The sequence below is a fragment of the Leopardus geoffroyi genome, chromosome A1 (assembly GCF_018350155.1).
Source record: "Leopardus geoffroyi isolate Oge1 chromosome A1, O.geoffroyi_Oge1_pat1.0, whole genome shotgun sequence".
In the NCBI taxonomy this organism is placed as follows: domain Eukaryota; kingdom Metazoa; phylum Chordata; class Mammalia; order Carnivora; family Felidae; genus Leopardus; species Leopardus geoffroyi.
Genome location: NC_059326.1, coordinates 66,882,142 through 67,289,951, shown reverse-complemented (window position 1 = coordinate 67,289,951; position 407,810 = coordinate 66,882,142). Strand labels below are relative to the sequence as shown.

The 407,810-nt window shown below is 43.6% G+C and overlaps 1 protein-coding gene and 1 long non-coding RNA gene across 8 annotated transcripts; both read left to right on the top strand.

Annotated features, from left to right (window-relative positions):
- The first annotated feature begins 53,190 nt into the window (after positions 1–53,190).
- On the top strand, positions 53,191–315,906 carry ABCC4 (ATP binding cassette subfamily C member 4). 5 transcript variants are annotated; one of them, XM_045480729.1, is made up of 32 exons: positions 53,191–53,720; positions 99,907–100,017; positions 100,589–100,709; positions 111,315–111,539; positions 134,338–134,379; positions 135,180–135,269; positions 136,570–136,733; positions 138,051–138,176; positions 139,384–139,633; positions 150,004–150,105; positions 153,752–153,841; positions 155,186–155,377; positions 166,490–166,584; positions 166,840–166,926; positions 171,925–172,021; positions 175,218–175,427; positions 177,253–177,393; positions 178,014–178,051; positions 178,440–178,534; positions 180,353–180,499; positions 223,694–223,773; positions 255,039–255,189; positions 261,611–261,730; positions 263,012–263,122; positions 264,061–264,161; positions 265,679–265,870; positions 274,224–274,379; positions 284,052–284,141; positions 292,244–292,416; positions 292,848–292,953; positions 301,874–301,954; positions 314,070–315,906. In XM_045480729.1, the coding sequence occupies exons 1-32, from the start codon at positions 53,647–53,649 to the stop codon at positions 314,175–314,177; spliced, it is 3,966 nt and encodes a 1,321-aa protein (XP_045336685.1). In that variant the 5' UTR covers positions 53,191–53,646; the 3' UTR covers positions 314,178–315,906. The 5 variants fall into 5 exon arrangements, with proteins under 5 accessions (XP_045336685.1, XP_045336706.1, XP_045336695.1 ...); XM_045480711.1 differs by having other exon boundaries at positions 53,205–53,720; positions 301,820–301,954; XM_045480750.1 differs by lacking the exon at positions 180,353–180,499 and having other exon boundaries at positions 53,194–53,720; positions 301,820–301,954.
- An 11,736-nt stretch (positions 315,907–327,642) lies between these two features.
- LOC123599300 lies at positions 327,643–391,961 on the top strand. 3 transcript variants are annotated; one of them, XR_006713092.1, is made up of 11 exons: positions 328,198–328,573; positions 330,710–331,049; positions 343,270–343,378; positions 352,064–352,122; positions 353,166–353,254; positions 369,058–369,152; positions 370,531–370,606; positions 370,979–372,475; positions 374,711–374,835; positions 389,578–389,919; positions 390,179–391,961. It is a non-coding gene; the product is annotated as an uncharacterized LOC123599300 (long non-coding RNA). The 3 variants fall into 3 exon arrangements; XR_006713091.1 differs by lacking the exons at positions 328,198–328,573; positions 390,179–391,961 and adding an exon at positions 327,643–327,824 and having other exon boundaries at positions 389,578–389,835; XR_006713093.1 differs by lacking the exons at positions 389,578–389,919; positions 390,179–391,961 and adding an exon at positions 376,907–377,737 and having other exon boundaries at positions 374,711–375,996.
- Positions 391,962–407,810: the final 15,849 nt, after the last annotated feature.

Genomic DNA, 407,810 nt, shown 5'->3' with positions numbered 1-407,810 from the left:
CAGAGAGAGAGGGAGACACAGAATCGGAAACAGGCTCCAGGCTCTGAGCCATCAGCCCAGAGCCTGACGCGGGGCTCGAACTCACGGACCGCGAGATCGTGACCTGGCTGAAGTCGGACGCTCAACCGACTGCGCCACCCAGGCGCCCCAAGAGGTAGTTTTTAGGTAGAAACTTTGGGGCTTGGAAATGGGCTAGAGGTGACAGAGGAGAGAAGAAAGTGTCGAGAATAATTACAGCACTTTTGGAGTGTGTATCTCGACCTGTGAAAGTGACATGACCTGAGGGAGAAGGGCAGAGAACAAGTTTTGGAAGGGAGGTCAAGGACTCAGATTTGGACCTAAGAAGCTTGAGAAGCCTGGGCTGCGTCCCAGTGGGCAGGTCAAGTGATCAGTGGGATATAGATGTGTGGAGCTCAGAAAAGAAATCAGTCAGTCACCTTCTGAAGAGGGTGTCTAGAAAGATAAGGGAAAACCAGGAGGTGTCTTGTCACAGGAGCGTGGAGAAGAGAGTGTTTCAGTGAACCCCGTGGTCAAGGCATCGAGTGCCCTGAAGACACCAACATATGAGGACTGAAAACCATCCACTGGGTTTCGAACATGGAGATCCCTGGTGATCTCCGCACATGTGAGCTGTGTGGCATTATGGAGGTGAAGGCACATAGAGGTGGGTTAGTGAATGACTAAGTGTTAGAAGAGTAAAAAGAGTTAAGGATAGACAATTTTTTGAAAATGCTTTTCTGGAAAAAGAAGTAGACATAAGGCAGTGACCACAGGAGCTGAGGGCTTAAAAGAGTTTGTTTTTATTTGTTAATTGAAATATAATGGCCATAGAGCATCGTATTAGTTTAAGGTAGACAACAAAATGAGTCGATACATGTATGTATTGCAAAATGGCCACCGCGATAAGTCTAGTCAACTTGCATCACCGCTCATAGGTACAAATGATTTCTCTCACCATGAGAACTTTTAAGATCTACTCTCTTCACAACCATCACATATACAACACAGTATTGTTAACTGCAGTATTAAGCATAATACTTTACGTCCCAGGATTTATCTATCTCACAACTGGAAGTTTCTACCTTTTGATCCCCTTCATCCATTTTGCCCACCCCACCCTCTGCCTCGGGCAACCACCAACCTATTCTCTGTATCTATGAATTCAGTTTAGATTCCACATATACGTGAGATCCTACAGTATTTGTCTTTCTCTGTCTGGCTTATTTCACTTAGCATAATGTCCTCAAGGGCCATGTTTTTGTTTCTAAGATGAGAAAGTTCTGCATGTTCATGTGCTGATGGGAATGATTCAGAAACAAGGAAGAATTTGATGATGCAGAAGAGAGATTCGGGGAAAAGAACAGAAGCCAAATTTTGAGAAGGCAGGAAGGGATGAGGTTCACACTGGGCACATTCGTGGAGCCACTGGCCTTTGTCGAGAAACCTAGACAAGGGGTCTGACCTGAGCTGGTTTGGGTGTGCACAACTGAGTTCCCTCTTACCACAAAAGGATGGCCATAAAGACATGACACAGGGTCAAGGTTAGCCAGACCCTCCCACCCGCCACCATCCACCGCACCCGCTACACAGCCTCACAAGGTTAGGATGAAAGACATAGATATTTACTGGGCAAAGAGTTGTGAGCAAAGAAGGCATAACCTAGTTCACGCAGCAGGTTCTGTGAGCTCAGTCCCCTCCCCGTTCTCTGACACTGTACGATTGGTAGGCTGTATTTTTGTCTCTCTTCCTAGCTACTGGTGCAGCAAGCTCAGGCTTGGCCAAATGGTTTGTTTTGGCGAATGAAAAGCGAGTGGAAGTGATAGGTGCTGCTTCGTTTAAGATCTTTCCCTTGGTTCCACCGTCATTCTTTGCCCCCTGTCCTGAGACCAGTATATCCCAGAGAGGACTGCTTGACGGCCTTGTGGAATGAAGACCAGAACCTCAGCCGGCCTGCAGCCCATCTTCCATAAGCCTTGATCATGGTAAGCCACTGAAAGTCAGGAAATTGTAACCACAGCATCAACTAGCTAAGGCTTGCCAATACACAGGAATTCCAACCTACATATTGCAATTCTACAAAGAATTCACTTGGGCCACTTTGCCAAGGCAACATTCTGTGCCTTTCCTTTGGTATGGTTGGACATAGGAAGCCACAGGCCCCATCTGTAAGAGCTTCAGGCTGGAGGCTTCGGTAGATACTTTTCCTGTGTTCATATAAGGCAGGAAGATGTGCACGGGGTTGGGGAGGGGCAAGGCTCCAGCTATTTTAGCTGATCCACACAGATCAGATACCTTCAACGTCTCCGAGAAGTAACAACTTTCTAAAGCCATCACTATAATTAAGAGCCCAATAAAAACCTGTTTCTTGACATCCAACGTATTAATAAATGAAGAGTGAGTTCTAGACTAAGACAGGGAAAATTTCAAGATTTGTTGTGGCCATCCCTGGAGTTTGGCCCTTTCTAATATAATGCTGGACACCACAGACTGGGTCTCCCTTCCTTCCCCCTTCCTTCCCCCCTTCCTTCCTCTCTCTTTCTTTTCTTTTCTTTTCTTTTCTTTTCTTTTCTTTTCTTTTCTTTCTTTCTTCCTTTTCTTTCTTTCTTCTTCCTTTTCTTTCTTTCTTTCTTTCTTTCTTTCTTTCTTTCTTTCTTTCTCTCTTAGTCTGTAACCCTTTATCAGCAACAGAAATAGGTTTTTTGTTTGTTTGGTTGTTTTTAATTTTTTTTCTCAACGTTTATTTTTTTGGGGACAGAGAGAGACAGAGCATGAACGGGGGAGGGGCAGAGAAAGAGGGAGACACAGAATCGGAAACAGGCTCCAGGCTCTGAGCCATCAGCCCAGAGCCCAACGCAGGGCTCGAACTCACGGACCTCGAGATCGTGACCTGGTTGAAGTCAGACGCTTAACCGACTGCGCCACCCAGGCACCCCAGGAGGTTTTTGTTATACAATACAGGTAGTAATTGATAATACTACAAATTTATTATAAGTTAACACAGATCAATTTAAAAATGTAATTTCTTGGGACACCTGGGTGGCTCAGTCGGTTAAGCGTCAGAATCTTGACTTCAGCTCAGGTCATGATCTCACAGTTTGTGAGTTTGAGCCCCACATAGGAGTCTGGGCTGACAGCATGGAACCTGCTTGAGATTCTCTCCCTCTCTCTGTGTCCCTCCCATGCTTGTGCTCTCTCTCAAAATAAACAAAAATAAACTTTAAATAAATAAATAAATGAAATAAAAAGACGATGTAATTTCTTGGGGTGCCTGGCTGGCTCAGTCAGTAGAGTATGAGACTCTTGATTTCAGGATTCTGGGTTCAAGCCTCACATTAGGTTTAGAGATTATTTAAAAATAAAATATTTAAAAAATAAGAATAAAATGCCATTTCTTTTTTTTGCCATTTCTTTTTTTTAATGCTTGTTTATTTTTGAGAGAGAGAGAGAGAGCACGAGTGGGGGGAGGGACAGGGAGAGAGGGAGACACAGAATCTGAAGCAGGCTCCAGGCTCTGAGCTGTCAGCACAGAGCCCGTCACAGGGCTCGAACTCACGAGCCATGAGATCATGACCTGAGCCGAAGTCGGACACTTAACTGACTGAGCCACCCAGGCACCCCTAATTAGAGTGTTAGTGTGTTTTACATTTAGTGTAAATATTGATGTGACTGGATTTCAGCATTTCACTTTGCTATTTATTTATCTATTTATTTATATCTGTGTTTTGTTTTTTCCATTACTGCCTTTTTTTTTTTTTTTTTAGTGGGGGGCGGTTATCAGATATTTTTCAATTTTTTATTAATTTTTTTTAACGTTTATTTATTTTTGAGACAGAGAGAGACAGAGCATGAATGGGGGAGAGGCAGAGAGAGAGGGAGACACAGAACTGGAAGCAGGCTCCAGGCTCCGAGCCATCGGCCCAGAGCCCGACGTGGGGCTCGAACTCACGGACCGCGAGATCGTGACCTGAGCTGAAGTCGGACGCTCAACCAACTGAGCCACCCAAGCGCCCCTTCAATTTTTTTAATGTTTATTTATTTTTGAGAGAGAGAGAGAGAGAGAGAGCGCGCGCGCGCACAAGCGGGGGAGGGGCAGAGAGAGGGAGACACAGAATCCAAATCATGCTGCAAGCTCTGAGCTGTCAGCACAGAGCCCGACGTGGGGCTCGAACTCACGGACTGTGAGATCTTGACCTGAGCCGAAGTCGGACGCTTAACAGACTGAGCCACACAGGTGCCCCAAAATGCCATTTCTTTACCTGGAGGCAGGACATGTGATAAGGAAGATTCCCCCCTCAGAATTTCTCTGGGGGCATGGTGACCAGGGTCCCTTTCTGTCACCCCCAGTTCTGATGCTTTGCGGCTCCCTCTCCACCCGGTTTCTACTGTTGCAGTGATGCTTCCAGACCCTCCCTACCCACCTTCTTTTCCTTGCCCTTCTCTCAGTTATGCCTTTTTATCTTCAACTCTCTTGTTTCTCTCCGTCTTGAAAAGAATAAACCTCCAAATTGACAGATTTATCTGTTGTTAGCACAACTGGATGAAAGTGGAGGAAAGGAGAAAGGCCAGACAAAGTCAAATGGATGGTGGAAGAATCTGTGTGGGCTCACGCTCCAGCATGGGTGGACCTTGAGGACATGCGCCGAGTGAAATAAGCCAGACACAAAAGGACAAATACTGTAGGATTCCACCTACATGAGGTACGCCAAGTGGTCAAATTCATAGAGCCAGAAAGGAGAAGGGTGGTCCCCAGGGGCTGGGGGACAGGGGATGATTGGTTGGATGTATAGTTCAGTTTGCAACCTGAAAGGCATTCTGGAGATTGGTTGTACATCAGTGTGAATGAACTTAACACTACTGAGCTGCACAGGAAATGGGTAAGATGGTAAAGTTTATGTTATGTGTATTTTACCACAAGGGACAGGAAGGAAAGAAGGAAGGAAGGAAGAAAGGAAGGAAGGAAGGAAAGAAGGAAGCAAAAGAGGGAGGGAGGAAGGAAGGAAGAAAGAAAAGGAAGGAAGAGGGAGAGAGAAAGGGAGGAAGGAAGAAAGGAAGGATGGAAGAAAGGAAGAAAGGAAAGAAGGGAGGGAGGGAAGGAGGAAGGAAGAGAAAGAGTGAGAGAAAGGAAGGAAGGAAGGAAGGAAGGAAGGAAGGAAGGAAGGAAGGAAGGAAGGAATCTATGGAGGCTTTCCAGAAAGCCCAGATAGAATAATTCACAGATGGTGGAGAAAACACCAAACAGTGGGAAGACAAAAGCTATAGGCCTGTTCTGTCACACAGATGACTTTTTCATCCTGGTAAACTCCTGATCCTGAGTTTACCCAGTTCAACACTAGGAGACCCACAAAGCCAATTCTATGCACCTGAAGACCAGCATTAAAACCCAAATGTATGTTAAAGAAACTGTTGAGAGCACTAGCACTTTTCTTGTGCGTGTGTGCGTGTGTGTGTGTGTGTGTGCGTGTGCATGCGCTCGTGCAAAAACATCCTTTTTTCTTTTCTTTCAAATCAGGAAAACCTGCCAAGCCATAAAACAAAGAACAGGTAATTAAGAACTGATGTTGTTAACAAGCTGCTTCTGTTTTCATTCATAATAAGAGAGCTTTCAATTTCCCCATGGAAGAAAGGTCTTGATTTCAATGATAAACCCAGAACATGAAAAGGATGGAATTAATTGAAGCCCCTTTGGCTTTTGCCCAAGTTGGCTCGGGGAAAATCTGGCAAGGTATAGGGACATCTCTCAGAGAACTCAGATTAGACAGAGCCATGGGGGAGCGCCCTGGGGAAGTGGATCAAATAAATTAAGAACTTGCCCTGGAGGTCACAGGAGAACCTGTCAGAAACACCATGGGTAGCTGAAGCACAATGCCTCCCAGACCTGGGGGAAAGAGACTCCCCACACCTCGCTGAGGGCCATGCCCAACTTCTGGGATCATCACTGTGCACGCATTTGTGACCACAGTTTCCCAGCACAGACGTAGAGAATACTTCACTCCCCTTCCCAGAAGAGCAGAACTGAGGGCAAGAGAAGGCTCACCGTGGGGCACCTGGGTGGCTCACTTGGTTAAGCATCAGACTTTGGCTCAGGTCATGATTTCATGGTTCGTGAGTTCAGTCCCTGCGTTGGGCTCTGTGCTGACAGCTCAGAGCCTGGAGCCTGCTTCGGATTCTGTGTCCCTTCTTTCTCTGCCCCTGTCCCACTCACACTCTGTCTCTGTCTCTCAAAAAATAAATAGATGTTAAAAAAAATTAAAAAAAAAAAGAAGGCTCACTGTGTCTATGTAACCAGCCTCTTGAGTTTTGAGTGAGCCCATGACAGGTAGGGAAGATCATGAAGTGTCTGAGTGTCCTCTGGACCCAAGCCAGCCTTCCCCCTGCCCTCCCCTCCCCCATCTCAACCACTTCTATTCCTGTCTGCCCTTGTATCTGCCCTTGGCCTTTCCCCCTTAACTCCACTCAGGTCTCCTAGAGTTCTGTCTCCGAGCTGAAATCTTTCTTTTCTTTTCTTTTTTTTTAAAGATTTTATTTTCAAGTAATCTCTATGCCCAATGTGGGGCTCAGACTCACAATCCGGAGATCAAGAGTTGTGTGTTCCCCCAACAGAGCCAGCCAGGCGCCCCAGAGCTGAAATCTTTCTTTAAAAAAAAAAAATTTTAATCTTTTTAATGTTTGTTTATTTTTGAGAGAAAGAGACTGAGGGAGAGAGAGTGAATAAGCAGGGGAGAGGCAGAGAGAGAGAGGGAGACACAGAATCTGAAGCAGGCTCCACTTTCTGAGCTGTCAGCACAGAGCCCGAGGTGGGGCTCGAACTCACAGACCGCGAGATCATGACCTGAGCCGAAGTTGGATGTTTAACTGATTGAGAGACCCAGGCGCCCCAGAAATATTTCTTAAGCCAACTTATATGTTGCTTAAAGCATATCCCTTGATATTCAGGTGGCTTGAAGTCAGGACAGGGAGGTGATGTGAGCATGGAAATGTGACAAGAGTCTGAGGTACTGATCTGTCACTTCTCTCAGCTTTTAAACCAGGGTGTATAGGGCAAAGGTAGACATCGTGGCATTTTCACCAGAACTAGCCTCCCGACAACTGTGACAAGTAGAGCGAGTTGCCTACGGGGGGCCCGTGGCCTCCGTCCCACCGCTGCAGGCCTCCGCACGTCCGTACCTCTCTTCAAACTTATTTTTAATTTTTAACTTCAGATGTTGGGTGGAAAGCTATCTGATTAGGTTACTGCATCATGATGACAAAAGGAGTGGTATCAAGATAAGACCGCAGCTATTTATCCCGTGTTTCAAAGGGAACAAATGAATCATTCCACAAACTCCCATCGTGTAAAATTCCAAAGTGCATTATTGAACCGATGGCTTCTAAAGATTTAGAAAAGGAAGCAATGATCATTGGCACAACCTCTTAGGTTCAATAAATAAAGAAATGTAATGCCAAATTAAATACATTTGCTCATAAAGGCTCATGGGTTAGAAGAAAACTGTAGTGAGATTCTGTTAAGACTTTAGCAAGCATCTGACAAAGTTTCTCAAGATATTCTTGAGAATATAGTGCAAAATATCTATATTCAGCTTCAGGATGACTAGGTATTAGATGGTAAGGTGATTATGAAATGTGGTAATGGTATGGTGATTATCTTTTTTTTTATTTCTTTTTTTTTGTTTATTTATTTTTGAGAGCGAGAGAGACAAATTGTGAGGGAGGGGCAGAGAGAGAGAGGGAGACACAGAATCCGAAAGAGGCTCCAGGCTCAGAGCTGTCAGCACAGAGCCCCACGAGGGGTTCTAACTCACGAACCATGAAATCATGACCTGAGCCAAAGTCCCATGCTTAACCGACAGTGACCCAGGTGCCCTGATGATTATCTTTTTAAAAAGTCATTATCTCTTAGAGATATGTACTGGAATGTCTGAAATTCCAGTGGGTGAAATTATATTTTGTCTGGGGGTTGTGTTAAATGCCAGAGGCACCTCCAACAAAAGTACAGAGTGTAATAAAACAAGGTGGACAAAACATTAGTTCACTGTACTCTGCTCTCTACTTTTGGGTATATTTGAAATTTTCTGAAATGAAAACTTTATTTATTTATTTATTTATTTTAAGTGTTTTTTTTTTTTTTTTTTTACATTTATTTATTTTTTGAGAGACAGAGAGAGACAGCATGAGCAGGGAGGAACTGAAAGAGAGGGAGACACAGAATCAGAAACAGGCTCCAGGCTCTGAGCTGTTAGCACAGAGCCTGATGTGGGGCTCGAGCCCACGAACCGTGAGATCATGACCTGAGCTGAAGTCGGATGCTTTAACCGACTGAGCCACCCAGGAGCCCCTGAAATGAAAACTTTAAACACTTACCACGATAGAATATGAAAAATGTTTGTTGGATAGAAAAGAAGGAGTTGAATAAATTTCCTAAGCTTTCAAATTGTAATATAATTGTGTCCCTACCCATAATTCTAAAACGTTGGACAATCTTATCGATCTTTGTTGCTTCTTGGATCCCACATCTTCATTTTGGATCTGTTTTATTTTTCTTATCAAAGTATATTTGTAATATATTCAGGGAATAGGAAGCCCTCTCTGAATGAAAGTGTTCTAAAGTGCTATTCAGGAAGAAGATAGACATATTTGATGGAAGTGGTAGTAATGAGATTTCTTATCTAGTTCCGGATCTTGAAGAGATATTTTCTAATATCTAACAGTATATAAATTTAATACAGGTTTTTCATGGGTTCCCTTTAATAGGTTAAGAGATTTCCCTTTCTAATTGTAGTTTACCTTTTTGGGTAGAGTAGGGAGACTTAATTGTGCATTGTGTATTGAATGATTTTATAATCTATCGATATAGTTATGTAGATTTTCTCCTCATATCTGTTATTATTTGCTGGTATTAAACCATCTTTGGATTGTTAACATAAACTTATCATATACTACTAAAATATATTGTTGACTTTCATTTGCATTAAATTGTTTTATCGTATTCTGACTTTACACATCCTTTTTCAATCTCAAACTTAAAGTTTTTTGCCTTCTTTCTTTTTCTGTTTTTGTTGTTGTTGTTGTTGTTGTTGTTTGTTTATTGATCTTTCCAGGCCTTTATCTATGCTGTTATCCTTTTCAAAGAGCCTGCTTGGGTCTCTTGGTGTATATCTTTGGGGTGATTGCTTTGAAATGTATTTTAATTTTACTGCATCATGGTCAACAAAAGTTTTCTATATGATGTTAATTCTTTTAATCATTTTTCAGCTTAATAAATTCATGAAAGTGACAACTATATACTTAATAAAAAAATAAGGTTTTCTTGGAACATCCAAAAACCTAAACAAAATCCCACTCAAAAATAAATTCATAAAAATGTTTCATATGCACTTAATAATTCTCTGTTTACTGGGCACAGAATTCTACATATCTGTTAGATCAAGCTTGATCAAAATTTCTAAGGAGGATGTGTTAAGGTCTCTAATTACAAGTGTGGATTTATCAGATGATTTTTTGATTCTACATAATTTTGACTATTTATTTTATTTTATTTTATTTTATTTTATTTATTTTATTTTATTTTATTTTATTTTATTTTATTTTATTTTATTTTATTTTAGAGAGAGAAGGAGAGAGAGCATGTGACAGTAGCAGAGAGGGGCAGTGGGAGAGAGAGAGATTCCTAAGCAGGCTCTGTGCTCAGCTCAATCCCACAACCCTGGGATCATGACCTGAACTGAAATCAAGAGTCAGATGCTCAACCAAGTGAGCCGCTCAGGTGCCCCAAGATTTTATTTTTAAGTAATCTCCACACCCAATGTAGGGCTCTAACTCACAACCCTGAGATCAAGAGTTGCAGGCTCTACCGACTGAGCCAGCCAGGCGCCCCCCCATACTTCTGATTTATATATTTGATGCTAAATCATTAGATGTGTACAAATTCAGGATTGTTTTAGCATTCTGTGATTTTTTAAAAAAAATCCTGTTAATATGATCCTCTTTATCCTTTTATCTTCTGCTAGTATGTTAGCTTGGGCTGCCATAACAAAATACTATTGACTGGGGGCTTCAACAACAGAAGTATATTTTCTCTCACTTCTAGAGGCCAGAAGTCTGAGATCAGAGGGCCAGCATGGTTGGGTTCTGGTAAATATTCTTCTTTTCTTGCAAACAGCTGCCTTCTTGTTATGTGTTCACATGGCCTTTACTCACATGTGCTCACAGAGATGGGGGAGAGCTCTGTTCCCTTTCTCTCTTCTTTTTTTTTTTTTTTTTTTTTAATTTTTTTAATGTTTATATTTATTTTTGAGAGAGAGAGAAAGAGCTAACAGGGGAGGGGCAGGGAGAGTGGGAGAGGGAAAAGAGAGAGTCCCAAGCAGGTGCCACACTGTCAGCACGGAGCCCAATGTGGGGCTTGAACCTGTGAAGTGTGAGATCATGACCTGAGCTGAAATCGAGTCGGACACTTAAACAACTGAGCCACCAATTCAGCCCCCTCTCCCTCTTCGTATAAGAACACTAATCCTATGGGATTCAGACCCTCCCTTACAATCTGATTTACAAATACAGTCATGTGGGAGGCAGGCTTAAACATAGGAATTTGGTGAGGATGCAAACATTTAGTCCATAATGTTTAATATTGTTACCCTAACTTTATTTGGGGGAATGATTTCTTGGGATATCATTTTCATTTACTTCTAAAAAAATTTTTAAATGTTTATTTATTTTTAATTTTTATTTAATTTATTTTTTTAATTTACATATAAGTTAGCATATAGTGCAACAATGATTTCAGGAGTAGATTCCTTAATGCCCCTTACCCATTTAACCCATCCCCTGTCCCACAACCCCTCCAGTAACCCTCAGTTTGTTCTCCATATTTAAGAGTCTCATGTTTTTGTCTCTCTCCCTGTTTTTATATTATTTTTGCTTCCCTTCCCTTATGTTCATCTGTTTTGTATCCTAAAGTCCTCATATGAGTGAAGTCACATGATATTTGTCTTTCTCTGACTAATTTTGCTTAGCATAATACCTTCTAGTTCCATCCACGTAGTTGCAAATGGCAAGATTTCATTCTTTTTGATTGCTGAGTAATACTCCATTGTGTGTGTGTGTGTGTGTGTGTGTGTGTGTGTGTGTGTGTGTGTGTGTGTATATATATATATATATATATATATATATACACACCCCACATCTTCTTTATCCATTCATCCATCAATGGACATTTGGGCCCTTTCCATACTTTGGCTATTGTTGATAGTGCTGCTGTAAACATTGGGGTGCATGTGCCCCTTTCGAAACGGCATACCTGTATCCCTTGGATAAATACCTAGTAGTGCAATTGCTGGATCATAGGGTAGTTCTATTTTCAACTTTTTGAGGAACTTCCATACTGTTTTCCAGAGCGGCTGCACCAGTTTGCATTCCCACCCGCAGTGCAAAAGAGATTGTCTTTTTCCGCATCCTTGCCAACATCTGTTGTTGCCTGAGTTGTCAATGTTAGCCATTCTGACAGGTGTGAGGTGGTATCTCAGTGTGGTTTTGATTTGTATTTCCCTGATGATGAGTGATGTTGAGCATCTTTTCACGTGTCGGTTGGCCATCTGGATGTCTTCTTTGGAGAAGTGTCTATTCATGTCTTTTGCCCATTTCTTCACTGGATTATTTGTTTTTTGGGTGTTGAGCTTGATAAGTTCTTTATAGATTCATTTTCCTTTACTTTAAACCTTTGATTTCATTATGTTTGGGGTGGATTTCTCATAAATAGCATATATTTAGCTGGTGTTTCTTGCCCAATCTGAAAATCCCTTTTATGATTGATAAATGTAATAATATAATACATATATTATGCACACAATCAGTAAAAAACATTACACTTACGCATTCTATTGTCATTTTTTATCCTACTTGAGACAGAGGTTCCTACTTTTCTTCAGTTCTGGGCAATTCTCAGTCAATTTCTATAGAAAATTCCCAGTTTACCTAGATTCTCCCTTACTTCCCCTCTCGTTTCACACATTTTACCCTCCATTTTTCTCTCTTTTATTTATGTAGACCATACCTCCAGCGTGGGGCTCGAACTCAGGACCCTGATGTCAAGAGTTGCATGTTCTACTGATAGAGTCGTCCGCCTCCATCCTCCATTTCTCTTAATCATGCTTCATGTGTCCCATCTCTTCATTTCTTTGTGCCATCATCTGGATGGTTTCCAATTTCTCTTCTAAGTTACTGATCCACTTTTCAGCTATGTCTACACTGCTATTAAATCTGATAATTATGATTTTACAAATCGTAATGGCCTCCAGTAGAGGTGCTTTCTCTGTGGGAGTTCCATGTGTCAAGGTTTGTAAAATTTGTCCTATCTAGCAGTTTTAAGTTTGCTTCTGCCAGGTCCAGTGTAGAGCGGAGGGGGTGTGTCAGTGCCTCCAGTCAGGGTCTCCCTTTCCTACCCTCCCTTCCTGGCTCTCTCTCTTTTCTTTCTCTCCTAATGCCTGAGTTCTGGATTTGTAGAAGTCAGAACCCAGTTGGCAAAACAGAAAATCAAAACAGTTTAAAACTCATATATTAGGGGGTGCCTGGGTGGCTCAGTCGGTTAAGCATCTGACTTAGGCTCAGGTCATGATCTCACAGTTGGTGAGTTTGAGCCCCACGTTGGGCTCTGTGCTGACAGTGCAGAGCCTGCTTGGGATTCTTTGTCTCCCTCTCTCTCTGCTCCTCCCCCACTCATGCTCTCTCTCACTCTCTCACTCTCTCCCTCAAAAATAAATAAGCATTTTTTAAAAACATCATATTTTAAACAGAGGGGACTTAATACAGAGAATGGATGACTGAGACATAGGAAGTCTGAAAACAAAATGGAGATGCTGAGGTCACCCCGAGATTAATTACTGCAGGAAACAGTTTAAATCTTGGGCTGAGGGAACAAAATGGAAGAGGTAGGGTCACCAGAGCTCAAAGCCTAAAAGAGGGGCATCACAGGCTGCTGTTCAGACTCCTCAGGAGACATTTCATAGATTGGAGGGAGAAGGGGAGTTGCCAGGGGGTAAGAGGAGGGGAGAATGGGAGTAGGGTTTTGATGGACACAGAGTTCCAGTTTGGGAAGATAAAAAAGTTCTGGAGAAGGATGGTGATGATGGGTGCACAACAACATACTTAATACCACAGAATTGTATGCCTAAAAGTGGCTGAAATCAATAAATCCTAATCACTGTTACTAGAGGAAAAAAAAAGTCCTGTTTACCAAAATGTTTTTGCTAAATCATCCTTAGCTTTGGATTTTCTTTCTTTCTTTCTTTCTTTCTTTCTTTCTTTCTTTCTTTCTTTCTTTCTTAATTCATTTTGAGAGAGAGAGCGAGAGAGACAGCACGAGCAGGGGAGAGGCAGAGAGAGAGGAAGAGAATCCTAAGCAGGCTCCACACTGTCAGTGCAGAGCCTGATGCAGGGCTTGAACCCACAAACCATGAGATCATGACCTGAGCTGAAATCAAGAGTTGGACACTTCACTGACTGAGCCACCGAGGGGGCCCTTACCTTTGGATTTTCAAAGAGAAACACGAAGTAGATTTTGGTGGAGTGGCCTCTTTTTTGGAACTGCTGACTCCATTTGATTCTGCAGCTGCCAAAGGTTAAGAAATAGAAGGAGGTCAACTACTCCCCCCAACAACGTTGCTACTAACTTTTAATGAGTGCTGACTTCCAGTGGAACTCTGCCACATACAGGGTCACTTGTTAGACAAACATTTGTGAGCAAGCAAGCATAGAAACAGTTCACCTAAGCTGTCCTGTCAGCTCCATGGAGCCCCAGCTCTCTGTCTTTGCAGGTTCTCTGACTGCCCCTTGACTAAAAGGTTGACCCAAGACAGATACAACAGCTTAGAGGCAAGAGTTAGTTAACCCACCAACAGTCAAAATTCCTGAAATCGTGGCTGGACACACAGAACCATCTCACGAGAATGGCAGGAAAAGATGAGATGATGAGATGAGATGAGATGAGATGAGATGAGATGAGATGAGATGAGATGTCCTCCTCAAGAGGTGAGGCAAGGAAAAAGGGGCAAATTCCTCCCTGCTGTCTTTTGTTTTATTCGGTCTCTTAAAGGATTGAGTTCACCCACACTGGGGAGCACAGTATACTTTCTTGAGCCCACCCATTGAGACCTTAATTTCATCCAGTGTGTAATCTGGGTACCTCCAGGCCAGTCAAGTTGAAATCATATGGGGAGATAGGATGATCTACATATGTTTCAATACTGATGACATCAACTTGATCACAGCTTCCTCCACTATAAATTTACTATTTTCCCATTGAACTTCGTACAGGTCTTGTGGGGATATACTTGGAGGCCGTGTAAATATCCTATTTCCGATCATATTTGCGCTACTAAGTTTAGCACTTATTTTTGCCTGCAACTATTATTACTGTGATTTGCCACGTGGTGATTTTCTAATGTCTGCCATCCTTTCCACGCTTATTAATTAGAATCTACCATAATAAAGGGTCTTCTGCTCACTTCTCAATGGGAGGGGGTAGGACTGTGTTCCAGGGGCTGGCTGGGTTGCTGGTGGTGATGATTCATGCTCACCTTTGTCTAGGAGAGAAATCAGAGGTTGATGAAAAGGCACTGGCCTTCTGACCCTGCAGAGAAGAATTGGTTTTCAGGTTTTCATATTGTCCTCTACATTTTTATATGATTGCACCACCATGGATTTAATGATGACACTTCCATAGCAGAATAGACCATGCACCACTGACGACTGAATGAGGGTAGGGTACAGATGAAACGAACATTGCACATTCAATTTTTCCTGCGTGTTAGAAGCAAAGAAAGGACACACTTCTCAAGCTCAGCATGAATGAAACGATGACCTTTATGAACTCTGATAGCTTTAGATAATCTAACAAAGCCTTTTCATTGGACTTGGCTAGAAGCGCAGGAGGTGCCTTTGACTCAAGAACAAAACTTCGATTTGAAAGGGATTTGGGCTTCTATTTTTTCCTTCATGGGAGTAGAAAACACAACCTTTCCTCTCTTACAGAAAACTGCACTATGGGTAAAAAAATAATGGTAGGATCTTTTATTGGATGAATTCAAGTGTTTTAGGGTTGGGGACTCACCATCCCTCACAATACTTCCTTGCAGGCAGACAGAGGATAGAGAATCATTAGTCTTTGTGTAAAAACCAAGGGGAAGGAGGACACTGGTAATAAAAAATAAAAAAAATAAAAAATAAAAAAAACCAAGCTGGTCTCTGCAGAAAGGCGGGCTGATGACTAGACATCAGACAATCACAGCCCTCACCGGTGAGGCGTGCAGGTGACTTCTACAACTCCGCTCCAGAGCATCATTTCTCAGTCTGCTATCCAAATCTCTGGACTTCGCTCATTCAAAAGCAAGCCCAGAAATACCCTGCTCGGCTGATCCCCAATCAATTCCTCGATGAGATGTTGGCCCTTTGTGGACATTGCATCAGCAAACTACAAAGGAGTGAACGGTAGCTGGCTCTATAGTCCACGTGTTATCTTTCTGCCATCTGACTATGAGTATTTCCCAACACAAACAAGATCGGATTCTTTGTCTAGAGCAAGTGGAATGTCGAAGGAAGGAAGCAGGGAGAGGAGCTGAGGACTGGACCATCGTGATGGGTTTGTCCACCCAAACATCCTTGTCTTTCAAATCCCATCTGCCTATCCCAGCCCCGTGTCTCCCACCCAAGTCCCAGCGATGAACATTTCTCTCCTGCACGGCAGCAATAGTGGCCACAGAATCCCTGCATTCATTCCTTGTGTTTCTCAAATGGCGGCGATTTGGCCCTCCGGGGACATCTGGCAAAGTCTGGACACATTTTTGGTTGTCACAACTTGAGGGAAGGGTGCTACTGGCACCCAGTGAGTAGAGGTCAAAGATGCTGCTAAACATTCTGCAACATACAGGACAAGACCCCCACCAAAAAGAATTACCTAGTCCAAAATGTAAATAGTACTGAGGTTGAGAAACCCTATTTCCAGCCCCTTGCAATACCTCACATATATACCCACGCTCGCTCTTCTTTCTTTCTTTCTTTCTTTTTTTTTTTTTTTTTTTTTTTTCAGATAAACTCTACCCCAGTGTAGGGCTCCACCTCATGACTCTGAGATCAAGAGTCACATGCTGTACTGACTAAGCCAGCCAGATACCTGACCATGCTTTTTCTTGAAAAAGCAAATCAGGTCATGCTTAAAAATTCTCAGTGCCTTCCCATTATTCTTAATATGAAGATTAAAAAAGAAAATTCTTAGCTCCTTGAATTGCTGATCTGGCACCCACTTGCCCTCTTTTCTTGTATCCTGTTCAGTAACCAAACTGATTTTATCCCCACCCACTCCTGTTTTTTTTTCTAGAAATCACCATTGGCTCAGTGGTGATCATGTGACATTCGGCATCACGTGCTACGTGGACTGCAAGACGTCACTCGTTTATCAAGTTAAAATTTGTTAGAAACATTTACTCATCTTGCAGAACACTTGCAGAGCAAGTTACCTGCAGTCCAAGGTTTCACTGTACTTCCTCCTACCTCAAGGGGTCTCGTACATGTTCTTCCCTCCCTCCTATGAACCAATCCCCTACTTTTACCTACTTAATACATTCTTGTAATCCTTTAGAAGACCTCAGCTCAAAGGTTACTGCATCAGAGAACCCATCTCTGAGCACCATGCTGTGAAGTAGCCCGAGATGAAAGTCCACAGGGTGAGAGAAACCTGGCCATCCGTCTCTTCCAGCCATCCTGGCTCAGGCTACAATGTAAGGGGTGCCATCTTGGCCTCTGGCCATCTGCAGGTGTATGAGTGAGCCCAAGTGAAGCCAGCAACAAAACTGCCTAATCAACCCTGACAATTGTACTAAACAAAACAAACAAACAAACAAACAAAGAAACCAACGAGTAACCATTATTTTAAACACAGATGTCTTGGGGCGCCTAAAACACAGATGTCTTGGGGTGATTTGTTATGTAGTAATAGATAACTGAGTCATTCCTACCAAAATTCTTGAGTTGTACACTAAAGAAAGCTCCCTGATATTGTGTGGAATTTTCCCTTCACCTCCGTGCTCTGTCACCCTTCATGGAACTGTTGGTCCACACTGGAGTTTCTGAGTCATGGTCCACTTGAAAGATTGATACTCTGTTCCCAGCAGGTCAGTGAGTAGAGGGGGGAGATTGTTACTTCCTTCCCATTTCACCATCTTGTCCTCTTAGCCTCCCTAAAACTGCAACACTACACTGGGAGGGGACCTTCTAATTGTGTTAACTCAAAAGTTAGAATAAGTTCAAGAGTATTTCAGTGCAGGAGAGGAACGGCTAAAGTTTTTCACCACTTGTCTTTCCCCAAAGTATAAAATGGAAATTATTTAATCCAGCCATTCACCAACGGTCCCTTGGTGGTAACTTCCAGTGCCAACACTGTTCTCCTTACTCTTGAGTTTTTGTTGAGGGCCCTTCTTCAGTTCTCTTCACGTGACTCTCTACCCATCTCCTTCGGGAAACCATCCTCATAGAGACACCTCATCGTCACCTAAATAGATTTACACTCCCCTAGCTAGCAGTGCAAGTATTAAGTCTAAACCACTCAGTCTAGGGTGGTGGGACATTTTTCAGGCCACAGGTCAGTGGCATAGGGGTGTCTGAGAGAGAAAATGCTCTGATGTCATTGGCTTTTGGGTCTAGTGTGGATATCGGTATCCATCCAGGACGATGGATTTCCTTCAAGAATCCCACCTCTGAGAGGTTTGTGAGTGTCTGTTTCTTTAACTCTTTGATTTGAAAGAACGAGTTGGTCTATAAAACTCACCTAGCTTTTATCAGAAGGTGAGGCACAGATGTCTGAGGGTAGACATCACTCCTCAACGAAACAATGCAGACTACACTCATATTTAAGAAACAAATAATTTCCTTAACTAACCCAGTGCTTCTCCCTTATAGCTAGGTCTCTAGGAAATAGCACACCTTATTGCTGGGCGAAGAGGGTTCGATTTCTTCCTGTTCCACCACAGCATGGCCTGCTAGGCTATTAAAGGGACACTTTACCTTTAATGATTATTACCTTTGTTACCCCTGAAGGCAATCCTAATGAAGAGAAACAGACTAATTCCTTTTCTTATCCCCGAAGGTCTCATATAGGGAAGGTGTTGATATAATATTTTTTGTTTTTAGTTAGTTAGTTAGTTAGTTAGTTTCCTGAAATGAGTGATAATCCACATGTCCTTCTTTTGAGGAAGAAGATTGGATATTAGTTAAATGGAGGGGACAGAGCCTAGACATTAGGGTGCATAGAGAACCAGGTGGGCTTCTAGGCGATGGGCTAAGATGGCATCATCAACAAGGCAACAGTGTCTCTGTGTTTATAATGTGGAGGATGGAGAACAGAGGTGATAGATCTAACCTAACTGTAAATCAGATTATCTGGATTTAAGAAGAGCTCATTTATCTTCTAAAGAGCATTTATTATCTAAAGAGCTATCTTTATCTGTTGCTGTCCCTTAAATGTTACCAAAGTCTTATTTCAGCTTTCCAGGGCAGATGCTTTTTGGGGACCCTGGTGGCTCAGTCAGTTAAGCGTCTGACTCTTGGCTGTCGGCTCAGGTCACGATCTCACGTTTTGTGAGTTCGAGCCCCGCATTGGGCTCTGTACTGACAGTATGGAGCCTGCTTGGGATTCTCTCTCTCTCTTTCTCTCTCTCTCTCTCTCTCTCTCTCTCTCTGCCCTGTCCCTGCTCTCTCTCTCTCAAAATAAATAGGTACACATAAATAAATAAATTAAATAAATAAATAAAATTTACTTTGTTTTTTAAATCAACTCTGCTATGGATTTCAAAGGAAGGATGTAAGTGGGTCTTCATGCACTCCCCAGGTGGACAATTTATGCTTCATCTTCTTCTATCTCGCTCTCTTCTCCTGGCTAACAGATCCCTGTAAGCCTGCTGCCTCGCCCTTGCTGATTTTTCTAGACCCAAGCTGGAAATGACTTACTCATAACACACGCTGATGGCACGGGATTCTCCTTGGCCAAGCTGGCAGCTCACTGGCTCATATCAGGAGGCGAGGCACGAGCCACACTCAGATGGGTTCTACCCCCTCACTCTCCCCTCTCCCTGGAGGTGTGGAGGTGGTGACAGTTGGTGACAGGGATCTCCAACTCTCTGCCTCTAGTTCCCAAGCGTTTGCTCTGGGTTTTGATCTCTCCCATGGAGGAACACTTGATTGGCTGTTCTTGCAAACTACACCGTTCATGCCAGCACCAGTGCCCTTCAAACTCAAAACTCAAGAATTCCATTCTCTTGTTCCTTTTTGCACTTGGTGTGGCCTTCTATTTCTTCTATGCCAAGCGGTGAAGGAGGAAGAGCAACGTGATACCAAGGGCATTATGAGGACACAGAGATGACATCGTGCTATTGTGTGAAGGCGCCTTTCCTTCCAGTAATACGGGGAAGTTCCCGACACTGGCCGTTCCCATTGGTGCTCAAGAAGACAAGAGAGATTAGACAGATGAGCGTGTGACCCGCAAGATCAGACAACAGGCCCCGAGAACCTCAGAAGCTGTTCAAGGAAGCAGAAGATCCCATCAGAAACTGTTGAAGGGGAAGAGGAATCCTCTGATAAAACAACACGCACATAATAGGGAAGTGGTAAGAAGCTGTCTCACAGGGTTTAGCCCACAAAGGGCTTTAACATCCACCTTGGCCCTGTGTGAGCTGGTAGGCACTATATGGACGTCAGCCGTTGTGTCCCGGCAGGCTGCAAGCCGAGGAAACAAACAAAAACAGAAGCTATTCTGGAGTTTTCCTCTCCCACCCAGCAGCAAAAGTGGCAAAGCTCTGAATTGCCATGGAAACCTAAATCAGCTTTACACAAATGCTGGCCCCTGGCCTGATTTCTGGAGATCAAGTAAACAAAGGTTTTCTTTATCAGATAAAGTTCCCAGATTCCTGTGCTAATAAGTACTATTCCTCTTAAGAAAGAGACTGATAACTACAGAGACCAAAGTTTTTATTTAATATATTCTAAACAAAATAAAACATCCTCGTAGCAAGAGGAAAATGTTAATAGCCACTGTTTTAATTTTGGAGAGTTTTTAAAATCTCAATTGAAATAATGATTAAAGATAGATAAAATGCCGCCTACCCTATATGGCCCATGAACCGGCAGCTTTAACATCACTTGGGAGAGGACGAGAAATGCTGATTCTCAGGCCCCAACCCAGACCTACTAAATCAGAATTAACATTTTAACAAGAGTCCCAGGTAATTTGTGTAAACATGAAAAGTTTGCAAGGCACAGATCTATGCCACTTTAAAATTATCATAGATAATAAAGGCGCATATTTGTTCGCGACGACAGATTGGAGTCTTTAGAACAATGTGATTAATATGTCAAGATAATATTTATTTCATAGAAGATGCAGGTTGCTTGTAACTATGACAAAATGATTCCCCTAAAATCTTGCCTAACTCAGATGTTCAAGATAAACATTTGCTTTGAGTTCAGAATCATTGATGTGCTGGAAAAATTCGCAAAACCAAGTTGAAGACGATGTTAGCCTTACTCCGTGTGAGGGCTGGACGCACTCAAACAAAGCAAACGTCTCATGGCCACTGTCTGCGCCACTCACTTTCATGTGTTGTTGCCCACGGGAGGACTTAGCTGTCACCACAAGTTCAAAACAAAGGCCAAGGACAGCCCGTAAACACCAGGTCAGCACACTCTGCATGCTAGTGGGCAATGCTCTCTTTTTATGCAGCTGTCTTGAGTCCGAACCCACCCAGCATGGCCCACTTAAACTAAGTCTTCGAACACCTTCCACGGAAGCGATAGTCAGTGGTTGATACAGAGAACATGGAGGTAGTTGTGTTTAGACATTATGCGGACGTTTGTTTTGAGCGGAAATCTGGTTTGGAAATTACTCATCCTGGTGAATGAATTAGATTTTGAACCCAATTCCGTTGTCACAGTGGAAAGAGGAGGAATCTGCAGACCCATGACCTTGCTCCTACAACATATGCTGGCATCCTTGTCCTTTAGGCCACAGTCCATCCCATAATCATCTCTAGGCACCTGTGTGCTTTAAGATGTCCTTAGCCTGCACCTCTCAAAATAAATAAATAAATAAACTTTAAAAAAGAAAAAAAAAGAAAAGGAAAAGGTGCATCCAACCACCTCAGGAAATGAATCTTAGGCCTTTCAGGATTTCTATTCCCTTGTCACTTATTGACTTAGGAAGGGACATGTGAGCCAACTTTAGCCAACGAGATGTGAAGATAAGTTTGCTACAGGGGCGCTTCTGAGGAAAGTTTTTAAAAAAAAATTTTATGAATATAATTTATTGTCAAATTGGCTTACATTTTTTTAGGAATATAATTTAAATTGTTTTTAAAAAGAGACACAAGTCAGAGGTAGTAGGCTTTTCCTTTCCTTTTTGGCCTACATATTGATGTGATATGATGCAATGTTTGGAGCTTTTGCAGCCTTTTTGTGACCAAAAGGCAAAGTAATTGACATTCCAAGGATGACAGAGCAGAAAAGAAGAAAGGATCTTGGTCCCTAAAGATATTATTGAATCATCCTTATAACAACTATGCCTATGGAGGTGATATAATTCATTTTGTGTAAGCCCATTAATTGAGTTAAAGTAATTTTCAGCTGGAAGCATTGCATCTAATACAGGATGACTCATCATTCCATTTTATAGAAAGAAAACTGTGGCTGACCTAGTTTAAATTCCTTTCTAAAAACACATGGATTTTTTTTTTTTTTTTTTTTTTTAGAGAGAGAGAGAGAGAGAGAGAGTCCATGCATGTGAGTGGGGGAGAAGCAGAGGGAGAGGGAGAGAGAGAATCTCAAGCAGGCTCCATACTCAGCACAGAGCCCTGATGAGGGGCTCAATCCCACAGCCCTGGGATCATGACCTGGGCTGAAATCAAGAGTCACATGTTCAACTGACTGAGCCACCTAGTTGCCCCTAGAATTTTGTTTAATTAAAAAGTAAGTTCACACCTTTAACAGAGATGTGTACATGCCTCATGTATGAAATCTGCTATGAGAATCTGAGCCCCTGACAGTCATCTCCTTTGTTAAAACCCAATTGTAGGTAGCACCTACACAGGACCTTTTAGTATTCAGTTATACACTAGATCACATAATTCTCTAGATATTTGTCATATGTTCATCTTTGCCCCCAACTAGAAAATAAACTCATTGAAGACAAGTCCATAGGTCTTCCAACTTGACTTGGAGGAAAGTCTTCGTTCAGAATCTCTGTACCGACTTCGGCTCAGGTCGTGATCTCGCGGTCTGTGAGTTCGAGCCCCGCATCGGGCTCTGTGCTGACAGCTCAGAGCCTGTAGCCTGTTTCAGATTCTGTGTCTTCCTCTCTCTGACCCTCCCCCGTTCATGCTCTGTCTCTCTCTGTCTCAAAAATAAATAAACGTTAAAAAAAAAAATTAAAAAAAAAAAAAGAATCTCTGTACAAAGGCTGTACCAGCCTGGAATGTAGCCCCAGAAGCAGGGGATCAGGCCTCCATCATTCACAGGGCAGAATCTGTTTTAAGATATTTGGTGACACTTACTCCCTAGAGCCAAAAATCTCTGTAACTTTCCACTTTGTAGATAGGCTAACCAGCACCAGCTTCCCTTCAGCAGCCGGAGAACTGCTGGGCCAGCCTAAGCTGGAAGGGTGAGCTGAGCAGAAATGGGCCCTGTTCCCAATGACCTCAAACTTGGACTTTCCTGAGGATCCTGGTGCCCGAAAGGGAGGGGGCCCAGGCTGGGGAAAGCCTGGATATGTCCCCTGAGAGCACTCTGGGGATGACTGGGGCACCTTATACCCCAAGTCACAGAGAAACACCCCCACTGCTCCATTAAATATGACACATTGAGAGCATGTAAAGCAACCTTGACATTGTGATTCTAAGAAACAGATGAAGGGGCGCCTGGCTGGCTCAGTCAGTAGAGCATGTGACTCTTGATCTCAGGGTTGTAAGTCTAAGTCCCACGTTGGGTGTAGGGATTACTTAAAGAAAAAAAAAAAGGTGAAGGCATTCCTTTTTGCTTCTTGCTTTCAGAAATAACACTTAAAAAAAAAATCATAGTGGAAATATGCCACTCTGGCATAAGGATTATTTTGAGCCGAAGGCAAATGAGAATTAATAGATGTGAGGAGGAGCCTTCTAGGAGCTTCCCTTGTGTGACTAAAAGCAGAAACTTTTGAGAAATGAGCCCTGTCACAAATCCCCCATCCTAGGAAGGGTTAAGTCCATGAGGAAGACAGAAAGTGGGCGCTGAGATGGGTCTACAAAAAAACCTTAGGAAAGAACCTTGTCTTCCATTAGTTTCCCCCCTATATTTATGTCCCCACAGTGGGCCACCCCTGAAAACCTAACCCCCCTTTCTTTTGCCTTGTCATTTCTCTACAACCTTTACACCCAAATAGGCCTGGGCCCACAGCACAGCATAAAATCACAGGCGTCAACTATCTTGCCTCACAAACCTAACCTATTTTACCTACTACTGGCCATCCACCGAAGGGCTAGGTCTGGAATGTTCTCGAGTCTGTGCCTCTCAGCCCAGACTCCACCTTCTTCCTACCTCCACAGCAGAGACTTGAAGCCACTCAAAACAGAAAAAGTCTTGTTAAACTTTATTCCCTGAGTCACGCATGGGTCTACACCTTATGTAACAATTTCTGTGATTCTAAGCTGAGCAGTCAAGGTTGCATAAATCATTACAGGACTATGGGGCATCTGGGTGGCTCAGCCGGTTGAGTGTCTGACTTCGGCCCAGGTCATGATCCCGCGCTTTGTGGGTTCGAGTCCCGTGTCGGGCTCTGTGCTGATAGCTCAGAGCCTAGAGCCTGCTTCAGATTCTGTGTCTCCCTCTCTATGCCCCTCCCCCACTCTGTCTCTCTATCTCCCCAAAATAAATAAACTTAAAAAAAAAAATCACTATAGGACTCAAAGACCTATTTGCTATACAATTTCATAATTAAGAGACACTAGTGACCTGACTTTTCCATGAAAAGGAGATAATTTCAAGGTAAACAGTCTTACTCCCAGAACAATGGAGCCTACTCATATATCTAAGTAGTAGCTTTGCCCTGTGGGGCCAAGCCTCCATCCGAAACCACTGAGAGAAAGTGCCAGTAATCTGGAAGGACATTTAGAAGGAATACTAATCCTTTAAATCAAATAGGGTCTGTCTGGAAGAAAAGTTCTGCGAAGAAATCCGAAGGGCTTGAAGAAAAAATGTGCTTAAAGATAAGACAAAACAGAAAAAGCACTCAAAGTGAGTTGGCATCTCAGAGAAGAAAAGGCAAAAACCTATGCTAAGATAATTAAAATAGTTCGGTGACAACAAAGTCATGAAACAGTGGACTCTAATTATGGACAACAATGCATGAAGGAATTTAGTAAGTGACAAAGACAGCAATTCAGACTCTTGAAGAAACATTCTTCAATAAACGGTGTGGCAGTAACAAGCTAACAATCTGAGAATTCGATACATTTGATACAAATTCACACTGAAAAGGTCTATGTGGATCAAAGATTTACACATTTTTTTTTTTTAATTTTTTTCAACGTTTATTTATTTTTGGGACAGAGAGAGACAGAGCATGAACGGGGGAGGGGCAGAGAGAGAGGGAGACACAGAATCGGAAACAGGCTCCAGGCTCTGAGCCATCAGCCCAGAGCCTGACGTGGGGCTCGAACTCACGGACCGCGAGATTGTGACCTGGCTGAGGTCGGACGCTCAACCGACTGCGCCACCCAGGTGCCCCAAAGATTTACACATTTTTAAAATGAATCTATAAAAATCTTAGAAATAAACATAGATTATTTCTTTCTAATAATCTTGGCTTACAGAAGACTTTCTTAAAAAGGCATTAACCCGGACACCACAGAGAATAAGCCTGTTGAAATGGATTCAGTAGAAGTAAAAGTTTGCTGCAGGGGGAAAGGAAGGGAGAAATTTCCTTGGCCTTCAAGGTCTTCCAGCTGGCCTAAGAATTAAATTTACACGAGACAGGTTATCAGGAGAAAGAAACCCAAAGTTTTATGTGCACACGGAGGCCCGATAATCAAACTGAGGCCTAAAGAAACGGCCAGGCAGGCAGTTTTTATACTTTTTATACAAAAAGACAATAGATCTGTGGGGAATTGACAGGATGAGAAAACTTAGCTTCAATTAGAAGGAATTCTAAACAGAGTTTTGCTGGGGTAGTAAATTAGGAAAAAGTAATAAGGATTGTCTTCACAGCCTGCTTGGCTCTAAATTTCCCATCTCTGATGATAAGGATGTCTCTTGACCTCCTGATACGGGGAGGGCATCTTTCACACGGGAGGTTTATTTCCTGCTTTTGGGGGGGGGGGACCCGGGAGGGTCTGAATGTCCCTCCTGCACAGTCTCTTCAGCAACTTTTATTTAAAATAGGTGCACCTGAGGCACCTGGGTTATTCAATCCATTAAGCGACAGACTCCTAATCTCGGCTCAGGTCGTGGTGATCTCCTGTTTCATGAGATCGAGCCTCGCATTGGACTCTGTGCTGACAGTGTGGACCCGGCTTGGGTTTCTCTCCCTCTCTTCTGCCCCTCACCAGCTGGCTCTTTCTCTCTCTCTTTCTCTCAAAAATAAAAAAAAAATTCAAACATTAAAAAAAAAAGAGGTACGATACTAGCAACCCTACTGAAAATTTAACAAAAGATCCAGAAGATCCTTCATAGGGGGAAAATGCAACTTGCTTATGACCCAGAGAAAAGATGCTCACCCTTGCTCATAATTAGGGAAATGCAAATTAAAACAACAGTGAGGTACAAGTTTTCATCTCACAGAGTATAAAAGATCAAAAAATGTATAGTGTTGGCTAGAGTGTGGACATAAGGACCTTTGTACATCTTGGCGAAAGTTTCTGAAAACAGAAATCTAACAAAATTTTAATGGATGGGGGCGCCTGGGTGGCGCAGTGGGTTAAGCGTCCGACTTCAGCCAGGTCACGATCTCGCGGTCCGTGAGTTCGAGCCCCGCGTCGGGCTCTGGGCTGATGGCTCAGAGCCTGGAGCCTGTTTCCGATTCTGTGTCTCCTTCTCTCTCTGCCCCTCCCCCGTTCATGCTCTGTCTCTCTCTGTCCCAAGAAAAAATAAACGTTGAAAAAAAAAAAAAATTTAAAAAAAAAATTTTAATGGATGTGTGTTTCAGCACAACTTTGTACTGTAGGGACACATCCTAAAGATAGAGTCATGCACGGGTGTCGGTATCTCTGAAGAGAGATGTTATCACAAAACTGGTTGTGGTTAAATTCACGTGGGGCATTAACACAGTGGAGATCTACCTCTAGGTGCTGATATAGAAGGCTGTCCATGAAATGAGAAAAGCATCAGGGAGAATAGTGTTTTCATATGTGCTATTCGTGAAAGACCAGAACCGCCAGCATATGTCACTCAGGTGTGTTTGTGAACAAAGCGCGTCACAGCACTGAACAGCTGCTGCCTCTGCAGAGGGTGACTGGGGGCTAGGATGGGGGGAAAACTTACCCTTCCTTCCTTAATAGTTTTGTTTTTGGTTTTGGTTGCCCTCAGAATATCTAAAGTGGACAGTCTCTTTAATTTAGAAAGGATTGGGAACGTGTTATTCTGTGACCCTCTTATAGCGACTATCCAGATAAAATATATTTTGATCATGACTTCATAAAAAAAGGTGTGAGTGGAGGGGACTGGGGTCGGTGAGGTGGGGTGGAGTAGGACACACGCCAAGAATACAAAGGAATTTGGAACAACTATTTTGTTGTAAAATAGAGATACCTGTTGTAACACCTGTTGTAAAACCAGGTACCTGTTACAGACACCAGATTGCTCAGGATAAGTATAGTGTATCTGTAGCCCACAAGATTTGATATGTAATATTTCCATTTTTTTTTTTAATTTTTTTTTCAACGTTTATCCATTTTTTTGGGGACAGAGAGAGACAGAGCATGAACGGGGGAGGGGCAGAGAGAGAGGGAGACACAGAATCGGAAACAGGCTCCGGGCTCTGAGCCATCAGCCCAGAGCCCGACGCGGGGCTCGAACTCACGGACCGCGAGATCGTGACCTGGCTGAAGTCGGACGCCCAACCGACTGCGCCACCCAGGCGCCCCGTGTAATATTTCCATTTTTATTCAAATCTTATTTTAGGGATGAAATATATTTTGTATGATGTGACTATGCTTTCTTTTTTTTAATTAATTTATTTTGAGAGAGAGAGAGAGAGAGAGAGAGAGTATGCACGGGAGGGGCAGAGAGAGAGGGAGAGAGAGAGAATCCCAAGCAGGCTCACGGTGTCAGCACAGAGCCAGGTGCAGGACTCGAACTCAGGAACCATGAGATCATGACCTGAGCCGAGATCCAGAGTCAGATGCTTAACAGACTGAGCCATCCAGGAGCCCTGGTAAATCCATTTTAACTTATTATGATAACTGATGTATTTGGACTTATTTCAACCATCGTATTTTTTTTTACTATATTTTCCAAACTTTCCATGATGGGTAGATATTAGGTTTAGGGTGAAAAGACTGGCTAGCAAATTAAAATCATTTTTATTTAAATAATAGAACTGATGACGATGGTGACGAACAAGACCATTCCCGTTGGCCGCCCTTCCTTCCATCCTGTCCAAAGAGCACTGAAGTTGGCTAGCGTGTGTGTGCCCCCTCGCCAGTCCCTCGAGCGAGCTTTCCTTTCATGTCCACAAATGGCAATGTCCTCACCTGGCCCTTGACTCCTCAGGGTGTGGGAGGAAAGGGGAGGGTTAAGTGTTGGTGTGTGCCTCCCTGAACACTTAGGGCCTTATCCTGCCATTGAGGCTCCTAGGATATCAGCAGGATGTGGTCCCAAGGTTTTTCCTCTCCGGGCTTCCCCAAACAGAAAATACCGTCCTTTGTCTAGACAGTACTTTGATGGATCGTAGATACAATCATTTTAAAACTTTATCTGAACTAGATGAAAATGTCCTGCAGCCACTTAAAATTTAATTTGTGGAGGTAATGTTTGTTCACTCTTGGTTCCTAGCCTAGATGGAATTTGGCCTCCAATACCTTTTGGAGTGCTTAGTCTGAATTTAATTTTGAAGTGCCCTTTATTTTTTGTAAATTCTTGGTACTGTTTGCAATGCGTGTCCATGTTGGTCTGTGTCTCTGTTTAATAGAGTTAAAAAAATTTGTTTTAATTTATTACTTTTTAAATGTTTATTACTTTGTTTTTGAGAGATGGAGACAGAGTGTGAGTGGGGGAGGGACAGAGGGAGAGAGAGGGAGACACAGAATCCGAAGCAGTCTCCAGGCTCCTGGCTGTCAGCACAGAGCCTAACGTGGGCTTGAACCCACAAACCGTGAGATCATGACCCGAGCTGAAGCTGGATGCTTAACTGACTGAGGCACCCAGGTGCCCCCATTTTTTCAAATAAATTAAGCCCAGGACCTAAAAGTAAACTGAAGCAAAGGGCAGCAACTGCTTTATATTGTTTTAGAATAATACACAGCTCTGTCCAGGGCTGTTTTTTTTTTTTTTTTTTTTTTTTATTATTATTTTTTTAATAAGAGAGGAGACTTCTTTTTTTTTTAATTTTTTAAATGTTTACTTATTTTGAGAGAGAGAGAGAGAGACATAGTGTGAGTGGGGGAAGGGCAAAGACAGAGGCGGAGAGAGAGAGAATCCCAGGCAGGCTCCATGCTGTCAGCACAGAGCTCCATGTGGGGCTTGAACTCAAAAAACCGTGAGATCATGACCTGAGCCAAGATCAAGAGTTGGATGCTTAACCGACTGAGCCACCCAGGTGCCCCTATCCAGGGCTGTTTTAAAATCTTATTAAATTCTGGACAAGATCAGCTATGTAATTTGTAGAACCCAGTGCAAAATGAAAATGTGGGGTTCACTGCTCAAAAATTAAGACTCTCAAAATGACAACAACAGAGCATTATACAATTTCGGGGCCCTCCAAACATGGGACCCTGTACACAAGTTGCACGCCCACAGAGTCAGTGTTGGCCCTGGATACTTTGCTGGATCCCACCTGAGATTAGATCACACATCAAAATGCACTCACATCCTACATAAAGTATGTTTTTTGTTTTTTTTTTTTTAATTTTTTTTTTCAACGTTTATTTATTTTTGGGACAGAGAGAGACAGAGCATGAACGGGGGAGGGGCAGAGAGAGAGGGAGACACAGAATCAGAAACAGGCTCCAGGCTCTGAGCCATCAGCCCAGAGCCTGACGCGGGGCTCGAACTCACGGACCGCGAGATCGTGACCTGGCTGAAGTCGGACGCTTAACCGACTGCGCCACCCAGGCGCCCCATAAAGTATGTTTTTTGTTGGAATCATTTTTGAAAGGATTTTGCTTTGCAGTTATGGGGCTACAAGTAACTCATTTATTTTATGATCGGCTCTGAGACCTCTCGCCATAGATATATCTACAAATAGTGTATATGTTTAGGAATTCCTATGCAGTAAGAAAATGAGGCCATTCAAATCAGTTTCAATAACAAAACATTTATAAATACTAAAACTGGCAGGTGCCTGGCTAACTCAGTCAGTGGAGCACACTACTCTTGATCTTGGGGTTGTGAGTTCAAGTCCCACGTTAGGGGTAGAGATTACTTTCAACAAATCTTAATTGACAATGAATGGTGTTGTCACAGATTATGTTGTATACATATTTAATTAAATAATTATAAATCTCAATATTATAGCTTTCTTTTGAAATTTTGAAGCTGATAATTATTTTGTGCACCCAAATATTGGCATAGGCCCTTGAAACACTCAAAATTCCATGTGCTATGACCAGAGCATGTAATGGGGGAAAATAGTGCCAAGCACCCCTGTTCCTGTTCTGATATGTCCCTTCATGAGAGCAGGCCAGTCCCCCTCCCTAGTACATCTCTGTCTCTATCTCTGTCTCTGTCTCTGTCTCTCTCTCTCTCACACACACACACACACACACACACCACGCTCACTGAAGCTCGGTGATTAAACACTTGAGACTTCAAGGCTCTGTTTGGTGCAGAGGACATTTAGGGCCTGTTGTCTTCTGCTTCCCTAAACTTAGAACTGAGTATCTTGGAAAGGTCTAGGAAGGCTCTGAGTGAAGAATATTTTGCTTTTATTCTATGCTAGAAAGTTATGGGACTGAAATATTTTTGCCATTTAACAGACTTAAATGAAATGTGATAAAGCACCATATGGACACATGTGGACAGCCTGCCTTTGCTCAGGGGGTACCCTTGTCATCAGTCAGTGCCACTATAATCTCATCCAGACCCGACTTGGGGAGTAAGGACAACACCAATGCTATTGTCCCCTGGCTTCTAGACAGATATGGGCAGCATCAATGGAAACCATATGGTAGACTAGAAAAAGTATGGCTGTGAAGCCAAAGGTATATGTTTTTAAGTTCAAACTTGGCTTCTTTATTTGGTTTCCATGATTAGGTTGCCCTCGTAGAGAATGTTTGCTTACTTTCCTTACTCGTAAAATGGAGATACTAAAATGTGCTTCACAAGACTGTTGCAAAGATTAAAAATTATATACATGTAAATACATGTATATGTGTGTATCTATATATGAACACACACTCAGGAGGTTTGGCCCCAAGGCACTAAATCAATAGTTTCTACTATCGCTGTTGTTAAAATTTTATTATCATTAGTCACATAGAGCATGAAATTATGGCCACCTCCCTTAAAAGGAAAAAAGAGCTCTGCAGAGAATTTTAAATTTCTTATATTATCCCTGTAAAATTAGATTATTAATGTGTCAGTACAATCCAAACTCAGTCATGTGTCTTGACTGACACTTTTCTGGTCTATATTCTACATTTGTTGTGTGCCAGTCTTCAAGTCTCATCCATGTTGTTGCGGGCGTCGGAATTTTCTTCCTTTTTAAGGCTGATTAGTATTCCATTGTCTGTTTCCACACTTTGTTATTCATTCCAAAAATAACACTTTCAAGTGCACTTACTTTCTTCCTATATATTGACTTATATTCAGATGGGTTTCGTAGATGGGGAAAAAAACCCAAAGTTACTTGTTTCCTTCTTGTGTTGATACCCATGTATTAGTTTTTTGTTTTTTTGGTTTTTTTTGAAGGGCTGAAAATTGAACCAACAGGATTCTTTTTCCCTCATCTCCTGAAGATTAGTTTACTTTTTACATGTGAATAGAGTACTGAGTGTATGTATTCAGCAAATACTGCTAATAGGTAAATAAAAGCTGTTGCTCTGTGAGTGTGACCGAAGTAGCTTATTCGACTCTAGGTAATTATGCAACGTGTGCCATTTTTAGCCCTGGAGGTTCAAATAGACTTTCAAGTTGTGTGTTCTTGGCCTGGGCAATTTTTGAAAAACCATGTCTTGGTGGACAAGTTGCTTTTTCTGCCGTTCTCATCGTTACGTCTGTGCTCTGAGCTTTGGAGAGCACAGCATTCCAATCGTTCAACCCAGCACGTTTCTGCTGACCCCGTTTCAACCTGCCCGAGGCAACTGTCGCTTCTACAGCCCGTCTTCAGATGCGTCCAGCTTTGTGGTTCTGAATTTCAGCAAGCACGTCAGAGACGTTGACACAGCGACCATTCCGACCATTCCTTAACTTTCTGTTTCTGACTCTAAAATAATCGGTGAGGATGGAGAGGGAGGCAGCCGATGGGCTATGGGGGGTTGATATTTGGGTTCAAATCTTTTTTTTTTTTTTTTTCTCCATTGTGGAGACTTGACTTCACCGTTCTTTCAACTTGTCTGAACTTTATTATCTGTAAAGAAAGAATAATCAGACCTCACAGTAGTCTTGCGAGGACTTAGTGAGATGATAAAAGGGTAGTACAGTTACACATTTAATGAACGGTAGCTGTTGTTTCATTCATGAATGAAAAATACCATGCTTTGCCAAGCAATTGTCTTATATGATGTAACATTTGGTCTGAAGCATAATTCTAGATGATTCTAAATTTCTTGGAAGCTTGGGTTTTTAGTGTGTTTTTCATGTGGATATTGGTATATTTGCTACTAGTTGCTGAGAAAGCTGACGTGGTGACGGTTTTATTTACTAACCAGGTTTTGCTCTTTCAAGGCTGACTTCCAAAGTTCGCGAAACCTCTGCTAATCTGTAGATGATACTAACAGCACTTCTTTTTTTTTTTTTTTAATTTTTTTTTTAACATTTATTTCTTTTTGAGACAGAGAGAGACAGAGCAAGAACGGGGGAGGGGCAGAGAGAGAGGGAGACACAGAATCGGAAGCAGGCTCCAGGCTCTGAGCCATCAGCCCAGAGCCCGACGCGGGGCTCGAACTCACAGACCGCGAGATCGTGACCTGGCTGAAGTCGGACGCCTAACCGACTGAGCCACCCGGGCGCCCCTAACAGTACTTCTTAAATAAAATTTTTTCCTCGGCGGGGGCACCTGGATGGCCCATTTGGTTAAGTGTCTGACTCTCGGTTTCGGCTCAGGTCTCACGATCTCAAGGTTTCGTGAGTTCAAGCCCCACATTGGGCTCTGCGCTGCCAGTGAGCAGGGAAAGGGGTAACGTTAGGCAGGGAAATATAAGGGGCCTTCAGGGAGGCAGCTGCAGCTGCAAGTAGGGGGCTGAGGAATCCTCAGCTGCAGCAGAGTTTGGGGAAGAAGAGGAGACGATAAATGTGTTCCGGACCTGCCCGAGCTAGGTGTCATGTGTGAAGTCTCACGAACTTTCTGATGAGGTCCCAATAAAAAGTCAGGGACAGAAATCCTCAGCGGCTACCCAGTGGGGACCCCTCTCACTCTTGAAAGCTTTATCCTTTCCCTCAATAAACTCGATCGCTTTGCTCACTTTCTGTCGTCAGCGAGATTCATTCCTCGACTCCGTGAGACCAGGACCAGCCTCTCTCCCACCCTTCTGTTAAAACCAGCGCAGAGCCTGCTGGGGATCCCCCCCCCCCCGCCCCTCCCCCACTCACACTGTTTCTGTCTCTCTCAAAAGAAATAAAATTTTTAAAAATTAAAAAAAAATTTTTTTTTCCCTTGGGGCACCTGGGTGGCTCAGTTGGTTAAGTATCAGACTTTGGCTCAGGTCATGATCTCAGGGTTTGTGAGTTTAAGCCCCACATCCGGCTCACTGCTGTCAGCCTGTTAGCCCAGAGCATGCTTTGATCCTCTGTCCACCTCTCTCTCTGCCCCTCCCCCGCTCTCTCTTCTCTCTCTCTCTCTCTCAAAAAATAAATAAAACATTTAAAAAATGTTTTTCTCTTGCCGGTAAAAAGATTTGTTTTAGTTTTTAATCACCCATAATTCCACAATATAGAAATAATTACTGTTATCATTATGTAATATTTTCTTCTGATGCATTCATGTCATTATATGATTATTTTCTGTTGTCTTAGTTTGGGTCCCTAAAACAAACTCTAAGACAGGAATTTGAATGTAAAGAAGTTTTTAGGAGGTGAGCCCAGGAAGCAATGGTAATTGAGTGCCAAGTGACACAGGAAAGGGTATGAAGACGCGCTATCAAGCACATTTCCGGTATGGGCTACTGGCGCATAATCCTGCTGGGGAACTTTAGGAGACAGTGTGGGACACAAACCTGGGCATTGCGGGTATTTGTTGTGAAAATTAATGCAAGGGAACTTCATTTAGGGTGGAGTTGGAAGGCCGAGGGAGCGCGCGTGCCCTACCATTCCTTGCCAATGGCAAACCCAACAGAAGAGACCCACCTTGCACTGGTACTATTTTATTGCCCCAACAGGAGGGGGAAAGACTTTCCTCCTCCCCCAGCAACAGCCCAGCCAATGAGAAACTGTCACAACTCAACCAATGAGAAGCTTCTATACTTCTCCCAGTTCACTCCAGTAGACTTTTGGTTTGCAACAACTCCTCCCAACTCTCCCCCACCCCCTTTCCTCTGTAGGAGAGCTTTCCTCTCCTTTGTTCTGGGGACTTGCTTTCTAGTATGCTTGAACCTGGCGGTAATTCTCTGCTCTTCCTGCAGGAACCCATTTTTTTTCTGGTAAAATAATTGGCAGTTTTCTTTTTAAGGTTAACATTACTTGGTGATGAGAGGTGGGATCCAGAGAAGACCCCCAGCAACTTCGGAGGTGAGCCAAATAGGTGGCGCCCCCCACAGATCTAGTTGGGTTCACGCTCTTTTGCCAACCCCGGAGGTGGAGGGTATGTCCTCGCCTGGATTTCGAGCTCCGTTCTTTGTATTAGAGCCGTCCAAACTTTATGTGAGATCTGTTTTAAGGCTTGTTCTCTCGGAGAGGACCGATTTGGCCTTCAGTCGGACTCCTTTTTGCCATTGGATTGTTCCTGTTGGAATTGTGCCAGTTTGAACTGCGTTGGCCTTTGGTCCAATTCTTTTTTTAGGATAAACCTCTGCCTGTTGGAACAGTGCTAGCCTTCTGTCCTACTCTTGTTTGGAACTGGACGGTTTCTCCTGGATCGATGCAGGACTTTGGTCTGATTCCTTCTGGAACCAGGCTGTTCCTGTCGAAATCGTGCTGTTTAGGAATTTTTCTCTTTGATCTAGAGAAAAACCTCCAAGAAATGGGATCCCAGTCATCAAAATATTTTGAGCCCACGTCCCTCCACACCCTCACTCCGGCGTCTGGTTTGATGTTTAAAAACTATGTGGCTTCACATACACATTTATAACTAAATAGACTGACTTAACCAAAAATAATTTAGAACTTCATTGGCCATTATGGGGAACTTTTGCTCTCCCAAACTTGTTTTACTCAAAATTAAGTTGGAAAGATGCAGCTTCTAGGGGGGAAAAACTGAGATGCCTACCTAAAAAAAATTTTTTAATGTGTGTTTATTTATGAGAGAGACAGAGCATGAGTGGGGGAGGGGCAGAGAGAAAGGGAGACACAGAATTTGAAGCAGGGTCCGGGCTCTGAGCTGTCCACACAGAGCCCAACGGCTGGAACTCATGAACCCTGAGATCTGGACCTGAGTTGAAGTCCCATGTTTGACCAGCTGAGCCACCCAGGCACCCCTGGGATGCCTATTTTAAATGGTTCCTTGAGGCTTCCAAATATTTTCAAATATTCTAAGTTTGTTTCCCTGCAAAATACTCATGCTAAGTTAACTTAGACAAACAATTGAAAGGAGTCAAAGTGGTTTCTAGGCCTCTTTCCCCCGCTCCCCTATCTTCTTTGTCTGCAACCACTTTGTGGTCATGCCTGCCTCTGTGTCATTTTCCTCTGTTGTCTCTGCCGAACTTCCCCTTTTCCTTTGTACCTCTCCCACCCCCCTCTCCTTTACCTACTAAAACTGCCTCTTTGAAGTTAAGTCTCCTGAGGATCTAAAGAAACCCCAAATTTGTTATGTTCCCTGGACTAAGGCCAAGTTAAGATCCATAGTTAGAGAGTTGTTTTTTTTTTTTAATATGTGAAATTTATTGTCAAATTGGTTTCCATACAACACCCAGTGCTCATCCCAAAAGATGCCCTCTTCAATGCCCATCACCCACCCTCCCCTCCCTCCCACCCCCCATCAGCCCTCAGTTTGTTCTCGGTTTTTGAGTTAGAGAGTTTTCTAAAGTAACTGAGGAATCCCATAAATTTGCTGAAGACTTTAGCATAGTTGTTTAAATTTAGCAACCGGCTTCTCAAGATTCATGTTAATTAGTCCACATGCTTGTTGGTGAGGGCCAGACCAAATATTGGATGAAACTAGCCCAGTGGGAACAACCTGAAAGGGATTTAGAGAAACAGACTCCTAACTTTTGGCAGGATGCTAGAATGCTTGCTGGAAATCTCCAGTAAGCAATTACAGTAGCTTTTCCTAAGCCTGTTGATTAGAACAAAATTCAGGCTGACACACAAAACCCTGATGAACACATTCATGACTGAAAATCGACCCCAAGTTGTCTCCTAAGAAAGTTCAGGTCTTCCTTTAGAGGTTGAATCCACCAGGCAGCATTTAACTCTGTTTACTAATGGACTCAACCTAGATCTTTCTCCTTTAGTTAAAAGGACCAGGTTGGAATGGGAAACTATTCACTAAACATTTAGTTAATTTCACAAACCAGCTCCCTCACATCCAAATGAAACAACAACAACAACAAAAACCCATCTAGTGCCTGCTGTCGCTGGAAAGAGCCAGGGCATTGGTAAAAAGATTATTACAAATGTAAGTACTCTAGGCACCTTCAGTTTTCCACTGAGTCCAGTGTGTTTCTAATGCCCAGTATCTGGGCTCTGAGGAGCTTCAGGGCCTCTTCCCAATCCTCCCCTCTAACTGGCCCCAAGAAACTACTCCGGATTGGGAATGACTCTCGAGCCACACTCCATGCCCAACCCTACCACTATAAAGCAGCCCCTGCCTTGGAGTTACTGAAACCGTTCACATAGCGGGGGTCTCAAACCTCAATGGATTTCTGTCTGAACCCGTTCCCTTTTGTCTGGCTCTTTGAGAGTTACACACCCTTATCCTTGTAGTTCCTCTGCCTCTATTCATTTATTGGGCTAAGATTTCTTAGAAAAGAATCATGCTGGAATTTTGTTTTCCCCAAAGGGGGAATAATGCTAAAATTCGATCATAATCATCAAAATAACCAACTAGGTAAATTACATGGTCCTTTGACATCTTTTATTTCCATTTTTAAAAGATATTTTGTTTATTTTAAAGTTTATTTATTTATTTTGAGAGAGAGAGAGAGAGAGAAAGCGTCTGTGTGTGTGTGTGTGTGAGCGCGCACAAGTGAGGGAGGGGTGGAGAGCCAGAATCCCAAGCAGGCTCCACACTGTCAGTGCAGAGCCCAATGCAGGGTTTGATCTCACAAGCTGTGAGATCATAACCTAAGCCAAAATCAATAGTTGGACCCAACCGACTGAGCCACCCAGGCACCCCTAAAGATTTTATTTTTAAGTCATCTCTATACCCAATGTGGGGCTCAAACACAACTCTTAAATCAAGAGTCACATGCTCTACTGACTGAGCCAGCCAGGTGCCCCTATTTGTTCCATTTTTGACGGCTCTATAGCCGAGCCCAGAGACACTGATTATTTGTTCCTATTGGAACAGGTGCCATCCTCATTGTGGCAAAATCTTCCACCGATATTTCCCCACCAATATTGACTATCATTTTGTCAGTAGACCAATAGTTTATCCTGAAGATAAAGATTTACCAGAATTGAAGCTGGTGACATCTGACAAGACCACTTCCCCAAAGATGTCCAGACCAGGCCTGTATACTTTTTTTCTCACTGTTGCTTCTTTCTCTCTCTTGTGGGAAGACAGTGCCTCTGTCGGCATTTCCCAAGCCCTTGTGAAAGGGGGAAACCTTCTGATTATGGCCTTTAAGAAACAGCCTCCTCGTGATCCTGGGACAAATTAATTTTTCACTTGCTTTTTCTGAAGGGTTAGAAGGTCCAGAATTCACAAAAGTCTTCTTTCATTCGAACTGTTAACTCACTTTGGATTCTTATCCAAATTCATGGTCTCTGAATTTGCAACCCTACAGGCTGTATTATCAATAACATTTTTAGTTCCAAACAGTTATTTTGAGATAACAATACTGCTTTAAGATGTCTTTGACATTTTAAGATGTTCTGCTCTTTTGCAAAAAGTTCATCAGCTGTTGCTTCCCATTTGTACCTGGACTGCTTCTCCCCAGATGGACTTGTGTTCTTCCTTCAGTGTTGTCTTGCAGTATTCACTATTATGCTTTCATGGCTGCTTTAAGCAGAGACTTTCAGGAGGCATGCATGACTATGGTTTGCCTTCAGAAGGAGAATTTTCCTCCCCTGTCAGAATAAATATTTCAGTTGGCTACTTTCAGCCCTAGAGTCTTGTTTTAGAACCATCCGTCATACAATTTGGAATTATGCTACTTCTTCTGTTTTTACATATAATTACTTAAGTTTTGTATTTTGTCATCAAACTTGTAAAAAAATGTACCCTATAAGGGGATGCTGGCTCAACACTTAGAGATGATCTCAAACTCTTATGACCTTGAGAAGATCTAGACTTTAGATGGGAAGGGCCTGAGAGTCCCTCCCTCCAACCCTTCCTTGTTATTCAAATGTGGCCTTAAGTGGTTTCCAACAGATATGGACTTTGACATAGGACAGGAAAACCAGGAAAGGTCCTTCCTGGCACTGAGGGACAAAACCACTAAATGTAAAGAACTTGACTACTGATTAGAGAGGGGTTCAAAGAAAGATCTTGATTAAAAGAGGGAAATGTGAACATTAATAAAAGGAAATTTTGTTTAGAAATGGAGTTGGGAGGACAGGCAGGGGGAGTGCGCATGCCCTATCACTCCTTGTTCATAGCCGACCCCATGGGATGAGACCCACCTTGCACTGGATACTGTTTTACTACCCCTTCAGGAAGAAGAAAGGTTTTCCTCTTCCCTTGGCAACAGTCCAGCCAATGAGAAACTGTCACAGATCAGCCAATGAGAAGCCACTGTACTTCTAACTCCCAGTTTACCCTAATGGACTTTTCCCGTCCAACAGCCCCTCCCAACTTCCTGTTTTTTCTCTAAACTTTTTCTCCTTAGTTTGGGGGACTTGCCTGCAGTTTTGCTGTAGCTTGCTTGTCCCGGGTTGCGATTCTCTGCTATTCCCAAATAAACTCTTTTTTCCCCCCTGGGGAAATAACTGGCAGTTTTATTTTTAAGGTTAACATCGCTCCTATCGGCCTATTGATTGAAGGCTTCTGGGAAAGAGAGCAGAGGGAGACAAGAATCCCCTGGCATTCCTGGCCTGCCTTGTACTTGGGCAGAGCAGACGGTGGTGATGGAGAAAGCCCTCCGGCAGAGCTGCAGGAAGTCAGGCCCAGGGCTGAAGGGCAGGTGCCGGCAGCATCCACCACACCATGGTATTAAACACCGGCTGTAGAATAGTCTAGATGGTGGATGAATGCCTTCTCAGGGATTACACTCCTGTAATTATTTCTTTTCTGTTCCTCCTAAGGGTAAAATTTCTCAAAGGAGTTCTGGATAATCATTGTCTCCACACCTTCTCATGCCTTTCCTTCTTCAGTACATTTTTATAGGGTTTCTATCACCCTCTCTTTGAAATACTGCTTTAATTTACCCAAAACCCCCATCTTGCCAAATCTCATCATTACTCTTCTGTCTTCAATTTACTAGCCTTTCAGAAGCGTGGGATCCAGCCTTTCCTTCTAGAAACACTCCTTTTGTGTCTGTGACTACGTTTTTGCCCCCATCTGTCTCCTTGGGTGGGTTCTTTATCTGGATATGTTGGAGAGCCTCAGGGTTCGGTCTTCGGCTTCTCTCGCTTTGTTAATTTTTGGGGTTGTTCTCATCTTATTTCGTTAACAAACATTCTTAAGTAAATCTAGCAAATGTCAACATTAAAAAAGTTTTCTTTTTATGTTTTTATTTTATTTTTGAGAGAGACAGAGAGACAGAGACAGAGTGTGAGTGGGGGAGGGGCAGAGAGAGAGGGAGACAACAGAATCCAAAGCAGGCTCCAGGCTCTGAGCTGTCAGCACAGAGCCTGGCGTGGGGCTCGAACCCACAAACCCGTGAGATCACGACCTGAGCTGAAGTCGGATGCTTAACCGACTGAGCCACCCAGGCGCCCCCAGATGTCAACATTTCATATAATCTTGGGATATGTGTACATTTTTAAAGTAACATTTTGGGGATTATTTTTAGTATTCTTGAAATATTTTATATTTAAAGAGGAAAGAAGGGTGCCTGGGTGACTCAGTTGGTTAAGCATCCAACTCTTGATTTGGGCTCAGGTCATGATCTCACAGTGTGTGGGATCAAGCCCCATGTCAGGCTCTGTGCATGCTGTCAGCATGGAGCCTGCTTGAGATTTTCTCTCTCCCTCTCTCTCTCTCCCTCCTCTGCTTGCATGTGTGCTCTCTCTGCTCTAGCTCTCTCAAAATACATAAACAAACATTAAAAAAAATAAGAGGAAACTTTTACAAATGGTTTAGGAACACGTAAGCCATTTGTAAACCAAAGCACATGATAACATTCACTTCTCCAGCTGTCATTCCTTTTTTTCTTTTATGTTTATTTTTGAAGAGAGACAGAGCATGAGTGGGGGAGGGGCAGAGAGGGAGGGAGACACAGAATCCGAAGCAGGCTCCAGGCTCCGAGCTGTAAGCACAGAGCTGTCAGCACAGAGCCTGACGTGGGGCTCCAACCCACAAACCATGAGATCATGACTTGAGCCAAAGTCAGACGCTCAACCGACTGAGCCACCCAGGCTCCCCTTCCAGCTGTCATTCTTCAGGCAATTTCATCTCACAGAGGACAACTGAAGGCAAGAGGCACCTAAGTTGCCAAAATTATATGCCCAAACTAATAATTATTCCCAGGAGAGATCCTCAGATCCTTACTTCAAGCCTATTAAACTGTACCTTAAAAATAGTGAAAAGTGAAATATTATTAGAAACAGGAGAAGGAATAAAAATATAAGAAAAACAGACATGAAACTTTAAAGAGTTAAATGGCCATTATTAAGTATATGTAAGGAAATCCATAAACCCCTATCCCTGTGTTTCATTACGCCTTAAGAGTACTGTATCAAATGGCATAATAATATATGCTGGTAATGAGACCAAATAATAACAGTTGTCATTCCATTTTGCATACCTTAAGGGTAGAAGAGCATTAGCAATACAGTTTAGAAAAGTGCCCTTCAAAATTAACATTTTTTTGTTTTAATATTGAAACCTGATGGACTTCATTTCTGTCATCCACCTTATAATGAAAGCCTTAACCCAAAGATGTGACTCCAAGAATGGAAATCACAGACACAGATTGGAAACCCTGTGAGGGCATGAAACATGCATTTCAGTTAGATGCAGTTTGCTGCTTTCATACAAACAGCTTCCCCCAGAGTGCAATTGAAAAACTTAATGTTTATTTATTTTTGAGAGAGAGAGACAGAGTGCGAGTGGGGGAGATCAGAGAACTAGGGAGACACAGAATCCAAAGCAGGCTCCAGGCTCTGAGCTATCTGCACAGAGCCCAACACGGGGCTGAACTCAGGAACCATGAGATCATGACCTGAGCTGAAGTGGGTCCCCCCCCCCAGAGTGCAATTGAAAGTAGAATAACCAGAGGGGATGAGGGGAAGTCTCTTGTTAGAAAACAAAAAAGAATTCCAAAATTTCTTTATGTATTGAAAGTACTCCAGCTTTTTTTTTTAAATATATGAAATTTATTGTCAAATTGGTTTCCATACAACTCCATCTTTTTTAAAATCCCTGAATGTCCTACAATGTATCTGAATATCCAAAGTAATGACTGAACATTAATAATATGCAGTGCAAATTAATTTCACAAATGTGTTTCTTCAAATTCTATTTCTCTTAGTTTAACTGAAGCCATATTTAACAAACAGAAAAAAAATTAATGAAGAGAAAACAGACCCACTGATTTAAATCGCCAAGGGTTGGGAAGGAGATTATAATGATAACTCCGGTAGTATTTCATAAATTATTATTTTTTTAATTTTTTTTAACGTTTATTTATTTTTGAGACAGAGAGAGACAGAGCATGAATGGGGGAGGGGCAGAGAGAGAGGGAGACACAGAATCGGAAGCAGGCTCCAGGCTCTGAGCCATCAGCCCAGAGCCTGATGCGGGGCTCGAACTCATGGACCGCGAGATCGTGACCTGAGCTGAAGTCAGACGCTTAACTGACTGAGCCACCCAGGCGCCCTCATAAATTGTTTTTAAAAAATTGACAGGAGAAAGGCTATGTCTGGCTTTCTAATTTTCTTTTTTTTTTTTTTAAGTTTATTTACTTATTTTGAGAGAGAGAGAGAGCATGGGGGAGGGGCAGAGAGAGAGAGAGATTGAGAGAGAGAGAATCCCAAGCAGATTAGGTACGGGTAGCACAGAGCCCAATGCAGGGCTCAGTCTCGCGAACTGTGAGATCATGACCTGAGCTGAAATCAATCATCAGACACTTAACCAACTGAGCCACCCAATTTTCTTGATTGAGTCAAGGAAAGCTGTATCTCTATCAGATGATGTATAAGTCTGTGAATTTCTCTAAGGGATCATTGGGATACTTTATTAATGTGGAATATTAATCTATAAATTATAAAAAAAAAACCTCTCCATTTCCTCTATTATTACCCTTCACCTTTTAGATATATAATCTTCACCAGTATTTTATCAGTATTTCATAGACTTTTTCTTTTCTTTTTTTGAGCGGAAGGTACAGAGATTTCCTGTACGCCCCCTGCTGCCTACACATCCATAGATTCCCCCCCTTCCAACATCCCGAAGTAGAGTGGGTCCATTTGTTACAATTGATTAAACTACACTGAGGCAGTATGATCAGGCAAAGTCTACAGTTTATAAGAGGGTTGATTCTTGGTGTTGTGAATTCTATGGGTTTGGACAATTCTGTAATGATGTCTCTATCGTTATGGTGTCATACAGAGCATTTTCACTGTGCTCCACCTATTCACCCCTCCCCCACCCCTCCCCCCGCCTTCTGCTCACCACCGATTTTTTTTACTATTTCCATAGTTAGCCTTTTTGAGAATGTCATGTAGGTAGACTCATATAGTATGTAGCCTTTGCAAATTGGCTTCTTTAACTTAGTAACATGCATTTAAGTTTCCTCCATGTCGTTTCATAGCTTGGTAGCTCATTCCTTTTTGGTGCTAAATAATATTCCATTGTCTGGATGTACCACAGTTGATTTATCCATTCGCTTATTGAAGGACATCTTGGTTGCTTCCAAGTTTGGGCAGTTATGAATAAAGCTGCTGTAAGTATTACACAAATTAAAAAAAAAAAAGTCTTGTCCTTCAGAATTGCTCAACCAGTTTCTTTCCAATATATATCCAGACCAAACTGAAGAAGCACCTCCCCTGGTCCACTTCATGCTCTCTCCATCTTTGCCTTAAATGCATTATTGCGAGTTGATGTTTGGATATTAATTTTCTTATTTATTTATTTAAAACAATTCAGGAAAATATAATAAAACACTCAAATGGATCTGTAAACAAGTGCTTTATTTATAGTGCATAACTGGTTGTTTTACAGAAATGAAACAAGTTGGTAGGCAGAGATGGATGGCGACCTTGATATTCAGTTGCTGGATGAAAGTCTGAATTTGAAATAAGAAAAGTGATGGTGTTAGGGTAGCAGAGTAAAGGTTGAGGTTCCATAGGACACACAGATGTGTGCTAGAAAGAGCCTGCCTGTCTGTTTTGATTGACAAGTAAAGACTTAAGTAGTCTGGCTGTTGAAAAATGAAAAATTACACACAGACACCCCAGTTGGTAAAACTTCTGGTCCAGAATTTGGTCTCAGTTTAGAGAGAGTGGTATCACTTACTGGGCACTAGCAAGCTGAAGCACATGGTGTGACTCTGAACTTTGCATAGATACATGACATGGGGTTAAATGTGTCCTTAGAGACCAGCTCATTTGAAGAGGTGACATATCAGCTTTCTTAGCAGAGCTTTGGGCTGAAGGCCAGCTGCCTTTTTTCACTTGTTTCTTATCCAAAACTACTGCCTTATCTTGTTTCCTCCTTCTTGTAGACTTGGGCAGTGGTAAAATACCCATTACCAGGAAGAATCTGGTGAAACCCACTGCAGGAAGTAAACAAAAAACCAAAAAACCAAAAATCCACCTTAGTCACCAGGGCTCAGGCACAGTCAAATGGTCAAATGTTAGGAATCCAGAAAGAATCTACAATTGAGTCAATAAAAGGTATTAGCCATTAGTGCAATGAAAATGAATCAATATACAAGTCAAATAGCTGGCTGGTCCTGAGTCCATAGATGAGGTGATAGCATGTGGTTACCACAAAAGAGAAGTAAAGGATGAGAAACAGGTGGAGTATAACCCTCTCTGTTATAGTCCCTCACCACTTCTCTGCTGCTTTTATCCCTACTCCTAAGATACACCTTTTGTGGGTGCCTGGCTGGCTCAGTTAGAAAAGTATAGACTCTTTTTTTTTTTTTAATGTTTATTCATTTTTGAGAGAGAGAGAGAGCAGGGGAGGGGCAGAGACAGGGGGAGACACAAAATCCGAAGCAGACTCCAGGCTCTGAGCTGTCAGTACAGAGCCTGATGTGGGGCTCTAACTAACTGGCTGTGAGATCATGACCTGAGCCGAAGTGGGATGCCCAACCGACTGAGCCACCCAGGCGCCCTAAAAAGTGTGTGACTCTTGTTCTTAGGGTAGTGAGTTTAAACCCAACGTTGGGTGTAGAGGTTACTTAAACATAAAAATTGCTTAAAAATAAAATCTTAAAAAAAAAAAAATAGGCCTTTTCAAAGTTCTGCTTCCATTCTGGTCATGATTCCAAGCTCTCAATACCATTTTATTGGTTCCCCTTGCATGATTGTCCCTTCCCTTACTCCTTCCATGCTGTTTCTTTACATAGATCTGAATCTCTGATGTACATTATTTTCCTTCTCTCTAAAGAACTTCTTTTAACATTTTTTTTGCAAGGCAAGTCTACTGGCAAAATAATCCCCCGATTTTTGTTTTTCTGAGAAAGTCTGTATTTTTTCTTCACTCCCAAAAGATCATTTTACAGGGTATAGAACTCTAGGTTGTTGTTGTTGTTGTTTCCCTCTGCACTTAAAATTTCACTCCACTCTCTTGTGTGGTTTCTGAGGAGAAGTTGGACATAACTCTGATCTTTGTTTCTTTTATAGGCAAGGCCTTGTTAAGGTTTGAGTGTTCTGGCATATTTCAAAATGGTTCCTTTCCCCTCCCCCCTGCAGGAAGCCTCTCTGATACCAACTGTGGGAACGTGATAAAGCTCTGGGAAGTAAATGTCACAATATCGTGGGCGTCCCTCCATGACTGGGTTCCCCCGGACTTTTTAACTTTCAAACTTGTTCACACTGAGCCTCCAGCAATTCGTCAGCTACAGTTCAGCTGGTCCCTCCAGGCCAGGGGTCCTGGGGTTTCAGGATTCACCTGTCTGCCTCCTCACTCTTGGGAAAAGTGGTTGACTGTGAGTCCTTCTCTCTCTTACAGACCCGGGAGGAGTTCTCTTTTTCATTTTTCTGTTTTTTAAAGCTACACTCTCCCCCTAAGTTATACTATTTAATGCCATGGATTTTTAATTTTGGAATTTTTGGTGTTTTGCTCCCAGATTTACACAGGCTGGCTCCTTGTTTCAGTTCAAGCCTATCTTCTGAGTAGCATTCCTCACTAGGTAACTTAAATCAGCTGGCCAGCACCTTTAAGCACTCCCTTTCACATCCTGTTTTCCTACATCGTCCTCACCAAACCTGAAATTATCTTGTTCGCTCATTTACTTACTGTCTTTTATAGTTTACTATTTCCCACTATTGGCCCTCAGCGTTTTGAAGGGAATCTGATGTATGGTAGGTGTTCAAAAAGTACTTGTTTAAAAGTGAGTCATAATTTACTTAAACATTCTGCCTTTGCTGGGCTTTTAGCTGTTTCTAAATCCTATCATAAGAAGCACTGCTCTGATAAACATATTTATACATAAAGAAATCTGTACATAAATTATCATCTGTACTTTCCATTTATTTGTTTGTTTGTTTATTTATTTATATTTGAGAGAGAGAGAGAGAGAGGGAGAGAATCTTAAGCAGGCTCACATTCAGTGAAAAGCCCAAAGTGGGACTCAATCCTACAACCCTGGAATGATGACCTGAGCCAAAATCAAGAGTCACTGCTTAACCAAATGAGTTACTCAGGCGCCCCAGCACTTTTTCCCTTAATAATCCTATAAATGGAATTCCTATAAGTAGAATTACTGAATCAAGAGGATGAATATTTTTAAGGATCTCAAATGTATCTCAAATGTAAGTATTGCCAAATGTTTTCTAAAAAGGCCATTTTAGGGGTGCCTGGGTGGCTTAGCCAGTTAAGCATCAGATTTCAGCTCAGGTCGTGATCTCACAGTTCATGAATTCAAACCCTGCATTGTCAGCACAGAGCCTGCTTCTGATCCTCTGTCTCCCTCTCTCTCTGCCCTCCTCAGCTTTGCATGCTCTCTCTCTCTCTCAAAAATAAACATTAAAAATTTTTTTAAATTTTTTAAAAATAAAAAAAAGAAAATAAAAAGGCTATTCTAATTTACCTTTCGCCAATAGTATACTACATACAGTGCCTCTTATGTTTTGCCTTCGTTAACATGGGGTACATTGTTTTTTTAAAAAAATCTTTGCTAATTTGAAAAATAAAAAACCTTTGCTAGTTTGATAGGTGAGAACAGATGTATTTACATATTTATATTTATTATTTGTATAATTTTGGTATAAGTTACTTTTTACCCATTCTTTTTCTAGATTGCAAGGCTGGAAGTAGGGATTTCATCTTTTTAGGTGTATCTTTTTCTGAAGACATCTTGATCAACTTTTAGCAGTTTCTGGACAACGAATCTCGATAATGGATTGGTTTTCCAAACGACTGAAAGCAAAATAACTTGAACTTTCGATATTATTATCACATCTTAAAGGAAGACCAGGTAAAATATATTGAACCAGGCTTTGTGGATGTTTTAATTGTTTAACTCTTTACGATAGCATCATAACGTAGAAATGACTAAGATCCAATGGGAAGTGACACAAGTACTTCACTACTATTAAGGAAGTTCTGAAACCTAAGGATGACCTCTTTTTATGAACTAGAGCATGTTCAAGGTCACTTGTATAGTAACACGAATCTTATTTGCTTGCTTTCTTGAGTGGGAAAGAAATTAGTGGTGTTCGAGCCTATCCATTGATTACAGCAATGCTGTTCACAGAAATATACACTGAGGGGGCACCTGGGTGGCTCAGTCTGTTAAGTGTCTGACTTCGGCTCAGGTCATGATCTCACGGTTTGCGGTTTCGAGCCCTGCTTTGAGCTCTGTGCTGACAGTGGACAGTGGACAGATGATAGCTTGGAGCCTGGAGCCTGCTTCAGATCCTGTGTCTCCTCTCTCTGCCTCTCCTCTACTCGCACTCTCTCATTCTCTCTCAAAACTAAATAGACATTCAAGGAGAAAAAAAGAATATATTTGTAATTTTATGTTTTTTAGTAGTCACTTTATTTTTTTTTTTTTCAACATTTATTTATTTTTGGGACAGAGAGAGACAGAGCATGAACGGGGGAGGGGCAGAGAGAGAGGGAGACACAGAATCGGAAACAGGCTCCAGGCTCTGAGCCATCAGCCCAGAGCCTGACGCGGGGCTCAAACTCCCGGACTGCGAGATCGTGACCTGGCTGAAGTCAGACGCTTAACCGACTGCGCCACCCAGGCGCCCCTTTTAGTAGTCACTTTAAAAAGGAACATGTGAAGTTGAAATCAATATTAGCAAGATATTTTTAAACCAGTGTGTCCAAAATACTACCATTACAATATGTAATCAATGTAAAAAGTCACTGAGACATTAACATATGTTTTTGTATTGTGTTTGAAATCCAGTGTGTGTTTTTTACCCTTATAGCTTATCTCAATTTGGACCACACGCATTTTAAGTCTTCAAAATCCTCATGTGAATAGTGTTGCTCCTTAGAACAACCCAGAGTTTATAGTACTTGTTGGGATTTTGGGGGTGCAAGACGATGAATAGAATTTTCAGTAATGGGAAGGCTATTTCCTTCCCATTTGTCTTCATTTGGGTTCTCATAGTAGTACACCAAGATGAGGATTTGAGTGGATGTAGTTTATTTTGGAGGTGATCCCAGGACAACATTTGCAGGGAGTGGAGAAGTGAGACAGAGAAAGGAAGGAAGAAACAAAGGGGGTATTAGCTTGCAAGTTACTGCTTAGGCAGCTGGGCTCCATCCTGCTGGGGAGCACTGGGAGACAATTATTGTAGCCATAGACAAGGAGATTGGGCATTCATCTACAGCTCCCCATCACTGGTTGAGGGTTGATTACAGGCTTTTGGCTTGCCTTGCATATGGGCCCAATGTCCTTCCATAGCCAGAAAAAGACCCTTAAGCAGGGAGTTGCAAGTACGCAGTTAGCTGCTGTAGACCTGGAGATGGGCACAGAGGATATGAACTGGAGAGTCCTAGGTCCTGCTACGGAACGTCACACAATCTAAGTAGGGATCCTCTTAGCTTCAGGATCCGCAGAGATCTGTTACCACCAAGACTCTCTCTCTTGTATTACTCATCTCGTTCTTATGTATCCTTCCTTCCTGGAACCGTTCTTGGTACAGTAGGTGTTTACTAAATAGTTGTTGATTGCATGACTTTCCATTGGGTGCCTGCTTTATTCTTTCAGGCCTCTCCGCATACATGGGAGACATGGCCACCAGCAGTTATGGGTCATATCTTTACAACTCCCTGATCAGAAAGGAAAGGGAGGTTTTCCCTTTGTAGCTCCAGCAAAAATAAATTCTCAAGAAAGAAAGCCAGTTGGCTGGCTTGGGCCATGAGCCTGTTTCTGGGCCTGCCCCTCTGGCCATGGCCGTGGCATATTATGATTGGCTGCTACATTTGAGTCGGTGCCCATCCCTAAGGATATGGAGGCGAAGACTTACTAGAAGATGTACTGATGGAGCATTTGTGCTCAACCCATTGGAGTACATTTAAATTGTGAATGCCATTTGTTCCATATGTCTTGGGAGAAAAATGTTTGAAGAATAGCACTGTCTTAGCTGAACCATCTTAGTACTGCATTATTAGCTCTTATACCTACTGTAGATTTAACACTTGATGCTTTGAATATTTGAGAGGGATCCTGAAGACCATCTAGTAATTTATAGCTTGTAAAGGCACAATATGCATCATGTCTCTGAGGTTTGGGAATAAATCAGGTATAAAAAGATTGAATGTCTCCCTAGATGTTTGCTCTTTGCTCCTCACTAGTCAATGACTGACTTCATTCACGCAGCGTATTTTCAGTGTTCATGCCTGTTAAAGCAAATGTCAATGTCACTCCTTTTAATAAAATGCCAGATAATATTTCATTGGATGTAAGACCACATTCTATTTATCCATTCACCAGTGGGTGAGTTGATGGACACTTGGTTCTCACTCCTCCCAACCCCAACACACACCTTTTGGCTTTTATGAGTAGTGCTGCTATGACACTTTTTTTTTTAAGTTTATTTATTTATTTTTGAGAGAGAGAATGAGCAGGGGAGGGGCAGAGAGAGAAGGGGAAGAGGACCCGAAGCAGGCCCTGTGCTGATAGCAGAGAGCCCAATGTGGGGCTCCAGCTACAAACTGCAAGATCATGACCTGGGCTGAAGTTGGACGCTTAACCGACTGAGTCACTCAGGTGCCCCTGACATTTGTGTCTAAGTTTTTATTTATTTTTACTTTTAAGATTTTTAGTTTTATGTAATCTCTATACCCAGTGTTGGACTTGAACTTACAACCCTGAGATCAAGAATTGTATGCTCTACCGACTGAGCCAACAGGTGCCCCTGTGTCTAAGTTTTTATTGTGCAGACATGTTTTCATTTATCTTAGGTAGAGAGTGCTGGGGTATGTCGTTGAAAAGACATGACCATCAGTTGACCCATGAGCTGCACCCCAGCCATTGGAGTCTCCTCACCCCCTTCCTTGTCCTTGGAATGTGGGCTCCCACTCCCAGTGGCTGCCCCAAGGACACAGCCTTGAGATAGTGATGTGGTATTGAGAGAATCTGCATGTTATATGTGTCTGAACCTAGTTAAGGCCTCTTCACAGATTTAAGATTTGACTGGTGGGTGTGGGGATCCATTTTTCTTGCTGCCACTCAAGACAAGCTGTATAAAAGTTCACTTTGTTTATGAACACTGCCACCTACCAACTGGAATGGGCTGCCTCTGTCTTCCGTCTCTCCCTGCCCTCCAAGTATAGGGGACAGTTTCAGGTTACACCAGGGGAGCTCTTGGGATGGCTCCAAATCAACAGATACCAGGAGTGGACTTCCTGGGTAAGGTGGTAATTTTGTGGCTGTACCATGTTACGTCCCTGCCAGCAATTTGATTGCTCCACAGCCTGTCCAACACTTACTGCCTATGTAGTTACAGTACTGAACTATTTATTTAAGATCAGTGAACATGTGGGATGCCTGGGTGGTTCAGTCATGATCTGGTGGTTCGTGGGTTCGAGCCCCATGTTGGGCTCTGTGCTGACACCTCAGAGCCTGGAGCCTGCTTCAGATTCTGTGTCTCCCGCTCTCTCTGCCCCTCCCCTGCTTACACTTCTGTCTCTCTCTCAAAAATAAATAAACATTAAAAAATATTTAAAAAAATCAGTAAACATGTGCAGGTAGAGCTTTGCATGCTCTGTGCCTGGCCTTGTGGTCATATACTTAAAAGGCATTCACTAAGCATTTGTTAAATGAATGAAAAAAAAAACCCTTTTATTTATATGTTGCCTTAGGTTTTACAAAGTACAGTTATGAGTTGTGAGGCTCACAATAACTCTGTAGGAAGCAGGAAGAGGGGGGGGCATATTGATTCCCATTTTAGACCTGGGGAAAAGAAGGGTCAGGAAGTTTAGGTAATAAGTGAAAAGTCTGTACGCCTGGTCCCCTGGTTCCAAATCTAGTCTTCTCCCTATAATTTAACACTGGTTCTCATAATCCTTCTAAATACCATATTAGTTCATGTACAGGAAATAACGGTAAGAGGTTTCAAAAGATCTTAGTTTAAAAAAAAAAGGACTCAGCAGAAGTTGAAGGGACAGTGTTTTTGGCAGTTTGTAACCAGCTAACTATGATTCTGGGAGTTGTAGGGCTGGAGAGTGGCCTGGGGCAGAGTGACAAGGGAAGTCACTTGACTTCTAACTTTAGAGAGCATGGCCTTCATCTTGACTCAGACCTGCTGGCTGAGCATTTAGGCTGGAAAATGTAGGGAGTTTCAAGAACTATAATCAGGGGAGGGCTGATTATTTAGGTTTATAGATTGCATTATCTGAGAAAGAGCTAACACAGAAAGGGAATAATTGAATAATTACAGTTTTCTTATAATATTCAGACCTAAATGTCTTCCTTTTTATAATGGAAATTATCAAACATACATGAAATATCAAGGAGATAGTATAATAAACTCCCATCACCCATCAATTAAACATGGTCAACATTTTGCTATTCTTACACATTTGACTTATAAAAAAATGAAAATAGTAAGGTTTTCTTTTTGTTTTGAAGTATACTTATTTATTTTGAGACAGAGAGAGAGAGAGCACAGAGAGGAGAGGGGCAGAGAGAGAAGGAGAGAGAAGGAGAGGAGAGAGGAGAGAGGAGAGAGGAGAGAGGAGAGAGGAGAGAGGAGAGAGGAGAGAGAATCCCAAGCAAGCTCTGCACTGACAGGGGCTTGAACTCATGAACGGAGATCATGACCTGAGCGGAAATCAAGAGTCGGACACTTAACTGAGCCACCCAGCTACCCCAAGGCTTTCTTTAAAAGTCATTTCTCTCCTGCTTTACTGAGGTATGAGTGACAATCAAAAAATTGTATAGAAGGTGTACAACTGAGACTTGGTATACATCTACATTATGAAATATTTACAACCAAGCCAATCAACATGTCCATCACCTTACATCTTTTTTTTTAAGTCAAGAGAGACAGAGACAGTGTGAGCGGGGGAGGGGCTGAGAGAGAAGAGAGAGAGAGAATCCCAAGCAGGCTCTGAGATGCCAGCTGCTGAGCCTGACAGGGGGCTCGAACCCATGAACCGTGAGATCATGACGAGCTGAAACCAAGAGTCGGATGCTTAACTGATGGAGCCACCCAGGTAACCCCTCCCATCACGTCACATCTTAACCATTTTTCTTTTTTTCCTAAGTTAAGAGCACCCAAGATTTGCTCTCTCAGCAAATTTCAAGAACACAGTATACTTGACAGAATAGTATTGTCAACTATAGTCACGTTGGTCTACACCAGTTTTCCAACATTTTTCATATTGCATAACTGACATTAAAAGTCATTTTTTATGCAAGTATAATTAACACTGGTATTGTATTAGTTTCAGGTGTATATAATGATTCAACAATTCCATACATTACTCAGCACTCATCATGGTTAAGTATATATATATTTTTTTAATATTTTATTTTTGAGAGAGACAGAGCATGAGCGGGGGAGGGGCAGAGAGAGAGAGAGAGAGAGAGAGAGAGAGAGAGGGAGATCCAGAATCTGAAGCGCGCTCCAGGCTCTGAGCTGTCAGCAAAGTCCGACACCAGGCTTGAACTCACTGACTGTGAGATCATGACCTGAGCCGAAGCTGGAGGCTTAACCGACGGAGTCACCCAGGTGCCTGGCAAGTGTACTCTTAATCCCCTTCACTTATTTCACTCACTCGCCTCCCCTCTGGCAACGAAAGCCGTTATCGATAACACCATTTTAGCCAAGGTAAATGGGAAATTATTAAAAAGTATAAGTGATCTTGGGGCACTTGGCTGGCTCAGTCAGTAGAGCTTGTAACTCTTGATCTCCTGTGGTGTATTTGAGTCCCACCTTGGGGGTAGAGTTTACTTAATTAAAAAAAAAAAAAAGTGATCTTGCTGTAAGTATTTTGAACTGAAACCTTTCCTTTTTCTTCAATTAGGGTTGAAGGGAAGAGAAGCTGCTGAGCTGGTAAGATGGCCACACAACAACCAAAGACTTAGGAGTGGGAGTCCAAGGTTTTGTTCATCAGGTCCTGCAATCATTCATTCATCCCACCAGCCTATTTGGGCACTTTTCACGCACACTGACCATCACTAGTGGGGCAGCCCATGCAGGACTCTGACTTGAGTTCAAATTGGGTTTCATCATTTATGGACGATGTATAAGTTCTGTCCTTTAGTCTTATCTTTCTCATCTGGAAAACAGGGATAATAAATAACAACACCTTCTTGAATCTGGCCTTGTTAAAGTTAGAAGGGAGTCAAGGCCCCCCCTGCAGTGCAACTAACCAGTGTTCTGTAACATGTTCCCTTGGCTACTTTTACTCTGCTGGGCTCCCAGGGCATGATGAATGAAATGATAAGGCCGGCTCTCTCCTCCCTACCGGCCTTTCTCAATCTCAGAGGGCAGCAAAAAGCTGCCAAGAGCTCCTTCGTGCAATGCAACAGGTGAGATGGGAAAAGCTTGCCCCCGATGACAGCATGCATTCATCTTCAATCCTCTATTACCTTTCTTTAGGTCTTGCAGCTCTACAAAGATAATCTGTGCTAAATCCTGCTGTTGTCTGAGGTCAAACGTTTGGCTCGCAGGCTGGACCACCTGCCCTAGCACCCTTGTTTGGTCCTGATGAGGGCAGCCAGCCCAGAAGGCAGGCGAAAGCCGTCCCGCAGCTCTCAAAGCAGCAGCCCAGGGGGCGTTTCCGAGCCTTGGGGGCGGGCAGAGCCGGCACCTCCCCTCTGCACCCTCAGCAGGGTGCCGGGGCTGGGAGCCCGAACTTATGCAAAGTTTGCATCCAGGTTTGAGCACGTGGGCGCCTCCGCGCAGGGCCCTGCGGGCCGCTAGCTCGGCCTACCCGCCTTCACCCAACGGCGTCGCCTCGCACCTGCTCGGGGTACGGGCAGCGTGGTCTCCGCCGCCCCCGTCCCGCCGCCTCGCACGCGGCGCGCGGCTCCCGTCTCCCGGCGGCAGCAGCTGCGCGGCCCGGGGGTGGGGGCGGGAACGGGGCGGGCCGCCGGCGCTCTGCTCCCGGAAGCGGGTGGTTCTTGGGCTCCCGCCGTGAGGACCCGCGCGGCACAGGAGCTCCGACATCCTCGCTCGCGTCTCCGGGAGAAGCACGACCCCGCCGGCAAGATGCCGCCCGTGTACGCGGACGTGAAGCCCAACCCGCTGCAGGACGCGAACCTCTGCTCGCGCGTATTCTTCTGGTGAGCGCCCCGCCCGAGCTGCGACATCGCGCCGCCGCCGCGTGCCTGCCTGTCGCTGCCGGCGCCTTCTGGGGCTGGAGGGCAGAGGGTCGCGGCGTGGGAGCTCTTGCAGCCGGCGACGGGAGCACGCGGCTTCCAGCCGCCCGTGGGGCCGCCCCACGCCGGCCGCGTGGTCCCCGTCTGCGCCCCGGCGCCCAGGGCGGGCGGGAACAGGGGCGGAGAGTGGTTCTGGGGACCAGGGGATCCCTGCCTTGGTGCTCGCGGCTCTGCCAGCTTCCAGTGCCTGGGAGCAGCAGCAGCAGCGACCGCGGCCGCAGGAGTCGGAGCAGGAGCTGGGGAGGCGGAGAGCCGTAGCTGCCCGGGGAGAATTACTGCCCAGTGGGAGAACCGACTAGACCCTTTCCCCCTTAGCCCACTTCCCCCGTGCCGCTCAGGGATTCGCACTTCTCATGAACTAAAGCTGCACCTTTTTCTTCCTAAGCAAGCAGCTTGTGAACAGCTTCCTTTATCTAAACTTAACCGCAGTCTAATTAGTGCCCTGGACCATTGCCATCTCCCCCACGGCGTCCCCACCTCTTCCGATATTCCTTCTGTGACACTGAGCTGCAACTCCACCGGGCTCCCTTGTGTGTTTGTGTGGCTGTGACCATGTCTCTCTCTTCCCCTTCCTCTGTTCCTGTGTGTCTCACACCGTGTCCTGGTATCTAGTTGTGGCATATTTCATGTGGGTAAAATAACAGCTTTTTTATTTAATAAATGGGAACACTGCTCTTTAACACGTTTTTATCCTGGCCACACAGAACCACAACTGGAGCATGTCTTTGAACAGCCGCTTTCCTTATTGCAATTATGTCCATTTCCACTTTTGAGGACCGCTCTGGAGATGGGGTCCTGAAGCCTGTGGTCTCTGGATCTCTAGCCTTTGTAGAAGTGATCCGTGGTCTTAATGCAGGTAGTCTTGTCCAGGCGCCCTATGGACCTAAAATTATTGGAGGGTCCCTGAGCTGGGAGAAAACCCAGGGGTGAAAAACGGCTCAGAGAGGTGAAGCTCTTGGCTAGTTTTCCATGTCGTAGCTGGGACTATTAACTAGGTGGGCCTGAACCGTTGGACTTAAATTGCATTTGCATTAATCTTTTGTTTCTTCATCCCAAACTAACCTGAAGGCTCTAATCTTACCCACATTCTGATAATTTACTCTTTTAAATGGGGTAAGCCTAGGAGATCCCAAGGGGGTGAGTACGCCTACGTTTGTTTTGATTGGTGTATTCACTTTGTGTAGGAACATCTCTTGGCCCTTTGGCCCCTCTGAAGGAAAGAGGACTATGGGTAGAAGAAGGAATTTGGATGTGGGTATCATCAACAGTGGTGAAGCAGGCAAATGTCTCCTTAACTTCAGGCAGGGCAAGGAATTCTGAAGCACTTTCTGTTTGTGGATTTTTCACATGAAAATGGGAAGATGAGGATTTTGGATGAAGCTATTTCCAGCTTCCTTACTGCAGGGGAAGGAGTGCTTCTCTCTGTTTTACACCTGATGGTCCTGAAGCAGAGGTGAAGTTGCTTGGGATCACACAGCTATTTAGATGTAGAGCAGGATCCCAAAGCAGGCAGTCTGGCTCCTGAGCCTGTGTTTGTAACCGCTGTACTGAGCTGCTTCTGTTTGGACACTTGTTTTTTTTTTTTTTTTAATTTTTTTTTTTTAAACGTTTATTTATTTTTGAGACAGAGAGAGACCGAGCATGAACGGGGGAGGGTCAGAGAGAGAGGGAGACACAGAATCTGAAACAGGCTCCAGGCTCTGAGCCATCAGCACAGAGCCTGACGCGAGGCTTGAACTCACGGACCGCGAGATCATGACCTGAGCCGAAGTCAGACGCTTAACCGACTGAGCCACCCAGGCGCCCCGGGACACTTGCTCTTAAATACGTGGAGAAGGCTAGTCCATACACACTTTTGGTCTTGCAGGCCGGAGTTTCTTAAAGTTACTGCTGTTGGAGATGAGATGGTGCTTGTGAAAGCTATCACCATGCTTTAGGGCACCTGTCCTCAAAGCCGGGCTCTTAACGCCTTTAGCATCTGCATCACCTGGGAGCTTGTTAGGGATGCAAATTCTCCAGCCCCCATTTCAGACCAGTTCTGTAAATTATGTAGAAACTCTGGGCGGGGGGTGGGGGGGGGTTTGAAACAGGTGCTGCTGGTGATGCTGATGGAAGGTTGAGCCTGGCTCGCTGCTTGAAGCCACCGCCCCCAGTGGCATTGTTATTCCAGTTTTTTTTTTTTTTTTTTCAACGTTTATTTATTTTTGGGACAGAGAGAGACAGAGCATGAACGGGGGAGGGGCAGAGAGAGAGGGAGACACAGAATCGGAAACAGGCTCCAGGCTCCGAGCCATCAGCCCAGAGCCCGACGCGGGGCTCGAACTCACGGACCGCGAGATCGTGACCTGGCTGAAGTCGGACGCTTAACCGACTGCGCCACCCAGGCGCCCCTATTCCAGTTTTAAAAAAGGGTTGTGCAAGTCTTTTGAGGTCAGATTGACCGTGATTGCTATCCTACGTTGGTTTATTTACCTTCTGCAATTCTAGGGTTTAAAAAAAATTTTTTTTTAATGTTTAACTTTGTGAAAGAGAGAGATCATGAGCGAGCAGGGGCAGAGAGAGAGGGGGATACAATCTGAAGCAGTCTCCAGGCAGGCTCCAGGCTCTGAGCTGTCAGCACAGAGACTGACGCGGGGCTCAAACTCACATGAGATCATGACCTGAGCCAAAGTCTGATGGTCAACCAATTGAGCCACCCAGGTGCCCCTGCAGTTTTAGAGGTTTTAAAGTTGGAGGCCACCTTAGTGATTTCCATGTGTACCCTTCTGGCTGCAGATGGGAAAGCTGAAATGAGCCCAGTCAGGGAGTACTGCCTGGAGATAAGGCCCTACTTGTAGAGAAAAGCCCTAGTTTTCGGCTTCTCATTGGATATTTGCTTTTCTTAAATTTCATTTGCTTTCTAAACTTGTGAACTGGTAGCTGTCTATCCAAATGATGCTGATAACTAGCTTTACTGACTTCTATACAAATGGCCTTACTGGGGTTTTGGTGTTTTCACAGCACACTTTGGGCTTAGAGTCTAGAGGTCATACGTTTGTGGCTATTGGCAGTTGTTGTGGATTTTTGTTTTATTTAAACAATTTTTAAAAAATATTTATTTTTAAGTGAGAGAGAGAGTGCATGCAAGTGGGGGAGGGGCAGAGACAAAGGGAGACCCAGAATTTGAAGCAGGCTCCAGGCTCTGAGCTGTTAGCACAGAGCCGGATGTGGGGCTCCAACCCACAAGCTGTGAGATCATGACCTGAGCCGAAGTTGGACCCTTAACTGACTGAGCCACCCAGGTGCCCCTGTTCTATTTTTTAAGTAGGCTCTGTGCCCACCCAATGTGAGGCTTGAACTCACAACCCTGAGATCAAGAGTTGCATGCCCTACAGACTGAACCAGCTAGGCATCCCCATTATGAATTTTTCAAAAGAATATATATATATTTTTCTGTTTTTGTAAGAAATGTAAAACTACAGAAAAAGAAAGGAATATGGATGGTTTATTTTACAGACAGCGTGAGTGGGGGGGGGGAGGGGGAGAGAGAATCTTAAGCAGGCTCCTCCGTAGTCAGCGTGGAGCCCAACTTGAGGCCCCATCCCACGAGCCTTTTGACCATGACCTGAACTGAAATTAAGGGCCCAATACCCAACTGACCGAGCCTCCCAGGTGCCCCTGGATGATTTGTTTTTATTAGCCAAGTATATCTGCTGATGTTTTGGTTGTTTTCGTCTTCCTCCTGAAACTCTTGTGCATGTGTCTTTTCTACAAAACCAAGTAGTTCCCCCCCCTCCCCCAGCCAAATAGTTTTGGATCCTGATTCTTTCTTAATTTCCATTGGTTAACATTTATATATGGGCTTAAATCGTCAAAACAGTATATTTAATGATTGTGGTTTATTCAGTCTTTCACTTGTGTCGAGTACAGTTTATTTCTGATTATGATGCAATGCACGTCCATGTATCTTTGTGCGTCTTTCCTTTTTCTCTACTCCCTGAAGTAGAGTAAGTGGTGAAAGGCAAAATGATTTCCCAGTTTTGGACCAGTTGACCCTCAATATCGGCTTGTGTGCATGTTTCATTGTCAACTTTAAATACCTGAATTAAGGTGCTTAAAAGGTTAAAAATATCAAAGTTTTAATTTGAATTTGATTCATATAGATGGAGCTTTGTTTAAATATCTTTGAATTTGTGTTACATTTTTTCCCATGAGGCGTTTATACTTTTTGAAATAACTTATAATAGTGCTTATCATATTTTTTCAGATTTTCATTTGTCTCAGTTTAGATCAGAGTTGTTTTTTTTTTTTTTTTTTTTTTTTTCCAGATAATCTCTACACCCATTGTGGGGCTCAAACTCACAACCCGGAGATGAAGAGTTGCCTGCTGAACTGACTGAGCCAGCCAGGCACCCCTTCCCTACATAAATTTATGTATCATTAATCGGGCTTTTCTTTCTGGTTTTTCTTTTTTTTTTCTTTCTTTCTGGTTTTTCCTGTTGCTTCTGTAATAGATCTTTTTTAGATTCCGGCGTCGTCTAAATCTCCATAAGCATTTTCTTTCTAATGCTAAAGGCAGCTAGAATTTCCTTTTGTGTTTGGTGTAAGAGAGGCCCCATTTTTCCCCAGACAGCCCATTTTCTCATCATGGTTTATTGAATAATTCTTCCTCTTTTCCCATTATTGGAAGTAAATGGTGTGGTGTATCCAGCTGGGCACTAGATCGTCCTGTCCCTCAAGACTCCCTGGACATGTCCCCGGCTCCCCCGCTGCACAGCATCCCTGGGGGTGTGCTCTGCATTTATCCATCTACCCTCCTGCCTGTGGTTAGCAGCTCAGACCTGTCCCCAGAGAATGGGGTTGAGGAGGGTTTGGGCCACTGGAGAATGGCTTACATTCTCACTCCCCTGACACTGGCGCAGTCGGTGAACTGTCATCTTCAAAGTGAATGCTGTTGTGGAGATTGCCACTGGTGCCAGGGTAGACTCTCTGGAGACTTCTCAGAGAAGGCTGAGGATGCGAGGGAAGTGCAGATAATGCTGAGTGCTGTAATGGTTTCAAGAGGTTGGCTGCATTAGGCCCTCGGTGATTGGGAATGCAGACGTATCACTGTATTCATTTAGTTTAGTTTCTTTCCAAACAGTGGCTGTGGTGTACGTTATTAGGTAGCTGATGGTATTTTATTTTTTTTAAGAGAGAGCATGAGTGGGGTAGGGAGGCAGAGAGAGGGAGAGGATCTGATTTAAAAAATATATATAATTTATTGTTAAATTGGCTTACATACAACACCCAGTACTCATCCCAACAAGTGCCCTCCTCAATGCCCATCACCCATTTCCCCTCTCCCCCCCGCCATCCACTCTCAGATTGTTCTCTGTATTTAAGAGTCTCTTATGATTTGCCTCCCTCCCTCTCTGTAACTACTTTTCCCCCCTTCCCTTCCCCCCATGGTCTTCTGTTAAGTTTCTCAAGATGCACATATGAGTGAAAACATAATGATACTGTCTTTGATTTATTTCACTTAGCATAATACCCTCCAGTTTCGTCTACGCAGTTGCAAATGGCAGGACTTCATTCTTTCTCATTGCCAGGTAGTATTCCATTGTATGTATAAACCACATCTTCTTTATCCACTCATCAGTTGATGGACATTTAGGCTCTTTCCATAGTTTGGCTATTGTTGAAAGCACTGCTATGAACATTGGGGTGCATGTGCCCCTATGAATCAGCACTCCTGTATCCTTTGGATAAATTCCTAGTAGTGCTGTTGCTGGGTCGTAGGGTAGTTCTATTTAAAATTTTTGAGGAACCTCCACACTGTTTTCCAGAGAGCTGCACCAGTTTGCATTCCCACCAACAGTGCAAGAGGGTTCCCGTTTCTCCGCATTCTCGCCAACATCTGTTGTTGCCTGAGTTGTTAATGTTAGCCATTCTGACACGTGTGAGGTGTTCTCAGTGTGGTTTTGATTTGTATTTCCCTGATGAGGAGTGACGTTTAGCATCTTTTCACGTGTCTGTTGGCCATCTGGATGTCTTATTTGGAGAAGTGTCTATTCATGTCTTCTGCCCATTTCTTCACTGGATTATTTGTTTTTTGGGTGTTGAGTTTGGTAAGTGCTCTATTGATTTTGGATACTAACCCTTTATCTGATATGTCATTTGCAAATATCTTTTCCCATTCTGTCTGCCTTTTAGTTTTGTTAATTATTTCCTTTGCAGGGCAGAAGCTTTTTATCTTGATGAGGTCCCAATAGTTCATTTTTGCTTTTAATTCCCTTGCCTTTGGAGATGTGTCGAGTAAGAAATTGCTGCAGCTGAGGTCAAAGAGGTGGTTGCCTGCTTTCTCCTCTAGGGTTTTGATGGTTTCCTGTCTCACATTCAGGTCCATTATCCATTTTGAGTTTATTTTTGTGAATGGTATAAGAAAGTGGTCCAGTTTCATTCTTCTGCATGTTTTGCTGACCAGTTCTCCCATCACCAACTGTCTTTTTTCCATTGGATACTCTTTCCTGCTTTGTCAAAGATTAGTTGCCCATACATTTGTGGGTCCAATTCTGGGTTCTCTATTCTATTCCATTGGTCTATGTGTCTGTTTTTGAGCCAATACCATGCTGTCTTGATGATTACAGCTTTGTAGTAGAGGCTAAAGTGTGGGATTGCGATGCCTCCTGCTTTGGTTTTCTTCAATTATTTTGGCTATTTGTGTCTTTTGTGGTTCCATACAAATTTTAGGATTGTTTGTTCTAGCTTTGAGAAGAATGTTGGTGCAATTTTGATTGGGATTACATTGAACGTGTAGATTGCTTTGGGTATTATTGACATTGTAACGATATTCTTCCCATTCATGAGCATGGAAAGTTTTTCCATTTCTTTGTGTCTACTTCAGTTTTCTTCATAAGCTTTCTATAGTTTTCAGCATACAGATTTTTTACATTATTTGGTTAGGTTTATTCCTAGGTATTTTATAGTTCTTGGTGCAATTGTAAATGGGATCAGTTTCTTTATTTCTCTTTTGCTTCATTACTGCTGTATAGAAATGCAACTGATTTATGTACATTGATTTTTGTACCCTGTGACTTTGCTGAATTTATGTATCAGTTCTAGGAGTCTTTTGGTGGAGTCTATGGGTTTTTCCATGTAGAGTATCCTGTCTGCGAAAAGTGAAAGTTTGACTTCTTTGCCAGTTTTGATGCCTTTTATTTCATTTTGTTGTCTGATTGCTGATGCTAGGCAGGACTTCTAACACTATGTTAAACAACAGTGGTGAGAGTGGACATCCCTGTCATGGTGTCCCTGATCTCACGGGGAAAGCTCTCACTTTTTCCTCATTGAGGATGATATTAACTGTGGGCTTTTCATAAATCGCTTTTATGATGTTTAAGTATGTTCCTTCTATCCCGACTTTCTTGAGGGTTTTTATTAAGAAAGGATGTTGTATTTTGTCAAATGCTTTTTCTGCATCGATTGACAGGATCATATGGTTCTTTTTTTCTTTTTTTTTTTTTTTAACTTATTTTTGAGACAGACAGAGCATGAACCGGGGAGGGTCAGAGAGAGGCAGACACAGAATCTGAAAGAGGCTCCAGGCTCTGAGCTGTCAGCATAGAGCCTGAGGCGGGGCTTGAACTCACGGACTGTGAGATCATGACCTGAGCTGAAGTCGGCCGCTTAACCGACTGAGCCACCCAGGCACCCCTCTTTTCTTTTATTAATATGATGTATCACATTGATTTGTGAATGTTGAACCAGCCCTGCAGCCCAGGAATGAATCCCACTTGATCATAGTGAATAATTCTTTTTCTATGCTGTTGAACTCGATTTGTTAGTATCTTATTGAGAATTTTTGCATCCATATTCATCAGGGATATTGGCCTATAGTTCTCTTTTTTTATTGGGTCTCTGTCTGGTTTAAGAATCAAAGTAATGCTGGCTTCATAGAATGAGTCTGGAAGTTTTCCTTCCCTTTCTATTTTTTGGAATAGCTTGAGAAGGATAGGTATTATCTCTGCTTTAAATGTCTGGTAGAATTCACCAGGGAAGCCATCTGGTCCAGGACTCTTTATTTGTTGGGAGATTTTTGATAACTGATTCAATTTCTTCACTGGTTGTGGTCTGTTCAAATTTTCTATTTCTTTCTGTTTGAGATTTGGTAGTGTGTGGGTGTCTAGGAATTTGTCCATTTCTTCCAGGTTGTCCAGTTTGTTGGCATCTAATTTTTCATAGTATTCTCTGATAATTGCTCGTATTTCTGAGGGATTGGTTGTGATAAATCCACTTTCATTCGTGATTTTGGGTCCTCAGGAGAGAGAGAATTTCAAGCAGTCTCCATGCTTAGCACGGAGCCCACCGCATACCTCAATCCCAAGACCCTGGGATCATGACCTGAGCCAAAATCAAGAGTCAGGCACTTAACCTACTGAGCCACCCAGGCATCCCCCAGAGATGTTTCGTTTTAAACTAGGGCTTTGCACCATTTTCAAGATGCCCCCCACTTTTTTTTAAAGATTAAAAAAAATGTTTACTTTTGAGAGAGCACGCACAAGCAGGGGAAGGGGCAGAGAAAGGGGGGTCAGAGGATCCAAAACTGGTTCCCTGTAGAGAGTCTGATGCGGGGGCTTGAACTCAAAAACTATGAGATCATGACTTGAGCTGAAGTCAGATGCTTAACCAACTATGCTACCCAGGCACCCCTGAAGGTTTTTTTTTTTTTTTTTTTTTTTTAAAGTACACACTACACCTAACATGGGGCTCAAACCCACAACTTGGAGATCATGAGGTGCACGCTCCCAAAATGCCTCTTAATGTTAATCTTCCGTTGTTTGTTACCAGAAATCCAGATGTTACTGATGGAGGCTGGGTTAGCTTTCCAGGGCCCTTTTTCTGGCCTCAGCCTGTTTGTGTCTTCAGCATTTAGTTTGAGGAGTTTTGGCAAATTTCTACAATAACTACAGCCTGAAGCAAAACACCCTTATTGAAATTTACTAAGCCCCTGCAGTGAAATAAACAGTGTAACAAAATTTACTAAGTTTATCTCCTATAGCTTAAACTTAATTTTTTTGGGGTCTTTATCCCTATAGTTTCTGCATCTGCTCAACATGAAAGGGGTTAACTAGTGTTCTTTCAGCTAATTTGCCTTTCTGAGTCCTCCAGGGGATCCCCTCCCTCCTTGCACATCTCCCAGGCTGCACCTGCTCTGTGGGGTGTGGAACCCAGGGTCCTTGTGTGCAACATGAGCCTTTATCCTAAATCTTAACCTTTAACTTTTCTCTGATACCAGGAGAATGTCTCTGGGCGGAGGGGGGTGTTCTTTGTGTGAGCTCTGAGCCTGTGCAAGTATTTTCAATGTTTCTATGCTGATGAATTGTGCAGAAGTGGTTGGCAGTGATGCAGTGGGAAGGTCTAGACTTTGGAATGGACCCAGCTCTTATCTCTGGCCCTGCAAGTTCTTTGTGGCTGCATGTAAATGAATATCCGAGCCTTAAAATTGGGAGAGGGGGATGATCATTAATGCAGGTCACCTAGAAGTCACCTAGTCCAGAGTTAAAGCCTCAGGTTGTTATGGCCAGGGGGCTCCTAAAGACTGGAATATAAGTTTTAGATCCATTTAAAGATCCAATTATTTTTATTTTAAGAATATTTTTCATCTCTACATGCATTGTGGGGCTTGAATTTGTAATCTAAAGATCAAGAGTTGCATGCTCTACCGACTGAGCCAGCCAGGTGCCCCAAAGATTGATACACCCAAAGAGATTAATCCTTTTAGGATCTCTTTATATATATTATGTACATACACACAACCAAAAGTGTAAGTTAGAGAGTAAGATGAATGTTTTTTAGAAGTTAAAACTCATGTTATCTATTTCAGCAGTATTTTATGAGATGCCCGTAAAAATACAGATGAGGAACCTTCCCTCTCTCTAGGTATTCTGGTTCTGGTTGGTGTGGGTGGGACTTGGGGATCTACATTTTAAGTTCCTGCTGGGCACTTGGGGGGGTGGGGGATGCTTAGTCCTCCTGAGATGGGTCCATTTAGATAACAATACAGATCGTAACTAACACCTATTGAACACTTCCTGTGGGCTCAGAATTTTTTGCTCACTCGTTTACATTTAATGTCCCTGTTAATCCTCAATTGTATAAGACCGTGAATATGTCATACTGGAGGAAATCCAGGCCCAGAGGGGTTATGTAACTTGTCTGGGACCTGTAGCGAGGAGGAGGGGGAAGTCACTGCCCCAACTGGTACCCTGCCCACAGTCCTCAGCACACACAGTGGCCGCCTGTTCTCAGGCTCCTGTCTCTGTCTGCCTGCCTTTAGCTCCGACAGGTTAACACTGGTTGACCAAAGAAATAAATGAGTATGCTGACTATCCAGCAGGTATTTAAAAGTCATGTTAGTGAGTGAATTTGCTCTTCATAGATGTTCGTATGTGAAACACATTTTCCTACCCTGTCTCCATCATGCCGTCTCCTGAATTGCCATGTGTTTTCTTGTCCATCCAGTTATTAAGACATGAATCTGTCCGTTTTTTTTAAATTTTTTAAATGTTTACTTTTGAGAGAGAGACAGTGTGTGAGTAGGGGAGGGGCAGAGAGAGAGAGAGAGACAGAGAGAGAGAGAGAGGAAGACACAGAATCTGAAGCAGGCTCCAGGATCTGAACTGTCAGCACAGAGCCCCAAGCAGAGATCGAACTCATGAGCAGTGAGATCATCACCTGAGCCGAAGTTGGACGCTTAGCCGACTGAGCTGACTGAGCTGACTGAGCCACCCATGGGCCCAGAACCTGTCTGTTCTCAAGGACTTTGTCTTCTGACATCAAATCCCATTGATTCAACTTTAGACATGCCCTTTGAGTCCTTCATTCAGCAAGTGTTTCCTGAATGTGAGTGTGTGAGAGCCCAAGGGAAGGCGGACACCTCAGAGCCTGTATCCCTCTCCTGTTCCAGCCTCAGCTCATGCTCTTGGCTTTTCTTCCTCCCAGCGGATCTTTCTACTTCCAGTCTTTACCCTAAAACAAATCCCTGCCATCCTCCTGCTTAAAAACCTCTGCTACTCCTTACTGCTTTCAAGAACAGTTCTTAAGAGTGGCATTTAGAATTCTTCAGAACCTGCTTTTTGAGTCTCCTCTTCAACAATTTCTCACTATGAGACTTTTCTGATGAGGTGAGGCAGATTTTGTAACTATTCTGCCTGTGCAGGTCCCCCAGAGCCAGGATTGGGGTCCTGACTGAAGAGAGGCAGCTGGCTCTCAGTGAACCCCTGGGTTCACAACCAGGGTTGTGGGAGTGGATGGGGGAGAGCAAGGCTGAAGCCTGTGTGGCTTTCCCAGCACCATTGCCCGAGGCACATTTATACAGCACTAAGCCCTGATCCTGGTACAGTGGAACAGCGCCCCATCTGAAGCTAAAAGTGCCTGGGGATAAATCTGACTCTACGACTCCCCTGACCATGGGCAAATAAAGTGGGAATAATCGTTGTCCGCATCCCATAGAGTTGTTGAGAATATGAAATGAACCAGACACTGGTAAACAGAATGGTGTCTGGCAGATAGTGAGCAGTGAATACATATGAAAAGGTAGCTATGTTACCTTAGCATTTGTAACCTAACATTTTTGTTTGTGTATTGCCGTACTTTATTTCCTAGATAGAGAATCAATATAAATTTCAGAATCTCATTCCTTACTCAAGGAACATAATCTGGGGCTTGGGGGGAGAGCTGTTGGCATCCTGAAATCAGAATTTTTTAACAGGATTCTGGGTGACTCAGATGCTTAAGGTTTGGGAACCACTTTTCTGAACTCTTTCTCAGGCCTTAAAATCCAACTCTGTTTGAGAGCACAGTGGGAGGCCAGGGGTACTGATTCAGCCCCTTTGTGGTTTAGGTAATTCGTTCAGCCAACATTTGAGTGCCTTTTTTGTTGCTGCATTCAAATCCATAAAAATAACATTCCTGTTCTCAAAGCACTCACACAGTCTTGTCTGTTTACTTCTGTAAATAGTGCTAGTTGCTGAACAAAACAAGCCCCAAATCTTAGTAATTTAGTTAAAAAACAAAACAAGCCACACTTAATCTCATGTTTATAGTCTGTTTGGGGTTGGTGGCAGTGGGGAACCACACTGTACATTTGTTCAGTCGCTGGACTTTTCATGTCTTGTGGCTTGGTCCTTGGGTGCTCTCCATTGAGTCCTCTTTATTCAGCTGGAAAGAAGTTGTATGTGGGCTGGTTTCTGTGTTCGTGGCGTGGAAGTGACCTACGTCATTTACACTCACATTTTGTGGGCCAGGTGTCAGTCACCTGGTCACCTCTGACCATAAGGTGGACTGGGAAGTGTGATCCGTGTGTCTAATCACAACACGTCAGGCGTGCACTGTTGTAGGGCAGAGTTGTGCTCCCATGGTAGCGGTTGCATGAGGAAGGTGGGCATGTGTGGGACACAGATTTGTGGAAAAGGGGTAGTGTGTCCTGAGAACATTGAGAAGTGTTGTGGATGCCCCTCAGTCATCTTGCCCCTCCCTGCCACCTCGTAGTGTTTGATACAGTCGTTCAAGACCACGTTCCTCCCCTTTTACATCTTAGCCAACCAACTTTCATACTTACCTCTTCTCCCCAGTCTTGTACAGCATGGACTTAGCTTCTCATTCCATTTCCTGGTTCCATGGCCACTTCTCTGCTGGCCTCTTCATGGGGCTAATTTCTGTCTGCTCTTTTTCCCCAAGCTAGCTCCTGTCTGCCCTACTTCCAATGTCAGGGAATTATACGGTTGGACAGTAGAGTTCTTCACTCATACTCAGTACAGGAATCCCTTCCAGACATTGCGCAGTGGGCAGTGTCTCTTATGCCTTCATACCGAAATACCAGAAATGTTGTATTAAGCCAGTTTTCTTTTGGGCAGTTTCTAACCATCTGTATCTTCTTTGTGTGTGTGTGTGTGTGTGTGTGTGTGTGTGTGTGTGTGTGTGTGAGAGAGAGAGAGAGAGAGAGAGAGAGAGAGAGAGAACACAGCACATTGACTCCCCCCCCTCACATGATGGCCTTGTGGTATTCAAAGACCACTGTCATGGACCCATTAAATATTTCAGAGAATTGTCTCTAGTTCCTAGGATACCTTTAAATGGCAGGGTTTTCAGACCCTCTTCCATCTGGTCGAACTGAATGTGCCTTGGTTTATCAATGTCTTTATATTAATGTGGCTTCTAGAACTAGACCTACAGTTCTAGGTTTGCCTTGGCCAGAGGTAGTATTTTAACACTTTGACAATTTAACAAATATTTTTGAGTGCTAATGTTCTAGACTAGGGGTTGGCAAACTGTGACCTGTAGGTCACATCCAGCCTACTGTCTGTTTTTGTAAATAAAGTTTTATTGGAATGAGGCTATGCTCATTCATTTGTATATTGTCTGTGGACTACAACAGTGGAGTCAAGTAGTTGCAACAGAGACTGTATGACCTGCAAAGCCTAAAATATCTATTTCTTTATTCCTATTCTATTTCTATCTGTTTCTAGCCATAATTATGATCTAGTTCTTTATAGAAAATGTTTGTCTGTCCCTGGTCCAAATTTTCAGGATATAACAGTGAACAAGATAGGTAACAGTCCCTGCCTTCACTTGACTTAAATTCTAGTGAGAGAACAAATAATAAACAAGATAAATAGGTAAAACATAGTAGGTTATAGGTGCTAAGAAGAAAAAATGAGGCAGGGAAAGGGGTCAGGAGTATGTGTATGGGAAAGAGAGGTGGCAGTTTTAGCCAGGGTGGCAAGGGACAGCTTCACAGAGAAGTCCTGCACATTCTGGGGGAGTAGCCAGTGCAAGAGAGGAGGTCTGGAGGGCTCTGTTGGCCATTGGAGGTCTTTGGCTTTACTTGGAGTGAAGTGGGGACCGCTGGAGAGTTTTGAGAAGAGACACGACATGGTCTGCTCAGGATTTAGTAAGATTATTCTGGCTGCTGTATTGAGAATAGACTGAAGAGCGCCATGGGCAGAAGCAGGGAGACCGGCAGGAGATTCCATGGTGGTTCAGGCAAGAGGCGAAAGTGGCTTTGACCAGGAGGGTGGTGGGAGTGGCAGTGGTGTGGAGTTGGATTCAGGGAAGAGCTTATTCGAAGGTAGAGCTGGGCATCTTGGATATTAGGCTGTGGAACTTGAGAGGAAGAGACAGGCAGCGTTGCCTCTGGGTTCAGCCTGAGCACCGGGAAGGATGGAGTCGTCATGAAATGAGCTGCTGAAGGCTGCAGGAGGACCTGCTGGAGAAGAGCAGGAGTTTGGTTTTGATCATGTTAAGTTTGAGATGCCTGCTGCACACTTAAGTAGAGAGGTTGAGTAGGCAATTGGTCATGAGTCGGGGCTCAAAGGAAGAAGTCTGGGCTGGAGGTGAAATTTCGGTATCGTGAGCAGTGTGTGCAGTTGGGATATATTGGACACACGGTCAACTGACGTCAGAGTCCCTGGGACTTATCCACACGCAAACCTCTGTTGTATCTCTGTTTAAGTTTATTTTGTTGACGTCAGAGTTCATCATCTCATTGTTGTCAGTTGGAATTTCTTTGAAAACTTTTGTAGTCTGAATGTCAGAAAGGGCAAGTCTTGGAACAGTCCTGTGGGTTGTGGCTGATCCACTGATGAACACTGGGGAGTAGATAAGTTGGCCACAGTTGTTGGGGGAGGTCATGTTATCTGTCTTATGGGAGTCCAGAGGTATTGTATCTACTGGGTAGTTATTATGAAATCCTACAAAAAAGGAATTGAGGTTAGGTTGGCATGATTTCCCATTTTGTTAAAAAAAAAATTATTTTAATAAAAAAAGTTTTTAGAAAGCGTGTGAGCAAGGAGAGGGACAGAGACAATCTTAAACAGGCTCCATACTCAGCACGGAGCCCGATGAGGGGCTCAATCCCACAACCCTGGGATGATGACCTGAGCCAAAATCAGAGTCGGATGCTTAACCCACTGAGCTACCCAGGTGTCCCATGCATGATTTCCTCTTAACACAAGCTGGCTCTTGTGAGGTCTTGCTTAAATGTACTTACAGATGCCCCCTTCAAAAGATTGTTGATGTGTATTATTTCTATTAAGCTTGCTAGTTCTCTTGTGTTGTAAGTTCTTACTAGTTAATACATAGCAGTATCTCAACCCTCACAAAAAATGAATTGCCTGGGCCCTCTGTAGGTAAACTTGAATTATCTCTGGGGGTGGAACCCAGGCGTCAGTATTTCAAAAATATTCCCTGTGAGTTTCTGATGGACACTGAAGACCAAGGACCACTGACTGATTAACAGTTTCCCAAAGATCAGTCACCTTTCTGTGCATATTTCCATTTTTCTGGTCTAGGGTCCTGAACTGCTCTCATCCTCAAAGCATGAGATCCTTTGCTGCACGTTCCTCTCAGAGCACGAGAACTGGTACCATAGGGTGTATTTTCAACCCCACGTGGACTCAGCAAGTGATTGGGGAGGAAGGGGGCTTGGTATATGGAAGTCTTAGAGATGCTCAGTTCTTAGATCTTTATCTAACTCCTTGTTGAAGCTGGCTGTGTCCTCCTTTTGCCCAGACAGGACAACCGGGAGCTTGGAATTGAGTCAGGTCTGACTGTTTCCAGAGCATGAGCTTCCGCCTCCATGTTGCTGTGTTTATTTTTTCCTCCTGGTCAGACAAGGATGCCTGGATTGATTGAGTTTAGGAGGGTAATTGAGTGGCTATCCCACATTTGTCAATTAAAAGCCTGTGAATATAAAACTGCCCACTTAGGCGTCTGGGTGGCTCAGCTGAGCGTCCAACTTCAGGTCAGGTCATGATCTGACGGCTCCTGAGTTCCAGCCCTGTGTTGGGCCCTGTGCTGAGAGCTTAGAGCCTGGAGCCTGCTTCAGATTCTGTGTCTCCTTCTCTCTCTCTCTGTCTCTCTGCCTCTCCACCACTTGCTCTTTTTAAAAAAAAAAATTTTTTTTTTAAACTACCCACCTAATGAATTTTATTTGCAGATGTTTATTGGTACATTCTATTGGTCAGAAGGTGACTGAGATTGTATGATAAGCCCAATTGACCACCTCTTTTTAAGTCTTCTATTGAAGCCATTCTTCACCAAGTGGCCCGTGTGCGTTTCTGTCTGTCCTTAATGTAAGAATTTGTAGAAGGGAGATTTATTGATGGCCTAAAATTTTAGGCTGGGCCTTCTTCTCAGTGTCACAGAACCAAATGTGGTACTTATGAGAACTCTGAGTGTTCATTATACGCTATTTGTTCACCTGTAAAACAGATAAATGTATTTTTATTTTTAATTAGTTAATTTTAAAGTTTATTTTGAGAGAGAGGGAAAGAGACAGCAGGAGTAGGGGGAGGCAGTTGTGGCGGGGGGGGGGGTAGGGCAGAGAGAGGGAGAGAGGGAATGAATGAATCTGAAGCAGGTTCTGTACTATCAGTGCAAAGCCCAATGCTGGGCTTGAGCTTCCAAAACGTGAGGTCATGACCTGAGCTGAAACCAAGAGTCAGATGCTTAACAGACTGAGCTGAGCCACCCAGGTTCCCCCCGCCACCCTCCCCCCCCCCCCAGCCCGACTCCCATTTTAAGTGAATTTTCCGTTATTTGGTTTCCCAGGAGAGAGCATCAGACTAGAGCCGGAGGACCTGGGTGCTAGTCCGTGATCGTGTACTTATTAGTTGTGTGACCTTTGGCAAGACACATAATCATTTCAGGCTTCAGTATTCTCTTCTACAAATTGAGAAAATTAAACTTAATCTCGGTATGTTCTCGAAGTTATGTTTTAAGTATAATAAACTAATAGAATTCTCTACACTTATTTTTCATCCCCACTTGTAGTCTGGCAGGGCAAGTCAGCAGGGAGGTGTTGTGGAAGTGGTATCGTGTGTAATGTCCATCTCTGATGCCTGGAGAAGTGACCTGTTCGCAACTGCTCCGCAGAGATTAAGATCTATTTAAAAAAAAAGCCACAAAGGAGAATATAAATTATACCCAGAACTGGGCAACTAGCTGTGGAAGCACTTTGAAAATTATAAGGTGAGGGGCACCTGGGTGGCTCAGTCTGTTCAGTGTCTGACTTTGGCTCAGGTCATGATCTCACTGTTCTTGAGTTCGAGCCCCACATCAGACTCTGTGCTGACAGTTCAGAGCCTGGAGACTGCTTTGGATTCTGTGTCTCCCTCTCTCTGCCCCTCTCCTGCTCATGCATTCTCTCTCTCTCTCTCTCTCTCAAAAAAATAAAAACATTAAAAAAAGAAAGAAAATTATAAGGTGGTGGTAACTACATCCACCAGAAGTCTTCTAGAAAGCAGTTTCACAGCAGAGCAAAGTGGTTGAAACTGCTCAAGTCCTCGCTTCTGGCACCTGCCTTTCCGTTGGTGCCACCACCCTGATCTTGGACTCCAACCCTGCAGAGCTGTGAGAGACTACATTTTTGTTGTTTAAGTCACCCTGGCTGTGGTATTTTGTTGGGGAGCCCAAGCTGACCGAGGCACCCCACATGCCCCACGGAGGTCTTGGTTGGCGTTAGTGCCCTGGTTGTCATTGATCAGAGCTGTTTTGTTTTGTGGTCATTTGTGCGTTATTACACTGAGTCACTAAGGATTCTGACCCCGCAACCTTAACCTTCTACTTGACCTGCTTATTATAGACCTGCTGACTCCCAAATTTTGATTCGAATTCAGGTAAAAATCCCCGAAACTTTTCAGACTTGGTGGCCATCCCCTTCAGCCCTTCAGAGTACCTTACTCAGGAGGAGAAGGAGTTCTGTCCCTGGACAGGCAGGCGGGTGTTCCAAGGACCGTTCCTGCTCTTGACGTTAGATCACTCACTACTGTTGCTGTTAGTGCCCCAGAACCAGGTTTGTGCATCCAGTGAAGGGCCGTCTAGTGTAAGTTAGGTTCTTTAAGGCGGTGAGATAACTCAGACTCGTGCTCTGAACTTTCTCTCTTACGTCTACATGCAAATTTAACCAAATGGTTTTGCTTCTGGGAAAGCCCCATGCAAGTCCTTCGTGTATCCAGTATTAATATTGGGTAACAGATGGCCCGGTTCGCTGGCAAACCCGGAAGTCTCTTGCCTCTCCCCCTTTTGAATATGATGCATTTTACGGTTTTCCTTGAAACCTATATCTTGAAGAGAAAATTAGTCCCTCTGAGTAAGCCAAATTAGGATCCTCTCCCTCCTTTCTCCTCTCTCTGTCTGTCTCTCTCTCCCGTGAGTGGATGTTGGTCATCCCTGCTAGGAGCCGCTCAGAAAGTGAATTGAAGTCTTGCAGGGAAATTCTTTGCGGCTGCCTCATCTGCACGGTTCCTCCCGAGGGCGGGATTCCTTTCCTGTAAGGGGGAGGCACCGGCTCTGAGAAGCTTCCAGGAAGGATGAGGTGCAGCAGGAAGGAATCCCACAGAGCAGCCGACTCACACGCGCTTTTGAAGAGGGAATGAATCGCCTTTGGCTTCTCGGAAGCCGCGTCCACCCCCCCCCCCCCCCCCCCCCCCCCGGCCCAGGGCAGAGCACAGCGAGCAGCACAGCGTGGCTACTAAACGTCAGGCCACCGGGAAGGTGGTGCGTGAGGGGGCGGGGCTCGCCTCGGTCAGATGAAACTCGGACTGGAAAATTTGAGGTGAACTGGAGGCAGGCTGACATGAGCTAGCCCTGGGTCATGCAGACAGAAGGTCTGGTTCAAAGCCATTACGCGGTTTCCTCTCACAGCAAATTCCTGGCTAGAATTTCAGGCGAGAGGTGGACGTGAGCGCGGCGCCCTGTGTGCTGAGGGGCTGCCCGCGCCAAGCCGGGTGGACACTGTAAAGACGAGGGAGGCTGGCACGTTCTTCCAGGACCCTCGCCCCGGGCGACCGCCCGCAGCTCCTCCCCGTCGCTCCTGGGGATCTGGTGGTGGCTGGGAGTCCCATGCCACGCTTCCTGCCCGTTCTGTGCTGCCTTCCTCCTCCCGCCCCGTGTTCCCGCCCATCATGTTCTCTGGAACCATCTCTGCACCCTCCGCCCCCTCGCATGCTCAGCCCCGTTTACTGGTTTCCACGGAAATCCATCGGCAGTGGGGTTTGGGGATTTTTGGAGATGGAGGTGGAGGAGTATTGGGTGGGCTTTGCCCCGTTCCCCTCCATGTTCTCTCAGTTCCCTCTCTGATGTCCCCCCCTCCCCTCCATCGTGGGCACAGCCTTTCTGATCACTCCAGGACTTTGAGCAGTTTTCCATCTTACTGTGTCAGTTCCTGCAGAGCTACCTCAACCGTGATAACGTTTGCCTCCAGCCGAGGAAACAGGCGCAGAGGTTGAATTTTGCGCCCAGAGTAACGCGACTTAGTAAATGGAACGGACAGGGCTGTGTGGCCAGCTTCAGCGGCAGAAGTCACATGCAGAGGTCCTCGGAAGGCAGAAGAGGGAGAGTTACATTCAGGCGTGGGTTAGCATCAGGAGCTGGTGTGGTGCAGGAACGCCTTCTGGGGACAGGTGGTGCTTGTAAAACTACATGGTGTTTTAGTTTGTGCAGAAATTCTCCTTCCTGTCCTTAAATCCCTAAAAGAAGCGCACCTCCAGAAGCATATTGCATTACAGACAATGACTTCTTTCCCTGGGCTTAGCGATCCCGTGTGGATATTCAGGCCCTGCCTTGACTTCAGACGTGGCCCCTGGCTCCTGATGAATTTTATCAGCCTTGGGTCCGATTGTAGAAAAAAGGGTTTGTGTTCTTTGTTATCCAGGTCTCCTAATAGGCCACCATCCTATGTGTTATTCTGGCATCTTTGTTCTTTAAGGATGTACATGGTTGGTGTGCCAGCCTTTCTCCTACCCCCGCCCTGGCCACAAAAGGAAAAGAAACCCTACTTTGATTGGGTAGGAAATCAGATCAATAATAACATTTTTTGATTGCCTGACGTCCTAGAGCTGTCGCCAGTCTCTGTTGTTGTTAATTTTTCTTTTCACCTGTACCATGTGGTTCTAACTCTTGGTTTGCCCAGGACAGCCCTGGTTTACATCCTTTATCACACTGTCATTGTTAATAGCACTTCCTTTTACTCTTCAGAGGGTCTTAGATCGGGTGATAAATAATATCGCTTTAACTGAGCTGAAGTTCATATTCCATAAAATATGCCCCTCACCCCGCCATGGAACTTGGGCAGCAAATGTGGTCAAGGGTGATGCCAATATTTGCTAAACTTTTAGGAGGAGTAATCGCTAATCAAAACCTATGATCACCCCCACCTAAGCGGGCACCCTTGGACCTGTGACCTGTGCTTTATGCATAAAAATGACGGCTGTGAAAGTTACAGGGAGAGCGTGTGGTCCTGGAGGCGGCCCTTCACAGACCAGGCTGCAGGAGCGTTGACAGGAACGTCTCATGGGTGGTCCAGTTCGTGCGGGCTGGAGGGACAATACCCAAAGGGGTCTCCCAGGGTGTATGTGAGTCCAGCCGTTGTAGTCAAGCACTTAGCTTCGCAGTGTGAGACAGAGCAAGCTGGACAGGAGGCCGCGACCAGGGTTCTGTGCTGAGCTGTCTGGGAACCAGGAAAGTCCCCCAAGGTGACACAGACCTTCACTGTCATGGCTGGCTTGGCTGATCACCTGGTTCCAGAACTTTTGGGTGGGCTGATGCCTGAGGGGCCCTACACTTGGGGTCTGCGGAGCTGATGGAGGCTGAGAAGTGGTGCGTTTGTACTTCACCATGGCCAATTAACTGTGTGTGCTCTTGGCCAGATCCAGTCCGAGCCAGTTTCTGTATTCATCGATGGAACATGCTGCTTACTAGTAACTCTGTGGGTGGACAGGAGGGGTCCTGAAGCCCAGCCACCGCTCCCAGATTCCCTCATTCACTCCCTTCTCCAGGACCCTACAGGACAATCTTTTCTGACCTCTGCTCAATTAGAGGCAAATGCTTAGTGTTTCGCCCTTTTTCTGTAAGTGCCTTAGACCTTAGGGCTTCCTACTTGCTGTTCTTTTTGCTTGGAACACGCTGACCCTGCTCTCGTCCTTGGGGTCTTGGTCCACGCCTGGCCTCTGAGAGCCCGGCCTCCTCTCCCTAGTCAGCCTAGCCATCCCGTCCTCAGCCACATACATCTCTTTGCTTTATTTTCTGTCTGATCATGGTCATTGTTCTGAACCTCCCTTAGTTTGGTTGTCCCCTGCTTCCCTTCCTGAGTGTGAGCTCTGTAGAAGATGCTATCTGTGGTCTAGAATCTAGAAAAGTGCTTGTCCCGTGGTGGACAAGCACTTAAGACTTCATTTGAATTAGTGAATGTTAAAATTCCTGTTTCTTACAGTCCTGTTGTTGAGATTCCTGGTTTAAAAAAAAAAAATGAGTTGTGGGTTGCATTTTCTTTTTAATTTTTAAAAATTTTAATTTTTTAAAAAAATTGTTTTTAATGTTTATTCATTTTTGAGAGAGAGAGCGCAAGCAAGGGAGGGGCAGAGAGAGAGGGAGACACAGAATCCGAAGCAGGCTCCAGGCTCTGAGCTGTCAGCATAGAGCCCGACATGGGGTTTGAACCCACTAACCATGAGATTGTGACCTGAGCTGAAGTCAGACGCTTAACCTATTGAGCTACCCAGGCGCTCCCCCCCCCCCCCCCCGCCTTTTTAATTAATAAAGTTGTCGCACACATGCTGTGCTTTGAGAGCGTTGGAGGGCTGCTTCTGCAGGGACGAGGGAGGAAGATGTCATTTGGCTCTGGCCTCTTTGGAGGGAGAAAGGAGGTGCATCTCCTCTCTCCTGGGTTACACAGTTGGGTGCTCACTGTTCTCCACTCTTGCAGGGCGTATGTGGGAGGAGCGGTCTGTCTTCCCTCTGAGTCCCCTTCCTCCTGATGAAGTGCCGGTGACCTTCATGGAGGGATGAGGAGCAGAGGGGCTTGCTAGAGGGACTCGGATTTGCCTGGGAACGGCATTCAGATGGCTGGGGTTGATTTAGGACGGGGGACAGAGGACGGATGGGAACCAGGGGTGACAGGCCGTGTATAAAGTATCTCCGTGTGGTATTCCCTTCACTTACTGACTAAACCCGCTTGTGTTGTTTTCAGTTGCCTTTTTTTTTTTCCACCACTGAATTTTTGTGGTTATAGGAAACGTTTTTCAAAGCGAATGGGAGGAGATCCTAAGATTATTAAGAAAGCTGTTTTAGCATGTCCTGAGATTCCCTATGGAGTTTTCCCTCTTCTGATTCCTACGGAGTAAGCCCTTTAACAGACCGTGTACAGAGGCTTTTCAAAGGATATTTTTGTTCTTTCTGAATATGCAGCTATTCAAGCTGAGGGTTGGTATGTTTGTAGTTGACCTAATGTTTCAAAGAATGAACTAGTTTAGCTGGAATTTTCCTAAAAGCTGTCCCATTGACATAGTATTGCCTAAATAGAAAAGTGTATGATTTATAATTAGCTTTTCCCCCCTTAACTCTGAGTAGCAGGCGGAGAGGTTCTTACATTTTAAGTTGGTGTTCTCGTTTTTGGACAGCTGTTCTCCATGTTGTGTATAAAATACGGTACACACCGGTCTTCTTTTTTCTGGTCCAATTGTTTTTGCTTGTCAGAAGTGGCCGACGCATTCCGTATTCCAGGTCTGGAATCACTGCCGAGAGCTCTAAACCGATGCCTAGAAGAGAGATGGAAGGGGATAGTCCTGGAGGACTGATTTGGTGTGGAAGAGCGGTTTCAAGTTCAGGGCCAGCCCGAGCAAGCAAGCACCCGGAGACTTTTTGATCACACCTTCACTTCTGCCTCGGGGCTGCGAGAGCCTTGTATGTTTTGTTTGTGGACTTTAAGCAATCTGTTATTACCTTGTGGATAATTACCAGAAATATGAAATTATATGTGTTTATTAACCTTTGCCTTTTCTCCTAAATCTAGGGTGGGGACATTATAAAAATTAAAGGAGAAACTAGGCTCTACTATGTTAATTTGTTATTGTGTTTACTTGAAGTAAAATCTTAGCTGTGTAACCACCTGCCCTTTCCCTCCACACTTCGTACCGTTTGCCAAAAAATAATTTTGGATTGTACGGCAACCCAGGCAAGGGGCTGACGTCTCCATCAGTGTTCCACTGGGGCCTTAAATAATAAAACTCGTTTTGCTGTGTGATGATCTAGAGAGAAATCTGATGGCCAGGCCCGAGGAGAAGGGAGCTTGGGCAGAAATAATAGCCCAAGCAGACACGTTAATAAAATCCTGGCATCAGCTGGAAAAAACCTGGAGAGAGCAAGAGGGTCTGTGGTGCTAAACCAAGTTCTAGGCCCCCGTTCACTCAGTAGAACAGAAGGACACGCACCAAATGCTACCTCTGGATGTGTTGCCTTTAATTTTAACTTTTTGTATTTTTACTGATCTACTTCTTCAGGGAATTGAAGGCATGACTTTGCCTGATAGGTGGGCCTGAAGAGTCATGACCCCAAGGGAGGGGACAGGCACAAAAGGAAGCAATAACGACGATGCCATTCAGGATTTCACACCCGAGCCAAGCTGACAGAGCTTCCGGGAGGCTGGGCAAGCTGGAGCTGCCCCTGAAATTAGGCTCGGGATCCGTGAAGGCTGAAAGAGTCACCAGGAAAAGAAAATGTTTAAGAACCATAACACCACATGCTGTTTGGAGACTTCAGGAAAAAAAAATGTTGGGAAGTTTTTGGGGAGATTTGCAAATCTAAATGACTTTTGAATTAGAGAAAACTGATGGCAGTAGATACTTCTTCCTGAAGTTTTTGGGCTAAATATCTGCCTTTCTTTTTTTGAAAGCAGAAAATCAATGAGTTCACACATTGGGTGTATGTGTGTTATTTCTGGGTTAAGTGGAAGGTGTGTAGGTTTGTCTAGCATGTGCTGTTTGCTATACCGGGCACTTTGGAGGAAGTGAAAAAAGTAGAAACAACCTGTGGCCTGGGGGGGGGCTTCTTCTCAACTCCGAGTAGAGGGGATTGCTCTTGGAGCTCATGTTTTTTATGGAATTTGTGGAATTTCAAGAGAGGCTGGGCCAGGCGCTGCCCGTGAAACGTTTGTCTGAGGCACACGAACGTGGAAAACCTTGTGAGTGTATTTCACCACAAACACCCGTTGTGCCCCCTGCTAACGTTCTTCTCATCTGAACCCTAAGAGCATCTCCCCAAGGAAGCTCCCTCAGGTGTGTCCTTGACGTTAACCAGCCTGTGCTCTTTGAGTGCGGACAGTAATTTAGATTTCTCAGCAGTTCAGATTCGAATGGCTTTTTCTTAGTGGGCAGAGCTTGCTTGGAACTCTTGGGTGGATGGGAGCTTCTTGGCTGTGGGGCATGTTTTCCAGGATTTTGGCTAATGGCGATGGAGGGCAGACAGAGTCCTGTTCCCCTCCTGCAGGTTCGTGCGAAGCCACACCACGCGTAGGCCCGCTGTCTGTCCTGTAAAAAGAAAAGGATGGATAATAAACAAATGAACGAACAAACATTTAAAAAAAATAGAAAAGCAACCTAAAGTTTTTGTTAAATATTTTGAGAGAGGGAGAAAGAGCACGCGTGAGGAGGGGAGGGGCAGAGAGGGAGAGAGAGAATCCCAAGCTGACAGCACAGAGCCTGTTGCGGGGCTCTATCTCACGACCGAGATCACGAGCTGAGCCAAAATCAAGAGTTGGATGCTGAACCGACGGGGCCACTCAGGTGGCCCAAAGTTAAGTAAGCTTGAACTTCAACCCAAGACAGTCCCACTGCATTCCAGAGCGTCTCAAAGTATCGTTGGGGGTTACTACCAAGTTCTCATCTGCCTCCTGCAAATCCAGGACAAATAGTGGTATTCCAAGGGCTAAGGTGATACAAATATTTGCCGAGGTTTTATAGGTAAACCATTTGTTGATCATCGCTGTGGCCTCAGGGAGTAATCAGTCTCTGTGGGGGTTTCTTTCTCAAGAACAGCGTGGCTGGTGGAGGGACTGTGAACTCAGGGCTCCCATGTGACCTTTGTGCTCTCTCCTCCTAGGCCAGCTGCCACGGTTTCCGTTCGGCGGCAGTGACCGTCTTTGCCAATCTCACTGTTGACAGCCCCGTCCTCTGACTCAGGGTGGCAGATACTGTTGTTGATAGAAGCCGGCCAGCCCCTATCACATTGCACACACTAATGTAATCTGTCTGCAGTTGTCTTGGCATTCATTTGCGAGCTGTGCTTTAAGACTGGAGTTAATCATAGGTCTGAGTTGAACTTTGTCACAGATCAAGAGAGGCAGGCCAGCTGGCTGTTTTCTCGGTTGGGGCTTTTATGCTGTGTCTGCCACTGCTCATGATTTGATCACCGTCTCTGAGGCATCGGAAAGGAGAGCCTCTCCTGCGGGGGGCTCTGCGTAGGACCCTCACTCCTGCAAATGTGGTCCGCAAGCCAGGCCCATTGCCAGCACCTGGTGCTTGGAAATGCAGAGTCTCAGGCTGGGCCCCCGATTTAGTGAATCAGAATTCGCGTCTTAACAAATCCCACGCGATGCACCTGCGTGGACATAGGCCGGGCTCCTGTCGGTTGAAGCTGGGTTGCTACGTCCTCCAGGTTTGGGTGGGTGGGAAGAGGGGGAGTGTGGAGAGGTGTGTACAGTTTTAAGGCCTGAGCCCTGCATGTGAGTGGCACGCATTCCCTCCTCTCCGGTGCCACATGGTTGCACCTAACTGTAAGAGGAGGCTAGGAAATAGAGTCAGACCCTGAGCAGGGAATAAGGGGAGAGGGGGAGAGACTCCCAAATGGGCCAGGGAGTGGATTAGGTGGGCTGTGCTGTGGGTGTGGTTCATTGCTCAGCAGATGCCCATCTGTGCTTCCGCTGCTCCTTTTCTAGTGCTTTTTCTTTCTTTCCCTTTGTTTTATGAAAGTTTATAGGTAAACTTTTTAAAAGCTTATTTACTTTGAGAGAGAGCGCACGAGTGGGTAGGTAGGGGCAGAGGGAGCAGGAGAGAGAATTCCAAGCAGGCGCCGTGCTGTCAGTGCAGAGCCCGATGTGGGGCTCAAACTCCCTGACCGTGAGATCACAACACGAGCCAAGGTCAAGAGTCGGACACTTAACCGACTGAGCCACCCAGGCGCCCCTCTAGTGCTTTTTCTTTCCTTTCTTTTCCATGCCTTAAATTTGTTTGAGAGCATGGAGGAGAAGGGCAGAAGAAGAGAGAGAGAAAATCTTAAGCAGGCTCCGTGGTCAGCAGGGAGCCCGACTCGGGGCTCAATCCCATGACTCTGGGATCATGACTTGAGCCAAAACCAAGAGTCGGACCCTCAACCCACTAAGCCACTCAGGTGCCCCTCTAGTACTTTTTCTTTTAATATTTTTATTTTACTTATTTTCTGAGTGAGAAAGTGTGCCAGCATGCGCTAGCTGGGGAGGGGTGGGGGGAGAGAATCCCAAGCACTGACAGTACAGAGCCTTATGTGGGGCTCAAACTCATGAACTGTGAGATGATGGCCTGAGCTGAAATCAGGAGTTGGATGCCTAACCCATTAAGTCACCCAGTGCTCTTCTAGTGCTTTTTCTTAGATCACTAGATTAAACTATTTAAAAAGTATATTTACTGATGATTAGAGAAAAACAGTACTAATTTTGTTAGTTGGATGACTCACTTTTATAGAGAAAATACCCAACATCTAAGACCCACACAGGTGGGATTTTCCTCTTGTTTCCCTCTCTCCCTCCTTTTTATGATGGAGAATGACCAGCATATTCTACAGTAGAGGGAACAGTGTAATGAACCCCTGAGTACCATCTATGAGTGTCTGCAGTTTTCAGCTCATGGCCAGTCTTGCCCCTGTTCTGTTCTTGACCTGGATGTTTGTGTCTTTTTTTTTTTTTTTTTTGGTAAGGCTGATGTGTGAACAATTGTGTTATGGGCTGAATTGTGTGCCCCCAGAACTCATGTTGGAACCCCAGTGCCTAGTACCTCAGAAAGTGATGGTATTTAGAGAAGGGGCTTTTAAAGAGGTGATTAAAATGAAGACAGTAGGGTGGGTCCTAATCCAATCTGACTGGTGTCCTTAGAAGAAGAGAAAATTTGGACACACGTAGATGGTGCCTGTACACAGAGGAAAGGCCATGTGAGGATACAAAGGAGGCCATCTGCAAGCCAATGAGAGAGGCTTCGGAGGAAATTAACTCTGCCAGCACCTTGATCTTGGACGTCTAGCCTCCAGAGCTGTGTGAGAAAGTAAATTTCTGTTGTGTAAGCCATCTTGTCCGTGGTGTTTTGTTATGCAGCCACAGCAGCCTTATATGAATAGTGTTGCTGTTTCTTTTTTCTTTTCTTTTTTTTTTTTTTAAAGGGAAGGTAGTAAAACCTGCTTTTCTTAATAGGTCACTGTAAACATTCGTTATGTGATTTTCACAAGTATTTCTAGGAAATGGTCAATATATGATTATATGTAACATACACTGTTAAGTTATCCATTGTACCTCTCATTTAACATCAGTTTTTTAACCTTATGTCATAAAAGAGGCACGGAATATTACACAAAATAAAGGCATAGCTTAGAGAATTATAACGTTAGCCTCCTTGTAACTACCACCTAAGTTCCAGAATAAGATTTTGCCAGCTTTTCTTTCCCACCTGTCCCCATATCCTGTCCCAGTCACAAGCCCTTTCCATCCCTCAAAAAGAACTAAAAGTTGCCTTCAAACTCTCCATGGTATTTTTTAAATCTTAATAGGCATATATTTTTTTGTCATAATTTTTTTTATATTTATATATATTTTTTAATTTAATTTTTAATTTTTAAAAATTTACATCCAAATTAGTTAGCATATAGTACAATAATGATTTCAGGAGTAGATTCCTTAGTGCCCCTTACCCATTTAGCCCATCCCTCATCCCACAACCCCTCCAGTAACCCTCAGTTCTCCATATTTATGAGTCTCTTCTGTTTTGTCCTCCTTCCTGTTTTTATAGTATTTTTGTTTCCCTTCCCTTATGTTCATCTGTTTTGTCTCTTAAAGTCCTCATATGAGTGAAGTCATATGGTTTTTGTCTTTCTCTGACTAATTTCACTTAGCATAATACCCTCCAGTTCCATCCATGTAGTTGCAAATGGCAAGATTTCATTCTTTTTGATTGCCGAGTAATACTCCATTGTGTGTGTGTGTGTGTGTGTGTGTGCATGCGCACACACACACCCCACATCATCTTTATCCATTCATCCATCGATGGACATTTGGGCCCTTTCCCTACTTTGGCTATTGTCAATAGTGCTACTATAAACATGGGGGTGCATGTGTCCCTTCGAAACAGCACACCTGTATCCCGTGGATAGATGCCTAGTAGTGCAGTTGCTGGGTCTAGGGTAGTTCTATTTGTAGTTTTTTTTGAGGGCCCTCCATACTGTTTTCCAGAGTGGCTGCACCAGCTTGCATTCCCATCTTTTGTCGTAATTTTTAAAAAGATTTTCTTTTTGAGTAATCTCTACATGCAGCGTGGGGATCAAACTCACAGCGATCCCCCACCCGAGAAAAAGAGTCGCATACTCTACCAACTAAGCCAGCCGGGTGTCCCTGCTTTGTCTTACAAAAACAAACAAACAAAATTATTGTTTTGAGGAGGTAGGGGGAGAGGGGGAGAGAGAGACAATCCAAGCAGGCTCAGTGCTGTCAGCGCAGAGCCCCACATGGGGCTCGATCTCATGAACCATGAGATCATGACCTGACCAGAAAGCAAGAGCCAGACGCTGAGCTGACTGAGCCACTCAGGCGCCCAAATTCTTTGGATTCTTTAATTCTGAACCATATAATCATTCTTCATGAAAATACATATTCAACACCTTCTCTGCCCCAGGCACTAGCCTGGGCACTGGGGAGAGAAAGTAATGGGCTTCTTTCACAGGATTTATAGCTCAGTTTTGTGGAGTAAATTTCTAAAAGTTTAAAAAAAAAAAAAAAAGGATGGTTGGAGGCAAAGGATACTCTGGCTTTGTAGGTTTAGTCACATATTCCTGAATTGGTTTGTTTGTTTGTTTGTTTGTTTGTTTGTTTATTTATTTATTTATTTGGGACAGAGAGAGACAGAGCATGAACGGGGGAGGGGCAGAGAGAGAGGGAGACACAGAATCGGAAACAGGCTCCAGGCTCTGAGCCATCAGCCCAGAGCCCGACGCGGGGCTCGAACTCACAGACCGCGAGATCGTGACCTGGCTGAAGTCGGACGCTTAACCGACTGCGCCACCCAGGCGCCCCTCCTGAATTGTTTTAAAGAAAAATTGGATCAGTTTGAGATATTACAGTCTTGTAAATGTGTCTGTTAACTCATAGCCCAGCCAATATTGGAATGAACCCCCCCCCTCCCATATATATATTAGAACATACATATAAAAATTGGGTCTGGCCTGGTACCTTCAATTTATTCTGTGACTCTCGGCAAGGCTGATGGTTTCCCAGCGTGATTTACTGCTGGGCTTTCTGAGCATGTTGGCTGCTTCTCTGCAGCAGTGAGGTTGGGTCAGGTTTTCTCCTCAAAGGTGCCCCTGACTTGAATCCTACCTTCTTCGTGGTGGCGTGGCAAAGCCCAGGTGCTCACCTTCCCTCCACCAAGAGTGCTTTCTCCTCATGCATGTTGCTGCTGTCATTTTGCATAGCTGTCTGGAGCCTTAGCCTGGTTCTACCTTGAGCCAGTGGGCAGTAGTGACATGAACTGACAGGAACACCAGGGCCTGTTGTCCTCATTCAGTAGCTGGTCTGCTGGGCAGTGTCCAAAATCCCTGCTCTCTGCTCTTCCCTCAGACATCTATCTACTGTTCCTTTCTGGGTTTCCTTGGGCCAGGTTCCCCAGAAGCCTGGGATTTTGGTCCTAGTTCAGTCATTTAACTGACCTTGATGTTTGATGTCTTAGGCCGGGTTTTCTCTCTGGGGCTCACGGGCTGCACCAGATTTTCTAAGGTGTGTTCTCTAACACCCTGTGATTAAAGAATCGTTTACCACCCACCTTCATATGACTCTCTTGTCTGGAAGCATAATTAAATCTCCATGCAACTCAGACCAAACCAGTGAGGAGAGCTTGTTTAAAATGCAGATTGTCTGGGCACCTGGGTGGCTCAGTTGGTTAAGTGTGCGACTCTTGGTTTCTGCTCGGGTTATGATCTCATGGTTTGTGAGATCGAGTCCCGCATCGGGCTCCACACTGACAGCACGGATCCTGCTTGGGATTCTGCCCCCACCTCTTCTCTCTCTGCCCCTCCCCCTGCTCACGCGTGCAAGCTTGCTCTCAAACTTAATAAAATGCAGATTCTCCATTTCTGCCTCAGATCTTGGGAAACAGAACCCCAACGAGTGGGGTCTGAGTTTATTTTTAATAGATTCTCAGGTGATTTCATTGTAGGTTAAATGTGGCAACTGCGTCCTAGAATTAGAGCATGTGGTCACAAGGCAAAGGGAGGGAGCTTTTACCATATTTTCCTGGTCTTTTGCTTCCGGCAGAAGTGTTCACAGTGACAGTGATGGGCTGGTGGGCACCAGGTCTGGGACTATAGTTTTGTATTAACTGAGGTGAGGACGAGGAGACCATGGGGGAAAGAGGCAGAGTGGAGGGGCCAGTGGGGAGCTGACCTTGAGGCCAGAAGGAGCTAAGGAGGTGGTGTCCTGAGACGGGAGCATCTGGTCTTGAGCTCTGGGGAGAGTGTCCCCTGCATGGAAGCTGGCCCCAACGACCTGGAATTCAGGCAGACCTCACAAGCGAAGGGCGCAACCCTCCATAAGACCGCCCAATTTTCAGACACCTCTCTTCAGTTGCAGGTTCACGGGGTCCCCAGGCCGCCTTCACTTCTGACCCAACTGGCTACAAAGTCTGTTCCCCAAACCCACTTAGGCTCAGTGATTTGCTACAACATGCAACTCAGGAAAGGGCTGTACTTACAGTGCCAGATTTATTATAGCAAACGGATACAAATTGGAACCAAAGGGAGGGTGAGGTCTGGGACGGTCCCAGACTTGAAGCGTTCTTATCCCTGTGGAGTTGGGACGTGTCACTCTTCATTTCATCAGTGTGTGACAGTATTCAGAATACTGCCAACCAGCGAAGTTCCCCCAAGCTTTGGTGTCAGAATTCCTGTTGTGGTTCGATCATGTGGGCATCATCAGTAGACTCACTGATGATGCTATTGATTTCCGTCTCCAGCCTCCTCTCACAGAGATTGGGCTGGTGTCCTGTCACTTATAGGCTCAACCCTCTGGTCACGTGGTTGGTCCTTGGAGCTTTGCTAGTTCCTATCCTGAGTCATCTGTTAGCATAAATTCTTTTGGGGCCACCATGAGTCACCCTTGTTAGCATAAACCATCAGGGCCCATACTCTTGTTGTTTATAAAATTCCGGGGATTTAGAGGAGCCAGGACAAAGTCCAGGAACTGGGGACAAGCGCCAGCCAAAGTCTTTTTTCCACCCAGCTTTGAGGCATAATTGACAAAACTGTAAGGTATTTAAAGAGTACAGTGTGTTGATTTAATATATGTGTACGTTGTGAGAGGAATCTCCCACCCTTTAGTTAATTAACACATCCATTGCCTCATAATTACACCCCCCCCCCTTGTTTTAGGGAGAGCGTTTGAGTCCTCTCCTGGCAAATTTCCGTGATACGGTACGGTGTTATCAACCATAGTCGCCACGTTACACATTAGAGCCCCAGCCCTTACTCATTTCATAGCTGCAAGTATGTACCCTTTTTCTAGTCTCTTTATTCCCCCTCAGCCCCCTCACCCACACTTCTGTTTCAGTGACTTCAACTTTGTTTTAGATTCTACGTACAAGTCTCTGTGACTTATTTCATGTAGCGCAATGCCCTCCACGTTCATCCATGTTGTCACAAATAACAGGATTTCCTTTTTTAAAAAGGTTGAATAACATTTCATTGTGTGTGTGTATACATAACACGTTTATATATGTACACACAACACCACATCTGACGTGAATACTGTGGTGAACATGGGAGTCCAGATTTCTCTTTGAGGTAATGATGTCATTTCCTTTAGGTACAGAGGTGGGATTGCTAGACCAAGGGGTGCCTGCATCCTTAGTTTCTTGTGGATCCTCTTTTTCTAGAGTGGCGATACCAGTTTATGGCCCTACCAGTGGTGTATGAGGGTTCCTTTTCCTCCACATTCTCTCCAACACCTGTTACCTCTTTTTTTTTTTTTTTTTTTGTCTCTTTGATAGTGGCCATGCTAATAGGTGTGAGGCAATACCTCGTGGTTTTGATTTGCATTTCCCTGATGATGAATGATGTTGGCCATCTTTTCATGTACGAATGAATCTATTGGCCATCTGTATGTCTTCAGTAGAAAAAAATGTCTGTTCAGATCCTTGGCTTATCTTTTCTTTTATTTGCTTAATGTTTTTATTTATTTTTGAGCAGGCATGAGTGGGGGAGGGGCAGAGAGAGAGGGAGACACAGTATCTGAAGCAGGCTCCAGGTGCCGAGCCATTAGCACAGAGCCCAGTGCAGGGCTCGAACCCACGAGCTGTGAGATTATGACCTGAGCTGAAGTCGGACTCTTAACCGACCGAGCCATCCAGGCACCCCTCCTCTGCTCATTTAAAAAAAAAAATATTTTGGGGGCGCCTGGGTGGCTTGGTCGGTTAAGCGTCTGACTTCGGCTCAGGTCACAATCTCACTGTTTGTGAGTTGGAGCCCCGCATGGGGCTCTGTGCTGACACTCAGAGCCTGGAGCCTGCTTCAGATTCTGTGTCTCCCTCTCTCTCTCTCTCTCTCTCTCCCCCCCTTCCCCGCTCACGCTCTGTCTCTCAAAAATAAATAAATGTTAAAAATTAAAAAAGAATTTTTAAGTAATCTCTGTATCCAACACGGACTCGAACCCATAACCCCCAGATCAAAAGTTGCATGTTCCACCGACTAAGCCAGCCAGGCACCCCCTTCTGCTAATTTTTCAATCAAATTATTTCTTTGCTGTTGAGTTGTAGGAGTTCTTTATATATATTATATGTTAAACCCTTGTCAGATATGTGATTTCTAAATATTTCCTCCCATTCAGTAGTAGGTTGCCTTTTCATTTTGTTGATGATTTCCTTTGCTGTGTGGAAACTTTTTTTTTTTTTTATTGAAGTGTAGTTGACATACAGTATTCTTAGTTTCAGGTGTACAACATAGTGATTCAGTATTTATATACATTAGGAAGTGATCCAAGTGACCAAGATAAATTTATTCAAGTGACTAAGATTTATCCAAATGACTAAGATAAATTTATCTACCATCTGTCACCATACAAAGTTGTCATATGTTATTAGCTATATCTCCTATAGTATACATTGTGTCCCTGTGTCTTACTTTATGACTGGAAGTTTATAGCCTTTTATCCCCTTCCCCTACTTTGCCCATACTCTCATCCCCTCCACTCTGGCAGCAACCATCTGGTTCTCTGTAGCTGTGAGTCTGTTTTGTCTTGTTTTATTTTAGAGAGCACGCTAGAAGGGGAGAGGGGCAGAGGGAGAGAGAGAATCTCAAGCAGGCTTAGTGCAGAGCCTGAAGTGGGGCTCGATCCCAAGACCCTGAGATCATGACCTGAGCTGAAATCAAGAATTGCTGCTCAACTGGCTGAGCCACCCAGGCTGTTTGTGTTTGAGATTCCACGTATACGTGAAATCCTACAGTATTTATCTTTCTCTGACTTATTTCACTTAGCATAATACCTTCTAAGTGCATCCATCCATGTTATTGCAAAAGAAGCTAAACTAAAACATTTTGATATAGTCCCACTTGTGTGTTTTTGCTTTGTAAAATTTTCTTTTTTAACATTTATTTTTGCGAGAGGGAGACTGAGCATGAGTGGGGGAGGGGCAGAGAGGGAGAGGGAGACACAGAATCTGAAGCAGGCTCCAGGCTCTGAGCTGTCAGCACAGAGCCCGATGCAGGGCTCGAACTCAAAACCTTGAGATCATGACCTGAGCCAAAAGTCGGATGCTTAACCCACTGAGTCACCCAGGCACCCTGTTGTGTTTTTGCTTTGTTGCCTTTGCTTTTGGTATCAAATCCAAAGTATTGCTAACACCAGCATCAGGGATCTTACTGTCTATGTTTTCTTCAGGGAGTTTTCTGATTTCAGGTCTTAAAGTCCATCTTTAATCCATTTGAGTTAATTTTTGTGTATAGTGTAAGGTAGTGGTCTAGTTTCATTCTTTTGCATGTGGCTGTCCAGTGTCCCAACACCATTTATTGAGGAGACCATCCTCTCCCCATTGTATATTCTTGCCTCCTTTGTCATAAATTAATTGACCATATATGTGTGGGTTTATTTTGGGGCTCTCTCTTCTGTTTATGTGTGTATCTGTTTTTATGCCCATACCATACTGTTTTGATTACTGTAGCTTTGTACTAATGTATTTTGAAGTTAGGGAGAGTGATGTCTCCTGTTTTGTTTTTCTTAAGATTGCTTTAGCTACTGGGGGTCTTTTGTGGTTCCATACAAATCTTAGAATTATTTGTTCTGGGGCACCTGGGTGGCTCAGTTGGTTGAGTGTCTGATTCTGGCTCAGGTCATGATCTCATGGCTCTGTGCTGGCAGCTCAGAACCTGGAGCCTGCTTCGGATTCTGTGTCTCCCTCTCTCTCTGCCCCTCCCCTGCTCACACTCTGTGTCTTTCTCTCTCTCTCAAAAAGAAATAAACATTAAAAAAAATTTAAAGTTAATTACTAATTTCTAAAAACTTTCTGACCACTGAGTCTTTGAAGTGATTATCTTCAATAACTTATCAGCAGAAGTCACTCCCATCCACAGTATCATTAGAATACAGCATTGCAGTTGATTTTTGTTTATGTATTACACATCTTACAACTTGCCCTTAGTACCTTTGTGTTGGACTTTCTAATTTTGTAAAACTATATAAAAATCTTATTTTTCTCTGTCTGCTTCCCCACCGCTCCACCTTTGATAGCTGTTAGCCAGTATGGGATGAGCCATCCCTTTCTAGTATCTTCCTTTAAAGGGAATAAATTTAGTGTGTTTTGCTAGAAAGCAGAGTTGCTCACAGATGTAGTTTTTTACATATTTAATAAATATATTATAGAATTGTAAAATATATTTTAGAATATGTTGCTGCTATGGTAATTTTAAGGAATTCAGAATAATTGGACACAGAGATGCTTCAGTTTATATTAAATAGGGTATTAAAAAGTTTTTTTAAAGAATGGTGTGAGTTGCAATGTTTTTCTCTTGTTTTGATAGAGTAAATTAGTAATAGGATATTGAATTTTATCTATTAAAAATTTTATTGTTTATTTATTTTTTGAGAGGCAAAGAAAGACAGTATGAGCGGGGAAAGGAGAGAGAGAGAGGGAGACACAGAATCTGAAGCAGGCTTCAGGCTCTGAGCCGTCAGCACAGAGCCCGATGTGGGGCTCGAACCCACAAACTGTGAGATCATGACCTGAGCTGAAGTCGGATGCTTAACCGACTGAGCCACCCAGGTGCCCCATAGGATATTGAATTTTAAACTCTGATTTCTGATCATGTGGTTTATCTTTATGGGGGAGTGGCAGTCCCAGAGTTAGGACCAAGCCATGGGAAGTGACATCTGTTAGCTACAGGGGAATAAGGCTGGGAGAGGGACCAGGATCTAGTTTACTTGCATGAAGGAATGTGGCTTATTGCACTGTCTTGATGTTTCTCGCAAATCCAATTCCTGATTGGTTTCCTTGCCTTCCAAAGTCTGTCATCTACAAAGTGGCTTGAAAACTGTATTGGGCGCCTGGAGGGTGAGCTCAGTTGAATAAGTGTCTGACTCTTCGTTTCAGCTCAGGTCATGATCTCACGTTTGTTGAGTATGAGCCCCAAGTCAGGCTCTGGGCTGAGTGGCAGAGCCTGCTTGGGATTCTCTCTCCCTCTCTCTGGCTTCCCCACTTGCTCACATCCTCTCTCTCTCTCTCTCTCTTTCCCCCTCTCTCAAATACACTTAAAACAAAACAAAAACCTTGTACTCTTTCTGTTTTACAGGATAAAAGATAATGTTCAAATTCTTACATTTGGAGGATAAGACCTTTGGATAGTTCCCCCATTACCACACCAAATCCCATGTGGTTTTGAACCTGCTGTCCCTAGGCAATATGTCTTTGCATGTCTGGTTTTGTTTTTCTGGAAAATCCCTCTTTCTCCCTGGTCTCCTCAGGGAGACCTGAACTTGACCCCAGCTTTGTCTCTTCTTGGTAGCCCTCCTTAACCTCCTTTGAGGCCCCCCGGGTGCCTATGCTTTCTACTCTTCATTGTGCAGATGGCTCCTTGGACTGGCCAGTGACCAGAATTGGCAGGGCTTGGGCGGCCTTTTGAAAAGGCCGCTAGTGGCTTCTAACTTGGCTTACTCTGATTCAGTCATTGGATGGGGCTTCGATATCTTTTGGTCTTGGGTTTAAAATGCTCCAGGCCAAGACTGGGATTTTACTCTTTAGCCAGGGTTGGGACGGTTGGGACTGGTGATATAAGGACCACACAAGAGCTTCCCAATGGTTATGCCAAAACACACTGTACGGCACAGTCTTTTTATTATTACTATTTTTTAATAATAAAAATATTTTATTTTTGCACGTGCAATAGGGGAGGGGCAGAGAGAGGGGGAGAGAGAGAGAGAATATCTGAAGCAAGCTCCACACGGTCAGTACTCGGGGCTCAAACCCTCTTCCCGTGAGATCATGACCTGAGCTGAAATCAAGAGTCAGACACTTAGCTGACTCAGTACCCAGATGCCCCTGTATGGAACATTCTTAAACTTGGGCATCCTGGAAGAGTTGGTAAGACACAGAGTTGTGACACTCACTGTAGAGTTTGTGATGCATAGTTCTGGGGTCTGCATTTCCAATAAGTTAGGGGATGCTGATGCCGCTGGTCTGGGGATCTCACTTTGAAAATCTTTGCTGTACAGAAGATCGGTCCTTGGCGCGTGGGGTATTGATCTCTTATCCCTATGGAGACCCTGCAGAAAGCCAAGAAGCTGATCTTCTTATAGCTTATGACCACCCCTGCCATGTCCTGCTGTCATTCTTCAATATAAATCCCTCACCGGACTGAGTTCCTGGAGGAAATTTGGACCAATGAGTATGAAATGGGTTTATACTGTTACCCTTGTTTCGGTGGCTAAGGGACGACTACAAGTGGCCTGTGGGTACTCTCTGGGGCCAACATTTGAAGGAACGTTGTATGGCTTTTCTAGAAACACAAAAAGCTTGGGACAGTGGTTCTGGCCCAGGGGATTTTGCCATCCAGGCAACGTCTAGAGATGTTTTTGGTTGTCACAACCTGGGGTGGGGAGATGCTACTGGCATCTTGAGGGTAGAGTCCAGGGTTGCTGCTCGTCAGCCCCCTACGACTAAAGCATCCAGCCCAAGATGTCAGGAGTGCTGAGCATACGAACCCCTGCTTTTAGTGGAAGGGCGTTCAAATAATGTAGGGTGGGTCTTTTTTTAAAACATTTTTAAAGTTAGTTTATTTTGAGAGAGAGCACAAGTGGGGGAGGGGCAGAGAGCGAGGGGGAGAGAGAGAATCGCAAGCAGGCTCCATGCTGTCAGCACAGAGCCTGATACAGGATTTGAACCCATGAAACTCTGAGATCATGACCTGAACCAAAACCAAGAGTGGGACGCTGAACCGACTGAGCCACCCAGGTGCCCGAGGTAGGGTGGGTCTTACTGTGAGATCTGTGTGCCTCTCATTTGTCCCTCCTCCCAGTCCCTGCTCTGGGGTGTCCTTGACCCTGACCACTCCACCTCCCTCCACCCCCTGTCCCCCCCACCCCAGCTCTGCCCAGGTTGGGCCACAGGAGTTTCCAGTGACAGGTTGGCAGAATCTCCAGGGCAAATTAGCCAATGATTAATAATTAGCCACAGGTAGAAGTACTTTAAAATACATTCTTTCAACAATAAATGACTTATTTGAGTGGGGTTAGGGCATTCGTTGAATGATTTACTGACCTCAAATGACCTGCACATTCCCCTTCTCCTACAAGAGCTTAGCCAGGGTCCTAAGAATGTTCTCTGCCCCCACTTCTCAACCAGGGGAGAGTTTTGAGTGACTGACTCCCTATGTGCCAGGCACAGGGAACACCACAGAAGGACTGTCTTGCCCTCATGGAGCTCTTGCTCTAGAGGGGAGAGAGATAAATCCACAAAATAAATGGATTTTTTTTTCTCTCTCAACAAATAGATTGTAGTAAGTAGGTAAAGAAGGTTAGAAGAGGGAAATAAAGGAGGGAATCGTATGTGTTTGGTTTTTTAAGAGAAGGTAGCCTAGGTTTTGCGGTGGAGGTGGCTGTTAGTTTGGGACCTGGAGGAGAGAAGGCACAGCCGTGGGAGAAAATGGGGAACAACATTTGTTCTCAGCAAAGGGAACAGCAAACAGGACCTGGGAACCACTGAGGCCGGTGCTGGAACACCGAACAGGGATGGGGGTGGGGGACTAGGCTGGAGATGGGGCTGGTGATCCAGGAGGGACCCGGTCATGCATGCCACCTTGTTAGGAAGGAGGTTAGGTGTAATTCTGCGGCGGCAGAACAGCATAGCCTTGTGTTTTTAAGAAATCATTCTGGCGTTTCTGTAGAAAGACAGGGAAACCAAGAGTGCAAGCAGGCAGGTGAGTTAGCAGGCTGCTGCAGCCCCAAGACACAGTGGGGGGAGCAGAGGTGCCAAAAGTGGATGGGGTCAGGAGGTAGCAGCTACGGGAGTAGTTGATGGGTTGGCTGAGGGGCAGGGAGGCATCCAGTGACTACCGGGCTTCAGGTTTGAATGGTGGGCTCTTGTTTTGGAGGTTGATATTTACAGAGATGGGGAAGAACGGTTTTGGCGGGGAAATCAGGAGTTCCTCTGTAGACGTTAAAGGGAGCTACCTCTTTGGCATCTGAGAGGAGATGACAAGTGGGCACTTAGCCCTGGGAATCTGGGGTTTGGTGGGAGAGGTCTGACTGCCGGCAGGTGGATGGTATTGGAAGGCAGGGGGTGGATTGCTGTCCCCTAGGGAAAGCACAAGGCTGCACTCCAGGGAGTGGCTTGCAGAGTAAGTAAGAGGATGGCAGGTGCACAGTCACAGGCACCGATGAGCATGGTGGGGGTCTGGAAGCCTATCTTTGTATTCATCAGAAGATTGAGAGTCAGGAAGGTTCCAGAAGAGATGAGAACCAGAATGTGAATGGCTGGGGTTTGGGGTGCTGTTTGTATTGGGTTTGGAAGCCACTTACGGTGATGCAGGGAGTTGGGGTGAAGGGAAGCCCCGGAAGAATGACAGTGACAGAGAATGTTGTAGGTGCAGCAGTGATAGCAGGTGCCAGGGGTGTTTACGGCTAGGAGGCACGGACCGGGTATGAGGCTAGAAAACAGAACTGGGATCCTGAAGGGCCACCCTGAGGCTGCAGGAAAGTTGTGTCCGAGGGGCCAGCCAGGGGTGTGCTAAGAGCAAGGAGCTGAGGGCCCAGGGGAGTTTGCTGGTCACAGGAGAGTTTCCTATGGAGGGCTGGGAGGGAGGGTTGGGGACGGCGGTCAGACTGCTGATGGCAGCTTGGAAGGAAGAACTTCCTTTATGGGGATAAAGTGTCCTCCTTTATGAGGGATGAGGTTTAACAGTTTGGAAGAAAGCATTTGATTAAACGGGCACTCATGGCCAGATCTTCGCAGAAGAGTCCGCATCAGGCGCTCTTGGGCTCAGAGGGGATCTTGGGTGATGACTGACTCCTCCGTCTAGTGGTAGCCATGCTGGCTATACTAACTAGATAGGGTATCACCTGCTGGTTGTCTCCTTGCTGGTTCCAAACAATGGTGATTTAATCCCTTTAAGACCTTGTGAGTTGACCAGCAGGAGTAGGATCTTACTCATGATTCTTCTCACTTCCTGAATTGAACACAATATTTTTTTAAAGAAGGGGATTAGGACAGTAATCCATGCATGATGGTTATATAGTCTCTGTGTTGGTGATGGCGCGGGGACAAGGGACACAATAAAGAGATATGGATTAGCTGGTGGGAGTGGAGGAAAATAGGAAGGACAGCTGTGAGCCCTGGAAGCCCCAAAGTCAAGGTCAGGGCCCACAATATGGGCCCTGGGGTGGAGGGAACTGGGATAGCTCACCTGCAGGGTAGGTGTTCCCGTATGGCACTGGCTGGATGGATTCCTGGGACATCTGTGCCCAGGCACCATGACATACCAGGCTCTGTGCTTGGAAGTGAGTCCAAGTGGTGTGTGAGTCGTCATTGCCCTGAAGGGCTGATGGTCTGGTGGATTGGAGGAAAACCCACCGCTGTGTTCAGTGCTGTGCAGGAGGCAGGAAGGAGAGAGTAAGCTGTGGAGGGAAGGACTGTTGGGGTGGAGCTGGATTGCTGGACAGCTCAATCCCCAGTGGTCTGGAATTGTTGGCTAAATGTCCCCGGGGAGAAAAGATAAGTCGACATTCAGAGGTCTGTTGTCTCAGGTCTCTGTGTCCAGTCCTTACTTAAGTACGCTTGCCATCAGGTGGAAAAGCAAGCTTTTGGCCTTTTCTGGTGTCCACGGGGCTCAGCCTGGCTTTTTGGGATTTGGGCATTGGGAGGGCTGTAGTGAAAGAAAAAGTTTGATTAATTAACTTCATCTAAGTTATTAGAGCCTTTTTAAGGGGTCCCAAATGTGATTAAGAGCTGTGTCATCATAACTGCTGGTATTTGGTGTGTTTTTTTTAAGAGGGTAGATTTCGTGTTATTTTTATTTACTTATTTAATTTAAATTCAAATTAGTTGACATAGTATAGTGTTGGTTTCAGGAGTAGAATTTAGTGATTCATCACCAGTGCTCATCCCCACAAGTGCCTTCTTTAATGCCCATCTCCCATCTAGCCCCTCCCCGCCACTAACCTCCCCTCCAGCGACCCTCAGTTCTCTGTATTTAAGAGTCTCTTATGGTTTGTTTTCCTCTGCTTTTTTTAAAAAAATATTTTAATATTAATTATATATAATATATAGTTATAAATTATATATATTGTATAAATATTTAAATTAATTTTTAAATTTATTTTGGAGAGAGAGAGATCAAGTGTGAGTGGGGGAATGGGCAGAGAGAGGGAGACACAGAATCCGAAGCAGCCTCCAGGTTCTGAGCTCTCAGCACAGAAACTGAGCCAGAACCGGGAAATCGTGACCTGAGCCAAAGTCAGACACTTAACTGACTGAGCCACGCAGGTGCCCCTCCCTCTCTGTTTTTATCTGATTTTTCCTTTCCTTCCCCTATGTTCATCTGTTTTGTTTCTTAAATTCCACATAGAAGTGAAATCATCCAGTATCTGTCTTTATCTGACTGACTTATTTCACTTAGCATAATACACTCGTTCCATCCATGTCATTGCAAATGGCGAGATTTCACTCTTTTTGATGGCAGAGCAGTATTCCAATGTATGTATACACCACATCTTCTTTATCCATTCGTCTGTCAATGGACACTTGGGCTCTCTCCATAGTTTGGCTATTGTTGACAGCACTGATAAAAACATCGGAGTGCATGTGCCCCTTCGAATCCCTACTTTTGTATCCTTTGGATAAATATCTAGTAGTGCAGTTGCTAGCTGGTTAGTTAGTAGGTAGTTCTATTTTAACTTTTTGAGGCGCCTCTATAGTGTTTTCCAGAGTGGCTGCATGTTGGGTGGGTGTTTGTGGTATTGAAAGAAACCCTGGCTGACGCCCTCAGCAGCCTTGGGAGGTGTTCTCCCTGTTTCCCAGAGGCCAGTACTGAGAGATTGTGTGGCTAATTCAAGGTCATACCACCAGAAAGTTAGCAAAGTCTGGAGTTCCTCCGGTGGTAGACCTAGCAGAATTTTTTTCTCATTAAATTAAAAAAAAAATTGTGGTAAAATACATGTAACGTAAAGTTTGCCATCTTTTTATCTTTTTAAATATTTATTTGAGAGAGAGCTATAGAACCTGAGTCGGGAGAGGGGCAGAGAGAGAGGGAGAGAGAGAATCCCAAGCAGGCTCTGTGCTGTCAGCATGGAGCCCAATGTGGGGCTTGAACCATGAACTGTGAGATCGTGAGCTGAGCTGAAGTTGGAAGCTTAACCAACTGAGCCACCCGGACACCGCCCCACCCCCCTCACCATTTTAAGTGTACAGTTCAGTCGTGTTAAATGCATTCACACTGTTAGGTAACAATTTTCATCTTGCATTGGTGTTTCGTCAAGTGCGAGCTTCCAGTTTCCCCTTCCTCCCCCGGTCCCCCGGCAACCACAGTTCTTTCTGTCTCTCCATATTTGACGACTCTAAGTACCTCCTGTAAGTGGAATCGTAATATTTGTCCCGTGTGACCCCACCATTTTACATTTCCACCGCTCTGCGCCAGGGTTCCAGTTTCTCCATGTTCTCACCCAACTTGATATTTATTTTCTGACAGTAGCCCTGCTGATATGTGTGAGCTGACGTCTCATGTGGTTTTGATGTCCATTTTCCTAATGAAAAGCATCTTTTTCTCTTCAAAACCAGAATTTTAAAGAGGGCCTTTCAGGGCAGGGTGTCCTCATCTGGGTAAGTTCCACTGCTAATTGCATGAGCGTTTTCTACAGGGAATAAATGACCCAGTATGTTTCAAGCTGTTTGATGGTTAAAGCTCACAGATCTGTACTTTTCTCTTGGAAGGAAATTGAGACACCGAGATACTAGGTGACTGGCAAAGGGTCGTGGAGGTGCTGAATTTGTAGAATTGGAGCAGGGGGCAGTCTGGGACCAGAATCCAGCCTTCCAGCTCCTGAACTGGGCTTCTTTGGAGGTACCAGGCTACCAGGGTTAGCAAAATCTGAAGGTCGGTTTCTCTTTTTTGCTTCATGATTCATAGACATTCATTTATTCAACAACAAATTCTGGAGCACCTCTTTGGTATCCAGTATCGTGCTAGGGATAAAGCAATGAATAAGAGAAGTAGAATCTCTACTTTCACAGGCTATTATTGTCTGGCTTCAGAAATTTCCTTACCCTGGTGAATCGGTGAAATGGTGTTCATCGTTAGGCCATCTCTGCGTATTAATTATTGTCATCTAAATAATACATAATGGATTTGCAGAGGTTTTTTTTCTTTTAATCTTTAAAAAAATTTTTTTAAGTTTATTTTGGGAGAGACAGAGCAATCAGGGGAGGGGCAGAGAGAGGGGTTGAGAGAGATTCCAAGCAAGCTCCTCACTGTCTGCGCAGAGCCCAATGTGGGGCTCGAACTCACAAACCGTGAGATCATGACCTGAGTCAAAGTCGGACACTTAACTGATTGAGCCACCCAGGAGCCTATGTATAGTTTTTTTTTTTTGGATCCTCTGTACAGTTATTATTTTTTTGTTTCATAATTAGTAATTCGTAGAGATCATTTGGAATTATACAAGTACCGTGTTGCACATCAGACTTTCACCCATGAGTTTTAACTTCATTGGTAATTTCCTAACTCCATGGTTCCTTCTATATTTGCATTCTAGAATGCAAGAGCTTTCTCTTCTCTCACGTTTCTGTGGCAGTAAGGATTCACGGATTCTTCTGTTACTTAATGGTTTGACTCCTCGCCATTTATTATGTGATGCCGGGAGCATCCCAGATTTGTCTGGTGAGAGCCCTTTGCGCAGTCTCCTCTGTCTTTTGGACGCATCTTCGTGATTCTTTGAGTGTAAGGTGTTGTGAGCTCATCTCAAGCTTTCTCTGCCTGTTCTGTGCTCGTGTCAGCCTGTGAAGGGAGGTGCCCTTGTCAGGAAAGCCTGGGACACTGCTCACCTGGGCTCTGCTACTTTTGCGACAGCCCTGAGGGCATTGTCCCTTTTGCAGCCTGTGTTGTGGTCGGACCAGCCTGTGTGATTCTCGTGGTTGCAAGACGAGTCTCAGCGATAACCATCAGGGAACTTTAGAAATGACAAGGTTTATTACCCATACGTTCTAGAGAGTGCACGGCATGCCTGGGCATGCACACACCTGGATCTGGGGTTCTGCCTCTACAGAGGTTGGGTAGGGTGCCTGGGGTTTTGCAAGTTCACTCTTTCTTGGTGAACTGAGAACATAAGTGGGAATGAAGGCATGGGAAAAGCCAGCGGTCAGAGATGGTCAGTTATCTCTGTCATCCTGAGTTTTCTTTACAAAAGAAATTTTTTTTAATGTTCATTTTTGAGAGAGAGAGAGAGAGAGGGAGGCGCACAGCACGAGCAGGGGAGGGGCAGAGAGAGTGAGACACAGAACTGAAGCAGGCTCCAAGCTCTGAGCTGCCAGCACAGAGCCTGATGTGGGGCTCGAACTCGTGAACCGTGAGATCTTGACCTGAGCCGAAGTTGGATGCTTGACCTACTGAGCCACCCAGGTACCCCTAATCCTGAGTTTTCTTACAAGAAGAGGGAACTTTATGGGTGGTGTAATGTGGCTCTTGATCCAGTGTGGCTGTCTTTATTTGAGATGGAATGACTCGCAGTGAATGCCTCAGCAATCAGTGAATGCCTCAGCAACCGGAAACTTAATGCCAGGCACTTAACATGACAATTAAAAAAGGTAATCGACAGGTGCTTCCGCATATTGCCCCAACCTGGAAATGAGACATTTCTTCAAGGAGACCTGGTTTCTTTAGGGAAGAAAGATACTGAAAAACCAGGATCTGGGTGCAGGAGGCCAAAAGGCATAAACTTCTAGTTATGAAGTCAGTCCTGGGGATGTAATGTATGGCATGGTGACTATAGTTAATAATTCTGTATTATGTATTTGGAAGTTGCTAAGAGAGTAGATCTTAAAAGTTCTCATCATAAGAAAAACTATTTTTGTTTTTCTTTATGTAAAAGAAAAAAATAAAACCCAGAATCTGGGCTCTGGAATGCTTTTTGCTGCTGGTGTGTCAGTGTTCCCAGGGCCTCTCAGTGGATAGAGCTGTGTGTGTGTGTGTGTGTGTGTGTGTGTGTGTGCGCGCGCGCATTTATTTTCCCCTCCATATCTCTATATTTAAAATGTACGCTTTCAGGGGCGCCTGGGTGGCTCAGTCAGTTAAGTGTCCAACTCTTAATTTTTTGGCTCAGGTCATGATCTCACAGTTGCTGAGTTTGAGCCCTGCACAGGGCTCTCTGCTGTCAGCCCAGAGCCTGCTTCATATCCTCTCTTGTCCCCTGCCCTCCCCACTTTGCCCCTACTCATGTTCATGTCCTCTCTCTCTCTCTCAAAATTAAATAGACATTTTTTTTATGTTTATTTATTTTTGAGACAGAGAGAGACACAGCATGAGCAGGGAAGGGGCAGAGAGAGGGGGGACACAGAATCTGAAGCAGGCTCCGGGCTCAGAGCTGTCAGCACAGAGCCCGACGCGGGGCTCGAACTCACGAACTATGAGATCATGACCTGAGCCGGAGTCGGACGCTTAACTGACTGAGCCACCCAGGTGCCCCTAAATAGACATTAAAAAAATGTTTAATAAAATGTAAACTTTCAAAAAATTTGAAGTATAGTCGTCACAGGATATTACTTTAGTTTCAGGTGTACAGGTTATGCTGTGCTCACCACAAGCTTGGCTACCATCTGTCACCATACATCATTATGACAACACCACTGACTGGGAGCGCCTGGCTGGCTGAGTGGGTAGAGCATGCAATTCTTTTTTAATTTTTTTTTTTTCAACGTTTATTTATTTTTTTTGGGACAGAGAGAGACAGAGCATGAACGGGGGAGGGGCAGAGAGAGAGGGTGACACAGAATCGGAAACAGGCTCCAGGCTCCGAGCCATCAGCCCAGAGCCCGACGCGGGGCTCGAACTCACGGACCGCGAGATCGTGACCTGGCTGAAGTCGGACGCTTAACCAACTGCGCCACCCAGGCGCCCCGAGCATGCAATTCTTGACATTGGGGTTGTGAGTTTGAGCCCCACGATGGGTGTAGAGATTACTTAAAAATAAAATCCTAGTAAAAAACTCAACAACACCATTAACTATATTCCCGATGGCTGTGCCTTTCATCCATGTGACTTCCTCATTCTGTAACTGGAAGCGCGAACCTCCAACCCCACCTTTTGCACATCCCCCTCCCTTCCGGCAACATCAGTTTGTTTTCTGTATTTATGGGTCTGTTCCTGCTCTGCTTTTTGTTTGTTCATTTTGTTTCTAGATTCCACATGTAAGTGAAATTGTATGGTATTTGTCTTTTGGAGCCCCCCCCCTTTTTTTTTTTTAACAAACCCCATGAATGAAAGTTCTAATGAGACAGATGTGTAATTTGGATCTGTGTCACTCTTCTTTTCTCTTAATTTTTAACAGGTGGCTGAACCCCTTGTTTAAAATCGGTCACAAACGGAGGTTGGAAGAAGATGATATGTATCCGGTGCTTCCAGAAGATCGCTCAAAGCATCTTGGAGAGGAGTTGCAAGGGTAAGCCATGGGCAGGAATGAGCCGGGTGAGGAGGAATGAGAATTTCTAAGTGTGTGTCTCTGGTTTGGGATGGGTCTGGCCTGAGCTTCCTTTCCTAATGCGGTACACTCACCTTCCCTCAGGCTGTCCCTGGGCTTAGCCTACTTTGGTGGCTGGGGGAAAGCATATGTTTCCTGTGCATTTGTGGGGTGGCAGTTGCCAGCAGCAGAGGCTCTGGATGCCAGGATCTGTCCCGGAGATGGTATCACTGGAGGAGGCTGTCTGGACTCAGGTCTGCCTTACTGGCTTGCTCATGGTGCTGTAAATCCAGCAGCGCTTGGCCGTGACTTGTTTCCTGAGACTGGAACTTTCTCCCTCAAGCGTGTTTTTCTGGTGCTTCAGGTTCCGCACCACACGTCTTTTAGGAGCCCTGCACACGTTTAGCAGTGCCAGTGAAGCAGCCACAGAGTGCCCTATGATAAACAGAATGTCCTGTAAACACGTAGCTTTTGATTTGTCCGCCCCCCCCCCCCCCGTTCGGCCCTGTAGCCGGGTGTGTGGTTTCTCACTGTTCTTTTGTTTCTCTTGCAGGTACTGGGATAAAGAAGTTTTGAGAGCCGAGAAAGATGCACGGAAGCCTTCCTTAACGAAAGCGATCATAAAGTGTTACTGGAAATCCTACTTAGTTTTGGGAATTTTTACGCTAATAGAGGTAAAACTTCTATACACAGTGTGTTGTTTTCCAGTGTGTGCGGATGGGTACACAGATGGCAGCATTGCTGGGGACAGGGGCAGGTGGATTACGGTCTGACGATAAAACATGTCTGGGAAACATGATGTAGCTCAGCGGTCGTGTTCATCTTCAGAATGGGCAGATACTTAAATGGGCCTCCGGCGAGGGCGGGGTGATACTGTTTTTCTTCTAACCAATCGAAATGCAGTGTTGCGGAAGGCTGGTGCTCTGAAGTTTTATGGCATGTTGGGATATTGCTGGTGCGTGGGAAGGGTTAGAAATGCTAACAGTGATCCTTCACCCAAAGAAGACTCTACAACCTCAAGGAATATGCGTGCTCTCGTTTGGAGGAATTCACTTTGGATAGAGCCCGGAGTAACACAAAGCATTTTACAGGTGCTCAGTGAATAGCAGCTAATTTGACCTGGCCAAATCTGATGAATGCTTTCCCAAGAAGGTATTACTGCCTCCCCCTTCCAGGGGAGCAGAGCCCCGGGGCTCTGTGTGGAGGATGGAGCCGGCCAGAGCTCCCGAGAACACATGTCTCTCCGGGCTGTTTGCAGAAGGACATGTACTACGAGCCAAAACCCCGTCTGTGGAGGAATTCTGGAGGATTCACACACGACCCATTCTGGTTTCCTGTCCCCGGCTACTGGGGAGGATTGGTGGTTGGAAGGAGGAGCTTTGGTAGCCCGGCACTGCAGTGCGCGTAGGAGTGATGTCGGGAGGCAAAGCAAAGGCAGAAAGTCATCAGGTCCTTGACCTCCATTACCCTGAAGCGCCTCCGTCCAGATCCTCCAGTAAGACTGTGTTCTCCTGGACACGGTGTCGGTGAGCCTGTGCCTGTTCTGGGCTACAGCCTGCTGGAAGCATGCTGCAAACCCACCTGGGTGGCTCGTGCTCTCTGGTACCTCAGTACTGCCTTAGGGACGTTGGTGGCCCTGTGAGTGTATGTGGGTCGAAGGGATAGAAGTTGTGGTTGCTGGGAAAAGGTTGTTTTATTTTATTAAAAAAAAAAATTTTTTTTTTAATGTTTATTTATTTATGAGAGAGAGAGAGACAGAGCATGAGCAGGGGAGGGGTAGAGAGAGAATATGAAGCAGGTTCCAGGCTCTGAGCTGTCAGCATAGAGCCTAACATGGGACTCGAACTCACAAACTGTGAGATCATGACCTGAGCTGAAGTCGGATGATTAACCGACTCAGCCACCCAGGTGCCCCGGGAAAATGTTGTTTTAGATGGAGAAGGGCGCTGACTTGTCTTGAGTGCTGGGTGTGAGATGGGTGGGCTGGTTGGTGTGTATGGGGGAGGGGAAGCTCCCATGTAAAAGGCTCTGTCGTATTGAAGGGCAGTGGGTGTAGGTAGGTGATCTCTGTTCTGTGTAACTGGAGGAAACCACAGGGTCTGTCAGCTGACAGGAGACTGGATAGTCCTGGGAGATTGATGACAAAGGCGGGTTGGCCGGAGGGTGGGGACAAGTATATGGGGCACCCATCACCACCTAGATACTGCTGTGGCTTGTCAAGGGCAGGGCGGAGATGCAAAGCAGTGGGACTGACAGGGTGGGCGGGGGGCGGTTGGTGGGAGAGGGTACAGGAGCTCCTCCGGCAGCCCCAGCTTGTCACTGACCTGTGGACAGGGGTCCCAGTGATGGTGTTTCCACGTGGTCACAGCAAGTCTCAGTTTGAAATACACAGGGTGACAGGTTGGTGTTGCCGTGGCCGGTGTGTGTGCAGGATTTCCTCATCAGATATGGGTGCTGACCTCGCAGAGCATCGAGCTCATGGATTCTGCTTGGCGGGGAGTCCCGCAGCCTTGACGTGGTCCCCGTGTCTGGGTGGGGGTGGGCAGGCACGTGTGTCCTTGGACCTTGGGGCCGGACGGCGTCCCGGAGCAGCCTTCCTCTGCTGCCCCCGGTTCTGTACTTTCCCTTGGTGACAAGTCCTGAAGACGAGGGATCAGAAGGGTGGCCCTTGTGGCTGGGTTTGGACCAAGCTCTGGCTTTCCTCACTGTAGTATGCTGCGGCCGTCTTGGGGTGGGTCGCTAATAAGCCCAACACGGTGACTGGAACCCATCTCAATATGAGCTGCATCTTTGCTGCGTTTGGGAGAAGAGATATGAGGTGCAGAGGCCGGGCTTCCCCCTGAGAGGATAGGCCCCACTCTGGTGCAGGGAGCACCGATTACTGAGTTGTTGAGCCTGGGAATACCTACTGCTGGGAGAGCTGGGGGTGCCGGGATGGGGGGCTAGATGAGGGTGCAGCTGGTGAGAGTGCCGGCCTCTTTTAGGACGTTGGTTATCGGGGAGTGGAGTCTGGCAAACATGGGGCTCATACCCGGTAGTAGTCATGGCGGTGGTGGTGGAGGTGGTGGTAGGGCTCATACCCGGTAGTAGTCGCGGTGGTGGTGGGAGTGGCTCATACCCGGTAGTAGTCATGGTGGCCATGGTGGTAGGGCTCATACCCGGTAGTAGTCGTGGCGGTGGTGGTGGAGGTGGTGGGAGGGGCTCATACCCGGTAGTAGTCACGTTGGTGGAAGTGGTGGTAGGGCTCATACCCGGTAGTAGTCGCGGTGGTGGTGGGAGTGGCTCATACCTGGTAGTAGTCGTGGCGGTGGTGGTGGAGGTAGTGGTAGGGCTCATACCCGGTAGTAGTCACGTTGGTGGAAGTGGTGGTAGGGCTCATACCCGGTAGTAGTCGCGGTGGTGGTGGGAGGGGCTCATACCCGGTAGTAGTCACGTTGGTGGAGGTGGTGGTAGGGCTCATACCCGGTAGTAGTCATGGCGGTGGTGGTGGAGGTGGTGGGAGGGGCTCATACCCGGTAGTAGTCACGTTGGTGGAAGTGGTGGTAGGGCTCGTACCCGGTAGTAGTCACGTTGGTGGCGGTGGTGGTAGGGCTCATACCCGGTAGTAGTCGCGGTGGTGGTGGGAGGGGCTCATACCCGGTAGTAGTCATGGCGGCGGTGGTGGCACTGGTGGTTGCTCAGCCTCAGTAGCGGGATTGCTAGTGTCAGCAGCAACAGCAGGACTCACACCCAGTAGTAGCAGCAGCAGTACTGTTACTGGTAGTATTACTGGTGTTACAGCAGGAGCGGTGAGACTCCCACTCAGGCGTGTTAGCAGCAGCCGCAGAAGCTCATACTCTGTAGCAGGAGTTTTCTCACTGGTGGTATTGCTCCTCTTGGTAGCAGCGGATAGGTAGAGCCTCCCACTCGGCAGTAGTATTAGTAGCAGCGGTGGAGGCTCATACTTTGTGGAAACGGCAGCAACAGTAGTTCATACTCAGTGGGAGTCGTACCACCAGGAGCAGTTTCCGCAGGGGCCCACACTCGGTGGTAAGCTGGCTCTGGTAGTAGCATGGGAATGACAAGGACTTGAAACTGTCAGCAACTGCTACAAGCACTTTACATGGAACATTACTTTCATTCTTGTAGCCAGCTCCGACACAGTGGCGAGTATGACTGTTTTCCCCACTGTAGGGCAGAGGACGCACAGCGCCAGGTAGTTCTGTGGTGTGCCCGGTGTCCCACAAAGCATAAAGGACGGAGCCGAGACTCAGTCGTGGGTGCTCTAACTTACGAAACCTGACCGTCTGGATGACTGAAAGCTCATCCGGTGTCGGGAAGGCTTGTTCTGAGGACTTCGACTTCAGGGTCTCAGATGCACGCATCTTGAACCTGCCTTAGGCTTAAAAGTAAAAGGCTAAAAACTCCCTGGATAGAAAACGAGATAAGGGGTCAGGTAGAGCTCAGGTGATAGTGTCCCCTGGGAGCCGGAAGTGGCTAGGGTGCCGACACTGGCAGTAGCAGCATGGTGTCTTCAGATCAACCAGGAGCCCTTTAGAAAGCCACCTCTACTCTTTACTGTCCCTAAGTGGATGAGGGTGTGGTTGCCCTGTGCCTAAGTCTTAAACATCCATCTACACTCTTGTTTTGCTTTGCTTTGCTCCCCTCGCCTCCCCTCGCCTCCCCCTCCTCCCCTCTCCTTTTTTCTTCTCTTTACTTCTCTTCTCTTTTCAAGTTTATTTACTTATTTTGAGAGTGTGTGAACAGGAGAAAGGCAGAGAGAGAGAGAGAGAAAATCCAAAGTAGACTCCACACTATCGACTCAGAGCCCAATGCGGGGCTCAAACCCACAAACCGTGAGATCATGACCTAAGCCGAAATTGAGACTCAGACGCTTAACTGACTGAGCCTCCCAGGTGCCCCACATCCATCTACGTTGTTGAGACACCATTCTAGATGAGCTCCTGGAGACCGGCCAGCGGGAAGACTGGAGCCTCAGAAGGCACTTAGATCATCTGAGCAGAGGCCGAGTTCTCTGTTGTTACCAGCAGGTACACCTGGCTCCCTGCTGAGAGATGGTGTCTCTGTGAGCCTCCGAGTGGGCGTGTGTCGGTGAGAATGAGAACCCCGGTCAGTCCCTGGTGTGCGGGTGTGTTCCCACGCGCAGGGTGTGCAGCCGGCCCGAGGTAGCGCAGTGACCGTCTGGGGTGGACTCCGTGCTGGCAGCGGACACGTCAGGTGTGGAGTGGACCTGGGCTGCCGCCTGGAGGGTGCCTGCTCCTTCGTGCTGTGATGAGGCCCGTGTCTTGGCAGTTTCCCGTATACAACGAGACGGTGGCCTCCGAGCCCGGTGACTAGCTCGCTTCTCACTTCATGTCTTTAAGAGAACACGCGCCAGAGCCCTTACTCCTGTGGCGGGAAGCTCAGGCGGCTCCCGGTGTTAGAGCTCAACCGGAAGTAAACCTTGAGTTCTCTTCTGACAGCGAAAGGAGCCTGAAATCCAACACACATGACCCTTGTTTTCCTAGACTTGCCTGGTTGACACACTGCTGTTCTGGAGAAGTTAGAAATGACTTTTGATGGTGGAGCTACTAAGGATCTGTTACATTTCAAAATCACTTTCAGGTGCTATTTTGGGTTTTCCGTGACTAAAGGTAGTTATTCAGTTAGTTTGATAGGATGAATGTTTATTATTTTTATTTTTTTACTGTTTATTTTTGAGAGACAGAGACAGACAAAGCGCAAGCGAGGGAGGTGCAGAGAGAGAGGAGGGACATGGTATCCGAAGCAGGCCCCAGGCTCTGAACTGTCAGCACAGCGCATCCCGAACCCACAGCCCGCGAGATCATGACCTGAGCCGAAGTCATACGCTTCACTGAGCCACCCAGGTGCCCCGGCATGTTAGTTTGATAATAAACTCTATGAAGCAGCTTCTTGTTTTGTGATCTTCTGTGCTGCTTGTTGCTCTTTGTATTTTAGGTCGTGGAAGATCTGAACTCAACCATAGGATTTTTGGAAGAGCTTGAGGCTTGCTGATTATCCATGGTTTCTAAGCGGTGCAGGGTTCCCAGCCAAAGCATGGGCACGGCCTTCCCCGGGCACTACCGGCAGCACCAGCGGGGAGAGGCAGGGCGTTCGATGCAGGCTAGGGCGAGGCTTTTGAGGTTGGATTTCACAGGAGCGAGAATCTCCGTCCCGTGATGATTGAGGAACGATTGTAATGCTCGCAGAAACCGGCTCCGTGCTGATGTTGAACACAGCATTCTTGCAGGCCAACGCGAACTCGAACGGAACAGCCAGCGAGTTCCCGGCCCGCCTGGTGCCTGTGTGCACCTCCATGGGGATGTGGTGGGGACCGAGCAAGTCTCCTTCTGCCCAGAGGAGGAGCCTGAAGCCTCCTCGGGAGCAGGCCTCAGACAGTAGCGGGGACTGCCTCCCCATGCCACCCGGGGCCTTTGCTGTGAGAGGCGCGGTCTCTGCCTGTTGTTGTGTTGGTGGGGAGGCCGCACGTTGCCGGTGTGCTCCCAGTGCCCCTGCCCTGACAGGGGAAGGGTGGCCGGGCGTTAGGTCTGCTACATGGGACCCTTGGAAATAGCCCCAGGCGGCTGCCGGCGTTGGCCAGTGACCAAGGCCACTTTTGCTGATTGTGTGTGGTCCAGGTGGAGGCTGTAGGGAGGTGAACGTTCGCCTAAATCTTCAGGCTGGGACTCAGCTGATGGGCAAGAAGTAAACAAAATCCTTTGAATTCCCCAGTGTGGTTTATACCCCAACTTAGGGCTGACTCCAGGAGAGCTGCTCCTGGGTCTTTGCATTTATTTTTTTTAACATTTTTTTAAGTTTTTTTATTTTGAGAGAGAGAGAGAGAGAGAGACAGCATGAGCAGGGGAGGGGCAGAGAGAGAGAGGGAGGGAGAGAGAGAATCCCAAGCAGGCTTCACACTGTCAGTGTGGAGCCCGACTCAGGGCTCGAACTCACGCACTGTGAGATCATGACCTGAGCCGAAATCAAGAGTCAGAAGCTTAACCGACTGAGCCACCCAGGCACCCCAGGGCCTTTGCATTTATGTCCTAACTGATTCTTCCAAGAGCCCCTCGCCTCTGCTCAACCCAGGGGGCTGAGGAGTGGCTGTTGGTAGCTGACACGGTGGGTCATGAATGACCATTAAGGACTGCTTGGCGAAGGCGAGGTGAGGAAGCGGACAGGAGACCTGCTGGGTGCACCTGCTGTGTACCCGCTGCTGGGTCTTGGGTGCGTAGTGTTGTTAGTATCCACAGTGATGACCGACCCCGAGTCATAAATAAAGGTGATGCTTCTTATGCATTTTCTTTAAGATGTCAGGGAAGTAGGTGACTGGTTACCAAAAAATTTTTTTAATGTTTATTTAGTTTTGAGAGAGAGAGAGAGGCAGAGACAGAGTGCGAGCAGAGGAGTGGCAGAGAGGGAGACACAGAATCTGAAGGAGGCTCCAGGCTCTGAGCTGTCAGCACAGAGCCCGACTCGGAGCTCGAACTCACGAGTGGTGAGATCATGACCTGAGCCGAAGTCGGACGCTTAACTGACTGAGCCACCAGGTGCCCCTAAGTGACTTGTGAGTTCGAGCCTGGCGTTGGGCTCTGTGCTGACAGCTCAGAGCCTGGAACCTGCTTCGGATTCTGTGTCTCCCTCTCTCTCTGCCCTTCCCCTACTCATGCTCTGTCTCTCTCTGTTTTTCAAAAGTGAATAAATGTTAAAAAAAAAAAAATTAAAAGTTTCACTCACTTGGACTCCTTGTTCTCCATTGTCGTTTGTAAGCAGCAATGGATTTTCCAAGCCTGTGTGAAACTAGCCTCTGCCACTAAGAATAGAATAAGTCTCAAGGCACCTGGGTGGCTTAGTCATTTGAGTGTCTGACTTCGGCATAGGTCATTATCTCAGTTTGTCAGTTCAAGCCCGGCATCAGGCTTTGCACTGACAGCATGGAGCCTGCCTGGGATTCTCATTCTCTCTCTCTCTCTCTCTCTCTCTCTCTCTCTCTCTCTGCCTCTCTCCTGCTTGTGTATATGCTCTTTCTCTCTCAAAAAGTAAACAACAAGAATAGAATAGGACTCTATTCTACAGGACTCCTCTGTAATAAGGGTGATCTTAGTTTATACTTAGTTTATGCTGGTTTTAGGGCACTTTGAGCAGTTGTATCTCATTTAGTTGTGCCTGGATTCCTCTGAAGTAGACAAGGCAGGTATTTCTATGCATCAGGGTACAGGGACCCAGGAGGGCATGGATGGAGTTAGGGTCATGTGATGTGCAAAATGGCTGACCTGGTTTCTGAAGCAAAGCGTTCTGATCGCCAGGCTGGTGGTCTTTGCATTCTGTCCTGATGCCTTCTCCTGCCAGAGCCCCCACCGACAGTGGTCGGAGAGTCAAGAGTAGGTAGGTATGTGGGTTTTGTTTTCTTTGTCTTTTTTTCCCATGACAACAGTTCTGTGCTCCTCTGTCAACTGCTCCATATACTTTTTGTTCCCCCTTTCTTTAAGAACACTTCAAAAATACAAACATAGAATATGATTGAAGGGTAACAGAATATGCCACCCCAGAATATGCCTCTTTGGCATACAGATTATTTGTGAGAAGCATCAGACAGGAGAGGAGAAGCCCTGAAGACAGAGTAGAAGTTACCCTTGTGTAACAGACAGTTACATTTATAAAGGAAATCTACATCTGTAAGGGTGTCTCCTTCTTTGTGCCAGAAGACAAGACTGGCTCTAAATCACAAGACAGTCTTGTCAATGGAGAAGTCTTTTTTTTTTTTTTTAATTAAGTAATTAATTAATTCGGAGAGAGAATGGGAGCACAGGTAGAGAAGGGGCAGAGAGAGGGAGGGAGAGAGAGAGAATCCTAAGCAGGCTCTGCACTGCCTGTCCAGAGCCCGATGGGGGGCTCAAACCCACAAACCGTGAAATCCTGACTTGAGCTGAAGCTGGATCCTTAACTGACTGAGCCACCCAGGTGCCTTTGCTTAAGCAATTTTTGATGTTGCTCCTGCTACCTAGAAAGTTTTTATTTGGTTAGTTCAAGTTTGAGAATATATATTTTACCAGTTTTATTTCTTAAGTTGTTGAGGGTGAGGATGTGTGGGAAGGCGTGGGCCATGAGCGGGCCTTACTCATTAGTGAGCCTATTGGTTGGCTGGATTATTAAGTACTATCAGAAAAATCCAGGTGCTTAGGTGGCAGTGACCTGCCTTTATACTCTTTTCGCTGGATTTGTTGCTTCTGTCAGTTTTCTCTCTGATGGGTGACTCCGATTATATTTTCCTTTATCCACACCCATGTTAGGCTCAAATGGAGAGCTGAGGAACAGACAACAGTGACTCCCAGACACGATCCTCCGTTTTAGGAACGTTTGGGACACAGGTGTTTACCCCTCGGTTGCTGGTGGTCGGCTCCAGGGCATGTGCTGCCCGCCAGGGCTGGGACTGTCCATATGTACAGTTTGGAGTTTTTGCCTCACTGTGTAAGCCTCCAGATTTTCAGCTCTGTAATCACCTAAATGGTCTGTTTTATGGCCTGTTGTGTTTGGGTTGCTTTCTTAAACTCTTAATGCTTCTTGGGATGAATGACTGGGCATGCTGGAAACGTATCAGTGAGCCTTTGTGTTCTTGAGATCTGACCGTCGTCTTTAATAAACAGCATTTCCTTGTAGAAGAGAACTGTCATGATGTCATGAAAGGCAAGGCTGTCGGTGAAGCCTGAGAATGTGCGTGTGCATGTGTGTGCGGTGTTGGGGTTTAATGGCATGCCCATGTGATGGATGGGAACATCTTTCTATAAATATCCTGAAGGGGTGCTAGTTGGTAGGGAAGAAAATGCATTTTAGTTTTGTTTTGGGATTTGTTTTTTTTGGGTTCCCTTGCCCTTTTGTGCCATGGGTTCCTCGCTTGGGACAGACGGAAAGAAAACCTGTTGGTTATTTGCCATGTCTGGATTAATAAGGAGAGATTGCTTGAGGGGAAATGCTTGTTTCCAAGTCTAGTGCTTGAAGTATTTCCAAGCTTTTGGCATTAGAGGAAATGATGTTGAGGGCCTGTGTGTTTACTTTTGGTGACGTGATGTGGGCTTGCATTGAGTGTTTGATATTCTTTGATGCCAGGGGAAGGTACCTCCTAAGAATGGAAGTAAGGGCACCTGGGTGGCTCAGTCAGTTAAGCATCCAACTTCAGGTCAGGTCATCTCACGGTTTGTGAGTTTGAGCCCCATATTGGTCTCACTGCTGTCAATGCAGAGCCTGCTTCGGATCCTCTGTCTCCCCCTTTCTCTGCCCCTCTCCCACTCTCTCAAAAGTAAAAGAAACATTAAAAAAAAAGAGTGGAAGTAGGTTGTGGGGTGAAGCGGCCATCTGGCAGGGAGGGGCAACTTTTGCTGTTTCTTTGCCTTTTAGTTTTAGGGAGAAGAATTGCTTTCCCGAAGTCTTAGGAAGGAAGCCCCAGTGCCTCCTCCCTCATTGGTGTAGAATTTTAATTTTTTGCCTCGGGGAGTAAAATAGATGATGGTAAAAATTCTTCAAAACCAGCACCTGCCATGTGTGGCTGATAGGGAACCACTGATGGCATTCTTTTGAGTTTGGCTCATGCTGTGTTAAACTCCTGACTCCAAGAGGCAGTGCTCAGCTTCACCCCTGCTATGGAGAGCCCGGGAACCTCTCAAGCCTGGTTCTTTTTCTTCCTCCAACAGAAGTTGGAGAATGGACTCCGTTCTCCGGACCTACCGACATGTGGAGTTTGGGTTGGGAGAGATCGGAGGGTTCCCTCTTTGGGGTGTGTTTGGTTGCAAGGGTGTGCTTCCCACAAGTGAGCCATTCTTGGCTTTGCTTTGGGCTGGGACGTTGAGAGTGCAGGTGAAATCGGTGGGCACGCTGTGAGCTGGGGCTGCCACATGTATGCACATCCCTTACTCTTTTTTTTTTTTTTTTTTTTGCTACTCTTTTCCTTATTCATTATAGGCCAAGACTTATTTGATAGTTTGCCAAATGCGTTCTAAAACAGTGGTTGTAACATTTATGGAGCATCCACAGTGTACCCAAGCACAATGTACTAAAGCTTTATTGCCTTTGCACTTCAAATTTTGGCTTAAGTTTAAACTATTCCTGGCCTGTCTTAAAGAAGAAAATAGTTCTGTTTTGCTTTGAGATTAGTGATGAATGTAGTACTTTGTTAAAGTGCTTTTTATTTTTTTTTTTTTTACATGTTAGCAATAAAAGCAAAGCTCGTGTTATGAAAAACTGGTATGACCTGTATTTCTAATGAAGGCTTTTTTCTTTCCTTTCAGGAAGGCACCAAAGTAATCCAGCCCATATTTTTGGGGAAAATTATTAATTATTTCGAAAACCGTGATCCTCCTGATTCTGTGGCTTTGCACGAAGCCTACGTCTATGCCACGGTGCTGACCGCCTGCACGCTCGTTCTGGCCATACTGCACCACTTATACTTCTATCATGTCCAGTGCGCTGGCATGAGGCTAAGAGTTGCCATGTGCCATATGATTTATCGGAAGGTAAGTGTCATTTGGTATCATGTGTACCTCACCTGAAGCATCTTGTTGCGGGGGGCGCCTGGGTGCCTCGGTCGGTCAGGTGTCTGACTCTTGATTTCAGCTCAGGTCATGATCTCATGGTTGTGAGATCAAGTCCCACGTCGGGCTTCAGTGTGAAGTCCGCTTATGATTCTCTCCCTCTTCCTCTGCCCCTCCCCCACTGGCTGTCTTTCTCTCAGCGGGGAAAAACATAAAACATTTTGGGAAAGTTCGTACATTAAAATTTTTGTATATAGCATCATTTCAATATCAGAGAAGCTTGGTACTTATATCAGGCTAATTGTGTGTGTGTGTGTGTGTGTGTGTGTGTGTGTTTTCCTTTAAGTGAACTTTACTGATATATAATGAAAGTTTTCTACTGCGATCATATCAGGGCTGCCTTTGATAACAGGGCTACAGGCTGTTGCAAAATACTCTATTTGTAACGGAGTCTAATTAAAAAGTATCTTAATTAATTAAAAAGAATCTAATTAAAAAGTATCAAAAATAAGTATCAGATTGATTTAGGCATGAACAATGTCCAGTGTTTTCACACCCTAAATCTCCTAGTTGTATGTATGGAAATGCTGTTCATTAAAACTTTTATTTACATCAGAATTGTATTTTACGAGTGACCTTCTGTGAAACTGGATGTATAAAATTGAAGCTAAGAGAAAAGATTCTATTTGAGACAGGGAATAATTTTTTAAATGAACCATTTAATCATGTTCCGTCTAATTGTGTTAATTAAAGAAAAACATAAATAGAATCCACGCCAAGAACATTCACTATGTTCCATAGTTGTGGTTGTTTTTTTTTTTTTTTTTAATTTTTTTTTTTTTCAACATTTATTCATTTATTTTTGGGACAGAGAGAGACAGAGCATGAACGGGGGAGGGGCAGAGAGAGAGGGAGACACAGAATCGGAAACAGGCTCCAGGCTCTGAGCTGTCAGCACAGAGCCCGACGCGGGGCTCGAACTCACGGACCGCGAGATTGTGACCTGGCTGAAGTCGGACGCTTAACCGACTGCGCCACCCAGGCGCCCCTGTTTTTTAATAGTATTAAAGAAAGTAGTTGGATGTTTGGGATGAAACTTTAAATTTTCCATTGTTTTTAGTAATTTTGGAGAGAACTTACAGTTTCATGTGCTTTATGTTGCTTTCCATTCAAATTATTATTTTATGCAGTATTTTCTTCTCCTTTAGTGTAGCAGTTTTAATGACGGGACCTGATTTTATGTGTTCAGTGTTTTTGTATTGAGAAAATGCCATAATCTTCACTATTATGAAGGGAGTGAGGATCTCAGGTGTTTTTACAAAGGAGCTGCCACAGACATACCAGTGACAAGAGCTCAAGGGCTTTGCACAAATTTGATCCCGGATATATCTTTGCCTTGGGCTTTAAAAACAAAACCACAGGGGCACCTGGGGTGGCTCAGTGGGTGGAGCATCAGCATCTCTGACCTCGGCTTAGGTTAAGTCAAGCCATGATCTTGCGGTTGGTGAGTTCGAGCCCCACATTGGGCTCGCTGCTGTCAGCCTGTCCACACAGAGCCCACTACAGATCCTCTGTCCTCTTCTCTCTGCCCCTCCCCTGCTTGCGTTCTCTCAGAAATAAGTAAGTACGAAAAAATAAAAACACAAACACCTCATTTTAACTGTATTGTATACGTGAAATTTGCTAAGAGAGATCTTAAGTGTTCCCACCACACACACACACACACACACACACACACACAATGATAACCGAAGTGATGGATATGTTAATTAGCTTGACTATAGTTCTCATTTCCCATTGTATAGCTATATCAAAATATGACATTGTACACCCTAAATATATACAATTTTGTTTGAAGTTTTTGAGGTTGAAGTAATCTCTACACCCAACATGGGACTCGAACTTATGACCCCCAAATCAAGACCCTCATGTTCTTCCAACTGAGCCAGCCAGGCACCCCAATATATATAATTTATATTAAGTCCTTATTGAAAGATAAAACCAAACCGTTTAAAATATTGCTTCTTGGGGGCACTTGGGTGGCTCAGCCTGTTAAGTGTTCAACTCTTGATTTTGGCTCAGGTCATGATCTCATCACGTTGGATTGCGTGATTGCGCCCCATGTGGGCCTCTGTGCTGAGCACGGAGCCTGCTTGGGATTCTCTCTCTCCCTCTTCCTCTGTCCCTCCCCCGCTTGCTCTCTCCCTCTCTCAAAGTAAATAAATAAACATTTAAAAAATACTGCTTCTTGAGGCACCTGGGTGGCTCAGTCGGTTGAGTGTCCCAACTTCGGCTCTGGTCATGATCTCACAGTTCATGAGTTCGAGCCCCGCGTCGGGCTCTGTGCTGACGGCTCAGAGCCTGGAGCCTGCTTCGGATTCTGTGTCTCCCTCTCTCTCTGCCCCTAACCCACTCACATTCTGTTTCTGTCTCTCTCTCAAAAATAAATAAACATTTAAAAAAAACTAAAAAAAAATATTGCTTCTTTTACCTAGCTGCTGCTTATTTAGAGCTTCTGTTTCTTGTGAATACTTTCCTTGGCAAAACGCAAGATGTCTCCTCCACGTTCTTCCTTTGAGCAGAGTCTTATTAATCTTGGAATTGTGTGAATCTCAGAGGCTTCTTACTGCCTGTGTTACGACATGTAAACTCCGGGTCCTCTTCTGTGACCTGGAAATGGTAGTAGTGCTTGTATGCTCTAGTCAAGGGGTCTTTGCTCTAGTCAAGCGGTCTTCGTTGCTGTCCCCCCGCCCCCCCCCCCCCATTACTCCATTGTAGTCCATTGTACCATTTAGGAGAAGAATAGTCCGATTTCTCTGTAAATTAGCTAGATTTTTTTTTTTCCAGGTCATGCTTATTAGCTTCCATAAATAAATAGGAAATTCCACTAGGGCTCTACTGTGAAAACCTTAAACATGGAAGTCAGGTTTGAGGTGATGTTTCAGTCCAACAGAGCTCTGCTGCACAGGTTAGTTGTCGTTCACCTGTTTTTCTTCCTCTTCTCACTAACGTTGGAAGGTTACCTTTGGGAAATCTGATCTGACCTGGCACATTTGCTTACCTGGATGTAAACATCTCTCAAAGGTGTTAATTTGCTGGCTTGATTATCCTAAAAGGATTGTCCCCTTACAAAGAGGGTTAAACCAGTAGGCGTAACCTGAAATTCCAGAAAGGTGGGAAACACCAATTTCTAGAATCCTGCTAGGTGAAGACATAGACATTTCAGCAGCTCTGAAAGCCCTCTGTGAACATTTGTGCCTTAGGCTCAGGCCCCACCTCCCGATCCCCGTCCTGGGAGAACACCAGGTTGGGTGTTGTCACTAGAGTGGCTATAGTTTATAATAGTGAATGGTGTTGAGGGATGTATCGTATATATAAATGACTTGTCATTTGTCTACCTTTGCACAGCGTTGGTACAATTACTCTTTAGGAGCTTTGAGACTTTTTTTTTTTTTTAAGATTTTATTTTTAAGCAATCTCTACACCCAGTGTGGGGCTCAAATTCACAACCCCGAGATCAAGAGTTGTATGAGCTCAGGAGCAGGCATTGATTGATTGTGGTAAAATATGCATGACATAAAAACTTCCCATTTTAGCTCTTTATGTGACATTAAGTACATTCACATTGTTGTGTGGCCATCCCCACTATTCATCTCCAGAACTTATCTTCCCAGACTGAAATTCTGTACATACTAAACACTGAACTCCCCAGGCCCCTCCCCCACAGCCATCACCTTTTTACTTCCTGTCCCTAACCCTAACCCCTGGTCTAGGTACCTCCTGTAAGTGGATTCATGCGGTATTTGCCATCTTGTGTCTGGCTTATGTCAGATAGCGTAATGTCTTCAAGGTTTATCCGTGTTGTCAGAATTTTACTCCTTTTTAAGGCTGAATACTATTCCATTGTATGGATGTACCACAGTTGTTTCCCCATTCATCTGTCAGCATTTGGGAGATTTGTCTCCATCTCTTGGTGATTGTGGATACTGCTGCTGTGAACGTGGGTCTACAAATACCTCTTCAAGTCTGTACTGGCAGTTCTTTTGGGTACATTCCCAAAAGTGGAATTGCTGGGCCAAAGGCTTAATCTTTTTGAGGAACTGCCATGCTCTCTTCTGTGGTGGCCGCATCATTTTACGTTCCCACTTGATCATTGATTTTTCTCTTAAATTTGATTAAATTAAGAGGAGTTTTTATGAACTATGACATGTTGCTTGGATTAGTGTTTCCAGTTGGTGGTCTGTAGAAACAGCCCATGGTGGTCTGTTGAGGTTCCTCAAATTTCTAGGGCATTTTTTTCAGAACTTTGTAGCAAGTCATGGGATTGTGCAACACAGGCTGTGTTTTTGTAAAGTCACCAGATAGGCGTGAAGAACACAGGTTCCTCACCTTAGTGGTGTTTTGAACATTATACTTCATCATTTTAGAAAGTCTCTGCCAGTCACGAGTCGTTTTTCCAGCATGGATTGCTATTACCTCTATGGCGGGACTAGTGGTTTACTTACCGTCTTTGTTCTTGGCCAAGACACAGAAAAGCAGGATATGTCCAGCTTCACATATCAAGGGGCTACTTCCTCAGCTGAGAACACAGGAGGGTAGGTGCCAGGCTGGGGGGGAGGATGGTACCTTCAGACGAGGTGTGCACGGATCAGAGGACAGTCTCCAGCCCCGTCACTAGTGGGGATGGATCTCTCATTTGCCAGCCTGACCTTGGCTTCAGGCTCAGGTGGATGTGAGCCTGAATGTTATAGGTCTGTAGTCCTGGGGTGGGCAGGATGGGAGTCTCCGTAATCAAGACGGTATTGGCCTGTGGTACAGAGAGTTTCTTGTATTGCAAAATGCATATGGCACAGAGGTTTTTACTGAAGATCTTTAGTCCGATTGGCTCTGGGTTTCTTGACTTTGTGTCCCTGTTGGTGGTTGGTTTGCTCTGAATGCCGGGTAAAGCCAGAGCTGGCACTTTTTGAGTTCATGGATGTTGTTTTTTGCTACTTGCTTCCTGGTGCAGACTTCTTACAGAATTGGATTGGTTTGACCATATTTCTTCTTGTGGCTAAAGTCTTGTCTTCACTCTCTTTAGTTACCCCAAAGGATGATTTGTGAGAGAGTATTTTTCTTCGTTTGAACTTCTAGGATGAGCTGATTCCCTGCAAATATCCTAGTTTCCTTTTATCCTCTATTGTGGATCTGTCTTGTCAGAATTTATATACAGTCAATCCTCATTCACAGACCCCGTAGTTTGCAAATTTGCCTACTTGCTAAAATTTATATGTAATCCCCAAATCAGTACTCGAAGCTCTTTCATGGTCATTTGTGGGTATGCACACAGTTGCTAAAAATTTTGAGTCACTAGCTGTCATACTGTAAATAAGTGCCTTTTCACAGTCTCTTTATATTTAGTGCCTGTTTTCTGCACTTTTGTCCTTTTTGTTGGTGATTTTGCTGTTTAACATCGTCTCACATAGAGTGTGGAAGTGCTGTCTAGTGTTCCTGAGCACATGAAGGCTGTGATGTGCCTTGTGGAGAAAATGTGGCACGTACTACAGGAAAATGCCTGTCTTAGATAAGCTTGGTTCAGGTATGAGTTGTGCTTTTGGCGTGAGTCCAATGTTAATGAGTCCACAACGGACAGTAAATACGGTGTCATTGAACAGAAACATACAACATAAGGTTATGTATGTATTGATGATAAAAATGTTATCAAAGACTGGCAGGAACCCAAGTCTGTGTTTTCCCAGGAGCAATTAGTATTCACCAATTCATGGTCACAGTGACTTTATAGCACACACCTACCACGGATAAGGAGAGTGGACTACTGACATTTATGCAGTGCATCTCACGGGAGGGACATCTGTAGAGCAATCTTCTCTGTAGAGAAATAATTTTACTTACCTCAAGTGTATTTTTAGTCATTTAAGTGGTATAGCTGTGTTTTTAGAATTCTGTAATTTGGAGAAAAAGACATGCTTCTTGTATCTATACTACTTAGATCACATAGTCTTTCTCAGTGGACTCTTCCCCTTTCTTCTGATCTTTTCCCTTAAGACCCTCTTCTGTTGACCATTTTACTTCTTTCTAGACCCTTCTCCAGCTCAGCCGTATTGTAAGATCAGCAGTCAGGACATCAGGCATACTTTATTATAGACTCAGAGAAGGAAGTAGAAGGGGACCGGCCAGGAGGCAGAGTCAGCTTGCTGACTTCTCCTGAGCAGAGTCTGCAAGAAATGGAGCTGGAGTTAAAAAACAAAAACCCTGTGCAGCAGAGTGTACTGGTTGTGAGAAGGGAAGGGTCCACCCCACCTGTTCACCTCCCCCTGAATTCACTCTCTACACTGTGCAAAGTTAGTCGGCATCTCAGCCACATGGTGTCATGTCCATAGTTCTCAGAACTTTGTTTTGTTTTTACTTAAAGCTAATTTTGTTTCAGTATAGACACCCTGCGTTTTGCTTTATATTTAGGCTGGATAATACGAGATTGCAGATATTCAACCGTTGAGGGCTTAATAAACAGCAATTTCATATGGCTCAATCCAGTATTTTGCCTATTAGTCTGTGGTTACATTTTCTTTCTGAAAATGTCTAGGGGCTAGCGTCCTGAGAATACGGTCATAGTGAAACTGCAGTATTAATGGAAATAGAGCATTCCTAAGAAGTATATTTGGTTAGAATTTCTCTTTCTCTTTGTAACCTTCTGACAAAATTAGAATGAGGTAGTAATGCATCTTACATTGTTTAACACTTTAAAATCTTTTAAACATATTTCCCCCTCCATTTTCCCCCTTGGATATAAACTTGAGTTGGACCTGTGCATTTTGTGAAAGAAAAGTTAATCTCTAGGGGCGATTTGTCAGTGTTGTAGTTGGCTAGGGAAGAGCAGTGTATCCTCACCAAGACTTGGTATTGTCAGTATTTTTAATTTTAGTTATTCATGGGTATGTGTAATAGTATCTCATTATGGTTTTGGTCTTCACTTCATTGTTGAGTAATGATGCTCAGTATCTTTTTATGTGCTTCTTTGCTGTTCGTGAATCTTCTCTGTGAAGTATCTATGCAAGCGTTTGCCTCTTCTCTTTTATAGTGGGGTTTTTGTCTTGATGAATTGTGTGAGTTCTGTATATGCAGGAGGCTAGTCGTTTGCCAGATGTATAAATTGCCAACATTTTCTTTCAACCTGTGGCTTGCTTTTTTATTTACCTAATAATATCTTTTAAGGAATGGAAAGTTTTTGATGAAATCCTGTTTATCAGTTTTTGTGTTTTTTTTTTTATGGTTATCGTTGCTTATATTCTGTCTGAGAAACCTTTGTGTTTTATTCTGGGTGTTTTATAGTTTTAGATTTAGATTTTGGTTTGCATTCATAGTTTATTAATTTTTATATATAATGTAAGGTAGGGGTTGAATTTTATTTAATTTTGATATAAATATTTAGTTTCTGCACAATTTATTGAAAAAATTACCCTTTGGCCCTTTGAATTTAATTGGAAACTTTGTCAAAGATTAAATGACTATATGTGAAACTGTTTCTGGATTCTTATTCTATTCTGTTGATTTATAGGTCTATCCTTTCTCCAAAATGAAATTCTCTTGATTACTGTAGCTTTATAGTACATCTTGAAATCAAGTAGTGTAAGCCCCCATCTTGTTCTATTTTGGTTACTTTGGTTATTCTAAGTCTTGTGTTTTCATAGAGGTTTTAGAGTCAAAAGATGCTGTTTGGATATACATTGGAATTGCATCAAATTTTGTAGATCATTTAGAGAGAATGGGTGTCTAAATATTAGTTTTCCAAAACATGAGTGTGGTATATCTCTTGAAAAAAAATTTTTTTTTTAAATTTTTTTTTTCAACGTTTATTTATTTTTGGGACAGAAAGAGACAGAGCATGAACGGGGAGGGGCAGAGAGAGAGGGAGACCCAGAATCGGAAACAGGCTCCAGGCTCTGAGCCATCAGCCCAGAGCCTGACGCGGGGCTCGAACTCCCGGACCGCGAGATCGTGACCTGGCTGAAGTCGGACGCTTAACCGACTGCGCCACCCAGGCGCCCCTAAAAATTTTTTTAAAAATGTGTATTTATTTTTGAGAGAGAGAGCGAGAGGACAGAGTATGAGCAGGGGAGGGGCAGAGAAAGAGGGAGATACAGAATCTCAAGCAGGCTCCAAGCACACAGGCTTGGAGCACTGGGGCTCCAACTCACGAACTCTGAGATCATGACCTGAGCCGAAGTTGAATGCTTAACCAACTGGGCCACCCAGGTGCCTTGGTGTATCTCTTTATTTAGATGTTCTTTAACTTCTCTTGACCATATCTTATAGTTGTCAGTAATGAGGTCTTTAGATCCTTCATTTAATTTATTCCTTAGTATTTTATGGGTTTTTTTGGGTATTATAAATGGTATTTTTAATTTTCATTTTCCACTTCTTATATAGAAGTACAACTGACTACACACACACGCGCGCACGCGCACACACACACACACATTTTTTGCTTTGTTTCCTGAGACCTTGCTAAGCCCCATTTAATTGTAAATTTTTGGGTAGATTGATTAGGATGTCTATATAGATAATTATGTTGTCTTTGAATAGAGACAATGAGAGCAAGAGATTAAACGTTCTCAACTGTGAGAGGTTGTCCATTTTCCTCTTTAGTCATGAAGTTTCTGCATCCTGACTTTTGAAGTCTCTCTTTAGCTTTGTTGGCATTTCAAATTGAGTTGTAATTAATTAACCTTCACCACCATACACTGTTGTTACTTATGCTTTAAATATTCATTTCTTCAGAATTTAAAAGAAAAGGAACTATCATTTTTATTTATCTGTCTAATTACCATTCTACTGCTTTTTGTTCCTTCACTGCCAAGTTTCCATTTGGTAGGATTTCTTTTCCACCTGAAAAAAAATATCCTTTAGCATTTCTTAAGAATAGGTCTACAAGTGATGAATTCTCAGTTTTTGTTTATCTAAAAATCTGTTTTTCTCCCTTGTTTCTGAAGGATATGCTGGCTGGATATTGTATTCTGGATTGATAGTTCTTTTATCCCTTTTAAGTATGTTAAGGGTATTGTTCATTGTCATCCGGCCTCTCTTGTTTCTGATAGGAGTCATTCCTCTTTTGTGTCTTTGTTTTCCTCCTTGTTTCTGTTTTCTCTGGCAGGCTTTAACATTTTATTTTATTTTTTAATTGATTTTTCAGGAGAGTGCTACCTAGGTGTAATTTTCTTTGTATTTATGCCTCTTGGGGTTTGCTGAGCGTTTTGATCTTTAATGTGGTTCTTTTTTTAAAAAGTTGAGAAATATTTGGTGATTATATCTTTTTTTTTTAAGTTATTTATTTTGAGAGAGAGAGAAAGTGTGAGTGGGGGAGGAGCAGAGAGAGGAGATAGAGAATCCCATGCAGGCTCTATACTGTTAGTGCAGAGCCCGATTTGGGGCTTGAACTCACAAACCACGAGATCATGATGTGAGCCAAAGTTGGATGCTTAACCAACTGAGCTACCCAGGCGCCCCAAGGCCATTATATCTTTTAAAATACTCTCCTCCTCCTCTTTTTTTTTTTTTTTTAATATTTTGTTGTTTTTGAAAGAGAGAGAGAGTGTGAGCACAAGCAGGGGAGGAGCAGAGAGAGAGAGAAAGAGAGAGAGAGGGAGACACAGAACCTGAAGCAGGCTTCAGGCTCTGAGCTGTCAGCGCAGAGCCTGATGTGGGGCTTGAACTCACAAACCGTAAGATCATGACCTGAGCTGAAGTTGGACACTTAACTGACTTAAGTCAGGCACCCCTAAAATATTCTCTTCTGATCTGTTCTCATTTTTTTCTCTTTCTTTTTAATTTTTCTCTCTGTTCTTCAGATTGGGTAGTTTTCTATTGATCAACCTGACTACTTTTTCTTTTATCTTCAAACTGTTACTAAGCCCAGTTTTTTTTTTTTTTCCCTTCCAGTTTTGTACTTTTCAGTTACAGAACGTCCACTTAGCTCTTTTTTAGAGTTTGTGTTTTTCTGTGGAGAATCTGTTTATTCCTATTTCTTTTTAATTCTTTGAACATACTTCCCTTCAACTCTTTAAACATAAAATTTTAAAAAATCCAATGCCTGGGTCAACTTGGGTTTGTTTTTATTCTTATTTATATATTTTGCTTTTTATTATGAAGACTGCTTTGCTTCTTCCTGTGGGTTACATTTTCCTGTTTTGTTTGTTTGTTTATTTTATTTTTTGCATGTCTAAGACTTAAGATTTATTGGACATCATGAATGCTACGGTATAAGTCTACAGTCTGATAGTCTTTGAGAATGTTGAATTTTGCATTAATAGGTCACTTAGTGGCTGATATCTTTGAACTTGGGTAGGCTTGATTTATGCTTTGTTAAGCTTACATTTTTGGAAATTCTATGGTGTTTTCTCTTAAGCGTCTCCAAGTTGGTGGGTCTCAACCTTCAAGCTCTGTGTCCTTTGTGGGTCCTTGTTAGGCCTCTGTATCTTTTCTTTCTTTCTTTTCTTTCTTTCTTTCTTTCTTTCTTTCTTTCTTTCTTTCTTTCTTTCTTTCTTTCTTTCTTTCCTTCCTTCCTTCCTTCCTTCCTTCCTTCCTTTCCTTCCTTTCCTTCCTTTCCTTCCTTTCTTTCTTTCCTTTCTTTCCTTTCTTTCTTTCCTTTCTTTCTTTCTTCTTTCTTTCGCCTCTGTATCTTTTCTAGGATGAGTCTAGAGCAAATCTGTTTTGTGGAAGAGATTCTCAACTTCACTACTGCATTTAGGGCTGTGTAATTTTTTATTGGGTGGGGAATGAAGGGAAGCTCATGCGTGTAGGATGTTGAACAGGAACTGTGGCCTCTACCCACTTGATGTCAGCAGCATCTTTCTAGTTGTAACAGCTAGTAAGGTCTTCAGAAGTTGCCAGATGCCCCCTGGGGGCAGGGGATTAGGACCAAAATTGCCCCAGTTGAGAATCACTGCTCCAGAGTGGTCTTTAATTCTGAGACCTGTTCTTTCTGGTGTGTCAGCTGCGTACCAGCCTTGTTCATGATACGAAGGTTTCTCCACTCTAGCTAGGCAAGAACTCCAGTGCCCTAACTTGACCTTCGAGTATCCGTGTTCTGCTTGCTATTCTTTGCATCAGCTCTCTGGTGACCTGGGCCTTTGTAGCGCATCCTTCAGCTAAGGGCTTCCAGCAGCACCCCTTCCTCGCCCTGCCCCAGGACTTTGGGGACCGTTTCATTGATCCTCGAAGAATCTGACCTCTGACTCCTCAGCTCAGTGGGGCTGCTGCACTGTTGGACTTGAGCTCACTGCCACGGTTGAAATATGGTCTCCCGGTTGAAATATGGTCTCCCGGCTGAGAGCCAAGACAATGGTAGTGTTTACCTCTTGGGTGTTCCTTGTCTCAGGGATCAGTCTTGCACCACCTGTTATCTGGAGCCTGGAAACATAATTTTGCCCAGTCATGTAGCTGCATATGGCAGAGGTGGGGGCTGGTCCCCTATCAGTTACTCAGCCATTTGTCAGAGCAGCTGTCTGCTCATGGCTTTTAATAGCTGGATGTTTATGGGCCTTGCAGCTGGGAGCTGTGTGAACACTGCAGGGCACGGTTAGGATCCCCTGGACGACATACCTGTTCAGCTTCCTTGCCGAGCAGATCAAGGGTGAGGCAGACATATGCTAGGCTGCGGGTCACTAAATTCTGTTATGAGTCATCTTTGTGCTTAACAAAAAACCCTCCAACCTGGGCTTAACCCCAGACCTACTCCCTCAGGATTAAGAGAAGCCCTGGAAATCTGTATATTTAATCTGCGCCCCAGGGATTCTTACTATTAGGAAAATTGAGGAATCATTGTACTCCAGAAGGTGAAGGAAATGAGGGGCAGGGCAGCAGGGGCAGGGCAGCACAGTGGTAGATGGCCCAGGGGTGGGGTGGGAGAGGCAGGGGGAGCCTTCTTGGCAAGTGAACAGGCAGCATGAATGTCTCCATTCCTTTCCCCGGGATTTATGCTAAAAACAGGACTTGATACTTAATTTTTAAAAATCCAGTTAGTTTAATTTTTAAATTTTGATGTTGGTTGGGGCATCTGGGTGGCTCAGTTCGTTAAGTGTCTGACTGTAGCTCAGGTCATGATCTCACATCTCTTGAGTTCAAGCCCTGCATCGGGCTGTGTGCTGACAGCTTGGAGCCTGGAACCTGCTTCAGATTCTGTGTTTCCCTCTCTTCTCTCTCTGCCCCTCCCTGACTCACTCACGTGCTCTCTCTTTCTCTCTCAAAAATAAGTAAATGTTAAAAAAAAAGTTAACAAAAGATTTTTTTATGTTCTGAAAATGTTTTTATTTCTTTGTTATTTTAAGGTATTTCTGTAGGTTTAGAGTTTTGGTTTTAGACCACTTTTTTCCCAGGTCTTCAAAGGTAATCACTTTTGATTGATTGATTTTTTTATTTTTAAGTAATCTCTGTACCCAAGGTGGGCTTGAACTCACAATCCTGAGATCAAGAGTCACATGCTCTGCGGGGCACCTGGGTGGCTCTATTAAGCTTTCGACTCTTGGTTTCAGCTCAGGTCATGATCTCACAGTTTGTGGGTTTGAGCCCCATGTCTGGCTCTGTGCTGACAGTGCAGAGCCTGCTTAGGATTGTCTCTGTACCCCTCCTCCCCCCCCCCCCCAAATAAATAAATAAAGTTAAAAGAGTCACATGCTCTAATGACTGAGCCAGCTAGTGCCCCTCATTTTGTTTTTTATTTTTTATCTTTATGCTTTATTTATTTTTGGGGGGTGGAGAGGGGCAGAGAGAAAGAGGGAGACACAGAATCTGAGACAGCCTCCAGGCTCTGGCTGTCAGGGCAGAGCCCAATGCAGGGCTTGAACTCACGATCCGTGAGATCATGACCTGAGCCAATGTGCGATGCTTAACCGACTGAGCCACCCAGACACCCCTCATTTTGGTTTTTAAATGTTTAGTTGTGGTCAAATACACATGACTTAAAATCGACCACATTTACCATTTTTGAGTGTACAACTCAGTGGCCTTAAGTACATTCACATCCTTGTGCAGACATCACCACTGTCCACCTCCGGAACTCTTCTCTTCTTGTAAAACTGAAACTCCGTACCCATTAGATCAGTTTCTCATTTCCCTCCCCCCAGCCCCTGGCGACCACCATTCTACTTCCTGTCTCCAGGAAACTGACTGCTTAGGTACCTCGTGTGAGTGGAATCATGCAGGATGGGTCCATGAGTGACTGGCTTATTTCACTTAGCACAATGTCTTCAAGGTTAGCATCATTTTTTTTTTTTTTTTTTGAACAGGTGCAAGTCATATATTTACTCAGTGTTCATTGAAACAATGACAGTTCACCCTGATCCTCAGCAGTGGTGATAAACTTTCAGTTGCCTGTGGAGGAAAAGGAAGGCATTTCAAAGAAGACTGTACCCCTCTCTGGTTCCCTGTGCAGAGCAAGCGGCTCTGTCTTGGTTATGTGTTGAAGACCTTGTCTCCTCCCTTCTCCTCCCTCTGGGACTCATTAGTTGAACTGACCGGGTTATTTTCTTTGGTATCTCTGAGACTTAGCAGCCGTTGGTACCTGGCTGCTATTGGTTACACCCCTTGCCAGTGAGTAGGAGAGTGTGGAATTGGGTTGAGAGTGTGATGGGTTGCTTTGTGAGGGAGCATTTTCTTGCTTTGTGCACTTTTCCATTAGTCGCTTTGTGTGTACTGGTGATAGATAACAAGGCATTGCTGCTTTTAGTAAGTTTGGTTTTCAAAATGTATGCTGTGAAAGTCATGATTTAGACCGTATCTCCTCTCATTTTTCTCCTGCACGGATTGACTCACTTCCTGAAATCTTCAAGCATGGTGTTTACGAGTGAATGAGTAATACAGCTAGTTTTGTGACCTTACAGAAGTGTGCAGTGTTGCTTAGGTGTGCTGTATATCCAACTTCCTTAAGCTCTGTACTTTGATAAATATAACATGTTAGAGAAAAGGAAAATCCCGTTTGTAAAACACTCTCATTTTGACGGTAAAATTATGCACCATGGATGAGTTCGTAGAGGGCATATCACTTCCCTCCTGTACTTTTGGTCTGAAGGAAGGCACATGATGAGCAAAATTTAGAAGCTTCTTTATAGACAAAAGAGTTCTAATTCTAAGTATAGTTGCCATAAAAGACTTAGCATATGGGGGCGCCTGGGTGGCTCAGTCAGTTAAGCGTCTGACTTGGGCTCGGGCCATGATCTTGTGGTTCATGGGTTCAAAACCCAAGTCGGGTTCTGTGCTGACAGCTCAGAGCCTGGAGCCTGCTTCGGATTCTGTGCCTCCCTCTCTCTCTGCTTCTCCCCTGCTCATGCTCTCTCTCTCTCTCTCTCTCTCAGAAATAAATGAACATTAAAAACGAATTAAAAAAAAAAGAGACCTAGTGTATGGCCTCACGTATAAATTTTTAAGACTAAGCATGCCACTTTTCAGAAGATAGTCTATGCTCACATTTTTTGTTATAATTTTTAGAAACAGAAAAGTGTATGGGGCGCCTGGGTGGCGCAGTCGGTTAAGCGTCCGACTTCAGCCAGGTCACGATCTCGCGGTCCGTGAGTTCGAGCCCCGCGTCGGGCTCTGGGCTGATGGCTCGGAGCCTGGAGCCTGTTTCCGATTCTGTGTCTCCCTCTCTCTCTGCCCCTCCCCTGTTCATGCTCTGTCTCTCTCTGTCCCAAAAATAAATAAATGTTGAAAAAAAAAAAAAATTTAAAAAAAAATAAAAAAAAGAAACAGAAAAGTGTATTAAAAGATATTTTTAAAAGTTGATAGAATTTTTTTTCTTCTATTGGGAATGTACTTCATTTTTATTTTCTCATTAAGATAGTCTCTCCTCTAACCCTAAAGTGCGTGTTTGTAACCGTGTATGTGTGTGTGTGTGTGTGTGTGTGTGTGTTTGCTTTCCTTTCTCTCCTAGTTACTGGGTTTTTCATGCTCAACGTATTGTTACTTCTTTCTGCTGCCCCACCAGCTCACCTTTGGCACAACTCTTTGTGCTGCTCGTCTCTCTCTTCTCCTCTCTTGTTTAGGAAACCAGTCACATGGGGCTTCTCTTTCAAAGCAAGAAATTGGTGATGAAAGGGTGTGAGTTGGGGGGAGTGTTTCATTATCTGGGGATGTGACCTCAGTTTGAACACACTACCATAATTAATATAGCCTTACACATTTGGGGACTCATTACACATTAGCCTTACACATTAGGGGTGATGAAGTCAGGGAATGTGGAGTCGGTCTGACCTCAGAGCAAATATCCCAGGCCCCCAAGTGGTTCTTGGGTTCCACAGTGGGGCCCTTGTGCTCAGGTCTTGTGAAGTCTGTACGTGTCTTTCTGGCCTCTGGACTCCAGTAGGTCACCGTGGTCGAATGAAAAAGAAAAGGCCAGTGGAGCTAAAAGAAAGCTAACAGTATCCCCAGGACGTAAATGCCAAGGCTTGCCGAGAGCTTTCTATATAGGTGAGCTGGTATGTGTGCCAGCCATGGAAAACCAGGCAGGAAGAGAAATAAAAGGCAGTGGAGCTCTCAGATTATAGACAGCAGCAGCTTGTTGATTTTGTGTGCACTTTGGTTTCCATTTCCTTGAATCTGTTTTCTTCTACAGAACCCCAGAGGGAATCTGATTGACACTATGGAGTTGTCACCCATTGTGTTCATGGGGACAGAGAATATTAGGCTATCCCTGGGTCCTCCTCTCAGAAATGGAGTTTAATCTCTAGATTATGTCATCATGAAAGTCGGTGTGGCAGCGTACTAAGCAACTCCAGGAAACAATATTGGAAAAACACAGGCAACTTTCTGCCTTCAGATGAGCTCAGCATACTCCTTGCACTAGCTTGTTGTGATACCCAGTGTACCTGGAAACCGCATCACCTGGTAGGCCCAGCTCTGCCGAAGGGCCACGAACCAGGAAGTAAACCCCAAATGCGACAGAGGTGATATAAGTACTTGATTTTTTGTTCTGCAGTTCCTTTAGGTTCATCCTCAGAGCCAATTTACTGTGATTTTTCCTTAAAACATTACAGAGCCGTATCCTAGTTTGGAAAGAGCAGTAGGTACTGGTGAGATGGTCCACTGAAGGAAGCCTGGCAGCGAGGAACAGAACGGATTTGTGACGTATGCAAAACTCCAAAGGCTTGGCCATTTGGGGCGGTTGGTTGGAAGAGTGTCCTCCACACGTACTGAGGATTATTGGCGTTGGGTAGGAGTCAAGTTGGTGATGAGGAATCTGCATCATGAGGAGGTGAACTACAGTTTCTGCTTTGAAGGACAATTAGAGAAGCGATAGTTAGATGTCCATACTTGGGTTTTGTGTTTCATTTGTACTGATGAACATAATTGAGAAAGAAGAAACTGTATTTTTCACATGAATGACGAATATTACTTGATTTATTATGTTTTTTTATTTTTTTTTATTTTTAGTTTTTAAATTTACTTTAGAGAGAGGGAGAGAGAGGGAGAGAATCCCAAGCAGGCTCCATGCTGTCAGTGCAGAGCCTGATACAGGGTTGGAATCCATGAAGTGTGAGATTGTGATTTGAGCTGAAATTAAGAGTCACATGCTCAACCGACTGAGCTACCCAAGCACGTGCGTGCTCTATCCTTCCTCCCTTCCCTTCCCTCCCTTGCTTCCCTTGCTTCCTTCCTTCCTTTCAAGTATTTATTTATTTATTTATTTATTTTTGGGGGGGGGGGAGAGAGAGAGAGAGACAGCATAAGCAGGGGGTGAGGGGCAGAGAGAGAGAGGGGAACAAAGGATCTGAAGCAGGCTCTGCACACACAGCACAGAGCCCAATCTGAGTCTCGAACTCAGGAACAGTGAGATCATGACCTGAGCTGAAGGCAGATGCTTAACTGACTGAGCCACCCAGGCACCCCACCCCTTGACTTATTTTTAAAAAATTGATGAAAATTAATGTTCTCGCCCAGATTATACGGTTGTCTTACACTCCAGATGTATTTTCACGCCCACCCAGGGAAGGAACCAGCTGTAAACGGATGCCTGCTCACATGTAGTTTGCATTCCGCAGTTGGCAGTGTTGTTTCTAATGGCCACACATATTCTAGCATAACCGATAATTAGATGGTTTTCCAGTTGTTTATATTAACAGATGTAGTGACCAAACCAATTAGATGGTTTTCCAGTTGTTTATATTAACAGATGTCAGTGAATGTGACCAAAGTGAAACCTTTGGAGACATCCTTAATTTTTCAGGGTATATACATCTCAAGGCTTTTGAATGCCAGATTTCCTTCCAGAGTTGGTAACTCTTTACAGTCTCTCTGGTGAAATGAGATGGCCCCACACCCTTGACAAAGATTGGATGTTCTGGTTTTTATTTTTATTTTTTGTCTTTGCCACACTTCCAGTTTCTAGTGAAAAATTATACTGCTCTGTTCTTTTAATTTACATGTCTGAGTCAGAATGAATTTGAGTATTTGCAAATTTTCATTAGCCATTTGTTTCCCATAGTGAATTTCTTGCACATATTCCTTGTCTCCCTTTTTTAAATTGGTAGACTTTTATAATTCTTACTGATACTAGGTGTTCTTGATTTATTATGATACTATTCTTGGGTCCAGAAGATAGACTGAGACTGCAAATACTGATTGTGGTTTCTTTTGTTTGCCTTCTATTGCTCTTATGGTAGAACTATTTTGTTTTCACAAGGGAAACAAATTTAACCAAATAGTATCCTCTTATAACCTGTCAACTTAAGGAAATGTGGAGCCAAAACATTAGCAGAATGATGACGCATTAGTACGCGTTAATTTGTACATTGTTTTTCTCTACACCGGATATGAACTGTTTTTAAACTATAATGCATACAATTTATCAGAAACAAACTTCAGTTTTCTACATTACGAAGAAGAGTGGTAATTTTGCTTCATTAGAAGAAAAAATACAGTGTTCTCTGTGAGGCATGAATATGCTCAGCTTATTTTCTCATCTGCAAAATAAGGGATAATTTTTCCTTTGTAAGGTTGTTTCCTTTTTTTTTTTTTTTTTTGAGAGAGGGTGCAAGTGAGCGAGGGACAGAGAGAGAGAGAGAATCCCAGGAGGGGCAGAGAGAGAGAGAAGTGGGGCTTACTCAGGTGCCCAAGATCATTTCCTATTCAATTGTCTGGGTTATAGTAGGTGCTCATTAAAAGGTGGCTGTTTTTATGATGCTGCTGATTGTAAATGAATATGACAGGGTCTGTGCACTCAGTGAGCCAATAGTTCCAGGGCGGGGGGTGGGGGGCAACACACAGATCTTTGATTACACTAGATGCTCTTCTGGAGGTATGAACAGAGGTGTGTGTGTGTGTGTGTGTGTGTGTGTTCCTGTTTCTTTGGTCTCAGTCAGAATCTTTGATCATCAATTTTATACCTTTCTTTCTTTTAATGTAAAACATTTAAAGCTAGAAGTTTCCTCTAAGGCTTGCTTACCTGTATCTTTACAGGTTATAATGTGGTATATTTTCACTTTCATTTATTTAAAAATAATTCTGATTTCTCTTATGGGGTCTTCTTTGCCACATAGCTATTTAGAAATATGTTGTTAATTCTCAAATATTTGGAGTTTTTAGAGCTATCTTAGTGATTTCTAATTTAATTTTTTTGATATCGGAGAACATTCTGTGGAACATTTTTGTGTTTAGACATTTATTGAGATTTATATACCAGCCCCGGCATATAGGGTCTATGTTGAGAAATATCCAATGTGTACTTGAGAAAAACTGTCCTGCAATTGTTGGGTGTGGTGTTCCACAAACATCAGTTAGATTAAGGTGGTTACTAGTGTTGTTCACATCTTCTGTAGCCTTACTCTTTTTTTTTTTTTGGTCTACTTTTATCAGTTACTGAGAAAGGGATGTTGAGATCTATGATTGTGTGTTTTCTGATTTTTCTCTGTAGTTCTGTTTTTGTCTCATATATGTTGAAACTATAATTTGATCCATACACACATTTAGGTGTGGTGAGTTGACTTTATCATTATGATATGTTCCTTTTAATCTCTGGTCATATTCCTTGTCTCAAAGTCTGTGTTGTCTTATATTAATAGAGCCACACCGCATTCATTGTACCCGTTGTTTGCATGGCATATGTTTATCCTTTTCACTTTCAACCTGTTCGTGTATTTAAAGTATATCTCCCTTATACAGCAACTTAGGTCGGTCCTTTATTAATCTGTTGTGACAATTTCTGGCTTTTAATTTTTTTTTTTTAACGTTTATTCCTTTTTTTTTTTTTTTTTTTTTGAGAGACAGAGACAGAGCATGAGTCGGGGGGAGGGGCAGAGAGAGAGGGAGTCACAGAATCGTAAGCAGGCTCCAGGCTCTGAGCTGTCAGCACAGAGCCGGACGCGGGGCCTGAACTCACAAACCGTGAGATCACGACCTGAGCTGAAGTCCGACGCTTAACTGACTGAGCCACCCAGGTGCCCCTCATCAGATATATTTTAGTATTCCATTTTGATTCCTTTATTGGCTTTTTAGCAGTATCTCTTGTGTTTTTTAGTGTTGACCTAGGGATTCAAATAGGCTTCTTAGCTTGTCACTGTCTGTATAGTCCTACTGTTGGACTACTTTACCTAAAATGTAAGAAACACGCAAGCATAAAACTCTGCTACTCTTCCTCATTCACTGTGCTATTGGTGTGAATGTATTTCACCTGTACGTATACCATGGAGTGTTACCATTTTTTGCTCTAAGCAGCCAGTTGTCTTTCAAATAAATTGAAAGGAGATTTTTAATCTTTTATGTCTACCTGCTTGGTTTCTCTTTATTCCTTATGGTACATCTGAGTTTTTGTCTGTTTGGCACCAGTTCCCTTTAGCTTGAAGACTTTCTTTTATGATTTCTTAAAGTTTAGTTTGGCTGGTGATAAATTCTCAGACTTTATTTGAAGATGTCTTAATTTCACTGTCATCGTTTGAAGTACATTTGTGTTGCTTATAGAATTCAGTTATTGTTTCCAGTCTGTTAGTTCTCGATAGATGTTCCACTGTTTGTGTCCATTGTTTTGGATGTCGGCATCACTTGATTGTTTCTGTGTGTGTAATGTGTTATTTTTCTTGGCTCCTTTCATGACTTTGTCTTTCTGGTTTTTAGCAGTTTGTGATGTGCCTAGGGAAAAGTCTTTTTTTTTTTTTTTTTTTTTTTTTTTTTAATGCTTCTTGGGGTTTGCTGAGATTCTTACGTATGAAAAATGAATATTTTCTACCAGACTTGGAAAAATTTCAGCCATTATTCCTTCAAATATTGTTTTCTTCCCAGGGTGCCTGGGTGGCTCAATTGGTTAAGTGTCTGACTATTGATTTTGGCTCCGGTCACAATCTCACAGTTTGGGAGTTTGAGCCCTGCATCAGGCTCTACACTGTCAGTGTGGAGCCTGCTTGGGATTCTCTCTGTCTCCCTCTCTCTCTGCCCCTCCCCTGCTCTCTCTCTTTCAAAAAAAAAAAAATTAATAAACTTAAAAAATTTTTTTCTTCCTTATTTTGTCATCCTCTTCCGGGACTGCCAATTACATGTGTTTCATTCCTTATTGCCCCACTGAACCTTCAAGCTTTTTTTTTTTTCTTCAATTTCTTTCGGTCTTTTCTTCTATTTTTCAGATTGTAATCTAAAAGGGTTGATGAATCTGGGAAGAGATCAGTGGAAATTTTCTGCAAATTTTCTGGAAATTTTCAGTGGAAAATTATCTAGTGAATTTTTCATGTGTACGTTTCATATTGCTCCTTTTGATAGTGCTCACTGCTCTCCTAAAATTACTCATTCTAATTCCCTTGTTATAACCAGGTTTTCCTTTAAGTCCTTGGACGTAATTTATAATGGTTGTTTTCTAGTTCTCATCTCTAGTTCCCAAATCTGGATCATGTCAGGCTCTACTTCTGTTGCCTGTGTTCTTTCTCCTTGATAATGGGTCACTTTTTCTTCTTTGCCTGTATAATAACTATTTACTGTGTTGGATACTGTGGGGGATAACATGATAGGGAGTTTTGACTAAAGGGTATTGATTGAGCTTGTTCTTCTAAGCGATTCCTGACAGGTCGGTCCTGTCAGGAGTGGATCTGTCTATCTACCTGTGTAACTATCCAGCTTCCTACTCTAGGTACCTGTGTATCCGTCTAAAATGGTGTTTCCATTTTAGATGAAGTCCAGGTGCGTGGCTCTTACTCTAGAGTATGATCTTTATTACTGAAGCATGGCCCTCCTGGTGTCTAAATGGAGTATTTGAGGTGCTTATGAAGATCGTTTTATTCTGGTTGGGCAGAAACTCCGTGTCCCCCAGCATGACCTCTGGAGTCTCTCTTGAGCCCACAGCTACCCCCCCCCCCCCCCCCCCCCCCCCCCGCTCCTCTGCTAAATCCCTACAGAAACTTCTGGGGCCTACCCTTCTGCCACCTGGCTTGCAAATTCCAGACGTTTCTGCAACTTGAAACAGCTGCCTCTTCCTCCTTGGCCCAGGGAAACTACAGTTCTGCTGGCAAATGCCCCCAGGCAGGAAGCCGGCCGTCCCGGGGCTCTGCTCTGGTGTTTCCCTTCTCTTGGCACACAGGGTCCTGCGGCGCCCGTGGTTCCTGCCTGAAACAGTGGCCTCCTATGTTCCGTCCAGTTTCTTAGATTTACGGGCAGGGGCGAGGGTGGGGGGGGTGGGGGCGGGAGTCCGGGACCAACCATTCTTTCAGGGGTGGAGGCAGCCTCCACCCAAGCAGTTTGCTTGGAAGGTGTGTCTTCCTCATTACCAACATTAATGACACTCCACTGTTTTTTTTTGTCCTAGTCAGAGTGTGACTGCTTTTCTTTGGACAGATGATTAATTTCTGTGTTGGCTGCAGCATTGTCCTTAACTTATGTGCGCTTTTGTTCCTGAGCCAGCCTTTGGTCTGTTACTGTACTGGTCACAGACATAACTGAATGACAAGTTGTCCTGATGGCCCGCTGAGAAGAGCTTGGTCTTTTGCACAGATTGTCATCTGCACCCTCTTACCTGTGGTCCTCGTTGTCAGTGACAGTCTGTCCGTGATGATTCTAATTGGGTACAGTAGTCTTGAGAAGTTTTGAAAACGATCAGTCAAAAAAAGTTTTTTTTAACGTTTACTTATTTTTGAGAGACAGAGCGTGAGTAGAGGAGGGGCAGAGAGAGAGAGGGAGACACAGAATCCAAAGCAGGCTCCAGGCTCCGAGCTGTCAGCATAGAGCCCGACGTGGGGCTCGAACTCACAAGCTGTGAGATCATGACCTGAGCTGAAGTTGGATGTGTAACTGGCTGAGCCACCCAGGCTCCCCGAAAATGTTCAGTTTTAGAATCAGTTTTATGTGCTATTGACTTACTTTAATTGTTAAAATTAGTTATCATGTATCTACTTCCATAGTGTATCTTCTACATGAGGGATTCACATGCATTTGTATGTAAAATTGGCTTTAAAAATACTTTCAAATGAGCCTTCGATAATTAAGGCACCGAGGTTTATTTCTTCCTGTAGGGGCATTTCTTTCTTTTTTCTTTATAGTTGGGGGGGGGGGGTGTAATTTTTGTGACTGATGTACTTATATTTATGTAACACTTTTTATTTTCCAAAGTGTCTTCCCTTATATCTGGCCCTTCCTTTCCATTCACATTCACACAGCCCTAGCACGCCGTCTTTTTTTACCCTTGCCTGGACCATCAGTGGTTCCTAATCCTCCCTTCTTATAAGAGTCTCCTGGCCAGTGACTTCTACAGTTGAATCTTCCTAGAGTTGCGTTTCTTGCTCTAATGTAAAAAGACATTTCCCTGCTCCATTCTGTTTTCCAGACATTAGCTGCTTTCCATTCTACTTTTCTAGCCGGATTTCAGGTACTCTTTACTCAGCTGCTTCTACGTTTCTCTTCCCTGACTCTGCATGCTGTTCCTTCCAGTCACAGTGTTCTTCCCTTCTCTCCATAGTTTCTCCTCCCCATTGTCCAGGGTCTGTCCTGCCCACAGTGTCACTCAATGGAAACTGTCGCCAGCTCCCTGTGCTGCTGTCCTTACTGTTCATTTCACGCTTGAATTACCGGTGCTTGTCCATATCACTTCCTATCTCTAAACAGGGAACACGCCTCCTCAGTCACCCTATCTACTGGAGCACTTGGTGTCCTCCACGTAGTGGATAAAGAGTATCTGGCATCCCACTCATAGGGCCCCTGGGGTCTGTCCAGGCAGCATCTGGGCTTATTTCCATTTCCAGAACCAGGAGACTTAAGACCCAGACGTTGCATGCAGAATTAAGGACTGGTTCCAGATATCTAGCTAGTCCGTCTCCTAATTTCTGTCCTTAGATAGCCTCTTCACTCTTGTAGAATGTGGCTCGAAATTACTTTAGTTGACTCCTGAGGACATATCCTTCTATACTTGGGGCTTGTCCAAACTCATCAAAACTGGGCTGAGGGAGTTGGCTTCTGCCTCTGTTGCTCTTGTTGATCCTCCAGGGACGTGGCTGCCACCACATTAGTCGAAGGCTGACCCCAGGTCCCTAGAGCCCTGCTGTCACAGGTCATCCTGCTCTCCCGACGTCACGCAAGACCCCATAAAAATACACTCCATGTTCCTAGTTCTCTGAGTGTGGCTTGGTATCACTGTAGGAGTATAATTCTCCATTCCCGTCTCTGTGCCAGGCACTTCGCCTTAGTAACAAGGCCATGGGAAAGACCACTACCGGCCAGATCGTCAATCTGCTGTCCAATGACGTGAACAAGTTTGACCAGGTAAGCTGCCCCTGAGGGGGCCTCTTTCCTTCCCACCCCTTACTCGGTTTAACTTACTGGAGTTTCTGGTGCCAGTTTTGGGTGTAGGCCAGACTTCTGTTGGGGACAAAGACGAGGATACTTTTTATCCGCGTCTCATTTCTTCTGTGTGCAACTTAGCTATGATAATATGTGTGGTCCAGCAGGTAAGAGTTCTGTTTGCTTAATGTGTTTACAGCATACTTACTTGAAGACTTCATAAGCAGACAGCAGTGTTCTTGTCCCGCTTGGTTAAAGGGTCCTAATAGTCCTTCAGGAGTGGGGCTTCTGAGCACACTGTGTTGGTATTGCTGAATTGTCTTCCTCCCTCTCTGGATGTTGACCTTCTGCTGGACAGGGATTGTTCTGGGCCTTCTAGAGTGCTTGCTACATAGGAAGTCTTTGATTAAAAAATGCCACATGGGTGATCCCTAGCCAGAAACAAACTGTTCTTCTGCATCCCACCGTGTTGCATTTACATTTACCTTATGAATAGATCACACTTTCTGGGGCATCATAGCTGCTGGTTGGATCTGTATGGCACTAGACCACTTCTCTTTCAATTATGCATTCATCAAACATGAACTAAGATTCCTATTCAGTTTCAGGGATGAATAAGGCTTAGTTTCTGCCCTGGGGAAGAACAGCCTATCAGGGAGAGAAATAAGCAAGTAATTACTAGAGAGCATGGTAGGTACCGTAATACAGGTTTTTGTGAGGTCCTGGGGAGCCCAAGGGAGGTGGGGCTGAATTTTGTAGTAGATGAAATTTGGGGGAACCCTGGGCCCATGCGTGGGGTAGACAGAATTGAAATCTTCCTTCTTTTTTTGGTTTAATTTTTAATGTTTATTTTGAGAGAGAGAGTGTGCACGTGCGTGTATACAAGTGGGGGAGGGGCAGAGAGAAGGAGAGAGAATCCCAAGCAGGCTCCACACCATCAGAGCAGAGCCTGACACGGGTCTCAAACTCGAGAACTGCGAGATGATGATCTGAGCTGAGATTAAGAGTTGGACGCTTAACGGACTGAGCCACCGGGGCGCCCCTTGAGATCTGCCTTCTAGTACTGGTGGTCGTGTTCTCCCTGGATGTCCCTGAAGCCTTCCCTGTGTCCTGGAACAGCTTCCTCTGGGGCGGATACTTGGGATCTTGGCGTTAGCAGGTTTAAAACCCACTGTGATCATTTCTGTGTAGGTTCCTGACTGTTCTTTGAGAGCAGATTGTTTCTGTCCTCACTGGTTTTGTGTTTCTGTAGTCCTAAGAAGCTTTGTCTTTTTCTTTTAAGGTGACCATATTCTTACACTTTCTGTGGGCAGGGCCACTGCAGGCCATAGCAGTGACTGCCTTGCTGTGGATGGAAATAGGAATATCCTGTCTGGCCGGGATGGCAGTTCTAATTATTCTTCTGCCCTTGCAAAGCTGCATCGGGAAGTTGTTTTCATCACTCCGGTAAGAGAAACACTGGTTCAAAAAATAGGTAATATGTATTTGTTAATATCCACAGTCTGCTCCATGCTTTTTTTTTTTTTAAAGTTTATTTTGAGAGTGAGAGAGTATGAGAGAGCAGTGGAAGGGGCAGAGAGAGAGGCAGAGAGAATCTCAAGCAGGCTCTGTGCTCAGGGCTCGATCTCAGGAACTGTGAGATCATGACTTGAGCCAAGATCAGGAGTTGGATGCTTAATCAGCTGAGCTACCCAGGCACCCCTGGCCCCTGCTTTTGTTCAAAAGCCAAACAAATGTCTTCTGTGATCTCTCCTTTGTGTTGGCTGTTCAGGCTTGGCCAGTGGAGGCTCCAGCTTTAGGCTGGAAAGGTGAAGACATCCACTGGCTCCTCCTGGCCAGCTTTTTGGGCACCGTGCCTTGTAAGTAGTGTCTTCAAGCAAAATTTACATATGATGATGTTATTTAAACATGTATTAAATAATGCGACAATTTAAATGTCTGTTTAGAGGCCCAGTTCTGGCTGCGTGTATTTTTGTTACACTTGTGTTAGAGCTGTTTCCAGGTGTGTATGTGTGTGCCTTGTTTATAATTCAGCGTGTCCACTAAATTTTATAAGCTCCCCAAGGGCAACGCCAACCTCAGTTATATCCTAGCAGCGTACATGATAGAAAAGTGGCTGGTGATGCAGAGCTTACTGGGGGTGAAGCAGGTGCCAGAGGACTGGGAGAGGGTCACGGTCAAGGTTGTCAGGTGGATGATGATGCGCTATTTGAAGCGCATTGAGTTCTTCTGTGTCTTTACCGGTGGTGTTTTCTCTATTTGAAATTTTCTTTCCCCTCTTAGCCATGGAGATATATGCTTTATCCTTTGGGTCCTGTTCCAAAACTGCTGGGACTCTGAAGCTTTTCTTGCTCCCCTCCTCGCCCTGTAGAATCAACAGCTCTTTCTTTTCTGCTCTGAAGCACTTTGTTACCATGTTATTATACTGCAGCCAACTGTATTATTGTTGTTAGATTCAGGCGCCTTTCTGCCTTCCCTACCCACTCATGACTTCCCAGAACAGATGGTTTGTATCTGACTCTCTCTGATGTCTTCCTTAGCCAATGTTGTAAGTTCTCCAAAAGACTTCTTGAATTGGGATAAATTGTTGACTTCCTAACTGAAGTCTTTCTCCATTTGTATTTTGAGTAGGAACTGCCTCTGCTGCCTGGGCAGAGTTGCTGTAGGGAAGCATTTGATCCCTGGTCTCTGACTGTGCCAGCTGCTGATAAGCAAAGTGGGGCTGTGATGGCTGTTATTCATCTCTCACGTCTGTTCCCTTAGGAATAAGACTGCGACTTTCACAGACGTCAGGATCAGGACCATGAATGAAGTTATCACTGGCATAAGAATAATAAAAATGTATGCTTGGGAAAAGTCATTTGCAGACCTTGTCACCAGTTTGAGAAGGTAAAGTTTCTGTGTATTTCACATCACGTTTCTATACTTTTCGATCTCCTGCTTTCACCGAATTGTTTGACAAGTCTCAATGAAGTTTTCACATTAAAATGTGGATTTAGGGGCGCCTGGGTGGCTCAGTTGGTTAAGTGTCCGACTTCTGCTCAGGTCACAATCTCATGGCTCGTGAGTTCGAGCCCCACGTTGGGCTCTGTGCTGACAGCTCAGAGCCTGGAGCCTGCTTTGGATTTTGTGTCTCCCTCTCTTTCTGCCCCTCCCCCACTCACACTCTGTCTCTCTCTCAAAAATAAACATTAAAAAATATTTTTTTTTAAATGTGAACTTAAATACTATACACCCCACTCTGTGCTTCTGCTACTCCAAAAACAAAATTTCAAATGTCTCTTAATACCCCAGATCCCAAACCAGCCATGATGGTAGTATTTGCAAATATGACATTTACACTGACGCTATAATTTGTGCGAATGTATCACAAATAGGAAAATTATAGAGATTGGACCAAACTGTCAAAATCAATATGATTCATTCCAGACAGAGACACAGATCCATGGAAACACTGGTCCTTTTTGTGTGGCTTTATGTTTGTAGAATGTTTTTCGGTCTGTGAGTTAAATATTTGATCAGTTGTGTGCCCCCGCCCATGGCCCCTCTCTGACAGCCCTGTGCTTCTGTTCCCTCTTGCACTTACTTCATAGGTACGTCTTCCTCTGCTTCGAGTGCACGCAGCTTCGTTCTTCCCTGGCCCCCACCAAGCCCGACCAACCTGGCTCGTCCCCCCAGGTTCCACTCACACGCGTCCGGCCCCGACTCCACTGTTCTGAGGGAGGCACCTCTTCTCTGTGCACCCACAGGGCCTGCACTCACTGTTTCTGTCCAGTGCACACATTTTGGGTTGCTTAGTCTCTTCTCCTTACGAGTTCATGAGTTCCCGGAGGGGACAGGCTGTGTCTGTCATCAGCAAGGTGCCCAGCACAGGACTTGTAGTCACGTGTGCTTGTTGAGTGAATGTTCAACCTGGTCTGATCGACCCAGAATGTTAACATGCGACATTACGCCTCCGTTTAGTTAAGGTGAGCAGAGTGGTTCTGAGCGTGTGGTCCTTGTGTTGGAGCCTGGAAAGGGGCCACGGGCAACAGGCGCTTGAACAGATGACGTGGATGTTGATGCTTCCTTCAAGCCTATATCCTCTCTTTTCCAGGAAGGAAATTTCCAAGATTCTGAGAAGTTCCTACCTCAGAGGAATGAATTTGGCGTCATTTTTCGTTGCAAGCAAAAACATCGTTTTTGTGACTTTCACCACCTACGTGCTTCTTGGCAAGGTGATCACAGCCAGCCATGTGTTCGTGGCAGTGACACTGTATGGGGCCGTGCGGTTGACGGTCACCCTTTTTTTCCCTGCGGCCATTGAGAAGGTGTCAGAGGCGGTTGTCAGCATCCGAAGGATCAAGGTTTGGCAACAAATAACCTTGTTTTTAAAAAAAAAAATTTTTTTTTAACGTTTATTTATCTTGGAGGGAGGGAGGGAGGGAGAGAAAGAGAGAGCGCGACAGAGCGTGAGAAGGGTAGGGGCAGAGACTGAGGGAGACCCAGAATCCGAAGCAGGCTCCAGGCTCCCAGCTGTCAGCACAGAGCCCGACCTCACAAACTGTGAGATCATGACCTGAGCCGAAGTAGGTCTCTCAACCGACTGAGCCACCAGGCGCCCCAATGACAAATAACCTTTTTAAGTTGTAGGTGGATTTTAAGCATAACACCTGATTTCATTTTATTTTTTTTTTAATTTTTATTATTTAAGTTTTGTTTTGAGAGAGAGTGCAAGTCGGGGGGAGGGGCGGAGAGAGAGGGGGAGAGAGAGAGAGAGAGAGAGAGAGAGAGAGAAAGAAAATATCCCAAGCAGGCTTCACCTTGCTGTCCATGCAGAGCCCGACAGGGGGTTGGAACTCATGAACATTGAGATCATGACCTGAGTCGAAATCAGGAGTTGGATGCTAACCCGACCGAGCTACCCAGGTGCCCCGAAACACCTGCTTTTAATTTGGTGTCCTCATGCTGTGGTTTAACTTTCTCAGCAGCCAAGCCCGTAGTCATTCCAGAATGTTGTACGTGTTCCCCTCCCTGTCTTCTTGGGGGTGTGCCCTACAGAGAACTAAGTGGCTGATCATTCATGGGGGCAGTGATAGCAGTGGCACAGGGCCTTTGATCACCTGCAGGGTGATGAAGATGTCTGAGGCAGGAGGAAAACGAACAGATCTGCTCTCTTGTGCCAACTCAAATGATTCAGTAGCGACAGTATGCAGTTTTGGGGGAAGAAGATTCCTCTCTAGGTCAGGAAGGAAGGAGCTTGCAGAAGGGCCCTGGCTCCTTGGGTGGGGAGATGGCCTCAGCCTCACCGTTACTTCTCCCTGATTGAAGATGGGTTCTATCCCCCATGGATGCCTGCCTTGTGGTCTCTGAGTAAGTCTTTGGACCTCCACCTTTTGCCCCCTGTTCCCCTGTTTACTTGTTTTCCTGCCTCAGCCCGTTTCTGGGAAGGTCTTTCAAATATGTCCCCTGCTTCCTACACCCCTCCCCCCCCCCCCCCCCCCCCCCCCCCCCCCCCCCCCCCCCCCCCCCCCCCCCCCCCCACCGCTGCCTCCTTTTCCTAATTAGCTGTCCCTACGTTGCCCAGGGCAAATAATATCGCCAAGATACAGGCCGACTCAGGTGTTTGTGTGTTTATAAATAGGTCTAAAATGAAGATAAATACGCTCTGCTGAGGGGACCTAGCCATGAACTTGAGTGCCTGGGCTTTACGAAAAACCTAGTTTGTTTTGTTCCTGTTCCTCCACAGTGATGGATGTGTAGTAGTATGTTTCTACTGAAGTTCTATGGCTCTGCGTATGCCTTTTTTTTTTTTTTTTTTTTTTTTTAGTTTTATCATAAAAGCTGAGATTTTTTTTTATGATGAATTACAAAAAAATGTTTTAATGTTTATTTTTGAGAGAGGGAGACAGCGTGGGCAGGGGAAGGGCAGAGAGAGAGGAAGACACAGAATCCAAAGCAGGCTCCAGGCTCTGAGCTGTCAGCACAGAGCCCAATGCAGGACTTGAACCCACGAACCGTGAGATCATGACCTGAGCTGAAGTTGGACGCTTAACCGACTGAGCCACCCAGAAGCCCCAAAGCTGAGATTTTTTATCATGAAATTTCTGTCCTGTAAAAAAATATTACTCATGAGAGAGATCGGTCTTAGGGAGCCAGTTCTGGTCCCCAAGTTTGTCATGCTTCCTCCCAGGGGCTTCCAACAACTTTGTTAAAGTTGTGGCCCATGCATTTCAATAAAATTTCTGTTTTGTAGCGTTTGCATCTTGAAAGAGCACATCTAGGAAGATACTTTGGCCACAGTGATGTTCTAAGCATACTTAGAACCTTTCCAGATGCCATCTTCCCATGCACATTTTGCTGTCCTTTTGTGACTGTCGCTGCTGCAGCCAGCGCTTAGTGAGGTCCGGGCACATTGTCTCGGGTCATCCAGACAGCAGTTCGTGAGCACTAGTGTCTCCACTTGACCGGTAAGGACACCGTTCCTGCAGCAGGTGAACCAGTGTGCCCATCCTCACACAGCTTGCACACAATGCACTGGGATTCTTCCCAGACCCTGGTTTCTTACCCCTTGTTACGTCACCTCCACTGCCTTCCTAGGACCTTCCGGCACGTGGAGTATTTCCTCACGTGTAGTTTTCATCATCCAGTCTCATTCTGAAGAGACCTGCAGGGGTTCCTGCAGACTCAAAATTTTAAGCTCTGGGTTTAAGCACAACTGGCCCATGTTTCCCAGTGCACGACCCTCCATTCTGGCCCCGGGTGTGGGGGAGGGGAAGGGCTTGTCTCTGTGATGTGCCACATTCATATGCGCTTTGGGGTTTTTGCCCATGCTGTTCATCTCAGGGGGTTGCCTTTTTTTCTGTTCTTGATTTAGGTAAATGCTGCTGAGTCCCCCAGCCCCTGCAGTCTTCCTCCAGCACTTTTTCTCATGCGAGAGAGAGAGAGAGAGAGAGAGAGAGAGAGAGAGAAAGAGAAAGAGAGCAAGAGAGTGAGCAGAGAAGGGGCAGGGGGAGAGAGAGAGAATCCCAAGCCCCAACGTGGGGCTCTATCCCATGACCCCAGGATCATGACCTGAGCCGAAATCAAGAGTCAGGTGCTCAACCGACTGAGCCACCCAGGCTCCCCAAGCTTCCATATATATGTGCAAGGCCAGTACCACACCGTTCAGCATCATGGCATGTGGCTGGTTCTGACTCGACAGGACTATACTAAGCCCCCTGACAGCAGATGATATCTGATAGTTCTTTTGCATAGTGGCTGGCCCATGTTGGGCATCTACTGGGCCTCAGGTAAATACTGAATTAGTTAGTGGAAGCAACACTAATTCAGGGTCAGTGTAGACTCGCTGGCCTGGCTTCTGGCCTGGGCTCTTAGGTCTTATAGATAGTTAGAAGCATCCATCTTCTTTGGTTAAAAACATTAGTTTTGGGGCGCCTGGGTGGCGCAGTCGGTTAAGTGTCCGACTTCAGCCAGGTCACGATCTCGCGGTCCGTGAGTTCGAGCCCCGCGTCAGGCTCTGGGCTGATGGCTCAGAGCCTGGAGCCTGCTTCCGATTCTGTGTCTCCCTCTCTCTCTGCCCCTCCCCCGTTCATGCTCTGTCTCTCTCTGTCCCAAAAATAAATAAACGTTAAAAAAAAAAAAAACATTAGTTTTACTGGCCATTGTGTAATAAAGGAAAATGAAAACCATGTGGCTTTATGCTAAAGTGCATCTTGAATCCAAAGGCAATCTAGAGACAGAATGCTCTCTTTGAAGGTCAGTCTTTTCTTTCCTCTTACGGTTTTCAACTGACTGGGTGAGGCCCACCTACCATCATGAAGGATAATCTGCTTTAAAACCCACTGATTTAAGTGTCAGTCTCATCTGAAAGGTACTTTCACTGTAACATCCAGATGTGTTTGAGCAAATGACTGTGGCTTAGCCATGTTGACCCATAAAATTAACCATCACACCCACTGGAATCTCCCGTCTCCTCCTTTGAACTCCCCGGATGTGACTTTGTCCTCACTTCCCGCATGTGTGGGATGGATGTATTCTCCTCCCCGATCTCCAGGCTTCTGAAGACAGGCGCGGTGCCTTGTCCATCTTTGCATTCCTCACCGCACATGCTCAGGAGATGTGCCACTGTATTATCCACGTCTGTGAGATGCTGCAGGCATTCAGCAGTTGAGCGTTGTTTTGTGATACATAAAATCACATAGCACGAAAGGCATCTTGCAGAAGGTTTTGAGGGAGTTGTATCCAAATATTTGGGTGGGACTTTTGATTGCTTTTCTGCTAAAATGCAGCTGAACTGTGTCTGAGGCTGGAAATTCTTCCCATGGAGATGTGTCCAGTAGCATCAAAGGTATGACTTGCTGAGAACTTTGAATTTTCCTGGGTCTGACTTTGTCAAGCCCCTTTGTGTCCTGATGAAGCATCTTTGATTTGGGCTTGAAAGCCCAAGTCTTCTCTCCTTTGTATAAAGTTTCTGGCAGAAAGGTGGGCCTAGGGATTTAGAGTTTGTTGAGCAGAAGTTGTTTTCAGTAGAGGTGGGACCAGTGGCCGAGAAGGTTGGTGAGAAAGGGGTGGTTAGCATGGCAAACTGCTTCATGGTGGCTTTGAAGTAATTATTGAAGTATCTTTTTTTCTTTTAGATCTTAGACTTTTTTCCAACCCATATGGTTTCTATAACCCCTTAAGAAATTTAGATCTCAAGTACATCAGAATCACCTGGAGGGCTTATGAAAAGTAACTCATGACAGTTTGGGGACTCTGAGTCTCTGGGTCATGCAGGGCCCGAGGTATCTGTGTCCTAGGCAAGTGTGCCTGTGTTATCTGAAAACATGCCACACATGGGAAACGTTGCCCCAGCTGCGGGAAAAAGCACACAAAGCCAGAATGTGCTTAGCAAAATGTAAAAGATGTCAGGGTCATGTTAAGACTAAAATCAGTGGACGGGAGAAACTAATACCTGTCTTGGTTTGTGCTAGACTTTTGGGGGGCCCATTTAGAATTCCTTCAGTCACCCCACAAAGTAACTGAGCACCTACCTCAAGCCTGGGGCTGTGTTAGATGTGTATATACAATGATAAGCAAATGCACAGAAGTCTTGCCTGCTTAGAATTTCTGAAGCATCGAGAGGGAGTTGATAAATGCTCACACAGTGACATTCACTGTTAATGTGTGTTTCGTGTCATCAGTCAGTCTTTGGAAGAAAAAGTCTGATGGGATGCCTGGGTGACTCAGTCGGTTAAGTGTCCAACTTCAGCTCAGGTCATGATCTCATGGTCCATGGGTTTGAGCCCCATGTCGGACTCTGTGCTGACAGTTCAGAGCCTGGATGGAGCCTGCTTCTGATTCTGTGTGTCTCTCTCCACCTCCCCTGCTCATGCTCTATCTCTCGAGAATAAATAAACACTAATTTTTTTTTTTTTTTTTTTTTAAGAAAAAGGCTGAGGTCCTATGAGGTGCTTTGTAGACACCGCTGTAACTTTGGAGGTGGGGCTTCCTGGGAAGGCTGAAGGAGTTCCGTGGAGAGTTACATGTGTTTGTGTGTGTGTGGGGGGGGGGGGGGGGTGGGGGAGATAGGAGGCTGATACTCTGCATTTTTGGGGGGATAGTTATGTGGCAGAAGGTCTTATTAGAAAGCGCTTGGTGCACCAGAAGGAGATCCATGTATTTGACGATGAGGGCGCAGAGAGAGGCCTGAGCGGGGGGCAGAGCACCTTATAGACCACAGGAAGGTTTTTTGCTTTTGCAGAGCTCACTCTGCCGGCAGCCCAGGGACCGGATCAGAGGAGGTTGGGGTGGGGATCTAGTGTAGAGCAGGAAGTGTTCAGAGGCTAATGCAGTCCAGGAACCGGGTGATGTGGTTTGGATCAGGCTGAACTAGACGCAGTGAGATTTGAGAGCCACTCAGGAGCACGTACCTGACACAGGTAATAGGCAGTGAATATAATGGACTGATCCAATGTTCACTCCTCTTTCCTTCCCTGCCTCTCACGTGTTTTGTGCAGTGAGAGGTAAAAATGGCAGCAGGCGAGGAAGAAAAGATGCACTGAGGACACTCACCAGGTAGTCAGGACTAGGCGAGGTTTGGCTCGTAGAGGGTCAGAAGCTTGGGAGGCGCCCAGAAGTTGGCTGTGACACTGTCTCCTGCAGCCTGGGACTCAGATGACGTTTGGGAGTCCCAGAGGTAAATGCAGCACACCTCTCCACCTTCAAGGTGGCGCTGTGATCCCCAGCCCTGGGGTGAAGCCAAACGTGGGCTGTAGAGTGTATGTCTTCTCTTCCACACACACTTGTCAATTTCCTTTTTTTCCACGTACTGAAAATGAAGGATTTACTACGAAGGTATAGGCCCAAGAAGTTCCTTCTATTTTTCTCTTAGTGACATTGAACGAGTCCAATAGGATTATAAAAGATCTTGTCTTAACTTCAAAGCAGTGAAAGTCTTAACGATGTCTACACCCAGTAAAGTGAGGTTATAGTGTTCACAAAGCTGCTTAGGTTTTTGCCTAGCAGCCACTGTGAAGTCAATCTTGTTGGCTTGAGTTCTGACGGCTGATGCTTTCCCGCATGACCTGTTCTGGGTATGCACTTCATGGCTTTAATGGCAATTTAATGTCAGCTTTTTCATCAGCCTGAGCACTTGAGAAAAATCCAGCCAGCACATCTGGCACCTTTATAAGCCGTTCATGTGTTGAATGGAGCCTCATTTAACCACCGGGAGACTGTGACTCCTTTCTCCACTCAGACCTATTATTTACGGACAAATGCTCGATAGATTTACTTCCTCACTGTGTGCATAGTTTCTCTTTTCTTTCTTTCCTTGAAGGTGCAGAATTTCTAATCTAATATGCACATACTGAATTTTGAATTTTATGTCTTGGTAATATGCTTAAGCTAAAATTTGAGTTTTATTCTGTCTAGACAAGATTTATGACACCTACAGCCTTCTGCTTGTTGCCATCTTAACTCATACTGTGTAAGGCTGTAGTGATCTAGTCAGTGATTACATTCACTTGAACCAGCCGTAGAGTCGGGTTCTTTAGGGGTTATCGTGACATGCTGACCCTTTGCTAGCCTCAGTGTGGGGTTTGAGTTGGGCTGTTCGTAAGTGCGTGAACGGCATAGTCTTCTCCCTCGCCATGACTTAATATCCCTTTGGGGATTCAGAAGTAGGGTGGGCAGTGCCAGCTAGGGCCCTTGTGAGCTGGTTCCCAGGAGGATTAGCATTTGAGATGGGTTGGGAAGGAAGGGTTGGTTCAGTACTCAGAGTATCAAGGCGGAGGGCACTTGGGGAGTGTGAACTTAGGTGCTCATGGGTCACTGAAGGGTTTTAAGCATGGCGGACGTTCTCAGAGGTGTTTCAATGAGATCATGAGGGAGTGTGGGGTGCCTAGGTAGCTCAGCTGGTTAAGCAACTGACTTCGGCTCAGGCCATGATCTCCTGGTTCATGAGTTAAAGCCCTGCATCAGGGACTCTGCTGTCAGTGTGGAGTCTGCTTCGGATCCTCTGTCCCCTTCTCTCTGCCTTTGGCCCACTTACGCTCTCTCACTCTCTTAAAAATGAATAAACGTTAAAAAAAATAGGAAGTGGTGTTAGGTTTGACAGTGTTGGGGATGCTGGGGAAGGAATCGGGAGGGTATAGGGAGACAGCAAAAAATTGTGTCGGTGTTGTAAACAATTGGTGGTGAGATTCCGAAATTACGTTGTTTCAAGAGGAATGAAGAATTGGAGGGATCGGAATTGTTGCGGAATAGGCAAGAGTTGCTGTCTGGGTGACTGTGGGAGAGCTGGTGTGGAAGAGAAATCAGGGCCATGCTGGGTTTAAAGCCTGCAAAGGAAGGCGTCCTCAGACCATCGTCTGTCCATTCTGCTTCCCTGTTAGACACGGGCATGGGGCAGAGAGGAAGGTTCTCAGCGAGCCTGGACGAGTGGAAGCATCTGTGAGCAGACCTCGCCTCCCGCAAGCTGCGTCTTTGAGAGAAATGCACAGGAACACGTTTTCCTTTTCCTGCACAGAAGAAACTTTGCATATTCAGCTTTAATCACATTTGTAGCTTTGCAGCAAGATAGACAAGATTTTAATGACTTAAAGAGTGTTTATGGTTTTTAGAGTAGCAGTTGACTTCTGTGTTGTTCTCCTGAAACATCTTCACATGCTTATTTCAGTTGCTTCCTATGTTGGTTAGGATGAGGTTTGCCCGTGGGTCCTAGAATACCCATGTTAAAGCTGCTTACACAGGTAGTTCATTTTTCTTTCCTGAGCAAACCTTCGTGAGGTTGTGTGTCAGTTTGCTAGCGCTGGGGTCGCAAAGTGCCACGAACTAGGTGGCTCAGAGCGACAGGAATGTGTTGTTTCACGGTTCTGGAGCCAGAAGTCTGATATCAGGGTGTCCTCAGGGTCGTGATCCCTCTGAAACCTATAAGGGAGAATCCTTCCTTGCCTTCTCTAGTTTCTCGTGTGGCTGGCACACCTTGGAGTTTCTTGGCTTGTGGTTGCCATCACTGTAATCTCTGTCTTGGCTGTTTCCTACCTCTATGTATCTCTCCTCCTCCTTCTCTTCCTCCTCCTCTTTACCTCTTTCCCTCTCCCTCCTCTCCACCTCCTTCTCCTCCTCCTCCCCACTCCTCCTCCTCCTCGCCTCTTTCCCTCTTCCTCCTCCCCTCCTGTCCTCCTCTCCACCTCTTCCTCCTCCTTCTCCTCCTTCTCCTTCTCCTCTTTTCCTCTTCCCCTCTCCCTCCGCCCCTCCTCTCCACCTCCTTCTCCACCTCCTCCACACTCCTCCTCCTCCCCCCCCCCCTTCCTCCTCTTGTTTTCCTTTAAAGATTTTATTTCTGAGTAATCTCTGTGCCCAATGTGGGACTCAAACTCACAGCCCCAAGACTGAGAGCTACACGCTCCACTGACTGAGCCAGCCAGGCGCCCCATTGTGTCTTCTTATAAGGACACCAGTCATATTGGATTTAGGGGTCACCCTACTCCAGTATGACCTCATCTGAATCAGCCACATCTGCAATGACCCTATTTGCAAATAAAGTCACATAATTGAGGTAACTGGGGTTATGACTTCATCCTGTCTTTCTGGGAGGGCACGATTCACCCCATAAGAAGTTCCATGGCTAGTATGCTCTTCTGTGGCTTTAGAGGCCCAGACGCTTTCCTTCTTGCTTGTGGCCTTGCCCAGAGAGTCATGGGCCAGAGAGGCTTTTTTTTCCAGGAAGCAACCTTATTCCTGCCGGCACTGCTCAGTTGGGTTCGTACCCGAAGAACTGAGCCCCGAACGCCGTGTGGCATAGTTTTTCATACGTTTTTTACTTCTTTGTCTCTCATATGTAGTAACATACAAACATGTAGTCTGATTAAGTGGTCTCATGTTACAAGGTCATGAGGGATGTGGTCACGTATGCATATAACCAGGTTGCCTTGAGGGTTTTTTTTTTTTCTTTTCTCTTTTTTCTTCTTTTCTGAGGGAAGGGACCCTACCACAGCTTTGGCTAAGCTGCCGACTTCCAAGGCCCAAGCCATTGGGTGGAGGAAGGTTCCTGGGCATGATCACTTTCCACTGGCCTAAACTTAATCACCTGACTCTGCATAGCTCTGTGGGAGGCTGGGAAGAGGGGTCCCTTTCCCAGGCTGCCATGCCCTAAAAACCAGGAGTTTGTTTCCACAGAAGAACGAGAGCAAGTTTTGAGGGCCGTTAACAGTCGCTGCCACACATTCAAAGTTTTGGGGGTAGAGGGGTATTGGTTGTTCATTCTATTTGTACCAGTGTAGCTTTTCCCGTTGAATTATGTCTAGCATTTGCAGAGCAAAACCGAGTTTTCCTGTATATGTGATTGTGTTAGGTTTGTAATGGTTAGCATGACTTGGTTCGATTCAAATTGCACCACCTTGCTGCTATCTGGTGTGGACAAGAGCAGGAATATATATATTATATTTAAGTAGGCTTCATGACCAGCGTGGAGCCCAACATGGGGCTTGAACTCATGACCCTGAGATCAGGACCTGAGCTGAGATCAAGAGTCAGATGCTTAACCAACCAGGCGCCCCTAAAATTTTTTTTTTTTTTTTTAGAATGATGACAAGTGATAGCTCATGACAGGAAGGATGCATTGCTGTGATGCTTATGGGGGGGAAAAGCAAAGTGTACCCAAGTGCCCAGGGAAAGGGGAAAAAAGAGAAATGGACAGAACCACATTTTTCATTCAGAGTCTCTCTGCCATTGGTTCTGTGTTCCCAGCCTGTCCTTTTGCATCAACTCAATTTCTGAAGGCCTGGGGGTGGCCTTCGTCTGGGTGCCCAGCATCTCACGTGGTGCTTGGCACATGGTGGGATTAGATAAGTATTTATGTAATCATTTCCTACCAACTCCCATGTTTATTGTTAGTAACACAGGAGTAAAACCGTGACAATGTCCAGGTTCTAAATGTGTTTGCTGCTCATAACTATATTTTCTCTTGAGGGAAGAATCAGTATACTTGTTGAGAAGGTTACAGAGTTAGCTTTGTGAACTCAGTGTGTGTGTGTGTGTGTGTGTGTGTGTGTGTGTGTGTGTGTGTGTGTACTATATTATATAATTACATAGTACATACTGTGTTCTGATGTGAGTCCCCCTTGTAAATACAGTTGGTAAAATGATACAGAGGCTGCGTAAAATGCTAAGTTGCAAATTCCAGGAAAGCAATTATTCTTGCTTATGCTTTGTTCCTACAGCTCAACCAGCCTTTTTCCTTCTTCTGCAGAACTTTCTGTTACTTGATGAGATACCACAGCGTATTCCTCAGCCGCCATCAGACGGTAAAATGATCGTGCATGTACAAGACTTCACTGCCTTTTGGGATAAGGTAACAAATCCTCCCTTGCAAGATCACAACTGGTAGAAGACAACTGGGGATGTAGATTTAATAGAGAATTTTGATTTTTTTTTTACACACCATATAAAATGTGACTTGCATTGTTTCCTTGAAAGTATATTATAAACATTCTCAAAATCAGGAATAAGGTTTGTAGTTAATGGGGATTAAGTATAAAATCAGCCCAAGGCATACGGCATGTTCTTTGTCCCATTGTTAGGAGAACTTTCCAAGTATGATCACATTGTTTTTGGTGATAAGTTTGCAATGTCCCCATTTACAGGATTGAGCAGACAAGTGATACAGTCCGGAACGGGTTAGCTAACACGTACATCACAAGCTGTTACAGAGGAGAGACTGGGAAATCAGTGTACGTTTTTTACCCTGACACTATCAGACCATCTCCTTACATATGGAGTGAGGCCCATGACGTGGATATTTCCTGTAGGGTAGTGTGAGGGCTCCTGTTCTAAGCTTCTGGAAGGTGCTGGCTACTTTGGGGGCAGGCAGGGGCAGGGAGGAGGCAGCTGGTGAGCACAGTAAGTGCCAGTGATTCCTAGCTTCAGGGTTCTGTGTGGGAAGCTGACAAGTAGGACAGGTGAGGTCACGAAGGTTTTCTGACACTTGGTTGATTTAGGACATTTAGGCAAATGGGAAAAACCCTTCCTACGTTACTGCAGCGGATTCCCTCCTGCTTGGTAATTCTCCACTGGTGCATTTGAAGCACTTCTAGAAAGCCCTGTTCCAGTTCCCTTCTGTGAGTGCTGGGGAGTTAGGTAGCGCACTGAGGTAGTTACCACACACCCTGTATGATGACCCATCACCACCTTTCTTTTGTACGAACCGTGCAACACTGTAAAATGAGCACTTTTATTCTTCTTCCCAGAACTTAATCACTCACTTGTTCCCAGACTTTTCCTGCAGCTTTTGCGTTGTAGCACAGACCCCCCCCCGCCCCGTCCTGTTGTCCTGCCCTTGTCTGGGGAAGGACTGTGCCTCTCACTGGGGGTGATTAGGGGCCCTAGGGTGAGGGAGGGGCACAGACATTGGGGATTTGGGAAGGAAGCTGAGGCCACCGGGCTGGGAGGCAGAAGGATGTGGGTTTTCGAACCACCCACTAGACAGCTGGGTGGGTAGGTGGGCGAAGGTCTTCGCCCCCACCTGGTTTCATTCATGAAAGGAATGCGCTCGGTTTCAGTGTCTGAGCTTGGAAGTGTATGGTCTGGTGGGAGCCTCTAAATCGCCGCGGGGCAGGAGTTTTCATCCTGTGGTTCACTGCTATGTCCCCAGGGCCTACCCCATGGCTGGGCTGGCGCATTGCATCAGCCTCTACTGAGCCCCAGGGCAAGGGGGCCTGAGCACCCCTGAACTGTCACATGCTGCCCCCTTCTGGTCACGCTCCAGCAGTGCCTGACCCTGGAGCCCAGGCCAGGAAGCAGCAACTTGTCTGGCACTAACAGGAAGCTCTGAGGTGCAGGGAACGGGAAGCCAGTGTCGTTCTGTGGCTTCTTACTTTGTAGATGTAACTGAGTTAAAAAAAAAAAAAAATGTAGTCAAGTAGGAACTAGTTCGTTGTTAGACATGAAGAGAGGAGTGGAAAAGCTTAAAAAAATGTTTCTATGTATTGAAATCCACCTTAATGACAGTTTTTATAATTCGATAAAATCTGGGGCTGGTTTTTTTTTGGTGTGCATGCGTGCTTAAATGTAATTATCCTGGTTTTAGTATGTACCCATTTTATGGCCAATTATTCCAGAGAAGGTTTTCATTTTGAAGATCACACAGACCTTTTATTTCTCCTGCTGTGCCTTTAGCCTTTCTGCCTTGTGTTAACTGTGTGTACACATTGCCAGCATAGAGAGAGGTCACGCAGCAGCCCAGCTCTACACCTGTGCGTGGGAAAGTTCACTTAGCTGCTTTTGGCTATCCGTGGCTTGGATTCTTCCTCCCATCATCCCTCGTGGTTGAACTTGCAGGGAATGTTCTGAACAGAAGCTCTGTACGTTTCTCTGCCCTTCACGTATCTATCTGGAGGTTTGTCTCTGAGGAACCCTTTTTTAGAAATGTAGAAGGTAGCAATGCCTTAGATCAACTCACGGTCAGTTTCCTGTGATCGTGGGAGGACATTTCCCCAACTGTGTTTGCAGAACACTAGCCCCTTACAAGCCTTCTTCAGAAAGGGTTTGGGACTCACATTCACGAGATCCTCAGTCCTGGGGCCATGCATGGTCAGGATTCCCAGAAGCATCCCACGGGATAATGAGGCGGAGATTGTAACAGTGGGAATGAAGCCCACAGTGTCAGCACAGGAGCTCAACGCAGGGCTCGAACCATGAGATCATGACCTGAGCCAAAACCAACAGTCAGACGTTTAACTGACTGAACCACCCAGGCGCCCCATTTATTGAGAGTTTTCTTAACACTAAATCTCCATATTGTAGAATTTATAGAATGTTTAGGAATACAACTTCTGATTAGCATGATTTTTGCTTTATCCTTTTCCGTTGTGTTGGATTCTGTGCTGTAGTGCATGCCTCCATGTATTTTTTTTTTTTTTTTTTTTTTTACAGTAAAAGTACTTTGTTGTACCTGTTTACTAGGACAGGTAATGCATGGTACAGGTAAAAGACAGACTATTTCTCTGGTCCGTGATACCATATACTAACTTACTTGTTATTTTTGTTGGTGTTAAATTTGAGCTCTGATTACAGTCTTGACCACCACGCACAGGAGCCTTTTTGCCAAGAGTGATCTTACAATGCCAAGTGCCTTCTTGCTTTGTGAGCATTACTCAGATTCCTTCCTTATTAAATGAGAATGGAGAGCTTAGGGGAGATTTCCAGTTACTTAGTAGCAAAGGGCCTGGCATGCCGTGTACTTATACTGCCACCTTGTGGGGGTTAATGGAATAGACGATTAAAACGAAGGGTCATAACGTAAAACTTGAAAACTTCCCATACTGAATATTCTGTTAACTGTATTCTTTTAATGTTAGTGTGCGCCAAGAAGTTTTCATTTCAGAAGGGTGCCTTATCATTTCTACGACTTAAATTCCGTGGGTGTCTAGAACTGGGTTCACATGCAAATCTGCTAAGAGAACAGGTCTTCTGAAAAGCAGCCAAGCCCCAAAGAACTATAGTTGAGGGGTGCCTGGGTGGCTCAGTCGGTTGAGCATCCAACTTTTGATTTTGGTTCAGGTCATGATCTCACAGTGTGTGAGATCAAGCCCTGGGTTGGGCTCTGCGCTGATAGTGTGGAGCCTGCTTGGGATTCTCTGTCCCTTTCTCTCTCTGCCCCTCCCCCTTTGCACCCTCTCTCAAAGTAAATAAACATTATATATATATATATATATATATATATATATATATATATTTTATATTTTTATATTTATATTATATTTATTTTTATATTTATATATGTATATGTGTGTGTGTGTGTGTGTGTGTATATATATATATATATATAGAGAGAGAGAGAGAGAGAGAGAAAGGGACTCCAGCACATGGTATCTTCAGATAGGAAGGGGGAGAGATGTGGGTTATGTTCACATATCAGTGACTATTACAGTATTTTCTTTTTGAGGTAATTTGTGTTACTTTATTGAAATGTGCCTATTTTTGTGAACTTGAATTTGTAGGCATCAGAAACCCCAACCCTACAAGGCCTTTCCTTTACGGTCAGACCTGGGGAATTGTTAGCTGTGGTCGGACCTGTGGGAGCAGGAAAGGTAAGTCATAGTGCCTTTTGACAGCTCGCTGCCATGCCACATCCCATATTAAATTCTTGGGGTTGGGCTGTGTGTAACACAAGTTTGACTGGGTATATCCAGAATGGCATTTCTCAAAATGTGTTCCATGGAGCATTGGTTCTGCAAGAAGGTCGCACGGCCGCGTCAATCTGGATCGTGTGGTTGAGTTTTTCTTGGTGCTTCAAGTGGCACAGTTTGGAAATGCTTATCTGGAAGATGGATGTCTCCGTGAAGGAAATTCCTTACGTGACTGCTATTCGGGATGGAATGACTAAGAAAACGGATTCTTCTTTTTGTCAGAGCAAATTCTACAGGAGGTCTTGGGGTTGTAAAAGGCTCTTCTGGGAAGCTTTAAACATTTCCTTATGTGGCTTACCCAAGTCACGTCCGCGCACAGTGGTGAACGTATGGCCACGTGCATGGCACTGTGCTAAGAGCAAAAGACACGGATGTAAGAAGGCTCGGGCTGATTGCCCTCTAGAAACACCCAGGTCCTGGGGCAAGACAGGTACGTGAAAGGATGATTTCGGCTCAGTTCTGAGCATTCTGTTAGTGGTAGGCACAGAGCCACCACCTCCGTATGTCGTGAGAGACTTGAAGGAGGTGTGTGTGTGCACTTAGCCCTGTGCATCTGAAACAATAGAATAGGGAATGCTACGTGTAGGATGAATAAATGATCGAGCCGTCATTTGATGGGTTTTTGCTTTTTGGTAACCTGACCCCCTTCAGAGTCCCTTTAATCTTTCCTGACACATCGGATAGATTATTTACACACAGCTTTTCAGAAACGAGGATAGCCGGATGCAGGACCCCCTGCAAACCTCAGACAGAGGAAGTGTGTATTATGCCAGCCTCCCCTGTTGGGAATGGCCAGCAGTCTGTCTTTGAGCACAGCATTTCATTTGGGGGGAAACACGCTCAGGCAGAGCAGGCTGGTATCCTCTGTTTTGTTAGCATTCAAATTTGATTTTAAATTTGTAAAAAATACGTATTTATTTTTGGGAGAGGGGAACAGAGGATACCCTGCGGGCTCTGCGCTGACAGGCTGACAGCAGTGAGCCTGACGCGGGACTCGAACTCACGGACTGCGAGATCATGACCTGAGCCGGAGTCAGCCGCTTAACTGACTGGGCCACCCAGGTGCCCTCCAAGCATTCACATTTTTTATTGCACCTTCCAGGGCTGTACTTGAGTCTGTTTTAAGTGGAAGCGCTCTGATGTGTATCAGACCCCGGGGCTGGGGGAGGTGGGATTGGGAATAGCAGCGGCTTGTCTGTGCCCAGTGCTGCTGGCACACACTTACTTGTTTCCAATCTGTTTCAGTCGTCGCTGTTAAGTGCCCTGCTGGGGGAGCTGCCCCGGAGCCAGGGGCTGGTCAGCGTGCACGGAAGAATCGCCTATGTTTCTCAGCAGCCCTGGGTGTTTGCAGGAACTGTGAGGAGTAATATTTTATTTGGGAAGAAGTATGAAAAGGAACGATACGAGAAAGTCATAAAGGCTTGCGCTTTGAGAAAGGTAAGGACTTTTGAGTTACACACGTTTGAATTTCAAGTAATAATAGTGTTGATTGAAATGACAAGGTTGAGTTCCTTTTTTTTTTTTTTGAAAGCTCTTTGGACATTATTTAATGCTTCAAGCTGGTCTTGTGGGCAGACGCACCACATGTAACTGCACAGAGGCACTGCTGTTTTAATCCTGATGTCATGAGGATCACAGGATGCTTCTCTTGTTTTGTGAAGTTTTATTCACTTTGCACCTTTTAAATGGACAGTTATAAAAAAAAAAAGAGTAGCGTAAAGAGCCCTCATGTACCCATCCCCCAGCTTTAACCATGCTCTGCTGGGGGAGGAGGAGTAAGGCTGACCATTCCCCCTGCCCTCTGCCAGCCTCACCCACACCCCGAATTATTCTGATGCAGAACGTAGCCCTCCTGTAGTTCGTCTGCACGTGTTTCCTTCATTATCTCTAGAAGATAAGAAGTCCTCTGAAAAGAAACCATGTTATCACCCTTGAAAAGTGACCACAGGTCCTTAATATCATCACTGTCCTAGTCCACGTGTACATTTCGTTAATTATCTCAGCAGGAAATCTGGTCAGCCATTGGTTTGAGTCAGACCCCACGTAAGGTCTGTACTTTGCTCTTGGCTGATTTATTTCTGGGGTCCCTTTCAGTCTCTAGGTTTCCTCTCCACTTGATTTTTAACTTGCGATTTATTATTTTAAGAAAAGGAAATGCTTTCAAATTTATTTTCAATACTACATCATTGTTTTTGCAGAAAATGGCGAGATGAAATGTTGAACTGTACTTGGGATTTAAATGAAATTGATGAATGAATGATAAAAACTGAACTTACTTGATAGGACAGTATAATTTAGCAAAAAGGAAAACAAAACGGTCCATAGTGATAAATATTATGTGACTCCCTTTGGGTTATAAAAATCAGTGGATAATGGCGATAAAGGGCTCTCCCTGGGGTCTGCTCGATGCAGGCTGGACATCCGACTGTTCTTTTATACTGTGTGGAAAAGGCCAGGACAGACTTTTGAAGGTATGGAATTGAAGGCTCCCAGCCAGTGTAGTGAGGAAATAGTAATTTTGCTTGAACAATGGCTTGAACATGATAGATTTTATCGGGCGAGTAGCATTTTATGATGTGGACAAAACATAATTGCTTGTTTAATGGGCTTCTATTTGTTTCCCCTGGGTCATTGTTAATGAGAGATTATGTGTTTTCAGAAATGACATCAGGTTAGCAGTGGTGAGCAAGATTTTTGTTAATGGTGTATACTGTGTGAGGAGAGGGAGAAAGCAGTGGTGATAACTGCCATTTATTTGGAGTCCACGTGCTAATCACTTTTTTGCCTGTCGTGCGTGCGCACACACACCCATCCATCCACCCACCCACGCACACACACATACCAGTTTTTAAATTTTTTTTTTTTTTAACGTTTATTTATTTTTGAGACAGAGAGAGACAGAGCATGAACAGGGGAGGGGCAGAGAGAGAGGGAGACACAGAACTGGAAGCAGGCTCCAGGCTCTGAGCCATCAGCCCAGAGCCCGACGCGGGGCTCAAACTCACGGACCGCGAGATCAAGACCTGAGCTGAAGTCGGACGCTTAACCGACTGAGCCACCCAGGCGCCCCCACATACCAGTTTTTAATGTTTTCCCAGTGCTTTTGATGGCATGCACCACCCTCATTTTATAGTTGCTAGAACTGAGGCTTATAGAGATGAAACAATTCACATAAACATCTGCAGCTCAAGTTCAGATTTTTCATGACCCCAGATTCCATGCTTCAAGTTCAGATTTTTCATGACCCCAGATTCCATGCTTCAAGTTCAGATTTTTCATGAGCCCAGATTCCATGCTTCATGGGGCCATGACGCCTCCCAGCAGAGGGAGTTTATAAGGAAGAGAGATTTTTAAAGTTGGGTAATTGAGGCGGAGGCCAGTACTGACACCGGTGAGAAGCCAGGCGCCGAGAGGCAGTGGCCCCAGTAGCCCACCTACAAGCCTGGTGGGCGAGGGTAGGACGTCAGCTCCGCTCCAGGAACGGTGTTGTGGAGCATTTAGAAAAATGGGGATGATGCAGCAGTTAACATCCAGAGCTGGATTCGAGGATGTCAACTTCGAGCATACAACAGGCATGTACACAGAGTAGCAACAGTTAATTCAGATATAACTGGAGAAGTTCCTTAGGCAGACAGTCATCAAGTGCTTGTGGACGTGGCATGTGATACCACGAGGGTGAGTCTCCTCAACGCGATGACTGCCGGGAGCGAGGGGCCGAAGAGGCCACCGTGTGGTCCACATACCTTGACGTTGTGCACGTGTGAAGATTACAACCCTAACTGGGTGCCAGGAGCTGAAGTTTTCCTTCTCATATTTACACCACTGCCTTTTCAGCTCATAAACTACTAGGTAACCTTGTTCGACATAACTACTATTTAATTTAATTTAATTTAATTTAATTTAATTTATATTTTATATATATATATATTATTTATTTATTTATTTATTTATTTATTTAGAAAGAGAGAATGCACGCGCAAATTATCAAAGGGCAGAGAGAGGGAGAGGGAAAGAGGAGCGGGGCTCACCTGGGCTCTGGCTCACCCAAAGCAGACTTCATGCTCACCCAGTGTGGGTCTCGAACTCGGGAACCATGAGATCATGACCTGAGCTGAACGAAGTCAGATATTTAACCGATTGAGCCACCCAGGTGCCCAATGTAACTACCCTTTAAATGATTTAAATAGAGGTGCTATGAGTGTCCAGGAAGAAGAATTTTAAGAGTAATAGAAAAGTACTGAAATTCTGTGTGGCCAAGAACATTCAGACAGATATGTATGTGCTCCAATCAGGAACAGTGTTTTCACATAAGACAGAAAGGGAAAAGTTTTTGCCTTAACTTGCCTCCTCCAACACTGAGCCAGTTGTAAATGATATGTTTAACTCTTGGCCCCTAACACGAGAAATTATATTCCGTTGCCACAGAGGCTGCGAGAGCATTCCTGAAAACAGGGGCATTAAACTTATTTTTAGCCCAAATAGATGTCACTTATTATAATAATGAGTAAATTATGTGATATATTTTTTTAAATGGGACAATTGAAGAAGGTGGGGTGTGGAGTATGCAATGAACAGAACACAGGCATTTTCTTTTCACCTTCCTCAAGCCTAACTCCTGATGCCCAGAGCAGATTCCGAAGAGCCAGGCCAGTGTTTGCCTGTTTCTTTGCACGGCCTTGCTTTTCTGGTGGTAGCTCAGCCCTGCCTTTCTACTCCCCACATTTGACCATCCCTGGAGAAAAGCACGTGTTGGGACAGTGGCTGCCATTCAGCGTTTTCCCCAGGGACTGATGCCTTTGCCACCGCCACATGGGACGACTGGACCAGTGTGTGGGCCACCTCTGGGGCACGTGGACTCTGGTGGGAAGGGCCCCTGCAAGGCGGGCTGTGCTGCGATTCTTGTATTCATGGCTCCATGATGATAAACACGGTCGGTTACCTGTTCTGCGTGACACGGCATGTAGGGTCAGGGCCCCTTGTGCTCCTTCCCTCCTGGACAGAAACGGAGGCCCGGCGTGGAGATGTAGTGAAGGGTGGAGTCCTGGCCCCAGCCTTGTCACTTCAGACACATCCTGTTACCTGTCTGTGCTTCTCCTGTCTGCTCCAAGTGACGACAGTGGGTCTGAAGATTTCCAAGAAGTTTGGCTGCAGTTCTGAAATGCCATCTATGACTCTGTTTAGTGATCGATAAGGGCTTTAGGAAACCACAGAACCACCTGATGAGTTACGAGATCTTTTGCTTTTCTCCTCTTGGAACCCATGTGTCAACGGATGGGCATAAGATGGCTACAGAGGGTTGTGGCATCCTGGAATTATGTTGCCTGTAGATACAAAGACTGCATGTGTAGTAGAAAGGCCTTGGCCTTTGGAGAGAGACAGTCTCGAGAATTAACTTGGGGTGTTAGTCCATTTCCTTATTAAATGGTGGGACTTCTGTTGAAACTAAGCAGACATGCCGGGTTTTTGAAAAATGGTAGCTATTGTTACAATTATAGTCCTTTTCTCTAAATTCGTATATACCTATAAGTATAATAGAGATTTCTCCTTACAGCCTCCCCTAAATCTGGAGGGAAAACAAAACAAAAAAGGGCAACAGTTCTTATGTTACGTGTATATTACTAACAACTAGATGTGTTACACTAGATCTAATTGAAATTAACTTAAGTCGTTGAGCAGATAATATTTCTGAAATAAAATATAAAATAGGATATGAAGTAATCACATTTAGCAACATCCATTTAGACTGATGACACACTCAGAGTGACACTGTAGCAAGTTTACAGAGTATAGTTTAGGGAACAGCTGGTTAAGTCCAAGGCCCTGGAGGCAGACAGTTGTGGATTGAGTCTCAGTCTATTTACCAGCTGTGTGATTCGGGTTACAAAGCTTGAGTTTCTTCGTCTATGAAATGGAGATGATCAACCTCATGTGGTATTTTTTAGGACGAAATGCAATAACTTTCTTAAAGACCTGATTGCTAGGGACGTAACAAGCATTCTATAAATGTTAGAATAGTGTTGAAGAGATACTGCCTCTTAATTAATAAAAGAGCAGCCAGTTTTGTGTAGAATCACCTCTATAAAATGTGACATGTTAGAAAAGAAGGTATTTGAGTATATAACTTCCATTATTTGAGGTGATATTTGTTATAGGTGCTCTAACGTAGTACGTTACATAAGCCACCAACAAAGATAGTGTCTAACAGAAGATAAGCAACGTATCACATGACATTTGTCTGGCTATTTTACGTTGGAAGACTTTTTAGCATTTTTGGGTAATACATACTTGAAGGTGTAATATTGATAAATTCAAGTTTAGTATTTTCTCACATAGGTCACTCGAATTTATAAGCCTCTCTGGGGTGCTCACAGGCTTACAGTTTCTTCTATTTACTACATTTCTGCCAGCTTGGACATTTTCTTTTCTGATAACATTGACAGTTGTAGGATGATTATTGTTTTATCTTTAGTTTTTCATCTCTCACTTGAGATAGCTTTTACCTATGACATAGGAAATAAATAAGTACAAAAGGGATCTATAAGGCTAATCAAAATATGGAGACTAAGTTTATCGATACTTGTGTACAGAGAAGTCTTCAAGTCTTATTTTTGATATTATAAGTATACTTTTTATTTTAAATATACTTTAAAAAATGTCTGTTTATTTATGAGAGATAAAGAGCACAAGGAGGGAAGAGGCAGAGAGAGAGACAGAGAGTCCAAAGGAGGCTTGGAGCTGTCAGCACAGAGCCCGATGAGGGGCTCGAACTCATGAACTGTGAGATCATGACATGAGCCGAAGTCAGACGCTTAACCAACTGAGCCACCCAGGTGCCCTTAAATATACTTTTAAATATATTTTTCAGTAACCGCTTGGGGCAGCTTGATGAGAAGGAAGAGTAAAAGGCTATGAATAGAGACAAATTTCATTCAGATTCCATCCATTCCATTTAACAGCTGGCAGTCCTCAGACTGTTATGTAACCTCATCTCAGTTTCCCCATCTGTGAAGTGGGGCTAATTCTTTGCAGCTTGTGAGGATTAGAGATAATCACTGTCAGACAACCGGGCACCAGGCTTGGTACATAAATCTTACCCTCTAGGAGCTGGGGAGATAAACCGTGCATGCGTGTACAAATTATGAAGCAGAATACGGTGGGCCCTTCCTGAGAAATCAAGGTCTTGGGAGTGTAGTAGAAAAAGGGTGAGTTCTGATTCAGGAAGCTCGAGGATGGTTGGGGAGCCGACAGGCCATGATAGGAAGGCCAGTCATGGGAGAAATGTTAGGAACAAAGCCTCAGAACTCAGGCTGTTTGACTCGGGATCCAGCCCTCTTTGCCCCCCAGGCCTCGAGTCTGGCTCTCCTAGACTATCAACAGTCTGCTCAGTGGTATTTCTACTGAAGTCTCCACCATTGCCAGAGGGCACTCGACACAGGTTTTGGGCCTGGTGGCATCAACCCGGCATCGCTGTTTCTTGGCTTTCCTCTAGTCTTGTGTGTCTGCTTTTTAGTGAAAACCATTATAAAGGAAAGAGTTGGTTAAATGTCACTGTGATGTAACTAACATTAGAATATCTTCTTCTCACTGGGAGATTGGGAGAATTTGAAATATTATGCTCAACTCAGGCTTTTCTCCTTTAACCGAAACAGAAAAATTATGGTTCGAAAATTAGCCTGACTCAGATTTCACTTCATATTCTTTGAAATGTTGTCCCCACTCCCCTCCCCCATCCCCCCATCTGATGATTGTCCATAGTTTGCAGAGTCAACAACACACTCAAAATCCTACTACCGGGCTCAGAGAGCGTCCGTTCCGTATTCCCTAACTGTGCTAAGTGAAAGGGTGGATTTTAAGTGCCTTCTCTAGAAAATGGCTAACATTGCTCTGCCACAGTCTGGTGCTATTTTAGAAGGAAAACAAAGCAATATAAACTCAAGGCATAAAAACCTAAGAACACTTTGCAAGGACTGTCAACAGTGACTTGGAGGCCAAGTAAACTGTGTGGGTGGGTGGAGGCTGGGAGCCTATCTCAAAATGGCCCATTGTGGGGCGCCTGGGTGGCACAGTCGGTTAAGCGTCCGACTTCAGCCAGGTCACGATCTCGCGGTCCGTGAGTTCGAGCCCCGCGTCGGGCTCTGGGCTGATGGCTCAGAGCCTGGAGCCTGTTTCCGATTCTGGGTCTCCCTCTCTCTCTGCCCCTCCCCCTTTCATGCTCTGTCTCTCTCTGTCCCAAAAATAAATAAACGTTGAAAAAAAAATTTAAAAAAAAAGGAAAAAAAAAAAAAAAAAAAAAAAAAAAGAAAAATGGCCCATTGTTTTTAATGGAAAGCAAAAGCAAGCGATGGTGTTGACTTCTGAGCTCAACAAAAAAAAACCCCATGTGAAATAGTGGATTTTCATGATTGAGCAGTTGCTGCCTTTCATTTACCGTAATCCACTTAGGCTCTGAGCATGCAGGGAATTCTGGGAGTCTTTGTATGCTGTCAGGGAACGGGTTAGGATGGGGTGCTCTCTCTCCCTTCTCCTTTTGGTGGTGTGCTTGGCATGTTGTGATTCACCCTGAGGGGTCCCACTGTTGGTTTGATCAGAAAATCTGTATCAGCCACAAATAGCAGGTCATGATGATTTGTGTCCTTTTCCTACATACAGAAAGTGTTTGTTCACGGTTTTGATTGCCATGGCATCCTCGAGCTTAGCCATTCTTGTCTCTCCAGCACATCTTGTAGAAGAGGAAAAGGAGGCTTAGGGAGATCAGTGGACATGCTTGTCATGGACATTCCAGCATGCCGCTTGTTTTCTCCCAGATTTGCCAAAGTTAGAGACGAAGAGATGAGGGTTTATCCGTAGAAAGTGTTGCTGTGTATCCTAAGTCTATGCTTGAGAGGTGTGGTAGGTAACCAGCAAACTCCCCCACACTCTGCTTGTCGATGCTAGGACCTGTCTAGTGACAATTACAAGCCATCTAAATAAAGGTTTCTAATACAAGATAATTAAACCTGTTACCCTGTCCTTTAGGGGATGTTCTTATTACTCCCTTTTTTTTCTCCAGGTACTATGATTGGTTCATTTCTTTCTTTTTTTTTTTTTTAAATATAATTTATTGACATATTGGTTTCCATACAACATCCAGTGCTCATCCCAACAGTGCCCTCCTCAGTGCCCATCACCCACCTTCCCCTCTTCCCCAACCCCCATCAACCCTCAGTTTGTTCTCAGTATCCAAGAGTCTCTTATGGTTTGCCTCCCTCCCTCTTTGTAACTTTTTTTCCCCTCTTTCCCCTCCCCCATGGTCTTCTGTTAAGTTTCTCAAGATCCACCTATGATTGAAAACATATGTCTTTCTCTGACTTATTTCACTTAGCATAATACCTTCCAGTTCCATCCATGTTGCTGCAAATGGCCGGATTTCATTCTTTCTCATTGCCAAGTAGTATTCCATTGTGTATATAAACCACAACGTCTTTATCCATTCATCAGTTGGTGGACATTTAGGCTCTTTCCATAATTTGGCTATTGTTGAAAGCGCTGCTATAAACATTGGGGTACATGTGCCCCTATGCTTCAGCACAGCTGTATCCCTTGGGCAAATTCCCAACAGTGCTATTGCTGGGTCATAGGGTAGGTCTATTTTTTATTTGTTGAGGAACCTCCACTCTGTTTTCCAGAGTGGCTGCACCAGTTTGCATTCCCACCAACAGTGCAAGAGGGTTCCCGTTTCTCCACATACTCGCCAGCATCTATAGTCTCCTGATTTGTTCATTTTAGCCACTCTGACTGGTGTGAGGTGGTATCTGAGTGTGGTTTTGATTTGTATTTCCTTGATGAGGAGTGACGTTGAGCATCTTTTCATGTGCCTGTTGGCCATCTGGATGTCTTCTTTAGAGAAGTGTCTATTCATGTTTTCTGCCCATTTCTTCACTGGATTATTTGTTTTTTGGGTGTAGAGTTTGGTGATCTCTTTATAGATTTTGGATACTAGCCTTTTGTCCGATATGTCATTCGCAAATATCTTTTCCCATTCTGTTTGCCTTTTAGTTTTGTTAATTATTTCCTTTGCAGGGCAGAAGCTTTTTATCTTGATGAGGTCCCAATAGTTCATTTTTGCTTTTAACTCCCTTGCCTTGGGAGATGTGTCAAGTAAGAAATTGCTGCGGCTGAGGTCAAAGAGGTGGTTGCCTGCTTTCTCCTCTAGGGTTTTGATGGTTTCCTGTCTCACATTCAGGTCCTTTATCCATTTTGAGTTTATTTCTTTTTTTTTTTTTTTTTTTTTTTTTTTTCAACATTTATTTATTTTTGGGACAGAGAGAGACAGAGTATGAACGGGGGAGGGGCAGAGAGAGAGGGAGACACAGAATCGGAAACAGGCTCCAGGCTCTGAGCCATCAGCCCAGAGCCCGACGCGGGGCTCGAACTCACGGACCGCGAGATCGTGACCTGGCTGAAGTCGGACGCTTAACCGACTGCGCCACCCAGGCGCCCCGAGTTTATTTCTTAAATAATATTCATATATAACTTGATAGATTCCCAGATCTTCACATGAAAGCATGAAGCTTCTTCTTAGCTTTGAGTTCCACCTGGCTTGTGTGGAACAAGCATCTACTTAATTCAGCTGATCACCTCGGTGTCTCTTGAACACTTCCCTTTTGTTTTTCCTTTCCAGACTACTCTTCTTGTTTCTTTACAAGTCTTGTGAGTCACTCTATCACCGTGCCTTAAATGTGAAGACAAGGCGGCCGCCTGGGTGGCTCATTCGGTTAAGTGTCTGACTCTTGGTTTCAGCTCAGGTCATGATCTCACGGTTTGTGAGACTGAGCCCCGCGTCAGGCTCTGTGCTGTCAGCATTTTTAAAGAGAATAAACCTAAAACAATGTGACGGGGTGCCTGGGTGGTTCAGTTGTTTAAGTGTCCCAACTTCAGCTCAGGTCATGATCTCATGGTTCATGGGTTCAAGCCCTGCACTAGCCTCTGTGCTGACAGCGGGAAGCCTGCTTGGGATTCTCTCTCCCTCTATCTCTGTCCCTCCCCTGCTTATGGTCTCTAAATAAATAAACAAACAAACAAACAAACAAACAAACTTAAGTAAGTGAAGACAAGGGCCAGGTGTTAACGTTTTCTGAGGGTGGGAAGCTGAGGTCGAGATCAGCAAACTGGCTGGTTAAGACACACTTGTTCTTTTAGGGGCGCTTGGGTGGCTCAGTCAACTAAGTGTCCGACTTTGGCTCAGGTCATGATCTTATGGTTCGTGAGTCTGAGCCCTGTGTCAGGTTCTGTGCTGACAGCTCAGAGCCTGGAGCTTTCTTCAGATTCTGTGTCTCCCTCTTTCTCTGCCCCTCCCTGCTCATACTCTCTCTCTCTCTCAAAAATAAGTAAACGTTAAACAAATTAAAAAAAAAACCCACACTTGTTCTTTGATAAAGGAAGTCCCGTGGCTTTCCAAGTCATGTGTGTGCCTCCAGCTTGCACAAGTAGCCCTTGGCACAGACCTCCAGACTTGCATGTCCAGCTGGAACCTGATGTCCTCCGTAGGCATCTCGGCTTGCCCATAACCACGATCTCAAGTTGCATCTGCTGTCTTGCCCAGCTCAGTAGCCAGTGAGGCAGTTCTTCCCCTTTCTCACGTGGAGGACGATACATCGCTCCTCTTCTGCTACCACGACCCCACCCCTTCATCCGCAGGTGTTACAGTCTCGACCTTTGAAATTTGCCCGGAACCTAACCACTGCACTCCATTTCTGCTGCTCTCACTCTGGTTCCAGCCACAGCCTGCTCTCACCTACGTTCTTGCAGAACCCTCCTGATGTGTGCCCTGCCTTCACCCGATGCCCCTACCATCTCTTTTCCACAGAGAGGCAAGAGGGATTTCTCAAAAACCTAAGCCAGGTCATGTCCTCCTCCCCATTTCACTGGGAGTGAAACATGCCCCCGCCCCCCTTCTTACCTCTGCCTTTGCTCTCCCCATTCTTTTCTCACTCTGTCTAGCTCTGCTGGCCTGCCTGCTAGTCCTCCAACACCTTAGGCACCCATCTGCCCCATGGCCTTTGCACTTGCTTGTTCCTGCACATGGAATGCTTTTCAGTCTGTGCAGGTGCACTTACCTGTCTGTGAAAGCCCCTCTGATCAGAGACCTTCCTGACCCCCATGTAGGATGCACTTCCCCTGCCCCTCTCCCCCTGAGCCGCCTTCCTTTTTCTCCTTAGGACTTGCACTCATGCTAATTTTTCATATTGTCAGTCTCCCTCCACGGAAACTCAAGGGACTGTCTTCCTACAACCAAATTCATTGTGCCCAGAACAATGCCAGACATACAGTCGATGTTCAATAAAACATCTGTTAAAATGGTGAAATGCATAAATACTGTGGGGAAAAGCTGCCGAATGAAAACAAAAAGCCCTGAGTTTGTTGGAAAAGTTCAGGGTTACAATTCTGTCTCTTTGAAATATCATCTATTGTAGTTGATCCCATACGCGTATGAAGAACCGGTGCTGAAAGTCTAGGACGACAGGAGGATATATTTTACATCGTTTTCTTCTTCTTTGTGGCTCCGTGCAGGATTTGCAGCTTTTGGAGGACGGAGATCTGACCGTGATAGGCGATCGGGGAGCCACATTGAGCGGGGGACAGAAGGCCCGGGTCAACCTCGCGAGGTAATCGCGGTTCGGTTGCCCTCCCGCGCCTGCGCTGTGTGCGGCTCCCAGGGCGCCTCACCCGAAACCACCTGCGGCTGCGTGGGGGGGGGGGGGGGGGGGGCGCCGTGGGAAGCACGAATCTCGCGTTATTACGGCGGCTCTCGGCGTGAACGCGACCCGAGTTGTTGCTGAACGCTGTCAGGCCTTGGAGAGGAGGGGGTGGGGGTAGGGGTGTGGGGCGTTCTCCCGGCTGACGGCACTTTATGTTTCTAGAGCAGTGTACCAGGACGCAGATGTCTACCTCCTGGACGATCCTCTCAGCGCCGTGGATGCAGAAGTGGGCAGGCACTTGTTTGAACTGTGAGTTTGCCTGCTCTGGTCACTTCTGCTAAGAACCGCGTGGGGTTTGGGGAAGAGGGCTCGGGAATGCCGGGACGCCTTGGTAGACTCCGCTGCTTCTGCTCTGGCGGCCGTCTTTCTCCTCCCTTCCCTCCACAGACGATCCGTTTTAGAGACATTTTTGGGGAACAAGGGGGAAGATACAGACAGACGGTGCTTACTGCGTCGGGGGCGGGGCGGTGAGTGGAGAACATGCTTTAGGGGGTTAAGAAATAGGTGGCAGATTTCCCCTTGCTACTTGTAGGTGATAAACAAGACGTTGTTGGTGGAATAAGAAGGATGCTGGACGGTTTTCTGAATTGAAGAATGGGACTCTGTAACGTGGTGCTTGGCTGCCAGGTTCTTTTCCTTCATCATTTTTGTTGATGGCACGTTTAGAAGTGCAGTTTGCTGGTTTGTGCTAATTATCCCGTAGGTTAGGAAGTACTTGGTAAAGTCTAGAATAGTTTAAGAATGACTTATCCCGTATCACAGGATGGTTTCAATAATTGAGTGTTGCTTCATGGATTCTTAAGATTAATAGGTAAGGGCCCCCACATGTAGGGGTAACTTGAATTTGAAACTAGATACCCAGAATCTAGCTTATCTCCTGGCTCTCACTTTGTGTTTTGGGAATTGGTTTTCATCGGCTCTTGCTCAGTCGTGAAACCACTGATGTAAGTACTGGAAGCTAACATACGTGACTGATGCTTCCTGTGGACTGAGTGTAGACTGGCGTATGCAGAAGCATCGTGAGCTCACTCTTGCTAAAACTGCATCCAGATCTACCCCACAATTAGCTTACTGTTATTAAAGCCGGTGAGCACTTTCAAGTGCATTTCCTGAAGCCCTAATGTGTGCACTGAGGTAGAGGTTCTTGCAAATGATGTTGAAAGTCCAGACCAGGGTGTCGGCCCCTTCGTTTCTCCTGAGACCTCTCTCCGTGGCTGGCTGATGGCCACCGCCTTGCTGTGTCCTCACACGGCCCCTCCCCTGTGCACGTGCACCCACGGTGTCTTTCTCCTTATGTCCTAATCTCTTCTAAGGACACCAGTCAGATTGGATAAGGACCCGTCATCAAGGCCTCATTTTAACTTACCCCTTGAAGGCCCTGTCACCAAATTCTAAAGTATTGGGAGCTTAAGGCATCAACATGTGAATTTTGGGGAGGACACAGTTCATTTACAACAAGTCCCAAGTAGCAAAGTAAAGAGATTCTAGCAGAGAGAGCAGTGTGAGGCAGCTCTGGGTTCTGGATATGAGGAGCTGGGACTCCGTGTCCCCTGAGTGTGGGTTCCTGTCATTTCTCCCCTAGAGCGTGTATGTACCAAGTTTTCGTTTTGGGATATGACAAGTTCTGGAGATGGGTGGTGGTGATGGTTGCACAACGGTGTGAGTGTCCGTAATGCTGCTGAGCTCTATGCTTAAAGATGGTTAAAATCGTAGATCTTCTATTTATTTTACTGTAATTAAAGAAAAAAAAAAAGAATGGCAGCATTGAATTTTTCAGAACGCAGAGAGCCCAGCAGCTGATACCTGACATGGCCTCCAGCTCTTTAATCTGACCTCCTTGCCCATCCCTTCCTGATCGCCACTGGATGAATTTTCCCTTAGGGAAGTGCCTTGTGGCTTGTTAGTGAGTTCGGTGACGGAGATTCCAACCCCCTCCCTCGGTGGCATCAGGAGTAGCCCAGCCTCCTTGTCCCCAGTGCCCCCCCACCCCCGGGCTCACAAATGTGTCTCCCCAACCTGGGCGGGGGGCGGGTATTGCGCACAAACTCTCTATCTCTGTAAGAACAGTTTCCGCCGGCCATTGAGTTTGTGTCACTTGGGAGGGGAGAAGATGACCTTCTAATTGCCAAGTATCAGTGTGCTTATCACAGAAACTCTCCCAGGTTCTTCTTTGAACCCAGGAGGTATTTATAAAGTCCTCTCGCACCTTTCGGGTTTAATGGCTTTGGATATACACTTGATAGAAGCAAGCTTGTTAAAATTGTTGTTTGCTAATCAGAACCACGTTCTTTGGGGAAACTTAGGGCAGGGAGCACGAATGCAATTTAGGAAATCACTCAGCAGCAGCTGGAGAATGTTCTCAACGAGCTAGAAAATTGGACTGAACAATATACTATGAAAGATGGCGGTTGTGTTGAAGCTCAGAGATGTGAAGTGTTTTGTATTAAAAGTGAATGAGTTACACTTCTACTTGCCATTAGCAGTTTACTTCGGTCGTGAATATATATCCAAGGTTATTAAGGTTTGCGAGTCTTACAACTATATGCTGTAAACATCGATGTGGATTCTATCACATGTGGAAGGTTGGAGGCCCTCGGGTGAACAGAAGCGCATGTAACCTGTTGGAGCGGTGGATCCCGTCTTATCTTCGAGAGCCCCATATCCCTAGACCCTCACTTCTCCGTAATCAGTTCGAGTCTGTCCTACCTGGATCTGCCCCACTACTGCCTACTCTGTTCACCTTTGCCGCCTCAGGCCTCCACGGACCCCCTTCATGCTCAGGGCACAGCTCAGCATCCTCAAGTGGCCAAAAAGATTCTTTGCAGTCTGACCCATTTGCTTTTCCAGCACTTCCTCATGCAGACTCCCTACTCCGGCCACGCTGGCTCTCGTGCAGTGCCCTGAATGAGCTGTGTCCCTTCCTCCTATCTGCCTGTCTATACAGATCCTGTTCCTTCTGTCCGGGAGCCTGGGGGCCAGTGCGCCAGGACAAAGAAGATGCCGCTGCCACCTTTCCCTCCCGTTTCTCCAGGGGGTGGCCTGTGCCCTTTCCTCTTCCCACAGCCCTCAGTGGGCTGTACTTGAGCACTGATGAGTCCCCCCTACCCCTGACTCACTGTGAATGCACGAAGGCACCTTTGCGCAGCAGGTTTCTCTCCCAGAGCCGCTGCACCTGCTGTACCTTCTTCCAGGAATGTTCCCCCCAGATATGCTCATGGTCCGTGTGTCCCCTACATCCAAGATTGCAGCCCTCACCTTGCTTTTTCCTCACAGCATACATCACGACCCAAGAGTGCACTTTCTGTATTTATTTAATGTGCCTCCCTCTTCACAGTGTTGTCCATTTTCTTGACCTGTAGATGTCCTTGGCACTTAGAGTGCCTGATACCTCATCAGAGGTCTGTCGATTGAATGAATGAGGCTAGTGACTGTCTTATTTGTATCCCCTCTACCACAGTACATGTGCCCTCTTAACACAGCCCTTACACAGGATAAAGGTTAAATAACTTGTTACTGATCCTTCATTTTTTTTTTTTTTTTTTAATGGCATGGCTTGGAAATTTTTACTGTTAAAAATTTGGCAAGTAGAGTATTTTCCTAGAGATTTGGATTAAAAAACATAATTTAGAAAAATTTGGAGCCATCACCTGATAACATCATTGTAATTCTTTATATTTCCTTGTGTTTGGTGGAATGTTAGGAAGAAAACATTTTAATAGTTTTGCATTGGCCCACCTTGGACGCAGCAACCCATCAGATGTGGTGGTTAACATCTATCTTCAGGGATTGCCAGCAGGGAATTTTGAATTAAGAAGTAACAGTTGCTAAGCCTGAAGAGGGATTTACTTGCTCAGGAAACTTAGGAATAAAAGCCACACCAAGACCTTTCAAAAGGGAAACATTAATCCTCCTGGATGTAAAGAATGGAATAATAGTATATATACCTACATCCTGGGGTCTTGCTTTTGGTCTCAGGTCCAGTCTCAGAAGTGTCCCCTGAGGATTTTCTGTCCTGAGTCCAAACCAAAGGGCCACTTGTGGGTTAGGGAAGGTGGAGAATGGACCTAACATTGACTGAGTGGATTAGTGTTCTTAGAACATACCTATGGGTTGTCACCGGCCTTATTTTGAGATGAAGGAACCGAGGTCCAGAGAGAGGTCCGTTAGCTCATCTGACATCGCCAGGCTAGTAAGAGGGATTTGAACTGTAGTCTGGGTGCCCGCAGAACTCTTGATCTGACCTACCTCAGCAGGTTGAGTTGGGGCCCACGTTCCTGAGATTTGCTGTGCAAGGGGCTCCGTCACCCAGAGCATATGCCTAGGGCCCTGCCTCTGGTCAGATGGCCCCGTCTCAGGCTATGTGCTGACCTGGACAGGTTGTGGACCATGGTGGGGCACAGGCTGGAGTGCAGTTCCTAGGGGCGTGCATTTAAAACAAGGAGCACTTTGAGGAGTTACTGTAAAAAACCTACTTGAGTGCTGATGGGGCTCTTGGCTAAGAGGACTGGTGTGTCCTTTGAGCTGTTGAATGATTTCCACTATGATTTCGGCCCCTTGGATTCTCTTCTTTCGTATTCATATTCAGAAGGTTTTCAGTCCGACTGAAAGATGGTTTAGTGTTCTGGATGGGACTATGGGGATATTGTAAACACTAATTGAGGACATGCCAGTCTTTGTTTTCTAATAGTATTTAGGAAGTGTGTCTAGAAAGTGTCTAGAAAATGCACTTTGGGAAGAAGGTTACTGAAAATTTAAGATTTTTTTTTGGTTAATATTACATCATAAATCAATTACCTAGCAAACTAAGAAAAATGTACATTTTTGTATAACTTAGGTCCCTCCTTCTCCCAGTCCTACACAGGGATGAAACACTAGTATTTTCATTCAGTCCAGTTTTGGAATCTCACTATTGCTCAGTTGTTTTTTCACCATGAAATATATAAATAATTTTTAAGCTGAGTTTTAGGGGGGGAAAAGTTAGCTCTTGGCGTCTCCTTCACTGGACTGCTTTTTGGAATTTCTTAGCAGAACTAGACTCAAGTTGGTGGATAAATTCGAGGACCTCATTAGGTTCCCAGTGATTTACATTTGTATTTGATTTGTATCTGTATTTATATTGGTTTTTAAACTACAAATCTTTGACTCGTGTGTTGTCTTTGTCTCTGTGTGTTTTGAAAATGTGTGTTTTTCAATTTGGAGCATCCCCATTAACGTGGTTTTTGCATACTGTACCTTTTATATTTATAGGTGTATTTGTCAAACCTTGCACGAGAAGATCACAGTCTTAGTGACTCATCAGTTGCAGTACCTAAAAGCTGCAAGTCAGATTCTGATATTGAAAGATGTAAGTAATTTCTAGACAGCTGTGGGACTTGCTAGCACTCAGGTGTGTTGAAGGTGAGACCTCCCAGCAGGTCTCTTCTCAGGTTTGTGCCAAACTCCCTCTCCTTCCTTCGTTTTGTACCCTGTCCTGCCCAGAGCTGGTATTCCTGCTTTTAAGCATGAATCCAGACATGTAGAAATGGAACTGTTCCGCTCTAGGCCATATTACCCTAAATATATAAAATTGGTGCCTCAGAGTTCTAAATTATAACTGTTCTAGTAAAATTGCTTGGGATAGTGATGCTGTTTTATTTAGAACTTTTGTTTTCCTCTTCTTCCACGTAAATCAAAGTGTATTATTTGAAAATTAGGGAGACTGAGACATACTCGTTTCTATTTGTCTTCTGCAGTTTAGCCAAAGAGCATCTTCCATTAGTGACAGAAGCGTGGTTGGAAAGCTGAGCGCCCCTGGTCGAGACATGCAGTCCTGCGTGTAGCCAGTTGCTAGTCTCCCGGCATAGGCTTCTGTGTGTGCTCCATACGTGTGAGAGCCGGGGCGGTGATAAGTAAAAGTCCCTGCCATCGTGGGGCTTCCATTCTTGTGGGGATAGGGGTAACGTGTGGGGCAGGGGGCAGCGCATACCATGACTGCCTCCCCAGGGAGCTGGTGCCTCAGGGGACCTAAGTGACATGAAGGTGCTGGCCGTGCAGTCACCTGGGGGGGGGGGGGGTTGAGGCAGGGGGTCCAGCGGTGGGGTCCTAAGGAAGGAACTGACCTGGCATGTTGTAAGAATGTCTGGAAGACCCGTGTGTCTGAGGCACAGTGGGCGAGAGAGTGTGAGGGAGGTGGGCTCAGAGCAGTGGGCGGCTGGCCCGGAAGTGGGTTGGAAGCCATTGGACAGATCAGAGCAGAAGGGTGATGTGGTCTGATGCATGGTTTTAAAAGATCCCTCTTGGGGCACCTGGGTGGCTCAGTCGGCTAAGTGTCCGACTTCGGCTCTGGTCATGACCTTATGGTTCGTGAGTTCAAGCTTTGCATCAGGCTCTGTGCTGACTGCTCAGAGCCTGGAGCCTGCTTCGGATTCTGTGTCTCCCTCTCTCTCTGCCCCACACCTGCTTGCACTCTTTCTCTCTGTCTCTCAAAAATGAATAAATGTTAAAATAATTTTTAAAAGACGTCTCTTGATGTTTGCTGGAGGGGCAACAGCAGAAGCAATTAGAAGTCTCAGTAAAGTTCAGAAGATGGAATCATGGGCTCAGATTAGTGTATCAGTTTCTGGAGCTGCCATAACAAATTACCACACACTGCGTGGAGTAAGTAACAGAAGTCTGTCATCATCACCCTTCTGGAGCCTACCAGTCCAAAATCAAGGTGCTGGCAGGGCCATGCTCTTGTGAAGGCTCTTGGGGGGAATCCTTCATCACCTCTTCCAGCCACTGGTGTTCGCCAGCTGTCCTTGGTGTTCTCGGCTTGCCACTGCAACACCGTGGTCTCTGCCTCTCTTGTCACATGGTGTTCGCTGCGTCTGAGTCTTTCCTCTTAGAGGGACGTCGGTCATACTGGATTTGGGGTCCATCCTACGCCAGCATGACTTCAGCTTGATCACATCTACAAAGATCCTATTTCAAAATTAGGTCACATTCGTAGGTATCGTGTTTGGGTCTTGAATGTGTCTTTCTGGTGGAGCCATCATTCAACCCCCAAGAGCTAGCATGGGTCCCAGGGTGGAGGTTAGTGAGAATTTTCCAGGCTTAGTAGTTGTTTGATGTTTCACTCCTTGGCTTGTTTACCTCTGAGCCTCAGCACCTCGGTCATGAACCCTGGTCTGCTCCAGCTGGCCCTCGCTCAGATCCTCATGACATCAGATGAAATTCTGCCCTAAGAAAGATGACGAGGGTGCAGAGTGTCTGCCTCTTGGGAGCAGTTACCTGTGTCGACTCCTGCAGTCCTCTGGGAATAGGATGCTCCGATTCCCCGAACTGGAAAACATTTAGTTTCATGTGCAGAGGGGATGATGGAGTCAGGTAAAACCCCAGCGTTGGTGGGGTTATGAATATAGAACCAACAGCCTATTTAGCCAGTCCCTGTATGTTTCGGGGTCCCCTTACTGTTTTTTTTCTGAGGACATTACTCCCAACTTTACTACTGTCAGAGCAAACCATTTGTCCACCAGTGAGCTCCGCTGGGTGAGTTGTTTATTTTTATTTATTTAAAAAAAAAATTTTTTTTTAACGTTTATTTATTTTTGAGACAGAGACAGAGCATGAACGGGGGAGGGTCAGAGAGAGAGGGAGACACAGAATCCGAAACAGGCTCCAGGCTCTGAGCAGTCAGCACAGAGCCCGACACGGGGCTCGAACTCACGGACAGTGAGCTCGTGACCTGAGCTGAAGTTGGACACTTAACCGACTGAGCCACCCAGGCGCCCCTGAGTTGTTTATTTTTGAAAGACAGAGCGTGAGTGGTGGAGGGGCAGAGAGAGGGAGACACAGAATCCGAAGCAAGCTCCAGGTTCCCAGCTGTCAGCACAGAGCCTGATGTGGAGCTCGAACCTGTGAACTGTGAGATCGTGACCTGAGCCAAAGTCGGATGCTTAACCAACTGAGCCACCTAAGCACCGCTGTCCTATATAAATTTTAGGATTGTTTGTTATAGCTCTGTGAAGAATGCTGGTGTTATTTTGATCTTTTTGGTGCTTTAAATGCCTGTGGTAGTTACACTTTTTTTTTCTGTTGTTGTTAAAGTTTATTTACTTAATTTTGAGAGGGAGAGGGAGAGAGAGACAGAGACAGAGAGAGTGTGTGTGTGTGTGGGGGGGGGGGGGGGGAGTGGCAGAGAAAGAAGGAGAGAGAGAATCCCAAGCAGGCTCCGTGCTATAGAGTGGAGCCAGATGCGGGCTTGATTGTGCACAGACTGTGAGATCATGACCTGGGCCGAAATCAAGAGTCTGTTGCTTAACCGACTGAGCCACCCAGGCACCCCGAGTTACACATTTCTTATACAACCCCCAGCACCTACCATAGGATTTGACTGAGAACGGAATGCTCCGTTCTGTGTCCAGTTGAATTGAATGAGATGTGTCAACCAGAATTCCAGACCTAAAGATAATTTTCTTAACGAAAATTGTAATGTGAGACCAGTTAAGTATTTTTGATTAGCATTAGTTTAATGCTATCAAATGTAAATGAACCATCACATTCTTTTATTTTTATTTTAGGGCAAAATGGTGCAGAAGGGGACTTACACTGAGTTTCTGAAATCTGGGGTGGATTTTGGTTCTCTTTTAAAGAAGGAAAATGAGGAGGCTGACCAGAGTTCAGCTCCAGGATCTCCCGCTCTGAAGAATCGGAGCTTCTCGGAGTCTTCTCTTTGGTCTCAGCAGTCTTCCAGGCCCTCACTGAAAGATGGCCGTCCAGAGGGCCAGAATGTGAGTTCTCCTCTTGCAGCACGGCCTGGTTGTGTCTGCTCTTGTGTCCTCATGCATCTTGAGTCCTCTCCGTCCCTGACACCTTCATTTGTCCCAGAGTAGATTCTGAGGTTCCAAGGCCTTGTTGCATGTAATGGGTAGAATTAATGTAGAATGAAGGGAGCAAGCCTGATTAGGGTTCCCCTTTGGGTGTTGGACGGAGGAGGAGCTTGCGGGGCTCAGTAGTGGGTGGACTGCTATAAATTCCTGGGGGTCGGTGGCTCATGCTGCTGGTAGGGCTTTTGAATTTACCATAGGTAAATCTTCCTTGCTCTGGAGGCCCCAGGTCACCCTTTTGCATCCAGACATTTAATTTGAAGTCTCCTCCAGCTGAGTTCTGCTGTGGTCCATGTTAAGTCAGCTACTTTTCCTATGTGGTGGAATGTTCTGCTGCTGCATGTGACCTTTGGTGTTATTTTGCCCCATTGTCCGATGGTTGGCGAGAGGCCAGAAGTAGCATGTGTGAAGGGTCTGGCACATAGCAGACACTTTAGAGTTAGCTCCCATCTTCCTTTCTTACACAAGTTCAAGAACCACATCTTATCCATCTTTGAAACCATAGAGGCCAGCATACAGCCAAGGATATCTTTTTTTTTTTTTTTACATTTTATTTATTTTAATTTTTAATTTAATTTATTTTTTTAGCTTTACATCCAAATTAGTTAGCATATAGTGCAACAATGATTTCAGGAGTAGATTCCTTAGTGCCCCTGACCCATTTAGCCCATCCCCCCTCCCACAACCCCTCCAGTAACCCTCAGTTTGTTCTCCATATTTATGAATCTCTTCTGTTTTGTCCCCCTCCCTGTTTTTGTATTAGTTTTGTTTCCCTTCCCTTATGTTCATCTGTTTTTGTCTCTTAACGTCGTCATATGAGTGAAATCATATGATTTTTGTCTTTCCCTGACTCACTAATTTCACTTAGTGTAATATCCTCTAGTTTGATCCACGTAGTTGCAAGTGGCAAGATTTCATTCTTTTTGATTGCCGAGTAATATTCCATTGTATATGCATACCATATCTTCTTTATCCATTCATCCATCGATGGACATTTGCAGCCAAGGACATCTTTGGCTTATGTGAATCTACAATGCATTCTCAGTTCTCCGGATAGAAGTGCAGAAATATACTAGATCTCCCTTAAAAATATGCACAGGTAGTCCTCAATGTCCAAACTCTCACAGTCCAAATCTAGGGGCCTGGATGATTCTGGTAAGGGTTTGGATTAGTCCCTCACATTCCAGACTGAAGAATCACTCTTTGAAATTTAGGAACCAAAAAAATTCAGACCACGTGTTATCTGTTGCTGTCTAAACTCTCCCTCTTGTTGTTTGAACTCTGTTTACTGTATTTGGATAATATTTTGAGCTCCATCATTTAGTGGCACAAATAATCTACAGAGATAGCTCCATATCATTTTGTATATTACCGTGGAATAAGCTTCTGCATTTATACTTGAATTGGGTATGTTGTACACGTGCTGGAAATGGTTATGTTCTGCTTCAAACAAAATCACGCAGTGGTGAGTAACCTCGTACAAACAGTGTTTCCTTTTTGCTGATAGATTCCTAGAAGTGGGATGGCTGGGCCCAAGGGTGAACGCATATGTGGTTCATCTAGATACTTGTATACCCTTCTCTGCAGGACATGTACTATTTTGCACTCTAGGCGTGTAAGATGTGTCTGTTTCCTCATGGCTTTGCCAGCGGAGCACACCATTGACCTTTCAAAGTTTTGGGAGTATGGTGTAAAGGTTCATCTCTCGCTGCTTTTTTTCCCTTGCCAGACTGGGAATCTACAGGTTACAGTGTCAGAGGAGAGGCGTTCAGAAGGAAAAGTTGGTCTTAAGGCCTACAAGAGTTACCTCACAGCCGGTGCTCACTGGTTCATCATCATTTTCCTTATTCTACTAAACATCGCTGCTCAGGTAAGTAAGGACATTCATTTTGTCTTGTGGCCTCAGCTTGATGTTTACAGTGTGACTTCTACTGTATATATTTACGCCACTGTTACCGTATCACTCAGTCCACTTGGATTTGCATTGAAACATGCTATCTTGGGGAACAAAATAACTTGATGTTTACTGTGTTGTGTGTACTCTTAGAGAGCTTCTAGAAGAAGAAGGATGTCTTTCAAAGATTTAATTTTTTTTTTTTAATGTTTAGTTTTGAGAGGGAGAGAGACCGAGCATGAGTGGATGAGGGGCAGAGAGAGAGAGGGAGACACAGAATCCGAAGCAGGCTCCAGGCTCAGAGCTGTCAGCATAGAGCCCGATGCAGGGCTTGAACCCACGAGCCATGAGATCATGACCTGAGCCAAAGTCGGACGCTTAACCGACTGACCCACCCAGGCGCCCCTCTTTCAAAGATTTTAAAATGTAACATGCACTTACTTGAGGTGTTGTTACCTGGGATGTGGGGTTTGGCTCAGACCTGAGCTGAAAGAATCGTGTCTGATTTCCAGAGCCTTTCAACGTTCCTTTTGGGGGAGTGAGAGAGTTGAGGTGCTAGGCGATGCTTGATATTTATGTTTATTTCTTCATGCTAGGTTGCCTACATTCTCCAGGACTGGTGGCTCTCCTATTGGTGAGTTGTTTCCAGTCTGATATGAGGTGCCCCCAAATTGGCAGGCAGCCTGTCTTTCCCACAGAGTCGGGTTTGTTGGGCCTCCTGTCCTAATCCTCCCTTAGTTTCCCTAGAGCAAAAGAGACATTGAAGTTCTTGCTGGTGGAGTGTGACCCTCCCACGGTCTCTTCCCACATCTGACCCTCAGTGTCTATACACTGACAGTTCTGAGAACTGAAAGTGTCACGATGCAAGTTGAATTTGTATAAAGAGAATGTACATGGGGCCCTGCATGCTTGGAATCCTTTCCAGCATAAAACATGTCTCCCAAATTGAGGTTAATTTTTTTCTTTTTGTATTCATCTAAATTCTATCAATAGCTTAATATTTTTTTCCCCCTTTTTCACAGGGCAAATGAACAAAGTGCCCTGAATGTCACGGTAAATGGAAAAGAAAATGTCACTGAGAAGCTCGATCTTCACTGGTACTTAGGAATTTATTCAGGTAAAGTTTAATCATTCGGTTTATTATCCGGGAGTCTGAGGTGCTTACAATGAGCCTGTGTGAGTAACTAGGGCTTCCAGGAGTAATTCAGTAATGTCTTAACAGATTAAGAGTCTGAGTCGCATTTACTCTGTGAATTAATTAGAATAATTATTTTTAAAATCTACCAGAAGAAAGAGGTTGAATGAAGACTCTTAATTTGCTCTGTACTGGATTTTGGAAGTTAAACCAGGATTGAGCATTCAGAAAATCAGCCACTGGAAATATGTGGCTATTGTCTATTCTAATAGGTTGCTTTCGCTAAATCTTATATCATTATTTGGATGGGCAAGGGGATTAGAAACGGATCCCCACCCTGTGGTTCGGATTGTTCCAATTCTGTCTGAATAAACCCTGGCTTTTATTGAACTTGGATGAAATCCTCTGGCAGCGAGGTTCCCCCACATAAAAGCATTATTCCCTCACAGGTATGCAAAGCTCCCTTCCCCGTACTGCTCATCTCCTGGGCTTCATTAATGACTTAAGAGAGAAGCTGAGCAGGGAAAAATCCAGTGTCTGGGAATTAGGATTCCTTCTCTCTCTTACCTTGAGATCACAATGTTATCGCGTCCCCAACTGTGTGATTAATTTAACATTTGGCTTGCCAGACTAATATTAACACAGCGCTCTGCTTTCACAAAAGTGCTTAGAATATATGTGGCATTACATACTTTTTAAAGGAAATCCTCATCTGAAATTTTAAATATTCTCGCCGGAAACGCTCATACAAGCTTTCCGCAAAGATAGAGCGAGTGATCTTTGTGAAAACCTACTCACTGAAATGTGGTTATTTATTTCGTTGATCACTTGCTAAAGAACCCTGAATACATGAGCTGTTTCCCTTCCACACGGGTGGGCTGTGAGAGGCCCGGTGGCGGGGAGGGGGAGGGAGGAGCCGTTCTGCTGCACAGCCAGGCAGGATGGGGGCCTCAGGAAAACACCTCTGGATGGCAGTTAGGACTCTGAGCAGCTTTCAGAGTGGAGACAACAGTGATGTGTCATGTGAGGGGTAAAAATGGACTTGATGGAGTATTACTCACAGAAGTTATTTCCCAAATCTCTTTAGCATGGGGAGTTCAGGAGATGACAGGAAAATGATGTTGATTTTTATGCCCATCATAGGTACTCATTTATGCCATTGACAAAAATCTATAATTTAAATCAGTTGTGTTCATTTAAAAAGGCTTTGTGTTTGTATAAAATGCTTGGTGTTGGAGATTAGTTGCTCACCGAGGTTATTTCATGCTAATGTATAATTTGTATTTTCTTGCACTTCCGTTGAGAGATTTTCTACTTGCAACTTAATATGGTATTTTCATATTCTTTAAAGCCACTTGGGCATTTTCTACAAGGAAATGGCACGTCATTTCCCTTGTTCCCAGTTAATTCACATGCTGGTGTGAGAGCATACCGAAGTTTTAGATTATGAGATGTGTAAATAGAGTAGCAAAACTTGAAATGTGGAGAAGGGAAGATCAACGAGTTTTTGTAATTATCTCTTTTTCTTCTTTGGTTTTAATAGAACTTGTAATTGAATCAGGAAAGCCTAGTATAAAATTATCATTTACACCCGATTTTCTTTTACATACAGTTTTTATTTAATGAGAGAAAAGTAAATGATATACTTCTTTGTAAAAGTATCTTGCAAATGCATTGCACTCTTACAGAAGCCACATGTCTTATGACACAGAATTTCATTCATCAACTGCCTGACATGCTATGGCTTCGCCAAAGAAAAGGTGGGGATGTTGTGCTCTGAGTGATGTTTCTTTATTTCAGGTTTAACTGTGGCTACTGTGCTTTTTGGCATAGCGAGATCTCTGTTGGTATTCTACGTCCTTGTTAATTCCTCACAAGCTTTGCACAACAAAATGTTTGAGTCCATTTTGAGAGCTCCAGTGTTGTTCTTTGACAGAAACCCAATAGGTAAGTCAGACACCAGGTTTCTTTGTAAATCTGCCTCGTTGACACCGTTTGTGTCTGATCACGTTTCAGCATTGAGAATGGAGGAGACGCTTGGAAGAAATCGCTGTGTGTGTTGATTCATTGTCCACAAAAAGCTTCACTGACAGTTTTCTACTACCCGACAAAATCTGAATGTGGGGTGCATACGAGTTTCTTTCTTTCTTTTTTTTTTTTTTAGTTTTTTTAAATGTTTATTTGTTTTTGAGAGGGGGAGAGAGAGAGAGAGAGAGAGAGAGAGGGAGAGAGACTGAGTGCTATTGGGGGAGGGGCAGAGAGCGAGGGAGACACAGAATCTGAAGCAGGCTCCAGGCTCTGAGCTGTCAGCACAGAGCCCGATGTGGGGCTTGAACTCTTGAATATGGAGATCATGATCTGAGCTGAAGTCAGACGCTTAACTGACTGAGCCACCTAGGCACCCCAGGTGCATGCAAGCTTCTATTCCGATTTACGTGCGTGTGGAAAATAAACAGGTTTAGGAATCTGTTTGTGGTGGGGCATATGAAACACCCTTCGCTGGATGTAGGCGTGTTTAAATGCTGTTGACCAGTTGCCAGAACATTGACTGCATCATGTGGCATTAAACTAGGTCATCCTGGACTTGAAGGTGTACCTAAAATTGTAATGAAAAATTAATTAAAACCCAAGATTGAAGTGTACACATCCTCTTCGATAGAAGCTCCTCACTCTAGCTTTAAAGTGGACTTTTGTTTCCATAATTGGAGGCTTTGTGGCACGTCGCACATAAGTTCCTCAATGTGAGCACACCCGGAGGGTGTCTGAGTGGTTGATGCCCCACCCTGAGGTCTTTGACATGTCTTGCTGCTGGGGGTGGCCTCCTGACCTGGGTCCCCAGGAAGAGTTTGTTCATCAACATGTGCTCCCACCGTTCAGGCCCAGGGCGGCTTGGTTGATGCAGGAGAGGATTGAGGGGACCCATCCAGGCAGGGAGGGAGGCTGGAGAGAGCACAGGAGTAGGCTTGGCCTGGCTGTTAGCTAGCCGTGTGACCCAGGCCACAGGTGTACATACCGCTGGGCAGGTGACTCTCAAAGCGGGATGTTGTCGTGGTTAGAAGTGTGGACTGTGGATCCGGCTGCCTGGGCTCACACCTGTGCTAGCTGATCATAGTAGGTGGTTATGGTTCTGTGAGTACTCAGGTGCTAGTTACTTAATTTCTCTGTGCCTCAGCATTCTTAGCTCTAAAAGGGGGATACTCTTGGTACCTCTCTTATCCAGACAGTGTGGGAATAAAGCAGATCGGTACACTCACACAGCCTAGAGCAGTGCTTGGCCCGTGGTCAGCACCTAATGACTCTTGGCCACAGTGACGCGTGGCGTCTCAGAACTTCCTCACCTGTGAAATGGAAATGCCAGCTGCCCTTCCTGCTTCACAAGGCTGTCGTGAGGATTAAATAAGACTGTTCAGGAAAGCATTTGGGGCTGTTTATTCTGCACGTTTGTTTAGCACAGGCCGGGTGCAGAGCACAGGAACTCGGTGATCTGCAGAGGTCCCGACTCATCTGTAGTCTTGTTCCAGCCTCGGTCAGGAGACTGGAGGGCACACGCATCTGACGGCCGGGAAGTTGCCGCACTTTGCCAGTTAATTTGAAAACTGTGGTCATAAAGTTGAGAGCATTAAGTGGGACTGCGTTTCTGTTATCACAGCCTCTGAATGCTCATGGCCACAGTTAACCAGGTTCTTCCTGTTCAAGACCTGTAGGCTTCTCCACATGCTGATTTATTTATTATTCAAGGATTTGGGACCGAGTCTAAATCTTCAAGGTCCCTAATCTTAGAGCCACACACTAGTGTTTATCTTGCTCTCCCCCTCCTGGATCTGTTAACAGGGCTTCTTTTCCTTCAAGAAAATAGAAACCCAAATAAGCACTCCAAAGATAGGCCCAGTTTGTCCAGAATGTTCAGAGGGCATGAATTATTTACTGTTTTTAGTGATAGATTAAAAAAATTTTTTTTTTTAATTAGAAAAGTATTTTAAGTGGTAGATTTTAAATTTCCATTTGGATATCATTTTTATAGTTTTTAAACCAATGGGAAGAACACACCAAAGCTGTGCTTCATAGGGAACATCATGGATCGTATCTATATTTTAATGGTTCTATGATATTAAAAAAGCAATTCCCCTCTATAGTAGAAGGGCAGGCATACTTCATTTTTTTTAGTTTATTGAGAGAGAGAGAGAGGGAGGGAGGGAGGGAGGTGAAGGGTAGAGAGACAGAGAGGAGAGAGAGAATCCCAAGCAGGCTCTCACTGTCAGCTCAGAGCCCAACACAAGGCTCAAACTCCTGAACCGTGAGATCATGACCTGAGCCGACACCAAGAGTCAGACATTGAACCAACTGAGTGAGCCAGGCACCCCTAGGCAAGCTTGATTTTTTAGTTAAACATCTGTGCCCAGTGATCCCACTCCAAGTTACAGAGTGCCCTCCGAGCAGCATGGAGAATCCAGGAAGCGTATCATTCTCTTCTCAGTACTTTGTTATCCAGAGCACCTTCTCAGGGAGATGTCAGTAAGTTTCTTAAGAGTTCGTGGTCCTGACAGCATCTCGGAGTTTGGAAAAGAGGGGATGGGAAGGAGGGGAAGGGTGTAGTCTCCCGCAAGTGAGGCCCGGGGTGGCGATGGCATCTGCACACACTATAGCCTGGCTTGGATTTGCAGATGTCTGCCAGGGTTCCCTTCCATAGCCACGTTCAGTTCCCGCTTGTGCTGGAATATTCCCAGTGAACCCAATCCGGATTGTGGAAGTCTCTTTTTACATTTGTTCGTGGGTGTTTCCACCCCAGATGGGCTGATTCCCTTTTCCTGCTTCTCCCATTTTGTCAATCAGTGGGAGATCCTTTGACCTTGTGCAGAGAACCAGGCCTTCAGTGAAGGGTCCTGAAACACCGGCTGCCCCTTGCCCTGGCCCAAAAGTCCCAGGTTCTCTGACTTGGATTTAGGGAGAAGGACAAGGTGAACCCGGACAGTGCATGTTCCTTCTTGCTGGCTAAGTCTCTCTGGCTGCTCTTTAAGCACTCCAGAGCTCTGGTTTTTAAGAAGGCGCCATCTTTCCAAGCTTCACGACTAAGTTTCTCTTCATTTTGAACCCATGTATGGTTGCACGGAGTTAACTTATTTGCTTATATAATGCAGTACCGTTTTACCCACTGATTTTTTTCATAACCCAATCAGTCTTAAACTGGGTAAAATTTCAGTCAGCTAAGTGTGTTGTCTTAGAAGGGCAAAAAGCTACTTTTCTTTTCCTCTTTTTTCCTTCCTTTATTTTTATCCTTCCCTTCTCAGCGTATTTTGGTGACCGTATTGTGCGTCTGTTAAAGGGCTGCACGTTTTCAGCTGCCCCGGCATTTCCCGCACATTCTGATTGCAACAACCTGAGTTGAGTAGTGCCTGTTTAGATGTGGTCTGTGTGTGTTCCTGTACTGAGGGCCACACCTGCCTCTTCCATGATCAACATTTGTCTTCTGTCCTTTCTGTTCTATCAGATCTTAATGCCCAGGGAATACAGGGAAGCAATTCAGAAATTAGAAGATTATGTCTATATTCAGCATAAACCGTGTTTTCCTGAATTTGTTTTATTTTTTACGTCTGGCACAAGAGGGCAGCATGATCTATATTATTTCAGGGATATACTGTAAGGGCACCTTATTGCAAAAACCTATTTTTTTTTTTTTTAATTTAAAGCTTAGAAATTCATTTTTTATAGCTGGAGTCTTGTGTTTTATAGTATTGGTGCAGAATTTTAAATCATTGCTGTAGTTTATTATGTTTGAGACATTAGACTCTTTATTAAAGAATTATTCACAGTGTTGTCCCAGAATATCTGGCGTTTCACACAAGGTTATGTGGATTTCTAAACTGGAACAGTACTTGGAATGGGTAGCCGCTGACATCTTGACTGGGTATATTTTAATCCCTGTGGGCAGAATATGGCCGCCTGTATGACCGGAGTCAAACATGAGTTTAGGGGAAAATATGACCAGGCAGTTTCTTCAGTTCCCTTCCACACGAGCAGAATGGGTAGAGGTTATCTAGAATTTCACCCTTCACTTTGGAAACAAGATGAGTGGATAGTTGTTCTGTTTCTTCATGCCTAATAATAGTGACCTAACACTTGGCTGAATGAACTGACTTTAATGGATTCCAGATAAATAATTTGTTTATTTGCTTTCAGCGTGTTAATTCAGCTTTAAGAAAGTGGGCCACCGAAGTCAGGAGATACTGGTGTGTGTTTGTTCTCTCAGGAAAGTGCAAAGTTAATATTGGGTTGTGGCCTTTATGTTCACCTCACGTGACTGGTTATCCTGCAGTGGTGTGTGTGTGTTCACTTATTTAGGCATCCGGTATAAGATAAGTACAAATGCATATCGTTATTTTTTCCTTACAGATTAAGTTAGGGCCAGAGTACTATAAAAGGAGAAAAGCAAATGGACTAACCTCTTCTTTTGTCAATTTTATTTTTTTCCGATGGAAGTTTCTTGTGCTTATTAACGTATGGAACTGAGAGACATATTTGTGTACCCCCCAATCAAAAATCTGGAATTGCTCAAAGGGATAGGATTTCTTTTCTTTTTTTTCCCTTAATGTTTATTATTTGAGAAAGAGACAGAGGGCAAGCAGGAGAGAGGCAGAGAGAGAGAGGGAGACACAGAATCGGAAGCAGACTTCAGGTTCTGAGCTGGTCAGCGCAGAGCCCCACGCAGGGCTCGAACCCACAGACCATGAGATAATGACCTGAGCTGAAGTCGGCTGCCTAACCGACTGAGCCACCCAGGCACCCCAAAGGGTTAGGATTTCTAATTTGCTCACACGTAGATGACTTCGCATATCTAAACTCCTGAATTGGGATATGCGTGAGTAAGGAGCTGAGGGTTGTGGAGCAGGAGGCTGGGAGAGGTTTGAACTATTGTTTTGTTTCTTCAACCTTGAAAGGGACTCCTCAGCATCCCTTACACGTTGTTCATAAATAACTTGTGGAGAAGTAAAAAGTGAACTGAAAGCACCACGGTGAGCTTTTTGGACTGTCAGAAAAACTTGCTGTACTGTTTATAAAATCAGTTGTCACGGTACTGCTGCCCTGCTAGAAAAAAGAGTCATCAGTAGAGAAGAAAGATAATTGTAGGGATATCTCTCTGTTTATCCAGTTCAAATGACCACTGGAGTTAGTGCTAAATGCATATTTTTAACAAGTATAATATTTCAGCACCGTCAAAATTACCTCGACGATAATAGGCCTGTGAAATTACAGCTCTGTAAGTGAGGAGGGGAGGTGGCTCTGCTTAGCACAGACTCATCTGTGCCTGTCCACACAAGTGATTCTGCTGAGCAGGTAGCATGTTAGAACAGGAAACACTGGTCCTAAAACTTCTGATTTATGGTAGGTGTTGTTTTGACACAGCATCGAGACGATTTACAAGGCAAGACTTCGTGTTAAAATATTTTACCGGTGTCCTCATTCGTCACCGACATAAATATTCAGGAGTGATGCTGGAAAATTGGGAATGTGCCCATTCATGCCAAATCACTGGCTGTGTTTCCTTTCAAGTGAGATCTGTTGTGTGGATATGGTTAAAAGAAACTATGGTTTTTCTTTCTTGAGAGCAGATGAGCTGTAAGAAATTGGGAGTAAGAATAACATCCATCCTGACAGCTTTCATGTATTCATCTTGCTTAGGTTGCTTTTAATTCTGGCTTAAGTCCTACAGGCTTGTGTTTTTTGTTTTTTGTTTTTTTTTTTCCCCTTTCCTTGCTTGGTGCACATTGTAGAGAACATATTTATATGTACATTAGTTAAAGAGGCTTTTTGTGTTCAAAGGAAGAAGTTAGTCATCATCAGAAAAAGCTTTGTTGCAAAACAGAAACACACATTTCCCCTTTCTTTTTTCCTTGTTAATAATAACAAATGCAAGTGACTATAAAGGGAATAACACAAAAGATTGCATCAATCATAGTGATTCTCAATAGCTACATATAAATATTGTTTTTTCATGTTTGAATGAAGCAGCTAATAGTTTGAAGTAGGTGTGGTAATTAAATCCTGTCAGGTTGTCACACATTAAAAATAATGTTTTTTCACATAACAATGGTTATATGTACTTAAACTCTTATCATGGTGATATTAAGTCATATTTTATGGGAGTTGCTCATTTACTGCTAATAGTATCATAAAAGCCTTTGTTACGAGTTTAAATAGTTACATAGTTACATATATTTGATTACTATTGTTATTTTGTCAGTAATCTCTATGAGGGTGATTATTATAGCTCTTGTCCAGAGCTGGTAAATATTGCACCATTTTGGTATACATTTTTAATCTACTAGAATGTTCTGATTACTCTTATTCCTGGTTTTTCTCTGTAATAATCCTACATGGAAATACTGACAACTTAGTAACCGAGAAAGCACTGTTTGTGGTTCTCCAATAAAATGTTAATAAGATAAGATTCGGGAAGCTTGTGCCTTGTTCAAAGTGGTAGTCATGTAATATCTCAGGAATTTCTAAGTACGACATTTTACTTGTGTTCTTTCATTTCCTAATAGAGTACATATTAAGTGATCTATGTATCCTGATATGTAAGTTCTCCACTTCACTCTAATATTTGTGGCTATGATGTTAATACCCCCAAACTCTCGGTTTTTATTGATTTCATATTTGTTGTCTCAACCTTAGCCAGCTTGGAGCTAGGCAGTCTTTGGTACTGAGGACTTCACTAGTGTGTCCCACTGGCTGGTGTGAGTGTGCCCAGTAATTTGGCATTACCTTATGGGGTGTGTGATTTACAGTAATTCAGATTACTGTTATTTAAAGCCCCCCCCCCCAATCACACACAGATAATTACTTCAACTTTGTAGCTCTTTGTGACAGTCAGAAAATGCATCAAAGTATCTTTATGACACAGTTTATTGCTTTTGTACAACCATTTCAAACTGGAATAGTATTTCTGGGTCAGATTTCGCACAACTAAATATTGATAAGCATATAGAAAGCATAGTCTTCTGACATGGGTGGGAGTAGATAGAAATTTGCTGGGTTGAAATCCCCTATGGTTTTGCTAAACGGTTAGTTGTTTCCCCTCAACCATTTGATTTTGGAGCTCTCTTAACGATGCCGTGGTGTGAACTTTGATTTTCGTCTTCATCTTCTGTTATCATTTCTTCCCTAACCCCCTTATTTTAAACATTATTATTTATTTTGACATGAAGAAAATGGGAAAAAAAAAAACCCCAGATGTTTACAATATTGAGCCTGTGACATTTTCGTTCATATAAGTTTAAAATTTGGTTATGTTTTAAACCACATCTCCATAGTACTTGTCCCAATTGTGGTTAAATTATAATTTAGGTAATTATGTGTTGACTGCCTGTCTCTTCTCTTAGCCTTGGGCTCTCAGACCTCATGGAGCATATCTGTTATGTTATTGCAAAAGCCTCTGAAGCCAGGATGGGACACTTTGTAGCTGATTAGTATTTGTTGGCTGGATAGAAGAGGGAATGGTTTCAGGAGTGTATTTGCATCTCTCTGTGCCACGCCCTTTAGGAACAATGCAACTTGAGAGTGTTGAAATAGAATTAGAGCCTTTTTGTCTTTGCGCTCAGTGTTCACATTAAATTGAACCCTTCCCTATTTATTTTCCAAAGTAGAGTTTGCAATAGATTATTTATGGTAGTCTTTGTTTCTGGTATGTGATGGCATGAAGAGGAAACCATATACATTGGTTCTTTGGAAGCTGTGTTCATGGAGCTACACTCTACAAAGTTCCAATTTCTGTTACTTACCAGTCAGGGAAAGGAAATTGTCAAATACCCAGTGCATTTCCTTGGGGTTTAGTTGTGCATTGAAGAAAAATGTTAGAACTTACATGGGTTAAATATTTGGTACTTGATAATTTTACCTTATAAACTACATGTTCTTAAGAGGTAAAGAAAAATAATTCATTTTATTTACTTATTGTTTTTTTTTTTTTTTTTTTTTTTTTTTATTTAGAGAGAGAGAGCTCAAGTGGGGAGGGGAGGGAGGGGGAGTGGAGAGAGAGAGAATCCCAAGCAGGCCCTGCACTGTCAGTGCACAGAGCCCAGTGTAGGGCTCAAACTGATGAACTGTGAGATCATGACCTGAGCTGAAGTCAGATGCTTAACCGACTGAGCCACCCAGGCACCCGCGAATTCATTTATTTTAAAACATCAGTGGACATTTTAAACTGTTACTGAGTGGGGAGTTGAGATATAGGTTGAGATGTGGCAAAGACCTTGTTCTGCTGCCATGTAGCTTTGGAGTAGCTATGATGGTCCCTTCACTTCTGGCCTCAGGTTTCACAGGTGAAAAGGGGGAGGCCTTTTCACTCCTCAAGCATTTTTACTGGTCCTCTCCTGGTTGTAAGTTGTGGTCCCCAAGCACTGGGACAAAAAGCCCTTGTTTTCAAGGCATTTGCAAACTGAAATATCTGCAGACAGTGGATTGTTTGTAAAACAAAACAAAAAACCCCATCCAGTATCAGTATTCGATGATTCCATGTAGAAAAGATAGAGACTCAGAGATTTAATGTAGCTGTAGGGCAGGTATCTCAATTCACATGTACACACAACGTGCATACACGTAGCCCAGGGGTATATTTCTTTTTCTTTTTTTTTTTTAAATTTTTTTTTTTCAACGTTTATTTATTTTTGGGAGAGAGACAGAGCATGAACGGGGGAGGGGCAGAGAGAGAGGGAGACACAGAACGGAAATAGGCTCCAGGCTCTGAGCCATCAGCCCAGAGCCCGACGCAGGGCTCGAACTCACGGACCGCGAGATCGTGACCTGGCTGAAGTCGGACGCTTAACCGACTGCGCCACCCAGGCGCCCCCCTTTTTCATAAACTGTTTTGTTGGAATTTCAGGACAGATTGTTTCAAAATGAAATCATACCAGTTGGAGAGTGAGAGCAATTTAGGAAGCAAAAGAAAGCGATGTATTTGAGGTAATGACCTCTAAGCTTATAGCAAACCCTGCCCGGCATCTAAGCAGGCTCTTGATGATACTCACCTATCCTGAACCGTCAGGAACCATCCGGGTGTCAGAGCTCATCTCCACAAAGTGCGTCAGGGAAAGAAGGAAGTCGTCCTTTAATGAGTATCTACACATAACTTCTCTTTGGACTTTTAGAAGTGTGTTACAAATGCTTGGACAGTGGGTAGGACATAAGCAACGGCAGCTTTCTCCCTGAGAATGTTGTCATGGCATGAGCCATGATCTGTTGGGTGTTCTCATTCTTGGTAACCAGGATCATCCTTTTAGAAATTTCCCTCATTTAGGTGGACACTCTTTAACACCTAGAAAAAAGACAGCAAGGTCCAAAGGTTCAAGGACACTTTGAATGGAAGTTCATCTAAACACCATGGTTAAATGGAAAGCTGTCAGAAAATCAAGGTCTTTGCTGGAAATATTTTCCTTTTATTTCTTTTCTACATTTGCATTTTAATAGATTGTATCATGTGGGGAAATATTTCAACCTCTTGAAAACCTGGAAAGTCTATTTTGGACTTGTTAGGTGTTTAAAAATCTTCATCCAGACGTTATTCCAAATATAGTCGTGCTCTCCGTGATGGGAAAATCCTGCCTCCAGGTTCGCTGTTGGCTGAAGAATGCTGTAGAGCGCTGTGTTGTTAAAAACATCAGCAGAAACCAGTGTGTCAGCTTAAGTCCCTGATTTTAGGATGTTTAAGTCAATACTTAGTTAATGATTTTGATTTGTCTGTAAACTTTATGTGGAGGTTTCGGGAAGTGTTCTTTTGGTTCAGTGACTGTGGTCTCATTCTTTACTCTGTTTGAGGCATAGAATCAAAAGGTATAGAAATTTTGAGAGTGTGCTAAGAAAAACAGTGTACCTGCTTCTTTTTTATAATTTTAATTCCTGTACAGTTGACATACAGTGGTGTTATATTAGTTTCAGGTGTACAATATAGTGAGCACCTACTTCTTTTTGTTGTGCATAAACATTTGAACAGGTACCACAGTGTATGTGGTTTTGTTCTTAAATATATTTTCTCACATACATAATTCCGTATGTCTAGATCACAGCGGTGCTTTGCAACTAAGAATCAGGGATTAATTTTTTTCATTACCTTTAAATATCTAAAAAATTAAGAAGGTAATGGTTGTTTTCTTGTATATAGTCATTTCTTTTAGAACTTTTTTTTTTCTTCCTTTAGTGTCAGAATGGCCTGGGCTCATTAAATTAATTTCCTCTGGGAGAACTATAAATTTGTTAATTTTAACTTTTTGGAGAATAAGATGGTAGTAACATCTTAAAATTATATCTCATGCTAACGTAAATCTCTGTACTCTCCCTCTTAGGATAAAAATGAAAAGGGAGTCAAATGTAGTTGAATGAGTTCTATCAGTAAACTGTATTGTAGACAGAAGTGTTTGTTTTTGGTGCTGGCTTTGAAATGTTGGTCTTGACTTATACTCCTGTATATAAAAGGAAAATAAACCCCTGTTTCAAGGTGATGAGTAATCAGTGTTACTAGAAAATTGTTCTTCAAGATTAAATAGTTGTTGACATAAATAGCCAGAGTAATAAAAGGCAACACCTGTGTAACCCAGACAGTGGTTATCATACAATCAGGTAAGCTGTTTATTAATGAATTGTCAAGTCTTTAGACCAGGTGAATAGATTTGTTATACATTAGGGAATTCTAAAAATTGAATGAAGAAGCTTTAATCCTTGATGCCAAGTGTTCTGACCACTCACATCTTCTTTCACAAAGGAGACATGACAGGAAGGTAATGCTTAAATGATCTGGCCTTCAGGTATGTGTTCTTGTCTTGGTTCTTGCTCTGTCAGACTAGCTAAATTTTCTAGATGAGGTTAGGGTTTGAAATTTTAGGTGACAAAGTGAGTATCTTGTAGGTTTTGGATAAACATGGAGTACTTCTTTAAACATAGCCCATCTTTTCTTTCCCCGGAATTCTTAGGTCCCTTTTTAATTTGATGTCAGATGCGAGAGAACTTTGGTTGTCATCAGTAGGTATTTTACAGTGTTAATGGTCAGAGAGTGGGATGGAGGTCAAGGTGCTGGGATGTCCCAGTTCTGTTGGGAGCAGAGCTTTGGAGTAGCTGAGCCAGTCGTCATCTCACTGCTACATCAAGGTCCTCTTGACTGAAGCACAATTGCCTTAAGCGGCACTGATGACGGGTGGGGTGGGTGTGCATGTTGAGAGAGAGACCTCTCTTCAGTTAGATTGTCACATCAGAATAAGGTTCATATTATTGGATTCCATTAAAGAGATGAAAAATTTTTAATTTGAAAAATGACCAGCAAATAAAGTGACCTTGAATTTGACCAATGTGAATGGATTTCTTGTATTTCCCAGTAGTGGTTTTGAATCAAAGTGTGATTCTGGCTCCATGGTAAAGAGAACAGACTTTGGAATCATCCTTCCTGAATGTGAATCCAAGCTCTGCCACCGACAGACCTTGACTGAGTTACTTAATCTCTGTCGGCTTCAACTCTGTCTGTACACTGGGGATGGTAGTATAGTGGGAGAAAGAAGCTTTTTTATGTGTGTGAGAACTAAGAGGTTCCATATATGTAAAGCATTTAAAATAGTGCCTACCATATGGTGGACATTGATTTTTTACTCTTTAAGTGACATGTTGAAATTCTAGGGGTTTTCGCCTCTTTTTTTTTTAATGTATTTTTTTTTAACGTTTGTTTATTTTTGAGAGGGAGGGAGACAGAGCAGAGGTGGGGGGAGGAGCAGAGAGAGAGGGAGACCCAGAATCTGAAGCAGGCTTTGGGCTCTGAGCTGTCAGCACAGAGCCCAATGCAGGGCTTGAACTCATGAACGCAAGATCATGACCTGAGCCGAAGTTGGGGGCTCAACCAACTGAGCCACCCAGGTACCCCATTGCCTCTTTTTTTTTAAACAAAATCCAAATACATATGCTAATTTTGATAAAACAGTGGGGTGTGGGAAAGGGAGGGTATGTTTTCCCAGATGTAAGGAAAAATAGGTAAGTGACCAAGACCAACAAGCCACAAAACAACATCATGTTTTTTTGTTGGCTTGTGTTTGTTGTTGTTTTCATCGGGGCCTAGCTCCAGTCCGGAGTTCATTTTAATTTAATTTGGTTTCACAAGGGGAGCTCAATTTTGCATGTAAGTACCAAACATCTGGTTTACTTTTTGTTTAGAAATGATATGGTTGAAGTTTATTACAGAAGTCTATTGTGTAATTAAGGAAAGACAGTTTGAAATTTATAAAATAAGTCCTACTTAAATGCAGCATTGGAATCATTCCAGGGAAGTGGGTATACTTCTTGGGAGTAGCAGGAACTTACTATTTTTAAAAATGCTATAACTGGTCAAAATGTAGAGCTTCTATGTATTCACCTTTTTTTCCAAAAAGCATGCAAAATGACAAATTTCACAAGTGAAAGTTAAGGTTGACCTAAGGCAGTTTTAGATTGTCAAGCCTTCACATTTTATTCATGGGATGTTTTTAGAGACATTTTGTGGTTTGTTCACTGCAGTTAATTCTGGGCAGTCCTTCTGCATTTCTATCAGATGGACATTCTACTTCAGAACTTCTTCTTGCACAAAATACAGTTAAAGCAGCTTGGGAAGAAAAGGAGATTCCTGGGTGTTTCTTACAAACTATCGATTATATTTTTAAAGCTTTTAAGGGAATAATAAGTCCACAGAACAAATACAGCTCTTCTATATATACTGCCCAGGTAGCGTTAATCAACTGATCATTTAAATGCCAGAAATTTCTGGCTGGCTATAACAGCACTGAGGTATATGAAGAAATAGTTTGGGGTGGAGAGACCCAAGTGAAGATAGAGTGCTTATTCGTTTCACACCTGTTTGCCAGGTAGCTGTGTTGGTAGTCAGGCAGGGATCACCTAACTAGTTCTGAGTCTTAGTGTTCAGCCTCAGTGATGTCTGAGAGGCCCTCAGCGCCGAAATGCGATGGTTCTGTCTTCCTGCAGAACTCACTTACAAATATCTTGATAAAAAAGAGAATTAGAAGTAGGTTGTAAAGACTGATAGGATTTTTATGACTCTAGTTTTCGTACACCCTCGAATGTTTCAGGGATCTGTTCCATGGTAGAGGTTTCATCTGTTGGCAGTTATAATCTAGTTCCTTCGGGATCAGCCTGAATTATGGTAAATTTGGAATATTTCCCTATGTCTTCTCATTTTCTAGCAACATTGTAAATTTGTTTGATAACTTAAACTACCAAAAGACTGTCCCTTCCGTCATCTCATGTCACCTTCAGTAGCCACAAAACAACGAGAAACCTCCACTCTCTGGCGCCTCTGAAGCTTGTACCCTGCATTCCCTTGCCTTCTTGTTCACTCCCGTTGTTATCGTCCTCTTTGGTTATTATGTGGAAACCGTAGAGTTACGATGCCTGTAAATGAAAATTAAGAACCAGATTGTTCTAGTCGTTAACCAGCACGCAGATTTTAATCAGCATAGAGATTATAACTAAACATGTATTGAGCACCTCTATATGCCAGTGTGCTGGGAATTTTACATAAGGGAACCAGACACTGTGTCCTGAACTCCCCATGGGTATTTTCTAAAGATACATCGTCCATTCCTATGCATTGTATTTTACACAGTAATGGTGGCTCTTCAGGTCAAGGTGAAATTGTTTAGCATAGTATTTCCTATGAAATGGATGTGGACATCATACTAATCAGAAACCTTTTTAAAATTGCAGAAAATTTGCATGACCTGGACAGTGCATCACATAATACGGGTGGTATAAGGTATAGGCAATCAGTGGATATATGTATTTGTATTGATACAAAATTCGAATTTAAGTTACAAATATGAGAATAAGAAATACTTCAAAATTTGTGGTCTTTGGCCTCCTCCTTCTGTGTTTATTCAGCTTTTATGTGCACTTCCTTGCTTTTATCAGTTTGCAGAAAATGAATTAGTTCCAAAATGGGATGGGGTTGGGTGGGTGGATGGATCTTTGATCTGTAGGGAAAGTTACTGTTTCTGAAAACCAGATAATCACTTTAACCTTTTCTTGTGGCCCTAAAGTTTTGAGAGACTTTCACCGGTGCCTTCTCATGACGTACTGTTTATGTTTTTTGGAGACCTGTTTGGCATATAGCACTGCATAAGGTTAAGGTACACATACAGCATATTGAGGTGATACATTTATAGTGCAGTATGATTGCTGTTGTGGCATTAGCCAACAGCTCTGTCGTCACATGATGATGATTTCTTCTTGTGTCGGGAATAATTAAGGTCTAGTCTCTTAGTAGATTTACTGTTTATAGTATACTTTTGTTGTCTGACTTTATTTATCTGTAAGTTGCAAGTGTGTACCCTGAAACAACATCTCTTTCACGCCCCTAGCCCCTGGTAACCACCATTTTCTCACTGCTTTTATGAGTTCAGCATTTTTAGACTCCACATATCAGAGATGTCATAGAGTATTTGTCTTTCTCTGTCTGGCTTATCTCACTTGGCAGGATGTCCTCAAGGTCCATTCGTGTCGTTGCAAATGGCAGGATTTCCTTTTTTCTCATGGCTGAATAGTATTCCTGTGTGTGTGTGTGTGTGTGTGTGTGTGTGTGTGTGTGTGTGTGAGAGAGAGAGAGAGAGAGAGAGAGAGAGAGAGAGAGAGAGAGATCTTCATCGTTGAGAGACAGGTTATTTCCAAACTTTGACTGTTGTGAATAAGGCTGGCATGAGATAGGAGTGCAGATATCCCTACAACAACCTGCTTCATCTCTGTCATGACTGTAAAGTTTTTGTAATTTTATAGCTGATCCCATGTTATGAAAACGTTAGCTCTGAAGTTTATAGTATTTATGTTTACTGATATTTATAGTTATAGTATTCATATTGTAAGAGACAGTGTGGGATCATGGGATTGTAGTGAGCTCTTCTTTGGCATTGGGGTTCTTAGGGGGAGTGAAAACAACATAGCACTTGATAAGAGCTCTTTTTAATAAAACGAGTCAGAGATAAAGAGTGTTAGTTCTCAAATCCTGTCAGATTGGATGTACTGCTAACCATTCCAAGATGTCTGCAGTCATTTGCATGAAGAGATTAACTACCTTGATGTAGGCTATATTGGAAATGAAGTTCAATGTATAGTAGGGCTCGTATTGACTATGAGTGGGAAAATAATATGGTTGGAGGTTAGTCATTTAGTCATTTAGTGGACGGAGCGGAGATCTGGGAAGTTTCCTGAGGAGAACCACAGCAAAATGACTTCGGTATTGTAGGAATCCCATCCAGCTATCCTATAGATATAAAGAAGCCCGGGGGTGTGGGGTGAAATAGAAGAATGGATAAATTCCTCTGTTGGTCTCTTTCATACAAACCATGCTGCCAGTGTCTGTCGTTCAGTAGCAGACTTGTCTTGGGTTTAGAGCTTAAGTTAATAGCAGCCTGGAGCCACAGATGTATCAATCCCAATGAATTGCACTTAAAAACATTTTATTTGGGTGCCTGGGTGGCCCAGTTGGTTAAGCATCCAACTTCAGCTCAGGTGTTTGATCTTGCCGTTTGTGAGTTCGAGCCCCGCATTGGGCTCTGTGCTGACAACTCAGAGCCTGGAGCCTGCTCCAGATTCTGTCTCCTCTCTTTGCCCCTCCTCTGCTCAAGCTCTGTCTGTCTGTCTCCCTATCAGAAATAAATAAACATTAAAAAAAAATAAGATCCACATTTTAATTACTCATTCAGGCTTTGGTACACAGTTCATTTTTCAGATTCCCCTCCTCCATTCACAAGTCACGGTAGTGGGAAAGGGAGAGATTCTTCCATCATCTCTTATGGTCTGTATCTTTTTTTTTTAATGTTTATTTTTGAGAGAGAGAGGAAACAGTGTGAGCTGCCAAGGGGTAGAGAGAGAGGGAGACATGGAATCCGAAGCAGGCTCCAGCCTCTGAGCTGTCAGCACAGAGCCTGATGCGGGACTCGAACCCACGAACCATGGGATCATGACCTGAGCCGAAGTTGGATGCCTAACTGACTGAGCCACCCAGGCGCCCAGTATCTTTTTTTTTTTTTTTTTTTTTTAATGTTTATTTTGAGAGAGGGAGAGACAGAGCGTGAGTGGGGGAGGGGCAGAGAGAGAGAGGGAGACACAGAATCAAAAACAGGCTCCAGGCTCTGAGCTGTCAGCACAGAGCCTGATGCGGGGCTCAAACTCACGAGAGATCGTGACCTTTGCCGAAGTCTGACACTTAACAGACTGAGCCACCCAGGTGCTGCCACTGGCACCCCCCATATCTTAATTTTTTTTGCAGTAACGTAGAATTTTTGCTTTCTTACTTGCTTGTTCTCCACAGAAGTTAAATGACATTTGGAAATTTGCAGGAAAATAGTGTCTAGGAAATCTTACTACTTAGTCTTTAAATGGCTTAATGTTTATAGAGAAGTAGTTTTTTGTGCTCATTCACTTTATCACAAATCATGTAAGGACAGGATCTAATCCTAATTTTAGCCATCTTTTGGGCTTTTGTTGTTGTTGTAAATTTAGGTGTATGATGTTAACTCGTCACTGTTTCCTTTGCTTCTGGGTGAACCTGTTTCCATTGTCTTTTATGTTTTGATAGTCTTTTTAAAAAGTCAGAAATGTGGGAATCATTTTCCTGAATAAAGTCTGCCATTTGCCTTTGGGGGTGTGGCTGGCTCCCTGGACGATTGGACCAGCTTCTCCTTTGTTGAGTTTCTGTAACACAAGGTTGTGGCCTCTTTACTCCCGTCTTTGCCTGTAAGGTCTTTTCATATATTGGCTATAACATATTAAGGTTTGTTTATCGAAATGTCATCTGTCTCCCCCCATCGCCACCCTGTATAGAGCGCACTTTGGTCAGAAGCGGTGGTATATGGAGCTCTGTATTCATGGTACATCCTGTGTTCTCTCTCTTTATACTTCACTTGAGAGGAGTCTTGCATTCTTTGACTTCTTAACTTTTTTGTTTTCCTTGCTGGTTTTGAGGACAAATGCGAGGCAAAAGTGCCTGGCTGATAAAGAGTGTATCTGGACAGAATGTGAGGCAAAGTGAAACCTAGGTGAAAGTGAACTGACCTAGAAAGTCCAAGCGTCAGGAGTAATGTGTTTTGATGTGAGAAAAGAAAAATGCTACATTGGACTCTCTCCCCCATTCATGTTTCGATGACGTCTCACGCATGTGATAGCTCGACCTGTTCAGCCTTGAGCTGCTTGCTGCCTCCAGGTCGTAGCGTCTTGGTAAATTAAAGCTCTCTTACCCCTTTCTGATGAAAATATTAGCAATTTCAGGTTTGTGACTAGTGGATCTATTCAGCTCGAAGGAAACCTTTCAGTGATGAGCAACATGACTTTTCATCTGAGGCCCGTGGAGTCTGTGGCTGCCAGAGAGATTGGGATCCTGGAGTGATTTTGCTTCATTACAAGCCTGTACAGATACTATTTAATGCAAGCAAGTTTCGAATGCTGGTAAGGAACACAGTTAAGGTCATGGTCTGAAAGGACTTTGATGTCCTGCAGAAGCCTGATTTTCCCCTAATATGCATGAAAAACTTGTGCAGTATAGCTCTTAGGAGATGAATATTTGCTCGTGTAGGTTACAATAGCACATGTACCCGGAGAGTGAGGAGAATGGCGGGCGGAATATGCATTTGCAGGGAAAAGGGGGGACGAACTAGTATGCAAAAATTAGCCGTGGAAATCCATAAATAGGCCAAGAATATTCTGCAAATGTGTCAGCTGGGTTTTACCAGGAACAATGGACAGACACCAGATCCTGCCCAGAAAGAATTTCTGATTTTCTTAAAAGTTAAATGATTTCCTTACAGATTTCAGACCCTCTTCAAGCCTTTTCCTCTTCTATAGAAATTCCTGTTCTCTCCTTAGTTCCTAGATGTTTAAAGTACATATGAAAGGCCATTATTCTGAGTGTGTCTTAACTGTCCACAAACTACCCTGTGCAGTCTTTGGTAGCCTGGATTAATAAGATGGTTTGCAGTTCATTTTATTTACTCATGCAGGAGAGAAGTTTTAATTCTGTATTAGGTTTTTATACACGTGGCAAATTCCTCGGGCAACCTGTAGCTGGCCATTAGACTATCTGTATCGCTTCTCGTTTGGAGGCTATAGAAGATCCATGGACTGCCCTGGCCTCTGAGGGAGACTGAACAGAGATAATGCCTCCCGGATGTTGGGGCAACGGTGGAACATGGTGGGCGTATCCATTATGTGTGCTGGTGGGGTGTGCTGGGCTGGTGATGATGTGTTACAGTTTTAGGGGTTGACATCCTGCAAGGGAGACACTTGGGAAGGAGAACCCCGAGGCAAGGCTGAGGATGTGGGACCGTTCCGAGTGGAGTCAGGAGAGATGGGGCCTGGAGACAGCGAGACAACACTCAGAATCCAGTTTTGGTGGTGGATCATGGAACAGATGAGAATGGGCGTTTCTAGCGCCTCTAGGCCAGGAGGTCAGCCTGGAGGCCATGAAAAGTTTCCATCTGTGTTGCTGCCAGCTTCTTGCCAAGGATGCCATGGCACTTAGGGAAGCACGTGTTGGTGTAGATGTGATTAACCTCCCAGATACTCAGCACCAGGGTCTCTTCCTGTGGAGCAGCTGCCGTGATGGGGAGCTGTATGGGTACGAACTGAGTGGGGAGATGAATTCAGTGTGGCCCTGCCTGCTCGAGGGTCCTGAAGGTGCAAAGAAGAGAGTTAGAATGCAGAGCAGGATGAATTCTTCTGTTACTTGGTGAGTTGAGACAATATCCAAAGACCCGGCCTGTCTCACGGTAGAGGCAGACTAGAATCATACAGATGTGCGTGTTGTTTTGGAGCGCTCACTGCCCCGTCAGCGTGGAGGGGCTCTGGGAGCTGGAAGGATTCTTGACTACCTCCCACACTGGTAGCCCTCATACTTTGGTCACAGGGCCATGCTTCTGGGTTGTAGCTGCCACAGGAATTTAAACACGCTTGTTATTTTGGACTTGACCAGTGGTTATCTTTTCCCCCTACCTTTTATTGGCATTTGCCTTTGGTGGCCTCTTTTATCATTGCTTTGAGTGGTTGGTGCCAGCTTGTCTCACCATTGGCTTCTGTTCTTGGAATGAGGGTCTCTTGTTTCCAAACAGGGCAAATACTGAAAATGCTGCTTTCTGAACACATTCACTTAACCTTCTACCTGTCTGTTGAGGAACACTTACTGAGCCCTTATCGCAAGTCAGGCATGGTGTCACCAAAAGTTATGTGTCCGCTGCTAGACTCCTGTGCCAGTAGTCACATTAGTGTGGCTGTGATTGGCCCTGTGGAAGAGGAGGCCCCGGGTGGACTTGGCGAATGTCCAGGGTGACCTGAACATGGAGGCGGGACCGGGGGCGGAGTGTGTCTGCAGGCACTGGCTGGAGAATGAGGCAGACTTATCCAGAAGCGGGAAGCAGGAATAGTTGGGGGCGGGGGTGGGCGGCTGGAAACCAGCAAGGAAGCCTGACTGGCGGGTGTGGAGTGAGCGTGGGCTAGAGTGACGGTTCGGCTCAGCAGTACCAGGCCAGGGTTGAGTCGTGCCAGGCACGCGGAGTGTTTTTAACCCCATCTCTAGGGCAATAGGCAGTTTTTCTGTTGGGTACAATGCCTGATGGCGTGCATCTCCATGCTTGGCAAAGCTCTGTCTCGCCGGGGACCTTGTGATGGGGTAGGGCAGGATATTCTCGGGATTTTTCTTGTAACTTTGAAGGTATTTTAACATGTCCCAATTTTTGTTACTAAGTCCTGGTTCACATTTCAACCGCATGGTTTGTGCTGTTTGATTTATTTGGTTATAACTTAATTGTGTCGGGTATAACCACTGTAAATCCTGTCTTCTCACTACTAGAGTTCATAGTGCCTCATGAAGACGTGGAAACTAACATTTGCTGCTCTGCCTTTGACCCAGGAAACTATCGCATGATGACTTCGGATCTGAACTTGGGTACACTAACGACAGATTAGCATATTGCCTACATTTATTTTTATGGTTAGAAATAATGACTAATCTATCATAGATACTTACCTACCAGGGGTTATTTAAAAAGTGAATTGCAGTAGAATTTTGGTTCTGGAATGGCACTTTGTTGAGGAGGAAGCTACACAACATTAGCAGCTCCACTTTCCATGTGACCTGTAGACTTAAGCTTTTCTTAAAGTTGTATTCTTGTCAGAGGGGGTTTATTTTGAGGAAAGAATAGGACATTTTTCTGTAAAAGTAAAAATGCTGTTCAGTGGTGTTCCCCCCCCCCCCATCCTTCCCTGAAAAAAATAAAACTTTATAGTGCTTAATCAGGTTTCCAGATGTTTGTATGTATGTATTTATTTGGATATTTATAGTGTTTTCTGTCAAGCAGTTTGCCTCCCTGGGTGCATTCCAGAAATTTTAAAAACATACATGGCAAAGCCACAAAGATCAAAGACCTGTGTCTTATGAACTCTTTACAGCACTTCAGGCCAGTCCCTAGAATGATTTATATTAAAAGAATTGAGTAAGAGCTGTTACCAGCCACATCTTGTTGTGAGGAATATTTCAGATGGGGACCCAAGAACCTGGTGAGGAACCCGTCCAAATTGGGGTTCTTCATTCTCTCCTGAGTCCAGGGGACATCTGTCTGAGACCCTCCAACAGTACAAGGACTTCGGTTAGCTCACTGGGGCATCTCTGTCTGGTCTCTTGTATTTCCACATCTTAAACATGGGGATGTTTTGAATATTATTGTATATTAATGGATGTTAATGAATATTATTCTATGTAGAATTTTTAAAGCTGCCGTTAAAAGTATGGGTTTCATTTTCTATATTTTTAAAGTACGTACTATCTACCATCTAAATGGAAAACAGCAAGACTTTTTGTCGTAACCCACTAATGCCGCTGTGACTGATATCTCTGAAAGAGGAAGGGCGTTCAGCAGCTGAGGCCTGACAGAGAAGCTGCCGGAGGCATGACCACGCAGAGGCATTCTTGTCTTCTGAGGAAGAAAGTCTCAAACAGCGGTGGCCTTCTTTGATGGAGTTCTTACCTGGAAGTCGGAAGGATCATGGATTTGGTTTATCCAATCATTGGTTAACGTTATAAAAGTAATTGGTAGCTGATCTCGTGCCTCACCTTCTCACTGCACATCTCCCCTTCTGGCGGGGAGTCACGGTGGTGGAGGTAGGGGGTGGGGGATAGGTGTGTCAAGTGGCAGCTTTGAAGAGAAAGTCTTTCTTACCTTCGGGCCTATCCTGAGTGCTGCGTGCAGCCTTCTCCCCAGAGCAGACCATGCGAAGGATAGTCGAGAGCCTCTTACCCTCCGCTGCTGGCCCAGCTCTGGGTTTCACCCACCCAGAAGGATGCAGTCCTTTCCGCACTAGGCCGGGAACCTTTCTGCAATAGCAGCGCGCAGTTCTGGTGACGGATGGTGCTGACCCTGTGAGGTGATGTCGGGTCGGGCATCGGGCAGGCTTGCTCCTGGGCACCCCCTGTGACTCCGTCTCCAGGTGTGTGCCTCTCCACCCCTCTTCTCCCCCTGACATGTCGACCACCCTGAGGTTTGAGAGTCTAAAGGACTTTTCACTCAGGGTAGGTGAATTGAGCCCGAAGGCCTGCAGGATTCTCTGTCGTCTCCAAGTTAGCGTATTTGGTGAAGAACCTTTTGCTTTTAGTTTGAGGCTGGATCCCCTCTGAGGAATCCTGCCTTGTAATCAGTGATTTTAACAGTATGACTTGGCTTAGGTCCCCGACGCTACCGGTTCATGCTGGGAAAACTTCAGAAATGCTACTGTCTGCCCAAACCATAGTTACCGAGGCATTTTTGTTTTCTAATTTGAGATCTTCTTTCTCAATAATAAAAGCCTTACTGTGCCTGAAGTATTTACAACAATTACTGAACCGTTTTTCCACTTAATGGATGTTGTGTTAAATTACATCTTGAAAAGTCACAATATACCGGCATTTATTTTTATTTTTTAAAATTTAAAAATGTTATTTTTAAGTAATCTCTACACCCAGCGTGGGGCTCGAACTCACAACCCCAAGATCAAGAGTCACACACTCTAGCAACTGAGCCAGCCAGACACCCCATGATGAGCCAACATTTAAGTACATTTTGCTAAATGTATTTTAAAACACAGGTTGATTATTTAACTAGAGATGGAAGCTGCTTTCATGACCTAGTGTTCAAAAATCTTTGAATTCTGAAAAATAGTGGGATATTTTTTAAACCTAGCCTTTGTCTTTTTAAAAATTTTTTTTTTAAGACAGAGCAAGCATGCAAGTGGAGGGGCAGAAGGGAGAGAGAGAGAATGAATGAATGAATGAATGAATGAATGAATGAATAAATGTGACTGTCTATCTGAAGCAGGCTCCGTGTCTAGCATGGAGCCTAATGCAGGGCTTGATCTCCCCAACTGTGAGATCATGACCTGAGCTGAAATTAAGAGTTGGATGTTTAACCAGCTGAGCCACCCAAGCACCTCAAACATAGCTTTTGTCTTTTTTATCTATGAGGTAAGTAGTGCCTTCAGGCTTCCATTTACCCTCCCATCTCTGCCATTTTACATGGTGGGTATGGATAGTTGTTATGCCTAATAAATGAAAAAAACTGAATTGTATATAATTGTCAAAATATTTTTTTTTTCTAACACATGTTTAGAGTGCTAGTAACATCTTGATTTTCTGTATGAGAATTACAGCTGTTACTAGGATTTTACATGATACTGAAATGCAGGTTCAGGAAAAGAAACCTGGTTGAGTTTGTGAAATTATAATTTCTGTGCTCCCCATTTACTATTTCTGATTCTGACATTGTTGTTCTCTTTTACTTTGGATCTTATGCGCAACATGGAAGCCATGTAAAATGGTGTAATGTTCAGAGTCATGTTGGTGGTGATTGCTAAGAGGGAAGAATGTGAACAAATCCTGAGTTCCTTGATCTGATCTCCAGTAACTTCTAAGCCTTATTCAGAGGCTTTTAAACAGTTGCTGCATAAGGGAGAAGATATTTAGCTAATTTTTTTATTGTGATAAAAAACAAATTAGCTAATGATGTTACTTACTGCCTTTTAAAAATACGCATTACAACTGATGCCCTGGGGACACCTGGGTGGCTAAATTGGTTGAGCGTTTGACTCTTGATTTCGGCTCCCGTCATGATCCCAGCATTGTGGGATCGAACTCTGCATTGATTGGATCAAACCCTCTGCTCTGCGAGGAGCCAGCTTAAGATCCTCCCTTCTTCTGCCCTTCACCAGCACACCTGTGCGCACGCTCTCTCTTTAAAATAAAAAAACAAAACAAGCTGAGGCCGTGTGATGTCTTCCATGCAGTGAACCTCTGGGGACAAGAGTCTCTATCCTGGATTAGTCATTTAGGTCCTGTATCCCATCCTGTCCATCAGTTTCGACATAACCGGACTGATGACACATATGTAAAACCTTGGATTGGGAGTCACTTATTGTAACTTGTTCTGCAAGTGTTCCACAAGACGAGCAAACACTTCCAATAAATTTTAACTTGATAAACGAGCGATGTCTTGCACTATGAGTAGTATGTGATGACAGATGTCACGTGATCACAACTGAGCCACTGCTTGAAATTCGCTTTGATATACGAGTGCTTTGGATTACAGGCATGTTTCAGGAACGAATTATGCTTGCAAACAGGTTTTAGGGTATTCTGAAAGAGAGGCCCAAGCATCCCGGGAGCAATCCTTGCGTGGCGGTCCCTTTGGCATTTGGTGCTGCTTCCTCCCCTCTCCAGCCCCTGCCTTTGCTTGGAGGGTCCTTTCCCCTCTTCTGGCCCACTAAGCTTCAAGGCTCTTTTCCATCATTTAAATGATTCTCAGGATCACACTTCCCTCAATATGTGTTTGTGGATACTCTTCCCTGGAATGTTTTGTGGTATTTTTCTTCTTTAAACTCAGGACTAGCCCATCACCACCTTTCTGGATCCAGTGATGTATTCGTCTTTGCTTTTCATTCCAAAAGACACGTGCCCCGGAAGTGCAGAGAATACACATAGTTCACCCTTGTCTTTCATTCAGATCCACTTTTGTTTTATATTGGTGTTTCCCCTTAGCTTCCTGTTCTTAGGTTATATAAGCTCACAAAAGGCAAAGGCTATTAGCGCTTCTCAGAGGCTCTTAATACTGCCTTTGGGTGTTGTTGACCAACCTGGGTCCTGTTTAGGGTTCTGAGGGGCCTGTCCTTGACTGGAAATTGTAGAGAATGGCAGGTTTTGAGGGACTCCTACTTGTGCTGATTTAGCCACGTCATCCAGTGGGGCTGAACTTTATTTATATTTGATTTTTTGCATCTTGGCTGTTTTCTCATGGTGTTGGGAATGGACAAGATGGGGGCACCAAGAATATTTATTTGTGTAACATACTTTTTGAGAAAGGTAAATGCTTTCTAAAGGTCACCTGGTGCTTTGTGGACTAAAACATTAACACACTCTACGCTCTCTCCTCTCCTTCATCCTGAGGTAGGTGGCATTCGTGACTGTCGGGCACCACTCTTCCACCAGCAGGCAGCCTCTCCCTTTGCTCATGTCCACCCTGTGCAACTTCACCCTGCTCTCCTCCCCCTGCGGAGAGCAGGTTCTCCCGTGTTGCGGTCTGGGTGGGACCAGGAGGCTTCTGCATATGTCTCTCGTTTCCTCACCAGGGTCTTGACGGAAGTGGCTGCCACCACAGGTGTCTCCTCTTTGGCCCTGGTGCACTGGTGCTAAGTGTGCACCTGGAGTTAACCATTCTACCAAGGTCACCAGAAGTAGATGAGTGTGACAGAATGGATTCTGTGGGAAGGATAGCCCTCCAGTTTGAATCCTTTTTTTTTTTTTTAATTAAAAAAAATTGTAAAATATACATAAAATTGCCATCTTAACCATTTTTTAAAAAATTGGCCAGCCAGTTTTTAGTCTGTATATTTTTTAATATGTATATATTTTTTACTTTTGAGAGAAAACGCACATGCGAGTGGGGGAGGGGCAGAGACAGAGGGGGACAGAGGATCTGAAGTGGGCTCCACGCTGACAGCAGCCAGCCCGGTGCGGGGCTTGAGCTGATGAACTGTGAGATCATGACCGGAGCTGAAGCCAGAGGCTCAACCGACTGAGCTACCCAGGCGCCCCGACCATCTTAACAATTTTGAAGTGCACATTCAGTGACATTAAGTGCATTCATATTGTTGTACTGTGTCACCACCCTCCATCTCCAAAATTTTTTCATCTTTCCTAACTGAAACTCTGTCCCCATTAAAGAGTAACTCCCCACACACACACCCTTGCCTGTGACAACCACCGTTCTGTCTGTTAACGTGATTAGTCCAGATACCACATATGAGTAGAATCATATAGCATACCTTCTTTTGTGACTGGTTTATTTCATGTAGTGTAATATCCTCAAAGTTCATGTATGTTGCAGCATGTGTCAGAATGTCCTTTCTGTAGGCTGAATAACATTCCTGTGTACATACGTGTATGTGTGTGTGCCGCATTGTGTGCTTATTCATCCATTGATGACCACTAGGAACTGCTTCTGTGTCTGGCGATCGTGAATAATGCTGCTATGAACATGAGCGTACAAGTATTTCTTTAAGACCTTGTTTTCGGTCCTTTTGGGTGTATCTCCAGAAGTGGAATTACTGGATCATATGGTAGTTCTGTTCAATTTCTTTAGGAGCTACCATAGTGTTTTCCACAGCGGCTGCATCTTTTCACATTCCCACCCAGCAGTGCAAGGGCTCCAGTTTTTCCACATCCTCACCAGCATTTGTTGTTTTATCTTTTTGGCGTGTGTGTGTGTGTGTGTGTGTGTGTGTGTGTGTGTGTGTGTGTGTTTGCTTGTTTGTTTGTTTGTTTGTTTTGTTTTTTAGTAGCCATCCCAATGGGTGTGAGGTGGTCAGACCCTTTATCTTCTTTAGTAAATCATAGGAGGTGGCTTTGGGCACCAGTGTAGCAAGTGCCAGGTCCCCTGGAAAGGTTGGGTAGCACATTCCTGAAAGCAGGCTGGCCATGCGGGTCCCTCGTGCGGCTTCTGTGCTCAGAGTGCAGGCTTCTTTGTTACTAGTCTCCTCCTGTTGCCTTTTCTTGGCACGCTTCCTCCTTTTTAATCCTACACTTGAAAATTAGATCAAACGCGAACCGTGTTTAGATTTATTTACAGTTTCTTAACTCCTTTCCTGTTTTCCTTTTGACAGGCCTGGCATAAGAAGTCTTTTTCAAGTAGTAAATTAATTTAGGTGGCAAGCACCCTACCTGAATTTTGTTACATGCTGGCAGTTTAGATAAATGGATATTATAATCTCAGCACATTTCTGCCCAACGCTACTGTGCCGATTTGCAAGAGTCTACAAAAGTGATAATATTCTGTCAGTTTGGGGCCTAGAAGAAGGAGGAGGAAAAAAACAGGTCATATTTTCTTATTTGTATTTATAGGATGCCTGTGGGGAAGCTGGAAATGCCATGTCGCAGTTTACATGCCTAAATACACAGGAAGAAAGATAAGGAACTCAAAGACGTTTCTTTGTAGGTAGACGAGAAGAGAGAGGGTCCAGATCAGTGACTGTCAGCCGTGTTGCAGATACATCCTCTGTTGCGACCAAAGGTTTTTTTTTTTCCCCCTTAAACTTACCATTTCCTTGAAGAATAGTCTATTTTTAATGACTTCATTGATTTGACGATTGGGTTACAATGTACTTTATTTACTGCTGAAATGTTTCATTCCCGTCAGCACTTAATGTGAATAAATCTACTTTTTGGCACCACTTTGATAGACTGTAAAACTGCTTATATTTGCAGGAAAATTTGTTTTGCCATGGTACGTTTACGTACAGATGCAGTGTGCCTCCCCCCCACCGCCCCGCAAATCATTCTGTGTCACAGCTGAGCTGAGAAGTAGACACACGCCGGACTCTTTATCGTTGTGTGCTATATCTGAGCACCATAGAAGAAATTTTGCGTTTCACGTCAGAGGGATCACAAAAATAGGTTTAATTTTCATAATTAAAGTCAGTTTTTTAGTGCTTTATTTTTTTGCTACTGTGTTAAGACTGCATATTTTGATTTATAGTTTATGTATTTACTGAAGCACTATATAGCATATCCTGCATTCACTGTTATAGTCTGCATATGAATTTAATATTTTATATCCAACAAGACCCTGTAAAAGTGGATCTTTATTTCCTATTGCCCAGTTTATGAGCAAAGTTGAAATACATTTTGCTAATGAGTTTTCCATGACGTTGCTTAGCTTTTTCATGAAAACCATGTCATGTATATTTAGCTTTGATTCATTATAATAAATGCAACAGCGGGGGTGGGGGGAAGAGGATATAGATATTCAAAAAAATTTTATTTTGTGAAACATTACTTTGGAAAGTAAGATGTAGTATATATTCTGTTCTTAAAGAGAAATGTAGTTAATGTTTTAATTTCTTAAATCTTACTTTCAAATGCTTGGTAAAACGAGTGATGACCCAGCATTTAACAAAGCCAGTCTAGGAAACTCCTCTCTGAAGACAGACAAATAGAATCATCGACAGTATCTGCAATATAACACCATAAAGCCCATTTTCAGCCAACTCGGCGATCTCTAATTCAGATCTGAATCAACAATGAGGGGCAAAAATCATGCATTTTAAAAACAGCAGCATTAGTGAGACTACGGAAGCACTTGTAATGCTAGTGTAGGCAAAAACCAGCCTACAGAGCTATGTCGTTTTTCTTGATAGTCTCCTTAGGAAGAAATGAACTTGCAGGAAGGTAATAGAGTCCCTCTGAGAAAACGTGATGAGAAGTCTTTGGGAATTATCAACCAAACTTAAAACGGACCTCGGTTTTCACAGGCAGTTGTGTTATAAAGGGATGTTTAATTTAAAGGAACCAAGTTGATAAGGTAGGTGGTGCAGGAAACCAAAAATGTTGACCGCGTTTTTGCTGGCCAGACAAATTGTGTGGATCGAGGGTTTTTATTGCGGGCAGTCGTCTGCCGCTAGCGAAATGGCCAATGCTGGCCTTTCCTTGGGGCTGGAAGGTAGGTTCTGAGTCTGCTGTTCTTTTCCCTGCTTCTCTGCTTCCCAGAGGGGTGGTCAAATGTCCAGCTCTCTCCTTTTTCCCTCGGGAAGAAAAGAGTTGCCTAGCTAGCGTGCTGGGACCCCAGGGCTCACGCGCCCATGTGCCTGGGAGCGGCCGCGCACAGTCTGAATCATGCACTTGAGCAGCGTGCTAAGTGAGGAAGGAAAGAATATCACGCACAGAGGGTTGATGTCTTTTTATGGGAGAACAAAAGAGTTTCGATTCTTTCACTTCTGATTCAGCCTGGCCATTGTGTGGCAGAGGGGGTTTAATGAATCATTGTTTAACTAAGCTCCTGCCAAGTATTTGACCATTAAATAGCCTCTAGTGTGTATAGAGTTCTTCTCTGACAGACTCTTATTTGACTGTGATTAATTGGCATTGAATTGTTATTTAATTACACCTCTGCAGAAATCTAAGAACAGTTTGTGTTCTGATTAAGTTATTTGATGTAAAAACACACACAGTGCTGTGGAAGTCAGCTCCGTCCTTTCTGCCCCTTGTTGCTGACAGGCCAACTCCTGGGGCTGCTCTCAAAGCCCATGGAATGTCCCTCAGTATCAAAAATCCAAGTAGAGTCTGGGTTTTAATTTTTCTCTTAATATATCAAAGTGTTTTGGGAAGCCCAGACTTTATAGTGTAAGTCTGGAAAGCTTTTCTTTTATGTTAACATTCTTTATGAGTTTCTTACTGGCCTATGTTAGACATGTTAAGCAGGTGTATTGACTTCCTCAGTTCACAGTTACAATGTTCGTCCCATGGACACGCATGAGATGTCCAGGGGAGAAGACCTCCAGCTGGATGATTGCCAGTGAAGAGGGGAGGGAGAGAAAAGACAGCAGTGGCAGGTTCTGGTTTGGGCGTGTCTGTCCTTGGGGAGGAGCTGACAGCAAGAGAGGGGATGAAGTGACCATTGTGGGGAAATAGAGTTTGGAGAGGTGAGAACCTCAAAATACAAGGGTGGTGGTTGTATTTGGGGAATGAGCAGGGTAGCGGGAATGTAAAGAGATGGATATTACAGGGAAAAATAATTCCACCCCAGCATACATGCATATTTCAAAGAGAGGGTTATTAGAATGTGAGATGCTACAGAAAAGTCCAGAAGAATGAGGATCGGGGGTAACTGGTTATTGGTTTTAGGGACCGGATGGATGACTGGTTTATACCAGTGTCCTTCTGAACAGGACAGAAGCTGGATAGGAAGGGGGAAGGTACTTGGATAGGTCTCAGTTCCACGTGCAAAAAAGACAGTTGTGCGGCTGAGAGGTAGCATGTACCCTAAGCTTTTTGTAACTGGCAAGACAGTAGAATTATAACACTTAGAGCCTTATTTCCAGCTCTGACAACTTTTTCTGAATTGTTAAAAGATGTAATAAAGTAGCTGAAAATGATTCCTTTCCCTTTTTTTAATGGTTTCCCTCCCCTCCCTCTCCTCCCTTTCCTTCTTAATTTTTTTCTTTTTCTTTTTTTTTTTTTTTTTAAGACAAAGGTCCATTTACCTTCAACACAGCCCAGCCAGTTTTGTGTAACACCTGTTGGTGGTTCCCGGATATTAAAATGATGTGCCGCAGAGGAGACTTGGGTGTTGGTTGATCTGTCTCCAGCACACCTTCAGTTACTTTACATAGGGTGGGGAGTGGGAGGGCCCATTGTCTTCAAGTTTAGTCACGTTCTCACACCAGACGTTTTGCTGTCCTATTTTTGAGCATTACGTATAACTGGTATGTGTGTTGGAGATGGGAAGAGTTGATTTTGCATGTTGAAGGGTAATTTCCAGTCAGGGTTTTCTCAGCTATTGGATCTCACACTTGCCTTTGTGGAAGAGGGGCTTCTTTGCCAAGGTGAATGCTTCATGAACAGGTATTGCTATCACCACCTCTGTGGAAACACATCCCAGGGGTGAGACTGCTCCATGTTTTTACCACCACCCCCCCCCCCCCCCCCCCCCCCAGTGCTCATGCCTCTGGAGACAGTAAGTAGACACTATGCACCCAGCCTTGAACGACAGGGTACCTTGGGCCAGGAAAAAATCCTTCCTGGAGACAGAGTCGTGCGTTCCTATGGCAGGAGAAGTCAAGTGATTGGTGGTTTCCTGTTTTCTTAGAATCAGAGGTTCCTAACTGAGCCACTTAACTCCATGGCCCTTTCACTTCCTATAGTTCATGCTTTAGCAATCTTCTGAAATCACGCAGATCTTTTGAGTGGGCATTTTCCAGTGGAAAGGGCTTCATAGCTTTCGTCAGACCCATGGTGTTTCAGGTTCCCTGTCTGAGAGATTTTTCTACCTGTTGCTGTCCAATGGTCTGTACATCGCTGACCATATGTGGGCTGTGAGGCCACACTTCTGCGTGATGTATGTGTGAGGTCTGGGGTGAAGGAGTTAGCCTGATCTATTTTCCAGCGTTTTGCTTCTCAATACTTAAGGTGTGTAAAATAATGATTACTTACTGTGCAAAGCGTTTCTGGATACTGCAACAAAATTGTTTCCCGGGGCAGTTTGTGAGGTATATCACGCCTTCAAGGTTAATTTCCTAACCATATTTCTCCACATAAATCTCAGTAGGCAGTTTGACTTGCCCCAGGGCCACACAACCGGTTAAGGTTTGGGATGGGGTGGATCTCAAACCCCTGGACTTTTCCTGATCAGTCCTGTGTTTTATTAGACTCGGTGTCCTCATTCCATTTTCTCGTTCATTTGCTCCCTTGTTAGTCTTTTCATTCAGCTTACAGTAACTTATGTAATTTAATTTTGAGGTGGAGTTATTTTAAATGATTTACTTTAATTATGGTTAGCCAAGAGAGAATTCCTGGAACTCTTTTAATCGGGACTGATACTCAAAGTGTTTCGCATGTAGTAGAGCAGGCGTTAGCCAGTCAGGATGAGCCTGGTTTGGTCATCACACTTTATACTGGCCCTGCCTGTAACTTTATGGGTTCATCCTTATCAGTGGATGCTTAGTAGAGCTTTCGAACGTGTCCAGTAAAGTAACTCCGTGTCATTGATATGTTGCCTTGAACTGTCTGGATCTCTGTCACCCTGGGCATGAGTCCTGGCTTGCCTACCTTACAGCTGAGTGTCCTTGAGTTAATTTCTTTCTGTCTCATCTGTAAAATAGGGACTGTATCTTGCATATGGTTTTGAGATGATGGGTATGGCGTGCTTCACAGTTTCCAGCACTTACTTGGTGCCCAGGTGGTGGTAGTGGGTGGTGGCATTCTAGAAACTAAGCATAGATGAACCAAAACAACCACAGGAGGAAATCCTGACTACATCTCTGATGTGTAGCACAAGGCTCTGGGATGAGTCAGTGTGGGGGGTTGTCTGTGCATATAGAGCCTGGAACAGAATTGGTCCCGGGACATCTTCTGTAGCACTCATCAGACATTTTCCCAGCCTGGGCTGGATATGTAAGACGTCCCTCCATCCTGACTCCACTTCTTCCCTGTGCCAGCACTTCTTCCTTACAGTCGTGGCTTTGAAGAGGCCCTGATGAAAGAGAGCATCTAGATCTCTTTCTGACCACAGGGAATTTTCACTGCAGCTTCCCCAACATCTGGATTTTCCCAGTCCTGGCACCCAGGCGCTCTCCTATCTCCGCACACCTTCGGTCATGCTCTTCCTATCAACTAGGCAAATATTTGTCTTCCTTTTGCCTGTCCCACCTCTTAGTCCTCACACATGTCATTCCCCCTACCTGGACGAACTCCATTCTCCATCAGCCCCTTCTCTGCCCTCCTTCCATGTTGTCGGGCGGTGACTCCACCATGAAAACTTGTCAGGCTGACCCTGTAACTCACATCATCTGGTGACACCCTGTGCTGCTGCCTTCTGCATGCTCCCTGCTCTCTGGGTGTGTGCTCATGGCGTTCTTGGTCACTGCAGACACCGCACTCATGTCTGTGTGTCCTGTTAACCTGCTTCCAAGTTAGATTATAAAATGCCCCCAGAGACGCCAAACAGGTTTTAAACCTAAATGGCAAGCAGTGAGTAGGGGTTAAAGATATTTTCCTTGGTTGGCTACCAGCGGGTAGGGTACAGAGTAAGAATGTGGTGACCTGGAGGCAGACTTGAAGGTGTGTATAGAAAACAGATGGTAATACTGCCCTTGGTCTCGAAGACAGTGGGATTTTATAAGTCATCTTGTTTGGACAGTCCACCTGCTGTCTTCCAGGGAAAAGAGATGAGAACGATCCCATTAGGCAAAGAAAGAACACACCCATCCTTTTGAAACTCATTCCCCCCAGTCTGTCAAGTTATGTAATGAAACCTTGAAATTTTTAATTTCAACTAGTTTTAACTATTTTTAATGTCTTAATTATATGACAAGGCAGGTGACCACTGGACTTTGGCAATGCAGCGTGGTTATTCTAGAAAGGCACATTTTTATACTTAAAAAAAAAATAGGTTTGTTTTTGAGAGAGAGAGCATGCATGAATCGGGGAACTGAAGCAGGCTCTGTGCTGACAGCAGGGCAACAGAAGCAGGGCTAAAACTCAAGAATCGGTGAGGTCATGACCTAAGTAGAAAGGCATGTTTTTATATCACTAGAGGAGAACTTGAGATCCCTAGTTGATTTACTGCAGTCCTGATTCTGTCTCAACTCCCAGGAGATTTAAAAATCCCAGAACATTAGGTGACAGGCAAACACCGGGCAGACAGGTATATCCCTTAGGTTTATATACCTGTGGCTTTTCCCTAGTCTTTTTTTTTTTTATTAAATTAATATTTATTATTAAAAAATTTATTTTTTTAATAAATTTATTAAATTTATTTATTATTAAAAAATTGATATTTATTTATTTTGAGAGAGAGACAGAGAGCTGAGGAGGGGCAGAGAGAGGGAGAGAGAGAATCCCAAGCAGGTCCCATGCTGTCAGCACAGAGCCCAGTGCTGGACTTGATCTCACAAACCATGAGATCTTGACCTGAGCTGAAACCAAGAGTCAGATGTTTGACTGAGTCACCCAGTGCCCCTTTCCCTGACTCTTTCAACTGCTGCCACTAGAGCGAGCAGGAGACACACCTTGGACCTGCTCCCAGGACCTCAGTTCATCTTTTCCTGGCATGTAAGCAAGTAGTCAGGGAGGGCAGAGGAAAGCCAGCAACTAGAGGTGCGTTTATCCGGTATCTGCTGTGACGAGGATGAAGGGCCCTCTGAGGGGCTATCCATAGGGAACAGTAGGCTTCTCCCTCGGTGTGGGGTTAAAGTCACCCTCTCAGGCACCTCTTGGGTGCCACATTCAGTGCCTTAAGAAGATGCTGTGAGTTAAGGATGCACCTTTTGAAGGCTGCCATTCACATTAAATGCTGTCTCTTGTGTGATTTTACCTTTGAGCTCTTAGGGGAAATTCCTGGCTTTATAGAAATTCCATAAGCTGAGGCCATGGACAGGCCAGCACTTTTTCCTTGGGGCCTTCCCATACCTGTGCCTTGTGTCCCCTCTGCTGTGTGCATGTTCCTTCCGCCCTTCCTACCTGCCCTCCGCCACCTGCTTCCTCGGCCTCACGTGACATCCGTCTGCTCCACAGCCATCCCTCTTTCTTCTCTGTCAGCTGCCCCCCGCCCGCCCCTGTGGACTCCGTCCCCTTCCCCTCTTCCACCTCTGAGACACTGGGTTCCTTCACTTTCTAGTGCTTTCCTGGTGTCAACGTTGGCTTCTGTAAATTGCTGTACCCAAAACTCGTTCTGCAAGTGGAAATTTCAGACACCCTTTGAAGGAGCACAGACAAATTGGTTCAACAGCGGCACAAGGAAAGTGACAAGTATGACAAAGCAGACACTTCATGTTGCAACATAAATTTCCCCAGATGGGAAAACACTGCCAAAAAAGACTGTGTGAAATATCAAGCACTTGAAATAAAGAGACGGAAATTTGAAAACAAACCGTTTGTTACTTATAGCAGAAGGACTTGTTTTATGTATTCATTCAGAATATGTGCAAGCGCTTTGTATGTGCTAGGCATCAGTCAGGCCCCGGGGAAACAGCAGTGAATAAAACAGAACCCCCTGTCATAAGGATGCCTGTGTTCTAATTTAATTTGTGTGAATAGAAAAAGAGACAAATGGTCTTTAGCTCTTGAAGGTAAAGAAGGGAATTTAGGGGCGCCTGGAGGGGGAGCTCTGTCAGTTAAGTGTCTGGCTCTTGATTTCGGCTCAGGTCGTGATCTCTCAGTTTGTGGGATCAGGCCCCGGGTTGGGTTCTGCGCTGACAGCATGGAGCTTGCTTGGGAGTCTCTCCTTTTCTCCCCTCTCTCTGCCCCTCCTCTGATCACAGGCGCACACACACTCTCTTTCTCTCTCAAAATAAAAAATGAACATTTGAAAAAGGAATTTAAAAGGGCAGTAATTACGCTTGTAAAGGTGACAAGGTTATCACGCAGGTTCTTGAGACAGAAGGAACTTTCCAGATTCTTCCTTGTTACTCAGAGAGTGATCCATGGGCCAGCAGCACCAGCATCACCCGGGAGCTGTTAGAAACACAGGATGTCAGGCAGCACCCGTAGCTCTTGAGAATCTACATTTTGACCGGGTCTGTGGGAGATTTGTGTACAGATTAAAGTTTGGGAAGCATTGTTCTGATGAGTGTTGGGCTGTTTCTGATCTGATGCCACTCAGAGACTCATCCGCTCTCAACGTCCTGGTGAGTTTGCTGACGTGTTCATAGCTCAAAGAAGACAAGAGCATCAGTATGATCCCTCATGACCAAAACGCACCTCTGATTGTGTCCCTTGATTGACATGCAGGAAGAGGCCACTGAGTGGGTTCCAGGTCTCACCATCTGTCTTTAGTGTGAGCTGCTTTCCTGACCTTTATTTTATACATTTGTTTATGTTTTTGTGTAAGAGTCCGTCTTTAAAAAAGAAAAAAGGTTGGAAAGTCACTGGGTTTATGGCATTTTATTAGCAAATCCCGTTTGGGCACCCGCCGGGCACTTGACATTTTGTTATATAGGTCGTGTGTGAAATGTGGTTTCTGTTTACAGAGGGTGTATAGCCTAGCTGTGAATGTAGGACTAATATACTTGAAAAGCAGTTAGACCGCTGAATGGATTTATGAGATATTCCGAGAATATCCCCAGACTCTAGAGGGAATCTGGAAGCAAGCTGGAATAGTCTGTCATCAAATAAAGTGTCAGAAAAACTGTGCCTTAGACCGTGAAAATTGCTTATGTCTTTGCTGAGGGCGTATTGAGTGCTATTTCAGGCCCTGCTCGGTTGCGGGGTCGCCGCAGTCCTCGTCGCTAAAAGTAAGAGTGGAGGTCAGAGGCAGGCTCTGTACAGCAGCAAAATGTGTCGGCTGAAAGCTCTGTAATCTAGAACCATGGTGTGCAGGGGGTGCAGGAGTGTGTCTCAGGTAACCTCAAGCAGCCCCAGAAGACAGCGCCGTGTTTAGAAACCGTCAGACCATCGACGTTCAGAATGTTCATCCTGGGTTGTCAAGAAAAGAGTATTTTATGCTCTGTATCTTTTGTTTGCAAAGACAGAAAATCTGTAGTTCACATGAAAGAGGTTCTGCTAAAATGATTACAATAAATAAAGCGTTTGTTACCTAAAAGGGTAATTAGGAATTTGAACGTTAAACTTTACAAAATCTATCATTTCCCTAATTTTAGTAAGCAAATCTCTCATTGGACCTATGGTGACAGTTCTAGTCAGGGCGCTTGGGATGACAGGGACGGGGTCCACCCAAGTTCAAAAGTTTGATTGCAAGGAAGCAGGCATCCCACGGAGCCGAAGCAGGGCCCACTTTCCCAGGAGCTGGGCCCTTTGTCTTGGGGCTCCTGCATGTACCCAGGCTCCTCGGCTTGGGTGAGGAGTCTGTCCCACTTTCCTGCTTCTCTCTCTGGCCTCGAGGTTCTCAGCTAGTCAGTGGCTCAGTCACCCCATGCCCCTTGGGTCTGTTAACTGTGGCCAGGCCTGTGGCGGGTTCCTCAGAGGGTGGCCCGGGTCTCCTGAGCCTGTCCGATAAAGATGGAGGAGGTCGAGTGACCGGCACATGTCTAGGAGCTGCGTTTGTCAGCAAGGGTTTCATGGAGGAGAAAGGGCTGAGAAATTTGGACGGATGGAACTGAGCAAGGAGGGAGGGCCTTCTTGGCGGGTGAGTGGGAGAGAGGGAAGGCCCCCATGAGAGCAAGAATGCAGCTGGGTGTGATGGATGGGAGGCCAGGAGGGTTCCTCTCTTCTGTCCCTTCTTGCATCACTGTTCCTAAAAGCTTTGACAGATTGGATTTGCCAGATAAAAAAATTGAGGATCTCCATCGGACTATTTTAAATGCAAAGTTAGGTCCTGCTAGTAATTTATGTGAGGTAGAGATAAGTCAAGATGACTTAAAAGTTTTCACGCTGGTGTTTGGGCAGAAGTCTAAGGCAAATTTGGAAAAGTTGGACGTGGGGATTTGTGGGTCAACCTCAAAGGCTTCTGTTCAGTTTAGATGTGTCGAATTTAAGATGTTTTGTAGGACACCCAAGTGCCCCAAGGAAGCCCTGGAAGATCAGGAATGGAGATAAGATTTGATATGCATAAGCAAACAGGAAGTCATTAGAAGGAAAGTGAGTAGAGTTTAGGAAGAGAACCAGGAAAAGAGAAAGGTGGTCCATGGCTGTGTCCTTAGAAGAAAGTAGACTTTGTCATGTCTCCTTTTTCTGATGTGTGGAAATCTCAGGATGGCTTGGCAGGAACACCTCCCCTTATGAAATATCACTGTGTCACCCTGAGCAAGGCTGGACCGCGGGTCCTCCTCTCTGTCACAAGGAGCTTCATCTGTAGGGGTTTGAACGTCTCTGTTAGCTTCAAAACCCTTTCTTCCAAGGCCGCCCCTGTCTGTGTGTCCAGATGATGGAAGGGAGCCTGTTTAGGGGCAGCTTGGGGAAGGGTGGGGTGTCTGGAGCTGAGTGAGGTTGGCTTCCGCCCCCTCTGCCACCTCCTTCTTCCAGGCACCTCTGTGCAATCTCAGACTCTTGACAAGACGTGGTTTGGAAATTACTAGCCCTGGTGACCTTTCGTGCCTCCTAAAAGCTGTAAAATCCCCTGTTGATAACGCGGACGACACCCTGCCACATCACAATTGAGAGGGCACCTTCACAAGCGCAGTCTCGTTTATCCTGTGGTGCGGTGGAGGCAAGTATTCTCATCTCCTGTTCACAGATGAGGGGTCGTGTGTAAGCGGGCACCGCAGGACTTGCTTAAAGACCGGTGGCTACCGGGTGTCAGAGGACAAGCACTTTGCGTGTTTCCCGCTGACGGTTTCCTGATTCCTGCTGCGCTTCAGGCCATTCCTGCAGCAGCCGCCGTGTCAACGACCTGTTCTGACACCAGAGGTGATGGAAACACTGAGTTCCCAAACTTCCTTAGTTCCCACTCCTGTTCTTGTGCTTGTCTCGGCTGCACTGGTTTGCGCAGAATGATGCAGAAAGTCCATGCTCGTCCTGCTCCCTCATGCCGCACACAAGTTTTCAGCCTGGGGACCGTCTCTGGGCTCCACCGAACGCTCGTCTCCACCCCATCGCGATGCGTTGTACCTGCCAGGTACGGGTCCGTTCTCTCTGCCCTTTTGGAGAGACCGTGGCCTCTCTTGGCCACAGGCTGCTTGCAGGCGCTAGCTCCCCCTTCTCACCGGCCAGCGGTTCTGCTTGTTCTCCCCACCCTGCCCTCTGCGCTCCACCACACTCATAAGCCGGCCCAGACCCAGCGCTCCTCGTTTCTGACTCCGCAGGGCTATTCAACCAGTGGCCGATTTTTATCCAAATAATTAGGTTGTAGAGTTTTCCATGAAGCTACACATGAGCACTGGAAAGAAGTTCCAAATATCCAGGAGCTCCTCATGAAACACATCTACTTTCACCCTTTAGGTCAGGTGTGGCATGGCCTGATGGGGCCTTCTGTGCCAATGTTCATGACCACTTCGGTGCCAAAGAATACAGATCAGAAGAAAGGAACTACTGAGGCACCTGGGTGGCTCAGTTGGTTAACCATCTTGACTCCTGGTTTTGGCTCAGGTCACGATCTCGCAGTTTGTGGGTTTGAGCCCCACATCGAGCTCTTTGCTGTTAGTTCAGAGCCTGCTTCAGATCTTCTGTCTCCCTCTCTCTCAGCCCCTCCTTCACACAATCTCTCTGTCTCTCTCAAAAATAAACAAACATTAAAAAAAAAAAAAGAGGGAACTACTGACATACTGTGTAGCATGGATGGACCCAGAAATGTTGGGCTCAGTAAAAGAATTCAGACACAAGAGACAACATACTGTATGATTCCATTTGTATGAAATGTCCCAAAAAGGCAAATTTATAGAGAAAGAAAGAAGATTAGTTGTTGCTTGAGGCTAGGAGTGGGAACAGGAAGTCATTGTAAATGGCATGAGGGACCTACTAGGGGAACAAAAATGTTTTCAAGCTAATCTTTGGCGATGGTTGTATTTCTCAGTAACATTACTTAAATTCATTGAATTGTATTCCTGAAACGGGTGAATATTATATGATGTAAAATATATACCTCAATAAATCTCAATATTTTATGATACCTAAACATGCCTTCTTTTTTTGTTTAAAAAAATAAAAAGAAGTGCCTGTGTGGTTCAGTCATTTAAGCATCCAACTTCAGCTCGGGTCATGATCTCACAGTTCATGGTTCTGTGGTGACAGCTTGGAGCCTGGAGCCTGCTTCAGATTCTGTGTCTCCCTCCCTCTTGCCCTGCCCTCCTTCCGCTCATGCTGTTTGTCTCTCAAAAATATATATTAAAAAAAATTAAAAAGAACACATGAAAAGAATAGGGCCCACATTAGACCTGGGAGCTTCGAAGTTTCACATTATAGTTTGGTTATAAGGAGGCTGAGGTATCCTGGGTATGACAGAGATGTCAGAACTCCACTGACTAATAGGTGGTTGACTCCACTTCAGACTGTAGAGTCCATTCTTAAAATAAGATCGCTAAAAGTTTGTATTTGGACAAGTTTGATGACCTCTTTCCTGAGCTCCTGTCTTATGGACAGAACAGTTAGGAGGACCCTGGTTGGTTCTCTGGTGGTGTGGACTTCAAGGGAGGTCTCTGCCCACCCTGCCCTTTGTTCCCAGCCTTTCTCTCCCCTCCGCAACTTACTTCCTTACATAAGTCATACATAGTTACTGTAGAAAAAGAGCACTGATAAAAAAAATTTAAATTGCACCTAATACATTAAACACTTGTTTCAGACTTACTGTTCAAGTTCCTACGTCTCACTTGCTGAATAACCCACATTGAACATATTCGATGCATTTTTTATTCACTCCCTGGAAATGGAATTTCTAGGTCATAAGGGATCCATTCTTTAAAGAAAAAAAAATTTTTTTTTAATTTTTTTTTTAAACGTTTTATTTATTTTTGAGACAGAGAGAGACAGAGCATGAACAGGGGAGGGGCAGAGAGAGAGGGAGACACAGAATCGGAAGCAGGCTCCAGGCTCTGAGCCATCAGCCCAGAGCCTGACGCGGGGCTCGAACTCACGGACCGCGAGATCGTGACCTGAGCTGAAGTCGGCGCCCAACCGACTGTGCCACCCAGGCGCCCCGTAAGAAAAAAAATTTTTTAATGTTTATTTTATTTTTGAGAGAGAGAGTGCAAGCAGGGGAGGGGCAGAGACAGAGGGAGACACAGATTCTGAAGTAGGCTCCATCCAGGCTCTGAGCTGTCAGCACAGAGCCTCACGTTGGGCTTGAACCCACAAACTGTGAGATCATGACCTGAGCCGAAGTCAGATGTCTCACCGACAGAGCCACCCAGGCAAGGGATGCACTCTTAAAGTTGTTCATACATACTGCCCAGTTGTTCCCCCGAATTTACCTGTGCAATGTGGATTTTCATTATATGTGAGTCTAAAATGCGATCTGGCCACCAGAATGGACTGTGCTTGTTGGCCTCAAGATAGGTTATTTATCCTGTGCAGAGTAGGGAAGATGGTGTTATGTGTCTGCCCCAAGGTAATTAAATGATGCCTGAGCTATTGATTTTAATCAGGGGCACAAGGCATTCACTGAGACCGGCCATCTGAGTCTGGGCAGAACACGATGGCCAAGATGGGACACTGTGCTGCATGAGGGCTAATTGAGGCACTGGGGACTCACTCTGGAAAGGATATGAGTAACTTTCTTCGAGCATTTGAAGGGCTGTCACGTCAAGAGAAATTAGATTCATTCCATGTGGCTCTAAGAGCAGAATAAGCAGAGGGTTGCATGTTCTAGGAAGGCAAGATTCGGTTTAATGTAAGAAAGCCCTGCCTAACAGAACAGAATCTGCAAATGGATTGGGCTCCCCTTCCTTATCATGAATCCCCTTTCCCTCTACATCCCTGGAGATGTTCCAGCAGGCCAGATGCCATTTGGATGCAGAGGCATGGCATGTGTGTGAAGGGAATTCATCATACGGATTTGATTTGGGGACCTTTGAGAAAAGTTTAGAACTATGAGGCCATGAACTTGAAATCACAGCTCTGACTGTAACAGTCTATGGCAGGGCCAGATGAAATAGTCTGCAAACACCATTCGTCCCGTTAATTGTTTCTTGGAGCACAGAAGTAATTTATTGACTCTTCTAATCTCACATTTTCTGGACTCTGCCTCCTGGTGAAGAGTTTAGGGTTTTGACAGTCTTTGACATCCAGTTCAGTTCACTTATTGTAGTAGCTGTGTTGGGAGGGTTGGTTTTTCTCAGTTGTTTGTGTTCTCCTTGTATTTTATGCTGTGCGCCAATCTGGTTCTCTCAGACCCTAAGACTCCTGCTTCTGGTAGAAGGTAAAGGGGATGATTTTCACATATCATTCATCTCTGTTGCTTTTTCATCTTAAAAACAACAACAACAACTTGAGTATTGGTTTCAGTATTTTAAAAAAAAAATTTTTTTTTAACGTTTATTTTTGAGACAGAGACAGAGCATGAACAGGGGAGGGGCAGAGCAAGAGGGAGACACAGAATCCGAAACAGGCTCCAGGCTCTGAGCCATCAGCACAGAGCCTGACGCGGGGCTCGAACTCACGGACCGCGAGATCGTGACCTGAGCCGAAGCCGGACGCTCAACCGACTGAGCCACCCAGGCGCCCCATTGGTTTCAGTATTTTTTTTTTTTCAACGTTTACCTACTTTTGGGACAGAGAGAGACAGAGCATGAACGGGGGAGGGGCAGAGAGAGAGGGAGACACAGAATCGGAAACAGGCTCCAGGCTCTGAGCCATCAGCCCAGAGCCTGACGCGGGGCTCGAACTCCCAGACCGCGAGATCGTGACCTGGCTGAAGTCGGACGCTCAACCAACTGCGCCACCCAGGCGCCCCTGTTTCAGTATTTTTTAAGCTGAACCATACTTTTGCAGTGTTCTGAGTCCTATGTTGAAAAGCGGTACTTTTCCTTTGAAAAAATGACCAGTGTTTTAAACTGTGTCTTTTAGCGTTTTTAGATGCGTGTTTTTCTTATCTTGGTATTGATACTTTGGGAAGTTAAGTAACTAGGTAGTCCACAAAATCTGTAAGAATATGTGGGAAATTGCCCGTCTAATTTTAATGTTTCTAAAGCACAACTGGTCAAACAACCACTTAACCTTTGGCCCCTCGAAGTGTAGTCTGGAGAGCAGCAGCAAGGGCGTCACCCCCCACCCCGCCAAGTGAGCTAGAAACGCAGAATCTTCAGCTCCAGCCTGAAGCTACTGAATGTGCATTTTAACAGGTTGACCTGACAGTGCCTGGTTGTCAGACTTTCTCAGGAGACTAGCTGCCGATCCCGTGGGTAACAGCAATTCTCTTACCTTGGTGTTTGGTTTTGAGCACCTGATAATGTACCTGGCATTGCGACTAGGTTCTTTCACGTGCATGAGCCCATTTAATCCTCAGAATCACCCTCTCAAGGAGGTATTATTAGAGGCTCAGAAAAGCTGTCACCCAGCCTACCAAAAGTGTCACTATAAGAAGCTGTTTTCTGGAGTCTATATTTCCTACACCTGAGTCAGGAAAATGGAGGCCTGGGAGTGTCACGGTGGCCTAGCGAAGCCTTCAGTTGTTCCAGCTCTTTGCTTGAGTGACCCTGGGCTTCCCTGCTTCCTGGCAGTGGAGGCTCGGCTGCCAGCCTCTGGCCATTCAGCGTCCAGTTGTAGCTTAGTATGAAGGGCCTGGGAGGAAGTCACTTCTGACACATCTCCCCTGCAGGCTGGCTTCCTGAAGCCTCCAGTACAAAAGAAGTTCAGGGACCTAGACAAACGCATTTCTTAGGAATTGCTTACACCAAAATAGGCTGTGTGTGTGTGTGTGTGTGTGTGTGTGTGTGTGTGTGTGTAGCTTCCATTTCTTTAAAATCTTATCATTTAAAAGACTAGATATTTATTGAAAGTTTGTTCTCACATTCCAGTTCTCAAGCCTTTAGGATGTCCTGTTCTCATGGATTCTGAGAAGGGATATACAATGAGTAATAAGAAACCACCTTTAATCATTAAGTAATATTTCTTCTTTCCTGCCTACACTCCTCTGGTTGTGTTGGAAATCTAAGAATGAGTCTGTGTCACACTTGGTGAAAAAAGCAACTTATAATCCTAGTAGAAAACTCACAACTGGAGAATGGCAGGATTCCAACATTTGCCAAAATGTGAGATGCTGTGAACCATCCTGAGGAGGGGAAAAAGAGAGGTTATAATTACATCTGTTTAAAAAATACCACTTAGCAAAATTCTGATTACTAACGCAAAATTAGTATAACAATTGGGGGTCAGTTTATGTATTTTGCAATTGTTTATTTACCAACTCAGCCCCCGAATGGGCATCCTAGATGGCATCTAAAAGGAGGGAATGTTCTAAAATCCACCAACCCTTCCCTGTACCGCTGTAACGTTTTTTTCACCTCCATTTTATCAAAAGTCGACCAAATTTCAACTCCCTGCCCACTGCCGTTGGTGGTATTTTTGTTTCTCTTTGGGTATCATCCTGTTTTCTTTTTTTTCACAGCTGACATCGGCTTATTTTGTATGAACGCGTGATACATTAAATACATATACGTTTCAAATGTTTTGACTTGTCTGTGAATCGTTTCTCTTAAAGGGCCGGCCTGGGGAAGTGAGTAATGTCTCGCATCCTGTTGTTGTAGGAGGGATTTTGAACCGCTTCTCCAAAGACATCGGGCACATGGACGACTTGCTGCCCCTGACGTTTCTGGACTTCATACAGGTAATGCTGGCAGTGACACCAAGTTCTCGCATGGGAACTGCAGTTCCTGTTCTTTCCAGTCCTTTCCTTGGGGGCCGTGGGTGGGCCCTTCGGCCTGACGAAGTCGCGTTATCTTCGTAAAGGCCGTGGCGGTAAGAGGAAGGTGTGGCTCTGATTCGGAGGCCAAGTTCACATGAGTAATACCCCGGGTGTAGGAGCGGCTACAGAGTCATGTCAAGGTGGGTTCGAAGCAGCTACAAGCTTGGTAAGCGGCTCTCCGTCTGCCTTCCAGGCATCTGGCATGGATCTCACTCGACCGTGAACACATTTCATAATATAGAAACAGTCACCTCGCACGGAAAGATAGCCTAGATTAACTAAATTATGCATTGTGTTACCACAAAGGACAAATATTTACTGCACCGTTTTTGGGGGATAAAACCAGGTGTGGTTACTGACAAAGAAAAGATTAGTAATAATAAGGTGAAAATAATACTTCGTTAGCAAGGACAATAGAGAGCAGTTATTATAGATACAAAGCCTTTAAAGGCAAGTACATTTAAGCCAATAATTTGAGTACAGGATCAGAGTCATCTCAGAAAATGTCTTTCTTGTTTTTCTAGGCAGCTTTTCTTTCACACGCTGATTGTGCTAAGTCTTAAGGTGTGTATGTATATGTGTGTGTTTTAAACCCAGCAATCCTGCAAATGCCTTCTCTACAGCCTTTGTTTTGTCTGTGAACTTGAGGTTCTGAAGAAGTATGTTGGGTCATCTCATGTCTCATCTGCTTGCTCAGTATTGCTGCACACATGGGATGCTTTTCCTGCTGTTTAATTCTGTCTACTTTTCAGTGATTCAGGCCAGGGGACTTTCTTCTTCATTTCCAAGGGTTTTGTTTTTTGTTTTTTGTTTTTTGTTTTTTTTTAAATGAAGTGCATTTATCAACAACTGCATGCACATTTTCTAAAATCGCTGCTGCTGTTGCTAATATTTCATGATCTTGTGTTTCACTCTCCTCAGTGGTCTAATCATGAACTCATTGTAAGGCCAGGAAGTAGAAATGCTACCACTGAGGTCTGCAATTATCGCTTCATCCTGATGGTTCCTCCTCCCCCCCAACTGTCCCCCCTTCCCCACACTTTTTTATCAACGCCCAGATACGCTTCCAGTCAAAACTTAGGGATTTTTCTGGAGCCATTGTTATAAAAGGAGCCAGAATTACTTAATTTGGAAAATTAGCTATGTCATAAAAATCAGTAATAGGCCCGAAATGACCACAGGCATTTCTGTGAGTCACAGGGGAAATGGAGCAATGAATATCTGCCTGCAAACAGTGTAGCCAACGGAGAAAGACGTGCGCTGTTACTGGCGTGAAGAAAGGAGACTCCGAGGCAGAGTACTTTTCCTGCGAAGATCTCTGATTTTTCCTTCCCTCTTCTGCAAGCTTATTGTATAGATGTGCCCTGCTGGGTTTTGCTGTGTAATTTATCCCCAAGAAGCAATCTTTCACTAAAACAGAGGCACATTTTGACAGAGATTGTTTATTGCTTTGAGAAGATCTGGGGAAAGATTCTGTTTCTTTGCAAGTGCAAGTTAGGCAGAGGCCGAGTTTGTAAAAGCGGGCTGTCCCACTACGTGCTCAGCACATAGTTGGTCCTCATAATTAGAGTCACCCACCTCTTTCTGAATGATGTATGGAGACACAGGGATCGATGCCACCTGAGTTCATTATAAAACATTCTGAGCAGCCTCAGAAAATTCTAACCTCGTTGTACTTCTCTTTAACCAGAGAGACAAGGGCCTTTTTATTATCTGCTCACTTAATCTTGGTGAGACTTATCCTGGTGGAATACCAGTAGTCCCGATTAGCTGATTTCTTGACTCTAATAGCAGAGGTAAATCTCGATGTTATTGTCTCCAAGAAAGGAGTTTTGTCTAAAGGATAACTCAGTTATCAATTATGATAAAGATCTATTGTCACTTGTTTTGTTTGCAGGTGTCTTTAATAAGGCTTCCCATAATCCCTTCAGGAAGAAATATTTTCTCCTTTTAAAAATAGTATTAGCTAAATATAAAAGCTCTGATCCCTGCCATTGTTGTTGATTCTTTGAGGGACATTTCCCAACATTCATTGTTTAAATGGTTGTCAGGAGGAATCAAGGGAAACTTCATAAACAATGCAGTAACTGGTTCATCTTACTTTGTGTGCAGAGGCCTTTCTCCAAAGGATTTGCATGCGATGAGCAGACTTTTGACTGAGGTATCACTAGGATCATTTTGAAGTATTTGGGCCCGTTGCTATATTAGCAAGCGAAGATTTTTTTTTTTTATTAAAGCCACAAAAATGAATTTAACCTGCCCTCAAATAAAGGCCAACAAAAATCAAAATGTAAATTGATTACTTTTTTTTTTTTTTAAGTTGGTTAGGACTCCGTAAGGATAAAAACAAACCAGTGGTGTTCTGAGACTCTTAATGGAATCATGTAAAGTTAAAATAAACACTATTAGGGTAAGCACATAGAATGAAAACTAATTTTCCAAATCAAATACATTATATTCAATTCATTTTCCCCAATCAACCAAATGTTTAAAACCTGTTAGTTATAACAGCAATCTTCTGGAAATTAATTAGAAGCCTATTAGCTCTGCTAGCTGAGCCGAATGAAGAGGGTTGCTTGTTACATTTCTAAATAGGCTCCTGAATTAAAGCAAAGCAAGGTCAAAATGACAATCAGTTTGACTCACCTCGTGGCGTTGCTTAAGTAGTTTATCTGGTTTTTGTTTGGCCTTTCTCAGGTGGGTGAGAGTTTTTTAAAGGAAATTTTACCTACGTTGACTCAGTCCTCTGAGAAATTTGAAAGTTTTAAGTATTAGGGAAAACATACAGGTTATCACGAATATTACCTGTGTGAACAGTGGCACCTTCCCAATTGCATGGGAATCTAAAAGGGAAACAACTTTCAGACCTCTTTAGAAACTCTTCTAAAGAGTGTCGTTAGCCTCTTTCGGAACTGAGATACTAGAACGTTGCCTTGTTGCCTTTGTTTCTGATGTCAGTAGCAGAATCAGCTCCTGGCATCAGGAAGCCCGCCCCGTTTTAATGTCTCACATCTGGTTCTTTGGGTAAAAATGTTCTGACTCTGGCAGCCCCGGGGAAGCTCATAGAAGCTCACAGATCCTGAGTCTTTCCGAATGTAACAGGTGAGTTTAATTGAAACGGTTGAGTTTTAAAAGGACTGGGAATTTCCTTGTCAAGAAGTTCCCCTTGGTATTATCTTGCAGGAGATGTGGGCCTTCCCAGTCTGCATATCCTCTACATCAGGTATTCCCGAGCCAGAAAGAACTTGGCAGGATCTACATAGTAACGAATAGAACGCAAACTGAAATCTAAAACTGAGATACCTTCCTGAATAGGGAGTTAAGCTTTCCACTTATCAGAATATTCAGATTAAGACTATCTTGTGCAGTGTGTGTGTTTCCCCCTTACTAAAGATACGTATATGATCATGCATTTTTTGGAGAGTTAAAATCAAATCGATATAGACATAATGTGATTACAGTTATCCATGTGAGCTTTTTAATCCATATTACGCATGTTTGATTGCTTTTTCTGTAAGACAATGATAGTTTTGTTGGTTTTGTAAGCAAGAGTTCAGAAATGTGAACCATTGGGTTAGAACTTCGTTGTTTTTCCAGTGGAGTCTGATGCTGAGAAACCGGGGAGAGACGGGAGAACAGAACCTTCCATTTGAGCCGTGGTGGCTGGAGTCAGTAATACTCTGTAGAAGCAGGTCAGAAATCAGGGGCAGATTTTATTACCCCTGAGATAAGACAATTCTGTTTAAAACCGGAGTACATTTGCTGACCAGGTAGAGCTTATTTTCCTAACTTTGTACCTTGGACTTCAACAAAAGATTTATATTTGTGTAAATATTTGTAGGGTTTTGTTTATTTTGTTATTTTTTGTTTTATTTTGTTTGGATAGTTAGCTGTTCCTAACCCAGCTCGTGGGAGACTGTGACACCTTGGATTTTGAAATTGTATGTCATTTCCTGTTGTCCTGTGTTAGAGTGGGGCTCCTGTGAGGGATTTGGGAGCCCGAACTGACCTGGGCACGGAACGGTAGTGAATGAAGAAAGTTCGATTGTCGACCTTCTATTTTGGAAGGCTGGGCCAGAAGTGAGGGGAATTTCTGAGTACATTGTAGGAAATAAATGATTCCTACAATCCAAAATAACAGCAGTCTGCAGGTTACCTCAGGGTTGCCCTGGGCTTATCAGATAAGTTAGCCAATGGCTGGCAGGGCACATCTGGCTTACCAGTGTTGTTCAGACATGTTTTGTTTATTCGCTTTCATGAAAATTGTAACAGCTTTGAGTATTAACGATATTTTTAAAACCAAGTAATCTATCAAGCCAGATATAGTTCTTCACATGTTAAAACTAAATGTCTTTACAAAAATAGGGATCAAAATACAAATAGTGTCAAGATCTTCATCTAGACCTCAAACATGACAAATCAATGATGAATAAGACTTTGGCCTTCAAAACGTGATGTATTTGGGTAAACAAAAGCAGAGAGGTAGTGATTAAAATGTCCATTTTTGAGTGTTTGGCTGACTTCCTGATGCCATAGCACAAATACCAGCAGCATAAATCTAGTCTTTAATTTTCTTTCTTTCTTCTTTCTTTTTTTCTTTTTTTTTTATTAGAGAATGCAAACTGGAGGCAGGGCAGAGGGATGGAATGAGAGAGAGAGAGAGAGAGGGAGAGAGGGAGAGAATCTTAAGCAGGCTCCACACTCAGCACAGAGCCTGATGTAGGGCTCAGTCCCATGACCTTGGGATCATGACTTGAGCTGGATCCAAATCAAGAGTTGGATGCTCAACTGACTGAGCCACCCAGGTGCCCCTAGTATTTAATTTTCTTAAAACAATGATTAATTAATAAAGGTACCAAGAAAATATATAATATTTTTAATATTCTAATAACATTTAAGTTTTAATTAATGACAAATTAATTTTTAATGATTTTGAATACACAGGTGTAATATTTGTGCAGATCTGTTGTTTTGTGAACATGTGTGCAACTAGATACATAATGGAGAATCTTGACTGTTTGTCCCAAAAGGGAAACATTGTTTCTTACTATGTGTCTGTGGTGTGCAGATTTGTAATTCTACCGTATTTTCTCATTCCTGTAACATGTCTTCCTTTTTGTTTTCTCCACCCCATCTTTTATTGAGCTCCTACCATGTGCTGACAAAGATGGAATCTGTGTCTGCCTTCATTTGGCCAGCACTTCCCATGTTCAACATGCCATGCACCTGCTGGGCTTGGTTGTGGAACTGAATGACATTTAATTCCTGTCCTCCAGGGTCACCTGAGTGGCTTAGTTAAACGTCTGACTTCGGCTCAGGTCATGACCTCACGGTTCGTGAGTTCGAACCCCACATCATGCTCTCTGCTGTGAACATGGAGCCCACTTCAGATCCTCTGTCCCCCTCTCCCTTTGCCCCCCTCCCCCCCCCCCGCTTGCTCACTCTTGCTCTCTCTCAAAAATAAAACTTCAAAAAAAAAAAAAACCGTTTAATTCCTGTCTTCCATGAGGCACATTCTCTTGGGAGAGACTGAAGGTCAGCAGTTACAATGCTGTGTGACCTTATAAAAGGAGGGAGACTGTGTAGGAGAGAGGATAAAGCTCTAGTGTGAGACCAGTCTGATTTCCAGTCCTTGTCTGCAATTTTCAGTTCACTTATCTTAGGAAGAGTTCTGGGACATCCAGTTGGGGGCATCCTGCAGGTAGTTGGGGGTGTGAGTCTGGTGTTTAAGACCTGGCATGAGCATAGAGCCTGTGTATTCTTCTCTGAGCAGGTCATTGATGGGGCGGGGGGGGGGGGTGGATAAGATTGCCCAGAGAGAGTGAAGCATTTTTAGGGGCCAAGACCAGAACCTTACGGAAACCTTAATACTTAAAGAGAAAGGCAGAGAAGAGAAGGCAGACAGACGAGACACAGAATGAACAGTGAGGGAGAAAGGAGGAAAATTGGTGCTGGAAAGCCAAAAGAAGACAGGTGTGTTCAGTGCAAAGGAGGAGGTGAGGAAGCAGAAAGCAGTCAGTTGGATTTGACGATTAGGAGTCCAAGGAGCAGCTGGAGAAGGTTCAGGATAGAAGGAGGCCAGATTGCAAAGGCTGTAAGTCAGAGGAGAGGAAGTTGACATAAGAGCAAGCTGTTTTTGAAAGAGTTTGCTCAGTGTTGCTAGGTTGTTTGGGTTTTATGGCTTATGTGGGTGCTTTGGGGGGTAGTGTATCTCTTCATCCCAACATCCCCCCCCCCCCATCCCACTGGTAACCAGGGGTTAGAGTCGAGGTCTTGAGATACAGAGGCGAGTAGGCGTGAGGCCCTGCCCTCATGGCTCTCCTCCAGCCCTCCCCAACCCCCACCCCCAGGAGAGGGAGCTGTCCAAAAATTCATCCTTGGCTGAGTTTGGAATGCTAATTTTGCCGAGTGCCTCAGAGGAAGTCCTGGGAAGCAAGCTGTTAGGTCCAGGAGCTCACCTGAGCTTTCAGGAAGTGACCCTCCATCAGAGAGGAAGAGGCTCCTGTGGGTGGTGGAGCAGGAAATGCTTCTGGAAGTGAGTGCCCATGTGGGACCTGAGCCTGAGCTCAGGAAGAGATAGGAGCTGGAAGGCAGTTGCTTAGCTTTGTTTGAAAGGATAAAGTTAGTGCCAAGGGTGTTTGACTCCTTTCTGACAGTTCTGTTCATCCTTGGTATATTTGATAAGCCTTGAGAGATACTTAATCATTTTAATAACTTCTGTTACTTTAAAAGTGTTTATTCTGTATCCTTTTCCTCAGCTAGTTCCTTCTCACTCCCTTAAATGAGATCTTAATTTAACATTTCGTAGTTATAAAAAAGACCCATCTTTGAATATTTGTTTTCTTCTGTCTTTGCCTCATGAATATGCCTCATGAATACTGTGATACATAGATTAACCTGCCCGTGGTCTTCTGAGATAAGCAGATACCTTTGTTCTTTGCTTTCAGATGCCAGTGTATTTGCTTATTTCAGAACTTCATGTATTTTCTTCTCTGAACCAGAGACTCTAATATGTCATAGAAGGGTAAGACCCTTCAAGGGATAACTGGATTTCATTTTCCTCTAAGATGGGCCATGCCCAACGTGGGAACAGGGGTTCACACCCCTTCCTCACACCGCAGTGCTGTCTCGGAATATATATCTGAATAGGTTTGTTTTGCTTTGTTTGCTGGTGATTTGTATGACAGCGGAGCTCAGGCCTAGAGAGTACGATTCCCATCTCCTAGGTATTAAGTTCAATCTCTCTACAACTCCTGGAAGGGAATTCTACATGCCTGCCAGGAGGACTATAGATGCTCTTCTATGTGTTACATATACACCTTGGATGCAACCTCAAATAGACTGTCTTCATTCTTCACGGACCATCAAAAGTCTCTTCTTCCTATTAGTGAAGCTTTCCTTGGGCACTTTGTTCTGCAATAAAACTATCCCTATCCCCTCTGAAGAAGCTGGGATCCTTGAACCGTGGCTGAGTGCAGTGCTGAGCAAATTGCATTACGACCTCACTTCCACTCGGTCAGTTAGTACTTCCTGTGTACCAGGCACTTTTCTAGGCACTGGTGTGTAGAGGAGTGAATCGGGCATTGGCTTCCAGGAGTTTACATTCCAGTGCAAAAGACAGATGGTAAACAGTTAAGTTTATAAGGCAATTATAATAATCTCCTAGTGCATTAAGGAATGGGAAGTCTTTGCAGGTGACTTCCGGGAGTGTTGGGACATGGTGAGCAAGGAAGTGGTGATGTTTGAGTTTGGAAAATATGAAGGAAACAGCCATGCAGAAAAGACCTGGAAGCAGAGGGGCAGAGTGTGTGCTCAGGAAAAGAAACATGTGCAGATGCTCAAGATGGGAGCAAAGTGGCATGTTCCCAGGTAAAGAGAAAGCCAGGCTGTGAACAGAGTGGAGACGTAGGCAAGAGGGCGCTTGAGACCTAGGCAGAACTGGACTCCATAGGTTAAGAGGTTCGGGTTCTCTTCTGGATGCAACGGGAAAGCACTGTAATATTATAAACAGAGGAGGGACATCATGCTCATACTTCAAAATTGAAAAAAAATGTATATTTGATGCTAATCATGAGGCTCAAATATTTTTCTAATGTTTTAAGTCATCAAAATCTGCATAATCCCTTAAAGGCAAGGCTCTAAGGCTGTATTTCATGGCATTCTCTCACGCTCAGCACAGCTTCAGGAACTGAGGCAGATCAGCACTTCGTATTTCATTCAAGTCATGAAAACTGTATTGAGTCATTCCCCAAATAGGAAAGTGGTTCTCTGCAGTCAGCGTGGACCTCTTATCCTTCCAGCAGCCTACCCTTTTTAGGGCAGTGGCTCTCAAGCACCAGGTTGCCCCTAGCTGAGGTAACATGGAAAAAAGAAAAAGGATGGTGTAGGATTCCTCCCCACCCTGCAAAGCTGCATTTTCTGTTTTTCTCTTTCGGACATCTTGTTTTTTAAATATAGTCGAGTGGCTCTTAGCCAGAAGGTGTAAAGTCAGTACAAAAGGTGATAGGTAGTCCAAATGACCTGGAAATAACATTAATCCTAGCTAATGTTTAGAGACTCCTTCCTGGGTGCCCAAACTTGTTTCAGATCTTTTATTTGTATAATCTCTCAACTTTCTGGCAACTCCATGAGTTATGTACAGTTATTGTGCTGTTCTCACAGATGAGGGAAATGAGGCCCAGAGAAGTTACATAATTCGTCCAGGATCACACATCTAGTAAGCGATCACTTTGAGGCTTTTATTTTTATATTATTGAATTGTACTCGTTTATGTTCATGAAGGAGAAGCAGAGTTGCCCTTTCTATGTTTTGATCACATCAGACTCTTCTCAATGAGGGAGATTCCAGGTGGAATCTCTAATAATAATTAAATTATTTGTCATCTGGTGCCTATGCTGCCTCTTCAACAAAAGTCGTAAAAGTGCTCATGTAATGTGATCCCATGGTATTTGAGATATAAATCTTTTGAAATTGTGGTGCTGGCCTTCTCTCTCTCTCTCTCTCTCTCTCTCTTTCTTTCTCTCTCTCTCTCTCTCTCTCTCTTTTCTATCTTTAGCACGTGTGAACAAGAGCCAGAGAGAATCTTAAGCAGGCTCCACTCTCTGTGTGGAGTCTGACACGGGGCTTGATCCCATGACCCTGGGATCATGACCTGAGCTGAAATCAAGAGTTAGATGCTCAACCAACTGAGCCGCTCAGGCGCCCCTCTTTTTTCTTTAGAATTAAAGATGGACAAATCACTTTCCTCCTTCATGAATGCTTTTTCAAATTTTTGCTGGTCGTAAAATCCAGACTGAGAGCTGCTATTTTCAAGAACTTTATTCCTTAGCTAATGATAAACCTGATTTCAAATACAAGTATAGGAGAAGTTGTGACTATGTTTTAGGTGTGAGCATCATGAAGTAGAAGATACATTATTTACACATATTTTAATGCACATTTGTTTGGGTTGTGATATACGTAGCTCTGGAGTACTGTTATGTAAACCAGGAAAAGTAATCGGCTGTGATGAAAACAAAGGAGCATTTCTTAAGATTTTGTTGAAAAATAGAAGCTTAACTTTACATTAAAACAGTGAACAACAGGTGATTTTATACTGTGCTAGTACTAGGGGTTAGAAATACATTCCTTATAGACAATGACACAAATCTAAAGTTAAAAGTTAAGTTGTTAAATTTAAACACTAGAAGTGTATACACTGAACGTAATAAGTTTATCATTTATATGTAAAAAATAAATACTTTATAGTTAATTTAACCGAATGTCCAAGTAGCAAATTTACATTTTGAATACTTAAGGATCTAAACTCTCAATTTTAAGATTTGATAATGGAGGCAATAGCATTCTCTTCTGTGAAGATAAGAGTTCTGGTCTACTTGATTTCAGGCAACAGAACTTGTCTATGCTTTATCTGGTGTGTGTACGTGTGTAAATATAAATGCACATATACCCTCAAGGAGCAGTCACGTTATTGATTTGCAACCCTTTCAAATCAAGTAGCTGGATGTACATCTTAAACTGTAAGGCAAGGAAAATAATGTTTGTGGTTGTAACAGAGGGTTTTATGTAGGGCTCTCTGTGAATCATGGTCTGCAGTTTAAGGGAACCTGGAAAACTTGTCTGAGGAATTTATATTTGAACCTGTGAACCCTTGGCCCCATCCAAGGTCTTTGAGCAGGAAAGTGGCCGCTCACCATGTGATTCTAAGGGCGACAAGGACATCTTTCTCCTTTGAACATGTTATTCCCATTTGGTGGATTTTACTGAAGATCAGCAAGGGTGATAATGTGGTTCGTGTTGTTGCATGTGCTGGGAGGTTGCCTGTGAATTGTGCCCTTGGCTACTTCCTGGAAAGGATCTTAATGTTTCAGATTTCGGTCTCCTTTTTGTGGTCTTTTGCAAAAGGCTTTGTGGCAGAAGGCTTCCTCCTCCTCCCGCCTTGCTGGTTCCAGCCAGCATCTGTACTGGCGTCTCAGGACGGGGCAGCGGGCGACCTTGTTCCATGCCGGCCTTCCGTGAGGCTTCCCTGGGCTTCCGGCTCTGCTTCTCCCATTTCAGTTTAGTGCACTGGGATGCCAGGGCACCAGGTTTCCTGGAAGCCTGACGGTGCTACATGATCTGATTTATTCTATGAGGCTTTCTCCTTTCGGGAGAATTACGGATGAAGTTAGCAAAACACGCATTGAGTGAAGCTGGAAAGTTAAGACGTTAACTCTAAACCTGTCCTTGAACCTCCGGAGGTAAATACTAGTCTTTAGTCATTTTTTAATTTCTTCGCTAAGGAATGCTGTAGAAAGGATGGCAGAGTCAGCCACCGTTCTTGGTGTTCAATCCATTCCTCCTTTTTCTCCGATTCCTGCATTTCATGCTCCTCTCCATCCCGCTGTAAGATGAGCTTCTAGTGGCTGTCTCTGGGGTACGCACTCTCTCCGCTCCATTCTTTGGCCTTCTCTTTTGCCAGAGTCTGTTGTGATTCTTCCTAGACTTGTTCCTGTTCCTTACCCATGTTGTCATCTCATAATGACAGTACTTATTGTGTGAACTGATAAGTAGGAATGCCAAGTGGAGTGCTTTGGGAAGGCTTAATAAAAGGCTCTGCTTAAAAAAAAATGGCTTTAAGTAATTAGGTATGGATGAGACAAGTGACTGCAGGGGAGGGGGTTGGAGAAATACAGGCGGAATCTGTGCTGAGAGCCTCACAAAGTGTCTTCGAAGTCCTAGGTGATGCATTATGGGTGTGAGTTTTGTAAGAAAGACCTTGAGACACTCCAACACCAGATCTGTACATGCTTTTATTTTTTTTTATTTTTATTTTTTTAATATTTATTTTTGAGAGAGAGAGACAGCACGAGCAGGGGAGGGGCAGAGAGAGAAGGAGACACAGAATCCCAAGCAGGCTCCAGGCTCTGAGCTGTCAGCACAGAGCCCTATACGGGGCTTGAACCCACGAACCGTGAGATCATGACCTGAGCCGAAGTCGGACGCTTAACCGACTGAGCCACCCAGGTGCCCCTGTACATGCTTTTAAATTAAACCAAAACTTTAAGATTTTGTATTATTTATTTCTGAATTGGCCAACTATTAGTTCAGATTGTAGTAGTTAGGACCTCTCTGTAACCCTGCCTGGGAAAGTTGGGGATGGCTTCCCGGTGATCCTGAGCCTCATGTAGGGGAGAAGCCAGTGATCCCTGAGCCTCATGTAGGGGAGAAGCAGGCACCAACGACAGGAAGTCCAAGAGAGCCTAGGAAGTTTGCAAGGACACCATAATGTGAAGTTTGAGATCGGGCATCAGAGAGGATAAAGATGGATAGGTATAGAGGAGGCAGATCATAGGGAGACTCATGTCTCCAGTGCAGGGATTTGGATTTGGAATGTTGGTAGAAAGCCATGGAGAGGGAAGAAGACACCACAAGAATAGTGGGTTTGGCCAAGTTTCTATTTGGGATATTCAGGTAGTGATGCCAAGTGTGGCTGGTGAAAACCCTTTGATTTTTTTTTTTTTTTTTAACATTTATTCATTTTTTGAGTGATAGAGCATAAGCAGGGGGGTGGTGGGGGTAGGGGAGGGAGAGAGAGAGAGAGAGAGCGCAAGTAGGGGAGGGGCAGAAAGAGAGGGAGACACAGAATCCAAAGCAGGTTCCAGGCTCTGAGCTGTCAGCACAGAGCCCAATGTAGAGCTCTAACTCATGAACTGGGTGATCATGACCTGAGCTGAAGTTGGACACTTACCGAGTGAGCCACCCAGGCGCCCTAAAACCCTTTGATTCTGATTAGTGGGTCCACACTGTGGAAGAGTCCCTCGCCTCAGAGATGTCATTCATAAGCCCATATCCCAGCAGAGAGCAGTCATGGGTCTGTGTGTCATTATGTATGCCAGCTCTTATAGCTACCAGGTATGTTGCCTGTCCGGTCAGATTATGGTGGATGGCCAAGTCGGAGCCACTCGCAGTTCCCAAGGAAGAAGGAAGGCAGCATAAAAAAACAGACCTCTGTATCTGTTTAGTGTGATCCTACCTGAGGTTGTAAGAACCCTGCAAATGTTTTTTTTTGCCAGTGCTCTTGGTTCTGTAGGAAACGCTTTGGGGCACCTGGGTGGCTCAGTATTAAGCACCCACCTTTGACTCACGTTGTGATCTCATGGTTCATGGGCTCGAGCCCTGTGTCATGCTCTGTGCTGACAGTTCAGAGCCTGGAGCTTGCTTCAGATTCTGTCTCTTCTTCTCTCTGCCCCCCCCCCACCCCACCCTGGCCCACAAATAAACATTAAAAAAAAAGAAAAAGAAAAAGATAATATTCATGTTTTAATGGTGTGAGGGTTGAGTGTGCTTCTGCAAATTTTTTTTTATAGATTCAAAAATTTTTTCTCAATGTTTATTTTTGAGAGAGAGAGTATGAGTGGAGCTCAAATTCATGAAGAGTGAGATCACTACCTGAACTTAAGTTGGACACTTAACCACCTGAGCCACCCAGGCTTTTTGAGAGAGCACGAGCGGGGGAGGGGCAGAAGAGAAGGAGACACAATCTGAAGCAGGCTCCAGGCTCTGTCATCACAGAACCTGGCGCTGGGCTCGAACTCGCGAACCGTGAGATCATGACCGAGCCAAAGTCGAACATTTAACCGACTCAGCCACCCATGTGCCCCGAGTGTACTCCTATAAATGTGATTATGTGTTCATGGGCATCACTTATAATGTAACTAACTAGCTTTAAAATGTCGTGGAGGGGGTTACGGTGAGAGCCCTCCCAATCCCCGAAGTCTGCCTTTCTGAGTTTGATCCCTGCTCTGCCTCTTCCCGTTCTGCCTCACAGAGCCACACATTCTTTATCTGTAGGAGAGAGAAAAATGGCACACTTCATAAGGGTTGTTGTGGAGACAAAATTAAATCATTTTAATAAAATTCTTAGCATAACATCTGCATGTTAAGTATTGCATAATGGGTAGTTATTTTTAAAGCACTACATACCTTTTTAAGTGGGAGGAAGAGTTTGGTAATAGCATTATATTGCATCAAAGGAACTGTCACCGAGTTGTCAGGCCCATAAATAACCACCACATGAGTTTTTTCACAGATATTCTAAGTTTGATATCCCCGAAAATTTTTAATAGATATTTTTACATGTAGACTCACGGGATCAAATTCCGTTACTTTCAGAATAGACTGTGAAGCACTGAATATTTCGTAGTAACGAACTTAATGCAGTTTTTGAAACTCTCAGATAATATTTGAGTAAGGAGTCTCATTTATTTAGAGTTCTTGACATTAACAATTACCACCTCCCAGAAGTCTTCCTACTAGCGAAGCAAGTGAAAACAAAGGTAGGACGTGGAAGTTTTAGGCATTTTTGTCTTTTTTTTGAAACGTGGGACTTGTTGAGCATGTGAACTTGCACACAGCTGCCCTCAGCAAAATGCCGTAATTTATTGAGGAAAACTGAATTGCAAAACCTTTCTTCCCCACACACCCCTCATCCAAAAAAAAAAGAAAAAAAAAATCAACAGCTTGACTGAGCTTAAGTAACTGACTTTTCATATCCTTTCATGGAGCACAAAGGGCTAATCCTGAGGCTACTTGAGCCACCAATGCAGACAGTGGTGGGGACCACCATGGAACGTGTCATTCCCTCCTCACCACACACAAAACACATTGACTGCGGCTTTATGAAGTGAAAATGCCCAAGAAAAAAGAAAATGTGAAGGAGGTGTCCACAGTCATTTCTTTCCAGAGGGGGAGCAGGAATGAAAAAGCTGCCGCATCTGGGTATTGAGAACAAAGCGAGCCGAAGACTTGGGGACAATAGGTTGGGTCGCTGGCTTTTATAGAAGCAAAAGAGTGGAACTGCCTTTACTTGTCTCAGTACCACTGACCCTTGCATTGCATTGTGCAGAGATGTCAGGGAAAGTGTGTAGAAAGCATTCCAGCCTCTTTCAGCAAACAATGACTTTGTCATTTTGAGATTTCTATGGTGTATTGACCCCTTCCCCCCACTCCCGCCCTCAAATCTCATTGGACAAAGGAGATTGTTAGTTAGGCCACCTTGCCCTCATTTAGAAGATCTCTGTTTTACCGACTCTTTAAAAGTAAACCCATCCATTTTAACTGATGCACACAGTTGCTTTCACGCTTTTAAAATCAACGAAAAGCATTTTAGCCAGAGCTGTTGGAAGGTTGGAATATCCCGTGAAAATGCCAGGCCCAGAGATAATGATTCATGCAAACGGCCAAGTTAAAGTGGGTTTCCTTGCTAATAGAAGGGAGAATTGGTGATATGAGTTACTGGAAATATTTACAAACACTTGACCCTTGGGGTTGTGAGATCAGGGCGGTAGGATTCACACAAGCCCACTCATATGATTCCTTTACCTGTCTTTTTTTAATGAAAGACAAGACGGTTGGTTTTCCCCCCACCGCCCAACACGATGGTTAGCACAATTAGAAAAGCAGCACCGTCAACATCAGCGTAGTGACAGTTAATCACCGGGGACCCTCCCAGGCTGGCAACCAGTGTTCCAATTTGTCTGTCCCAGCATGTGTGCTCCAATGATAATGTTTGTAGTTTAACAAGAAGCTAATTAAGACCTACAAAAAAAAATAATAAACATCTCATTTTTATCAATCATGGCGGTACTGTGCAGAGCATAGAACTTTACATTATGGCGTTATTGGATGACGTCCATTGCAAAACAGTGGCCACTCACGGGGCTTTCTCGCCTTGCCACCTTGCACTGTTAGGGATGATTAAATGGACAGTCGTTGCTAGGGAGAGGAAAATGGCTAAATATTTACTTAGTTGGAGGACCTTTAGAGTCCCCATAGGCTGTTCTTAGTTACATTCACTCAGTTCTAGCTACTTCAGGAGTTTTCTTTATAAGATGAGCAAGAAAGGGACAGGCTGGAGAACTTCAGTTTTAGTAAAATCTCACACTTGCCATTTTATGTATGGATTTCTTTCTCAAATTCGATGTGGAACCTGATAATTATAATTTATACTGTCTTCTGCTTGTGAGTTTCATGACTCACTTGTCTCTTGGAGCTCTTTCTTTTGGGTTCTTTGATTTAGTGTTCTTTGATCGTCATTGGCATTGAGTCACGAAGCAGATAAGAACATCTCTGGCATCGGTGCTAAGGGGCAGCCCTCAATGGCAGATATGCCAGACATGGTTCAGGAGCCATGCTTTGTCTGAGGCCTGCAGGCTGGTTACCATTACCCCTCACAGGTGCCCCCCTCCCCTCCTGCCACAGCGCACCCAAGGAGATCACCATGTGCCATTGTGGCTGTGTATTTACATGTTGCCAACACCTGCCTGAGCATGACCAAAGGAATGGGAGAGGAATTGTGGTGTCATGATCTTCTATTTAGCCTGTTGATATTTTTATTGAAGTACAGTTTACATACAATAAACTAGGGTTTGGTTTGTGGGGTTTTTTTTTTTTTTTTTTTTGGTAGTTTGGTGAATTTTGATAATTGTATATCTCTGTGACGATTAACCAAAACAAGATGTTGTGGAACGTTCTCATCACCTCAGAAAGTCTCTCTTGTCCTTTGTCATTCATTTCCACACCCCACACCTTTCCCAGATTTCCAGTGACATAGAATCAGTATTTTTATTTTGGGGGCTACTTATGTATAAATGGAATCAATGTAGTATATGTTTTTCTGTGGCTGCTGCCTTTTTTTTTCAGCATCTTTTTGGGGATTCATCCAGTTGCGTGTTGAATGATTCATTTTTTTTTCCCCTGCGTGATATTCCATTGAGTGAAGATTTCACAATTTCTGTGGCCCCTACTTGATGAACATTTGGGTGGTTGAGTTTTTAGCAGTGAACCTTCTTGCACACGTGTTGATGTAGACATGTGTTTTCATTTATTTTAGATCAAATACCTAGAAATGAAATTGCTAGGTCATAAGGTAGGTGTATATTAATTTTAAAAAATTTTAAAGGTTTTCAAGATACTTGCAACATGTACTCACCAGCAGTATGGAGGTTCTAGCTGCTGTCCATCTTTACAACAGTTAGTATTATCAGTCTTTTTGGTTTTAGCCCTCCTAGCAGAGATTGGTCTCATTGGGGTTTGAATTTGTATTTCCCTGATGCTGAGCTCCTTTTCATGCATGCTAATTGGCCATTCAGATATCTTCTTTTTGTGAAATACTGGTTCAGATCACTTGCTGATTTTTAAACTTAAACAAAAATTTTATTGTTGATTTAAAGGAGTTTATATGTGTGTGTGTGTGTGTGTGTGTGTGTATATATATATATATATATATTTAATTTTTTAGTGTTTATTTGTTTTTGAGAGACAGAGACAGAGCGTGAGCAGGGGAGGGGCAGAGAGAGAGAGAGAGACACAGAATCTGAAACAGGCTCCAGGCTTCAAGCTGTACAAAGCCTGATGCAGGGCTCGAACCCATGAACTGTGAGATCATGACCTGAGCCAAAGTCGGATGCCTAGCCAACTGAGGCACCCAGATGCCCGTATATGTATATATTTCTTAATACTAGTTTTTAAAAATAATCCCAGTTTAATACTCGGCCTTTGTGAATCTTTTCTTACAGTCGGTGGCTTGCCTCTTTTTTAATGAAGAGCAAGTTTTAATTTTGTTGAAGTGAAATGTTTGCTTCCCCCCTCATCTCTTGTAGTCCATGTTTTTTGTGTCCTAAGAAGTCTTTGTGGGATGTGAAGATACTTACTTGTTCTACCTCTTAAAAAATTGAGCCATTTCTGTTAACTTTTTGTATGGAATGCAGTTGATTGTTGTTGTTGTTATTTTCCCCAGTTATTCTATTCACATTTGTTAAAGACTTTTTGTGCATTTAACTGCCTTGGCACCTTGGTTAAAAATCTTTTTGACTATATGTGAGCAAGTCTGTGTCTATTTTGTTCCACTGATCTGTTTATCTGTCTTCACACCCACATGGTGGTTGTGGTTATTGTGCATTTAGGTAAGACTTGAAACTTAGTAACTTTGTATTGCTTTGTCAAGATTGTGTTGATCATACCAGATCCTTTACTTGACTATGTACGTTTTAGAAGCCTTTCAATTTGTTTTTTATAAAAGCCTGCTGGGATTTTGATATTACCTTTTAGCTGTAGATCGATTTGAGAAGTTGGTGATTCTTAACTGTATTGCATCTTTCAGTTATGAATGTGATCTACCTCTCCACTTATTCAGGTCTTCTTTAACTTTAGAAGTATTTTGTAGTTTTTTGTATAAACATTTTGCACTCCTTTGGTTAAATACATTCCCTGAGTATTTAATGTTTTTTTTACATCTACTTATGAGATTGTTTTTAATATCATTTTCCACTTGCTTGTTTCTAGTATACAGAAATAAAGTTGATTTATGTATATTGACCTTGTGTCATTGAACTTGTGAACTCATCTTGCAGTTGCTGGAGTTGGTGGGTTTGTTGTTGTTGTTGTTGTTGTTGTTGTTGTTATGTAGAATTTTCTACATACACAATCTTGTCAGCTGTTCTTAATGATAGTTTTATCTCTTTATTTACAATATAAGACTTGTATTATCTTTTCCTAACTTAGAGGGTTAGAGCTTCCAGTACAGTGTTGAATCGAAGTGATGAGAGGGGTACCTGGGTGGCTCAGTCAGTTAAGCATTCGACTTTGGCTCAGATCATGATCTCATGGCCCTTGAGTTTGAGCCCCACGTCAGGCTCTATGCTGACAAGCTCAGAGCCTGGAGCCTGCTTCGGATTCTGTCTCCCTCTCTCTCTGCCCCCTTCCCTGATTACATTCTGTCTCTCTCAAAAATAAACAAACATTTAAAAAAATTTAAAAACAAGAAATGATGAGATAAGATATACTCTTGGGGCACGCTCAGTGGGTTGAACCTCCAGCTCGTGATTTCAGCTCAGGTCATGATCTCACGGTTCTGGGATTGAGCCCACGTTGGAATCAGCGCTGACACCACGGAACCGGCTTAGAATTCTCCCGCTCTCTCTGTCCCTCCCCCGCTCGTGCTCTCTGTCTCTCTGTCTCTCTGTCTCTCTCTCTCTCTCTCTCTCAAAATAAATAAACATTTAAAAAAGGTATTCTCATACTCTTAAAGCAAAATCCTTCAATATTTTTCCATTAAAAATAATGTTAATTGCAATTTGGGGGTTAGATATCTGGTTCAAATTTAATTTTTTTTTGATTCTGGATTTGGTGAGAATTTTTACTTTTTTATCAAGAACAGGTGTTGAATATTGACAAATATTTTTTCTACATCTCTTCAGATATATGATTATTCACCTTTTACTCTTTTAACAGGATATATTATACTGATTGATATTTGCAGATTAAATTAACCTTGTATTCCTGGAATAAATTCCACTTGGTCATGTGGTCACATTTTTTTTTTTTAATGTATCACTACTGTGGATTTGTTGATACTTTGTCAAGAATTTTTTATCTGTTCATGAAGGATACTGGCCAATAATTTGCTTTTTCCCAAAATATTTTGTCAGCCTTTGGTATCAGAGTTACACTGGCCATGTAAAAAGAAATGGGAAGTATTTAATAGTCAGTTTTGGGTATCTGCTTGTCTAGGCTACCGTCCCTAGTTATTCAGTCAAAAAGTAATCTGAGTGTTGCTGTGTATGTATTTTGTGGATGTGATTGGAATCCATAATCAGTTGACTTTAAGGAAGATTATTGCAGTTAATCTGTGTGGGCCTGATTTAGTTGAAAGGTTGCAGGAGCCAAGGCTTCCCCAAAGAAAAAGAAATTCTACCTGTGGATAACACCATCTTCTACCCAAGAGTTCCAACCTGCCTTTCTAACCACCTGTCCCGTGGATTTTGGGCTTGCCTACACCAGTTTGATTGTGACATTATTATCCTTTTTATATTGTTAGATTGAGTTTATTGGTATGTTGTTTAGTGTTCTCCTTCTTTTAATGTCTTTTTGTAGTTTTTATATCATAATGATACTAGAGTCAAATTTTGTGGAAAAATTTGGCATAACTTCTTTGCACAATCTTCTTGTAAAGCCATCTGGGCCTAAAACTTCTGTGTAAAGTTTTAAAATTATGGATTCAAATTTTTAAATTGATACAGAATTCCTCGGATTTTCTATTTCTTCTTATGTCAGTCTTTGTATATCAGTTTTCAAGCAATTTGTTCTCTGCATTAAAATTTTTAAATGTTTAGGGCGCCTGGGTGGCCCAGTCAGTTAAACGTCTGACTTTGGCTCTCAAGAAGAAACGTCTGTCTCTCTCTCTCTCTCTCAAAAATAAATAAGCATTAAAAAACATTAGAAAATTTTTAAATGTTTGTCATATGCTCTTTTTAGTGCCCGTGCTGTGTTATCCCCTTTTAATTCATGATAATGGTAGTTTTTCCTCTCTTTTCTTTTGATCAGTCTTGGTAGGAGTTTATTAATTTCATTTGTGCTTTGAAAGAATCAAGCTTTGGGTTTGTTGATTTTTCTCCTTGGAGGTTGGTTTTCTGTCTCATTAATGTTTACTATTCTCTTCATTTTTTCTATATACTTCAGTTTAATATGGGTTTTTTTAAGATGTGTTTTTAAACCCTTGACTTTTAACCTTTCTTCCTTTTTTTCTTTAATGAGGCTTTATGTTTTTAGAGCAGTTTCAGGTTCACAGCAAATTATAAGAGGAAGGTAGAGATTTCCCATGTATCCCCTGTAGTCCTTCTTTAAAAAAAAAATTAAAGGTAAAAATGTATTTCTAAACACAGCTTTAGTTGCAGACCTCAAATTTTAATATTAGCAGATTTTTATTTTATGTCAAGATACTTTCTAATTTTATTGTAATTTCTTTGAACTAGATATTAGAGAAGTATATTACTAAATTTCCAAATGTTTAGTGATTTTCTGGGTTACCTTTTGGGTATGAGTTTTTGTTTTGTTTTTTTGTTAAATCCACTTAGGTCAAAATGTATTCTGTATAATTTCTGGCCCTTGAAGTTTGTTGATATTTGCTTTATAGCATAGAATATATATTCAGTTGAAAAGGATGTATTGTGCAGCTATTGGCTGCAGTATTTTACATTTCTTAAGTAGATCAAGTTTGTTCATCACGTTTTCATAGCTTCTGTATTTTTATTTTTATCTTCTAATCTATCAGTTATTGAGATAAGTGGGTTAAAATCCCCCACTGTGATTATGGATTTGTCTGTTTCTCCTGGGTTCTTAGATTTTGCTTTCTACATTTTGGAGCTGTGTTATTAAGTTTATATACATTTAGATTTTTTTAATGTCTTATAGATAAATTGGCCAATTCTTCTTTTGAAATGTTTTCCTTTATTTTTAGGAACGCTTCCTAACTTAAAAATTTCTGTTTAGTGTGGTATAGATAGTCCAGCTTTCTTTGGGTTAGTTTTTTTCATAGGGTACCCTTTTCCAACCTTGTCTTTCTTCCTTTATTTTTAAGGTATGCCTTTTTTTTAATTTTATTTTTTATTTTTTAAAATTTACATCCAAATTAGCTAGTATATAGTGAAGCAATGATTTCAGTAGATTCCTTAATGCCCCTTACCCATTTAGCCCATCCCCCCTGCCACAACCCCTCCAGCAACCCTCTGTTTGTTCTCCATATTTATGAGTCTCTTCTGTTTTGTCCCCCTCCCTGTTTTTATATTAATTTTGTTTCCCTTCCCTTATGTTCATCTGTTTTGTGTCTTAAAGTCCTCATGTGAGTGAAGTCATACGATTTTTGTCTTTGTCTGACTAATTTCACTTAGCATAATACCCTCCAGTTCCATCCGTAGTTGCAAATGGCAAGATTTCATTCTTTTTGATTGCCGTGTAATACTCCATTGTGTGTGTGTGTGTGTGTGTGTGTGTGTGTGTGTGCGTGTACACACACACACCCCACATCTTCTTTGTCCATTCATCCATCGATGGACTTTTGGGCTCTTTCCCTACTTTGGCTATTGTTGATAGTGCTGCTGTAAACATGGAGGTGCATGTGTCTCTTCAAAACAGCACACCTGTATCCCATGGATAAATGCCTAGTAGTGCAGTTGCTGGGTCGTGGGGTAGTTCTATTTTTAATTTTTTGAGGAACCTCCATACTGTTTTCCAGAATGGCTGCACCAGCTTGCATTCCCATAAGGTGTGCCTTTTAAAAGTAGCATATGGGTTGGGGCGCCTGGGTGGCGCAGTCGGTTGAGCGTCCGACTTCAGCCAGATCACGATCTCGCGGTCCATGAGTTCGAGCCCCGCATCGGGCTCTGGGCTGATGGCTCAGAGCCTGGAGCCTGTTTCTGATTCTGTGTCTCCCTCTCTCTCTGCCCCTCCCCCGTTCATGCTCTGTCTCTCTCTGTCCCAAAAATAAAAAATAAAAACGTGGGAAAAAAATAAATAAATAAATAAATAAAAGTAGCATATGGGTGGACTCCAGCCTTGAATTTCAAAATAAGCTCTAACACTGAGAAAAGGTGAAAGGGAAGCTATTGATCCGTGAGATATGCTGAACATAAAAAAAAAAAAGGGAATAAGAGTCGTGTCTCCCTAATGATTTCTGTTGTGTTGGCTAACAAATTTTAAGCCTAATACCACCATGCACTCTTCAAGTGGAGTTAGCAACGACTCAGGAGTAAGGGCTAACTGAAGGATACACACTTCCCAGAGCTAGATTGGATATAAAAAGATCCGAGGCCAACAAATGGAGGGTGGAAAGAGTGATTAGTAGATCTCAAGGAAAGGACAAGTTTCGAAAAGTTTTATCTTTTAAAAAAATTTTTTTTAAATGTTTGTTTACTTTTGAGAGAAAAAGAGACAGAGCATGAGCAGGGGAGGGGCAGAGAGAGAGGGAGACACAGAATCCGAAGCAGGCTCCAGGCTCTGAGCTGTCGACACACAGCCCGACGCAGGGCGTGAACTCACGAACTGTGAGATCGTGACCTGAGCCGAAGTTGGACGCTTAACTGACTGAGCCACCCAGGCTCCCCTGAAAAGTTTAATCTTAAAGAGCGTTTGTTTAGATATCTTCGTATAAATAAGACACACCAACATTCCATAAAGTTCTGATATAACAGAGCCAAATGAGTTGGGTGAAGTCAAGAGACAGGTGACAAAGGAGGGATCTGGGAGCCAGAGCTGATGTCTGAACTCCCTGAAGCATGCAAGGTGCCATATCAGCATGTCACTTACACCTGCAGACTTAATACTAACCGTAGGTCAGTATTGAGGTTTAGGAGCTTACATTTAAGAGCTTTCCATATTTTTCCCTTTGCTTTTATTTATCCTGTAATTGAAGAGTAACGAGTATGTGATGAGAATTACATTTTAGTTCTTAATACTTTGAGTTTTGTATAGCCTGTTCAAAATTTTACTGCCTCCACAAGAATCTTGTATTAGCCAGCAGCACAATCTATGTGATAGTCATTTCATAGAAAGGTTTTTTTTTTTTTTTATCTCATACGTTTCCAGAATAAATAGGTAGAAGAATCTCTCCTACACCCACATCAGTAAACAGCTTACTGATTAAAAACTAGGCATCATTTTTTTTCCTCTCTCTAAATCAGAAGAAAATCTTGCCGTGTTTTCTTGCCAAGAAGTGAATCTTGCTTTGTTTATTGCACGTAAGCCCTATCTTCTGCAAAATCAGTAATCGTTTAAGGCAATCTGGACGATTTGTACTTATCAGAACTTGGAACAGAATTTTTAAGAGTCTGACTGACAGCAGAATTCAAAGCTTTGAAATTCCTTTGAGGTGTTAGTAGTTTTAATGATCCTGATTTTATTTTTTAATACCGTAAACAAGTAATAAAAGTACTGTCTACTGACTAAGTGGCCTTATGATTAAATACACATTTCACTTTGTGCCTAAGAGAAGTCTGAGCACAAGCAAGAGTTCAAATAAGAACGGGGTGAGCCAGAAGTATGGATGACATATTTATTTGCATAAAATAAGAAGAATACATTTTTACTGTTGTTTATAGAAAACATGTTCCTTGGCACAAGCTTCACAAAGACGAGCAGGAACAGAATCCCATTGAATTAAGTTTAAAGGAAATTGTGGGTAGATACCTAGGAGTTCCTACAGGGCTGTAAGCATTTGGGTAGTTAAATGTCAAACAGACAAACCAGTCCTCTATTTAATACTGCTTGTGAAAGAAATATGCTAAAATCTGTAAGATTAGGGATACAGTATTAATTCTAGAGGAAAACACGACCTGGGGAAATGCTTTGTTTTCACCACCATCCCAATATACATATGTGGCATGTAGAATAATCTCATTTAGGGTCTTTGGGTTTTGTGTATTAAAGTTAAATTTGGCTTTTTCCTTCCTTCCCCCAAATCAGTTTGCTTTCTGGGCTTAGACTTCATCTTATGAATCTTTTTTATTTAAACGGTATTTCTTAAATCAACACGTGTTTTGTGTGTTCTATTAGCAAACATTTTTAGGACCTTTTTACTGATCAGCTCTGCTCTGTGCACCGAGCAGGTTTTTATTTCCATAGGATCTGGGAATCTAGGACTGAGCACCTCCTGGGGGAGACCAGCTACAACCACAAGAAACCCAACCAAACTAGAAAATGCAAATGAAAGGGAAAACCTAAAATAGGAATACATTTAGGTATACATTTTTTGAAGGATGAATCTTTATATGAGATGCTGTATCATTCAGAGATTGTAGGCTTGGGGACACAGTGACCCTGAATTATCTAACTTAGGGCAAATCACTAAACTCTGAGCATCAGTGAGCATCAGCTTCATTCTTTAAATTTTTTAATATTTATTTTTGAGAGAGAGAGAGAGGGAGAGAGAGAGAGAGAGAGAGAGGGAGAGACTGAGCATGCCCCTAGGAGGAGCAGAGAGATAGGGGGATAAGAATCCAAAGCAGGCTCCAGGCTCTGAACTGTCAGCACAGAGCCCGATGCGGGGCTCGAACTCACGAACCACAAGGTCATGACCTGAGCCGAAGTCGAACACTCAACTGACTGAGCCACCCAGGCGCCCCACATGAGCTTCATTCTTTGTGTGTGGAGGTGATAATCCCTCCCACTCAGATTGAAAGTGAGGATGGAATTACTGAAGAGGTGGGACACAAAGCAGCCCTCACGAGATGTTATCCACTATTGGTATGGGGGAGGGGGGCAGTTGTACCTGTCTTTGGTTGTGAACAAGATACAGAGATTTTCTTCAGTGTAATGAGGGAATTTGCCATAGGCGCTAGCAACCAAGCAATGACATTTTTCTCAAGATTTGTAACTGGGCAGTTTTTCAAACAAAGCAGTTAACATTTTCTGTAAGAATTATTTTATTTTATGGCTTCTATAAGCCACATTAACAATTCATTTAGATACCCTTGTGGTTTAATCAGAAAGAGTGGCTCACAGGACAGCTTCCTTTGTAAGGGAGAGAGGTGTTCATCTTTTCCGTAAGTGATGGTGACAGGGCCCTCCTGGCATCTGAACTAGCATGCTTGCTTGCCAGGAAGGCCAACCTGGAGTGGATACAGCTGAATTTCCTGGGATTCACTAGTGCACAAAATGTAGCTTTTGTATTTCCTTTGATATCGACACCAGTTCATGATGCATGAAATAGAAAATGTCACGATGGACTTCTTTGTCCCTATTGAATAATCTGGCGTTTGCTTTGGTGGTGTTGATTCGGAGGCCCAGCACAGTTTTCCTTACTCTCCCAGAAGTGCCGAGCAATTTCAGGGCAGGAAGTCTTCACTAAGAAGTGAGGCTTGGGGTGCCTGGGTGGCTCAGTTGGTCGAGCGTCCGACTTTGGCTCAGGTCATGATCTCACAATCCGTGAGTTCGAGCCCGGCGTCAGGCTCTGTGTTGACAGCTTGGAGCCTGTAACCTGCTTCGGATTCTGTGTCTCCCTCTCTTTCTGCCCCTCCTCCCACTCATGCTCTGTCTCTGTGTCATAAATAAATAAACATTAAAAAAAAAAAAAAGTGAGTCTTGAAACACTAAAAGAATCCAGAATAAGAAAAGAAACATCTCAAAAAATGTTGAGTTGCTTCCATTATCCTGAGGTTATCAGTCTTTGGGAGACCCTCAGGTGGGGTGAAAAAGGAGAGGACAGAAAATGTAGTAGGCATGAGGTTTATCGGTCATCTTATATTCAAACAAAATAAACCTCAGATATGATGGCTAAAGAAGAGCCACAGCCACTTTGGTATATGTGACATCATTACCACATTCAGGAAACAATAACACTTGCTCTGGTGTCCCTGGATAGTCCTAAGCTGTGCCACTGGTTAGAGTGAGACACGTCTCAGGCTCCAGCTTCATGATATTTTTAAGACACTTTAGGCCCATAAATCTGTCAACGCACTGTTCCTTCTCTTCTGGCTGCTGGCATCTAGAGCATACTGAAAGGTAATAATAATGGTACTTAGGGTTTCTTTTTGTTAAGCATGGACTGCTAAGCACTTTATATAATTATCTTACTTAATTCCTACTACCTTCCGACATCTTTTTGTGGTAGTGGGTAGCCTAGTTTTCACTAAGACAAAATGGTGGGCTGTGTTCCCTTCCCTGTTAATATTAGAGAGGGTTGGTCTTAGACCCTGTTGGATAGCACGGTGCTAGGCTAATGCGATTATTCTCCAGGTCTGGATTGACGTTCTCTGTAAGCTGCAGAATTACTCCCAATTAAGCAAAATCAACATGTTCTCTCAAGTGAAGGACTTTTGTTCAAGGATTGTTTGCATTTGTTCACGTGGGTTTATAGATTTTGGATTGACTTCCTAACGAGTATGTTCCAGTTGGGATGCAAGCATATCAAAAAAACGATTACCTTTAGATCTTGGGTGTCAAGGCTTGGGTCAGGTGCTTCTGGGTCAACATGTTTCTTGCTGTATATTTATATCATTATCTCTTTGTGCCTTAGTGCAACAGAGGTACAGAAGCTCTGGCCGTGGGGGTGGGTCATCCAATATAGGTTTGGAATCCAATCATTTGGGCAGAATTGTGTACATACTTTGGAATTCCTGAGAATGTGGAAGGAAGAAATGAGACTGGCTTTAAGGAGGAGATGGGTGTTTGTTTTGCACCAGCATCTTCTGTGTCCCCTTTCGGAATGTTAGCTTTTTTGCTTACTGTTTTTGTCCTTGCCAACTTCCATAAAGAGTTTGCTGGCATGGGCACCTGGCTGGCTCAGTTGGTAGAGCATGTGACTCTTGATCTTGGGCATTTGAGTTTGAGTGCCATGTTGGGCAGAGAGATTATTTTTTATTTTTTATTTTTTTAATTTTTTTTTCCAACGTTTATTTATTTTTGGGACAGAGAGAGACAGAGCATGAACAGGGGAGGGGCAGAGAGAGAGGGAGACACAGAATCAGAAACAGGCTCCAGGCTCTGAGCCATCAGCCCAGAGCCCGATGCGGGGCTCGAACTCACGGACCGCGAGATCGTGACCTGGCTGAAGTCGGACGCTTAACCGACTGCGCCACCCAGGCGCCCCGAGAGATTACTTAAAAAAAAAAAGAGTTTTCTGGCAGTAAAAGATTCACATGTGTATATACATGAATACATATAAATGTAAAATCAAACATTGTGTATGTTTTTACAGTACAGTATAACATCTAATTCACTGTGGGGCAGGCCATAGCATGACCTGCAAGTAGAAATAAAACTCTTATAGAAAGCCTTTTTTAATTACTTCAGAATTTGGGGACATCAAATCTGAAAGCCCTAACCTAACCTGGGAGTTTCTGAGAGCATCAGTTATGGGTCTTTAATGAGCGCCAAGAAGATGGCTCCAGCGGAGCCCCGTGTTTGGAGCTTACCTCTGCTGGCCAGGTAATTTGCCGGCTTAGCCACAGAAGGCCCCCACCTTCGGGAGAGCCGGGTAGTTGAAACTGGTGAATATTGTTCAATCAAGTGATGTTAGTCTGCTCAAAAATTGTGAATTTGAATATTTTCATAACCTTTCAGTTTTTTTTTTTCTTGACAACTAACAGTGGTAAGCCTAGTGATCACTTAAGGCCAGACATAGAAGGGTCTAAAAGGACCCTTCCTCTTGGCTTCCTAATTAGTATAGAAGAGTGGGATGCATCAGTTAACCCAGTAGCTGTGAGAAATTGGCCAGCTGTAGATGTAAAAGGAGAGAGGTGCACAGCCTGCTTTCTCCACTTACTATTGGACTTTGTTCCTTCAGAATTCCATGCCTCTTCACCCTGGGTTTTGTATGGACACCGCAGTAGAGACTGGGGGAAACAGAACGCTTGGGTCTACATCAAAATAACGCAGTTTTGATTCACTGGGGCTCCTGCCCACGGATTCACAGTTCTAGAAGTTTCCTCCTTCCTCCACTCTTCTGCCTGCCTGCACGAAGCACCTTTCACAGGCACCATTCCTGGCTTTCTCCATCACACAGTAACTTCCCGGGAGAACTTGGGACCACCACTTAACCTGCCAGCTTTCACAATCCTTATCTGTAAATGGAAATGACAGTTCCTTCTTTGCTCATTCACAAGCTGGTTGTGATGAAGCTCTGAGAAAACTGACTTGGAGTAACTGTGAGATGATAACATGTGTCTCCCTCAGGCATTGCCCTGCTAATCCTTCCCTTGGAGATGCGCCCGGGGCCTGCTGCCCTGGCTGGCACAGTGGGGAAGGAACTGGGCAGGCGCCTTCTGAGAGGACACGGAACAACCTATGTTAATGTGGGCAGGCACCTTGACCTTTGCAGCCCAACTTCCTCTTGGGCAGTATTTCCATCAGCTGTGATTACTACTGCAAGTTATTCATTGCCGCTCTTTCTGTTTGTTAAACCAGCCTGTGAAATTTGGTTGTAAGTTGAAGAACCTTCTGGAAACTATTCATGTATTCTTCCCTGTATTTCCACAGCCCTCTGTGCCTCGTGCATATAGTCCTGGGTTTGTATCCACCTGAATTCACAAACTTTGGAGTTCACATGCCATGTGAATGTGCCCATTCCCACCATTCAATGAGCCCACTGTCCTAGCAGGCAGATGCAAAAGTATGTTGATTGCACTCATGTCACCTGAAGTTGTACACCATGATACCATTTTTTTCCTGATAAAGGTGGATACTTAAATCAGCATCATCCAGGTGACTTGGGTTTCTATTCTGCCTGCTCTTTTTAGCCCAGTATCATTTCCCAACATAAAATCACCTCACAAGATGAGGTCATGATTGAACATTCATAGAACTCGGTACACTACCTGTGTACAGCCCATACGTGACACAGGGCACTTGTGTTGTTATCATCATTAGCCTTTGAGATAGATATTTTAAATATCCTAACGATATAAAATTTCCTATCCAGATGATAAAATTGATTGTTGTTCTGGCAGTAAAACAATTTTTGTCATATTTTTTATTTGAAATATTTATTTTAGAAACAGGATAGCCTGGCCTGTAAAAATGGGAGCATCAAGACAGCCTGATCCTTTTTTAAATCGAAGTATGGTTGACACGCAGTGTACGCAATGACACTCATGCGTGCAACATAGTGATTCTACCACTCTTCGTAACACTGTGCTCACGGCGTGTGTGGCTGCCATCTGTCCGCATGCAACACAATTTAGTAACAATACCATTGACTGTATTCCCTATGCTCTACCTTTCATCTGACTTATTCGTCCCATAACTGGAAGCCTGTATCTCTCACTCCCCTTCACCCAATTTGCTCATCCCTCACCCCCCTCCCCTTTGGCAACCATCAGTTCTGCAGTTATGGGTCTGTTTCTGCTTTTTGTTTTGTTTTTAGATTCCATATGTAAGTGAAATCATATGGTATTTGTTTCTCTCTGACTTTATTTCCCTTAGCGTAATGCCCTCTGGGTTCGTCCATGTTGTTGCAAATGGCACGATCTCGGTCTTTTTTATTCAGTTATCTGTTGATGGATGTGTGGGTTGCTTCCATATTGTGGCTGTCGTAAATAATGCTGCAGTAAACATAGGGCTGCACATACCTTCTCAAATTAGTGTTTTTCTTTTCTGTGGGTAAATACCCAGTAGTGATATTTATTTATTTATTTATTTATTTATTAAAAAATTTTTTTTAATGTTTGTTTATTTTTGAGACAGAGAGAGAGCATGAACAGGGGAGGGTCAGAGAGAGAGGGAGACACAGAATCTGAAACAGGCTCCAGGCTCTGAGCTGTCAGCACAGAGCCCGACGCGGGGCTCGAACTCACCGACCGTGAGATCATGACCTGAGCTGAAGTCGGATGTTTAACCGACTAAGCCACCCAGGTGCCCCAATACCCAGTAGTGATATTTCTGAATCACGTGGTATTTCTATTGTTAATTTTTCCAGAACGTGCATACTGTTTTCCACAGTGGCTGTACCATTTTACATTCCCACCAATGGTGCATGAGAGTTCCCTTTTCTCCACATGCTCACCAACACTTGTTATTTCTTGTCTTATTGATACTAGCCATTCTGTGGCAGAAGATGATCTCTCATTGTGGGTTTTGATTTGCATGTCCCTGATGATGAGTGATGTCAGGCATCTTTTCATGTGTCTGTTGGCCCAGATAATAAAACTTAAAAAAAGATTTTGGACTTTGTGTTTCCTTATTTTTAAAACTCTTCATAAGATTTCTAAGAAATCTCAGAAATTTGTTTCCCTTCTTTTGTCCTTTTTTAGGCACACTGATAAACTCTGAAATTCCTTAAGTAAGGTCTTTAGAGGAAAAAATTCAAGACAAATAAGGGGGCTCAAATAAGTCAAGAATTTTTTTCCGGAAGGATAAAAAGTTGGCATTACATTGAGGGCAAGCTTAAATATATCATGATGGCTAATGATGTAGGCTTCTATGACTAATGCTTTGCAGTCTTGATCAAGTTGCTTTTCCTCTGCCTGTGCTTCAGGGTCTCCATGTGGAAAGGGAGATAATACTAGTATTGGATAGGGCCATTCTGAGGATTAAATGAGTTAGTACACGCAAAGTACTTAATGGGTAACACTGTACACAGTGAGCACTCGGTAAATGTTAACTGTGGATAAAAAGCCAAGAAAGAGGAATCCTCACTTTCAAAGGCAAATACTTAAATTTCTCCCTCCCTTTCCGACCACTGAATTTGTAATTAGCCACTTCTTTATCCCTACATGTATAGTTGAATCTTCTGAATTTCTCATCTATGATTTCTGCTTGCCGATTTCCCTGGTAATATCCACTGATTCATGATAGTTTGGGATTCAAGTCTTCTTCTCTCTGAGTCTCAAACTTTCTCATCTGTTAAATAGGGAAGATTATAATGCCTATCTCCTAGGGCTACTGAGTGTATCAAAAGAACTAATATCTAGAAAATTCTTATTGTCTTTGGTACATCACGATTAGGTGTATAAATATCATCAGGACCACTTGTAAAATTCTATTCTATCTTTGGAAACCATGCCCTGCCATTCCAACAAATCTTTGGAAGAAAGGAGTTGAATCCTAACAAAGCAACCCTTTAAAGTCTATGTTGGGGGCGCCTGGGTGGCGCAGTCGGTTAAGCGTCTGACTTCAGCCAGGTCACGATCTCACGGTCCGTGAGTTCGAGCCCCGCGTCAGGCTCTGGGCTGATGGCTCATGATGGCTCATGATGGCTCAGAGCCTGGAGCCTGTTTCCGATTCTGTGTCTCCCTCTCTCTCTCTCTCTGACCCTCCCCTGTTCATGCTCGGTCTCTCTCTGTCCCAAAAATAAATAAACGTTGAAAAAAAAAAAAAAAGTCTATGTTGGAAGAGAATTCTTGGTAAGAAGGCCTTTTTATCTCTTTTCCCTATTTCAGACATTTCTGCAAGTCTGTGGTGTGGTGGCTGTTGCAGTGGCGGTGATTCCTTGGATCGCGATACCTCTGATTCCCTTTGGCATCATTTTCTTTGTTCTTCGGCGATATTTCTTAGAAACATCGAGGGATGTCAAACGCCTGGAATCTACAAGTGAGTACAGAGGTTCTCAGGTTGCACTGGCGATGTGGGCTCACTTCCATTTATGCTGCAATTAAGGAGACCCCTGAAATTGTGCAGACTCTCTCTTCCAGAATTTTCTCCAAGCTCATGTTAAATAATCGAATATTATGACCACCATGAGTCAGAGTGGCCCTTAGGGCACGTGGAGCTAGTGGCCTGCCAGGCCCAGCTTCGCAGGGTAGCACAAGGAAGAAACAGAGGATATACGTGTAGTGACGCTCCACTGGAATGTGAGCACTGTGAGGACAGGGGCCATTTCTGTCTTACTCATGACATGCTTCCTAATGTAGAGCAGGCACTCGTAATTTTTTTAAAGAAATATTTCATGTTGGAAATATTTTGGAAATACAGAAGGAAAATAATGGAATTTTTCTTTCCTTGAAGGTTCTGGAAATGACAAAGAAAGGGAAAGATTAGGGAAAGGAGCAGAGGTGTCGGGAAATATACTCATATGTCAGAAGTGATACATTTGAAAAACAGATTACTATCACATACTCAAAAAATGGCAAATAAGGTACAGCTGGTAAATATTTTGTAAAGATAAGCAGTTGTGTTCAGTGTTACTCTTTATTATCACCAGTGTTTGCTGTCATGCCACACTGTTTGAAGCTCCCCCCCCCCCCCCCCCCCCCCCCCCGCTCAGGCTGTTCCTATAAATGGATCCTGGATGTAATTCTCTTAGGAGGACCCAGGCGAGGGTTCTGTTCAATATGCATTTAGTTTGTTCTCCATTCAGCTTCCTGGTTTTGGAATAATGGGAAAACATGGGTAGTCACAGAAGATGAAATAGTTCAGAGCTTATCTCATTAATGCACAAAAGTATGTCGTTATTAGTAAGACAAATCATAAGGAGAGTAGATTGTTATATTTAAAAAAAGAAAGAAGGAATAAAGATGATAGCCAAAACATAAAGAAGTAAGATATTTGTATCAGAAACTGCAACCCTGTGGATAGTTACTGCAAATTAATACCAGCTTAGCTTCCTGCAAGCCAGACTAAGAAGAGAAACCTATTGGGTCTCACGGTTGTCTGGAAAAATACCAAGTTCATCGGGACAGAAGAGATTTTTTTTGTTATGGCATGTGTGTGTGTATTTCTTGTTTTTTTTTTTTTTAATTTAATTTTTTTTTAATTAGGGAGAGAGAGAGAGACACACAGAGTGCAAGTAGGGGAGGGGCAGAGAGAGAGGGAGACACAGAATCTGAAGCAAGCTCCAGGCTCCTAGCTGTCTGCACAGAGCCCGACATAGGGCTTGAACCCACGAGTGGTGAGATCATGAGATCATGACCTGAGCCAAAGTTGGGCGCTTAAACTGACTGAGCCACCCAGGTGCCCCATGTGTTTCTTTTTTTTTTTTTTTTTTTTAATTTTTTTAAGAGTTTATTTTTGAGAGAGAGAGAAAGAGAGAGACACACACACACACAGCATGAGTGGGGGAGGGGCGGAGTGAGAGAGGGAGACACAGAATCGGTAACAGGTTCCAGGTTCTGAGCTGCAGCACGGAGCCCAATGCGGGGCTCAAACTTGGGAATGGCAAGATCATGACCTAGGCTGAAGTTGGATGCTCAACCAACTGAGCCACCCACGTGCCCCCCCATTTGTTTCTTTTTTAGTAATATATTTTTGAGAGACATTTGTCATTAGCATTTGCATAAAGGATAATGGGCATCGATTTTATAAGAGCTATAGGAAAACTTCTCAGTCGTCAGAGAACCAGCTGACCTCCTGTAGGTGTGGTTTTGTGAGGCATTGCCTTGGGGCGGCAGGCAGTGTAGTCCCAACGTGTGGGCCGTCCTGTCTCTCAACAGGTTACTGTGGCGGAGCTTGGAGAAGGCGGAGGAATAAAGGATGAACTCCAGCCCGTCTTTTGTGGAGACAACAAGGCTCCAGACATTTTATAAGTGGAGGCCGCTCATGAAATGGAGTCTGTTGACTTCAGTCAGTCTTGTTGCAAAGGAGGTCTCTGGAAGAAGGCGGAGATTTTTGTCTGGGACAAGGGCCATTCCCCATCCATGCGGAAATGGAGAGGAGGAAGGGGACCTCGTCAGGCTTTTTTCAAGAAACAGTATAGGATTGGGGCGCCTGGGTGGCGCAGTCGGTTAAGCGTCCGACTTCAGCCAGGTCATGATCTCGCGGTCCGTGAGTTCGAGCCCCGCGTCAGGCTTTGGGCTGATGGCTCAGAGCCTGGAGCCTGTTTCCGATTCTGTGTCTCCCTCTCTCTCTGCCCCTCCCCCGTTCATGCTCTGTCTCTCTCTGTCCCAAAATAAATAAACGTTGAAAAAAAAATTTTAAGAAAAAAAAAAAAAAAAAAAAAAAAAGAAACAGTATAGGATTTTCCCAGTGCTTAATCTGGAGATTTTGAGAACTTTAGCATGACCCCTAGGGTATTTGGGAATATTGTGAACATTCCTGCACCCCAGTAGGCTGTGACAATACTTTAAATACAGATATTCCTTCTTCCTCACTCCCAGATAACCAAATGTGGTGGTCAGTTGATTAGAACTGTTTGTTGTCATCTGTCTGGCTTGTGGGTCTGTGCCATAAATAGCAGTTCTATTGTTTTCTCTAAGCAGTGATAGTATTTCTTGAGGCCATCGCTGGAGCCACCAGGAAAAAGGAGGACAAAAAGAGGATACCTGATTGCTCTGACTATAAGGCATAAATCTGCTTCATCCTTGTGCTTTGAAAGGACTCTGAAGGTCCTGAGGATTATTTTCAGATCCTATTGACTAGCTACCTCTGAAACCTCAGGCTGGCATTTCAACTACCTTACTGACAAATACACAGTTGATTGTAATGAGTTTCCATTTTTGCAAAAGTGAGCATGGTAGCATCGTTCAGGCAAATCAGGATCTGCTTGATCGGTTAGCGATGTCTGAGTTATGCAGCCACATCCAAATTCCATGTGTAAGGGTACTGTGATCAATTAGCAGTGTCTGCCATGGGCATCGCTGGGGAGAGGTAAGTGTGTGCCACGTGTTTCAGACCATTGACTGACTCCCGATTCTGCTGTTGTAAGTTCTCATGATGGGTTTCCAGGGACTGTTCAACTGAAGGTGCTTAATCTGTATGATAATGGATAAGGCTATTGGATATTCACTAAGTTTGATTTTGGGGTTTTCTTTCTTTCTTTCTTTCTTTCTTTCTTTCTTTCTTTCTTTCTTTCTTTCTTTCTTCTTCTTCTTCTTCTTCTTCTTCTTCTTCTTCTTCTTCTTCTTCTTCTTCTTTTTTTAATGTTTGTTTTTGAGAGAGAGGGAGAGAGAGAATCCCAAGTAGGCTCTATGTTTGTCAGCACAGAGCCTGATGCGGGGCTTGAACTCACAAACTGTGAGATCATGACCTGAGCCAAAATCAAACACTGGACACTTAACCATCTGAGTCACCCAGGTGCCCTGATTTTGGGGTTTTCTAATCGTAAACTACAAAGTCTGGAGAAAACTGCATTTAGTCACACATTGGCATCTTTAACCTGATTATTTTCTGTCTGAGACACTGTGGCAGTGATTAAAAGCACAACCTTGGGAATAAGAGTTCGGTCTGACCCCCCAGTTCTACCACTTGGGTTAATTTACTTCATCTTGGCCAGTGCTCTTAATCCTCCTCTGCCTGTTTTTCCCTCTAAGATATAGCAATACCTGCCCTGTGGGACTCTTGCAAGGGTCTTGTGAGTTGATGCCTGTAAAGTGTTTCCCGGCCACTCGGAAAGGTGCTAGAACCTTGAACGTGAGGGAATTAAGAACATAACAACCAGCAGGCCTCACATAATGTAAATGATAAGCCATAGCATGGCTGTCAGGTCCTTGAAGCAGCTACTGCCTTCTCCTTCTTGGGGAGGGGTCTGTCCCAAAGAGTCCTCAGGGTCATGGGACACACAGTCGTCAGTCTTGTGTCCATTTTGTGAAACGTAGGGTTGCATTTGCCTGTGACTGCTGGCTAACACCATGGGTGCTATAGGGATCTACTTCAGGATAGCCAGCTTGATCCTTGTGGGGGAAAAGGCATTACATTGGGCAAGAGAACATACCAAAGCCTTGGCACTCTGTTTCCCTCTGTGCCAGTTAATTTTCTTTGCAGACGCTCCAACTCACTCGTCCTAGCATCCCACTCAGTCCTAAGTAGGGTGTGAGAGAGACAGGATAGCTTTTCTCAGGGGCAGATTCCTGCTGTACCCCTGGAACTCTTGGGTGTGAGGTAAAGTTAGTGGTGGGGTCTCTGGGTTCACTGGTTTTCAAAGCTGGACGACCCCTGATTTCTTAAGTCAACCCCGCTCTGAAACCCTGCCAGAGAAAATCAACTGCAACCTTGATCTCCTGACGAGGGACATGGGTGGGGGTGGCCACGCTGAAGCATTTTTCATTCAAGGACTCTCCCTGAGTCAGCAGCCACATCTCCTTCCTTCTTAGAAATGTTGTCTGTGATGAAACTGTTTATATCACACCGTTTGCTCAAGAAATAAGAACATGGTTCTAGCGAGTTCTTGGTGTTTCCTGGAGCTGGACTGTAAGTACTTTCTTGATAGGAACTCTGGAACTTCGCTGAGTCATCCCGGGAACCACCCTGTTTCCACATTGACCACGTCTTGGGGGACAGACTGGGACATGTGCTGAGAAGTGCAGAAAAGGCCTATTCGGAGCTTGCAGCCTTTCTTCTTTGGGGCGTGAACTCAGTCTCCTTATGTTCATATTACTGCCTTAAAAGTACAAACTTAAAGGAAGCTAAAATGAATAAAGGCTAAAGATGACTCAGTATAAATGAAGGGAGAGACCGGTGTGGGTGCTAGATCACAAACATACAACTGGACGGTCAAAACCACCACCGAATCACTTAAGGCTCTTTGCCGGAAGTAGATACAGGGGGAAATGTTAGGTCATGCCTCGGTTCAGAGAAGGTCTTTTTCCTTAAAGGAGCATCGCAGGCACGGGCCCCTAACAGTTAATGTCCTCAGTCAGTATCTCAGCAAAGAGGTCCGCAGTGGAGGAGGTGGACAGCAGGCCCGCAGCCCAGGGCGTCCCATCTTCGCTGAGCCCCGCTGTCTTTTGTGGAGAAGCCTGCCTCCTCCTTGCCTGAGGAGCCGTGGACACTAAGCTCCAAGAGGAGGTTCTGTGTCCGCACATTTGTGCCCAGCATCCCTGTCCCCCATACATGCGGTGCCCATGTGACTGAACTGTCACACACAGACAGGCGTTCAGATGCCAGGCTAAGGATCAGTCTCTGAAATAAGTTTGAGTTTTTCTCTGAATTGTTTCTGTCCGTCATTTTATAAAACTTCTGTAGCGTCTCAGGAGATAAGAGATCTGCCCTTCCCCTGAACACCCAGGTGTTTTCCCAACAAGTCTTCTCTAGGAGATGCGCAGGTAATAAAGTGATAAGTCAAGTATTACCTGCTGATACAGCACAAATTGTTACTCATCCCAGACAGAGGCCACAGACTCACAGTCCTGCCCTTGACAACGGCTGGTCATGGCCTTATTTATGGTGGGGGATGCAAGCCGGACGTGACCATCCCTGCCCAACACCTCCCTGGTGGGCAGGAGCCAGCCCCTGGTGCTGACACACAGGGTGCTCTTAGAGGAGATGGCAGGGAAACAGATGGCTGGTCACGTGACCTCAGGCCCCAAACCAGCATGAAGTTACTCAAAAGAGAATGGCCGCTAAGTCCATGGTCAGGTTCTGAAAGAGTTATGTCACTGTCACGCAGTGACCTCCACAGGCCAGGTGTCCAGCAGGGGAGTTGCCTCCAGCCAAAGTCAAAGCTATTCAAAGACCCTGTGGCTGCACAGGCCCCGTGGGTGCAAGGGCACTGCAATACCTGCGTTCTCCGTCACCCAGAAAGAGATTCTTGACGCAGGAGCGGGACTGGCTGTTCACCGAACTTCTCACCAACCTGTTACCGTTTCAGGGACATACTGACTAGATCCCAGTCCTTCATAGTCACAGGTGGAGCAAACCATGATTCCGTGTGGTGAGAACTGTAGCAGAATTCAGTGTAAGAACGTTAGCGACTCAAAAATTCCTGAACAGAATTTCCTCTCAGAAGGCTGTCAGGGAAGAGTTCTGGAGGAAGGCCACATTGGAGGAGGACCTTGGACAAATGAGTTAGCAAAGAAAGAATTTAGTTATTTAAATCTAGCCATGATTTGAATTTTGTCAAAGATAGGTTCGAAGAGAAACTTGTGTTTTCGGGTCGTTAAAGGGAAGCGCGGTGTGACCAGGAGTTTGAGGGCTGACGTGTTTGTTCTCTCTCCAGGAAGGGCATCGTCCCTTCTCCCCTGGGCAGCCCGTCCAGAAGCTCTGGGTGTGCCATTGAGTGGGATGTGTGGCCACACAGCATGAGAGGCAGGTGCTCTCCTCAGTCCGGCCTCACCGACTTTCTGTCTGTCTGCCTCCCCAGCACGGAGCCCGGTGTTTTCCCACTTATCGTCGTCTCTCCAGGGACTTTGGACCATCCGGGCGTATGAAGCTGAAGAGAGGTTCCAGGAACTGTTTGACGCACACCAGGATTTGCATTCAGGTCTGTGAGTTTCTGGAAATGGTTTCAAAGAACGGGATATGCCCCCTCTCTTGGCCTTGCTGGGCAGCACCTCTCTGTCTGTCTCACCACTGGCCCAGCCCCACATCCTTCCTCAGCATGTCTTTGTCCTCTCCCCTGGGCCATGACTCCTCTCAGAATCCCCTGTGTGTTCCCCCTTCCCTCTGTCACACCACTGCTTCCCCCATCCCCCCTACCCCCAGTGGCTTGCATTGTCCTTCCATCACTTTCTGTCCTTTTAGGGCAGGGGTCAATGGACTTTTTTTTGTTAAGGGTCCAGATAGGAAACGTTTTAGGCTTTGTGTACCATGTTATCTATTGTAGCAATTCAGCATTTCTATTATAACAGGAACACACAGCCGAACATAGTATATCAGCAAATGACCATAGCTATGTTCAAATAAAACTTTATTTACAAAAACAGGTGGTGGGCCATGTTTGGCCTACAGGCTATAGTTTGCCAACTCTTATTTTGAGAGCATTCAGGGTGACAGAAGTTGCTGAGGAAATCAGTTTCCTGATTGTCAGATTTGCTACCTACTTGATGTGGGAACTTTTAGCAAGATGATCCTTGAGATACTGGCTCCTAAGTAATAAACACTGTGTGCAGGACCCCATAGTAAGTATGGAAAGTACTGGAAACAAAGGGGAGGTTTTGCTGTCTGTTATCAGCTGGGAACAGTAAACCATGTGAGAGGATAAGCTTCATGTTGAGCCTGGCACTCTAAGAAAGGTACTGATGAGCCCATTTTTCCGAAGTTTTTATTATCCTATTTCTACTTATAACCTCTGAGTTGAATTTTCCTTTTCTTTTTTTTAAAGTTTATTTTAATTTATAGAGTGAGCAAGTGTGAGTGGGGGTGGGGCAGAGAGAGAGGGAGAGAGAATCCCAAGCAGGCTCCACACTGTCAGTACAGACCATGCTGTGGGCTCAGTTCCACGAACCATGAGATCGTGACCTGAGCTGAGATCAAGAGTTGGACGCCTTAACTAACGACTGAGCCACCCAAGTGCCCCTCGGTTGAATTTTTCAATGCATGCCTCCCACAAAGCCACTGTACCAATTCCTGCCTGTACCATACATTGCTTTGTGTCAGAAGTTGGCTTTCTGGAACCTTCTGGTTCCTTAGGTGTGCAGCTTTGCTCTCCATGTTGGGTAAAATTCTCGTGTAGCTCAACCGGGCAAAGTGTTCTCCCGCATTCAAAGTAGTTAACGTGGTTTTTTGACTTATTCGTTTTGCTTATTATGCTTCGCAAACCCAGAGGCATGGTTCTTGTTTCTGACAACGTCCCGATGGTTCGCCGTGCGTCTGGATGCCATCTGCGCCATCTTTGTCATTGTCGTTGCCTTTGGGTCCCTGATTCTGGCAAAAAGTAAGTACAGATGTGAATAACTATTTGTGGTATGATTACAATTTATAGCTGCGTTTACAGTTATTAAATTAAACCTTACCACCTTGTCCAATACCATATACTGTCTTGTTCTAACGGATCGCATTAAAGCATTCGCGGTGTGGTCTGTGTAGAGTGTTTATTTGGACCCTGATGAGTTTCTTTTATCTTTGCATAGGTTGAGGACCATGTGAGTGTAGCAGCTAACTTTTTGTACTTTCCTGGGGAAGTGCCTGGAGAATATGGAGAGAACCAAGTTTTCCGTTAAGTGTTTTGTCCAGCTTAGGGCTTTAGGTTTTAACTTGAGAGCTACTGGGATCTCTTGGGCATACAAGCCTGGTACTACAGTGGGTTGAGAAAGCCATTCAGCAGGAGAGAATGCTATGCTCCCCACCAGGTGGGCACCACATGAGCAGGTGTTGGTGTGCAGGGGGTGAATTCGCTACCCCTGACTATTCCATTGTGACAGCACTGAATCACAGTATTAATAATGGAACAGTGAGAGTAGTATTTTAGATTTCAAGGCTGGCTCTCAGAACCCATTGCCTTGTTTTTAGTGGTTTCTAACTGTGGTCGCATTGGATGTAGAAAGTGAAATTACGTAATGATTCTTGAAACAGTAATGCCAAAAGTCTGAATAATGACATTGTTTGTCACCTATGCAATACTGTCAGGTGTTTGTCAGTCCTGTTGGAGTTCATAAACTCACTTAACAGTCTTTCTGAATTTATAGTGTTGTTTTTTTTTTTTTTATCGTCTTATGGTCTTAGTCATCAGATAGTAAAAGTATAACTATTACTATCATCATGTGTCAAGTATTTACGTATTACAAAGGAGTTGTTTTGGTAGAGTGAGAGGAGGACCTGTACTCGGGATTAAGAATGGGACTGATTTGATTCCCCTTCTCCTTCCTATTTTAGCTTTAGATGCCGGGCAGGTTGGCCTGGCGTTGTCCTACGCCCTGACACTCATGGGGATGTTCCAGTGGTGCGTCAGGCAGAGCGCCGAAGTGGAGAATATGGTAATGTTTATCTTTACGTTCTTAGCCTTTTCAAGTCTCCCTGCCATTAAAGGGCATGAAAGCACTTCTTATGTAAAATATTAAAACTGTTATTTTTACATCGGAGCTAACCAAGTTTTTCAGATCCTTCTTCCATCTGTTTAAAGTTAGTGTAAAATAAAATATACACATCTTTTCCTCAGTCTTCTGTGTGCTATGTCAGCGGGTTTTAGATTCACCGCAAGCTGTCTTCAAATGTCATAAATGTTCTCTCTGTAGGAGGGAGGTTCTGAAGTCCTGGAGAGGATATAAGCTAATTTCTTAAAGGCCTGTTAATTTTTGCTTCTTAATGGGTAATTCCTCATTCCTGATAAAAGAATTCAGTATTTTGAGGTGATTCGTTTAATTAATAGGTATCTCCCCTTGCGTGCCTACCCTCCCTCTGCCTCATTTTAGCATTTATTCTTGTATGTTGTTGAGCACCTGAATTTGCTGATATCCCTTCTTTCTGGTAGGGTAAGCTCCTTCTCAGAATGTGCTAGGCAAAGGTGTCAAGATGGTTGTTCAGGAGGCCTTAGTAAGTAAATTCTTTCCTCTTTGGAATAGTTGCACCTTCTCCTGAAGGGAAATGAGAAGAGAAATGAAAGAGAAATCTTTCCAGCGTGCTCTTCTAACAGACTAGAAAGTGACTGATCATGAAAATGAGATTTAAAAAAAATTTTTATTTATTTATTTTGAGAGAGAGAGAGAGAGAGAGAGAGAATGAGTAGGGGAAGGGCAGAGAGAGAGGGAGAGAGAGAATCCCAAGCAGGCTCCGTGCTGGCAGCCTAGAGTCTGACACGGGGCTCAAACTCATGAACTGTGAGACCGTGACCTGAGCCAAAATCAAGAGTCGGACACTCAACCGACTGAACCACCCAGGCACCCCTAAAATGAGTTTGATGGGGGCGCCTGGGTGGCGCAGTTGGTTGAACGTCCGACTTTTGATTTCGGCTCAGGTGTCAATGATCCCAGGGTCATGGGATCGAGACCCATGTTGGGCTCTGAACTCAGTGTGGAGCCAGCTTAATATTGTCTCCCTCTCTCAGCTTGTTCATTCCCTCTCTCCCTCTCCCTCTCTCTCTCTCTCAAAAAAAAAAAAAAGTTTTTTTTGATGACTTAGGCAGTTCAACTCCCCTAAAACAGATGGCTCTTCTGTAGCAAGATTGCAGATGGTTGGCCACAAGTGTTCCTTTCTTTGACAAAATCCTTGGTTTTTTTGTTCAGGTGTGAAAAGTGGAAAAATAAAATCTCAGGATTTACTTCTCTAATTCTTGTAGTTTTAATGTAATGCTGAAGGAAGTAGCCATAGGTGAAAGTGTTACAAGACTATGAACAGGTGTGTAAATTGCATCAGTCCTCATCAGATGCCTTCTTTGGGGGTATTGGCACCTGAGATATACTTAACTAGCTAGTATCAAAGAGCATTTCATTTTACAGTCTCTTAACATGGATGAGAACCTCCCTTCCTAACCCATGTGATGTCCTGTGTCTTTCAGATGATTTCAGTAGAAAGGGTGATTGAATATACAGACCTTGAGAAAGAAGCCCCTTGGGAATATCAGAACCACCCTCCGCCGACCTGGCCCCAAGAAGGCATGATTGTCTTTGATAATGTTAACTTCACATACAGTTTAGACGGGCCTCTGGTGTTGAAGCACGTGACAGCGCTCATTAAACCAAGGGAAAAGGTTTGTTGAAACCATCTTGCCTCTTGACAATTTCAGTTACAGATTTAACCCTTCATCCACCTGCAGGCTTTCTGGTCACGCGTCAGGGGGACTCCTTGTGTCTCTGTGGATATAAATTAAACCAGATGATATTACTGGTAAATCTTGCCTAGAAACTGACCACGGAACAGGGATGCCAGCATTACTTTGCCTCGTGTTGTGAACTGCCTCATGGTGCTTGGTGGGCTGAGCCAGGACACTCTCTGAAATCTGATTCTTTGTGCCTGAGACTTGGGAGCTCCTCGTCACTCACACTTCAGTTTCTGGTTCCCACCTATTCTTACTGCTTTGTAGTTCTCACATCCTCCTCTTCCTTCCCGTGGTGGTCTCTGTTTACGGCCCTCCATCCCTGTCCCTTTCCAGACTTGCCCTCCTATAACCAAACCCCCCGTCCTTCCACCCATAGAGTGCGTCTTTCCCATACACGGATCTGATCCTTACGGGGCCCCCGGTAGCTCCCAGCCTGGACAAGCTGCTGCTGGAGCCGTATCGAGGCCCAGGTCCACTGGAGCTGGGGCTGCGGGCCAGCTCTCAGCCACCAGAGAAGAGCCCAGAATCTGTGACCCAGTCAGGGCTCAAGAGCCAGAGCCCCTAGCGGGAGGCAGTAAAGGGCTCAGAGACTTGCTCGAAGTTGATGAAAGGCAACCCAAAGGGACAAGGGATGATACACGGAGAACAGACTTGCCAGCGTCTAAGTCTGCCAGCAGCGACACTTGGGTCCCTCGTCCCAGACCAGATTGGGCTCTTGAAGAAGCAGTGAAACCAGAATAGACAAGGCCATAGGAAGCTCTTTCCCCACCTACCTCTCCAGCCTCAACTCCTAACATGAGCAGTACCCCCAAATGAGTACTGTGTAGGTTTTTCCATTGCACCCTGTCCCCAGCATGCACACACTGCCCCTCTGTCTCAAGAGACCCTTCCCTTCTGTCACTTGGCTGGTGAAAGTCTCATTTTCAGTCACTTCTAATGCATCTGCCTCTGTGAGACCCTCAATTCTTCCACAACATCTTACATATGGTTTTTAAAATGTCTATTATTTTGAGAGTGCATGCGGACAGGGGAGGGGCAGAGAGAGGGGGACAGAGAATCCCAAGCAGGCTCTGCGCCGTCAGCACGAAGCCTGATGCGGGGCTTGAACTCACAAACCGTGAGATCATGACCTGAGCTGAAATAAAGAGTCAGTGCTCAACCGGCTGAGCCACCTAGGTGCCCCTGAAGATCACGGGCATAGCACACCTGACTTTCTAGCAGCATTATGGATGCCTGGAGTGGAAGCACTGCACGTTCTTCATCAGTGGATGGGTGGATAAGCAAATGTGGTCCGTCCACACAGTGGGGTATTCCAGCCTTAACAAGGAAGCAAATTCTGACACGGCAAGAATGTCGAGGACATTATGCTAAATGAAATCAGCTCGAGGGCAAAATAGGACAGAGTCTGTGATGCGAGATTCCTAGCCTGCTCCGATCCACAGACGCAAACAGTAGAGAGATGAGTGCCAGGGGCTTCGGGGGCAGTCAGTGGGCAGTTAGTGTCTCATGGTGACAGAGTTTGAGTTTTGCAAGGCAAGAAGGATTCTGGAGATTGCACGACCGTGTGAGTGTATGTAACACCCCTGAAGTGTACACCTAAGAAATGGGCTGGTAAATTTTGTGTTCTGTGCATTTTACCACAAAAACATAAAATTAGAGCATAAAAGGTAGCACTTGCAGCCTGCTGTGCCACTTGGGGTCTGTATCTCACAGTACCCTGAGGCTGCTTCAGGCCAGGGAGCATCCTATTTTCACCTTTGTTCCCCCAGAAAACGGCATCCTGCAGGGCACACAGTGGGTGCTGAGGGTCTGCTGGCTGGGACGGGAGGGAGTAACGTGCAGGTGTGAAGCAACCAGTATCAAAAACATACTTCCCAGCCAGCTCCTGCAAGCGACCCCACACCTAGATGTGTTAGATATCTGAAGAACTATTCTTTCAAGCTCCTTCTACCACAGACCCATTGAGTGGACTGTAGCCATAATGTGATGATTATACCCTTGCGACACGGAAGAAGAAATGTTGAACTTAATGCCCAAATGATACCCAGGGACCAGCTGTAGTAAATCACATGGCAAAAGCTGGCTCCTGATTATTTCCGGCCTTAATGCAGGTGAGGAGAGGGCTGCTGTGCCGGGAAACGTTAACTGTAGCTCTTGATGAAGTTCTGTCCCTGTGAGCACCGTCAGGGATGTTTGCTGGCTCACAGCGTGTCCATCAGATGGCATGTTCTAAACGTAATTCTGTTAATCTGCATGCATCTTAAATTTGTCTTGAAGCCATAAATTATGAATCACCTAAGAAACTGTAGTACAACTTAGAAACGTAACAGATTTGTGTTTTTTGGTCTGTTACCCCCAAATCATAGGATTCTCTGAGATTCTCAATGTTGGGGGTAGGGATCGAATTTGGAGATAGTTGCAATAATGCCAATAACTTTTGTGTCTTGGTCCACTGGTGGTGTCGACTTCAGCTCCGTTTATGTCATTGGTGATCATATCCAGGCTGCAGAGTCACGAAGTGACTTCACTGCCTGTGTAGGTCCCAGGTCTCGTTTCCTCCCCACCCACCCCAGCATTTAGGGACACCACCGCCCCCGTCCTTGGGGTTGCGTTTGATCGGGAGAGGCTGTTGTGGGGTCGACAATGTGGGAATGTGCCAACACAGCAGAAGCAGTGCTTTATTCTTCCAGCTTTTTCCTCTACTGTCCAGATTCCCCGGAGTTCTAATAAACAGGAAAATGTAATAGGTACTAAACAGGTTTCTAATTAATGGAAGAAATAACAAGTAAAAATAAAGAGCCCAAATGAGGTAAATAGCACCTGAGGCTTCCTGGTTAGATTCTAAACACTGGCTGCATTTTTCATTTAGATGATTTTGTGGTTGATTTGATCATTTTAAAGAGTACTGGGCCATTTTAAAGCATTTTCCAGCTCTAGAAGTAGATTGATTTTGGTTATTTTTTTTTCTTGCTCAGACCTATTACTTGGATAATACATTTTTACAGATGTGTACTAGACCTTGCTATAACTTGCAAAAATGTTAGTTTCCTACATTTTCTTCTTTTTTACATAATATTTTTTCAAGAACCCCTCCCCTCACTCCAGCTTGCCTCCCTTCCCCTGCTGACTTCTTAATTGCTATCCAGGCTGTGGTACCTGTGTCACCTGGGAGCTTCTTGGAAATGCTGACTCTCAGGCCCACCCAGACCTCTTGTCTCTGAATTGCCTTGGAACAAGGCACCACCCTGGTAAAGTCCTCTCTCCCACAGGCAGTTGTGGATGACTCTAACTCATGATTTCTAGGAAATATCCTTTGACAGTTTGAAATTGGGCTCATGAATTATCCCACCCCTGTGACTGAGCATGACACTCTAGAAAGTTCTATGCTACCACCCTGCTGATTTATTTACTTTTCTATTCTGCAAGTCATGAATTTACATTAGAATTTAATTCTCTATGACTCCAGGTTTAAGCATGCATTTGCCTTTTCAGTGTAGTCTGGCTGCCTCATAGACAACATTCCTTTTTCTCTGTGGCTTCCGCATATCCTCCTACAGGGATTTGGGTCTAGAGTCGGAGACAGCCCAGTGTAGCAATATATCTAAGGCCCTTTCACCACCCAGTGGGATGAAAAATTAGCCTCACTGCCCCAAGCAGGACACTAGGTCTGTCTGGCCTATTGGCCAGGTGCTCTGTGTTCTTCTCCTAGCTTCAGCCGTAGGTGCCTGTTCTTCCTGTTGACAACTAGCCCACCTGACCACAGGTACCACCTCTTTGCTCAGAGCTGTGGGCTCTTTTGTCCACTCACCACAGTATATTCCCCTGTATCCACTTCATGCTGTAAATATCAGGTGATAGGATCTGTGGGGTAGGCCAGTTCCTTGCTGGCAGCCACACCTCTCCCCCACTTTCTTCGGGCCAAGGCAGAGGGACATAACGAGGTGCCAGGCCATCCATGTGATGAAGAGGCCATCAGCAGAATGGACAAGGAACAGGCAGAACTGGGTTTGAGTCTGTCCTGCCCTGTTTGGACTCTGTTACTTCAGGCAGGCTAATTAACCTTACTGAGCCTCTGTCTTCTTTTTTGCAAAATGAAAGTCATAGGTCCTCTAGGGTTGTGCACCTCCAATGAGATGAGACGCCCAGCACCAAAACCAGCACAAAACAAATGCTTGGACGACGATCGTGTAGAATGGCCATAACCAGTTTTGATGTGTAAGTTGTTGTCTGCAACAACTGAAAATGAGGGCATGGCCATTTGAGTTAGTATTTATGGTTATAGGATCTGTTTGCCACGTCTGTCTTCTCTGTCCGGCTTATCCTGTACCTCAACACTATGGCGATAGATTTTCCATAAGTTTCTCCATCCTGACTTAAACGCCTCAATTCTGTACAAAATGCCCATTTGGCGCAGGACACCGCGTGCAATACAAAGAATACAAAGCTGAATCCGTTTCAGATCCCAGTAGAAGAAAGTCCGGTAGAAGAAAGAAGGTTGTATAAAAATGGCTACTAAATAAGCTAGAAGGTGGTCAGAGTTTTTATCGAAGTTTAGAAAAAGATGACCTACCTCTTCTGGGTGGGAGGAGCCCACATGAAGGAACAGGAGGAGCATTTCCGAGGTATTAGGCACTTGAGGTAGACTTGGCGACATGTGGGTAGGATCTCAGCAGGTGGAAAGCATGGGAAGGGCGTCCGGGCTGGTGGGACCAGCGTAAGCAGAGGCGTGATGCCTTGATCCAGTGAGTGAAGAGCATTTGAGGGAATGAATTACCAGGTGTGTAGCACACACTCTCACGTTTAATCTTCACGACCTTCCGGGTCACCCCAAGGGAGCCGACTCGTGGAGGTTAAGGACGGAGAGTCAGTTGGGACACTCCCGTAGAAGGGACTTCCTGGGACCGCATGACAGGCAGGGAGCTGCCCTGTAGAAGCTCATTCTGAGAGGAGGGCACCCGTGATCCATGGTGGGAAGAGGCAGGGGAGAGGGAGCCAGTAGCCACCCTGTTCCCCTAGCAGGTCGTAATGGCGAAAGTGAGTCCGCTGTTTGGAATCAGACTGATGTGGATTAAAACAAAGCTGTCACGCCCAGGTGCGTGAATGCACAGAGAAAACAGGTGCGGGCCAAAACTGGTGTCCTGTTTCTGGAGGGTAGTTTGGCAGTACTTGACAGCCTCCTTTGAAAGTGTTTATACCTGTTTCTCAGCAATTCCACATCTGAGAGTTTATCTCAAGGAAGTAATTAGGGCTGTTTTCAGAGATTTGGCTTCAAGGATATTTAACACAGAGTTATAATCGCAAAATATTGGACACAGCCTGAATGTCCCCAAATGGAGGTTTTGTTAAATAAATGATCGCATGTATGGTAATATTATATGGCCATTAAAATATTTTCTTGAAATACTAAGTGAAAACAGATTACTACGATATGTTCACATTAATCTCATTTTGTGTAAATATACGAGCTTGTATCTTAACATATGCATACACTTAATTCCAGAAAGAAAATACATCCTCTAAAGAATGGTTTTAAATCAAAGTGTTAGGGTTATGACTAGTATTTATTAAGTTTCTCCACTCATTTGCACTGATTATGGTCAAGAAAAGAGTTTTGTTTTCTAAAAGGTAATGCAGAGGTCCCTGGGTGGCTCAGTCAGTTGAATGTCCGACCCTCAATTTTGGCTCAGGTCATGATCCCAAGGTCCTGGGATCGAGCCCCACATCTGGCACCTGGAGCCTCCTTAAGATTCTCCCTCTCTCTCTCTTCTTCTGCCCCTCTCCCCTGCTCGTGTGCACGCTCTCTCTCAAAAAAACTAAATCAAGGTAACAGAGCCTTGCACTCAGGTCAGGGACTGAATCATAAAACATTGTGGAGGTAGCATCTTTAGGGCTTGATACCATGCGGGACTAGGAGAAAGCTGGAAAAGGAAGGTGAATGTGTTGAGCCCATGAGCCCAGGAAAGAAGTCATGAGATTAAAATGGAGAAGTTGGAAAAAGCAGCTATTTTGAGTGGGAAATTGTGTGTAAATCATGTTGCATTTGATCTAGAAGAGATCTCCGTTGAGAACACGGAGAAATACACAGAAGCCATGTTATGTCTAGACTAGTATACTAGGACCTACCCATGTGTAGAAAATGACTCCTCTGTGAAATATAGATTAGGACCTACCGTAAGGTACACAATGGCTATAAAGATTATAAAATTTGGTGAAGCCACTTTCCTTGTGTTTATCTCTTATTTGATCTAGAAAGAGAACTTGATCTAGATTTGATCTAGAAATGTCTAACGTGCTGGTGTGGTTGTCAGGAACCAGCCTCAGCCTAGTTGGGAAAACGTATGGGGATAGTTGCAAATCAGCTAAAATAAGAGTATCTTCAAGTATTTCTTTGGTTTTGAGAATGTAAACTAACTGATATTGGTGATATCCTCCGTGGGAAATTTCCTTTTATGTAATACACCTCTTATGTAATACAACCTCTTGGTGAACTGTGAAAGACACAGGCTATGGTTTTGATGACTGGAGAGTAGAGAGAAATAGCCAGAACCAGGTTTTCTTTGAATTTCCTGTTTGTTTTTACCCTCACTTGAGTTTGGAGACCACAGACCTGTGGTTGTGGGCAGGCCCCTGCCCCCCTCTCATATCCCAGCCCTTTACCAAAAGTCTACAAATGTTCCAGTTTGCACAGATGGATCAGTTTTAGTTGTGATGATAGCACGGGAACATACACACGTTCTCAGAGACACAATTCTTGCCTGTATCTTGATACCTGTTGATTTACATTTGAGAACACGGAGAAATACACAGAAGCACACAGAAGCCATGTATGTCTAGACTAGTATACTAGGACCTACCCATGTTCACAAAATGACCCATCTGTGAAATATAAACTAGGACCTACTGTAAGGTATAAAGTGGCTGTGAAGATTATAAAATTTGGTGAAGCCACTTTTCCTAACGTTTATCTCTATAAAAGTAGACTCGCTCTTGAAATGCCATCAATGATCGTTGTGTAAGTTAAGCTTTAAAACTTGGGAAGTACTCAAATGAGATAATATGTAAAGTTCCCAGCATAGAATCAGTGCTCAGAAAGTTATTCTCTGTTGAAAGTTGTGAGTTTTAAAAATTCACAAATGTTTGAAAGCCTGTCCTGTGCCCTTCATTGATTCCAGATACCTAGATGAGATGATATCCTCTCTTGGGAAGCTCCCACCAGGGAATTTGTAGTTGGGCAAGCTCTTTGGTTTTTAAAAAAAAAAAAAGCAAAAAAAAAAAAACCAAAAAACACAACAGTTTCTGCATATAGGTTTAAATGCACACAGCTGAAAACCAATTTTGTGCAATACAGTTTCGTTCCTGACTGGCATTTTACCTGCTTTATATTGATTCTTTGATCTTATTGTCAGTGTATTTAATTTCCTTGTGCTTTGGTTCTAATAACCAGACTGATACTGGACACGTATTTTTCCCAAGGGGGTAATTGTGAGTATTAATTACTTTGTAAAATGCCTTTTGAACTGCTCAGATGAAAGGCCCCATATAAATAGCAAATGTTATTTGTGTTGTTGTTGTCGATGATGATCTCATTATGGGTATTTCAGCTACTGGCTACTGTTTTTTAAGACACTGAGACTTGCATTTTAAAATGTTAAGATGTTTCCTTTTGAGACAGAATGTAATCAGGTGTTTAATAGCCAGAAATGATTTGGTTGTTCTACCAAAGAATAATTATATCACCTCTTATGTAATAGAATTCTGGGAAAATGATTACCTGTTTATGTATTGCTTCTGACTTGTTGACAAACTATAAAATTATCCAAGAAATTCTCAAGGTTCAAAATAACCAGACACTAGGAATAAAGCTAATTTTGAAACTTACTTACCAACCACTTAGTAGATTGCTGGGTTTTCACTGCTGGCAGGCTGATTGTGCTATTTTTAACTTTTCTTTAGACCAATGGATGTCAACCAGGGGCAGTTCCCCCACCCACCGAAGGGACACAAGGGACATTTGTTAATGTCTGACATTTTCGGTTGCCACAATCAGGGGGTGCTTTTGGTATCTAGTAGGTAGAGCGCAGGGATAGCGACAAACATTTTACAATGTACAGGACAGCTCTCTACAACAAAGAATAATCCAGCCCAAAATGTCAACAGTGCCAAAGTTGAGAAACTCTTGGACTACATTCAATATAGAACTTCCTTAATCTGTCTTCAACAACCAGAATTTCTCCTGATACATTGTGTTTTGTGACTTCTTAATCCCTCCTGGATCTCTTTACAGGTTGGCATTGTGGGAAGAACAGGAGCTGGAAAAAGTTCCCTCATCTCGGCCCTTTTTAGATTGTCAGAACCAGAAGGTAAAATTTGGATTGATAAGATCTTGACAACTGAAATTGGGCTCCACGACTTAAGGAAGAAAATGTCCATCATACCTCAGGTATACAAGTCAGAGCATCCTCACATGTCCTTTTTATAAGAGAACCTAAGTTTAATTGCTTTTACTTTTATTCCTTTTTTTTTTTTTTTTTAAGTTGAAGGATTGATCCTTTTGCCCCAATAGAACATATTTTTAACAGCAAGTATTTTCATCGGATACCAGGTTTTGTTTTTGGGCGCGTGCACGTGCGTGTGTGTGTGATTTAATAACTTACCCGGTGAAATATCTGGACTCTAACTTCCCCAAGTACCCCAGAGTTATCCACTGATAACCACATGATTCTGAAAAGAAAATGATGAATGATAGGTTTAGCTCCTGAGAGGCTTCTGTAGGGAAATGTGGATTTTAAATGTTTTAGTGGTAGACTTTTGCTGTAGGAAATGTAACTTCTCAAAGGTAATTCTCTCCATGGACGGCTTTCTGTGAAATTGGTGGGCTTTGAGAATTACTGTGTATATGGATGCTTTGGGGAGACTTAGAATCTAGCCATTAGTAAATGATTGTAACCAGGAAGCAGTAGAGAATAGTGAGAAAAATACAGGACAAGGAATCCCATGTCTCTGGACCTCAGGTTTCTCTCCCACAAAAGGCATCTCCTGGAGCCGTTGTGAGGACTGGGTCAGCGGCTGTGGAGTGCTGCTCGCAGACCCAGGACCTGGCTGCTGTGATGATGGAGGGTGCAGTTGGCCATCTCTTTCTGGGCTTTGATTCTGTTCCCTTATTCTGCTTCTTAATAGAAGTATGACTTTCAGGAAATGTTTTAGTGATTGGATAATGCACAGTAGAAGCACCTTTCATTCCTTGTGGTCCATCATTTCAGTTTCAGTAAAAATTCAGAAGGTATTGGGACCTAGGTGGCTCAGTCAGTTGAGCATCTGACTTTGGTTCAGGTTACTATCTTGCCATCAGCGTGTTTGAGCCCTGCATCAGGCTCTGTGCTGACAGCTTGGAGCCTGCTTCAGATTCTGTGTCTCCCTCTCTCTGTCTCTCTCTGCCCCTCCCCTACTCATGCATGTGCACACACACTCTCTTTCTCTCAAACATTAAAATTTTTTTTTTTTTTTAAATCAGGATACTCCTTTCAGAACCACAATGAGATGCCATCTCATCCCCAATAGTCACTACTATCAATAAAACGGAAAACACTGGGGCACCTGGCTGGCTCAGTAGAGCATGTGACTCTTAATCTTGGGGTCATATGTTCAAGCTCCACCTTGGGTATAGAGATTACTTTAAAAAAAAAAAAAAAAAAGAAAGGGAGGGAGAGAGGGAGGGAAGGGAAAGAAAACACCAAGTGCTTGGAAGTTAGTGGGAGAGTTTGAACCCTTGTTCATTGCTTGTGTGGGTATAAAATGAGGCCACTGTGGGAAACAACAGAGTTTCCTTAAAAATATAAAAATAGGATCACATAGGAATGATCATATAGAATGATCTTATACTATTACCAACTCCACCTCTGATTTTGTAGCCAAAATCATCGAAAACAAATTCTAAGAGGTACTTGTACACCCATATTCATAGTAGTGGTATTCACAAGAGCGAAAACGTGTAAGTGGTCCAGGTGTCCTTAGGTAGGTGAGTGGAGAAAGTGTGGTGTGTTCACACAGTGGGCTATTATCCGGCCTGCAAAAGGAAGGAAATTCTGACATGAGCTAAGGCATAGATGAACTTTGACATTGTGCCAAGTGAAAGAAACCAGTCACAAAAGGACAAATACCCTAGGATTCCACTCCCATGAAGTACTTAAGCAGTCAGTTTCCTGGAGACAGGAAGTAGAATGGTGGTCGCCAGGGGCTAGAGGGAGGGATGGAGAGTTAGTGTTTAATGGGTACAGAGTTTGGAATTATAAAGAATTGTGGACCTAGACGGTGGTGATGGCTACACAGTGATGTGAATGCATTTTAATACCACCGAATTGGTCACTTAAAAATGATTAAAGTGGTAAATTTTGTGTTATGTGTACTTTAGCATAATTAAAAAATTTTTAATAACTCTCCTATCCCTGATGCTTCTATCCTTTTTCTTTTTTTTTAATTGAAGAATAATTGACATACAGTATTAGATTCAGGTGTATAACACCGTGACTCGGTACTTACATACATTATGAAATGGTCCTCACTGTACATCTGGTGACCTTTTTTCCACCTGTCACCTTGTCATCATCTTCATCTATTTTATCCATTTGGAAAAAAGAAATTTGTTTTTTAAAATACCCCTTTCAGGAAAAATGGAAAGAAATTTGCAGCACTTTCAACCCCTATATTTAAAGATTTCCTCTGGCTGTTAGATTCATGACTTCGTGACTACAGTAGAAAGTAAATGAGTTGAAATTCCCAAGTTTTGTATTTCGGTTGTACCTGTCTCTGAAATGGGCCAAACGAGATTAGTGAGCAGAAACAATGGGCGTGCCTGTAAAGTACTTTCATGTCCTTGGATGAAAGGACCTAGGAACACGTCCCGTGTTATTTTTAATGCTTCTTAATAAGAAATGGTTGTATGCTTGTGTACATAAAAGAACTGTATAAATAAAGAAATAACGTTGGATGTTTCTTGGCTCTGCCAGTAATGTTTTGGAAGCACATCTGAGCAAAGACTAAATACACCTTGACATCACCACAGGTTTTGGTCCTCTTCCATAACTTCCCACCCTACTTTGGAGCATGCTGTAGGTGCATACTCCGGAGAGCATGCTTACAAAACAGTACTAAGCTTTGTACCCATGGAGATAATGATCACCAACCATTGTAAACACACAACCTTTCATTTTTCACTTTGTGTGCCTTTGTCTCTAAGGGGCAATGTTTGTTGATTAAAGAGAGTCTAGAGAGACCGTGTAATGTGTAAAGGGTCCCAGGGTATCTTCTAGGAGGCAGCCAGGATAGAATCTTTAAGATCACATGACCCACATTTTTATTCCGGCCCAGTCTCAGGACTGTGTGAGTGACCCTGATGACATCACTTGGCCTCCGAGCTCCAGCGTCCTCGTCCTTAAGCCAGGTCTAGTAATTGCTGCCTCACAGATTTGTCATGAAGATTTAACCAGATGAGAAAACGTCTGTGGCCCAATGCCTTGCTCTTAGAAATGCTTAGGAAATAGTAACTATTTTTACTAAGGATCAGGGCACTAGCCTTTTGGGTGTTCTGGTTACTTATGTAAAAGTAAGTAACAGGTTCTGGAAGGACTTTGCTCTTTAATTTCTATTTATGTTTTTGTGATCCTTGGTGATTTCCTTTACATCTGTTGCTTATCACACAAACCAGATTATTTCTATAAACTTAAAAGAGTGAAACAAAAGTGTGCACAATAAGAATTCGAGGGTAAAGTGTAACAGAAACCTATCAGCGTTCTTCTCGCAAGGAGCAAGAGAGAACATCACTTTGTTTTCTGGCCTCCCTCCCACCTGCTCTTTCCCGACCACCACTCTGTACCCCACTGATACTCTGCAGTGCCCCCTGAAGACCCTGGCATCCTTTCTCCACTCCCCCCACATGCTCGCTTTTTTCTAGCTCTTCCGGAGGCTGTGTCTCCAATTTCTGTTGCTCCTGTGCTTGTTTTAATCCCAGATGAGTTACACAAGTGTGAATTACTCCTAATATTTGTGGAATCCTTCACATATTTGAGCCTCTTTCCCTACTGTCTCCGCCTTCATCCTCACAATTATATGGTTATCTTCATCTGACCCATTTAAAAATTGAGGCACAATGAGTTTAACCCACTTTACGAGCATGTGGCAGAACCAGGGTTCCTGTTTATGTCAAGGACGTTCTCGGGCAGCTAACCGCTCCTCCAGGGACCAGAGCACATTGGTGACTGCAGTCCCCCCTACAACTGCTGTGTATCACAATTCCACGGGCACACCCATGCAGACACAAATATTCCACAAAACACGATTACTCTTAGTGCTCTGCACTCGACTTGCTATTATATCCATTCTGTTCTAGTTCATAGAAAAGACAAAATGGTCATGAGGCACAGAATTGATTTCATGATCCGTTGGCTGCACCTGCAGTTTGAAAACCACGTTCCCTCACTGTCCCCTGCTTGGCTGGGCTCCTGATACATGTTAGCCCCATACCTCGAGCCCTGGTGGTGGTCCTGATTCTCACAGCAGCCCTACAGGGTTAGCCCTGTTTTCCAGTAAGGAAACAAAGGCTGCTGGATACAGTTAACTCAAGGCACACTCAGCACTAAAAGAAAATCAATTTAGGAAAAGGGGTTAATTCCCTTACGTGTCATGGGCTAGCGTCAGGAGAAGATACTCGAAATCTTACCTTGCTAGAGCTGAGAGCCCTCTCTCTTGACAGTGTGACTGGCTGCAGACGTGGGAACAGCTGTTGGCCTGGTCCCTTAAAGGACGACTTCCACCACTCTTTCCACCAAAATGAATAGGAAACCGTTTCCTTGTGTCTCAACACTCTGATTTAGGGAACTAGGGAGTTGGGAGCTGTCTCTGCAGAGCAGAATGAAGGCATGTTGCTTGGAGTTCCCGGTTTAGGTGAGCCAGGTCGGCGCCCTGTTCCCTGGCTCTGTCTCGCTGTGATCCTGGCTGCAGCGGTGAGCTTCCGTGGCGGCCCCGCGCTGCCAGGCTCGTCTCAGTCACTGCTGACCACGCCATCAGAGATCAGAACTGGGAGAGGTGTGATAGCAGCCAGGGCCGTCGTGGGAACGGGAGGCAAGGGAGCGGTGGGGATAGTTGGGGGCCAGTCCCGCAGGGAACTTGGGAATACACTGTATTCTTTGAATGTACTCCTTGATTTGTACAATTTATGGAGGAAGTAAAACATGAAAGTGCTTTCTAAATAATTTTACAAACAGAATGGGTAGCCAAAATGGACACTTCCTGTGCGCTCCTTTGTGCTTCCTTTGCGTCTTTAAATAGTTAAACGCATTCCCCAAAGAGAATAGCAAGATGAGATTATATTTAGGGAATAACTTACTTATCTGAAAGGATCTGGAAAAACGGATTTCAAAACTTTTTTGGATGGATTCTCTACATCTAAGGCCCCTTTCCTTTTGGCACCAAGAAAATGTTTTCAGTTGAAAAGTGATTCCATGCAAATTCATTATTTACGATTGCACCCCAAGGGTTGGCACAGATCAACAGCTATCATCTTCATCATGATTAAACAGATTCGCTTTTTATATTTAATAGACTTTTTAAAATCAAAGCAAAACCTAGATATTTTTTAAGCAGTCCACTGTGCTCCTTTGGTATTTCTATTCCCTGGGTTATCCTCAGTGGGTTGGAAAAGGCTAAGCGAAGCTGTCTCTTTAAGACTTCTTCGTTATTACCTGGTTTTCTTTTCTCTCTCTTTTTTTTTTTTTTTTTTTTCTTCCCTTGTTGAGAACAAAACTCAGAGAGAAGAGGTGGGTATGCTGTTACTAGTAAAGAAATACAACTGGATTCTAGCCTAATGGAGTCGGCCTTTTGTTTCTGACACTGAAGTCTTCATTAAAGCCCTTGGAACTGCTCCCCAGAGCTCCTGACCTTTCTGTATCGAAAGAGGACTTTACACGACTTAAATTCTTTTTCCTTTGTCGGCAAACAGTGTTCTTTTCTTCTGAATATGGATGATGATCGGTTCATTCAGGGGCTACAGGATTTAAAAAAAAGAAAAAAAAAAAGGAAATCAAGATTTAAAGCTACTTCAGGTGATTGTCTCATTCTTGCAACTGGGAGACGAGCTGCCCTTAATAAAGGTCCTCGGCTCAGAAATGAAAATGTAGCTGTCAGGACGCATGGAACCAGCAGCCGCTCTGGAGGATGTATTTTAGTAGAGGGCGGTTTCCTGGTTGGGGGCTGGAGTGATTAGGGTACAGTAAAGTGTTGTGCTTTCTCTGCCTGGTTTGTAACCACTTGTATGGTTTTTGTCTTGGACCAGGGTCGTTTTAAGCTTCTGAAGGTTAGTGGGTAGGGTTTCTTCTTGGGATAATGAGAGGTTTGTCTTCCAGTAGCATACACAAAAGGGCTAACAAGACCGTGGTTCTCAGTCTCCCTGTTGTGTTGAGGGATTATCAATTTACTACGCCAAATGCTTTGATTCAGAGGTGGCCATTTTGGGTCACATGGCTGATACGAACTTGTGGTATGTTTGTAACAAAGGAAAAAATTGCTGAACATGGCACAAAAGATAAAAAGAAAAAAAAAAGTCAACTTGAAACTGATAAAAAAAAAAAACAAAACAAAACCCAGGTTTGATACTAATGTTTCAGTTAAAATATTACCCCAAACAAAAACATTGGTTTACCTAACCATAGCATGCCAGCTAACTCTTATTAAATGAGGTTTAATTGTGTACCTTCAAAAAAATATATACTTAGGCTAATATATTTAGTGTATATGTTTACATGAAGGTTGTATGTTCTACCATAAATCTCTGCACTGAAATGTTCTGCCTGCAAACATTTTTTACAACACTTATTCATTATAAGATTAGTTTATTAACTTCAATTGCTTGGAGGTGGGTACTTTAAATAATAGTATCTATCAGAAATGATAATTAATTTGACCCTTATCTGCTCTTGCAGTGTGTGTCTCCTGTGAATACTTTTATCACCTTTTGAAGATAATATAGTGGTTTCTTACTTGGCAAGTGGATAAAAGCGGAATAGATAGAAACCAAAACGAGCACCATGCATAAAGCACACGGGCATGGTAAAACAGACACTGTTAACAAATTGTCTGCTGCTTTTAAAGAAAAAGGCAGCTTCATTCAGCTAATCTTTTAATAAATCATTCTCTTCATTCAAGTTTTGATCGAAATTGTGCTCATTTTGAAATACATCTTTGGCATGTCATAACAGAAAAAAATATTCTAGTTTACTGCACTACTTTGTTCTAATAGCTGCTAACTAAACATGAGCAGTCGCCTACTGTATCCCTTTAGATTGTATGGATTTAAGTGGGGACCCTTCTTGCACTGGGAAATGCTGAAAATGTAACTTTTTCTATTTATGATAGCAGTGACTTGCTGATAATTAGCAGGGCCTGCTTAAGGCCTACAGATAGCTGAGGTCTCTGTCTAAAACTCAGCATAAAGCTGCTGCAGGCTCAGCATCAGAGTGAGCAACTTCCATCTCTGCAACAAATCCCACATTAGTGCCCCAGTCTTTGGAGAGATGGATCCATTTCAGGAACTTTCCCAAAGAGAAAAAGGTGAAGGGGGTGACGAGAGGGACCCTTCCTGTTAATGAAGTAGGTGATCGAACTTTAAACGTGTGCTCCTGTGCCTGTCCTGTTGAACCACCCAAACCGTGGCTCCCAAATGGGCAGATACAGGGCCTTTTCATCGTTTCACAAAGGAAGAAACGTCTGTCTTTTAACAACAAGGCAGTTTTTTGGTAGATGAGCTTAGGTAACACTTCCATAGAGTGTACTTTGAAAGCCAGGTGGGCACTTTATCCTAGACTTCTTACCGGATGTGCATTTGCGCTGTGACAGGCACATGAAGGCCAACAGGTCATGTAAACCTGGATAGGCTCGTGGTTGCTATGAGCAGAGACCACCTCCCACTTCTTTCACTGGCTTGAAGCCCATCCCTTAGCCTGTTCTCTTTCAGCCCCTTCATCTCCTTAACCACCAGTCCTCAGAGTCTCTCAGCTTGGGCCCCAGAGTGGATACTGCCCATGGTTCAGAGCCTTGGCGGGACAGGGCAGAGCATCAGGAAGTGAGGAAGGTTGGGTAGCAGCCCTCCCCCATCTGGCCCTGTCGTTTTTATAAACCTCAGAGAATCAGCTGGAGGAAGAGACACATTGGCCTTGATGGACTCTTTGAGTTGATAATTACAAAGTAAGATCAAGTAGAATCTGAAGAATTTCTGAAGTAGGATGAATGAAGAATTTAAAATCCCAAATAGAATGATGATTATTCCCCTGACAAGGAACTCTTACTGTTGCCTAAATTGTTGTTCAGTCTTTGGTCCTAAGTTCGGTAGTTTTAGGGGAGACTATTTATTTATGACAGTGAAAATTTTCTTTTATGAAGCTTTGCATATAAAATTGTGCCCCAAAATTAAAATAGTAGAAAGATAAAATAAGTATTGCAGTAGATAATAGGAAAAAGGGTGCTGTATTGGGTTGAATTGTGGTTCCTCCAAAGATATGTCCAAGTCCTAACCCCTGGTACCGTGGTCTTTGGAGGTGTAATTAAGTGAAGGATCTCAAGATTGACTGGGTGATGTGTATATATCCCGTGATAAGTGTCCTTATAAGAAGAGGAGAAAAACACAGATGCAGCAGGGAGAAGGCTTATGAGAAAGTTAAGGGTGACTTTTAACTGGGGTCTTGGGATCGTGCAGTTCAGTAATTTATTTTTGACACATTGAATGACCAGTGATTTTTCAGTGCTTTTGGGGCATATTGGCCACTTAACTTTATAAAAATGATGTGTGCTTTTTAAATGTCTTTCAGTATTTGGAATTTGCCTTTAGGCATGCACATTTTTTGGTGGCACACGTCTCTGTCTTCTGCATCCATTTGTTCCTCCTCAGTCTTAAAATTGAGACCATAGGAAAAGACGGTCCAGGAGGCTCTCTGAGTGTCATTCTTCTTCGCGGCTTGAGAAAAGTTTACCTTCTTAGTCCTCTCAGGCTTTTGAGAAGAGAGGAGGAATAGTCCAGCCCCAAGGTCAGGCAAGATTTGAGGCTGGCGATTCCCTCGAGCCGTGCTTGGATGCCTGTGGAAGAGTCCAGTCTTCTCCGATTCCCCCATCTGTGTGCATCTCGGTGCTGTACCACCTCTAGTGTCTGCTGTCCGTGTTCTTACAGCCTGGGTTATCAGAGCCTTCCAGAAGAAAACGTTAATGGCCTACCTAAGGTTATGCACCAGATTCTCTCCTGAAACCCAGAAGGAGGCATATATTGCAAGAGTAATTTAATTGTGGCTCCTCCTGAAGCACATGAATAGGAAGAGCTATTTAAATTAAAATCATTTTATTATGACGCACGTCACAATGGGTTTCAGGTTATCCTCCCCTTGCAGTTAATAACGAGGTTCTGTGAGGCATGTAATCCTGATGCACAGACAAGATAATGTGGGGATTAGCTGATGCAAAACCATAGGCATCTCCTCGAGAATAAAGGCGCCACTGGGCCCATTAGTTTACATTCTCTTTGGACAAAAAACAGGATGTCCCCTTTGCACATGGGGACAGATTCCCAATCCAAGAAAACTGTTCTACCGAAGGAGGAAATATCCTGGCTTCTTCATCAGTGCAAATGGGAACATACTTGAGAGTTTGCTTTGAGTCACAAACGTCAACTAATCGTCCTGTTGGTGTTTTCCAGTGTCAACACCAGGATTGATAATAAACTCACATCTCTTGATGTAAAGCCCCTCAAATAATTATATCCTTGTTTTTCCTGTTTAAGCAGATATTACTAGGAAAGCATTTTCAAAAACCAAACCTTCATTTCTCTTCTTCAGTTTCTTAAGGCGACACACTTTAGCAGTTTCTTCTGTTAGTGTTCAGTGGTCCGGAAGACACTGGGGGTCAAACTTTGTAGGATGGAAAATTAATAGATATACTATTTTGTAAACAGGCATCTGCAACCTTCGTGTTAACGATTATAGTGAATTCTGGTTTTTATATTTTAATTCTGTTTTGGAATTTAGCATCGAAATAAAATGAAAAGAGGCTACGGTAATAACATTCACTATTCTGGAATATTTAGGAACCTGTTTTATTCACTGGAACAATGAGGAAAAATCTGGATCCCTTTAATGAACATACGGATGAGGAACTGTGGAGTGCCTTAACAGAGGTAACTTATAAAATGCAATTATTTTAAACTCGTTACCATCAGTATATATGTACGTACTTCTGGAACATTGCAGGTAGTTACTGGGAACTTAACTGGTTTAACTGACTGTTGACCACCCAGGAGAACATTGATGACGTGGATATACTTAAAATGTATGTATTGATGATGATGTGAACCAAAAATGAAGTGTCTCATGTTTTCACGGTTAACTTTCTTCCTAGAATGCAAAGCAACCAGATACGTATCTTACTTGTCTTCAGCAAAGCTTGAGGTTATATTTATGGATTCAAGTTTTGGTGGCCAGTTAGCCTGCAACATATATTTCACTTGTCTGTTCTTAGGGGGCACCCACTAAATAGAGACAATCATAGTTTTTCATTATTAACTGAAAGATAAATGAGCTCATCCTAATGAAATGCTTTGAAGTTTTGTAAGAAAGTGTTTGTAAAGGTAAATAATACAGCTAGAATGTGTAATAATTATTTTTGGCAAATGTGTCATTTTAATGCTACCGAGTAAATGTAGGTAACAGGACCCCGGAACTTTTACTAAGTTTTTATACCGATATATTCATCTCTAGAGAATTTTCTATTATTTGTGCAGTGTTTCCATTTGGACCATCTCTTTGAAATTCCCTGCCCTTGCATGGAAGGGCATGGAAGGATATCGGCTGTTAAGATGCTGTTGGTTTGTATATTTTAACACTAATCGTTCTGTGTATTTGCCCTCATTCTGCAATTGATTCCAAGCTCCCGGAAGTCAGAAACCACATCATACTTCCAAATCTTAGACTTCTAATCCCTCATGGGACCTAGCTCAGTCTTTTGCTTTTAAAAAGTCAGCCCTTAAGGGGCACCTGGGTGGTTCCGTCAGTTCAGTGTCCAACTCTTGATTTTGGCTCAGGTCACGATCTCACAACTGTGTGCCGACACCATGGAGCCTGCTTGAGATTCTCCCTTTCACTCTGCTCCTTTCCTGTTCTCTCCCTCTCTCCCAAAAATAAATAAATAAACGTTTAAAAAGTACCTAATAAATAGGTACTAAATATTTGATCTTTTCTTTTTGGGACCGTGTGGCTTATTTCTTTTTTAAAAAAATCGCACAGATCCCAGTGACTGATCACTCACGTTGTGGTTGTTTTGCCTCGGTGTGTTTGTCATTTAGTGTCACCCTTCCAGGGAACACTCTGAAATCTTTCAGTTTATAGGTGAGCTATGACTGTGAGCGGGGAGAGTTGGAAGCTCGACGGTTTCCTGCCAGTAATTCTGGTTTCTGAAGGCATGTCAGTGCTGAGTCTTTACACACCCACCCTGCTTTCCAGTAACTGAAGGGATTTTATTTGCCTAAATTGGGCCGAATACTTCACCTTGTCCTTCCTACTTGAAAGCACTTGATCTCTGATTTCAGTTAAGTTTGTGAGTCTTTCTCCAGTGAAATTCTAGAAGAGGAGGTGTGTAGAACAACAGTTAGCCATCAAACCTAGGGAAAAATAGGACGATCCACTGCTCTTGAACTCCTGTGATAAACTTAATGGTGTAATTGTGGCACACCTTAATAAAACAGGAATTACTGGCAAATCATTTTTCTCTTTGTTTCAGAGCTTGAGATCTCTCCTCATAGATTCCCAGATAGTAAAATTACTCTAGGAACACATTGTCCCAGGACCATGAAGAAATGTTAATTAGGAGACAAACCGTATAAAAACTTAGAAATTTGATCATCATTTGTATTTCATCTTCTTTCTTCTGCCAAAATTAAGATAAAATTTAGTAGCCTGCTAGAATTCTAAAAGTGATGTGTTACAAGTGGTAATGGTAAGATTTACCTTTATTTTCAACTGCATTTGGAACTTCCTATAAATAGGAATAAACATGATGGTTTAACAAAGTGAAGTGAGTGGTTTTCGTGTGTTGCTTATGCAGCTGACCTCATTGCTTCGGCGTTACCTCTCAGAGTGAGAAGTCATGCTGGAGTTGTATTGCTCTAGGAATTGTTTCTTCATGACGTATGTTTTTCAACGAAAGGTTTGGCAGATTTTCTTAAAACTTGGATATATCATTGTATTTTACAGTATGATTCCAGCTGTTTCAAGCATATATAGATTCTGGAACATGTACCTGATGAAGGCACCAAAACATAAACCTTGTTTATTTGGGGAGTAATGATAAGTGATTTTTTTTCTTCTCCTCTTTGACTTTTCTGAATTCTCCAGATTTTCTCTCATGCACCTTATTGCTTTTATCATCTGGATCATACTCCTGGCAGATGAAATGCAACAGACCTTTTCACAGTCATTGTAAGGGTTTCATGAGCCTGCTCAGGGAGGTTGGGATCATTCTGTAGTAGGTCAGGGACTCTTCACCTGGATTCCTTAGAATCTCCAGGCCTTTACACTATGGAATAAGAATCTTCCCTAAAAATTGTACCCATGGTGTAGTGTATGTGCATTTACCTGGAGAGACGCCATACAGAGGATTCAGCATACAAGTCTAGTGCCATTCAGATTCTTCTGGATTTATCCTATTCAGCCTACCCATCATCTCCGTGGCTTGCTGCGTCCCTTTACATCTGAACCTGAGCATCATAACCAGTCCTGCTCTTTAACAGATGGCAGGAGACCTGGTATCTTTGGCAGCTCCCTATAAGGTGGACTGAACACCCTGGTCAGCTGGTCTACAAGTGATGCCAAACTGGAAACTGGAACCCAAGTTCACAGGGTCGGCTTCAGAGCCAGTAAGAGAGCACTACTATTTTCTCTTCTTTAAGAACTTGAATTAAAAGGAAAAGATGCTTTTTTTTTTTTTTTAAGTCTTCTTAGCTGTGTTTTCTCCTCCTCTCTTGGATGAGTTGGGTGTTCAGAAGGGAGACAGTTGGCCATCTCATCCAGGCTCTTTTTTCATATATTGACAAATAGCCATAAACCAAAGAAAGTTCATTAGAAATTAGTAGCGGTAAGGGCACTTGCAAAGCACCAGCAGTTCCTAAATATAAGTAATGACTAGAAATGAAGCAGTTTATTAGTCAAGGGGCAAAAGATCATACCAGATAAAACTCAGAAATTCAGCGGTATGTTACTTCTTTAAAAAAAAAAAAAACAAAAACAGCTTTAATACTGGGATATGCGACCAAGAATATGGTACATTGGGGCACCTGGGTGGCTCATTTGGTTAAGCATCCATCTCTTGATTTCGGCTCAGGTCATGATCTCACGGTTCATGGGTTCAAGCCCTGCGTCAGGTTCTTCGTTGATGGTGTGGAGCCTGCTTGGCATTGTGTCTCCCTCTCTCTCTGCCCCTCCCCTGCTCGCTCTCTCTCTCTCTCTCTCTCTCTCTTTCAAAATAAAGGAACAAACATTAAAATTTTTTAAAAAGAATATGGTATATCATGTCAGAACTGTGGAGAAACCGTCTAGTTACGTTCAACACTGATGGTATCTCTATTAGAATACAGGTACATCTCATTATACAGGAAGCCAAGACCAAGAACTCTGAGCATCAGCAGTGTATACATGGGAAAATGTAATTCAGCTCTTGCTTTCCTGACATGTTGCATTTGCAGTTTCCCCTGGGCCATGTATTTTGGTCAATGGGCTCCCCCTTTACTTCATTTACTCTTGGCTTTGTTCTAGCAAAAGCCCTTGTCCACCTGTTGATTGCATTTCAGTGTCTCTCTTCTCTTTCTAGCCCGCATCAGTCTTTCTTCTTTGAAAAGTCAGAAAGTTCCACGGAACGTGGAGATCATTGGACATCTGTGTTAACCTCCTGTGAGGGTGCTGGCACCTGGTGGATTCAGTACACGTAGTATATGATGATGGAAATGGGTGTCTTATAAATTCAGTTTATTATTTTCAATTCTGCTGTAATTAATTATTTTCCTAAGCTTAAAAATCTGAAGTACTCTATACTAAGATAAGTCATTTTGAATACCATTATTTGACTGTTTTCCTTAAAGTATAATTTTTTTAATTAAATGCTTTGTACATTTAAAAATATTTCTTAATATTTATTTTTGAGAGAGAGAGAGAGAGAGAGAGAGAGAGAGAGACAGAGCATGAGTAAAGGAGAGGCAGAGAGAGAAGGAGACACAGAATCCGAAGCAGGCTCCAGGCTCTGAGTTGTCAATACAGAGCCTGACGCGAGGCTTGAACTCATAAAAACTGTGAGATCATGACCTGAGCCGAAGTTGGATGCTCAACCAACTGAGCCACCCAAGCGCCCCATATGCTTTGTACGTTTTAAAGTACAACGTTATATCTTGAAGGTACATAGTTGTAAAGAATACATTTCTTTTACAGTGACATTTAGTAAGAAAATAGTATTGTATAGATAATCTATATGGATATGTTTTCCAATTTTTATAGGAACACATGTCACAAAATGGGATACACTTGTGGCTTCATTCACACATCCAAAAAGTACCCTTCAAGAGAGCTTTTTAGAGAGGCATCCTTATAGATTCTAGAACCCCTCCAGTCATTAAAAGAGACAGTAACTCTCTTGGAGTAAATCTCAGGGAGAAGATGGAAAATAAAGCCAATGCATATGTAACCAAGCTTCTGTGCTGATATAGGTGAAGAAGAAAAATAAAGCAGAACATGAAGGGATGGTAACTGACCACATTATGGATAGATGATATCTATTGATCTCTTAGTTTGTATCAAACACTGTTGGAAACCCTACACATACTGACTCATTTTCTATCCCAACGTTAGAAGGTAGACACCTTTGGAATTATTACAGTTTTATTTAAAGGTCAAGAAGTTAAGATAGAGAAAGTTCAGGAACTTACCCAGTTGGCAGTACTTATGCCGAGGCAGTCTGGCTTCAAGGTCCCAATTTTTTATTTAAAAAATTTCAGGGGCACCTGGGTGGCTCAGTTGGTTAAGCATCCAACTCTTGATTTTGGCTCAGGTCATGATGTCACAGTTCATGAGATCGAGCCCCATGTCACTGACAGCACAGAGCCTGCTTGAGATTCTCTTTCTCAAAAATAAACAAACTTCCCCACTCGTGTGCGCACTCTCTCTCAATAATAACCTTTAAAATAAAAAATGTTAAATCACAAGAAAGTAGAAGTAATAGTATCATGAACACACATGTACCCTTCACCTAGATTCACTGGTTAATATATTGCCACATTTGCTTCCTCTTTTCTGCAGTCTCTGTGGTCCTCAACTGCTGGAAAACAAATTGCAGAAATTTTCATTATAAGTTGCAATTCACCCTTAGATACATAAATATATACCTTATAAGATTAAGGACATCCTCCTACATAATCCTTATCTCACTCAAATGGAACGGTAATATTCTACTATCAGATAGGTTTTCAGATTCTCCAGTTGTAACTCCTACTTCCTGTGTTCTGCCTCTCTCTCCTTTTTCTCGGTTCTAGTACTTAATTATAACTTGAATGTGTGAAAACACTACAGAGGGCCTTCATGTTTGTATCATTCTTATAATCAACCCTGATTCATAAATGAAGAAATGTGTGTCTCAGAAAAGCCTGTTTTCTGGGAAACCTGTTTATTCTTCTTCAGGCAGATATGGGCAACCCAAAGGAGGATCAAAAACCAGACTAGTGGTGAGCTGTCATCTGAGTCAGGAGCAAGCATGAGGTTCTTTCTTCAAAGTCAGGCTTATACAAGTATTACAAAAGTCAGCTCAGAAGGCAGAGCTGATAAAAGCCTTGGTCAGTTCCATCACCTGGGCTATAGATTGATGAATGGGTGTCATAAAAAGAATCACCCATGAGCCCTCCTACTTGTAGTGGAAGAGGTTGACTAAAGGGACATCTTCCACTTCATAATTTTCAGTGCAAGGACTGGCCCCCACCACCCAGATCTTCCTCTTTAGGCTTTATGTACCTTTCATGCTAATGCTGGGTACCGATACTGTATTTAATCCTAACTCACATTGCCCATTTCTGGGGATTGGACTTTGATCAAAAGCACAATAATCCCATTCACAGAAGTACTTTCAGCATTTAGGATGTTGTAAAAACACTGCTCACTCACCCTTGTGTTTTGTCATTTGACATTGTGGTTCTGTGTCCCTGCTTATTGGCCATCACCCTTTCATCCGTTGGTCTCTTAATTTGAAACGTATTTACTCTCTGTTCTTTAACTCCCTAGTGGAGCCTGAGTTTGGTCTTGTTCTATAAAATTTTCCCAAATGAGTATTCATTGAGCTGAGCTCTACCACTGTGTGCTTTCAGTTTATCTTTGGTGTTTAAAAATAAAAGTTTGTTTTTTGGAACTTACAGTTTTATGAAGATAGATTAATGTAAGCACTATCTAAACTCATAGTCTGGGGGAAATAAGATGTGATGTTGTGTCCTATTTTTCATGAGTTTTCATTCACTGCAAAACATTTACGAGATTGAAATAATTGAACTTGACTGGTCTAGCAGAATGGATTAAATTTGGGAAAGAGCCATCCCCCAAATAGGTTCCAGGTTTGCTAATATATGAGCTGTGGTTTGCCATTGTTTGAATTTTTTTTTTAACTTTAAAACCTTCCAAAATGGTAAAGTGCTGACAAGATTATACCTTTAGAGAACCTTGCTTCTTGCAATAATTAAAAAATTTTTTTCTTCTCTTTAGTGTACTAACTCCAATACAAAATGTATTTTGGGAAGCTTGACTCAACCGTAACAATCCTTTTAACTTTTTTAAATGATTTTTTTTTTTAACGTTTATTTATTTTTGAGACAGAGAGAGACAGAGCATGAACGGGGAGGGTCAGAGAGAGGGAGACACAGAATCCGAAACAGGCTCCAGGCTCTGAGCTGTCAGCACAGAGCCTGACACGGGGCTCGAACTCACAGACCGTGAGATCATGACCTGAGCCGAAGTCGGCCACTTAACCGACTGAGCCACCCAGGCGCCCCCTTTTAACTTTTTTAAATGTTTAGACTACATTGAGAAAAATGGCTTCATTTTTTGAGCGATTTCCTTAATTAATCCCAAGGGGGAGGTTCCTCGTGGGCATCATGTGGCAGGGATGGGGGACACTGAGATGATTTCTTTTCACAAACTTTATTGAGAAATAATTTTATATGCCAGAAAATCCCCTCATTATAAGTGTGATTCAGTGATTTTGGTAAATTTGTAGTTAATCATCATAGCAGTCCAGTGTTAGGACATTTCTGTCACCATCCCAAAATTCCCTCTTCTCTGTTTACAGTTAACCCTCTGCCCCAAGCAACCTCTGTTTTTTGCTTTTTGTCTTTGTAAATTCTTTGTTACCTTTTATCTAAAAATTATGAAGGAACATTATTAATTATTCCATATTTTACTTTGAGAATAGCATTATTTAACATAGTACATATTTCTCAATGCATGAACAGATGATGCCTGCTGATGGCAACAGAGAAGAGTCTTGATTCCCATTAAGCTTGTGCTCCTGGGGCACCTGAGTGGCTCAGTCGGTTGGGCTTCTGACTCTTGGTTTCAGCACAGGTCATGATCTCACAGTTTGTGAGTTTGAAACCCACTCCGGGCTCTGTGTTGACAGTAGGAAGCCTGCTTGGGATTCTGTCTCTGCTCCTCTCTCTATCTCTACCCTGCTTGCGGGTTCTCTCTCTCTCTCTCAAAATAAATAAACCTAATTTTTTTTTTTAAATAAAACAAAATAATTAAAAATAAACAGGGGCACCTGGGTGGCTCAGACAGTTAGCATCCGACTTCAGCTCAGGTCATGATCTCACAGTCTGTGAGTTCGAGCCCCGTGTGGGGGCTCTGTGCTGACAGCACAGAGCCTGGAGCCTGCTTTAGATTCTGTCTCTCCCTCTCTTTCTGCTCCTCCCCTGCTCATGCTCTGTCTCTCTCTGTCTCAAAAATAAATAAAAACATTAAAAAAAAATTTTTTTTTAATAAAATAAAATAAAAAAATCCATGTGCTCCTAAGTCAGAGAATAGTTCTGGCCTGAGTTGACACAACCATCTTTAAGTAGACAGTAATTAGAAGTAACTCTCCCATTCACGTGACTGGACATATAAGATGTGTAAGAAGAACTAGAACTTCAGAGCTCTTGTGTCTAGTGGGCTTGTCTATGTCAGTACTACTTTGTTTAGGAAGAAGTCCTTCTTTCTGCATCCACAGGTGCAGCTTAAAGAATGCATCGAAGATCTTCCTGGCAAATTGGACACCCAATTAGCAGAATCAGGATCGAACTTCAGTGTCGGACAGAGGCAGTTGGTGTGCCTCGCGAGAGCCATCCTCAGGAAAAATCGAATATTGATCATTGATGAAGCAACGGCGAATGTGGATGTGAGGTACAGAACTGGGGCCCATGAACCTTGGAATCCAAACTTTAAATGTGGTAAATGGGAAACATTTAATGATGCTGAGAAATGTTTCCAGGTACTCTCTTTGTCCCAAAGGTATCATTGGTAATGTTAATTTTGGAAAGCAGGAAGAAACCAAAAAGAAGTTATACGGTGATAACGACATTATTAGGCATCCTAAGACAGCTAGATTTCCTCAGTGGTACTCTTGATAGTTTCAAGCAAGTGGAGGGAAGCATATTTAACATCGTCATATGCAAAACAGGAAACTTCTGAATAGATTTTCTTATACTCAGTTTTTTAAGAACTATCTCATGTTTTTGATTTTTAAAAACATTATGAAAATGTCACGATTGTTTTAGGGCTTAAGTCTGCTTCTCCTATCTTTACTGAACTAAATCCAACTTTTTTGGTTCCAGAACTGACGAGTTAATACAAAAAAAAATCCGTGAGAAATTTGCCCAGTGCACAGTGCTGACCATTGCACACAGGTTGAACACCATTATTGACAGCGACAAGATAATGGTAAGACCCTCACCTGTGACTTTCCAGTTTTTTCCATTTATGTTCAGTTTTTCAGCTTAACCTTCCTTATACAACCTGATAGAAACCTCTAATAAGTTCATTTTCTGTTAATTTTTCCTCTCATTCCTGATAGTGACTCAGGTACTTAACTATACCTTCAGAATGTGCTATTAAATAAACTAATGATTTCATATTTGCGTATTAAAAGTGTATTTGAATTGTCCTTTTCCTTTAAGATGGCCAACCATGAAAATCTTTCAAATTCAAGATCTGGCCTCTTCTTACAGAGGGGTAAAATAGTACTTCTGACCACGTCACAGTTGTTTCAGTATTTTGGATTCTCTTAATCAAAAAGTTACCGTTTCATTTAGGCTGCCAGGATGTTATTGGGTAACTTGCAGAATTTCTTGTCTGTCAGGATGTTCACAAGATGCACTGACAAAGGGGAGTCTATGAAGGGAGAAGCCGTAGTCAGAAACACAAAGTATTTCAACAGAAAGGATTTAACGTAGGAATTGGAAGGCTGGAAGAGTGGAAGAGAAGAACTGGGGTAATGATTTTAGGAAGCAGGTACTGAGCCCCAAGACAGATCTCTAGACCTGAGAACTCAGAGGAAAGACCCTAAAGACTCATGCTCAGACCTCCAAGGAGAGTCACTGCCCAGCCGCTGGTTACATTTGTGAGGGACTACAATGAGACTAGTTCTCAATGTGTGTTCTAATGGAAGAATGGGGGTGGTGGCAGGTCCCGGGCCCCAGGTGATGTTGCAGGAGCAACATAGGCCATGGCGACCATTTGCTCTGTGTCTCACCTTCAACACCCCCTCCCCCAAGTGCCCCCTGCTGGTGGAACCCAACAGAGCACCAGCCGGCCAAAGCTCTCTGGAATGTGGTTTGCAGAAAGCAAATGAGCTGAGAGTGTAGGAAAAATGGTGGATCTGGGGCTGAGACTAGGTGACCAAGCAGCAGGTCTCTTACACAGCACAGCCAGGGACTACACACAAGGCAGGCTTCAAGCTTTGGTCTGTGGAAACCTGTCCAGTATCTGCCAGGTTTGATTGGCTTTTTCTTTTTCTTTCTTAGTAGTTCAGTCTTTCCTTCCTTTTCTTTTATCCTCCCTCCCTTTTCTCTCACCCTATCCTCCTATATTTTTTCTTCTCTTTTCCCTCTTTTGCTTACTCAGTTTCAGTTATCTTAGGATGTGGTTTTATGAAATGATAAGGAGGCCATGCCTCAAAGGAAAACCCTTTGGCTACAAATAAGCCCAAGGAATGCACGTATTATTTTCAGGGTAATTCCCAGTCCATGGCAACAGGCTGATTTTCACCTGTCTCATGGATGCTGACTGTTGTTACCAGACACCACAGTATCCGGTGGTGCTTTGATTAGTGGTGAGAAAGTAAATAAAGAAGGCCTACACAGCGTGTGAGAGGCAACAGATAGGGTTAACCAAGTTTTTGATGATCTGTACTAAACAGGTTGGTAATCGGTAATAAGTAGTAATATCCAAGCTTCCTTATGTCCAGTGAAAACAGAGCTGTCCCTTTTGACTCTTTGGGCAGTTTCTGGAATATTCCCTCCCACCCCGTTTCACATGCATTGTCAGACGGGATCGTCAGTGGCAGCAGTGAGAAGATAACCGGACTCTCCACGGTGAAGCGGTGCCTTCAACCTTGGCGCTCCCCAGGCCTAGACATTGTGCAGGAATGAGCTCCGACGAGGTTGGCGACAGGAGCTGGGTGTTCCCAACCAAAGGGATACTGTAGGCTTCAGGCAGCATGGCTGGTGTGAACTAGGACACCTAGAACTAGGAAGCAAGCCACTCCAGCAGACTTTTTTGAGTGACCATGTGACATTCCATGATGGCAGGACAGTGACTCTTAGATTCCAGAAACGTTGTGTGGCATTGGTAGCATCCTTATTCCTTCCTTTTGAATGGAAACTGGAAAAATAACCTTTGATTTCTACTTGCTACCTGTCACTTTGTTCTTGTCTCTCGGCTTTGTATTTCACAGATTGTCCCTAGAAGCCTCCTTTTTCCGCAATAAGTGAATGATGCTAGAATTTTCCCTGTTTGAAGTGCTTTGCCAGGCTTTGGTTGCAGTGGCAGAAAGCTGGCTTGATCTCCAGCTCAGTGAAGAGCACCTTCACATCAAACCTTTGCTCCTAAATGTACCATATAGATTTATTTCGAGGTTTTGGTATTACAACATTTTGGTGGTAGTAGCTTCTTTTTATCATCTCATCCTTAGAAATACTGCCACCTTGGAATGCGGGATCGTTTAGGGAAACAGCAGAGAAGGACAGAATTTGACAGACTCGTCAGCTGGTCATTCCTAAATCTTGTTTTTGGTCATTCCTAAGCCTTACCCATTTGCATTACCCATCAGCACTTGACCCACACATGTGAGCTCGAGTATCCCCTTAACCAGTGCGCCTCATTGCCGTTAGCAAAGTATGTCTGTGTGTTTAATGCTTCCCGTATGAGTATCTCCTGATAAATTTCAAGAAGCTCAGATTTTTCTCTCTGGGCCAGGGGTCTTTGTCCAAATCCTTAATGTGGTTTTGCAAAGCAGTTTACAGCCCCTCCCGTCCTTTCGAACCTGGCCCTGCTGTGCTCTCTTTCTTTCCTTAAAGAGAGAGTTAAAATCGCTTGTTAAAACTGTCGGTTGTCTTTTGGTTCAACTGGATGTTGGTGGCTTAGGCTAAGGCACCAGCAGTGGAAATGGTGAGATGGTTGGATTAAGGGCAGATAAACGACGGTGTGATGGGCGGAGCCTGGGGTGTGAGGGAAGGGGCCTGAGATTTGGAGGAGTTGGGGAGACTGAGGGAGAAGTCAGTTTGGAGACAGGAAGCACAGGGTTCCTTTTAGAGTCCGTGACCATTGCTGGGAAGGACCTTACTTTCCATGGTGGGCTCTGTGTGTTCCTGTGGGGCTGCTGTTCCCACTCCCAGCTCCAGTGATGAGGAACCTTCAGTCCAGCCCCCAGCATCCCCTTCCCCCCCCCCCCCCCCCCCCCACTGAGAGCTCGTCAGGGACATCATGGGCAGGTGAACTTGGCCACCTGCTTACATCTTGGTCAGAGCTGGTTTTGGTTTGCTGACTCCTTTGACAGGGAATGGCAGGATCAGACCTCAGGGGATCCAAGTGGCACTCATTCCCTAGTTCATCGTTGGGGAATCGTCCTCTGTGTTCCATCCACTCCAGGGAGAAGCCTTCTGTTTTATTCTAGAACTTCTGATTACTAGTTGGCTTTTAGTCTAGCAAAACACCATAAGTAATGTTCCTTCTTGAACCTTTGATTTTTGGAGCAATCTTTTTTTTTTCTTGCTGGCTTTAGAAATACCCATTTCCTTTCCAAAAGCAAGTGATCATCTGTTCTGTTACTCTGAAAGCTTTAAGGACATAAAGACGAGTCACTCAGCGGCAAGGCCTCCTGCTCCAGAGGGTGGCGGTCGCTCACGGAGGGGCTGGGGAAGTGACGGATGCTAATGAAGGGCATAACCACAGCCTTGTCATCGTAAAGTCGTGTAATTGCACGCGCTCACGGTGTAATAATTACATTTTGTTGCACTGGTGAATACTTCTGCACAAAGACGTATGGATATGGTTTTGTTTACTGTAAGTAAATCAAACAAAAGGCTTGTTGGGAAACAACTGTGACCTAATTAATAGCTTTGTTTATGTGTTGGCTCTCCAAAGGGATTTACCCAGTTTTGGTTCATTAAGCGCCATTAATGTGTTAGGCTTAGAATTCTATTTTACAAAGATGTTCTCTCAATTTTAACTTTATTAAACATGATGTAGTCATAATGACAGCTAATTTAATCTTCCTCATTTGCTCAGTTGCCACAAAACAGTGGAGCAAGACAGACAAATTAGAAATCCTCTTTCTCCTAATACTCACCACTGTCTCTGCGTTAAAGACAGCTCTTCCCTGTAGTTTTAGGATTAGCTGGTTACTTGTGGCCTGCCGTCTCTTCAGCCAGTGGCACAGCGTTTTTCTCTCGTCTCTGTGTCCCCTCAGTCTCACTGCACCCCCGGATTCTCCCTGGCAGCAGCAGCGAAGGAAACACCGGCAGACATACAGCTGGTGCAACAACACTGTGTCTCTGCTCAGCATTTTCACTCCCAGGACTTAGGGGGTCTGGAGAAGGAAAGCCGGGGCTGAGAAACCCAGATTCCACCTCTCTGCTTATGGGCCACCTTACAGTTTTCTAATCTTTACCTCTCATCCTAAACTCAAGCCTCTTTTCAGTAGAGTTTTCCCCAGAGAAATCAAACCCACACACTGCTGTACCATACCCACCTGGGAGAGCACAAACACACCTCAGAGCTACCTGGAGTTTTATTTAAATTCAATTTTTCACCTTCAGGGAACTTTTGATAAGCCTGTATCTCAGAACGTCACAGAAGAGAAAAGCTCCTTAAAAAAAATACACCAGGAGATTTCCACTCATGTTTTCAGAGGGAAAAATAACTAACATGAAGGTTGAAAGCACAATCCGGAAGAAGAAATACTTTGGGAAAGGAGGTGTGTGCTTCCATACAATAGCAGGAATTTGGGGAGCCGCTGTGGCAGTCGCTGTGACCTGGCCTTCATCTTCCCCAAGTCACAATGACTGACCATTTCAAGACCTAAGAGAGGGTTTTGAGTAACACTTGCCACCGTATCTTATCACAGAGAACCTCACAGCCATCCACCTTACCGGTGAGGGACCCAACCCAACTCCCAAGCTTGGAGAACTGTCCCTATGCCCCTTTGTCTCCAGGCCACCAAAAGCAGATGTCTGAAACTCAGATCTTCGCACTCTGCTTGCTGTTAAGTGGGATCTGCCTCTGTTGCTTATTGCCGATCGAAACTTCCAGGCATCTCTTTCCTGTTGTCAGGTTTCTTCCAGCCTGCCCTGCACACCCCCTCCACACCCGCCTCTCCCTGCAGCCACCCCACCATCACTGATACAGCATCCTGGTGTTTAAAATGGATTAGATTATTTTGCAATGGGTCCATTTAATTTTTATATCTAGGACAGCTCCCTGCCATATCTGCAGATACACAGGCCTGATAAGCACATCTTCATGGAGTTTATGTAACTGACTGACTCATCCAATATAATGGATTTTTCCTTAACCAGTGAGAGTGCGCGAGTGATTTGAGGTTGGCGTTCCTGGAGAGATCCTGGCACCATAGGATTGCTCTCACACCAGTTTGAATGTGTGGTTTCATTTGTAGTTTAACTTGGGTTATAGGGGGCACAGCAGGAGATCACAGGAGCCTTTTCTTACAGTTACGGAAGATGTTAAAGATAAAAACTCAAAATTATACCTGTTTTTCTGTACATAAAGAAAATTTGGAGGGGCGCCTGTGTGGCTCAGTCGGTTAAGCGTCCGACTCTTGATTTTGGCTCAGGTCGTGATCTCAAGGTTCGTGAGATCTCCTGAGGTCTAGCCCCTTGTTGGGCTCTGCACTGACAGTGTGGAGCCAGCTTGGAATTCTCTGTCTCCTTCTCTCCCTGCCCCTCCCCTGCTTGTGTGTGAGCATGTGTGTGCTTGCTCGCTCTCTCAAACTAAATAAACATTTTTTAAAAATTGGAGTTGCTTTGTGTGCAGTTATCATAAAAGACCTGGAATCTTTGCTCAAACCAGTAAATGTAAAGGCAAAATGTGTACAGTTCTGTTCCAGGACTTTTTCTCAGTCTGCGCCCCGAGGGGCTCTGTAGCGCCTGGCCTGAGTCCTGGCGGCTCCACACTCTTGTTTCTGCCAGTGCTTTTTTTTTTCTTCTTGCAGTATAGACACTTGCAGTCTTTCTTCTCTCTCTTAGTACAGGCTCCCGAATGTCAGGAGCTGTGGCTTAACTCTCTTTTGCCTCTTCCCCAGCATCTGTCATGATGACACGAATGCACTTAAGTATGCGATAAATGTTTGCTGAACAAATTCAGGAATTAATGAAAGTTTACTTATTTTCCTCAAATATGTTTTTGCCACATATTACTTGTTCTTTATTAATCCTGAAAGTTTAATAAAATTGGTTTTCTTTTTCTGTGAGTGTCTACCAGGCACACAGTAAATAATGCAAGCCCCAAGTATAATAAAAATGCAGTGGGGAATGTTTACATTTATAGGCATATTTTCTTAAGTTATACAAAGTTAATGTAAGGTATCATACATATAGAAAGGTATCTTAGAAAATTGAAGTTAGGGGCGCCTGGGTGGCTCAGTCGGTTAAGCATCCGATTTCAGCTCTGGTCATGATCTCACAGCTCGTGAGTTCAAGCCCCACATTGGGGGTCTGTGCCGACAGCTCAGAGCCTGGAGCCTGCTTCGGATTCTGTGTCTGTCTATCCACCCCTCCCACATTCGCGCGCGCTCTCTCTCTCTCTCTCTCTCTCTGTCTCAAACATTAGGGGAAAAAAAGAAAATTGAAGTTAAAATTCTCATCTCCCTTATATTGTATCTGATAATAAATAACCTAAATGTCTTTCTCTGGGAACGCACATGGAAAGAATAGGGGTTCGGACCTGTGTTTGAATCCCACTTCCGCCATCTACTGATTCCGTAGCCTCAGCTAAGTTACTTAACACTTCTGCACCCTCAGTCTTCATCTCTGGCTGTGAATTTCTGGACAGAGTGTATCTTGCTCATCTTTGAATCTCCTATTCTTAAAACAGTGCTTTGATATTAGGTGTCAGTATTTCCTGGATGGATGGATGGGAGAATGGAGGTTAAGAAGGAAAAAATGACAAATAGGTGGTGGGTGGAAGGGAGGGAGGGAGGGAGGAAGGAAGGGAGGAAGGACATTATGTACCCTGTATACCTTGAGAATTAACAGCAATGTCTACAAAGCATGTAGTACAATGAGTGTTCAATCCACAGCTATTTTCTTCTTTTCCAAAATCAAAAGACCACTATTTTAGTTATGAGGTGACTTTCTAAAATATTATCTTAAGGTAGTCATTCTTTGTTAAATTGCATTTATATTTAATACTCATAAGGCTCAAATCAAAGTATTTTGACCAAAATAAATTTTTTGGTCATTTATATTGTTAACTCTATTGCTTTTTAGGAGCATTAATTTTTTTCTGGCTCTGCCTTTTCAGACACTGGTCAGTTCTGAGAACTGTTCATCTAGTGGCATTTGTGTGTTTTCAGATGGTAGGAGAGAAAATGGAAAAATGTGCTGTTCATTCAAATTTGAATAAAGTAAGAAGTTGGACAAGGACGAAATATCAGTAAATAGTTTCATTCCATTAAAAATTACATACAGTCTTGATAGTTGGAGAACTCCTTTTCCACCAGCTCTGGTGATTTTTAAAAGTTGTTGCTTTTGCAGAATATCAGGTTCTTCATTGTATGAAGTAATTTGATTCACTTATTTACTTAGTCTTCAGCATGAGAGAAACCTGTATTTTAAAATTGGTTTTTTTCTTCTTCTTCAACATCAGGAGGAGTGGCTATGCTTTGTAATGCTATGCTTAAGTAAAATTACACATTTGGGGCATCTAAATTGGATGCCAGATTATAGGACGTTTTAATTATTATGTGGATGTGACAGATTCAATTATTCTTGAACTCTTTTGAGAAAGCTGCCCTTAGCAGTGATTCACAGTAGTAAACAAAAGATTAACAGGAAAATGCCCGTTATGAGACTTAATAAATGTTTCCGATTAAATACCACGGGACAGAATTAACTGCAATACCTAGATGTGGACAAACAGCCTGTGTCCCTCTTAAGAGTTCCAGCATATTCCCTTAAGATAAATTTACTCTAAATACGGCCTAAATGAAGAACTAAGTACCACTTAACATCAGAACTGTTTTCCTAGGTACATCATCTGGGCCAACTGGTTTCAGACTCTTTTCTTCCCTCCCAAACCATTAACCAGAGCTACTAATAAGTAGAAATGCAGAGTTAAGAGCCCCTTCCTCTCCCTTTCAATTTCCAATTAGTGGACATATTAATGAGCAGTAAAATGGCTTGAAAGGCAGGCAGCCGAAGAAAGAGAGAAAAGGAAGCAGGAAAGATACTTGTGCAAACAGATACTCAGATCCTCTACAATTGAGATTGGGCTGCCCCCGTGTGCTGTGCAGGCCATGATCGCTGGAATTTGGAGCTCAATTTCTTAATTACTTCTTTAGTCTTATCCAGAGAGAAAATTGGATTTCTAGAGATTTCTTCTGTGCAGAGCAATTATGCTAAAGCTGCTTAGGGAGCAGCTCTTTTAGCCAGCCTTTCACTCCCAGAATAATAAGCTCCCACCAAAGCCAACTTCAGGGCGCACCTTAATCTCGCTGACGGGTATTTTGTCCCCTCTTACCAGCTGACATATTCCAGGACCCTAAAGAAATTCCAGAAGCATTTACTCCTTTTCCAGATATTGCTCAGATTCTGTCAGACCAGTTTAGCAGCTAATTTGCTCTCAGGTCACTGCCATCTGGCCTGGATGACATCACCCTACTTTTTCATAAATTGAGTTTGATTTTCCTAAATCAAGAAATTTCCCAACTCTGAATGTATGTATAAATAACCCTCAAAGCTCAGAGTCTGAGAGCTAAAAGCACTAATAACAACCCCAAAAGCCTTTGGCAGAATATAAAACGCCACAGGACTGCTGAGTGCCCATAATCATAGTCTAAAACTTTCATTTTCTTCCTTTCCTATAACATTATAATAATAAAAGGTCGGGCTAGGCCTTTGTCTGCCTAGTAAAACAGGGTAATCAAACCGTTTAAACACCAGGCAGGCCTACCACCCAAATGGATTCTCTCTATTCTCCTTCTCCGGCCCCTTTCCGAAATATTGTCTGGCTTATAATATGTTACTGCAAAACATTGTGTGCTAATGGGTTTCTTTCTGCTGATTAACAGGTTTTGGATTCAGGAAGACTGAAAGAATATGATGAACCGTATGTTTTGCTGCAGAATGAAGAGAGCCTGTTTTACAAGATGGTGCAGCAGCTGGGCCAGGCAGAAGCCGCTGCCCTCATCGAAACAGCAAAACAGGTAAGCGGGCCGTGAGGAGCGGTAATTAAAGCTCATCTCAGCCCTTCACTCCTTGCAATCTGGCACGAGGGGTGCTCTAACAAGCACCCTGTGCCCTTCTCAATTATAAGCCTTCGGAGACAACGCTTCACGACTGGGTCTTAACAACACGTCCCAGGTTGAAGTCAGGTCTGCTGAGAAAGGGCAGAATCGGTGGGGGAGTGGGGGTGCCCCAGGTGCGCATGCTCGCGTGCGCAGGCACGTGGGGGCGCTGCGGGGCGCAAGCACCTGTGCCCAAGAGGAGCGAGAGATCCGATTCTAGAGAGATGTCACATATTGAACTCCATGCTTTCAGATTCTCATGTGGCACAGAACTTCCACATTTTGCAGACCCGTTACATTTCATTCTAATCGGCGCTCACATTTGAGTTGCAGATACGGTCAAGGCACATCCAGGAAATTTTGAGAGTTTGAGAAAAAAAGAATGTGGGATGTTGTCCATTGGGTCTAGAAATCTCTAGCAGGGAAATGTGTAGGTTGCTTTTCTGTTTTATAATTTGCAAAGAAAACCACATGATACACTTCTTGCCCAGGTTTCTCCCTAATTCGTGGTGGTTTAGAAGAAGGCCTAGTTACCCCCTTGTGCTTCCTCTGCCTTCTAGATGATGAAACGGTCATTGGGATGATCAAGAATCTATGTTACCTTGGGGTGCCAGGCTCCTGCTCGCTCGCTCTCCCAAAAATAAATAAACATTAAAATTAAAAAAAAAAAAAAAAAAGAATCTCTGCCACCTTAACGCTATAGTCTGAGTGGTGCTTGGAGATGTACAAAGCATTTTCACAGAGATGATGTGTGTGCAGGTACTAAGCACTATACGTGGTGCTGATGTTCAGTGAATAACATTCAGAGTCGGGGGTGGGAGGGAGGGGAGGATGGGTGATGGGTATTGAAGAGGGCATCTTTTGGGATGAGCATTGGGTGTTGTGTGGAAACCAATTTGACAATAAATTTCATATATTAAGAAAATAAGTTAAAAAATTCAGATTATCTGGCATCTTTCCAATAAGTAATGTATTTCTCATTCTACACGTGTGATGTGAAAACTGCAGCCTGGCTTAAGGGACTTAGCCAATGTCCTGCAGCCACCTGTAACTCTTTCTGATACAAGGTGGGAGTTGGCTTGATGGAAGGAAGAAAGGGAAGTCAGGTGTTCTTGCCCCTTGAGGTGTGTGGTTGGGATGGCATGGGATCAGTAGTCTTGAAGCTCCCCATCAGAACTATTTCTCCCTGGGCATTATAATCATAGGTGCATTTTTCTGTTCATCCTTTTCTGCATTTCCCAGATTTTCAATGCAAGAGAAAATTACTTGTGTAATATCTTAAGTATCTATTAAAGACAACAGGAGAAAATCTGTCCCAGTATCTAACAGCCCTTGTGTGTGAGAAATTTATCCAAAACACAGCTTAAGTTCTCTTCTGTCACTGTTTCGTCTCATCCCTCCAACTCAGAAATAAAGAGCTATAACTGCCACCGTTCGTAGAACATTTCTTCAAATGCTGCTTCGTCCTCAAAAACCGTTCAGTAAATGTGTATGTGTGCCCGCGGTATCGTGCTGGGGACTAACAAACGTGTCAGATGTATTTCTTAGATATCCCCAGTATAATAAACCCAAGAGCTGAGAAGAGCAGAGATGCTCCGTTTATGTGCTGAGCAATTTGGAGGTGCGGGATGAGGCTCTGACACTCATCGTGCACCGTGTGTGATGTAGGTTCTCTTGTCTTGGTGCCGGTGTAAGAGCACCAAGGGCGCCTGCGTGGCTCAGTCGGTTAAGCATCCGACTTCAGCTCAGGTCATGATCCCACAGTTTGTGGGTTCGAGCCTCACATTGGGCTCTGTGCTGACAGCCTGGAGCCTGCTTTGGATTCTGTGTCTCCTTGTCTCTCTGCCCCTCCCCACTTGCACTGTCTCTCAAAAATAAACATTAAAAAAAAAAAAAGGCTGAGACTTTGAGAGGGGAAGGAAATTGCTCAGAGCCACACAGCTGGCTGGATATTGGCAGAATCAGAGTTTACACCCAGGGTCAGGGATGAGGAAATCTGAATTCTGAACTTTTCGTAAGTACTTCCATCGTACGTGAATGTAGAGAAGCCAGTGTACTGCTTTCAGGGCTGAAATGCAGAAACTTTCACCAACTGGATGTCTCCCAGTCGATGCTTCTTCCCTCGGAAGACCCAGGCAGTCAGTCATTGGGGATCCCCTGTATAATCTGCTCGTAAAACAGCCAGGAATCTTAAAAACCCCTTTGTTCTCTGACCTCAGGCATTTCACATCAAACAGATGTGTCCCCACCTACGTGTCAAAGCCTCCGTTTTAAAAATCTGTTATCGTTGTGTATCATCAAGGCGTTGAGTAATGACAAATAAATCACAGATGGGTCCAGATAAGAGAAGATGGTATAGTTCAACACCCTCTTTTTACAAATAGGAAGCTAAGGCCCCTTAGAAGTAAGGTGGTCCTATATATAGATAACTTACGTTAGCTCTCATTTGCAGCAGACACAGAATTAGACATCTGCTCTTTTAAGAAATGTTTTAACCAAGTGTGACATAGGTACAGAAATGCTCAGAGGTTGCAATTAGAAACCTTGGGATTCCTGGTCCTGTAATCTTGCACCTAACATAGCAATGTTAACGGTGCTACATTCGTATAGCTCTGTATCATTTATCTTATGTGGTTCTCACATGTGTGAGTTCACTTAATCCTCCTGGTGGTTCTTTCTTATCCCACTTCATGGACAAGGAGACTGGATTGAGGACTCACCTAAGGTCACAGAGCTGGTCAGTGGAGAGCAGAGGGCTAATTGCTGGGTGAAGCTGAGAGTTGCTGTGGTCCACATGTCCAATTTCAAAACCCTGCTCCTTTTCTCATGTGGAATCCAACGTGGGGCTAGGTTTACATAATGGCAGCACATCCCTCTGGGATCTCAGAGGCTCAGGTCACCTCTCTGGAAAGATGTAAGGAAATACGTATCCCAGTTGAGTATCTTCTTGACATTACTTCTGCACATGCTTGGACGTCTTAGAGCAGGCTGTCAGATTGTCAACTTTTTAAATGTGCAGCCATCAAATATCAAAGCATCATTGAGAATGATGACAGTAGGAAGATGGGTGTAAGTTAACAAGCTTTCGGCTCCTGACAGGTTGGAATCCATTTCTTTGAAAAGAAAATGCAACATCTAGAAAAGGTACTTCACGTCAACGTTGTCTTGACCACATAGTTGTTTCTCTTCAAATGTTGGTATAGGCAAGCGTAATTACTCTCATTGACCCTCAGAGATGATCTGTGGAATAGTAGAGAAAGAACTTTTTAGGTACATAAAGCGGGGAGGTGCGTTAGTCTTCTAGGGGCTACCCCATCAAAGTATACAGAATAGGTGTCTTAAAACCACAGCAATTTGTTCCTCACGGTTCTGGAAGCTGGAGTTTTGAAATCAAGGTATCGACAGGGTTGGTTTCCTCTGAAATATCGCTCCTTGGCTTGTCGATGACCATCTTCTTTGTCTTAGTGTGGTCTGCCCTCTGTGTGTGCCTGAGTGCTAAACTCCCCATACAAGGCACCAGTCAGATTAGATTAGGACCCACCTCTGTGACCTCATTTTAACTTAACTGACCCTATCTCCACATACAATCACATCCTGAGACACTGAGGGCTTAGGACTTCAACATACAAATCTCGAGGGGACACAGTTCAGCCCATAACCGAAGTGAATCTTGTCATTTCATTCTCCTCCATGATGAAGCAGACCTAATTGAGGTTTTTTGGAGTTCCTTTCTTCCCAGTATATAACAGGTGCCATTTTATCTATTGGTGAAATCACCAGCTGTAACCTCAAAGTTAGGAAATCCTGATAATCCTATGTTCTAGGAGCCTGGACCAGTTTGAATTGGTAGAAACGCTTAGCAGCTCCGTGGCCCCGTATGTCTCCTGAGGTCTCTGAGCTGCCTGTTCCTCACTTGTGCTGGGGTTACAGCAAGGCCTGGCTACAAGGATCAGATGAGACACTGTATGCTTACCTGCTTTGAAGAATGCAGAGCCTTTTACAAATACAAGAGTTTTCCCTCTCAACAACGAAAGGGGGATTGGTTTTTTAAAGGCTGTGGATTGAACCATTACCTCCCTAAAATAACAAATGAAGTACCCAAAGTTCTTCTAGGTAAGCTTTAGAGACTCTAAATTTGTTTTTAGTAATAAGTTTTTTTTTAACAGATGATATAAACTAATGCTATAAAACTCAAAAACTTCACAGTTTTTTAAAATGATTGTTTTAGCTTATAAATAAAAGGTAAGTCATCCACCCACTCTTCAGGACAGAGCCCTGACACCTGTGTTGACCCTTCTGTCGATATAGCCCATTTGTCAACACAGACTTGTGCATATATACTTTCTGTTTTGTGAGCACAAGTGACAGCTGTTTCTTACTTCTTTCAGTTAATGTATCTCATATTATATCAATGTGTATAATTATCTTTTTTTTTTTTAAGTTGATTTGTTTTGAGAAAGAGAGAGAGAATCCCACGGAGGCCCTGATGTGGGGCTTGAACTCACAAACCGTGAGATCATGACCTGAGCCAAAATCAAGAGTCAGAAGCTTAACTGACTGAGCCACACCCAGGCGCCCCTGGTTATGTCATTCTTTTTAATGGCTACATAGTATTTATGCTTTCTCCACTCTCTTCTCCCCATTTTTTCCTTCTAATTAAGTTGTTACAGTTTAGTTTTCTTTTCCCAAAGAATGAGCTGGTAGATTTACTTACTGATTCTTGTACTCTGTGTTCCAGTTTATCACTTTCTGCTTTTTTATATGTGTTAATACGTCTTTGGTTTATTTTATTGTGGTTTCTTGAATGCATTTGTTTTCATTCGTTCTTGTTCATTAATATAAATATTTTAAGGCAGTCAACTTTTCTCGGAAGACTGTTCTAGCTATATGCTATGCTATACGCTACTGGGTTCTGGTATGCAGTGCTTTTGTCATAGTTAAGTTTTCAAATACAAATCTAAAGTTTTGTTTTCTTTTTTTTTTTTTTTTTTTTAATTTTTTAGAGAGAGACAGAGCATGAGTGGGGGAGGAGCAGAGAGAGAGAGAGAGAGAAGAGAGGGAGACACAGAATCCAAAGCAGGCTTCAGGCTCTGAGCTGTCAGCACAGAGCCCGATGTGGGGCTTGAACCCATGAACTGTGAGATCATGACCTGAGTCGAAGTTGGACACTTAACCGACTGACCACTCAGGCGCCCCTAAAATTTTATTTTCAATTTTCTCTTTGGCTCAAAAATTGAGAAAGGGGCCTTTAAAACTTCCTGGTGGTGGGGGTTTGGTTTTTTTTTTTTTTTTTATGTTTTCTAGTTTACTCATCAGTGTTGATTTGCATTGCCTTGTGATCATAGAGTTGTCTATGCTGTTTACTTTAGTAATTATTTAGATCTTCTCCTTATTTTGGTCCATTTGATGTGACACATTATGTTAGTTTTATATTATTACAACCTTTCACTTTATAGTTCTTGTCATTTTTGCTTTGCTTGTCGTTTTGGTTTTTAATTTTTATGTTCTCATTTTTTAGTCCACAGATATTCTTGACTTGGGTCTTCACTGTGAATTATATTTTCTTCTATTTTAAAGTGCTTTTCTTTCTTGGCTTCATTTAATGCACCTGGCCCTGAATGCAGGCAAGCTGGTTCAAAATTTCAGTTGAGTCTCCTGCTTTTCCCTTTGTTTTCATTCACCTGGTATATCTTAGTCTTTTAGTATCAGATTACAGAAATATTTCCTGTAAATGGCATATAGATCAGTTAGCTCTGAGATTTAATCTTAGTCCTCCTTTTTTTAACAGATGAGTTTAGTCCATTTACATTTATTGAGAATCACCACACTTCTATTATGTTTTCAGCTTTTAGTGTTCCTTTTTTTTAACCTTTTAATTAGTATGTATTTTTTTTAAGATTAAAAAAAATTAATTGATCTCTACCCAACATGAGGCTGGAACACAACCCCAAGATCAAGAGTCTCAATCTCTACTGACTAAGCCAGCCAGGTGCCTCTATTTATTTTTCTTTGCTCATTGTTTTATGTGTGTACCTTTCATTTCTCCTGGGAACACTTTATTATTATTGATTCCCCATTATGAACAATGACAACATCTCTTCCCTCTCTCCCTGTGCTCCCACCAGATTTTTGTTGTTTAGTTTTCCTTATACTGTTTACTGTCAAATCTTTAAAAATACTTAAACCTTTATTATTTTACTTGCTTACTTGTTTTATTTTTTTTTTTAATTTTTTTTTAACGTTTATTTATTTTTGAGACAGAGAGAGACAGAGCATGAATGGGGGAGGGTCAGAGAGAGAAGGAGACACAGAATCTGAAACAGGCTCCAGGCTCTGAGCTGTCAGCACAGAGCCCAATGTGGGGCCGTGAGATTGAGGCCAGCATTGGGTTCCATGCTGAACTGAGTGTGGAGCCTGCTTAAGATCCCTCTTTCTCTCTCTGTCCCTCTCCCCCTCTCCCCCTTTCATACTCTCTAAAATAAAAAAAATAAAACTAAAAAAATGAGATAGAAAAGAATGGAATGGAAAGAAAAGAACAGTGTAACTGTCATAGTAATAGTAAATATTTCTTGGGTCTGTGCTGAGTCTCAATGTAATATGAAATGTACTTACTCCTGATCTCATGGTTTGTGAGATCAGGCCTTGTGTTGGGCTCTACTTGGGATTCTCTCTGTCTCCTCTCTGTCCTTCTCCTGTTCATGTGCACACACGTGCTCACTTGTGCATGTGCTCGCTCTCAAACGTTAAAAAAAATGTACTTACTACTGTGGGTGACAGTCAAAACAAAAGGTTGGAAAACAGTGCTCTGTACCATCTTAAAGGAGGGTTCGTTGGAGTTAGAATCCCCCTGACTTAACTGTGTGTGTGTGTGTGTGTGTGTGTGTGTGTGTGTGTGTGTGTGTATAAAATTTGCTGCACCTCTAATTTAAATGCTTTGGCTATAAAATTCTTGGGTCCCACTTTCTTTCACTTAGTATGTTATAAACTTTGCTCTAAGGGTTCTCTCATTGTTTATTCATATGGAGCGGTCAAGTTAGACTTAACTTGATCTTCTTTCCTGAAGCCCAAAGGACTCTTTCTCAGTTTTGAAGGCCGTTAGTTTTTCCTAGGGTATGATGTACCCTTTTGTTCCCTAGCTTCACGTCTTTTATTTCTGGAAGTTACTGGAATTGTAGCTTTGAAGTTCTCTTTCTTTGATTGGAGTCTCCTCTTTACATATATCTATCATGTATATGTTGTTTGTTCTTTATGTTATAAAGCTATTTTCTCCTTGATCCTTTTTAATTATTTTATTTTTTTAATGATTTTATTTATTTTTGAGAGAGAGAGAGACAGAGACAGAGCACGAGCTGGGGAGGGGCAGAGAGAGAGGGAGACACAGAATCCGAAGCAGGGTCCAGGCTCCGAGCTGCCAGAGCCCAACGTGGGGCTCAAACTCGTGAACTGTGAGATCATGATCTGAGCTGAAGTCTAGACGCTTAACCGACAGAGCTACCCAGGCACCCCTTTAATTCTTTATTAACTTCTAATTATGCTTGCTTTCTCAATTCTGTCCCCTGCATCTCATCCTGTTTCTCCAGTGGTTGCTGAACTACTTTGTGCTGCGTTCACACAGCTGCCCTTTCTGTGATGCTTCCCTGTTCTCCTCCATTCCACTCGTGGCCCCAGTCAGCTCCTGCTTCATCGTCTCATGTTGCTGTGCCACATTTCCAAACATTCAGATTTCTGTTATCCACAGGTTGATTGTTCTGTATTTTCTTTGAGTGTATTACATCATATTTTTTCACAGTTTCCATTTGTTCAGTGAGTATTTATTTGACATGTGCTTATCTTGTTCCTTTTCCTTACTGTGTATTTTACAGATCCTGTACTACTACTATAATGTTGGTTGTTGTTGTTGTTGTTGTTGTTCCTACCACTCATCTTTGAATTAAGTGAGTTTTTCCTAGACTATATTTTTATAGGATGATGGTGGCTAGGGCATTATTTCAGGCTAAAGGGAATTCTGTCTGCTTAACGTAGAAGTTCCTTATGACAGGGGGAGAGAGAGAGAGAGAGAGAGAGAGAGAGAGAGAGAGAGTGTGTGTGTGTGTGTGTGTGTATAAGCAAGAGAGAGAAATTGAAGATGCGTGTTCATTTAGCCTGTCCTCCTCCCTAGCCTGCAGAAATGGGCAGTTACTTGCATGTCAGTATCTCCCTTCTCCTAGGGCCTCATCAGTGTATATGCTTCAGGCAAAGATGGGGATTCTGGGAATTCTGTACATTCCTCGTTGACTCACCTTAGAATTTGCCAGTTAGTTGGACACCTGTGCTCTCCTATGATTGCTGAGATCTCTGCTAGCTACTTCCTCTCTGTCTTACCACAGCCCCACTGGATCCAGTTGCATATGGCAGCCCATCTGGATATCTTGCCATTTGGGATTTCAGATGAGTCCTGATTTCATTAAAGATGGGCTTCTTTTTTATCTCGCGGTATCCTTGCTGTTTAGGGTGATTTCTGAGACGATTAAGGGGAGGGAAAAATCCATTTCTGTTATCTTAAAAGCAGAGGTCTTCTCTAACTCTCTTTAACCTGAACAACAGACCTGCCAGCGTGTACCTAACCAGAGTTAGGCCTGCCGTAAAGATGAGTTTGAGAGTTACCAGAATTGAGCTAGGGCCGTACAGTTTAGTGAGAGTGAACTGGCAAGAGTCTGGAGCCAGAAATCACCATATTGAACCAATGTAAATGAAAGGTCACTTGCTGGCCTTCACTCATGCATGGGCAGCTTTTATTGCTCTGTTGCTTTTAGTAAGATCTAATTCCGTGATGGTTGCTTTATTGACAAGCCAGCGTCCATTACTACACCTAGTTTGAGCCTCCGTTAGAGCAACTCTAATGAACCAGACCCAAGAGAAAGAGGGGAAGAGGGACAAGAAGCCCAGTACTCACTGGGCATACGGTCTGCTTGCTCTGATCTTTAACTTATATGGTATTGTTCCTTTTAACCTTCACAACTGTGTTAAGCTGGCATTATTGCCCCTTTTAACAAATGGAGGAGGGGCGCCTGGGTGGCGCAGTCGGTTGAGCGTCCGACTTCAGCCAGGTCACGATCTCGCAGTCCGTGAGTTCGAGCCCCGCGTCAGGCTCTGGGCTGATGGCTCAGAGTCTGGAGCCTGTTTCCGATTCCGTGTCTCCCTCTCTCTCTGCCCCTCCCCCGTTCATGCTCTCTCTCTCTCTGTCCCCCAAAAAATAAATAAACGTTGAAAAAAAAAAAAAAAAAAAACAAATGGAGGAATTGACACCCAAGAGCCCAAGTGCCTACTCAAAGTCAACAGTTAGTGAATATCAACTTTCATAGGCTTTTTTTTTTTAAGTTTATTTCTTTTGAGTAGGAGGGAGGCAGAGAGAGAGAGAGAGAGAGAGAGAGAGAGAGAGAGAGAGAGAGAATCCCAATCAGGCTCCACACTGTCAGCGTGTGTCAGTGTGTCACTGTCAGCCCAGTGTGGGGCTCCAACCCACAGACCATGAGATCACCACCTGAGCCGAAATCAAGAGCCACTTAACCGACTGAACCACCCAAGTGCCCCCTTTCGTAGTCTGTTAACTGTCTTTCTGCCTCCCCGGTGACCATATTCACCGAATTAAAGGTGTCTCGGCTCCAACTCAGGGGTTCTGTAAAGATAAAACCAAAACAGCCACAAAGGGCCTCCCAGCTGTTTTGTTTTCATCATTTAAGCGGGTGATGCTGCTACCTTCTGTGGACCGAGGGGCCACTTCTCAGAGCGGCTTCGTAATCACACCTACCACTTCACTTCAGTCTGCAGTTTGTAGCCAGTAATTAGTTCCTATGAGGTGAGTCACTGTCTCACCTGACAGGTGAGGCCGCCGGTATGGAGAGGGCTTGAGTGATTTCTCCAGGGTCAACAGTGAGTCCCAGGAAGAGCGGATGGAGATGGACCTTCCCATCCTAGGCTGAGCCTACGGCACAGGGACCCGTCACCCAACTGCCTTCATAACCCGCACCCTTCGTAACCCGGGAAGAGGAGGGCTCCTCTCTCGCGTGTGCTGTTAGCTGCAGTGTATTCCTGGCCGTGTCAACACATGAGGAGAAGAAGGGTCAAATCAAGGATTTTATACACAGGAAGCTCGCTTTCAGGGTTTAGTTTCAGGTGTCTCAGACCACAAAGATAAGACCATTTCAGTGAAGCGTTGCCAATAATGACTTTCCTATAAAAAATTACATTCAGAGGGTGATAGAGAAAGGAATTGGCTTTTTTGGAGAGGACTACCAAACAGTAGAAAATGAAAAGGTACTTTTATTCTTCTGGTTGTTTTTAGTTTCAACAAGATACCTCTTTTTTGGGAGTGCATAAATCTAGAACTGTACAAAATATGGATAGCTTTAAATTAAAAAAAATTTTTTTTAATTAACACCCCCCAAAGGTATTTTTTTAAATACTTGTGTTATAATGGAAATAACTTCAGATTTCACCCAGTGAAGTCCAAACATTCTTGGAGAAGGCCTCATTTTACTCCTTCAGTGACATTTTAATATACAATATTTCATATGTAATGTTAGTTTTGGAGTAGCAAGTCTGTAAGCAATAAGAGAAAAAGAAAGTACACTTAATCTGAAGGTAGATGTCCCAGCAATTTTCCTTTTTGTATGTGAAGCCCCTTCTCTCCCGTGATAACTTTGTTGATAGCATCCACACATATATTTGGAGCCAGGTGTTGTAAAATAGATCCGGAATCGTGTGACTTAAGAGACCCAGCTCATGACACGTGTCAGCCTCAGATAGATGGTACATTTTCTGTTTTAAAGACTCAAACAAAACTTTTCACATTCTTCTTTGGGAAAAAAAAAAATTACATTTGAAGTCCTTTTTCACCCAAACACATTTTGAGATAAGAGCTCACAAGTCTTGACATTATTTCATTTTGTTACGCGCATCTGTCAAGGAACCGAGATATGATACAGCTACTAAAAACCGATGATTGTGGAACAGAGAAACTTGACAGCATTTCATTCCCTTTATGTTCTGATTATACATTTATCAGAAAACCTGTATCTCTTCTAGTTCAGCTAGAAATTGGTAGAATTCAAGAACTCAAAGGCCTGGCAAAGAACTGTCCTATTATTTGGTATCATCTTACATTTTAGAGAAGATGCTTGGTTGAGTCATTGTTAAAGCTTTTGCTTCTCTTTTCATTATTGTGGCCCACTATCCACAGATCACATTTCTATAGGCCCTATAACTGCTCTGCCGCACAAATTAAACGCGGGGATATTTCATACATATACGCCAGCATTTCAATGCTTGTCAATCAGAGTTTATAAAATATAGGGATTACAACCTGATATTAACATCCAAATCTATTGTGCTCATTTTATGTGTGAAAATGAGAAACCCTCGTGCAGACGCTATATTCCCCAGCCTCTTTGTCACCCTATTTTTAATTTATCTCCAGGTTTTGAGTCAGTAAAATGATTTTGCTTTATCAATTTAATGTAGTGATAAAACATATCTACGAATCAGAACGATCAGAACCAAAGTGGATCTACAGGTTGTTTGACATTAAGCCCCCGCCCTGCCGAGGGCATTAATAGGGCTGCTTTCTTCACAGAAGGAATATATCATTGTTGTGGGTTTGTTTGTTTTTTTATGGTATTGTTTTTATTTTCATTATTTTTTTAAGTCTATTTATTTTGAGAGAGAGAGCATGCACACAAGCAGGGAGGGGCAGAGAGAGAAGGAGAGAGAGAGTCCCAAGCAGGCTCCATACTGTCAGCCTGACAGAGCCTGACACGGGGCTTGAACGCAGGAACCGTGAGATCGTGACCCGAGCCGACACCAAGAGAAGGATGCTCAATCGACTGAGTCACCCAGGCAACCCGTCCCCTATTTTTTTAAACTTTACTCCAGTCGTGATGTGATTCACTTCACGTGAAGAAATAGACATGGAAATGCATCGACCTGGGGAGGAGGGCTTGAAAACCTCTAAACGTGTTCTTTTTATACCTTTTTTGTTGTTCTTCTTTTTTTACAGGTGTACTTCAGAAGGAACTATCCAGATCTTACTCACAATGGCCATGTGGCTCTGAACGCTTCCAACGGACAGCCCTCAGCCTTTACGATTTTTGAAACAGCACTGTGATTGCACCACGGCATCAAGTCTATTCCAGAGGCATTTTTCTAATAGTTTTTGTACTGGGTCAGTTCTCTTGTACTTTTTTTACACTAGCAAAAAATATTTACACGTGCAAGGTGTTTATTTGGAGTGCCCCTCCAGCTTCACCCAACGATTTCAAACTCTAGCAGGATGATTTACTATTTTTTTATTTATATGCTATAGTATTTTTTTTTTTCTTATCCAAATCACAGGTGCAGGACACCAGTAAAAGCTGTCTACCAGGTTTGGTTGCCTTAAGAGACTTCAGAGCCAAAGCTCATTTTGTAAGGCATAAGACAAAGTTGTCACAGACTTTTTTCTTTCCTTCTTTTTTTTTTTCTTTTTTCTTTCTTTTTTTTTTTTTACTGGCCCAAATTCTATATAACTTTCCAGTTAAATCAGGGATTCTATTTACTTGAAGACTGTGTGAAGTTGCCATTTTGTCTCGCCACTTTTTTTTTTTTTTTTTTTTTTAATGTAACTAGGATCCATTACTTCTCCCTAAAGGCCTCTGGTTGAAATAGTACAGCTAAATCTAATAGGAAAAACCAAAAATAAACTTTATCTTAAGTGACATTATAGTAGAGTCTACCCCCCTCTAAAAAAGAAGATACATGCTTAAAATACAGAAGGGCAGTATTTAATTATATGTTCTGAAAGGCAAGGAAGAGAAAATAATGCTTCCTCAGAATTGGAACCATGGCCATGTAGGTGATTTGATAATGAAGGACACAAATGTGATCATTGATCATCTTCTAGATTTGCAGGACTCTGACATGGTAACTGCCGTCATTATGGAGATAGTTTCAAAAAAGACCAAACCACAAGCTGTAATTCTGGACTACAGCATAGGAGTCTCATTTGGATTTCTGGTTTACTAACAACGGACGGACTATTGACTATAAGCCTTTTGGCTTAGCGTTTATTGAAATCCCATCTCCACTGTGTGTATGAGCTCTCCTGACTTGGTGAGAAAAACCGAAAATCATCACAAACAGTGGCTGTAATTGTGCAGTGTATTCTCAGGCTGTATCCAGCAGGCTCCCTTTTATGAACCTGCCCAGGTTCTTTTCCCTCTGACCACTAATAGCACTTTGTTTAAGTCTTTCTGCTGAGTGAGTCAGCAAACCACTGTACTTCCTAAGGCCTGCTGCACTTTATTTGAACCATGGGTCTTTAGTTTTTCTTGACGGTGGCTGTGGTATGTGAGTTCAGATTGCTAGAGGTTTTACTGTTGTGGTTTTAAGTTGGACTCTCGTGACCTCAAGAATAAGGTGTAACCACCCTCAAGTTGCATACATTCATATTTATGCTCTCATATTGTAGATTTTCAGACTCTTTAAAGAAAGAAAGAAATGGTTTGTAGCGTCAAGCCTTAAAAAGCACTCAAGGCAAACTACACAAAATTTGAGTGCAGTAGCTATTTGACTCTTTGTATTTAGAAATAATATGGTTAATGTTTAGTTCAGTAAGCCACTAAGTTAATAGTCATGGATAGTATTTCATGACACTGAAATGGCAACAGTGATAGTTATGAGGCTTGTTGAAACAGTGGGAGATACTGCAAATATGTATGTGCTTATTTGGTCTTTAGAGGTTAAGGACAGTTAAAAAAAAACAAACATGTTTCTATTTTATTTCTATTTCAGTGTCATCATAGAATTTTTTTAATGAAACAAAATTCAGTTGAAACAAATGACCGTTTTCATCTCCATTCAGAGATCTGTGTTTTGTTCTTGGAGGGATTACTGACTAGTGTTCTTGCTGTTGAAAGCCCACAAGTTTTCCAGAGATCAAAAAATAGCTTCATTATCAACTGGTTCTCTCAGCTAACTGGACGTAGCACATATTCTAAGTAGACAGGTGAGTTTCAGGCGGCCCTTGAGGCAAGCCTAGGTGTACTCTCACCCAGGAAGGGGGACCATATTAGCTTATGCCCTAGGCTGGAACAAGTATTAAATTGTTGAGGTTTTTGTTGTTTGAAGGTGACTTTGCACTGAACTCACAGGAAACATTTATTGCTGCTACATTAAAACACTGTAGAACACGGGTTCTCAAAGTGTGGTCCCTGGACCAGGAGCATCAGCATCACCTGGGAACTTGTCAGAAATGCACATTCTTGTGTCTCATCCCAGATCTACTGAATCAGAAACTGTGGTGCTGTGGACCAGTAATCTGTGTCTTAACAAGGCCCACGATGATTCTGATTGAGAAACCAGTGCTGAAGAACATCAAGTACTCCTAAAGCTCATTAAGAAAAACACAGAAAGCCCAATTAGAGAAATGGACAAGAGACTTAAATAGGCACTTTGCAAAAGAGAATATCCAAGTGACCAATAATTGGAAAAGTGCTTACTCTTATTGGTTACCAGGGAAATGCAAATTAAAACCACAGTGACATAGCACAAAACACCCATGAGCACGGCTAAAATTTAAAAGACTACCGATGGGGTGCCACTGGAGCAATGGGAACTCTCATATAAAAGTGTGTATAAAAAGGTGTATGTTGAAAAAACTTGGGAAAACACTTTGATGGCATTTACTCAAGCTGCATACCCTGTGATCCACACACGTGTGCTCCAAGAGATGTGTTCGAGGACGTTCCTGGAAGTATAATTCCTAGTAGCCCCAAAGTGGAAATAATCCAAATGCCCATCAACAGCAAAAAGAGAATAAACTGATGCGATAAAATACTCCACACCAACTAAAGCAATTAAATTACATCAGTGACACAGGTGGACCTCAAAAATTTAAGCCTGCCCCAAAACAATATAACTCCATTTACACAAAGTTCCAACATAGTTTATACTGTTTAAAGCCTAACAGTTGCTTTGGGAAGGTAGAAGATGTTGGTAATTGGGAGAAGTAAAAAGGGAGCTTCTAGGGTATTTAAGGTGTCTTTCTTTCTTTTCTTTTTTTTTGGCCACGTGGTGGTTAGATCAGTATTGGGTTCTTCATTTATTTTCTGCACTTTTTTGTTGCATGTGCCATTTTGCAATTCAAAAAGGAAAATTCTCAGCCTTGTTTTTCTTTTAGAATATCATTCAAATCCAGTAGCTAACCTGCATCTGGGAAATTACTTACGCTGAGTGCTTAGGATAAGAGGCTGTTGACACCTTGTCCTGTGGCCCATAGCTAATGGCCTCATTTGAAGCTCTTGGTAATTCTGTGGCTAATTAATAAGCTAAACCTCACTTCATCTCCAATTTCAGGGGAAATTAAAAAAAAGGAACTAAGATTTTTCTGGGTTCTTTTTTAAAAACCACTTTATTGAGGTATGATTGACATAAAAACTGTACATATTGAATGTGTACAACTTGATGAGTTTGGAGATAAGTCTACACTCTTAAAGACATCACCACAGTCTATGCCATAAGTGGCTTACCCATCGCCTCCAAAAGTTTCCTAACACCATACGTGGTTGCTGCCTGAACTTATGAAGGAACTATTTCAATCAATTCAATGCAGTGAATTAGACTTGTTAAGAATTGTGATAATTTGGTTAGGTAATGATTAACTTAGCTGGTTACCCTGTCCCTGTGTGAGCTGATGAAAATCTGTTGTTGTTGTTTTTTTTTTGTTTGTTTTTGTTTTTACGGAGGGTTTGACTAAAGATACTACCTGAGTATTTTGTTTCCTATCTAATTCTGAAGTTTAATCATGTTCCGAATCTTATGCCTTGAAGTGTGTGAAATTTAGCACCTGAATGTGTAAAGTCACTTTCCACAATTCTGTTTTGGAGGGTTTTCGAGATACATCTTTACTCTAGAAAACTTAGGGCATTCAAGACACCACTTCTCAAGAATAAATTGTAAAATCCCTCTAATGTAGTTCAGGGAATGGTTTAACTTACAGTTGACTAAAAGGAAAGACATCTTTCACTTGGAATGAGGAAAACTAAGAAAGTTCAAATTAACACAACAAAAATCCTAAAAGCCATGTTAATGGTTAACCCATGTTTGGTGACAGAGTGAATTCTCAAAAGATCTTTCATTGAAAATTGATTGTCCATAAAAGGAAATTATATTCTCCATCAGAAAGTTATAAGACCACATCATCCCACAAGTACAGGCTGAAAAATAGTCCTAGGTTTCCTCAAAAATTGCAATAAATTCATGGATTCGCTTCCACAAAATATGTGTTTTATTGGGCATTTTGATCCTTATCAAATTGAGTATTTTAAAGGATAACCACATTCACACACAAAGTCTTTCTTTACATTTTGTATTTTATTTGGGAATTTAGAAATAAATGTTAAAGTATATATATATATATAACCAATAATTTTCACTCCTTTCTTGTTGAACAAGAAACATTAACTCTCATGGGGCGCCTGGGTGGATCAGTCAGTTAAGTGTCTGACTCTTGATCTCAGCTTAGGTCTTGATCTCGGGGGTCATGAGTTCAAGCCCCGAGTTGGGCTCCACACTAGGTGTGAAATCTATGTAAATAAATAAATAAATCTCAAAAATCTAATCAAGTACTGGAGTCTTTTTTGATACATGTTGCACTTTGGTTCTCCAATACAGAAGGTGCTAGGGCAGTAAATTAGCACCATCCTTGACAAAGATGGGATATGGTCACCCTGTAGCCAGGTGGCCTTACTTACATGCTTGGGTTTCTCAGCCTCTCTGAACCTCAGCTGCTTCATCTGTAAAGTGGATGTGTTTCCTGCCCTTGTATAGTTGCTTGGGTTGGGTGATTGTTGGGCCAAGAGCATCCAAAGAAACAGGCTGAACTCATTGACCTTGTATAAGAAGAGGGTCCCCTCTTCCACCGAGAGAGGAGAGCAAGGTAGGTGTGGATGAAGGTAGGTTTGTAGACTGTATGTAGAAGGTATATTTGAGGAAGTCCTCATCTGATGGCCTAAAACGAACTTCTTACTTCACATGTAATTGAAAGGAAACCAGCACAAGCTCTGGAGACAGTCTTCCAGGTTCAAATACTGTCTTGTCTGCACATTGGCGGTCTGGGTTTGGATAGGAGTTCTGCCTGCTCGTTGTGGGATCTTATGGTCAGGAAACAACATGCTATGCTTCAATTCCTTGGTAAAATTGGGGATGGTACATTTCTCAGAGGGCTCTTGCAAAGGCTTAACTATGACTGTGACACAGTGTGTGGTCCGTGGACTAGTGCCAGTCCGCGAACTGTTTGCAACCAAGAATTTCAAGAAAACTAGAAGCACTTTAGCCATTTGACTAGCCGTGACATCCGAACTCAGGATGTGTGGAATCTTGTCCAACAGGCTAGAGAACAATTTGGTGAACTTCCATGGTGAGGAGTGTGTGACCCGAGCTATACACTAGCTGTGAGCAGTAGAATCTTGTATTCGTTTGCAATGGACTCAAAATTTAAATTAGTAAAACTGATTTCTTTTTTTTTTTTTTTTTTTTAGTAAAACTGGTTCTTAATCCCAGACAGCTGAGAAGCATTGCTTTAGAACAATGCTGAATATGTAGTTAGCTCTCAATAAATATTGGTCTCTTTATTAATTGTTACCATATCATACAAAAATTATTCCATGATATTTATGTTTAAAATTTGACCTCCTAGGCTTTCAAAAGGTTCTGCTCTACATTTGGAATATTTAATAACATTAAAAAGTTAAAAATAAATTCTTGCTCAAACCTAAGAGTTTTTTCCTTAGTCTAAAAAGATATTTTAAAAAATAATACTGTGCTTGTGTTTATACCCACTATATCCTTGAATCTACAGCATGGTCTTGGAGAAGGTACCCGGGGACACACCAGGCCACTTGAAAAATCCTTTGAAGAACTTAAGGTTTTATGTGTAAGCTGTTGATTTCTCTTCAAAAACAGAAAATGGATTAACTGAGCTTTTGCTTTTTAAATCTAATGTTGCTAAGGAAAATAACCTCATTTCCCCCCAAAAACTAAAACAGCAGTCTGTGTTGAAAAACAGTTACAAACATATGATTTATTTGATTTTAGAACTTAAAAATAACATTAATAAAAGGAATAACATGTCCCAGCCCTATAAGACCTGCATGTATACTCTCGGCCCATCTAACTTGCCTTGGGGGTCAACATTGGGATTGTAAGATTTTTTTAAGAAGGACCAAGATCAAGACGTAGATACACTACAAATGTTTTACAGAAAGCTTACGTTGGATGGTTCTAAGTTCAGTCTTTCATTCAGCAAGCATACTCCTAAAACTCGCCAACTCAATTATCCATCCCAATAGATGGAAGTTTTGGGTATTCCAAAACAGTGTTTGATCCAAAAGCTAATCGTATTTAATTTTGGAGGGCATTACGTGAAAAACATTTTTTAAATTAAATTTTGCAAGCTACCTAGACAAAAATTAAAATGAGTCTCTGTGAGACAGAGTTTATATCATGTTAAGAGTGCTATAAGAAAGGAACAGTCCCCAGAGGATTGAGGATTTTTAAAGTTAAGTTTTATAACACCGTGGCTTTTTAAAAGTCCATGAGTCCAAACTGATTCTAATAAGATAGGTGATAGGTAGATAAAAGGGAAAGCTCTTTTTCACAGTGAAATACCAACTAATAGATGTAGGAGGATGGACAGAAAAAGTACCACGTTGCAGCCATCACTGTCAGAAATCAGACAAAGCCCAACATTGGCTGATAAGTGAATATAGGGTGAATGGGTTTTTTTGCGGAAAGGGGTAGGGCATTTTCATGGACTGAAAATATCTTCCCAGACGAATTGGTTCACAAGGGAGGAATTGTATCTTTAAATTTAAAGTGGAAAAATCTGGCAGGCACCACCCTAACCAAGTGATCAGAGTTAACATTACTAGTAATGGACCAAGTGACACCCTTGTCTCTGGGTGGGTGAGGCAGTGATGACAAGGCATCATTTCTGTGGTATTTCTGCCTCTCCACAAAAGAAAACACAAGTATAACCTAAATCAAGTCAACAGACAAACCCAAATTGAGGACATTCGACAAAACAACTGGCCTGTGCTCTTTATTTTTTTTAATTTTTTTGAAGTGATCTGTACACCCAACGTGGGGCTTGAACTCACAACCCTGAGATCGAGAGTTGCATGCTCCACTGACAGAGCCAGCCAGGTGCCCCTGGCCTGTATGCTAAAAATGTCAAGGACAATTAAAGGTTGAGGAAGTATATTTCATATTAAGCGGAAACTGCAAAGATGACAATTGAATGCATTGTGTGATCCTGGATTTAAAAAAGTTTCAATAAGGACAGTACTGTGATAAATGGTAAAACTGGAATGAGAACTGTATAGTAGATAATAGCGTATCAATATTAAATATCCTGAATTGATTCATTACCATGGTTACTTAAGAGAATGTCCTTATTCTCAAGAAATCACACTGATGTATTTAGCAGTAAAGGGTTATGGGGTCTGTAACTTACTTTCAAACGGTTCAGTAAAAAGGATTATATATATGTTATACTGTATTATATATTTATATCATCCTGGATCAGAAATGATATGTCTATGTATCTATGTTTCTCGAAAGGGAAAAAGCAAATTAGTTAAAAATGTGAAGTGAGTTAACCTAGTTGGAAATTCCACGGGATTCATTGTACTATTACTGCAACTTTTATGTAGATACAATTTTTTTTTTTCAAAATAAAAAGTTAAAAAACAACAAAACAAAAACAAAAAACCTTCCCCCAGCTCAACCACAAAGTGAAATCTCCACATTCGGATAAGCAAGAGTTGGCTCTAAGCGGTCCATAAAAAACACCAGATAATTTAAGTTTTGTGAGCATGGTTGGCACAGCTCCGTCCAAGCTGCGGGAATCCAATCCAGCTTGAAGTGAAAGCCCACCTTCCCCGCAGTCAAGGTGCCCCCCGCTAACCAAATTATTTTTCACGTAGGCAGGATACAGCATTCTGTGACGTTTTAAGGATACAGTGATGTCAAAGGCAGACTCACTGATGGGCCAAATTTCCAGGACTGTCATGCCCTCCAATGTTGGAGGGGGCGGCCCCCTGTGGGAGCCCCCTGAGTTCTGAGTGGCCGTTCTGTCAATAACAGAAGAGCAATTAGGAGTGAATGCCTGGGACCTGCACGGACAGTTGCGACACAAAGTGCTCTTCATTGCCATTCAACAGAAGCACTGTGGATGATTCCAAACCATGTGTCCTGGCGTAAATTCATTTTTTCCAGAAGGCTCTCTGTCTCCTGTGATATATAGATATTTCTATCTGGAGTTGTACCAGTCAAGCTTATTCTGGTCTGCATTTTCTTGATCTGAAAATAAACTAACTCCTTTTCGTTAGTTTTCTTGAAGATCTGGTTTAACTGATCTGATTCTGCCACCAGTGAACTCGATAAGAAAATGTCATTGCTATGCTGAAGCTACTTGTAAATGTAGTAACCAAAGCCAACACACGTGCACACAAGAGAAGGATATTCACTCTAGAATTCCTTTCCTTCAAATAGAAAACCATTTTCAAGAAAGTTCACTTTGGCAATTTGAAATCATGCTGAGAAATAAGGATGTCTGATTTCATAAGACAGATGAACATCTCTGTTCACTTTACAGTCCAATGGAAATTTGATTTCTCTTACTAAATATTTATAGCTTTTCTTCAATAAAATAGTCCTTCCAAAGATAATTTAATGATATCAGTAAATACTCGTTATTTAATATGAAATGAGAAACATTATCTAATTGATAACACTTTTGTGAAGCACATTTGTATCTTTAAAACTCTGAAATTAAAAATAAAACTGAAATCAAATAATCAAAATGTTAATAGATATTTCTGACTGGTTTATTATCGCTGATTTTTATTTTCATTTTTTATTTTTGTCCTCCAAATTACCCTTAATATGGGTTAATTTTAAGGTACAGAAATTCTGTAAAGAGAAGCCTTAGTGTCTCTTACAGTTAAGATAGCGAGTTTATATTTTATTTATGAATAATGTCTTACTGTCCACACAGATGCTCCTAGCTTCAATATCTTTACATCAGATACTCCGTTAGCTCATGAGTTGTATGGGTTCCTTAGAAACATTTTATACCATGGTCTACATATCTTTCCGGTGTTCTCCTTCTCTAGCAACATCTGGCCAGTTTGAAAATTACAATGTATTCCCATAAAAGTACAGGTCACGTGAGTACTAGACTTCATTTGCATTGGAAAACAATTTTTGAGCAACACTTTTGGGACAGATAGCCATCCATTTCTAAAACCATGAAGTCTTTTTTATAAAGACATAAATGTCACCGTGAAAGGGGTAAAGAGAAAACCAAGTTAATGGTGATGAACTCAACTTATTTTGTCAATGCAACATCCAAACGGCAAAAATAATGGTCTGCCATGTTTCACATCTAGGTTTTACTGACATTTTGGCTTCTAAATTACACAATGGGTCTAAATTTGCTACCACATGTCTTTTGGGGAGGCATCTAAAATCAAATTATCGGGCAAAGAGAAATGTTTAGGCAAACTTCCCCAAGAAACTTGGCGTTTCCCCATATTGCAATAATGTTCGAGGTTTTGATTCATATGTTTTAGGGCAAAAATGCGGACGATGACTAGGAACCTAAGACAATGACTTGTTTTGGTGGAATTTGGACTTTCAAGTCTTTCTCAAGCATGGGGGCTCCGGGGGAGAGGATGGGTAAGTAGACTGTATCAACAAGCCAGCTCAGCCATAAGGTCCGTGGCTGGACATCAACAAGTGCCGTCAATGAAGAAGGACAGGTTACCTGTCTGTAGGTAGCTTTGGGTTCTCTTCATTGCTTTCTCAGCTTTGTTCCCTCTCCCACTAAGTAGAACGTGATTCCAGCTTAAAGAGTTTCCTGACGATTGATCTTTGGATAGAGATAGTACAGCCTTTTTGAGAACTAGTTCTGTATTGAAGTCAGCAGTAGCCACCCCTTACCTAACAAAGATACCACCATATTGATTTCATCGGTACCTGGAGCCTGCCTTCAAAGCTAGGTTTTTGAGAAGGTAGACCAGGTGCCCACCCACGTACTGGGATTGAAGGAACCCTGGGAAAATCCTCCACCCAAAAGATGTTTTCCACTGATGCTTGAAGGGCCACCATCAGTGACTCATTTATATGGATACCTTGTGCTCTTTCTTTGAGGTCCTTTTAAAAAATGAGATCCTGTATTCTAGTGAAGGTGTTAAATGTGAAGTCACGAATACTTTAAGGTGAGTTGACCATATTGCTTTCTCCCTAACAGAAGAAGCAATGGATATACCACACATGATTTTGAGGAAGTGGTGTTTGTGACTCACCTGGAAGGGAAGGGCTCATCCTTAGGAAACATGACAGAAACTTCACCAATAAAGATATTTCAACAATCATGTTGCATAATGTCAAACACAATGAGGGAATTGCCAACATCCTATATAACACATAAGCAATTGAATTCAGCTTCACTGTGTGTAGCTGGATTGGACCACCACCTACCTGCCCATCTTGCCTATTAAGCTGACTTATCCCTCAAATCCACTCTGGGTCAAAGTTGGTTCAAGGATCTTGTAGGATTTGAGTTCGAGTTCATCATTTTGGGGAGAAGGAACATGAGAAACCAGGCTTGCTTAGTAAAGGGGGGTCTTTGCCTCCTTAAGGTGCCAAGGGAGTTTTTGAGGGCAGCAATCCTCTTTTATCAGAGCCTGGCTACACATGGCTTCTGGACCATACTAGAATAATCAGTGTCAGGTGAAAGAATGAATGGCTTTCATACTGAGTACTAGTTGAACAAGTTGAACCTTGTTTCAGGCAAACAACTGTCACCTGCATCTCAACATCAAAAAAATTCATATGTAGTTCAAACTTTTAGATCACTGATTGGAGACGTGTATTTATATACTAAGTGTGCTATTTATATCAATCATTTCTCTGTGGTTTTTTTTTTTTTTTTTCTGCCTTAATGTATAAAGTGTCTACTCCTGGCAGGACCCATTCCTACTATTTTCCAGCCCAGAGCAAGAGAACAAATGGAGGCCCACATATCTCATGTCTAGATAGGTAAGGCTACAATCGTGCTAACAAAACGTTCGATAAAATGTTTTGTCCTTCCACCTTGATAATCCTTCAGAACCACCTGGAAGGCCTCAGTCACATTTAGAATTCTTGGGTTCTCAGAGTTCTGGGCTGAAATGTGGAAGTGGGGAGAGCTGGCCCATGCCCACAGCCCACACCTGGGAAAGCCTCATCTGCACAAGTGAGGACACCCCAGATGGCACAGGCGATTGTGCCCACCCATCCCTCCCCTGGCAAATAGGCCTCCCAGGCCCAGGGCTATGCTCACACCAGTGCTGTCTGATGATGTAACCCTTTCAAGGATGGACGCCGGCAACAGGGCTGTGCAGGGCCTCCTTCAAGTGGGCCAGAGCCATTGGGGGTGGGGCCATTCCAGCATCCTGGCTGCCCTGAGTGGTCTAGACCGGTGCTTCTGGATCTTTAATGTGTGTAAAATCCACTTGGGAATCTTGCTAACATGCTATAGATCAGACAGCAGAGCCTGCATTGCACACGCTTCCAGGTGATGCTGAGGCTGCTGGCTTGTGGACCACACCCGGGTAGCGAGCCCCGGAGGGAACGGGCCCTGGGTGGCTGTGTCCCCTTGGCTCTCAAGACGCTTCATCCCATGGGGACTGGCCATGTCAGCACCAGACGCCTTTTGCCCGGTCTAAGGGTGGTTCTGGCCCCTTGTTTGCCCGTGTTCCCATTGCATCAATGGGCTCTGTTCCCACAGTGCGGGGCCCTGGTCCTCCCCCAGCTCTGCCACCACCACCTTTGATCTCCCACCCACTCTCCCCAAATGGAGTTTCTCTTGGCTCCTTTCCCTGCAGTGTTCCACTCCTTCCCCCGCTTTTCTCTTACGCCACACAACAAATGTAAAAATAACATTTCAAAAATGTTGAAAATTAATGCTGATGAAATCGTGTTTTTGTTTTCTTGGGAGGTAAGCAGGCAGTAACAACCCTACATGCAGTCTCTCCAGGGCCTAGCTATGATTTGGTAACAATATCATATCTGCTCACTCATTGCCTGAAATCACGAGTTCCAAACCTAAACGTTTGCTGGATTACAGCAGACTGGATTTTCCTCCCCTATTTTTATTTTGACAAGGCTGCGAAAGCTATCTCCCCATCTAATGGGATCAAACAGGCTGCTAAAAATAACTCCTGCAAGTTTGTGTTACAAATGGGAAACTCCTCTCCCCATTCCTGCCTGTTACTCCGAGGAAGCTTAATCCTTAGACTTCTGTTCAAGTATTTGCACTGGTTTGTGTTCTTTTCTTCTTCCAAGGCTGTTTTTCTCTATTTGCCTGAGTTATTTGAACAGGTGGCTTTGCACAACCTATGCTAATGTGAGGCTTTTGTCTGCTTTGAGATTGCACAGGGAGTCGTTTATGGGAGAAATGTTTCTTTCTTGCTACACGATTCACACCTGTTCTGAGAATCACCCTGCGCTAGCTAGAATACCACGCCGGAGAGGTCTTCCTCCAACTGGTCCCCGGCGCGGGAAAGCAGAGGCACTGCTGACCGCAAGGAGGCACGAAGCCACCTTTTTCTCTTTTCTTGCGCACGTGACAAGCAGCCAAGGGCCGTGTTGTGTGGCGTTGTGTGGCTTGGGGTTGGGTATCCCCCTCCCCCCTCGCTCTATCTGAACGTTGAGCGGACAGTAGGGATCCCTGCTGCGAAGGTTGGGGAGGGGAGGGGGCCCTCGCCGGATGTGGCCAATGTCGTGGCGCAGGTGGGCGCACGAGGCCTCCGGGGAGCCGCGGCACACGGTGGCCGGCGGCCTGAGCGCGGCGCCGGGGTCCCTTTGTCCGAGGCCACCTCGGGCAGGAGCATCGGGCGCGGGCCCGGAGCCGCGTCTGGCGGCCGATCACAGGCGGGCGCCCGGGGACGCTCGGCGCGCGCGCTCCCTGGCCGCAGATCACAGGCGCCCGCCGCCCGGGAGCCCGCCTGCTGCCTGGAACGCGATCACAGGCCGCGCCTCCGGGCCCCGGGGGCGGGGAGGGGCGCGGCACGGGCCCTGGGGGAGGGCGGCCGCGGGCGCGTTCCCACGGGGAGGTCCGGGGCTGCGCGAGGGCTTCTCCGGGATCCCCCACAGGGGGTCCTCCGCCGGTGGGAAGGAGGTGCGGCGTGGCGCGGGGCGGGGTGGGAGGGGTAGCCCTCCCGCGGCTGGGGCCAAAGGGAGGCCGCTAAGGGGTCCCAAGAAAGGCTGTGTAGACGCACCGCGATCACTGCCTTGAGATAGCCACCTAGTCAGGGGCGCGCTAGGGATGGGCTTTTCTAGAACGTTTTTTGAGGAAACTGCATTCTTAGTTCCCTGGCCATAAGAAAAGAAAGAATGAAGTGAGGGGGCGGGCAGGCTGGGAAATAGTTTAAACAAAAGTGGGTGTGATGATGCCCAGTTGGTTCACCTAGCTCTCCACTCCTCACCTTTGCGCTGTAGGTGGGCTCCCGAGCTGCCTTTCCTACTTCGCCCGTGGGGTGTGTGTGTGTGTGTTGCGGGGAGGGCAGGGGAAGTGCCTAGTCCTCTTCATCTCTATTGATGACCCATATACCTACTTTGACCGTCAGGTCCCTTATCCCTACAGGAGGCCTATGAAAGCTGGCATCTGGTGCATGAAGGTAGGGGTTCCCATCCAATGGACAAAGGCCACAGGAACTGCTGACAGGTAATCCCCGGATGCATATGCTCACCAAACATTACCTGTAAATGAAACCAAATGAATGTCCAGAAAATAGTCAGTGCTGTTTTCAAATTTATAGAGGGGCTCAGACTAATAAATTATTTTAGGGGCACCTGGCTGGCTCCGTGGGTTAAGTGTTGGACTGTGGCTCAGGTCGTGATCTCGCGGTTTCGTGGGTTTGAGCCCCGCATCGGGCTCTGTGCTGACAGCTAAGAGCCTGGAGCCTGCTTCAGATTCCGTGTTTCCGTCTCTCTCTGCCCCTCCCCTGCTCATGCCCTGTCTCTCTCTGTCTCTCAAAAATGAATAAACGTTAAAAAAATTATTTTAAAGTGTTACCAAATTCAGGGTAGCACTCCTCAGGAGGCATTTGCCACATCAACAGAGCACAGCCGTGCAACTCAGTGTGCTGCTGGTAGGTGGCATCGTGGCTACCTTCTGGGTATCCAGCCACACCTGCCCCGATGAGCGGCAGCCTCTTATAACTGTTTTGGGTTGGTCCAAGCCAGTGGTTCACAAGCCTGGCTATACATTAGAATCGCCTGGGAAGGATCTCTGATGCCCAGAAACTCCAATAGCAACTGGATGGCAATCCCTGGAGTGTGGGGTGACTCTCACGTGCAGTGGCATTGACAGTGGCTGGTACAAACCATCAGAGGACCCTCATCCCTTTGCCACAATGATTGGTTCAGAGATGGGTAGTGGCCTGAGGCCCACGCCAGTCAGCGTCTTATGAGGTGAGCGGCCGGGACGAAATACGGGGAACCAGAAAGAATATAAGCAAAAATACGGAAATATGAAATGCACTGTATACAAGAGTAAGAGGTTCAGAAGCCAGAAGCACAGAGGGTACGTTATGGAAGGTGGCAGATGATGAGGTTGGAAGATGAGTCTAAGAGGTTATTATTAAGAGTTCTAACTGGCATAGCATATGGATTTACTTTACAGGGGGAAAGAGAGCAAAAATTATTCTTAAACCTAAAAATTACATGATCAGATTTGGTTCTTGGGAAGGTAATTTTGGTGTCACTGTGGAGTAGGGATCTAGATGGAGAGAGAGGAGGGCGCATAAATTAACCAGATGGACGTGGTGTCTGGGGAAGAAATGCCCAGGACTGGGGGAGTTACAAGACATTCCAGAAACAGAGGGTTTCCGTGTCACTTGAGAGATGAGATCTTGGTATAGAATTCTTCTTACCTTCGTCACAGTGGCCAATAATGTTTTCTAAGGAGGAGACACCGGAGGAGGGAAGGAAATTTTCCAGACTTGAAAAACAAAACTGCAGAACAACGTGAAAAATTATAACACACTGTCAGAACATTATTGGGAGCTCAAAAAAAATCACAGATTAAACGCAAGAAATTATCGAAATTTCACGGATAGGCCTTTTAAAAGTGGGTTTATTGAGGTCAACTTTATATAACATAAAATTCACCCATTTTATTTTATTTTATTTTCAACGTTTATTTATTTTTGGGACAGAGAGAGACAGAGCATGAACGGGGGAGGGGCAGAGAGAGAGGGAGACACAGAATCGGAAACAGGCTCCAGGCTCTGAGCCAACAGCCCAGAGCCTGACGCGGGGCTTGAACTCCCGGACCGCGAGATCGTGACCTGGCTGAAGTCGGACGCTTAACCGACTGCGCCACCCAGGCGCCCCAAATTCACCCATTTTAAATGCACGGTTTCATGAGTTTCGAAATGTGTGTAGTCACATAACCAGCACCATAAGCAATATATGTAACGTGTCCATCACCCCTAAAAGTTCTCTGTGTCCCTTGGAAGTCAAGCCCCTTCATACGCCTCCAGCTCTTGGCAACCACTGATCAGGTTCCAATCCCTACACTGTTGCCTTTTCCAGAATATCAGATAAATGGAAGCGTACCGTTTATAGCCTTTTGAATCTGGCTTCGTTCACTTAGCGGAGTGCTTTTGAAATGCATCCAGGTGATGGCATTTATCAAGAGTTAGTTCTTTCTTATGGCTGGGTAATATTCCATGGCACGTATATATCACCATCTGTTTCTCCATTCACCAGTTGATGGACATTTGGGTTGTGTAGTGGGCTCAAGAACCTGTGAAAATTACTTCGTGTGGCAAAAGATGTGATTGGGTTAAGGATCAAGAGGAGGGCTTTGTCCTGGGTTATGTGGATGGGCCCTGAGGGCCAACTCCTATGTCTTCATAAGGGAGGGGCGGGGGGCGTTTAGAGGTAGACCCGTGGAGGAGAGCAAGAAGAGAGAGGCAGCCACAAGCCAGGGAACACCAGAAGCTGGAAGCCACCAGAAGCTGGAAGGTGAAGGATTCTCTGCCAGAGCCTCCCGAGGGAGAGCCGTCCTGCCTGCACCTTGATGTTGGACTTCTGGCCTGCAGATCTGTAAGAGAATAAAGTTCCGTCGTGTTAAGCAGTGAATGAGAATTCCAGCTTCCCCACATCCTCACCAACACCTAGTAACGTCAGGCATTTTTTAATACAAGTCCAGACTTGAGGTCTAGTATATAATAAAGTCAATTTAAAAAACTTTTTTTCGCCATTCTAATGGGTATATAGTAGTATCTCATTTGGTCTTAGTTCACATGTCTTTCCTGGCTAGCGATGTTGAACACGTTTGCCTCTCTTTATTTCTTTGGCGAGAGGTCTGTTCAAATCTTTTGCTCAAGTTCTACTGGATCTTCTTTTTATTACTGAAAATTTATGTGCCTTTAATATACGCCATTACTGACAATAACTTACACAAATGCAACTTTATACTATTGAACCACAATATGACAAACCACGTAAAGAATAAAATAAACATCTTTCAGTTTATACTTTGTATTATACTATACTGAATAGACTTTTAATGAACTCTATTTTATGTCTCTTTATCAGGTATTAACATTTGGAACAATGGGGCTGAGTCAGAACTTCATATCAGGTGCAACATCAAGTCTATTCATTTATTTTATTTTTGTTGGAGCACAGAGGGTGTTGTAGCAAAGGGAAGAAGAACACAGATGGCATGTTTTGCAATATTTGGGTATCTTTGCAATGGGCTCCTCCAAAAATCATTAATTATTTCATCTTGGAGAGCTCACCTTCCAGTTTTTCAGGATCCGGAGGCTGAAATTATTCATCTTCACTCTGAACTGTTCAACTGTTTGTTTGTTCAAGTCCGTAAGATCGGCTTTTTGTTAAAACTGCCTTCTCTTGGATACATCGATGAGAAAAGGTGAGTGGGATAAATGTTCTAACACATAATGAGCATTGAATACTGTCACAATTGTGTGCTGTGATTATAGGATTCCTAACAGGCTGCTAATTATTGACTAGACAGCATGCCGCCGTGAGTTAGCAAATATACTCGCTGCAGATCCACAGGAACCCTACATGAATGTGCATCAGGTGACCTTACTTTCTGGTCTCCCCAGGTGTGTTGTGCCATTTTTAAAGGTAGGTTATCTGAATTTGATATTGATCACATATATGGAATTTTTTGCGTAGCATTTTTTAAAAGAATTGCCCATTAAAGAGAAAACTAGTACCAAGCAGATCCACATCCATTATTTCACAGAATTTTATCTAAACTCTCAATCAGTTGAGGTCAAACTTTAGCATGTGTAAATGTCCCCTGGGGAAGGAGTTTGTGACCGCGCAATCCTCAGCAGGAATCCTGATTCACTTGGTCTGGATAGGGCCTCCCCATTCTGTCCAACAACTTCTAAAGGTTTATCAAGCTTTGAGAAAACACATGCAGCCCTCAATTGTCTCAAAACGAGCATTGTTAAATTTTCTGATGGGGTTTCTTCAGGGGTACAGGGATACAGGGGTGGGAATTCAAAAAATTATAGTCTAGTAACAAGCAGGGGGGAAAATACATAAATCAAGAACCATGTAACAACAAAAAATCTCTTCCTTCCTCCCTTTCTTCTTTCCTCTTTCTTTCTTTCTTTCTTTCTTTCTTTCTTTCTTTCTTTCTTTCTTTCTTTCTTTCTTTCTTTCCCTTCCTTCCTTCCTTCCTTCCTTCCTTCCTTCCTTCCTTCCTTCCTTCCTTCCTTCCTTCCTTTTTCTTTTTCTTTCTTTTCTTTCTTTCTTCCTTCTCTTTTCTTTTTTTTTTCTTTCAAGTGCAGCAATACTGTGTACATATCAGCACTGGGTACGAATTACAAACCCTAGGGTTAATTGGAGCCATGCTGTCCTGGAGGGAGAAGAGCCCAGTTCCTTGTCCTTAATGCCCACAAATGGCCTGTGCATGACCTTCTCAGATCCAATGGAAAGGAGCACTTGGGGGCCCCCATCCAGTCAACGTGGGTCTCTCGAGGCTGTGTTGGTTGTCTGGTACAGTGGGTCCTATCCTGGGGTTCGTCGGGACTCCTCGAAGGGAGGGCAGGGCCGCACGTAGCTGCCTCTCCCTTCCTGTCCTCCATCTTGAGAAACAGGGAAATCCCCACTGATCTCAAAAGGGTTGGAAAACCCCTGGGCTGGATACATTCAAAGGCATTTCAATTTTACAATTCAGTATTATCTATAATGTAAAACTCAACGCAGATAACATTTTGGTTAGAGGAGACTGAGAGAAAAGGGAAATACAGAAGTATTGTTCATAAAGGCAGCAGACAGAGAGATGAAAACAAAATGATTTTGCTTCGTGATTCTGTCACCCCCTTCTGTTTGCTGTCGTAGGGAATTTAAAAAGCTTAAAATCCACATCATTATTTTACAACTTCATTCATGATTAGGGGTCTCAAATTTGCCTTGCTCTTAGGATGACCTTAAGCCAAATTCCTCTCTCCATTCTCTCTCTCTCTCTTTTTACGTTTACTTATTCATTTTTGAGAGAGAGAGACAGAGCACATGAGAGAGGGGAAGCGAATACCAAGCAGGACCTTGCTGATAGCACGGAGCCCAATGCAGGGCTCAAACCCGCGAACAGTGAAATCATGACTTGAGCTGAAACTCAGACACTTAACCAATTGAGCTACCCCGTGCTCCTCCTTTCTGTCTTATTTTAGCTTTCCTTCTTTCCACTAAATAGCCTTTAATAGCAAATTTATCAAAGTCTGGGGTCATTTTATTTGGCTACTCAATTGTACACAATGCATTATTTCAGCTACTGTGGAAAAGGATAAATGGCCGTGCAATGTGGAAAGTGAACTGTTGCCAATGGCTAGCAAACTACGGAGAGGAAGTGCCGCTTGCCTTTACAAGCCATGTTGTAGAAACACATTTACGTGGCAAGCAACATGACAGAGAATTGTGCACAAGCTGTGACTTTGATTAAAACCGGGTCAAAATGGACGCACTGGTTCTGTGACCTTGAGCAAATTACTCAACCTGTGTTGACACTGGATTATAACTTCAATTTCTAGGGTTGTGGTGATGACATAAGATCATATATGCAGCCTATAGTAGTTGCTCAATAAATGACAGGTTATTAAAGGTTAAACATTTTATTTATTTTATTTAAAAAATTTTTTTTGAAGTAGGTTGAATTTTTATTTTTTAATTAAAAAATTTCATTTTAATTCTAGTTAATATACAATATTATAATAGTTTCAGGTGTACAACATAGTGATTCTACAATACCATACATCGTCTGGTGCTCATTATGGCCGCTGTACTCCTTAATCCCCCTCACCTATTTCACCCATCCCCCCACCTACCTCTTCTCTGGTAACCATCAGTTTGTTCCCTGTAATTAAGAGTGTTTCTTGATTTGTTTCTCTCTCTCTCTTTTTTTTCTCCTTGTTCACTGTTTTGTTTCTTAAGATCCACATATGCGTGAAATCATATTGTATTTGTCTTTCTTCAGCTGACTTATTTCACTTAGTATTATACTCTCTGGATCCATCCATGTTGTTGCAAATGCCGAGCTTTCATTCTTTTTTTATGGCTGAATAATATTTCATTACATCTATCTATCTATCTACCTTCCTTATCCATTCTTCAGTTGATGGGACTGAGCTGCTTCCATAATTTGGCTATTGTAAATAATGCTCCTATAAACATTGAGGTGTATGTATCCCTTTGAAATAGTAGTTTTGTATTCTTTGGGCAAATACCCAATAGTGCAATTGCTGGATTATAGGGTGGTCTTATTTTTACTTTTTGAGGAATCTCCACACTGTTTTCCACAGCAGCTGCACCAGTTTGCATTTCTACCAAGAGTACACAAGAATTCCTTTTTCTCCATGTCCTTCCCAGCATCGGTTGTTTCTTGGGTTGTTGATTTCAGCCATTCTGACAGGTGTGAGGTGATATCTCATTGTAGTTTTGATATGCATTTCCCTGAGGATGAGTAATGTTAAGCATCTTCATGTGTCATCTGGATGTCTTCTTTGGAAAAATGTCTGTTCCTGTCTTCTGACCATTTTTAAATTGGATTATTTGTTTTTTTGGGTGTTGAGTTTTATTATTTTTTTTTCAATATATGAAATTTATTGTCAAATTGGTTTCCATACAACACCCAGTGCTCATCCCAAAAGGTGCCCTCCTCAATACCCATCACCCACCTTCCCCTCCCTCCCACCCCCCATCAGCCCTCAGTTTGTTCTCAGTTTTTAAGAGTCTCTTATGCTTTGGCTCTCTCCCACCTCCCACTCTAACCTCTTTTTTTTTTTTTCCTTCCCCTCCCCCATGGGTTTCTGTTAAGTTTCTCAGGATCCACATAAGAGTGAAAACATATAGTATCTATCTTTCTCTGTATGGCTTATTTCACTTAGCATAACACTCTCCAGTTCCATCCACGTTGCTACAAAGGGCCGTATTTCATTCTTTCTCATTGCCACGTAGTATTCCATTGTGTATATAAACCACAATTTCTTTATCCATTCATCAGTAAGTTAAACATTTTAAAGCTGCCAGTTTATGTTGTCTGCAAGCCAGTTTGCTCGTCATCGTCACCTATGGAACTTAAAGCATCTGCTCATTATCTCAGACCTCCTCAGTCCGAGTCCCCAGGTGCATGCATGGCCCAGGCATCTTGAATTTTTAAAAGCTGGTCAAAACAGTTTTGTCAGTGGTGCTGTCCATGGGCTAGCCCACCAGCAGCACATTTTGTGACAGGACAGAGCTCTGCTGTCAAAAGGAACTGGAAATGATGTGCTTCTGCTCATAGGAGTTTAGCATTCTTTTTGCATTGGGGTTGTTTGAAAGCTAGTCGTGATAAAGAAACCAGGCTGTGTGGAAATATGGCTGATTCTAGGGCTGGGGCAGGGAAGGCGCAACACGAGCCTGGAGCATCTTGAATTAGCAGAAGGTAAGGAAGTGCTCCAAAACAAAACATTGGGGCCACTTAAAAGGGACACGAGCCAACCTAAAAGAGCTCTGAGTGGCCAAACTTGGGACAATTTGAGTAATAAATACTGGATTATAATCCAAGGCATAAAATAAATATCCATGAGTCCATATTGATATGAGAGAATAATCGAATAACTAAGTAAGTAGGGAGAAGAGGTAAATATACTGTACAGAAGAATTCCAAATAGTTTGTGTAGATATCTCCCCTTAAGCAGAGGGAGCTCCTTTCCCTGGGTGTGGTCTGTGCTTAGTGACTACATGTAATGGGGTGTCCTGGATGGGCCCAGAGCAGCAAAGGGACATTAGGAAAAATGTTGCCTCCTTGTTCGTGACAGGTATACCATAGGAAGGTAAGATATTAAAATAGGGAAACTGAGTCAGTGCAACTTTTCTGTAAGTCTAAAAGTATTCTCAAATAAAAGTTTAAAAAAGACAGGGCGCCTGGGTGGCGCAGTCGGTTAAGCGTCCGACTTCAGCCAGGTCACGATCTCGTGGTCCGTGAGTTCGAGCCCCGCATCAGGCTCTGGGCTGATGGCTCAGAGCCTGGAGCCTGTTTCCGATTCTGTGTCTCCCTCTCTCTCTGTCCCTCCCCGTTCATGCTCTGTCTCTCTCTGTCCCAAAAATAAATAAAACGTTGAAAAAAAAAAAGTTTAAAAAAGAAAACAAAAACACCTGGTTATGGGGCACATGGGTGGCTCAGTTGGTTGAGTGTCCGACTCTTGATTTCGGCTCAGGTCATGATCTCACGGTTTATGAGATCGAGCCCTGCATCAGGGTCTGTGCTGACAGTGCGGAGCCTGCTTCGGATTCTCCCTTTCTCTCTCTCTCTCTCTCTCTCTCTCTCTCTCCCCCCCCCCCCTTCTGGGCCCAAGTTCTTTCTGTCTCTCTCAAAGTAAATCAATAAATTTACCAAAAACAAAAAAAACCTGGTCATAAAAATGGATATGTTCATTATATAAAGCCTGAGGCTATAGGACATTATAGCTGCCATGAAAAAAGTCAGGCCATGGTCAACTAAATTTAACATCTATTAGGTGTAAAATACAGACACTTTTATTATTGTTTTATTAGAAGTTATATCTTTAAAAAAAATTATTTATTTTCAGAGGGAGTGAGAGCATAAGCTGGGGAGGGGCTGAGAGAGAGGGAGAGAGAGAATCCCAAACAGGTTCGGTGTAGCCTCCCTGCATGAGATTGAGATGGGGCTCAATCTTACCCACTGTAAGATCATGACCTGAGCCGAAATCAAGAATTGGACGCTTCACCGACTGAGCCACCCAGGTGCCCCCATAAGTTCTACCTTTTTAAAAAACACAATGTAATTCAATGTTTATTTTTATTTTACAGAAATTGGTTAGCTTTTATCGACAAATATTTATTGACTTTTACCAATGTGCATTACGTAGTTTCTGGGCTTATCATTGTTTCTGACCTCATTCCTTCCTCTTGGATTTCTTTTTCTTCCTGTGAGGTATTTTATTTACTTTCATTCATTGAAGATGCAGGGGGAGTGTTATGGACTGAGGGTTTGTGTACACCCAGAATTCATATGTTGAAGCCCTAACTCCCAATGTCATACTCATAGGAGGAGGGGCCTTTGAGAGAAGATTACAATTATCTGAGGTCTTGAGGATAGAGTCCTCATGATGGGATTAGTGCCCTTATAAGAAGACACCAGGGGGGCACCTGGGTGGCTCAGTCAGTTAAGCTTCCAATTCTTGATTTTGGCTCAAGTCATGATCTCACCATTGATGAAATTGAGCTCCATGTAGATCTCACAAGGGAAAGCTGCATGGAGCCTGCTTGGGATATACTCTCTCTCTCTCTCTCTCTCTGTCTCTCTCTCCCTTTCTCTCTTCCCCTCCCCTACTTGCACTTATGCATGCATATATGCACATGCATTCTTTCTCTCTCAAAATAAATAAACTTAAGAAAAAAAAAAAAAAAAACAGAAGAGACCAGGGAATGTCCTTTCTCTTTCTGCCATCATGTGAGACTATGGCAGGAAGAGAGCCATCTGCAAGTCAAAAAGAGGGTATTCATCAGGACCTGAATCAGCTGGCATATTAGTTTTTTTTTTTTTTAACATTTATTTATTATTGAGAGACAGAGAGAGACAGACCATTAGCAGGGGAGGGGCAGAGAGAGAGAGGGAGACACAGAATTTGAAGCAGGTTCCAGGCTCTGAGCTTTCAGCACAGAGCCCAACGCGAGGCTCAAACCCACAAACCGAGAGATCATGACCTGAGCCAAAGTCGGATGCTTAACTGACTGAGCCACCCAGGCGCCCCCCTTTTTTTTAATTAAAAAAATTTTTTAAGTAATTTCTATACCCAATGTAGGGCTCAAAATTATGACCCCAAGATCAAAAGTCACATACCCTTCTGATTGAGCCAGCCAGGCACCCCTCAGCTGGCATGTTGATCTTGTGAAAACTGAGAAATGAATGTTCTGTTTAAAACACTCAGTCTAAAGTATTTTGTTATAGTAGACAAAAGAGATTTAGAGTAGTAAACTTTCTGAGTTATTGTACATCTGGGAGAAGAGATTTTTGCCCATCCCCTCCCCATGCCCATATTAGCACTTGCACCACTGTTGATGATAGTTTATCTGGGTATAGAATTATATATGACAATTATTTCCCTTTATCATTTAAGAAGTATTACCTCATCATTGTCTCCTGGCATCCAGTCTTCTTGGTGAAAAGTCCACTTTAATTTTAATTGTTTTTACTTTGTAAGTAATCTGTCTTTTCTTAATGATAGCTTTTATTATTCTTTTTTTTAAGTTTATTCATTTATTTTGAGAGAGAGAGCAAATATAAGTGGGGGAGGGGCAGAGATAAAGAGAGAGCGAGAGAATCCCAAGCAGGCTCCACGCTGTCAGCTCAGAGAGCCTGACAAGGGACTCCATCTCACAAACTGTGAGATCATGACCTGAGCTGAAATCGAGTTGGACACTTAACTGACTGAGCCACCCAGGTCCCCTTATGATTCTTATCTTTGATGATATATCATTGTGTTATATTTTATTTTATTTATTTATTAAAAAAAATTTTTTTTTCAACGTTTATTTATTTTTGGGACAGAGAGAGACAGAGCATGAACGGGGGAGGGGCAGAGAGAGAGGGAGACACAGAATCGGAAACAGGCTCCAGGCTCTGAGCCATCAGCCCAGAGCCTGATGCGGGGCTCGAACTCACGGACCACGAGATCGTGACCTGGCTGAAGTCGGACGCTTAACCGACTGCGCCACCCAGGCGCCCCTTTTGTGTTACATTTTAAATTTATTTAATTTATTATTTTTTTATTATAAGTGTACTTTTTAATCCCCATCCCCTATTTCACCCAACCCCCCCCCCCCCACCTACCTCCCCTCTGGTAACCATCAGTTTGCTCTCTATAGTTAAGAGTCTGTTTCTTGATTTCTCTCTCTCTCTCCCTCTTTTTTTCCTTTGCTCATTTGTTTTGTTTCTTAAATTCCATATATGAGTGAAATCATATGGCATTTGTCTTTCTCTGACTGAATCATTTTGCATAACATAATACTCTCTAGCTCCATCCACGTCATTGCAAACGGCAAGATTTCATTCTTTTTTATGGCTAAATAATATTCTATTGTGTATGTATATCACATCTGCTTTATCCACTCATCTATTGATAGACACTTAGATGATTCCATAGTTTGACTTTTATAAATAATGCTGCAATAAACATAGGGATGCATGTATCCCTTTGAATTAGTGTTTTTGTATTTTTTGGGTAAATATCCAATAGTACGATTACTGGATTGTGGGGTAGTTCTGTTTTTAACTTTTTGAGGAATCTCATACTGTTTTCCACAGTGGCTGCACTAGTTTGCATTCCCAACAATAGTACAAGAGGGTTCCTTTCTCTCCACATCTTCTCCAATGCTTGTTTCTTGTGTGTGTGTGTGTGTGTGTGTGTGTGTGTGTGTGTGTGTGTGTGTTTAATTTTAACCATTCTGACAACTGTGATGTAATAACTCATTGTAGTTTTGATTTACGTTTCCCTGATGAGTGATGTTGAACATCTTTTCATGTGTCTGTTGGCCCTCTGGATGTTTTCTTCAGAGAAATGTCTATTTATGTCTTCTGCCCATTTAAATTCTATTATTTGGCTTTTGGGTATTAAGTTGTACCAGTTCTTTATATATTTTGGGTACTAACCCTTCGTTGGATATGTCATTTGCAGGTATCTTCTCCCATTCACTAGGTTGCCTTTTAGTTCTGTTGATTATTTCCTTTGCTGAGCAGAAGCTTTTTATTTTGATGTAGTCCCAATAGTTTATTTTTGCTTTTATTTCCCTTAGCCTCAGGAGACATAACTAGAAAAATGTCGCTGTGGCCGATGTCAGAGAAATTACTGCCTGTGCTCTCTTCATGGATTTTTATGGTTTCGGGTTTCACAGTTAGGTCTTAAATCCATTTTGAGTTTATTTTTTGTGTATGGTGAAAGAAAGTGGCCCAGTTTCACGTTACAATATTTTAAAATGTGGATTCACGTCGCTTGGAGTTAAGTCACAGTAAGCAGGCTTCACAATAGACCAACCACATCTTAAGATCTGTTAATGATCTTGGTATCTGTGGTGATTATTCTCCATTTGACACTTTTCATCTTCATCCATTCTCTTCTTCTCTGTCCTGCTTGGAAAAAAACAAAACAAAACACTCTTGGGCTGCTTTGAGGGCTGACCTCCAGTTGGTTTGGCCAGTGGGAGGCGTCATCAGAAGACTGATGGGCCAGAAAAGTGGGAAATGGAGGTTAGAGCTTCCTTTTCCCTTCCTGCTTCAGGGAAGCATGTCTGGTAGTATCTGCGTCCCCACCCATGACTATAGCTCTTCCTCCCAAATCCACCCCCGACTGGGCACAGACACTACCTCTCCCCCTGCACCAGCAGTGTGGTTCTAACAGCTTCCCATCGTTGCCCTTCTCTAGGCCTCATTGTCACGAGATCATCCCACCCCAGCATCTTTGTAGAATCTGCCTTTTTTTATCACAGGAATGTGGAGGGGCTGGCAGCAAAGATTTTCTCCACCACCACTCCCTCATAGCTTTAGAAATGTAAGATATAGTTTCATTCATTCATTCATTCATTCGCTCACTCATCCACACATAAGCATTGTGCTGGGCACTGCTACAGACCCAATGACAGACATAAAACATGTCTCACAGGCCCCCATACATATGTCATCATCTGTCTCTCCACCTCATCTCTCCCTTCCTCCTAGCCGGCATCCTGCTAACATCATGGTGTCTGTTGTCTTCTTATAGTGACGCTCCTTACGTTACTTAACTGATGCTTCCTTACCTGGCACTTCTTACCTTAGTGCTCCTCCTCCTCCTTCATCTCTTCAATTCTTATTTAGCCTCCAAAATTCATCCACACAACAGTTCTTCCAGGAAGCCTTCACCAAGTCTCTGGTCTTCTTCACATTTCTCTGTTTCATGATTATTCTCAGAGTACTTGGTATAAAATATACCAGATACTGTGCTAAGCCTTTACATGCATTGTTTCCTGGATCCTCAAAACAGCCGTATGAGGGTGATACTATTATACCCCCGTGTCACAGATTAGGAAACTAAACCTTGGCTTGTTTAAAGGCCAAGTCCAAGTTCACACAGCCAGTAAGTAGTGGAGCTGGGATTCTAACCCACGCCGTATGACTTCAAAGACCATCATGTAAAACCCCTTCACATGTAGCAAACACTAACAATCTGTTATAATTCTTGGGGTTTTTTTCTACTTGTTTCCACCACTCAATGACAATCTAAGGACATTATTTTACTCACCCATACTCTTCTGGTGACTACCACAATGTTAGGGAAAGAATGAAATCATTCTCAATCTCAAAACCTACAGAAAGACCAACTCTATATTCCCTAATGCTTATACTTGCTTTGGAGTAATTTGCAATGTGGTGAGGGCTGGGAGTGGCTTACATTCGAGAATCGACTTAAAAAAAAATGATTCTTAATCACTGCTAAAATATGCTCAAAGAACTTTTGGCTTTTCTGTCAAGAGATTTTCTTTCCTGCGGATTTTTGCAGCAAAGTTAAGATTGTACATGAAATGATGTAAGAAATGACCGGTGCTTGTGCCGCTAATTTTATGTTTTTTTATCCCCAGAACCAGACCTTGAACATTTAAATAACCCAGTAGCATTTAATGGAATAGTAACCATGGTAATGGAGTGGGGGATGGGAAGGTGGAGCTTTGGGCTTCTGGGCATCTTCATGAGTTCTGTCTCACCCATAAAAGCCACTCTGGTACATTGGGTCCACATGAGTCTTTCAGGGTAGCCTCCCGTTTCTCACTCAAGAGCAAGACGTGCTTATGTAGAAACACTTTCTATAATATATGGAGGCTCTCTGGATTACTCTAATTCTTTGCAGGGCATGAGTTTTAGTGTCATATAGATCTGCATTGAATTTCGGTCCTACAATTTACTAAAGTGACTTTGAACAAGTTATTTAACCTCTGTGATAGAGTTTCCTCATCTGTAACCTAGAGATACTCCCTACATCTATGACTATCAACTTTCTTGTATGCATTAATATGACCACACCAGCCATTAGAAAAGAATGAAATACTTCTGGAACATTTACTAGGGCTCTCCTGCCTGCCTCAAGCCCTCTGTGCTTTCCCATCACCCAGCTGTCTTGGTTTCTCCAATAAGACTTCCCTTCTTCAGATGTCCTCATGATCCAGTAAATAAGGGGTTAATGCCCAGTGCAGTATGGGCTTCCAGATTCTGTTCCAGGTGTGTAGGGGCCTTCCCACATTTGTTCTGATTCACAGGTGACTGTGTAAATATTTTGACTGTCATCCTACCTTCAAGGGATTGTTGAGTAGATAAAATGTTGTATCATTTATAAAGCTCTTTGCACAGTTCTTAACACTTAGTAAATACACAGCGTATGATATTTATAGTGGAGATTTATTTTCTCTTCTGGCCTCACGTCCATTACCTCTTCTGGACACAGACCGTATTTTCATATTTTCCATGCATAACCCCCCTGGATGTGGGATGGCAGTAGCATACGAACATGCCTGGCCAATCAAAACATTTCATCTCTCCTACCCACGATGGTTGGTATAAGAATGGGGACATGACCCAAAGTGGATTCAATGAGCCGTGCTTAGCTTAGAGCAACACATGAGGAAGAATTTGGAGTTGTTGCCAAGTATCCCCTAAAGCCCCTTCCAACTCTAAGAATTTATGTTATAAAACACCCAGTTGATGCTGATAAGAGTCATAGTCGACATTAAGAAGTGAAAGACTGCAATCTGAGTATTATGAGTACCTGCATCCAGCAATGCCTGTGTGCAATTCTGAGTTTTTCAGGAACATTAATAAATTTCCTATCCCCTCTTTTTTGTTTAAATAAATTTAAGTGGGTATTTTGATGCTCACTGAAAGAGTCCTATAGCAGTGGCTTAATACTATGATTGTTTGGCAAACATATAGTAAGTACCTGCCCTGTGCCATTATTCTGGCTTCTGTTTTCATCCTCTGTGAGACTGGGTTCCCTTCAGCCACCCATCACATCTAGTGCCTGTTTGCCACTGACACTTTGCTTCCTTTTAAGACTCCCAAAGAAAGATCTTTCTGCCCTACATTTTGTTACTTATCCAAGCTCTATCAGTGAACTAATGATGTGTTCTTCATTGAGGCTGTGAAATCCCCTAAAGCAAAGGCCACGTTTTATAAATATTTATTGCTCCCTGTAAGCAATGTGTTTCCCCAACTCGAGTGAGTGATAGATGATGGCCAACCCTCTTTAAAGTCAAATAAAATGGAGAAATATCCATTGTTTGTGATCAAGTAAGAATGTCACTACGCTGATTTGCCCAGTTGACTAGTGACTTCTGGGCACTTAAAGTGTGATGCCCTAAGAGTCATTGGAACCCTTGTATCGACCTCGGATTCAGTAATAAATCTGGCCAAACTCACTGGTCTCTGAAATGTCTCTTTCCCTTGCTTTTGGCCTTGTTAGTAACTAAATCAGGTCAAGTTTGTGGCTTTCCAATCAGTTCTGCCATGGCCCGAACAACCCAAACCAACTGACTGTGGGAACTGTACTTATGTGACTAAATGGAAAATTATTATGTGCTCACTTTTTTTTCAGGTCACACCCTCTACCCATTGGGCATTTGAGCACAGAGTTACAATGCAGATTCTCTTGGCAAGCCTCCAATTGCGCTTTCTGGAACTTCTCTTTCCAGCCATTCATACAGGTGAGGCCTGCCCTCTCGGCACATCCAGAGGGGAAATTTTTTTTTTTTTTTTTAATTTTTTTTTTCAACGTTTATTTATTTTTGGGACAGAGAGAGACAGAGCATGAATGGGGGAGGGGCACAGAGAGAGGGAGACACAGAATCGGAAACAGGCTCCAGGCTCCGAGCCATCAGCCCAGAGCCTGACGCGGGGCTCGAACTCACGGACCGCGAGATCGTGACCTGGCTGAAGTTGGACGCCTAACCGACTGCGCCACCCAGGCGCCCCCAGAGGGGAAATTTTAAGAAATGTCCCTGCTGAATCCTTTCTGGAAAAAATGAAGTTGCACAATTCTTTCAGAAAGTAGTTCCCTGGGGAGCTATTGTTTTCAAGAGCCTACTCAGATTCCCTGGAGTTGCACTAGGGAATAAGTTTGTATGATTACCGTGCAGGACCCTTGGTCCATTTTTCTGTGCATCTAGGCAGAGAACAGATCTATGGCACATTCTTTTCTTTCCTTCTTTTTTTTTTTTTAGAAGACAAGTGTTTTTTTTAAGTTTATTTATTTATTTTTGAGAGAGAGAGAAAGTGTGAGGGAGGGAGGGGCAGAGAGAGAGGGAAAGAGAGAGAATCTCAAGCAGGCTCCACATTGTCAGCACAGAGCCCCATGTGGCGCTCGAACCCACAAGCCACGAGATCATGACCTGAGCTGAAGTCTGACACTTAACTGACTGAGCCACCCAGGCACCCCCGTGACACATTCTTCATGCAGAAACTTTTCTTATTCCACAGAAGGGCCCTGCCAGGGACGCTTTCATTCAGCAGGACCCAACTTCAGGCATTTGATTTGATTTGATTTGATTACAACTTACTACTATCAGTCGAGTATTCTGCAAAAGAGACTTCGGTTTGGAAAGAACTCAGAGATTACTTGGTAACCACACCAAACTTCTCCTAGGTCTTCCCAAAGTGGGTAGATTACACAGACAAAAGTGAATCTGACGAGCAGCCCTGAGTGGCCCTTCGTTCTCTATGGAAAATATGCAAAGAGGCTCTTTTATAATACAAGGGAGCGAACCCAAAAAGATTACACATAGTAAGTTTTTCACAGACCAACCTGAAAACCGGGGACTTCTCGGATGAAGTGCGTCAGGGGAGGGAAATTGGAATAAAATCCGAGTACAAGAAAGGCCAACAGAGTCATATTCAAAACCACATGGGAACTACACTGACAAATACGGAACACATAATAAGATATTCCAGATGAACATTTGAAGTATATCAACATAGGTATCTAAATTCCCTAATTACTGTGTTCAAAGGAGCAAATATTAAGGTACCACAGCTATCTACCAAATATTTACTTTGGAGATAAATTTTTCCATGCTTGCTTTTAATCCTTAGGCAGTTTTTTTTTTTTTTTTTTTGAGAAAAAAATATCAGATGAAATTCCCAGCCACTTCTAATTATGCAAAAGAAGAAAACGAGATGCCTTTCTTAATATAAAGAAGAAACATTACAATGAACTCCATGTTACTTTGATGGGTCTTTCTGTGTGAAGTTTTTGGTGATGCAATTTTGATACGTAACTTCCTACAGATAAAGGTCTATAAGATCTCTCTCTTCAGGAAGCACTTTGGTGACAATTGACCAAAAGAGCCAGAGAAAGTGGGCAGATCTATGGAGTAAGCTCACTCATTCATTATTCATTCATTCCTCTATAGAGGACTTAAATTGATAAGCCAATGAGCTAATAATCTAAGTCACTCATCTTTCAGTTTCCAGGGACTTGGTGGGTAAGTATAAAACAGGAATTGGGCTTTGAGATGGAGGGTCATTTCTGATCATTAAATAGAATTAACCTATCTCAGAGGACTTCCAAAGAAAACAGTATACAGCGTGGAAGCCACAGGTTTGGTAAAGCATCCCAGGGTTCCTCAATCCCAGCTATACAAAAGGATTACCTGAGGGGCTTCCAAGAAACTAGACAATTCCCCACCCCCCAAAGAATCTGGCTTAGTGGTTCAGGGGTCAACTGGGCATCAATTGCTTCTAAAAAGCTCTCTGAGTGAATCTGCTGTGTAGCCAGGATTAAGAACCACTGAGCCAAAGACCATTTAGAACATTCAATAAGGGAGCAAAATTGGTAGGTCTAACTCCAAGAATCCACTTAATTAAATACATTTTATTTTTATTTAACATTTATATATTTTTTGGGAGACAGAGACAGAGCATGAGCAGGGGAGGTGCAGAGAGAGGGAGACAACAGAATCGGAAGCAGGCTTCAGGCTCTGAGCTGTCAGCACAGAGCTCGACACGGGGCTCGAGCTCACGAACTGTGAGATCATGACCTGAGCCGAAGTTGGTCGCTTAATCGACTGAGCCACCCAGGCGCCCCAATTAAATGCATTTTAGATGGGACTTTCAGGATTCTGGAGGTTTTAAAATCTCTGTGGTAGAGAGGCAAAGAACAATATAGGAAGCAGGAAAAACTGGGTTTGATGACTGGTTCTACCTCTAATTGGCACTGTGCTTGAACAAGATACTTCTTTAAGACTGTATTGCCTGAAAAATAGGAGTAATACTTCATGAGTTTTTTTTTTTTTTTTTTGAGGAAATCAAATTGTCATCATGATGTCTAGCATGGTACCTAGTCCTTAGCAAGTGTGGGAGGTTGAAAAATGATCCCCCAAAAGATATCCATGTCAAATTCCTAGAACTGGCAGATCTTACCTTATCTGAAAACAGGGTCTTTTCTGATGTAATTCGGGATCTTGAGATGAGATCATCGTGGGTTTTCCAGGTAGGCCCTAAATCCTATGCCAAGTGTCCTCATGAGAGAGGCAGAGGGAGGTTTGAGACAGACACACAGAGGAGACACCCAAGAGGAGAAGGGTCACATGAAGACAGAGGCAGGATTGGAGTAATATGGTCACAAGCCAAGGAGCACCAAGGACTGTGGAAGCCACCAGAAAAGAGAGAGGGAAGGCGTGGACTGGATTCTCCCTCACAGTCCCCAGAAGGAATCAGCCCTGCCCACGCCTTGGTTTTGGATGTCTGGCCTCCAGAACTGTCAGAGAATGAATTTCCATCATTTGAAGCCACCACATTTGTGCTGTTTTTCTCCGGCAGCCCTAACAAAGGAATAGAGTAAAAAGTCAATGAGTGCTGACTTGCTTCATGATTAGGACAGAAGAGGAAGCTCTAGAAAAGAAGCATTTGGCATCATTTTCAGGCAGAAGCCAAGCCCTTCTATGGAGGGTCTAAAGATGTTTCTAGAGCAGAACAAACACTGAAATACGAAGAACAAACCATCCACTCGAAAAGCTGGAGTAGCAGGGGTGCTAGCAGTCTTCCTCTGGGCTTTCTTTCACAGGGACCCCAGGATGGGACGCATGACCCACCACAAAATGCCCGTATGTCCCCGCCAGCGTGGCTGAAGACTATACCAAGTGATGGCAAGGATGTGGACCCACTGGAACTCTCATACACTGCTCTGGGTACCTAAAAGGGAAAATGGTGTTTTCTTCAAAAGGTATAAACCTATGCCTAACATGTAACCTCGCCACCCCGCCCTGAGGCATTTACCCAAGAGAAATGGAAACATATGTCCACACAAAGACTCGTTTGTACTGAGTTTTCATAGCAGCTTTACTGGAATACCCCCCAAATGGAAACAACCCCAATGTCCATCAACTGATGAACAGATAAACAATGAAATACTAATTACCAATAAAAAGGAACCATCTACTGATGCCTTTAACAACTTGAATGAATATCAAAACCATTATTGGGAGTTAAATAAAACAGATACAAAAGAGTATGTACTGTATTATTCCACTGATAACAAAAGTTTGGAAAATGAAAGGTAATCTATAATAACAGAAAGCAGATGAACACTGGGCAACCAGTGAAGTGTGGAGAGGTGTTGGGGGAGGGGGGAGGCCAGAAGGGATGGAAAGCAAAGAAACACGAAGGATCTTTTGTAGTGATGGAAAGTTAGGGTCTTGTTAGCAGTTGTGATTTCATGGGTCTATAAATTTGTGAAAACTCTTCAAAATGCAGATTTTAAGAATGTGCAGTTCATTTCCGGTGAACTATGCCTCAATAATGTTGTTAGAAAAGAAATGTTAGCATCCACCTCGGGGAGAGCAAGGAGGCCAAGTGAAAGGCCATTGGGAATCCAACACTGGAGAGAACTTGGAAGGGCTGAATGGCATGACGGAAGAGACGGTGTTCTGGATCCAGTGTCAGCAGAGGGATAGTGAAAGCGGACTGCTTCAGAAGGTTTCATAGTAACTATTTAATTTTTTTTTTAATGTTTTTATTTATTTTTGAGACAGAGAGAGACAGAGCATGAACGGGGGAGGGTCAGAGAGAGAGGGAGACACAGAATCGGAAGCAGGCTCCAGGCTCTGAGCCATCAGCCCAGAGCCCGACGCGGGGCTCGAACTCACGGACTGCGAGATCGTGACCTGGCTGATGTCGGACGCTTAACCGACTGCGCCACCCAGGCGCCCCTCATAGTAACTATTTAAATGAGTAACCAAGCGATGTGAGGAGCACAGGAGTTTCCCTTTCAGTCAGGCCCTCATTTCTCAGGATCCAGAGCCTGTCTGCACAACGCTCAAGTCTGCTCCCTGGTGCTTGGGCAGAATTCTAGTTATGGGTTTGTCTTCTCTGGGAGAAATGCCCTCTCTGGCTCCTGTTCAATATACCTGTCTTCCAGGGCACACGCTGAGTGTGGGGTCCCGGGTCATTCTCTAGACTCCTGGGCCAGCCCCCGCTCCCTGAAAAAAGCCCACTAGCGCCCTCATTTCAACTTCCCGAGTAGATGGCTTGTACTCTCTGCTTGAGTGTTTATTCTGCTCCAGAAAACTATCTTTAGACCCACGGTAAAAGGACTTTGCCTTAGTTGTCTTTGAACAAAGCAGAACAGTTTTTACTTTTCCACTTTAAACCAGGATATGTGGGCGCCTGAGTGGCTCAGTCGGTTAGGCATCCGACTGTGGCTCAGGTCATGATCTCACGGTTGGTGGGTTCGAGCCCTGCGTCAGGCTCTGCAGTGACAGTGAGGAGCCTGCTTGGGATTCTCTCTCTCTCCCCCTCGCTCTCTGCCCTTCCAGCCCGTTTTCACGAGCACCCTCTCCCTCTCCATCTCTCTCAAAATAAATAAACTTAAGAAAATTGTCATTATACTACATACACAGCTTTATTTCCTGCTCCTTTTTTTTTTTTTAAATCATTACCTTCTGGCCACTTTTCTGTGTTATTACTTGGCCTTCGTAAATATTATCTTTAATGGCTGCATAATATTTCATTGAGTGGCTATGCCATTGTTAACCATGGCCCTATTAGCAGAGAGTTTGGAGAACAATTAGATGGGGATTTCACACAGACATATTTCACTCAAAATATTAAAGGAGGAGGCCTGTTGGGTGAAAGATCCCTTGATCCGAAGTAGGTCTCAGACTTTGCTTCAAGCTGACTTCTTAGCCGGTAACCTTAGCTTATGTCATTACTTCACCACGGCCTCTTGTTTGCTCAGCCATAAGTCCTACATCCATGTAGCTGTTTATGGTTCCTTCTAGCTTTACGACTCTGGGATTCTGTGGGGCACCTGTCTGGCTCAGTCACTGGAACATGAGACTCTTATTCTCAAGATTGTGAGTTCAAGCCCCATGTTGGCTATAGAGATTACTTAAAACCTTGAAAAAAAATATTCTGGGACTCTGTGATCTACTCCACTAAACTCTGTGGACTCTGTGATCTACTCCACTAAAATGCCTGATTTGGCCACCCAGGTTTCTTACCCATCTGTTCATTCTTCATATTTTCTATGGATTTGAACTGAAGTCATTTGAGTGCAATAGGCCCTCAAGAAACCTTCACTTTAACAGACCTCAGTGGGAGGAAAACCAATTTATTTTAATTCCTTCATTTATAGAAATAAGTATTTTGAAAGAGCCGACCTGTTTTCTACACATTCACTCAGGATAGTTCTAATTTATTTCATGTCACATCATTGAGAATGCCCAAAATTAACATGAGTTTCAATGTCAACAGTGGTCTAGAAATCAGGAAACACACAAGACCAGGTGGTCAAGGACATGGTAAAAATACACATCTTACTAATATCTACAATTGAAATGAATCTTCAGGCTTGGAAAGGCTCCTCTGAATTACACGGAGCTCACTGGATTTGTCCCATACGTAACAACTAACAACTTTAAATTTGCAAGATTGTACGCCTCCAAAAATAATAGGAGAGACTCCTGCCTGGCTGGCTGGAGCCCGATAAACAACTCCATTAATTAGAAGGTGCAAGTCATTAGCATATGTTACTACTGTTACTATGTACTTCTCTCGAATGTAACTTACATTTGTGCTTCTTTTGACCCTTAAAACAAACCCCAGCGGTTTCTATTTTGTATTTACTGAATAGCATTATTATAGAGTAAAGTAATCTCTTTATGTCTATTGGAGGACAAATCCAGCCTTAATAATTTAATCACCACTTGTAGAAATGTTAAGATGCAGAGTCACGTTTCAAAAGCAAAAACATTAGTGCTTAGAAATATGAAATCAGTGTATACAAATGACTATTTAACCAATATTCCCAAGTGATATTGTTATATGCTGGTTAAAAACTTCACCTAGGATATCACATAGTGGTTAGCGCATTAACAACAGAAAAGAATATAAGAGATACAAAATGATGGCACATCCTTGGTGGTCCTCCACAGAAAACAGTGAAGGATGGTGGGAAACAAAATAAAAATATAATTTCCCCAACTGTCTTATAATTTTTAATAAAACATTTTAGCCAACTGTTTTCCTAAAATGGAACTAAATTTTAGTATAAAAATACCTTCTTTCAGTCCTCGTTTTGGTGTTTTTTCCTTTGTTTTCTTTTTTAATTGTTTACTTATTTATTATTTTGAGAAAGAGAGGATGCATGATCAGGGAGGGGCAGAGAGAGAGAGAGAGAGAGAGAGAGAGAGAGAGAGGATCCCCAGCAGGCTCTGCCCTGTCAGTGCAGAGCCGCACGCGGGGCTCAGTCTCATGAAACATGAGATCATGACCTGAGCCAAAATCAAGAGTCAGACGCTTACCTGATTGAACCATCCAGTCACCCCATTTTGTTTTTTTATGAAAGGTAGAAGTTTTGGAAAATTGAGCTCATTAGATTACTATGAAAGTCGGTGTACTTTCTTTCAATCCTGCAAATTATTTTAGATTAGCAGAATCCTAAGAAGATCACCAATTCATATCTTATAGAAGTTCACCACACTTTAAACAAGAGCCTTCTTAACTTTGCCAACTGAGTTTTACTTTATAAAGAAAATTACATTTGAGTTGGTTTAAATGACCAGAAACAGTGAAAGTCTATTGATTTTTCAAGATAAAAAAATGTTCCAGCTGCTCTGTGGGCTTGGAAATGTCTTCATTTACCATAAAAATGCATGGTATGTCTCCTTCATTTACTGAAGATACCTTAGGGTAGGAATTCATTCAATCAGGAGAGCCATTGATCAATACGGAAGTGGATAACCCATTCATTCAGTTCATTCATTTAATATATGTATGAAGTGTTTCCTATGTGCCCGTACATTGGAGGAAAATACTAATTATCAATTCTTAGATCACAATCAGATGCTCCTGAAGAGTCACCATAAAGTCTTCATGGACACACCCCCTCCGAATTTTAATTCTCAAAAATAATTCTAGCAATTGCTTGCACACACCTAACATATCCCTCCATCTATGTCCTCAGTCATTGTTTACAGAGAGTCTCCCACGTGCAAAAGGCTGTGGCAGACTCACACATAAATAAAATCAATCCCCTACCATCCAAGTGCTTACCACCTGGCAGGCAAGGGAGACAACGTTACCAATAACAACAGTCCTGGAGGGTAGAAAGGGCTAAGTGTGTCTGAGGATCTGCCGAAGCTCAGAGGAGGAAGAAATTACTTCTGTTCGGGGAATGGAGTATAATTACTTGTTAGATTTTCTTTCTTCCCTGATGTAGTCTAAGCTCTGTGAAATCAGGGCATGGGTGTGCCTGTCTTAGTTGAATCCTCAAGAAGGAATGCATACCTGATACATACTAGGTGTGCAAAAATATTTGTCTAATGAATGAAATGACTTGGCATTTGACTTAGGTTGTAAAAGATTAGGATTCGGTTACATGGACAAAGGAGGTGGTAGGGGGCATTCCTGATGAGGGGAGTGTGAATTGGAGGGGAAGTGCAGGTGCATAGCACAGCTTTACATTTCCAGGTTGAATTAGTCAGGGTAATTAACCTGAGGTGCTGCAGTAGAAAAATCCCAATTCTCAAAGGCTTAATACAATAATGTTTTATTTCTCTCTCAGGTCAGCACTTAACGCGGGTTGGGCAGCCCTCCCTCCTTATTTTGCAGCTTCACCATGTGGAATACATGGCCTCCAAGGTTGCCATAGAGGGGAAACAAAGGGATGGAGGGGACGTGCAGGTGCCTCGAGCAGGTGCCTTGGCCTTTGCTCACGGTCAATTAGAACTAATCCTGTGGCCAATCTAACTGCAAGGGAGGCTGGGAATGTGGGGCAAGAAAGAGAATATTTGGCGAGCACTATCTCTCTGCCACTTAAGTGTATGTTTATTTGTATATCACCTGTGTGTGTTGTCATTTGTATAATTTTCATTTGCCCCCATTTCCTCTAGGCTTTTCCAGATCACAGATGAAAACCTCTTACTTCCTTTGTCACTCCCATAGACTAAAGGTAAGTGCTGTATCCTATCTAGCTGCTTAATAAATGCTGCTGATAATAATGATTACATTCAAGTCTCACACTGTGCGCATGAATAATCTGAATTTTATTCATAAATACAAGAGATGGAGTGTAATCATTTATTTGATTATAATGTATTTGAATTGGAAATTTGACGTTAAGAGGTTTTCATTTCGAGCTAACCAAAAAGGAGACTTCTGCCTAATGTTTCTATCTATTCAAGCTTTCTGTGCCTCAGTTTCCTCATCTGAGAAATGGGATTATGAGACTCATTGATAAGATTCTTTGTTTCCTCCAATAACCCTAATGCTCTGATCAAGGATGAACCACATGAGGATTAAATACTTGACTTTCATACATTACACATAATTACACATGTATGTTACATGTGTGAAAGCAATTGCTAGAATTATTTTTGAGAATTAAAATTCAGAGGGGTTGTGTCCAGGAAGGTTTTACAGCAGGAAGGTGTAATGGGCACCTTGTATGTGGTCTTTGATGTATTCCTAACATTTATTTCTTTAATTTTGTTTTTTTGTTTCCTGTGAGAATGGAAAATGAGTTGGGATTAGTCAGAAGAGTAGTGGGTGAATGTTTGATTGTCTGAGAAGGAAATAAAACAGGGGGGAGTTGGGTAAAGATTGCTATGAATTTTAAACTAAAAAAAAAATGGGAATAGGTCAAGCTGAATTCATTCTGGATTTGAATTAGGCATAATTTAGCCGAGCATCAGGAAAAAACGTGTACAAATAAACAAAACCTCGTGTGAATTCTTTGAAAATGCTAGGGTCTTGGACTCAGGGCAAATTTGTAGTTAAAAAGAAATCTTGGTGGCAAATACCCTCTGGCCGTCAGGCATGGAACTATTTCTCTCCATCAGTCTTTCACCACCCTCAGGGCGAAGATACAGTGGGCTCCCAACCCCAGGGATTCTGATTCTGTAGGTCTGGGGTGGGACCTGAGAATCTGCATTTATAACATATGCTATTGATGCTGCTGGCCTGAGGGCTAAACTCTGCGAACCACTGTTTTAGCTCCTTCTTTGTGAAGATGACTCAAGGAGGGAGAGGAGGAGAAGCCACAGCCCATCAATGTCTCTGGGCATCACACCCTACTTGGCTGGGTAAGATCACACTCCGCGGGCTGGGGTAGCATCCACTCAGCACATCTTGCTAATTTAATTTCTGGAATGGAAATGGGATCAGGGGGAGGACGGATATTTGCATCGCTTGCAGACAGAGTCAATTGAGGAGATCATTTTAGGTTCCAGTTCTTTCACAGAATTTGAGGTCTGAGAGAGAGGTTACAAATACTTTGAGAGGAAATACACTGTGAGAGAGGCAACCTAAACTCAGTTTATTCCATTTGGTTTGTGGAGTGAGGGATATTATAGCTACATACGGGTCTCATGGTCAACACAGCACTTGCATTGACCAGGTCAACATTCTGTAGGACAGTGATTTTTTTTTTAATTTTTTTTAAGTTTATTTATTTATTTATTTTGAGAGAGACAGAGATAGCAAGCGGGGTAGGGGCAGAGAGAGAGAGGAAGAGAGAAAACCCCAAGCAGGGTCCACATTGTCAGCGCAGAGCCCGATGTGGGGCTTGAACTCATGAACAGGGAGATCACGACCTGAGCCGAAACCAAGAGTCAGACACTGAACCGACTGAGCCACCCAGGTGCCCCTGTAGGGCAGTGATTTAAAACATAGCTTGACGTAAGTTTTGTAAAACTCATATAGAGACTCTTTCATGTGTCCAAATCAAAAATACCTGGATCGGAAGGGACAAGTTAGTAGCTGAGATAAGTTTGTCCAAGGGAGCTTGTCGAAGTCAGTCTCTCAGATAGCTAAACCAGAAAAAAGAATCTCCAAATTGCTAATTCAGTCACTGTGCACAGAGGAATCTTTCGTCTTGTGTATTAGTGAGTCTCCTTTTACTATAAACAAATAGCAACTACTTAGTAATTTTTATTAATAGAGTTTCTGTACATACAATACCACTTTCAAGTCTGATATCATATTACACAAGTGCCTTGTAAAGTAGGTAATAAATGCTCAAATTATAAGGAATGTAGAAATGCTAAGGCAGCCTTGCAAATTGGCATGAAAATAAATCAGGTCGTAGAAAGTTTTAATCACCTTTCCACACACTAGGAGGTTCACATGGAATAAAATAATAAAAACTGTATCATTTTTTACCTGCCTGGCACAAGTTGCTACTCTCTAAGGGTTTAGTGGGCACATGTTCAGAAGCTAGGCAAGAGCGCATTGCCACAGATTAGTTTCTTAGGGAGAAAGTAGAGGTTGAGCACGTGTCACTCCCCCACCCCCCTCCCGCCGAAGCTATTGTGGGTATTAACTGGTCTAACACCATGCCTATAACTTCCTTCTCTAGGCCGTACGAGAAACTTACTGACAAAGAGGATATTTCAATAGAATCCTGAGAAATATTCAGGGCAAGATTCCAAACTCCACGCACGGTTGGGCTTTTAAAAACACTGCTTATTGGGGCGCCTGGGTGGCGCAGTCGGTTGAGCGTCCGACTTCAGCCAGGTCACGATCTCGCGGTCCATGAGTTGGAGCCCCGCGTCAGGCTCTGGGCTGATGGCTCAGAGCCTGGAGCCTGTTTCCGATTCTGTGTCTTCCTCTCTCTCTGCCCTTCCCCCGTTCATGCTCTGTCTCTCTCTGTCTCAAAAATAAATAAACGTTGAAAAAAAAATTAAAAACACTGCTTATTGGTGATGATTCTTAAGCACAGTGCCTCTGACTTTCCATCTTTGTTCTGATCTTCCAGGAAATTAGAGGAAACACACACACACACACACACACACACACACACACACACACTCTCCTTCATTCTTCAGTATAGGCATATACCTGGATTGGGCAAAGACTTCTTACCCTTACTTTAAGAGAATCACAGTACATAATTAATGCGAGTGATTCTTTCACAGAAATTCTATGAGGTTCTTGGCACCTAGCCCTTGAACAATACTTCCTGTCCACTAATTTCCTTCTTCACACCCGCCTCTAGACCTGACTTTACCAATCTTGTGTATTTGTCGTGAACTGCTGGGTCCCGCCATACCTTGCTTTAAGCCCAGTAACCCTGTAATTCCTATAAAAAGTTTGGCAGTCATGCCCCACTTCTCAGCAAGACTTAATAACAGTGATCTTCAGGAAGGTCTCATAATACTAGGTCATCATTATTTGTATAATATATGCTATTAAGAATTATCACAAATAATGGAAACTAAACTGCACTTGTAAAAATAAAGAAACAAAGTACACGCTGTGGTGTGGCTATCCAGAATGATTCTCCCAGGCACAGGGGTGAATTAGTTAAGGGTGAAATGAGTGTAATGAGAAACCTATCGTCAAGTTTCACTTGTGTGTTGCAAGCAGTAGTTTGGGTTTGTTGAACTTTGCTTTGGTTTTTACCCACTGATACTTAAATATAATATTATGACATTTTAAATAGATGATATCTTAATAAACTGCACCCATATGCATAACACTCTGGCTAGTCGACATTATCTAATTTCCCGAGAATAAGAGAATAGTGGATGGCAGGGGTGCAAAAAGGCAATCTGAGTAATCATGAGGAAAAAACCCCAGATTTCTGAACTACAAGATGAGAAGTATCAGAATACAGCCACGGGACAAGTTTCACCAATAATATTAATCATGGCCGCCACTCACTGAGTGCTACCCAAGGACCATTTTGTGGTTGAGGAAACAGAGGTACAGAATAGATGGCTTGTCTGAGGTCACATAGTCATTGGTGGAGCCGAGGTGTGAACACAGGTCTGAATCTGAAGCTTTGCTGTTAATCCACAGCACTGTGCTCTCTCTCCGTAAAAAATTAAAACCCAGTCTCTGGAAGCCAGGGGGTTGGTGCAGTGGTGACTGGGCTGCTCCTCTCTTCTGCTACAGGTTTCAGGCCAATGTCCCGACCCTCCTGGCCACACAAAAGCCCAACCAGGGACTCAATGCTCTGTGTCTCAGCAAAGGAATTTGAGAGGTTTTCCACAGTTTTTCTCGGAGTATCTCCTTACCGCTGCCCTACCAATTTGAAAGATGGGATCTCCACTCGCTAGGGCTAGCCCTCAATTAAGGGTTAGAGAAAAGAGAGACATGCCAGTCTCGGCCACCGCTGCCTGTCAGACAGGCTTAGTCACCCTATAAAGGCTGGCGGTGAGAACACGCTAATGCTCTGATGGCGTTACAAGGCTCGGGACGGGGTTCACAGAAGTGATCTTTGTTCTCATCAACCAAAGAAAGAACAGAAAGGAGTTCTAGTTTGTTTAAACTCCTGCTGTCCCCAAAGCTGTATCTCAAGCATATTTACATGGAGGGCTAGGACCGGCCTTGTCAAGATACTTGGAAGGTTACTCAAGCCCTGAGGTGATGCTCAAACCAGACTTCTTTGGGGAGAGGCTGGCAGAGAATATGGAATCAGGCTAACCTCAGGTGCTCCCTCCAACTCCACACGTCTCCTGCTCACTGCCAAGGAGAACTGCAAACATGGAACAGATTTCCACATGCTAGGCCCATGGGGTGGGGGCGGGGGGTTGCAGTAGACCCTGGATGCTTCCTTTCTTCTTTTGCAATAATGCAGAAAGCTATGTAATAGCTAAATACTCTCAGGAGCACTCTGGCCCTGCCCAACGTTACCTGGCCAAGATAGCATGATTCACCCTGGCTGAGGTAGCATCAGGTGTAAAGGGTCAGTGGCCCCCCCAGACTCCCACTTTCGGGAATGCCCCGCCCTCCAACACTGGCTGCTTACACTCCTTCATTTCTCAGACTCTAGGACGTCTTATGGATGCTTTACGGTGAAGCTAATGCTAACTGAAGGAATGCCCCTTGTATTTTCCTACAAAATTCCCAGCACTTTTTACCTCTCCAGTCACCATCGGAAGTGATTACCATTCTTTTTGCACTGATTCATCATCAAGGTTGACAGAAGCACCTTTTTCACCTTTTATGAATGAACTCATCCTCCTCCTGTCCTACCTTAGACGTCCTTAGATGCCTCGTAACTCATTGCCAGACTTCCACCATCAATTGTACCGAAGATGTCCCTCTTTGACTAGCCCTTTGATTGTGCTCCTGCCTCCTCAGAACCTGTCAGAAGACTTTTATTTTCTACTCTCAGCAAATGACACTTAGGATCACAGGCCCTTCACTCAAGCTGGCTGTCATTACGCATCCATTGCTTGCTTTTTTCTCCCATCTGTTAGTACCAAACACCCTGCCTTCATGAAATCCTATTCTTTATTTTAAAAACAGTTAAATCAATAAATAGGATAAGAAATAGCTCTTCTCTATAGCAGAATGCTGATTAATAAACGAGGGAGGAATGATTGAAGTAGAAAATTACCACTTGGCAAACACCACAGTAATAAGTGTTGTAGGTAAGAATCAAGGGTGGATAATAAAATTAATGGGCATAAGTTAATGAGAAACAGAATATTTGCACAATCTCAGTGTTTTCCCATAAGAAGCTCATTCATTACAAAGGGAAATGGTAACCTTTCTGTGGAGAAACTCAGGTGCCACCAGAACCAAATGATGAAAATGAACGCCACCCAGAATGAGACACGCTGACATTATGTGCACACAATGCAAATCTAATCAAGAGGATACATCAGAAAGATTCCAACTGAGGAATATTCTAGAAAATAATGGGGCAGTGCTCTTCAGAAGTGCCAAGGTCATGAAAGGCAAAGAAAGACTGATGAACAGATTCAGATTACAAGTAAGGAAACATGACAACTAAATACAATGTGTGGTCCTGTATTGTATCCTAGATCAGACAATGGCTGTTAATGGAACAGTTGTTGAAATCTGAATGTCTGTAGACCAGTTAATAGTATGGTAACCACATTAACTTTCTGGTTTTGATCATTGTTCTGTGGTTATGTAGGGTGTTAACCTATGAAGATGAGTGAATGTATACAATGGAATATTACTCAACCATCAAAATTATGAAATCTTGCCACTTGCAATGACATGGATGGAGCTAGAATGTATTATGCTAAGCAAAACAACTCAGAGAAAGACACATACCATATGATTTCACTCACTTGGAATTTAAGAAACAAAACAGATGAACATAGGAGAAAGAAAAAAAGAGGGAAGCAAGCCATAAGAAAGACTCTTAACTATAGAGAACAAACCAAGGGTCAATGGAAGAAGGTAGGTGGGAGGATGGTCTAAATGGGTGATGGGTATGAAGGGGGCCACTTGTTGTGATGATCACTGGGTGTTCTATGTAACTGAGGAATCACTAAATCCTACTCCTCAAACCAACATTACACTATATGTTAACGAACTAGAATTTAAGTAAAAACCTGAAACAGGAACAAAGCAATTTTTTAATGAAGAAAGATTTAGTGAAAGACATAGGAATTGTTTTGCTGTATTTGCAACTTTTTTTGGAAGTCAGAAATTATTGACAATTAAAGGTTAAACATATTTTTAAATTTTCTCTAACAACCAATTTAAGTGTGATTTCCCTAAAACCTGCTATGTAAACTTTAGGCAGTCAGATCACATGCACAACCACTGTGGCAGAGTGTACATTCAGGCTTGCTAGTGAGTGAAGAGCTATTAGTCCGACAAACATTTATTGAGCACCTACTATGCCCCAGTACTTACATTAGGTACTGGGACTTCATGGTTGAGTGCATTCAGTTATGCTTATATGCCCTGTTTCCCTGCTTATATGGAAAACTCCTAGAAGATTAAATTAGTATTTCTTTGTACGTTTCCACAAGATGCCTGGAACAGTGCCATTTACATAGGAGCCCTTTGGTAAAAACATCTTCAATAACTGGATGGCTATTTCTGTTACTCCTTTCTGCCCGTAAACATGGAGGGTTGGTTACCAACCGATCTCATTGCCCACTTAAAGGCAGGCTCTACCCCGCCATCTCCCTGTATCAAGCTGTCCTGGCTGTTTCTCTGTACCATAAGCCTCAGGTTTTAGCCGTGTTTCCACCAATGTCTTCTTTTTGCTCTCTCTTTCTGCTGATAGCTCCGTGGGAGCACGTCTTTGTCCCTGTGATACCAGGGGCCGTGGAAACACCGATGAAAAGATTTGCCGCAACCGTTGGCAAATCGCTTGACCTTGTGCCTCCTTTGCTCAGCCTCTAAAATGGGAATCCTGATAAAGATTTGTCAAGGACTGTGACATCCTTCTTTCCCAAGTCGAAGTGCAAATTATCGCTAATTAAGAGCTACTTGAGCGAGTCTGCTCCTGGGGAAAGGCAGGCCTGTTTTGACCGTTCAGTCAGAGAAAGCTTCTTGTGCTTGAGATGCCTTTAGTCACGCTTTCTCCTGGGTAAATCATAGCTGGCAAAAGGCTTGTTTGTTCCTAAGAAAATGTATCCGGAAAGGAAACAAAATCATATCCCAGAACCCCACCTTGGCAACTGCTGTCTTTCAAAGGATCAAAATCCTCAGGATACATCAAGTATATTATACCTATGCCTCTAGCAATTTTATGGTAGTCTGGAAAACATAAATAGGAATAAAGATCAGCTATTTTTGAACAATACAGGAATACATTTGTCATCTTCCAGATTCAATTGGAAAGAAAAGATGTGCCATTCTAAGGGCATTTGGGGCGAAGAGACCAGTACCCCCTCCCGCCTTTCTTTCCTAATGCTGAATTTGCCCTTGCGATGAAGTCTGCTGTTTGTAGGAAAGCCAGTCTGTTTATTGCACACCTGCACCCCTCAAGCCATAATTCTCAATGGCATTTTAGCGCCTCTGTTATTGTCTATACTACAAGGCTCAGTGTGCAAATACAAATCTGCTACTTCATATGGGATGGTTTATAGAAGGGTCCGGTATTGGCAGCTTAGGAATAGTTACCTAGTGCCTTAACCAAGAGATCAGTATGGAACCGCACATCCTAAGCAAACAGGCGAGGGTTTGGAATGAAGAAGGGTACACGTTTTAGAACAGCTTGTCAACTACGGTGCTTATGGCAGCTGCAGCAACACCTGCACGGAGACTAAAACAAGCCAGAAGACACAGGCAAGCGTGCATAAGGTGATCTCATTGTTGCCGTGTGCCAGAATTCAAAGCAGGCAGGGGCACGTTACTGCGGTGGGAAAGCTATCTGTTACCATTCCGAATACACAATCAAAGATGAGTATTTCAGGAGATGTAACAGAAGAGGGAAAATCCAAAGATTTTGTGACTCAGGAAGGGCACAGAGAGAGGACTCCCTAAGGACTGGAAACTAAATAGAAATATGCATGCTGTGGCTGCCGATAATAGAGACTCAGGCTGTGAGAGTGGGCTAGCTAGTTTAGATGGACGGCATTCAGCATATTCAGTATGGGCAAGAGTGATAGAAAAATAATCTGTTTAACACCCCGGGTGGAGGCCGAGGTGCTACAGATGCGGCTGGATACAGGATCAGCAGTATCCCTCATCATATGGCAGGAATGTGGAATATCCCTCAGACGTGTTAAATTGATGGAGACAGACCAGCTAAGGATGCATATTTAAGAAAAGAAAAAAAAGAGAGAATCTCCTTAAGTAACTGTAAAAAAACATCAGGATCTAGCATCAAATACATATGCCCAGTAGAATGCTGGCTCCAAACATTTTGTTCCCATGAATAACTCCTTAAAATTCAGCTAAGCTGGCACTATTTTAGCATAATTCACTCACCCCCACCGACCAATCGACCAATAGCTGGACAGCCAAGCAGCTTTTGAACATGGATCTGAAATATCCTAAATAGAGTGGACACAGGAGTTTAAGCTGACTGAAAATAAACATGGTTCCATTGGGGGCACAGATTGTATATTATGCCATCTGGCCCGAAATAAAAAAATTACTTGAAGAATTAAAGGTCGCTTTTAAAAGGTCTCACGGGAAATGGAGAGTTGAACTTTTTCTTTCTGTTAATAAAGCCTGATAATGCTATCATTTGTATGTCGGAGCAGATCTTGGAACTTTTAAGTGGAAAATCTGACAGCTCAACGTGGAACCCAGACTGGTTTCCTTGCAGAGGTAGGGAGGTTATCGGGAACACTGCTGCCGGCATTGGGCTCCAGCACTCCCTAGCTATCTGGCTGTGGAGTATTTGGGGGCATTTCTCTGCATCTCAGGTGCCTTGTCTCCATCTGCAAATCGAAGAAAACGCCAGCGGACCGTCCCACCTCCTAATGGTGTGAAAGCCAAAGTGCGAGAACATCTGTAGAAGAAGCACTTGGTAAATTGCAAAACACCGTACAAATGAAGAGCTTCCATGAAAACACCCTTAGGTTGACAGAAAACACGTAGCTTCAGACGGACGTTGAAAAAAGACTACAGTGGTTTTGGAAGCCTCTACAGCAGTGAAGCTGCACAACAGTGATTAAGAACCAACCTACAAAGTAACCTTCACGGTGCACACAACTTCATGCAGAAGGCGCACAGGAGGGAAATGTAACTGGCAAGAAAACTTTAGAGAAGAGAATAAACATTTTAAAACTTTTATTACATTTAAATAAATTAAATAAATAAATTACATTTATTACTCAAAACATTTTAAAACATTTTTATGTCTTTAACGCCTTACAAACTTAATGTGAATCATTAATAGCCTGCCTTCCTTTCACACTATCTATGAGATATTTGACTCTCCGTAACAGACTGTTCGTTCATTCTGCACAACAGAAGGTCGGAAAGTCACCACAGTTGATTCTTTCAGTTGAGTTGATTCCAACTTCCCCAGAAAGGGAAACAATGAAGTTTTAAGAAGCTCAGTATTCATTCACTCAGGGCCGTGACATCACTCACTGCTCCCCCAATCAATGTGCAGTAGAGAAATTTCCCAAAGCAGTGTTTGCTCAGGTTCCAAAGATTCATTTGTATTTTTCTAGAGTCTGGTAATTAAACTGCAAAGATCCCTTCTGTCCCAAGGATGCTTCTTGACATTCAGAAAGTGATTATAAAGAAAATTTGGTTAGTAGCTGTGGGGTTGTATCAAAGGTGCAATTGGTTAGAAACTGTATAGATTCTGCTGTTTTCATTCCCACTGAGTTCCTGTTGCTAGAGTGGCTTAATTAGAAAAAAACCAATCTTTAACATAGGAGAATAATACACAGAGAGCCTGGGTCTAGCTTGAGGACACAAATTCATCAGAACAGACCACTTCTGGACAAGGACCTCTGTGATAGGTATCTATGGAGAAAAGGATACATTTTGGCCCTGTTTCTATACCATTAATTCAAGTGAAAAAAATCACATGAGAGGAAGGTGCTTGGGAATCAGTTCACTAACAATAATGAAAGGACAGTCATCATACTGGGACTTCATCAACTGTAAGAATTGATATTTAAACATAAACTAAGAGTTAATAGTTAATAGACATATCTACATTTATGTAACACCTTGCAGTTTATAAAGTGATTTCACACAGCTCAATGAATTCTCATGTGGAGGAAGACAGGCCTGGGAGGACTGACATAGATTCAAAATCCTCTCCCACTAAATAGCTGCATGGCATGAGCAAGACATTTAACATCTCTGAGCTTCAGTTTCCTCATCTGTGAGAAGGTGGTAATATTAGCCTTGGATGCCATTTTGTGGGCTAATGTTTCTAATACCCCCCAGAACAGGTGTAGGTGTTAATTTTCCTCTCTGTATGTGAAAGTTGATGCGTTTAGACAGCCTTTTGGAACTGAACTTGAATGAATCAATGGGCAAAACTCTACTGGGAGTTTTGGTGGTTTCATTGACCAAACAGACAGTACAGTCCTAAAGCAAAGCATAGAGTTAACACCCCGGACAAATTATGAATGGCTTTTTCTCTCTTCGAGCAATGCACTAATGGCAGACATTAATTTTAATGAATGCAGTGCAAGCTCATTTGGGAAGGGTCTGTAACCCAGTCAGTGCCCAATAAACGTTTGTTGAACACATGAATGAATAAATGCCTCCCAAATCCTGACGTCTTTTCTCCTTCCTACTCTTTTTGGCCAGTTTTGGACATTCCTATAATTTCCTGTAATATAATTATACACCTATGGGTGTATAAGTTACACCCATAGCTTTAAAATATTTTTTTCCCATGGGTTTTTCTTCACTTCCTTGCAAGAAGTCGAGAGATCTCCCTCATCTAGACCCACCATGAACTGGTTGGTTACTTAATTTTTTGTAGCTGTTCTCAGTACAGAACAACTGTTCTCTACAGATGAGCATTCCGCTTGGTCCCCTGCCCTTGGGAGCTTCAAGGGATGTGATTCCCTCTGTAGAGTTTCTGGCATGATCAGATGGACTCTCTCCTTCCTCTGGTTCATGCCACAGACACAGTCCTTCCTTGGTGGAGACCTGGTCCAGGTGGTTGCTGGCCAGACCAACTTTTGATTCAGCACTGTCTCACCAGGAGAATCATTTGGGCTTGTTTTCTCAGTTAACTCTAACAGTTACCCGGGGAGTGACAGCTCCTTTAATGCCACTTCTTATTTCCTACAGTTCAATTTTAAAAATCAAGGGAAAGTGATATTTGTATGTCAAACGTACTCATGTCCCTGGTTGTTTTTGACATGTACTTCAGGGATGGAGTTGGGGGCGGGGAGGGTAGGACACTAGTAAAGGAATTAAGTCTTATAGCAACCTCTTTCACTGATTGCCACCCAATATCAAACCAGAATAAATGACCATTTATTTTTTTTTTAATTTTTTTTTTAACGTTTATTTATTTCTGAGACAGAGAGAGACAGAGCATGAACAGGGGAGGGGCAGAGAGAGAGGGAGACACAGAATCTGAAACAGGCTCCAGGCTCTGAGCTGTCAGCCCAGAGCCCGACGCGGGGCTCGAACTCACGGACCGCGAGATCATGACCTGAGCCGAAGTCGGACGCTTAACCGACCGAGCCACCCAGGCGCCCCAAGAAATGACCATTTAAGCAATAGAACATAATTTCAAAAAAATCAAGAACCTGTGGAGTGATAATAGGAAATCTTCAGTTTTTCAGTGCTAATAGCCTGTCTTCAGTATGAGAAGATTTCAGTACAAGTCACTAGATGTCAGAAAGACGGAGGAACGTAAACCTGGGTTTTTGCCACACCAGAGGACACAGGTCAGGCCGTTAGTATTTTAAAGGGGTTTTGTATTTATCATTTCATTTACATGTCTTGTCATAGGTCTGAGTTTACAGGTGTTGCTGCTTTGCACACATTTTCAGATTGAGAAAATGCAAAGCGACAGCCTCTTGACATTCTACCTTCCTGGCTGTGCGTGAAAGGGTTCCTTGAAAAATCAACAACTAAAAAAACCAATTGGCCCAGGCATTTTTAGAGCAAAGATCAGAACAAGCGTTGCTTTTTCTTTTCTTTTCCCTTTGAGGTTTGCATAGGATTCAATAATTTAAAATTGACAAAGGTGCTGCCTCATAGACCCAATGATACCACGGCCTTTGGGGTTTTGGAAAAAAGCAAATAGAAGGAAACTTTTTCCTAAAATGTAGGCTTGCAAAAGAGGAATCAATGTGTAGTCAAAAGATGCTCTACATAAAACCCCGCCAGAAGTCTCAGCATTGTGATCAGTTAAGGATAACAATTTTAAATTAAAAAAAAAAATTTTTTTTTAACGTTTTATTTATTTTTGAGACAGAGAGAGACAGAGCATGAGCAGGGGAGGGTCAGAGAGACAGGGAGACACAGAATCCGAAACAGGCTCCAGGCTCTGAGCTGTCAGCCCAGAGCCCGATGCGGGGCTTGAACTCACGGACCACGAGATCATGACATGAGCCGAAGTCAGACGCCCAACCGACTGAGCCACCCAGGTGCCCCAAGGATAACAATTTTAAATATATTTAAAAGGTCATAGCTCATCTTAAGGCCAGTACCTGGTAATTGATAAGTTGCAGAATTCACTGTCTTTAAACCATCCTTGCCAGTATAGTTCAGATGAGCCCTAAGGAAGTTATTATAGCCAGTTGGAGAAGAAATGCATGTATATAAAATACATTAAGTATTGTTATGCAGCCGGTCACTGCATATTTCAACGAAATAAAATGCTTTCAGAAACTGCCTGAACCGTGCCTGGGGTTCTGCCTAGCACGGTGTCTGATACTCAGTAAATAGCTAATGAATGAAATAAGTCTTTGCTAATCTTGATTTTAAAAAAGAAAAGAAAAGAAAAGAGAAAGAAAGAAAGAAAGAGAAAGAAACTAAAGCCTACAGAGCTGCTACACCTCTGAGCGTGTGGAAATCCACAGGGCAAACGAAAGGGTCTCCATGTGGGGCCCTGACCGTGCTGTAGGCTAAAGAGGCTGGTACTTAAGGTTGAAGAGGCGAAACGCACCGAGTCAGCAGGTTACCCTGTTGCCTGCTCAGAGCTCCGGCTGACCTAAAGTAACACTCGTCAGCTCAAGTTCAGAATCTGTGAGCAAGGGCTGGGTGCGGGATAGAATTTCCACCTCGGTTTTTGGCCGGCACAACTGACTTTTGTACATTCCACTCCGGGACTCCTCCCCGAGCCCCGAGCTTTGTGCAGACTCTTCTTAAGTTACCCGGAGTTGGAGCAAAAGGGTATCTCAGACGGGGCTGAGATGATTTCCCTGCTTAGGCGCTCTCAGTTTCCTTTCTTTTCTCCCCCTCTCCCTTCCTCCCCGGGGAAGTGAAATGCTGAGAAGGAAATTCTAGGGTGACGCTGCGGGTCGGGGACTGCAGAGCCGCAGAGCCGAGGTTTGACGACGCCTGTGTGCGGGCCGCGGCGCGGGCGCTCCCGGGCGCCGGGGCGGCAGGGCGGCCAGGCCGGGGTGCAGAGCCGCCCTCGGGCACACGCGGCGGCCGCGGCGGCAGCCAGCTCGGTGCGGAGGCCACGGGGCTGTGGAACGCGACGCGCGGGCAAAGCGCCCCGCCTGGCGCTAGAACCCGAGCGAGCCGCGCGCACCCCGCGCCGCCCTCATCCCTTTCCGCGCGCCCGGGGGTTCCGGGACCTGGATCGGGCGCTCCGCCGGGGTCCCCTCTTTTCGCCTGGGGAGGGGGCAACCTCTCTCCTCTTAGGACTCGACGATTTAAAGCCGCTCCCAGCTCGCTTCTGCTTTCAGACGGCGGTCCCCCTAGTTGTAGCTCCCCCCCCCGCGCAAAGCGCTCGGGAACCCCCACCCCCATCCCCGCGAGAGGCCCCGCGGTGCTGGGGGAGGACAGAAGGGGGAGCCAGGGACCGTGCCCAAACCCAGCAGAGGACCCAGGGTGGAGGTGAGGGTGGGGGGTCGGGGCCTGCAAAGTCCCCCTGCCCCCGTGCAGCGTGGAGGGACCAAAGGGAGAGAAGAAAAGGATATGCCTGTCTGCTTTCGACCCCAAACTTCAGGACCGGCCCCGCGTGCAGCTACGACTGCTTGCAGCGAGGCCGAGGGCGCGAAGGGCGCCCGGGCCGCGAGCCCGCGGAGACCCTGGCCGGGGCTCGGCCCCCGGCGCCACCTTCCGCGGCCGCGCCTGGCCCATTAGGCGCCACGCCGCGTCGTACCCGCAGCCCTACACTTTGTGGGGCCCGCCCTGGGGGAAGCGCAGTGTCATCCGCCTGCGGGGAGCCGCCGAAGGACGGAGCGCTCGGCCGCCCGGCGCCCCAGCCTCGGCGGCGCAGCCCGGGCTGGGCGCCCGCAGCGCAGGCCGAGCGGCCACCCGGCGCGGGCGTCCGCGGGGCTCAGGTTGCTGGTCCCCTGCTGCTGCTCGCGCGGGGTGAGACAGCCAGGCCGAGCCATCCGCGCCCCCCGCCGCCCACCCCCCGGGAGCCCTCGGGGCCTGGGACCAGCGGGGGGGAGAGACCTGTTGAAAACTCTTGACGCCAACTTGAAAGACAATCAAATCGCCCGAGCAAAAGCCCTCTCTCCAATTTGATATTTTTGAAATGTCATAAAAGCTGCACTGCAGCAAGATTGCTGCTCCCTTAAATGGGCCAGTAATTTCCAGCTCTCTCCCACAAATTCCGCCAACCGAGGATTTCAATGTAAAGCAATTCAAATAAGTAAAAACCACTTCGTTGCTGTTCGAAAATTCGCATGCATTTATTCTGCTTAAAATTTGATATAGGGCATTTTTTTTTGTATTCTCATTTATCGCTTGCCAAGAAATAATTAAGAATAGGAGCTCGAAGATTAATTTTAAATAAAAAATCTTCTCAAATGAAAATGTCAGGTCATAAAAATTCCTTTTAAATCATAACAGCATATAAATCTTTGAAATTAACCATGTAATTACAATGTCTATCAACTTTTACCTTGAGCTTTGAGCCTCTCTTTTTAATCTTCCATTCTTTTTTAATGAATAGCTATTTTGAAATTAAAAAGTACTGTTCATTACACATGCCCCACTATAATAGGGTTTTTATCATATTTGCTCTATGTAAAAATACTTGCTACTTTGTAATTATTCACACGCCGATCCTTTCCTATATTGAGTAGAAAATAAAAAATGAAATAGAAGTCAAAGGTGCTTTAGAGCTGAATGATTTACACAATTCATTAAGGACGGTGATTTTTCAGTTAGCATCAGATTAAATGGTTACTTACTCTCAAATAGCCCTTGGGGAGTTGAATTGCTGGGTAGCAAACAGATTAAAGTTTGCATTGAAAGAAAAATTGAATTCAGAGGTAATCAATAGCATAATAGGGGCAGTGAGTGGTGCCTGCTGACTGAAATGAAATTACCATATTTTTAATCTTAATTTTCCACTCTGTTTATCTGACAGTGTGGATGTGCAATCCAAACAGATAATGAGAGAGTGGGATATTGACACTGCTGTCCTCTGGAGTGCTTGTTTTCAGTGATTAAATGCTGTGATCTGTGATTACTTTGTGCAAGGATGTCGGGGCTGCTGGCCAGAACCATGGGAGGGGCACTCACTCACAGCAGCTGAAGCTCCCGGCTCTCCCAGGTCCTAATGTCTGAAATCATTTTCCACTGGCAGTATTGAAAAATAAAGATTACCTATTTATGTATCTACTTCGGCTGCACAAATTACAATAATTAATCCCATTATTGTTGTTGTCCTGACTCAAAAATGTTTAATTAGATCAATATGTGGTGAACCTTCTCTGTAAGTTTCGTATTAATGAGCCAACAAACTTGCTTCTTATGAGAAGATGTGAGTTATAAGTGCAAAACGCTGGAAAACTTTGAAGGGAAACTGTATTATCGTTAGAGAGGCAGTACAGAGAAGGAAACCAGGGGCATTGTTGCAGGCATCCAGCCCCAGTGGCTGTAATTATATAACAAGCTGTGATAATTTTTAAAAATGCAAATAGTCTTCTCTGGGTGTTGGGAGAAAAGTCCTCTTGTACATTTAATTAAATTAATACCTCTAGCCAAATAACAAAGATACCCAATCACAAAAATTTAAAGTCATATACAACCTACATTCTCTGAATTTATCGTCTTGTGATGTCGAAATGCATCTTGTCGTCAGTGTAGTTCTGAAAAATACCCTGCATTGAAAGTGTTATTCCATTTTTGCAATGAGGAGATTTACAATGCTTCACGTTAGACAACATATTATGGATGCATCATTTGAATTTGAATTCCCTTGATCCTGCTGTGGGAATAGATTTACAATAGATGGTGGCTATCTACCATCTACACCAACGATATGCAATGTATAGCCTACTTCTGCTTCCACTGGGTAGAGCCTGCGTGTGTTTGGAGAATTTGGTAATTATGCACAGCTAATTAATTTATCCTCCCTTTATTCATATGGGGACACAAATAAAAAGACGTGAAGAGAAAGAGTGACGGGCGGCCTTGGCTATCTGATAATAGACTATTACACAGCATTTACTTCTCCGAATTAGAGAGCAGGCACAACAAAAAAGTGATAGTGTCATGCCTCATTCAATCATTCCTTAACTTCGGGTGATGTACAGTCTTTAATCCCTAATGCACATAACTTTATTTTTTTTCGCAGGCATTTCTGATAGGCACAACCCTCTGGTAGCAGAAAGAGATCGCTAGGCTAGGCTCGTACTCAGAAGTGAAGAGTGCAAAATAACTGGAAAGAAGGTGAGTGAGTGCCAGGGCTGGCTGTGAATTCCAGTTTGTTGACTCCCTGATCCTCATCCCTCAGGAACATCCCCTTCTCCCAAGGGGCAGGTGGTTAAGATTGGAAAATTTTAATAAATTAACATTTTAACCCTCGCGTGGCCACAGGCATGTCTGCCTGCTCTTGTAAGCGTGTATTTACCGGGTGAAGCATCTGGGGAGGCATCCATGCTGGTGGATACTGACCAAGGACTGTTGCCGAGTTTCAGATTTGAAGCACAGACGAAAGAAATCCCCTCCTTTATATGAATCTGCAATGAGAATTGCACATCTCGGTTTTACCGCTTGCTTTAGATATGCCATATGCTGTGGTATTTTGTAAATCGCTCTAAAGAAAGGTGACATTAGATCCACACAATAAATGACTATCGTCGAATCCCTGTGAATCTATATAGCTGTGCTGGAATGAGCTTAAAATTTTTGCTTAGAGTCTTTTTAAAAAATCACAAAAAGATGTATCAAGCAGATTAACAGTTTGGACTGGTTCTTTTACACAGAGTTTTAGTACCATTTTGACAATTTATTCAGTATTCAGGAAAATCCATAAACTTGAATATAAACTACATACAGTCCTGTCTTCATTACAACAAACTCATCCAATTTTTTGATAACTTGTATTGTGTCCTTTAAAATTTTTTTATCAATACTTAACCATGCTGATTCTTATAGCCATGGAATATGGCTGATACATACCCATTGACATGGAAAGTAGTCAAAGTGCTATTTGAACTTTTTTCCCCTATCTCTTGACTACCTCTATAATCCAACTGAAACCTAGGTTTTCTAAGGATACAAAAGCTTTCCTCTACCCCTCTACCTGCAGTCACCATTGGAAGTTTATTGAGCTTTAGAGCACACAAAGAGAGTGAGAAAATCCAAACCAATCTCTTTCCTTTCACTTTCTAAATCCTGACATGGTCCATCACCTTTTCAAAATAGTGAGCTGGCCTTCCCCAAAAAGGAGAAAGGAAACACAATCTAATGGAAAACAATAGCAGAAGGATAATCTAATCTTTAAATAAGGAGACATGTTTCTGAAAGCTTAAGTAGAGTGAGTTCCACGCTGATGTCACCTTCTCCTGAAAAATGCCAGCTCTCCAGGAGGTGAAGAGGGAAATATTAATGCCATTAATCCATTGTCCCCAAATTCCCCCTAAATAGATGGGATTTGAGGGAAGGCTCTGGGTCACAAGTGGAAGTATTCACGGAAAACAAATGGTTTGCCCCTGATTGGCGTTTGGTTCGTGCAACCATTAACGAGCTAGTCCTGGGAAACCTGAATGTTCCAACGAAACATACACACACGAACGAGTAGCTATTCCGCTATTCCTTCCCGTAGGTGACCCAAGCCTTCCTTCTGATGTTAGCTTCTTATGACCCGGAGAAGAAAGAAAGCGTGCTTGTCACAAACGCTGGTAAGGAAAGTCCATTCTGGGGGCACTGCTGGGTTGACTGAGGTCTCCTGTGCATTCGGTGTTAAGGCAGCAAACTCCAAAATGGGTGTCTTCAATGGACAGTGTCTTTACGGGACCCGGCATGACAACGCCAAATATCCTCATGATTTTTTTTTCACCGTATAAATCAGAGATCTTTTGATTTATCTTTGAAGCCTGTACGCCCTAGGGGCATTAGGCACAATCTTGTCAGCAGGAACCGAGAAAATAAAGCTACCCATGATGCAAAAGGGGGTGGTGACAATTTCTGTCGAGTGAAGGGGAGGAAGAGGCAGTGAGCTTCATAAAACCCGCTTGGGGACCCAGGTGGCCTATTCATTGCTCTGTCTCCAGTCTCTAGCACAGTGCCTGCCACGTGGTAGACATGAATTACCTGCCCGATGGATGAATATACGGGAAGAGCAAAAGTTCGACAACTGCCAGATTTGGTTTTAAGTACCGTTAGTGACCCAGACCTGGAATGCGTAAGTTATCGTCAAAGGCCAGTATTCGCAGGGCTGGGCGCTCCCTAGCTGTACTCTGTCTGCCTGTTTGTTGCTCCACTAAGTCACTTGGACGATAGAAGTGGTGGCCTAGCAAGTGAAATAGCTTGTGCGAAGGCAGCTTACACAGCCCCTACTGCTCAGATACTCAGTGAAGGACAACCCATCACCTTCCAGACACTCTTGGTTCCAGCTGCTAGCCCACCCACGTGTGTGCGAGCTCCACCTCCTCACCACATCGTTCTGCCGTCACACTTCAGATTTGTCCCTCCCTCTCCCCTTTCAGAAGATGAGCTCCTTGAAGACAAGAACCAAGTCGTACCTTGGTTTCCTCTCTCCCTGGCACAGCGAGTCCTCCCTATGTGTCTACTGAAGGAATTAAAACAAGGCTGTGGGGCATGCTGGCAAAATCGTATTTTGAGATCTTCCTGGTTAAACAAAATAACTATAAAGATCATCCCGTAGAGAGTTTAAGTCTGAATTCTGCCTCCGCCTCACGGTCCTCTGGGGAAGGTGCTTAGTAACCAGGGCCCCTTTAGGTCATCTGTGTAGCAGACAACGTGGTTCTAGGTAGCTTGCAGCTTTAGAATTCTACGAGTTCAAGCTACTTCTCGTAAAAAAAATTTAGCCCCTGACTAGATTTGTTCACAAACTGAACCTGTTTGGAGGCCGCAGTAACTACAGGTGAAAGTGGAATTTTCTAAATCACCTCTCCCACCTCATTCCGTGTAGAGAAGACTTGGAATAAAAGAAAAGCTTTCTTTGGAAAGAAATCATGACCAATCATGATTTGTCATGATTTCTTCCATCCCTGCAGGAAAGCCACAGGAAAAACAGGTTTTCTCTATAGAAACACGACTACAACATACACCTTCAGGAATGGCCTCACGTTTAAGTGCCTGTGAATAAATCAATTCCTTTGATTTTGCTCTAACCAAGACCCTCCCACAGCCATGAGGCCTGTCTTCTTTCAGCCAGAGAAAACTCACAGCTTAAAGGCAGACAGAAGCCCATTCTACTGTTCCCGGCTGTAAGTTTTGTGGTGGCCGGCCTCCAACATGGCCTGCAGTAATCCCTCCCCGCTGGTCTTCATGTCTTTGTGTCAGCCTCTCCCACTGTCCCACACTGTACAGAATTGTCTGTGTGATCAACAGAATACAGAGAAGCTATGATATGCCACTTCCCAAACTCAGTTATAAAAGACTATGGCTTCAGACCTGGGCTCATATTCTCTCTCTCTCTTGTCCCTTGCCCTAGCGGAGGCCAGTTGCCATGGGATGAAGAGATTCAGGCAAACAGTGGAGAGGCCCATGATAAGGCAGAAAACTGAAATCCCTGCTAACAGCTGGTGAGGACCTGGGGCCCACCTATTAGTGGCCCCCATGAGTGGGTTTGGAAGTAGACATTTTCCCAGTCAAGCCTTCAGATAAAACAGCAGCCCTTCTCAACAGCTTGACTACAACACTCCTTCCCAGTGAGCTGCTCCCAGATTTCTGCCCACAGAAGCTGTGAGATCATATATATTTGTTATTTTAAGCTGCTCTGTTTTGGTGTCATTTGTCACGCAGTAAAACCAGTTCTCAAAATACAGATATCAAGAAGCTGACTTCAGCCTCATGAAATATAGGTTGTACATCTTCAGGAATCCTTTTTGTTTTTAATGAACCTTTTCTGCCTGCCTTAGTAGATGTGAGGGCCAACGTTTCTAAGCTGTGAAATCTATATTAATGATATCCTAAGATGTGGCAGTGGCCCTGTCTTGTTTTTAAAGTTTGGGGCAAAATGTCTTCTGGATACTATTATGCCTCTAATATTTCAGTTTGCGGACTGCTTTTCTGGGACCTATATTTGCAAAATATCAGAGGTTTGATCTGGATCAATAAATATTTCTCTGGTCATAATTTTAAAACTTAGGCATGTATCAAAAAATTCTACATGTATCCAGTACACTTATAGTTTGCGCGAGAACAGAAGAAACCGTAAGATATCCGTGACCACCAGTTCATTTTGTACCACATTTTGAAAATCAGGGTAATGGACACATATGGGACCAGAGGAGATGCTAAAAGCAAGATGTGATTACAAGTGCCATCCTTGATTTTATCCAGGAGACTACTTTTCCTTTTAAATTCTCCCCCACATTACAACATGGTAAATATTTATGAGCAGAAGCACGCAACTGGTTTGGGGTTCCGATAGAACAACTATAATACATCCGTCCAGAGTAGAGAACTAGAAATAAATTCTAGTTCGAATAGAAGCTATTTCCCGTATCAGCTTAACCTGAATATTCAACAATAGCTGTGAATTTATGACAACACGAATAACGACTGTTTACTGACAACCTATGTGATGTACACACACATTTGCACATCTAATCCAGACCTTCCTTTAGACCAAATTTGAGTAAGAGGTATTCTTCTCCCATTGTCTTGAGGCTGAGGGGATTTAAATAGTTTGCCCAGGCCATGCAGCGCGTGCTAATGGACAGAGGACGCAAAGCCAGGCGTTTCAGGGTCCAAGGTTCATGTTCTTAGTACGATGCTGTATTGCCTTCCTATATCAGTTTATTTAATTTTAGTAACGACAATGTGGTAGCAAGTGTTGAATTCTTTAGTATAGATGTATAGCAAATCCATAACCACCACTAACAACAAAAAACCCTCATGTTCCAGAAGATTATCTATTACATTCAAGGTGAGAAAAGGAGCACCTACTTACTGAGAAGATGCTCAGAAGAGACCAGGGAAAGGGTGATGGTTCCTAGCTTCTGAACCCTCCTCCCCGCACGACAGAGGAGAAGGATGCTTTATGGACACACTTTCCTCACGTGCCTGCATTCTGTTGCCACCTCCCGAGTTTCAGAGCTGGCCCTTTGTCTCAGAGTACCACTTCCCTTGCAGTTTTCCTATTGAGGGTAAATATGATTTTCATACATTTCTGAGTCTTCAGTGCCAACCTTTAAAAAAATCTATACACATATAATTAGATTTTTTTTTCCAGGGGAGAAGGCCATATATGTTATTCATCTTCCCCTGGAGTCTGAGCTCTAGTCTTTTGGTTTTCTAGTTAGGATTCAAATCAGGCAGCTTCGTCAGAGAATTTCCGGGCGACAGGGGCCCTGGCGCTGGGCAGTGTTTGTTGGTCGGACTTTGAGGGGAATGGGTGGAAAGGAAGACGGCAAAGCTGACTAATACTCCTGATTACGGAGGATGCATGTTAACGTCTCGGGACTCCGCTGTGTCTGTGGCCGTGCTGCCCTGCTTTGCATCACCACTGAAATGCAGAGAGAAGCGATCCAGCTCATGGCTCCTTCCAAAAACGAAGTTCCTGACCATTTATTAAAGTACATCCTAAATAGGGGCACCTATGACTCATCAGCTTTAATAACAACAGCTTGTCTTGTAAAAATCGTAGAAAAACGGACACATAGGTAGTCAGTGCTTTGGGTGTTTTGTGTCACCATGTGTGTGTGTGTGTGTGTGTGTGTGCACGTGCTCACCTGCTGTTGTTTAGAAAGTACTGCAAATTCACTGCATAAATAATGTGCTTCTCAAGTGTTTCTTTTTCCTTCATATTACAGTGAACTGCCCCATTTTGAGGATGATTTGCTACGATATTACTGCCACTGCAGTGTGTAAATATCACTGGCAGATTGAGAGCAGAAATATTTTTCAAATAACTGTGCCCGGATCCTGTCTCTATAAGGTAACTATCTCAGACTTCTTAGGTTCACTTCCTTTATTTCCTAAATTCTTATTTTTTTTTTGTTGTTGCTTTCGCCTCTTAAGCTAGATGTTTCTTCATAACTTCATGCCACTATCTTCATGTTAAAGATAGAGAAAGGTATAAAACATTAACCTTTTATTCAAGATTATCCCATAGCATAGATTTGTACTGTCCTGATTGATAAGCTGTGTACCTGGACAAAACGCAGTCTATATCTGCTTTATCCGCCACTGCTCCAAGATAAAAGTGGTCCCAGGGTAATCATCACCAACAATCTCTAAGAAAAAACGTATATTATCTTGATTCAGGTAACTTTTACAATAGCCACAACATTAAAATAGAAAAGTTAAATCAATGACTTATAAGTAGATTAAGTGGGTATTAGAATACACCTTTGGTAATTTCTGGTTTTGTAAGGAGATTTTGTTTCCATTTGCCTTGTTTTGGAGAGCTTTAGACAAAGTGTACCTATTTGATTTAGTTATTAGAACAGCTGATGCAATTTAAAACACATTAAAGTACAGTTTTGATTTATTTTTTGGTTGCCGTGATCACGTTGTAAAATCTCTCTCCTATGTTTTAGGATACTAATATTCTACTCTCCTTATAGAAATTTATAGCTTACATTAATGAATTAATAGGTAATGAATATAGTTTCAACCACAGGTCCCCAGACACTGTTGAAAGTGCATCCTAGTAATTAAGGAAATCTGAGTGGGTACCCCCAACTATGCATGTTTATTTATAAAGTATACACATGTACTGCTTCAGGCAATCAATATCGCTAGGGCTTAGTTTCCTTTTTATGTTTTAGGTTAAGAAATATCAGTTATATTTCTCTTCCTATCACCCCAAAGGATTATTTTCAGCATATGCCATTTTGAGGATGACTAACATGAAGCATTATAGAGTTGCTACTTTCAAGTGGAGATTTTTCCCCCTTTATTTAACATTTTCTTTACTATTCATGTACTTATGTTACATATATAGTGTTTTAACTGTGATTTCTGGTGTTAATGTAGTTTTATTGCAATGTAAATGCAAACGAGGACCCCAGCGTTAAGACCAAAGTGTAATCCAGTCCTATGATCTGAAGCACAGTGATGCAGCTCGTATCATCAGAATGTTTATTTCTATAAGGTTGGTGTTATGGGAGAAGGATGATAGCATCAGTATGGTCAACTATCTGAAAGTCTATGAGAAAGAGGCTCCTGTGTGTTCTGTCTCTTTCCAGAAAGACTATTTAGAACCTAGTGGAAGTTACTGGGAGGCAAATTTTGCTCACTGGACGTTTTAATGGGTTGATCTATTGGCAATACAGGCTGCCCTATGGCAGACCGCTGACCTCTGATGAAATGAATTCCCCATCTCAGGGACCATTTAAGTAAGGGTTGGAGCTGTTGGAAAGATGTAGAGGGATTCCTGCATAACAGGGAAGTCACATGATAGTCTATGAAGTGCCTTTCAATTCTTGAGTACTGTGATTTTATAATAATCAGAGAACAATTATTCTGAAGGCTTTGGAATCCCTTTGCCACAAAGAGACACATTGACAGTGCTCCAAAGTGTGAAGGTTACACAGGACGCAGAGGATGAAGGGAGGTCCAACTCTAGAACTACAAGAAGAAATCCAACTTCAGTGGGACACAGGGATAGTTGGGAGCATCAGTCATGAAGCATTATATGATGTGAGTTTGGGAAGTCTCTTTCCTTAGAGATCTTACAGAGGGAATAAAAAATTATCCCTCTGGGAAGATCTGAACTTAACTAAGTCAAGGGGAAGCTGATCTTACAAAGTCCCTTTGGTTTACTCTGTTTTTATGGGTTATTATGACCATCTGCTATGGCTAATCAACTAAAACCTCGAAAGGAAAAAGAGAAGAAAATTTCCATTAAAGAACAGAGGAGAAAGTGTCATTTTAATGCTTTTCCTTTGACTTGATTCCTTCGGTTATGAGAAATTTACTATGAGTCAGCGGGCAGAAGCAGACGAATCATGCGTTATCTTTTTAAGAAATAATGAAATATGATGTTGTGTCATTTCTCACAGATCCAGAACTAAAGGCTGTGTGTTGGTTTCTGGTCTCTGAAGTATCTTATGAAAAATAAACCCACTGGAAAATAAAGATGAAAGTTCCATCACAGAGGCATGAGAACCCGGAGTCTTTCCGGGTGATAAACAGGACAGCATCCCAGTGAAATAGTTACACTTATTGAGAGTTTCTGGGAGCAGAAATCAATGCTGTTGCTTACAGGGCAGGTGCAGTGCAAATAAAGCCCCTCAGTTCTGTCCCGGGCTCAGAAAGGCATGAGATCATGCAGTTCACACAGGCTGCCAGAAAGCTGCCAGCTCGACCCATCTGGAGGCCACTGTCACGATAAAGTCCCCAAAGGAGCGGGTGCCTGGCTCTTCTGCCTTGCCTACTCTGCTCACAACTTCCTTCCTCAGCACAGGCCGGGGAAGAGCAGACATCCTCTTTTTCAGGGCCACTGGCTGTTTCAAGACTCGGATAATGGGGAAAGTGCCAGTTGTACCAACTGGACAGTCATTGTTAACTGTTGTCATGTTCTAATGATTTGTAGTCAAAGTTGGGGTAACTTGATCCACAAATGAAAACCTGTATGTCTAATGTGCGCCGATGAAGAGGGCAAGCTAAGTCAAGACTTTGCACCCAATTATGACTTAAATACTAAGGACAAGCCAAGTAATGACTTAAATCGTGGGTTCTTTAACATGTTGCCTGGAATATTTTGTTAATCCTTAATTTGCTACAAACCACGAATATTGCCTTAATTTGTGCATGTATTTGGTTTCTGATTGTATTTATTTACTTTTTAATTTTTTTTTAACGTTTATTCATTTTAGAGAGACAGAAAGTGAGCAGGGAGGGGCGCCTGGGTGGCGCAGTCGGTTAAGCGTCCGACTTCAGCCAGGTCACGATCTCGCGGTCCGTGAGTTCGAGCCCCGCGTCGGGCTCTGGGCTGATGGCTCAGAGCCTAGAGCCTGTTTCCGATTCTGTGTCTCCCTCTCTCTCTGCCCCTCCCCCGTTCATGCTCTGTCTCTCTCTGTCCCAAAAATAAATAAACGTTGAAAAAAAAAAAAAAAAAAGAAAGTGAGCAGGGGAGAAGCAGAGAGAGAGAGAAAGAGAGACAGAGAGAGAGGGAGAGAGGGAGACACAGAACCCCAAGCTGACTCCAGGCTCTGAGCTATCAGCACAGAGCCTGATGTGGGGCTCGAACTCACCAGCCGTGAGATCATGACCTGAGCTGAAGTTGGACGTTTAAGTGACTGAGCTACCCAGGCGCCCCTGGTTTCTGATTGTATTTAAAATAAATCCCTTATGTTATGTGAATATAATTATATTAAATTAGTCGATTTCAAAGTTTCTGAGGTAGAGCTGATTTTGATTTAGAGTTTTAGTGGGCTCTCACATTGCAATGAGAACAAACATAGAAAAAGTAATAGTCAAGTCCATGATTTGTCTTATCCATAACTTTGAACATTTTAAAATTCTGGGCTTACTGGTGTGCTTTTAAAGTCTAATCGAGCCGGACAAGTTTTTGCCAGTTATTGAGAGATTGTAATGTCTTAAGCAAGAACTGAGCTGAACTTGACCTTTGTATAGCCTTGAAGAAATACTTGAGGCAAACCAGATGAATCGGGCCAGGGGACCCAGAGTCGGACAAGTATAGTGAAATGTAGTCGTGCCAACCAAACTCATGACAGACTGATGTATAAACCAGAAGTAATGAGGCTAGAGGTTCAGAGGAAGGGCTGCATTCGTGCCCCTGGGTCACACTCGATCATCTCTCAGCCTCCTTGGACAAGACCATTGTCTCCTGACTCTTCTGTGTTCACTCTCAAAGAGTAGGCTTATGTCCAATTTCTGGGGACATCTTATCTCTTTTAGATAATGAGTGATTTTTATTAACAGTGATGCATCTAGTGTGAGCATTATCCAAAGAGAAAATCATCACTAGTCATTTTTCAAAATAGATAAATTTTTCATATTATAAAATCCACCCATCGTAAGTATACAGTCAATGATTTTGGGTAAAGCAGGGTTGTGCAAACATCACTACAAACCACTTGTAGAATATTTCCATCTCTCCATGAAGATAACCTTGGGTGTTTGCTCCTGCTCCCATGCCTACTCCCCCAAGTCCCAGGCAACCACTGATCTATATTTTCTTGATGGATTTTCCTTTTGGGGAAATTTCATACAATGGTAACCAATACATATGCAGTTTTTCACGTTTGGTTTCTTTTACTTAGTATAATGTTTTTGATGTTCATCAGTGTGGTAGCATGTATTAGTACTATTTCCTTTTTATTGCTGAATGATACTTCATTGCAAGACTGTGTCACATTCACCACCGATATTTATGTGGTTTCCACTTTTTTTTATGTTGCTATAAGCATTCCTACACAAGTCTTTGTAGGGACACGTGTTTTCACTTCTGTCGGGAAGATACCTGAAGGTGGAATTGTTAGGTCATATGACAAATTTATGTGTAACTCTCATTGAGATTGTCAAACTGCTTTCCAAAGTGGCTGTGTACTATCTTACATTTTCACGAGCAATGTATAAGCATTCCAGTTTCTCACCATCCTCACCAAAACCCGAATGCCCTTCGGGGTACAGCCGTGCTAGCTCTCAGAGTCATTTAATGTGCACTAGCTCATCTAACATGAGGGCTGACGGGGCTCAGGGGCCATAAACACCACGCCCAGGGCCACCCGGATGGCAGACAGTGCTCAGTGCTCAGCCTACTCCGTTGCATTTTGGCCAGTTTAAGAAAGCATAAGTGGAGGGGTGCCTGGGTGGCGCAGTCGGTTAAGCGTCCGACTTCAGCCAGGTCACGATCTCGCGGTCCGTGAGTTCGAGCCCCGCGTCAGGCTCTGGGCTGATGGCTCAGAGCCTGGAGCCTGTTTCCGATTCTGTGTCTCCCTCTCTCTCTGCCCCTCCCCCGTTCATGCTGTGTCTCTCTCTGTCCCCAAAAAAATAAATAAACGTTGAAAAAAAAAATTAAAAAAAAAAAAAAGAAAGCATAAGTGGAGTCATAAGGTTTCCAAGGGAAGAGAGTAAAGGGAAAAGGCTCATCCTGAGCAACCAGCCTACCTGCCTTGAGAATTTCTCCTCTCTCACTTCAACACCTCGTAGTCCCCCTGATTCTAAACCCGGGCCTGGACCCCTCCCTCTTCTTTGCCCCACTAACTGGCCGAAGCGGGTTGATTCCTCTTCTGTGAAGCCTTGTGCATCTTTTTCTGTCTGTATCTACAGACAGATCCTGCTGTCTGGATGCCCTCATTAGAATCGTCTCTCTACCTCCAGTCCCCTGCCCACTCTGATCCCAGGCTGTTCCACTCTCTCCATGGGATGAAGGCGTCGTCTGCGACTGGCACGCAGGCTGGCTGCCACCTCTTCAGGCTCATGGTCCCTCTCCCTGCCCAAGCATCCTCTGCTCCCAACAAAAATGTCTCCAAACATTGACAAATATCCCTGCTGGGTGTGGGTCTCAGAATCTCCCCTGGTTCAGAACCACTGCTTAGCTAGCGGTTAACGTGTCCCACTGCAGAATTTGTGACACCGGATTAGCATAATCTCCTCAAGCCCTGGGCCTGGCTTGTAGCAAATGCTCGGAAAGTTTGGATTCGTGCTTGCAGAGAAGTGAAGACTGAGAACTTTAGACTCAGGCCGGGCTTCTGTCTCTTGTCTTGCACTGCCCTGTGTGGGAGGCTGGGAAGTTATCTGATCTCCCCGAGCCCTGCTTTCTTCATTGTAAATGGGGTGATCATGCTATTAGGCTTATGGTTCAGATTACATGACGTCGTTATTTGTAAAGACCTTATCCAGTTTGGGGTGGAGAGAAAACATTAACAAACGGTCCTGTAAACTATATTCTCCGCCTGCTTGACAGCAGAGGCCCCATGTCATTCCTTTTCCGTTAATGGGGCCGGGCACACTGCCCCACACAGAACACTTGTTCAGTGTACCTTTTCGGATGGGGCTACAGTGATATGTAAAGATGTTTGTACACAGGGTTTTCAGGATGCAGAGAGGAGTCAGGCGAACAGAAATAGGGAAGGTGAAGAAATGGATGGGGAGAAAACTGCCAGCAGATGGCCTCTTCCTGCTTTATCTTCCTTGCTCTGGCTTTTCTCTCATTATCTGATCCCTGTGTGACTCTAAGCAACTTCTGGAGAGAAGGAAAATAGAAACCAGCAGCTGAACTAGATGCAGAACAAGCTGGGTGATACAAGGTGCCTTTTACTCAAAGTCAAGTGTGTATATGTTTTCCTTTCCCTAGGAGATCACAGCCTGCCTGAGCGGGGGGGAGGGGCTTGTTTAGGTAAATCTCCCTTTTCCAAAACCCTAGTTCTGGACAAAGATGATCAGGAGATGAATAAACGCATGTCGGATGTTGAGAAACCCACCATTGAGTAGACCATGTATTTCACGGAGCTTTTTGGTTTGTGTTAAGTTACCGGCAATGCTTTGTGGCACACTTTGGTCACACATCTATTGTACTTACGGTTGGCAACAGGACTGGCTAGAGACAGAGTCAGAATTTGGGGCTTTGTGACAGCTAACCGGGTCAGCTCCCACAGAACTAGCTTTTGCTAGTTACTTTTTACTGGTAATAAAAGAATCCTGTTCACTGACATCAGTGCTAACAGACCAACTTAATGGGCAACAGTAAAACCAGAGTACAAATAAGAAAACTAAATGGAGACCCACCGAAAGGTGGAGGTGGGGAAGAAGGAAGCAATTGATGTTTTAAGATAATTTTTCTCAAAGTGTGGTCTTTAGACAACCTGCCTGAGAATCACCTGAGGAGGACAGTGTGCTTTTTAAAAAATACAGGTTCCCGGGCGCACATGAGACCTATGGGATTAGAATTTGTTGGGAAAGACTTCTTCACTCTTTTTTTTGAAAATTACTTTTTAATGTTTATTTATTTTTGAGAGAGAGAGAGAGAGAGACAGAGCACGAGTTGGGCAGGGTCAGAGGGAGAGGGAGATACAGAATCTGAAGCAGGTTCCAGGCTCTGAGCTGTCAGCACAGAACCAGACGTGGGGCTCGAACTCACAAACTGTGAGATCATGACCTGAGCCAGAGTCGAACACTTAACTGACTGAGCCACCCAGGTGCCCCTCCATTCTTTTTTTTTTTTTTTTAAATTCACACTAAAATTTGAGAAACATTGCTCCAAAGAAAAGACAATTTAATGTACAGAGTCAGTTTCTACCAACAGCCTTATTCTTCTTGCTTGATGACACTGGGTGGATTCACTGCTCTCAGAGTATTTCATAAGGTCTTAGGAGACAGGACAGTGGTGTTAGACAAAGAGCTGTGGTTTGCACTTAGACCTGGGAACTGGTCCTGTCAGTCTGCCTTGGGCCAATCCAGCCTCTTTGGTCTGCAGACTCCTCACCTGCCAATGGAGGCCATCCAGATGTTCCCCGATGGCCCCAGGGTTCAGTGAGGCTGTGGTCTTCAAAGCCCTCTCTGTTGTTTTATAAACATTAGAATAGCAGCTGTTTATATCGCACGACTCGAGGTCAGGTACTGTGCTGAACACTTTACATACACTAACTCATTTAATCCCTCTCCACAACCCTATGAGGCAGGCTAACCCCAGTGTACGGATAGTAAAAGTGAGGTGCAGAGAGGGTTAGGCAACTGTTCAAGATTAAACAGCTAAATGAAGAACCGAAAAGTTTATTTTACACGGAAAATTATTATTTCTTTTTTAAAATTTTTTGGGTTTTTTTTATTAAAAAAAATTTGTTTAATTTTAATTGAAAATTTTTTTTTACTGTTTATTTATTTTTGAGAGACAAGAGTGCTAGTGGGTGAGGGGCAGAGAGGGAGGGAGACACAGAATCTGAAGCAGGCTCCAGGCTCTGAGCGGTCAGAACAGAGCCCTACACGGGGCTCGAACTCACAAGCGGTGAGATCATGACCTGGCTGAAGTCAGACACTTAACCGACTGAGCCACCCAGGCGCTCCCTTTTTTTTTTTTCTTAATTTTTTTTTAATGTTTATTTATTTTTGAGAGACATAATGCAGGAAAATTATTTCTATACTCAAAAAATTTTTTTCTCTATTCAAAATCGTAGAACAGGGAATCAGGAGAACTGAAATCTAACCAGAGCTGCTGTTACTACTTATATGACTATGCTGGTCACTAAACTCCCTGGCTCTCATTTCTTGTTCAGTGAAATGACATTCCAGAACATTCTAGGGTCCCTTCTAAAATCTTTCTATATTTTCAGCACCAATCTTCCTCACTCTATTTGGTATACCTATTATGTTAAAACAAACAAACAAAAACTCAGTATGCACCAAAGGACGATTATCATTACAGATTTGCTTCAGAATTAAAGTACTTTAAATTCCTACTTTAAAATGTCCATATAAGTTAACTTCCTTTAAACAGAGACATAAATGTTTTAAAGGTAGGTATTCTATTTCCAAGGGTTTATTTAATAAATTATTTAAATTTATTTTTCTTCATGTACCTGGTGAAAAATGAGGGTGCCCTGCCCTGGACACCTCATGTACCAAAAAGAAGCTTCCAGAAATGGCGAAGAGCTCCACTAATCCAGCTGCAGTTAGTTCTTCCTGTTTTAAAATGAGGCGAGAGCTTATACAGCTATTCATATCGCTGTGAAAATTTCATCTGTTTTTACAGATGAGTTTTCCCAATGGGTGATATAGAATCCTATAAGTAAGCACACCCCAAATGTTTCCTTTTCATAATTATCTAAAGCACAGACGAGTCTTGAAAAGACAATTGTATAGCTTCTTGTGTTGCTTCATGGGCTTTAAGTGCCCACAAAGAGGATTCCTTATGCTTTAATTTCTCTTTATTTTTCTGACTGCAAAGACCCTTGGGGTAAGTGCCAGCCCCACAATCCCGCCGTTATATGGTGACTGTCAGCCTGCTCCAATGATGCTTCCTGTTCACTAGGCCCCCTTTCATCTGACCACAATGTCCTGGCTTTGTGGCAATTCTTAGTCAACGCCCATCTCTTCACTAGCCTGTGAATGGTATTAAATGGTGTTTATGCTAGCTATTGTGGCCTTTTGTGGGGTTTGTCTAATTCACAGAGAAAAGTCTGCTTTTGTGCTCCAAGACCAGCTACGTCATGGCACGCCATGTGCCTTCTGATGGGACCCAGTCCTGCTGAGTGATAACATTGCAGGCCTGAGCTCCTTTGCAACACAATCCCGCATTCTTAGCGCAGTCAATACGCTCACAGGCAGACTGGTTTACTCTTTTTATTAAGAGGTAGGGGAAGATAAAGCACAAACAAATACCAGATCCTGAAACAAAACAGAAACGAGGGGTAAGTTCAACTGATTTGCAACTTACTCAGCCGGCCAAGAAGTGAGAAAGCAAGTGGAAAGGAAATCACAGATTTATTCTATTAGCAACCAGACGCGACAGGTGTACCCACCGTGGCAGCAAACACTTTGCGTTTCAGGAGTAAGATTGCATTATGGTTTCAAGGTATTGTTTAAAATGACACTTAATACCAGAGTCACTACTCCACCGGGCTTTTTCTAAAGTGCTCACAAAAGAGAAAGGATATAGTATTGATGATTACATTATCCTCTGGTTCAAGAGTCTTTGCAGGGCAGGTATGTTGCTATGTCTTGAAAGGGCTTTTGATGTAAGAAGATCATTACCGGGCTCGGTGGTAATTGATCCTCAGCAGCCCTGGCTTTTGGTGCCGTGGTTTATTTCATCCTGTTGCGCTGCGTAATCCGTTTTCCAGCTATCTACAATCTTTTTTATACTCCTAATGGTGGCTTACATTTTAGTTTATTATTTTTTTTCCTTTGAGAAGAGAAGTGCTTTTCCGACAAAAAGAGTCAGGTGCATAGAAAGGGAAAGACTTTACCGTTAGCTGATGGTACATATCTTTCGGTATAGAGAATGTGTTTCTGAATTGTGGGTCCGGCTTGTTTTCCTCATGTCTTTCCGCTCTCTGACATAAAAATCAACCCTACGTAAAACCAAACCCAGGCACAAAGAAGGAAAAAGAAACCAGGAGCCACAGCTTAAAAATGTCACAGAATCCAAGTTTTCTGGCAAAGAGAGTGCAAACCGTATCATTACACTGAAAAATATAACCCAAATGAGATGATTTTAATTCCTGTTTTACATTCTGAAAATGTTGTTATTTTCTCTAATGAGAAAACTAAAGGGGAAAGAGTAAAATTCCCCATCCCGTGTCCAGTCCAAAAAAATCAAGAGATCTGGAGGTTTCTTCCTAAGATGAGTCATGTCAACCCATGAAAACCCACGCCCTCTGGCTCAGGTGGCAAATACTTATTGTGCCTACTACGAATCTAGCATGGGGCTAGATGCCGTGGTAGGTTTCCAAGAAGACGGATTCGAAGTCTCCTGGGAGAAAGTAACATTCTAAAGAAACCCAGGATAATTAAGTCCTAGGGAGGCAGGGTGATGGCGAGCCCAGGTCTGGGGCCAGGGCAGCCAGCGGGAGGCAGAATACCAGGAACACAACTGTATGCAATTCATCCCTGTGTCTTCAGGCCTTTGCGCAGGGGATGACATATGACAGGTGCTAAGTAAGCATTGGCCTCATTTAGATAGGCCTGTGTTGGAAGGATTAAAAAAATACTTAAATAGGGAAGGGAGAGAGGGGTCCTTACAAGCGATGCCTGGAGACAGAAATGGACTTCCAGGGGTAGGACCTGAGGCTCGAGCAGGGCAGATGTGAGGAGTGCCTTTTCCTGAGAGCGGCTTTCTGGTTGGGAAAGGCAACGGCAATATGAGTAGTGGAGCACTGAGTCACAGACCAGGTAGCACATGAACAGATGGGTGAGGTCATCCCTCACTGGTGACCAGCCAAAACTGGCGTGAGGTGGTCGTTCATCTGAGTCAGGCACCTCGCTGACCAGAATGAGCAGAGGACAGGGGATGCCTCAGAAGGAAGTGAAGTAAGTCTTGGAAGCAGGGAGGGGTAGGCATTCAGACTCAGCAAAAACAGTTCGTACTTGAGGAAGTGGGTCTTCCTCCATTTATTCATACGTTTGTTTGTCATTTGCACAATACCTATACGTATCGTGTGGACCATTATATTTAGGCGAAACACTGAACGAGGGTCTCTAGAAGATTTCAGGAAAATTTGGGAATCATGTATAATGGCATGCTTTGGTCTCTATCCCGGAACTATTTCAATCTCCACAGCTGGGGCTACTCAGCCATCACATGAGGGCTTACCCCCCTTCGTGGCTGAAGGGACAGGACATCTGCGTCCACAGCATGACCTCAGCTGTGCTGCTGGTCTTTGACTCCTTCACTCCTTCGCTTATTCATTCATCATATACCTATTGAGCCACAAATATGTACCTGGCACGATTTGAAAAATCAGTGGAACATTGTTTTTAGCTCTGAGGGGCTCATGGTCTAGTGCAGCAGTCAGACATTAAGAATAATTAATACTAATAATTACTAATATAATCCTTATGTGGAAGGAGCTTTTAGAACACAGGGAAGGAGGTGCCTATCTCTGCATGGAGAGGCCTGGGAAGACTTCACACAGATGTGTGAGCCAGGTCTGGAAGAAGGACTGATAGAGCGCCATGGATAAAGGGGGGGGGGGGGAGGAGAATGTTCCAGGCAGAGGGGACAGCAGGTGTAATGAGAGGGCCATGTGTTCAGGAACTGCAGCTGTCTGGTGTGGCCAGGGTAGGATAGGGGATGACATTGGCAGAAATAGGCTGGGTCAAGAGCATGAGGGTCTTGGTTTCATTGAACTCTACTTTCAAAAGTTAGTTTCTTGCTTCTTGCCATGTGACCAAGCTCCACTTTTGATCTCTTCCTTAGTTCGTTTGTTTACTAACCCAATTCCCACCTCCCCCTCTGGAGAACCTACCTGTGGCCAAACCCCTCCTCACCTCAGATGCAGCTACTGCTTCCCTAAACCTCTGCCAGCCGTCTCCAATCACTTTCTCCTGACCCAGCTTTCCCAGGTGCAAGATCTTAGGTTCTCCAGAATGGAAGGAATTTTGAAAGAGCATTGGACCAGTGGTTTTTCATCTTTTCTCCCCCTGCCTTAGCAGACATGATGGATGTTCTCGTGCAAGACACACTTCCAAGGGTGCACTCATATCCTTGGCTGCAGCTTATATAAGAGAGCTTGAAACCAACCGTGTCCCTCTCTTTCCCATTCAGCCAATGCTTAATGGGATACTGGTAATTGAAGGTGACATTATTATAGGACTAACATTGAAGCTGCAAACCTGGTTCTGTTTAACATGTAACAAATGCCCTGTGACTGATTTTATATCCGATCTCAACCAGTGCTTGACCTCTCTTACGACACCCCTGGACCTCACTTGAATATTCTTGATGACGTAAATCTCACTCATCAGGCAATCATTCAATCTGTGGACAGCTCTAAATAGTAGAGAATTCTTTCTTAAACAGAGTAGATGTTTCCCTTTCTATGACTGCACTCAGTCTCACTCTCTGTGATTTCAAAGGATAAGTAAAATCATGCTTCCATATCATAGTCCTTTAAATATCTAAAGGTGATTACTCACTCTCCAGTAACATTTTTTTTTTTCTGGCTTAAATATCCCAATGACATGGTTTCCATTCTTGGAGGAACTGCATTTTGTCAACATATCTCTTAAAATATGACACTCAGAACTAAAACAGTTCTCTCAGCTCAGGCATACCAGCAAAACATACATCTGGGACTCTTACTGTTTTTATTCTGGGTGAAATATTTCTATTAATGCAATTCAAGATCTCATTAGCTCTTCTGGCAATTCTGTCTATTGGCCAGTATTGCAAGTTTCATTAAATGAAACCCCCTCAACAATTTTATTTGAATTGCCAATGGCTCAGGTGTCTCTCATCTTATAATTGGTCCAACATTTTTTGAAACCTCATTGCAGAACTTTACATTTGTCCCTATTAAATTTCATCTTATTAGTTTTGCTGATTGTTCCAAGCTGTCAAAGTCAATTTGAATATGTATCTGACATCTAACATATTAACATCCATCCAGCTTTGTGCCATTGCTAAATCTAGAAACGATACCCGTTGTATTCTAATTCAAGTATTTAATCAAGAAATCGAACAGGATGGAACTAAATACGGAGACTAGTTATATGCCACTAGATACCATCTTCTTTTAGGTTGCATGGATCTCGATTAATATTAACAGAATAAAATATTTTAACCAGTTGTGAATCCACCAATCCATAATGTCCTCTGTCCCACTTGGCCATAGATACATCATGAATCATATTTTTGAAATAGTATTATTTTGAAAGTCAAAATATGTAACTCATTTGGAATAAAATTCTTTTGGAAATATAAATTGAAATTTTAGTCCATTTGAGTTCAATGCACCCTGATATAGAGAAAAGGCCTTTGAGATTCTCAGTAAGTGAATCAGTAAAAACAGAAAGTATAAAGTGAAAAAATGAGAGCTGTGTTAAACGTTCACATAGAAAAAAATCTTAAAGACAAAAAATAAGTAAAAAACTGGGTCAACTACCTGGAACATAAATGACAAAGGGTTAATTTCATTAATGTACAAAGAGCTCATGAGTTAATAAAAAAAATGAATCGCCCAAAAGAAAATGGACAAAGGACAAGAACAGGCAGTTCACTCACGCACACAGATGCACACGGTCAATTAACAAAGAAAGAAATGTTCGGTCACACTCACAATTAAAGAGTTGGAAATTAAAATACTAAACGAGATGCCATTCCTCATCTATCAGCTTGATAAAGATAAAAAACTCTGGATGTATGCAGTGCCCATTAAGGGCATGTGGAGAAAAGCCCTCTCATATTATAAATTGTAAATTGGTAAGACCTCTGTGGAAAGCAATTTGAAATTATCAATCAAGATTTAAAATACACATACTTTGAGGCATCTGGGTGGCACAGTCAGTAGAGCCTCTGACTCTTGGTTTTGGCTTAGATCATGATCTTAAGCGTTTGTGGGTTTGATCTCCACATCTGGCTCCGTGCTGACAGCGTGGGGCCTGCTTAGGACTCTCTTTCTCTCCCTCTCTGTCTGCCACTCCCCTGTTCACACTCTCTCTGAAAATAATAAATAAACTTTAAAATACACATACCTTTGGATCCCATAATTTTGCTTCTAGGATTTTATCCTACAAATATATCCAGAAGGTACGAAGGTGTAAAGTATATATGTATCCATAAGGTACAAAGAAGTAGAAAAGTCATAGAGGATGGATGGGATCTACCTCTTGTCAGACGTGTGACCTTTGGCAAGCCAGTGCCCTCCTCTGCGAACCTGGGATGATAATATGATCTGATAAGTGGAATGTTATGAGGAATAAACGAACTCTTTTTTTTTTTTTTAATTTTTTTTTTCAACGTTTATTTGTTTTTTTTGGGACAGAGAGAGACAGAGCATGAACGGGGGAGGGGCAGAGAGAGAGGGAGACACAGAATCGGAAACAGGCTCCAGGCTCCGAGCCATCAGCCCAGAGCCCGACGCGGGGCTCGAACTCACGGACCGCGAGATCGTGACCTGGCTGAAGTCGGACGCTTAACCGACTGCGCCACCCAGGCGCCCCATAAACGAACTCTTTAAAACAGCATCAACCACATTGTAAGTGCTATATATGTTTGTTTTTTTTTTTACTGCTATCATTTACTTACTTCATCATGTACTGTTTTTAGTGTCTGTCTCTGCCCATAGAATACGAGCTCTACAAGGAATTTGTTCTTTTGTCATTTTTGTTCATTGAAGAACCCCAAGGGCCTGGAACTTGACAGCTGGTAGACATACAACAAATACTTCCTGACTGATGCTGGCTATCATCCCACGACTGCACTGTTCATGAAGATCAACCAACTCCTCATGCTCTACTCCTTGACCACTGAGAGTCCTCGGGTTTCTTTTTCAAGAAAATACTGAGCAGCCGGTGAAAAATTCTACTTACCAAGTGATTACATTTTCTTGAAAACTTATTCTGGCTATGACTCAGCCTCAGGAGCTTGGTTGGTGTGAATATACCCTGGGTGAGCTAATAAAATCAAAGCCCTAAAAATGCAAAGTTGAGGTCCCAACCCTGAATCCATGCTCCCCTGGGGACTGGGACGAGGAAAAGGGCAGTGCAGATGTGGAGAAGTGGACAGCTGATGATGGGAGGCACTCTAGGGTGTTTGAAGAAGGGCATGCGGGTGGCTGTGCTTTAGGATGATTGACCTGGCTGGGCTGCGTCTAAAAGGAGCAGTCAGAGCTAACTTAGTGGTCCCCTGTCATGTTCTTCTTGGGCAGCTCCAGGTTCAAAGAAGCTCCACGCAGCTCTGCAGGTGGGTTCAACCCAGACACATGGCTCTCAGTCTGCAAACATCATGTCTTCACTGCACAGCCTGCCCTCATCGAGAAGGGTGTCTCCAGTCTTTCCAAGAACATGACACATGACAAAGTTAGGACAGGACTGTAGACTCTCCAAGCTCCCTATTATACATGCCATGGTTTAAAGAATCAGAGTTTTCCTGAAAGAGGTAAGTTAACCTTGACTTGCCGAGTATTTGGACAGTCACAAAAAGCCATGGTAAGCAATAATTGTTCTGCTGGGACTTTACAATATCAAAATCAGACATTGATGTCTGTCCACCCCATGCATTCCCCTCCCTCTGTGTGCAAGAATTGATTTCCACTAGTTGGAATTCACACAATAAAGGAAACTTTTGTTTTCAATTCTGCTGATGAGAGAGACAATTATATGCGACCTCCTCATTGATTGACTGTGCTGTTTTCTTAGATTTACTTCTTGGGAGAATCGTTAAACATAAGAGAAAATGATTTGTTTCCATCGACTGGATGATGTGTCCATCTGACAGCCCTGGTTTTTATATTAAAGTTATTATGTCATTAATGTAATTTGCAGAATCAAGAAGAAATCACTCAGGTTCTGATTGTATTGCTGGTTATGTTTTTTTCAAATAAATAAAAACTTTTTAAAGGAGATAAATCTGGTGACAACAATAATAGATGAAGAGGCCAACTGCTCACTTCATAAATCACCACAAGCTTAAGGAAACTTGGTTACTTAAGTGCTGAGTGCTGCAAAGCTAGGTTTCTCAAAATGTCCATTTTCATATTGTGAAATTCTTAGGATCGCTGCTAATTGCAAGTACTTAGGAAAGATGACTTCCCATTATTAAATTCCTTTCTCATTCTCATGGCTGTCTCACTGCTTAAGGTTAGTAAGTTACACGGAGCGTAGTAAAGCCGGGTTTGATTCGGGTTTCCCCAAGTCTCCTCTGAACTTCGTGTGTTCGTGTCAGCTGGGGAGATTGCGTGACTGTCATTCTCAGTAACTTTTCTCTCCCCTGGCAACGACTGCCAAGAAATTAATTATGACAAGCAAGGAAGCACTGATGCCTTGTGGTCTGGCCCTGGCTGACTGCAAAACTCCAACCTCTGGGTGTTGAAATTAAGTGATCCTTGGAATTTTCTAGAAAAAAAAAATTGATATCGACAGGTGCAATTTGTGGGCCCTCTTTCCCCATTGGTTTTGAAGGGTCTTATCTACCACTTCTAGCTACTTTTGGAGCACAGGGCTAGTCGTGCATATTTTTCTGACGTATGACAGGTGCCCAAAAAAGATCCTCTTTTCTTTTTACCAGGGAGGCCGGCCTGGTTTCATGGGCATGACTACCCTCCAGTTAGAAGGTCCTGGCACTTGGTTTAATGTGCTGCAGTTGCTGTCTTGAAACTCTTAATAAATTTTGAACAACAGGTTATGCATTTTCATCTTGCACTAGGCCTGCAAATTAGGTAGCCTGTCCTGAGTTGAGGGCTAATACGTGGCGTTTGTATGTGTCAAAGTGATCCTGTTGATTGAATAAGCACAGCCCATTAGCACAAACTAACGTCTGAGTATGGAATGACCTCCTCTCCCATACTGTGAATTTCTTTTGTTTCCCCTCCTTTCCTTTTTGCAGTAATGGAAAGATGCTTGTGACAACTATTCATACCTTTAAGGAGGGATGAGAGCTTACATTCTGAAGACTGAGTCTTCCGACAGTGGGTACAAAAACCCTTAAGTGAAGGCAGATTATTCTAGGAGAATGAATGGGGAGTTTTTGAGTTTTTCTGCTAAGCAGTACATGCAGTTTTGTTGTTTTAAGTATTTTATCATTATTAATATGTGAAACAAGTATTATAGAGTGAAATAGCTTTTTGTGTTTGAATCTCCCAAGAACATATGCCAAGAGAACCTATCCTGTTTTCAATAATGTAAAATAAACATGGAATCTATTACGTGGATAAGAAGACATAGTCTACAAAATGATGCTCAGTGTCACTAATATCAGGGAAATACAAATTAAAACCACAATAAGATACCACCTCATACCTTTTAGGATGGCCATTATAAAAAACCCAGAAAATAAGTGTTGTAAGAAATATGGTGAGAGTAAAGCCCTTGTGCTCTGTTGGTGGGAATGTAAATTGGTGTAGCCTCTATGAAAACAATATGGAGGTTCCTCAACAAATGACAAACAGAACCACCCTACTATGAAGCAATCCCACTTCTGGGTATTTATCCCATAGAATTGAATCAGGGTCTCACACAGGGATTCGCAGTCCTATGTTCCCTGTAGCATGATTTATAATTACTAAGGGGTAGAAACAACCCAAATATCCATGATGGATGGATGAAGGGATAAAGAAATGTGCTACATATGCTACACTATGAATGAACTTGGAGGACACTATGCTAAGTGAACTAAGCCCGTCACAGAAGGACAGAATTTGTCCCCATAGAAGGACAAATTCTACAAGATTCTACTTTTATGAGGTGTCTGAAACAGTCGGCCTCATCGGAACAGAAAGGAGAATGGCTGGTAGACGGGGAGCTGTGGAGCTGCAGTTCAGTGGGTATAAAGTCTCAGTCATGCGGGGCGCCTGGGTGGCTCAGTTGGTTGAGCGTCCGACTTCGGCCCAGGTCATGATCTCACATCCGTGAGTTCGAGCCCCGCGTCGGGCTCTGTGCTGACAGCTCAGAGCCTGGAGCCTGTTTCGGATTCTGTGTCTCCCTCTCTCTCTGACCCTCCCGCATTCATGCCCTGTCTCTCTCTGTCTCAAAAATAAATAAACGTTAAAAAAAAAAATTGAAGTCTCAGTCATGCAAGATGGAACAGTTCTAGAGATCGGCTGTACAGCATCGTGTGTAGAGTTAACACTATACTGCATATTTAAGATTCTGTCAAGAGGGTAGATCTCATGCCATATGCTTTCTTAAATCACAATTAAAAAAAGGAAACAGTTCCTGTCACCAAGGTCCATGTAAGCTGTGCCCATTTTTCCACTCGTCAGTTTTTTTTGTGTGATATATACCCTGATGCCTCTGTCTCCTCAACACTATCAACATTCACACGCTTAGTGAGTTAGTCTAGACAACTTTAGTTTCAACTGGCTTAAGTTTACTTTATTCAGAGGACAGGGGTTATATGCAATTATGTCTCAAAACGGATGGGGCTATTAGGTATCCTTACTGGGCATGCTCCTGTTCCTGAGGAAGTTCTGTATTTTTCTGCAGGTGGGAATGTGAGCTTTCCTTTAACTTAATTGGCTATTAGAGGTATTTGTATTTGCCTTTGACCTGCTTTCCAACAACCAAGAGAGAAGTGATGATTTCTTGCTGTTCTTGACGTCACATCTGGTAGTAACCGTCATCCTGGGACCCACACTGATTTCAGGCTGCCCCTGTGTCCCAGTATCTCCTGAGCTGTGGGAGGTATCATGAAAGGACTAGCCTGGACCAGGTTCAGCAGATGGAGTCTAACACTTTGCTGAGATCCTTTAAAATATAGAGTGACGTTCGCAATTGCCTCATGACATGATTCCTGTTCGTTGATTTACATAGACTTCCGCTTACATATTTCATAATAAAGATAATCTACATTTGGAGTTCTTAGTTTTGCTCACATGCATGGTGGATTGCAAAGGATGCCCCCACTGCCCACCATGTCACTTTGTGTGACCTTTCCATTCCAAAGCTGGGCTCTGCCAAGTGACTAATTTGGCCCGTGGGATGGCAGCTGACGTGATACAGGCAGAAACTTGAAAGGCACCTTGAACTATTTGGCCTGGTCACTCTTGCCCTCTCTGTCATCTCCATGAGAAGGACCTGCCTGGGCTAGCCTGCAGGTTGATGAACTGGGCCACCTTGGATCGGCCAACAGCCGGCTGACCTCCACACATGCAAATAAGCCCGGCCCAACCCGGCAAATGTACTCACCACCCTGCAGCCAGGCCTCTGCCGAGTGCGGCCAGACCAGCTTCACCTCAGCGTCTCATGAGCTGAATGGATGCGTACTCTTATATCTATTGAAGTGTTATGATTGTTGTGTAGCATTATTGTTATAACAGATTAGTTGCGTACCGTGATTGTGGCAACGGACAACCGATTGACGTGTTCTTAGGTTGGCAGGCTGCACACTTCTATTCCTGGAGACCAGAAAGGATGTGGAAAATGATCGCCTAAAACATCTCCTGTGAATGTAAGACCGTCAGCGGGAGAGACTGACATCACCAGGTGGGACAGAATAATCAGAAAGGTGGAGAAAAACCCCTCCGGAAGTAGAAGTGTAGGAAAGGTGTCAAAATGATAGTTGAGAACCCACGTAAGGGTGGCAAATGTGTCCCTGTCCTCTTCGTGGCTCCAGAATCTAGCAGAGAGTGAGGCACGAAGAGGGAAGGAATCGGTAAATGACAGTGGAGTGGAGTGGAACATTTACTCTTCTCCTTTATTTGCTATTCAGCACATCTCAGTTCAGGTCTACAAAAATCCAGAGCTGCCTGGATCTGTATAGATGTTTCCTGAAGCATGTCATTTCCTTTGGGGGGTGGCTGAACAGTCGGTCGTTGAAACATTTAAAAATCACGAATTCAGATTTGGTGGAAGTCAGCTTTTGATTTCTCTCTACTGAACAAATCCATTTGATAGAGATTATGTGAAATAATAGTACAACTGCTATTCCAGAGCAAATATTTAAAATATTTTAGAGAACAAATGGTTTTATTCACTCTTACTTCCAAGACAGGCATATGTATCTATTTTTAGCATTTGGTGACTTTGAGCCAGTGTTTAGTTAATTCTAAATATTAAAACATAGTTTACACCTGAGAAACAATTAACTTCATTCAAAAAGCTGTTTTTTCGTGTTTTTTTTTTAAGTTTATTTATTTATTTTGAGAGACACAGGCACAGTGTGAGTTGGGGAGGGGCAGAGAGGGAGGGAGACAGAGAATCCCAAACAGGCCCCGTGCTGCCTGTGCAGAGCCCCCATCGCAGGGCTCGATCCCATGACCCTGGATCATGATCTGAGCTGAAATCAAGAGTCGGATGCCTAACGAGCTAAACCACCCGGGAGCCCCTCAAAAGGCTGTTTAATTAAAAAAATAAACTAGTCTGATTTTATTTTCAGCAAATACAATTTACTGACATTTTATTATTGCTAAAAAAACAAAACAAAACATTTAATCATGGAACTCTCTTGCTCAGTTTGAAAGAGTTTTGCTTTGTTTTTCAAAGAGTTTAATTTGGAAATCTTAAATTTTCCAGAAAATGCTATCCTGCCTTGAACCATCACCAGGTGGGAATGTTATTGCAATGATCTTGGTGGGTTATTTCCCCCATCTGAAAGTACAAAAATGGATTTTGTAAAATGTTTAAAAACATTACATGAAATCACCTTTTCGCCATTTTGTCCCAACTGCAACTTGTCATTTCTTGTCTTTCTTTTAAGACAGAAGTTGCTGTGGAGGACTCAGAAATTCCAGAATGTCCTGGAACATTCCAATAGACCAGCATTCAACAAAGCTTTAACTGGTAACTTCTATACCTGTACTTGAGACAGATGGATGAACTTGACCCATTCAGCCAGCCTCCATGTTATTTCTGGTGAATCTGGCTTCTTCCCTTCCCTTAGTGGCTCAATTGATGACCTCAGGCAAACTTTGTCTTCAAAGAGTCAAATAGTAAATATTTTTGGTCTTTTGGGCCATACAGTTTCTACTCAGCTCTACCATTTCAGTGCAAAAGCAGCCTTAGATGATGTGCAAACGAATGAACGATGCTTGTGTTCCAATAAAACTTTATGGGCGCTGAAACGTACATGTTATGTAATGTTTACAGGTCACAAAATCTAATACTCCTTTAGATTAAAAAAAAAATCATTTAAAACCATAAAAACTGTTCTTAGCTCACAGGCCATACAAAAACAAGTGGTGGGCTGGATTTGGCCCATGGCCAAGATGTGTCAGCCCCTGACCTTAGGTTAACTAGGCTGATGGACCGGACACAACAGGGTGCCTCAATTAAGAGTGCATATACTGAACCCAAGCTTGAATCTCAGCTCTGCCTTTTCCCATCCGTATGATCTTGGGCTAGTTTCTTTATGTAAAAAAAAAAAAAAAAAAAAAAAAGGAAATCTTAATAACAATGTTCTGAGGATTGAACGCATTCATGGAGCTAACACACTTGGTACCTAGCAAAGTACCATACCTGCGAGCTGTTTTGGTTCTCATTGTTACTTACCACAGTGGGCAATGGTTTATTGCAGAATATACAGAAGAACTAGGCTGACCCCGTGGAATCAGAAGCGTTGATTCTCATTGGACCCACTTGCCCTAGATTTGAGATTCTTTTTGCTCTGGCAGCTGGCACATGGTTCATGTTCATGCTTCTGCAGGTGCAGCCAGATGTTGAAATTCCCAAATAAAGCCATAGCGTTTTCCCTGACCTATTATTTTTAAAACATTTGTCATAGTTAACCAATGTTAACATCTCAAAAAAAAAATCCTCTTTATGAGGAAGAAATACTTAAATACATACACTAACCCAAATTTTGAAATGTTGATCCTTACAAGGAATCTTGATTTTTTTTCTCTCTTAGATCTTCCCTCTCCAGGTAATATTAATAAGGCATGTGGCAAATGCTATTGGAAAATAAGCACTTACAATTTATATTTAATTGCTAAAATGACACCCAGAGTATCTTGTTCTCATGTGTTTTTATTAATACTCAGAATGGTTAAAAACTTAATTTAGATTATTGCGTTGACTTTGGTACCAAGAGGAATGTCCATGGCCTCTTTCCTGATCATAGCACAGTGAGGATACCCTATTTGTATCTTGTCGTCTGTCTTGGGCTTCTTCCTTATTAAAATTTTATCCATCAGTAAAATGAAAAAGAACATGGAAGTAACTTTGAAATCAGGCCACGCAGCCAACACCGCCAAACACAGGGGCCCTGACCACAGACTGCACTCCCTCAGGCCTGGCTCAACGGCCTGTGACAAGGTGTCCTGGGCTGCAGGTTATATGTGATTCCTGGCACCCTTTGCAAGTCCCTGGGCACTTAGCAGGGATGCCACTCGAGGGAGATTTTCAGACTCGAGAGAGACAGTGAAGCTCTTAGGGACTGGTCCGGCCTCTGCTTTGATTACCAGCACCCTCCTCCTATTCCCCCACAAAAAAACCCAGAAAAAAATCATTTCACAGTTATTATTGTCATTACTGTTATTATTATTTTTTTTAATTTTTTTTTTCAACGTTTATTTATTTTTGGGACAGAGAGAGACAGAGCATGAACGGGGGAGGGGCAGAGAGAGAGGGAGACACAGAATCGGAAACAGGCTCCAGGCTCTGAGCCATCAGCCCAGAGCCTGATGCGGGGCTCGAACTCCTGGACCGCGAGATCGTGACCTGGCTGAAGTCGGACACTTAACCGACTGCGCCACCCAGGCGCCCCTACTGTTATTATTTAACAACACTGACCTTGACACCATGGTGCGTCATGACTCTGCCTGACAACCCCTACCCTAAACAAGCAAAGTCTAAGATGCTCCTGTCCTGAGTTCGAACAGTGACAAATGAGGTTGTTTCAAAGACAGCGCCTTTAGCCTTGTGGCTTCTCTCTCTATGGCTGGCTTAGCATCATAACGGCAGTCGTGTTGCATTCAAAGCTCATGATAGAAGAGAACCTATTGAAAATTTTTATTATTTACAGGAAAGGAAATACGCTCAGTTTATGTAAACTATGCTAAATTAGCGTACCGTAGGCTAATAATTATGTTTTCAATAATAGAACCTTCAATCTTTAATAAGTCTTAAACTAAGCTATTTATGTTACATAACGTCAAGTGGCAGAACTCTTTTGATAATAAATGGACAATAGGTTGAGGAAGTAATGTCACAGTTTGCTATATACTCAGCAGTACATTCATCCACGGATAAATTTATTCCCAAATAGCTTTCTTGGTTCATAAAAATTCTAGTCAAAAACAACTAACCAACAAAACTCAGCCCCCGTCCCCCGATCCAAAATAATGAGGCTTTAAAAATGTATGCTCAGAATTTAAGCATTAATTTTGTGTACTAATTTGTACTCATTTTGTTTCAGTATTTTAATAGGGAAAAACACGTCTGGAAAGGCTGTAGCTTCAATATAAATTCAGCACGAGAGAAATGAGGGGCAGGAATGACTCTTTAGAGCCTGGTGTAAAAACTGCAGAGTCTTGAGTTTCCTGGCGTTGGCAAAGATCCTTTAACTTCCTGAACAGCTAGGAAAATTGTTGCTTCTGTTAAATATGCTCTTTGAATGTCAAAATACCGGATTATGAGATGAGATTTTATTAGCATGGGCACTAATTCGAAATGGTATTAAACCTCTACTCTTACCTATAAGGCTTGTTCAACATGGGAAAAAATTAAAAAAGAGAATTATAACAATCACATAGCTACTTGAAAAGGAAAGGCTAACTGTAATATGCACATAATTGAGGAAAAATTATTTTGTCTGTTCTAAATTGTCTGGGTAACTACCTTAATTATCTACCTCAGGGTGCCAGCATGGCGTCTGTCCTGAGGTGGCTATAAATCCCAGATTTTAGGAAAGGTAACTCCAGAATGCATTAGCACTAGGGAGGGTAATTCTGGGGCCAGGATTTATGGGAGCGGTGATTGACTTCATCGCTGACTTCCTGGCCCAAGGGGAAATAACCCTACACCTTTTTGGAGTAGGGAGGTATTGAGATTGCTTTGAGGGCAATTAACCTAATTTCTTTTCAAATATAAAGTATTGTCTCACCTCTGAATGTGCAATTGTGCCTCCAAGTGCAAGATGCACATTTAACACAGGCCCCATTGTGCTGCCCCAAACCATTTGTCCGATCTACACAACGCAAAATATCCTTGCCAGTGGGATGGGGCACTGAGCACATTTCAGGCGTCTAGATACCGCTAAGGTGCTGGCTTGATGGACCCAAACTGACCTTATTTTGGGTTAGTTTGGTTGGTGACGTGTGGCCACAGCGCTCTTCTGACAGTTACTGGGGGTGGGGGGAGGGGAGGGAAGAGGAGGTTCTGGGCAGAGACAAGGATGAGCTGGTCTCCAGTTCTTCAAAGATCTTTGGCTGTTTGCTTTGCAATTTCAGCAACCTCTCCCGGCATAAAAACTGAAGAGTACACACAAAAGAAAAAAAAAAAAAAGGAACAGAAACAAACCGGCTCCTGTCATCTCTGTTGATTTTTCACTTAGTAGACTTCTTTATGGATTAAAAAACTTTTTTTTTTCCAGCTTCTTGTAAAGCAATGTTCATTGGAGCTTAGCCAATAGATGGTATCATTCCTTCCAGAGTCTATGCTATGGGCGGCCTATGGAAAGCATATCTGCTCAAGGCATTCATGCAAATTATTACTTACTGCCCTATATGCTCATAAATTAATAGCTTCTCTGTGGATGAAAAACAGAAATTAGACAACCATTAAGGTTGAACAATGTTTAAAGAATATTAAATATTAATATATGAAATGAAAAAATACTGTGAGTGATATCAGTAGATATGCCAGAAGCATAACAAGCCAAACCTAAGAATGCAAATAATAAAAACATGTTTTCAGCTAGATATTCTGGATGGTTTAGTATTCAAATTAAAGTTGATTTTTTTTTTCCTTTTCAGTTAAAAACAAAACAGAGTATTTACAGCCGGTGTACTATATGAGTATTCATTTTCATACTCAGAACAAAAATGAATTTAAGGCAAATAAATGAATAAGGAGGTCTGGCCTCTTTCGGTCATTGTGCTTATGAGAATTTTCTTTGCACTATTGAAAATGCATCCCATGAATATTTAGAAAGGCAGTTTTTATCAGTCTACAGTGTATTTTTTTATTCCCAGTATTAATAAATGTCAAGTTGGCATGTCGTATCCTGAGGATTTTGTCTGTCAAACGCTTTAAAATTGGGATGGAAATTGGCAGAAGTATCTTTTGGGTGATAGGGATGGAAAGAAGGGTTACTCTCTAGGGGAACAGGCGTGGCCACTGGTCTTTGTAACAAGAAATTTAGGATAAAAGTTTTCATGACTCGGAGTACCTGGCTGACTCAGTCTGGTAGAGCATGTGACCCTTTTTTTTTTATATTTTTAAAATATTCTTATTTATTTTTGGGAGACAGAGCACGAGCAGGGGAGGGGCAGAGAGAGAGGGAGACACAGAATCCGAAGCAGGCTCCAAGCTCCGAGCTCCGAGCTGTCAGCACAGAGCCCGACGCGGGGCTCGAACTCACGAGCAGTTGAGGTCAAGACCTGAGCCCAAGTCGGACGCTCAACTGACAGCCATCCAGGCACTCCCAGAGTATGTGACTCTTGATCTCAGGATCATTAGTTCAAGCCCCACTTTGGGCATGGAGCCTACTTTATTTATTTATTTTTTTTTTCAACGTTTATTTTTGGGACAGAGAGAGACAGAGCATGAACGGGGGAAGGGCAGAGAGAGAGGGAGACACAGAATCGGAAACAGGCTCCAGGCTCTGAGCCATCAGCCCAGAGCCTGACGCGGGGCTCGAACTCACAGACCGCGAGATCGTGACCTGGCTGAAGTCGGACGCTTAACCGACTGCGCCACCCAGGCGCCCCATGGAGCCTACTTTAAAAAAAAAAAAGTTTTCATGACTAGAAGCCTACTCTTAAAATTCACTATGCTCCCATTAGACAGATTTAAGGTCAGAAGTATTAATCCTGCACCAGTGATCAGCGTCCTGCCCCTACTTTGAATTAGGTGTGAGGTTTTAGGCAAGGGAACCTCTCCAGGTCCCTTCCTCATTGATTACATAGGGCTAATAAGGCAAACTGTATGGATATCACAGAGGTCCTGGGTTTGGTTGGCCAGATAAGATAAAACCCCAATAAGCACTATAAAACATTCAGTCAGTCCATATTTTATTTATGGAGCACCTACTTTACGCCAGGCACTCGGGCAGTCACTGGGGGTTCAAACCTGAATGATCAAAAAGTGCTGGCAAACATGTTCATAACATCTCTTGCACAGCAACTAATCTCATCCTCAAAACGACCTCATTAAATAGATACCTCAAATGACTCCTTTTTACAGATGATGAAACCGGAGCACAGAGAGGTTAAGTAACTCATCCAAGGTTGCACAGCTAGTGAGTGGCAGAGCTGGGACGTGATGCCAGATAGCCAACCCCAGAGTCCAAACTCATTACTACCCTACACTGACCCTAAGACGGCCTCACTCCTTCAGGCCCTCAGGGTCTTATGTCAGAGCAAACCATTGTAAGACAGCATGGGATGCACTAAGAGCCCTATGCTCCAGGAACCATGGAAGCATGGGGAGGGGTGGCTAACCCAGCTTGGAGTGTACCTGGGTGTGTTGTGCACCCTGGCAGTTAGGTTGGCACAGGCTGTGGAGGGCTTCCTAAAGTAAGTGAGACCTCAGCTGAGTCCTTTTTTAAAAATTAATTAATTATTAAAAATGTTTATTTATTTTTGAGAAAGAGAGAGAGAGGGTGTGTGTGGTGAGCAAGGGAGGCGCAGAAAGAAAGGGAGACAGAGGATCCGACGCGGGGCTCGAACCCATGAACCGTGAGATCATGACCTGAGCCAAAGTCAGACGCTTAACTGACTGAGTCACCCGGTTTCCAGACGTCGCCGAGTCTTTTTTTTTTTTTAATTTTTAAAAAATGTTTTATTTATTTTTGACAGAGACAGAGAGACAGAGCACAAGTGGGGAGGGGCAGAGAGAAAAGGAGACAGAATCCAAAGCAGGCTCCAGGTTCTGAGCTGTCAGCACAGAGCCTGACGCGGGGCTCGAACTCACAGACCGCAAGATCATGACCTGAGCTGAAGTCGGACGCTCAGCCGACTGAGCCACCCAGGCGCCCCCAGACCTTGCTGAGTCTTAAGGGATGAGCAGTGGGGCAGGAAGGGTTTTTCAGCTGAGATCACAAGAGCAAAGGCCCAAAGGCCGGAATCCACATGGAATGTGTGGGTTCACAAAGCTGCAGCCAGACAGATGAGGCTGGAGGGCGGCTGGGGTCCAGGTCTCAGGGAACCCTGCGTGCCAGGCTCAGGAGGCATCAGGGGACTCCACGAGGATAACGATGGAGACCAGCGGTAACATCCGGCTGCAGAAACAAGGCAGGACAGAAGTGGAGACAGCAGTGCAGGTGATGGCAGGACATCCTGCGGCAGGAGCGATTGGTAAGGAGGGATCCTATATTCCAGCGCTTTTCAAACTCTGATGTGCGAAAGATTCAATGAGGGCACTTGTGAAAGATGCAGGCTCTGACGGAGGAGGCCGAGTGGCCCCTGAGATGGCAGCTTTTCCACAAGCTCCCAGCTGACGCCCAGCTGCCCGTTCGGACCTCTCTCCGAGAAGCAAGGCCACTGGGAGTGTATGGAGCTTGGAAAGGTAATTCTCTGTTCTCTAAGAAACCCCTCAGAGATACCCCAGAGCACAGGTGGAAGCTGGTGCATCCCAGGGCAGCGGCAGAAGATGCTATGAAATGTAATCTCAGCCAGGGATTGGGCTAGTTTGATTAAGGCTGCTGACCTCCTTTTTCCTGAGAAAAACACATGTGGTCCTCTGCTAGGCATTTGGGTTCCCCCAACCCCCAAGACCTGCTTCCAGCCTCTTCCTTTATTTTCTAGAAAAGTGGGATTAAGGGATTAAGGAGGGCGGTGCAGCAGACAGAGAGCCTATGACATGGAGTCCAGGCCCTTTTAAAATTTCTTATTTGTTTGCTCTATTAGGCCAGACCTTCCCCAAACTGCTTTGTTGAATGTATGTATTTATAAAAAGGCAAGGCAATAAAAATCACCTTGGCGTTGAAACATACATAGCATCTTTTTAGGTAAGTCAAGGTACACCCAGAGAGGTCACAAAAGGAGAACTGGAAAACCCTAAGTTCGAGCTTCTGTGAGCTTGCATTTGTGGGAGGTGTCCTCTCAAAGATATTCAGGGGGGGAGGCACAATTTTGGGGTTCTCATGATGCTTTGAGAACATCACATTGTTGTGGGTTTTGGGGGAGTCACAACTCTTTTTTTTTTTTTAGTTTATTTTGAGAGATTGAGAGAGGGAGAAAGATAATGAGTGGGGGAGAGGGGCAGAGAGAGAGGGAAAGAGAGGATCCTAAGCAGGCTCTGCACGATCAGTGCAGAGCCCAATGTGGGGCTCGAACTCACCCACCCGTGAGAGCATGTCCTGAGTGGATGCTTAACTGACTGAGCCACCCAAGAGCCCCCGGGGGGCCACAACTCTTGACGCCTGCCACTGAAACTCAATCTCCTTGAACAGCAGGGTGCCCAGAGAGCAGGAACCCAAGGCCTCGTAGATGTCGGGATCACCCTGAATTCTGCCCCTCGTTTTCCCTTCTTCCATTCCCAAGAGAAGTGAGGGTGTGGCCGAAATTAGTTCCAGTAATCTCCGAACAAAGAGCTCTCCTCAAAGCAAGGAAGAAAAGAAGGGACACACCAACTCGGGGTTCATACTAAATTAACCTTCATGTGGGGTGACATGAAGTGCAGTAGCAGAGAAGTGACAGTCAACGTCCGAAGGACACCATGGAAATTGTTACTTTGGATTTAGTTCCTTGGACAAATGAACTTTCACAGGTGCCCTGCGCATTCCTGCACGTCACAGGCGAGCAGTTCCGGGTCGCTCCAGGCACCGGCAGACCCCAGAGGGCTGAGCTCCAATCACTCTTTAATGACTTACTTTCTTAGCATCGCTCCCTCAATTTAAGATGAAAAGCTTATATTTTACATACATTTTCCATTGTGCAAGGACCAAATATGCATTCTGAAAACTCTGGGGAAAATATCTGAGGGGAGAGACAGCATCAATTTTCAATTTTATTTTTATATCGAGGACTTTTTCTAGTCTCAAGTTGTGGACATTTGGGCATGTGTGAAATTGCAGGAAAAAAATAGCCGAATCTGTTGCCTAAAGGCAGCAGGGCTGATTCAGGGCAATTGACTCTCTGGTCTCTTTGCTCGGAATTTATATGGCACCCATCACCTCTTAGACGCTTCCTAAACAATTGTGACAGGAGGCTAAAAAGGGAAAAGTTACAGAGTAGATTCAGGAAATCATTTCAGGACACAGAGGCTGTGACTATTTATTCAAGGGGGATGAGTGGTGGGATTCAACTCCACCTCCCAATGGGGGGAGTAACAAAGAATTTGCCACCATGTTTAATTCTACCACTGGGCGCAGTCTTGGGTGAGGTGATTCCCGGTGACATTGGGGAATACCCAATGAGGGATGCAGCTGTCGGTCCTCAGCAGCTGACCTTCCCAGGACCGGGGGTTGTGTGTGCCAGTTCTAGAGAGGGTATCTGCTGATGAACCACAGGGTCCACTGCAGGAGCAATGATGTACATTCCCCAGAATTAGCCCCAAAGGGTAATCAACATTAGATTGTATTTTGGGGAGGAAAAAAGTTTGACAAGAGTTTCATCTAAGCGACTTCCCTGCTATCGTTCCACAAGGGGGCTTGAAAGCCTAGGATGCAAAGCAGGTGTGGCCATAAGTCAGCAGAATCAACAATAACACAGGATCACCCTTCAAGTCTACGGCTTCAAGGATGGGAAGATGTCTGTTGAATGGACTCTAACAGAACTTGTGCTAAAGCCCTTGATATGGAAGAGCCACAGGCAAAAAAAAAAAAAAAAAGCAAAAAATGAATTCTGGGTCTCTATGTCCTTGGAAAAGCTTATGGTGCCCTTTAAAATCATGGACTATTAGAGTTAGAGCTGAGAGATATTGGTGACCATTGAGCCCCGTTTCCATTTTGCAGAAGAGAAAATACTATCCAGGGTGGGAAACAATGTATCTAAGCTCCAACAGCCGGGTGATGCTGAGCAGGTCCAGAACCTGATTGCCTGACTTCCAGACTGGTTCTCTTTCTTACTCCAAGTCACTTTCACGGAGGAATTCCTCTGGCAGGCATCTGGCAGTCTCCGATGTGCTTCAAGGAACCTGGGCTAGGGCTGGTCCAGGATCTAGAATTTCTGACATACGACTTTTTTTTTTTTTAATGTTTATTTTTGAGAGAGAGAGAGAGAGAGAGAGTGTGTGAGTGGAGGAGGGGCAGAGAGAGAGGGAGACACAGAATCTGAAGCAGGCTCCAGGTCTGCCTGAGCTGTCAGCACATAACCCGACACGGGGCTCGAACTCACCATGACCTGGGCCGAAGTCGAATGTTTAACCGACTGAGCCACCCAGGTGCCCCATGACATACAACTTTGACAGCAGGCATCAAAAATGTAAAAGGATTCTGTTATTTAAAAAAAAATTGAAAATGGGGTGCCTGGATGGTTCAGTTGGTTGACTCTTGATTTCAGCTCAGGTCATGATCCCAGGGTCATAGGATCGAGCCCCCAGTGGGGCTCTGTGCTGAGTGTGGAGCCTGCTTAAGATTCTCTCTCTCTCTCTCTCTCTCTCTCTCTCTCTCTCCTTCTGTCCCTCTCCCTTGATTGCTCATGTGTTCAAAAAGGTAGAAAAAAATTAAAAATGATTCCTCTAGGAAAAAGTACAAACTTTTGTGTGTTTATCTTTTTTTTTTTTTTTTAAGTCTGCACACCCGTGTAACAGCACCTAATGAAAAGATTGGTATTTCTGGTTTTTGTTGTTTGCTTTAGAGTCAGGCCAGTCCAACAGAGAATCCAACTTCTGAATCTCTTAAGTGCAAGGCTCTTTGCCACGGGCTCTTAGGACTAAAAAACTGAGCAATATAGAGTCCCTGCTCTCAGAGAACTTACCATCTAATCACAGTTATGTGAAGTGAGCCCCACAAGGGTCCTTGAAAGTCATTTTTAGCTGCTCACAGATAGTGGGGGACCACTAAAGATTTCAGACCATGGGAGTATTATGATTAGATCACTACCTCTTTAGGAAGATGTTAGGGGCTGTTTCAATGGTCCGGATGACCACAAAGAGCCTGAAGCTCTGGGGTTAGGCAGAAGGGGGCACCTTTATTAGGATGTCAGAGGATTAATGGGAAGAGTCCCAGATGTAGTTTTTCTTTAATCACATAGCAGGGCGCACAGAACCGACTCGTTTATAAACAAGATTGCTGAGGCAATGCTGCAGAAGGCAGAGTCGTCATGTGACTTGCAGAACGGTGATCCCACCTTAGGTTAACTAAATGGGTCTCTCTTGTCTAGCAGATGCCTAATAAGCAGGCTCACCTTTCAGGGACAAATGAAAACACAGATACAAATTAACGCGCAAAAAAAGGCCTCAATCGTCTGTCTGTGTTGCTTTACAAACAGCTCAGCAAAAGCATCCCAGTGAGCTCCAATCACTCCATTTTCCCTTTTTCTTTTCTTTCATTACAGTCATTATTGGTCACAAAAGGCTGCTCTCACAAAACAAGGAGTGATTATAATTTAATGCATCCTTTCTGAAACCTGCCTGGGAAATGAAAGCAGGGAGCTACCCGGGGAGGATGGGACCGGGAAATGGGTTGAGCGCAAGGGAGGCAATAGCTTTAGGTGCTAATTGTCCAGCACGTCCCAGACGTCTGACCAGGGCTGACCTTGGGGTGGGACAGCCGAACTCACTTCCTTTGCAAACTGAGTCCCAGTGCGGTGGTTTTGGAGGTAGGGGATCTCAGATGGAGTCCCCTAGGCATCTCAGGAGTCTGGTGTTGTTCCTAGACCCTAACGACAGCCCCGAAATGCCCGTCCGTGTCACCTGGCATCCAAAGTCAGCTCCGGGCCAGGCCGGTATGCTGTCTGTTGGCGTCCACTCATGGGGGGCACGACAGCAGTCTAAAACATTTTCTGCTGGCATTAGTATGTGGCCTCGCAAAGCACCAAGCATTCCATTTGGAGTGAATTCTGTTTCTGTCACTACCACTCCCTCTATCACCGCCCTCCCAAGGAACCTGAGGTCAGAGCCAAAGGATAATAAAAACCCAAATCATTGAAATGAAAGAAAGATACCCCTTCGACAACTGAAATAAATGCTCTTCTAACGGTCATCAATGAGATATATAGCTTTTTGCAAAGACCCCAGATCTGCAGGGTCATTATGGTAGCCACCAGCCACTTGTGGCTATTTAAATGTAAATTAATTTAAATTAAATTAAATGTTCAATTCTCTTCTTTGGTCACACTTCTCAGTTTCAAGTACACACTGGGCCTGCGTGGCTAGCGGCTACCGTATCCGACAGCCCCAAACCTCAGTGCATACAGAATAGTAAAATAATTTAGACGTAATGAGTTTGGGGTATTTACTACCTTTATTTCTACTATAACACTTGACATGTTTATGGAATTTAATTTTTAAATGATGATGATGCTTGACAACCAGCTCATAAGATTCCTGAAAATAAAACAATCAACCCCACCAAGCCAGTAAAAACCGGCTCCCGCACACCACTGCCACTTTTCCACCAGAGCAGAAGGTTCTGTTGGACAATAATGCCTCAAACAAGGCCCCCGACTTGCTACTGTGAAGATAGCAAGAGCCGGGATGAGAAGGAGACACCCACCCCCACACTGGTAGCAGAGATAAAAGACTTTGCGGGTCGAAACCGCCCCATGGGTCCTTCCCTCTCTCAGACCTAAACCGAAT

Excerpts from the sequence above, each read along its gene's own strand:
- ABCC4 (XM_045480711.1), top strand. The coding sequence starts at position 53,647 with ATGCCGCCCGTGTACGCGGACGTGAAGCCCAACCCGCTGCAGGACGCG. Across the intron at positions 138,177-139,383 it reads CTTGTCACCAGTTTGAGAAG|GAAGGAAATTTCCAAGATTC; the intron begins GTAAAGTTTCTG and ends TCTCTTTTCCAG. Across the intron at positions 284,142-292,243 it reads TGTGGAGTGCCTTAACAGAG|GTGCAGCTTAAAGAATGCAT; the intron begins GTAACTTATAAA and ends CTGCATCCACAG.